The following is a 530,000-nucleotide window of genomic DNA, read 5'->3' on the forward strand; positions in this document are numbered from 1 at the left end:
TTCCTCAACTTTATCAGTATTTATTGCCACCTTTCCCAACTTCTTTGTCACGTGTTGCTCGCATCAAAATTTGAAGTTAATGATTATTTGCAAAAAAAAAAAAGTTTATCAGTTTGAACATCAAATATGTTGTCTTTGTAGCATATTCAACTGAATATAGGTTGAAAATGATTTGCAAATCATTGTATTCCGTTTATAATTACATCTAACACAATTTCCCAACTCATATGGAAACGGGGTTTGTATATATATATACATACATATATACATACACACATATATATATATACATACATATATATACATACACATATATATACATACACATATATATATGCATATATATATGTATATATATATATATATATATATATATATATATATATATATATATATATATATATATATATATATATATATATATATATATATATATATATACACATGTCTATACACATACATATACACGTCTATATATATATACTGTATATATACATATATATATATATACACACATACACACACATACATATACACATGTCTATATTTACATATATATATATACATATATATATATATATATATATATATATATATATATATATATATATATGTATATATATATATATATATATATATATATATACATATATATACATATATATATTTAGTCATATATATACATATATAAATATATACACATATATTCATACATATGTATATATTCATATACACTGAACAAAAATATAAATGCAACACTTTTATTTTTGCTCCCATTTTTCATGAGTTGAACTGAAAGATCTAATACTTTTACTGTATACACCTATTCCTCTCAAATACTGTTCACAAATCTTTCTAAATCTGTGTTAGAGAGCATTTCTTCTTTGCCAAGATAATCCATCCCACCTCACAGATGTGGCATATCAAGACGCTGATTAAACAGCATGATTATTGCACAGGTGTTCCTTAGGCTTCCCACAATAAAAGTCCACTCCAAAATGTGCAGTTTTATCACACATCACAATGCCACAGGTGTCGCAAGTTTTAAGGGAGCCTGTAGTTGGCCAGCTGACTGCAAGTTAAAGTTAAAGTTAAAGTCCCAGCTATCATCACACACACACTAGGTGTGGTGAAATGTGTCCTCTGCATTTGACCCATCCCCATGTTCACCCCCTGGGAGGTGAAGGGAACAGTGAGCAGCAGCGTGCGCCGTGCTCAGGAATCATTTGGTGATTTAACCCCCAGTTCCAGCCCTTGATGCTGAGTGCCAAGCAGGGAGGCAACGGGTCGCATTTTTATAGTCTTTGGTATGACTCGGCCAGGGTTTGAACTCACAACCTTCCAGTCTCAGGGCGGAATGTCCACCAGAACTGTTGCCCGTGAATTGAATGTTCATTTCTCTACCACAAGCCGTCTCCAAAGGCATTTTTTAAGAATTTGGCAGTACATTCAACCGGCCTCATAACTGCAGACAAGGTGTAACCACACCAGCCCAGGTGCACCTCCATGATCGTCTGTGAACAGCCACCCGGACAGCTGCTGCAACAATTGGTTTGCAAAACCAAAAAATGTCTGCACAAACTGAGAGAAACCCCTACCACAGAACTTTCCTACAAAAGGTCTTATCTTTGTCCATGTGATGTCAGATGAAACAAAAATTTAGCTGTTTGGCCACAATACCCAGCAATATGTTTGGAGGAGAAAAGGGGAGGCCTTTAATCCCAGGAACACAAATTCTACCGTCAAGCATGGTAGCGGTAGTATTATGCTCTGGGCCTGTTTTGCTGCCAATGGAACTGGTGCTTTACAGAGCGTAAATGGGACAATGAAAAAGGTTTACCTACAAATTCTTCAGGACAACCAAAAATCATCAGCCCAGAGGTTGGGTCTTGGGCGCAGTTGGGTGTTCCAACAGGACAATGACACCAAACACACGTCAAAAGTGGTAAAGGAATGGCTAAATCAGGCTAGAATTAAGGTTTTAGAATGGCCTTCCCAAAGTCCTGACTTAAATGTGTGGACAATGCTGAAGAAACTAGTCCATGTGAGAAAACCAACAAATTTAGCTGAACTGCTCCAATTTTGTCAAGAGGAGTGGTCAAAAATTCAACCAGAAGCTTGCCAGAAGCTTGTGGATGGCTACCAAAAGCGCCTTATTGCAGTGAAACTTGCCAAGGGACATGTAACCAAATATTAACATTGCTCTATGTATACGTTTGACCCATCAGATTTGGTCACATTTTCAGTAGACCCATAATAAATTCATTAAAAAAAAAACTTCATGAATGTTTTTTGTGACCAACAAGTATGTGCTCTAATAACTCCATCACAAAAAAATAAGAGTTGTAGAAATTTTTGGAAACTCAAGACAGCCACGACATTATGTCCTTCACAAGTGTATGTAAACTGTTGACCTCGACTGTATATACATACAGTATATATATATTTATTCATACATATATTCATATATACACGTATATTCATATACCGTATTTTTTTCGACTATAAGGCGCACTTAAAATCCTTTCATTTTCTCAAAACTCGACAGTGCGCCTTATAACCTAATGCGCCTAATGTATGGAATCATTTTGGTTGTGCTTACTGACCTCAAAGCTATTTTATTTGGTACGTGGTGAAATGATAAGTGTGACCAGTAGCGGGCAGTCACACATAAGAGCTACGTCTAGACTGCAAAATGACTCAAGTAAACAACACCAACATTTTATATGTTCCATAAAAAATATATAACATTACACACGGCGCCCAAAAATCTATCGAAATGTTTTAGTACGACTTTGGTAAGCAATGAAGCCGCACCACTTGATGGATTGTACCGTGCTTCAACCTACGAGTATTATTATGGTGTGTATATAAGGTAAGACATATTATCTGGCGTTTTGTTTCGCAATATTATGCAAAAGCAACTTTTCTTACCTTCTGGTACCTGCTGATCTGTGTTTGGGATCTGCATAAGTCCTGAAAAATTGTCGGTGCCGACGCCGTAGTCGATAAGCTTCTTCTTTTTCTTTATCTTCTTGTTATGGGACATTCATCCTCTGCTGTTGCCATTTCTAATACAAAGTAGTGTAAAGTTCTTACTTATCCGTCAGTAACTCACCATGAAAGCGATAATACATACCAGTGTAGTGCGTTTACATTATTCACCCAAGGAACTTTAGTTATTAGAGAGTTCCGGTCGGATGGTTGTTCACAGAACACATTTCTGGCGTTATTGTTGCACTAGTGAGCCACAGATGAGGTGATGCTGCTCCATTATTGATTTAAGTAAAGTCTGAATGTCATTAAAACAGTCAGCTCCATCTTTTGACATTTCTTCCACTCCTGTCCTTGCACGCTACACCGGTACAACAAAGATGACGGAGAAAAGACGCTGCCGAAGGTGAGCCACGTAAATAAGACTGCCCACAAAACGGCGCATCCGAAGCGACTGTCAGAAAGCGGTTTGACGATGATCTGCAAGACATAATCTATGCAAAATTTTGACCAAATAACCACCATTACATGTTATATAGACCACAAGGAAGTGTTTTGAATTTAGAAAAATAAATAAATAATATGACCCCTTTAATTCGCCCTATAATCAGATGCGCCTTTTGTATGAAAATAGACCTGACTAGACCCGCTCATCGGCAGTATGCCTTATAATCCGGTGCGCTTTATGGTCCGGAAAATACGGTATAAAAATATATATACTCAGGCTTTACTGAGTATATATATATGCGACTTACTGCCGCACTGCCGGCAGTAAGTCGGACACGTTTCCAGTGAGGGTTGGACTCTGCCAAGGCAGCCCTTTGTCACCGATTCTGTTCATAACTTTTATGGACAGAATTTCTAGGCGCAGTCAAGGTGTTGAGGGGATCCGGTTTGGTGGCTGCAGGATTAGGTCTCTGCTTTTTGCAGATGATCTGGTCCTGATAGCTTCATCTGGCCAGGATCTTCAGCTCTCACTGGATCGGTTCGCAGCTGAGTGTGAAGCGACTGGGATGAGAATCAGCACCTCCAAGTCCGAGTCCATGGTTCTCGCCTGGAAAAGGGTGGAGTGCCATCTCCGGGTTGGGGAGGAGATCTTGCCCCAAGTGGAGGAGTTCAAGTACCTCGGAGTCTTGTTCACGAGTCAGGGAAGAGTGGATCGTGAGATCGACAGGCGGATCGGTGCGGCGTCTTCAGTAATGCGGACGCTGTATGGATCCGTTGTGGTGAAGAAGGAGCTGAGCCGTAAGGCAAAGCTCTCAATTTACCGGTCGATCTACGTTCCCATCCTCACCTATGGTCATGAGCTTTGGGTTATGACCGAAAGGACAAGATCACGGGTACAAGCGGCCGAAATGAGTTTCCTCCGCCGGGTGGTGGGGCTCTCCCTTAGAGATAGGGTGAGAAGCTCTGCCATCCGGGGTGAGCTCAAAGTAAAGCCGCGGCTCCTCCACATCGAGAGGAGCCAGATGAGGTGGTTCGGGCATCTGGTCAGGATGCCACCCGAACGCCTCCCTAGGGAGGTGTTTAGGGCACGTCCGACCGGTAGGAGGCCACGGGGAAGACCCAGGACACGTTGGGAAGACTATGTCTCCCGGATGGCCTGGGAACGCCTCGGGATCCCCCGGGAAGAGCTGGACGAAATGGCTGGGGAGAGGGAAGTCTGGGCTTTCCTGCTTAGGCTGCTGCCCCCGCGACCCGACCTCGGATAAGCGGAAGAAGATGGATGGATGGATGGGCTTTACTGTTGATATCTGCTTACTTTCTGTTTTAACATATTCCATCTACACTTCTGTTAAAATGTAATAAACACCTGGCACTATCCTGGCAATCATAATTCCGATGCGGCCCTTAACAAAAGCGAGTTTGAGACCTCTGCGTTATTTGGACCTATCATCTGCTCACTCAGATATAAATATGATCTACAGCTTATTTTCCACTATTTTCCATTTAATAATGTGAATGCTGGGAACCAAAACTTACCAGCAAGCTGTCCTCCGGTCATAGGCACTACTCGGTATGGTGACCTATAACACAAACAGAATAGTGTTGAAAACGGTAAACTTATGTAAACTCATTTGGAAAGACAGACACACAAAAACATAAACAGTACTCATAGGGAAAAGCAGCAGAGGATATCAAACCCAATTGTCATGGTCTGGTCTTTGTTCTGGTTCCTGCTGTGTTTGTCCTCCGTGTGCCCATGTCTTCACCTGGTTCGACCATCAGTACACCGGTCTTGCCCTGATACTTACGTCTCCCCAATCAGCCCTCTCCTTCCGCCTTGTTGTACCTTGTAGTCTAATCGGTCTCTCTGTACTTAGTTGCCTGTATTCTGTTAAGTCTTTGCCTTGTTCATCATTTGTGTCTTGTGGAGAGTTTGAGGGTTTGTTGGTGTCTATTGGACACCAGACTTTCCTTTTTAATTTTGCATTTTCGCTGCTGTGTTTCCCCAGTGTCACAGTGTTTATGGTTTATTAAATCATGTTGTTGATCTGCATACTACTGTTGCATCTCCTTGCATCCCTGCATTTAAATCCACCTGCCATGCTACCACACTCAGACTGTGACACCAGTGTTGCGGACTGTAAGGTTCTATCAATCAATCAAAGTTTATTAATACAGCCCTTAATCACAAGTGCCTTAAAGGGCCACACAAACCACAATGACATCCCCTGATCTGAACCCACATCCGGGAAAGGAAAAACTCAAAAAGCCCAAAATGGGAAAAAGAAGAAACGTTGCGAAGGGGCTGCATATGTGGGGACCTCCCTCATTGGTGACCGGTTGCAATGGAGTCCAAGTAGGTAACTTTATATTGCACTTTTCTGCTATCGACATACTCAATTGTGCTGGTCAGCAACAATTCAGGAACCATCAAGCATCATCCCTGCCACAAACGGGTAACTTGTGAAACACTGCTATAGAAGCCCTAGTTCCAAAATCGACACCATCAAGCTAAAATTTGTAGCTTCCCCCATGAACAAACCAAAGCCTCCGAGACAAATGTTTGCTGGTCAGATAAGTAGTCAAGGGGAGGCTTCTTCAAACCGAAAAACGTGAGCATTGTGGTGGTAGCACCATGCTCTGCAGCTGTTTGGCTGCCAGTGGTGATGATCACTGCACTTAGGGCCTGATCTACCACACGCTAAACAGTGTGTGCAGACTATAAAATTGCATGTAATATTAATGGCCAAGTTTTGTCACTGTTGTGACGAATCGAGAGCTGAGCCAGAAGACAAAGCTCTCGGTCTACCGAGCTATCTACATTCCTACTCTCACCTATGGTCATGAAGTGTGGGTCATGACCGAAAGAATAAGATTGCGGATACAAGCGGCCGAAATGAGTTACCTCAGAAGGGTGGCTGGCATCTCCCTTAGAGATAGGGTGAGAATTTCAGTCACCCGAGAGAGACTCGGAGTAGAGCCGCTGCTCCTTCGCTTGGAAAGGAGCCAGCTTAGGCATCGAGTAATTGTCTCTGGCCCCCTGCCTGCGAGAGGCAAAGATGAGAGATATAGCAGATTAGTCTCGCTTAACAAGTTGCTGGCTAGCTTCTGTAGACAACAGGGACTAACGTTTATTGATAACTGGCCCTCTTTCTGGGGCAAACCAGGCTTGCTGATGAGAGACGGTTTTCAACCTAACCAGGAAGGCGCCATCATCCTGTCTAAGAACATAGATTACTGTTTAAGTCTCACTTGACTGACTACACTACCATACCATACCATACCAACTTTATTTATAGAGCAAGCCTGGTCACAGGCAATTACAGAGTCTGTTAGTCCGGGTGAGGAGTCAGTTAAGCTAGAACTAGCCAGCGCCAGGCTGGATAATCCATGTACGCATAGCAATTCTCTTAGAATAATACACAATTCACATAATGTTTTTTCTGTAGTGACTGTCAGAGGTAGACATGCATTCTACTGAGGTGGCAAATTATGATGTGTCCAGTTTATCGCAGCACCAAGCAAACAATCGGAAAATTCCCGTCATATCAATTCCTAGATATGGTCGAAACTATTTAAAGTGCACTACGCATAATAAACGCAACATTGTTAATATTGCTACTACGGATAATCTCAACAAAAACTCGTCAAAACAGCCCAATACCTATAATATGGGCTTTTTAAACATAAGATCGTTGTCTCCCAAAGCGTTATTAATTAATGAGGTCATTAGAGACAACAATCGTAACGTCATTGGTCTCAGCGAAACCTGGCTCAAACCAGACAAATTTTTTGCGCTAAATGAGGCATCTCCTCCTAACTATACGAATGCGCATGTTGCCCGTCCTCTTAAAAGGGGAGGGGGTGTCGCACTAATATACAATGAAAACTTTAACCTTACCCCTAACCTAAATAATAAATATAAATCATTTGAGGTGCTTACTATGAGGTCTGTCACACCGCTACCTCTCGACCTGGCTGTTATCTACCGACCCCCTGGGCCCTATTCGGTCTTTATCAGTGAATTCTCAGAGTTCGTTGCTGATCTAGTGACGCACGCCGACAATATAATCATAATGGGGGACTTTAATATCCATATGAATACCCCATCGGATCCTCAGTGCGTGGCGCTCCAGACCTTAATTGATAGCTGTGGTCTTACACAAATAATACATGAACCCACGCATCGCAACGGTAATACGATAGATCTAGTGCTTGTCAGGGGTGTCACCACCTCCAAAATTATGATACTCCCATATACTAAAGTAATGTCCGATCATTACTTTGTAAAATTTGAAGTTTTGACTCATTGTCAACAAGCTAATAATAATAATAACTGCTATAGCGGCCGCAACATTAATGCTGCTACAACGATGACTCTTGCTGACCTACTGCCTTCGGTAATGGCACCATTCCCAAATCATGTCGGCTCTATTGATAACCTCACTAATAACTTTGACGATGCCCTGCGCGAAACCATTGATAGTATAGCACCGCTAAAGCAAAAAAGGGCCCCTAAAAGGCGCACCCCATGGTTTACAGAAGAAATTAGAGCTCATAAATTATCATGTAGAAAGCTGGAACGCAAATGGCGCGTGACTAAACTTGAGGTTTTCCATCAAGCATGGAGTGATAGTTTAATAACTTATAAACGCATGCTTACCTTAGCTAAAGCTAAATATTACTCAAATCTCATCCGCCTCAACAAAAACGATCCTAAATTTCTGTTTAGTACAGTAGCATCGCTAACCCAACAAGGGACTCCTCCCAGTAGCTCCACCCACTCAGCAGATGACTTTATGAATTTCTTTAATAAGAAAATTGAACTTATTGGAAAGGAGATTAAAGACAACGCATCCCAGCTACAACTGGGTTCTATTAACACAAATACGACTGCATCCACGACGGATACCGCCCTCCAAAATAGTCTCTCTATTTTTGATGAAATAACATTAGAGGAATTATTACGGCGTGTAAGTGGGATAAAACAAACAACATGTTTACTTGACCCACTTTCTGGGAAACTTATCAAGGAACTGTTTGTATTATTAGGTCCATCAGTGTTAAATATTATAAACTTATCACTTTCCTCCAGCACTGTTCCCCTAGCATTCAAAAAAGCGGTTATTCATCCTCTGCTCAAAAGACCTAACCTCGATCCCGACCTCATGGTAAACTACCGACCGGTCTCCCACCTTCCGTTTATTTTGAAAATTCTCGAAAAAATTGTTGCACAGCAGCTACATGAACACTTAGTGTCTAACAATCACTGTGAATCTTTTCAATCCGGTTTCAGGGCAAATCACTCTACGGAGATAGCCCTCGCAAAAATGACTAATGATCTATTGCTAACGATGGGTTCTGAAGCGTCATCTATGTTGCTGCTCCTTGATCTTAGCGCCGCTTTCGATACCGTCGATCATAATATTTTATTAGAGCGTATCAAAACAGGTGTTGGTATGTCAGACTTAGCCTTGTTTTGGTTCAACTCTTATCTTACTGACAAGATGCAGTGCGTCTCCCATAACAATGTGACCTCGGACTATGTCAAGGTAACGTGCGGAGTTCCCCAGGGTTCAGTTCTTGGCCCTGCACTCTTTAGTATTTACATGCTGCTGCTAGGTGACATCATACGCAAATACGGTGTTAGCTTTCACTGTTATGCTGATGACACCCAACTCTACATGCCCCTAAAGCTGACCAACACGCCGGATTGTAGTCAGCTGGAGGCGTGTCTTGATAAAATTAAACAATGGATGTCCGCTAACTTTTTGCAACTCAACGCTAAGAAAACGGAAATGCTGATTATCGGTCCTGCTAGACACCGACATCTATTTAATAATACCACCTTAACATTTGACAACCAAACAATTACACAAGCCGACTCGGTAAAGAATCTGGGTATTATCTTCGACCCAACTCTCTCGTTTGAGTCACACATTAAGAGTGTTACTAAAACAGCCTTCTTTCATCTCCGTAATATCGCTAAAATTCGTTCCATTTTGTCCACTAGCGACGCTGAGATCATTATTCATGCGTTCGTTACGTCTCGTCTCGATATCTGTAACGTATTATTTTCGGGTCGTCCTATGTCTAGCATTAAAAGATTACAGTTGGTACAAAATGCGGCTGCTAGACTTTTGACAAAAACAAGAAAGTTTGATCATATTACGCCTACACTGGCTCACCTGCACTGGCTTCCTGTGCACTTAAGATGTGACTTTAAAGTTTTACTACTTACGTATAAAATACTACACGGTCTAGCTCCATCCTATCTTGCCGATTGTATTGTACCATATGTCCCGGCAAGAAATCTGCGTTCAAAGAACTCCGGCTTATTAGTGATTCCCAGAGTCCAAAAAAAGTCTGCGGGCTATAGAGCGTTTTCTTTTCGGGCTCCAGTACTTTGGAATGCCCTCCCGGTAACAGTTAGAGATGCTACCTCAGAAGAAGCATTTAAGTCCCATCTTAAAACTCATTTGTATACTCTAGCCTTTAAATAGACCCCCTTTTTAGACCAGTTGATCTGCCGTTTCTTTTCTTCTCTCCTCTGCTCCCCTCTCCCTTGGGGAGGGGGAGTTGCACAGGTCCGGTGGCCATGGATGAAGTGCTGGCTGTCCAGAGTCGGGACCTCGGGTGGACCGCTAGCCTGTGCATCGGTTGGGGACATCTCTGCGCCGCTGACCCGTCTCCGCTCGGGACGGTTTCCTGCTGGCCCCACTATGGACTGGACTCTCGCTGATGTGTTGGATCCGCTGTGGACTGGACTTTCACAATATTATGTCAGACCCACTCGACATCCATTGCTTTCGGTCTCCCCTAGAGGGGGGGGGGGTTACCCACATATGCGGTCCTCTCCAAGGTTTCTCATAGTCATTCACATCGACGTCCCACTGGGGTGAGTTTTTCCTTGCCCGTATGTGGGCTCTGTACCGAGGATGTCGTTGTGGCTTGTGCAGCCCTTTGAGACACTTGTGATTTAGGGCTATATAAATAAACATTGATTGATTGATTGATTGATAGGCAGTTCGGGCAGTTCGGGCATCTCGTGCGGATGCCTCACGAGCGTCTCCCTAGGGAGGTCCTCGTTGCACATCCCACTGGGAGGAGACCCGCGGTAGGCCAAGGACCAGATGGGGGGGATTACATCTCCTCTCAGGCCTGGGAACGTTTCAGGATTCCCCAGGAGGAAGTCGCTAATGTTGCTCTGGAGAGGGAAGTCTGGGGGTCTCTGCTGGAGCTGTTGTCTAGCTTCTACGTCAGCGGCTGAATCACTTTTTAGTTTGTAATGCACAACACACTGCGATAGGACACCAATCTGTGCTGACTAAAAAACATGAACACTCATATTAGAGTTGTCACCGCCTGCTGCCACCTTGTGGATAGTATTTTCAGTTTTCCCTTTTTGGTGCAGTTGACCTGGTTCTTACATTTCTCCTTCCCCCTAGAGTTCCTGTGTTCCGCTTGGGGGAGGAGTTGTGAGACGTGCACAGTTGTTTCCAATCTTCCCAGATACTACTTAAGCAGCACCTTGACAGCTGGATGGCACTTGGCGATTCCACTCCTCAGCTCTCCACGCCAGAAGTTTCCGGTGCTTCCAGAGTTTTTTGATACCTACTATCTTGGCCATTACCAGTGCCATCCAGCTTGGTGTTGTTTGGTTGAGTGCATGTTTTGCAACTCCTACCCAAGTCTAGTTATTTTTGTATACAGTAGCTTTTGTTCTTTTTTTTTAACGGTGCTCATTTTGTTTTCTCTTTTTCGCACCGTCGCTTTTTATTACCTCATGTTTGGATCGTGGTTGTGAGTCATTTTCCTTAGTAAAATACCTGTTTTACTCACCGTCCGTCTGCATCCTTGGGTTCCTCTCTACTGTGTTGAATAGAACTGACAAGAGTGTCTGCAAAGTATTAGCCCACATTTCATGTTTTGTTTGTACACAGCTATCTCAACAGTGTATGTACTGTAGTTGTAATAACACGCATGATGTGTTGCATGTATCATATTCAGTATTACAGTGACTCACTCGTTGGACAGTTGTGCTTTTGGCCCAGCTTGCCGTTTCCAGTTGATTTTGGGTAAGCACTCCATTTCTGTCTGCATAGCTTGCCTCCAACCTCCACATTTGCAGCATCAAAGTCACGCCGACCTTACTCTCTCGGCTTCCGTCATGGTCAGCGTTTAATTTTCTATTCGTGCTGGCTTCTATAAGCAGTAGTTCATCCTCTGTATATTCAGCTTTAAAACAATAAGGTTGTTGTCCAAAAAATTGTTGTCTTTGTTGTCTATTACCAAGTCTACCATGATTAGAACACACTCCGGAAGTCGGAAGAGCGCTGCTATGGAAACAAAATCAAATGCGCCAATTAAATTAGTTCCGGCAATGCTTAAAATGACCAAAATATGGTAAATATTGCAGATATTACATATTGTTATGAACATGTTTGTTACTACATTATATATATATACACTTGCCGTGTGTCAATATAAAACGTTGATGGAGGGTTTTTGAAGTTGTTTTAGAGGGCTTTGAAGGCTACAACAGTGACTCACCCTTAGCCGCATCTTCCAAGCGTTTTTTATCATCTTTAAAATCCTAAAAAAGGACGTGTGTGTTTTTGTCTCTTATAATGATTGTGAACGATAGGCAAAATTCCCCAAAAAGTGCAGTTCCCCTTTAAATGAGTTTTTTGCATGTACTATCGTCATTACACTCCTTTCCCTCCACATTCATGTTATTAGGCCCTCCAACCTGTGTGTGATGTTCAACTAGCAGCAAACATCTATAATATGTAACACCTTTTCTGCAATATAGAAATGCAATCTATTGACAGAAACAGAAACTATTATTAGCACATCTGATGTTCTCTAGCGGGAATGCTGTTTGTCTATCACAGCAACGCAGGGCATTCATGCATCTGGAATGACTAAAATGCAAGAAAATGCTTTTTTCTTCATATAGGAGGTACATAATATGATATTACTGTATATTTACTAAATGAAAAACAATCTTTAAGAAAAAAAAAAAACACCAGCGGACACCAAAACGCATCAGTTGAATTTGTTTTATTCAGCCCCTAAAGCAGACCTGGGCATTCTGCGGCCCGCGGGCCGCATCCGGCCCTTTGTACGTCCCTGTCCGGCCCGCGTGAGGCCAATTATAAATTACAAAATACATTTTAAAAAGTATCTATTTCGAGTGTGCAATACAACGGTGCTGCTTTTGTTTTGAAAAGCGTTATTTGTATTACTTCCGTGCGGACGTATGCTCGTGCGCGCAGCGGCAATCACAAATACAAAATAAATTTAAAAAAAACATATTTGTCGTGCGTGCAATACAACTGTGCTGCTTTTATTTTGAAAAGTGTTATATGTGCGTATGTCCTGTGAGGGAAGGCGCACAGCGACAAGTGATGCCCGGTTATCCCTGAGACGCTAAAAAGAGAAAAGTTGATGACGAATGGCGTGTTTAAAAAAAGACATGGACTGCCAAGTGCTTATTTGTGGTACACACGTTGCTGTCTTTAAAGAATATAGTGTAACGACCTGCTGAAGTAGATGTTGTCTTTTTGAGTTGCGTAAATGAGAAGTGAGGAGACGTGCGTGTGGAAGGAACGAGATATGTTGAGCTGTGTTAGTATAGCTTGCTCAATAAAAGTTTAAAAAGAGCGTCAGACTTCGTGTGCACTTCTTCTAGACGCTACAATTGGTGTCAGAAGTAAAACTTTGCGCATACTGCACTGTTTGTGTGCTACGTCATCGGGAGGTACGTGCCACGTGAGGAGCTCGCCGCAAAGAGAGAGAGACAGAGAGAGGGAGAGAGAGAGCGTTTACAGGTGCAGCCACGCTGCTTGCCACGGGGGGAATTCCGTCCTCAATGAAGACTCCCAGGTTTGATGGCAAGGCGAACTGGGAGGCATTTCATCCCACTTGTGACATCAATTGTAGCGTCCAGATGAAGTGCACACCAAGTCTGACGCTCTTTTTAAACTTTTATTGAGCAACCTATACTAACACAGCTCAACTTATCTTGTTCTTTCCAAAAGGAAAACCAATCCTCACTCCTCATTTCCGCAACAGCAACGCTTCTTCCTTCTTCGCCAATCACCTTACAGGCGTGCTACGTTCACAACAAAGAGGATGCAGGATGAAGTGACAGAAATTGACATTTTTGTATTGTAATATACATCAGGAAGTGTTGTGTAAGAAAGTGTTAAAAATAAAACCATCAAAAGCCATCTGCTTTTATATAAAGATAAGTTAGGTTAAATGAAAATATTATTATTATCTATCTTACGGTATATCAAAAATAATTTGAGCAAAATTTAATTGAAATATTGTCGGTGTGGCCCTCCAGCAGTGCTCGGGTTGCTCATGTGGCCCCCGGTAAAAATTAATTGCCCACCCCTGCCCTAAAGGGACTGTTTGCAGTATTTACACAGATGCCAGAGGGTGCCAACTGTCCAATGTATTTTACACAGTATATCCTGCCCTCTTACGGCTTCTCGTTCGTAATGACGTAAATACGTACGTACTTAACACATACTTACGCAGGTTGTTAACTAATAATCGCAATTTGGCTGGCGTTGACTTTCATTGAATGTATATTCTATCATAACAACAACATGACCGCAAATTGTTGTTGTTAGTTACTTCTCCTTGACTGTTTTTGTATGTGTGCACACGCTCTCTGCGCGTACGTGTTGACGAGAACGGGTGAGTGACCGCCGTAAACACCAATCATTTTATTTTATTTTTATTCCATAAACTTTGTAATTGTGAAAAATATAGACAATTGTGAAACAAATGTGTTCTGTTAAACCACTAATGGTAACATCCGCTAGCCAGTGGAGTTGTTATATTTTTTGTTTCGAAAAATGTTACTCTGAGGAAGTTGCAAACTGCACCTTTAAAGTCCTCTAGCAGCTATAAAATTATAAAATGATAACGCTGAATAGAAAATATATAAAAAAATGTTTTCTGAATTATCCAAATTTTCCAAATATGTTGATACATACACTTGTGAAGGAGGATTCTCTGCCTGTCGTCTGTCTTTAGAGCACGAGCACCTCCTTTCTCACAGCCATGTGCATTTGTACATACTTTTCAGACGTGCTAAATAAAGACGCAAAATAGCGCTCGCAGAACAGTAATCAGCATTGATAAATCACTTCGCATACTAAATGGTTATATTTGCATTTTGTCCTTCCAGTATTGAGGGCGGTCAGATGATCAGCATTTATTCTGTGTATTCATGAAGACAGGCTTGCTAAATGGACTGTGCTCTTTATTCTGCTCACATAAGAGATGCAGTCCTTTGCGCATAAGTTTGGTAGATCCGCTTTGTTTGGGCTATCAAGTTTGCACGTGTTTTAGTACACGCAAAACTTTAGTAGATTAGGCCCTAAATGGATGGAATCATGAAGTAGGAGGTCGACCTCTACATGTTTCAAGTTATGTAATGTTGCGTCTTGCGCGCCAGCAGGAAAATCTGCCCATAAGTATTTGAGCTATCAACAGCGGAATGAAAAAAACCGAAGCCTCTTGTCAGTCATCCACTTTTTCTCTCTGTGAGTGGAGGCGGGGCCGCTAGCATACAAACACAAAGCTGTTGCTGCTCGTAATGTTAACTTAAAGTACGGTCTATTCTGCAAAATGATATGCGGAAAATGGGCTACTTTGTTACACCCAGTATTTGGCTGTATGACAACTGATATACAATAACTAGGAGAAACGTACAGCAAAACCAAATCCTACAAAAAGCGGGGCGTAAAAAAACTGATGTATCACTGCATATTTGTGTATTGCATTTACACAGGTGTTTAATTGTTACTGCCTTATTATTCTATTTTACATTTTTACTGTGTGCTGTGCTGCAATTTTTACCAAGGTGTCCTGAGACAACTTTTTCACTTCCGATACAATACCGATATTGAAGCTTTGCGTATTGCTTGTTCCATCCATCCATCCATCTTCTTCCGCTTATCCGAGGTCGGGTCGCGGGGGCAGCAGCCTAAGCAGGGAAGCCCAGACTTCCCTCTCCCCAGCCACTTCGACCAGCTCCTCCCGGGGGATCCCAAGGCGTTCCCAGTACAGCCGGGAGAGATAGTCTTCCCAACGTGTCCTGGGTCTTCCCCGTGGCCGCCTACCGGTCGGACGTGTCCGAAACACATTCGGGTGGCATCCTGACCAGATGCCCGAACCACCTCATCTGGCTCCTCTCTATGTGGAGGAGCAGCGGCTTTACTTTGAGCTCCTCCCGGATGACAGAGCTTCTCACCCTATCTCTAAGGGAGAGCCCCGCCACCCGGCGTAGGAAACTCATTTCGGCCGCTTGTACCCGTGATCTTGTCCTTTCGGTCATGACCCAAAACTCATGACCATAGGTGAGGATGGGAACGTAGATCGACCGGTAAATTGAGAGCTTTGCCTTCCGGCTCAGCTCCTTCTTCACCACAACGGATCGATACAGTGTCCGCATTACTGAAGACGCCGCACCGATCCACCTGTCGATCTCACGATCCACTCTTCCCTCACTCGTGAACAAGACTCCGAGGTACTTGAACTCCTCCACTTGGGGCAAGATCTCCTCCCCAACCCGGAGATGGCACTCCACCCTTTTCCGGGCGAGAACCATGGACTCTGACTTGGAGGTGCTGATTCCCATCCCAGTCGCTTCACACTCGGCTACGAACCGATCCAGTGAGAGCTGACGATCTTGGCCAGATGAAGCCATCAGGACCACATCATCTGCAAAAAGCAGAGACCTAATCCTGCAGCCACCAAACCAGATACCCTCAACACCCTGACTGCGCCTAGAAATTCTGTCCATAAAAGTTATGAACAGAATTGGTGACAAAGGGCAGCCTTGGCGTAGTCCAACCCTCACCGGAAACGGGTCCGACTTACTGCCGGCAATGCGGACCAAGCTCTGACACTGATCATACTGTACAGGGAGCGGACAGCCACAATAAGACAGTCCGTTACACCATACTCTCTGAGCACTCCCCACAGGACTTCCCGGGGTACACGGTCGAATGCCTTCTCCAAGTCCACAAAGCACATGTAGACTGGTTGGGCAAACTCCCATGCACCCTTAAGGACCCTGCCGAGAGTATAGAGCTGGTCCACAATTCCACGACCAGGACGAAAACCACACTGTTCCTCCTGAATCCGAGGTTCAACTATCCGGCGTAGCCTCCTCTCCAGTACACCTGAATAGACCTTACCGGGAAGGCTGAGGAGTGTGATCCCACGATAGTTGGAACACACCCTCCGGTTCCCCTTCTTAAAGAGAGGAACCACCACCCCGGTCTGCCAATCCAGAGGTACCGCCCCCGATGTCCACGCGATGTTGCAGAGTCTTGTCAACCAAGACAGCCCCACAGCATCCAGAGCCTTAAGGAACTCTGGGCGGATCTCATCCACCCCCGGGACCTTGCCACCGAGGAGCTTTTTAACTACTTCGGTAACCTCAGCCCCAGAAATAGGAGAGCCCACCACAGATTCCCCAGGAACTGTTTCCTCATAGGAAGACGTGCTGGTAGGATTGAGGAGGTCTTCGAAGTATTCCCTCCATCGATCCACAACATCCGCAGTCGAGGTCAGCAGAACACCATCCCCACCATACACGGTGTTGACATGTCACAAGGGAGGCTCTGGACATTGAGTCCGAGTGGACGATGTTCCGTACCTCTATTGCCGAGGCGGCCGATTGGAGCTGTGGCCGCAAGGTAGTTGGTGCCTGTCGTGGCGGTAATCCTAGAACCCGCTGGTGGACACCAGTGGTGAGGGATGGCGTCAAGCTGAAGAAAGAGTCCTATCGGGCTCTTTTGGCTCATAGGACTTCAGAGGCAGCAGACAAGTACCGACAGGCCAAGCGGTGTGCGGCTTCAGCGGTCGCAGAGGCAAAAACTCGGACATGGGAGGAGTTCGGGGAAGCCATGGAAAACGACTTCTGGACGGCTTTGAAGCGATTCTGGACCACCATCCGCCGCCTCAGGAAGGGGAAGCAGTGCAATGTATTGCTTGATATGATACCATATCAGCACAAATTATACTACATATTTTTATTATCTTGTAGTGTGAAATGTTAGAAAAGGTTTGATCAAGTGAAATAACTCAGAACAGTGGTAGGTGTTGCAGCAAACTGCCTGGTGCCACACCTGTGCAGGACTTGACACTGGGTGAATCCAATCCTAATCTACCAGCAGGCCTCTGCACCAGGTATATTGGACTCCAATCAGGGCACGAGCTGGCTTTATATTGAATGTGCTGTGTGCAGTGGGATGAAGGGTAGACAAGGAAGGCGAATGCTCTGGATAAACAAAGATTTGGGAACTGCACAAAAACACTCGCTGGAGGACCAAAGAGACTGTCCATGTTTTGCTCTCAAGTTTGATGGAAAATGCTCTTCCTGCTTAGTGGTGTTGTTTGTATGTATGTATGTATATATGTTTAAATTAATGATTACATGTACTGTTCGTTAAAATTGTTTTGGTGTATATCAGGTGTTTTTAGATTTAGTCTGCAAAATGGGAAAGACAGTTAACTGTGCAAGATTTGAGATAAAGACTGCTAAAGCTAAACCATGTCTAAGTGCTACTTGATGTTATCCCTGATATTTCATTCAAATGGTTTTAGTCAGTGTCTTGCATTTCTTCCAAATGTTTTTCACCCGCAAGTAGCAAACTGCTATGCTGCAAATTTCACTGAAAACTGTGGTTTAAATAAATGGAGAAAAGACAACTGCGTTCATTATTGAGAGTGGAGTCCCGCTAAAGCTTAAACGGTAAGGAAGTGTGGGACCTGTGCAGAGTAAATACACTTGACATGTTAGGTATACCGAATATTAACCTTATGACAGACTTATGCTGTGTCTTTAAATTTAAAGTGAAATAGTAATTTGTTTTTGACCTAGTGGTCACCCAGTTAAGCTTAGGTGTCATGACGCAAAACCGTAAATTGAATGATGCAGACACGTTTGTTACTGGATACTTTCTATTACACTTCTACCTTGGAGACTTTGTATCTTTATTATGAGACTGTAATTTGTTGTTTATATCGACAAATGTGCCGTTTTTGACCACAATATTGTTTAATTAAGGACACTTATTCTGAGCGTCTAGCTTTTGTGCCTACCATGTTTACTTTTTGTAAATGTAAATATAATAAATATAAGAAATTAACACCCTTGCAGGTTTATTGGAGGATATTTGGATGTCAAGTGGATGACAGCTTTGCACAATTAAATGTCTTGCTGGACTGCTCATATTGAAGTTTATATCATAGATTTGACATGCAAGCAGATATCATCCCATACTGATATCGAATCAATATCTGATCAGGACACCCCTAATAATTACTGTCCTGCTTCTAGAACCTTCATTTATTTGCAATTAAATGGAAGCAACATGATCTAAAAAAATAAACGAAACATATAACCTTTCTGAGTTGTATGGCATGGTCGGGTCAATAGACACCATAGCTCCAGAAGAATCCAGCAGAGACAGGTTTGTGTTCCTGCGGAGAGACAAAAATATACAAGTTTCACTGCAAGTCCAAACTAGATTTATAAGATCATGACAACCAAAGAAAGAAACTAGTGGAAGTTACAGGCTTGTTTGCTTGACATAACACTCAACTAAAAATTGAAATAAAATAAAGATTTTTAAGGTTTGCAGTTTGGCCAGCAATGCAACTGCCAACCAACATCCTCCGGAGTGGACGTTTGGTGGGCTGAGGGGGGAGTGGTCTAAATTACATAGTTGACCATCATGTATTTGCATGAACAGTATTTGTAATGGATGCTATAGGAGACAGAAACAACGTTGTGGCAGACAAAAAACACAACAAATATGACCTTTCTTCTCTCGCTTCACGTTGTTCTGTTTTGAGAGTGCTTTTGGATGGTTAAGGTCTATATCAGGATCCCCGGAAGTTTTACATGTTTATGTCTTTTTATTGATCATTTTTTTGTTCGCCACTGATGTTCATCACTTTGTTCGGTGTTCCTTGGATGCACCACAGTTATGTGTGTATACTGTATGTAGAGGAGGGGTGTCAAACTTGTTTTCATCGAGGGCCATATCGCAATTAAGGCTGCCTTTAGAGGGTCGCTTGTGACAGCAAATAATATATGAATTTGCCTATGCATTTGATTTTTTTTTTACCACTAAAAATGTTTTATATTTTACAGTAAAAACAGGAAAATCAGCCACCAGAATTTTACTGTAGTAAAAAGTTTTTTTTATATTGGAAATGGAAAAACAGTGACTGTTTTTTTATGGGGAAAAAAATAGCAGCTGGGTTCCAAAAACTTTACAGTGAAATCTACAGTGGTTTTTACAACCATTTTACTGTAAATGGAGAAATGGTACCACACGTAATACAGTAATGCAGTAATATACGGTAAAAACAAGCAGGGATTTTACAGTAAATATCATGATCCGTTGCGCAGGTCTTGTTTTGTTCTTCTGTTACATCTGGGTCGCGTGGTTTTGCGGTGGTCGTTTCCCCAAGATGCAGAAGGACGTCAAGAAGCATTATGCAGGTAAGAAGGTGATTTATTCCAATAACAAGGCAAAAATACAAAACGGGAAGCTACGGAAAAGCTTAAGAACAGAACTAACCAACAACTAAGGAAATACCAAACTAAAACAGATCACGACAGTAAAAACAGCTTAACTGACATAATTTTACCGTAAAAAAAACAGCGGTAGAGATTTTCAATATACAGTAATGTGCTGTAAAATTCACTGTAAAATCTGTTGTCATTTCTACAGTGTACAATTTGATGGATAGCTTGCTTTGAGATCATAAGTCAAGCATGTATTTACAGTATTTGTTTTTACTTTAACCCGAAAAATGGTTTGGAAAGTATGACGATAACATATTGGTTGCCATATTGGATAATATTGAAGTTAAAGAAATATGCAATTTAATGCTGCTGAGATAGGCTCCAGCGCCCCCCATGACCCCACCCCGAAAGGGACAAGCGGTGAAAATGGATGGACGGATGTATATATTTTTTGTCAAAAACAAAGAACAAATACATTTGGGTAAGCGAAGATAAAGTACTTATCTAAAGGTATTGACACATATTATTTCCAGGTTTTCGGAGGCCATTTAAAATGATGCGGCAAACCAGATGTGGCCTAAATCAGATATGTATCCGATGCGACTGCAGTCTGAACAATCGGGTCGCGTTCTTCCGACTTATAAGTCATCAAAAAGCGATAAGTGTCATAATTCTTCACCAAAACAGATGGTTGCAAAATAAATAATTGACAAATAAGCAAAAACAGGCAAAAATAATGTTTTAGGAACTCAGTTAATGTTTAATTACTGTTGGCTTCGACTGCTCGCCCACACCTCTTAATATCAGAAGTTGAAGCAAATGTTTCACAAGCTTTCGAGAGCCAAAATGCATGCCCACTTCCTTCTTAATCTTCTACGTGCAATAATTCGGCTCACAAAATGTTGACTTTGATTGCACAAAATCCTCCAAATTACCACAAATGCGCAAGAACTGAGACCTACTAGAATTGGAGCCATGTTTACTTCCGTAAAGACTGCACCACGTGTGACGTCATGACGTCAGGACTGCGTGTGGATCAGATTGCGTTCACATCAGACATTGCATCTTTTTCAATGTGATTACATAAAAAGATTAGATTTGACCAAAAAATCCAACAGAGACATCTTTCCCGGCAGTGTGAACGTAGCCTAAAACTGTGTACAATTGATAACAAGTACACAAGTGGCGCAGACCACCCTATTTATTCAAGGATGAATCACATTGTGCATGTTGAATAATTCTATTTGCATCATCTCCTCCAAGTATTGTTGGCGTTCTAATAATCAGCATATATTCTGCATAATATTGATGACAAACATTCTAAAAGGATTGCAATCTTTATTTTGCTCAATTAAGAGACGCAATACTCTGTGGACAAGTTTAGTAGATTAGCTTTGAGTGTGCTCTCTAGTTTGCACATGAGTTTTTAACCTTTGACCTCGGGGCCAAACTTTTCCAAGTGCATCTTTGTTTTTTTTCTTGTAAAAATGAATAGGTATTGAAATTACCGTGTAAAATCCATAATGCTAATCAGTAGCATGTATATGGTGTATCCAATATGAATTATCGAGCTAGCACATTTGAAAAGTGGAGTCGAACTTTTGAGCGTAATTTGGTCGGTACCTATAAAAGTATGTCGTTTTATGCTCTGGCAGACAAGGTACACAAGAGCTGTGTTAAGAAGCGGACTTACACAAACAGTCCCATTATAATGTGTTTTTTAGCGAGGGCAAAGAGGTAGTGCCAAATCTATTTGTGGTGGTCCAAATAAATTAATGTATGGGAAACACTGAGGGACATTACAGATAAACACAGAATCAGTAACAGTATGGATGGTATTTTTGGAGTTAAAAGGCATTTTCTAAATGAATATTTGATATTTCGGGTAGTGCCATCACCCTTTACACAGTTTTTCTCTTAACCCAATATATCAGCACTTAAGCAAAGGTTTGTTGTGTTATTATTAGACGTTACTGGCTGGTACATATTATTATAAATTTTTGAACCAGGAGCCTGACACAAACAGCAAAAGAAAACCGGCAACAAGCATTGCTTGAAGGATACAGATACAAATTAATTAGCTAAAAGACACATGCATGTAAAGTATGTTTTACCTCGGTACACCCAGGGCTGTACAAAACAAGTCCTTGATGTCACATGGGCTGCAGAATCTACTGAATACCACCTACACAGAGAATACACAAAACATTTAATTACTGTACATGACAAAGGACTACTATTGAACACAAACAATAGAAAATACACACATTACTCAGTTTAAAACGTTAAACAATATATAAGCTATGTACTGCATTATGGTTGTCAAGCGAATTGATACTTCGATTCCAGGTCGATACCAACACGAAAAAAAATTACATCGATACCAGCTTTTATTAGTATCGTTCGTACCAAAGACTGAACAACATATTTTTCTCGGTGAGCTATTTTGATTGTTGAAAAAAAGTATCTAGTGTTTTCATATATTATTTATTTATTTGTATCAGCCTGCCACATTTACGGATTTGGTGCTTTATTTTCTCCTTTGTTCATAAACAAATGATAATGCGGCCGTATGCTTTGTAACTTGCATCGTAAGCTTCACAACACACCTAATACACACCTGAAAGACGTAGCAGAAAAGAGCATTAAAAAAAAGTGACAGATTGTGTATCTTGCATCATGCAGTTATTCGTAAAACAAATATAAGCGGTCACAAAAGGCAAAATATTCACCACGCGAGTGGGAGCCGAGATCCGACGACACAAACCCAGAGTGTGTTTTACCACAGGGTGCAGAAAACTTCCACAAAGTTGCTACCAAAAAATTATAATTTTTGTAAGTGCTAAAAATTAATTTTTGAGATAATCTTTCACCGTTTTGCAGCAACGTAAACCAGTAATGTTCAAATTGTGGCTTGGGGGCCATTTTTGAACACAGCGCTTTTGTTATGGACCGTGGCACATTGTAGCAAAGAAAAGAAGCAGAAAAAAAATAACTGGAAAAATTAAACAAAAATGTGTAACGTAATGAAAAAAAGCTGAAAAGTAGATACTAACGAGGACCTTTTTTTCCAAGATGGCGACCCTGTAGTGGCTGCTGTTGGCAAGAGCTCTGTGCTCTTGTGTCATCCTTTTGTTTTACCCTCTTGTTTTCACATGTTTTTTGTTTTTCTGCGGTGCTATTTTTGTGAACTTCTGGATCTGCCTCCCGGGAGCCTTTTGGCCATGGAGACCAGCTGCTGGGTCTCTGCCACACCAGAGTCCGTTTGGAGAGACTGGAGGAGATGTGGATGAAGAGACAGGGCTGCGGAGCTGGCGCTGAGCGCTGGGACGGACGGCCTTCACAGTGACTTGGCTGAATGAGCCAAGTCTCCTTAGACGCATCCTCACTCATCCATGCAGACTGGACACTGGCCGAGAGTTTTTGGGCGGCCGAGGGTGGAGCCGACTCTCTTGGTTGCTTTATTGGGTCTGCTTCTGTCTCTGGCCATGCTCCCCCCCCCCAGCAGACGATGGTGTGGAACACCACACAGGCCACCACAGTGTATATGTTTTTTTTTTTTTTACTTTTGTGGCTGTGTGACAGTGGCACAGTGGTTGGTTGCATCAGCTCTGCTCTTTTAATGTCTTTAATGTCCTTTGTGTTCTTTGATGCTTCCCTCTTACACATGTTTTTGTGTGCTATGGCTAAGGGGTTTTTATTTTTATTTTTTTATTCCTTGGCCTCAGTCTGGACCTCCAGAGGCCCAGGCATAGACTGATTTTTTTTTCTTCTCAGCCCCCCCCCTTCCCCAGCGTTTACCTGTTTCTCACCATTTTTGTAAGGGGTGCCGGAAGTTGTCAGACCCGTCAGCGATCCTGTTCTGTCTCCCTGTAATATTTGTCCGCACTTGAATGGGATTGTGCTGAAAATGTTAATTTCCCCTTGGGGATTATTAAAGTATTTCTGATTCTGATTTTGATTTTTTTTTTTTACATTTAAAAGCCTTCCTTGCGCTGTATGAATAAAATTGGTGTTTAAATTTTGCATACATTTTACTTCAGAGTGACCTTTTTTTTAACCTGTTTTTTGAGTCTGTCTGCAAGCAGTCCATTTGTGGAGGCGTTCCCAGATTGTGATTGAAACCACACCCCACCTTCTTAAAAAGTATCAAATCTATCTTTTAAAAAAAATTCACTTTTTAAATATATATCCTAAGGTCATTCAACTCTATTTTTTCCAGACACAGTCAAAAATCAAGTTACATTTGTTTTATATAGATTCGCTAGTCATATCATTAGATACACCTGCATACTCGCCGATAGATCAGACTAGCTGCATTAAAAAAAGCTCTCTTGACAGAATTTACAGTACCTCACTTAGGGCTGGGCAATATGGCTGAAAACTGTATCACTATATACATTTTTATATTGAACGATATCAATATTCATTGATATTTTAATGAATTATTTAAGTCTGCCAATAAATACAGTATTACAATTTCCAACTTACCAAGGGTGCTTTTTATCGGTGGAGAAGGTGTATGGTAGCCAGGTGGTAAAATATTTGCAGTAAATTTAAAGGTAATTGCAGTTTCGAGGCACTAGATGGCAGTAGTGTATAAACTATTAAACACTTCACAGAGTAGTTTGGGAAGCTGCTCATTAAACCCACACATTGGAAGTGTCAGGATGTTGCCGCATCGTCTGCATTAAACCAACAAACAAAACTAAAGACAAGTTTCTGTTATTGAGTTGATATATCAAGATATCACACTTTCTCTTCCCACTCCATGCAGATAATCCACAGCGAGACAGAAAGACACTAGTGAAGTGACAAACTAGAAAATACAAACTTGGTTGTTGAAACCGTTACCTGATTGGCTGTTAATGTGTCACTCCCATTGCTCAGTGACACTTCCTGTTTCCTGTTTAGCTGGGTTCCCAGAGTCCGATTGACTTCATGCAACGGATCTTGCTCCATAATGTCTTGTTTCTTCTGACCAAAAAATATACATATGTATCGAATATTTTATCAAACGCATTATATATTGGTATAGATTATGTGTCTATCGCGATATACAGAATATTGATATTGTTTTATCGGCCCAGCACAAACCTCACTGCATGTTGCACAACGCTGTTATTATGTGCATGTCAAAATTATGTGAACATAACACATTATAATAATTTTTTTATGTTTCCTCATTGCCTGAAGCAGAGGGGAGGAGCCCCTCTCCCTCTGGGTGAGAGGTAGAATCAATGTCTTAACAAGGACATCCGCCTCGCTGTGACGTCACAACTGCAAAACCCCTCAAAAAGAGGCATTCAAAACTGTATGGACGCCACGTTTAAATGCATGAACTTTATCATTTGATACTTTGACATTGTTCTAGCATGAGTACCCAACTTTGTAACATGCACAAATCAGAAAATACTATTTTCATCATAGGTCTCCTTTAAATATATGTTTTAGCCTTTTTATAAGCCCGTTTCATCACAAATCACATAATGATGTCACACTACCATCATATTTAGAGGATATAAAAAAAATATTGTTTGTTTTATGTATCGTACTTTAATGCTCCACGCCACTGCTATTTTGGTTAATGACTATATTTATATGCACAGTATTGTTTGTTTTGATATACTCATTCTTTTTTGAATGGATAGTTACCTCTTGGCAGCTGATTCTTGATCATTTTGTTCAAAAAGATGTTGAACTACAATGATCTCAAATACTTGACTGTTAGAAACACTTTTCAATAAAGTAGTGCATTTGAAAGTACATGGATTAAATGTCTTTATTTTTATCGTTGTATCGAATAAGTATTGAAAATCGCAGGTATCCGTATTGACTACTGAAATTCAGGTATTATGACAACCCTAGACTGCACTTCAACTTAATGAAGTGGTATTGAAGACGAGTGTGAGTTTTGAAAATAAGGTATCAGTGTTCTACGTCAACAGGCAGATCAGTACAGTCAGCAAATGGGCAAAATATATGTTCATTTCAATTCAATTGGTGGGCCAGAGATGTGAATTCGGGGAATTTGGGGGATATCACCAATGTATTTGAATGTTTTTAACATTTTAATGTTGGAATGGTTTGAATTGTTTCAACTGGTTGACAAATGTGGTAGTGAAAAGTGTCCCCAGGAGAGAAATATATACGGTATAAACCGTCGATTCTCTCTATTTGCAGGGGTTACGGTTCCCAAACGACCAGCGATTAGCAGTTCCTTCAGGATTTTGCGGCCTATTTTGTGATTGTTGCAGCCTAAAACACCTGAATTTGTGGCAGCATTTTCAGAAAGTTGTGCAAACGGTTTTAAGTTTTGAGGCTTTTTCTCCCAATAACATTGAATCAACTTGTGATTTTATGAATGTTTTATCAATGTTTTAAGTGTTCCTTATAACCTCAACCTAAAAAAGTAAAGGATTTTAACAAAAATTGTCGAAAAATTAAAAGTAGACACTAAATGTCAGTATAAGCACATACTTAGATCTCATTGTCAAATTACTGTACTTTTTTGGTAACTATAACCAGAGCCAGAGCCTTCATGGGGCCCTAAGCAAAATTTGATTTTGGGGCCCTCTATTTATGGCAATAATATTGATTGTTGATCATTCACAAAAATTGATTCCTGCCGCGTGAGTGCGCATGCTTGCTAAAGCTGCACTGCTGGGACTTCGTCTGTCCACAACTGATTACTACTACGAGGACAAACACTTATAATCGTAGTTATTTTAACGATGTGTACGAAATGATTGCAGCCTTTATTGTGTCCAAAAAAATTATCGAATTGGCCATTTCTATAGTAATAATGGGATTGCAAAGGACTATTGTTGCTTCGATGTGCACATAATAAACATTAATAAAGTGTTTGACTGTAATCATTAATTTAATGTATTTTTGGTTGCCAAGATGTAATTCAAATTAATATTTTGATACCGACACACCTCATCTCTGCATAAATTACTAGACTACCCTTAGGAGATGCCTAGATGAGATTTGTCTATCAAAACATTACTTTGAATCACTTTAATAAATACATCGAAACACTTTATCAATAATACTTATGTGCTTGAACAAAGAACAGTAATATTGCATGTAGCTTTTAAACAAGAATACAGTTGTGGTCAAAAGTTGACATACACTTGTGAAGGACATAATGTCATGGCTGTCTTGAGTTTCCAATTAACTTCTACAACTTTTATTTTTTGTGATAGAGTGATTGGAGCACATACTTGTTTGTCACAAAAAACATTCATGAAGTTTGGTTATTTTATGATTTTATTATGGGTGTACTGAAAATGTGACCAAATCTGCTGGGTCAAAAGTATACATACAGCAACATACATTATCAATTTTGGTGATGTAGAAAAGTTACAATCAAATCAAATTAGCTTCATGGCATGGCCTCTTAACTTCATGTGAGTGATTATGATTGACGACACCTATTGACTTCTCTGAGCCCATTTAAATAGGGCTCATGTAATGCAGTCATTAGACTCAGTTACAAACGCGACAATGGGAAAGTCAAAGGAACTCAGCACAGATCTGAAAAACTAATTATTGACTTGAACAAGTCAGGAAAGTCACTTGGAGGCATTTCAAAGCAGCTTAAGGTCCCAAGAGCAACTGTGTTCGTAAGTATAAAGTTCATGGCACAGTTTTGTCACTGCCACAATCAGGAAGAAAACACAAGCGATCACCTGCTGCTGAGAGAAAATTGGTAAGAAAACCACCAAAAAGCAGGTCTGCAATGAATTGGAAGCTGCTGGAACACAAGTGTCAGTGTCCACAGTCAAGTGTGTTTTGCATCGCCATGGACTGAGAGGCTACCATGCAAGAAGGAAGCCCTTGCTCCAGAAGCGACACCTTAAGGCTCGTCTAAAGTTTGCTGCTGATCACATGGACAAAGATAAGACCTTCTGGAGGAAAGTTCTGTGGTCAGATGAAACAAAAATTGAGCTGTTTGGCCACAACACCTAGCAATATGTTTGGAGGAGAAAAGCTTAGGCCTTTAATCCCAGGAACACCACACCTACCGTCAAGCATGGTGGTGGTAGTATTATGCTCTGGGCCTGTTTTGCTGCCAATGGAACTGGTGCTTTACAGAGAGTAAATGGGACAATGAAAAAGGAGGATTACCTCCAAATTCTTCAGGACAACCTAAAATCATCAGCCCAGAGGTTGGGTCTTGGGCGCAGTTGGGTGTTCCAACAGGACAATGACCCCAAACCCCAAAAGTGGTAAAGGAATGGCTAAATCTGGCTAGAGTTAAGGTTTTAGAATGGCCTTCCCAAAGTCCTGACTTAAACCCCATTGAGAACATGTGGACAATGCTGAAGAAACAAATCCATGTCAGAAAACCAACAAATTTAGCTGAACTGCCCCAACTTTGTCAAGAGGAGTAGTCAAAAATTCAACCAGAAGCTTGCCAGAAGCTTGTGGATGGCTACCAAAAGCGCCTTATTGCAGTGAAACTTGCCAAGGGGCATGTAACCAAATATTAACATTGCTGTATGTATACTTTTGACACAGCAGATTTGGTCACATTTTCAGTAGACCCATATTAAATTCATAAAAGAACCAAACTTTTTTGTGACAAACAAGTATGTGCTCCAATCACTCTAGCACAAAAAAACAAGAGTTGTAGAAATTATTGGGGCGGTATAGCTCGGTTGGTAGAGTGGCCGTGCCATCAACCTGAGGGTTGCAGGTTCGATCCCCGCTTCCGCCATCCTAGTCACTGCCGTTGTGTCCTTGGGCAAGACACTTTACCCACCTGCTCTCAGTGCCACCCACACTGGTTTAAATGTAACTTAGATATTGGGTTTTCACTATGTAAATCGCTTTGAGTCACTAGAGAAAAGCGCTATATAAATATAATTCACTTCACTTCACTTATTGGAAACTCAAGACAGCCATGACATTATGTTCCCTATGTCTAGCATTAAAAGATTACAGTTGGTACAAAATGCGGCTGCAAGGCTTTTGACAAAAACAAGAAAGTTTGATCATATTACGCCTATACTGGCTCACCTGCACTGGCTTCCTGTGCACTTAAGATGCGACTTTAAGGTTTTACTACTTACGTATAAAATACTACACGGCTTAGCTCCAGCCTATCTCGCCGATTGTATTGTACCATATGTCCCGACAAGAAATCTGCGTTCAAAGAACTCCGGCTTATTAGTGATTCCCAGAGCCAAAAAAAAGTCTGCGGGCTATAGAGCGTTTTCTATTCGGGCTCCAGTACTCTGGAATGCCCTTCCGGTAACAGTTAGAGATGCTACGTCAGTAGAAGCATTTAAGTCCCATCTTAAAACTCATTTGTATAATCTAGCCTTTAAATAGACCCCCCTTTTTTTAGACCAGTTGATCTGCCGTTTCTTTTCTTCTCTCCTCTTCTCCCCTGTCCCTTGCGAGGGGGAGTTGCATAGGTCCGGTGGCCATGGATGAAGTGCTGGCTGTCCAGAGTCGGGACCCCGGGTGGACCACTAGCCTGTGCATCGGTTGGGGACATCTCTGCGCTGCTGACCCGTCTCCGCTCGGGATGGTTTCCTGTTGGCCCCGCTGTGGACTGGACTCCCGCTGATGTGTTGGATCCACTGTGGACTGGACTTTCACAATATTATGTCAGACCCACTCGACATCCATTGCTTTCGGTCTCCCCTAGAGGGGGGGGGGGTTACCCACATATGCGGTCCTCTCCAAGGTTTCTCATAGTCATTCACCGACGTCCCACTGGGGTGAGTTTTTCCTTGCCCGTATGTGGGCTCTGTACCGAGGATGTCGTTGTGGCTTGTACAGCCCTTTGAGACACTTGTGATTTAGGGCTATATAAATAAACATTGATTGATTGATGTTCTTTACAAGTGTATATAAACTTTTGACCACGACTCACAAAGCAGCGGGAGTAATAGATTTAACTTACAGTCTTTTTTTTTTTATTGAAACTTTTATTAGTAGATTGCACAGTACAGTACATATTCCATAGACCACTAAATGGCATACTTGCCAACCCTCCCAAATTTTCTGGGAGACTCACGAATTTCAGTGCCTCTCCCGAAAATCTCCCGGGACTGGAAATCGGGAATTTCTCCCGATTTCCAGCCGGACTTAAGGCACGCCACCTCCAGGTCCGTGCGGACCTGAGTGAGGACAGCCTGTCGTCAGGTCTGCTTGGCCAACCAAAAAGTAACCACAGAACACTATTACCGTATAGTGTTCTGTGGTTACTTTTTGGTTGGCCAACGGTTTACGTTGTATTGCGGACCCTGACGGCAAGTGTGGGAGTCTTTTTTTTTAATTTTTTTTATAAACCTTTATTTATACATTTCAACATTTACAAAACAGTTGAAAATAATAATCAAAGTAAATACAAAAACAGTACAAAACAGTACAAAAACAGCACAAAGCATCACCAGGGGGTTGTAAATTCAAAGTAACTAAAATAGAATACAATATATATATATATATATATATAATAAACAAAGTGCAAAGCCATAGGCTCACTCAATTTCAGTAAATAACTTAAATCTGGAACACAGCATCATCGTTTTCACAGCTTTTTGGTTGTTAGAGGTAGAAAGTGCTTTAATGTAGAGTTCTAAATATTTTTTAAAGGCACAAAAAACTGGTCGGGCATTGAGAAACTTACATTTATGAATATAAAACTTAGCCAATAGTATAATGAGGTTGCAAAGGTAAAATTCCTTTTCAAATTTTTTTTCATACAGTGTAAATCCAAATAGCATATCTTTAATGCAAGTGTGGGAGTTGGTTCAGAAGTATGAATTAAGGAGACGTAACTTTGTCACCTCGCCTGGTTATTGACTCCAACCTAGAATATTACACTGCCCATACCTACGCTCCTTCAAAGGCTGTGCTACTGGCTGCAAAGCATTGCACTTTCAAATACAACAATGAGTAGAGAGGAGTGTTATGTGAGTATATGTGTAAAAAATGAACACTGAAATTAGTATAGTATTATATTATATTATATATATATATATATATATATATATATATATATATATATATATATATATATATATAGCTAGAATTCACTGAAAGTCAAGTATTTATTTATTTATTTAATTTATATATATATATATATATATATATATATATATATATATATATATATATATATATATATATATATATATATATATATATATATATATATATATATATATATATATATATATATATATATAAAAGAAATACTTACATTTCAGTGAATTCTAGCTATAAATATACTCCTCCCCCCTTAACACCGCCCCCCGGGGACCCACCCCGACCACCTCAAACCCCCACCCTCTTTCAAAGTGCGCCGTTAAAGGCCTACTGAAACCTACTACTACCGACCACGCAGTCTGATAGTTTATATATCAATGATGAAATCTTAACATTGCAACACATGCCAATACGGCCGGGTTAACTTATAAAGTGACTTTTAAAACTTCCCGGGAAATATCCGGCTGAAACGTCGCGGTATGATGACGTATGCGCGTGACGAAGTCAGAGTAACGGAAGTTATGGTACCCGTAGAATCCTATACAAAAAGCTCTGTTTTCATTTCATAATTCCACAGTATTTTGGACATCTTTTGCAATTTGTTTAATGAACAATGAAGGCTGCAAAGAAGACAGTTGTAGGTGGGATCGGTGTATTAGCAGCGGACTACAGCAACACAACCAGGAGGACTTTGTTGGAGCGCTAGCCGCGCTAGCCGCGCTAGCCGCGCTAGCCGTGCTAGCCGCGCTAGCCGTGCTAGCCGTGCTAGCCGCCGACCTCACCTTGACTTCCTACGTCTCCGGGCCGCCAAACGCATCGGGTGAAGTCCTTCGTCCTTCTGCCGATCGCTGGAACGCAGGTGAGCACGGGTGTTGATGAGTAGATGAGGGCTGGCTGGCGTAGGTGGAGAGCTAATGTTTTTAGCATAGCTCTGTGAGGTCCCGTTGCTAAGTTGCTAAGTTAGCTTCAATGGCGTCGTTAGCACAGCATTGTTAACCTTCGCCAGCCTGGAAAGCATTAACCGTGTATTTACATGTCCACGGTTTAATAGTATTGTTGATTTTCTATCTATCCTTCCTTCTATCCTTTATTTTTTTGTTTCTATATGCAGTTAAAGCACGATGCTATCACGTTAGCTCGTAGCTAAAGCATTTCGCCGATGTATTGTCGTGGAGATAAAAGGCACTGAATGTCCATTTTGCGTTCTCGACTCTCATTTTCAAGAGGATATAGTATCCGAGGTGGTTTAAAATACAAATCCGTGATCCACAATAAAAAAAGGAGAGTGTGGAATCCAATGAGCCAGCTTGTACCTAAGTTACGGTCAGAGCGAAAAAAGATACAACCATCACTGTCTCTCAAGTCCTTCACTGTAACGTTCCTCATCTACGAATCTTTCATCCTCGCTCAAATTAATGGGGTAATCATCACTTTCTCGGTCCGAATCTCTCTCGCTCCATTGTAAACAATGGGGAAGTGTGAGGAATACTAGCTCCTGTGACGTCACGCTACTTCCGGTACAGGCAAGGCTTTTTTTTATCAGCGAGCAAAAGTTGCGAACTTCATCGTCGATTTTCTCTATTAAATCCTTTCAGCAAAAATATGGCAATATCGCGAAATGATCAAGTATGACACATAGAATGGATCTGCTATTCCCGTTTAAATAAAAAAAAATCATTTCAGTAGGCCTTTAAAGAGCTGTGATTGGATATACTCTAAACTTGTCCCACCCATCGACAAGAGAAAATTAATTATGATTGAATTTTGTTTCTGTTTACCTTTTCAGCTCGTTTTTATACTTAACAAAATTGTCAGTTAATTGTGTTCTCGTCTTAGTCAATGTGCCTTTGCATTTGATTAAATATCGTCCTATTTTTTCCTGCTACGAAGTAAAAAATAAATAAATAAAATAAAATACACAGCTCCCAGCCCAGGGCGGGCACGGGCACGGCTGACTCTGTGGTCGAGCACAGCCAGGGCCGTGTTAGGTAAAACTGTGTTGGGAACAGGGGGAGGGGTGAACCATTGTGTAATTTGTAATTTAATAATCTAATAAAAAGGCTAAATAAACATTATCCATCTATTCAAAGACAAATATTTTTGTTTATTATTAGTATCAACGTGTCAGGTTTTTCTCACTACATGATGCCTTAGCTCTATTTTGACATTTTTCAAGTTTTTTTTTTCAGTGAGTGCCATAAAAAAAGCGCCACATTTTAGCAAGTGTTTATGTTATTGGAACACTGACAAAGTCAGCAATTAAATAAAGGACCAGTCACCATCCCAGAAGACAAATGGAAAGGCACTATAAACAAGTTGTGGCAAAGTTCCCTACACATCGATTATTAGATCGCCTGCTGCATGTTTTCTCTCCTCCTTGACACTTTCAGAGTCAGAGATGGTAAGTGAAGGAGCGATCAGTGACACAACTAGGGCTGCAACTAACGATTAAATTGATAATCGATTAATCTGTCGATTATTACTTCGATTAATCGATTAATAATCGGATAAAAGAGACAAACTACATTTCTATCCTTTCCAGTATTTTATTGGGAAAAAAACAGCATACTGGCACCATACTTATTTTAATTATTGTTTCTCAGCTGTTTGTACATGTTGCAGTTTATAAAGGTTTATTAAAAAAAAAAAAAATAAATAAAATAAAATAAAATGAAAAAATTGCCTCTGCGCATGCGCATAGCATAGATCCAACGAATCGATGACTAAATTAATCGCCAACTATTTTTATAATCGATTTTAATCGATTTAATCGATTAGTTGTTGCAGCCCTAGACACAACCCTGTCTTGCGCTTTCAAAATAAAAGCAAAATCAAATATTTTTCTCCTTTTGGATGTATTGTCCACATCTGTCTAACAGCAATGCGGTTTTCAACACACCGAGACTCCATGGAAGTGAAGCGAAAAAAATCAGGTAAAACGAAGCGATCGGCTGAAACAAGCCCGGGAAATGTTTGTTATTGTTAATGAAACAAATAACGTTAATGTTTCTTTCAGTTCAACATGGTGATGGAGTTTTGTGCTCATACACAACGATTAAAATTTGTGATAGAATTTGAGTAATTGTGCAGCCCAACATCACACTTCAACATCTCTGTCATGTAAAATGCTGCCTCTTTGCTAGTTCGACATTGCAAATGAGGATATTGTCTTAATTGCCTTACCCTGGATAAACAAAGGTTGAATAAATATATAAATACATGTAAACTCCATTATCTGGAATGCTTTGCGCCGTAGAAGGCCCCTGGAAGTACAGGTAGGTACTGAGCTACACTGGAAGATGACAACTGTGCTGTTTGCGCAGGAAAAAGTGGAGTATGTTACTGTTCCTACTTCGTCTACACAAGAAGCAAGTTTTGGTGATATAGGTAATGTGCACGTTTGAGCGCCGTTAAGAGACAAATTTGATTGGCAAAAATGACACTGATTGGTCAACATATCCTGGGAAGTTGCGGGCATTGGACAAGTTGCGAGGCCACATATAATTTTCGGTAATGGCATGATTGCAACTCGCAAATTCCTGGAAGGAGCAGAATAACAAATGAACGTAAGTAATTGAGACCCACTTAAAAATGTCTGTTTTTGATGCTTTACATTTAATGCTTATCACATATTTACAAATATTTTACCAACTTAGGGTGAATTCAACATATTTTCTGCGCTGACTTTTGGCGGAAACAACTAAAAACAACATTATGGAATAAATAAAAAATTACAAAATTGCTGGCTCACCTCTTTACGTACAGTATTTGTATTTATATATTTCTTGTCAATGTGCTCAAAAACATCTAATTTTAAAATACATGTACTCATGCAGTGATTCTCAAACTGTGGTACACAGCCTCCAACTAGTGGTATGCCAAATAATAATTTGATTAAAATACAGTGTTTTATTTCCCTATATTCAAACACATTGTTACTGTTCTAATTGTGTGTGATGTTACAGTGGCCAAAATATTAAATATACTTCTATACAAATAAAACCTCTGCCTTGTTTTTAATGAATACTTAGCCCAACTACACTACTGTATTTTAATGTTGGTCATTATGATGGTACTTGTAGAGTCAGGTTTTTTCAGATGTGCTAATGTATTAAAGTAAATGACTTCCAAGTGTAGCATAGGATAATATATCAAATAAACATTTAAGATTAAAATGTACATATTTTGTGAATGATAATGCCTCAGAACGGATACCATGGCAATGACATTTGACACGGCTGCCAAAGCGTGCGCAGTGAGGACTTAAAAGGAAAGGATGTGGGGCTTAAAAAAGAATGGCCAAAAACTACTTGCGGAGTCTGGCATTGGCAGCCGGCTGCAGGTGGAAGTGACAAGTACTAGTGGTTATTAGACAGCGAGTATTGCTTGACAGTGCGTCCTGGAAGTGACATCACACCAGCTGCTAACTCATATTTCTAGTTCACAACATCGATCGGGGATTTTTGCCTGTAGCAGGTAACTTTGGGCATGAGGGAACATACACCTCGGAGTGACCACAGTCGGTCGGGTCATTCATCTTGAAAGCATCGGTTTTGGCAACATTGGAATCGACATTGTTTTTAACTGTGATAACGGAGTGAAAATGAGAAGTCTACTGGGATTTGAACAACACGCAACAAGATGTAGATTGCATTGCAGATTTTAAGTAGCATTCAAAGCATCCACAAAAGTGCGCAGACAAAAGCAATCTATCACACAACTGTGCCACAAGGTTGCGATGTAACGGTACATGTATTCATAATCGTATTTCTCGCAACGGAACCATCGTTTGGTACAGAGGTATACTAATTTCCTACACAGTACACATTAAGTGTGGGACAGGAAATGTTTCAACATATATAGTGCTGCCTATCCAGGTCGTTAAATGCATTCCCAGCTCACTGAATCGATCACAACTGGACTGTTCAGATTGTCAGAAGATACTTTGCCTCTCATCCGCGCAGGAATCAACTGAAAAGCTACTTGATAAAGCTTCAATCCATCCATCTGTTTTCTACTGTGTCTCTGTCTCGATGTCGCGGCGGGCCTGGAACCTAGCCAGCTGCACTTGGGCGGAAGGCAGTGTACACCTGGGACAAGTGGCCACGTCATAAACCGTCATCCAGAAAAGATATTTGAAGCCAGCAAAGCTGAACATCAGTTTGTGAGGTAATTTCAATATTAAAAGTTAGATTGTTAGTTAACCTTTTTGAGAAACAGCATTTTCCAAACATAATTAAAAACATGTCCACTGCATCTCATCAAGTAAATGTTAAAATACACTAAAGTTGAACATAATTATTTTACACTTGTTGTACTGGAATTGTAATTTATGTTGTACTGAAACTGTAATTTATGTTTTTAAATATTTTGAACAGTGAGTGTTCCTGCACAATTATTTGCACTTAAAAATACATGTTTGTAGTTATAATGTTTATGATTGATAATGATAAAAACATTATTATATGTGTTCAATTGCTGTAAGTGTGTTTATCCTACACATTCCTGCCACTTTATTTTACACATTATGGCATCTTTTTTTTGGACATATACCACAATAATATCATACCGTGGCCTTGATGTGATAATGTTGTACCTGAGATCTTGATACAGTTACATACCTATATTATACTGAAGCAGAACGAGTCCATAAACGCAACCAAGGATGTTAAAATAATATCCTAACGGCGGACGTTTATCTATGAAGACATGGTGAAGCTAAAAATGGTGTGTCTAACGGAGAAGCAGATCAAAAAGATTTCTTAGAAGTCCGCTTAAATGCTATACATTATTATTACAATACTTCATAAAACTACTGCATAGTTGTTTGTAGGACATCCTATTGCATTGTATTGTAATATTTATCTATAGCACTATAGCATCAGCAGCATTGCTAAGTGCTAAACATACAAACTAAACATAATAAACCACAATGAAACAAACACTGTACAATTACCACTCTCGCTGGGATGCCGACTGACAGAACGCTCACTTAATTCCTTTTAGATAAAGATTCCATCACAATCCTCACGATGGTTTAAAAAAGTTACCGCAACTTCATCTTTTATGCCATTTCGGGGGATGTCCAAGTCACCCAGCCTCTCTGTCCATGGCCACCTTAGTCTTCTACCAGGTAAGAGATGCATGAATCATAATCTAGAATTTACTTTTAGCAAGTCTGGGATGAAGCAGAAGCGGCCACCGGCTTAGTGTGTCAACAATAGCAGCGTAAGCGAGCATTAGCTCACTGCTATCAATGCGCCGCTAAAATAGGCCGCCTGCGTTGGCGCTTATAATAACAATATCACTCATATTTGGTTAATTTTCAGGTCATGAGAATGTTTTTAGAGGGTATAATGGGCGCAATAGAGGACCCTCGCTCTGTTGACTCAATTGTTAGCTATTTATTTACAATTTCAAATGCACAAAAAAGCCAATAATACGCATTTGCGTTCTTGTCTTACATTAGGATTGTGAATGATAAACATCACATCTCTTTCCAATTTTTGCGTATTTCCAGCATGACTAAACTGTTAATATGGTCAGAGTGCAGAAGTGTTACTCCAGTGACGTAGAATCTACGGAAATTGCAGAAGATATTTGGCGCGTAGTATTCAAAATGGCCGACTGAATTTGTGGCATTTTGCGATGTTTAGACGGTATTTTTACTTGCTTTGCGGATTGTAAATACAATTGGATATGGTTTAATGGATACAATGAAACACAATTAAGCAGAAAAAGTAAAATTGTTTTTCCACTTTACTGGTACGAGCGGTGTTACAAAACCTATGTAACTCATATCCTGAGGTACCGCTGTGTTTATTATCTGCTCATTGTTTTCTGTTCATAAAACCCATACTCTCAATTCTTTATGGTGCTCAGGCCTGGTTTGCTGGCTAATCAAGCACCGTAACACCATGGTCATTGAACTGGAATCAGCATCTCCATAAAGTTTGTCAGCAGAAAGAAACATGGAGTGCTGTGTTGACTGTGGACTTGAGAAAACACAGTAGATAAACACTAGCAGGTGACATAGCCGCCCAAATCATCACAGACTGTGAAAACGTCAAACCAGACTTGAAGCAACATGGATTCTGTGAATCTCTACTCTTTTCCCACACTCTGGGACCTTGATTTCCAAATGACATGCAAAATGTAGTTTCATCTGAAAAGAGGACTTTGGACCACTGAACAACAGTGCAGTTGTTTTCCTTTACATTTCAGGTAAGACGCTTTTGACATTGTCTATGCTGCAGAAGTGGCTTGACACGAGGAATTTGTAGTCCTTGTCAAGGATCGGTCTGTTTGTACTGATTCCAGTCTTATTGCACACCTTATGAGGTTCTTCCTAATTCTTGATTGGATTTTGATAACAATCTTCTCGAGGCTGCGTTTATTCCTTTTGCTGGTGAACTTTTTCCTTCACCACTTCTTTACTTCCAATAAACATTCTATGGATATGCTGGATATAGCACTCCAGCAGCTTCTTTAGCAATCACCTTTTGTGGCTTACTCTCCTTGTGGAGGCTGTCAATGACTGTCTAATGGACATCTGTCAAGTCAGCAGTTATCCCCACAATTGTGAAGCCTACTGACAGACAGAGAGACCATGTGACAGGAAACCTTTGCAGGTGTTTGGAGTTAAGCAGCTGATTAGGGCGTGACTCTTTTCTACATTGACATTTTTTACAATATTAAAATTTTCTGAGAAACTGAATGTTGGGTTTCTAGTATCTGTAAGCCATAACCATCAAACTTGACAGAAATAAAGGTTTGACATATTTCAATATGTAATACATTTCTTTGATTTTCTAAAATTAACACAAAAAATATTGAACTTTTACTTGTTATCCTAATTTGTTCACATGTATGTAGACGCGCAAAGAAAGCGGATAAACCGAAAGCAGCGTGCTGCCATTGTTCAGTCTAGATCAGTGATTCTCAAACTGTGGTACGCGTACTACTAGTCAGAGCCGTGAATAGGAAGAGTATGGCCAACTTGGTTTCAAAGTTGGTAGCAAACATGGCGCCCTGTTGTCGGGGGCTTTTGACCAATCGATTATGAAATCCTCTGACCATACTCTCTCTGATTGGTCAAAAGCCCCTCACGTGACTTCAGGGCACCATGTTTGCTAATAACTTTAAAACGGAGTTGGCCATACTCTCTCAATATACGACTCCGCCACTAGTGGTACGAGGGCTCCATCTAGTGGTATGCCAAAGAATCATTTAATTAAAATATTTTAACACAGTGTTACTGTTCAAACTGTGTGTAATGTTACAGTGGCCAAAAATATTAAATATACTTGTTAAATAAAACCTATGCCTTGTTTTAATAAATATTTAGGCCAACTACGCTACTGTAATTTAATGTTGGTTATTACAGTGGCACTTGGAGAGCCAAGTTTTTTCTGAGGTGGTCTAGATCAGTGGTTTTTAACCTTTTTGGAGGTACCGAACCCCACCAGTTTCATATGCGCATTCACCGAACCCTTCTTTAGTGAAAAATAAAATGGTTTTTTTTTTCAAATTCAAGACAAAGTTATGTTTTTTTACTGGTGCACAAAATGAACTGTGCACGAGCATCACCTTGTTCAAAGAACAAAACCAACACAGTACATGAACTCACAAGAAATTACACACCTGGAAATCAGATGGAAATTAGAGGGAACATTGGGGGTATCCATAATATGCCGATAGGGAGAAGTTTTTATTTTCATGATGAGATGGGTGTGTCTTGACCTCCGCAGCAGAGGCTCCGCCGAACCCCTGAGGCCGACTCACCGAACCCAGGTTAAGAACCACTGGTCTAGATTAAGGGCTACACGCTAATTAAAATGGTTTTTATTTTATTAGAGAATTACCTGCTAGCAATTTGCATTATTTAATGTTTCATTTAAATATAATGTATTATGAACGATATTAACACAAACATGATTTGTTCCCTTACTGTACTGCTAATCGACTAAAATCCCCTTTGACTGCATCTTCTCCCCGCCATCTTTGTTGTTGTTTTTAGCGTTTTCGTAGCGAGTCTACTGACAGATTAGGTTCGAACTATACGCTACCTTGTATTAGAAATGGCAACAGCGGAGGATGCATGTGCATGTGCGAGCCTGTCTGCCCCACAAAGAGAAGGATAGGGAAACAGAAGGATCTTATTGACTACAATGCCGGACAGAGCAAAACATCCATCCATCCATCCATCCATCCATTTTCTACCGCTTGTCCCGTTCGGGGTCGCGGGGGATGCTGTAGCCTATCTCAGCTGCATTCGGGCGGAAGGCGGGGTACACCCTGGACAAGTCGCAGATTGGGTAAATGTATACCATATATGGATAATCCACTGACGTCACACTTGGAAAAAACGCCACCTATTGGGCAAATTCCAAACAGCTCGTTTCCCGGAAGAATGAAGAAAAGTTTTGTAAATATCTCCTCAAATATCTTCGCAATGCCGCCATTGTTTGATTTCAAATTTATGCAGATCTCAAATACACAACAGCAGGTACCAATAGGTAGGGAACGTTGATTTTGCATAATAAAGCCCCTTTAATGCATTCCTAGCATTCTACCGTTACACCAATTATTATAATGATTGGTCACATTGCTGGAAAGAGGTAAGAATACATTTTTAAATCAGATTAGTCACAGTAAATTATTCGCTTGCATAACCCCAAAATTTTTGACACATATGCAATTTTTTTTAAATGCTTCACATGAATGCACGTCATTTATTTTCTCACGATACGATACTTGCAACATGATACAAATCAGTATTGTGATATGGTGATATATTGCGATATTCTACATAGTTGACTGAAAACATGAAATGCAGATTAAAATACAAGATTTATTAATTTACATTAGATAACCATAATACGTTATTGGACAAACTGAGTAAAACAATATTTTTATTCAAATGATCCTTTTTCATTTATTGCTACTGCACAGAAAGTGCATAAAGTTTCTTGCCTCTTAAATGTCAAAAAAATGTTTTACTTCTTAACGGTCAACTTCTTGTACTGCCTTGCTCACCACTAACCCCGCACAGCAAGGCAGCATTACATCGACACTGTGCAGAAATTGTCCAAAAGGTACAATGTAAAATAAAAAACTACAATAAAACCGATATTGTTAGAAAAAGTATTGCAATATATTGCAATATCAATATTGTTTTCCGACCCTTGGGTGACAGTATTATCTAAAGTCCTGGCAGGGTTTATTTTGGAGTGAAATTTGGAGTCTCTTCACTCATCTTTGTACTGATGTATGCATTGACCTGATCACTGACCTTATAACAACCCACAACACCTTTCAGGTAACCATCCATGCATTTGAGTGACAGACTGGAAAATATTAATAATGATAATAATAATAATATTAATGGTATTAATTAAATAAAGATGTCTTGATGGAGCGGTCAATGTGAACCCCAGACCCTCCTGTACAAGGATTACCTAAAAAATATGTTTATTAGGATAAAATTAATTAATTACAATGATAAAATAAGCATTCCTCTGGAAAAAAAAAGATCTGTTTTCACTCATTGGCTTGCACCATAAAGGATTGGTCTGTTTTAGCAAAGAAACTTTGTTAGAAGTTATTTATTTTTGCTGCAAAATTTGTACAGAATTATCAAAATTTTATTTTTGTAATGATTGTGCATTTTTCCAATTGAGAGTTTCATTTTGGTTGTTAGAAACGATTCAATTGCAAATCAGCAAAATGGATATTTCAGGAAAAGTTCCTCAAAAAACATTGATTTATTAAAAACAAGGAAAAATTAGATATCTGTTTTTGTGCATCGACTCTTTATATTACTCATTATTGATCAAAACGCACAACACTGTTATAAATATTACTTCTATCAATGGTAATATTGATAGAACTCATAACTCAAGGTATGCTCGCAACTTGAAGCATAACAAAAAGCAGATAGGGGTTCCTTTTCAAATTACTCAAAGTTAAGGTACTCTTAAATTGAGGTTAGGGCTGGGCGATTATATGATTGTGATCGTTGATCGCGATTAATTTGAGTTCAATTACGATGATCCACTGTTTGCAAATTTCCTCCTACCGCGCGCAAGTCAGGCTTGTCACGACGTAATTATTGTTTGAAACAACATTTAGAAGGAGCAGCGGCTTTAGTGACAGGCTTTAGTTTCACCATCTGCTACCGTTTACCAGTAATGCTGCCCTGAATGCAGACTTGCAGGCACTCACAGGAGTCTTTAATAGTCCAGACTGGGAGAATAAACACACACTAATTTAATCAGTAAAAGGCATTTTTATACCTAAATATTTTTTAATGTGTTAATGTGTATTTTTGTTATTCAACTCCTCTGATATAACATGCACTAAAAACTCTGTATAGTCAATCATTTTTTAGTTTGTGGATAAAAAATAATCATTAAACTTGTTTGATGTGTTGGTACACATTATTTTACAGTACCTCAAGTTCAAACTGCACTTTAATGAAATTGTATTCAATATAAGATACAGAATTTGAGTTTTAAAAACCCCACAATGTAGGTCACCGCTTGTTGTTTGCCAAAGCACTGGTGAGAAGCACTGATGTATACAAGTAATTAAAGGATACAATTAATAATTTACCATTTGAAAGTGTTTTTTAGTAAAATTTTAACTTGAAATAAACGTTTTGTAGTATTCAGTACACCACTGATTGTTTGTTTACAGCAGAATGAAGTTTGTGATGACAAGCAAATAAAAACACTTTGAGAGAAAAAAAATGTGTCTTTACACCCACAAAATTTACCGAAATAGAAGCAAAACCGTGGCCCTAAAACCGAGGTACGGACCGTAGCATTGGTTACCTGTACTGTTACACCTCTAGTAAACACAATCATAGATATGAACAAAATGACAGTTGTCAGCTATTATCATATATTACCATGATCAAACATGGCGGAAATGTCTGTTACAAGATACTGTAGTAGTAAACAGTATGGATGCAACTGTATTTGCTATAATCCTGCACAGGACAATCTGACTTTAATATGAAAAAAGATAATCAAGATATTAATCGAGATCGGTTAAGATAGAAAAAAATCATGATAATTATTTTTGCCATATCGCCCAGCCTTAGTCAAGGTACCACTGTATAAACTAGGGCTGTCCCGATCCAGGTTTTTGCACTTCCGATCCGATACCGATGTTGTTTTTGCACTTCCGATCCGATACCGATACTGGCCGATACTGGCCTTATCCGAGCATGTATTAAAGTTATTTAGCCTACTTAGTTGTCAGATTCATGTTGAAAAGGGTTTTAGTACTCTTGATAACAACTAGCCAGCTGAATTAGGTGAGTTTGAATAATACACAATGGAGATGTTGACGTGCAGAGTTTCAAACACTCTTCATTTTCTAGCAGGGGACTTTTCAAACGATGCTACATATTAGCAGTAATGCTACTTTTTATAGCAACGCTTTTGCCCCACACTTGACAAATTACGGTTGTCTGTTTGACATATTCCCACTTGAAGCCAAACCACCGCCAGACGATGGACCCCCTGCTGTTTTTCTTGGGAATTAATTAATTCTTCCTTCATTATTACCGCTCACACGGCTACGCTAGCATCACAGCTAACGTTAGCCATGCTGCTACCTCTCTGCAGGGAGGGCAAGTACGTATGTGACGTATGACGTGACAGTATGTGACGTGTGTAAGAAGGTGCGCTTGCTGTCTGTGAGAAGCAGACACAAGAAGGAGTGGGAAGAGCCTGTCGTATAATACCAAAAGCTAAAAGCAACTGCGTGAAGCGTATACTCGAATATCACGATATAGTCATTTTCTATATCGCACAGAGACAGCTGACATTTTTACCGGTAACTTTTAATTCACATGGCCGTCTTAACGGTTAGGACACAGACCTGTGGATGTGTTGAAGGTGTGCTGGAAAATGCGGAATAGAAATTAGGGAGCAGCAGAAAGGTGGAATGTATTATTTAAATCTGTGCGTTGGAAAACACGGACCGGAATTTTTTAAAAAACTGGATCTGGATCGGCATTTTCCCATGCCTTGCCGATACGCATTTTTTGGCAAATATCGGCGGCCGATCCAATCCAAATATCGGATCGGGACATCCCTAGTATCAACCAAGGGGTTCTTAACCATTAGACCTTAAGGCCCAACTTTTCCACAACAGAGTAATCTTACTCTTGATTTCGATCGTATTGAATAATTATATCTAACGTACTTACAGTTTAACTCAGGGGTCGGCAACCTTTACCACTCAAAGAGCCATTTTTAAAGTTTCACAAATTAAAGAAAACAATGGGAGCCACAAAAAAATTTTGAAAATTTAAAATGAAAAACACCGCATACAAAGCTTAAAGGCCTACTGAAATGATTTTGTTTTATTTAAACGGGAATAACAGATCCATTCTATGTGTCATACTTGATCATTTCGCGATATTGCCATATTTTTGCTGAAAGGATTTAGTAGAGAAAATCGACGATAAAGTTCGCAACTTTTGCTCGCTGATAAAAAAAAGCCTTGCCTGTACCGGAAGTAGGATTCCTCACAATTCCCCGTTGTTTACAATGGAGCGAGAGAGATTCGGACCGAGAAAGTGATGATTACCCCATTAATTTGAGCGAGGATGAAAGATTCGTAGATGAGGAACGTTACAGTGAATGACTTGAGAGGCAGCGATGGACGTATCTTTTTTCGCTCTGACCGTAACTTAGGTACAAGCTGGCTCATTGGATTCCACACTCTCCTTTTTCTATTGTAGATCACAGATTTGTATTTTAAACCACCTGGATACTATATCCTCTTGAAAATGAGAGTAGAGAACGCGAAATGGACATTCAGTGCCTTTTATCTCCACGACAATACATCGGCGAAATGCTTTAGCTACGAGCTAACGTGATAGCATCTTGCTTTAACTGCATATAGAAACAAAATAAATAAACCCCTGACGGGAAGTATGGATAGAAAATCAACAATACTATTAAACCGTGGACATGTAAATACACGGTTAATGCTTTCCAGGCTGGCGAAGGTTAACAATGCTGTGCTAACGACGCCATTGAAGCTAACTTAGCAACCAGACTGCACAGAGCTATGCTAAAAACATTAGCTCTCCACCTACGCCAGCCAGCCCTCATTTGCTCATCAACACCCGTGCTCACCTGCGTTCCAGCGATCGGCAGAAGGACGAAGGACTTCACCCGATGCGTTTGGCGGCCCGGAGACGTAGGAAGTCAAGGTGAAGTCGGCGGCTAGCGCGGCTAGCGCGGCTAGCGTGGCTAGCGCGGCTAGCGCTCCAACAAAGTCCTCCTGGTTGTGTTGCTGTAGTCCGCTGCTAATACACTGATCCCACCTACAACTGTCTTCTTTGCAGCCTTCATTGTTCATTAAAAAAATTGCAAAAGATGTCCAGAATACTGTGGAATTATGAAATGAAAACAGAGCTTTTTGTATAGGACTCTACGGGGTACCATAACTTCCGTTACTCGGACTTCGTCACGCGCATACGTCATCATACCGCGATCTTTCAGCCGGATATTTCCCGGGAATTTTAAAATGTCACTTTATAAGTTAACCCGGCCGTATTGGCATGTGTTGCAATGTTAAGATTTCATCATTGATATATAAACTATCAGACTGCGTGGTCGGTAGTAGTGGCTTTCAGTAGACCTTTAAATTGCTTTGCGCTATGTTAACCAGGGGTCTCTGACACACGCACCGGTGATGTGATGTGTGGGGGGGTTTGGTGGTAGCGGGGGTGTATAATGTAGACCGGAAGAGCTGCTCTATAGCATTTACAAACAGCGTGCCAGCCCGGCCACATGTTATATGTTGCTTTTACTTGCACACATAGGCGACAGCAAGGCATACTTGTTCATGGGATTCTGGGTATTTGTTGTGTTGTGTTACGGTGCGGATGTTCTCCAGAAATGTTTTTGTCATTCTTTTTTGGTGTGGGTTCACAGTGTGGCGCATATTTGTAACGTAACAGTGTTAAAGTTAACTTTTTAACTTTAACTTATACGGCCACCGTCAGTGTAAACTGTGTGGCTGTTGAACAAGTATGCCTTGCTGTCGCCTACGTGTGCAAGTAAAAGCAACATATAACATGTGGCCGGGCTGGCACGCTGTTTGTAAATGCTATAGAGGACAATTAATGCAGTGCCATTAGGGCACGCCCTTGATTAAGTAATTAGAGTGAAAATAGGATAATATTTACCCTGGGAGATTTCTAAGAGAGGCAGTCTGCTGGGAAAATCGGGGGGGTCGTTGGAAAACCGGGAGGGTCGGCAAGTATGCAGCTGAGCCGCATCAGAGTGGTCAAAGAGCCGCATGCGGCTCCGGAGCCGCGGGTTGCCGACCCCTGGTTTAACTGAATAAACCTTTTTATTTTATTTTATTTTATTTTTTTTTTTATTAAAAAAAAAAAAAAAATTGACATCCAGCATCAGACATTCCTATCCATTACATCATATTCACATACATCATATATCTGTTGTCTGCCCTAAATGTCAAAATATATTTTGTTTATATCCAAACCATACCACCCACCATACCATAAACCTTTTCAAATGATATGAAACCATTTGTTAATCCCAAATATTAATCTCAAGGTTTAGGTCAAATTGATGACAAAAATAAATAATAATAAAATAAAAATGATTCATAGAAACTGATGAAAAATAAATGTACCTACAATTACGCAGTGCTAAAATAAATACATTCTAATTATGGTAAATGGTTAATGGGTTGTACTTGTATGGCGCTTTTCTACCTTTTTTTTTAAGAAACTCAAAGCGCTTTGACACTATTTCCACATTCACCCATTCACACGCACACATTCACACACTGATAATTAAATTAATAATAATACATGTTAATCAAATAAACTGTCAAAATTTAAGGGCAAATACAATTTCAGCTTCACTACTTTGATCATCATTTTTGCACTTTAGAAACTTCTCTCTGACTTCTGTTTGTTTGATCTTGTCATTACTGCCAAATGTGGTGGAAAAGTGTATTACAACTGAGTACCGCTGCGGCCCATACGGTCCACAGCTGGGAAACAGATATTTTTTGGCCCATTAGTTGAGAAACATCAGTATAAACAATGTTGTGAATGTTCTTGAATGATTTTATATGTGACTACTTATGCAAATGTGTAATCAATCAATCAATCAATGTTTATTTATATAGCCCTAAATCACAAGTGTCTCAAATACAAACAATACAAGTAATAACTTGTTTTTAAAGTCATTTTTAAAATCCCAACCTGTACGTTTTCTTTGACGTATCATACCTTTGCTACATTTTAAATCTCAGCAGTAACTAAGTGGAAGAAAATTACATATATACATGTATACATAATTGTATACAGTAGGCCCCCGGTAAGGATTAGATTCACAGCCAGAAATCGCGAAAACCGCCCGTAATTGTGGTTTCCATAAAATTATACATTTATAACGCATCGGAGCTCTTGTTAACATACATACAGTATATACTTTCATAACCTAGACAGTGTCTAATAATTTGTCTTTTTGTCTATAGGACATATATATTTTAATTATATTTTCATAGCTTGTCACTTTAGTACACCAAATAACTTTACTTTTACTTGAGTTCAATATTTGAGTACTCTTTCAGACATGTTATTTTGTTTTTGCTGTTATATCTAATATGTGAAAGTACACCTAAAACCAAGATTATGCATTGAAAGGCATTTGAGTTGATCAATAGTGCATTATTCTAAAACATTGAAGATGGTTGTATTTGTCCTCCTCATGACTTGAAGTATAAGTATTTTTCTCCTAAAGTTCCAAGTAAACAAAAAGTGTACATTTCTATAAGAGGAAATGCAGACGGATAAACACTCTTGGTGGAATCGGTAAATAAGACAAAGCCCAATAAATGCATAAAACATATTATATGGCCTTTTATGAGCTGCCATTCTCCTCCTCTGCTTTAACAATGCAAACAAAGCACGGCTGTGCTCTCAGCACTCCTCTCTGCTCAATGGATTTCTGGATTGCAATTGTTATTCATCTATATCTTACGTATCTATACTGTAAATGGTTGAGAGCAAGTGTTGCGTTTTAATGCAGTATTTGTACAATGCAAGCCATTTGTTTGTTTGTCCTGCTGAATCTTGTGCTGTTGATCAGTTAAAGGGGCCCTGGTCTAACTTCTTCCACCAAGGGCCGCACGATCAAAGCGAAGAGATCCGAAGACCACTGCTCCCCTCACTTCCCAGGGGGTGATCAAGGGTGATGGGTCAAATGCAGGTAATAATTTTGCCACACCAAGTGTGTGTGTGACAATCATTGGTACTTTAACTTTAATATATGAAGTACTAAGGGTTGTATCAGTGTTGGAGCAGTACAATGTGATGACGTCGATATTTTTCAGTTCTTTTTCATGTTGACTGTAACAAATATCTGTATCGCCCACCACTACCACATACTTGGGGTGTCCCGAGCCGATATTTAAATTGGGTATCAGTCTGATAGCAGCAGTATGGAATTATATAAGCTTTATTGTAAAATCTTCGGTACAGGCGTGCGGATACAAGCAGTCCTTTAATGTGTTTACAAACGTAGATGTGCAAAGCTGGACAGCATGTTACCATCTAGATGCCCTCCAATAAGCACAGAACGTTGGTCTTTTCTTGTGTTTTAGTCAAGACAATAAAAAAAGGTAAAAATGTGGGGTGTAACAAATGATCGATACATCTATATATACATTTAAATTTCTAAGTTTTAAGTAAATCGATGTGTGCTCTACAAGTTTGCCTTCAAAGAGATAGGTATCAATTCAATATCATTTTTAAAGTGAATTGCTCGATTTTATCATTACATTGGATTTAAAGGCCTACTGAAACCCACTACTACCGACCACGCAGTCTGATAGTTTATATATCAATGATGAAATCTTAACATTATAACACATGCCAATACGGCCGGGTTAACTTATAAAGTGACATTTTAAATTTGCCGCTAAACTTCCGGTTCGAAACGCCTCTGAGGATGACGTATGCGCGTGACGTAGCCCGACGAACACGGGTATGCCTTCCACATTGAAGCCGGTACGAAAAAGCTCTGTTTTCATTTCATAATTCCACAGTATTCTGGACATCTGTGTTCGTGAATCTGTTTCAATCATGTTCATTGCATTATGGAGAAGGAAGCCAAGCAAGCAAAGAAGAAAGTTGTCGGTGCGAAATGGACGTATTTTTCGAACGTAGTCAGCCACAACAGTACACAGCCGGCGCTTCTTTGTTTACATTCCCGAAAGATGCAGTCAAGATGGAAGAACTCGGATAACAGAGACTCTAACCAGGAGGACTTTTGATTTGGATACACAGACGCCTGTAGAGAACTGGGACAACACAGACTCTTACCAGGATTACTTTGATTTGGATGACAAAGACGCAGACGTGCTACTGTGAGTATGCAGCTTTGGCTTTTTTTTGCGTATGTACGTAACTTTTTTAAAATATATAAGCTTTATGAACCTTGGGTTAGGTGAACGGTCTTTTGGGCTGAGTGATTGTGTGTGTTGATCATGTGTTTGAATTGTATTGGCGTGTTCTATGGAGCTAGGAGCTAGCAGAGGAGCTAGGAGCTAGCATAACACGTACCGTACCGTAAGTGCGCGTCACGTACGTAACTTTTTAAAAATATATAAGCTTTATGAACCTTGGGTTAGGTGAACGGTCTTTTGGGCTGAGTGATTGTGTGTGTTGATCGGGTGTTTGAATTGTATTGGCGTGTTCTATGGAGCTAGGAGCTAGCAGAGGAGCTAGGAGCTAGCATAACAAACACGCAGGTGTTATTATGCAGGATTAATTTGTGGCATATTAAATATAAGCCTGGTTGTGTTGTGGCTAATAGAGTATATATATGTCTTGTGTTTATTTACTGTTGTAGTCATTCCCAGCTGAATATCAGGTACCGTGAGTATGCAGCCTTGGCTGCTAAACATTCGATAACTTGACCGTATGTGCGCGTCACGTACGTAACTTTTTAAAAATATATAAGCTTTATGAACCTTGGGTTAGGTAAACGGTCTTTTGGGCTGAGTGATTGTGTGTGTTGATCAGGTGTTTGAATTGTATTGGCGTGTTCTATGGAGCTAGGAGCTAGCAGAGGAGCTAGGAGCTAGCATAACAAACACGCAGGTGTTTTTATGCAGGATTAATTTGTGGCATATTAAATATAAGCCTGGTTGTGTTGTGGCTAATAGAGTATATATATGTCTTGTGTTTATTTACTGTTGTAGTCATTCCCAGCTGAATATCAGGTCACCCCCGGCTCTCACAGCATCTTCCCTATCTGAATAGCTTCAACTCCCCACTAGTCCTTCACTTGCACTTTACTCATCCACAAATCTTTCATCCTCGCTCAAATTAATGGGGAAATTGTCGCTTTCTCGGTCCGAATCTCTCTCACTTCATGCGGCCATCATTGTAAACAATAGGGAACTTTGCGTATATGTTCAACTGACTACGTCACGCTACTTCCGGTAGGTGCAAGCCTTTTTTTTATCAGATACCAAAAGTTGCAATCTTTATCGTCGTTGTTCTATACTAAATCCTTTCAGCAAAAATATGGCAATATCGCGAAATGATCAAGTATGACACATAGAATAGATCTGCTATCCCCGTTTAAATAAAAAAAATTCATTTCAGTAGGCCTTTAAGAATGGTAGACTTCATTTGAAGTTTAGCACGTTCAATAATTAAGATTTTCTCATCTATGACGTCATCAAAACAAAAATGGCCGATATCTACAGTGGTCGAGAAAGATCATATTAAACGGAAACGCCACAAGACAGTAGTGTAATATCTGTGACGTGTTTGTGTGTGTGTGTGTGTGTGTGTGTGTGTGTGTGTGTGTGTGTGTGTGTGTGTGTACCTTCAAGAAAGTAGTGATGTAGTGGGTGACATGAGCGAGTGTGTGTGCCTTTCAGAAGTGGTGCTGTTGTGTGTGACATGTGCGAGTGCGGCACAGCGAACGGAGTCGCGCGAGAGTTTGAGCATCTGTGCATAGGTGGCGAACAGGGGCGCCGCTAGGGATTTTGGGCCCCATGAAAAGAATCTTTACAGGGCCCCCTGTATTATAATTTCATCATCATTAGGGGCCTCTCTGGGCCCCCCTCCATCATGGGCCCCTAGAATCCGTCTCCTTTACCCCCCCTTTTCGGCGCCCCTGGTGGCGAAACATGAGTTGTGGCAAACAGCAGCTTTTGTAAATGTGTGTTTTGACTCCCTAAGTTTGTTACTGCTTGTTAAGAAAGTGTCTGAGAGTGTATCACCAACTCTGTCTCTCCTTCTCCACTGCCGGGGATTTCAGAACTTTCAGCTACAGCACGATTGCAAAAGCCACGACAAATACAAACAACAACACAATGATGAAGCTGCAACACAACAGAGGCAGCCGACACCAACCACGACGCACTGACTCACGGAACACAAGGAGAAGTCATTTGATGAGAAAGAAAGAAATAAAAGATGGATCAATGAGGCTATAGAAATTAGGAAGCGAGGGGCCAACATCGTCAACAAGGAGGAGAGGGCATAAATGCTTACGCACACCTGGGACACTGTCCTTCATTGGCGATGCCAGGGTGGAGAACAGATACTGTATGGCCGGGTCGGGGAACTTTACTTAGCAGGTAAATCTACTTATAAAAAGTTGGTTACTGTAAATTTATTGAAAATTGCTTGAATGTTTAAAATGTGAGCAGAAAAGGTATCCTCTTGTTAATTCAACTTAAAGTGTTGGATGCACATTATTCAAAAAAGATGTGAATGCATACATAATTACATGGATGGATGGAAGAAATAACAGGAAAATAGGAAACTTCACCCGCAGTGTCCAGTATCCAATATTTATTTCACAGTCACACTTCTTGAATTGTTTTGATAAAAAGTTACTGAATTTGTTTTTAACTCACTGAATCTTTTTGGATCGTTTAAAAAAAAAATATGGTCCCTAAATAGTAACGGCAACCACGAAAATCGAAATGAATGGAATCGTTGATAAAAACGAATCGGTACACCCCTAGTAAACATGGTAGGCTATATAGGCTACTAGGAGCTAGCAGCTACACAACAGCTAAGCACACAAGCTAGACATACGTAATAAGTGTCCTTAATTAGACACTATTGCAGTCTAAAACAGCACATTTGACAATATAACAAATATCAAATAATTATATACATTTTACTTACACATACAAAGTCTCCAAGGCAGAAGCATATTAGAACATATCCAGTAACAAACGTGTCCGCATCATTCAACGTACTGCGTCAGGAGGTTAACATAATGAATTATACCAGTAGGTGTCGCCAAAAAGAAATTAATTACCACTCCATTTCAACTTAAAGACACCGTAAGTCCACAATAAATAGGTTAGTCTTTTCATGCCTACCATTGCTCTTTGTTTGACTAATTTCACCTGATCTAGCCTTTTCTAAAACTACACACACAAAATAATTAAAGTTAGTATGATTCGTGCTGAATGGATCAATATACCCAAGTACTCAAGGCTCCGATGTTAGTATCGTAAGTGGACACCCCTAACATATACTGAAGAAAAAAAATGTAAAACAGTTAGCACAGTGGTTCTTAACCTTGTTGGAGGTACCGAACTCCACCAGTTTCATACGCACATTCACCTAACCCTTCTTTAGTGAAAAATGTAATGTTTTTTTTTTTTTTTTTTTCAAATTCAAGAGAAAGTTATGTTTTTTTTAATAGTGCACAAAATGAACCGTGCATGAACATCACCAACACAGTGCATGAACTCACAACAAATTACACACTTGCAAATCAGATGGAAAATTAGAGGGAACATTGTTTGGGGGTATCCATAATACTTAGACTTATTTTTTATTGTCATTCAAATTTTAACTTTACAGTACAGATACGCCGATAGGGAGAAGTTCTTATTTACACGATTGATTGATTGATTGATTGATTGAATGAAACTTTTATTAGTAGATTGCACAGTACAGTATACATTCCGTACAATTGACCACTAAATGGTAACACCCGAATAAGATTTTCAACTTGTTTAATTAAGTCGGAGTCCACGTTAATCAATTCATGAGTCTGGTGTGTCTTGACCGCTGCAGCGGAGGCTCTGCCGAACCCCTGAGGCCGACTCACCGAACCCCTAGGGTTCGATCGAACCCAGGTTAAGAACCATTGAGTTAGCATTATCCAAGAGCGTAAAAGCCAATCCAATGTAAATATATAAATAGAGAGGTTATATATAAAATGCATATTAAAGGCCTACTGAAACCCACTACTACCGACCACGCAGTCTGATAGTTTATATATCAATGATGAAATCTTAACATTGCAACACATGCCAATACGGCCGGGTTAACTTATAAAGTGCAATTTATAATTTCCCAGGAAACTTCCGCTTGAAAACGTCTGTGCGTGACGTCAATGGTTGAAGCGGAAGTATTCGGACACATTGTATCTCAATACAAACAGCTCTGTTTTCATCGAAAAATTCCACAGTATTCTGGACATCTGTGTTGGTGAATCTTTTGCAATTTGTTTAATGAACAATGAAGACTGCAAAGAAGAACGCTGTAGGTGGGATCGGTGTATTAGCGGCTGGCTGCAGCAACACAACCAGGAGGACTTTGAGTAGGATAGCAGACGCGCTATCCGACGCTAGCCGCCGACCGCATCGATGATCGGGTGAAGTCCTTCGTCGCACCGTATATCGCTGGAACGCAGGTGAGCACGGGTGTTGATGAGCAGATGAGGGCTGGCGTAGGTGGAGCGCTAATGTTGTTATCATAGCTCTGACGAGGTCCCGTAGCTAAGTTAGCTTCAATGGCGTCGTTAGCAACAGCATTGCTAGGCTTCGACAGGCGGCACAGCATTAAACGTTTGGTTACAGGTCCAGTGTTTGGTTCGGTGTCTCCTGATAGTAGTATTGTTGATCTTCTGTCTATCCTTCCAGTCAGTGGCTTATTTATTTTGTTTCTATCTGCATTTAAGCACGATGCTATCACGTTAGCTCCGTAGCTAAAGTGCTTCACCGATGTATTGTCGTGGAGATAAAAGTCACTGTGAATGTCCATTTTGCGTTCTCGACTCATTTTCAAAAGGATATAGTATCCGAGGTGGTTTAAAATACAAATCCGTGATCCACAATAGAAAAAGGAGAAAGTGTGGAATCCAATGAACCCTTGTACCTAAGTTACGGTCAGAGCGAAAAAAAGATACGTCCTGCACTGCCCTCTAGTCCTTCACTCTCACGTTCCTCATCCACGAATCTTTCATCCTCGCTCAAATTAATGGGGTAATCGTCGCTTTCTCGGTCCGAATCGCTCTCGATGCTGGTGTAAACAATGGGGAAATGTGAGGAGCCCTTCAACCTGCGACGTCACGCTACTTCCGGTACAGGTAAGGCTTTTTTTATCAGCGACCAAAAGTTGCAAACTTTATCATCGATGTTCTCTACTAAATCCTTTCAGCAAAAATATGGCAATATCGTGAAATGATCAAGTATGACACATAGAATGGATCTGCTATCCCCGTTTAAATAAAAAAATGTCATTTCAGTAGGCCTTTAATATTATTTTTACCAACTCATACACTTTTTCCGCATTACTTTCTGCCTTTTTGCCATTGTTGCTTTTCAGTTTTCCCATGTAATTTTTACATTTTCTAAAAAGTACCAAAATTAGTTAGGAAACGATTCCTTCGTAAAAGTAATTAGTTATCATAAAAGATAATTGTGTAACTGGGAATGACGTCACAGCCGAGTTCTGAGCGTTCCAGTTACGATGTCGGAAATCAAGATGGCCACATCCGCGAACGCTATTTTAGCGTTCGCCTTGTCTGAATATAAACAACTTGTAGGAAAATACGCACTCTTTCTGCAAGCTTCAGACACAATGGATGAAGAGAAAACACAGATGCTATTGCAAGCAATATACAGCATATATACCACATGAAATAAATGTAGTTTACACTACAAACGTACAACAATACATTGTATATGCGACAAAAACGAATCAGAAGTGCTATTAAAGGATAATGTAGAAAGGGATATCATTGTTTACATCCAGAGCAGCCAGCTTTGAAGCAACTAGGGGGTGGTGAGAATGCTCCAACTTTCCGAGTCGAAAAAACGACCGAGGGGTGTTCAAGCTGAAATTCCGACTAGGAACTCTAAATTTCCGATTTTCCAGTACATATGGAAGGCACCTTTATATCTGAGACTGTTGAGTGACATGTGACGTGTGAGTGAATGTTAGCTGTTAGCCAAGTGCTGATGTGGGTGTTGGTAGCATTAATATAACTAGACATGTCATGCCCCTCTTGTTGTTTGTGGCACTAAAAAAGAAGACAAAAATAATTGCAGCTCTTTGTGTTGCATATGTTAGTAAAATACTATTGAAACAAATATTGACACAAAGAATTTTTTTTTTTTTACTTTTTTTTAATAAATAAAATGTGTTTTAATAGCAAGTTTTTACATCTGCATGAAAAATTATTGAGGAATAGGCAAGTTATAATTTATTTTCAATATACAACGCATTGTATTGCATTGCCCTAAATGGGTGAGAGCATAGACATCTTATAAGTACATGCAGCATCGACCGCTACTGCCTACTGGCGCTGACGAGACGCGGGGCCGCCATCTTGGAGTGGTGATCCACTCCACTCAGTGCAAATCATTTGGCAGGAGCAATGAAGAGCGCATTTAATTCATCTTACCTCACTGAATACCACTGATTTTCACACGTTTTTTCGTCATACGTGTAGCTATGATGAAGGACACATGTTTTGGCGTGTTTTATTATTCATAGTTTGCTTAACAGTAATAGAATATTCTTATATGCTATAAGTGACCAGACGTCCGAGATCAAAACTGGGAATATAATCCCAGAGAAGGGGGAAAAAACGGTCAGCTTTTTTTAAGTTCAAGAAACAATATGATTAGGTAATACAGTAGATTGTAAAAGCCAACAATCTTTATCTTCATCATTTATTCCAACATTATGTTATTCAAGTATGACATTTTTAAATGTAATTAATTTAATTGACTAGCAAGTCTATTATGGTCATACTCTTGTTTGCTAGCGGCTACGATTTCAGTACTATTGAAGATCTTTGCTCCTTCTCAACTCTGTGGTAATATTCTTCTCACAAAATACAACAAATAGTACGTTAATGTTAAATCTTACTTGTGAAAAGTAATCCCCCGATCCTTATTTTCAACAGCCCGCTCATTTGAGCAGGAAAACCCTGAACACCAGCCCGGCATCTTTGTTTTCTACCTGTCAACTGTCAGTGTAGGCTGCTCGCCGGCTCCTCATCACCACTTCAAGATGGCGGCCGAATTTCTCGCGTCACAGCAGCCAATGCTGCGTCTACTTATAAGATTTCTATGGGGGAGAGGCCCCACTAAGATGGCCGCCACGTAGATACGTCGCTTAGCATGGCTGCTACAGATGCATCTACTTATATCTTGGGTTGTTAGCACAAGTTAATAAAGCAATTTAACTACTTTAAGCCACAGCAGTTGTGTCTCTCAATAACATTACCCTATTAAGGCGCCAAATTTCAATGTGTTACGGCTTTGTAACCTTTTAAATAGTAATTATATTGTTAGCATAAACGCCAGTATTCCTAAGACTTACAAAACAAAGTTGTGTTCCCCAAAGGGCCACCCTGGCCTAACTTTGCACACCTCTGTTAAAATATTGCGGTTTTCGTGTGCCCCATTTTTCGTATTATTTGGGTTTTCCCCAGAGTTTTGACCCCGTTTTCATATACCACCTCAGTTATTGTGCGCCCAACCATTGCTCATGACAAACTAGTTTAGTATCATTCCGCGATATAAAGTGACTCCGTTTCTGTACTTTTTTATTAAGTCTGGCAAATAATCAACTATGAAACCATGGAAAGTGCCGCGTGTCAGCACTTGGATAATGAAAGTGAGAAACTTCTTAATTCAATAACGAACTTGAAGCAAATGTACCTCTGCCTCCGATCCTCCCTCTCTGCTCATCGCCACTTTCACCAACAGGGTCTTCAATCGAGGCAAGAGTGATGTTAAACCTTCCTTTATTCAAATTATTTCTTTGAGTATTTGAGTAACACGTTTGCCAACTCTGTGACCAACAGATGAGAACAAATACTGAATTTGTTACGATTATTCTCACAATATTAACTTTTATTAATTAGGTTTAAGCCAATTATGTCAAGTAAACCCAATAATAGCAGATATTCAACTCTAATAATTGTGTTGTGAATCAACGTCTTCTCCAATGTTGCATATGTTTCTTTTGTCAGTTACAAACGTCCACTGCAGAGGACGCATCCCAATGACCCCAAACCTCAGTTTATATTCTTAGTAGTGCTGTTGAATGATGATTTCCTAAAATCAGATTAATCACACTTTTGATTATTCACAAATAATTGCATGGTTGCATAAATTAAATGACATTTTTAAATGTTTTGACACAATTCCTTTTTTCACGACTGATCGATACAGGCTCTGCATCACTGCAGACGCCGCACCGATCCGCCTGCTGATCTCACAATACCCTCTTCCCTCATTTGTGAACAAGACCCCAAGGTACTTAAACGTATCCACTTGGGGTAGGATCTCATCCGCAACCCGGAAATGATACGTCAACCTTTTCCCGGCTAGAACCATGGACTTGGACTTGGAGATGCTGCTTCTCATCCCAGTCGCTTCACACTCAGCTGCAAACCGATACAATGAAAGTTGAATATCATGGCTAGATGATACCAGTAGGACCATATCGTCTGCAAAAAGCAGAGACCTGATACTGCAGCCACCAAAGCGGATCCCCTCAATGCCCTGACTGCGTCTACAAATTCTGTCCATAAATGTTATTAACAGAATCGGTGACAAAGGGCAGCCCTGGATTTAAATTTGTCTTACTTGAATGCACGTCATGTATTCGTTATGTCTCGTCTCGATTACTGTAACGTATTATTTTCGGGTCTCCCTATGTCTAGCATTAAAAGATTACAGTTGGTACAAAATGCGGCTGCTAGACTCTTGACAAGAACAAGAAAGTTTCATCATATTACGCCTATACTGGCTCACCTGCACTGGCTTCCTGTGCACTTAAGATGCGACTTTAAGGTTTTAATACTTATGTATAAAATACTACCCGGTCTATCTCCAGCCTATCTTGCTGACTGTATTGTACCATATGTCCCGGCAAGAAATCTGCGTTCAAAGAACTCCGGCTTATTAGTGATTGCCAGAGCCCAAAAAAAGTCTGCGGGCTATAGAGCGTTTTCTATTCGGGCTCCAGTACTATGGAATGTCCTCCCGGTAACAGTTAGAGATGCTACCTCAGTAGAAGCATTTAAGTCCCATCTTAAAACTCATTTGTATACTCTAGCCTTTAAATACACCCCCCTTTTGTAGACCAGTTGATCTGCCGTTTTCCTTTCTCCTTTGCCCCCTCGCCGGGTTATTCTGGTTCCGGTGACCATGGATGAGGTGCTGGCTGTCCAGAGTTGGGACCCGGGGTGGACCGCTCGCCTGTGCATCGGTTGGGGACGTCTCTGCGCTACTGACCTGTATCCGCTCGGGACGGTCTCCTGTTGGCCCCACTATGGACTGGACTCTCACTGTTATGTTGGATCCACTAGGGACTGTACTTAGAGGGGGGGTTACCCACATATGCGATCCTCCCCAAGGTTTCTCATAGTCATTCACATCGACATCCCTTGTGTGGGCTCTGTGCCGAGGATGTCGTTGTGGCTTGTACAACCCTTTGAGACTTTTGTGATTTAGGGCTATATAAATAAACATTGATTGATTGATTGATTGATTGATGTATTAGCTCAAAACTTTCAAACAATTCTAACTAAAGTACTGCTGGCTTTATTTTGAAGCCAAACATTTGATCACTAACCATATTAACAACCCTTTCATGTAACCGTCCACGGTTAAGATAAAGAAGCATGTGCGTTTAGGATTAAGTGCATGATTAATCCGTGTTTTTACATGATTAATGCAATCTCTTTTTGTGATTAATCACATGGGTCTTTAGATAAGTCAAATTCTTGGTCAAATAAACAGTTTCACATTTTACAAGTTTTTTTTTACTTCAATCTATTAGGGCTGCAGTCGCTAGCAATGTGCATTTTAGGGAAAAAAATAAACTAAAATGTTTCTGCCTGACATAACCTTTTTTCTAATAAATGCACATCATTAACATTGAAATTGCACTTTTAAAATTTGTACAAAAATAGAAAAATAGGTGGAGACTTGTCCAGGGTGTACCCCGCCTTCCGCCCGATTGTAGCTGAGATAGGCTCTAGCGCCCCCCGCGACCCCAAAGGGAATAAGCGGTAGAAAATGGATGGATGGATCGATGTTTTTAAACTCTCCGCCTGTTCGCCGCCATAAAGACCACGGCACCCACACACTTCCGCCCTCATATGAGCCCGATTGCAGCAGCTGTGCGGAAACTCTTAGGGGTTTAACAATTCAGCTGGTTGCCGACATGATTCAGGGTCGATAATATTTTATTTTTAGAATGATACGATCCAAAACGATTCAGAGAGTTGAAATCGATTCAGTAACTTTTTAGCAAAAAAAATCAAGAAGTGTGACTGTGAAATAAATAGTGGATACTGGACACTGCAGGTGAAGTTTCCTATATTCCTCTTGTTTCCTCAAAGGGAATTAGATACAAAGGCGACCCCGAAAGGGACAAGCGGTAGAAAATGGATGGATGGATGGAAGTATGGATTCAAACTAGTAAGTAAAGAACAATTAATGGCCAATGCATTCACATTTTGTTTGAATAAAGTGCAATCAACACTTCAGGTTGAATTAGCAAGAGGAAACCTTTTCTGCTCGCATTTTCAACATTCAAAATTTTTTTTTTTTATAAAAGTACAGTAACCAATATTTACCTCTATATCTGTTTTGTTTTTCAAAATAAAATAATATATTAAAAATAAAGCGCAGCCATATCGCTTCAGGTTGAATTAACAGTCGGTTTACCTGCTACTTTTACTGTTGTTTTTTGACAGAAATTATACAAATACAAAATAAATTAATATAAAAATTAAGTGCAACCAAACCTGTTCAGGTTAAATGAGCAATGGTTTGATCTGCTACTAGTCTCATTTTAATAAACAGCTACAGTAGCAAAGAAAAGTCACAACAAACGCCACAACACTATAACATAAAGCCACAACACAACTTACAGCTATAGCACGATTGAAAAAAATCACAACAAATATAAGCGCCACAACCCAACAACATAAAGCCACAACACAACAACTTTAAGCCAAAATACAACAATACAAAGTCGGAAAGGAGGTGACAGCAGAAAAGTTTCGGCGACTCACCGACTTCCTGACACAAAAAGTGTAATGAAAGAAGTTGGAAAAGTAAGTTAGTTGTGACCACTTTTTTAGTCATAAATATTTATTTTTTTTACTTTTTCAATAATACTAATATACTTTGTTTAAGAAGTCGGTCTGTCGTCATAACCTGCTGTGATATTTTCCTTCCGTTGTGACTGTCGTGTCTTTTGTGGCTTAAAGTTGTGATGTGGCTTTGTATGACTTTGTTATGACGTTTGTGGTTTTTGTGGCTTTTGCAATAATGTTGTAGCTGAAAGTTGTTCCGTTGTAATTCATGATATTGTCTTGTCTTTTTCTCGGCCACGGTAGCTATCCCCCATTCTTCTTTTAAATCCAATGTTTACCTTTTTCTAGCGTCGATACAATTAAACTATTTCTTTTTGAAACAATGTCAGGTGGATACCTATCTTCCAGAATGCAAACTTGCCGAGCACAGATGAATCTAAGGAATATAAACCCTTAGAAACTATGTCTGCATATTTAAAGTTCCAAGCACATTAATAGGTACACTAATTTGAAGCGGCACAGTATACACTTCTTAGCAAATTAATCAATAATCAATGGGGGTGGCATGGCGTAGTGGTTAGAGCCGCCGTGACAGAAACCTGAGGGTTGCAGGTTCGCTTGACATCCAAATCGCTGCCGTTGCGTCCTTGGGCAGGACACTTCACCCTTGCCCCCAGTGCCGCTCACACTGGTGAATGAATGATGAATGATGGGTGGTGGTCGGAGGGGCCGTAGGCGCGAACTGGCAGCCACGCTTCCATCAGTCTACCCCAGGGCAGCTGTGGCTACAAATGTAGCTTACCACCACCAGGTGTGAATGAATGATGGGTTCTCACTTCCCTGTGAAGCGCTTTGAGTGTCTAGAAAAGCGCTATATAAATCTAATCCATTATTATTATTATTATTATTATTATAACTAAAGCGCCACTTTCAGACTAACTTGTCATAGTCATAGTATTTGCTCTGTGCAACAAAAAATACTAAAATGTTTACTCGCCTAACACTTAACCAAAGTAAATATAAAACAAATTGGAGGAAATTAAATCACATGTAGTTTTTTTTAATTCAAATATTGTGCACATTTTAATGTGTATTTTTTAAATTATAATTTTTAGTTCTTTTTTTCTGGACGTGTTATGTCATTTATGAGTATTATGCGTTTCTATGGCAGCAGTACAATTGGTCAACTACATACGGCTTCTGGTTGGTTATTTTTTCATTTTTTAAATTATTATTTTGTGAGCGCTTTTTGTACACGTTGCGTTTGTATGTCATAATATTTTTTCCCCCCAACGGAGATAGGAACGTACCTTCTGGATCCTCCCGTCCACGTCCAGGTAGATGACCCGGTAGGACGACGAAGCGGTGCCCATGATCGCGTCGCTCCTCGGGGGCGTCGGTGGCTTCCTACTCGGTCTTGGCTCGGAGTCTCCGGTCTCTCCTCGGATTGCGTCGAACTGAAGTGAAGTTAATTTGTCGACATGTGGAAGACAAAAGTGTTTTTATTGTCCTCTTCTTCCTCCTGACTCTCTGCTCTGTCATCTCACCGCTTCTCATAAAGCCTGACCACGCTCGTCCCCGCCTCCCTCATTGACTACAAACCTCCTGGGCCTGCGCGTTCCCGACATTCGCAAGTATAAAAACAATTGTCTTCATAACAAAAAGATTTGCCAGTATAAAAAAAATGTGCAAGTAAAAAAACAATATTCTGCAGAGAAACAAAACGATTTGCAAGTATAATAACAATTTTATCCAAGTAAAAACAACTATTTGCAATTAAAGAAAATATTTCAGCATATAAAAAAATAAATTGCCAGTGAAAAAAAATACATTTGCAAGTCTAAAAAATATTTTCCACAAGTAAAATAACAATTTTCTGCAGAGAAACAAAACGATTTGCAAGTATAATAACAATTTTATCCAAGTAAAAACAACTATTTGATATTAAAGAAAATATTTCAGCATATAAAAAAATAATTTGCCAGTGAAAAAAAATACATTTGCAAGTCTAAAAAATATTTTCCACAACTAAAATAAACAACGATTCGCTAGTAAAAAAAAACAAAAAAACTATTTTCTGCAAGTGAAAAAAATATTTGCAAGTATGAAAACAATTTGCTGTTATTTACTTTTGGCGGTAATATTCAATTAATTCACACTCTACTACGACAGGTGGTGCTGCTGAGTTGATTCAATGCCATCAGAGCTGCTGTTATTTGCGCATGGTGCCGTCCGCCAAAAATAACAAAAATGAAGGAGCTGGGTGGGGAGTAAAAGTAAGGGACAGAAGAAAGGCAAAACTTGTGGGTGGAACAAAGGGTGGAATATTACTGCCAAAAGTTTTAATTTGACGATAATTGTTTTTATACTACTAAATCCTTTGTTCCCTGGCAAAAAAATGTGTTTTTTACATGAGAATCTGTTGGGTTTTTTTATTGTTGAGAAAAAATGGTTACACTTACGAAATTTTTATTTCCAGAAAATGTTTTTTATACTAACAAATCGTTTTTTTATTTGAAGAAAATATTTTTTTTAAAGTTAAGTTAAGTTAAAGTTAACTTAACTTAAAAAAGTGAAAGTACCAATGATTGACACACACACACTAGGTAGGTGTGGTGAAATTTGTCCTCTGCATTTGACCCATCCCCTTGTTCACCCCCTGGGAGGTGAGGGGAGCAGTGAGCAGTGAGCAGTAGCGGTGGCTGCGCCCGGGAATCATTTTTGGTGATTTAACCCCCAATTCCAACCCTTGATGCTGAGTGCCAAGCAGGGAGGTAATGGGTCCCATTTTTATAGTCTTTGGTATGACTCGGCCGGGGTTTGAACTCACAACCTACCGATCTCAGGGCAGACACTCTAACCACTGAGTAGGTTTTTATAATGTTTTTATAAATGGAGAAAAAAAATTTTTTACTTGCAGATCGTTTTTTAACTACAATTTTTTTTTTTACATTTTATTGCAAATCATTGTACATGTGTAAAACATTTTTGTGTGTTTGTGGAGTTTTGGCAGTAAGTTCCTCCCTGCAAGTGGCACACAGCATGTCAAATATGTCACATATGTGAGTGGTATCATATACGTAACAGCATGTGACCCCAACACATAAATTATCCAAAGCCAATGAATCACACTAACACCATGAAACACATGCTGCAAATTAAGAATTGCACAATAACATAAACCTGCAGGATCAGAAACCAGGAGCGGCACCAAATTCTGGGCCCCGTTACACAAGACTGTTAAAGGGCCCACCATCCAAGCCTAAACCCAACGTCGCTGCCACATACACACACACTTGGTACGTTTACGTGCACTAAAAAACAAACTGTTGTTATGGCCCGGGCGCACGTCAGTGCACATTCATGTGTGCGCTGCACAGGGCGCACCTCCAGGGGCGCGCCAGGCACATGCCAGTCCGGCAATCATCTACAATCAACGCACCTGTCGCTGATGAGAAGCCCTGCCTTCATAAGCCAGCACAACCTGCTATCCTGGGCCAGAACGTAGCGACCTGTCCTGTACAGTAAGCCGAACCTAGCAAGCTCTAAGCACCCTTTCTCTCTCTGTGTTTTCCCCCCGTCGTGTTCATTTGTCTCGCGCCCTCCTTGTCGCCTTTCCAGCAGCGTACCTCCGTTCCCGCGTCACAAGCTGTGTGTCTCGTCTCCCCGTATTTCCTCTGCTTCCCTGGTTGCCTGGACACGGACTTTGACGCCTCTCTCCTCCCCTCGACCTAACGTCTGCTCACGGATCTCCGAGCTATCCTTTCCCCTCTTGGACTTCCGCCTCTCGCTCAACACTACCAGTAACACTCATCAGATAATTGCTACACTTAGTCACACGGGCAGCACGGTGGCAGAGGGGTTAGTGCATCTGCCTCACAATACGAAGGTCCTGAGCAGTCTTGGGTTCAATCCCGGGCTCGGGATCTTTCTGTGTGGAGTTTGCATGTTCTCCCCGTGACTGCGTGGGTTTCCTCCGGGTACTCCGGCTTCCTCCCACTTCCAAAGACATGCACCTGGGGATAGGTTGATTGGCAACACTAAATTGGCCCTAGTGTGTGAATGTGAGTGTGAATGTTGTCTGTCTATCTGTGTTGGCCCTGCGATGAGGTGGCGACTTGTCCAGGGTGTACCCCGCCTTCCGCCCGATTGTAGCTGAGATAGGCTCCAGCGCCCCCGCGACCCCAAAAGCGAATAAGCGGTAGAAAATGGATGGATGGATAGTCACACACATACACACCCTTTTGGTTTAGTCACACTCCATACTTTTGTAAATATGCATATTAATAATAAATATATTTATTATTAATATGCATAGAGCTAACATAACGTCCCTCCTTCTTCCCCTGTACACCCGTAACAACTATTGCATGGATTTGGTCAAAAACTGCTTTTTATAAGACATGTAAAAACCTTAATTAGGTGTTTGACTTTTTAAACATGATATAAACATACCTAGAACATATTAAGGTGAACACCTCAAAATAATTTAGTTGTAATAAAAAATATATATATATATTTTTTTTTTTTTACAAAAAAGTGAAAATCCAATATTAAGTGGCCAGATTATGAATGTAAAAAAATCAAGTAACCAGGCCTGGAATTTTGTCATTTTAGGGGCAAGGCCACTTGGCCTTTGGTTCCGTCAACCTTTTGAGGGCACAAAGGCCATCAAATAAAACAATGATTTTAAGTCCACGGTCATTAATGTAGCTCTATACAGCTATGGCGTAATTGGCAATAAGGCCTGTTTAAGACTTGCTGCTGTGATTGTGGGTTGTGGTTCGTTTCCCTGGCCGTACAAGTCTTGGTTTTCGTTCTGGTTTGTTTGTAAGTACCATTTTAGGTTGTACTTTTTTGTGTGTTGCTGCTTTTCCTGGCCTTTTGTTGTTGTTTCTTTGGGACTATCTTTTGAAATGTTTGCCTTGTTTTCGCGCATCTTGGGTTTTGGTCACACACTTCCTGACATCCTGAGGGCTAAAAACTAGTGACGTCTCTGTTTGTAACTTTATCCGAGGGTCTTTGAATGCACCACAGTTATGTGCAATGAGTTGCAGAAGTGAAACTTGCTGCCACAGATAGATTCATGATATTTTTGCTTAAAGGTAAGCTTTGATGACGTTATGTTGAGTGGAGTGTTCCACGTTAGGTTTGTGGTTGTCCAGTTGCAACAAATAATTTCGTATTTTTGAAATGGGGTGTAGGCCCAAATGTTGTTAATTTATTTCAAGCAACCTTATTATTGAACTTTCAGGGCTGTATCAATTTTATATTAACATATATGATGTTTTTTTTTATGACTTACATATTTACATGGCAGAAAAAAATATTCAATCTGCACACTTAATGACCATCCAAATACAATGTCAATGTTATGGTGCATAAAATTGCTCAATATAAATGTTTTACTGTTTCGGGGATAAAATCAAATGCGGTGGCACAGTCGTCCTTTGTTAACTATATTAGTTTTTTTTTTAAAAGCATATTCAACATCAGTGATTTTCAAACTAAGGTACGGTTTGCGGGCTCCATCTAGTGCAGACCTTGGCTAATTAAGGCCCGAGGGCCACATGTGGCTTGTTAAGCTTTTCAATCTGGCCCGCCAGACATTCCCAAATAATTTTTTTTAGATCTTTAAGATGGAAACTGTAGCCGCCATTATGATGTGCAGTGATGTTTTCAAATGACCGTAAGTCTTGAACTATACAAAGTATTTCAATGGTTGGAATCTGCGCTTTTTTGCATGATATACCAGTTACTATGGTAATCTAAGTCACAGCAGCTCAGATGAGGCACCAAGCAGTGTGGGTGGGGAGCGTCTCCACAGAGTGTTTCCAGAGCGGCCAGCCTGAAATGCGGGTGTCAGGAACAGATGCAGAAGAAGATTTTTACAACAAAGTTCTGCAAAAAAGTGATATGTATATACATCAGATGGTAGGTGGGTTTTTTTTTACCGTTCGCATTCCTATTTCGCCGTGTTTGTAACATTTTTGTTGCGTTTCGCTTGATTGTAGATAATGTCGATCGAGAGGGGGTGTGACGTTTATATGTTGTCAATATTCAGTGTTTTATCGTCCATAGTTAATATTGTAAATCCCACATTCTTTTTTTTAAATTTTTTTTTCTATTTATTTTTTTTAATTTTTTTTTGTCCTGTCCAGCTTCTCAGGCAAATCATATAGTAGATGTAGATGCCCATATCGGCTGTTCAGATTTACTTTACAAAAGAGAAGTGTAGGATACTTCTCTTGTTGCCTTATTTGTATTTGACTTTATTAAATGTATTTATATTATCATTCGGTGCAGCCGGGCCGGAGCAGGAGGGGATAGAAAGAGAAAAAAAGGAAGACAGAGGGGGGAATTGTGGGGACAAGAGGGGGATTAGACAGAGAGACAAAAACAACAACAGCAAACACAACAACAACAACAACAATAGAGCAACATCAGCAAATACGACATGTACAAATATGATGGTAAAAGTAATAGCAAATAAGCATTTAGCGAAAATAAAAAATAATACAGAAATGACAATGAGCATTATTACACTACAAATGGAGCAATACAAATACCAACAGAAATAGCGCTATTGATAATGAACAATACCAATACTTTACCTTTATTATCAACAATACAGTTGTTCAAATGCAACAATACATATACGTAATGATAACTTGAGATACGAAAGAATGCAGAAAAATGGAGGGGAAGAAAGAGAAGCAACCTACATTAACCTTGTAGAGTGTTATAGTAACAATAGGTTAAGCTTTGTCAGAGTGCCATGTGTTATACCAAGTTTACCCTAGGACAACAACATTAATATATGTTTGATGAAACATGATTATGTGCATGAGTGTATGTGTTCATATGTACTTGTATATGTACAGTATGTGTATATGTGTGTTTGTACAGTGAATGTATATGTACAGTATGTGTATGTGTGTGTTTGTAAATCCAACATTCTTCATAGTTAATATTGTAAATCCCATATTATTGTCATGTACTTTCTGGATGTCTCATTCAGTAGAACATTTTAAATTCCATTCCATTTGTTAAGGTAGTCTGTCATAATGTTTTTAGCATTCAATCAGACATTATTGTGAGGTTTTGTATTAGTGTTCCTAAAAATAGGACCCAAACACACACATATTTTACAGCAGATTGTCACAGCTTGTGTGTGTGTGTGTGTGTGTGTGTGTGTGTGTGTGTGTGTGTGTGTGTGTGTGTGTGTGTGTGTGTGTGTGTGTGTGTGTGTGTGTGTGTGTGTGTGTGTATGTGTGTGTGTGTGTGCACTTGTCTCACCATTTTTGTGTGGACATACACTTGACAAACCACCCTTTCTGTGAGGACCTTTTGACTTGCGAGGACATTTGCCTGGTCCTCACAACTACAGAAGTAAAATGTTTTTTTTTACTTTGTGTGTTTTGCATTCTGAAGTGAGGTTGCAACTCTCTACTCCCATCTAGTGCTAGATATATTTTTTTCATCATTCTAGCTATAGTGGAAAGGGGGGCCAAACGTGGGTCCACACACAGTAGGCAAGACATGTATGTGTGTGTGTGTGTGTGTGTGTGTGTGTGTGTGTGTGTGTGTGTGTGTGTGTGTGTGTGTGTGTGTGTGTGTGTATACCGGACCCCCAGGCACATTTTCTTCTTTAAATGTGGCCCCCCGAGTCAAAATAATTGCCCAGGCCTGATCTAGTGGTACGCCAAATAATTTCTTGATTAAATATTCAAACAGTGTTAGTGTTCAAACTGTGTAATGTTACAATGGCCGAAAATATTAAATATACTTGTTAACTAAAACCTCTGATATGTTATTAATGAATATTAATGCCTACTGCGCTACAGCATTTTAATGTTGGTCATTTTGGTGGTGCTTGGAGAGCCAAGTTTTTTTCTGAGGTGGTACTTTGGTGAAAAAAGTTTGAGAACCACTGTTCTTCATCTTTTGGGCCTAAATTAAGTTATATGTATTACAGTGTAGTATTTGTCAAATGTTCTATCCATTACTTTGTGACAATCAAAGATACTCTTTTACGTTAAGGGTTAACAATACCAGCAACACGATGGCGACTGTAGCGACAATCAAGTTGACCGACTTCATCTTTGATTCCTGCCTCATCAATAACGCATTCCCACATTTGGTGAGCCTTTGACGTGAGCGCTATCAAAAGACGCAGCAGGACTCGATGGTACTCGGCAAACCACTTAATGCTATCAGCAGCTGTCGTGGCAATGGTAAGTGGAGATGAGCTGTGTTCATCTTTGATATCGAACACAGCTCCGCATGACATCGGTGAGCCTTTGACGTGAGCGATGTAGAATGACGACAACGGGGGAAATACGACACAATTCTGCCGATGCGGCAAATTGGCCTCACTGATCTTGGCTGCGACTCAACTGGACCAAGTTTTTGATCCCTGATCCAAACAGTATCAGGAAGGTTTGCAAATTTCTGTTTTATAAGTTAAATGTGTTGTTTTGTACTAACAAAAAATGAAATTGGATAATTTATTCCTCATTGATTTGTTTTAGTACAAAACATTCACCAAATTAAATTCCATTTTGATTAATAAAATATAAAAATAAGGTAGTTCCAAATAAAATTCTGCACAGAGAATTGGGGGTGGGAATGCGACATCATATGATCTGTCATGAAATGGTCTAGTACAGGGGTCGGTAACCCAAAACGTTGAAAGCACCATATTGGACCAAAAATACAAAAACAAATCTGTCTGGAGCCGCAAAATATGAAAAGCCATATATAAGTCTTATAATGAAGGCAACACATGACGTAAGTGTCTATATTAGCTATAATAGCCTACTATCAAAATGACTATGTGTCGCAGGCTGAAGCAAATCTTCATTGACAGAAATGTTGAAATTTAATATTTATTCTACACATTTTTACAACAGTAGAAAACCATTAGTAAATAAATCAGAGGCTACTCAGAAGGTGAGATAACTCCTGGAAATTACTGGCTTTTAATGGCCAAAGGTATAAATGTGTGTGTCCAAGTTAAAGGAAATGGCAGGCTGTCTTCTTTTAATAGATTTATTACAATCTTTGGCAAGGTAGGTAATGTTTGCTGTGGTCTGGAACAACATGGCACACAAACAACTATGAGAAATGCAGCCAATATTACATACATATAATGTGTCGTGAGACATGCACAACTAAATTAAATACAAAGAAGATAAAAGTAAAGGATATTAAATGATCACAAATATACCTACAAATGAGGCATAATGATGTAATATGTACATACAGCTAGCCTAAATAGCATGTTAGCATTGATTAGCTTGCAGTCATGGACTGACAAAATATGCCTTATTAGCAGTCCAACAAGTCAATAACATCAACAAAGCGCACCTTTGTGCATTCATGCACAGTATAAAAGGTTTGGTGGACAAAATGAGACAAAGAAGGAGTGGAAGATTTTACATGTAAACAAACTGATGCAACAGTCCACACTATGGTGAGTTCAAGAACTACCGAAATTAGTAGGACAAAACAATGTTCACCAAGTACTCTCATCAGTGAAGCATATACACAAACATATTAAACAGTGGGCTTTCTAACAATTGGTAAGGTTTGTGTTATGTTTGTCCTCAAACAAAAAACATACTAAAACAAAAAAATATTTTTCCCCATCTTTTCCCATTTTCAATCCATATATTTAGAGACAAATCTTTGTTAGTTTTTTCATTTATTCAGTGTTAACATTTTGACAAATTTAGATTTATTTACCCTTTTTTTCATGTTTTTTTTCGGGTCCATAAAAACCTGTTCCGCAGGTGGTCCGTGCATCTTCAGCTGGACACCCTTGTTTGACCGAATCATACATTTGACGGTTTGTTGTGTGAAATGTGTATATCAAATGACCAAAAAAAAGTGCTATTTAAAGGCCTACTGAAATGATTTTTTTTTATTTAAACGGAGATAGCAGATCCATTCTATGTGTCATACTTGATAATTTCGCGATGTTGCCATATTTTTGCTGAAAGGATTTAGTATAGAACAACAACGATAAAGTTCGCAACTTTTGGTCTCTGATAAAAAAAAGCCTTGCCCCCACCGGAAGTAGCGTGACGACACCGGAGGAAGGGCTGCTCACATTTTCCTATTGTTTACACCAGCAGCGAGAGAGATTCGGACCGAGAAAGCGACAATTACCCCATTAATTTGAGCGAGAATGAAAGATTCGTGGATGAGGAACGTGAAAGTGAAGGACTAGCGTGCAGTGCAGAACATATCTTTTTTCGCTCTGACCGTAACTTAGGTACAAGCTGGCTCATTGGATTCCACACTCTCTCCTTTTTCTATTGTGGATCACGGATTTGTATTTTAAACCACCTCGGATACTATATCCTCTTGAAAATGAGAGTCAAGAACGCGAAATGGACATTCACAGTGACTTTTATTTCCACGACAATACATCGGTGAAGCACTTTAGCTACTGAGCTAATGTGATAGCATCGGGCTTAACTGCATATAGAAACAAAACAAATAAGTCCCTGACTGGAAGGATAGACAGAAGATCAACAATACAACCAAACTCTGGACATGTAACTACACGGTTAATGCTTTCCAGCTTGGCGAAGCTTAGCAATGCTGTTGCTAACGACGCCATTGAAGCTAACTTAACTACGGAACCTCGACAGAGCTATGCTAAAAACATTAGCCCTGCACCTACGCCAGCTCTCATCTGCTCATCACGACCCGTGCTCACCTGCGTTCCAGCGATCGACGGTACGACGAAGGACTTCACCCGATCACCGATGCAGTCGGCGGCCCGGAGACGGAGGAAGTCAAGGTGAGGTCGCCGGCTAGCGCGTCTGCTATCCATCTCAAAGTCCTCCTGGTTGTGTTGCTGTAGTCCGCCGCTAATACACCGATCCCACCTACAACTTTCTTCTTTGCAGTCTTCATTGTTCATTAAACAAATTGCAAAAGATTCGCCAACACAGATGTCCAGAATACTGTGGAATTTTGAGATGAAAACAGAGCTTTTTGTATTGGATTCAATGGGCTCCGAATACTTCCGCTTCAACCGTTGACGTCACGCGCAAACGTCCTTATATTGAAACGTTTTCAGCCGGAAGTTTGCCGGGAAATTTAAAATTGCACTTTATAAGTTGCCTCGTATTGGCATGTGTTGCAATGTTAAGATTTCATCATTGATATATAAACTATCAGACTGCGTGGTCGGTAGTCGTGGGTTTCAGTAGGCCTTTAATGTAACGATTATGCTCGCGTGAAAGGTGAAAAGTGCGAATGGATTTCCGCATTCCTTGAATTCATACACACGCGCAGATGCAGGGGGGGCGTGAATTCCAGTTTCAACAGAAAAGTGTCTTCAGACTCGACCGAGCATGATGGCTAACTGTAAGTCCTGCTAGTGCGACTCTGAGACAAGTAGAGCAGTGTGTTGTGCAGGCATGCACACCTGTAGCCATTATTTAACAGCCGTTAAACTGTACGGAAGTGAAACAGGCAACAGGCTGCAGCAGCCAGGGAAAGGTCCCAGTCGCGTGCAAACGCCTGATGACCGCTTGCGCGGCAGGCCAGCTGGAGGTCGCGGATGCGACGATGCTGGAGAGGAGGAAGAGAAAGATGGCGGCACCATGAGAAGGCCCGCCAAAGACGATGAAGATGGCGGCGCCGTGGGATGGCCCGCCATAGACGATGAAGATGGCGGCGCCGTGGCAAGGCCCACCGAGGACAAAGAAGATGGTGAAGCCGTGGGAAGGCCCGCTGAAGACGAAGAAGATGGTGGAGCCGTGGGAAAGCCTGTCGAAGACGAAGAAGATGGCGTAGCCGTGGGAAGCCCCGCCGAAGACGATGAAGATGGCGGAGCCGTGGGAATGCCCGCCGAAGATGATGAAGATGGCAGCGCCTTAGGAAGGCCAGCCGAAGATGAAGATGGAGGCACCTCTGGAGCTTGAGCGGCAGGCGAAGGAGGCTGCTGTGGTGCTGGCACGGGGACCAGCTGTGGTGCAGGAACAGGAAGCAGCCTTGGTGCAGGGACCGGAAACAGCCGTGGTGCAGGGACCGGAAGCAGCCGTGGCGCAGGGACCGGAAGCAGCCGTGGCGCAGGGGCCAGAAGCAGCCGTGGCGCAGGGACCGGAAGCAGCCGTGGCGCAAGGACCGAAGCAGCCGTGGCGCAGGGACCGGAAGCAGCCGTGGCGCAGGGACCGGAAGCAGCCGTGGCGCAGGGGCCGGAAGCAGCCGTGGCGCAAGGACCGAAGCAGCCGTGGCGTAGGGACCGGAAGCAGCCGTGGAGCAGGAACCGGAACCAGTCGTGTAGCAGGTACTGGTGTGGGAACCAGTCGTGGAGCAGGTACTGGTGTGAGAACCAGTCATGGAGCAAATTAATTGTTGTTGTTGCCTCGTAGTCAAGTAGGATGGCTCCGGTGAGGGTTGCTCTCTGGGGGTATGAGTTAAGTGTGAGACAGAGGCCAGAGACTAGTGGGGGGAAGGTAGATCTGACTGGTCTGGGGAGAGTGGTTTCATCATGGTGTGGGGTAATCCTTGGACTTTGTTAGTGTCCAATGACACAGTCGCAGTTGACACCACTGAAGTGTACAAACGAGCAACTCATGGTGTAAAAATGTCTCTGCAAACATTATTTTGGCGACACTGTGACAAGCAGACCAGCCAGGAAGCCACGCCCTCTTCTTTCTCTGACACGCATACACAAAACCAAGAAGCGAAATGATACCCTGAAGCCTCATTTAGTAATTTTTATTCAAATAAATGTTTAAAAAACAATTGTAATCATACAGAAAATACTCTTATAAATCAGTTTAGTGGACAAATAATTATTTTATAGTTTAGTTAAGTGTTTGTTTGTTTGTTTGTTTGTTTGTTTGTTTGACTACCCTTTCCGCACGTCCCTGGTGGACAGACATACTGAATATTTGTTAGGACTACAACGCCGTTCGAGAAGATAAAAATGGCAGACTCGCGGCAAGGTCTTCCGGTAAACATCTACATTGTTTGGCGATATCTGCTGATGTCACAGAGGGGTAAACGCAGCAAGTTGGGGAAAGTTTCAAATGGGAAACTGGGAAATGTAAAATATCCGCCATGCCTCCATTGTTTGAATCCACATTTTCTGGACTTTTGGGGGTCCCAAATACACAAAAACAGATGACAAGTAGGCAAAAGGTAAACAAAAAGTTGGTTTTACATAATATTGAAACCTCTTTCAGCACTTTGGGAAGAGTGCAAGACTTTCATAACAAATGTTGACTATTTTGTGCCAGAGAGAACCGCTCAAACCTTTTCAAATACAACTGAAGATTCAGGAGCGTGCAGTTTGACACACGCTGTAAGGTAACTAAAGACACCTTATCAACAAATAACTTGTCACACGAGACAGCTGACAGTTTATCACACACTTGATTGTCCCAAATCCCGAGGACAATTACTGATGTTTACTGTAATAAATGAAGAGATAAGACTATCAGTCATTACACCCAACGAGACATGAAGTAATAAGAGTACAGGTGTTGTCATGCAGCCAATGGTCAGGTTTAAGGCCATGTCTACACTAAGTCGTTTAACCCCTTAAACTAATAATTATTTAGCCTAAGCCCCGTTTCAGCCAAACTAAACCAGCATTTAAGGTTCCCCTCCTCGGACAAATGTTTACACGGGTAAGTGCGCCGTGTATTTCTTGAATCTCCGGCTCTTAGCTTTGTATGGTCTCATTGATCGTTTACCAGCTGAGTTCGGAGAGGAAGTGATGCCAGAAAGACAGCGCCCCACACAGGAAGTGACGTCAGAAAGAACGCGCCACAGCCAGCTTCATAATAAAGCGGTTTCGTAACTCGGAGCTAACCATTGAAAATATGGAGGCGAGTCATCCAGACATGCCCGTGTTTCTCCTTCCGTCTGTACAGACGCTTGTGGAAATCACGCATGAATACCTTAAGAGAAAGCGATTGCAGCTATTTTGGATACAACACTTCTCAGACGGCAAGAGAACTTTCCAATGTCCGGCCGGGTCAGCTACTTAGCGAAAAAGTTAATCCATTTGTCGAAGGAGAGACAAGGAGAGTGCGAGCTCCCGTGGATGTGATAAAAAAAAAGGTAGCGTGTGCTTTGTATTACCTGGCCGTCGAGGAAAACGGCGAATGCATTTGGAATGGCAAAGCAGACTGTATCAGTTATTGTCCGCCATGTATGTCGCGGACTCAACGTCTAGGTCCAGAGTATATAAAGTCACCAAAAACTAATGGACAATGAAGGTGAAGGCAAAAAAGTGAGGAGTGTCCTGACCACATATCTAGATCCCTAGATTGATTGTTGTCAAATGTTCTTTGTCACATTGTTTACTTTCGTGTCCATTAAAGATTTGATTAATTTATGATGTCTCAGGTGTGATTCACTACAATAGGGCCCCACAGCACACTGGATTCCAGTTAATTGAAATACCACAACACTGGATATTGTTCAGATAAGTTAAATTTAAGAACTTGCACACAAAGCAATACTGGAGGTGACTATGACGTGCGCATTTTCTGCACATACGTATTAGGTCGCGTTGCGTCGGCGGACAGAGGAGGGCGGGGGTCTTAAACGGTGGCATTGTTGTGTGTGGACACGGATAAGGTTAGGTGTGATTTACCACGGATAACCTTATCCGGCTTAGTGTAAACAGGGCTTAAGTCTGGAAGAGGTGGACTTTTTTGGTGCAAACTTTCAGGCAAGTGTCGTTGAAGCAGGAGGAGCCTATGTGCCAGCCTTTAACCATTTTACATGGCGATTTCAACACCTCCAAGTTTGTTAATGGAAACTACAACTAATATGCATGTTACAATCAAACCGCTGGTTTGTAATAAGTAAAATACTTACAGTGTTAAGACTTTTTAGGACTCAAACAAAAGACTAGACTGGCATATTAAACTGAATGGCAAAGCCTGCTCAGTGGCCTTGTGGTTAGAGTGTCCGCCCTGAGATTGGTAGGTCGTGAGTTACCATGAATTGATTAACGTGGACCCAGACTTAAACAAGTTGAAAAACTTATTCGGGTGTTACCATTTAGTGGTCAATTGTACGGAATATGTACTGGACTGTGTAAAATGTACTGTTTCTAGGGATGATGTTTGATAAGAAATTATCGAGTTCGAGCCTATTATCGAATCCTCTTATCGAACCAATTCCTTATCGATTCTCTTATCGAGTCCAGATAGGTTGTTGTATATGGAAAAAAACACACAATATTTGGTTTAACAAAAGCTCACTTTTATTATATAAGAAAAAAATTTAATCTAATAAACAAATAAATATTGACTGTTACCTCCCTAAAAAAATAAAATAAAATAAATAAACATTGACTGTTGTTACCCAAAGTATATTAAGTGGGATTTTTAAGTAAAACAAATATATACAGTAACACAAAAACAACCTGTCTCTGTGATCACTATAGGTGTATAAATAATAATATAGTGTTAAATAAAATCAGTCCCTTGGGCACAAAACTGAAAATAATACAGCTCTCCTAAATGTGCAATTCTGCTATTTGACATAACTTTTTGTTATGATGCTTTGACATTTTTGCACTTTATTTCTTTATTGAAAAAAAATTCTATGAAGAGAAAGGTTCTTTGCAAATGTGGTTACAATGCTAAAAAATGACAAGTTAAAGCTATAAAAAGAATTACACTTTATTGAGTTAACATTATTTCTTTATAGGAGGAAAGATGTTATGAGCTAGGGAATATTACAACTACACTACCCAGCATGCAACGGGAGTGACGAGCATGCGCGGTAGCCCCGAAAAGTGTTGTTGCATGTCGTCACCCGGCAGCTAAGAATGAGGTTATGAGCACGCTGTGAAAGTAAACGTCAAGAACTCAGCCAACACGCCTCGTCTGCATTATTTATAATTAGACAGACAACACATATACAGTGTGATTTTGTTTTGTTTACAAGAAAAGAAAAACAAAAGTTAAAAAAGGGAGATGTGTTGTATATATATGTATGTGCTGCGGTTGCTTTAAGAACGTTGCGACAGCTGCCGTAAAGGAGGTGCGTTGCTAGCCTGGTTGCTATGTTTCCGGTTGGTCGTAAAAGTGTTCGTCATGTGTTTTACCCTGCTCAAATCTCTCAGTAAAGTTATTCCTTGGATTATACCTTTTGTTTTGAACTTTATTACACCTTGGAGCGCTTTTTCCGGTCCATTTTTTTCCTGCTTTTCCTATCTGCGCCTAATGACTGAGCTACGTGACGCCATTTCTTGTGATGTCACACGGAGCATTTCTGGTCGGGACGGGATTCGTTCCGAGGGATTCGAATAAAGAACCAACTCTTTTTCTTTACTATAGTGGTCTCGATAACGGGTACCGGTTCTCAAAAAGGGATTCGAGTCCGAGGACTCGGTTCTTTTCTTATCGAACAACCGGGAAAACCGGTTTCGAGTATCATCCCTAACTGTTTCATATAATGTATTCTCTTCCTTTGCAATCTACGAATAAAAGTTTCAATCAATCAATCAATCAAACCCCTGCCGAGTCATACCAAAGACTATAAAAATGGGACCCATTACCTCCCTGCTTGGCACTCAGCATCAAGGGTTGGAATTGGGGGTTGAATCACCAAAATGATTCCAGAGCGCAGCCACCGCTGCTGCTCATTGCTCCCCTCACCTCCCAGGGCGTGGAACAAGGAGATGGGTCAAATGCAGAGGGTGATTTCACCACACCAAGCGTGTGTGTGACTATCAGTGGTACTTTAACTTTAAAGACCACTTCCTCTCTACAGCAACACACTGTAGTTGATCTAATTGGTCAAAAGCCCAGGACGCCATGTTGAGGACTGACTTTGAGCCGGCCTCATTCCAAATCTCTTTGAATTGAAGAGTTTTTGTCAGCGCCTAAACATGCCCTGCTGTGCAGCTCGGGGCTGCTCCACTCGCAAAAACTGCAGGAAGCATTTGCATCACTTTCCCGAAAGGAGAAAAGTATGTTGAAGTAAAGGTTTGCTGGGAAAGCTGGAGTGCCAATGACAACAATTTCTTGTGCGAGGTTAGATGACAGAAATTGTTTACTTTTGACCGGTTTGACTAGGGGTCCCCAAACTATGGCCCGCGGGCCGGATACGGCCCCCCAGCGTCCATAATCCGGCCCGCGGCAAGTCCCAAATTCAAAAAAATAATTTATTTTTGTTTTTTATTAATCTTTTTTAAAAAATCTGTCCTTACTAGTCCATTTTCAACCGTCTCCTAGCCACTCAGGCAAATCACATTGTCTAAAAATGCATTTTATCATCGATAACGTGACATGCAGCAGGTGCACTCTTTATGTCAATTAGTGCGCGAGGAATATATATGTATGTATACATATATATATATATATATATATATATATATATATATACACACACACACACACACACACATATAGACACATATACATATATACACATATACATATATATATATACATATATACACACATACACACATATATACACATCAGTGGCGTGCGGTGAGGTTAATGTCTGGTGAGGCACGACTGCATCATCACAGTCAGATTTACAAACATATGAACCTGCAGTGCAGGTGTACCTAATGTTGTGTCCCTGCGGTCGTTCGCGGCTCCTGCAGCGCGAGCATTGTTGTTTTTGCACTTTTTGGCTTCTTGTTAAGTGACTTTTTTTGGGTTGATTCGGTCTTGCACGTGGAGGTTTTGGGTGTGGGCTTTGGTTGGTGTGGCGCTCCCGTCGGGCGGTGCATTCTGCGGCGGAGATGCTTGGCACCAGGAGGCGGGGTTATGAGACGAGCCTCACACAGTGTGTCTTCGCAGCAGTTTTATGAATGCTCAGCACTAAAAATATGTTACACACATACTGTTGTTGACAAAATACACTGTACATTATATACCTCAGCTAACTAAACTATGGAAATGTATAATATAATTCATATAGCAATACGGTCTCACTGCACAGCAGCTCAGCAGTTAGCCGAGTCATTGCGCACAATCCATGTTGAGGCGCAACGCAGTGACGTGCCTCAACTGGCTGCTGATCACCGCACCGTCTCTTCTCAGTATTTGAACGGCAAATGTGAAAATAAAAATAAAAATAATCTAAAACTGGTGAAGTTAAATGGAAAATAACTTTAGTATAATCACTGGATACATATAACAATTTAATTAATTTTTTTTTCTTTTTACTTTTTTTTTTCTTTCCATGATGGCAGGTGAGGCCCCGCCTCCCCTGCCTCTAGTGACTGCACGCCACTGATACACATATACATATATATACATGGACATATACATATATACACACACATATATACACATATACAAACCCAGTTTCCATATGAGTTGGGAAATTGTGTTAGATGTAAATATAAACGGAATACAATGATTTGCAAATCCTTTTCAACCCAAAAATAAATAGAATGCACTACAAAGACAAGATATTTGATGTTCAAACTCATAAACTTTTTTTTTTTTTGCAAATAATAATTAACTTAGAATTTCATGGCTGCAACATGTGCCAAAGTAGTTGGGAAAGGGCATGTTCACCACTGTGTTACATGGCCTTTCCTTTTAACAACACTCAGTAAACGTTTGGGAACTGAGGAGACATATTTTTTAAGCTTCTCAGGTGGAATTCTTTCCCATTCTTGCTTGATGTACAGCTTAAGTTGTTCAACAGTCCGGGGGTCTCCGTTGTGGTATTTTAGGCTTCATAATGCGCCACACATTTTCAATGGGAGACAGGTCTGGACTACAGGCAGGCCAGTCTAGTAGCCGCACTCTTTTACTATGAAGCCACATTGATGTAACACGTGGCTTGGCATTGTCTTGCTGAAATAAGCAGGGGCGTCCATGGTAACGTTGCTTGGATGGCAACATATGTTGCTCCAAAACCTGTATGTACCTTTCAGCATTAATGGCGCCTTCACAGATGTGTAAGTTACCCATGTCTTGGGCACTAATACACCCCCATACCATCACAGATGCTGGCTTTTCAACTTTGCGCCTATAACAATCCGGATGGTTCTTTTCCTCTTTGGTCCGGAGGACACGACGTCCATAGTTTCCAAAAACAATTTGAAATGTGGACTTGTCAGACCACAGAAAACTTTTCCACTTTGTAGCAGTCCATCTTAGATGAGCTCAGGCCCAGCGAAGCCGACGGCGTTTCTGGGTGTTGTTGATAAACGGTTTTTGCCTTGCATAGGAGAGTTTTAACTTGCACTTACAGATGTAGCGACCAACTGTAGTTACTGACAGTGGGTTTCTGAAGTGTTCCTGAGCCCATGTGGTGATATCCTTTACACACTGATGTCGCTTGTTGATGCAGTAGCCTCAGCCTGAGGGATCGAAGGTCACAGGCTTAGCTGCTTACGTGCAGTGATTTCTCCAGATTCTCTGAACCCTTTGATGATATTACGGACCGTAGATGGTGAAATCCATAAATTCCTTGCAATAGCTGGTTGAGAAAGGTTTTTCTTAAAGTGTTCAACAATTTGCTCACGCATTTGTTGACAAAGTGGTGACCCTCGCCCCATCCTTGTTTGTGAATGACTGAGCATTTCATGGAATCTACTTTTATACCCAATCATGGCACCCACCTGTTCCCAATTTACCTGTTCCCCTGTGGGATGTTCCAAATAAGTGTTTGATGAGCATTCCTCAACTTTAGCAGTATTTATTGCCACCTTTCCCAACTTCTTTGTCACATGTTGCTGGCATTAAATTCTAAAGTTAATGATTATTTGCAAAAAAAAAAAAAAATGTTTATCAGTTTGAACATCAAATATGTTGTCTTTGTAGCATATTCAACTGAATATGGGTTGAAAATTATTTGCAAATCATTCTATTCCGTTTATATTTACATCTAACACAATTTCCCAACTCATATGGAAACAGGGTTTGTACATATACACTACCGTTCAAAAGTTTGGGGTCACCCAAACAATTTTGTGGAATAGCCTTCATTTCTAAGAACAAGAATAGACTGTCGAGTTTCAGATGAAAGTTCTCTTTTTCTGGCCATTTTGAGCGTTTAATTGACCCCACAAATGTGATGCTCCAAAAACTCAATCTGCTCAAAGGAAGGTCAGTTTTGTAGCTTCTGTAATGAGCTAAACTGTTTTCAGTTGTGTGAACATGATTGCAGAAGGGTTTTCTAATCATCAATTAGCCTTCTGAGTCAATGAGCAAACACATTCTACCATTAGAACACTGGAGTGATAGTTGCTGGAAATGGGCCTCTATACACCTATGTAGATATTGCACCAAAAACCAGACATTTGCAGCTAGAATAGTCATTTACCACATTAGCAATGTATAGAGTGTATTTCTTTAAAGTTAAGACTAGTTTAAAGTTATCTTCATTGAAAAGTACAGTGCTTTTCCTTCAAAAATAAGGACATTTCAATGTGACCCCAAACTTTTGAACGGTAGTGTATACCCACACATATATACACATATACATCAACTGTACATAGACATATACATATACAGTATACACACATATATACACATATACATACACACACACACACACACACATATACACACACATATATATATATATATATATATATATATATATATATATATATATATATAGTGCGGCCCCCAGCTAAATTGTTTTAACCCAATGCGGCCCCAGAGTCAAAAAGTTTGGGGACCCCTGGTTTTGACCATAACTTATACACAATGTATCCATTACAGGATTACAGTGGAACCCTTTTGAACAACTAGAAGACCTTGATTTTGCTGATGACCTGGCTCTGATCTCAGGAACACACACACACACACATTCCACGCAACACCACCAGATTGCATGAACACAGTAAACAGATAGGCCTCAGGATAAACACTGGGAAGACCAAGTTCATGAGGCTCAACACCGAAACCTATCAACCTATCACAATCGAGGAGCACCCCCTGGAAGATGTGTTCGAGTTTGTCTACCTGGGAAGCAACATCAGCACAGATGGAGGAGCTGATAAAGATGTCGAACTGCGCATCAGCAAAGCAAGACATGCCTTTTGGAACTCTCCGACCTGTATGGCTCTCTTCCAAGCTCTCCAGAAACACCAAAATCAGAATCTTCAATACAAATGTGAAATCTGTCCTTCTTTATGGCTGTGAAACCTGGAAAACCACCAAATCAATCATCAATAAACTACAAGTGTTTATTTTGAAAAAAATGGCGGCGCATGGCGATGGCGATGCTGCGGCTTTGCTAACGCTCTTGGGAGTGTAGAGCGATTTGGTAAAAAACACCCGTCATTTCTGTCAATTTCATGGCTGGCTCAAAGCGTGAACACTCTGTGATCACATACGACCGACAGACAATTCTGGATGTGGATGGATCGGGTCGTTATAGACTGAAAGATGCATGTACGGTGGACCTCCTCGCTAGCATGGGAAAACTTCGTGGGCTACATCGAGCGGCCTTTGTAGCAGCGGAGTCAAGTGCTAGCGGGGACCGCCAATGGAGACGACGTAAGCGGTGCGAGCGGAAGCAGAAGCGGGGATGCCGAGCTGGGCTAACAACAAAGAGAAAAGCTAACCAAAGAAGCGTGGAGTCTCCGGGTAAGAAGCCATTTAAACTAGAACTAGCCGGCGTCAGGCTGGATAATCCCTGCACACATAGCAATTCTCTTAGAATAAAACACAACTCACATAATGTTTTTTCTTTTGTGACCGTGTCAGAGGCAGACATACATTGTACTGAGGTAGCTAACTATGATGCGTTCAGTTTATCGCAATATCAAGCAAACAATCTGAATATCCCCGTCGTATCAATTCCTAGATATGGTCGAAACTATTTAAAGTGCACTACGCATACTAAACGCAACATTATTAATATTGCTACTTCGGATAATTTCAACAAACAATCCTCAAAACAGCCCACTACCTATAATATGGGCTTTTTAAACATAAGATCATTATCTTCCAAAACGTTGTTAGTTAATGAAGTCATTAGAGACAACAAACTTGACGTCGTTGGTCTCGCCGAGACCTGGCTCAAACCAGACGATTTTTTTGCGCTAAATGAGGCATCTCCTTCTAACTATACCAATACACATGTTGCCCGACCTCTTAAAAGGGGAGGGGGTGTCGCACTAATATACAATGAAAACTATAATCTTACACCTAACCTAAATAATAAATATAACTCGTTTGAGGTGCTCACTTTGAGGTTTGTCACACTGCTGCCTCTCCACCTGGCTGTTATCTACCGCCCCCCTGGGCCCTATTCGGACTTCATCAGTGAATTCTCAGAGTTTGTTGCTGATCTAGTGACGCACGCCGACAATATAATCATAATGGGGGACTTTAATATCCATATGAATACCCCATCGGACCCTCCATGCGTGGCGCTCCAGACTATAATTGATAGCTGTGGTCTTACACAAATAATAAATGAACCCACGCATCGCAACGGTAATACGATAGATCTAGTGCTTGTCAGGGGTGTCACCACCTCTAAAGTTACGATACTCCCGTACACTAAAGTAATGTCCGATCATTACCTTATAAAATTCGAAGTTCTGACTCATTGTCAACAAACTAATAATAATAATAATAACTACTATAGCAGCCGCAACATTAATGCTACCACAACGACGACTCTTACTGACCTACTGCCTTCGGTAATGGCACCATTCCCAAATTATGTGGGCTCTATTGATAACCTCACTAACAACTTTAATGACGCCCTGCGCGACACCATTGATATTGTAGCACCGCTAAAGCTAAAAAGGGCCCCTAAAAGGCGTACCCCATGGTTTACAGAAGAAACTAAAGCCCAGAAATTATCATGTAGAAAGCTGGAACGCAAATGGCGTGCGACTAAACTTGAGGTGTTCCATCAAGCATGGTGTGACAGTTTAATAACTTATAAACGCATGCTTACCTCAGCTAAAGCTAAATATTACTCAAATCTCATCCACCTCAACAAAAATGATCCTAAATTTCTGTTTAGTACAGTAGCATCGCTAACCCAACAAGGGACTCCTCCCAGTAGCTCCACCCACTCAGCAGATGACTTTATGAATTTCTTTAATAAGAAAATTGAAGTCATTAGAAAAGAGATTAAAGACAATGCATCTCAGCTACAACTGGGTTCTATTAACACAGATACGACGGTATATACGACGGATACCGCCCTCCAAAATTGTTTCTCTCTCTTTGATGAAATAACATTGGAGGAATTGTCAAAATGTGTAAATGGGACAAAACAAACATGTTTACTTGACCCAATTCCTGGGAAACTTATCAAGGAGCTTTTTGTATTATTAGGTCCATCAGTGTTAAATATTATAAACTTATCACTTTCCTCTGGCACTGTTCCCCTAGCATTCAAAAAAGCGGTTATTCATCCTCTACTCAAAAGACCTAACCTCGATCCTGATCTCCTGGTAAACTACCGGCCGGTGTCCCACCTTCCGTTTATCTCGAAAATCCTTGAAAAAATTGTAGCACAGCAGCTAGCGTCTAACAATCTCTGTGAACCTTTTCAATCCGGTTTCAGGGCAAATCACTCTACGGAGACAGCCCTCGCAAAAATGACTAATGATCTATTGCTAACGATGGATTCTGATGCTTCATCTATGTTGCTGCTTCTTGATCTTAGCGCCGCTTTCGATACTGTTGATCATAATATTTTATTAGAGCGTATCAATACGCGTGTTGGGATGTCAGACTTAGCCTTGTCTTGGTTTAACTCTTATCTTACTGACAGGATGCAGTGTGTCTCCCATAACAATGTGACCTCGGACTATGTTAAGGTAACGTGTGGAGTTCCCCAGGGTTCGGTTCTTGGCCCTGCACTCTTTAGTATTTACATGCTGCCGCTAGGTGACATCATACGCAAATACGGTGTTAGCTTTCACTGTTATGCTGATGACACCCAACTCTACATGCCCCTAAAGCTGACCAACACGCCGGATTGTAGTCAGCTGGAGGCGTGTCTTAATGAAATTAAACAATGGATGTCCGCTAACTTTTTGCAACTCAACGTTAAGAAAACGTAAATGCTGATTATCGGTCCTGCTCAACACCGACATCTATTTAATAATACCACCTTAACATTTGACAACCAAACAATTAAACAAGGCGACTCGGTAAAGAATCTGGGTATTATCTTCGACCCAACTCTCTCGTTTGAGTCACACATTAAGAGTGTTACTAAAACGGCCTTCTTTCATCTCCGCAATATCGCTAAAATTCGTTCCATTTTGTCCACAAGCGATGCTGAGATCATTATCCATGCGTTCGTTACATCTCGTCTCGATTACTGTAACGTTTTGTTTTCGGGCCTCCCTATGTCTAGCATTAAAAGATTACAGATGGTACAAAATGCGGCTGCTAGACTTTTGAGAAAAACAAGAAAGTTTGATCATATTACGCCTATACTGGCTCACTTGCACTGGCTTCCTGTGCACCTAAGATGCGACTTTAAGGTTTTACTACTTACGTATAAAATACTACACGGTCAAGCTCCTGCCTATCTTGACGATTGTATTGTACCATATGTCCCGGCAAGAAATCTGCGTTCAAAGAACTCCGGCTTATTAGTGATTCCCAGAGCCCAAAAAAAAGTCTGCGGGCTATAGAGCGTTTTCTATTCGGGCTCCAATATTATGGAATGCCCTCCCGGTAAAAGTTAGAGATGCTACCTCAGTAGAAGCATTTATGTCTCATCTTAAAACTCATTTGTATACTCTAGCCTTTAAATAGACTCCCTTTTTAGACCAGTTGATCTGCCGTTTCTTTTCTTTTCTTTTCTACTCTGCTCCCAACCCGGGGTGGACCGCTAGCCTGTCCATCAGATGGGGACATCTCTACGCTGCTGACCCGTCTCCACTCGGGATGGTTCCTGCTGGCCCACTATGGACTGGACTTTCGCTGATGTGTTGGACTTTCACAATATTATGTCAGACCCACTCGACATCCATTGCTTTCGGTCTCCCCTAGAGGGGGGGGGGTTACCCACATATGCGGTCCTCTCCAAGGTTTCTCATAGTCATTCACATCGACGTCCCACTGGGGTGAGTTTTCCTTGCCCGTATGTGGGCTCTGTACCGAGGATGTCGTTGTGGCTTGTACAGCCCTTTGAGACACTTGTGATTTAGGGCTATATAAATAAACATTGATTGATTGATTGATTGATATTAACAACTGTCTCAGGTTCATACTGAGGATTTGGTGGCCCAACAAGATATCAAATGTAGACCTGTGGAGACACATGAACCAAGAGCAAATTCAAAATGAAATCAAAAGCAGAAAGTGGGGATGGATCGGCCATAGACTGAGGAAGGATCCCAGAAACATAGCAAGACAAGCCCTGGACTATAACCCTCAAGGCAAGAGGAAGCCAGGGAGACCAAAACTCAACTGGAGGCGGTCCACTCTTGATGAACTGACCAAGATGGGGATCTCCTGGCAAGAAGCGAAGACCATCGCGCAGAAGAGAGTGAGGTGGAGATCCATGGTAGACGCCCTATGCTCCCAAGGGGGCCAAGAGGATTAATGAAAGAAGAAGAATGTACCCATTGACTCTGGACATGATTGACCGATGTTCTAGCTCAGGCTATGAGGAAACACAAAGAGAAAGTATAATAAAGTATTATTTTCATATCATCTTGGCAGGTGCATAATAACATGCAGTGCTGCTAAAAGCAGCTTTTTTATACACTCTCTGAATAGATTGGGAAAAATATCCAAATCCATTGCTATTCTTTATAAAGTAAGACACATGCTGAATAAGAAATGTCTGCATATGTTATATTATTCTTTTTTTATTTTTTCCATATTTAACATATTGTGTTGAAGTTTGGGGAAATGTTTATAAAACAAACATAGACCCAATAATAAAACTTCAAAAAAGGGTCATTAGAATAATACACAACACGTGCTACTATGAACATACCAACCCATCCATCCATCCATTTACTACCGCTTGTCCCTTTCGGGGTCACGGGGGTGCTGGAGCTTATCTCAGCTGCATTCGGGCGGAAGGCGGGGTACACCCTGGACAAGTCGCCACCTCATCACAGGGCCAACACAGAAAGACAGACAACATTCACACTCACATTCACACTCTAGGGCCAATTATTTTGTAACCTACCAATCCATTATTCATACATTTTCAGATATTTTGTTTTTAAAAGCAATGGAAATTGTGTTTGGAGTAAAGAACAACAGCCTTCCAGCTTGTATTCTTAAGTTATTTAAATTAAGAGGAGAAAACTTTAATTTACGGGGGATATTGATTTTTTAAATATGTCAAGTAAGAACGAATATAAAATACAAATATATTTCAGTTTTAGGAGTTAAATGGTGGAACAAGCTCAGTGATGAGCTGAAGACATGTTTAAGAAAGCCTTAAAAGGTGAAATAATGAAAAATTATAAAATGTAGCAACGATTACTTTCATCCCATTGATTTGAACGTTGATGTTCCAGGCAATCAAATTTTCAGTGAATGTATAGGATAGGCAAATATAAGCCTTGGCTTCAGCTTATTCCTTTTTCGGTCATTCTTTTTCTTTTTGTGTGTGTATGTGTATGATTGTTAAATATGTATAATCTGTGCTGTTAAATTCATCACACAAAATGCTTGATTATATGACCGAAATAAACTCATTTCAATCGGAGAGTGAGCAGGTGTACCTAATGTTGTGACCTGGTGAATTGATATCGTATTCCACCGTGTCTGGAAAAAAACAACTTCAAGATATATATTTCATATAATACAATATATAACTGTACATTTTCCAAAAATAAATTCAGATACTTTTGAAAAAGGTGGGGCGTGGTTTCATTTGCAATCTGGAATTATATTTATATAGCGCTTTTCTCTAGTGACTCAAAGCGCTTTTACACAGTGAAACCCAATATCTAAGTTACATTTAAACCAGTGTGGGTGGCACTGGGAGCAGGTGGGTAAAGTGCCTTGCCCAAGGACACAGCGGCAGTGACTAGGATGGCGGAAGCGGGGATCGAACCTGGAACCCTCAAGTTGCTGGCACGGCCACTCTACCAACTGAGCTATACTGCCCCAAATTTCTAAGTGCATATTTTAAGCGGCGAAAACTGAGATAAACGTTTTTTTATGAGCTGTTTGGCGAGCCCTAGACATTTTGGGGTCCCAAGCAACTGCCTGTATTGGCCCAATGGTGAGTTAGACGTCCAAGTAGCGATCCTCACATTTATCACACTGGTCTGAAAGAGCCCAGTTTCAATGTGCACAATTGAATATCTTAGTTGCTCCGACGGTATTGTGTGCCAAAACAACTGACCAGTCCCCACAGATTTCATTTCAACATTTACATATATGAACTTTGTGATAAATAAACCCACGGTTTTTCAACATTTAGGGGACGTGCTGGTAGCGGAAACAAAAAACACCTGCTGGGTTGCAAATGACGTTATGTCCGTTTTTTCTTATCGCGGCTTGATTCACATGATGGTCAAGTAGTTTGAGTGTAGAGTTTGAGCAGAAAATGTCATATTGCTTTTCTGTTCTTGGGTGTGCCAATCGTTCAAATAGAGGGATAGGAAACCCAGCAGGCACAAGACATTGATACAACTTTGATTATGCATACATGTCTTTTAAAACTGACTTTGAAACAACGTTGCAAAATAGTTGGATTTGTAAATGCAGACAACGTTAATGTCTAACGTTGATCCACTTTGTTGGTTGGGAAATGACTAAATGTCAATGGTCAAATCAACGTCACAACCTGACATTGAATAAACGTCAAAAAGCATGTTGCTTCAACGTTGTATTAGTGTTGTAAAATAATGGTTGGAAAATGATCAAAGGTCAATGGTCAAATCAATGTCAAAAAGCATGTTGTTCCAACATTATGTGTGAGTTGCTCAATGTCAGGACCTAATTCAACAAGTTCTCAACTTTGTTTTGATGTCTTGTGCCTGCTGGGAAGAGCTTTCATAGAGTCCCGAGATAAGACGTCCGTAGAGGTAATAGGGGAAAAAACGAAAGTGCGTCGAAGGAAATGGCTCTTAAAATGATCACAGTCATCCATCTTGTGGAATATAATCGGACCATGCTTGTGTCACTTCGTAAAATGTTTGATTTGAAACTTTCTGTCATGCAATCGAGTTTATTCTCTACTATATTAGTAGTGTTAATTGAGAGCAGAACTAAAAGTAAATAAAGGACAATAGATCACATTAGTTTGTGTTCTTTTGTGGTTGCTATGTCTAAATATAACTACAAAGTCCTGGTTGTGCAAATTAACTAACGTCATGTTAAGTCCTACACTGCAAAAAGTCAGTGTTCAAAAACAAGTAAAAAAAAAAAAAAATAGGGGTATTTTACTTGAACTAAGCAAAATTATCTGCCAATAGAACAAGAAAATTTGGCGTGTCAAGACTTTCCAAAACAAGTAAAATTAGCTAACCTCAATGAACCCAAAAATAAGTATATTCTCACTAATAACAACTGTACTACTATATGAGTACGTATTTTCTATTGTTTCATTGAAAATAAAACAGCAAAGTCCATTTGGCTATCATCTGTTTTAATTATGAGACACACTTGTGTCAAAGTCATGATTTTTTTTTTAATAAGAAATTATTACTTTTAAAAAAGTAGTTTTATACTTGTGAGTGTTGATGACACACGTGATATTCTAGTTTCAAGCATGTTTTACTCAATATAGGTCATAAAATCTCAGCAACAAGCTGTATGATCTTACTGAGATAATTAAGGACCAAAACCCTTAAAACAAGTAAAAGACTCTAACATAAAATCTGCTTAGTGAGAAGAATTATCTTATCAGACAGAAAATAAGCAAATATCACCCTTATTTGAGACATTTAATCTTACTTAGATTCCAGTTTTTGCAGTGTAGTCATAAATATCGTGATTGTTGGTCCAATCCACCGTATTTTCATTGTCGACTTTCATAACAGAACCTAAAAGCTTAGTCGTTGTTGTGCAGGAAAGCCAAGTGCTTTATTCGAGACGGATGACCACATTATAGCGTCTTCGGTGATGTTTGTTAGCATCAAGAAAATATACTTAATAGTATTAATAAACTAGATGAATAAATCTCTCGTAGGCTCAACAGCATATACTGAATCTTGATATTGCTAGCAAACATTGAAATCTATAGCTAAATAAAGAAACAAAATATGAACTGCACGCCATGAAAACAACTACAGACATGAATTGTAGATGAGACTAATATTCGTAGCAGGAAATCAACTGCAAACATCCATCCATCCATCCATCCATCTTCTTCCGCTTATCCGAGGTCGGGTCGCGGGGGCAGCAGCTTAAGCAGGGAAGCCCAGACTTCCCTCTCCCCAGCCACTTCGTCCAGCTCCTCCCGGGGGATCCCGAGGCGTTCCCAGGCCAGCCGGGAGACATAGTCTTCCAAACGTGTCCTGGGTCTTCCTCGTGGCCTCCTACCGGTCGGACGTGCCCTAAACACCTCCCTAGGGAGGCGTTCGGGTGGCATCCTGACCAGATGCCCGAACCACCTAATCTGGCTCCTCTCGATGTGGAGGAGCAGCGGCTTTACTTTGAGCTCCCCCCGGATGGCAGAGCTTCTCACCCTATCTCTAAGGGAGAGCCCCGCCACCCGGCGGAGGAAACTCATTTCGGTCGCTTGTACCCGTGATCTTGTCCTTTCGGTCATAACCCAAAGCTCATGACCATAGGTGAGGATGGGAACGTAGATCGACCGGTAAATTGAGAGCTTTGCCTTCCGGCTCAGCTCCTTCTTCACCACAAACGATCGATACAGCGTCCGCATTACTGAAGACGCCGCACCGATCCGCCTGTCGATCTCACGATCCACTCTTCCCTCACTCGTGAACAAGACTCCGAGGTACTTGAACTCCTCCACTTGGGGCAGGGTCTCCTCCGCAACCCGGAGATGGCACTCCACCCTTTTCCGGGCGAGAACCATGGATTCGGACTTGGAGGTGCTGATTCTCATCCCAGTCGCTTCACACTCAGCTGCGAACCGATCCAGCGAGAGCTGAAGATCCTGGCCAGATGAAGCCATCAGGACCACATCATCTGCAAAAAGCAGAGACCTAATCCTGCAGCCACCAAACCAGATCCCCTCAACGCCTTGACTGCGCCTAGAAATTCTGTCCATAAAAGTTATGAACAGAATCGGTGACAAAGAGCAGCCTTGGCGGAGTCCAACTCTCACTGGAAACGTGTCCGACTTACTGCCGGCAATGCGGACCAAACTCTGGCACTGATCATACAGGGAGCGGACCGCCACAATCAGACAGTCCGATACCCCATACTCTCTGAGCACTCCCCACAGGACTTCCCGAGGGACACGGTCGAATGCCTTCTCCAAGTCCACAAAACACATGTAGACTGGTTGGGCAAACTCCCATGCACCCTCAAGGACCCTGCCGAGAGTATAGAGCTGGTCCACAGTTCCACGACCAGGACGAAAACCACACTGTTCCTCCTGAATCCGAGGTTCGACTATCCGGCGTAGCCTCCTCTCCAGCACACCTGAATAGACCTTACCGGGAAGGCTGAGGAGTGTGATCCCACGATAGTTAGAACACACCCTCCGGTTCCCCTTCTTAAAGAGAGGAACCACCACCCCGGTCTGCCAATCCAGAGGTACCGCCCCCAATGTCCACGCGATGCTGCAGAGTCTTGTCAACCAAGACAGCCCCACAGCATCCAGAGCCTTAAGGAACTCTGGGCGGATCTCATCCACCCCTGGGGCCTTGCCACCGAGGAGCTTTTTAACTACCTCAGCAACCTCAGCCCCAGAAATAGGAGAGCCCACCACAGATTCCCCAGGCACTACTTCCTCATAGGAAGACGTGTTGGTGGGATTGAGGAGGTCTTCGAAGTATTCCCTCCACCGATCCACAACATCCGCAGTCGAGGTCAGCAGAACACCATCCTCACCATACATGGTGTTGATAGTGCACTGCTTCCCCTTCCTGAGGCGGCGGATGGTGGTCCAGAATCGCTTCGAAGCCGTCCGGAAGTCGTTTTCCATGGCTTCCCCGAACTCCTCCCATGTCCGAGTTTTTGCCTCCGCGACCGCCGAAGCCGCACACCGCTTGGCCTGTCGGTACCTGTCCGCTGCCTCAGGAGTCCTATGAGCCAAAAGAACCCGATAGGACTCCTTCTTCAGCTTGACGGCATCCCTCACCGCCAGTATCCACCAACGGGTTCTAGGATTACCGCCACGACAGGCACCAACTACCTTGCGGCCACAGCTCCAATCAGCCGCCTCGACAATAGAGGTGCGGAACATGGTCCATTCGGACTCAATGTCCAGCACCTCCCTCGTGACATGTTCAAAGTTCTTCCGGAGGTGGGAATTGAAACTCTCTCTGACAGGAGACTCTGCCAGACGTTCCCAGCAAACCCTCACAATGCGTTTGGGCCTGCCAGGTCTGTCCGGCATCCTCCTCCACCATCGCAGCCAACTCACCACCAGGTGGTGATCGGTAGAAAGCTCCGCCCCTGTCTTCACCCGAGTGTCCAAAACATGAGGCCGCAAATCCGACGACACAACTACAAAGTCGATCATGGAACTGCGGCCTAGGGTGTCCTGGTGCCAAGTGCACATATGGACACCCTTATGTTTGAACATGGTGTTCGTTATGGACAATCTGTGACGGGCACAAAAGTCCAATAACAAAACACCGCTCAGGTTCAGATCCGGGCAACCATTCTTCCCAATCACGCCTCTCCAGGTTTCACTGTCGCTGCCAACATGAGCATTGAAGTCCCCCAGTAGAACGAGGGAATCACCCGGGGGAGCACTCTCAAGTACTCCCTCGAGTGAATCCAAAAAGGGTGGGTACTCTGAGCTGCGGCTTGGCGCGTAAGCGCAAACCACAGTCAGGACCCGTTCCCCCACCCGAAGGCGGAGGGAAGCTACCCTCTCGTCCACCGGGTTGAACTCCAACATGCAGGCTCTGAGCCGGGGGGCAACAAGAATTTCCACCCCAGCCCGTCGCCTCTCACTGCCGGCAATGCCAGAGTAGAAGAGAGTCCAGCCCCTCTCGAGAGAACTGGTTCCAGAGCCCTTGCTGTGCGTCGAAGTGAGTCCGACTATGTCTAGTCGGAACTTCTCCACCTCGCGCACTAGCTCAGGCTCCTTCCCCCCCAGCGAGGTGACGTTCCACGTCCCAAGAGCTAGCTTCTGTAGCCGAGGATTGGACCGCCAAGTGCCCTGCCTTCGGCTTCCGCCCAGCTCACATCGCACCCGACCTCTATGACCCCTGCTATGGGTGGTGAGCCCATTGGAGGGGGAACCCACGTTGCCTCTTCAACTGCAAACAAACTTATCCTTTTCCTCATTAGCGTCACGATCACAGCAGCACGGCACTCGTTATGTCAATCAAAAACCTAACTTACAGACGCTGGCCCCACTATGGACTGGACTCTCACAATATCATGCTAGATCCACTCGACGTCCATTGCACCGGTCGCCCAGGGAGGGGGTCCCCACATCTGTGGTCCCCCCAAGGTTCCACATTGTATCCCATTGGGTTGAGTTTTTTCTTCAATTAATCAATCAATCAATGTTTATTTATATAGCCCTATAGTCTCAAAGGGCTGCACAAGCCACGACGACATCCTCGGTTCAGAGCCCACAAAAGGGCAAGGAAAAACTCACAACCCAGTGGGATGTCAATGTGAATGACATCCCACTGGGTTGTGGTCTCTAGGGGAGACCGGATGCAATGGACGTCGAGGGGATCTAGCATAATACTGTGAAAGTCTAGTCCATAGTGGATCTACCATAATAGTGAGAGTCCAGTCTATAGAGGCTTTGCAGTCACGTTTTATCACGTGACTTTGTGTTACGCCGCCATCTTGCCGGTCAACCGGTCAGCTCGTTCCTACGTGTTCGTACAGATTCAGTTTGATTTCTGCGCTACATTTTCACCGATTTCATCCGATTTATGGCTGATTTGCTATCCAATGAAGTTGTGCATTTGGATGAAGAGTCCAAGAAACGTTACCGAGAGAAGTTGAACCTTGTTGGCACAACGGATCCGTACCTTTTACAGAGAAGCATGCTAAAATCACCTGAGCATTTTGCAACAGCCGACCTGCATGATCTCTCATATTCAGACATTTATAATTACCTCGTCGATTCACCATCTCCGTACACTGGAAAGGACCTTAAGGCATACAAGAGTCTGGATGCCTACAAGTATTTTACAGCAGGTTTTGTGCATGATGGGCTGATATGGCAGATTCCAAACAAGAATGGATTTCTTCTCATGACCAAGGTAAGGAAAAAGCACACACAGAAAAGCCTACTGTCTGTTTACAAATCCGCGTGGCAGTAACAGTGTGATTGTGAAAAAACTACTGAAGTGATTCTAATGAAAACTCACATTGTTAAGCTTTTTTTTTTTTATTACAAAAGGCGTCCTGTTCAAAAATGCTTTTAATTAAAAAACTGTTTCACAAACTTCATATTGAAATTTTCCAATTTGTCTCTATATATGAAGCTCAACATTTACATTGATAAAGTTTTCAAGCCAATCAGATGAGGCATCATGAAAAAATAAAAACGGTACCTAGCATCACACAGACAGAGGCTGCCTTTCTAAAAATGCACCCAGCATTTTCAACAATCATATTTGTATCATCCCATATTGTATTATTTCACATTTTGTGAAACAAATCAGGGGTGAATAGTTTGTTTACATACCTGATATGAAGTGTTCATTGCATATCCTTGTGTACATCGTAGGTTTCCATCGTTCACGACAAATCGCCGCGATCCGAAGCTAAGATTTGGTTTATCGCCTCGTCTATTGCTACATTCAATTTCCGGCATTTCCAAGCTCAAATAGCAGCAGATCTAACAAGAAAGCGTGTGTGAGTCGCTGACCGGCAGTGAACTGGTGACTGGCAAGATGGCCGCCAAGCTAATGTCACGTGGCTGATGACGTCAGCTGCAAAGCCTCTATAGTGGGGCCAGCAGGAGACCATCCCGAGCGGAGACGGGTCAGCAGCGCAGAGATGTCCCCAACCAATGCACAGGCGAGCGGTCCACCCCGGGTCCCGACTCTGGACAGCCAGCACTTCATCCATGGCTACCGGACCTGTGCCCCCCCTCCACAGGGGAGAGGGGGCAGAGGAGAAAAGAAAAGAAATGGCAGATCAACTGGTCTAAAAAGGGGGTCTATTTAAAGGCTAGAGTATACAAATGAGTTTTAAGATGGGACTTAAATGCTTCTACTGAGGTAGCATCTCTAACTGATACCGGGAGGGCATTCCAGAGTACTGGAGCCCCAATAGAAAACACTCTAAAGCCCGCAGACTTTTTTTGGGCTCTGGGAATCACTAATAAGCCGGAGTTCTTTGAACGCAGATTTCTTGCCGGGACATATGGTACAATACAGTCGGCAAGATAGGATGGAGCTAGACCGTGTAGTATTTTATACATAAGTAGTAAAACCTTAAAGTCACATCTTAAGTGCACAGGTGAGCCAGTATAGGCATAATATGATCAAACTTTCTTGTTCTTGTCAAAAGTCTAGCAGCCGCATTTTGTACCAACTGTAATCTTTTAATGCTAGACATAGGGAGACCCGAAAATAATACCTTACAGTAATCGAGACGAGACGTAACGAACGCATGAATAATGATCTCAGCGTCGGGTGCAATGGGTGACATGCCCTGTGAGTATGCTGGCCATGCAAGAACTGGAATGTTTTCAGCTTTCAGGAATTGTGTACAGATCCTTGCAACATGGGGCCGTGCATTGTCATGCTGCAGCATGAGGTGATGGTCTCGGGTGAATGGCACAACAATGGGTCTCAGGATCTCGTCACGGTATCTCTGTGCATTCAAAACGCCATCAATGTGTTCGTTGTCCATAACATACGCTTGCCCATACCATAACCCCACCCCCACCATGGGCCACTCGATTCACAACGTTGACATCAGCAAACCGCTCTCTCACACACGCTGTCTGCCATCTGCCCTAAACAGTGAAAACCGGGGTTCATCCGTGAAGGGAACACCTCTCCAATTTGCCCGACGCCATGGAATGTGAGCATTTGCCCACTCAAGTCCGTTACGACGACAAACTGCAGTCAGGTGAGGACCCCAATGAAGGCGACAAGCATGCAGATGAGCTTCCTTGAGAAGGCTTCTTGCAGTTTGTGCAGAAATTATTTGGTCATGCAAACCAATTGTTGCATCAGCTGAACAGGTGGCTGGTCTACGACAATCATGGAGGAGCACCTGCTTGATGTGGAGGTCCTAGGCTGATGTGGTTAAACGTGGTCTGAGGTTGTGAGGCCGGTTGGATGTACTGCCAAATTCTCTGAAACGCGGAGAAATGAACGTTCAATTCACAGGCAACAGCTCTGGTGGACATTCCTGCAGTCAGAATGCCAACTGCACGCTCTCTCAAAACTTGCCAAATCTGTTACATTGTACTGTGTGATTAAACTGCACATTTCAGAGTGGATTTTTATTTTGGGCAGCATAAGCCACACCTGAGCAATAATCATGCTATTTAATCAGCATCTTGATATGCCACACCTGTGAGGTGGGATGGAATATTTTGGCAAAGAAGAAATGCTCACTAACACAGATTTAGAACAATATTTGAGAGGAATAGGCAAAATAGTAATAGAGCAAAAACATTTGCGTTTATTTTTTGTTCAGTGTAGTTGTGTCGATTTCTATGTCTGAAACTTGGTTCCTACATGTCTGGCCCGTGACTCTTATTTTCGGACGGAGATCATGGGAAAAAAATAAGATCATAGAAAAAAAAATAAGGCTCTGTGGATTGATGGAAGGAGTTTTAAATCCGAAGGAATAGACCGTTCGTGCCCCGACTGATTCTGTTCCAGATGAAGGTTGCAATGTTCTGGACTGTACCTTGCCAGCTGTGTGGAATACAGAGTTGGATTGCACAAATGTAGTGTGAAGAGGTTTGTTTGTGTAAGCTTTATTATTTGCCTTCTAATATACTTGCTTCATTCTCTTTGATCTTAATCCTACTTTGTTCGGGAGTCCAAATTAAGACAGTATTTTACATTTCCTTAGCTACCTTCTTAAATAAATTTGTTTCTTTTTTCTACCATCAATGAACTTTAAAATTCATCCGTCCATCCATCCATTTTCTACCGCTTGTGCCTTTTGGGGATGCGGGGGGTCGCTGGAGCCTATCTCAGCTGTATTTGAGCGGTAGGCGGGGTACACCCTGGACAAGTCGCCACCTCATCGCAGGGCCAACACAGATAGACAGACAACATTCACACTCACATTCACACACTAGGGCCAATTTAGTGTTGCCAATCAACCTATCCTCAGGTGCATGTTTTTGGAAGTGGGAGGAATGTGTGAAGCAAATAAACAGTTTCCTCTTAATTCCAGTAGTTGCTTAGTTTTTATTGTGTGGTATCTGCTTCCGGGTTATATCCCGCACGTCGAGACTGTCGCATGCGCAATACGAAGGGTCCTCTCCGGCTGCACACCCCCTCGACAAATCTGGTTTTCAATCGCATAATCCAGGTGTGTTAAATCTGATTTTTCAAAAACCGAACATGATCTGATTAGGGTGTTTTCATAGGTTGTAGGAGGCTTATTTAGAGCCAAACTATTTGAGAAATCAGACTAATTTAGTGCATGGACATGCACTGACAGACTACCTACTACACTACAATTTAGAATACAGTGACATTAGGAAATATATATTTTTAAATTGGGGACCCATTCAGTTTCCCAGGAATGTACTTACAATCGTGGTCAAAAGACATCACATGGACAAAGATAAGACCTTCTGGAGGAAAGTTCTGTGATCAGATGAAACGAAAATTGAGCTATTTGGCCACAATACCCAGCAATATGTTTGGAGGAGAAAAGGTAATCCCAGGAACACCAAGCCTACCGTCAAGCATGGTGGTGGTAGTATTATTCTCTGTTCCTGTTTTGTTGCCAATGGAACTGGTGCTTTAAATGGGACGATGAAAAATGAGGATTACCTCCAAATTCTTCAGGACAACCTAAAATCATCAGCCCGGAGGTTGGGTCTTGGGCGCAGTTGGGTGTTCCAACAGGACAATGACCCCAAACACATGTCAAAAGTGGTAAAGGAATGGCTAAATCAGGCTAGAATTAAGGTTTTAGAATGGCCTTACCAAAGTCCTGACTTAAACGTGTGGACAATGCCGAAGAAACAAGTCCATGTCAGAAAACCAACAAATTTAGCTGAACTGCACCAATTTTGTCAAGAGGAGTGGTCACAAATTCAACCAGAAGCTTGTTGATGGCTACCAAAAGCGCCTTATTGCAGTGAAACTTGCAAAGGGACATGTAACCAAATATTAACATTGCTGTATGTATACTTTTGACCCTGCAGATTTGCTCACATTTTCAGTAGACCCATAATAAATTCATAAAAGAACCAAACTTCATGAATGTTTTTTGTGACCAACAAGTTTGTGCTCCAATCACTCTATCACAAAAAAAATAAGAGTTGTAGAAATGATTAGAAACTCAAGACAGCCATGACATTATGTTCTTTACAAGTGTATATAAACTTTTGACCACAACTGTAGGTCACTACATGAATCACCATCACTGAAGTGAATATTGCTTACAGCCATTTTAGTAGCGTCATTAACAGAGTTCATTCCTACTTGGATTAATGACAATGTCAGTTTTAATACTGGAATAAAAATGATTTGCATTCAATGAATGACGTCACATCTTGTTTGACTTCAAACAAAGGTAAATCTACAAACACAGAGTGTGTTTGATATCTAGTCTGCGTGTGTCACTGAGTGGGATTGTCGTATCCAAGACCTTGCCATTAAGGATGACAGCTGCCACTTCCAGCTGAAACTCAAGTCCACTTTTTGCCGTGACTTCAATTGCTCTGTCTTGGCAGCGAACCGCAAACAAAGAGCTCCCATATTCTTGTATAGGTTTAATGAGCTTTTTGTGTAAGAGTGAACAAAACCAATAGCAAGATTGAGAATGTTTTATTATTATTCTGGCAAAATCAAAGGTCTGTAAACATACAAACAAGGCACACATTTTTTACTAGAAGGCCCACCACTAACACACATGAAGTAAATATAAACATTGTCTCAGTGCTACAGTCTTCAACACACACCTTTTACTTCAGTCTTTGTCTTCTTTTCATTTGTTTCATATTACATTCCAATTCGGATGGAGACGAATACAAATTATTCTACAAAATTGTTATCAATGACTATCAAAACTCTTTGGTGAATTCCCTTTGTCTTACATGTACTGTTTTACACAGATCCAGTGGGAAATAAAGTAAGTATTTTGTACATTTATACCTTGTGCTACTTAAAACTGCCAACCCACATTTGGGGTTGCTGGAATATTGTTTAGATCCGACATACTTTTGCAAACCCAGGTAGAAAACTGTTGCAAGATCCCCCTCTGTCAAGTGGGGTTCCGCAGGGTTCAATTTTAGGGCCCTTCTTTTTTTCCCCCTTGACTTACGTCCACTGGGTTCTATTCTGAGAAAACATGCAATCATTTGTTCTTATTCTCATTTAAAGCGGAAGGATGCCTTCCAACCCACAACATTAGAAGGATATTGTGATTTGACAACTTTAGTTCTGACATACCGTATTTTCCAGGATATAGAACGCACCAGTACTGTATTTAAGCCGCACCCACCAAATTTTTAGAAGAAATACATTTGTTTACATATATTAGCCGCACATATCTACCGAAATATTTTGTAAATGTTTATTTCCATACCTTAACTGTTTACAAACGGTGTCTGTTACAAGGCAGTAAAATGGCTGATCAAACAAAACTGAAGCCATTGTCATGGACCCACTAGCTGCGGAAGCTAGCTCTCCAATCAGCTAAACAGACTCAATAACTCCACGGTGACGTTTTGGTGAATTTACGAAACTGAAACAACATAAAAAGAATGCCATTGTAAATTAATAATAGTAACAGAAATTTATAAATGCGTTAGCATTAGAGATGTCCGATAATGGCTTTTTTGCCGATATCCGATATTGTCCAACTCTTAAATACCGATACCGATAAATACAGTCGTGGACTTAACACATTATTATGCCTAATTTTGTTGTGATGCCCCGCTGGATGCATTAAACAATGTAACGAGGTTTTCCAAAATAAATCAACTCAAGTTATGGAAAAAAATGCCAACATGGCACTGCCATATTTATTATTGAAGTCACAAAGTTCTTTTTTTTTTTTATTAACATGTCTCAAAACAGCAGCTTGGAATTTGGGACATGCTCTCCCTGAGAGAGCATGATTAGGTTGAGGTGGGCTGGGTTGGGGGGTTAGCGGGGGGTGTATATTGTAGCGTCCCGAAAGAGTTAGTGCTGCAAGGGGTTCTGGGTATTTGTTCTGTTGTGTTACGGTGCGGATGTTCTCCCGAAATGTGTTTGTCATTCTTGTTTGGTGTGGGTTCACAGTGTGGCGCATATTTGTAACAGTGTTAAAGTTGTTTATACGGCAACCCTCGGTGTGACCTGTATGGCTATTGACCAAGTATGCTTGCATTCACTTGTGTGTGTGAAAAGCCGTAGATATTATGTGATTGGGCCGGCACGCAAAGGCAGTGCCTTTAAGGTTTATTGGCGCTCTGTACTTCTCCCTACGTCCGTGTACACAGCGGCGTTTTAAAAAGTCATAAATTTTACTTTTTAAAACCGATACCGATAATTTCCGATATTACATTTTAAAGCATTTATCGGTCGATAATATCGGCAGTCCGATATTATCGGACATCTCTAGTTAGCATATTCGCTAATGATAATAATGCGAGCTTAATTAAATTATAATAGCATGTACAAATATGCATGAAAACACTCCTACAGATATCACAAATGGGATGGTTTAGTAAGTATGAATTGTTTGTTATATTGTAAAGCTTACAAACATTACTTGGAGTGATGAATGACGAATCCTTTCGAGCTGAAACGCTATGGAAGAATACTTCCGGTTCAAGGCACGAAACAGGAAATACACTTTTAGCCCGCAGCAACTGCAGTGAGTGAACTCGTCCAACAGATGGCGCCATACCACACACAATAATACACCTTTTCAGTGTCTCTATCGGTGTAATATAAAAACTATTTGTTGAATACAAAACATTATGGCCACTAGCGGAAAAAAAAGCCATTAATAAGCCGCACCGTTTTATAATCCCAAGGGCTCAAAGCGTGGGAAAATGCGGCTCATAGTCCGGAAAATACGGTACATTTACAATCCCAGCTGCAGTGTAGAAAACAATGAACCTTTCATGGTTTGTCTGGTCAGTTTTTTTTTGTTTACCACATTTGCAAGGCATGTACAGTACAGTGCATCTGGAAAGTATTCTCAGAGCTTCACTTTTTCCACATTTTTGTTCTTCAAAGCAGAAGGAATGTTTCTGTGTGAAGGTCCCCAGATAGTTGATTTGACTTCTGCTTGATTTGTGCTCTGACATGCACCTGTGTCACCTGTCATGTGTGTACCTTTCCAAATTATACCCATGCAAAAAAAAAATGCTAAAGCTGTGGAAACATCTTAAGATGGATGGGTGCAAACAGGACACAATTGAGCTCTGTTTTCAGCTTCAAACAAAGGCAGTGAACAATTAAGTTGTCAGGATTTCTTAGTTTTTCATATTTTCCTGCAAACAAAACTTCCCACACATTTTGGCCAATCACCTTCATTTTCACCAATGGCAAACTCCCACATCAACTATCTAATCAAAACTTATGTTTGTTTCTTGTGTAGACAAGGCAGGAACAACAACGTGTAACAATATATCAACTCTTTATCGATCAAAAAGAACAATTGTCGTCCTCCTGCATACCTTAGAATTACTTCCTGTTCCTGTCTACGACGCTAAGCCCTCTGGGTAATGTAGTATATAAACATTTAGCAAAACACCGGCGTCCTGACATCCTAGTTAACATGTATTTAAACAGTGTGAGGCAATTGAGAACATATTTTGATTTGCAATGCTGACTCGGCAAATAGGCAGCATTCACATGTTAGAGGTGTTGAAGTGTGATGATAATCTCATCGTTTTTACCAACAAAAATTATGTCTATAGATCAATCTCAACAGTTCACAAATACTTTTAAAGTGCTGGAACATAAATGAATGTTCACTTTTACACTTTTCAAGTGTAAAACCTATATGGAGAATGTGTGCAACTTGTGGACTTTTGTCCACCACTTACTATAATCGTAATTTACTATAATAATAAATGAAATAAAACAGTACTGTAATTTTACATGAGCTATATGTGCTTTTGCTGTCATCGAGTGCCTACTTTTAAGTGTGTGGTATAAAACGAGTAAAACCTCAATACAGTTTTTCTTTTTTTAATCTTCTTTTAAATCCTGTAATGTTTTAGGTTAAGGTTACAAAGAACACTTGAAACTAAAGATGTCCGATATTATCAGCCGATAAATGCTTTGCAATGTAATATCGGAAATTATCGGTATCGGTTTCAACCTCCCGATTTTCCCGGGAGACTCCCGAATTTCAGGGCACCTCCCGAAAATCTCCCGGGGCAACCATTCTCCCGAATTTCCCCCGATTTCCACCCGGACAACATTATTGGGGGCGTGCCTTAAAGGCACTGCCTTTAGCGTCCTCTACGACCTGTCGTCACGTCTGCTTTTCCACCATACTAACAGCGTGCCGGCCCAGTCACATAATATATGCGGCTTTTACACAAACACAAAAGTGAATGCAATCATACTTGATCAACAGTCATACAGGTCACACTGAGGGTGTCCGTATAAACAACTTTAAAGGCCTACTGAAAGCCACTACTACCGACCACGCAGTCTGATAGTTTATATATCAATGATGAAATCTTAACATTGCAACACATGCCAATACGGCCGGGTTAACTTATAAAGTGCAATTTTAAATTTCCCGCTAAACTTCCGGTTCGAAACGCCTCTGAGGGTTGACGTATGCGCGTGACGTCAATCATTGAAACGGAAGTATTCGGACACCATTGAAGTCAATACGAAATAGCTCTGTTTTCATCTCATTATTCCACAGTATTCTGGACATCTGTGTTGGTGAATCTGTTGCAATTTGTGCATTGCATTATGGAGAAAGAAGCTGAGCAAGCAAAGAAGAAAGTTGTCGGTGCGAAGTGTCTATTTTGCGAGGGAAGTCAGCAACAACACGTACACAGCCGGCGCTTCTTTGTTTACATTCCCGAAAGATGCAGTCAAGATGGAAGAACTCGGACAACAGAGACTCTTACCAGGAGGACTTTGATTTGGATACACAGTTGCGATAACGTGAGTACACAGCTGCGCTTCCAAACATTTGATCGCTTGCTATAACTAGCTCGAGCTAGTAGCTAGGAGCTAGGAGCTAGCATTAGGATTAATTTGTGGCATATTAAATATAAGCCTGGTTGTGTTGTGGCTAATAGAGTATATATATGTCTTGTGTTTATTTATTGTTGTAGTCATTCCCAGCTGAATATCAGGTCCCACCCGCGCGCTTCCAAACATTTGATTGCTTGCCAGTACGTGCGTGTCATGTACGTAACTTTGATTAAATATATAAGCTTTATGAACCTTGGGTTAGGTGAACGGTTGTTTGGGCTGAGTGAGTGTGTGTGTTGTGCAGGTGTTTGAATTGTATTGGCGGGTTATATATACAGGATCCCGTCCATATTACCCGCTCGAGCTATAACTAGCTCGAGCTAGTAGCTAGGAGCTAGCATAACAAACACCTAGGTGTTTTTATGCGGGATTAATTTGTGGCATATTAAATATAAGCCTGGTTGTGTTGTGGTTAATAGAGTATATATATGTCTTGTGTTTATTTACTGTTGTAGTCATTTCCAGCTGAATATCAGGTCACCCCCGGCTCTCACAGCATCTTCCACTCCCCACTAGTCCTTCACTTGCACTTTCCTCATTTAAAAATATTTCATCCTCGCTCAAATTAATGGGGAAATCGTCGCTTTCTCGGTCCGAATCTCTCTCACTTCATGCGGCCATCATTGTAAACAATAGGGAACTTTGCGTATATGTTCAATTGACTACGTCACGCTACTTCCGGTAGGGGCAAGCCTTTTTTTATCAGATACCAAAAGTTGCTATCTTTATCGTCGTTCTATACTAAATCCTTTCAGCAAAAATATGGCAATATCGTGAAATGATCAAGTATGACACATAGAATAGATCTGCTATCCCCGTTTAAATCAAAAAAATTCATTTCAGTAGGCCTTTAACATAGTTACAAACACTGTGAACCCACACCAAACAAGAATCTCCCGAATTCGGAAGTCTCAAGGTTGGCAAGTATGCTCTAGTATACTCTGGACTGAAGCTGTGTGCCTTCATTGTTTTTGTAGCTGTTGTTTTGAGGCATTTAAAAAAAATAAAAAATAATAATGCACTTTGTGAAAGTCAAAGTATAGTATTTCCCATAGTTGTAGTGGGTATTGGGATTATCTCAGGGAGAGCATGTCCCAAATTCCAAGCTGCTGTTTTGAGGCATGTTAAAAAAAAATAATGCACTTTGTGACTTCAATAATAAATATGGCAGTGCCATGTTGGCCTTTTTTTCCATTACTGGAGTTGAAGTTGTTCTCTTATTTTGGAAAACCTTGTTTTTGATTGATTGATTGAAACTTGTATTAGTAGATTGCACAGTACAGTACATATTCCGTACAATTGACCACTAAATGGTAACACCCGAATAAGTTTTTCAACTTGTTTAAGTCGGGGTCCACGTAAATCAATTCATGGCAAAGTTACATTTTTAATGCATCCAGTGGGGCATCACGACAAAATTAGGCATAATAATGTGTTATTCCACGACTGTATATATCGGTATCGGATGATATCGTAATCGGTAATTAAGAGTTTAACAATATTGGAATATCGGATATCGGCAAAAAAGCCATTATCGGACATTTCTACTTGAAACCATTGATAACAAATTCATAATATCACATTCAATTTAATTGAAAAAAAAACTAACTCAAAACATAGCAACTTTTGCCGCAACTTGCTGAAAAAGCGAAATTGTGGACAAAGTGAAGCTCTTTGAATACTTTCCTGATGCACCATGTGACAATTGGGTGGGCATCATGTGCATCGGACAAAACTCAGAAGCGTGTTCAAGGTTACATCCTGACTAAGACTAAAACAGAACATAAATCCTGTTTTTGTGCTGCCTCGTTTTGTCACAAAGTCTGTGACTCATTCATTCATTCTAGATTGATGAGGTATTTAATGGCCAACGACAATAAACAATGTCAGATTTTAAAATTTTAACAGATTTTAGGTAAACATTTCAAAGCACCTCAAAGAAATCTCAAAGCAAACTAAAGAGAGTGTGTAGAAATGGTGTGTGAATGTTGAAGAGCTGAAGATGAACTAAAATGCTGTGTGGAAATTGTGGCAATACAGGAAAAAGGGTTTTTGGATATGGACAAATGTTTTGGTCCTGGAATGTTGGAATTTGTTAAGAAATGCAAAAAGGAAACAATATATTTCTATGGGAATTTTAAGGGCAGGAAATGTGAACTTACTGTTTAGGGCAGGGATGTCAAACTCATTGGTGGCCACATTGTCGTTAAGGGCTGCTTGTAATGGCGAATAATATATAAATACAGCTTGCATTAGATTATTATACATATATTTTACATAAACTGTAAAAAAAACTGGCAGAATTTTACTGTAAATTATACAATGTTTTATTTCACAACATATTACAGTAAATGAAAAAAAACAGTTTTACAGTAAAAAAAACTGGCAGATTAGTCGCCAGAATTTTGCTGTAAAATGTACAGTGTTTTTACAACATATTACTAGAAATGGAAAAATGGTACCACTTTATTAAAATTCTGGCCACTGAGCTACCAGTTTTTTACCGGAAAATTAATTTGTGGTACCGTTTTTCCAACACCGTAAAAAAAGAGATATTTTACTGTAAAATGTCAGTGGTTTTTACAACATATTACTAGAAATGGAAAAATGGTACCACTATTTTTAATCCTGGATACTGCCAGTTTTTTTTTACCGGAAAATACATTTAGGGTACCGGTTGTCCAACACCGTAAAAAAATTGTTTTATTTACAGTAAACAGCAAAAAAACCATTCTGTCCTTTTTACAATTTGGGGGATAACTTGCTTTGAAATCATAAGTCAAGCAGATATTTAAGTATTACTTTTTGTTTGAACAAAAAAATTGCTAGGAAAGTATGATGATATAATATTTGTTGCAGTATTGGATAATACTTATGTGTAAAATGTATGCAATTTTAAGCAGAATAAAAAAAAAAACTGTCAAAATAGAATGAACGAATACATTTAGTAAGACAAGATAATGTACTTTATTGACTCACATTATTTACAAAATCATGTAGCGGGCCACGTCTGGCCCCCGGGCCTTGAGTTTGACACCTGTGCTGTCTTAACTCCAAAATACTGCAGATAGCCGGACAGATTTCGGTGCTGCAGTGGTTTGAGAAACGTGGACGTAATCGCAGTTCTCGTGTTCAAAGGGCATTTAGGTTAGGAAAATAAGAACATTCAGATCGAGTGGGATTTCGTATAATAGAATAGAAGAACTGTATGTGTAATATATTGCATATCTTCAGCATTCACACATTTCTAATCATATAAATACACAGCTGCTCTCAATCAATTTGTGCAAAGACAGACAAAAAGTATGAATCTCTACTTTTAAGGCAAATTATCGGAGTGCTTCAAATCTGGTAAAAAAAACACATTACATACAGAGCTACCTCAAGATACGAGTGGCCCCGCTGTCTCTTGGCTAATTGGTATGTTTTAGGTTGCAGGTGCCAATGTAGGTTATTTAGGTTGAAGTAAAGAAAGAAATCATCCAAAACATGCTAACGTGGTGAAGCAGTTGGGAGTGTAGCACTGCTAGTCTGCACCATACTGAAGCAGAATGAGTCAATAACGCCAGCCAAGGATGTTAATGAAGGACATTTATCCATGAAAATATGAGAAAGGAGATACCGTAGAAGTCAACTCTCCAAGGTAAATGCTGTAGATTATTACTACATTACTTCATAAAACTGCTGAATATCGATTAAATTGATTTTAATTCATTTCAAAACGCCGTTTTGTAATACAAGTTTTAGAAGTACTGATCTGCTCGTATCTTGAGGTACTACTGTGCTTGTGTATTTCTCCCTGACCAGAGTGGTGTCGGTCCCTTTGGAGGCAGATCTCACCGTTCTTTAGAAAATATCTAAAAAGTAATAAAATCAATCATTGGCAGACTCGCGTCGACATAAGAGGGTATTGACTAAAGCGAAAACAGCCATAACTTGCGCATTTACTTGTGACTTTAGCCAGAGACTAAGGGAGAATGGGAAATACATTATGTTTCAATTTACGGCAGTTAATACAAATTGTTGTCCTCCATGTGCACACAATTGAAATGGGTGCATGTTTTGTAGTTGCAGAAAGGGTATTGAAAAGTGGCTGAGAAGTCTAACACAAAAGAAAATAAAAAAGACCTTTGGTCAGTGGAATTTTCCCTCCGGTCGCCCCTCCCACCTTTCTTTCTTGGTTTTAATTGATTTTAACATTATCAATTTAACGGAAGCCTTTCGGTAAACAAAAGTACAATGTCCAATTAATTGTGCGTACAAAAAACCTGTCATACGGTGCCCTCAAATTTATAACGCCTTACTACTTCAATCATGGATGTAAAACACCAGAGTAATTGAAGATGCTCCTTCAGTAAGTTTTAGTGCTAGATGAACGATTATAGTACCATCAGAAGTGTTAACTTTTAAACGGTGCTAAGTTTGTTCCATTAGTGTGACTGACAGCTTTCAACAAGCGGTGTCCCGATACAACTTTTTCACTTCCAATATGATACAGATATTGGAGCCTTATAGTCTGATACAGACATTGATCTGGAATCAGCATGAATCATACATACTTTTATTATTTTGGAGTGTGGAATGTTAAACACATTTTGAGCAGGTGTGTATTAAGAAATACCAACCTATTTATTAATAACCGTCTGTAATTGAATTATGCTGTCTTTAAGTTGAAGTGGAGTGGTAATTGTTAAATTTTTGTGGCCACAATAAGTCATTAGTTTAGCCCATGATGCAGTAAGTTGAATAATGCAGACATGTTTGCTACTTTCTAATACGCTTCTGCCTTGGAGACTTTGTATGTGTAAGTAATGCAACTATAATTATTTGATATTTGTTTATATTGACAAATGTGCTGTTTTAGACTTCAATATTCTTTAATTAGGGACACTTACTATGTACACTACCGTTCAAAAGTTTGGGGTCACCCAAACAATTTTGTGGAATAACCTTCATTTCTAAGAATAAGAATAGACTGTCGAGTTTCAGATGAAAGTTCTCTTTTTCAGGCCATTTTGAGCGTTTAATTGACCCCACAAATGTGATGCTCCAGAAACTCAATCTGCTCAAAGGAAGGTCAGTTTTGTAGCTTATTTACAGAAGTTTTGTAGCTTATGTAACAAGCTAAACTGTTTTCAGATGTGTGAACATGATTGCACAAGGGTTTTCTAATCATCAATTAGCCTTCTGAGCCAATGAGCAAACACATTGTACCATTAGAACACTGGAGTGATAGTTGCTGGAAATGGGCCTCTATACACCTATGTAGATATTGCACCAAAAACCAGACATTTGCAGCTAGAATAGTCATTTACCACATTAGCAATGTATAGAGTGTATTTCTTTAAAGTTAAGACTAGTTTAAAGTTATCTTCATTGAAAAGTACAGTGCTTTTCCTTCAAAAATAAGGACATTACAATGTGACCCCAAACTTTTGAACGGTAGTGTATGTCTAGCTTGTGTGCTATTGTGTATGTAGCTGTGGTGTAACTGCTAGCTCCTAGTACAGTATAAAGGGGATTCTTATGGCCCCATTCGTCGCGGTTTACCGGACACATGAAACGTGATGTAATGGGAAGTGACCTATTCCCTTCAGTTGCCAGACGACAGTAGAGTGTTAAACATCTTAAAATGTGTTTTGTGGCAGTTCCAACGTTGACCACAGCGTCAGTTGCTAGGTGGAGTGACGCTTTCCATTATTTTCAGCAGACTGCATTGCAAAATTATTAACCCCCCCCCACTGGCCCCACCTTCCTCTCACGCGAGATCCACCCAGGAATGGGGCCATGTGGATGCATGCACCTTCCCTTCTGTAGCCTCTAGCCTACCATGTTTACCTTTTGTAAATGACTTGACTAAAATACAAGAAAAGTCCAACCTTTTGTGCTTATTGGAGGACATTTAGAAATAAACTGGCTCTCTAGATTTGCACAAGTAAACGCGCTGCAGGACTGCTTATGTCAGTGATTTTAGATACAAGTCAATACTGCTATAGGGCCGATACCCAACAGCAATATTGGATCAGGACACCCCTATTTTCAACATTTGCCCATTTAAGTGCTTATAGTTTGAATGTCTTCAACATTTCAGTAAAATTAAATATCCACATCCAACTAAGGAAAAGCAAAGGACGTAAATGAATTTCATTCGAAATGATCCCAAACTAAATTTGTCAAGGTTTTCCCTAAATACTTTCCATTTCTGTTTCGATAAGAGATAGCAAGGTCTAATAAATCAAGTTGTAAAAATCCCAAAAGTACACTGTAATGTAATCCTGGTCATATTTGTACTTAAAATGTGTAGAAATTGAATCCCCCAAACAGAAATGAAATGGACTGCTGTTCTGGGAGACTGCAACAACTTCAGCGTGTTAAGTGGCATACTGTCAGTTGGTTCCAGCGGGTCCAACGTGTTTGGGTGCTCCTGTGTTGATGCAGTGCAATCACAGCGTTCAGTGCTCCTTCAGTCTGTGGAGTAGAGAAGAACATGAACATCACACTGATAAAGGGTGTCATCTTGTTTCACAGCCAATAGAACTTGGAGATAGTGGGAGGGAGGTTACGATAAATGGTATTAACGATAACCGTGGTAAAAACGGTTAGTAGGGGTGTGCGAAAAAATCGATTCGAATTTGAATCGCGATTTTTTACGTTGTGCAATTCAGAATCGATTCTCTCTTTTTTTTAAACTATAATTTTTATTTATTTTTTAATTTGTTTTCTTTTTTTTTAAATTAATCAATCCAACAAAACAATACATAGCAATACCATAACAATGCAATCCAATTCCAAAACCAAACCCGACCCAGCAACACTCAGAACTGCAATAAACAGAGCAATTGAGAGGAGACACAAACACGACACAGAACAAACCAAAAGTAGTGAAACAAAAATTAATATTATCAACAACAGTATCAATATTAGTTACAATTTCAACATAGCAGTTATTAAAAATCCCTCATCGACATTATCATTAGACATTTATAAATTTTTTTAAAAAAGAACAATAGTGTCACAGTGGCTTACACTTGCATCGCATCTCATAAGCTTGACAACACACTGTGTCCAATATTTTCACAAAGATAAAATAAGTCATATTTTTGGTTCATTTAATAGTTAAAACAAATTTACATGATTGCAATCAGTTGATAAAACATTGTCCTTTACAATTACAAAAGCTTTTTACAAAAATCTACTACTCTGCTTGCATGTCAGCAGACTGGGGTAGTAGATCCTGCTGAAATCCTATGTATTGAATGAATAGAGAATCCTTTTGAATCGGGAAAATATCGTTTTTGAATCGAGAATCGTGTTGAATCGAAAAAAATCGATTTTGAATCGAATCGTGACCCCAAGAATCGATATTGAATTGAATCGTGGGACACCCAAAGATTCGCAGCCCTAACGGTTAGCATGACCAATTTAAAATTAAAATCATCAAAAAAACGTGATAGATAGACACGCTTTGATAAAATCACAGCCTTGCGCCAGCTCGCTAGCCTAAATGCTAACATGAAAACAAGAAACATTAGCGTCTTCCCCCGATAACAAACAACATACCCCTAAACTTACATAAACACATTGCTGTCTGAGCAGCTAAGCTATTCAATGGTTCACAATGAACCTACAAACTGTGCTTCCTTTTTTTTTTTCAGAAGGGAGTGATCGTTCTATACTCAGAGAAGATGGAGGTGTTTTTACAGTGGGTTCAAGTAAATAATAATAATGGACTTTATTTGTTATGTACTTTTCATTTACCGTATTTTTCGGATTATAAGTCGTAGTTTTTTTCATAGTTTGGCCGTGGGTGCGACATATACCCCGGAGCGACTTATGTGTGAAATTATTAATACATTACCGTAAAATATCAAATAATATTATTTATCTCATTCGCGTAAGAGACGAAGCAAATGGCAGCAATCGTCACACACACGTCAGCAATCGTCACTCACACGTCAACCAATAAGAATTTGGCGGGGAGGGTCATGGCAGAAGTACATTGTGGGTCAAAGGATGTTGGGTCATAGGATGCTAACTGCTATATGCTACTGACATAGCTATTAAAATGGATCACATCAACATTGGCGGTAACTTATAAAAACTGAGAAGGGCTGAACTAAAATGGCACCGAAAAGGAAATCATATACTGCAGATTACAAACTGGACGTAGTGAAATATGCAGCAGAGAACGGCAATCGAGCAGCAGAAAGAAAGGACATACCAGAGGCGACACCGGGGAGGAAGATTTCATCGGATTTAGCGATCGGGAGTGACAGATTGTTTGGTAAACGTATAGCATGTTCTATATGTTATAGTTATTTGAATGACTCTTACCATAATATGTTGCGTTAACACACCAGGCACCTTCTCAGTTGGTCATTTATGCGTCCTTTAACGTACACTTATTCAGCCTGTTGTTCACTATTCTTTATTGATTTTAAATTGCCTTTCAAATGTCTATTCTTGGTGTTGGATTTTATCAAATACATTTCCCCCAAAAATGCGACTTATACTCCAGTGCAACGTATATATGTTTTTTCCCTTCTTTATTGTGCATTTTGTGCGACTTATAGTCCGAAAAATATGGTACTTAAGTCTTAAAGTGGTTAAGTACAAACCAATATTTAAAACAGGGGTGTCCAAACCTTTTGACTTGGGACCGCACTGTCTTCAAAAATTGGTCTACTCAGTTCCCAAACGTTTACTGAGTGTTGTTAAAAGGAAAGGCCATGTAACACAGTGGTAAAAATGCCCCTGTGCCAACTTGTTTGTAATGTGTTGCTGCTATTAAATTCTAAGTTAATGATTATTTGCAAAAAAAAAATAACTTTCTCAGTTCGAACATTAAATAACTTGTCTTTGCAGTCTGTTCAATTGAATATAGGTTGAAAAGGATTTGAAAATTATTGTATTCTGTTTTTATTTACGATTTACACAACATGCCAACTTCACTGGTTTTAAGTTTTGGGTTTCGTAAAAGACCGTTGTAATGACCAAGGGCAAACAGGCAGGGCCAAATCTATTTGTAGCTGTCCAAATGTATTTGTGGCGGGCTGCCAAAAACACTAAAACTCTTTGAATATAGTCAAGGAGTCAAAGGCTGTAATTAGGGCTGCAACAACTAATCGATTAAATCGATTAAAATCGATTATAAAAATAGTTGGCGATTAATTTAGTCATCGATTCGTTGGATCTATGCTATGCGCATGCGCAGAGGCTACTTTTTATTTTTATTTTTAATAAACCTTTATTTATAAACTGCAACATTTACAAACAGCTGAGAAACAATAATCAAAATAAGTATGGTGCCAGTGTGCTGTTTTTTTCCCAATAAAATACTGGAAAAGATAGAAATGTAGTTTGTCTCTTTTATCCGATTATTAATCGATTAATCGGAGTAATAATCGACAGATTATTTGATTATCAAATTAGTTGTTAGTTGCAGCCCTAGATGTAATAAACCAACTATACTTTCTCTACATTAACGTTACTAATTCTGACTTTCAAGGTTTTTTGGACTTCAGCCTGCCTGAACTGGAAATGGCTAAAAAGATCGTGAAGGGTGTTCTATCAACTCCACGCTACAGACATTCTTTAATTTATGGACTGTGGTAAAAATATAGTGTCAAAGAACTAAGCAAATGTTACCATGATTTTTTTATATATATATGTATTTTTTTAAATCCCCATAAATACTGGAATGTAAATATATATCTGACAGGAAATCTGCTAAGTGATGAGCAAAAGAAAGAGTAAAACTCACTGTACAGAAGAGATGGGTCGGGATTTAGTTGATCTCAACTCCTTCGTTACAAGCCTTAGCAAAAGCTGCAAAGTAAGCAAAAAAAAAATACAATGATATCAATTGAAACAAATTAATGCCCTGTAACAAGAGTCAAAGAAAGATTCAAACGCTCTCCTCCTCACCAATGCTGTCTTCACACAGTAAGTACATGCCAACCATCCATCCATGCATCCATCCATTTTCTACTGCTTGTCCCAAAGAATATAAATGTGGTTATGGTTTGAGTTTATTTCTCAGTTCTGAGAGTTGAGTTTATAAACTCGCTGTAAAAATAATGATGGCACCTTCAATAACCTATTATTCATTCATTCACTCCACAGTCACAAACTGGTGGTGGTAAACTAGCCTTGGGGTGTATTGACAGAAACGTGGCAGCCGAGTCACGCCAACGTCCTCTCTCGACAACCACCAAATTTTCATTCATTTATTCAGCAAAATAGGTGAACTGTCTTGCCCAAGGACTGGGACGAAAGGAGGGGGGTTCGAACGGCCAAACCCTCTCGTTACTGGATGACATACCTGACAACATTTGTATTACAAAATATGAGAAAAGTCCCTGGAAGGCTGAGTACAAAAAACACAATCAGGTATTTATTACGCTTGATGTATTTTTAATGTTGGCTCATGGACTTTTTTCCTACATATGACCGTATTTTCAGGACTATAGAGCACACTGGTATATAAGCCGCACCCTCTAAATTTTAGATTTGTTTGACTAATTTTAGACTCATTTTTTTCTCTCCATATATTAGACTATAAGCTGCAGATATATACGTTGCAAAATGAGTTATTTACACAGTATGATTCTGTAAATGTTTATTTACATACGTTAATTGTTTCCAAACGGTGCATGTAACACAGCAGTAAAACGGATGATCGAACAAAACAGATGCCATCTTCATGGACCAACTAACTGCGGAAGCTAGATCTCCAATCAGCTAAACAGACTCAATAACTCCACGGTGACGTCTTGGTGAATTTACTGAGGAACTGTGAAACTGAAACAGTACAATAAGAATACCATTGTAAGGTAATAATAATAACACATACACTCGTAGTAAATGTGTTAGCATATTACCTAATGCTAATGACGCTGGCGTCATTACAATACAATAACACGTACAAATATGCATGAAAACACTCCAACACACATCATACGTGGGGCGGTTTAATTAAGTATAAACCGTTTTAGTCATACTGTAAAACTTATACATGTTGCTTGGAGTGATAAATAAAGAAACCATACAAGTAGAAAGGCTATGGATGGCTAGAAGACGGATTGGCACTCTACTTCCGGTTGTTGAAAGCAATAAATGGAAGGACACTGCAGCACCTGCCGTGAGCAAATTCATCCAAAAGATGGCGCCATAGCACAAACAATTAAACACTCTCTCAGTGTTTTTGCTTGTTTTTAAAAAAATATCCTATATTGAGCTGCTCCGTCTTATAAATCGCAGGGTTCAAAGTGTAGGAAACAAGTAGTGGCTTATAGTCCGGAATTTATGGTACGTATAGTAAGCCTCTCATTTGTCAATACACAAATAATTCCATTATAACCAATAGAAATGAGGCGAAATTACCCGTACTGTGCGGTAGGTGGGTTAGGTTGAGAAAATCAAGCGTTCTCTTTCTCGTACTTGCCGTGCTGTCGTAAACTACTAAGCTCATTGTAAACAAACATGGCATCCATCGTGTGTGATGTCATCATTGTTTCAGAAGAAGACTTTTGGCACGCTATTTTTACGCCAAATGCAAACATTCTGCGTGAAGGGAAACAACATTACCCTTCAACACATCAAACCTTTTCAGCCACCCGAAATGCCAGCATCGCTACGGCGCTGTTTTGAAAAAAGCTGCCACAAAGAAAAGCCCTGCTTGTTCCCAAAGCTACAGCATTTGAACTGTAAAACGTTTGCCAGAGGCATCCCGAAGGCTAGAGCGATTTGTGATTCCATCATGGAAATAACCAGCACATTACCATTGTTGAAGATAAGTTGAAGAACAAATCTGCACTGACACTTTATCAAAGCCACCTTTGTTTATTTTTTTCTTATATGCAGGTGTTTAAAAACTACACTTAAAACTAAATTTTTAAAATGGTAGACATCAGTTATTGGTTATCAGTATCGGTCTTGAGAAGCAGTACGTTATCGGTATCTGTATCGGCTTAAGAAAATACTGTTTAATTGTCATGCATCTCTACTTCCTCTTCCTTACTAAATAAAGTGTACCTGAAGGGAATTGAGAACACCTATGTACCAAATTGAAAGCTGCGTACCAAAAAGTCAGAATACGAATACATGTTGGATCGTCATGTTTACATGATGTATACTGTATTCCTTTTTGCACTATATGACTTAATATTATTATATTTTGTCTACCTTGTACTTGTTCTGTGTCATTGCCTGAAATAAATGAAAATGAAATGAAAATGTACCATTAGAACAGGGATTTTCCACTAAATGGTTTTGGGGGCCAGAAAGCTAAGGACCGAGGGGCCAGACTTCTCCCCTCATTATTAGTCTTATTTTGTATATTACGCAGAACCAGAGTCCTCTTCTGTGGACATTTAATTGGTCTAATTATTTTGACAAGTGTTACAGGAGTGCTCAGCTGTTTTTAAGAACCTTCTGCAAAAAAAGCTATTCAAATATCATCTCTATGACAGCATTTTATAGTTTTTAAGAATCTGTGGCGAAAATGTGAGTCACAAGTTGTTTTAACTGAACTAGCGGGCCACCAGTTGAATAGCCCTTGATAAAAAAGAGAGAACCTAAAATGGAACCTTGAGGAATACCACTAGCATCTGAAGTCAACGAGCTACAGCAACAACTTAGTTACATAAATCACATTACGAAACCAATTTATAAACTAATATAATCCACATCACATTATGAAACTAATTCATAACTGCCAAAAATGGAAAGGACTTAAAGGGGTGCTTTGAAGAACACCTCAGTTATGTAAATCACATGTTTGGACCCCAGTGTTCTATGTTTGCTAGCAAAGGTAAAATGTCAATGCAAGGATCTGCCAATGTGTTTACAGTGGTCACAGTTCCTCTATACAACAAGGAACATTCTAGTGTTTTTAGGAATTTTGAACTGAACTAGACTTGTCTATTAAACTGGCGGCCTGGGGTCTTCAGTTGAATAGTCCTGCATTAGACCCTTAGTCCTTATTATTAAAAAAAAACAAAAAAAACCTTACAGCAATGTTTCTCGAAATTTACATATTCTGAAGTTTTCCCCTCCATCTACAAGGTTGACATACCTTTGTATGAAAATAAAGGTCAAACCTTGATATGTCAATCAATCAATCAATCAATGTTTACTTATATAGCCCTAAATCACAAGTCTCTCAAAGGGCTGCACAAGCCACAACAACAATTAATAACTAGGCAAGTGACGATCGATCGACGATCATGTACTGTATATGTATTTTTGCTACTGGTCATTGTTCAGTCATTTATTACCGTATTTTCCAGACTTTAAGGCACACTTAAAATCCTTTTACTTTCTCAAAACTCGACAGTGCGCCTAATGTAAGGAATAAGTTTAGTTGAGCTCACCCACCTCAAAGTTATTTTATTTGGTACATGATGTAATAAGTGTGACCAGTAGATGACAATCAAACATAAGAGATAAGTGTAGCCTGCACTATGATAAGTCTCAAGTAAACAACATCAACATTTCAAATGTTCCATTGAAAATAAAGAACATTACCCACGGCGCTCAAAAATCTGTCAAAATGTTTTAGTACAACTTTGGTAATCTATTAAGCTGCACCGCTTGAAGGATAGTTGGCGCATTAAACATACGAGTTTTATTATGGTGTGTGCATAAGGTAAGACATATTATGCTGCGTTTTGTTTCGCAATATTATGCAAAAGCAACTTTTTTTTACCTTCTGGTACCTGCTGATCTGTATTTAGGATCTGCACGAATTGAATTGAATTGCGCGCATCCGCGCCGACGCCATAGTCGATAAGCTTCTTCTTTTTCTCTATCTTCTTGTCATGGGACATTCATTCTCCGCTGTTGCTATTTCTAATATAAAGTAGTGTAAAGTTCTTACTTATATCTGCCATGAAAGCACTAAAACATACCGGTGTAGTGAGTTTACATTATTCACCCAAGGAACTTTAGTTATTAGAGTTCCGGTCGGACGGTTTTTCATGGGACACATTTCCGGTGTGGTTGTTTCCGGATGAGGAGATGCTGCTCCGATATTGGTTTAAGTAAAGTCTGAATGTCATTAAAACATCTTCTAACACTTCTTCCACTCCCGTCCTTGCACGCTACACGGCTACAACAAAGATGACTGGGAGAAGACGCTGTCGAAGATGAGCCACATAAACAAGACCGCCAATTTGAACTTATGCGAAAGAGTCCTTTAATGACCAATTACATTTCCGCTTTCCCTGGATTCATACGCATGTGCAGATGCAGATGCAGATGCAGATGCAGTTTCACATTAGGGGGATACATACTGTATTGGTAACAGGACAGATCCACAGATCCAAGAGTTTGAGCAGAAATATTTTACATAAGAATTAACTATACACTGCAACACATTCACAAAATGCTACGAATTGTTGTTTTTAAGTAATAACTTTCTAACATGAAAAAACCACCAATGTAAAGAAAAAAAACATGGTGTATAGTGTTTACTTTTTAAAATCAATATAAAAAACCCAAAACCAGTGAATTTGGCATGTTGTGTAATTCGTAAATAAAAACAGAATACAATGATTTTCAAATCCTTTTCAACTTATATTTAATTCGGATGGTTCTTTTCCTCTTTGTTCCAAAAACAATTTGAAATGTGGACTCGTCAGACCACAAAACACTTTTCCACTTTGCATCAGTCCATCTTAGATGAGCTCGGGCCCAGCGAAGCCGGCGGTGTTTGTGGGTGTTGTTGATCAATGGCTTTTGCTTTGCACAGTAGAGTTTTAACTTGCACTTACAGATGTAGCAACCAACTGTAGTTACTGACAGTAGTTTTCTGAAGTGTTCCTGAGGCCACTGATATCCTTTACACACTGATGTCGCTTTTTGATGCAGTATCGCATGAGGGATCCAAGGTCTCGGGCATTCAATGTTACGTGCAGTGATTTCTCCAAATTCTCGTAACCTTTTGATGATATTACAGACCTTAGATGGTGAAATCCCTAAATTCCTTGCAATAGCTGGTTGAGAAATGTTGTTCTTAAACTGTTCGACAATTTGCTCACACATTTGTTCGAAAAGTGTTGACCCTCGCCCCATCCTTGTTTGTGAATGACTGAGCATTTCATGGAAGCTGCTTTATACCCAATCATGGCACCCACCTGTTCCCAATGAGCCTGTTCACCTGTGGGATTTTCCAAATAAGTGTTTGATGAGCATTCCTCAACTTTCTCAGTCTTTTTTGCCACTTGTGCCAGCTTTTTTGTAAAATGTTGCAGGCATCAAATTCCAAATGAGCTAATATTTGCAAAAAATAACAAAAGTTTTCCAGTTCGAACGTTAAGTATCTTGTCTTTGCAGTCTATTCAATTTAATATAGGTTGAAAAGGATTTTCAAATATTTGTATTCTCTTTTTATTTACGATTTACACAATGTGCCGACTTCACTGGTTCTGGGGTTTGTAAAACACTAAGCAGTTTGACCAATGAAGATATAATCTAATAAACAAGCTTTGTTCTTCTCCAACAACACCATGTGGTTCAGTGCAACACTTTGTCCGACAAATATAAATAGAAGTGATACCTCTCACATCTAATACACAACTCAGCATGCTGCCACTTTACAGTCTGCGTCCAATTCAATGAGATGACAAAATATTTCAGCTAGTATTGATGTTATTGGAACACTGATAAAGTGAACAATTAAATAAAGGTCGAGTGACCATCCCATAAAAAAACATCAACACGTTATAATCACAAAATGCTATGTGTTGGATCCACTATGGACTGGACTTTCACAATATTATGTCAGACCCACTCGACATCCATTGCTTTCAGTCTCCCCTAGAGGGGGGGTTACCCACATATCCTGTCCTCTCCAAGGTTTCTCATAGTCATTCACATCGACGTCCCACTGGGGTGAGTTTTCCTTGCCCTTATGTGGGCTCTGTATCGAGGATGTCGTTGTGGCTTGTGCAGCCCTTTGAGACACTTGTGATTTAGGGCTATATAAATAAACATTGATTGATTGATTGATAATCAAGTTGTGGCAACGTTACCTATCGTTTTTTAGATCGCCTGCTGCATGTTTCCTTTCCTCCTTAACACTCTTAGAGTTAAAGCAGGTGAGTGAAGGAGCGGCCAATGACACAAGACCGTGTTGCGCTTTCAAAATGAAAGCAAAATCAAATATTTTTCGCCTGCGCAGTATAACACTTGGGTGGGACAAATGCATCGGTCTCCAATATTGTCCACACCTGCAGCCATCTACTACCAGCAATGCGGTCTAAAGTGAGTGAAACGAAGTGATCGGCTGCAGCAACCCCAGGAGAAGGGTGTTAATGTTAATAATACTATTACTGTATAAGGGACTAATGCTTCTAATGGTGATGGAGTTTGGTGCTCATACACAATAGCCTGTGTTCTGCCACCGCGGTTAAGAAAGTGATTGATTTAAGATGCAGTGGAGCCTACTTTTTAAATATTAATATCGCCGACGATCACCCTCATTCATTCGTGGCAACCAAAATCGTGATTGTGATTACATTTTGATTAATTTGATTTAACTATTAAATGAACCTAAAATATGACTTCTTTTATCTTTGTGGAAAATATTGGACACAATGTGTTGTCAAGCTTATGAGATGTGATGCAAGTGTAAGCCACTGTGACACAAATGTTAATTTTTTAAATGTTTATATTTTTTTATAAATGGCTGTGATGATAATGTCAATGAGGGATTCCTAATTACTGCTATGTTGGAATTATTATTAATATTGATACTGTTGTTGATATTAGTCATTTTTGTTTGACTACTTTTGGATTGTTTTGTGTCATGTTGTGTGTCCTCTCAATTGCTCTGTTGATTGCTATTCTGAATGTTGCTGGGCCGGGTTTGGTTTTGGAGTTGGAACTGTATTATTATGGTATTATTGTGTATTATTTTGTTGTATTGATTAATAACAAATTTAAAAAATAAAAATAAACTTTTTTTTTTTATTAATTGTGCAGCCCTTAGTGGTAGTTTGACTATTATTGTAAAAACTAAACAATGGATTAGCCAATACTATTTGAACTCTAACCTAATTATGTACAAGTATAACTTGTTTGAAATTATTGATTGAAAAACATATTTAAAATAAATTAGGTAACTTGGCAAGGCACATTGGAAAAATCTCAAAATCTCTGAGACAATATCCTTTAGACCAGTGTTTTTCAACCTTTTTTGAGCTAAGGCACATTTTTAGCGTTGAAAAAATCCGGAGGCACACCACCAGCAGAAATAATTAAAACACGAAACTCAGTTGACAGTAAAAAGTCGTTGTCGCAATTGTTGGATATGACTTTAAACCATAACCAACTATGCATCACTATTGCTCTTGTCCCAAAGTAGGTGTACTGTCACGACCTGTCACATCAAGCCATGATGTATTTTGATTTGTTTGCTGTTTTCCTGTGCGTAGTGTTTTAATTCTTGTCTTGCACTCCTATTTTGGTGGCTTTTTCTATTTTTTTGTTATTTTACTGTAGCAGTTTCATGTCTTCCTTTGAGCGATATTTCTCACATCTACTTTGTTTTAGCAATCGAGAATATTTCAGTTGTTTTTATCCTTCTTTGTGGGGACATTGTTGATTGTCATGTCATGTTCGAATGTACATTGTGGACGCCGTCTTTGCTCCACAGTAAGTCTTTGCTGTCGTCCAGCATTCTGTTTTTGTTTACTTTGTAGCCAGTTCAGTTTTAGTTTTGTTCTGCATAGCCTTCCCGAAGCTTCAATGCCTTTTCTTAGGGCACTCACCTTTTGTTTATTTTTGGTTTAAGCATTAGACACCTTTTTACCTGCACGCTGACCTCCCGCTGTTTCCGACATCTACAAAGCAATTAGCTACCTGCTGCCACCTACTGATATGGAAGAGTATTACACGGTTACTCTGCCGAGCTCTAGACAGCACCTACACTCAACAACAACGCATGATTTGCAGACTATAATTATTGGTTTGCAGAAAATATTTTTAACCCAAATAGGTGAAATTAGATAATATTCCACGGCACACCAGACTGTACAGTGGTTGAAAAACACTGCTTTAGACAACAAAAAGCATAGTAAAGTTTCATTAATACAAATAATCACATCCCAGTAGTTCATAACCTCCTAGTAGACAACATACTGTACAACAGTCAATTAATTAAATCAATTAATTATGTTTTGTATAGAGGCATGATAAAGAAGAACGTTAAGTAGAGCATTAAAGAGACTTTAAATTACTCACCAATAAAGCAAAAAAGTCAGCAGTCATGAGCATGTAGAACACCTGATCCCAACCACCTGCAGATAACACCCCAGCCAGCAGGGGTCCGATTGCTGCACCTGCAGACAAAAGCATAAACAGGACTATTAGTTTGTAATCAATAATTGTGAATAACGTACTTTTCCGACAATAAAGCGCACTTAAAATAATTTAATTTTCTCAAAAAATAAACAGTGCGCCTTATAAACCGGTGCACCTAATGTACGTAATCCTAGTTGTGCTTACCAACCTCAAAGCAATTTTATTTGGTACATGGTGTAATGATAAGTGTGACCAGCAGATGGTAGTCATACATACGAGAGTATGTAAGAATGGACTGCATTATGACGCCTGTTAAAGTAAGCAAGGAAGCCTCAAACTTTTATGTTTTATTAATAATACAAAACATTACACACAGTGCTCAAGCATCTGTGAAAATGTTTTAGTACGACTTTGGTAAGCCACGAAGCCGCATCGTTTGATGGAACGCGGTGCATTATAGCTACCGTAGTCAGACGTGCTGTGCTTCAACATACAGGTATTACGATGGTGTGTGTATAAAATTGCACATATTAGGAGACATATCACTTGGCATTTAGTTTTGCAATATTATGTGCAAAACCAACATTTATTACCTATTGGTTACTGCTGATGTGTTTTTGGGATCTGCATAAGTCCCAAAAATCTGCGCCTGTCTGCCAGTTTAGTCCGCACTGTAGTCAATAAGCGCATTCTTCTTCTCTATTTTCTTGTTGTGGGGCATTCATTGTCTGCTGCTGCCATTACTTATGCAAAGTAGCGTACATTTTTCCATTATATTTGTCAGTAGTTGCTCAGAAGGCCAAAAAAACGACAGATACAAAAAAGATGACATAGGGAGAAGATTCTGTCAAAGGGGAGCCACGTAAATAAGACCACCCAAAAGGTAGTGTTTTAAATGCAGAAAAAAAATCCTAATATGACCCCTTCAATGTGTTTTATAATCCAGTGCGCCTTTTGTATGAAAATAAACCTGAATAGACCTGCTCATCAGCAGTGCGCCTTTAGCCAGTGCGCCTCATGGTCCGAAAAATACGGTAGGGCCTTTGAAATTCACATATTCCTGCAGGTGTCATGCATATTAATGCATGTTAATAAAGTACAGCATTTAGCCTCAAAATGTCATCTATTCTCAGGCTTTAAGCCTCTGCACAGTGTAAGGTAGAACACAGACTGGCACTGAAAACTGAATTTTCTGACTGGAGTTACTACAATGACCTATATATCAGGGCATTCAATCAATCCCAACTGGACTGTTCAGTTAATTAAATTAAACAGTCCAGTTGTCATTGATTGAATGCACTGAGAACAACGTATTCTTGTTTCTCAGAAGACTTTTGGTTTTGGGGCGTCTAACTACCTAAGAGAGTAAATACTTGGATTTGACTCCATCCCTTCAAACTGGAGCTGTCCTATCTAGTCTGTCCTATCTAGTCTTTGAACATAAACTGATAAAGCCTGGTGAAACGTCTTCTAAGAGAACCTGAACAGTCCAGTTGCAATTGATACAAGTCCCTGAGAATACAATGATCTGATGAATGACAACATTCAGTCTTTCTGATAGCTGCAGATGAGTATTTTCAGAGAAATAGAAGTAATTAAAAATACCTGCTCAGTGGCCTTGTGGTTTGAGTGTCAAGTATTGCTTGCTACGAGCTTCTATGCTGGGTTTTTGCTTCTTAGTTTTGTCAGCATAGTCTTTATGTCCCCTTGGTTGATGCATATTTACAAACCCTGTTTCCATATGAGTTGGGAAATTGTGTTAGATGTAAATATAAACAGAATACAATGATTTGCAAATCATTTTCAACCCATATTCAGTTGAACATGCTACAAAGACAACATATTTGATGTTCAAACTGATAAACTTTTTTTTTTTGCAAATAATCTTTAACTTTAGAATTTGATGCCAGCAACACGTGACAAAGAAGTTGAAAAAGGTGGCAATAAATACTGATAAAGTTGAGGAATGCTCATCAAACACTTATTTGGAACATCCCACAGGTGAACAGGCAAATTGGGAACAGGTGGGTGATTGGGTATAAAAGTAGATTCCATGAAATGCTCAGTCATTCACAAACAAGGATGGGGCGAGAGTCACCACTTTGTCAACAAATGCGTGAGCAAATTGTTGAACAGTTTAAGAAAAACCTTTCTCAACCAGCTATTGCAAGGAATTTAGGGATTTCACCATCTACGGTCCGTAATATCATCAAAGGGTTCAGAGAATCTGGAGAAATCACTGCACTTAAGCAGCTAAGCCCGTGACCTTCGATCCCTCAGGCTGTACTGCATCAACAAGTGACATCGGTGTGTAAAGGATATCACCTCATGGGCTCAGGAACACTTCAGAAACCCACTGTCAGTAACTACAGTTGGTCGCTACATCTGTAAGTGCAAGTTAAAACTCTCCTATGCAAGGCGAAAACCGTTTATCAACAACACCCAGAAACGCTGTCGGCTTCACTGGGCCTGAGCTCATCTAAGATGGACTCATACAAAGTGGAAAAGTGTTCTGTGGTCTGACGAGTCCACATTTCAAATTGTTTTTGGAAACTGTGGACGTCGTGTCCTCCGGACCAAAGAGGAAAAGAACCATCCGGATTGTTATAGGCGCAAAGTTGAAAAGCCAGCATCTGTGATGGTATGGGGGTGTATTAGTGCCCAAGACATGGGTAACTTACACATCTGTGAAGGCGCCATTAATGCTGAAATGTACATACAGGTTTTGGAGCAACATATGTTGCCATCCAAGCAACGCAACCATGGACGCCCCTGCTTATTTCAGCAAGACAATGCCAAGCCACGTGTTACATCAACGTGGCTTCATAGTAAAAGAGTGTGGGTACTAGACTGGCCTGCTTGTAGTCCAGACCTGTCTCCCATTGAAAATGTGTGGCGCATTATGAAGCCTAAAATACCACAACGGAGACCCCCGGACTGTTGAACAACTTAAGCTGTACATCAAGCAAGAATGGGAAAGAATTCCACCTGAGAAGCTTAAAAAATGTGTCTCCTCAGTTCCCAAACGTTTACCGAGTGTTGTTAAAAGGAAAGGCCATGTAACACAGTGGTGAACATGCCCTTTCCCAACTACTTTGGCACGTGTTGAAGCCATGAAATTCTAAGTTAATTATTATTTGCAAAAAAAAAATAAAGTTTATGAGTTTGAACATCAAATATGTTGTCTTTGTAGTGCATTCAATTGAATATGGGTTGAAAATGATTTGCAAATCATTGTATTCCGTTTATATTTATATCTAACACAATTTCCCAATTCATATGGAAACGGGGTTTGTACAAGGAAACTGGCCAGCTATGATGCATTTCAAACTAACTTAATGATACTGACCTACAGATCCTGTCCCATCAATGATGGCAGTCACAGTTGACAATGCTCGGGCATTGCCTTTCAAACTCTTGTGGGTGCCCTGTAAGAGAGGTGTAACAAGCACATTACTGATTTCCTTTTTTCAAATGACTAAAAACCTTTTTACAGCATATGGAGCAAGAGATCAATAGATGCACATACAGTGGTACCTCGGGATACATGTTGATTTGGTTACGTGATTTTGGTCATAACTCAAAGATTCTTGTTGTTCCCATTGGGTTGAGTTTTTCTTGGCCTGATGTGGGATCTGAGCTGAGGATGTCATTGGGGCTTATGCAGCCCTTTGAGACATCTGTGATTTGATTGATTGATTGATCCAGGATGTCTCTGTATGCCGGTTTTGGTGTCTGTATGGCGGTTTTGAACACTGTACCAATGCCGATTGGCGTGGTAGTTCCACAGATCTCCCTGAAAGACGGAGGAGTCTTCCACCCTCTACTTTGAATCAACAGCAGTGTTTTCGTGTTGCTCCTTGATGAGCATGTGATGTTTCCGTGTGTTACTCCACCATACCCATGTAGTTACCGTGTTTACATCACAAAGATCCGGGAGGAAAGTGTTACTGGTTGATTATGGCGTTGTTAGCATAGTATTATCAGAGGCTGCCGTTCTTTACACAGCGAAAGGCGTTTTGAACACGCCCCATTTCAAACCGCCACAATAAATTTTGTATGTTTAATATTTTCCCCGCTTTTTGACGGTTTTTTCGCCACTTTTCGTAAGCCATCTTACTTTTTGTACAGCCAAACATGCACGTAACAAACTATTCTGTTTGCCTGTGTATCATTCCAGTGTCGAAACAAAGAACTAATTGCCGACCGACTGTGATTGTGTGATTTTTCAAAGGGGCAAAATAGTCATGATCTAGACTAGATCATGATCTAGCACGTCGCCTCTTTGATAGAGAGGCGACGTGCATGTAAAAGTGTCTTTAATCCGGCTCACATATAGCGAATCAACACGTAAAACACAAAGACCAGTAAACCGGAAAAAGGCAACAATATTCTTGCCCTGATGTGGAATCTGAGCCGAGGATGACGTTGTGGCTGGTGCAGCCCTTTGAGAAATTTGTGATTAAAGGCTATATAAGTAAACTTTGATTGATTGATATGCAACAGAATGCATTTAATACACAGGTTACACTTGGAATGGTCAAGTCATTAACTGGCATGAGGCTACTGATGACACTTAAGAACCTTTATGATTAGTGACTACAAACAACCACAGGTTCCTCAGACAGGTGTATGCATTTTGTGTTCATATTTTTGGGTATTTGGAAAAAATTGTTTGGATTCACATTCTTTCTTACAGATCTTTTGGAACGGATTACTTACAAAAACTGATAGTGCCTCATCCAAAAACATGTTCATACTGTTAGCACATTGTATTATTATCATTAACCAGAAATGCATTGTATTATCAAAATGTAATTAGATGCTTACCAAATCCGCAGACACAGCAGTCGTGATCAGTGCATATGGGCCATTGACAAGACCTCCGCACACTAAAAGCACACCTGCAAAATAACAATTGCATTTAACTAAAAACTTTATGTCTTGATTCTTTTTAAACACATTTCTGCGGTCACTCTCTTGATCACATTTTACTCTGGCACTGAGAAAATAAACTTTAGAATGCTTTATTTTATCAACAGAAATGTAGTAGTTAGTGTTACATACCGTAATTTCCGGACTATAAGGCGCACCTGACTATAAGCCGCACCAGCTAAATTTAGGGGAAAATACAGATTGCTCCATATATAAGCCGCACCCGACTATAAGCCGCAGGGTTTTGATGTGTAATTACCGTAGTATATAGGGGTTCCTGCTACCACGGAGGGGATTGTCGGGACAGAGATGACTGTTTGGGAACGCAAAGCGTCCCATTTATTAACAATAAATCTTTCAATCATTCAATCAAACTTTCACATCTTTGACATGGCGAACAGCATTCGTGCAGAGTACAAATAATACAACGGTGCAAAGTAATACAAAGTGCTCGCCTGTACGTTATCAAAATAACCAGCCTACCGGTATATGAAAAGTCAGTCTTTAATCATTGTGTCATCGTCTTCCTCCTGCGTACTAAAACCACCGAAATCCTCTTCGTCGGTGTCGGAGAAGAACAGGCCGTAAATAAGCCGCACCGTTGTATAAGCCGCAGGGACCAGAACGAGGGGAAAAAGTAGCGGCTTAATAGTCCGGAAATTACGGTACATAGCAAAGACTGGTGGCATGAGGGCGATAGTCTATTTGCGACGTCAGCAAATCATTTGAGACTTTAGCACACTGGGTAAGACTGTTCTTGAGACTTTAGCACACTGAGTAAGACTACTCACATTTGCTATCCACAATTTAAAAAATAAATATATGAAATATTTTTTTTCCACAGCCCCACACTTAAATTGAAATACTATTAAAAAGCTGATATTTATCTTCAAGTATTAAGCTTTCAGTGACCTTTTTTGGAGTTCCTGGAGAGGAGCCACCTGGTTTACACCTGCAGTGCTATTTTATTTTAGTGAACAAGTAAACGTGTGACTACAATCCCTTGGGTCAAGAGCATCATGCCAAATTCACCGCACCTCTGGGTGTGCGCCACACAATACATAAATAATGCACACACACAAGATCACACTTTTCCTATTCTCTTGGTCGGCATGAGATTGTGCCAATTCGTGTTAGTGAGTTCACCATTTCCTTGCGGGTGAACGCTACATCTTTGGCTGCTGGTTTACCAGCATCAGTCTTCTATTGCAGAAGCAACATGGCATGCATGGGGTCTTACAGGTTGGTCCCTCATTTGCACCCCTTGCTGGAGCTTCCTGCTCTGGTTGCCCAACACCCAAATAAGAGGTGCAGAGCCACTGATAGGTTAGTGGCAAAGTCATATCAGTCCACTGCCATGGCTTCTTGATTGGCAAATACTAATGCACTACTGCTGTTGTACTGTATTTGGAGGGACTTATTTGGGACCTGAAGTCTAAAAGTCCAACTAACCTGATATGACCCAGGTAATGGATATGGTGATTCAGGGGGATAGTGCACAGGTAAAAGATTTGTCAATCTGCTGAAACAGCTTTGGATGAAATCCAGAAACCGTCTAGACTAGTCTTCTGGGTGGCCTCAGAAAGAGGCACGTTGTTACCTTCTGTTGTCTTGGACCTTCCTGTTGGGTGCCAATTCACCTTTTTTCATGACTAAGTTGCTGTAGTGTTGTCACAGGGTTACATGTTCACTGATTGTTTATGGATGTAAACAGAGTTGTATGAGTAAAACACTGATCTTTCATGCCACTCCTATCGTAAATGGGCCGGGATTCGCAGTCAGATAGAAAGAGAATTAGTGTGATTAATTTGATATAATGCTACTGACTCCAGGGATTGCAGTCACATGGTTACAGGTTCACTTTCATGCATCAAATTAATTTGACCTTCCTACACCTTGCCTTGGCAACAGTCAGACATCCGATTGTCTTTTAGGTCTAACCATGTACTCTATGTCTCAGTTCTGGTTGTTGGTTTCATGCAATACTTGTTCCTGACCCATTTTGTTCTTTGTAAGTACTTTGTTCCTGCTTTGTCAGTGTGGCTTTGCCCCTTAGCCTTAATTTTTGTTTGTGATTTGGTCCTGTGACCTTTGTCTCAGTCACATTGAGTTCTCCTCTTGACATCAATGTATACATTTTAGTAAACGGCCTTTTTGTACTTGTGCCTCAGTACTTGTGCATCGTCCAAACACATGACTTTGCTACCTTGTGACAGGCCGGTTGGGTGACTTGGAAGACCTGTGGCGCCCAGGATTTCAGAAATGTTTTAAGCTGCTAAATAATGATTCTCTCCTTCTCCTTACGGACATGGTGGGTCGTCCATTGCAGCTGCGTGTTCAGTTTGTCTGACTGAGCGTGCTTTGTTTGGTTCTATTGTCCCACTGGTTGGCAGGGAATTTACGGTGTGTCCTTTGAATCTTTGTTTGGTATCGCATTGGAATCAGTAATTGTATTGGATAATTAATATTTACAAATTCTGGCTCTTACCAATGGTTGGCCCAAGACCAAGCTCGCTGATCATCGAGAAACCATACAGCTGTAATAAAAAACATGACAAGCAAAATGCACATTTAGATAATATTACTCGTCTCTGAATCAACAGCATAGTGAAGTTGTGAATCATTATTTTTCATGATATGACACAATGTTATGAATTTCTAACTATGATATTTGCTCCATATAAAGTAGACACTGAACAAGCTACATATAGACGAGACACCAGTCACACAAATTCTGTGCCATACAGTCACGAGTCAGAAACTTTATGCTGCTGATGAAGGTTACGCCGATCGATTCAGACTCTGCGTAAAAAAAGCGGCTTTTATTAGCATTTATGTCCCTGCATGTTGCACGTCTGTGTTATTATGCATATGCCACAATTAGATTAAAATAATCCTTTTTGCTATCTTTTTTTTGGTGTTTTCTATGGTCTGAAACAAAGGTTGAGGAGCCCCCCCCTCTGACTACCGTCAGTTGAGTGTGTGAATCATACCTGTTAATCTTCCCGTTTTTGCCGATATATCACATATTTTGTTTTGCTCTCAATGAAAAAATAATCCTCAGCAGTATTACCACTAATACAGCGATCGGGTGTTTGACTCAAACCTCGGCAACACTCGAGGAAATAAGCGCTCATGACAGCAGCGTGGTGAGATGAAATTGACATGATTCTGTCAAATCAACAACGCGAGAGAGATGGATGCACTTGAAGATGGTGGCGAAGAAACTTATGCCAAAAATCCAAACTTTGTTTAAATAGATATGTCCCGAGTTGCAATGGTATTAAAAAAATGTATTAAAAAATCTGCCAGAAAAAACTAACTTGTTGTATATGAGCTTCCCAGTCACAGGAACTTTGCACAAAAAGCACTGCTACAACAAATGTCCATCCATCCATCTTCTTCCACTTATCCGAGGTCAAGACTCAAGGGCAGCAGCCTAAGCAGAGAAGCCCAGACTTCCCTCTCCCCAGTCACGTCATCCAGCTCCTCCCAGGGGATCCGAGGCGTTCCAAGACCAGCTGGGAGACGTAGTCTCCCCAAGAATTTCTGGGTTTTCCCGGTGATCTTGTCTTTTCGGTCATAACTCAAAGATCATGACCCCATAGCTGAGGATAGGAACGTAGATTAACTGGCTTAGCTCCGTATTCACCACGATGGATTGATACGGGGTCCACATCCGTGCAGATGCCGCACCGATCCGCCTGTCGATCTCACGATCCACTCTTCCCTTTCTCGTGAACAAGACTCTGAGGTACTTGAACTCCTCCACTTGGTGTTCCTGGCTAAAATCTTTGAGGGAACAAGGGTCCTTTAAAAATGTTGACCGAAAAAAACACTTTTGTTCAAGGTTTCCCCCCCCCCCCCAAGATGGCACCCCTGTAGTGGCTGCTGTTGGCAGGAGCTCTGTGCTCTTGTGTCATCCTTTTGTGTTCCTGATGTTTCCCTCTTGTTTTCATGTGTTTTTTTTTGCCTTTTGGTTCGGGACCCTTTGGAACTGTGCGACAAGGGGTGGCACTTTCGTGAGTTCTGCGGTGCTTTTTTGTGAACTTCTGGATCTGCCTCCCGGGAGCCTTTTGGCCATGGAGACCAGCTACTGGGTCTCTGTCAAACCAGAGTCCGTTTGGAGAGACTGGAGGAGATGCGGATGAAGAGACAGGGCTGCGAAGCTGGGACGGACAAGCTTCACAGTGTCTTGGCTGAATCTGCAGGTATCGTACACCTCGGTCTCCTTAGACGCATCCTTGCTCACCCGTGCGGACTGGACACTGGCCGAGGTTGCTTTGTTGGGTCTGCTCCTGTCTCTGGCCATGCTCCCCGCACCCCAGCAGACGATGGCGTGGAACACCACAGAGGCCAACCACAGTGTATATGTTTATTTTGTATATTATTTGCTGTTGTTTCACTTTTGTGGCTGTGTGTAGAAGTGGCTGGTTGCATCAGCTCTGCTCTTTTAATGTCTTTAACGTCCTTTGTGTTCTTTGATGTTTCCCTCTTACACACATGTTTACGTGGACCCCGACTTAAACAAGTTGAAAAACTTATTCGGGTGTTACCATTTAGTGGTCAATTGTACGGAATATGTACTGTACTGTGCAATCTACTAATAAAAGCTTCAATCAATCAACCAATATGTGTGCTATAGCTATGAGGTTGTTTTTTTCCTTGGCCTCAGTCTGGACCCCACTCTCTAGGGGCCCAGGCTTAGAGTGATTTTTTTTAAATATAACCTGTCATTACTCACTATGATTATAAATAATTTGAAGACCCTTTGTCAGTGCTTATTTTCCAGTCTAATCCGTTCCATCAGTAAAGCCTGCATTACTCCACTGAAAATCCAGACCACGTTTTCACTGTTACATTAGCAAGGTCGAGCCAGACCGCAGCAGCATTAAGGCTACGTTCAGTGCGTTCACAACACTGCAGGGTAGGTTGTCCAATTCTGATTTTTTTTGTCAAACCTGATCTTTTTATGTAGTCGTTCACATTACAAAAAATTTGTCCAAACACCGATCTGAATGCAAACTGACCCAAATACAGATATGGCGTCATGACGTCAAACGTCCTGCAGTGTTTACGGAAATAAACCCGTAAGTAAACATGCTTCAATTCTAGCCGTCTCAGTGGAGGCACATTTGTTGCAAATTCAAGGATTCTGTGCAATCAAAGTCAACATTTTCTGAATCACGGAGAAGATTATGAAAGAAGATGTCTCCCGCAGCTTTGGGGACATTTTTTTCAATGTCTGCTCTAAAAAGCGTGTTGGCGATCTGTAGTGGAACATTGATTGACGTGACTTCCCAAAACATTATTTTCGCCTGTTTCTGCTAATTTATACTATTTATTTTTTAGCTGTCTATTTTGATGATTAATGATGACGCTCATCATAAGCGTCATCATTAACACTAGAAGTCCCAGCATTTTTCTGTCTACCTAGAAGACCCAGAGAGGGGTCATTTGGCCCGACGCTTTTCCCGAATACACTAATCACTCATTTTGTTATGGTGATGAGGCTGTTAGGGGCAGTTTGTCTAGGTAGACAGAAAAATTATACATGTGGGAAATGCCGAAAGGAGCAATGGCAGTGCCAGGATTGTGAGTGACTGCTCAAATGTATGTCAGTCACGTTTACATGGACATGGTTTTTCATTCTTTGTAAATATGCTTTTTTCTTTGTAAATTTTTTTTTTTAAACTATTTTTGGCACACAAAAATAACAATTGCTTCTGCAACAACCCTCCACACCAAAACTGGGAAAACAGTTGCTTTTTCATTCTTTGTAAATATGTTTTGTTTTGTATTTTTTTTAACAATAAATGTCAGAGTGTTGATCCCTTCATTCTGTTGATCCTTGCAAAAACACACACAACCTACCTCAGAACTAAAGCTTGAGCTGTAAGGTCCCCTCCCCCACACAGGCTCAAGTGGCCCCCTGCCGTGTGCCACTAACAGCCACATTTTCATAACAAAAGGAGTGTCCACAGGGGGGACTAGGGGTCAAATGACCCTCTTGTGTGTTTTCTAGGTAAACATGTCAATTGACCCTTCTCTGGGACTTCGCGTGTTAATCATCAAAATAGACAGTTAAAAAATAATAACATTTAAAATAAAATAAATTTAAAAAATTGCCATTATGCGACCGCAGCGCGGGAAAGTTAATTTCACACTGAAGTTGCAAAATAACACCATATGATTGATGATGAAATAAAACTCATAATAATAATGTATATAATATTGCTGACAGAAAAATAACTTCCATAAATTATGATAAGCAAAGCACACTACAACAGCTGTGCAGTATAGGTGTGCTACTTAAACCTAATTGATGTACCGGTAGTTTAATGGCCTTAGTGTTATTTTACAGTAGTGTTTTGGGGCTCTGAAGACTGGGTGCACTGATTAACTCACATTCAACAAGGTGTCCCGGAAAAGTTAGTACTGCAAAGGCTTCTGGGTATTTGTTCTGTTGTGTTTATGTTGTGTTACGGTGCGAATGTTCTCCCGAAATGTGTTTGTCATTCTTGTTTGGTGTGGATTCACAGTGTGGCGTATATTTCTAACAGTGTTAAAGTTGTTTATACGGCTACCCTCAGTGTAACGTGTATCGCTGTTGATCAAGTGTGCGTTGCATTCACGTGTGTGCGTACAGAAGCCGCACATATCTTGTGACTGGGCCGGCACGTTGTTAAAATGGATGAAAAGCGGACGTGACGACAGCTCGTAGAGGACGTTAAAGGCAGTGCCTTTAAGGCACACCCCCAAGACTGTGGTCCGGGTGGACTACGAGATATAATGACTGATGAACACCTTTGTTCGATAATGAAGGTTGCCTCAGCTCAAAGCCTGAGCCCCGACATTAATGAACTAGCATCCAAGAAAAGATGCCACGTATCTGGCTTGGGCACATCAGATTAGATCAGTGTGTTGCAAACTGAGCAGTTTAAAGTCCTGAATGGTTGGTTTATTCATTGTTATTTTATTTTCAAATTCATTAGCCTGTGGAAAAAGTTAATGTTGATATTTACCTCAGAAGGCTGCAAATAGAAAAGAGGCATTCAATTTTTATTTAAATTGTATTTGATATGCCATTGATATTTTTTAATTATTATTATTATTATTTGAAACTCGATTTTGCATGTCACTATAAAGTTATATAAGCCTTGCTTGTTCAATATTCAATGCAAAACTTGTTTGGGTCCCTATTAAAAGGTTAATTTGTTCAACCTTGGCCCACGGCTTTGTTCAGTTTTAAATTTTGGCCCACTCTGTATTTGAGTTTGACACCCCTGGTGTAGCACATTGGAAAGAAGATGTGTTTTACACCTGGAGCATCATCAGTTAATGAGTCAGTCCTGCCCTCTAACAAATTATAATTTGAAAATTCTAGCACCACCACACAATCCAAATGGGGCAGGCTAAATTGGAGCTGGTGGCGTAAAAAGAAAGAAAGAGAACATACTGTAGGAGCAGCAAGCAGCAGCATGACTGCACAGGTGGTGGCTCTCTTCCCCAGTTTATCAGAGATTACTCCTGCAAATATTCCTCCTGCACGAGACACACGCACACACGCACACACAGATGACTAAAATGATTTTAGTCACTAATGAAAACTCACTGATAGATTTATTCTTTGACGCGCATAACAATAGAAAGGAAAACCACTTTCATTGATGACTCCAAATATCTATGACTATGTCCACACAAACATGGATATTTTTACTGTAGACATATTTCCACCTAAGCGTGGGACATATATATTCTGGGCTTCTGTCCAAATGCAAACATAGGTTTTTGTCTTTAACCCTTTCGTGTATAGTGCTCCCTACAGTCGACAGCTATTCAAAAATTAGTCTGGACAGTGGACGCTCGTTTGTCATGCCATACACTGCCACCCATTGTTAAGCTTTTGTAAGTGCAAACAAACTCATCAAAAACAAGATGGCAGACAAGAGCGTAGAGGTACAGAGCAGGGGAGGAGTATCTGTCCATTCTTTTTATTCTAGGACACCCTTGCAGGTATACAAGTATGGGGACATCAAGTAACTCCAAACCAGTCATATAATTATTATAATTGCTAAGTACTGATTTTGTGATTGAAGGAAATGGTGACTAATTATGTGTCCACTAAGACATCATGCATTGCTGGTTATATTTTGGTTGCAGTTTCTATTATACATTATATATTGCTGCAACTTTGTTGTTTTAAAAATACTTCATCTAAATCAATTATTTGTTATCAAAATGTAAATGTTGTTTTATTAGGATATGGCAATCATTTGTGGGTATTAGTTTTATCATGATATTGGTGTTTTTTAATTGATTTTTTATGTCAGGAGGCTCAATATTTTTGCAATGCATTTATCAGAATTGGGATATGTTAAAATACAGTATGTGAACACATTGTTAACATGTATTCAAAACATGTATTATAGTGTTAAAAAATGTTTGTTTTGTAAATAACAACAATTAAGAAAATATTACATTATCATAATAGTGCATGAAAGGGGTAAAACTAGAAAATTAAAGGCCGGGTTGAAGATTTCTAAAATCTCAGTCTTAAGCTTTTGTGTATGGACGGTAAAATCTAGCTTTTTGGCTGGTGTCACAAGAAATGTGCGACTATTTCACTTAATTAACAACAGGACACAAATAATTAAGCTTCTGACTTACGAGTGTTGGTTTCAAATTGTTATGCAGGGCAGGAATTAAAGTAGTATATTATCATATAGTATATTAAAATAAATATATTTTATACGATTAATCAAACGTTTTCTAGGCTTTGTGTAAATGAGCGCTGACCTTAAAGATACCGCACATGATATAATATCATATCTGATACTAATATGTCACTGTATTGATGAACAGAGGTGTTATACAGTGCAACTAAGTCAGCTTTGGTGACTTTTTCAGGCTTCTGTTTGGCCAAGATGCACATGACAGCCAGTGAAAATGTCTTTATGTGAACAGATATTTTTTAAACTTCTGTTTTGGTGTGGATGGATATTTTGTTAACATTGGAATGGATTTTAGAAAATTCACGTACACATGGATCAAACGGCTCTCTGACAAAGGCAAACAGTACTTGAAATTTAGAGTAGATTACCAAAATACATATGTAAATATAATTTGTTGTTAACAGAGAATTAGTACCGTTAAGAGAATTAAACAACCCTTAAAAACGTGATTGGCAGATACTTGTTATCTGACATTCAAACATATCAATGTATTTATTGGTAATCTAATCGTGCATTAATACATTTTATTTACAGGGGACACAAATGGCACCGATTCAGTGCAATGGCCCATGTAAGTTTTCACATCTACTGTCGACAGTATAAATATCTAACCCTGGATTTCCACTGGATGCAGAATGGCAGCTGAACAAACCCGCCACGGAACAGCACCGCCATCCACAGTCCGGCAATCCCCACTACCGTTCTGTTACGGCTGCGCCGTGCAACGGTGGAAATGGACACATTGACTTGAATAAAAAAGGAAAAAGTGCGCCGCTGTGCAGGTGCAGTTAAGGGGCCATTTCGCATTCAGTGGGAATTCGGGCTAACCCTTTACCAGCAAGCTTTTCAATACAATGATATATCTTAAACGTGTACATAGTTGGACGCCACTTTTAACAAGTGTCATCTTCGTACAAACAACCCAATCTACCTGTGGAAGTTTCATGTTTTTGTATAAATCCGCCTTAAGGCCACATAACTCCACATGAATGTTTCTCAATGATGATAGCCATTCCCCCTACAAATCCACATGAGGATATGCAGTTGCATAAAATGTATAGATACTGTATAACCAGGGCGGCAATGAACCTAACACACATAAGAAATGATTGGAAATCACAGTGCACACCCATTTTCACTTGGTCTCTTCGGATCATACCTATTATGCCTCCAACGTCAAACAGGGTGGAAAGATCTCCAGCCTTCTTGGCATCCAGGTGGGCTGACAGACAAAGACACAGTTACAATCCTATTAAAGCATTATGATGATAGCAGCAGGTGGCGCAATTGGCTTTTCTCAGGGAGTGGACAGAATCACCCGCTGTCATCTTCATACTGTACCTTCAACCCCGTTATGATATGGTGTTGATATTACATGCTTCACAATATAGTTAGTAGAGGGGGGAATCTTTGGGAACCTCAAGATTCGATTGCGATTAAAATAGATAAAAAAATCAATTAATTTCTGTATATTAATCAAGTTTTACATTTATTTTCGTTTGACGAAACAAGTGTTTATCAATTGCAACTTGATGAGGTGACTCACTGCACTCAGCCAAATTTTAGAACTGTCTGTATTACTTAATTTACAATAAATATATTGATTATTGACGTTTACTAATTGATTGTATATTTGTCCCTGTCCGAATTGCGATGCATCTAAAAATCGATTATTACCCCCACCTCTAACAGTTAGTATACAGAATTTGCTAGTAAACAAATAGACCAAATTTAAGAAGGCGCATTACTCCAATCTTCATGTATCATTATCTGATACAATCCTAATCACAACTTGATGAGCTTGTGGACAATACAGGATTTAAAATTCTTAAATAATGTAAATAAAATGCTAACCAAGTAGTGAATTCAGCAATATAATATAAAATACACAAACAAATGTCATAATTAGCAAAGCAAAACCAGCAGCAATACAGAACAAAGACAATGTACAAAAAACTAACAGCTTGGGATGTAATGTTGATTTTCAGAATTCCTGGGTTAGTGACGGTACCTCGCTGGCCGTTACTGTGATTGGTGCTTAATGTTTTGTGTTGCTAGTCGGGGTGTCCCGATCCAATATTTGGACAAATATGAGCAAAAAAAAAAGGATGGGTTGATTTCAGCTTGTGTGTAAAATATCCGATACAAGCAGCACGTTTACTTCTACAAAGCTGGGCAGCCAGTTAACATCTACATTTCTTCTAATAAGCACACAAGTTTGGTCTTGTCTCGTATTTTAGTCGTCATTTACAAAAGCTAAAGATGGTAGGCTATAGGCTACTTACGAGCTAGCAGATACACAGCAGCTAAGCACACAATAACACACAAGCTACACATACATTATAAGTGTTTTTAATTGAACACTTTTGCGGTCTAAAACAGCACATTTGTCAATAAAAACAAGTATAAAATGTATATTACTTACAGATACAAAGTCAACAAGGCAGAAGCATTTTAGAAAAAAATCCAGTAACTAAATTTAACTTACTGCGTCATGATCTTAACTTAACTATTTTGGCCACTAGATGTCGCCATACTATACTCCACTTGAACTTAAAGACAGCGTAAATCCATTCCAAGCAGTTAATAACAAATAGGTTAGTGTTTTTCATACCTAACAATGTTCTATGTTTGACTAATTTCAATTGATCAAAACTTTTCTAACATTCCTCACTACAAAATAATAAAAGGATGTATGATTCATGCTGATATTGTATCAGATTAATATTTCGGTATCGGCCAATACTCAAGGTTCCAATATTGATATTGCATCGGAAGTGAAAAAGTTGTATCAGGACACACCTAATTGCTGTTGTGTTTAGCGCTACAGTGTGTTTGGTGTGGTTGTTTTATTTAATGTATATTATTTTTGATAACAATAGTAAAACAATAAAAACACATTCGCTCCCTTTTGCCACACCTTGGCAATAAATTGGAAAATCTAAATGGAATTCACCTGCTTTAGTGATGTAGAGTGGGAGCCAGAAGAGGAAGGTATAGCTGACCAGCTTTGCAAAAAGTAGACACAGAGAGAACTCAATCACACCCTGCAGAGATGACAGCAAATAGGTGTGATTTGGATGTGTACAAAACGATTTGCATGGAAAATACAACTTTTATTCTCGGTATTAGAGTGGTTCAGAAAGTAGAGGCTCCTGAGAGCCAGCATCCTTTGCAGTGGATGTTCAGGTTTTGTATAACAGAGCTATTTCTTTCCAAAATGTATAACTTTAACAAAAGAAATAGACCAAAAACATCTTCCACTGCAGAGGATGCTAGTTCTCAGGAGGATATACGAGTTCAGATGGTGACCAAGAAGGGTAATAATAGTAGCATGTACCAAATCAGGATGGGTCTGTATTAGGGTTGCCAACCCCTGAAAATGAAATAAGGGACATCTTGTTGGAAGGGCCGTCGGACTTGATTGTCTTGTCTTCAATTGGGTTTTTTTGCGTGTTGATTTTCACACTATTTGACTTGGACCAGAATTAAATTAAATGCATATTTAGGAGTAATTAAAATTAATTGAAAACTAAGTTAAAATCATTTTTTGTGCAACAGAATCAAATTAATATCATCTAATTGTGTCCATTTCCTGTCAGGATTTGGCTAACAAGACAATCGCTTGATGATTGAGTTGAATAATTACACTGGATGCCATTCCTGCATACCTGACAACCTACTTTGGCATTTTTCCCATGATATCCTTTTTTGTCCTCTCTCTTTGCATTTTCCCGGTCTCTTTTTCTTTAATATACCTTATTTTTTGGACAGAAAAAGCGCACTTTAAATCCTTTTGATTTTTAAAAAAAGTTCGACCCGGTGCACTTAATGTATGTATTAATTTTGGTTGTGCTTAACGACCTCAAATCCATTTTATTTGGTACATGGGATAATGGTACGTGTGACCATTAGATGGCAGTCACACATTACAGATACGTGTGGACTGCAGGTTGACACTCCCTGTTCAATAAATGACCCTGGCAAGTACCCGTAAGCAATCAAGCCCAAAACTTTGATGTTTCATTGAGAATATAGAACATCATACACGGCGCTCAAATATCTGTCAAAATGTTTTAGAACGACTTTGGTAAGCTACGAAGCTGCACTGCTTGACATACTGTGCGTCAACATACAGGTATTACAATGGTGGGTATATAAGGACCCCGAAATGGCACCTATTAGCAGACATATTACTTGGCATTTTATTTTGCGATATCATGCAAAACCAACTTTTGTCCCATATTGGTTCCTGCTGATGTGTATTTGGAAACTGCATAAGTCCCCAAAATTTGCGCATGTCCGCCAATGTAGTCTGCGCCGTAGTTAACAGTCAAAGCTCCTTCTTTTTCTTCCTCCTCTTGTTGTGGAGCATTCCTCCTCCGCTGTTGCCATGTCTAATATAACATAGCGTACAGTTCTAATTTATATCTGTCAGTAGACTTGCTATGGAAGCGCTAAAAACTAGCGGTACAGCAAAGATGGTGGGGAGAAGACACTGTCAAAGTGAAGAGACGGTCAGAAAGCGGTCTGAAGAAGGTCTGTAAATCAATCTAAGCAACATTGTGACCAAAACACACATCAAAAAAACAAATCCGGTGCGCCTTTTGTATAAATATAGTCCTTAATAGACCCGTTCATCCGGTGCGCCCTGTGGTCCGAGAAATACAGTATATAAAAATAAAAACCTTGTATTTTCTCCCACTTTACTGCAAAATGTTACATATTTTGAAATGCAATAATAGACATATCCAGATTCCGATCATGGGATCTGATAAGATCAGGAGCCGATTTTTAGCCTTTATTAACTGATCGGAGATCATACGATGAGCTGCAGAGCCCGGCCGATCTTTACCACAGCTGTGGCCCAGTGTTTACATGCTAAAGATCGTACTCACGGGAAAAATTCCTTCAAAAAAGGATGCACGCTCAGGGAGACACAATTACATTTCCATACTCCTTGTTGCAGAAGATGTATGAATTTCAGGAGGGTGCGTGTCTTGCCAAAACACCAGCTAGTACCGTATTTTACGGACCATAGGGCTCACCGGATTATAAGGTGCACTGCTGATGAATGGTCTGTTTTCAAGTAATATTCATATAAAAGGCGCACCGGATTGTAGAGCGCATTAAAGGAGACATATTATTATTATTATTTTTGTCCTGAATCGAAAACACTTCCTTGTGGTCTACATAACATGTAATGGTGGTTCTTTGGTCAAAATGTTGCATGGATTATGTTTGACAAATCATCTTCAAGACGCTTTCTGACAGTCGCTTCCGGATGCGCCGTTTTGTGGGCGGTCTTATTTATGTGGCAGCGTCTTCTCCCCGTCATCTTTATTGTAGTGGAAGAAGTGTCAAAAGATGGAGGTAACTGTTTTAATGACATTCAGACTTTACTTAATCAATAACGGAGCAGTGTCTCCTCATCCGGAAACAACAACAAGGCCGGAAATACCGTGCGACCGGAACTCTAAAAACTAAAGTTCTTTGGGTGATAAATGTAAACTCACTACACCGGTATGTTTTAGTGCTTTCACTGACAGATATAAGTAAGAACTTTACACTAATTCATATTAGAGATAGCAACACCGGAGGATGAATGTCCCATAACAGGAAGATAGAGAAAAAGAAGAAGCTTATCGACCACGTTGTCGGCACGGACTACAAAGGCGGACGCGCGCAATTTTTCAGGATTTATGCAGATCCCAAATACAGATCAGCAGGTACCAGAAGGTAAGAAAAGTTGCTTTTGCATAATATTGCGAAACAAAACGCCAGATAATGTGTCTTACCTTATACACACACCATAATAATACTTGTATGTTTAATACGCCGACACCGGGTTATTAGGTGCACTGTCGAGTTTTGAGGAAAAAAAAAGGATTTTAAGTGCGCCTTATAGTTCGGAAAATACTGTAAATGAGAGCAAGCTGCAAAGAACACGTCGTCTTAGCGCAGCCAATGTCCATCCACAGTTTACTAATGCTTGCCTCCATAACAAAGTTAATTTTGCAGTTTTAATTTAGTTTTAGTCATAGTCTTGACGAAAATATATATCTAAGCTCTTAACTTCACTATCTTCACTTTCTCCCAGGTGTTCACATCTTATGATGTGGAACATGTTGAATCCATACATTTTTGTTTTGGCGGTGACAAATTAAACTTCTTATCTAACAAGGAAAAACTTCATCTGTACGCAGTTAAAGAGCTCTGATTGGATATATTCCCAACTTGTTTTACCCATCTACAAAATGAAATTAAATATGCTTGGATTTCATTTCTGTCAACATTTTTGTCTCGTTTTTATTAGTTCACAAAAATGTCAGTTAATTTTGTCAACGTTTTAATAAACCTGTGTTTTTGTTTTTTTACCGTCCTTTTTTTGTCTGGAGAAAACTAAGACGAAAACGATTAGTCAATGAAATTAACACAGCACCATGGCAGAAAACAAGGTATGTTTCTTACGTCTATCATTATCACTGGAGGACTACAGGACAATGACTAGCTACAAATGCTACACTACAGAACCGTAAGAGGACACACTAAGCTAGAGCTCTTGAATGTGAACCAGGATAAGCGGAGCGATACACATATTGATTGAAACGATACCAAGTGTAGTATCAGTTTCTGGTAAATACTACAGTGATTAGATCACAAAATAGTTTTCTTTCGTCGTTTTTATTAATGTTTACAAACTCAGGAAATAAGTCAATGGATATAGAAGGACTTTAAGGGCAAAACCCAAATTATTTAAATGATAGACGATATACATTTTTGCTTTGGTTTCGTTACTAGCCACTTTATTTTGTAAAATATTTATTATTGTCAAAGTATCAGATTGGGACTCAAAACCGGATCGGATCAAAGGCCAAAAATGCATTTCTGATCAGTACATACCTCGCTGACAGGTACAGTATGCCTTCCTGACGCAACTCTCGTCATAGGGCTGGACAATTAAATACATTTTGATTTCGATTTTGATTATGGCTTCTCACGATCATGAAAATATGGTAATAAAAAACAACAATTAATGGGCCGATCAACGTGCATGCAAATACTGGAGCTTGTTACGCTGAAAAAGATGAGGAGAGAATGAATGAAAACAAAGCACGTTGACTAGAAGTTTGGTATCTCACCATGGTTGCTACTTATTTGACACAGTGCTAGTATGCCTAATCAATAATTACTAAACTCAACAAAAAAGTAAAGTCAATTGATTACGACATTTACGTAACCGTGCACGGAGTCCCATACTTTGCCAATATAACAAAATCTGTTTTTAAACAGGGAAATTGACAAAAATGTAAGTGACATGTTGAACGTTTGTTTGTGAAAATAACAATTCCTCCCTTCCACATTTCGGTCTGACTGCGCTAACAAAATAAAGGTTTCGAAAAACCAAGCATTATGTACTTATTGATACATTTGCACAAATGCCATGCTTTGACCTAAAATACTGGTCAAAATTGCCCAAAGATGTATTGCACCAATAAATAAATTTTATTTCACACAAAAGCACACACACCATCCATCCATTTTCTAAGGCTTGTCCCTTTATGGTGGTAAAATAAACTTAAAAGGTAAAAAACGTAATTAAAAACAATTCAAACTGAAAAACTTAATTTCATTGTTTTTATATCGCTATTGTTATTTCAATTTATTGTCACTACTATTATTATTTTACTTGTTGTGGATTTTTTTCAAGCTATATTTGAAGTTGAGTTTTGGTGGTACAATAAATACTCAGGTTTTCAAATTAATGAATAATCGTGTTATTTGTCGTGATTACAATATCAATCAAAATAATTGTGATTATTATTTTCGCCATAATCGTCCAGTCCTACCTGGCCGGATATCAAACCCGCACCCTTTGCCACAAAAGGCAGACGCGCGTACCATTACACCATGTGGAATTAACAGAAAGTAAGTGAGTTCATTCTGCTTTTTTAGGGAATAGGTTTGTTGTAAAATTTCACATCAAACTTCCTGTCATTCATTAACACTATTTAACAAGTTAGTTTTGATTCTCACGGTTACATTGAACAAAGTGCGTCCCTTTTAGGCTCATTACAGGACGCATCCCTATGTCTCTAAATACAATACGATTTTTTTCAAGAGACGGCTGGCAACCAGAGTCTACCCTGCATGTATGTAGAACTGACCGGTATACGTAAGGCTCCCATGAAGCTGATGGCAGACGGCTCCGACTCACTCCTCACCACCACCACTGGCTGCACTTGCACACATGAACCTTCCTTCGGCAGCAAAAGTTCTGTGTCGTAACTCTGAAGGAAAAAAAATAACACGTGCACAGTTACAAACTGAATTTAAACCAAAGTCGTGAGTTATTCTCAGGTTCAAAGGGGAATTAGAGTGACGTGGGATTTTTGGGATGTAGAGAATATATACCGGTAACTTGAATGTCCTGAAAAACAGAAGGTTTAGAGGTATACAGTACAGGCCAAAAGTTTGGACACACCTTCTCATTTCAATGCGTTTTCTTTATTTTCATGACTATTTATATTGTAGATTGTCACTGAAGGCATCAAAACTATGACACCTGTGAAGTAAAAAACATTTCAAATGACTACCTCTTGAATAGGGTTGCAAAGGGGTGGAAAGCTTCCAGTAAATTTCCGGAAATTTACCACGGGAAGTTAAGGTCGGGAAGTTTTACCTGCCTCCATTTCGACTGTGCCTTCTTTTTCCTGTCAGCCGTCTTGTAGATTTTAGCACTTCCATATCGATCGAGTCTACTGACAGATACAAACTCGAACTAAACGCTATTTTGTATTAGAAATGACAACAATGGAGGATGCATGTGCATGTACGAGACCCTAGCTCGTTGGATTGTCGATGGACTGTCTCTTCTTTATTTTCCTTCTATTCCCCCACCCCCCCTCTTCCCTAACCCTAACCATTTTTCTTCTTTAGCCCTAACCCTACCCTAACCCTAACCCTAACTCCAACCCTCTATCCGCATTTTATATACACACTGCAAGTATACCGGTATATTATAATGTAGTAAAAGACACGTTCATAACAATATGTAATATGCACAATGTTAAACGTATTTTGGTCATTTTAAGCGCATGTATTTCTGTTTTCATTGTGGCGCACTTCCAAATTTCAGCAACAAATGTGTGTTGTGCCTTCGTGTGTTTTCTAATCATGGCAGACTTAGTAACAGACAACGAAGACGGCTACATTATCTTTTTGAGCCTGAATATACGGAGGATGAACAGCTGCTAACAAAAAGCGAGCACGAAGAAAGGCTGAAACATTGGAGCAGACGGAAGCCGAGAAGGTGAGGTCGGCGTGACTCAAAGCAGAAAATGTGGAACTTAAAGGCCTATTGAAATGAATTTTTTTTATTTAAACAGGGATAGCAGATCCATTCTATGTGTCATACTTGATCATTTCGTGATATTGCCATATTTTTGCTGAAAGGATTTAGTAGAGAACATCGACGATAAAGTTCGCAACTTTTGGTCGCTGATAAAAAAGAGCCTTGCCTGTACTGGAAGTAGGGTGACGTCACAGGTTGAAAGGCTCCTCACATTTCCCCATTGTTTACAATACAGCGAGAGCGATTCGGACCGAGAAAGCGACGATTACCCCATTAATTTGAGCGAGGATGAAAGATTCGTGGATGAGGAACGTGAGAGTGAAGGACTAGAGTGCAGTGCAGGATGTATCTTTTTTCGCTCTGACCGTAACTTAGGTACAAGGGTTCATTGGATTCCACACTTTCTCCTTTATCTATTGTGGATCACGGATTTGTATTTTAAACCACCTCGGATACTATATCCTCTTGAAAATGAGAGTCGAGAACGCGAAATGGACATTCACAGTGACTTTTATCTCCACGACAATACATCGGCGAAGCTCTTTAGCTACGGAGCTAACGTGATAGCATCGTGCTTAAATCCAGATAGAAACAAAATAAATAAACCCCTGACTGGAAGGATAGACAGAAAATCAACAATACTATTAAACCATGGACATGTAACTACACGGTTAATGCTTTCCAGGCTGGCGAAGCTTAACAATGCTGTTGCTAACGACGCCATTGAAGCTAACTTAGCAACGGGACCTCACAGAGCTATGCTAAAAACATTAGCTATCCACCTACGCCAGCCCTCATCTGCTCATCGACACCCGTGCTCACCTGCATTCCAGCGATCGACGGAGCGACGAAGGACTTCACCCGATCATAGATGCGGTCGGCGGCCCGGAGACGGAGGAAGTCAAGGTGAGGTCGACGGCTAGCGCGTCTGCTGTCCATCTCAAAGTCCTCCTGGTTGTGTTTCTGTAGTCCGCCGCTAATACACCGATCCCACGTACAACTTTCTTCTTTGCAGTCTTCATTGTTCATTAAACAAATTGCAAAAGATTCACCAACACAGATGTCCAGAATACTGTGGAATGTTGAGATGAAAACAGAGCTTTTTGTATTGGATTCAATGGGGTCCGAATACTTCCGTTTCAACGATTGACGTCACGCGCATACGTCATCATACATAGACGTTTTCAACCGGAAGTTTCGCGGGAAATTTAAAATTCCACTTTATAAGTTAACCCGGCCGTATTGGCATGTGTTGCAATGTTAAGATTTCATCATTGATATATAAACTATCAGACTGCGTGGTCGGTAGTAGTGGGTTTCAGTAGGCCTTTAAGAGCCAAGCTATGTCGAAATAAAATGGAGTGCTTACCCTCAACAACTGGAAACTTCCCCGGACAGCTTGACCAAACGAACAACTGTCCATCGAGTGAGTCTCTATAGTAATGATCATGATACATGCAGAACACCATGCTTGTTATTACAACTACATACACTGTCGAGCTAGCTGTGTACAAACATAACATGAAATCTGGGCTAATACTTTAAAACTGATGCTTCTATTCTATTCTATTCTATGCAAGAAGCTAGCTTACCTCTTGCCGTAGCAAGCTTACGGCTAGTGCCTTAACATGCCGTCCCAAGACGATGTCTTACTGCGCAAGAAAAAGAGTTCCTCAGTGTTCGCTCTTACAATAACAATGTCGCTATAGCTTGGTTATCATACAGGTTACGGAACGTAAATGAAGCATTGTTGGCAGTTTTTTAATGCAATTTCAAAGTGATTTAGAGGCAGAATGGATTGCTTCCATTAGCTGCATTGCTAGCCACCTAGAATGAGCCATTTTTTACAAGTTAGAATGCAAAACAAATCATTGGTCCCCTTTAAGACTTCTTGTCTCTCATAAGGATTGTTAAAGATAGGGAAAACATTAAAAAACTCACCATAGGTCCCTTTTAAAGTCAAATAAAGTAAACTTGCATTCTGAGGTACCACTGTACAGTATTTGCAATGCAACCCCAAAAATTTCCACTAAAAAAGAACAGACTGCAGATAAACGCTTATGTTTTGAACTCATCTGTTGAGTAGATTTGAATGGAACACACCTGATTCTTCTTATCTTTATAATGCAGATACATCTCTGTATGTCCCCTTACTCCATTCCAAGTCTTAGTTGGCACCTGCTCAGAGGGATGATAATTAACATTACATTTCAATATAGACTTTTAAAACAGGTTAACAAACAAGCAAAAGTATAACATTTATAACACTTTTTAGCATAAGACTGACCTAAAAAAGAAACACGATCAGATAGTAGGAACACAAAATGACTTCATAAATACTCTACCCACACTTTTTCCTGGAGAGCAGCCATCATTATACAAGTTTTTCAGGTCATTTGGATCTGGAAAAAACAAAAACAAAACATAAATACCATTCAAAGAAACAACACTGAATGCTTTGGATAAAGTAGTAGTAGTAGGATGCATGTATTTATAATCAGAATTTTGGTTAAGAACATTTGGTTTATTACATTACATTACAATATGCAGCAATATGTAGTATGTCAATAGCTGCATAATCTTGTTACCTCTCTGTGATCATGGTGCCGCTACAAGTAGTTCCTGTGCTGAGGCTCTTATAACAACAATGTCACTAATATTTAGTTAATATGCAGGTCACAAGATGTAAATTGAGTATTGTTGGTGGTTATTGGATATTTATTTTTAGAGGGCTTTCTTAATGGGCGCAATAGAGGACCCTAATTAGCAGCATTGTTAGCCATTTCCTACTTGCTGCATTTTACAAATTAAAATGCACTTAAAAAATAATACGTTTTGGTCCTACATAGGGATTGTGAATGATAAGCAAAATTCCCCAAACCGCGCAGTTCCTCTTTAAGCGTTTGGCTGAATATGAGTAGATACAATTGCTCAAAACACTTCAGAATTCAAACTGTTGCCTTGGTTAGCGCTCACGTCATCCATAAACCTAAAGCCTAAAGCCTTTTTAAAATGTTGTTTTTCAGGCTCAGTGGTCCCCCAACCTTTTTTTTTTTTTTTTGTCATAAAGAAATACAATCATGTGTGCTTACGGACTGTATCCCTGCAGACTGTATTGATCTATATTGATATATAATGTATATATTGTGTTTTTTATGTTGATTTAATTTTTTTTTTTTAAATAATAATAATTTTTTTTAAATTTTTTTAAATTTCTTGTGCGGCCCGGTACCAATCGGTCCACGGACCGGTACCGGGCCGCGGCCCGGTGGTTGGGGACCATTGGTTTGCATGATATGGTGAACCTTCTGTATACACTGTGATGAAGTATTCTCTTTATTGTTGACTTTGACACACATAAACCTAATTCCTGGAGAGTGTTATAGATCTGAACAACTATTGAGGAGGCTTTTCTTCATCCACTACAACTGTTTCTCGTTGTCTTCTGGGTCTTTTGAGCTGACTACTTCATGTTCTTTCTTTTTAAGAATGTGCTTTAATAGCTGCGTTTCCATTACCCCTAGAAATGCGCAAAAACAAAATATTGCAACAAGAAACTGGTAATGGAAACACCCATATTTAGAAAACCTCTCAAATATCGCAAATACTTTTTTACACTCTTATGAGTTGGTTTTTCAGACTTTCTGATATTGGAGTGTGTCGCAATGGCATTTTACAGGGCAACTAAACACCAAACCAGCGGGGCACCGATGCAGGACAACTAGAGCAGATGGGTCGTTTTGGTCTTGCTTCCGATCGGTCGGCCGTGGGGAGCGAGGCGGCACTGGGCCGTCTTGCAGGTCCCTTCTCAGCAATAGAGACAGCCTGCAGGCTCGGAGAGATCCACGTGCCCGAACAATGTTGCAGGGGCCCTTGAATCCACAATTCATCTGTGAATTCCTTGTTCACAAAAATCTCTGACCTGTAGCCGCTGCCATACGTTGCCTTTGAGCGATTGATTACCCGCTGCCTATGTCTTCTATTGACAATCACAGCAACTAAAGCCGCTGCAATTGTAATCACAGCTTCAAAACCATGGTATCGCAAAGCGCCCATCTAAATTCAAGAGTCTCGCGGGACAATATATTACAATAATTACGGCCGCTCATGACGCAAAACACCCTTTACTGGAAACACCTACAAGTCGTAAAATTTACTTTGCCGAAGTTTTTGATATATCGCTTTTATTTAGCAAAAAACACAACTGAACGCAGCTCAGTAGCTGGGTTCAGTTGTGTTTTTTGCTAAATAAAAGCGATATATCAAAAACTTCGGCAAAGTAAATTTTACGACTTGTAGGTGTTTCCAGTAAAGGGTGTTTTGCGTCATGAGCGGCCGTAATTATTGTAATATATTGACAGCTCTTTGCATATCATAATGAGAGTTGACAGAAACAGATGTAAATAACACACTTGAAATTAACTCTTTTATATGCTCCTTGTAACTGTAATGAGATAAAAACACACACTTGGCAATGAAAGAGTTGAACAGCCAACTATCAAATTACTTTTGGCCCTTTAAAAAGTGTGAGGAACATATACAAATTGATGTAATTCCTACATTTCTCACCTGATGTAAATGCTCTCAAATTAAAGCTGAAATTCTGCAGTTAAAGAAGGTCCTGTTTGTTTCATTTCAAATCCATTGGGGTGATGTGTAGAGCCAAAAATATTAAAATTGTGTTGGTGTCCGAATATTTATGGACCTAACTGTAGGTACTGAAGCATGATTATGACATAATTAATAAGAGGGAGTTTGCTGTTGGTGTTTTTATTGACCCGAGCAAGGCCTTTGACACCATCTATCACACAGTACTTTTAAACAAAATGCAGAGGTATGGTGTCAGAGGTCTTGCTCATGATTGGTTGAAAAGTTATCTTGGTGGCAGAGAACAGTATGGGCATATGAACAATGTAGATTCAGATAAAAAGATTATAACACATGGAGTACCCCAAGGTTCTGTACTGGGACCAAAATTGTTTTTATTGTATATTAATGATATCTGTAAAATATTTAAAAAACTCAACTGTATTCTCATTGCTGATGATACAAGTCTGTACTGTTCTGGGCAAGACCTTGGCCAACTCTTAGAGACTGTAGAGAGTGAACTCCACATACTAAAGAAATGGTTTGATGCCAATAAACTGTCGATCAACCTAAATAAAACAAAATCTATAATTCTTGGAAATAGGAAAAATAACATACAGTGTCATATAAGAATAGATTATATGGAGATAGAAAGGGTGTATTCAACAACATTTTTGGGAATCTATATAGATGATAAATTAAATTGGAAACTGTACATAAATATACTTAAGACAAAGATGGCAAAAATTATTGCTATGTTACATAAAATTAAAAACTCTGTAAATCAAAATGCTCTTAACATGTTATATAATTCTTTCGTACTCCCATATCCTAATTATTGTGTTGAAATCTGGGGTAACAATTACAAATCAAACATCAACTTTATGTTCTTACTTCAAAAGAAAGCGATAAGAATTGTAAATTATGCGGATTATCATGACCATACCAATGCTCTGTTTATTAAATTAAAAACATTAAAACTGCCCGATCTTGTTGACCTCAACACTGCTTTTGTGACGTACAAAGCTCATAACCACATGCTGCCTCAGTGTCTACGGGAGAGGTTCAAACCCAGAGAGAATCCCTATGACCTCAGAGGTTCAGCTGTCTTTCAGAAAGCAAAAATAAGAATGAGCTTAAAAAGTAGATGTGTTTCTGTCAGGGGGGTTCAACTGTGGAACAGCTTGGATGATTCATTAAAATGTTCCAGTTACATTCACACATTTAAAAAACACTTCAAGACCAATGTCTTGAAAAAATATATCACTCTTGAATCAATACTGTAGTTAATACTATGATCAATGTTAATTAAAAACTAAATGTGGGATATAAATAATAATGGAAGTATAATTGTTTGTATATAGTATATAATTGGTACAAAGGTTTAACATGTGTACAAGGATATTTCACATGCCTTTACTGTGTATATAATTGAACTGTGTTTATGTTGTGTATAATGTGTATTTATAATATGTTGTACAAAGGACATTTCATAATTTTCGGAAGTTCATATTGTACTTGACATTGTTTATAGGGTTAGACGCAATAAGTTTTCAACTTCAGCCTAAACCCTTTCGGTCTGCAACATTTTCATTTTCAATCTATGAATGTACAACTGTTTGTTTATTTTGTTGACCATTGACCGAAGAATAATAAATAAACTAAACATACCGTTATACCCCAAATTGTACCACCTTGCAAACATTATTCATCAACTATATTGTAAAACTTTTCACAAGACCGGAAGTTCTGCTCTGTTGTTTTTTCTCTTCCTATGTCCTACTTGTTAATCTAAAATAACAATTGTTATCATGTATGACTGGGGATCATTTGTGTGAATCAACGCAACTTGCTTCAGTGCATCCGGAAGTTTTTGAGGGGTTTTTTTTTTAATTGCAAATTTATTAAAACTATACAATTACATGTATATAAGTATTCACATCCTTTGCTCAATACTTTGTTGATGCACCTTTGGCAACAATTACAGCCTCAAGTATTTTTGAATATGATGCCACAAGCTTGGCAGCACGGTGGTAGAGGGGTTAGTGCGTCTGCCTCACAATACGAAGGTCCTGAGTAGTCGTGACTTCAATACCGGGCGCGGGATCTTTCTGTGTGGAGTTTGCATGTCCTCCCCGTGACTGCGTGGGTTCCCTCCGGGTACTCCGGCTTCCTCCCACCTCCAAAGACATGCACCTGGGGATAGGTTGATTGGCAACACTAAATTGGCCCTAGTGTGTGAATGTGAATGTTGTCTGTCTATCTGTGTTGGCCCTGCGATGAGGTGGCGACTTGTCCAGGGTGTACCCCGCCTTCCGCCCGATTGTAGCTGAGATAGGCTCCAGCGCCCCCCGCGACCCCGAAGGGAATAAGCGGTAGAAAATGGATGGATGGATGGAAGCTTGGCACACCTATCTTTGGGCAGTTTCGCCCATTCCTCTTGGCAGCACCTCTCTAGCTCCATAAGGTTGGATGTCTCTGTACATTGCTGCATTCATCTTAGTCTAGTCAGGGAGGTGACAAAGAACCTGATGGTCACTCTGTCAGAGCTACATCATTCCTCTGTGGAGAGAGGAGAACCTCACAGAAAGACAACCATCTCTGAAGAAATCCACCAATCTGGCCTGTATGGTAGAGTAGCCAGACTGAAGTCATTTCTTAGTAAACAGTTTGCCAAAATGCACCCGAAATACTCTCAGACCATGAACTCTTTGATGTGAATACCAGACATCATGTTTGGAGGAAATCAGTCTAATACCATCCATACAGTAAAGCATGGTGGTGGTAGCATCATGCTGTTGGGATGGTTTTCAGCGGCAGGAACTGGGAGACTAGTCAGGATAGAGGGACAGATACAAAGCCATCCTGAATGAAAACCAACGCTTCTTATCCAACCTGAAGGAGCTTGAGAGGTGCTGCAAAGAGGAATGGGCGAAACCGCCTAAAGATAGGTGCGTCAAGCTTGTGACTTTGTTTTCAAAAAGCCTTGAGGCTGTAATTTCTGCCAAAGGTGCATCAACAAAGTATTGAGCAAAGACTGTAAATTATTATGTACATGTGATTAAATATAATAAATTAGCAATTTAAAAAAATATATATTTTCAAATTGCCCTTATAGGGTATTATCAGTAGAATTTGGAGGACAAAAATGAATTTATTCCATTATGGAGTAAGGCTGTAACATAACAAAATGTGGAAACAGTGAAGTGCTTGAATACTTTCCAGATGCACTGTATGTAAGGTTACTGTTTTCCCAAATCATAAGCACTTTTCACAATCAGACAGTCCAACATTTAGTATGTTGAATCCTTCCAGCCAGGAAAGGAGGTTGCACTTACGCTCAATAAGAAAAAGGAAGCAGACAACACCCATGACTGCGATGATGAGCCCTGGGATGATGAAGGACAGGCCCCAGTTGGAGGACACCCAATAGCCTGCGATTAGAGAGCCCAATATGTTTCCGACTGAGGTGTGAGAGTTCCAAATCCCCATGATAAATCCACGTCTGTAAAACAGGATATAAGCAATAAACAAAATAGCAAAATGCAGTTGCAGGTTAACCACGGAGGATTGTTGTGTGATGCTGAGAGGCTACTTTATCCTGCACAGATGGAGACATTGTCCCAACAGTGAATAAACAAAAAAGTAAGTAAATAAGTAAATAAACAGATTAGTAAATAATGAATAGGGTTCTCATTAGTTCATAGTTAAATAAATTGTGATTCACATAATGAGATTATTAAGATTATCAAATTTTTCCAAAAAGGTTTAAAATGTTTATCAGGATTCTTCTTCTTTGTACTTTGTAAACACTTAAGAGTTTGAACAGTTCCTTAAACTGGATCATATTAGTACATTGTTTGACTTTTTTTGCTTAATCCATTCCTGCGATGAGGTGGCGACTTGTCCAGGGTGTAACCCGCCTTCTGCCCGAATGCAGCTGAGATAGGCTCCAGCACCCCACTCGACCCCAAAAGGGACAAGCGGTAGAAAATGGATGGATGGATGGATGGCATTCCACAATTAAATTCCACTTACAGATATGCTAAAGGTCTTAAGTGGTGTACGTGCATACAAATGTTTTAAGTTTTTTTTTGTTTCCCTGAGGTTAATATCCTCTTTTGTTGAGAAGAATTGTTGTACATTCTACTATTTTTGATATAAAAAATAAAGGGATTAAATGTTTTCTAGTTCCAACGTTATATATATATATATATTATTCTGACCTATTGTAACACGGTTAATCAATAAAGCACATTTATTTCCTCTTATTTCTACACAATAACTCAGGTACGGAAACACTAGCAAGCAATAGAGAATATGGAGTGATTTTGGGTCTAGAGCCTATTAAGCGTCATTCATTATTGAAGTATTTTTCACTACCTTATGTTTTTTTTCTCATGTATTTTTATATGATATTTTCAGTTCAGCACGGTGGCAAAGGGGTTAGTGCGTCTGCCTCACAATACGAAGGTCCTGAGTAGTCCTGAGATCAATCCCGGCCTCTGGATCTTTCTGTGTGGAGTTTGCATGTCCTCCCCGTGACTGCGTGGGTTCCCTCCGGGTACTCCGGCTTCCTCCCACCTCCAAAGACATGCACCTGGGGATAGGTTGATTGGCAACACTAAATTGGCCCTAGTGTGTGAATGTGAGTGTGAATGTTGTCTGTCTATCTGTGTTGGCCCTGCGATGAGGTGGCGACTTGTCCAGGGTGTACCCCGCCTTCCGCCCGATTGTAGCTGAGATAGGCTCCAGCGCCCCCCGCGACCCCGAAGGGAATAAGCGGTAGGAAATGGATGGATGGATGGATGGATGGATTTTCAGTTCATTTTATCGTCTGTTATAACACCCAAAAATTTTATTTATTTTATCCTTTAATTGTCTACTCCATCTACTGTATTTATATTTGTGTTTGACTTTCTGTTCTGCTGTTACAAATAGCATTAATTTAGTTTTAATGAAATTCAAGGTTAATCTGTTTTCAAAATGTACAGCCTGTGTGATGTATTTAATGTAAGTGTGACAATAATATTCTAATCGGACTATAAATACAGAAAAATCACACTGAGGGGCGCTGTAGTACTCTTGAGTCACCATTAAACGGGGGCTTTTTAGAAGAAGCTTGTTTTGTTTTTGTTTAACTTTTTGTTTAATTTTATTGAAATCAGTGCCTCACCTGATGTGAACTTTACCCAAAGTCACTGCCTCAAACCATCGCAACTCTTTGAAAAAGCTGCAGTAAAATCAGGCATTTTAGACCGCCACAAATACAAAAAAAGCCTGCAAAATCTTGGAATGACTGATAAATGCGCCAGGATTTTTAATTTCATAGGCACTTTGGTACAACGCAATCTCTGTCTATGTAGTTTCTCTATTTATTTGCTGAATATAGTTCATGGACAAACACCTTCAAATGTATCATTTATAAGATGTGTTTGATTAGAGCTTACCTTCCTTTTCCAAACCAGTTGCCAATACAAGTTACAACACTGGGCCAGCCAGTGGTTTGGACTAAGCCATTGGCCACCTAAAACAAAAGGAAAAAAAGACCGTTAAGAATTGACTTAACCAAGCTGTTGCATGACACTAAAACAAGCAGGGTGCATGACTTAAGATGAGGAATGTATTTACATAGAAGATTGATTTGCAAATCCAATAGTTAGTGTATTAATATTAAGAACGGGGGCAGTGCTATTAAGCATGACCCATTCATATAAATCTTAGTGCTGCTAAAGGCTCCAGAATGTGTTGTAACTTGACAAGGCCAAGCTCTATTAACTTCTCGTTAGTGATCATGATAGTGTCTTGACAGCATAAAATCATTAGTTTGACAACACCTAACGATTGCTTGTATTCCGACACGTGACTTCTTCCCGGAAGTGAAAATCAGTGGTGGTCAACCAAGCTAAGATGGCTGTTGTACAGCAAGCAGGAGCGCCAACTATCTGAGTACAAACGAGGCTTAAATGTCCTGGCAAAAAGCAGATACGAACAAAAAAATTCAATTATGCAATGGAATAGATCTCTATACTTTATCAAAAAAAGATTTGTCAAATGATATCAAGGATTATACCTTGGTCGCGTTCCCAGACATATCAAACTATTGTGCTTCAGACGCCATTCTATACGACAAGACAGATGGAAACTTGGAAAACATTATGTATATATACATAATATACATAAATATTGTATTTACATAATGTATATTCAATATATATATATATTTGTACAGTTCTGAAGTTAGTGTGCTTATATAGATATGAAATATATTTGTAATGTAATTAAACAAGCATCTAAATAAATTTGATATATAAATCCCTACACTAACTTCAGTAGTTTTTGTTATTTTTTATTTATTACAACTATGTGTGCTGTCTCAGATTGCTATCGGTACTGATATCAACCAATCTCATTCGTGGATGGTCGGTATTGGAACCGGCAGCATAAAATCCTGATCAGAACATCTCTAGTTTAAATGTGTTTGTCATAATAGTGTGCCTTACACTCCCAGAAACAAATAATTTTATTCCTACTACTTTAATTTATAAAGTAAAGGCTACTCTTATAGATTAAATACGCTCAACACAATATTTAAGCGCGCAGGTGTCTTAAATTGCAACGATGCCCACAACGTTTCGTTTTATCCCAAACCATAAATGCCACAAAAGTAAGCAGTACCTGACCTGGACAAAGACGTAGAACCCCAGACTGTGGATGTTGTAGATGTAGCCCAGTCCAAACAGGCAGGTGAAAAGGCCGCTAGCCAGCATACCCACCGTTAGGTACAGTCGGATAGGCAGGCGCTCGCCGATGATGCCACTGCAAAAGATGATTATGGGAATAAAACCACAAAAAATGTGCCGTTAAGGGAGGATTGAAGATGAATTCATTAGAAATTAAACAATACAAAAGTGTGCCATCTCATATGTCAATAAAGTACCTTCAATCCTTTGGTCAACAACCAAAGCGCTTGTTTGCATGTGAAAACCTGTTGAGCCTCTTTAAAAAGTGTGAGACTTGTGGTAATAAACCTTAACATTTGTGATTTGGTGCTATGTTATTAAAAAAGCAAATAAAACACCGGCAACTGTAGGGTTACCAGGTATCTTGCCAAAACGTTCAACCATGTCAACATGCCGTGTGTTAGCCATATGTTAATATGTAAGGAGAATGGGGTTAGTACGTACCGTATTTTCCGGACCATAGGGCGCACCGGATTGTAAGGCGCACTGCCGATGAATGGTCTAGTTTCAATCTTTTTTCATATATAAGGTGCACCGGATTATAGGGCACATTAAAGGATTCATATTAATTATTTTACTTATTCTAATTAGAAATAATTCCTTGTGGTCTACATAACATGTAATGGTGGTTCTTTGGTCAAAATCCTGCATAGATTATGTTTTACAGATCATCTTCAAGCCGCTTTCTGACAGTCGCTTCCGGATGCGCCGTTTTGTGGGCGGTCTTATTTACATGGCTCACCTTTGGCAGCGTCTTCTCCCCATCATCTTTGTTGTAACGGTGTAACGTGCAAGGTCGGGAGTAAAAGAAGTGTTAAAAGATGTTTTAATGACATTCAGACTTTAATTAAATCAATGACGGAGCAGCATCTCCTCATCCGGAAACAACAACAACGCCGGAAATGTGTCCCGTAAAAAACCGTCCAACCAGAACTCTCCACTAACTAAAGTTCCTTGGGTGAATAATTTACACTCACTACACCGGTATGTTTTAACGCTTTCATGGCGAGTTTACTGACAGATATAAGTAAGAACTTTACACTACTTTATATTAGAAATGGCAACAGCGGAGGATGAATGCGCCATAACAAGAAGATAGAGAAAAAGAAGAAGCTTATCGACTATGGCGTCGCCACAGATTACAAAGGTGGACGCCCGCAATTTTTCAGGATTTATGCAGATCCCAAATACAGATCAGCAGGTACCAGAAGGTAAGAAAAGTTGCTTTTGCATAATATTGCGAAACGAAACGCCAGATAATATCTCTTACCTTATACACACACCATAATAATACTCGTATGTTTAATGCGCCGACAATCCATCAAGCGGTGCGGCTTCATAGCTTACCAAAGTCGTACTAAAACATTTTGATAGATTTTTTAGCGCCGTGTGTAATGTTCTTTATTTTCAATGGATCATATAAAATGTTGGTGTTGTTTACTTGAGTCATATTGCCATCATATTGCAGTCTACACGTATCTCTTATGTTTGACTGCCATCTATTGGTCACACTTATCATTACACCATGTACCACATAAAATTGCTTCGAGGTCGGTAAGCAAAACCAGAATTATTCCAAACAGTAGGCGCACCGGGTTATAAGGCGCACTGTTGAGTTTTGAGGGGGAAAAAAGGATTTTAAGTGCGCCTTATAGTCCGGAAAATACAGTAGCTGTTCGGTCAAATTTTGCAAAATGTAAATATCATAATGATTCACAAAGATAAAGATACCACTTATACATTCTGTATTTTAAGACTCTGCTATAGTATGGGTACATCTTTCAAAACTGGATAGCTATGATGATGATGATGTATTTTTCTTTATGACATCGATGCAAATTATGAATGTTTGATGTGTTTGATTCTTTATGTTGTGACATGCATAAGAAAAGAAGAGAATTGCAAAGAGTTAAGTCATTTGATGCAGTGCAATGGAAAGAGCGACAACAATGGAATTGTAATGAGAGAAGGCCGGTGAGACCGCTCATATGTATTTGCTATTGTTTGTCCCAAGATACAGTTGGCTGTAAATATTATGGGCCTGATTTACTAACATTAATATACCTCACGCTAAACAGCGTGTGCAATCTATAAAATAGCGTGTACTATTAGTGGTGCGTGTACAATTGAAATGTGGTGCAGACCGCCCTATTTAATTGAGGACTTTGCGTGTACTATATGGGACATCACCACTGAGACACTCAATCATTTACTGAACATTAATTTTATCATGTGGCGTTTTGCTAGGTTTTTAAACAAGGGGACATTTACCATGTTTTAAGGGGATTTTAGAACATTGACACCACTTTTTTTTAACCGCCTTTTTTTAAACTGCTGAAGGTATATGGAAATGGGGCTGGCTGCACAACTGTGCTCAACAAAACAAAAAATGCATACTTCAAGAATTGTTATTGTATAGGATATGTTAGTAATATGACACTAAAATGTATCAATTGAATTTGTTTTAATCAGCCCCTGAAGTCATTTAGCAGCTATGAAAATATAAAAGGATGTTGCTGAATAGATGATGTGTCTAATATTTTATATTTCTGACCGTTCAAATATGTTGAAACGTAATCGTAGGACGGGGGATTCTCTGTCCATCTTGTGTCTTTAAAGCGTGATTTATTTCTCACAGCCGTGTGTGGAACCTTGTCAGTTTGCACATACTTTTCAAATGTGCTAAATAAAATGCCAAATTGTGCTCCCAAAACGGTGATGAGTGTTGCTAAATCACATTGTGCATGCTGTAAAATACATTTGCACATTCACCTCTCAGTATCGTGGTCATTTTAATGATTAGCTTATATTTTGCATATTGAAGACAGACGCAAAATGAATTGCACGCCTTATTCTGCTCACTTAAAGGCCTACTGAAACCCACTACTACCGACCACGCAGTCTGATAGTTTATATATCAATGATGAAATGTTAACATTGCAACACATGCCAATACGGCCGGGTTAACTTATAAAGTTCAATTTTAAATTTCCTGGGAAATATCCGGCTGAAAACGTCTCGGTATGATGACGTTTGCGCGTGACGTCACGGAGTTTGCGGAAGTATTGGGACACCATTGTGTCCCAATACAAACAGCTGTTTTCATCGCAAAATTCCACAGTATTCTGGACATCTGTGTTGGTGAATCTTTTGAAATTTGTTTAATGGACAATGAAGACAGCAAAGAAAAAAGCTGTAGGTGGGATCGGTGTATTAGCGGCTGGCTGCAGCAACACAACCAGGAGGACTTTGAGTTGGATAGCAGACGCGCTACCGTGAGTATGCAGCTTTCTTCCAAACATTTGATCGCTTGCCCGTCCGTGCGTGCCGCTATGTGCATGTCACGTATGTAACTTTGGGGAAATATATGTGCTGTATGAACTTTGCGGAAGTGAACGGTACTTTGGGCTGTGGGATTGAGTGTGTTGTGCGGGTGTTTTGAGTTGTATTGACGGGTTGTATGGACGGGAGGGGGGAGGTGTTTGTTATGCGCGATTAATTTGTGGCATATTAAATATAAGCCTGGTTGTGTTGTGGCTAATAGAGTATATATATGTCTTGTGTTTATTTACTGTTTCAGTCATTCCCAGCTGAATATCAGGTCCCACCCGCCTCTCACAGCATCTTCCCTATCTGAATCGCTTCCACTGCCCTCTAATCCTTCACTTTCACTTTCCTCATCCACAAATCTTTCATCCTCGCTCAAATTAATGGGGTAATCGTCGCTTTCTTGGTCCGAATCGCTCTCGCTGCTGCTGGCCATGATTGTAAACAATGTGCAGATGTGAGGAGCTCCACAACCTGTGACGTCACGCTACTTCCGGTACAGGCAAGGCTTTTTTTATCAGCGACCAAAAGTTGCGAACTTTATCGTCGATGTTCTCTACTAAATCCTTTCAGCAAAAATATGGCAATATCGCGAAATGATCAAGTATGACACATAGAATGGATCTGCTATCCCCGTTTAAATAAGAAAATCTCGTTTCAGTAGGCCTTTAAGAGATGCAATCCACTTTGCACACGTTTAGATCATCTTTGCGTGTGCTATCAAGTTTGCACATGTTTTAGTACATAAACCTTTAGTAAATCAGACCTGTAGTGTATTGATCGTTATTTACTAAGCAGCGTTTTATGCTATCCCTCTTTGGTTTAAATTTATTAACCTATACTGAAAAGCTCCTGTAATAGTTGTGGTGTGAAATAAACCCTATAAAATTTACTGACGTTGAGTTGATAATACTCACTTGCCACCAGAGGATGATGTCTCTCAAATTGTGGGATGAACATTTGAGGAAGTGGGACCAGAGCTTTATTACTTTCTCTGGCGTTAAAGGCCTACTGAAATGAATTTTTTTTATTTAAACGGGGATAGCAGATCTATTCTATGTGTCATACTTGATCATTTCGCGATATTGCCATATTTTTGCTGAAAGGATTTAGTATAGAACAACGACGATAAAGATTGCAACTTTTGGTATCTGATTAAAAAAAGGCTTGCACCTACCGGAAGTAGCGTGACGTAGTCAGTTGAACATATACGCAAAGTTCCCTATTGTTTACAATGATGGCCGCATGAAGTGAGAGAGATTCGGACCGAGAAAGCGACAATTTCCCCATTAATTTGAGCGAGGATGAAAGATTTGTGGATGAGTAAAGTGCAAGTGAAGGACTAGTGGGGAGTTGAAGCTATTCAGATAGGGAAGATGCTGTGAGAGCCGGGGGTGACCTGATATTCAGCTGGGAATGACTACAACAGTAAATAAACACAAGACATATATATACTCTATTAGCCACAACACAACCAGGCTTATATTTAATATGCCACAAATTAATCCTGCATAAAAACACCTGCGTGTTTGTTATGCTAGCTCCTAGCTCCTCTGCTAGCTCCTAGCTCCATAGAACACGCCAATACAATTCAAACACCTGATCAACACACACAATCACTCAGCCCAAAAGACCGTTTACCTAACCCAAGGTTCATAAAGCTTATATATTTTTAAAAAGTTACGTACGTGACGCGCACATACGGTCAAGTTATCGAATGTTTAGCAGCCAAGGCTGCATACTCACGGTACCTGATATTCAGCTGGGAATGACTACAACAGTAAATAAACACAAGACATATATATACTCTATTAGCCACAACACAACCAGGCTTATATTTAATATGCCACAAATTAATCCTGCATAATAACACCTGCGTGTTTGTTATGCTAGCTCCTAGCTCCTCTGCTAGCTCCTAGCTCCATAGAACACGCCAATACAATTCAAACACCTGATCAACACACACAATCACTCAGCCCAAAAGACCGTTCACCTAACCCAAGGTTCATAAAGCTTATATATTTTTAAAAAGTTACGTACGTGACGCGCACGTACGGTACGGTACGTGTTATGCTAGCTCCTAGCTCCTCTGCTAGCTCCTAGCTCCATAGAACACGCCAATACAATTCAAACACATGATCAACACACACAATCACTCAGCCCAAAAGACCGTTCACCTAACCCAAGGTTCATAAAGCTTATATATTTTAAAAAAGTTACGTACATACGCAAAAAAAAGCCAAAGCTGCATACTCACAGTAGCACGTCTGCGTCTTTGTCATCCAAATCAAAGTAATCCTGGTAAGAGTCTGTGTTGTCCCAGTTCTCTACAGGCGTCTGTGTATCCAAATCAAAAGTCCTCCTGGTTAGAGTCTCTGTTATCCGAGTTCTTCCATCTTGACTGCATCTTTCGGGAATGTAAACAAAGAAGCACCGGCTGTGTACTGTTGTGGCTGACTACGTTCGAAAAATACGTCCATTTCGCACCGACAACTTTCTTCTTTGCTTGCTCGGCTTCCTTCTCCATAATGCAATGAACATGATTGAAACAGATTCACGAACACAGATGTCCAGAATACTGTGGAATTATGAAATGAAAACAGAGCTTTTTCGTATCGGCTTCAATGTGGAAGGCATACCCGTGTTCGCCGGGCTACGTCACACGCATACGTCATCCTCAGAGGCGTTTCGAACCGGAAGTTAAGCGGCAAATTTAAAATGTCACTTTATAAGTTAACCCGGCCGTATTGGCATGTGTTATAATGTTAAGATTTCATCATTGATATATAAACTATCAGACTGCGTGGTTGGTAGTAGTGGGTTTCAGTAGGCCTTTAAGACTTCTTGCATCTTTAAGGCGTATCTTACGATAGTCTACTATTCCAAATTCGGAGGAGTTTGATTAATTTGAAGTCCTTCGTGTTCTTTGATATTTCTCGCTTCTTTTTATGTGTTTTTTAACCTTATTTTTACCTTACTATCTGCATGAATAAAGTCTATCCTATCCTAAATCACTCTATAAAGCCACTTTTTTCTTTAAATAACTATGTTAATAATAATGTAATGAATTTAAATGAAAATATCTCAAGTTGAGGGCTTTTCTCAGCATTTTAGAGGTGAGATTAAAAAATAGATGAATTAATTACAGATCATAATGAATGAATCGCTCATCTTTTAAATCGCTTGACAACACTATTTTAAATTATTAGTTAACTAACGAGATAGCCCTATTGCTAGTGAGAAATTCCATTTAAGGTTGGTCGTCGAATTCTCTTGGGGGTTGGTTGTCACATATACTCATATAGTCAAACATACAGTACAACAGATATACAGCCTAAAGCAGGGTTTCTTAACCCTTTTGACATTTACATACACACTTACACACACACACACACACAAACACACACATATATATACATATATATATATATATATATATATATATATATATATATATATATATATATATATATGTATATATATATATATATATATATATATATATATATATATATATATATATATATATATATATATATAGAACATAACAAATAAATAAAACATAGTTGACACAGGGGTAGATCCTGCTTTGGTTTTTGGCTGAGATCAGGGATTTTGGGCTGGAAAAGGTTGGTGACCACTAGGTATGATGTTCGTTAAGAAATTATCGATGTCGATGCCATTATCGAATCCTCTTATCAAATCCAGATAGGTTGTTGTGTGTGTACCTTGTGTGTGCACTGAGTTCCAAAAGCCGTAGATGTTATGTGACTGGGCCGTCACGCTGTTTATATGGAGGAAAGGCGGACGTGACTGAGGACAGCATGCGGACGTTAAAGGGTGAAGATTTCAGGTGAGAGAGGACGCTAAAGGCTCGCCCCCAGTGAGCATATAGTGCTGCTATGTGTGTTGTAAATAAAAAAATTGCAGACAAACACATCACCAACATGGATGAGGTGCCGCTCACTTTCGACATCCCGGTGAAGCACACTGTGGAGAAGAAGGGGACCAGCACGATAGCGAATCGATACGCACAACGGGGCAAGAGAAGTCGGATTTTACTGTTGTGCTAGCTTGCTATGCTAATGGGCAGAAACTGCCACCTATGGTGATTTTCAAGGGGAAGACGCTGCCGAAAAAAAAGTTTCCACCTGGAGTCATTATTAAGGCATGACGAAGGAACTCCAACCGCTGGACATGGGTGTAAACAGGACGTTCAAAGTGAAGTTGTGAGCGTCATGGGAGCGATGGATGACAGACAAACACAGCTTCACGAAAACTGGGAGGCAGCATCAGCGAGTTATGCCACAATTTGGGAATGGATCGTGGATGCTTGAGCTAACGTGTCTGCTTGCACTGTTGTTCGAGCTTTCGCAAAAGCCGGCATCTTTTCTGAGGAGCCTCACGGCAACGAGACTAACTTTGAAAATGAGGAGAGGGAATCTGGCATGTTTGATGATGGAGAACTTGCCGAGCTGTTCATTTCGGACACAGAAGATGAGGATTTTGATGGATTTGTGGATGATGATTGATCAAAAAATTATGTGAGTACATTGATAAATACTTCAATAAAGTACAACCAAACTCAGCTTTGCTCCTGCTGCCTTTTTAAAAGAGCGTCCATGCATGCTAGCGTATGTTTAACCATGCCTGCGCCCAAAAATACGCTGCGCCTTATTTATGCGTTAAATACAGAAAAAGCACCTGTTACTGACACGGCGCCTTTTAATACGGTGCGCCCTATGGTCGCGAAAATACGGTATAGTGGCTTCGATTACGGGAACCGGTTCTCAAAAATGGATTCGAATCCATGGAATCGGTTCTTTTCTTATCAAAGCATCGGGAGAACCGGTTTTCGAACATCATCCCTAGTGACCACTGATCTGAAGCGTTTAGATACTGTGCATTTAATCCAGTGTAGGTGAAACACTGGCCTAAAGCATTGTTTCCTGTTAGTCTTTTTTGCTCATTTTGTGTTAAGATGCATTCAATTGTGTATTTGTCAACTTGTCAATGCAATCAATTTCGCAAACTTCTTGCTATAAAAATATATACATCTTCACAATGTGTATTTGATAGTTTGTCTTAAGCTTCAATCCATGGTGGAATTAATTTTGAAGAATGTTTTGATAGAAAAAAAAAGTGTACCAACTACCCCCGTTCTGTGCATTCTTTGTGCTGTCTGACAGCACAAAGAATGCACACTGTTTTTGCAGTCATGTGATCATGTTGAGTACAGTTTTTGAAAATAAGTACAGTAATTTCAGTATATTGTTGACCTTGTTACTCGTGAACTTTTCACCTCAAGCAATGTATTGAGACATTTGAAATATGGTTTGATGTGGTTTGTTGCAAATACGTAAAATGCCTGCACTTTATGTGCTTAGGTGCAGGCACCCAACAACAAATATAACAGATTTGGAGCAAAACATGTTTTCCACTGTATTGTCAATTCTAAAATAAAATGGAGCTCACCTGAGATACATCCCAACTGCATAAGCACAGAGGAAGGAGTAATCCATGGCTCCCAACAGCTGTTTGTAGTTACTTTTATCTGCGGGTAAAGATAAATTAGGGCTCACTCAAGGCTTGAAAAATAAATAAATAATCCGTACAATGCTAGAAAATAATACAAAAATAAAAATAACAACATCAAGAACAGGGCTTCCCAAACTTATGGAATGATCTGTTTCTACTTTATTTCTTGGTTTTTAAATTCAGGTCAGGGGTCTTGGGAAGAAACACAAATTCAAATGTTGTCTTCGGGTGTAAAAAGGTTTGGGAATCCCTGTTCTGGAATATGTGTCACACAGTAAATCAATCAGATTAAAGTACTCTTCTAAGGAACATTCTACTGAATTGCTGTCATTTTACAATAAAATGTACAAATGCAGGGTAAAATTAACTGTAAAATATATTTATCAATATTTAACAAATACAATATTAAAGATCAATTCAAACTACCTTGAACACTAGAAAACTCATCTGCGACCTGTCCCTGCTCGCTACATTTAAGAATTACCAAGAATTTCATGAAATATATATACATTCAAGTCCCTCAGAAAGGTTGTTTTACACCTTTGTGTTAGTACTCATCCCAACTATATATTAAGCTTACTTTCATTGAAAAAAAAGTATAAATTCACACTTTAGTGGTTTCAATGGGTTTTCACTCAGTCCTGTTACCCTAGCGCAGACCTGGGCAAATTAAAGCCTGAGGTTATTAAGCTTTTCAATCTGGCCCGCCGGACATTTCCCCCTAATTTTTTTTAGATATTTAGGTTCGAAACTGTAGCCACCATTATGATGTGCAGTGATGTTTTCAAATTACCATAAATCTTGAACTATACAAAGTATTTCAATGGTTGGAATCTGTGCTTTTGCATGATGTACTAGTTAATAAGGTAAACTAAGTCACAGCAGCTCAGACGAGGCACCAAGCAGTGTGGGTGAAGAGCGTTTCCACAGTGTGTTTCCAGAGCGGCCAGCCTAAAATGCTGGTGTCAGGGACAGACGCGGAAGGAGATTTTTACAACAAAGTTCTAAAGCTTAGTGATGTATCAGATTGTAGGTGGGGTTTTTTTTTCGCTGCGTTTCGCTTGATTGTAAAATATGTCAATCGAGAGGGGGTGTGACGTTCATATGTTGTCAATATTCAGTGTTTTTATCGTTCATAGTTAATATTGTAAATCCCGCATTCTTTATTTTTATGTACATTCTGGGTGTCTCATTCAGTAAAAAAATTTAAATTTCATTTCGTTTTTTAAGGCGGTCTGTCATAAAGTTTTTAGCATTCAGACATTATTGTGAGGTTTTGTATTAGTGTTGCTAAAAATAGATATACCGGCCCCCAGACACATTTTTAAATTACATTTGGCCCCCCGAGGCAAAATAATTTCCCAGGCCTACCGTAGCGCGTTACTCCACAAGTCGCATGGTCCTCAAGAAGTCGCAACATTTAAGTCGCAAGGAAGAATCAACTCTTTTTAATGTTATTTATTTTTAAACAACAATGTTGTTGAATTGCTCTAATGTGCTTAGTGTCAATGTGCTCTTAGCATTAGCATACAAGCTATGTGGCTACATTTCATATATTTGCTAATTCTATGATATAAATCCTGTTACTTTCAGTGCAAATGAATCGTCTTTGCTGTCGGAACCTTAAACAAACAAAAAAATGTTGCTTGCGATGGGCCAAATTTTGGACAATTTGAGTGGTCAGATTTAAAGTTGAAAAAAGATGAAAATGTAAGTTTATTTTGAGAGAGTCACCAAGAAAATGGCTTTGATTTGGTGTAATGGAAAATTGTCAGACTCAAATATAAATTACAAGTTATGAATATTTTCAGCTGTAAATTGAAAAAGAAACCAAAGAAAGAGTGGTTTTGCTTCAAACTAAATTAAATGAAATCCCCCGCAAACATTAATAACTGTGTCAATACTAACCAAAAGGCTTCCAGCTACAGTCCATTTCGGTGTGAAGAGCCTGTAAAAGGAGCTTCTGGCTGTCACTTCTGCCGCTGCTGGAGCCAATTGTGGGTAGTTCACTGACATGCGAACAGTTTCTGTGGAGCTCGCTCTGCCAAGATTCAAAATAGGTACAGTATTCAGTCCACCGTAAAATACCAAAGGGCCATAAATTAATTGAGAGTCCTCTTGCAAAGAATGTCTACATTTGTTTTTTGCCCTGATCCTGAATATCACTAAAAACAAGGGTTAAAGCAAAATCATTAAATTCCCTTGCCATACACACATCACGCCACAGTTTAAGAGTAGCCTCATTTACTCATTCTTGTAATTAGAAGTAAAGTATAATATACAATGTCTAATGGGTACACAAATAAAACTAAAACTAAAAACTGTAATGGGTACACAAATAAAACTAAAACTAAAAACTCTAATGGCTACACAAATAAAAATAACAACCCCATTCTTTTTCTCTGAAAACTCCATGTTTGATTGCGATTTCAGTTTTTTGGTAAAAACTACAGAAAACAACAGGTTGCTGACGCCATCGTGTTATTTTTAGTGAAATAGTTAAATTAAAAAAATATGTGACATACATATAATTAAAGAGAAATATTTGTGTCTTGATTCATTATTTGCATAAAAATGTCAGCCTTCTTGCATTATGCCTTTTTGCTCTATTTTCCATTTTTTTTGTATTTAGTTTTTTTTACAATGTGCTGTAAATGTCCATAAAACTCTGCATCCCACAAATGGCTCAGAGGCCACACTTTGAACATCACATGTTTACATAGATCACCACGAGGGCCAAGTGTTGTCAGATGACAAATGTCTCGAAGCTGTGTCTTTTTATGATTTGATTATGGTTATGATTTCGTTGTTTCAGTTGTGTTTAACAAGTTACAGTAAGGAACATCATGTAGTTTGCACATTTCAACATACAGTATCTGAAAAGAAGTACGAAGAAGCAAAGCTCATATTTAATTCTACCCTTTTCTCTATGTCTTTTACTGATAGTTCAATCACCATATAACATTTACTAAATGAAATTCACCTCCTGTGAGAAAGAAAGTAAGGTGTTGGAATGAATGTTATGTATTACTTAAAATCACTTATAAAAGAACCTGTCATAATCTATGTTATTATTGTAGTTTTTAGCGGAAGTGATAAAAGTTATGTTGCTTCTGGAGGCATTTTGTGTGTGTGTTGGTACTACTTGAACTACATCAAGTAGTACCCCCCCCACCCCACCCCCCCCCCCCCCCCCCCCCCCCCCCTCTTGCTCACAATACACCTGTGCGTCATCATAGCGCACACGTAAACACCATACGCTCTCTCTCTCTCTTTTGGTAAACCAACATGTTTACTGTTTTACTTTTTAGTTTTCCTTTTTATGTTACTTATTTCACTACCTGTTTAATCCACCACTCTTTTCTTTTTCTTTTATGTTTTTTGTTTTGTTTTTCTCTTTGTATTTCTCCACCTGTTGTGTGTCCCCTTGTCGTCATCAGCATTTACACTCACAGCTAATACATGCACAACTATACACACTATACACACCTACATATATGCATGATAGGCTTACGTTTAGATACAGACATGCATTATTTACACATAAAGTACACACATACATCCACACACTTAGTTACAGTCTAGTTTAGTATGTCCACTGTGCAGTTTGTCACTTGGAATGTGCGTGGAGTCGGGTCAAAGGAAAAAAATATAAAAATTCTTAATCATTTGAAGAGTATGCAAGCAGACATTGCTTTACTACAAGAGACTCACCTCTCCAAGTCCGATACCTCAAAACTGCATTCCATCAAGCATGGTGTGATAGTTTAATAACTTATAAACGCATGCTTACCTCAGCTTAAGCTAAATATTACTCAAATCTCATCCACCTCAACAAAAATGATCCTAAATTTCTGTTTAGTACAGTAGCATCGCTAACCCAACAAGGGACTCCTCCCAGTAGCTCCACCCACTCAGCAGATGACTTTATGAATTTCTTTAATAAGAAAATTGAAGTCATTAGAAAAGAGATTAAAGACAATGCATCTCAGCTACAACGGGGTTCTATTAACACAGATACGACTGTATATACGACGGACACTGCCCTCAAAAATAGTTTCTCTCTCTTTGATGAAATAACATTGGAGGAATTGTCAAAATGTGTAAATGGGACAAAACAAACAACATGTTTACTTGACCCAATTCCTGGGAAACTTATCAAGGAGCTTTTTGTATTATTAGGTCCATCAGTATTAAATATTATAAACTTATCACTTTCCTCTGGCACTGTTCCCCTAGCATTCAAAAAAGCGGTTATTCATCCTCTACTCAAAAGACCTAACCTCGATCCTGATCTCCTGGTAACTACCGGCCGGTGTCCCACCTTCCGTTTATCTCGAAAATCCTCGAAAAAATTGTAGCACAGCAGCTAAATGAACACTTAGCGTCTAACAATCTCTGTGAACCTTTTCAATCCGGTTTCAGGGCAAATCACTCTACGGAGACAGCCCTCGCAAAAATGACTAATGATCTATTGCTAACGATGGATTCTGATGCTTCATCTATGTTGCTGCTTCTTGATCTTAGCGCCGCTTTCGATACTGTTGATCATGGTATTTTATTAGAGCGTATCAAAACGCGTATTGGGATGACAAACTTAGCCTTGTCTTGGTTTAACTCTTATCTTACTGACAGGATGCAGTGTGTCTCCCATAACAATGTGACCTCGGACTATGTTAAGGTAACGTGCGGAGTTCCCCAGGGTTCGGTTCTTGGCCCTGCACTCTTTAGTATTTACCTGCTGCCGCTAGGTGACATCATACGCAAATACGGTGTTAGCTTTCACTGTTATGCTGATGACACCCAACTCTACATGCCCCTAAAGCTGACCAACACGCCGGATTGTAGTCAGCTGGAGACGTGTCTTAATGAAATTAAACAATGGATGTCCGCTAACTTTTTGCAACTCAACGCTAAGAAAACGGAAATGCTGATTATCGGTCCTGCTCAACACCGACATCTATTTAAAAATACCACCTTAACATTTGACAACCAAACAATTAAAGAAGGTGACTCTGTAAAGAATCTGGGTATTATCTTCGACCCAACTCTCTCGTTTGAGTCGCACATTATTAGTGTTACTAAAACGGCCTTCTTTCATCTCCGTAATATCGCTAAAATTCGTCCCATTTTGTCCACAAGCGATGCTGAGATCATTATCCATGCGTTCGTTACATCTCGTCTCGATTACTGTAACGTTTTATTTTCGGGCCTCCCTATGTCTAGCATTAAAAGATTACAGATGGTACAAAATGCGGCTGCTAGACTTTTGAGAAAAACAAGAAAGTTTGATCATATTACGCCTATACTGGCTCACTTGCACTGGCTTCCTGTGCACCTAAGATGCGACTTTAAGGTTTTACTACTTACGTATAAAATACTACACGGTCAAGCTCCTGCCTATCTTGCCGATTGTATTGTACCATATGTCCCGACAAGAAATCTGCGTTCAAAGAACTCCGGCTTATTAGTGATTCCCAGAGCCCAAAAAAAGTCTGCGGGCTATAGAGCGTTTTCTATTCGGGCTCCAATACTATGGAATGCCCTCCCGGTAAAAGTTAGAGATGCTACCTCAGTAGAAGCATTTAAGTCTCATCTTAAAACTCATTTGTATACTCTAGCCTTTAAATAGACTCCCTGTTTAGACCAGTTGATCTGCCGTTTCTTTTCTTTTCTTTTCTACTCTGCTCCAAACCCGGGGTGGACCGCTAGCCTGTTCATCAGATGGGACATCTCTACGCTGCTGACCCGTCTCCACTCGGGATGGTTCCTGCTTGCCCCACTATGGACTGGACTCTCGCTGATGTGTTAGACTTTCACAATATTATGTCAGACCCACTCGACATCCATTGCTTTCGGTCTCCCCTAGAGGAGGGGGGGGGGTTACCCACATATGCGGTCCTCTCCAAGGTTTCTCATAGTCATTCACATTGACGTCCCACTGGGGTGAGTTTTCCTTGCCCGTATGTGGGCTCTGTACCGAGGATGTCGTTGTGGTTTGCACAGCCCTTTGAGACACTTGTGATTTAGGGCTATATAAATAAACATTGATTGATTGATTGATTGATCGCAATACCCACACACATACTTTGCTAGTTACAACTCCACAAACAGAGAGGCGTAGCCATTCTCATTAGTAGAAAGGTCAACTTTACATTACATAACTCCATTACTGACATAGAGGGAAGATACATCATTCTTAATATTTCTGTTGACGGGGGAAACTTATGTTTCGCCAACATTTATGGTCCAAATGTTGATGACCCCTCCTTTTTTCACACTTTCTTCTCTTCACTTTCTCCTCACTCAAACCACTGCTTGATTCTAGGAGGGGACCTCAACTTAGTATTTAATCCAAATATAGATCGGTCCAGAGTGACTGGGAGTCACCGTGAGTCTCAATCAGTGGTAATACTTAAGCAATATATGAACGATTATGGTCTTTGCGATGCCTGGCGTTCTTATCACCACACTCTTAGGGAATACACTTATTTTTCCCCAGTTCACCACTCATTCTCTCGCATTGATTACTTTTTAACTAGTAGCTCAATTTTATCTGATATCGCAAACATTCACATTCATCCTATCATCATCAGTGACCATGCACCTGTCTCACTTTCCCTCACTAACAAAACTATAACTGCACCTATAAAACAATGGAGACTTAATACATCATTACTAAAGGACCCAGACTTCCTCAACTATTTTGAGAAAGAATGGACAGATTTTTTAGATTTTAATGATCAACCAGAAATCACGGCGTGCATTCTCTGGGAGGCCGCAAAAGTAGTTAATGCGAGGACAAATAATTTCTTATTCATCATACAAGAAAAAAAAGGAACGTTTACTAGAGCAGGAACTTGAAAATGAAATAAAAATATTAGAAATAGCTTATGCGAACTCACAAAATGAACATACTCTGAACGAACTGAGAAAACTCAAATTATATTTAAGAGAAATAATTGATAAGAAAAGTCAATTCCTGCTCCAGAGGTTACGCTTAGAAAAATTTGAACATGACAATAAACCAAGCAAATATTTGGCTAACCAACTAAAATTAAACAAAGAAAAAAACTCCATACCATCCATTAAGGATTCAGCTGGGAACATTACTCACGTTCCTGAGGAAATTAACTCCATATTTAGAGACTTTTACAGAAACTTGTATACACCCCAGATTGACCCATCTCTTTCAGACATTGAGACATTTCTCAATGGTATAGACTTACCTAAATTAAATACAAGGCAGGTATCAAATTTAGATCTTGCTATTTCTGTAGATGAACTTCACGATGCTCTTCAACAGATGCCAAACAATAAAGCACCAGGGCCTGATGGGTTCCCTGTGGAGTTCTACAAAACATTCTGGTCACTGCTAGCTCCGATATTTACGAAAATGGCTTTAGAGATTAAAGAAAACTCATTCCTTCCTCCAAATATGAATTCTGCCACAATCAGTCTCTTGCTAAAACCTGATAAAGACCCAACACTTCCATCCAGTTACCGGCCAATCTCCCTGATTAATTTTGATCTTAAAATTATCTGCAAAGTATTAGCTCAAAGATTAGAAAAAGTCACTCCATATACAGTACATCCTGATCAAACAGGTTTCATCAAAGAGAGACAATCGTCCAACAATGTTCGCTGTCTACTCAATGTGATAGACTATTCTGTTATTCATAATTTAAAAACAGCTGTTGTTTCATTAGATGCTGAAAAAGCATTTGATAGAGTGAATTGGAATTTTCTTTTAGCTACTCTACAGAAATTTGGATTTGGTGACTCATTTATAGAATGGATCAAGGTCCTATATAGTTTCCCTACAGCCTCGGTTAGAACGAATAGCCAAATCTCCCCAAGGTTTAATCTTATGAGGGGCACAAGGCAAGGGTGTCCACTTTCTCCGTCACCGTTTGCTATATTTATTGAACCTCTTGCAACCGCAATTCGACAGCATGCAAATATTAAAGGCATCCATACCGCAACCGTTCATCATAAAATAAGCCTTTATGCTGATGATGTATTACTTTTCTTACAAAATCCACATTCTTCTCTTCAAGATACAATCTCACTTATCAATAAATTCAGTTCTATTTCAGATTACTCAATCAACTGGTCCAAATCTACTGTGTTACCAATTAATTTTGACTTTCAGAGCACCTCATCGATTCCACTGCATAAAGGGAACATTAAATACCTAGGAATCAATATTTCCTCCACATTGTCAGATCTGAATCGCTTGAATTACTCCCCAATCTTAAAATTGATTGAGGATGATCTGGCGCGTTGGAAAGCACTGCCAATCTCACTTATGGGAAGGGTTTCTACCGTGAAAATGATGGTCTTGCCTAGGGTTAATTATCTCTTTTCAATGATTCCAACCAAACCTTCTCAAATCTGGTTTAAATCACTAGACTCACACATCAATCAGTTTCTTTGGAAGAGTAAACCAGCACGAATCAGCCTTAAAACTTTACAAAAACCAAAAGAATACGGGGGTCTAGAACTCCCAAACTTTTCATATTACTTCCTTGCAAATAAACTACAATATATATTAAAATGGACCAATCCCACTTTATTAGATAGTTTATGGTTAGAGATTGAACAATCACTTAGCCAGGAGATCCCAATTTCTAACTCGCCCTTTATTAGCCAAATTCTCCGAAAACACAACTGCTTCAAAAGTATTAATATATACGCACTACCTTAACAGCTTGGTGGGAGTTTTTGAAAATAACTGGATCCCCGCTCACTCCCTGTCAATTTACGCCTATTTGGAATAATCATGATTTTCTTTTAAACAAGAAGCCATTGAACGTTCCAACATGGTATGATAAAGGAGTCAGATGTCTTGGGGATATCATCAATGCAAACAGTTTTATCTCTTTTTCATTCATTCACACCACTAGGTGTGAATGAATGATGGGTTCCCACTACTCTGTGAGCGCTTTGAGTATCTAACAATAGAAAAGCGCGATATAAATCGAATCCATTATTATTATTATTATTATTATTATTAAAAGTTTAATAACACAATATGCAATCAATCCTAATAAATTCCTAGAATATATACAAATCAAATCTGTAATTAGCGCAAGATTCAACAAAACAACATGGGAAAGTAATCCTACGACCGTTCAATTCTTCAAAACATCTGCCCCCAAAGCTTTATCCAAATTATATGCTCTCTTATCAAAAATAGATAACACAATAAGTATCCCAACTTCCAAATGGCACTCAGACGTATCCACAAGCCTTGACCCAGAATTCTGGAAACAAATATGCCTCAATACTTCTCGTTTGATTAAGAATCCGAATTTACGACTGATTCAGCTCAAAATACTTTACAGAATACATTACACCGGTATAAGAATGTATAAAATGGGTTTAGCTGACTCTAACATTTGTGTACACTGCTCAGATAATAAGGTAGATAACTACTTACACTCAATGTGGTCCTGTGCTCCCGTGAGTAACTTTTGGCTTGGAGTGTGCGAGAACCTATCATTAGCGTTAGAGATTCCTATTCCCATCTCCCCCGCACTCTGCCTGTTGGGTGATCCCTCCGCAACTGACTTTGATATAAACAAAACATACCTCCTTATAAATGCAATAGGCATCGCCAAGAAAACTATTCTCATGAATTGGAAATCAAAAAATAATTTATGTATAAACCTTTACAAAAACATTTTATTAGATTATGTAGTTATGGAAAGAATGTCTGCTGAATCAAAACAACAACTGACAGAATTCAGATCTCTTTGGGCACCGCTAATTGATTTCCTGACCTGATTCCCATGGGGGCCGGGGCTGGGGCTCTGTCCCGGGGGTCTTGCTCCGTGGGTGGGGGGTCGTGGGTGCCGGGGGGGGCCGTGTGCCGCGGGGTCGGGTGGGCCTGGGGTGTGTTCCCTGGTGCCGGCCTGGCGGGCCGATCCGTGAGTGGTCTGGGGGCTGGGGGTGGATGGGGGTGCCTGGGCGTGGGCTGGGGTGCGGGTGGAGCTGTTGGGGGCAGCCGCCTTGGGTTGGGTGGGGGGGCTGCCCCTCTCGTGGGTGGTTGGGCGGGGGGTTGCACCCGTGGGGCCGGGGCCTTGCCGCTGTCAGGCAGGGGTCGGCTCGTGTTTGCGTGTTGGCGTTTGGGCTTGCTGGCGGGCTGGCGCTGGCTGGTCTCTGTGATCCTGTTGGCGTGTGGTTGCCGGTCGCGGGGTTTTTTTTATCGCTTTGATTTGATTGGGTGGTGCTGGCTGTCTGGGGGTGTTGTGGCTGCTGTTTCTGCTGCCGTTTGTTTGTGGTGTGGGCGCCCGTGGCTGCTGGGTCTGGTGCAGGGGGGTGGCTGATGTTGTGACTGGTGGCAGCGCGCGCGCGTGGTGGTTGTCGGGGCTGACAAACTGTGTATATGTATATGTATGTGTGTGTGTGTGTGTGTGTGTGTGTGTGTGTGTGTGTGTGTGTGTGTGTGTGTGTGTGTGTGTGTGTGTGTGTGTGTGTGTGTGTGTGTGTGTGTGTGTGTGTGTGTATGTATATGTATGTGTATGTGTATGTGTGTGTATGTGTACATGTGTATGTTTATGTGTATGTATATATATATATGTATGTATATTTCTGGGGGTACGTTCTGGGCCTGCCTGTCGGGTGGGGGTCGGCGCCTCAGGCTACTGCATCCGGACTGCATGTCTGGAGCTCCTGGGTCCCACCGTCCATCCCTTCCGGGTGCCCGTCTTGGTTGGGGCCTGCTGGGTCTGGTCCCTGCGTCTACTGTGGTAGCTTGGTGCTGCAGGGTATTCCGAGGTGCTGCGAGTCGGCCAGTTGTTGGGGTAGCGACCTTGTGTGTCAGCATGTCTGTGATCTTCTTTTAAATCTTTTTTTTTTTTTTTTTTTTATAGATTTAATTATTTATTTATTCTTCTTTTTTAATATATTTTATCAATATTATTATTATTATTATTATGTATTTATTTATTTTATTTATTTATTTCCCCTACCTCAGGGGGGGACTCGGCGGGGCGGTTGCTGGTTGTTCCATCTCCATCGTTGGGGTCCCTGCGGGTGGGGTGGGTGGTCCCCGTGGCCCCGTGCTGGTTGGTCCTGTGGCGGCTGGCTTGGGTGGGGTGGCCGTGGGCTGGCCTCGCCGCGCTCTCCGGGGGTGGGGCGGTCTTCCCGTCCGGTTGCGGGGGTCTCCGGGCCCCTCGGGCGGGGCGTCCCGCCTTTCTGTCCGTGTGGGGTGTGGTCTCTCGCTGGCTTGGGGTCTGGCTGCCCCCTGCTTTTCTCGTGCCTTGTCCTCTGCCGGGTGCGTCTGTCTGCGGCCTGCTGCTGGCCCTTGTGGGCGGCGCGGTGGGCCAGGCTCTGGGGTTCCTGTCGCTGTCCGGCTTGGTTGCGTGGGGGCGGTGGCCCCTGGTTCCCTGGGCACCACAACTACTGTTTGTGGGATGGGCTCTCGGGGAGGCTGGGGCCGTACTCTGGCTCCCGCACACACTGGGAGTCAAATGTATTGTACATGCAAATTCACATATACTCACACACATACATACAGACATACATAGGTACCTACGCTCCCACATACATATACAAATAAATACAGTACATATTTACACACTCAAAGTTCGTACATCCACACGCAAATTCCTTATACAAACATACTGTATACACATACTGTACATATACATTCACTGTAAAAACATACATACACATACTGTACATATACACTCACTGTACAAACACACACATACATATACTGTACATATACATTCACTGTACAAACACACATATACACATACTGTACATATACATTCACTGTTCAAACACACATACTGTATACACATACTGTACATATACATTCGCTGTACACACATATACACATACTGTACATATACATTCACTGTACAAGCACACATATACACATACTGTACATATACAAGTACATATGCACACATACACTCATGCACATAATCACGTTTCATCAAACATATATTAACGTTGTTGCCCTAGGGTAAACTGGGTATAACACATGGCACACTGACAAAGCTTAACCTATTGTTACTATAACAATCCCCAAGGTTAATGTAGGTTGCTTCTCTTTCTTCCCCTCCATTTTTCTGCATTCTTTCGTATCTCAAGTTATCATTACGTATATGTATTGTTGCATTTGAACAATTGTATTGTTGATAATAAAGGTAAAGTATTGGTATTGTTTATTATCAATAGCACTATTTCTATTGGTATTCATATTGCTCCATTTTTAGTGTAAAAATGCTCATTGTCATTTCTGTATTTTTTTTTTTTTTCGCTATCTGCTTATTTGCTATTACTTTTACCATCATATTTGTACATGTCGTATTTGCTGATGTTGCTCTGTTGTTGTTGTTGTTGTTTTTGTCTCTCTGTCTAATCCCCCTCTTGTCCCCACAATTCCCCCCTCTGTCTTCCTTTTTCTCTCTTTCTATCCCCTCCTGCTCCGGCCCGGCTGCACCAAATGATAATATAAATACATTTAATAAAGTCAAAATACTAGTAAGGCAACAAGAGAAGTATCCTACACTTCTCTTTTGTAAAGTAAATCTGAACAGCCGATATGGGCATCTATATCTGCTATATGATTTGCCCGAGAAGCTGGGCAGGACATTATAAAAAAAAAAAAAAAAAAAAAAAAAAGACAAGCTGTGCGCTGGAATGCGAGACAGTAAAAACCTAACAAAAATTTACAATTTATCATATTTGGGCATATAATTGAAGCGGATTGCAGGGCAATTGGCATTATCTGGTTTGTGACGTCCCTGGTGGATGATGACGAGGACTTATTGGACTGTAGTTGGTTGAAATCGAAGAGTAAGAATTAGGAAGGTATGAGTGACAGACAAGAATATAAAAACTTGAAGGAAAATAGCTCAGATGAAAATAAGGACGTTGCAGTACGGAAAAGAGTAGTAATGGAGCAACAAACTTACTGTAGATATTTTTCAATTCAAACAAGAACATTATAATAATGAAAGTAGTTTTGGTAGCATTGTATAGACCATTGAAAAAGAAGAGTTGGCAAAAGTCCTCAGAGATGTAATTTATTGAACATTTGTACTTCAAAAGAAGAGAAACAAGCCATTACAATTGGAATACATTTGTAAGACAACTCAAATCTCCATGTCATGTTTTTTGTCCTACAGAAACCATATTAAAACACTAAATATATTTTTCCATTTTCATACAACTCAAGAGCTGCACGTTGCAGACCCCCGACATAAAGGAATGACCGTACTTAATCCACGAACTGCCTTCCTTCTCCAACCATTCTCTTTTCACTTTAGGCCGGGAGTCGGCAATATGTTTTAATGGATGCATTGTGAGTTTGTGTGGAGTGTGTTTAAGCCCCATGAGTTCAGGCAGTCTGGAGTGGAGAGCGCTCTTGCAGGAAGTCGGAGCATAGCTTAGAGGCGCAAGACATTAAAGAGAGGATTATCCATTCAACAATTTTCTTTTTTTAAAGATCGACATAATTGATTAGTCGTACTACAATGTGTACATGTGTATCCTCTTGTCACAGTGAGTGCATCCAATGCATCAATGCAAATTTTATTTAGCTTTAATTTTGTCATAGTTTTTGTCAACTACTTTTTACTAACTTCCCCTGACTGAAAACAAGACGAAAAACTAATCAAAATAAATGCAGAAATTAATTGACAGAGGTGTCAACAAGTAAAACGAGACAAAAACGTTGACACAAAAGATACCCAATGACAGTGGTACTTCTGGACACAAGTGCCCCAGCATGCAGGTGTTTCGAGATTTGAGCTGTCCCTCAGCTAATTGTTATTTATGCTTTAGGGCAGTGGTCCCCAACCACCGGGCCACACAAGAAATAAAAAATAAAAAAAGTCAGTTAAATCAACATAAAAAACACAATATATATATTATATATCAATATAGATCAATACAGTCTGCAGGGATACAGTCCGTACCCCGGGTGTACCCCGCCTTCCGCTCGGATGCAGCTGAGATAGGCTCCAGCGCCCCCCGCGACCCCGAAGGGAATAAGCGGTAGAAAATGGATGGATATATATATATAAATATATATATATAACAAATACTTTAATTTCAGTGAATTCTAGCTATAAATATACTCCTCCCCCTTAACCCCGCATCCTCTCCCCCAATATCCCAAATTCGGAGGTCTCAAGGTTGGCAAGTATAGTCACAGCAACTGATGGACGCTGTATTGATTAAATAAAAGCAACATCAAATAGTTTTCTCCTTCGCTGTATACTTTTAGTTTGGGGATAAGTGTGGCTGTCTCTAATATTGTCTACACCTGTCACCATCGAAACACAAGTGCACTCTTAAACGCACGCCGGGAAGTGAGGGAAAATTACATTAAACCAAGCGAGTGGAAATCTCTAGCGCTAAGTCCGTGTAGCTTGTCCGCCATGATTATCAAGCCAAACACAGCTACTGCACATGCGCCTGACTTCGTGTTGCCTAAAATGCATTAATAAATGACGGGGTTTCGGTAATTAAAAAATTAGACGTATTACTAACCGTCTGGAATTTTATTGCGAATTATCATTATACCGTTTACCGTTACATCCTTAGTCCATTAACAAGTAAAAAGTCAAGGGCATGTTCTTGTCGCGGATGTTGGTCAATTTTTAGGGCATTACGGCAAGTGACGAGGGCGGTCGCGGCTTTTGCTGCAGTTGCTGTGATTAAATTTGAGCCCTGTATATGAACGTTGCTCCTCTACTGTAGACCACCTCCTTGATTCACATATTTTATAATCGAGCAAGAAAAACAAAGATTAAACAAACACGGCGAAATATAAACGCAAAGGGTAAAAAACATCCATATATTCAATATCAGTTTTGCAGAACTTTGCTGTAGAAATCTGCCCGTCTGACACTCGCTGCTCCATAAACAAGCTCCGCCCACTCTGTCCACTCTTTTCGTGCATGAAGCAGAGCTTAGTATGTCATTCAAAGTTGCAGATTCTAACCATTGGAATCATTTCTATAGTTGGAAGATATCAAGCGGGCCGCATTGTTTATTATGTTGTATTATGCCAAGGTAGCCCAGTTAACTGCCTTTTATATGCTGTTTTTCAAGACCTGTGTCACGTAATTTCTCTCTTGACAATTTATCGGCTGGTTCTTAGACAGGATCGATTGATTCAGTCTTAATTTACCGGAAGTGAGTCTTGCTTTTTGAAACAGCAAATTTTTCGACACAAAATTTTTCAGCACTGAACTTTTAAACACTGAATTTTTATACACTGAGTTTTTATACACGGAATTTTAATATACTGAATTTTAAAACACATAATTGAAAAAAAAAATAAAATTGTCACCAAAATGTTATGGAAAACAATTCAGTTAACAAAATTCAAACGCAAAAAATTCAGTTACATAAATTCCTTGACAAATAAAAGTATTTCGTAATAAAGACACAAATTAACCTCCTTAAAAGGTGCACAGGATTATAGGGCGCATTAAAAGGTCCATAATATGATTTTTTTTTACATTTAAAACACTTCCTTGTGGTCTACATAACATGTAATGGTGGTTCTTTGGTTGCATAGATTACGTATTACATACCATTTTCAAGCCACTTTTTGAGCGTCTCTTCAGGATGCGCCGTTTTGTGGGTGTTTTTTTACGAATTTAAGTGGCTTCACTTCGACAGCGTCTTCTCCCCATCATTTTGGTTGTAGTAGTTTTTAGAGCTTCCATAGCGAGTCTACTGACAGATAAAATTTTACAATTGCATGCTACTTTGTATTAGAAATGGCAACAGCGGCGGATGAATAATGCCTCACGGCAACAGGATACAGAAAAAGGAGCTTATTGGATAAAGCGCGGACTACAATGGCGGATGCGCGCACATTTTTGAGACTTAGGCAGATCAAAATACACAACAACAGGTACCAATAGGTATGAAAAGTCGGTTTTGCATAATAGGACGCAACAAAACACCAGATAATATGTCTCCTAATACGAGCCATTGTGGGGTCCTTATACATACACCATAATAATACCTGTATGTTGAAGCACAGTACAACTGACTATGGTAGCCTTAAAGCTTGGACAAGCCATCAATCGGTGCGGCTTCATAGCTTACCAAAATCGTACTAATATTTGAGTGCCGCGTGTAATGTAAAAAACAAACATCAAAATTTTGGTCTTGCTTGCTTACCGGTACCTGCTAGTGTGATTTATTTAACAGTAGTCCACACGTATTTCTTATGTGGCTGCCATCTACTGGTCACACTTACCATTACACAATGTACCACAACCAGAATAAGCATCAACCAAACCTAATGCATATATAAAGTGCACAGGGTTATAGGGCGGACTGTCGATTTTTTAGACAATGAAAGGATTTTAAGTGTGCCTTAAAGGCCTACTGAAATGAAATTGTCTTATTTAAACGGGGATAGCAGATCCATTCCATGTGTCATACTTGATCATTTCGCGATATTGCCATATTTTTGCTGAAAGGATTTAGTAGAGAACATCGACGATAAAGTTTGCAACTTTTGGTCGCTGATAAAAAAAAGCCTTGCCTGTACCGGAAGTAGCGTGACGTCGCAGGTTGAAGGGCTCCTCACATTTCCCCATTGTTTACACCAGCAGCGAGAGCAATTCGGACCGAGAAAGCGACGATTACCCCATTAATTTGAGCGAGGATGAAAGATTTGTGGATGAGGAACATGAGAGTGAAGGACTAGAGTGCAGTGCAGGACGTATCTTTTTTCGCTCTGACCGTAACTTAGGTACAAGGGCTCATTGGATTCCACACATTCTCCTTTTTCTATTGTGGGTCATGGATTTGTATTTTAAACCACCTAGGATACTTTATCCTCTTGAAAATGAGAGTCGAGAACGCGAAATTAACATTCACAGTGACTTTTATCTCCATGACAATTCATCGGTGAAGCACTTTAGCTACGGAGCTAACGTGATAGCATCATGCTTAAATGCAGATAGAAACAAAAGAAATAAGCCCCAGGCTGGAAGGATAGACAGAAGACCAACAATACTACCAAACTCTGGGCCTGTAACCACACGGTTAATGCTGTACCGCCGGACGAAGCCTAGCAATGCTGTTGCTAACGACGCCATTGAAGCTAACTTAGCTACGGGACCTCGACAGAGCTATGCTAAAAACATTAGCTCTCCACCTACGCCAGCCCTCATCTGTTCATCAACACCCGTGCTCACCTGCGTTCCAGCGATCGACGGCGCGACGAAGGACTTCACCCGATCATCGATGCGGTCGGCGGCTAGCGTCGGATAGCGCGTCTGCTATCCAACTCAAAGTCCTCCTGGTTGTGTTGCTGCAGCCAGCCGCTAATACACCGATCCCACCTACAGCTTTCTTCTATGCAGTCTCCATTGTTCATTAAACAAATTGCAAAGATTCACTAACACAGATGTCCAGAATACTGTGGAATTTTGCGATGAAAACAGAGTCCGAATACTTCCGCTTCAACCATTGACGTCACGCGCAAACGTCATCATACCTAGACGTTTTCAACCGGAAGTTTCCCGGGAAATTTAAAATTGCACTTTATAAGTTAACCCGGCCGTATTGGCATGGTTTGCAATGTTAAGATTTCATCATTGATATATAAACTATCAGACTGCGTGGTCGGTAGTAGTGGGTTTCAGTAGGCCTTTAAAGGCCTACTGAAATGATTTTTTTTTATTTAAAAGGGGAATAGCAGATCCATTCTATGTGTCATACTTGATCATTTCGCGATATTGCCATATTTTTGCTGAAAGGATTTAGTAGAGAAAATCGACGATAAAGTTCGCAACTTTTGCTCGCTGATAAAAAAAGCCTTGCCTGTACCGGAAGTAGCGTGACGTCACAGGAGCTAGTATTCCTCACAATTCCCCATTGTTTACAATGGAGCGAGAGAGATTCGGACCGAGAAAGTGACGATTACCCCATTAATTTGAGCGAGGATGAAAGATTCGTAGATGAGGAACGTTACAGTGAAGGACTTGAGAGGCAGTGATGGACGTATCTTTTTTCGCTCTGACCGTAACTTAGGTACAAGCTGGCTCATTGGATTCCACACACTCCTTTTTCTATTGTGGATCACGGATTTGTATTTTAAACCACCTCGGATACTATATCCTCTTGAAAATGAGAGTCGAGCACGCGAAATGGACATTTAAAGTGACTTTTATCTCCAAGACAATACATCGGTGACACACTTAGCTACTGAGCTAACGTGATAGCATCGTTCTCAAATGAAGATAGAAACAAAATAAATAAACCCCTGACTGGAAGGATAGACAGAAGACCAACAATAATATTAAACCATGTACATGTAACTACACGATTAAAAATTCTCAGCCTGGTAAGGCTTAACTATGCTGTTGCTAACGACGCTAAGGCTAATTTAGCAACTTAGCAACCGGACCTCACAGAACTATGTACTCTCTCCTTTTTCTATTGTGGATCACGGATTTGTATTTTAAACCACCGCGGATACTATATCCTCTTGAAAATGAGAGTCGAGCACGCGAAATGGACATTTAAAGTGACTTATCTCCAAGACAATACATCGGTGACACACTTAGCTACTGAGCTAATGTGATAGCATCGTTCTCAAATGAAGATAGAAACAAAATAAATAAACAACTGACAGGAAGGATAGACAGAAGACCAAAAATACTATTAAACCATGTACATGTAACTTAGCAACCGGACCTCACAGAACTATGATAAAACATTAGCGCTCCACCTACGCCAGCCATCCCTCATCTTCCCATCAACAGCCGTGCTCACCTGCATTCCAGCGATCAACGGCGCGACGAAGGACTTCATCCGTGGGTTTGGCGGCAAGCATCGGCTAGGCGTAGTAAGTAGTCCTTGTTGTGTTGCTGTAAGTATTGTACTTAGCCGCTAAGACACCGATCGATCCCACCAACAACGTTCTTCTTTGCAGCCTCCATTGTTCATTAAACAAATTGCAAAAGATTCACCAACACAGATGTCCAGAATACTGTGGAATTTTGTCGAAGAAAACAAGAGGCTTTTCTATCGGGTCCGATGGGGTCCAAACACTTCCGTTGCTTTTGTGACGTCACGCGCATAAATCATATCCAAAGGAGTTTTTCAACCGGAAGTGTGGCGGGAATTTTAAAATTGCACTTTATAAGTTAACCCGGCCGTATTGGCATGTGTTGCAATGTTAAGATTTCGTCATTGATATATAAACTATCAGACTGCGTGGTTGGTGGTAGTGGGTTTCAGTAGGCCTTTAAGGTCCGAAAAATACAGTATGGAAAATGTTGTCTTTGTCTCTATTGAAAGGAACTTGTTTTACCTTGACAATACTAATTGGTTTTCTGGAAAGGTGGAAGCTGGTGTAGAGCAAGAAGGTGAGGATGAAGGTGAGAGCTCTGTACCTAAACAAAAGAGATACAGGCATGAGTATTTCCTAAGGATATTCTGATCAAGGTTTTATGCTGTTGAATACAATATCGATCATCCATAAGTGAGATAAGCCTATACCAATATCGATACCAAGCACTGAGCAGATGTATTAACTGTATTTTTTTCAAATTATTTATGGTGAGTGTTATTGGCAGTTCAACAATAATCAGAATCAGAATCACAAAAACTTTATTATTCCCGAGGGGAAATTCTGATTTTCAGCACAATTCCATTCAAGAGCAGACATACATTACAGGGAGACAGAACAGGACCGCTGACGGGTCAGCCAACTTCCGGCACCCATTAAAAGGTGGAAAAAAGGTAAACGCTGCGGGGGGAGGAACAAGCGAACACGTCCAACACACACACACACACACACACACACACACACACACGTTCAGTGAGCACACATAGACATGTTACATAGAATCCACAAAACTTGCACCAGAGGGGAGGGAGTGGGGGCTACGGTGGCAGTCTGCTGGTATCTAAAGCGCTGCTCAGCCATCCATCATCCCTACCACGTGGGGTGAAGCGTCGAAGGCTTGGGATGGAGCGTGGGGTATGTGTGTGGCGTGTATTTTTCATGGATGCATGTGTGTGTGTGTAAGCCTGCAGAGTGTCTCAACACAATATTCAAACTTGTTCATCATTCTGTTATTCCATACAATTGTTTGATCAAAACAATGTCAATAGTACAAATTAATTTAACAAAAACCAAAAACTACTATCTGCTACTCATTGAAACTAAGGCTGTCAAACCATTAAAATATTTAGTCACAATCGCAGTTGCTCGTCGTTAAATCAAAATTCATTGCGATTATTGTACATTTTCGGCATTCATAAGTGTACCCAAGATAGATCATTTTTAAAGTTTTTATTGCCATGACTGGACAATTAGTTTGCTTTAATGAAAATATATTGTTTAAAAATTATGTTTTTTTAAACAGCTCAACACGAAAAGGACATGAACATGCTTTTAGTGAGAATAAAAAATGACATTGCATGCATAGTCAGATTTTGTATCTTGTAGGACTACAGAATTTGTATTCATGCTGTATAGGACGTTGCATTCAGGAGAGGAGCAACACTTCCATGTAAGATACCAGTTTCACGTATTAATAACACAAAATGTGGATTGTTACAACCACGGTTTGATTGTCAAAGATGTTTGGTAATGTAATCTGATATTTCTACCTGAAAAAATGCTTCTGATTTTCAGTAAACATTACATCCCATCCATTTTCTACCGCTTGTCTCTTTTTGGGGTCGCACGTTGTACAAATTATTGGCATTCATAGCTCTGCATTTCAATGTTTAACTTTCTCTATTTATGAATAAAATGCAAAATTCAGCTTGCTAAACATTCTGTAATTGTGGACTATCTGCCAAAAAACATTTATTTAGGTAGCAATAACACAGATTACATTACAAAACATATTTGGCAAAGCATAATCATAATGTAAGACGATTTTTCATTTTCTTATGGTAGTAAGACTGGATGCGATGCACTGGAAGTGTGTGATTGGTATGAGCAGAGGTGCCTTGACATGTTTTGACGAAAGTCTCGGATTAAAAAGTGATTCTAGATTTTCTGTCTACCATCTTTTTTTTCTGCTGATCTTTTATTCCATCTAACTAATGCAGTTACTGTAACAATCTACATTTTGTGTTATCAATGCACGCAACAGTAATGTAAACACGGACGTGAAGCTCCACTCTGTGAGCTGCAAAGCGCGCCAGCAGGCGTGCGTCTTACAATACTATCATGCTTTGTCAAATATGTTTTTGTAATGTTACGCTGTGATATTTCTATCTAAATGAATGTTTTCTGGCAGATTGAAATAAAGTGTATTGTAATAGCGGCGGAGATATGAAGGAGGTAGACTGTCTTTGAACAAGTTGGCCTTTTATTTATGTTCACAAATAGCACTTTCGAACTAAATAGGCAGAAGCACGACACACACTCGAACGCTTTCTCGTCTCCTTCTTCGCTCCCACTGAGTCAGGCATGCGTGCCACTGCCCTCTGCAGCCTACATTGGCTAAGTACAGTTTACAACGCAATATTCCCATTGCTTTAGAACATTCTTTGATAACATGTTCTGATTGATAGTCCGCAATTACAGAATGTTTAACAGGCTGAATATTACATTTTATTAATATAAAGTAATGGTTAAAACCATGTCATGCAGAGAAATATATACCATAAACTTGTACAACATGTAATAGATAGATAGATAGTACTTTATTGATTCCTTCAGGAGAGTTCCCTCAGGAAAATTTTAATTCCAGCAGCAGTGTACAAAATTGTAAAAAGTAAAAAGTAAATAATGGGGGTATAAATGGAGACAAAATAGAAAAATATTACAATAGAATAAAAATAAAAAGCAACTATGTAAATAAAAATGTAACTGTAAAATAAGAATATAACAAGAGAAACTAGGCAGTAGTGACCATGTTATGAAAAAGTATTTCACTGTTATTGTTTTGCATCCCCTGTCATCCTAGTACCCCCCCCCCCCCCCCCCCCCCTAAATAAGCATAACAGACTAAATTAAATGTTACACAACTGTAACTTCCTGGCACCAAACCTGCTAGAAATGGTTCTCAGGTTTTCTGTTTACCTTTGCACCATTTTGTTACTTTATTAAGCATTTCTTACGTAATTCTTATTTTTGCACCTTAATTTTACGAGTTTATTGTTAAATGCTCAATGCGATTTTAGAATGTAAAAGTACTTTTGAGTGTTTCACATGATTGTGTTGACATTTCCTCTTCTTTCTGCTTTAATAGTTGAGGGGATTATAATCAGAGGAAGGTGACATTTAAAATAAAAATGTTTACAATTAATATATTTTTCTCCTGGTCCATATTTTTGATAGGTCATAAAAAATATAAATAATTACAAAAAATATAAATAATTATTGATACCAAACGATAAAAAACACTTGTATCGTGATAGTTTTCAGCCTTTTCATCCGGCCCTAGTTATACTCATTAATTAATTGAATTCCTCAGAACATGCCGAGGGCCAATAAAAAAACTAGCTGTGGGCCAACAATGGTGCCCTGCTCTACATAGTTCAGTGATACACTTGAAATGCACTTTAAAAGTTGAATAAATGTACACAAAATGAATTGGAATTGCAATTATACTTCTGTTTGCAACCTTAATTTGGGAGACATTCTCAATTAAATTTGGAATTTTACACAAGCCTGTTCTGGGAACGTACCAAGGACAGGAACAATCTGTTTTGTATTTTGTGGTATGCATGTGATTCTCTTAAAACAAGGCAAAATGTCCATATTATAAAAGTGCACAAACACAACCGACTCACCATTGGTCCCTGTTGAAAGACACCAACAGACGGATGCCCGGAGGAACAGGAGCCATAATGCTATTCAAGTGGTGGGTGAGAAGCAGAGGTCAAAGGTACGTGTTGCTGTGGTCTTGACTTATTGCCATTTCAGGGAGATCAGCAGGACTGCTCAACATGGCTCATGGAGGTAGGACTGGAGTCAGGCGTCTAAAAAAATTACAAAGATTTGTATTTATTATTTAATAAAATAATTAAATTGAGCTCTTCCAAAATGAGTACCGTATTTTCCGGACTATAATCCTTTTTTTTCCTCAAAACTCGACAGCGCACCTTATAACCTGGTGCGCCTAATCTACGGAATAATTCTGGTTTTGCTTACCGACCTCAAAGCAATTTTATTTGGTACATGGTGTAATGCTAAGTGTGACAAGTAGATGGCAGTCAAACATAAGAGATATGTGTAGACTGCACTATGATGGCAATATGACTCAAGTAAACAACACCAACATTTTATATGTCCCATTGAAAATATAAAACATTACACACTGCACTCAACAATCTATCAAAATGTTTTAGTACGACTTTGGTAAGCTATGAAGCTGCACTGCTTGATGTGCTTCAACATACGAGTATTATTATGGTGTGTGTATAAGGTAAGACATATAATCTGGCGTTTTGTTTCACAATACTATGCAAAAGCAACTTTTCTTACCTTCTGGTACCTGTCCCCCCCAATAATTTGGAGAGACGCATTTCTCTCAGCCAAAAAGTATACCGCAGAAGTATACGTGCTTATATTTTGAAAGCACAACAAAAGCTCCGAGTGCGGGCGGCAGAGAGTGTGCAGGCTGAGAGGACAACACAAGCAAGTAGCAAACATCTATGGGCCTGAAGTTACCACACAACATGATAAAAGGTTGAGAACGTTGCCATGAATATTGCTTGTTTATAACGTCTTGCCGTTTGTTTCTCTTTATATTTATAAACAACACAAAAAAGCATCAAACAGCAACAGGACTTACTTTGTATTTCAAAAGTGTAATGTCATTGTGAGTAACAGTTACACTACAATACGACACCAATTATACTCGACCATTTATCGACATGTATAAAATTAATTAGATATGATGTGCAATTATGTCTTACAGTAGAATGACATACAAATGCAAGAAAAAGTATGTGAACCCTTGGGATTGCTTGGATTTCTGCATAATTTGGGCATAAAATGAGTTCTGATCTTCATTTAAGTCTTAAAACTAATACTGCACTTAAAATGTCATGTTTTCCTGTATATTTTTTTAATACAACGTGTAAACATGTATGGAAAAAGTATGTGAACCCCCTAGGCTTATGACTTCTCCAAGAGTCAATTGGAGCCAGGAGTCAGCCAACCTAGAGTCCAACCAATGTGATGAGATTACAGGTGTTAGTTTAAGATGCCCTGCCCTATAAAACACACAACAGTTTTGAGTTTGCTGTTCTCAAGAAGTATTGCCTGATGTGAACAGTTGCTTAGCACAAAAGTGCTCTCTAAAAACCTACGATCAAGAATCGTTGACTTACATGAAGCTAAAAAGGGTTACAAAAGTATATCTCTAAAAGCCTTGATGTTCATGTCTTTAGTAAAACAGATTGTCTACAAATGAATAAAGTTCAGCATTGTTGCTACTCTCTCTAGGCGTGGTCATCCTGTAAAGATGACAGCAAGAGCACAGCCCAGAATGCTCAATGAAATGAAAAATAATCCTAGAGTGTCAACAAAGACTTACAAAAATCTCTGGCACATGCTAACATTTTTGTTGACCAACCAACAATAAAGAAAACATTAGACAAGAGTGGAGTTCATGGGTGGACACCACGGAGGAAGTCACTGCTGTCAAAGAAAAATATTGCTGCACGTTTGAAGTTTGCAAAAAAGCACCTAGATGTTCCACAGCACTATAGGTAAAATATTATGTGGACAAATTAAACCAAAATTGAGTTGTTTGGGAGGAACACACAACGCTATGTGTGGAGAGAAAAAGGCACAGCTCACCAACATAAAAACCTCATCCCAAAAGTGAAGTATGGTGGACGGTGCATCATGGTTTGGGGCTGCTTTGTTGTCTCAGGTTTTGGACAGATTGCTGTCATCTACAGAAAAATGCATTCCCAATTGTATCAAAACATATTACAGGAACATTTAAGAGCACCTGTCCACCAACTGAAGCCCAAGAGAGGATGGGTGATGCAACAGGACAATGACCCATAAAAGTAAATCAACAACAGAAGAAAATACGTATTCTGTAGTGGCCCAGTCATATTCCTGACCTTAACCTGATTTGATATGCTGTAGCATGACCTCAAGAGAGCAATTCACACCAGAAATCCCAAGAATATTGCTGAACTGAAACACTTTTGTAAAGAGGAATGGTCCAAAAGTCCTCTAGACCATTGTGCAAGTCTGATCTGCAGTTACAGTGAAAGTTTGGTTGAGGTTATGGTTGTAAAAAGAGGCTCAACCCTTTATTAAATCCAAAGGTTCACATACTATTTCCACCCTGCACTGTAAATGTTCACATGAAAACATTTTTTTTGTGCAGTATTAGTTCAAGCAGACTGTCTATTGTTGTGACTTAGATGAAGATCAGAACACATTTAATGTCCAATTTATGCAGAAATCCCAAGTAATCCCAAAGGGTTCACATACTTTCTCTTGCAACTGTAATAGAGTAGTGAGGCAGTTGAAGTATGGCTGGGCGATTATATGATTGTGATCTTTGATCGCGATCATTTGAGTTCGATCACTGTGATCAACTGTCAGCATATTTCAGAATCAGAATCACTTTAATAATCCCAGAGGAGAAATTAAGATTTTCAGCACAATCCCAAATAAATATTTCCTCGATCAAACATGGCGGAAAAGTCTGTTAGAAGTTACCGCAGTAGTAAACAGTAGGGAAGCAACAATGCTCGGTATTAGCCTGCACGGAACAATCCACCATTATTGACTGTAATCCTGTGTGTGTCTGTGAATGTGTTTGTGTGAAAGTGTGTGCGCGGCCTCCCGTTCCACCGTCGCAAAAGTGAGGCTTGTCACGACGTAATGAATGTTGAATCAGCGTTGTGCCTCTTCCCCTTACACAGCTGGAAGTGCAGCCCAGAAGAACAAAATAATGACAAACACTTGCATAGAAGTTGAAACACAACATTAAGGAGCAGTGGCTTTAGTGACACACTTTACTTTCACTATCTGCGGGGGTGTATATTGTAGCGTCCCGGAAGAGTTAGTACTGCAAGGGGTTCTGGGTATTTGTTCTGTTGTGTTTATGTTGTGTTACGGTGCGGATGTTCTCCCGAAATGTGTTGTCATTCTTGTTTGGTGTGGGTTCACAGTGTGGCGCATATTTGTAACAGTGTTAAAGTTGTTTATACATCCACCCTCAGTGTGACCTGTATGGCTGTTGACCAAGTATGTTTGCATTCACTTGTGTGTGAAAAGCCGTAGGTATTATGTGATTGGGCAGGCACACGAAGGCAGTGCCTTTAAGGTTTATTGGCGCTGTGTACTTCTCCCTACGACCGTGTACCACTAAGTACAGCGGCGTTTTAAAAAGTCATAAATTTTACTTTTTGAAACCGATACCGATAATTTCCGATATCACATTTTAAACCATTTATCGGCCGATAATATCGGCAGTCCGATATTACCGGACATCTCTAATTTTACACCTGAATATTTTTAATCAAGACTTTTTGTTTTTGTCTGCAAATATTCAACTCCTTTGATTTAACATGTACTAAAAAGAACTCTGCAGACAGACACTTTGTGTTCTTTTTGTTTGTGAATTTAAAAAAAAAAAAAAAAAAAAAGTGTTCCTAAAATAATAATTAAACTTGTTTTATGTGTTGGTATACATTATTTTACAGTACCTCAAATTCAAACTGCACTTTAATGTATATTCATTCAATATAAGATACAGAATAAGTTTTAAAAAACTCCACAATCTGAGTCACTGCTTGATGTTTGCCAAAGCACTTGTGTTGTTGTGAACGATGTAACAATAATGTACAAACAGCAGGCGCAACTTGAGAGGCTCGCTCTTTTTTCACAGCTTCAAGTCTCTTCTACTCGTCAAACCTAGAACACCCCCTTCACAACAATAGTGCGGTGCGCCACAGCTGGTCTGACTGATAACAAAATAAAGGTTTTAAAAAAGTATCTTATACAAGCATAATGTACTTAAAGCACTTATTGATACATTTACACAATTCTTACGCTTTTACCTAAAATACTGGTCAAAATAGTCCAAAAGTGTATTGCACCAATACATGTGAAAATGTTTGCATTTACTCTTTTGACAAACATTTTATTAAATTTTTAAATTAACACAAAAAGCACACACTCTAAAAGGTGGTAAATAAGTGTAAAAGATAAAAATCCGAATTAAAGACAAAACAGAAAAACTTAATTTTAATGTTTTTTGTATTCCTATTATTGTTTTATTACTATTATCATTTTACTGGCTGTGGTTTACTTGTTACTAATTTAAAATCCTTTTTTAAAAACTATATTTAAAATTGAGTTTTTGGTGGTACAATAAATACTCGTGTTTTTAAATTAATAAATGTTATTAATAATGATTATAATGTAAATCAAAATAATAATGATTATTTTTTGCCATAATTGTACAGCCCTACAAGAAAGTCACCTTATAAATGCAAAGCTGTCCAGTGCTTTGGCAAATTAACAAGAAAGACAACAGGCACTGCCCGGGGAAAAAGTGTGTGTGTGCTTGCGTTTCTGTGTGAGTTTCTCAATAAAGAAGTGAATGCTACATGTTAATACCTAACTGTTACTGTTAAGTCAATGTTTTAATGTGTGATTAAGGTTCAAGATTCAAAGGTTCAAAAGAGTTTATTGTCATGTGCACAATAGAAACATGTTTCATCTGTACAATTCAATTCTTTGTTGTCCACACTTGTGCCGAGTACAATAAAAAAGGTAACAATATAAAAATACATTTAAGATAGCCATCCATTTTCTACTGCTTGTCCCTTTTGGGGCCGCGGGGGTGCTGGAGCCTATCTCAGCTGCATTCGGGCAGAAGGCGGGGTACACCCTGGACAAGTCGCCACCTCATCACAGGGCCAACACATGAAAAAAAAAAAGAATAAAATAATTATGTACAAAAAATGCAGAGAAGGTGACAATGTGCATATTGTGTAAAAGTGTACAGTAAAATGTAGGTTTATATAAAAAAAACAATATTTACAAAAAAAATGCAGAGAATGTGACAATGTGCATATTGTGTAAAAGTGTACGAAGATGTATGTGCAACTCAGGATGTGCAAAATAGCAGTATGGCTAAGGTGTATTATGAGAGTACATGAACATGGTTATAACATCCATCCATTTTCTACCGCCTATTCCCTTCGGGGTCGCGGGGGGCGCCGGCGCCTATCTCAGCTACAATCGGGCGGAAGGCGGGGTACACCCTGGACAAGTCGCCACCTCATCACAGGGCCAACACAGATAGACCGACAACATTCACACACTAGGGCCAATTTAGTGTTGCCAATCTAACATGTGACAGCTATTTAGGAGTCTGATGGCAGAAGGGATTTGATTTTTTTGTTTTTTATATATATTTTTTGACATCTGTTTTGTGGTTATGTTGCTCTTTGAAAAGCTAAATTTATTGTTGTCGGTTGATCCGTCCAACAAAATATGGCCATATTTTTGATTATTTCCATTCCATTCATTTACATTAATGCACAAAACAAGTTATGGTGTAAAAATACTTGATACCTTTCTACTAGCGGTGCAACAGTACATTTTGGAATGTGATTTTTCAAAGTGGGTACAAAGGCATACAGATTTCCCACGCGGTGAACATTGACTGATGGACAGGAAGTCTACCTCATGTCACGTGTCTACTTGGTAGATAAATACAGTGCAGCCCAACATTTGGCAAGCAAAATTTACGGCTCGCGATTGTTTTTAGAGAAAAGCCAGAGCCTGGAGGACCTCTCGAATTGTTGGGGTGTCGCAAGGTATGTGATCTTGTTCAGATTTTTTCGTACGTAGAGTTCGGTTCAGTACAGAAGCGTATTACAATGTTACATTAAAATGAAGGACAAGAAATATTGGGCCTTGTAACAGCCCGATAATTTATTATGCACCACTACTGTTAAGAGCCAGACCAGCATTCATCTGAAATGAAATCAATATAAAATGTTCACATCATGAGTAGTAAGGTAATTATCACATCTGCACACAAAAAATGTATGATCCTAACATGGGATATCAAAATTCTCCACTGTTACCATTTCTAATACAAAATAATCTGTCAGTACCCTCGCTATGGAAGCACTAAAAACAACAAAGATGAAGGGGAAAAGATGCAGTCAAATTGGAGCCACGTAAATAAGACCGCCTACAAAATGTTGCATCCTGAAGAGACAGTCAGAAAGCGGCTTGAAGACGGTCTATAAAACACAATCTATGCAAAATTCTGACAAAAGAACCACATTACATGTCAAGTCGACCACAAGGAAATGTTTGAAATGAAAAAAAAAATACAACCCCTTTAAAAGGGAACTGCAATTTTGGGGGAATTTTGCCTATAATTCACAATCTTTATGAGAGACAAGAACACATGTGTTCGTAAATAAATGTCTGTTTACAATGGAGACAATGGGAGGTCCTCTATTCCGTCCATTAACCGCCAACAATACTCCATTTACATTTTGTGACCTGGATATTAACCAAGTATTAGTGATATTTTTAATTTAAGCGCTAAGGTTCAGGACCTATTTTTAGCGGTGCATTGTCACTGAACGCTAACTTTATTATGCTGCTGTATTGACGTCATCAGCTGGTGAGCTGCTTCCTCGCCTTGGGGCTTGTGAAAGTTTATTCTAAATCATAAATAATGTCTCTCACCTTGACAGTGAAATGATGAGGACATAATACGAGAAGTAGGTCAACTTTGACAATCAATTTAAATTCGAAAATGGCGGAAAAGACGTTTGGTTCCATCCCCTTTTTCGTTTGAGAGGATTATGAGTCATAACCTGACTCTTGCCAGATCCTTGTAGTTCGCTGAGATCCACACAAGAATCTGGTACTTCTCAATAGATGTATTTCAGAAGGCGGGGCCTTGTAAAAACAATCATTGTATGTGATTGGATAAACCACTTGTCTGTTATCTTGAATGACGTGCTACTTCAACCACTCACATCGAAATCAAGCCGTGACGCTGATGAGAGCGACGCTGGAATATCCAAAACAGAACAGCCGACATATTGGATAACGACAGAGCGAAAAGTTCTCTGTTCATCTTTTAAATAATTAATATTGAATAGATTCGACAAAACAGTTGCAATAGCAGAATCAATGTCAGCACACGACTCCTCGCTGCGTGCCGCCAATGTTGTTTGAATCAAAACAGTCGCTTCGGCGCTACGTCACATCTATGAAATCCCGCCCGGTGAACCTGATTGGTTCATTATTTTTTGCTATCTTGATGGAGTTTGCATTGCCCTCGATCCCATATCCTTGTGTGGAGCTCAGCAAACTACAAGGATCTGGCGAGCATCAGGTTATATGAGTCATTCTTCAATATATCAACATCCTAACAGTTGGTATCCCAGCAGACATGAGTAGAGTAAGTGATATTTTTTTATATGTTGGCTCTCAAAGTCTGCAGTGAGTAGTAATCAGTGATGTTGTTAGAAGGAAAATGTAATATCATGATTAATTTGTGGAATTAATGCTCTACCGTATGCTTAAAATGAGCAAAATATGTAAATAGTACATGTTACTACAAATGTGCCTGTTACAACATATACTTACAGTGTGCATATAAAACCTTGATGGAGGTTTTTGGATGTTTCATTACGCGCTTTATAGGCAGATTACAGCGACCCCCATAGGGTCCATTCTAAGCAAACTAATGTGTGTAGTGTTTTAGTTCTTGTCTTTTGGCGGCTTTTCCTGTTTTGTTGTTTTTTTTCCTGCAGCAGTTTCTGAGCGCTATTCCCCACAGCTGCTTTGTTTTAGCAATCAAGTATATTTAAGTTGTTGCTATCCTTCTTTGTGTGGACATTGTTGATTGTCATGTCATGTTCGGATGTACTTTGTGGACATATTATCTGGCGTTTTGTTTCGCAATATTATGCAAAAGAGACTTTTCTTACCTTCTGATACCTGATATCTGTATTTGGGATCTGCATAAGTCCTGAAAATGTGCACGCGTCCGCCTTTGTAGTCGATAAGCTTCTTCTTTTTCTCTATCTTCTTGTTATGGGACATTCATCCTCCGCTGTTTCCATTTGTAATATAAAGTAGTGTAAAGTTCTTACTTATATCTGTCAGTAAACTCGCGATGAAAGTGCTAAAACATACCGCTGTAGTGAGTTTACATTATTCACCCAAGGAACTTTAGTTATTAGAGAGTTCCAGTCTGACTTTTTTTCGCAGGACACATTTCCGGCGTTGTTGTTGTTGCACTAGTGAGCTACGTGAGGAGATGCTGCTCCGTTTTTGATTTAAAGGCCTACTGAAATGAGATTTTCTTATTTAAACGGGGATAGCAGATCCATTCTATGTGTCATACTTGATCATTTCGCGATATTGCCATATTTTTGCTGAAAGGATTTAGTAGAGAACATCGACGATAAAGTTTGCAAATTTTGGTCGCTGATAAAAAAAAGCCTTGCCTGTACCGGAAGTAGCGTGACGTCACAGGTTGAAGAGCTCCTCACATCTGCACATTGTTTTCAATCATGGACGCCAGCAGCGTGAGCGATTCGGACCGAGAAAGCGACGATTACCCCATTAATTTGAGCGAGGATGAAAGATTTGTGGATGAGGAAAGTGAAGGATTTAGAGGGCAGTGGAAGCGATTCAGATAGGGAAGATGCTGTGAGAGGCGGGTGGAACCTGATATTCAGCTGAGAATGACTAAAACAGTAAATAAACACAAGACAGAGTAGGGCTGGGCGATAAAACAATGACAATATATATCGCGATAGACATGTGATCAATATCAATAGAAAATGGGGTCGATAAAACGTTCGATAATTTCACTGAGTTCTGTTAGAAAAAAAATAGGAAGAAAGGCAGAGCCGGAACCGTACGGCATTCTGGGGGGTGTAGGCAGAGGAAGGGCTTTGGCCTCTCCACCTATCACGGCCGAGCCTGAACCGCAAGGCATTCTGGGAAATGCTAACAGGAAGAAAAAAAAAAGCAACAACGGCTAGCTGACGACGAGGAGTGAAACGAAACGGGAATATGAGTGCGGCAGCACGAGAGGAAATTGTAAATAAAAAAGGAAACGTCACGTCACCAGTTTGGCAGTATTTTGTATTTTTTTAAATCCGATACGAATCAGAGTAATACTGTCTGCAAACTTTGCAAGGTCGTCGTCCCGACCAAGTCTGGGTACACGACAAACTTATTTTAGCACCTGAGCCGCTCTCACCCGCTGGAGTACAGCAGTATCAAACAGCCACAACCATCTACATCAGCCGGTGCAAGTGGAACAGCACCGAAGCGGCAACAACAGACCACCATCGTCTCGATGGTGGTCTGTTGTTGCCGCAGACAGTATTACTCGGCAGCAATGCCATACGACAAAAATTCAAAACGTTATAAAGAAATAATGGATGCAGTGGTGTATCAATTAGCGAAGGACATGCTAGCGCTCAGCATAGTTGAGAAGTCTGGGTACAAGAATCTCATACACGTGCTCGACCCCCGTTATGTTCTACCTGGCCGAAAGCACTTTTCCAAGACAGCTATTCCTAAGCTTTACACAATGTGCAGGGAATCCGTGGAAAAGGAGATACTGAAGTTGGTTTGATTTTTCCATAAATGACTGAAGAGGGTAACAGGTTTGTTTTGTCACAGATGTTCAGACGCAAATTCCTTCCGATGTTTACAATATTCTGTAAGACATGTTTGTTTCTGCTTGCTTAATGTGACTGTTATTTATTTGCATATATTGTTACCAATATGGCTTTAAAGCCTGAGTTGTACACAACTAATTTCTTAATTACAATACTTTGCACATTTTGTTGGATTAAGCATTTATTTAATGTCAATATTTGCACATCGACCAGTATTTTCATTTATCTGACTGTTTTTCATAATGCTGACCTCGTTCTAAAGGTTAAAGGTAGTATTTAAAATAAAAGTATTTAAATTCAGCCTTTTTTCTCCTGGTCTTTATTTAGAATAGTTTTGGTTTTTTTTATCAATAATTATCGATATCGACTGATATGAAACACTTATATCGTGATACATTTTTTAGTCATATCGCCCAGCCCTAAGACAGAGTTATATATACTCTATTAGCCACAACACAACCAGGCTTATATTTAATATGCCACTAATTAATCGCGCATAACAAACACCTCCCCCCTCCCGTCCATATAACCCGCCAATACAACTCAAACACCCGCACAACACACTCAATCCCACAGCCCAAAGTACCGTTCACTTCCGCAAAGTTCATACAGCACATATATTACCCCAAAGTTACGTACGTGATATGCACATAGCGGCACGCACGGACGGGCAAGCAATCAAATGTTTGGAAGAAAGCTGCGTACTCACGGTAGCGCGTCTGCTATCCAACTCAAAGTCCTCCTGGTTGTGTTGCTGTAGCAAGCCGCTAATACACCGATCCCACCTACAGCTTTCTTCTTTGCTGTCTTCATTGTCCATTAAACAAATTGCAAAAGATTCACCAACACAGATGTCCAGAATACTGTGGAATTTTGCGATGAAAACAGAGCTGTTTGTATTGGGACACAATGGTGTCCCAATACTTCCGCACAATCCGTGACGTCACGCGCAAACGTCATCATACCGAGACGTTTTCAGACGGATATTTCCCTGGAAATTTAAAATTGCACTTTATAAGTTAACCCGGCCGTATTGGCATGTGTTGCAATGTTAAGATTTCATCATTGATATATAAACTATCAGACTGCGTGGTCGGTAGTAGTGGGTTTCAGTAGGCCTTTATGTAAAGTCTGAATGTCATTAAAACAGTTAGCTCCATCTTTTGACACTTCTTCCACTCCCGTCCGTGCACACTACACCGCTACAACAAAGATGACGGGGAGAAGACGCTGTCGAAGGTGAGCCACATAAATAAGACCCCCCACAAAACGGTATATCCTGAAACGACTGTCAGAAAGCGGCTTGAAGATGGTCTGTAAAACATAAATCTATGCAACATTTTGACCAAAGAACCACCATTACATGTTATGTTGACCACAAGGAAGTGTTTTCAATTAAAAAATAAAATAAGGTGACCCCTATCATCCGGTGTGGCTTTTGTATGAAAATAAACCTGACTAGATCCGCTCATCGGCTGTGGGCCTTATGGCATACTTGCCAACCCTCCCGTTTTTAGCGGGAGAATCCCGATATTCAGCGCCTCTCCCGACAACCTCCCGACAGAGATTTTCTCCCGACAAACTCCCAGTATTCAGCCGGAGCTGGAGGCCACGCCCCCCCCCAAAAAAAAGTCTGCCGCAGCTGCGATTGGACCTGACCAGCCTCCGGGTACAAGTACTGGAGTACCAATTGCTTGCCAGGGAAGATCTTCCCCAGGAAGCAAGGATTGACCGGTTTTGGGCCATGCTAGGGAGAGATGGAAGATTCCACACTCTCGTGCATTTGATGAAAGCACTTTTGTGCGTGCCACACAGCAATGCATCATCAGAGAGGGTGTTCAGCATGGTTAGAAAAATAGTGACAGAGAATAGAAAGAGGATGGACAATTCAACCCTTAACAAAGCATTGTACTTTCAAGTACAACAATGAGTAGATGAGTGTTGTGTGTGTGTGTGTGTATATGTGTAAATAAATGAACACTAAAATTCAAGTATTTCTTTTATTTATATATATAATAAAATAAAAAAAAATATATATATATATATATATGTAGCTAGAATTCACTGAAAGTCAAGTATTTATATGTATATATACATATATATACATATATATATATATATATATATATATATATATATATATATATATATATATATATGTATATATATATATATATATATATATATATATATATTTATATATATATATATATATATATATGAAATACTTGAGTTGGTGAATTCTAGCTGTAAATATACTCTCCCCCTAACCACGCCCCCCGCCCCAACCACGCCCCCAACCACGCCCCCCCACCTCCCGATATTGGAGGTCTCAAGGTTGGCAAGTATGCCTTATGGTCCGGAAAATACGGTAATTTAATTAAGTAATTTAATCACACGGAGGATTGTTGACTCTTATTGTTGGCGTTTAAATGATCATCTGTTGCTCAATGTTTCATTTGCCCGCGCGGAACTGGGAAAAAGGGCCTTGTTTACTCTGTGCTCCTTTTACAAAAAGACTAAAAATTAACTGAACTTATTTCATTGAACGCTTTTAAGTCCAGATTGCGAGCACTTGAGATGATGTTTTCAAATTGTAACTGTTTTTCTTAATGTGTTTGACATGTATTTTTATGTAACTATCTTTTGCTGCCTTTTGGCCAAGACTCCCTTGAAAAATAGTTTTTTTAATGTCAATGGGACTTTCTTGGTTAAATAAAGGTTATATATAAATTTAAAAAAACTTTTCCCCTTCCCATTTTCTAAAAGTTTTATTAAAACCATGTCTTTGCTGTCGTCCTGCATTCTGTTTTTGTTTACTTTGTAGCCAGTTCAGTTTTAACTACTTTTTCAGTATTAACAGTATTAAATACAACAGTGTTAAAGTGCAGCATGTCTTCGACGATGTATTTTACCGCTCTTTCTGTGAACGCACAGAAAACAAGTTTATTCTGTTTTGTAACAAACAGGACAGTAAAAACAGCAGCAATAACAACAAACTATAAAAACAAAACTAACTTGCTCAAAAAGAAAAAAAAATTTGTGATGGTGTTTAAAAGCTGTACACTAAAATACTATTTGTTATTGATTATTATTACTTACCAAGGGAGCTATTTATTAGTGGAGAGAGTGTCTGGTAGCAAGGTAGAATCAACGCGGCTGTGGTAATAAAATAATTAATGTAGATTTGAAAGCAGTTGCAGATTTGAGACACTAGATACCAGTAGTGTATAAGCTATTGAACAATACACAGTAGTTTGGGAAGCAATTAATTAAACTGACACATTGGAAGTGTCAGGATGTTGCCGCAATAAAATCAACAACACTAAAGACACGTTTCTGTTATTGAGTTGATTTATCAAGATATCACTGTTTCTCTTCTCATTCCATATGATGTATCATGTTGTAATTGCAATAGCATCCAGCACTAGTGGCGATCCAGTGCTGTACTGTGCAACAAATTTAATCGCAAATGCGCCTAAAAATAGACCGTGCAACTTTAAAATCAAGAATATTTAAGTTGTTGATAACCTTTTTTGTGTGGACATTGTTGATTGTCATGTCATGTCCGGATGTACTTTGTGGACGCCGTCTGTGCTCCACACGCTGTAAGTATTTGCTGTCGTCCAGCATTCTGTTTTTTTGTTTACTTTGCAGCCAGTTCGGTTTTAGTTTCATTCTGCATAGCCATACCTAAGCTTCAATACCTTTTCTTAGCGGCACTTGCCTTCTGTTTATTTGTGTTTTAAGAATTAGAAACTCGCCTTTTGACCTGCACGCTGCCTCCTGCTATCGTCTACATATTGTGATCACGACAAAGCAATGAGCTACCTGCTGCCACCTACTGATATGGAAGAGTATTACATGGTTACTCTGCCAAGCTCTAGACCAGTGGTTCTTAACCTGGGTTCAATCGAACCCTAAGGGTTCGGCGGAGGTCAAAACACACCTGACTCATCGTGTAAATAAAAACTTCTCCCTATCTGCGTATTACGGATACGGCAACAGCAGAAGTCACACTGATTTGCAGGTGTGTAATTTGTTGTGAGTTTATGCCCTGTGTTGGTTTTGTTATTTGAACAAGGTGATGTTCATGCACTGTTCATTTTGTGCACCAGTAAAAAAACATGGTAACACTTTAGTATTGGGAACATGTTCACCATTAATTAGTTGCTTATTAACATGCAAATTAGTAACATATTGACTCTTAACTAGTCATTATTAAGTACTTATTAATGCCTTATTCGGCCTGGCCTTATTATAACCCTCTAACCCTGGCCCTAACCAAATAACCCTAACCCTAACTAAATTAAGTCTTTGTTACTTAGAATATGTTCCCCTAGTGTCCAAAAAACTCTAAATTAAGTCTTTGTTACTTAAAATATGTTCCCCATACTAAAGTGTTACCAAAAACATATAAATTTGTCTGGAATTTGAAAAAAACAAACATTTTATTTTTCGCTAAAGAAGGGTTCGGTGAATGCGCATATGAAACTGGTGGGGTTCGATTAGATTGATTGATTGATTGAAACGTTTATTAGTAGATTGCACAGTGGAGTACATATTCCGTACAATTGACCACTAAATGGTAACACCCGAATAAGTTTTTCAACTTGTTTAAGTCGGGGTCCATTTAAATTGATTCATGATACATATATACTATCAAATATATACTAACATCATAATACAGTCATCACACAAGATAATCATCAGAGTATATACATTTAATTATTTACATTATTTACAATCCGGGGTGTGGGATATGGAGGGGGGGGGGGGGTTTGGTTGGTATCAACACTTCAGACATCAACAATCAGCATCAATAATTGCATCATCAGAGAAATGGACCTTGAAATAGTGTAGGACTGACTTTGTAGGATATGTACAGCAAGTAGTGGACATAGAGAGAGAGATCAGAAAGTATAAGAAAAAGTGTCTACATTTGATGATTTACATTTGATTATTTACAATCCGAAGAGGTATTATGTGGAAGGGAGGGTGTTAGTTTAGGGTTGTAGTTGCCTGGAGGTGTTCTTTTAGTGCGGTTTTGAAGGGGGATAGAGATGCACTGTCTTTTACACCTGTTGGGAGTACATTCCATATTGATGTGGCATAGAAAGAGAATGAGTTAAGACCTTTGTTAGATCGGAATCTGGGTTTAACGTGGTTAGTGGAGCTCCCTCTGGTGTTGTGGTTATGGCGGTACCTCCAACAAGGTTAAGAACCACTGCTCTAAACAGCACAGACACTCAACAACGGCACATTATTTGCGGATTATAATTACTAGCTTGTAAAAAAATATTTTTAACCCAATTAGGTGAAATTACATCATCTCCCACGGCACACCAGACTGTATCTCACGGCACACCGGTTGAAAAACATTGCATTAAAGGGTAAGCGCGAATCAAAACGCACAGAAGTTGTATACATTATGTGTCGACGCACCCAAAATGGATGGGCAATAAGTCACATTTCTATGATGATTATATGTTATTATTATGAGAAGATGATGCTAAGCTAAAAGTGCCGATGCTGCTGCTCCATTACTGCTAGCTACACGTCGCGGCTGCTCAGTTTGTCACATACTCAGATAATGAACATTCCATACTTGGAGAATGAACAATACATACCTGGATAATGAATATGTGCTACTTCCAAAATGTCTTGTTTGTGTGTGGCTGCCTTCAATCCAGCGACGTATCCTCCACTTCCTTGTTTCGTGTTTGCTACTGTCACTAAGTCACCATGAGCCACTGTGTCCGTGAACGCACCTCTTTCCGCGTGTGACGTCATCTGCAACTGCTCTTTGATCCCCAGTCGGTGTCTGACCTTTGCTCTGCACTCTCCAAACTTACAATGCTGCGGATTTGCCAAAGTAAATAAAGGCCCCCTTTTATTTTTTTACTAGACATTTTTAAGATCCTTGTGATTGTGCGTTGGATCATTTTCATATTCTAAATAAAACACAGGCCAACAAAAATGATACGGACCATTTGTGTCCCAAAGAAATAACATTACTGAAAATGTTTCCTATTGAAATACATTTTTATTTTGTAATGTCCTGCACATTGATCTGATATTTAATGAATACAATTTGAAAGATTAAAAAAAAAAATTTTTGCCTGTCCCTGCTTTTTAGATTAAAGTTAAAGTACCACTGATAGTCACACACACACTTTTCTCTCTGGCACTCATCGAGGGCAAACGCTCCCCTTTCCTCTCCCTTATCACTCCTGCTTGCTTCTTTGTCTTGTCTTGTCTTAACTTTCTTGTTGCCTCTTTTTGCACTGCTCTCCAAATCTAAACATTGGAACTATTTAACTGGCCTCAACGAAATTGACAAGATTTTGGGTTTGGGGGAACCTGCCCGTCGTGACGGAGCGGTTGTTGCTGGACACACGACGGACTCATGGGAGAAGAAGGAGTGCCGCGTGCCTGGCGACCCTTTTCTGTCGAGGACGTGAAGATATCCACCTATTCGGAATTATGACAACAGGACATCTGCTGATTGGAGTAAGCGTTGCTCTGGTTTGTCGACAAATTGGAAGTTGCTGGCAGTCTTCAAAGTACCCCAAAGCTGCCACAAATGATTGGAGGATGCGGGCAGAACTGTGGACACTCTTGTGATTTGGATAACATCGGACTGTCTGCCCCACAGGATTTTCAGGACCAGTCATAGACAATTTAGAGTGAAAAGCACATTTTATTTTTACTCGCATACAAAACATTCTAACTTGGATTGTTTCCCTGGCTTCGAGACTCTCCCGAAGGACAGTGCAGCGAAGACACAACAAACTCCCTTCTTGTCTCTCATGGACACACACCTGTTGTTGTTGACTCTGGACTAGCAACTGCACAAGATCAAGGCCACGGAACAGAGACAAAATGCTGGCTTACACACACACATGCATCCCCCCCCCCAACCCAACGCCCTCGACGCAAATCCCATAGGGGTGATGAAAGGATGGTCAGCGCCTGAGAGCTGCAGACTACCACCATGACCCGGCACTCCCTTCACTCTGTTGCTAGATATCTCGAGATGTATGTTGTAATATGTATATGTGCTTTGCTATGGAGGTTTTTTCCCACTCCAGACTGGGCCCCCTTAGGCGATTTAACCCCCAATTCCAACCCTTGATGCTGAGTGCCAAGCAGGGAGGTAAGGGGTCCCATTTTTATAGTCTAAATTAAATTAGGTAAATTACTTTTTAAAAATATATTTGAAATTCAAATTTTTACATTCTATATTTGTGTGGTGTTAAAAAACAAATACAAAAATCATCAATTAAAAGAATTAGAAATGCAGTTTTCCAAATTTCTGATACATCATGTATGCCACTGCTTCTCAATTTCAGTTACGCCCCCCCTCTACACCCCCCCCCCCCACACACACACACTCTCAGCCACAACATTAAACTGTATACTATAAAATTGTTATTAAGTACACCTCTGCAAACCATTGTATCCTTATTAACATTAAAGATAAGAAAAAACAAAGACATTTAGATCAACTTACAACAAAAACAAAAATTACATCGTTTTTTAGTCTGTATCAGAAAAGATTTAAAGTGCATCAATTTTCCGGGATTTAAAAAAACCGACTCAAACCATTTAATACTGAAAAAAATAATATGTGTACTCCATAAATAATAGGAAATTCACATTGCTCAGCAAGATTATCTGCCTCCTGGGAGCCTTTTGGCCATGGAGACCAGCTGCTGGGTCTCTGCCACACCAGAGTCAGTTTAGAGAGACTAGAGGAGATGCGGATGAAGAGACAGGGCTCAGTCTGGACCACCTCTCCAGGGGCCCACCTTTGTTGTAATGGGTGCTGGAAGTTGGCAGACCTATCAGCGATCCTGTTCTGTCTCCCTGTAATGTTTGTCAGCTCTTGAATGGCATTGTGCTGAAAATCTTAATTTCACCTCAGGGATTAATAAAGTACTTTTGATTCTGATTCTGAAGATTAACTCAAGAGCACAGTATATAAAACACTTTAACCTACAAAACAAAACTGCATTAAACAATTGATGCGTTTCAATAAAATGAGGATGTCAGGATTAATGACTTCAACGAGCATGTTTTGTCATGCGCAGCTTTTTAAAGTGAAATGTGAAGCATGATACTGCTAAAGCATGTTCCCCAGGGTCATAGGGGGGCCTGCCTCACTATTTGAGAAGGATTGACGTATGCTAATGCACCCCGGGGTCGACCATGCGTCCACACATCCTCGTTGATTGACTCTTAAATTGAGCAGCGTTAGTCAATGAGCCAAAAGCACCATTGTCCAGCACTGCTCCTAAAATGACAAAAAGTGAGTTACACAACGTACTATCGCAAAGCCACACTAGCTGGAAGCTCTATCTTTTTGGTGTAAATGAGCCACCTCCCAATCAGAAGCGTATATTCTAATTATGAATGTTTTACCGTTAAATCCGGTCGTGATTGGTCAGAATGTTGAGGCGGCGCATGTGCCGACACTGACCAGCAGGGGGAGGTAGAGTTACATACACCGCACAGTCACAGGAACAGGGGTACATGTGGTGCATTCACTGACATCCGAATTCCAAACAACGACACAACACTAGGAGATCGTTTAAAGAAACAAGACAATAAGTATTTCCCTGCTAAATAATTACATTTATTAGGGGGTAAGTAACTAGTAACTATAATTAATTATTGTTTGTGAAGTCAAAATAGGTGCTTTTAGGAAAACATTAAGACAGCACTTTTGTAATCACTCATCAAGAGTTGGGTAATGCAATAAAACTGTTATGTATTCTCGGTAAATATTATCAGGCAAACCAAATATATATATATATTTTTTTCTTAATTTAAAAAAAGGTATAACTCAATAATATGACAAAGGGAAAACAAAACGTGAGATAACCTCTCACTTTCTATTTTTTTTTAAACGATCACTATCAAAGAAAATTTAAATGTATAGCCTGATACCTTTATCTGCTTTTATTTTACTCTAGTGTTATCCCTCGCACATGTTTTATGTTTCTTTTTATTTTTCCTTTGTTTGTGTGTTACAACTTCTTGTTAGTATATAAAAATACTTGGTTATCGTTATTAAATAACGAACGTGATTGGTCCATATATGTGGGTTTTCTTCGTCCCAAATCCCATAGCATTTTTTTTTTTTACAGTCTTTTGTGCTCTTTATTTAGACTTTAGTGTTTATACCCTTGTCATTGTTTTCAGTCTAACGTCAAAAACAAAGTTTTACCTCAAATATATGGATAGGTAGACGTATTAAACACATCCATCAACATCCATGTCTTATTCTGCTGTAGACTTTTTTTTTATGTTTATTTTTTAATAAACCTTTATTTATAATATGCAACATTTACATATATGTACAGAAACAGTACACAAACAGTACAAAATAACGCCAGGGGGTTGTAAACTCAGTAGAGCAACTAAAATAGAATGCAATATATATATATGTATATATATATGTAACAAAGTGTAAAGCCATATGATCACACAAGTTCCGCAAGTTCAGAGCTTTTTGGTCGTTAGGGGTAGAATGAACAGGTCGATAGATATCTTGCTACTAAAAAACTCATATACAAATTCCAATCCGGCTTCAGAACTAACCACTCCACTGACACATGCCTTCTCTATCTGACCGACCACATCAAACATGAGGTGGACGCGGGCAAATACTGCGGCATGGTCATGCTGGACCTTCAGAAGGCCTTTGACACCGTTAACCACGCTATACTGTTGGGATAAGCTCAGAGCAATCGGATTTGATAAAACCTCATCGAGCTGGATGCAATCTTACTTGGAGGGGAGGAAACAGGTGGTAGAGGTGAACGGTACCGTGTCTCCCCCCCCCCCCTCTCAGTAAGCTGTGGAGTCCCCCAAGGCAGTATATTAGGGCCTTTACTGTTCCTAATATACGTAAATGACATGTCATCAGCATGCGACTGTGAATTGTTCCTGTTTGCGGATGACTCGGCCCTGCTGGTATTCGGCAAGGACAAGTCACAGGTGGAGAAAATCCTCAGTGCTGAACTCCGTAGTATTTGCACCTGGCTCGCTGACAATAAACTATCCATACACTTAGGTAAAACGGAATCCATCCTATTAGGGTCCCAAATCAACCTTAAGAAAGTCAGTGACTTCACTATTAAAGTGGGTGACATTGTTATCACCAGTTAAGATGAGGTCACCTACCTAGGTTCCATTCTAGAGGCTAATATTTCCTGTGATAAAATGGCAACCAAGGTAATCAAAAAGGTCGAACGAGATTTCTCTACAGAATCTCCTCTCTGGTCAACAAAAGCACCATGAAGATTCTAGCGGGAACCCTCGTTCAACCCTTTTTCGATTACGCTTGCACCTCCTGGTACCCTAGCACCTCCAAAACCCTCAAATCTAGACTCCAAACATCCCAGAACAAACTAGTCAGGTTACTTTTAGACCTCCACCCCAGATCACACCTCACTCATACCCACTTCTCCAAAGTGGGCTGGTTCAGGGTGGAGGACAGAGTAAAACAACTTGCACTGAGCCTAGTCTATAAAATCCGCTACGCCTCCCTGATACCGAAGTACATGTCAAACTACTTCCATAACGTAAATAACCGCCATAACCACAACACCAGGGGGAGCTCCACAAACCACGTTAAACCCAGATTCCAATCTGACAAAGGTCTTAACTCATTCTCCTTCTATGCCACATCAATATGGAATGCACTCCCAACAGGTGTAAAAGAAAGTGCATCTCTATCCTCCTTCCGCACTAAAAGAACACCTCGAGGCAACTACAACCCTTGACTAACACCCTCCCCCGTCCACATCCCACCTCCCCGGATTGTAAATAATCAAATGTAAATTATCTAATGCATATACTGTACTTGTTCTTATGCTTTCTGAACACACTATGTTCACTGCTCGCTGTACATATCCTAACAAGTCAGACCTACACTGTTCCAATGTCCATTTGTAACCCAGGCTTGAAAACACCATATGCCTGGAGTTGAAATAATTCATTTGAGTTAAAATAATTCATTTAGTAACGATACATTCATTTCAGTTAAATAACTAAGTGTTAAAACAGGTACAAACTAATCTGCACTTTACGTTATTCATTTATATTTTTAACCTGCTCTACAAGTTGTTAAAATAGAAAATACACAATATACATAAAAATGTTGACACAAACATGGTGTCTTAACAGAAATTGCAGAGGTAAAAATTACCTGTCTCCATGATTGTCACCTCTAGAGGGCAATCAGTGAGCCTGTGAGCCCTTCCGTGTCACTCGTTTTATGACGCAACTTCCTGTAGTGTGGAAGAAGAGAAACTCCCCTTCCGGGTTTTGTCGGTCCATGCGTGGCAATGCAAACACACGCGGAGAACCTGTCGATCAATCCTTGGCCATCCACTCGAGCAGTGTGACATCCGAGTGTAATATTCACTGACTGATATCCTGTGTGCAGTCATTTCACTTGATCAGCGGTCAGGTTTTTTGATTGGGTGATTCAAATACCATCTTAATTCCCTGGAGCACCTTGTGTGGAGAGGACGACATCGCCCTTCCAGCCCAGGTGGATGAGAGGCTCCGCAGTCTCTCCAACTCCAACACCCATTCCCGAGATCCATCGATCCGATTCCCAGTGCATACTGGGTGGCGAGCTACCTTAGAATCTGGACACTGTGGTGCAGTGTTGACGTCCCCTCCCCCACGGTCTGTGCGGTAGGACAATACTTATACAGTGCACTGTTAGCTACAGAGAAACGGGCCCCAACGAACTATTTAAACAAACTTTGGGAACTTTGAAAAAAGGGTTTCTATTCTGACGGCTTTTCTTATTCTTGTTCATTGTTTTTCATATACTGCAGTTGTTGTAAATTTCTATGTGCACTTTTCAATATATGTATGGCCATTCAACATTCAAGTTCATCGTTGTCTGTGTCATTATTGATATGCAACACTGGCTCTTAAAAACACGAGGATTCTTCTGATACTAGTCCAGTTCGATATTTACACCATTGACTACTACTCACCTGTTTCCTCTATTACTAGTTCGTAACTAGGGTTACACATTTCTCTGATGATGCAATTGTTGATGACTGAAGTGCTGATATCAACCAAACCTAACTCCCCCGTCCGAACCCTTACCCCCCGCCCCCCCTCCACATCCCACCCCCCGGATTGTAAATAATGTAAAGGGGGGAGGAGTATATTTATAGCTAGGTGGAGTGCCATATCCGGGTTGGGGAGGAGACCCTGCCCAAAGTGGAGGAGTTCAAGTATCTCAGAGTCTTGTTCACGAGTGAGGGAAGAGTGGATCGTGAGATCGACAGGCGGATCGGTGCGCCGTCTTCAGTAATGCGGACGCTGTATCGATCCGTTGTGGTGAAGAAGGAGCTGAGCCGGAAGGCAAAGCTCTCAATTTACAGGTCGATCTACGTTCCCATCCTCACCTATGGTCATGAGCTTTGGGTTATGACTGAAAGGACAAGATCATGGGTACAAGCGGCCGAAATGAGTTTCCTCCGCCAAGTGGCGGGGCTCTCCCTTAGAGATAGGGTGAGAAGCTCTGCCATCTGGAGGGAGGTCAAAGTAAAGCCACTGCTCCTCCACATCGAGAGGAGCCAGATGAGGTGGTTCGGGCATCTGGTCAAGATGCCACCCGAACGCCTCCCTAGGGGGGTGTTTCGAGCACGTCCGACCGGTAGGAGGCCACGGGGAAGACCTAGGACACGTTGGGAAGAATATGTCTTCCGGCTGGCCTGGGAACGCCTCGGGATCCCCCGGGAAGAGCCGGACGAAGTTGCTGGGGAGAGGAAAGTCTGGGCTTCCCTGCTTAGGCTGCTGCCCCCGCGACCCGACCTCGAATAAGCGGAAGAATATGGATGGATGGATGGACTGTCGACTTTTTGTACTACTATGTTAACCACTAACCCCGCACTAGCACAGCGAGGCAGCAGTACAGCGACATTTTGTAGTCCTTGAGTTACAATCGGCCCATGACTTACTTATATATCTTATAGATCTTATCTATAAATCTTACAAGTAAGACCAGATGTTATGGGACAGGTATTATGGGGTTAGTTCTCATTGCAACAGCAAGTTGAAAAAAAAACCCAAAACGGACGCTCCCCTTTCCTCTCCCTTAGCTCTCCTGCTTGTCGTCTTAACTTTTTTGTTGCCTCTTTTTGCACTGCTTTCCAAATCTCAACATTGGAACTATTTAACTGGCCACAACGAAATAGACAAGATGTTGGGTTTGGGGGAACCTGCTTGTCGTGACGGAGTGGTTGTTGCTGGACATGCGACGGACTCTTGGGAGAAGAAGGAGTGCCGCGTGCCTGGCGACCCTTTTCTGTCGAGGACGTGAAGATATCCACCTATTGGGAATTATGACAACAGGACATCTGCTGATTGGATTAAGCGTTGCTCTGGTTTGTCGACAAATTGGAAGTTGCTGGCAGTCTTCAAAGTACCCCAAAGCTGCCACAAATGATTGGAGGATGCGGGAAGAACTGTGGACACTTGTGATTTGGATCACATCGGACTGTCTGCCCCGCAGGATTTTGAGGATCAGTCATAGACAATTTAGAGTGAAAAGAAAATGTTATTTTCACTCGCATACAAAACATTCTAACTTGGATTTTTTCCCTGGCTTCGAGACTCTCCCGAAGGACAGTGCAGCAAAGACACAACAAACTCCCTTCTTGTCTCTCATGGACACACATCTGTTGTTGTTGACTTTGGACTTATCGGCTGCACGACATCAAGGCCGCGGAACAGAGACACACTGCAGGCTTACACACACACATGCATCCACAAAAAAATATACGCCACACACACATACCCCACCCCCAATCGAACGCCCTTGACGCAAATCCAATAGGGGTGATGGAAGGATGGGCAGCGCCTGAGAGCTGCGGCCTGCAACCATGGCCCCCCACTCCCTGCCCTCTGTTGCTATAGATATCTCGAGATGTACGTTGTAATATGTATATGTGCTTTGCTATGGAGGTTTTTTACCACTCCAGACTGGGGCCCCCTTAGGAGCCCAGTCTAGATTGTATTTTTTTACTCATCCTTCCCCAGCGTTGCCCTTTTTCCCATCTTTTACGGGGCGCCTTGTGGCGACCCATCAGCATTCCTGTTCTGTAACCCTGTACACTGTTTGTCTAATCTTGAACGTGTTTGTGCTGAAAACCAAGTTTCGTTGTACTTGTGCAATGACAATAAAGACCTATCCTATCCCATCCTATCCTGGTGGGGAGGACGTTAATAACTCAAAATGCCGGTAATATGCGGTACCTCTGTACTTTGACTAGCGTGGGCTCATTCTGTTCACAATGCAAAAACTGTCCATCAACATGACAGCAGTAAGGGGATTGTGTAAGACATGGTGTCCAAATTTAGCAATTTAGCAATTGTGATTTTATTTTAAACTATTCCGGGGGCCAACATAAAAAAATAAGCTTTTGGCTGAATCTGGCCACTAGGCTCCACTCTTGACAACCCTGATGTGAGAAGTATGCTGCAAACAATAAGTGTGCAATAATAGAAACAAATAGAAGTGCGTCAGTGTCGAAGTATTAATGATAAAAGGAGCTGGTCAGTTGATCAATAGCAATGCTACGGAGTTGAGTGAAACAATCAAAGGGGTTTGAAAACTTACACTTTGATAATTTTGTCGAGTCTCTGTCTGTTGTTGCTGGGTGTGTGGCTATGCCTTGACATCTCCAGTAGCTTGTCAGCAAAAGCTGTATAGTCAGACTGAAAGATAAAATGTAGTACAATTCAAGATTCAGTGTTCATTACAGATGGCCACAGAAAGATTTGGCATTCGTTTCAGGCATATGCACGTCTTACAAACCCATAAAAGGGTTGTCTGTCAAAGTCCGTAGAGTAGATGGCCTTGCTTCTTACAACAACTCATACGCACGTACCACAGCTGACTTGGTTGTAAATCACAACACACAGTCAAAATTGTGCTGTTTTGGGGGGCTGCAAGCACCAATTCAATTCTATTTTAATTAATTTCAATGGGCGACGATGATTTGTTGTACGAGTGTTTTGAGTTACAAGCCCGGTTATAGAGCCAGTTTAGGTACTAATGTGTTAGGATATTAGAAACCATAGAATTTTGACTGACACCTGAATTTTATTTTTCAGTGAGCGCTTTAAGCCACCTGACATTGTTGACAAAATCAAAAACAAAAAAAGACAGCCCTGATATACAAATTGAGATAAACAATTAAAAGTAACGTGACAAACATAAAAACGTCAGAAAAAATGTAAATGAACATCAGACCTGGTTTTACTGCAACAAGTTATTTTCATGATACATGCATTTTTCCTGCTGGTTTTTTTCCCAACACATTTCTTTTCTTTTAGTGACAGGCTCTGGGAACTCAGTGAAGGTAACCTATTTTCCTTATTTGGAATCTGAATTTTTTTTTCTGTGGTCTTCATATTATGTGCACTTTTTCACATTCTCTGCGTTCATTTTGCTGTCAGTCATCCTTGCCCAGAGTGAATAGCCAGAAGAAGTCTCCACGGATGATGACGATGACATGGTGGCCAACAGAAAGAGGATTAAAAAAGGTGGACATATCGCAAGGGAATATAGTATGAATCCTTAAAGTAACAGTACTTTGTGACACGTGCAAGCATGAGGATGACATGCAAAGCCAAAGCAGCGCCATGGCAACAGTGGCAGGGCAACGACGAATAAAGAAAGAATATTGGATTGAATATGGAATACCTATTATTAGATTGCATGTATTTAGGGCGGTGGGGATCTCAATGATGTCATCCTTATTTGCATAATAATTCATGGCTCATGTGAATATAAATTATTTTTATAGCTATAAAACATAAATTCAAAATTCATAAGTAATTTATATATTCAGCAATAACTTCCATTTATCCATATGCTTCCCAATATATATGTGTATCTATATCTATAAATGTGTATATCTATATTTATAAATGTGTTTATATATATTTATAAATGTGTGTATTGTATATACTTATATATATATTTTTTTATTTATACATGTAATTATTTATGAAACAGATGCTTTTGATAACATGTTAAAGGGTGTTTAATAAAAATACAACCATGTTTAACACACAGATTTCTTTGTTTTATGAAGATGAATATAAGTTGGTGTAATACCTGATTCTGATGACTTGCATTGATTGGAATCGGACAGGGTGTTCACAGTAGTACTGATAACTTCCACATTTTTTAATTTAATTGAGAAAAAAAGTAATTTCTGTTTGTTTAAAAACACAATATTGACATGGGTCTTATTGACTATAAAACAATTGATAAATGGCATCCCTGCCCAGCTTCAACTCGTTAAATCCTCTCTACAGGATGAAAAGCTGAAAGGTGTTACATTTTACCAGAGTAACTCATTTATTCAAATTCATACAGGATGTTTCTCCAGAACGCAAGTTTTGTCATATTGAAAACGAATCAATTATACTATTTGTTTTTTGATTGTCCCTTATCCCAATTGTTTTGGACTGAACTTTTATTTATTCTGTTCAGTACTTACCATACCATTTCTGAGTCAAAAAAGAAATTATTTTGTTTTTACGTTGTAAATTTCATCAAGAATTGGGCAGTGCAATCAAACTGTTATGTCTTTAAGGTAAATTTCATATTCATAAATCCAGAGTATTATCCTGCAAGCCAAATATTTTTTGTTTTATTCTGAATTTTAAAAAATGTTACAATGACAACAAGAAAAGAAAACATGAGATAACCTCTTACATTGTATCTTTTTTTTTTTTTAAACGATCACCATCAAAGAAAATTTAAATGTATAGCCTGATACCTTATCTGCTTTTATTTTAAAGTTAAAGTACCATTGATAGTCACACACACACTAGGTGTGGTGAAATTAACCTCTGCATTTGACCCATCCCCTTGTTCACCCCCTGGGAGGTGAGGGGAGCAGTGAGCACTGAGCAGCAGCGGTGGCTGCGCCCGGGAATCATTTTGGTGATTTAACCCCCAATTCCAACCCTTGACGCTGAGTGACAAGCAGGGAGGTAATGGGTCCCATTTTTATGGTCTTTGGTATGACTCGGCCGGGGTTTGAACTCACGACCTACCGATCGCAGGGCGGACACTCTAACCAAAAGACCACTGAGCAGGCCTTACTCTAGTGTTCTCCCTTGCGGATGTATTTTCTTGTTTGTTTTTCTTTTTCTTTGTGTGTTATAACTTATTGTTATTATATATAAAATACTTGGTTATTGTTATTTTAATTGTTAAATAAATCAAAACTAATAAAGTTTGAAAAAATAAAAAAACTAATCTCATTGGCCCCGTTTTCTTCAAGCCCTTGTTAAATAGAGCAAAACTAATAACGTTTTAAAAGAAAAAACTAATCTCATTGGCCCCGTTTTCTTCAAGCCCGACCGTGATTGGTCCATATATGTGAGTTTTCTTCGTCCCCACCCCCTTGGCGATGATTGGTCCATACATGTGGGTTTTCTTTGTCCCCACCCCCTTCACGAAATGTCGAGAAGTCAGCGACGACGTGACGTCATTCGACGGCGCCACACACGTGGGACGAGCTCCTGAGCGACGCCACACACGCGAGCTGGACAACATGGCAGCAGTGCAGGCTCTCGAGATTCAGCTGGCGCAAAAGTTAGCGTCTAACGAAAAGCCCATCCGAACTAAAGCTTTAAAGAAGCTGAGGAAATATATCAACGTCAGGTCACAGAAGGCGACAGGTAAGCAGGCCACGTTTAACGCTACAACTTTGATAGCATGATTGGCAACGGAGACTAAACCAGTTAGCATTAGCAGAATGTGTACCGGTATCGGCTGAAAAGTGCTTAAAAACGTCGAAAGGCACGCAATTTAACTTAAGAAATAGCACACATTTCTGTTATAAACGTATCGAGTCAATGAAACATTGTAAAAAAAACGTTAACACCCTCCACTTCTTGAGACTTACAGCCCAGTTATGTTTAAGTGCTTGTTAAGTCATAGGAATAATGTTTCCTCTGTAAACTGAACACTTGTCTGAAACTTGCATTACATTGAAGTAAGCTATTTATTTTAAAGAGTGCACCATTTTACAATGTACTATCACTATTTACAAAACAGATCTCCACTCAAATTATTAATTCCTTAGTCTTTTATGTGGTAATTTGCCATTAGAGGCATGATGTCTGAATTGAACAGACATTAAATACTTAAAGTAGGGCTGGGCGATATGGCCTTTTATTAATATCTCGATATTTTTAGGCCATGTCAGGATACACGATATATATCTCGATATTTTGCCTTAGCCTTGAATGAACACTTGATGCATATAATCACAGCAGTATGATGATTCTATGTGTCTACATTAAAACATTGTTGTTTATACTGCATTAATATATGCTCTTTTTAAACTTTCATGCAGAGAGGGAAATCACAACTTAGTCAATTGACCAAAACTGTATTTATTAAAGTTATTAAGCAGTGGCACAAACGTTCATGTCATTTCAATATAAAGTGCAAGATTGTCAGAGACATTTTAAAACAAGCTATGAGTGCTCTTTTGTGCGTGATGTCACTAAGATGACATATCAAAACAACACTAAATTAAAGGCCTACTGAAATGAAATTTTCTTATTTAAACGGGGATAGCAGGTCCATTCTATGTGTCATACTTGATCATTTCGCGATATTGCCATATTTTTGCTGAAAGGATTTAGTAGAGAACATCGACGATAAAGTTTGCAACTTTTGGTCGCTGATAAAAAAGCCTTGCCTGTACCGGAAGTAGCGTGACATCACAGGTTGTGGAGCGCCTCACATCTGCACATTGTTTACAATCATGGCCAGCAGCGGCAAGAGCGATTTGGACAGAGAAAGCGACGATTACCCCATTAATTTGAGAGAGGATGAAAGATTCGTGGATGAGGAAAGTGAGAGTGAAGGATTAGAGGGCAGTGGAAGCGATTCAGATAGGGAAGATGCTGGGAGAGGCGGGTGGGACCTGATATTCAGCTGGGAATGACTAAAACAGTAAATAAACACAAGACATATATATACTCTATTAGCCACAACCCAACCAGGCTTATATTTAATATGCCACAAATTAATCCGCATAACAAACACCTCCGCCCTCCCGTCCATATAACCCACCAATACAAATCAAACACCCGCACAACACACTCAATCCCACAGCCCAAAGTACCGTTCAACTCCGTAAAGTTCATACGGCACATATATTTCCCCAAAGTTACGTACGTGACATGCACATAGCGGCACGCACGGACGGGCAAGCGATCAAATGGTTGGAAGCCAAAGCTGTACTCACTGTAGCGTGTCTGCTATCCAACTCAAAGTCCTCCTGGTTGTGTTGCTGTAGCCAGCCGCTAATACACCGATCCCACCTACAGCTTTCTTCTTTGCTGTCTTCATTGTTCATTAAACAAATTGCAAAATATTCACCAACACAGATGTCCAGAATACTGTGGAATTTTGCGATGAAAACAGACGACTTAATAGCTGGCCACAACGCTGTCCCAATATGTTCGCACAATCCGTGACGTCACGCGCAAACATCATACCGAGACGTTTTCAGCAGAATATTTTGCGGGAAATTTAAAATTGCACTTTACTAATCTAACCTGGCTGTATTGGCATGTGTTGCAATGTTAAGATTTCATCATTGATATATAAACTATCAGACTGCGTGGTTGGTAGTAGTGGGTTTCAGTAGGCCTTTAAAGTGCACTTTTTGTACAGAACGCCACTACAATAGTTTAAAACAAATAAAGTGCACTTTTGTGCATGATGTCACACAAGATATTTCAATAAGTGTCGAATAAAAATGAGCTGCACAATAGGAGATCAAATAGTGTATGTCCTTCACTATGTGGTAGGTTACTGCGGACGTTATCTCCTGTTGTTGACAATTTTTTTCATACGGTGTTGATGTGGAAATGGTTGCCTCTGCATTTTGTTGGTGTGGCACCGAGCGGAGATGTTGACATGCGGAGTTTCAAGCACTCTTCATTCTCTAGCGGGTGACTTTTCAAATGATGCTACATATTAGCAGTAGTGCTACTTTTTGTATCAATGCTTTTGCCCCACACTTGACAAATTACGGTTGTCTGTTCAACATATTCCCGCTTGAAGCCAAACCATTGCCAGACGATGGACCCCGTGCTGTTTTTCTTGGGAATTAATTCTTCCTTCATTTGTTACCAGATTCGCACCTTTTTTCTCTCGTATTACCACTCGCACCACAGCTAACGTTACCCATGCCGCGAGGGCGTATACGTACGTAAGAAGGTGCGCTTGTTTTATCTCTCTATGAGAAGCAACTAGCTGTCTAACATAATCATTTGTCCGGTGTTCACATATATTTGATTTCCTATTATGCAGCTAATTTTTATTTGACAGTTATTGAAATATTTTGTGTGATGTCATGCACAAAAGTGGGCAGCACGGTGGAAGAGGGGTTAGTGCATCTTCCTCACAATACGAAGGTCCTGAGTAGTCCTGAGTTAAATCCCGGGCTCGGGATCTTTCTGTGTGGAGTTTGCATGTTCTCCCTGTGACCGCGTGGTTACCCTTTGGGTACTCCGGTTTCCTCCCACCTCCAAAGACATGCACCTGGGGATAGGTTGATTGGCAACACTAAATTGTCCCTAGTGTGTGAGTGTGAATGTTGTCTGTCTGTCTGTGTTGGCCCTGCGATGAGGTGGCGACTTGTCCCGCTTACCGCCCGAATGCATCTGAGATAAGCTCCAGCGACCCCCCCGTGACCCCAAAAGGGACAGGCGGTAGAAAATGGATGGATGGATGGATGGATCATGCACAAAAGTGCACTATGTTTGTTTTAAACTATTGTAGTGGCGTCCTGTACAAAAAGTCCACTTTAGTGTTGCTTTGATATGTCATCTTAGTGACATCATGCACAAAAGTGCACTAATAGCTTGTTTTAAAATATCTGACAATCTTGCACTTTCTGTTTTGGAAATTACCGTATTTTCCGCACTATAAGGCGCACCTAAAAACCTCCAGTTTTGTCAAAAGCTGACAGTGCGCCTTATAATCCGGTGCGCCTTATATATGGACAAATATTGAGCCACAACAAACTTCATTTTTATAAAGTTTAGGTGTCGCAACTACGGTAAACAGCCGCCAAAGTTCTTCTACAGTAAGCAGCCGCCCCCGTAGAAGAAGAAGCGCACGGTGAATGCTGGGATATATGACGTTTCATTTCCATTTGTGTGTTTATGTAAAGACCCCAAAATGGCTCCTATTAAGTGTGTTGTCTGTCTAATTATAAATAATGCAGACGAGGCGTGTTGGCTGAGTTCTCAACGTTTACTCACAGCGTGCTCATAACCACATTCTAACTGCCGGCATGGCGAGTCTTGGCGACATACAACAACGCTTCTCAGGGCTACCGCGCATGCTCGTGACTCCTGTTGCATGCTGGGTAGTGTAGTTGTTATATTCCCTAGCCTAGCTCATAACATCACATTAAAAGACACGCTTACGCGCTTAATTCAATACTCGCCGTCATTCCGGGTGGATTGACAAAAGAACTCCAGCCGCTAGATATTAGTGTCAACAGGGCATTCGAAGCTAGACTGCTAACTGCGTGGGAACAGTGAATGACAGAAGGCGAACACACGTTCACCAAGACGGAGAGAGCGCTGGACGACATACGCCACTATCTGCCAGTGGATCGTAAAGGCCTGGGCTGATTCAGTCTCAACTGTGGTCCGAGCTTTCAGGAAGGCAGGAATTGTCACTGAACTGCTGGACAACAGCAGCATTAATGACTTTGACGAGACGGAGCCGGCCATTTTGGATGCCGTATTCGCCCACTGTTTAATTCGGACACAGAAGAAGAAAAATTTGAGGGATTCGTGAATGAGGAATAACTTCATAAAGTGAGCTTTACATGTTTATTTTGTGTGTTGTGTGACATTAATGTTTGAGCAACGTTGAGTTATTGATATATTGTTATTGCTCTGCACTATTTGGAGTGTTACTATATTGTGATAGCACTAGCGTTTGATTTACGTAACACGAGTAAATCAGCTGTTTATTCATTTTGGGAGTGAACAGAGTTGTCAGAACGCTGGTTTGTAATCTATTAATAAAGTTTGACTGACCTATCAGACTGTTTTGTTGACACAGTTTTGAAAAATGCCATTCATTGAAGGTGCGCCTTATAATCTGGTGCGCCTTATAGTGCGGAAAATACGGTACATAAATTTTTGTGCCACTACTTAATAACTGTTTAATAAATACAGTTTTGGCAAATTGATTTAGTTGTGATTTCCCTCTCTGCATGAAAGTTTAAAATGAGCATATATTAATGCAGTATGAACAAGAATGTTTTAATATAGACACAGAATCATCATACTGCTGTGATTATATGCGTCAAGTGTTCATTCAAGACTAAGGCAAAATATCGAGGGATATATCGTGTATCGTGACATGGCCTAAAAATATCGAGACATTAATAAAAGGCCATATCGCCCAGCCCTACTTTCAAGTGCAATAAGCTTGTATTTGTCGTATAATGTAACATTGTAATTGGAATGTAAACTTTTAAATCTCCAAGTTAAAAAAAAAAGGCTAAAAAACAGTTTTTCTTGCTTGCCATGACCTTCGTTCATTTTTTCTAATTAATGTACATTTCCTGGGTTCAATCCCTCCCACCTCCAAAAACATGTACCTGGGGATAGGTTGATTGGCAACACTAAATTGGCCCTAGTGTGTGAATATGAGTGTGAATGTTGTCTGTCTATCTGTGTTGGCCCTGTGATGCAGTTCAGATCGGCTCCAGCACCCCCCGCGACCCCGAACGGGACAAGCGGTAGAAAATGGATGGATGGACATCCACATTTAAATTTTACTTTAAACATGTGTTTTGTGTGTGCTCTATTTCAGCAGCACCATGGAAACTGTTTGCGTATTTAAAGTTCCAAGCAATCCAAGTGGATTAAATTTGATACATTTTGATTGTCATTTTTTCTAATCAAATTAATCGATTAATCATTGCAGCCCTACTGCTTTTACTGTTTTTACTGTGCTAAGCTGGATTTTCTTATGAGACCAAGTACGGGTTTATGATTCTGTGCAGATGGGTTTACGAGTGAAGAGCTGCTGAAGCTATGGAAGGGTCTGTTCTACTGTTTGTGGATGCAGGACAAACCCCTTTTACAGGTATGTTGCGTTTTGTTCTTTTTAGACATCATCAAATGTCTTTCAAGCTTTTCACACTCAAACTTAAATGGCAGTATTGTGGTTAATGTCTTTAACCTCCTACAACGAGCAGTATTTAAATAAAGAGCGGACTCACACACAAAGACAACTGCAGTACTCAGTGTCAACCTTTTTTACCCAAGTAACACATTTAGTAGAAATTTTAGAAAAGGCGTGCATTCTTGGCGATAGGAATTTTCAAAATTGGGTCCCAAGGACCCCATCAAGTTATAAAAATGGGGTCCCACAGTAACCCGACAATGGGTTTGTGTAACCGTTTTGAAAACAAATTATAAATGTATGCATTATCCTGTTATATCTCACATTCTATATTGTTTTGGAAAATGTTGTCATAAACGTTACTTAATTCATTAAAAAACTAATGCAAAAGAAAACACATTTTTATGCATATGTAAATTTATTCAGTTATAAACATTCACTTTCTTTTTTCCTTCATGGATCTAAACTTTACCGCTGCCACCCCAAAATCAAAGTTCTCTGGCTGACGAGGACCACTGACACATCTCATCCGTGCATATTTTACTAGAATGCCCTTGTGAGCATTACATTTATCAAAATCAAGTACCTACTGTACTGTTCACTTGTTGAAATACCCTTTTTAGAGCAAATATCTACCAAAACTTCCGCACTATAAGGCGCACCTAAAAACCTCCAATTTTCTCAAAAGCTGACAGTGCGCCTTATAATCCGGTGCGCCTTATATATGGACCAATATTGAGCCACAACAGGTCTCGCAACTATGGTAAGCAGCCGCCGACTTCATTTTCCCCCGTAGAAGAAGCGCGCGCTGCATGCTGGGATATATGTGTGCGCGAGGCGTGCCGTTTCATTTCCATTTGTGTGTTTATGTAAAGACCCCAAAATGGCTCCTATTAAGAGACACGCTTACGACGCAGAGTTTAAACTCAAGGCGATCAGTCACGCAGTAGAACACGGGAATAGAGCAGCAGCGAGATAATTTAACATTAATGAATCAATGGTGCGGAAGTGGAGGAAGCAACATGATGACCTGCACCAAGTAAAGAAGACTAAATAGAGTTTCCGAGGGAACAAAGCGAGATGGCTACAGTTGGAGGAACAACTGGAACAGTGGGTTGTTGAACAGAGAGCAGCAAGTAGAAGTGTCAGTACAATCACTATTCGAATGAAGGCAACAGCGCTAGCAAGCGAACTTAACATTAATGAATTTAAAGGCGGTGCTTCTTCGAGGGATTCGTGGATGAGGAATAACTTAATAAAGTGAGCTTTACATGTTTATTTTGTGTGTTGTGTGACATTGTTTGAGCAACGTTGAGTTATTGATATTTTGTTATTGCTTTGCACTATTTCGAGTGTTACTATATTGTGATTGCACTAACGTTGGATTTACCATAACAGTATCAGAATGTTTTTTATATGTTTATTGAATCAAGGAAAAGTTCCCCTCCACTATGTGATATAAATGCACTACATGTTATACCTTGCTGTTGTTAAAAGATAAACAAAACACCACGTCACTGACTTTACATCGGAGAAAATAATAAAACAGCTGTTTATTCATTTTGGGAGTGAACAGAGTTGTCAGAACGTTGGTTTGTAATCTATTAATAAAGTTTGACTGACCTATCTGACTGTTTTGTTGACATTCCCTTTAGCGCAGCTCCATCTAATGGATGCATAACGTAACCCCAGCCTCTACTGTAGCGTCTATTCTATGCGCCTTATAATGCGGTGCGCCTTATAATGCGGTGCGCCTTATATATCAACAAAGTTTTAAAATAGGCCATTCATTGAAGGTGCGCCTTATAATCCGGTGCGCCTTATAGTGCGGAAAATACAGTACTTTGCTGCTGCCAAAGATTGATTTGAAGGGTATTTCAACAAGTAAACAGTACAGTAGCTACTTGATTTTGATATATGTAATGCTCATAAGGGTATTCCAGTAAAATATGCAGAAATGACATGTCAATGTGAAAGTACTACTTGAAATCAAGTTTTGGCAGCAGCAAAGTGGTCGTTTGGGTAGATTTTAGCTTTGTCAAGGATATTTCAACAAGTAAACTGTACAGTAAGTATTTGATTTTGATATATGTAATGCTTATAAGGGTATTATAGTAAAATACGAGTGTGTAAATTATGTGACGTGTTAATATCAAAATATATTACGTTGAATCACTTTTTGTCAGGCAATATTACATTTAATGAAAATTTTACATAAATGAATACCTCCAGACACTTTATAAGTATTTATTATGTGCACAAAGAAATAACAGTTACAATTGTATGTATCTTCCAAACAAGAAAGAGGTTTTATCACATCAACATCGGACCAACAACAGTCCTTTAAATCTCATTAAAACCACAGAAAAGGCAAACTGTCATTTTCTGGACACGATAGAGGCTTTAATAATGTCAAAAACACAGCGTTACAATAACCACGAAGATAAAGTGTTTGTCTTACACCTAGTAATCAGCTGGGGAAAGACGAAGCCAAGCAATGCAGGTTTAGAGAGCGGTGCGCGCTCCCGCAAAGGAAATCTATTTTTGGCGGGAATCACATTTTGGCACAACACCGGCAAATGTAAACAAAACAAAACACCGGCGGAAAGCGATAATCGTTAAAAAAAAGAAGCAAACCAGAGTTTTGACCTCGAGAAGGCAGGGTCGATACATTTTTTTTCCGTCCAAGCGGTAAAAAAAAAAGATTTGCGTGCCAGCGGCGCGTCCTTTCTGATTTCAAAGCTTTAAAAGACACAAAAAGTGCATTAACGCCAACATTGGCATGCAATGAAACACAAGTTTTAAGTCACGTCATGCGTAATAGTGAAATACAGTGAAAAAAGGGTTTTCCTTTTCAGCCATGAATAGTGATATAACAAGTAACGTTACTATGAGTCAATCTAAGGTCCCGTTTACACTGCACACCAAATCAGATTTTTTTTCCCTCAAGTAACAGAGCAGATTTTTAGCCAGTCTAAAGGCTGCAAAGTGCTTCAAATCTGATCTTTTCGCATCAGATTTTGTCCACATAAGGAGATAGTCCAAATCTGATTGGAATTTGATGTTTTCAAACGTAAACGCAATGCGACCTGAATTGTCTTATATATGACTTTTTGTCAGTTTTGAGTGAGCTACGCCACTTGTGTGTGCGGGGAAAGACGCAATCGCCAGCGGAAGTGGATACTTAATTTGCGGTGCACCATTTGTCAAGAGTGCACAAATAATAGGTTATATGTAATATATGAATATATATTTTGATTCCGAAGAAATAATGATTGTTATAGGACCGGAATTGGCGCTGTGGTGCATTTGCTTACATGTGAGTAAAAAAATGAAGCTCCCACAGATCCACGCTGATGTCTGTGTCTCCTCTACTTAACAGCCATAAAAAGATTAGAACCCTCCCAAATATATTGGCATATTAAAGTAAAAAATAAATGTTTTAGTTTAATTTATTTTCACGTAAAAAACACTCATTTTTAACACGTGGCAACCATATCTATGGTGGCGACTTTTTTAAAATCTTGTAATAGTAGCGACTTTCTCCCGGTCAACTTCCTTTGTTTTCACTTTAACTAACTGCAGTTGCAAGTGACAGTGAGGCCACATTGGGGGCACACGTGTTTACACAGGAGTCTGATAAAAAAAAAAATCACATTTTACTTGCAGTGCAAACAGTCAGATGGAAAATAGTTTATTAAAAAATCAGTTTTGGGCCACTTTGGCCCAATCAATCGCTCTGGCTGGGGGCGGCTCAAAATTAGATGGAGGCGGCCGCCACGCAATTTTGAACGCAGGAAAAACCCTGGCATTAGTCCCGAAAATCTGAACTCAAACTATTGAGGCTTGCGGAGATATTTGTAAAACAATCTTGCCTTCCTTCAACATTCCTCCTCACCAGCCATATGCAATTTGTACAACTTGTGAGGTTGTTCTAACATGTGACTTCAGCGGATATCTCCTTACATCAGGGGTGGGCAATTAATTTTCACCGGGGGCCGCATAAGCAACCCGAGCACTGCTGGAGGGCCACACGACAATATTTCAATTAAATTTTGCTCAATGTTATTTTTGATATACCGTAAGATAAATAATGATGATGATAATAATAATAATAATTTAATTTAACCTAACTTAACTTTATACTAAAGCAGATTGCCTTTGATGGTCACTTTATCCTGCATTATCCAGCATTTTTCCCCGTCAGATTTGGACAACCATCTGTTGTTAAAAATAGTTTTTAATCATATTTATTTGATATTGTTTTTTATATTGGTTTTATATGTAATTGTTTTTTCTTTTTATTCAGTCATTGGTGGAGCTAAGGATAATATTTGAATATTGTTTTTAATATTGTTGTGCAGCACTTTGGAAACATTTTGTTGTTTAAATGTGCTATATAAATAAAGTGGATTGGATTGTCACACCTGCCAGCTTGTCCCATTTCAGTCCTAACAAGTCCAAACACGCATTTACCTATGTGAACAAGTCATTACCTGTGGTTGTCTCTTTAATTGACTGCATGGCTGCCAGCTACTCCGTGATTTGAAAGTCTGCAGTTATCCCACGTAAGAAGAAGAGCAGCTGGGCGGTGTCACGTACATCACAGCTCTCATCCAAAGCCAGCGAAAAACAGTCCATGTCTCCGGGCATACAGCGCAACAAAGTCCAAAAAGCACTCCTTAATAAACTCTCCGTCAGAAAACGCCTTACTTTTTCTGGCGCTTTTGTGAGAAATGACGAAACTTGTCCTGACGGCTGCATCTCTGGGGGTGTGAAATATGGCAAAAAGTCCTTGTTGGGTTTGCAGTTTTACCATCAACGCATCGGCCTCCCTTGCGCGCGCTTCATCAGACAGATTCCGGTATTTTCCCTCGTGTTTCATCGTGTAGTGGCGATTAAAATTATATTCTTTAAACACAGCAAGCTGTGTACCACAAATTAAGCACATGGCTTTACCTTTAATTTATGTAAAGAAATACTTGCCAGTCCATGTCTTGTTGAAAACACTGCATTCCTCATCAACTTTTCTTTTTTTAGCGTCTCATCACTTGTCTCTATGCACCTTAACTCACAGGTTCCCCCCGGACATACGGCCATAAATAACACATTTCAAAATAAAAGCAGCACAGTTGTATTGCGCGCACGACATAGATGTTTTTTAAACTTTATTTTGTAATTTGTGATTGCGCCGTTCAATTCACTCACAATCGCACACGCGCATATGTCCACACGGAAGTAATACAAATAATGCTTTTCAAAACAAAAGCAGCACCGTTGTATTGCACACTCGACATAGATACTTTTTGAAATTTATTTTGTAATTTATGATTGGCCTCACACAGGCCGGACAGGGATGCGCAAAGGGCCGGATGCGGCCCGCGGGCCGTAGAATGCCCAGGTCTGCCTTACATGGTAGAGGTTTACCCGAAGAGCTTTGAAAAGTCCGTCATTGTAGTCAGTACGTTTTGTATACCTTATTTTTCTCTATCTTGTTGTTGGGCAGACTGGCTCGTACATGAACATACATGCAAAATCCTTCGCTGTTGCCCTTTTCTTATAAAAAGTATTGTGTAATTTAACTTTATCTGTCAGTTACATGTTGCCATTACATGTTGTGTAGACCACATATTCTCAAACTGTGGTACGTGCACCACTAGTGGTACACAGCAGAGGTATGGACTCGAGTCACATGACTTGGACTCGAGTCAGACTCGAGTCATGAATTTGATGACTTTAGACTCGACTTGACAAAATGTAAAGAGACTTGCAACTCGACTTGGACTTTAACATGAATGACTTGTGACTTCACTTGGACTTGAGCCTTTTGACTTGACATGACTTGCTACTTTCCCCAAAACCCAACGATTAAAAAGTTATTCGGGAGCGCTCCATATCTTCCAAAGTGTTCGTGTGTGTCTGTCTGTCAGGGAGTGTGCACTCTGTCAGCGTGTGTGTCTGTCAGTGCAATAGCCAATCAAATTAGATCCATGTTGTTTTCGTCCCACGGCATTCATCCGATCAAATTACAGAACAACCAACGAAGAATAGCTCTCAAACAACGCGCCAATGAGGAAAAATGACGCCAAAGATAGCTTCGTTCGGGTATTAAAACTACGACTTGGTCAACAAAAAACGAATTGCAACAACTTCCAACTTCGTTCGACATTTGAAGTTGCAAACAGAACGGTAAGTTTTGAATGTAAGTTAACGTTTGTTGGCTAAGTAACGTAACTTTTATTTGCTGTGTAGTTAATTCAGTGAGGCTGTAAACTCACTGCTAACGTTATAACCATAGACATCTTATAAAGTAGACACAGCATCGAGCGCTACTGGCGCTGACGAGACGCAGGGGCGCCATCTTGGAGTGGTGATCAGTGCAATTCATTTGGCAGCAGCAATGAACTGTCAGCGCATTTAATTCATCTTACCTCACTGAATACCACTGATTTTCACACGCTTTTTTGTCATACGTGTAGCTATGATAAAGGACACATGTTTTGGCGTGTTTTATTATTCATAGTTTGCTAAACAGTAATAGACTATTCTTATATACTATAAGTGACCAGACGTCCGAGATCAAAACTGGGAATAGAAGGGGGAAAAACGGTCACCTATTTTTAAGTTCAAGAAACAATATGAGTAGGTTATATAAACATGCGTATATTCTACATAAACAATGTATGAATACATTAGATATCTATATATCTTAGGGACCTATAGACTGTATCTCTGTTGCTGCAGCAGCAGAGTTTATTCTGTCTTGACACTTTGTATTGATATTTTGTATTACATTCTTTCCTTAAATTATCATGTTTACAGTGATTGTTTTATATGTATTTTTTATGTATGTCGCTTTGGATAAAAGCGTCTGCCAAATACTTTAACATATATAAACACCTGAAAGTCTTTATATCAGCTAAAACCACCAATTTGTTTCACTGGATTCAGAATAAAACCAAATTCTGTTTTACCCAACAATGTTAGTATTTGAATATTGTTACTTGAAGACTTATTTCTGGTTACAATTATACTGTTAAGAAAGTATTGTCTTATACTTTGCCTAAAATGAGAACACATCATCAGTGGCGGCTGGTGAATTTTGTTTTAGGTAGGGCTGAAAGTTTGTAAACCAAACCCCTGTAGGGGGGACATCCTCCCCTAGAAGATTTCTTTGTGATTTTCACATACAAATATTGAAGATCTTTGCTCCTTCTCAACTCTGTGGTAATATTATTTTCACAAAATACAACCAATAGTACGTTAATGTTAAATCTTACTTGTAAAAAGTAATCCCCCGATTCCTATTTTCAACAGTCCGCTCATTTGAGCAGGAAAACGCTGAATACCAATCCGGCATCTTTGTTTTCTACCTGTCAACTGTCAGTTAAGGCTGCTCGCCGGCTCCTCATCACCACTTCAAGATGGTGGCCAAATTGCTCGCGTCACAGCAGCCAATGCTGCGTCTACTTATAAGATGTCCATGGTTATAACGTCATTGCAAACATGGCAATCTGTTGCATCCACTGCAGTTCGCTACCTTAGTCATACTTTTTGTCAAGTGATTTTTTTCAAGCAGGGTTGCTTGAGGTACCTACACATAACGTTACGTTAGTCAATGTATCACACACAGTAACGTTAGACGGCGGTCAGCAGCTACGTGTATTTTAGCCACCTACAAAAAGACAAACATAGTCAAATAAAGGTCAGTTAAAATGTATACTATATTAAGAATATGTGTACATATTGCATAGGGCCCTGACCTCTAAAAAGTACAACTCTGTTCATGGTTATGTTCATGTATTTATGTTTTTCATGTGTACGCACACATAAACACACATACAGTATGAGATGAGATCAATGAGATAAGGGAAGAACAGGATAGAAACTGCTGTGGAAGTAGTTACAATGCAATATGCCATGGAAATACAATGTTAACACTTTTGTGCAAATAAGTACAGTTGCACTTGTTTTTTCAAATGTGTTTATTCTGTAAAGGAATGCGTTTGATGTTTAAAATGACTGGTTAATAGTGCTATTATGAAGTGCAATGTCAGCACTATTTTTTTTCCTGCAATTTCAAATGCACTTGTTTTAATAAATAAATACAGCGTTTTAAAAGCATACACAATCTGTGTAAATATGTTAGTCTGTGGTTAAAAGGACTTGAAAGGACTCAAAATGCAGGACTTGGGACTTGACTTGAGACTTTCCAGTCTTGACTTTGGACTTGACTCTGGACTTGCCTGTCTTGACTTGGGACTTGACTCGAGACTTGAGGGCAAAGACTTGAGACTTACATGTGACTTGCAAAACAATGACTTGGTCCCACCTCTGGTACACAGGCTCCATCTAGTGGTACGCCAAAGAATCACTTGATTTAAGTACAGTGTTTTATTTTCCTATATTCAAACGGTGCTACTGTTCAAACTGTGTATAATATTAGAATGGCCAAAAATATGAAATATACTTGTCATAAATAAAACCACTATCTTGTGTTTATTGAATAATTAGGCCTACTATGCTACTGTATTTTAATGTTGGTCATTATGGTGGTACTTGGAGAGAAGTTTTTTTTAAGGTAGTACTTGTTAAAGAAAAGTTTGAGAACCTATAAAGTAGACCATAAGAAAGTGTTTTAAATGTATAATTATTATTATAATAATAAAATCCAATAATGTAGGTGTTTTTGCTTTTGTTTACTTATTGTGCACAGGCCACTCTAATTTGCTAAAAAAAAGATGTAGCATTCTATACCACAAATTTAATACATCATACGATTTACAACAATACAAGAAAATTCTAAATTTGACAAGATAAACTTTTAAAAAACAGATTCGATAACTTCACGGTGAATTTACTGAGGAATTTGTGAAACTGAAACAATACAAAAATAATTGTAAGTTAACGATACTAACAGACACTCATAAATGTTTTAGCATATTAGCTAATGGCAATGACACTAGCTTGATTACATTACAATAGCACGTACAAATATGCATAAAAACACTCCTAAAGACATTACTCATGGGACAGTTTAGTGGTAAGGCTGCAGCTAACGATTATTTTTCTATCGATTAATCTATAGATTATTTTTTCGATTAATCGGTTAATCTATAGATTATTTTTTCGATTAATCTATAGATTATTTTTTCCTTTTGCCGATTATTTTTTTATTCAAAATGAAGATGAAAAAATAAATGTAGGCCCGTTTTTTCAAAAGGCATGGCTTTTATTTACAAAAAAAAAGAAGTATGGCCACTCAGTCAACATTGACAACAACATGACTAAATATTCTGTAACAATGTAAACATTTAAAACTTTTAACATTTAACAAAATTAAAAGTAGCTTATTTGCTTTTTAATGTGCAAATATAAAAGTCAACATCCAGTGCAAATCTTAATATTCTGCAATAGTATAAGCATTTCAAAAGTAAAAGTATTGCTTATTTTGCTTTAAAATGTGCAAAAATAAAGATAAACATCCAATACAAAAAAGTGCAAAACGAAATATTCTGTAACAACAGTGTAAACATTTCAACAAAAGTGAAAGTATTGCTTATTTGCTAAAATGTGCAAAAATAAAGATAAACATCCAATACAAAAAAGTGCCAATCTAAATATTCTGGAGTACTGTAAACATTAAATATTGCTTTTAAAATGTGCAAAATAAACATCCAGTCCAACACAGTACACAATAACCAATTCTACTCATTCCAGTGAATGTCTTAACAGTTGTAATGAAGAAAGGTTAGCATGTGTACATGTTTGGTTCTTTTCTTGTTTATAATATTCCCAGCAGCTGAAAATAGGCGCTCAGAAGGGGTCGATGTGGCTGGAACTGAGAGCTAATTAGCCTTCACCTCAAGCCAGGATTTCGAGCGAGCTGAGCTGCAGTTTAAGTTTCTAGAAGGTCAACGGGCTCATAGTGATGTTACTAGTAGTTGACTGGGAGGTGTTTATTATCATTTGGGGAGAGTTCGCTGCCTGATGCTCACCTGCTAAACACCTATCTGCTCCACCCTGAAGCGCTGACTACATGCGCTCTGAATACGCACTGCTGATTGGCTGATAATGCTTCGTGTGTACCAATCAGATGGTTGTGTGGGTGGGACAATGCTGCGTGTGTACCAATCAGATGGTTGTGTGGGTGGGACAATGCTGCGTGTGTACCAATCAGATGGTTGTGTGGGTGGGACAATGCTGCGTGCTGAGACAGAGGCAGACGGAGCAAAGCAGCTTGTTAAGACTTTAGCTTAGAAACTCGTTCGGTACACCCCCGTACCGAACCGAAAGCCCCGTACCGAAACGGTTCAATACAAAACACGTACCGTTACACCCCTAGCAGATACAAATGGCACATTCATGTTTTTGTGTAATGATGACAACGTATGCTCGCGCGGACGATTGACTAGTTGATGGTTTTCTTTTCAAATGTTCGTTCATAGCCGTTGTGCTGCTATGATAGGCCATTTCCGCTCGACACAGTGTGCATACAACAACATTATTAGGCCGTTTATTGAAGTACTCCCACACTTTTGGCATGCTTTTCCCCCCTCGCTCGCACCGCTCGCACCGCTCGCATCGTCTTCTTTGATCGTCTGCTTTGCGCTTCGCCATGACGGTAGTGTGACGTCATTATGCGACGCGTCGACGCACAAAAACGGCGTCGACGTATTTACGTAACCGATGACGTCGACTACGTCGACGCGTCGTTTCAGCCTTATTTAGTGGGTATGAATAGTTTTAGTTGTAAAACTTGCAAACGTTGCCTGGAGTGATGAATGACGAATCCATACGAGTAGAAGGGCTATGGATTGCTGGAATACGGAACGGCTCTTTTACTTCCGATTGAAAGCAATAAACAGAAGGAAATACTGTAAACGTTCACCCCGCAAAACCTGCAGTGAGCAAACCTGCCCAAAAATGGGGCCATAGCACAAACAATAACACAGCTTTTCTGTGACTTTCCTTGTGTTTTATGATTTGCAGTATGGCCGTTAGCAAAGAAAAATCCATAAATTAGCAGCACCGTTTCATAAACTGCAGGATTAAAAGCGTAGGAAAAAGGTAGAGGTTTATGGTTCGGAATTTGCGGTATTTAACACACCGCATGTTTATTAACCGCTCCAAATGGAAATAAAATTCTAATCCTGCCAGAAAATACTGCACACCATCTTATAATTAAGTTTTAGATGTATTGTCCTATTTTCCAATGTCTATATTGTTTCTTGTCCGAAGCTTATTTTGTATTTTCCTTGCAGAGTGGTTACATTGAATATTTATCTTAACATCGACCACACTTTTCGTCTACAGGAGGTGCTTTCAAACTCTGTCTCCAGTCTGATCCACAGCTTTCATGATGTTAATGGACGTAAGTTGCAAACATTCAACCTTATTTTGGTTCAATTCTAAAAGCAACAAATCCAACCATGATAGAATCATTTATGGAAATGTGTTGCAGAGTTCTTGTATGTGGAGAGCTTTTTTAAGACCTTCAAAAGAGAGTGGACCGGCATTGACAGGCTGCGAATGGACAAGTTTTTCCAGGTCGGTGTGTAGCAACCTTTAGTGAATTTTGTTTACCAAAACACTCTTTGCACCTGTACATTTTTAGATCTTGTACTTAAATGCAGCCTTAACATTTCATACACTGATTTTAAAAAGGAAAATACTAATTAGGGGTCTTCCAATGTTCAATATAATCGCTCCGATATTAGTATTTGAATTTTACAATCTAAAACACATTTGTCAATACAAACAAGTATCAAATATTTATAGTTGCATAATGCTGGCAAATGTCTAAGTCAGGGGTCGGCAACCCAAAACATTGAAAGAGCCATATTAGACCAAAAATACAAAAAACAAATCTGTCTGGAGCCGCAAAAAATTTAAGGCCATATGTGTCTTATAATGAAAGTAACACATGACTTAAGTGTCTATATTAGCCTACTATCAAAATGACTTTCGCAGGCTGAAGCAAATCTTCGTTGACAGAAATGTTGAAATGTAATATTTATTCTACACATTTTTACAACATTAAAAACCATTAGTAAATCAGAGGCTACTCAGAAGGTGAGATACCTCCTGGAAATTACTGGCTTTTAATGGCCAAATGTATAGATGTGTGTGTCCAAGTTAAAGGAAACTGCAGGTTGTCTTCTTTTAATAGATTTATTACAATCTTTGGCAAGCTAAGTAATGTTTGCTGTGGTCTGGAACAACATGGCACACAAACTTAACTATCTGAAATGCAGCCAATATTACATACAGATAATGTGTCATGAGACATGCAAAACTAAATTATATACAAAGAGGATAAAAGTAAAGGATATTAAGTGAGCTCAAATATACCTACAAATGAGGCATAATGATGCAATATGTACATACAGCTAGTGTAAATAGCATGTTAGCATTGATTAGCTTGCAGTCATGCACTGACCAAATATGCATGATTAGCACAAGTCAATAACATCAACAAAGCACACCTTTGTGCATTCACGCACAACATGAAACTTTTGGTGGACAAAATGAGACAAAGGAGTGGAAGATTTTACATGTAAACAAACCGTTGCGATCGTTTGTGTTTTTGCCCCATCTTTTTCCCATTTTAAATCATTTTTTAAAAAATGCTCCAGGGAGCCACCAGGGCACTAAAAAGCCTCTTGCGGGTTGCTGACCCCCGGTCTAAGTTATCAGACAGCCACAGATTGTCCGTAACAATTTCACATGTGTATTTAAAGACTGATCTTTCATAGCTGAAAGGCATGGTACATTCTTCTCGTCTTGACCAATGTCCATCTCAGTCTGTAAGGCCAGTCAAATACTTTTTTCGTCAATTCTGCCATGAAGCCCAGCATCCTGAAGTTGTCCCTTTGTCCTCTGTTGAGGCTGACACCTGCATGATGTTTGCTTTTTTGGAAAAGTGATGCCTAACTTTTGAGCACACCAAAATGTTGTCTTTTTTGTTTCCCTTTAATGCAGCTCGTCCGCTTCATGTTTCGGCAAACCTTTGAGATGCTCAAGAAAACAAACTGGGAGTCCAGGTAATCACTATAAACGTTCAACATATTATTTATTTGAACCATTCTTTTTCCAGGGCTGGGTGGCTGTACAACATGCATCTGCAACGATTTTTAAAAACAAGAATGAGTTGCACACTTTGAAATTTTTGATTTTCTTTCACCTACAAAAGGTCAAAATAAGGCTCAAATACTGTATATACTCCACTTACGCTTGTGTTATTTGTTTAAATGACTCTAAAGCCAGAAAGATGGTTATGACCCTATTTACACTATCAACCAGTCAGGATTGTCCTTATCTGATGTCACACATTTGATAATCCTTTAGCAATTATGTTGCTCAGCTGAAAAAACATTTTCATTCAGTTCAGTTTTTACAGATTCAAAATGTCTGAAAACTGTCTTTAGAGTCCCATTAGGCTACTATTGTGCTTCAGAAGGAAGGCCAACAATCGGTTGTATTAAATCTTTCATTTAGTTATATTTATTGTTAGGGTAATATGTGTGATCGACAATATGTACCGGTATGATAAAAAATATCCTCCATTCCTAAATAAACTGCAGTTTTTTACGAGGTTACTCACGGTGTCTCCTAGCCGCTCAGGCAAATCATATTGTCTAAAAATGCATTTTCTCATCGATAACGTGACATCATCGCGCGCGTGGAAAGTGCGCTATGTATATCTAATATATATATATATATATATATATATTAGGGCTGTGAATCTTTGGGTGTCCCACGATTCGATTCAGTATCAATTCTTGGGGTCAAGATTCTATTCAAAATCGATTTTTTTTCAATTCAACACGATTCTCGATTCAAAAACGATTTTTACCCGATTCAAAACGATTCTCTATTCATTCAATACATAGGATTTCAGCAGGATCTACCCCAGTCTGCTGACATGCAAGCAGAGTAGTCGATTTTTGTAAAAAGCTTTTATAATTGTAAAGGACAATGTTTTATCAACTGATTGCAATAATGTAAATTTGTTTTAACTATTAAATGAACCAAAAATATGACTTATTTTATCTTTGTGAAAATATTGGACACAGTGTGTTGTCAAGCTTATGAGATGCGATGCAAGTGTAAGCCACTGACACTTTTGTTCTTTTTTTTTTCTTTTTTTATAAATTTCTAATGATAATGTCAATGAGGGATTTTTAATCACTGCTATGTTGAAATTGTAACTAATATTGATACTGTTGTTGATAATATTCATTTTTGTTTTACTACTTTTGGTTTGTTCTGTGTCGTGTTTGTGTCTCCTCAATTGCTCTGTTTATTGCAGTTCTGAGTGTTGCTGGGTCGGGTTTGGTTTTGGAATTGGATTGCATTGTTATGGTATTGCTGTGTATTGTTTTGTAGGATTGATTAATTTAAAAAAAATAAAAACTTATAATAAAAAATAAAATAAAATCGATTTTTTTTAAATGAGAATTGATTCTGAATTGCACAACGTGAGAATCGTGATTCGAATCGATTTTTTTCCCACACCCCTAATATATATATATATATAATATACATATATATATATATATATATATATATATATATATATATATATATATATATATATATATATATATATATATATATAAGATATATATATATATATATATATATATATATAAGATATATATATATATATATATATATATATAGATATATATATATATATATATATATATATAGATATATCTTATATATATATATATATATATATATATCTTATATATATATATATATATATATATACACACACACACACACACACACACACACACACACACACACACACACACAGCCCGGCCCCCGGCCAAATTGTTTTAACCCAATGCGGCCCCCGAGTCAAAAAGTTTGGGTACTCCTGTTTTATAGGGACCCAAACAAGTTTTGCATTGAATATTGAACAAGCAAGGCTTATATAACTTTATAGTGACATGCAAAATCGAGTTTCAAATAATAATAATAATAATAATTAAAAAATATCAATGGCATATCAAATAAAATTTAAATAAAAATTGAATGCCTCTTTTCTATTTGCAGCCTTCTGAGGAAAATATCAAAATAAACTTTTTCCACAGGCTAATAATACATTTGAAAATAAAATAACAATAATGAATGAATCAAACATTGTAGCCTTGAAGTAGCAAGAGAAAGTGCATGAATAAAACGTTATTTATTGCTCAGTTTGCTACACTGATTTGCTTTAACACTGAATATGGAACAAGCAACGCTTATATAACTTAATAGTGCAAAATCAACTTTCATAAAACAAATGAATAAACATCAGTGATATATTAAATAAAATAAAAAATTGAATGCCTCTTTTCTATTTGCAGCCTTCTGAGGTAAATATCAACATTAACTTTTTCCACAGGCTAATACATTTGAAAATAAAATAACAATGAAGAAATCAACCATTCAGGCATTTTTACTGCTCAGTTTGCGACACACTGATCTAATCTGATGTGCCCAAGCCAGATACCTGGCATCTTTTCTTGGATGCTAGTTCATTAATGTCAGGGCTCAGGCTTTGAGCTGAGGCAACTTCATTATCGAATGATGGTGTTCATCAGTCAGACGTATCCTGTGAGACGTTTTCGTCATCTTCATTGAGGAGAAAAGTTGCTCACATAGATAAGTGCTGCCGAACATGGAGAGCAATTAAGCAGCTTGGGTGCGGAGCTGAGGCATTGTGTCAGGGATGAATTGTGGAAACTGTGCGGCGCCAACAGCATCATACTTTGACTTCAGCGTGTCATCACACTGGAGTTCAATCAGCTCCATTTGGAGCGAAGGGATTACTAAACAGTTCAAATCTACATTTCTGACCATCAAAGTTGCCAAATCGCCGGCTAAACTCAGCGCCGAGTACACTGAGGTGGGCGGGGTTTGGTGGTAGCGGGGAGGTATATTGTAGCGTCCCGGAAGAGTTAGTGCTGCAAGGGTTTCTGGGTATTTGTTCTGTTGTGTTTATGTTGTGTTACAGTGCGGATGTTCTTCCGAAATGTGTTTGTCATTCTTGTTTGGTGTGGGTTCACAGTGTGGCGCATATTTGTAACAGTATAAAGTTGTTTATACGGGCACCCTCAGTGTGAACCTGTATGGCTGTTGATCAAGTATGCTTTGCATACACTTATGTGTGTGTATAAAAGCCGCATATATTATGTGACTGGGCCGGCACGCTGTTTGCATGGAGGAAAAGCGGACGTAACAACAGATTTTAGAGGACTCTAAAGGCAGTGCCTTTAAGGCACGCCCTCAATATTGTTGCCCGGTTGGAAATCGGGAGGAATTCGGGAGAATGGTCGCCCCGGGACATTTTCGGGAGGGGCACTGAGATTCGAGAGTCTCCCGGGAAAATCAGGATAGATAGTACTTTATTGATTCCTTCAGGAGAGTTCCCTCATGAAAAAGGGTTGGCAAGTATGAGTATTAGCGGTGAATGCAGTGTTACAGCCGCACAGCCGCTGTATAATACGGCGGGCCAGCTCTAATGTTGATTTTATATTGCCTCAAGGGCCAAATTAAATTACACGCCGGCCAGAGTTTGACACCCATGTACTAGAGTGTTTTGATCGATATTTTTATTTTTCCAATATATATTTTTTTGTTTTTGTTTAAAATTGATGATAATTTCTTTCACAAAGAAAGACTTTGAGGGTAGAAACAAAATGATTTAAAATAGTAGTAGATGGTAGTTTTTGCTTTTGTTCATTGTGTACTATTGACTTTGTTTTACACAAACAATTATGTCTAATAAAAATAAGGAATAAGTTTAAATATTGTGTTAATGTTGTGAAATTGTCAATGGCACCCACCATAAATACATAACGCATTTTACAGCGAATACGGTATCGGCCAATTTCACTAATGGATTATCAGAATCTGCAGCATAAAATTCTGATCAGGGCATTCCCAATCTTTAACACAGAATCCACAGGATGGGTGTAAAAGTGTTTTATGATGTTTTCAAAAATAAAGTGAAACTTTTGTGAAGGTGTACTCCTGTAGAAAGAAACTTAACATTTATATTCAAATTCATAGGATTGGTAATTATATGCTGCTTGAAAATAGCCCCCTGAGAAGTTCATAGTAACCTTTTGACTCTGCATTTTAAAAGAATTGGAATCGAGTATCGTTGGGAACCGGAATCAAAAAGAGTAGCTGAAATTGTCCAAATTAAAACAATGTCCAACCCTATTTATGATTGACAGCGAACTGGTAGCGCCAAAACGTTTTGTGACTGTCCAGATTTATTCATGGCAGGCGGCAAACAAACAACTGTTTACCTGTGTATTATGTAATTGTAATCATAATCAATGCAAAATTATGCAAAGGGTATGTTTTTCTTTTCAGTGTGGTTGAGAGATTTCTACAACTGTTGACAACAGAACTTCTCCTCAGTAGCAGCAACGCGCCTACTGGTCTGCAGTTACATGTCCTCGACCTGTATTTAACTGAACTAGCAGCTGTGGGCTCAGCAGAGGTACATTTATAACAAGTGGCACCTTTTTGTCATTGATACTATCTTCTAATTCAGATGGAGTCACATGAGATAACAGAAAGAAAGCATTGAACTGAATGGCATTAAAGCTTCTTGTGTGTGAATAATAAAATGGTAAAAACATTAAAGCTTTAACACTACTAGCATACATTTAACAAGATTTGATCCAAGTGGGCTGTGTCACAACTGGTCAGAATTGTTTTATTTCTGAATAAGTCTTTACCGCACAAACAAAATTGTTCACGTCAGTGGTATTTTAGACAGTAGCTTTACTGTCATTGTTATACAACATACACAAAAATGTTCAAGTTGCTTCCAAAAATGTATTTAAAATATTCAGACAGGTTTTTATTTATTTATTGATGCTAAGCATTAGTTCTAGACGATTTCCATACTAGACAATGTTGGATTCTTGAAATACTAATTATCCACATAACATGATGATGATCCCCTTCTTAATCTGTTTGGTTCCCCCCACAGCTCACTTCTGACCAGAACCTGATATTCATAAAGCCATTCTGCAAAACAGCAGCCAAAACCAAGAAGTAAGTCTGACACTCCCAGCTGCCTCCAGCGCTTTCAAAAAATGTTCACTTTTTCCCACCATCTTTTTACGTTGATGTTGCTACTTTTTGAACACTTGATGGAACTCTGATACCTCTACTTTAATTAGTAATATATTGTAAAAGGTCAGAAAAACGAAAAGGTCAGACAGAAACCAAATTGTACAAAAACCAAAGCAATTTTTCACACAAGAAAAAATGTCAACCCAATTAATGTTTTAAAAATATGAACACAAAACACATTTTTTTGAGAATACTTTTTCATCCAGAAATGTTTATATCAATAAGTGAAATTTGCACATGTTCTCTACATGTGTGCAAAATCATGAAGTCATATATCTGATGCTTTGCGTAATTTATCCTTTTTTTTTATTGTCTGACCAGCCGGACACTTTTCCAGGCCATCTGCAACAGCATCTTCAGTACAATCATCGACCAGGCTCCTTTTGCCATTGAAGACCTGATGAAGGAGATAAAAGCAACTGAATCCTCTGACTCAGGCCAGTCCTCTGAAGGGGAAGAGGCGGTGGAGTGCAAAGACCTGCCGAAGTTAATGAATGGTACATGTTCATTCAGCACTATTCTGCTTCCCTTTTCTTATACATGTAACTCCTTTGAAGAATGCCTAAATGTGTTTGTAGTGTACAATGAATGCTCATCTTGGTCGGTGGCATGCCTCAGATGGTAGTGCTGCCTTCCAGAAACCTGAGGATTACTGGTACGAAGCCAGCTTCCGCCATCCTAGTCACTGCTGTTGTGTCTTTGGGCAAGACACTTCCCCCATCTTGATTTCAATGCCACTCACACTGTTGTATGAATGTGAATAAACTGTGAGATGTGGGACGCACTTTGAACACATTAGAATTAGAACCACTGACTTGCAGAATCTGCACTCAAGTGAAAGAGTGAAGTTTATCATTTTGGATCCTGAAAAGGCAGCTTCTAAAATCCTGTAAACTAACCTGGCTGCAAGATCAACCTAAAATAATTGTGTGTACCAGTCGGGTGTCCTTTGATCAGATGACACAAATGTGCTTGACCCAGACAACACTACTATTTTTCCTGCCTTAAGCTCTTCCTTCAATCTCATTTAAATTTGCAGGATTGCCTAAAAATCATGGACCAGGCCTGACAATCAAAACATTTGCAGGCATTTGAATGATTTTTCAAATAAGTAAATCCTGGGATGGCTCAGGAGACTTTTGCTGCAAACACGTCATGAACTTATTAAGCAAATCCACAGTTGACTGTTATCATACAATGATTTTATCTCGTTTTCTCTGCTGGTGCCTTTTTGTTTTTAGGTCGGAAATCATGCCATGATGATGGCGATATTGACCCACAGTCAGGTGACTCAGACACAGAACTATACGATGATGACGAAGCTGCACCAGTTTTACAGGTGGACTTTTGTATTATTCAGAATGCCTACGAAATTGTGTTGTGTTTTGCGATATGAGTAATATATATGATCATAAGTACAGTCCTCAGGTTTACGACCTTTGTTGTTACGAACGTGCTGTCTAAATTAAAGGGGACCTTTTAGGTTAATCTTCTTTTCTGACGTATAAATGTTACAATATTGCATGCGGGTAGTGAAAAGCCCTCTCACAATTTGTGGCTAAAACACGTTCCTAAAATGATAAATGAACGTGTTTTTTGTTGGCACATGTTATTTTGCACTGCCTCAAATTCAAACTGCACTTCAATGTCTTAATTAGATAACATTTCTTTGAGTTAATAAATGTCCTGCAAAACGAGTGTTAAGTAATCGGTGTTGGCCCTGCGATGAGATGGCGACTTGTCCAGGGTGTACCCCGCTTTCCGCCCGAATGCAGCTGAGATAGGCTCCAGCACCCCCTGCGACCCTTAAAGGGACAAGCGGTAGAAAATCAATAAATGGAAGTTACTGTTAACTTAAGTAAAGTCTTAGTATTTAGTACACTGCTGATACTTGGTTTACAGCAAAATGTCGTTTTTGCTGACAAGCAAAATAAACATGTTTGATATAAAAAAAGTTGTTCTTAAACACAGAAATTTCAGTTTTAAATTTTGATTTATAATTGCACTTTGACGAACTCATCAAGCCATCTTGTATCTTATATGCTAACATGAAAACAAGAGACATTATCTTTTCCCATTAAGAAACTTGCTACCCCAATCTAAGCTTATACAAACACTTTGCTGTCTGAGCAACTAAGCTATTCAGATGTGCACACTTCTAGTAGCAATCGTTCATGCGTCTTAACACATACATTCATGATGTGTGTGCTGATTTCGAAGATGCCAAATCTTTCTGTCTACTCATCCATTTTATGTGGCGGTCCAATTTTAAATGTAGCCAGCCGCTTATGAACACCGGATCTTGAATTGTACTACATTTTATCTTTCAGTTTGACTATGCAGCTCTTGCTGACAAGCTGCTGGAGATGTCAAGCCACAGCCACACACACAGCTACAACAGACAGAGACTCTACAAAATCATCAAAGTGTAAGTTTAGAACCCTTTTGGTTGTTTCAATTAACTAGTATTGCTATTTATCAAATGACCAGCTCCTTTCATTATCAATACTTTGACACTGATGCAATTCTATGTGTTTCTATTATTTCACACTTATGAGACAGTTATTATTTGCAGCATACTTCTCTCACATTATGTTGTCTAAAGTGGAGCCCTGGGGCCAGATTCATCCAACAGCTTATTGTTTTGGCATAATTTTAAAAAGAAATAAATTCATTATTGATTCTTATTATTAGATGATACACTAATTTTCTATGTTTAGACACCCTGTCTCATACAATAATCTTGCTACTCTCATGTTGATGGACTGTTTTTTATTGATCAGAATGAGCCCACGCTAGTCAAATTACAGTGGTACCTCGACTTACCAGCATTTTGAGTTACGAGCCTCCCCACCACTAGTTGCTGTTGCAATGAGAATTATTTGAGGTACGAGTGTTTTGAGTTACGAGCTTGGTCAGAGAACCAATTGTTAAGTTTGAGTTTATTTAAAACATGCATAAAATACAATTACAATGTAGTGCATCACATATTTCCAGTTGTTTAATTACAGCACGTCCGAAAAGGAGTAGGACGAAGCAACGCTTATTTATTCCTACCCCTTTTCATAGTATAGCGGTTTTATCCCATTTATTTGTTCTGTTTGTACCTGAACAATAAATAAATAAATACATATACCCTAAGTAAATATTAAAGACATGAATATTTTTTTAAGGCTCAAAATGTTTATCATAATTCTTCTTTGTGAACACTTGTAGTTTGAACAGTTTAAGTGAATCATATTAGTGCTTTGCTTGATTCCCTTAATAGATTAAATAATTTAATTCCACGTACGGTTATGCTCTAAAGATCTTAAGTGTTGTACGTGCATACAAATGTTTTAAATTACATTTTCCATTAAGGTTATATTTCTCCTCTTTGAGTTTGTTAGTTGAGATACTAATGTGTTAGGATATTAGAAACAGTAGAATTTTGGGTCCAATTTGACTCAGACCTGATTTTTAATACAAGTTAGCGCTTTAAGCCACCTGACATATTGACAAAATCGAAAACAAAAAAGACAGCGCTGTTACACACACAGACAACTAAAAGTAAAACAAACTATTAGATCTTTGTTTTACTGCCAGGTATGTTATAATACATGCATTTTTCCAACTGTTTTTTTCAACCCATTTTTTATCTCTTTAATGACAGGCTGCGGGATCTCAGCGAAGGTAATTTTTTTCCCTTATTTGTTTGGTATCTCAGCATATTTTCTTTGTTTTCATATTATGTGCACTTTTTCTTATTCTCTGCTTTTGTTTTGCTGTCAGGCATCTTTCCACAGGATGAATATCCAGAAGAAGTCTCCACAGATGAAGATGATGACATGTTTGCCAGCAGAAAGAAGATGAAGAAAAGGCGACGTATTGAAATGGAATCAGGTAAGAATAATAAATTAACAGTACTTTGTCATATGTGCAGGCATGGGGAAGACATGCAAATAAAATTATATTTATACAGTATTGCTGTGCCGTGGCTACAGTGGCAAGGTAACAACTCAAGAAGAGGACCACAAAATGGCTCCTACTAAGAGACACGCGTACAAGGTTCCACTGACTTTTGATATTCCTGTGAACCGCACTGTGGATACAACGGGAGCACGTACGGTGAATATCCGTTAGCTTGCCATGCTAACGGCCAGAAACTTCCACCCATGGTGATATTCAAAAGGAAGACCTTGCCAAAAGAGAACTTTCCAGCCGGCGTCATCATTAAAGCTAACTCGAAGGGATGGATGCATGGAGAAAAGATGAGCGAAGAGACCGGGTGACTTTTTTCACGTCCCTGTTAATCTATGACTGCATGCGCGTCCACATCACAGATGGTGTCAAAAAACAAGTGAAGCACACCGAAGAAGAAGAATTTGAGGGTTTTGTGGATGAGTAATAACTTCTGTTTCGGGTCAAAGGGGACTTTTGATGACCCCTCAGGGCTCAGTAACAGGCTGCGATCGTTCTTCTTGAACTCTGTAACATAAAATAGAAAAAACATAGTGAATGGTCAAGCATCTTCCATGCAAAAATCATCGCTAAATGACGTCATTAAGTCAGCATAATTGGCCATGACGCACGTGCTATTGTGCATGTAATTGTAATGGACTCTGGAGGATAGAGAACAATTGTTAAATGATTAAAACAAATATCTAAAGAAAAACAAATCTGTTTAGAAATGAAGAAGTGTCGCAATACGATTTTTCACTTCCGAAACAATATGTGCGCCTTTATTACCGGTCAATACAGATATTAATTCGATAGGATAGCATAAGAAATCATTGGACATACTTGTATTATACTGTAGTGTGGAATCTTAGAAAAACTTTGATCAAGATCAATTATTTAAACAGAACAATGGAAGTTGGACAAACACTAACCTAATGACAGACTTATGCTGTCTTTTTTATATTGAAATGGAATGGTAATTAGTTTTTTGGCAACACCTAAGGGTCACAATAATTCATTGAGTTAAGATCATGACAAGAGCTGGGCACCAAAACCCAGTTCAATACATAAATCCTTAACACGCCCATTAGAATGCTAGTCTAGCCAGTAGCCACAACAACAACACAGCAGTTCCTCATTATGCACATTACAATGACTGGTCACATTATGATTTTTTTCCCTCTACCGTATTTTCCGCACCATAAGCCGCCCCGTGTTATTAGCCGCACTTTCAATGAATGGCATATTTCAAAACTTTGTTTACCTATTAGCCGCCCTGTGTTATTAGCCGCACCTACGCTGCGCTAAAGGGAATGTCAAAAAAACAGTCAGATAGGTCAGTCAAACTTTAATAATATATTACAAACCAGCGTTCTAACAACCCCGTTCACTCCCAAAATGTAATGTGCAAATGTGCAATCACAAAAATAGTAACACTCTTTACAGAAACACACAAATGAAATGAAATATCCGCGCGCTTCTTCTTCTACGGGGGCGGGTGCTCACCTTGGCGGTTGCTTACAGTAGAAGAAGAAGCGCTTCCTCTTCTATGGGGGCGGTTGCTTACCGTAGAAGAAGAAGCGCCTCCTCTTCTACGGGGAAAAAAGATGGCGGCTGTTTACCGTAGTTGCGAGACCTAAACTTTATGAAAATAAATATTAATATTAATCCATATATAAAGCGCACCGGGTTATAAGCCGCACTGTCAGCTTTTGAGAAAATTTGTGGTTTTTAGGTGCGGCTTATGGTGCGGAAAATACGGTACATTTAAAACATTTCCTTGTGGTCTACATAACATGTAATGGAGGTTTTTGGGTCAACATGTTGCATAGAATGTTTTACAGACCGTTTTAAGCTGCTTTAGGATATGCCGTTTTGGGGGGGTGGTTTTATTTAAGTGCCTCCACTTTGATAGGTTCTTCTTACCGTCATCTTTGTTGTAGTTTTTAGAGCTTCCATAGTAAGTCTACTGACGGATTAAGATCGAACTATATGTTACTTTGTATTAAAAATGGCAAAAGCGGAGGATGCATGTGCATGTATGAGCCTGTCTACCCCACAGCAAGGGGATAGCAAAAAAGGAGCTTATTGAATACATCGTTGGACTGCAATAGTGGACTAGCGCAAAGCACTTCAGGTAAATTTCTACCATTGGTATCTGCTGACGTCACACTTTAGAAAAACATCACAAATGTAGAAAATTTAAAATGGCTCATTTCCCAAAATTATGAAGGAAGGCAAGATTGCTATATAAATATCTCTGCAATGCCTTCACGGTTTGATTTCACATTTTCGGGACTTATGCAGATCCCAAAAACACAACAGCCGGTACAAACAGGTAAAAAAGTTGGTTTTGCATAATAGCACTGCATAATTTAAAGGCCTACTGAAACCCACTACTACCGACCACGCAGTCTGATAGTTTATATATCAATGATGAAATCTTAACATTATAACACATGCCAATACGGCCGGGTTAACTTATAAAGTGACATTTTAAATTTGCCGCTAAACTTCCGGTTCGAAACGCCTCTGCGGATGACGTATGCGCGTGACGTAGCCCGGCGAACACGGGTATGCCTTCCACATTGAAGCCGATACGAAAAAGCTCTGTTTTCATTTCATAATTCCACAGTATTCTGGACATCTGTGTTCGTGAATCTGTTTCAATCATGTTCATTGCATTATGGAGAAGGAAGCCAAGCAAGCAAAGAAGAAAGTTGTCGGTGCGAAATGGACGTATTTTTCGAACGTAGTCAGCCACAACAGTACACAGCCGGCGCTTCTTTGTTTACATTCCCGAAAGATGCAGTCAAGATGGAAGAACTCGGATAACAGAGACTCTAACCAGGAGGACTTTTGATTTGGATACACAGACGCCTGTAGAGAACTGGGACAACACAGACTCTTACCAGGATTACTTTGATTTGGATGACAAAGACGCAGACGTGCTACTGTGAGTATGCAGCTTTGGCTTTTTTTTGCGTATGTACGTAACTTTTTTAAAATATATAAGCTTTATGAACCTTGGGTTAGGTGAACGGTCTTTTGGGCTGAGTGATTGTGTGTGTTGATCATGTGTTTGAATTGTATTGGCGTGTTCTATGGAGCTAGGAGCTAGCAGAGGAGCTAGGAGCTAGCATAACACGTACCGTACCGTACGTGCGCGTCACGTACGTAACTTTTTAAAAATATATGAGCTTTATGAACCTTGGGTTAGGTGAACGGTCTTTTGGGCTGAGTGATTGTGTGTGTTGATCAGGTGTTTGAATTGTATTGGCGTGTTCTATGGAGCTAGGAGCTAGCAGAGGAGCTAGGAGCTAGCATAACAAACACGCAGGTGTTATTATGCAGGATTAATTTGTGGCATATTAAATATAAGCCTGGTTGTGTTGTGGCTAATAGAGTATATATATGTCTTGTGTTTATTTACTGTTGTAGTCATTCCCAGCTGAATATCAGGTACCGTGAGTATGCAGCCTTGGCTGCTAAACATTCGATAACTTGACCGTATGTGCGCGTCACGTACGTAACTTTTTAAAAATATATAAGCTTTATGAACCTTGGGTTAGGTAAACTGTCTTTTGGGCTGAGTGATTGTGTGTGTTGATCAGGTGTTTGAATTGTATTGGCGTGTTCTATGGAGCTAGGAGCTAGCAGAGGAGCTAGCATAACAAACACGCAGGTGTTTTTATGCAGGATTAATTTGTGGCATATTAAATATAAGCCTGGTTGTGTTGTGGCTAATAGAGTATATATATGTCTTGTGTTTATTTACTGTTGTAGTCATTCCCAGCTGAATATCAGGTCACCCTCGGCTCTCACAGCATCTTCCCTATCTGAATAGCTTCAACTCCCCACTAGTCCTTCACTTGCACTTTACTCATCCACAAATCTTTCATCCTCGCTCAAATTAATGGGGAAATTGTCGCTTTCTCGGTCCGAATCTCTCTCACTTCATGCGGCCATCATTGTAAACAATAGGGAACTTTGCGTATATGTTCAACTGACTACGTCACGCTACTTCCGGTAGGTGCAAGCCTTTTTTTTTATCAGATACCAAAAGTTGCAATCTTTATCGTCGTTGTTCTATACTAAATCCTTTCAGCAAAAATATGGCAATATCGCGAAATGATCAAGTATGACACATAGAATAGATCTGCTATCCCCGTTTAAATAAAAAAAATTCATTTCAGTAGGCCTTTAAAGTGAGTTAGGTTGCATTCATAAACACCCAGAACTATGAGCATCAAACATTACACCTCAAGTGTTTTGTTTGTTTTTTTAACACATTTTCTATGTTCTGTATTGCTGCAATACATAGGACGATTTGTTTTACATTATATTTTTGAATGTATTACTTAGTTATCGTGTAACTTATATAATTTTAGTATTTTAGTTACTCATCTGGTCTGTTTAACTTGAATTCACTAAATTCCACAGCAAGTAAAAAGGCATTAACATTTTTTCGAAAATGTGCATGTTTTTCATTTTTAAGTACCGGATCAAGCACCAGCACCATTTTAAAGTACCAATTTGGTACTAGTATCGTTAAAAATGTAAATGACACCCATTCCTACTTATGGCGCAGTAAGCAGAAAGATGCAGACACATTTGTTATTGGATACTAATAACAATAATAAGTAATATGCAACAATAATTATTTGATACTTTTTTATATTGACCAATGTGTTTTAAACTGAAATATTTTTCAAATAACACTTGTTACGTATGTCAAGCTTGTGTGCCATTGTGTGCTTAGCTGCTGTGTAGCTGCTAGCTCCTAAGAGCCAATAGTCTAACATGTTTACATTTTGTAAATAACGACTAAAATACAAGACCAATCTTGTGTGATTATTGAAGAGCATTTAGATGTTAACTGTCTGTCCAGCTTTGCACAAATAAACACACTGCAATACTGCTTCGGATTGTTTATATTGGAGATTTTAGATGCAAGCCAATATGATCCGATTTTTTGGCTGATATAGCACGCATTGGTGTTTGGGGTAGATTGCAGCAAAAAGTAATCAGTTAAGATTTGTCAATAAATCTTCTGAAAAGCAGCAGCTCTGCTTGCGTTAAATTTTACCATTAAAAGGAACCATATGTAAGCATTGCATGTCAAGTCATTAAATGGCCCTGATATGTCAAAAGGCATTAATAAATCATGTTCTTTTCGAATACCTCTATAACTGATAACAGTAGATCAGCCGGGATATGCTTATTTCCAAATTACATTTACAGCCCCGAAATCTTGCTATTGTTTTCATTTCGATGTCCCGCCCTCCACCGTTTTTACCAATTAGAAAGTCTGAGAGTGTGTTACTTCCAGGTTGCTAGTTAAGCACCGCCATCTTTATATACAATATATTTTCGACAAATAAAACCTGTGGATATGGGTAGTGTTAGTGCCTATTTCTTTCTCAATATGCTGATACCCTGAGGAAATGGATTCCAACCTTAGCACGGCTGTCATGGCAATGTGAAATATATGGAGACAACCAAATCATATGATAAAATAATTCCTCAATTGTGTTACATATTGTGGACTACATGTACCAAGTTATATGGCAATCCGAAACGTTTGAAACCTTGGTAAAATGTCTCTTTAGTTTTGGGTCAAGCTGGATTCGGCTGCATATCCGGCAACCTCAGTCAGGGAGAGGGGGCTATAGAATTTTGACCATGATTGCAGCACCATTTCTGGCCAAATTCTTACATATGGCTCCTTTAAATTATCAAATTACTCATGCATGTAAATGAGCTAATTTTAGCATCGCTGATTTTAATATTTATTTTATGATATTTGTCGTCTTAAAATGTATCAATGGTTTTAAACAGAACCCTCAATCAAATCGCTGAGAAACAAAATGTGTGTCAAGTTACCAAAGACAGGCAGAAGTTTCTTACCTGCTGTTTTATTATTCTTTAAGTGGAAGGTCACCTTCTTGGAATCTGATGTGGGAGTTTGCCTCGTCTATGGAAACAAAAAAGGAGGGGATCAATAAAGAAAGTGTGATTGGGGCAAGAATTGATTATACAATATTTGTAAATACGCACTACAAACAAAAAGTTGAGACTTGTGGGTGAAATCTTTGGATGAAGCTAAAATGCACGATGGTGAACTTAATTAGACCTATAATGTGTCAGTACTTTTTTCACAACTTGCCGTTCTGACAAGGAACTGAACTGAAACATTCACTACAGACCAATACCAAAGCTGAAGTGTTCACAATAGTTAAAAAAACAAAACACCATCACGATTGAAATGCGGACGATTCTGACTCGATAGACTTTAACGTCCAAATATTCATTATTGAAATAAATTAAATAGACATTCTAAAATGCAGATCTAGCACGGACACAGTGCAAAACACAGCAGGAATGAAACAAAAGATTAAGTTCTTTGTACGCTACAACAGAAGTCAAAGTAAAACCAGCTAAAATAAAGACAATTAGCATGTGGAATAAGCCAGGATAGAATAATATTCACACAGTGAACAACACTGAACTAGAGATCGACAGATATGTTTTTTTCAGAGCAGATACTGATCATTAGTAGTCAAGGAAGCCGAGAAATATTTGGAGCTGATATTCATTTGCAGTAAAAGTTAGCTGAATATGAATAGTATGTGTCAGACAAAACAGCTGGACAAGGCTTTAAGGTATTTTTTTTACTTTTTTTTTTAGGAATCGTCAGACTCCTGTTGTGGTTAGCCAACAACATTAGGGGGTTTCACAAAAAGGAGGATTACCTCCAAATTCTTCAGGATAACCTAAAATCATCAGCCTGGAGGTTGGGTCTTCTATTACCATGTCAAAAGTGGTAATGGAATGGCTAAATCAGGCTAGAATTAAGGTTTTAGAATGGCCTTCCCACAGTACTGACTTAAACTTGTGGACAATGCTGAAGAAACAAGTCCATGTCAGAAAACCAACAAATTTAGCTGAACAGCAAAATTCAACCAGAAGCTTGTGGATGGCTTCCAAAAGCGCCTTATTGCAGTGAAACTTGCCAAGGGACATGTAACCAAATATTAACATTGCTGTATGTATACGTTTGACCCAGCAGATTTGGTCACATTTTCAGTAGACCCATAGTACATTCATAAAATAACCAAACTCTATGAATGTTTTTTGTGATCAGCAAGTACGTGCTCCAATGACTTTATCACAAAAAAATAAGAGTTGTAGAACGTATTGGAAACTCAAGACAGCCATGACATCTTTACAAGTGTATGTAAACTTTTGACTGTGTATATATATATATATATATATATATATATATATATACATACATATATATGTATATATATAGTAACTGCTGATGTAGTTCTGTTGTAGTTGTTAAAAAAAAAAAAAGGGGCAAATACCGATATACGTCAAAATGCCAAATATTTGCTCCAATAATTGGCCAATCTCTTCTGTGAACCGAATTGGTAGAAACGACACACCTTATGCGCTTATGATGACTAGGAATTATTGATGACATGTTTGTTTACTTGGGTTCTACGTTTGTTGTTGTGTTTAGAACCCAATACCGGGGTTTCAAAAGAGTAAAGATATACCTTATTGCCAAGTTGTGTGTTTTGGGGGCTTCCTTTAGCTCTGTAGAAGAGTGGTGTCGGAGCTTTGGCATTGGCCTGAAATGTGACAAAGTCACATGATGAGGTCTTCACCTTTAACTTCTGGGACTTATTAGCCGTCTGAGGTGTGGAGAAACCATCCCTTCCCTGAAGTAAAGAACATTTTTCAGTGGGCAGGTAATCTGACAATATTATTATTAGGGATGTAACGATATAAAAAGTTCATATCACGGTTGTTGTGACCCATTTTATCACTATTACTACGATATCGTTCATATATATGATCAAAAAGTACTTATACTCTGAAATCTTTTTACCAAGTTTTATTTATTAAATTAAATTACAAAAGACAATATACCTTCTTGGCAGAACAAACATTAAAGGTGACCTATGATAAAATGTGTCTTTTCTGACTTATAAATGATGTTACAATGTTGTATACTTTCGTTAAACAATGCCAAAGCGTCAAACTAAGGTTCATGCTTTTGGGAGTAAGTTTGGTACAGTTATGAATGCCTGGGCCAAGTCTTTATTCACAGCTGGGAATCAGTGACGTCACTGATTGATGGATGTACTTATGTGGGAATTACTAATATGCAGCCAGCACAGCTCATCCCCCTCATGCTTCACAGACAGAGATTGTAAAGGCTGCTGCTTGGGTCTTGTTATTAACTCTCGTCTAATGTCCTCCCAGACTTCCACTTTCTTTAGTGTCTATAAAATAAATATTGCCATGTTTATCAATCTTACGATATTTTACACAAGAAGAAATTGTATTAGCCGCTAAACTTAAGTGTAAAGAGACGGTGACATTATGACTTAAGAAACAAAGAGAAGGTAGAAGAAAGTATTATTTTCATCTAATCTTGCCATGTGCATAATTACACCGACGTGCCAAATGCAATGAGATAAAGGCTTCCAGAGCAGCTTTTTTTTTTAAATGCAGGTGTATTGTGACCAGGGGAATCTATATATTTTTGTAAAGTTTATTTCCGACCGTGTCTGGGAAAATAAATTGTGTTGATGTTCGTCTTCAAGATATATATTTAACAGTTTACTTTTTTTTTTTTAAATATAAATTAATACTTTGGGAGGGTGAATGTGTGGTTTCCTTGGCAATGTGGGAGCGCTTACATAAACACCTTGCAGACACATGAAATAAACTAAGTTATAAATGTGAGTGTGGAACCAAATTTACATACACTACATATCTAGACCACAGGAAAGTGTTTAAATGTAGATTAAATCAACATAAATCTCCTTTGAATATTGTTCTGGCTTCTTAAGAGCCAAAATACTTTTGAGTGTTTAAAAGTGTTCCGTTTTAATTTGTAAAGGTTTTAGAGTATTTTTAATGATAAAGGCAAAATGAGTTTGGAACGTCCAGTTTGTGTGACGTCAGATGCGCGTTCACCTCCTGTTGTAGACACCTCTGTGTCATATTCCTATAGATCAGGGGTCCCCATTATCACGATATCGATGGGAAAATTCATTTTTAGACAATATGATTTGCCTGAGCGGCTAGGAGACACCAAGAGTAACAAGCGGTAGAAAATGGATTAGAAAGGAAATACTTAAAAAAAAAAATAAATACATTTTTTTTTAAATAAATAAATACTTGGGACTTCCTGTGGGCTGAATTTTGGATGCTGGGGGGCCGGATCCGGCCCGCGGGCCGTAGTTTGGGGACCCCTGCTATAGCTCTATCACAATTAAATATCTTAGTTGCCTGGAGAGTAATGTTTTTCTACAAGGTTAGATTGGAGAATGTTGTTTCTTAATGGGGAAATACGTTAATGTCTCTTTCATACATGTTAGTATTTTAGCTAGCCAGTAAGCTAGCTTGCTTCTCAATGAAATGTGTCACAGTGTAGTTATCAATCACTGTTTTTACAATCATTTGAACATAAAACGGTAATACTAACCATCAGAAGTTTTACCGCGATTAATCAGTAGTACCATTTATCGTTACACCCCTATAACATATAAATCATAGAACTATGACTCACTCTGCCTTTAAAACTCACCTTAATCTTCTTGATACCAGCTGCTCCTTTTGCAACGTTGTTGACCTCGAGCTCATCCGCCTCAAACTCAAACACCACAGGTATCTTCTTTTTCTTCTTGGTCGGCTTCTCAGAGAAAGATAATTCCTCATCACCAACCATGGGCTCATCTACATGACAATTCAATAGCTGAGTTTCATCTTTGACTTCCTCCACCTGGGCTGATGGTTGGGTGTTCTTCAGAGAACTTGCAACGTGATGATCAGAGGACATCGGTTCAACATCCAATAACTGAGACTCGCCAACCTCCTTTTTGGCTTGAACAGCAGTTGTAGATTTATTTCGCCTCCTTTGTCTTTTTTTCTTTGAAGATGAGGGACTTCCATCGGTAGGACTTTGACTTGTAGAATGTAAAAGTTCAGGGGTCTTTTCCTCAGGTGTATGATCTGTTTTCTGCAGAATTGGTTCCTGCTTGTTTGTCTTTGCCTCTTCTCTCACTGCTGCAAGCTCTGCCTTTGTAGCAGATTCATAAATTGGAGTTTTATCCACAAGTTTCTTTCTCTTATTCTTCTTAGCCGAGGCAGTAGTGTCAGTCATGCCTGTGCCATCATCTTTCGAATCTTCACATGGTATAGATTTAGTCTGTATTGTGCTTAGCTGTGAATGACCATCATCGTCTTTGACTTTCTCAGCTTTCAGGCCCTTCTTTTTCCTCCTGGCAGGATTTATAGGCTGTGATTGAGCTTCATTCAACATTGAGTTTTCTGACATCTCACAGTCTACTAGATTTTCCACTGTGTCACTTTGTGATTTTAACTTTGCGTCTGTCTTCACAGAGACCACAACATTGGGTTTGGATGAGTTCTCTTGCTCGGTTATTCCTGTGCCAATGCCCTGAGTAGTGCAAGTCTGAGGCTTTGCTAGCTCTTCCACTTTCGGCTCCAGTACTTTCATCTTTTTGTTCATCTTTTTCTTTTTTGGCTGATCCTTGTTGATTATGCAACGATTTGGTTTGTCTGCTTCATCCAAGGCAGAAACAAATGGCTGCATCTTTGCTTCATCTTCAGACCCATTTAATCTAATCTTACTTTGAGTTGAAAATTCAGCATGCTCCTCATTGGTGCTTTTGGCGTTTGGATCACCGCTTGCACATTCATCACGACACGCCTTCCTTTTTTTCTTCTTTTGCTTTTTTAAAACAACAGGGTCTGTCGGTTCCATGCCATCTTTACTTGAGGCCACGCTTTGCTTGGGTTTAGAGGCTTTCTTTCCTGAAGAAAAGGAACAAAAATAATCTAAATAATTTGTAAATTGCTTCTATTACAGTATATGAAGAAATCAGGGATGCACAATATTTGTTTTTCAAGCTGATGCAGATTACTTTCTGCTTTTCAAGACCAGTTCTGATAACTTACAATATAACTATTGTAACCAGAGGTGTTTGAATCCAATACTGATAGCAGTCCAATATCACCAAAACAATTAAGTATTAAGGCTCCTCTCTGAGCTGCCACCTTAGGAGTTTGCGTGTCCCAATGATCCTAGGAGCTATGTTGTCCGGGGGCTTCTATGCCCCCTGGTAGGGTCTCCCAAGACAAACAGGTCCTATGTGAGGGATCAGACAAAGAGCAGCTCAAAGACTTTTATGAGAGAGAGACTCCGATTTCCCTCGCCCGGACCCGGACGCAGGTCACCGGGGCCCCCCTCTGGAGCAGGGGCGGATTAAGAAATTTTGGCCCCCTGGGCCTGACATGGTCTTGGCCCCTCAACCCCCCGCGCGTGTGGGCGCACACACACGCACGCACTATGCAAGAAATACTGTATACTGTGAACAGACATGCACACTGTACTGTACAGAAGAGTGCACATACTGCACACACACTATTAGGTATACCACACAGACACTGACAAGCACAGGTTTCACACAGACACAGGGGGAGGGGATAAATGGCCTAAAAATAAACATTTTTGAAAATGATTACGCCCACTTCAGTGATGGTGCATTGGGTCATTTGAGAGATATTATGTATTGGAAGTTGGTAGCTATCATGAAATAAACCCCCCAACCCACCCAAAAAACTAAATCGGACATGATTTTTGCCCCCTTTTCCTCCCTTCTATCATTAAAAATAAAATAATATCTTAGGAAAACACATTGGCATAACGGCAGCTGTGCAGCAAATTGAGGCTCAAAGTCTGTATCTATTTGTGGTTAAGCTTGAGGAGAAGGAGAAAGGTAAAATGATAACATGCATCGGAGAGCACCACAAAGAAAGGTGTAGGCCAGTTCATGGTACAAGGGCTGCATGCAGGTCAAGATAGCCCATTTCCAAGAATGCTATAGTGGCTGGACAGGCACTGGACATGTCCTGAACTCAGTGTCAGACGTGGCTGCCGAATACTTGGATGAAGTGAAGCAGCTGACAGATCTCATGCTGCCCCATCTGAAGACTGTCCTGGCCAGGCAGAGGATGGATGAGGAGACCTTCCCAATGGACCCTGTCAGTGAACAGGCTAGTAACATTGATGGCACCCCTGTGCACAACATTGGGATGGAGAGACAATGTGGCAAGGTGGACTACAAACTGAAGAAGTTGGGCACACTGAACGCAGTCAATAGGTCAATAATTTTACAGAAGAGCCAGGAGCTTCAGAGGTTTCAAGGCAGCAGCACAAGCAAAAAGGGAGGTTGAACTCAACTGGAGTAAATTCATGAAGGCAAAATTCGAGAGTAGGGCAGATGAGAAACAAGAGATGGCTCAAAGAAAGGAGAGTAAGAGACTAGACATGCTGGACACACTGAAATCTTTTGATGGCCCCTTCACGATAGTGGGGAAGTTGAAAAGTTCCTTGTGGATGAAAGTCTGCACAAGAATGCAAAGCTGCAGAGAATGAAGCTTGAGGTTCAGTTTGCCAGAGAAAGCACCAAGCTTCTGCCTAAAGTCAATCCTATCTTCACAATCCAGGTGACACTTCCCAGAAATGGCAAAAGTGCAATTCTCCAAGTCATAATGGATACTTAGAATTTTATGGTGGTGGTAAGTATTCATGAAAACAGGTAGCCTAACATTAGTGAATGGGTGAATTCTGGAAATAACCTAAAAAGCTTACACAGTGCACCTTTAAGCAAGGGGTTTCTTTCGTGCTTTCAATTTTGCAAAATCATCCACCACATCATTGAAGTCCAACTCTCTTGTCAGCTCACTCTCAATTGCCATTAGAGATAACGCATTTAATCTTTTCTGAGTCATTCTTGTGCGCAGCTCATTTTTTACTCTTGACAAAAGAGAGAATGAGCGTTCTCCCTCACAGTTACTGACCGGTAGAGTGAGAAAAATCTGTAGCGCAATGTATGTATTAGGAAACGTAGGCTGTAGTCCAAAATGTATTATTGTTTTGAGCAGTCCTGAAGGGGTCCTCTCCTCATCAGTGTTGTTGAGCTGTATAAAAGATTTGAACTGTATAAGCTCCTGTCCAAGACTTTCATTGAGGTCAGATGGGTATGATTCAGTGAGAATCTTGGCCTTGTGAAGGACTGAAGCATTGGACTCTGTATCCAAAGAGAAAAGGACACTGAACAAATTGTTCAGATGTTTGTAGGCCTCCAGACGGTGATTAAGGCTTGAACTCAGTTGATCAATAGAGGCAATAAATGTCTCTATTTGAAACAGTTGCCTTCCCTCAAGCACAACATCTGGGGATGCTGATTCATCAGCAAACTTTTTACGTTTCCTCGTCCGTTCAGCCCTGTAAGATGGGGTGCCACCCAACATGTTTAAGGCTTTCTGCTCAAAATGATCAAATAGATCTCTTTGGGAGAGAACAAAGGTGCGCAGAGATTCCAGCAATCTAACTGCTGTACCAAGGTCCATGTCTGCTTTTTGAAGTTGCAGACTTGTGGCCTGAAATCTGGACAGAACAGTGTCCCAAAAGCCTGCCATGAAGGCCATCTCAAGTGAATCCAGCTTCCGCACTAGACTGTCAGCTTCAGTTCGTGTGTCTCGTTTCTCTGTGTCATCAGTGGAAATAACCTGTAGTGCTGCTTTTATTTTACTGTAGTTCTGCCACAGTGCTTTGGTAGATTCTGCACGGCAACTCCAACGCGTGTTGGATAAAGCTTTAAGTGTGAGATCTATGTTGGAATTGCCAAATACCCTGTCCCATCGGTGTGTGGATGCAGTTGTGAAGTTGTAAATAGACTGAATCAAGTCAAAATACTTAGAGACTTCATTTCCACATCTGTCAATGCTGTTGACTCCCACCAAATTCAAAGAGTGAGCTGCACATGGAATATAGTGTATTAATGGGTTGCTTTTCTTTAAGTGAGCCTGCAACCCATTATACCTCCCTGACATGTTGCTGGCATTATCATAAGCCTGCCCCCTGCAATTTGACAGCTCTAACCCTAGATTTTCCAACACAGACATGACACAGTTAGCCAAACTTTCACCTGTATGGCTAGTAATGGGCTCAAAACCCACAAAGCGTTCAACAACACTGCCCTCTTTGCTAACAAAACGGAATATGAATGTCAATTGGTCCACATGAGATAAATCTGGGGTTGAATCCACAATGATAGAGTAGTATTTGCTTGCTTGCAGTTCATCTGCTATAGCCTGTTTGGTTTTTGCACCCATCAATTCAATGAATTCCTCACAAATGGTGGAGGACAGATATGAGGTATTACCTCGACCCATCTGCCCAAACTTTCTGATGTGATCCTTTAGAAAGGGATCAAATTCAGCCAGGACCTCCAGAATACCAAGGTAGTTCCCATTGAGAGGAGACCCTAACGATTCATTTTTACCCCTAAATGCAAGGCCCCTTTCTGCAAGGAATTTAATGACTGCAACAACTCTTTGTAACACCTGCCTCCAATAGCTGCTCTCTGCCTGAAACTGTTTGAACAGGTCTGCATCAACTGTGGCACCTTTGGTGCGGTTCAAGACTGCTTGCATGCAGGCTATGTGCTCAGCACTTCGCTCATGTTCACCAAATCTTTCTGAGTGTTTCCAATCACAATAGCCTGTCACAAAAGAATGCGTTTTTGGGGAAAACAGTTTGCATGCAAAGCAGTAAACATTACCAGTAGAGGGAGAGTACATCAGCCACTCTCTTTGTACTCGTTGTCCATTGGGCAAGTGTGAAGTAAAATGTTCATTGTTTAGGCATCGGGTTTTGCCTCCTAGCCCACTGTTCCTCACAGAAGCTGGATAATGGCTGTGACGGTTGTGAAATGATTTTGCACCTCTTTGAATAAGAACTTCCTTCATTGACTCAGTGAGGGTCTCAGCCCATTTAGCGGGATCACTAGGTAGAGTTGTCACTGTAGATGGTGTTGAAGAAAGATTCAGCTCATTTTCTATGCTGTCCAGAGGTGCAGTGACCTCACATTCATCCGAGCAACTGGCTACTGCTGAATTGGTTGAATCATAAGCATCAGAAGCATTTGGTTCAGTGTCTACACTTGTAGTGGTCTCAGGATCTTGGGAGCTACATGCTAGCTCAGGTGCATTGCTAACCTTAGCTGAATTTGCAGTAGCATTTATAGAATTGCTTTCAGCAGATGTCTTTGTACTGAAGAAGCTGGAGATATTTGGAACACTCTCAAGTAAAACTGATTCCTTTTTTTTCTTTTCTTGCTGAATTTTTTTTCTAGCTCCTCCACTTAAACGTTTATGATCCATATTTCCCTTCTTTCTTTGCACATTGGCTCTTTGCCTATCACAACAGATAAACCAACTATGTGTGTGTGTGTGTGTGTGTGTGTGTGTGTGTGTGTGTGTGTGTGTGTGTGTGTGTGTGTGTGAGTTTGTTTGTGTGTTTATGATCGGTGCTGCTTCCTTCAAGTGTGTGAGGTGATTTAGAAAACTAGCAACCCAGCATCAACACTCCAAAGCAGAGAATAACAGCTTACTAGCATAGACAATTGAGAGCAGAGAATCAACTGATTCGTCTGATAGACAGCAGGAGAGCAGAGTGGTCAGTGATGATCGAATCAAGAAAATGTCTAAATGGCAAGGGAACAGACTGATTTGTACTGAGGAGAAAGAGAGAGAGAGCCAATTACAGTGAAATATATTCCAAAAGAGCCAAGTGACTAGCTGAAGGCAGGGACAAATGCCTTGGAGTGACCAACAAGAGTGCAAAGTACCAAATGGCAAAATGTGGAAAGACCAACAGGCAGATCTGCTTTTACCTCTTATCTTCACAACCAAAAAATTGCTAAATGATGTTTTCAGTCGCTAGCCAGGTATGGCCAAAAGACGCGAAATCTAGCGGCAAAGTCGGTCAATCACACTGACAGTGAAACAAATATTTTGAAAAGATAATAATTGTACACCTTTGTGCACTTTAGTCTTCTATCTAAATATTTTCACAAAGGACACCAAGGCAGCTTGCTAGCTATGATGGGAGCAACAATGTCTGATAGACAGCAGGAGAGCAGAGTGGTCAGTGATGATCCAATCAAGAAAATGTCTAAATGGCAAGGGAACAGACTGATTTGTACTGAGGAGAAAGAGAGAGCCAAGTACAGTTAAATATATTCCAGAGCCAAGTGACTAACTGAAGGCAAAGACAACAGCCAGATACCTTAGCAGAGACCAACAAGAATTCAAAGTACCTAATAGCAAGATGGCGAGACCAACACAATAAATTGTATTAGGATTTAATTTATTAACGTTAATCTTAACAGCCAAAAAGTTGCTGAATAATGTTTGTAGTCGCTAGCCAGGTATGCCCAAAACAAGAGTCGCTAAACCTAGCAGCAAAGTTGCTTAATTGCAACACACTCTAGGATTCAGGGGAATTAAGGATAATAAAGATATTAATTGTACAACTTTTTGTACTTTTTTTCTAGTTTTTTGAGTCGCCAGCCATGTATGGCCAAAAGTCGCTAATTGAATGCCAACGTTGCTTAATCGCCAACACACTGGGACTCACTGAAGGACTGACTGAATAAAAAAGATAATTAAGATAATTGTGTACTTTTCTCTTCTGATATTTTCTCTAAGGACCCCAAGCTATCTGCAAGCAGCAATAATGTCTGACAGACAGGAGAGCAGAGTGGTCAGTGATGAATGGCAAGGGAACAGGCTGATTTGTACTGAGGAGAAAGAGAGAGAGAGAGCCAATTACAGTGAAATATATTCCAAAAGAGCCAAGTGACTAGCTGAAGGCAGGGACAAATGCCTTGGAGTGACCAAGAAGAGTGCAAAGTACCAAATGGCAAAATGTGGGAAGACCAACAGGAAGATCTGCTTTTACCACTTATCTTCACAACCAAAAAGTCGCTAAATGATGTTTTTAGTCGCTAGCCAGGTATGGCCAAAAGACGCGAAATCTAGCGGCAAAGTCGGTCAATCACACAGTGAAACAAATAATTTTAAAAAGATAGTAATCGTACAATGTCTTGTACTTTTGTCTTCTTTCTTAATATTTCTCAAAGGACACCAAAATGTCGCTATCTGCAGGCAGCTTGCTAGCTATGATGGCAGCAACAATGTACCTTAGAGTGACTGACCAACAAGAGCTCAAAGTACCTAATGGCAAAATGTGGAGAGACAGACACAATAAATTGCATTAAGATGAAGAGAACTGTTGCTATTATTAATCTTAACATCAACCAGAAAGTCGCTAAATGTCACCAGCCAGGTATGGCCAAAAGTCGCTTAATTGGCCACACACAGTAACAGAGAAACTAACAAAAAAAAGATCATAAAGATAATAGTTGTACAACTGTGTGTACTTTTGTCTTCTTTCTAAATATTTTCCCAAAGGACACCAAAATGTTGCTATCTGCAGGCGGGAGCGTGCCTATGTTCCCCGGGTCCTATGTTCCCCGGGTCCTATGTTCCCCGGTTGTTCCTGGGTCTTTGTATGCGACCGGGGAACTTAGGACCCTTTTTCTAAAAAAGGGTCCTATGTTCCCTGCATTGTATCTGGCGAAATTGCGAAATTGTGCCCTGACCAAAACCATCCCTAAACCTAACCTGTCACAGGGCGTTGTGGAGCACTTTTTTTTGGCGAAATTGTGCCCTGACCAAAACTATCCCTAAACCTAACCTGTCACAGGGCGTTGTGGAGCACTTTTTTGGCGAAATTGTGCCCTGACCAAAACCATCCCTAAACCTAACCTGTCACAGGGCGTGCGGCAGCAGATAGAGCAACTCAAACGCGAACTTCCTTCCTTCGACAACTTAAACGCGTCTCTGTCATGCGTGTCTGCGTGCGTCTTACTTAGTCGCGCATTGGAAGCAGCGGGGAACATAGAACCCTTTTCTGGAAAAAGTGTTGTACGTTCCCCGCAGCGGGGAACATAGAACCCTTTTTTTTTAAAAAGGGTCCTTAGTTCCCCGGTAGAGGGGAACATAGGACCCGGGTAACATAGGGACGGGGAACATAGGGATGACCCGCTGCAGGCAGCTTGCTAGCTATGATGGCAGCAACGATGTCTGCCAGACAGGAGAGAGTGGTCAGTGACGATCGAATCGAGAAAATGACAAAATGGGTCAAAGACCAAAAAGTTATTAACTGACAGCAGTGACAAATGTCAGACTGTAAACTTTCTCGAAAGAAAAGGACAAAATGGGAAGATGCTGATAATAACAGCAAAATGGAAAATATAAGAATTTCCAAGTAATGCTCAACTCAAGTGTGTGTGTGTGTGTGTGTGCGCGCGTTAAACTTCTTGTTGAATGATTTCAAATTATCTCTGAGTCTGAACTGAGGGAAAGGAAACCAAATTTTGAGCAGTCTCTCACGAGTTCAAAATACCAAATGAGGAGATTCTAAAAGAACAGACCGGTTTATGAAAGACTTGATGGGGGAGGGGCACAGCTAAGAATACTTGAGTGAGATTCTGTGATCCAAATTCGAGATAGAGCTTTTTGATAATGATAATTTGTCAGAGTAAGGTTGTGTAATCAAAATTTGAGAATGAACTTTGTCAATCAATCAAGAATATTTGCATTAAGTTCTGTGATCAAAATTCAGAAACAACCTTTAATAATTGATAAAGAATATGTGAGTGAGGTTGTGTGATCCATCCAATTTGAGAATTAGCTTTGATAATAATGATTGAGAGCCTCTGGCCCTCTGTGGATCATGGCCGCGGGGCCAATTTTGCCTGGCCCCTTGGGGCCTCTGTGGGTCGTGGCCGCGGGGCCAAGTTGGCCTGGCCCCTTGGGGCCTCTGACCCTCTATGGATCGGGGCCAAGTTGGCCTGACCCCTCGGGGCCTCTGGCCCTCTATGGATCATGGCCGCGGGGCCAAGTTGGCCTGACCCCTTAGGACCTCAGGCCCTCTGTGGGTCGCGGCCGCGGGGCCAAGTTGACCTGGCCCCTTGGGGCCTCTTACCCTCTATGGATCGTGGCCGCGGGGCCAAGTTGACCTGGCCCCTTGGGGCCTCTGGCCTTCTGTGGCTCGCGGCCGCGGGGCCAAGTTGGCCTGGCCCTTTGGGGCCTCTGGCCTTCTGTGGGTCGTGGCCGCGGGGCCAAGTTGGCCTGGCCCCTTGGGGCCTCTGACCGTCTATGGATCGTGGCCGCGGGGCCAAGTTGACCTGGCCCCCTGGGGCCTCTGACCCTCTATGGATCGTGGCCGCGGGGCCAAGTTGGCCTGGCCCCTTGGGGCCTCTGACCGTCTATGGATCATGGCCGCGGGGCCATGTTGGCCTGGCCCCTTGGGGCCTCTGGCCCTCTGTGGGTCGCGGCCGCGGGGCCAAGTTGACCTGGCCCCTTGGGGCCTCTTACCCTCTATGGATCATGGCCGCGGGGCCAAGTTGGCCTGGCCCCTTGGGGCTTAAGATTATTATTTTTGCAAAAGTAGTTTTGCTTGGGTCGCGGCCGCGGGGCCAAGTTGGCCTGGCCCCTTGGGGCCTCTGGCCCCCTGGGCCTGGGCCCGGTAGGCCCGGTCATTAATCCACCTATGCGAGTGTAGTGGGTGGGAGGTGTTGTCCATAATGGCTAGGAGTTTTGCTAGACTTCTCCTCTCTGACACCACCACCAGAGAGTCTAGCTCCACTCCCATCACGTTACTGGCCTTCCTTACTAGCTTGTCCAGTCTGTTTGCGTCCCTCGCTCTCAGCCTGCTGCCCCAGCAGGCCACGGCGTACAAGAAGGCGCCCGCCACCACCGACTCATAGAACATCTTCAACATCTTTGTACAGACGTTGAAGGATCCTAGCCTCCTGAGGAAGTAGAGGCGGCTCTGTCCCTTCTTGTAGAGTGCCTCAGCGTGTTTAGACCCATTCAGCTTGTTGTCCATGTGTACACCGAGGCATTTATAATCCTCAACCATGTTCACATCGACCCCCCTGACGGAAACAGGGGTCGCCGGAGTACTCCTCCTCCTTCCCAGGTCCACAACCAGCTCCTTGGTCTTCGTCACATTGAGCTGGAGGTGGTTCTTTCCACACCATGTGACAAAGTCCTCCACCAGTGCCCTGTATTCCTCATCATCACCATCCTCAATACACCCCACTATCGCAGAGTCATCAGAAAACTTCTGAAGGTGGCAGGACTCTGAGTGATAGTGGAAATCGGTGGTGTAGATGGTGAAGAGGAAGGGGAAGAGGACTGTGCCCTGCGGGGCCCCGGTGTTGCTGACCAGCCTGTCAGACACACAGTCCTGCAGTCGCACGTACTGTGGTCTGTCAGTCAGGTAATCAACAACCCAGGACACCAAGGGGGCCTCCACCTGCATCGTCTCCAACTTCACACCCAGTAGTCCAGGCCGTATGGTATCGAAAGCACTGGAGAAGTCAAAAAACATGACCCTCACACTGTGTATTAGTGGATAATAATTATTATATTTTAGCATTACAAATATACAGGGTTTTATTAGTCATTATAGAACAAACAATATTTTAATACCTACTGTCATGTAAATTTGTGGCATCTTGGGTGGTTATGGAGTTAGTTTATTTCCAACATGCGTACAATTACCATATGATACATCACATATTTCCAGTTTCTCATTACGGCATGTCGGAAAAGATGAAGGAAGAACAGAGATTATTTAATCCTACCACTTTTTGTTTCATAGCAATTTCTAACACATCTGTTTGTACTCAATCTGTAACACAGCAGTGAATAAATACATTAATGAGTAAGTAAATAGATATTAATTACATGAATAAACAAATAAACGTCTCATAAATAAATAGATACATTTTGATTTGCATAATGAGATGAATAAGATTCTCTATAGTGGAATGAAGTGAACAATCTTGTCAGTCATCCGCTATATTTGTCTCTGTGGGTAGGGGCAGGCATACACATACAGAATTTGAAGCTTGTGATGTAAACGTAAGGTAATATGGTACAATTCGCGGCTGGCTCTACGTAGGAGCAAGATGCCTCAAATAGATGTCCATCCATTTCCTACCGCTTGTCCCTTTCGGGGTCGTGGTGGGTGTTGGAGCCTATCTCAGCTGCATTCGGACGGAAGGCGGGGTACACCCTGGACAAGTCGCCACCTCATCGCAGGGCCAACACAGATAGACAAACAACATTCACACTCACATTCACACACTAGGGCCAATTTAGTGTTGCCAATCAACCTATCCCAGGTGCATGTCTTTGGAGGTGGGAGGAAGCCGGTGAGTTGATTAATGTATCTGCAGTAGCGGGGAAAAAAAAGACACGATACACTAACATTTTCCCCTCATCTCTGTCACAACGTTGTATCAGACTCCGCACATACAGACACGCACATCCATTTCCCTCAGCCCTCAGTAAACCAGCATTGATGAATAAAAACGAGACAAAAAACGAGATCCAATCATATTTAATTTTGTCTTGTAGATGGGTGGGACAAGTTGGGAATCTCTCCAATCACAGGCACAGCTCTTTAACAGTTTACCTACGAGAAAGGGTGGGGTTTAGCTACGGTGGAGAGTCAATCAGATGCTTTTCCTTGTGAGAAGAGGAAGGTGGCGGCGCCAAAACAAAAATTTGTAGATTTAACAAGTTCCACATCATAATCAGTGAACACCTGGGAGAAAGTGAAAAGGACACTTTTTTTTTACTCTATATGATGCCATCAGCAACAGCCATTGATCGTGACATCAATCGTGACAAGATAAAGCTGTGTGTATTTGCTGCCTACCGGTTCTCCTGTGTTCATGAATCATGGTAAAGACATGTATCGCAACTCTGTTTCAAACATACATACCTGTTTTGCGAGAGACGCAGCATAAAGAATAGAAAAAGCGCTTTAAAGTGGGGAAAATGTTGACTCCTTGTTAGTTGGTAAAACACAACATGAAAAAACCCATTACCGTATTTTTCGGACTATAAGTCGCAGTTTTTTTCATAGTTTGGCCGGGGGTGCGACTTATACTCAGGAGCGACTTATGTGTGAAATTATTAACACATTACCGTAAAATATCAAATAATATTATTTAGCTCATTCACGTAAGAGACTAGACGTATAAGATTTCATGGGATTTAGCGATTAGGAGCGACAGATTGTTTGGTAAACGTATAGCATGTTCTATATGTTATAGTTATTTGAATGATTTTTACCATAATATGTTACGTTAACATACCAGGCACGTTCTCAGTTGGTCAGTCCTATAACGTACACTTATTCAGCCTGTTGTTCACTATTCTTTATTTATTTTAAATTGCCTTTCAAATGTCTATTCTAGGTGTTGGGTTTTTTATCAAATAAATTTCCCCAAAAAATGCGACTTATACTCCAGTGCGACTTATATATGTTTTTTCCCTTCTTTATTATGCATTTTCGGCCGGTGCGATTTATACTCTGGAGCGATTTATACTCCGAAAAATACGGTACTGTGTCTAAAGCAGGGGTCGGCAACCCAAAATGTTGAAAGAGCCACATTGGACCAAAAAACTAATCTGTCTGGAGCCCTATGGTCCGGAAAATATGGTAAGTGTCTATTTTAGCTATGTTAGATTGGGAGCTGCCCTGCGATGAGGTGGCGACTTGTCCAGGGTGTACCCCGCCTTCCGCCCGATTGTAGCTGAGATAGGCTCCAGCGCCCCCTGCGACCCCAAAGGGAATAAGCGGTAGAAAATGGATGGATGGATAGATTGCGAGCTCTTATCTGTGAGGCGAGTGTGGGATTTGGATTTGATGTCATTCATGTATGAGAATATCTGCTGGCACAGGTATTTGTTCTGTTTGCAACAGCCACCTGCCTAGCGCCACAGCACACCCCCTCATATATGCCTGCCTACAACCGGCCCTGCATTAGCTTCACATGTCCATGTAATCTGACCCATTTTGTAGGCTTAGACAGGCACTGTTTGGTAATAAGATCAAGGTGAACCAGGACTTGAGTAGGTAGACTGAATTGTTCGCCACTGCTTACACACACACACACACACCACACACACACACACACACACACACACACACACACACACACACACACACACACACACACACACACACACACACACACGCACACACGCACACACACACGTCACATAAATGTGACTGCATGTATTCTTTTCCAGGTTTCCCTGCAATGCTGCTTCAACAATCTCCATGCTAGACCAGACCTGCGTAAAATGTTACAAGAACATTTATTTTCATTACCGTCTCTTCTTCTCCTATATGTGGCATTTCAGGCCACATACTGTAAGTATAATACTGTATAATTTTTTAATAAGCACTCGCTCTGCTTAGTTACGGACTTGGGTGACACATTCACACCTTTAACGAGCTCATACATAATAGTAATTATTGTTGGGTGTACTCACACAACACAATTGTACCGAGCTTGGGCTCAAAATGTGATCGACCCTTGTATATGTTCTTCATGATAACCAAAACAATGTATGACATGAATCAATGCAAAGACTCACAACAATACTCATATTAAAACCTACAGCACACACCTGCGACTATGTTTGTGTGCATAGTGAAGATATGTCGTTTCATTCATACGATTGCTCCTCATGCAAGTAATTAATGACTATGGCCCACCTTTCACAGAAGAATTGATCGGAAAAACTTAAAATAAGCCTGAAAATAATTCACAAAGTTAAAGATTATGCAGTAAAATAGCAAAAGTCCAGTGCAGCACAGATGATCCATTCATGTACGGACCTCGATACCAATGCTCAATACCGATTTTCTGTACTTTTGTGTGTTCATGGTGTAGAATATATTAATTAGTTAGATATATATATATATATATATATATATATATATATATATATATATATATATATATATATATATATATATATATATACATACATACATACATACATACATACATACATACATACATACATACATATATATATATATATATATATATATATATATATGTATGTATGTATGTATGTATATATATATATATATATATGTAAGATTAAAATATATAGTTAACAGTGAGTAATAATAACTGTGCTGTCCAGCTGTTGTATCTTTTTTTCTTACTCCTCTGAGTATCATATACAAGTATATATTAATTTCAGTTACCCTAGCTATGTTGCCGTACTCATGAAGTAATTGTTGCCATTAAGTTGAATGTGCCAGTCTTGTCTTTTGTTGAGTCCTACAAAGTGTTTGTACCGCAAGTATTGTACTTATTACACACCAGCTGTTTAATTGTAACGTGTATATTTGTTGAAGTCTATATTACCAATGTTGGAGGTGTTGAAATCTTCATGTAATATCACTAATGCTAATCAGTAGCATGTATATGGCATATCCATTGTAAATTAGCATCGAGCTCGCAGATTTTGAAAAGGCACGCAAAATAGCTTTAGCATTTTGCACAGCGCATTGACATTAAAGGCCTACTGAAATGAAATGTTCTTATTTAAACGGGGATAGCAGATCCATTCTATGTGTCATACTTGATCATTTCGCGATATTGCCATATTTTTGCTGCAAGGATTTAGTACAAACATCGACGATAAAGTTCGCAACTTTTGGTCGCTTATAAAAAAAGCCTTGCCTGTACCGGAAGTAGCGTGACGTCGCAGGTTGAAGGGCTCCTCACATTTCCCCATTGTCTACACCAGCAGCGAGAGCGATTCGGACAGAGAAAGCGACGATTACCCCATTAATTTGAGCGAGGATGAAAGATTTGTGGATGAGGAACGTGAGAGTGAAGGACTAGAGTGCTGTGCAGGATTTTCTTTTTTCGCTCTGACCGTAACTTAGGTACAAGGGCTCATTGGATTCCACACTTTCTCCTTTTTCTATTGTGGATCACTGATTTGTATTTTAAACCACCTCGGATACTATATCCTCTTGAAAATGAGAGTCGAGAACGCGAAATGGACATTCACAGTGACTTTTATCTCCACGACAATACATCGATGAAGCACTTTAGCTACGGAGCTAACGTGATAGCATCGGGCTTAACTGCAGATAGAAACAAAAGAAATAAGCCCCTGACTGGAAGGATAGACAGAAAATCAACAATACTATTAAACCCTGGACCTGTAACTACACGGTTAATGCTTTCCAGCCTGGCGAAGCTTAAAATGCTGTTGCTAACGACGCCATTGAAGCTAACTTAGCTACAGGACCTCACAGAGCTATGCTAAAAACATTAGCTCTCCACCTACGCCAGCAAGCCCTCATCTGCTCATCAATACCCGTGCTCACTTGCGTTCTAGGGATCGATGGCGCGACGAAGGACTACACCCGATCATCGATGCGGTCGGCGGCTAGCGTCGGATAGCGCGTCTGCTATCCAACTCAAAGTCCTCCTGGTTGTGTTGCTGCAGCCAGCCGCTAATACACCGATCCCACCTACAGCTTTCTTCTTTGCAGTCTCCATTGTTCATTAAACAAATTGCAAAAGATTCACCAACACAGATGTCCAGAATACTGTGGAATTTTGCGATGAAAACAGAGCTTTTTGTATTGGGATACAATGTGTCCCAATACTTCTGCTTCAACCATTAACGTCACGCGCAAATGTCATCATATTTAGAAGTTTTCAACCGGAAGTTTCGCGGGAAATTTAAAATTGCACTTTATAAGTTAACCCGGCCGTATTGGCATGTGTTGCAATGTTAAGATTTCATCATTGATATATAAACTATCAGACTGCGTGGTCGGTAGTAGTGGGTTTCAGTAGGCCTTTAAGCACAATAAGCACTTTAGCACCTGTCCATTGCAGCAAAATGTGCCCCCTTGTTATCACAATACAACCAAGCAAGTAGCTTGTTGGCGTTTGGGATTCACTAAGTTGTTGCCAGAGGTTAGAATCAAGTAACAGGCCCATTTAAAATGTTGCCTGCCTCTGAAACAACAGCAGCCTCTAATGCTGCCTTTGTATGTCACTAATAGGAGGATTGCTGCCTCCTAACACGATCAGTTGTGCAAATAGTTTTTGTCTGCATTTCTTGAGGATTGCATCAGATCCAACAATGCTTCTGATTTTGATTTTTTTGTACATCAACAGACTAACTTTCTAACATTCTTTAGCCCTTAAAGGCCTACTGAAATGAAATTTTTTTATTTAAACGGGGATAGCAGATCTATTCTATGTGTCATACTTGATCATTTCGCGATATTGCCATATTTTTGCTGAAAGGATTTAGAATAGAAAAACGACGATAAATGTTGATATAGACTTAGTAGACACAACGTATATTAAGTATATTGAGTTTTATTCCAGACACTGAGGCAGCCGACATGTCAACATAGTTCCCTCCATGAAGTCCATATCCCAGCAGCCCCTGCTGCCCCGCCTCCAGCATGAATAGCCGTAAAGGGAAACATAGAACTGTCGTAAAGTGTTCATTGGAGAACAACACACGTTAACAATCTCCCTCTTCTTTCTTTAAAATAAGAAAAACAAAAGCCAAGTGCAACAAGGGAAAAGGCAATTGAAAAACATTCAAGAAAATAACAAAATACAATCAGCATTCTCGCCTGTTTTTTTTTTTTTTTTTTTTTTTTTTTTTAAACAACAATTAGGGTGAATTCCAATTAGGGTGGATTCCACAGTCCTTCACATAGTGCTTTCAAGAGCACTAGGGATGATGCCCCCTTTTTCGTCAGACAGTCAGCTAGTTGGGCTTTTGTCACTGACCAGAGCACCTTTTTGATTGTTTTACTCTGAATGAGCTCCTTGATCCCGCTTATATCCAACCGAAGTCTCTTCTCTGTGACCTGTTTAGTGGACTTAAGGGCATCATAAAGAGAGTGATTGTCAGTCACACAGACCAACGTGGGAGCATTTAATTTGGTGGTCCCAGTAGTGAGCTCCGAAAAAAGAGTAGAAAGGAAAATAGCATTGTCTATTCCATCCGACATAGCGAGTGTCTCTCCCGCAAGGGTGCTCCGCACCACACGCCTGATCCTCTTAGATTGCCAACAGAGAGGAGAAAACTTCCCGTTTTCCCCCATGAGAGTGATCAATGTCCCTCCTTGAGTACCTCCATCAGGCAAGTTTCCCAGCGAGGCATCACTGAAGACAGTCAAGTTCAAAGCATCATTATTACCCAAATGTTGAAATTTTAGAGTAACCTTTCCTGCTTTAAGTTTACGAATCACCTTATTTGCATCATGAATGGACTGCACAGTAGCATTTTTCAGAATAGATGCCAAAATACAAGCGTCAAACATAACATCAGGTCTAGTTTGTTTTGCAACCCAAAGAATTTGTCCTATTTTTGATCTCAGCTGCTCTCTTTCCGTTTCACTAAGAGCTGAATCTCTCTGTATAGCACGTGCTGGCTGCATGTTTATGGGTTGCATGTTGTCAATATAGCCCTGCTGATTCATCTCAATTACACCATTTACAGTGGCAATGTCCATTCCTACATAGCAGAAATTATCATGTTCCTCACGTCCCACACGGAACGCACACTTCAGTCGAGGAATCACATCAGTTACAAAGTTTTGTGAACCTGCCCAGAGAAAATCATCCACATGACATGCAAGTACCCCTTTAACTTTGCATTGTTCATCCAACCAATAAAAGACTGCAGGATCCACTTGTGACACTTTACCACTTGTGCTCAGCATTATTTCTTTCACTCTATTATACCAATAAAGTGATGCATCAGCAAGACCATATACACATTTCTTAAGTTTCCATAGCACCCCTTTACTGTTTGCTTCTGGGGGGGGGTGAACATGAATGTCCCTTGATAACTCCATGCCTTGCAAAAAGGCAGATTTAATGTCCATAGAATGGACCTTCCACTGATTTTGGCTAATCACTGCTAGCAATAACCTCAGGGATTCAGAAGCACAGGTTGGTGAATCTTTTTGCACCTGTTGGATATTGAACTCTTCAAAACCCCTGGCTACAAGTCTAGCTTTAGGCACAATACCGTTCTCAGTTTCTTTTAGACTACAGACCCAACGGGTGGAAACACATCTTTGGCCTGTATCTTCAACTTCTTCAAAAACATTATTATTGTTCCAGTTTTCAATCTCTATTTGTTTAGCTTCATCAAATGATATGTCTTTTGTTATAAGTACATCAGCATCCATGACTTCTGAATCGGACTCAATGCTGAGACTATTCACACGTGACAGATCAACAGCTTCTTTTTGACCATGACTCCCATCATTTTCAATAAATTGCAGGTTATACCAATTTTTATACCCTCCTGTGGCTTTGCCTGCTCTACCTAGGACTTTTGCTTTACATAGAACACTTTCATCACTTTTCATAAAGGTTACAGTATGTCCCGCTTTTACCTTGACACTGGACACAGGAATAACAGGGTTATCATTATAGACATTGTGCTCCATTTGAGTTTGAATTACATCATTATGAGTCACTAACGAATGAGCTCCCTCTCCTGCATTGGACTCTCTGTCACTTTCCTGTTCGTTATCAGCATCTGTGTTTTGTGTACTGAATGAGCCACCTGTGGCTCTGTTCACTACATCTGTGTTTTCACTGTCTGCTGCTTGATTCTGTACAATTATCTCACTGTTTGTGTCATCGAGAACCTCACTTTGAGCAGTTGTGTGTAACTTATTAAGCCTCAAGTGATGTACTCTAACAAGGATACCACCATGTCTTACAAATACAACAGCCCCATCCTGACCAATAACTATCCCTGGTCCCTTCCACTCTGTACTGTCAGCTCGTTTGTAATAGACCTTGTCTCCTGTCTCATATTTTTCATCTGTGGATCTGAGCTGCTTACGTAACGCTCTCCTTATTCTCTCTGAACATTCAGCTTCAGTGAAAGCCTTCCTAGAAGCATGCAACGCTGATATGTGTTGTCCTACCCTTGCACTAACAGTAGTGCCTTCGAGTGCAGGTAGTTTATCAATTAATACAGAGGGAAGGTTAGGGTTTTGACCAAATACCAGTTGATGTGGGCTATAACCATGAACACTGTGCATACAGTTCTTAGCCATAAGAGCCCAGTCTAGGGCAGTGTGCCAGTCACATCCATTTTCCCGTCTCACCTTCAGTAGGATGTCGGTGAGAGTCTGATTGTGTCTCTCCAACAGCCCGTTGCTCCAGGGACTGTATCCTGCTGTTGTCCTCGTCTCGATGTTGAAGTTTTCGGCCATGTCACGAAACTCTTCATTATTGAACTCTCCACCGTTGTCGCTGTACAAAATACGAGGAGGGCCGTGAACACTTATCCATGTGTGGATGAGGGCGTTGACCATTTCAGAGGCCTTCTTTGTCTTCACAATGCTTCCTGCACTGAACCGGGTGAATTGGTCGATCACATGTAGATACCACACTCCTGGCTCCAACTCATGCAGGTCCACCGCCACCGTCTCATTATATTCTGTAGCTAGAGGCAGACCAACAGCTGGCCTCGGCTTCGCTTTGCTGTATCTCTGACATATGTCACAATCATGCACTATTTGTTGCAAAATAGTGAGGCAGTCCTTGTCTTTATTACCCGAGCTTTGAATTAGCCTCTGCAGCCTGTCTGCAGATGCGTGGCCAAACTGTTTGTGTAGCTTGAGAAGGATTTTGCGCTTTTCGGCTGAAGACATGTTTTCTGTCACTGTCAGGACTTCATCTTCAGCTGTCGCTGCAAGTATCACGTCATCTTTCATTTGCTGTGTTGTGCTGTTTTTGTCTCTTATGTCCACACAGTAGTGTCCTGAGCTGGTGAACTCAAGAGGAATCTGCTGTTTAAACATCACTGCTCTGTCATTCTCCATATCTAAAACAGTTCCTGCCTTCTTCAGTGAGGACTTACTCAGCAGCAGTGGAATGTCAGCGTTGACCACTTCTGTCTCAATGTGACATTTTGTTTGTCCTATTTTGGCAGGTAGTTTCACTTTTCTGGTGGAATATACTAAGTTGCCATCTCCAAAACGAAATGGTCTTGAACTGGTGTTTTCTGTCCTCATCATTTTGTCTGTCTGCTCTTGACTGAGACAACTAACATAACTGTCAAGCCATTTCTCCCCACATACTGTACGAGTGCATGCCGTGTCTATGATGGCTGATCCCAGGGATTCAGTTATGAAAATCTCAGCGTCAGACATAGGGTCATTTGTCAACAACGTTATGTTAACTTCTTCTACATTTTCGTCTTCTGTTAGTCTTACTTGTTCGTTCTTCTTGTAAGGACAGTCCTTGGCCCAATGAAATGTGCTTTGACAAACGGCACATCTTGAACGCTTACCGAACTTATCCAATGGGTTGGTGCCCGGCAACGGTGTCCTTTCACTCTTCTGTTGAAACGTGTTCCGTCTTCCCTGTCCTTGTCGTTGTCGTTGTTCAGTGAAGAAAGCTGCATCTTGGTTTAGTTGAATCCCGTGCGACAAACCTGGCGCCGTTTTCGCTCCAAAAATCCGCTTGAGTGCCGACTTCATGGACGCAAACTTTAGGTCGGGGCACGCCGTTAGTGCAAGTTGTCTGTTTTTCTCATCGAGGCAGGCCGTGTCCAACAACTTGAAGGCTAACACAGCATCTGGAAGCGCCATGTCGTACTTTTTAATTCGATTGTATCGCTGCTCAAAGTCAATTATGTAGTCTGCCATTGAAACGGAACTGTCTTTCATTAAACGATCAAACTGGGAATACGCTTCGTACGCGCGGTCCTTTTCTTCTTGCTGAAACACACCGTCCAGTTTTGCTAGTAATGTCGCCATACCAGTGTCTTTGTCCAAGTCGTCTGCTGGTATCTCCATAGCGATATCCTTGGCTCGTCCTTCCAGACCCAAAGCCACAGCAAGCGCCTGCTTCTTCTTGTCGAGTTCGGTAACTCGTGCCCATATGTTAACTTCATTTTTCCAACATTCATACGGCCTGGTTTCGTCAAACTTCGGCGGTACTCTGTAGTTCGCAGCCATCTTCAAACCATCCTCTGCTACCAATGTTGATATAGACTTAGTAGACACAACGTATATTAAGTATATTGAGTTTTATTCCAGACACTGAGGCAGCCGACATGTCAACATAGTTCCCTCCATGAAGTCCATATCCCAGCAGCCCCTGCTGCCCCGCCTCCAGCATGAATAGCCGTAAAGGGAAACATAGAACTGTCGTAAAGTGTTCATTGGAGAACAACACACGTTAACAATAAAGATAGCAACTTTTGGTATCTGACAAAAAAAAGCCTTGCCCCTACCGGAAGTAGCGTGACGTGGACAATTGAACATATCCGCAAAGCTCCCTATTGTTTGCAATGATGGCCGCCAGATCTGAGAGCGATTCTGACCGAGATAGCGACGATTTCTCCATTAATTTGAGCGAGGATGAAAGATTTGTGGATGAGGAAAGTGCAAGTGAAGGACTAGTGGGGAGTGGAAGCGATTCAGATAGGGAAGAAGCTGTGAGAGGGATAGAGCCATATCGCTTTGAACCCGACGCTGATGAAGACGGTCAGGAGGACGCTGCTGCTATTGATGCTGGAGGAGCACACGACATAGATCGCCTTGAGAATACAGAATGGTAATATGTTATTTATTTATAGACTAGTTTTAGTTTGTGGCCTAGTCTTGCACTGTTACTGTTAGTGTTACAACTTACACCCCAGGCCTATCTATACACTAAGTATCTATCATTGACACAATGTGTTACTGTTAGTGTTACAACTTACACCCCAGGCCTATCTATACACTAAGTATCTATCATTGACACAATGTCAAACCTAATTAATTACCCATTATTTCTATGGGCCACAGCTCCATATACCGGCAATACTAAAAATATGCATGCAGATTAATAAGATCCACAACAAGACAATGATAATATTAATTATTCCACATGTTTGCAGATTGCAGGTGTCAATAATATGAATTGATTTACAAATATTATGAACATTTCTATTTCCAGGTGTACATGTCAAAACTGTGTGAACATGGAGACAGTGGCTGAGTGTGTCTGCTGTAGTGAAATAGAGGCAGTGACCAGAACGATGGAGGAGGAGGGGGTGAAGACGTGCATCATAGACCACCATGGCTTTCCATCTGTGTGTCTGGATGAATGGGTGCTGCAGACAGCGTATAACGCCTACAAACAGCAATATGGCATGCTGCAGCAACAGCAAAATGAGTGAGGCACTAATAAGTTTAAATAATTCTTTATTCTATCAACCTTTGGAAGATAAGTCAGAATGAGCACTTTCTTATCTTATTCTTATTCTGTGAAATGTACTGTGCTACAATGCACATGACATTATATATCATAGAAGTATTACATAGATGGACCGTAGATGTCAACAATATTTACAATTTACTGCAACAGTAAATGACAAATGAATAGAATGCATGACAATGTCTTTTGAATCTCAGAGAACAGTGAGTCACTGTGTATCCATGTCCGGATAATAACAGCTGCCATCATTTGCTACTTGCAGGCGGAGACGACACACAGCCTACCGACAGTTTGTCCGCTTCTGCTGGGGATATCTGGGAAAGGACATAAGGGTGGTACTACCAGCTTGTGTAGTACATAAGATTAGGACAACATTCCCATCGATGGACTACACGGGGTTCCAAGACGTGCAGTGACTGCAACAGAATCTACATGGCCACTGTACTTAATCAATAAAATCAATCAATCAATCAATCAGTCAATCAATCAATGTTTATTTATATAGCACTAAATCACAAATGTCTCAAAGGGCTGTACAAGCCACAACGACATCCTCGGTACAGAGCCCACACACGGGCAAGGAAAACTCACCCCAGTAGGACGTCGATGTGAATGACTATGAGAAACCTTGGAGAGGACCGCATATGTGGGTAACCCCCCCCCTCTAGGGGAGACCGAAAGCAATGGATGTCGAGTGGGTCTAACATATTAGTGAGGGTCCAGTGGAGCCAGCAGGAGGCCACCCCGAGCGGAGACGGGTCAGCAGCGCAGATGTCCCCAACCGATGCACAGGCGAGCGGTATACCCCGGGTCCCAACTCTGGACAGCCAGCACTTTATCCATGGTCACCGGAATAACCCCTCCACGTGGGGGGGGGGCAGAGGAGAAAAGAAAAGAAACGGCAGATCAACTGGTCTAAAAAGGGGGTCTATTTAAAGGCTAGAGTATACAAATGAGTTTTAAGATGGGACTTAAATGCTTCTACTGAGGTAGCATCTCTAACTGTTACCGGGAGGGCATTTCACACTTACCGAAGCGACTCCTGTGCTTGGCGATGGCTTCCTCCTTGTCTGGCTTCTCCAGTTCATCGCAGAGGAAGGGAGGCACATCCACAGTGACGCTGAGTGGTGTTCTCTCGTCAGGGGTCTGTCTGCAGCCAGCAACAACCTCCCTGATCAAGTCATCTACGTAGCCTGCAAAATACAATTGTACATGTTCCTGCTCACAACATAATATACTCATGGAGAGTGAAACTTGACAGTATTATTATCATGATACAAAGTGTCAAGTGTTTACATGTTTTGTGTCCTCTACACTTACGGTATGTTGGCTCTGTCGCGATTTTCTTGACCACATGGCCCCCTGCTTTATACTTCGGGTAGCGTACTGCATAGCGCTCAGCACCCGCTTGTGTAGTGGCTATAGGGCGGCTCGAATTTTCGTTCCAGTGCAGCCCAGCAAGCAGGTTCCTAGGTGTGGTAACAGAATAATGTAATAATTAGTACTAAAGTATGGCACACACTAGTGACACTTAGATTAGTGTGGAAACATACCTGCACAGCATTCCGATGTATGAGAAGACATACATTTTCGGTGCGAACTGTATAAGATAAAAGACACTTTATTCAGTCATGCGTCCATACAATGTGTGTGTAAATTTATAAATTGTTTGTAAATTTGAATACAAATGTTTGTGTATTAAACTGTTAATAGTCAGCTATTAAAGCTTGATCTCCTGCAGTAATGAAGCTGTTTTGTTTTCAATGTTAACACCACGCCAGAATTGTTTGCAATCTTTCTCACCAAGATGCCAGCCACTATGTTGGACCTCCAACATTCTCTTGCTTACACTGACTGTATCAAGGCTTCATTTAGTATGCTCTAGTATTTTGCTCCCTGGCCACCAAAGTCCTAGTGGCAGGTGGTAACCACCGACACCACCTACAGGCGATCAGTCTAATTCTCACCTGTATGACAAGGCTATGGAACGCCTCCACCTTGGAAGTCTGGTGTTCACCCGACAGCATGGCGATATCTTTTAGCAGGGACTTGTTGTTGACCACCTCCTCCAGTTTCACTGCTGAGCGTGAACCTAAACATAAATTTAAAATAGAACAACGTTTCTACAAAAATGTTCCAGTCAACTTAAACTGGTTATTTACTTACAAGTTTATCTGAATTTTTTGACTTTCAAAAGATGTGCAGGAAAATACTGCTAGTCCCTCACTGCTTTCGGGCAACTTATTTGCCTACTCACTTTGTTTGAGCCATTTCTTTTGCCGTTGCAGTTGTCCATGAGTACAAATTGGGAAGAGGTCGCCATGGTCCTTGTGGATGTTCTGAATGTGTCGCTCCACAGACTTCCACTTGGCAACCAGAAGTTCCCCCTCTCCAGGCGGTGTAGACACTGCTGCCCAGTAGAGGTGGTTGATTATACTTTGCACCCAGGGCTTCAGGTCTTCACAGTCCTTATGCTTGGCGATGGCCTTCAGTTTCTTTCCGATGGCTACAAACAGAAAAAAACAGAAATTTGTGGATTAAATACAATATCGCATTCATCTGATCACTGATATGTACACACTACTTCACAACTTGTCATGCATACAAATAATCCAACTAACATTTTGCAACATGCCAGATGTCATAGCAGTGCCGTGTATTGGGCATGTTTTCACGAATCCATTTAGCGATCTGTCTGTGTCTGTCTGTCACCAGCACCCCGACATCCAGGTCCCAGCTGATCAGCAGTTCCACCATCCTCTTCAGTCCTTCCATCTCCATATGGTAGCTGCCAAGACATTCGTTGCTCTGAAATATATATAACAGAAAAGGAATGAGCAAAGAAAAAAATGAAAAAGGGGCTTAGTATACATTGAAATGGTTAATGTTATTAGACAAATTTACTAGGATAATTCTGGAAAATCCCTTATCTGCTTATTGTGTTACTAGTGTTTTAGTGAGATTATATGGTCGTACCTGTACAACCTGAAGGTCGAGAACCACATTGGCCACAAGCTCCATTGTGGTGTAGGTACCGAACTTGGCGCTGTGTCCCGGACTGTCTGCTCGCCCATCACCACCAAGGACGAGGGGTCGGCCTTCCACCTGCAGCATGGTGAGGTGCGTCCGTTGCTGTTCCTCCCACACCTTTTTGATGGCTGGCTGCAGGATGAGCTCCTGGTGGTTGAAAAATGTCCTCTTCACATACGTGACCACTCCGATGCTGTTCAGCACTTGCAACACCTTGCCAGAAGATGCCCCAGCGAAGAGGATGCCAGCAGACAGCAGGATGTTGCCCGCGGCATAAGGGCCAATGTTTGGCTGGCTGCTCCAACTACTCCTCTGGTCACATGATGCACATTGAAGAGTCATGGTCAGCTGTGTACCGTTCGAATCCCAAGAAGGGCTTATGTCCTGGCTGCCACAGACTGGACAGTGACACCACTTGACGAGACTCTGGAGGCACGACTCAAAGATGATGTACTTCGGTTCCTTGTGGCAGCCCTCTTCATGCATCTGGTGAGTACATGGGCGATCTGGCGACCCGTCAGATTGACACGGATCCGATGTCGTTGACTCACTCGGCACATAGCTGTCATCGGAAGAACCACCAACAAAAGGCGCAGTGGGACTTGATGCTGGTCCTTCATCAAACAATGCAGGAGGTGGTCGTAGCTTGGCTTGCATTCCAGACACACCTGGAGCTGCTATGTTAGTCTGCATCTCGGGGCTGTCAGATGGAGCTGCTACACTTGACAATGGGACTTCACTAACCCTGGCCGGCCGAGCTCTAACCCTCTCGAGGATATCTGGGGTCACCTGGTGTCCTAGCAATAAAATCAAGCACAAGTTGTTTTATATAATCTGTTAAAATTAAACTAGAATCACATAATAATTATTGTCTTTGAATCACCTAATTTATCTGTCTACTCTACTCTGCACAGGCAGCGTGCAATGTGTACTGTGATGTGCAGAATCATGTTCGTCACCGAAATAGACATACCCTTTGATCTATGATGTATTTTCCCTGTTTGGGTGCTCTTGCTACTGGTCATTGCTGTTGGTGCTGTCCCAATCGGTACCCAGTCCGTCTGGCATCCTTGTTCTCTTGTATTTCCCTGGAAATGGAGAAACAGCTACATGTAATATGGATACCTCATTTACATTAATTATGAATACTTTTGGATTGGGCTTGAACTGTAATCCATTTGAACATTGATTAGGAAAACAAATCGAACCTGATCTTGATCGCCCTCCTCATCAGGCAAATCTAGTGCCATTGCCATTGGTTCATCCACCGCATCCGCCACTGATGCCGTAGTCGTACTGTCCATGATCTGATCTATTGTCTGTAAATGTACAAATGTACAATACTTTATATTATTGTCTATTGTAATCTATTGACAGTATTGACACTATTGACAGTAATGTCAGTAAATGTACGATACTTTATACTGCAGAAGAACTTGACTAGAACTTGAAGCAATAATTATATGTAGACTATTTTATTGTTAATTTATTTCATTGTTCATGGAGTAGTCCAGTGGTTCTCAAATGGGGGTACGCATACCCTTGGGGATACTTGAAGGTATGCCAAGGGGTACGAGAGATTTTTTTTTAAATATTATAAAAATAGCAACAATTCAAAAATCCTTTATAAATATATTTATTGAATAATACTTCAACAAAATAAATGTTTAGAATTAAGTTCATGAATCCAGATGGATCTCTATTACAATCCCCAAAGAGGGCACTTTAAGTTGATGATTACTTCTATGTGTACAAAATATTATTTATAATTGAATCACTTGTTTATTTTTCAACAAGTTTTTAGTTATTTTTATATCTTTTTTTCCAAATAGTTCAAGAAAGACCACTACAAATTAGCAATATCTTGCACTGTTATACAATTTAATAAATCAGAAACTGATGACATAGTGCTGTATTTTTTTTCTTTTTTTCAACCAAAAATGCTTTGCTCTGATTAGGGGGTACTTGAATTAAAAAAATGTTCACAGGGGAAAATCACTGAAAAAAGGTTGAGAACCACTGGAGTAGTCTATGACTGTGTGTGTTAGTTTTGGTTGATTGATTGAGACTTTTATTAGTAGGTTGCACAGTGAAGTACATATTCCGTACAATTGACCACTAAATGGTACCACCCCAATAAGTTTTTCAACTTGTTTAAGTCGGGGTCCACTTAAATTGATTCATGATACAGATATATACTATCATATATATACTATCATCATAATACAGTCATCACACAAGATAATCACATTGAATTATTTACATTATTTACAATCCGGGGTGTGGAGGTGGGGGGGTTTCAACAATTGAGAACAAAGAAATGGATATTGGAACAGTGTAGTCTGACTATGAAAACTGGATATCAAGATTCTTACCCTCTTCCTTTCCCTTTTGGCAAATGCAGACCTCATGTGCCCAGTCTGTCCGCTTGTGGAGGGGGTCGGGTGCTCCGGACTTGTCCGTGGTCTATCGAAAATAGTTGGCTTCGCACCTTTCTTCAGCACGAGTCGACGAGTGCTGATTCCCATTTCTGCCATTCGCAAGGGACCCTCTTCGAAACATGATCTTTCGAAATGTTCGCTGCATAATACACTGTACTTCGTATGTGTCGTCCAATCCAACCGTGTTCGCTTGACTTCTTTGTTCCATAGTAAAGCTTGGCCGCCATCTTTTGGGAAAAGAAACAATGAAACACCGGTTGTGTTTTGGTTTGTGTTGCTACATCCAGCAGCAACACACCGCTTCCCTACAACTCTCTTTTTTGCAGTCTCCATTGTTAATTGAACAAATTTCCAAAAGATTCACCAACACAGATGTCCTGAATACTGTGGAAATTAGCGATTAAAACAGAGCTGTTTAAATTGGGAGGGACCTATTCCAAGATGACGCGTTCAACTGCCTTCGTCACGCGCATACGTCATCATACCGCGACGTTTCAGCCGGATATTTCCCGGGAAATTTTAAATGTCACTTTATAAGTTAACCCGGCCGTATTGGCATGTGTTGCAATGTTAAGATTTCATCATTGATATATAAACTATCAGACTGCGTGGTCGGTAGTAGTGGGTTTCAGTAGGCCTTTAAACGTAACATCAGCCTGCTCCCTGCGCCGACAGGCAAAACTATAAGTGAGAGTGACAAAAGCCGAGCAGTGGGGACACTCGACCACATCAACACCGGGGGCCTAAAGTCCATCTTGGAGGATGCCGTTTCGCCAGCTTTCGGGGCCACCATCATCATCATCCTGACCGTGGTCGTGTCCGGGAGCGCGTATCTCTGCTTTCTGAAGTACGTGTGTGCTGGCTGCTGCACACCCATGCAGGTGGTTCCTACTGAGGACTTGGAGTCCAATAAAGTGGAAGAGCAAGTGTAGCAAATAATATTGGAATACTAATTCCTTAATGGACGAAGGGAAAAACGTTGCAGTGAGAGAGAAAAAAATGTGACTCTCAGCTGCTGGACTGTCTGAATTGTAACAACAAAAGTCATTAAATTTCCTTTTTAAAAGTCAGTTACCAGAGGTGGATTGTTCCAGAACATTTATTATCATGTGTAAAGTGTACATTAGAGAAGAGAAATGTAACAGTATTGTGCATACAGAGGTTTCAAAAACCTCATAATAATGCTGTGTCATGTTAACCTGCCTCTCGTCAGATCCTTGTACTTCGCTGAGCACCACACAAAGATCTGGAACTTCTCAATGGGAGATGTATTTCAGAAGGCGGGGCCTTGTAAAAAAATCATTGTATGTAATTGGATAAACCACTTGTCCGTTATCTTGAATGACGTGCTACTTCAACCACTCACATCGAAATCAACCCGTGACGCTGATGACAGCGACGCTGGGAAATCCAAAACAGAACAGCCAACATGTTGGATAACGACAGAGCGAAAAGTTAAGAGAACTTTTACTGAAACAACGCAGCAATGTCAGTTGACAATCAATGTCTTTTGTGCAAAGAAAAAATGCGAATAGAAGGTTTCATTGGGAACAGAAAAAAAATATTCCACAAAGTAGCCAACGAAAAAAAGCATAGACGAACGTCTAACAGAACTTGGTTTGAAATTGTTGAACGTTCGGGAGAAGCCATGTCGAATATGCTTACGGTGCTTTTGTTTGATAGGGAAGGTCGAAGACACTCTGTCCACTTTTAAAAGATGGCAAAAAAACTGAATTAACCAAGTTCTGAACGGTCATCTCCTTCGGCGACAGCGACATCAGAGAGTGCAAAGGTGTCTGTCGCACATAAACGGGACAGGGTGCCGACTTCATCAAACTCCATCTCACCCTTAAATAATTAATATTCGATAGATTCGACAAAACAGTTGCAATAGCAGAGTCAATGTTAGCACACGACTCCTCGCTGCGTGCCGCCATTGTTGTTTGAATCAAACAGTCGCTTCGGCCAACGTCACATCTACGAAATCCCGCCCGGCGATCCTGATTGGTTCATTATTTATTGCTATCTTGAAGGAGTTTGCATTGCCCTCGATCCCATGTGTGGAGCTTAGCGAACTACAAGGATCTGGCAAGAGTCAGGTTAGTGACATGAGCAATGTCGAACAAAAAGTTGGCGATTGTATTATTATTTTTTGGCGCTTTTGCATTGGCCGATCTGAAAATAAACTACATCTGAAGATTCTAGTGGGAACTCTCATTCAACCCTTTTTTGATTACGCATGCACCTCGTAGCACCCCAGCACCTCCAAAACCCTCAAATCTAGACTCCAAACATCCCAGAACAAGCTAGTCAGATTACTTCTAGACCTCCACCCCAGATCACACCTCACTCCTACCCACTTCTCCAAAGTGGGCTGGCTCAGGGTGGAGGACAGAGTAAAACAACTTGCACTGAGCCTAGTCTGTAAAATTCGCTACACCTCCCTGATACCGAAGTACATGTCAAACTACTTCCATAACGTAAATGACCGCCATAACCACAACACCAGGGGGAGCTCCACAAACCACGTTAAACCCAGATTCCGATCTAACAAAGGTCTTAACTCATTCTCCTTCTATGCCACATCAATATGGAATGCACTCCCAACAGGTGTAAAAGAAAGTGCATCTCTATACTCCTTCAAGACTGCACTAAAAGAACACCTCCAGGCAACTACAACCCTAGACTAACACATCCCACCTCCCCGGATAGTAAATAATCAAATGTAAATAATCAAATTTATATACTTGTTCTTATGCTTTCTGAGCTCACTATGTTCACTGCTCGCTGTACATATCCTACCAAGTCAGACCTACACTGTTACAATGTTCATTTCTCAGATTATATAATTGTTGATGACTGAAGTGCTGATATCAACCAAACCTAAACCACCCGCTCCAACCCCCTCCACATCCCACCCCCCGGATTGTAAATAATTCAATGTATATACTCTGATGATTAACTTGTGAGATGACTGTATTATGCTGATAGTATATATTTGTACCATGAATTGATTAACGTGTACCCCGATTTAAACAAGTTGAAAAACTTATTCGGGTGTTACCATTTAGTGGTCAATTGTACGGAATATGTACTGTACTGTGCAACCTACTAATAAAAGTTTCAATCAATCAATCAATCCCAAAATCCTCTGTGCAGAGCGGCCCCGGCAAGGTGGGGCGTGGAACGCCGCTAAGGGGAGAAAAGGAGGAAGCATGCGGGAGAAGTGTGTTTGTAGTAGATGAGAGGAATTGTTTTTTCCAGACATTTTCTGAAAATGTTATCACAATCCATCCATAACTTCTTAAGTTATGTTGCTGATAAACCCTGGCGAAAACATATCCTTTTTGGCGGAGGTAATACTGCAAATCAATGCCCTACCTTTGTCTACATAGTTTCCAAGGTGACAGAGCAGGTCACGGCACATCGCTGCGGAGGTACAGCGTCCGGTGGAAGCGCGGACTCTGCACACCGCAGGAAATATGAGACGCTACTTGATAAACCATCACCCGAAAAAAAAAGATGATCAAAGCCAGCGAAGATAAACATCAACTTTTGAGGTATTTACATGATTAAAAGTTAAATTGTCAGTAAACGTTTTACAGAAACAACATTTTTCAAACTGGTATAAAAAACGTCCACTGTAAAATCTGTATTGTTGTACGGCTCGGAGTGCTGGCGAGTAACATTCTACGACATGAAAAAAGTCGAAGCCTTCCACAATGGATGCCTCAGGAAACTCTGTTGAATCTTCTGGCCCGAGAAAATATCCAATGCACATCTATACAAGAAGACCAAGTGCAACAGTGTGGTGCTAGAGATCAAATTCCGCCGATTCCAATGACTTGGGCATGTTCTGAGGATGGACCAAGACCGCATCCCCAAGATCGCACTACGTTGGACTCCACCTGGGAAAAGGAAGCAAGGCCGGCCCAAGAACACGTGGCGGCGTACGGTGACAGCTGAGCTGAAGGAGATGAACCTAACCTGGGGCGAGGCACAGCATGTTGCTCAAGACAGGTCCAGATGGAGGCAGATCGTCGAAGCCTTACGTCCCGTCAGGGACAAAGAGGATTAAGTGTGCAGCAGACACTGCTTTTCAGAAAGTAAAAGTTGAACGTTATTGTTTTACACTTGATGTCTACATTGTCATTTTAAAAAGACAGTCAACTAAGTTATTTGTTTAATATTTGCTTGAAACAGTGGATGTTTCTGCACAATTCTTTGCACTTAAAAATATATCTTTACAGTAATAGATTTGATTAGAACATTTTAGCATTGTTTATGTTCAGTGCAGTAAGTGTTTATTCAAAAATTCCTGCCATTTCATTTGACCCACTATGGCATGTACCAAGTCTTTTTTGTGTGTGGACATATCGTATCCGCGGCCCTGATACAATGACAATATCATACCGTGAGATTTTCATGTCATTACATCTATGTGTCTTATTCATTGATACTAAACAGTATTTAATAAATAATTACAGTGTTGCCTCACCACTTTGTGTATAATTTATTATAGTCACAGGTAGGGATGATGTTTGATAAGAAATTATTGAGTTTGAGCCCATTATCGAATCCTCTTATCGAACCGATTCCTTATCGATTCTCTTATCGGATCCAGATAGGTTGTTGTATATGGAAAAAAACAATATTTGGTTTAACAAAAGCTCACTTTTATTTTATAAGAAAAAAATTTATATATAATAAATAAATAAATATTGACTGTTACCCCCCTAGAAAAAATAAATGAATACATTGACTGTTGTTACCCAAAGTATATTAAGTGAATTTTTTCAGAAAAACAAATATATACAGTAACACAAAAACAACCTGTCTCTGTGATCACTATAGGTGTATAAATAATAATATAGTGTTAAATAAAATCAGTCCCTTGGGCACAAAACTGAAAAAAATACAGCTCTCCAAAAATTGCACTTTTGCTGCTATTGGAACATACTAAATACACACACTATGACACTAAGAACACCACAGTCATCAATAAACAATTATTCCCCCCTTACATGAGAGCGAAGCCTGGCAATAATTGCATATTGCCTGTTCTGCCCTCACTATACGTGTTGAGGTTATACAGCTTGACAGACAGCTAACAAACAATCCAAAGCAGATTAATCCATTTAGGCTCTTTATTGTTGTTGATCTTGCTTTGTCTTTCCCTATCTTTACTTTTGTCTTGCATTGGACTGTTTATTATTTAAAGGCCTACTGAAACCCACTACTACCGACCACACAGTCTGATAGTTTATATATCAATGATGAAATCTTAACATTGCAACACATGCCAATACGGCCGGGTTAGATTACTAAAGTGCAATTTTAAATTTCCCGCTAAACTTCCGGTTGGAAACATCTATGTATGATGATGTATGCGCATGACGTCACGACGGCAACGGAAGTATTCGTACCCAATGTGTCACCATACAAACTGCTCTGTTTTCATCGAACAATCCCACAGTATTCTGGACATCTGTGTTGGTGAATCTTTTGCAATTTGTTTAATGAACAATGGAGATTGCAAAGAAGAAAGTTGTAGGTGGGATCGGTGTATTAGCGGCTGGCTGTAGCAACACAACAAAGAGGACTTACTTGGATAGCAGACATCTGTGATCGGGTGAAGTCCTTCGTCGCGCCGTCGATCGCTGGAACGCAGGTGAGCACGGGTGTTAAAGAGCAGATGAGGGCTGGCTGGCGTAGGTGGAGCGCTAATGTTTTTATCATAGCTCTGTGAGGTCCGGTTGCTAAGTTAGCAACAGTATTGTTAAGCTTTAAGCTTTGCCAGGCTGAGAATTATTAACCGTGTAGTTACATGTCCATGGTTTAATAGTATTGTTGATCTTCTGTCTATCCTTCCAGTCAGGGATTTATTTATTTTGTTTCTATCTGCATTTGAGCCAGATGCTATTACGTTAGCTCAGTAGCTAAAGAGCTTCGCCGATGTATTGTCGTGGAGATAAAAGTCACTGTGAATGTCCATTTCGCGTTCTCGACTCTCATTTTCAAGAGGATATAGTATCCGAGGTGGTTTAAAATACAAATCCGTGATCCACAATAGAAAAAGGAGAGTGTGTGGAATCTAATGAGACCTTGTACCTAAGTTACGGTCAGAGCGAAAAAAGATACACCCTGCACTGCCTCTCTAGTCCTTCACTCTAACGTTCCTCATCCACGAATCTTTCATCCTCGCTCAAATTAATGGGGTAATCGTCGCTTTCTCGGTCCGAATCTCTCTCGCTCCATTGTAAACAACGGGGAATTGTGAGGAATCCTTCCTCCTGTGACGTCACGCTACTTCCGGTATAGGGAAGGCTTTTTTTTTATCAGCGACCAAAAGTTGCGAACTTTATCGTCGTTGTTCTATACTAAGTCCTTTCAGCAAAAATATGGCAATATCGCGAAATACACAGAGATCCAGTTCTAGCATAGGATAGGACAGTTCTAGGATAGCAGATCCATTCACATAGAATGGATCTGCTATCCCCGTTTAAATAAAAAAAATTCATTTCAGTAGGCCTTTAAGAAAAAAAACTGAAATACACACAATGACAAATGTATAAGCTATGTGATTCAATTAACATACTGTAATGCCCCGCAGTGGAGAAGGAGTCACACAGACGAGGATGCGATGCTCAATCGCTTTATTAACAAGCGGTAACTCGTTGTAGTTCCAAAAGATAACGCACACACATACAAGAGCTGCTGTTAGCCACAACTCACGCTCACACACACTCAAGTTCTCCGCCAACTCACCCGCGCATGCGCACTCCCCAAACCCTTAAAGACACAGTCCACTTATGCAAATATCACAGATATTACACTGCCTCCCCCTTTATGAAGCCCCTCGCCCCGAGGGGTCAACAAGAAAATCCCTGAACCTCGGCGGTCTACGCCTCTGTCTTTGTGGCCGGCCCTGTTCTGACTCAGGTCCATCAACACGTGGCACTAGCGGCTGAACAGGGACAACAATGGTGGAATATGGGGAACCTTGATCCACTAACTGTCCATTGCCATCTGGTGAGGCAGGCGCCGTCTCAAACTGAGGAACTTCTCTGCCCCTGTAGGGTGCCAAACGGTCTCTATGCAGGACAACTTTTCGTCCCTTAGGGGGCACTGCAACTCTATAGACTACTTCCCCCACCCTCTCAAGCACCCTACACGGACCGTCCCAATGACTGTCCAACTTGGGGCAACGTCCTTTTTTCCTTTTTGGTGTGTACACCCAGACCAGCTCGTCAGGCGTAAAGTCCCGGCCCTTGCTCCGCATGTCATGGTTCCTCTTTTGCCTCAAACCAGCCTTCCCCAACTGGTCTCGTGCAAAGGAATGTGCCGCTTCCATCCGATCCTGCAACTTCCGAGCGTACTCCAGTCCCGGCCGATCCTCGGTACTGCCTGGTGGTCTCCCAAACGCCAACTCAGCAGGTGTCCGGATCTCCCGACCCAACATCAGTAGGGCAGGGGTGCAGCTTGTGGAACTTTGAACCGCGGAACGGTATGCCATCAGCACTAGTGGAATATGCCGGTCCCAGTCATGCTGATGGTTGGCGGTGAGGATGGCTAGCTGCTGCTGCATGGTGCGGTTAAACCGCTCCACTAGTCCATCACTTTGCGGATGCAAGGGAGTCGTGCGTGTCTTTTGCATGTCCAGTCTTTCACACAGGGCAGCAAAAACCCTGGATTCAAAATTCCTGCCCTGGTCGCTGTGGAGGATATCTGCCGTTCCAAAGCGACTGAACATGCCCTCCAGTAAGGCATCAGCCACTGTCTCCGCTTCTTGGTTCGGCAGTGCGTACGCCTCCGGCCACTTAGTAAAATAATCCATCGCGCAAAGCACATACTTGTTTCCTCTGTCTGTTACGGGAAAAGGGCCCATAATGTCCACAGCTACTCTCTCCATGGGTGCTCCAACCCCTTGCTGCTGAAGCGGTGCGTGTGACCGGTCCTGGGGTCCCTTGTAGGCTGCACACTCATCACAGCGCCGACAGAAGTCCTCCACGTCCCGCCGGTGCTGACCCCAGTAGAACCCTTGGCGCAACCGACGGAGCGTCTTTGTGCTGCCAAAATGCCCTGAGCCCGTGCCCCCATGACACGCCTTCAGCACTGCGTCCCTCAGAGTCTTCGGTACCACCACCTGCCATCTCTCCTCCCCGGTGGCCGGTTCCTTCCACGCACGCTGCAGTACGTCGTCCCTGATGCGCAGCACAGCAAACTTACTCCACAGGCCCTTGGTGCCGACTGACAGCCCCAGCACGCCATCCCAGGGTGGTCTCCTACCACTCTGGACCCATTGCCGCACTGGTTTGAGATCGCTGTCTTCCCCTTGCCTGGCCGCCCATTCTGCAGCGTCCACAGTCTCCAAGGTGCAGCATGAAGGCCCGTCAGCGATCTCATCTCCGCGCAGCTCCTTCTCTCTGACGTCTCGCCGGTCACAGTAGCTACAGCCATCAATAGCACACGGCCGCCGAGAGAGAGCGTCTGCATTGGCGTGCTGCGCCCCAGCACGATGACACACACTAAAGTGGAAAGACTGCAGCTCCTCCAGCCATCGCGCCACCTGACCCTCTGGTTCACGAAACGACATCAGCCATTGAAGTGCTGCATGATCTGTTCTGATGGTGAAGGACACGCCACACAAGTAGTACTTGAAATGGCGTACAGCCAACACAACAGCTAACAGTTCACGTCTGGTCACACAGTACCGCCGCTCACTCTTGTTGAAGGTGCGGCTGAAGTAAGCCAGCACCCGTTCACCTTCTGGGCCCACCTGCGACAGCACCGCGCCCATTCCAACATTACTGGCGTCCGTGTCCAACACAAAAGGTTTAGCTGGGTCTGGAGTAGTGAGGACAGGAGCATTTATGAGGGCCTTCTTGAGGCCAGAAAATGCCTCGTGACAGTCCGGCGTCCACACGAACATCTGATCGTTCTGAAGGAGGCTAAACAACGGGGCGCCACTGCAGGAAAATCCCTTTACAAAACGCCGATAATATGAGGCAAGTCCCAAGAAGCTTTTTAGCTGCTTTTGGTCCTTCGGAATTGGCCAGTCTCTGATAGCGCTGATCTTCTCCTCCAGCGTGCTGATGCCGCTCCCGTCCACCTTATGGCCCAGAAACTCCACCTCCCGCCGCATGAAATGGCACTTCTCTGGGTGGAGTTTCAGTCCAGCTGCCGCAATCCTTTCCAGTACCAGCCTCAAGGAATCAAGGGCTGACTGAAAGGACCGTCCATGGACGAGGACATCGTCCAAGTAGACCAAGCACTCTTGCCTGGGGATGTTAGCGAGCACTGTGTCCATCAGTCGCTCAAATGTCCCTGGTGCGTTGCAGAGCCCAAAGCTCATGACCTTGAATTGCCAGTGGCCCCTGGTGGTGCAGAACGCTGTCTTCTGTCGTGACTCAGGGGTGAGTGGGACCTGCCAGTATCCACTGCGCAGGTCGAGCGACGAGAACCACGAGGACCCCGAGACCAGGTCCAACGTCTCATCAACCCGCGGGAGTGGGTAACAATCCTTTTTTGTCACCTTATTCAGCGGCCTGTAATCCACACAGAACCGCGGTCTTGTGCTGTTCTTCCTGGGAACCATGACCACGGCAGACGCCCACGGACTGTCAGAGGGTTCTATGATTCCCGCCTCGAGCATGGCGTGGACCTCTCTATCAGCCGCCTCCTGCCGGATCATGGGAAGGCGACGGGGGCGCACCTTGACTGGCCGCGCATCCCCAGTGTCGATGTGGTGTTCAACCAGATGGGTGAGACCCACCTCATTTTCATTGAGGGCGAAAATGTCCTTAAAGTCCCACAATACGTGCCACAGCTGCTCGCGCTGCTCCCCTTCGAGGCTGACGCAGTTCTTTTCCCAGATGGAGCGGACCGCTACTGTTCGGTCCTCATTTTGCCGTTGTTGGTTTAGCGCTACTGTTGTGGACGGCCCGAATGACGTCGCCCCCCACCTTGGACTTGATTCTTCAGGGCGAGCGGACTCTGCCCCCATTACCGGTGGCTGCTGCGTGGTGGATGTTGTCCTCTTGGCTGCGAGCTCCCTGATTGCCTCATCCCTCTCTATGGGGGGCCTGACAGCCTCTTCCCAGGTTGTCGGACTGGCGACTGCGGTGTTGACGGACACAGCCACAGTCCGTTCAGTAGGAGCGGTCAGCTTTACTCGCTGGCCACTCGGCAAAACGAGCACCGCAGACCCCAGGTCTATTACACATCTTGTGGCTTTCAAAAAGTCTCGACCAAGTATACATGGGTCGCTCACATCCGCCACCCAAGCGGAAAATGTCGCTGACAAGCCTCCGATTACGAACATAAAAGTCGCTCTGCCTTTCATCTGGGCTATTTCCCCTGTCACTGTCTTTAATCTGGTGAGACTTGGTTCTAAAACGGTTCCAGCTGGAACAACGTCCGGTCTCACAATCGTGGCTGACGATCCAGTATCAACCAGGGCTGTGCAGGCCATGCCCCCAATCTGCACGAAAACATGACATGGGTCCCCCACTTCTGTCCAGCCCACAGTCACAACAGTCTCGTCACTCAAGGGCTGGTGCTCCCGGTAACTGGCTAAAGGGGTCCGTGTCGTCCGGGCTACACAGACCCTCTCCCGTTTCCCTGCTGGTCCTTCTTATTTGGACAGCGCCGCAGCAGGTGGCCAAGTTGTCCACACCCCCAGCAGACAGCAGTGCACGCTCGTCTGTCCTTCTTTTCCTCATACTGGGTTGGGCGGGTCTGCAGCGCACATACAAGTTCCTCCACCCACGCCGGTCTTTGTTCCGCTTCCTGCGTAAACGATGCAGCCGAAACTGGGCGGGAAAATGTCTCAAGTGCTGCCCCAGTGGCGATCTCTCTCTCCATAGCAAGTTCGAGTGCATCTGCCAGGGATGTGGGGTGGGCGAGCTGGACGCGCAAGCGCAGTTCATCAGGTTTAAGTGCTTGGATGAATTGATCACGTATCAGTTCGTTTTGGATTGCGTTCGGCATTCCGATATACGCACGCCGACCCAGCCTCTCGATCCCATGAGCCAGGCACCGAAGCGACTCACCCGGTAGTCTGACACGTTGCTTAAACTCACAGCGTAAAGAGTCCCTCAAGTCAAACTCTCCAAAACGCCTTTGCAGTGCAGCAACCAGCGCCCTGTAATCAAGTCTCTCTTCCGGGTTCAGCAGGAGCAAACAGGACGCAGCTTCTTCCGTCAGTGACAAAGCCAACTGTATTGCCTTCACTTCCTCAGTCCAGCCTGCTTTATTAGCCACAAGCTCAAACTGAATTTTATAAGCTTCCCAGCTTCCTTTCCCGGAAAACTTCAGCGTCCTCAATGCTTCCCACACAAACTCATGGCCGCCGCCATGTTTGTTTACATTCTGCGGCGGCGGCGCATGCGCTCCTGCGTCATGACGCCGCTCTGTCATGGCGGTACTGTTGTCCATGTGGCGCGAAACGCTGGCTTCATGGCGTCCGTGCTCGGCGCAAACTGCGTCCGGCATGTTAATCGCACACTCTCCAGTTCCTCTCTCTACCTTCACTCGAGCGCTGCGGTCGGCGAACATCCTCGCTCCACAATGCGGCCGGCAGCGGGTTGAAATCGAAGCACTTCTGACACCAATGTAATGCCCCGCAGTGGAGAAGGAGTCACACAGACGAGGATGCGATGCTCAATCGCTTTATTAACAAGCGGTAACTCGTTGTAGTTCCAAAAGATAACGCACACACATACAAGAGCTGCTGTTAGCCACAACTCACGCTCACACACACTCAAGTTCTCCGCCAACTCACCCGCGCATGCGCACTCCCCAAACCCTTAAAGACACAGTCCACTTATGCAAATATCACAGATATTACAATACTGATATGTAATACACAATATGTAAATATTAGCTTCACACAAATATACAGTACTATCATCAAACAAATACTTCTGGAGTGTTGAAACTATTTCGATGGTGGAAATACACGACTGGCAGCCATTTTAAGTCCTCAAAACATCCATTGAAACAGTGCACAAAAATCGTTTTTCAATAAACATCTTAGTATCAAACTTAAACACTTTCCACCTTAATATTGAGTTACATAAACAAGTTAAATAGTTTACTTACAGACTTATATTTTCCAAGGCTTGTAAGAGCTAACACAACTTGTTTACTTCTCAATTGTCTCAACCCGGAAGTGGCCAAACTAATGACGCATAGTATTTTCATATCGCCACAAGGTGTCAGTAAGAGTCTACAATCAAATGGGCATAACATTGCAGGTCCCACAGGGCATTTCCTGTACGTAGGAAGGGATTCGTTCCCAGGGATTCGAATACCGAACCACTATAGTGGCGTTGATAACGGGAACCGGTTCTCGAAAAGGTATTCGAGTCCATGGAATCAGTTCTTTTCTTATCGAACAACCGGGAGAACCGATTTCGAACATCATCTCTAGTCACAGTGCATTAAGACTTTTAAAGTACCCTTGTGTACTGTTATGCTATCAGTGTAATGCAGTGTTGGAGTCATTGTTTGTAGAAACAGCACCCACTTGTGGTCAGATGTACTCATTGCAGGTATGTTACTTGCTTTGAACCAGAAGTAGAAGAAGTCCGCAAAGTCTAGTCATGGTGTACCCAACTCATCTTTTGCTCACAAACACCTGTAAGTGTTACATTCACAGTATCATTTATATTTAATCTAACTGCTGCATGTCTCCAGTAGTGTTCAATGCATCATTTGTACATGCTAATCACTAAATGGCTAGGCTACCGTCGCCAGCATTGTGCTATTAGTTTACAATTACATTTTCTTTGTGCTTTTTTAGTCTCACAAAATCCTTAGTAAACTCCTGAAGTTTGCAGCGTGAAGTTATTGAGTGAGAATTTAGCTGATTGGAGTCGGTGAGTACATTGATATTTAAGGTTTCATATTTATATTACATTGGTTTTAGAGTGTATGAAGTGTTTTAGGAGCGTAGTAAATGTTTACAAGCTGGTGTGGAGTGTCTGAAATACCTTAAATTCCTAAAAAATTAAAACAAATTCCAATTTTGTGGAAATGTACTTGCTACGGGGAGACAGGAAGGTATGATTATCGATCCATTCCAAAAAGAAAAGTGTGGCATACAAAACTGTATGTTTTAAATCCTGAGTACCCCCAGCTATCTAAACAAAACAACATATACTATTTGTCTATGATCAGGGTTCTGAAAATTACTTTTAAAAAGTAATTAAATTACAGTTACTTGTTACTTTCCCAAAAAAGTAATTGAATTACTAATGGAATTATTCTTTAAGATATGTGATCAAGTACTGGGGAAATCAATTAATGTGTTACTTTATATTTAACTGTCATACATCTAATCTCTGCAGTTGAGAGAGGTTTCATGAGAGAAGAGTGCGTGAGTGTATGCCTTTATAAGGCGGTGCCTGTTGCCAAGTAAAGCGTGACGTCAGTGATGGCGGGCTCATTGGCTGTTTTAGCTTAGCATTGGTAGTCTGCGGACTGGATGGAGATTGGTGGAATGTTTTTTTTACTGATAGTTAATAAAGCGATGCAACATGCGTCAATGGCTGTGTCCACAAACGTGTTATTGTAGGATTATTATAGTTGATGATTGTCACTTTATTGAATGTTCATTATTCCCCAGTACTGGTAGTATTGCACGTGTGTGTGTGTGTGTGTGTGTGTGTGTGCAGAGACTGCCACTTGCACTAGTAAAGAGCTACTTTCTCAAGTGAACTTGCTGAGATTCTAAATCTGTCTTTTATGCATCAAAAATAGTGTGACATGTTACACTAAAATGTATCTGTTATGGCGTTGTAACGGACATTAAAAAGTAATTAATGAAATTACTTGTTTTTAGAAAAACTAAAGCTTTTAGCAGGGTTTCTCACACATTCATTTATTTGTGGCGGCCCGCCACAAAAGAATTACGTCCGCCACAAATAAAAAATATATATTTTTAATTTAAAAAAAATTTTTTTTAGTCCTCTCCAGCTTCTCAGGCAAATCATATAGTTGATGTAGATGCCCATATCGGCTGTTCAGATTTACTTTACAAAAGAGAAGTGTAGGATACTTCTCTTGTTGCCTTATTTGTATTTGACTTTATTAAATGTATTTATATTAGAAACACAACATGTGTATATAACAAAGGGAGCAAAGTCTGCAGGCAGTAGGAAACACATGGTTAAGTGTAGGGAGTAAAACTGATGGCAGTCTAAAGTTCAAGATTTTGAAAGCTCTTTGTTCAGTGGATCAGATGTTTGATGAAGCTCTGTGTCTATCTACCACCACTACTTTTTTCTGTTTATTTGTTACTGACTGTGGCAGGACACCTCTGCCTCTGTTTCACTTTATGTTGCTGGTAAATAATATGGTTGTAGTAGTAGGCTAAAGTTAAATTAGTTAGTATGCATTAATTAAAGGGGCAGAGCTTTGAGACATTTTAGCTTTTATATTTTATAAGATATCTTTTTTGTAAGAACCACAATTAATAAATATATTTCAGTGAATAACTTATTGTTCAAATCTGTATATACATATGTACATAAAATGGATGGATGGATGGATGGATGGACGTTTAAAACAAAACTGTTATTATTAATTAGTAAGTATACATTTTTTTAGCCTTTTTAGAGAAAATCAAATCATTGTAGTAAATTATGCAAATTACTCGATGTTGTCATGGTGACCACGCCCATAACCACGCCCCCACCGCCACAGGTATCTTGGCAGTTTATGGGAAACACTGTTTTAGTAACGCGATTATTGTGTAACAACGTTTTTATAAAAAAACATCTTATAAAGATGGCAAAGAAAATTAGTGTGTTGGACAAAAAATACCCACCGGTTTCAGGACTCTAGCTACCAACTATACAAGTCATCTCATCGGCTGATGAAAAAAGGGAGACAAATTCTACAAGAAAGATGGAACTGGATGTCTCATGTAAACAGACTGTTCATCTTCATCATCAACAGACCCGGGAATTGTTTCCAAGGGATCCTCGCTGGCCGCCACTGGCAAGGTGTCATACTCTTTCTGGACAAAGCTCTCGACATCTGATTGGTCCAAAAGGCTTTTCTCCTCATTTTCCTCTACATTCCTGCCCAAAACTAACGTGAGGAGGTTAACATTGTGGTTGTCCGTCTCTTCAAAGCCTCCATTCTCCAGTTCCATTGACTCTAGCGTCTCTTGGTCTGCAAGGAGACTGTGGTCTAAGTCCAACACAAAGTCCGAAATCAAGTCTCTGTTTGCTGTGGAGTGTTGTGATGTTGCGTTTGAAGACGTGTCGTCCAAAACCCACACTTGAGCCTGAGGGCTAGAAAATCCTAACGGGAAAGTTCCAGAATTTGAGTCCATAGAGCTGCCAGGCAGCTGTTCAAACGAAGACGAGGAAGCACAGAGAAGTTTGGAAGTCCGACACGTTTTGTAATTACTGTTCCTGTTTTCAGAAGAGTTCTCTGCAATCCCACTGATTGGTGTGTGAAAGTACACTTCTTCATCTGGACAGTGCACTGGTGCTTTCTCCAAGAACGAAGACAAGGATGCGATTTGGGGCACAAACAGCAGGACTTCCTCAATGTGAGGTACGGACGTCTAACAGAAAACCATAGAAAAACATTCAGAACGTTTACAACCACACAATATTTTTAACACCTTTTTCACATTGACAAAACAAAATAAACAGAGATCATTTTTGGGGATTGAAAACCAGTTTCGGACTAAACTATGGTACACAATAGGGATGTAACGATAAACGATATAATGAAAAACCGCAGTAACATTCCGGGCGGTTAGTAATACCGTTTAATTTTTCAATTATCGAAAAACCGTCATTAACAAAATAGTCTGAATGGTTATGTGTGTAGTGTGTGAACAATATGACGAAGACAAGGAAGAAGTAGAAGACAAACAAAAAAGACGACGACGAAGAAGACAAAGAAGAAAAAGATAAAGAAGAAGAAGACGGCAACGAAGAAGAAGACAAAAACGAAGAAGAAGACGACAACGAAGAAGAAGATCCTTAAAGACTTCAATGTTATTTGTACTATGACATACTTTGTGTAGAGCTGTAAACTGTATCAATCAAAGCAAGAGTCATGCTTGCAAGATGCAGACAACCACACTGTATCCCAATGGGTGTCTTATAACTGTAGCTGTCCAAACCATATGGTATTAAAAACATACAAAGAGCTCTTTTGCCTAAACTGATCATTTCTTTTTTTTCTTGAAAAAACTTAGTGATTTAGTTTTTGACTTACTACATTCTGAACCCCAAATTATTTTTGACATGACAGACATTTCTTTCCATTGTAAATACACGTAACATTCAAGTTGTACAGTAAAAACAAACAAACGCCACTAATGTACACAATCTCACCTCGGTTTTCCTACGCCCTGCTTTTCATTTGATACAGTTGTTATATAGCTTCTTGGTTATCGTCTGGCCAAACATTGCGCCTAACTATCCAGTTTGTCCGCGTATTAAGTACCCAAACAAGGAATGCTTTTTTTTCACTTGTACTTTTTTTTAATACAACTGCAAAATAATCCCCCATTGCGCCAAAGAAAGTTGCGTGTGCCAGCACTTTAATAAAGAAGGTGAGATGCACCACTTGAATTCAAGACAGAACTTAAGTACAACAAGTGATGTTTAGTGTTCATTTATATACATTTAATTTGTCTTATTGCTACTTTTGGGTGTCTGGAACAGATTAATTGATTTCCATTATTTCTTACGGTAAAAATTGCTTTGGTTTTTATAGAAGTCTCTTTTCACTGACATTTTGCATCGCATTACTAACAAAAAACTAAAAGATACGCGGACTCTAAGGCTCTGGTTGACTTTTGATATCCCTACGACTCTATGCTGCAGCTTTATTTGGGTTTACAGTGACTTATTTTGCAGCTTTGTTCAATAAAGAAAAGCGCAGAGACTGAGTCACCGAAGTGTGTTTAGTCGTACTAAAACTGAGACAGTGTATGAAAACCGGGACGTATGTTTGGTGAATGGAGTATAGTGGGGAACTCTTATACTACATGTGCATAATGGAGGATTTGCTTTCCTCCGCAACACAAATGCACCTCCTTTTACCAGACTTGAATACTATTGTATCAGCAAATATGACTTTCTTAAACTGTCGTTGCCAGCTTGGGTCTATCCACATGCTTTCCCCCCCAAAAAGCTCAGCTGGTTTGGCAACCCAATGAAGTGCAAACGCCTTAAATTCTACTGGTCTCTGTCGCCATCTGGTGGACGTAAGCTCAAACTACTGCTTTCATGCCTTCTTGTTTAAACTTCCTTGTCTGTGTCTCACAGCAACTTAACATTTTTCTTTGTGGCCAAACTAAACTGTGCATAAAATAACATCAGAAGTCGTGTTCATACGATGTGGAATAAAAACTATCCTAAATATTTGCAGATGTATGTACAGTATGTGCAGCTCCTCCCAACAGTGTCTAACTTACCAGAACTCGGGGAACAGGTCTTTTTCTTCGACAGATGAATCCGGTATAAACCAAAAGGATGATCGTGATGACGCCAACGATCATTACGATACACAACATAGCGAAGATTGGTAACTCTGGGAATAGGATAACAGAAGTTACACAGTACACTAATATTTACTTCATTAACATTAATAACATGTTCCAGGTGCACATTTGAGTAACATGAGTGAGCTTTTAAATATAAAATTTGCAAATATATGAAATATATTCACGTGACATGTTGACACTAAGCACATTACAATGATGCAACAAACATTTTTAACAAAGAAAAAGGTAAAAAGACCACAAATATGAACAAAAAATTCTGGTAGCGGTATTCCGAAATAATACTGGTACAGTATCAGCAAAAAAACAAATATCGAATTATTTGTGTGCGTCCAAAATTTTGGATATGACATTCAGTTAACATCTAAATGTCCTCCAAAAAGGACACAAGGTTGGTCTTTTCTTTATATTTTAGTCAAGTCATTTACAAAAAAGGTAGGCTATAGGCTACTAGGGGCCGGCAGCTACATAACAGCTAAGCACACAAGCTAGACATACGTAATAAGTGTCCTTAAACAATATTGCAGTCTAAAACGGCCCATTTATCAATATAAACGCGTATCAAAAAAAACTATAGTTGCATATTATTTACACATACAAAGTCTCCAAGGCACTAGCGTATGAGAAGTATCCAGTAACAAATGTGCCCGCATCATTTAACATACTATGTCACTAGCTTAAAGGGGAACTGCACATGTTTTGGAATTTGGCCCATCATTCATAATCCTTTGTAAAACAAGAACACATATGTTTTTCTTTTTTTATGCAATCTAATTTGTGATTTATGGCCAGTACGAGGTGGCTAACAATGAGGCTGATGGGAGTTTTTATCCATTGTGCCCTTAAAGCCCTCTAATAAAACATCCATAAACCGCCAACAATACTCCATTTACATGTAGTCACCTGCATATTCATTAAGTATTAGCGATTTTGTTACTATAAGAGCCAAAACCAAGTATCTACTTTGAGCGGTGCCTTCCTCACAAAGAGCTAACTAGCTTGTACTGCTATTTTGACATACTGAACGGGTGAGCTGCTACATTGCCTTTGAGCTGGTGAAAGTTAATTCTAAATCATAAATGAAGCCTCTTACTTGTATAGTAGAAGGTTGTGGCCATAAACCATGAAGTTCGTCTATTTTAACATTCAACTTAGATCGGGAGATCACCAGAAAGATACAAAAAGACGCTTGTTTGCGTCACCTTTTTTTTTTTTTTTTTTACCTGCGTGAGGATTAAGATGAATTCTTTATCTAAACAATAAGAAATTAACATTTTATCAATTGTCATCCCAGTGAGAGCAGACAGACATTGTACAGTAAGTGATTGTTTAATTTTGTTCGTAGTTTGTATTTCTCGTGTAAGCACTTAACAATAGGACTACTGGCTGGAGCTGCGTATCACTCAACTTCTAAAACTTGTAGATCCTCCTCTGTATATTCAGGCTCAAAAAATGATGGTTCTGGATCATCGTTTGTCCTAAAGTCGCCGTTGTTGGCTCTCATGAAATATGTCAGGATTAATAGTTGTTGTTGCCTCAGAGAATAGCAAACATTGTGATGCGTCTGAAATTGATGTCCCGCCGTATGCTTAAATTGAGCAGACTACGCAAATATTACATGTTACTATTAATATACCTGTTACTACATTACATATGTACTTACAGCATGTATATAAAACGTTGATAGTCTTTTTAATCGGGGTTGAGAATTATGGGCAAAATTTTAAAAAAAATGCAGTTCCCCTTTAAATTAATGAATAATTGTTCCCAAAAGGTGTCACAAAAAATGACCGCTCCACTTCAAATTAAAGATAGCGCTGATCATGATTTTCAGGTTTTTTATAATAGGTTTTCAGCTACAATCACACATTCCACTTTCAGAATGTTGGGCTAATTGATGACACCCATGCTACCATTTTTCTACTTGCAAAAAAATTCCCACATTTCCAGGAATTTCACATTTTCCAGGACACTTTTACCCCATTTGAAATGAAGGGACAATTTTGCTAAATTCTACATTCACCCCGTTCCTACAGTAATTCCAACCTTTCCACCATCAACACATCTATGAACTCATCCTGAATTGTAAAAAGGAAACATTTTCAAAGTTCAAAAAATTCCTGTGTTTTCTCAAAATTCCCACTTTTCAATACCACTGTACCTGCATGCCAACTTTAGCCATTTTTGCAGGCATATTTATTGTTCATTTATGTTTATTAAACAGGGACAAATGCATCAAACATATAAAAAAACAAAACAGACGTCATACATAAATGTGCCAAAGTTTTAACTTCAGTCATTTTGGTACTTGTCACGTTAACTGTTAGCATGCAAGATTATTTTTAGCTAAATTTACAGGTATGTATCATAGCCATATACAGGTATATTGGTACTTGACACATGCTAACTGTTAATATATTAATGTTATACTAGATTTTTTTAAACCTCATTTTGCATATACCGTATTTTTCGGACTATAAGCCGCAGTTTTTTTCATAGTTTGGCCGGGGGTGCGACTTATACTCAGGAGCAATGTTCCCTCTAATTTTTCATGTTTGTGAGCAAATGCACAAACTCCCTGAGCATTCAGTGGAGCACATGTGAGCGACATCAGACGTGCACACTGTGGCCACACCAGTGTCACACCTGTACCAAACCTGACATCATAACAATTTAAATGTTTCATTAAAATAATTTTCTGATATAAGTGATTTTGCCCCCTTACAATGACAATAACAAAAAAACATGTTTTTCATGACCTATGTGCTAGTATTGTATGTCTGGCTGCGGGTCCTGCCTTTAAAAGAAATGTTACCCCTTTCAGAGATTACATTTAGTTCCTGTAATTTTCTGTCTGTAAAATACATCTTTTTATTAGCATTTATGAAATCTAGTGACAATATTTCATGAATAATATCCTTAGATTAACATTCTTAATAAATGGCAGTAAAATAAGCACACATCTGATTGTGGAGTCAGAGTGTTACAACCTGGCATTTACACATTGTGTGGCGTTGGGGTTGTCCGACTTTTTTTGTGGCCATAAACGCAGCACTGGCTAAGTGCCATGAGTGCGTGTGTTGGTGCAGGTGAGACAGAGCGAGCGGCTTCTGTTGAAACGACGGATGACAAAGTTGGTTTAAGCCTGGTTTGTATGGCAGAAAATTACCAGTTTTTATAGATAAAAGTTTTTTTTACTCATGTTTTTGGTGTGGTTACAAACAGTTTTGCTCAATAAAGTGATTGATGGAATTCCTGTCCGTAAAGTGTCTCGACAGACGATAATTGAACTGTGTTGACAAAGATTGTTTTATTCATTGGGGCCACTCTTGTTGTCACCTGTCACTCACAGAGTTGCATTGCAAAATCATACAGAATAAATTGTAATGTGTTTATTTTGTTTAAAATTCAGATGGGATTTTTGATTTCCTGCGCGGCATTAATTTGCAGTGCGCTGAGGAAGCGTGAGCGGTGCGCAATTGCGCAGGCGCGCACCTTAGAGGGAACGTTGCTCAAGAGCGACTTATGTGTGAAATTATTAACACATTACCGTAAAATATCAAATAATATTATTTAGCTCATTCAAGTAAGAGACTAGACGTATAAGATTTCATGGGATTTAGCGATTAGGAGTGACAGATTGTTTGGTAAACGTATAGCATGTTCTATATGTTATAGTTATTTGAATGACTCTTACCATAATATGTTACGTTAACATACCAAGCACGTTCTCAGTTGGTTATTTATGCGTCATATAACGTACACTTATTCAGCCTGTTGTTCACTATTCTTTATTTATTTAAAATTGCCTTTCAAATGTCTATTCTTGGTGTTGGGTTTTATAAAATAAATCGTAAAACGTAAGTCGCATTTTTGGGGGAAATTTATTTGATAAAATCCAACACCAAGAATATACATTTGAAAAGCAATTTAAAATAAATAAAGAATAGTGAACAACAGGCTGAATAAGTGTACGTTATATGACGCATAAATAAACAACTGAGAATGTGCCTGGTATGTTAACGTAACATATTATGGTAAGAGTCATTCAAATAACTATAACATATAGAACATGCTATACGTTTACCAAACAATCTGTCACTCCTAATCGCTAAATCCCATGAAATGTTCTTCCTAGTTGTTGCTCCTGGTATGCGCCGCTAGCGTCCTTTCTTTCTGCTGCTCGATCACCGTTTTCTGCTGCATATTTCACTACGTCCAGCTTGTAATCTGCAGTATATGATTTCCTTTTCGGTGCCATTTTTGTTCAGCCCTTCTCAGATTAAAAAAAAAAGATCCATCTTAATATCTCCGGCAGTAGCATATAGCATATAGCAGTTAGCATCCCATGACCCACAATGCACTTCTGCTATGACCCTCCCCCGCCAAATTCTTATTGGTTGACGTGTGTGTGACGATTTCTGACATTTGCTTCGTCTCTTCCGTGAATTAGATAAATAATATTATTTGATATTTTACGGAGTATAAGTCGCACCCCTGGCCAAACTATGAAAAAAACTGCGATTTATAATCCGAAAAATACGGTACTTTATTAGTACCGGTATAGTCAGGGGCGGATTAAGAAATTTTGGCCCCCTGGGCCTGACATGGTCTTGGCCCCTCAACCCCCCGCGCGTGTGGGCGCACACACACGCGCGCACTATGCAAGAAATACTGTATACTGTGAACAGACATGCACACTGTACTGTACAGAAGAGTGCACATACTGCACACACACTATTAGGTATACCACACAGACACTGACAAGCACAGGTTTCACACAGACACAGGGGGAGGGGATAAATGGCCTAAAAATAAACATTTTTGAAAATGATTACGCCCACTTCAGTGATGGTGCATTGGGTCATTTGAGAGATATTATGTATTGGAAGTTGGTAGCTATCATGAAATAAACCCCCCAACCCACCCAAAAAACTAAATCGGACATGATTTTTGCCCCCTTTTCCTCCCTTCTATCATTAAAAATAAAATAATATCTTAGGAAAACACATTGGCATAACGGCAGCTGTGCAGCAAATTGAGGCTCAAAGTCTGTATCTATTTGTGGTTAAGCTTGAGGAGAAGGAGAAAGGTAAAATGATAACATGCATCGGAGAGCACCACAAAGAAAGGTGTAGGCCAGTTCATGGTACAAGGGCTGCATGCAGGTCAAGATAGCCCATTTCCAAGAATGCTATAGTGGCTGGACAGGCACTGGACATGTCCTGAACTCAGTGTCAGACGTGGCTGCCGAATACTTGGATGAAGTGAAGCAGCTGACAGATCTCATGCTGCCCCATCTGAAGACTGTCCTGGCCAGGCAGAGGATGGATGAGGAGACCTTCCCAATGGACCCTGTCAGTGAACAGGCTAGTAACATTGATGGCACCCCTGTGCACAACATTGGGATGGAGAGACAATGTGGCAAGGTGGACTACAAACTGAAGAAGTTGGGCACACTGAACGCAGTCAATAGGTCAATAATTTTACAGAAGAGCCAGGAGCTTCAGAGGTTTCAAGGCAGCAGCACAAGCAAAAAGGGAGGTTGAACTCAACTGGAGTAAATTCATGAAGGCAAAATTCGAGAGTAGGGCAGATGAGAAACAAGAGATGGCTCAAAGAAAGGAGAGTAAGAGACTAGACATGCTGGACACACTGAAATCTTTTGATGGCCCCTTCACGATAGTGGGGAAGTTGAAAAGTTCCTTGTGGATGAAAGTCTGCACAAGAATGCAAAGCTGCAGAGAATGAAGCTTGAGGTTCAGTTTGCCAGAGAAAGCACCAAGCTTCTGCCTAAAGTCAATCCTATCTTCACAATCCAGGTGACACTTCCCAGAAATGGCAAAAGTGCAATTCTCCAAGTCATAATGGATACTTAGAATTTTATGGTGGTGGTAAGTATTCATGAAAACAGGTAGCCTAACATTAGTGAATGGGTGAATTCTGGAAATAACCTAAAAATCTTACACAGTGCACCTTTAAGCAAGGGGTTTCTTTCGTGCTTTCAATTTTGCAAAATCATCCACCACATCATTGAAGTCCAACTCTCTTGTCAGCTCACTCTCAATTGCCATTAGAGATAACGCATTTAATCTTTTCTGAGTCATTCTTGTGCGCAGCTCATTTTTTACTCTTGACAAAAGAGAGAATGAGCGTTCTCCCTCACAGTTACTGACCGGTAGAGTGAGAAAAATCTGTAGCGCAATGTATGTATTAGGAAACGTAGGCTGTAGTCCAAAATGTATTATTGTTTTGAGCAGTCCTGAAGGGGTCCTCTCCTCATCAGTGTTGTTGAGCTGTATAAAAGATTTGAACTGTATAAGCTCCTGTCCAAGACTTTCATTGAGGTCAGATGGGTATGATTCAGTGAGAATCTTGGCCTTGTGAAGGACTGAAGCATTGGACTCTGTATCCAAAGAGAAAAGGACACTGAACAAATTGTTCAGATGTTTGTAGGCCTCCAGACGGTGATTAAGGCTTGAACTCAGTTGATCAATAGAGGCAATAAATGTCTCTATTTGAAACAGTTGCCTTCCCTCAAGCACAACATCTGGGGATGCTGATTCATCAGCAAACTTTTTACGTTTCCTCGTCCGTTCAGCCCTGTAAGATGGGGTGCCACCCAACATGTTTAAGGCTTTCTGCTCAAAATGATCAAATAGATCTCTTTGGGAGAGAACAAAGGTGCGCAGAGATTCCAGCAATCTAACTGCTGTACCAAGGTCCATGTCTGCTTTTTGAAGTTGCAGACTTGTGGCCTGAAATCTGGACAGAACAGTGTCCCAAAAGCCTGCCATGAAGGCCATCTCAAGTGAATCCAGCTTCCGCACTAGACTGTCAGCTTCAGTTCGTGTGTCTCGTTTCTCTGTGTCATCAGTGGAAATAACCTGTAGTGCTGCTTTTATTTTACTGTAGTTCTGCCACAGTGCTTTGGTAGATTCTGCACGGCAACTCCAACGCGTGTTGGATAAAGCTTTAAGTGTGAGATCTATGTTGGAATTGCCAAATACCCTGTCCCATCGGTGTGTGGATGCAGTTGTGAAGTTGTAAATAGACTGAATCAAGTCAAAATACTTAGAGACTTCATTTCCACATCTGTCAATGCTGTTGACTCCCACCAAATTCAAAGAGTGAGCTGCACATGGAATATAGTGTATTAATGGGTTGCTTTTCTTTAAGTGAGCCTGCAACCCATTATACCTCCCTGACATGTTGCTGGCATTATCATAAGCCTGCCCCCTGCAATTTGACAGCTCTAACCCTAGATTTTCCAACACAGACATGACACAGTTAGCCAAACTTTCACCTGTATGGCTAGTAATGGGCTCAAAACCCACAAAGCGTTCAACAACACTGCCCTCTTTGCTAACAAAACGGAATATGAATGTCAATTGGTCCACATGAGATAAATCTGGGGTTGAATCCACAATGATAGAGTAGTATTTGCTTGCTTGCAGTTCATCTGCTATAGCCTGTTTGGTTTTTGCACCCATCAATTCAATGAATTCCTCACAAATGGTGGAGGACAGATATGAGGTATTACCTCGACCCATCTGCCCAAACTTTCTGATGTGATCCTTTAGAAAGGGATCAAATTCAGCCAGGACCTCCAGAATACCAAGGTAGTTCCCATTGAGAGGAGACCCTAACGATTCATTTTTACCCCTAAATGCAAGGCCCCTTTCTGCAAGGAATTTAATGACTGCAACAACTCTTTGTAACACCTGCCTCCAATAGCTGCTCTCTGCCTGAAACTGTTTGAACAGGTCTGCATCAACTGTGGCACCTTTGGCGCGGTTCAAGACTGCTTGCATGCAGGTTATGTGCTCAGCACTTCGCTCATGTTCACCAAATCTTTCTGAGTGTTTCCAATCACAATAGCCTGTCACAAAAGAATGCGTTTTTGGGGAAAACAGTTTGCATGCAAAGCAGTAAACATTACCAGTAGAGGGAGAGTACATCAGCCACTCTCTTTGTACTCGTTGTCCATTGGGCAAGTGTGAAGTAAAATGTTCATTGTTTAGGCATCGGGTTTTGCCTCCTAGCCCACTGTTCCTCACAGAAGCTGGATAATGGCTGTGACGGTTGTGAAATGATTTTGCACCTCTTTGAATAAGAACTTCCTTCATTGACTCAGTGAGGGTCTCAGCCCATTTAGCGGGATCACTAGGTAGAGTTGTCACTGTAGATGGTGTTGAAGAAAGATTCAGCTCATTTTCTATGCTGTCCAGAGGTGCAGTGACCTCACATTCATCCGAGCAACTGGCTACTGCTGAATTGGTTGAATCATAAGCATCAGAAGCATTTGGTTCAGTGTCTACACTTGTAGTGGTCTCAGGATCTTGGGAGCTACATGCTAGCTCAGGTGCATTGCTAACCTTAGCTGAATTTGCAGTAGCATTTATAGAATTGCTTTCAGCAGATGTCTTTGTACTGAAGAAGCTGGAGATATTTGGAACACTCTCAAGTAAAACTGATTCCTTTTTTTTCTTTTCTTGCTGAATTTTTTTTCTAGCTCCTCCACTTAAACGTTTATGATCCATATTTCCCTTCTTTCTTTGCACATTGGCTCTTTGCCTATCACAACAGATAAACCAACTATGTGTGTGTGTGTGTGTGTGTGTGTGTGTGTGTGTGTGTGTGTGTGTGTGAGTTTGTTTGTGTGTTTATGATCGGTGCTGCTTCCTTCAAGTGTGTGAGGTGATTTAGAAAACTAGCAACCCAGCATCAACACTCCAAAGCAGAGAATAACAGCTTACTAGCATAGACAATTGAGAGCAGAGAATCAACTGATTCGTCTGATAGACAGCAGGAGAGCAGAGTGGTCAGTGATGATCGAATCAAGAAAATGTCTAAATGGCAAGGGAACAGACTGATTTGTACTGAGGAGAAAGAGAGAGAGAGCCAATTACAGTGAAATATATTCCAAAAGAGCCAAGTGACTAGCTGAAGGCAGGGACAAATGCCTTGGAGTGACCAACAAGAGTGCAAAGTACCAAATGGCAAAATGTGGAAAGACCAACAGGCAGATCTGCTTTTACCTCTTATCTTCACAACCAAAAAGTTGCTAAATGATGTTTTCAGTCGCTAGCCAGGTATGGCCAAAAGACGCGAAATCTAGCGGCAAAGTCGGTCAATCACACTGACAGTGAAACAAATATTTTGAAAAGATAATAATTGTACACCTTTGTGCACTTTAGTCTTCTATCTAAATATTTTCACAAAGGACACCAAGGCAGCTTGCTAGCTATGATGGGAGCAACAATGTCTGATAGACAGCAGGAGAGCAGAGTGGTCAGTGATGATCCAATCAAGAAAATGTCTAAATGGCAAGGGAACAGACTGATTTGTACTGAGGAGAAAGAGAGAGCCAAGTACAGTTAAATATATTCCAGAGCCAAGTGACTAACTGAAGGCAAAGACAACAGCCAGATACCTTAGCAGAGACCAACAAGAATTCAAAGTACCTAATAGCAAGATGGCGAGACCAACACAATAAATTGTATTAGGATTTAATTTATTAACGTTAATCTTAACAGCCAAAAAGTTGCTGAATAATGTTTGTAGTCGCTAGCCAGGTATGCCCAAAACAAGAGTCGCTAAACCTAGCAGCAAAGTTGCTTAATTGCAACACACTCTAGGATTCAGGGGAATTAAGGATAATAAAGATATTAATTGTACAACTTTTTGTACTTTTTTTCTAGTTTTTTGAGTCGCCAGCCATGTATGGCCAAAAGTCGCTAATTGAATGCCAACGTTGCTTAATCGCCAACACACTGGGACTCACTGAAGGACTGACTGAATAAAAAAGATAATTAAGATAATTGTGTACTTTTCTCTTCTGATATTTTCTCTAAGGACCCCAAGCTATCTGCAAGCAGCAATAATGTCTGACAGACAGGAGAGCAGAGTGGTCAGTGATGAATGGCAAGGGAACAGGCTGATTTGTACTGAGGAGAAAGAGAGAGAGAGAGCCAATTACAGTGAAATATATTCCAAAAGAGCCAAGTGACTAGCTGAAGGCAGGGACAAATGCCTTGGAGTGACCAAGAAGAGTGCAAAGTACCAAATGGCAAAATGTGGGAAGACCAACAGGAAGATCTGCTTTTACCACTTATCTTCACAACCAAAAAGTCGCTAAATGATGTTTTTAGTCGCTAGCCAGGTATGGCCAAAAGACGCGAAATCTAGCGGCAAAGTCGGTCAATCACACAGTGAAACAAATAATTTTAAAAAGATAGTAATCGTACAATGTCTTGTACTTTTGTCTTCTTTCTTAATATTTCTCAAAGGACACCAAAATGTCGCTATCTGCAGGCAGCTTGCTAGCTATGATGGCAGCAACAATGTACCTTAGAGTGACTGACCAACAAGAGCTCAAAGTACCTAATGGCAAAATGTGGAGAGACAGACACAATAAATTGCATTAAGATGAAGAGAACTGTTGCTATTATTAATCTTAACATCAACCAGAAAGTCGCTAAATGTCACCAGCCAGGTATGGCCAAAAGTCGCTTAATTGGCCACACACAGTAACAGAGAAACTAACAAAAAAAAGATCATAAAGATAATAGTTGTACAACTGTGTGTACTTTTGTCTTCTTTCTAAATATTTTCCCAAAGGACACCAAAATGTTGCTATCTGCAGGCGGGAGCGTGCCTATGTTCCCCGGGTCCTATGTTCCCCGGGTCCTATGTTCCCCGGTTGTTCCTGGGTCTTTGTATGCGACCGGGGAACTTAGGACCCTTTTTCTAAAAAAGGGTCCTATGTTCCCTGCATTGTATCTGGCGAAATTGCGAAATTGTGCCCTGACCAAAACCATCCCTAAACCTAACCTGTCACAGGGCGTTGTGGAGCACTTTTTTTTGGCGAAATTGTGCCCTGACCAAAACTATCCCTAAACCTAACCTGTCACAGGGCGTTGTGGAGCACTTTTTTGGCGAAATTGTGCCCTGACCAAAACCATCCCTAAACCTAACCTGTCACAGGGCGTGCGGCAGCAGATAGAGCAACTCAAACGCGAACTTCCTTCCTTCGACAACTTAAACGCGTCTCTGTCATGCGTGTCTGCGTGCGTCTTACTTAGTCGCGCATTGGAAGCAGCGGGGAACATAGAACCCTTTTCTGGAAAAAGTGTTGTACGTTCCCCGCAGCGGGGAACATAGAACCCTTTTTTTTAAAAAGGGTCCTTAGTTCCCCGGTAGAGGGGAACATAGGACCCGGGTAACATAGGGACGGGGAACATAGGGATGACCCGCTGCAGGCAGCTTGCTAGCTATGATGGCAGCAACGATGTCTGCCAGACAGGAGAGAGTGGTCAGTGACGATCGAATCGAGAAAATGACAAAATGGGTCAAAGACCAAAAAGTTATTAACTGACAGCAGTGACAAATGTCAGACTGTAAACTTTCTCGAAAGAAAAGGACAAAATGGGAAGATGCTGATAATAACAGCAAAATGGAAAATATAAGAATTTCCAAGTAATGCTCAACTCAAGTGTGTGTGTGTGTGTGTGTGCGCGCGTTAAACTTCTTGTTGAATGATTTCAAATTATCTCTGAGTCTGAACTGAGGGAAAGGAAACCAAATTTTGAGCAGTCTCTCACGAGTTCAAAATACCAAATGAGGAGATTCTAAAAGAACAGACCGGTTTATGAAAGACTTGATGGGGGAGGGGCACAGCTAAGAATACTTGAGTGAGATTCTGTGATCCAAATTCGAGATAGAGCTTTTTGATAATGATAATTTGTCAGAGTAAGGTTGTGTAATCAAAATTTGAGAATGAACTTTGTCAATCAATCAAGAATATTTGCATTAAGTTCTGTGATCAAAATTCAGAAACAACCTTTAATAATTGATAAAGAATATGTGAGTGAGGTTGTGTGATCCATCCAATTTGAGAATTAGCTTTGATAATAATGATTGAGAGCCTCTGGCCCTCTGTGGATCATGGCCGCGGGGCCAATTTTGCCTGGCCCCTTGGGGCCTTTGTGGGTCGTGGCCGCGGGGCCAAGTTGGCCTGGCCCCTTGGGGCCTCTGACCCTCTATGGATCGGGGCCAAGTTGGCCTGACCCCTCGGGGCCTCTGGCCCTCTATGGATCATGGCCGCGGGGCCAAGTTGGCCTGACCCCTTAGGACCTCAGGCCCTCTGTGGGTCGCGGCCGCGGGGCCAAGTTGACCTGGCCCCTTGGGGCCTCTTACCCTCTATGGATCGTGGCCGCGGGGCCAAGTTGACCTGGCCCCTTGGGGCCTCTGGCCTTCTGTGGCTCGCGGCCGCGGGGCCAAGTTGGCCTGGCCCTTTGGGGCCTCTGGCCTTCTGTGGGTCGTGGCCGCGGGGCCAAGTTGGCCTGGCCCCTTGGGGCCTCTGACCGTCTATGGATCGTGGCCGCGGGGCCAAGTTGACCTGGCCCCCTGGGGCCTCTGACCCTCTATGGATCGTGGCCGCGGGGCCAAGTTGGCCTGGCCCCTTGGGGCCTCTGACCGTCTATGGATCATGGCCGCGGGGCCATGTTGGCCTGGCCCCTTGGGGCCTCTGGCCCTCTGTGGGTCGCGGCCGCGGGGCCAAGTTGACCTGGCCCCTTGGGGCCTCTTACCCTCTATGGATCATGGCCGCGGGGCCAAGTTGGCCTGGCCCCTTGGGGCTTAAGATTATTATTTTTGCAAAAGTAGTTTTGCTTGGGTCGCGGCCGCGGGGCCAAGTTGGCCTGGCCCCTTGGGGCCTCTGGCCCCCTGGGCCTGGGCCCGGTAGGCCCGGTCATTAATCCACCTATGGCTGTACATATCCTAACAAGTCAGACCTACACTGTTCCAATGTCCATTTGTAACCCAGGCTTGAAAACACCATATGCCTGGAGTTGAAATAATTCATTTGAGTTAAAATAATTAATTTAGTAACGATACATTCATTTCAGTTAAATAACTAAGTGTTAAAACAGGTACAAACTAATCTGCACTTTACGTTATTCATTTATATTTTTAACCTGCTCTACAAGTTGTTAAAATAGAAAATTCACAATATACATAAAAATGTTGACACAAACATGGTGTCTTAACAGAAATTGCAGAGGTAAAAATTACCTGTCTCCATGATTGTCACCTCTAGAGGGCAATCAGTGAGCCTGTGAGCCCTTCCGTGTCACTCGTTTTATGACGCAACTTCCTGTAGTGTGGAAGAAGAGAAACTCCCCTTCCGGGTTTTGTCGGTCCATGCGTGGCAATGCAAACACACGCGGAGAACCTGTCTATCAATCCTTGGCCATCCACTCGAGCAGTGTGACATCCGAGTGTAATATTCACTGACTGATATCCTGTGTGCAGTCATTTCACTTGATCAGCGGTCAGGTTTTTTGATTGGGTGATTCAAATACCATCTTAATTCCCTGGAGCACCTTGTGTGGAGAGGACGACATCGCCCTTCCAGCCCAGGTGGATGAGAGGCTCCGCAGTCTCTCCAACTCCAACACCCATTACCGAGATCCAACGATCCGATTCCCAGTGCATACTGGGTGGCGAGCTACCTTAGAATCTGGACACTGTGGTGCAGTGTTGACGTCCCCTCCCCCACGGTCTGTGCGGTAGGACAATACTTATACAGTGCACTGTTAGCTACAGAGAAACGGGCCCCAACGAACTATTTAAACAAACTTTGGGAACTTTGAAAAAAGGGTTTCTATTCTGACGGCTTTTCTTATTCTTGTTCATTGTTTTTCATATACTGCAGTTGTTGTAAATTTCTATGTGCACTTTTCAATATATGTATGGCCATTCAACATTCAAGTTCATCGTTGTCTGTGTCATTATTGATATGCAACACTGGCTCTTAAAAACACTAGGATCCTTCTGATACTAGTCCAGTTCGATATTTACACCATTGACTACTACTCACCTGTTTCCTCTATTACTAGTTCGTAACTAGGGTTACACATTTCTCTGATGATGCAATTGTTGATGACTGAAGTGCTGATATCAACCAAACCTAACTCCCCCGTCCGAACCCCCACCCCCCGCCCCCCCTCCACATCCCACCCCCCGGATTGTAAATAATGTAAAGGGGGGAGGAGTATATTTATAGCTAGGTGGAGTGCCATATCCGGGTTGGGGAGGAGACCCTGCCCAAAGTGGAGGAGTTCAAGTATCTCAGAGTCTTGTTCACGAGTGAGGGAAGAGTGGATCGTGAGATCGACAGGCGGATCGGTGCGCCGTCTTCAGTAATGCGGACGCTGTATCGATCCGTTGTGGTGAAGAAGGAGCTGAGCCGGAAGGCAAAGCTCTCAATTTACAGGTCGATCTACGTTCCCATCCTCACCTATGGTCATGAGCTTTGGGTTATGACTGAAAGGACAAGATCATGGGTACAAGCGGCCGAAATGAGTTTCCTCCGCCAAGTGGCGGGGCTCTCCCTTAGAGATAGGGTGAGAAGCTCTGCCATCTGGAGGGAGGTCAAAGTAAAGCCACTGCTCCTCCACATCGAGAGGAGCCAGATGAGGTGGTTCGGGCATCTGGTCAAGATGCCACCCGAACGCCTCCCTAGGGGGGTGTTTCGAGCACGTCCGACCGGTAGGAGGCCACGGGGAAGACCCAGGACACGTTGGGAAGAATATGTCTTCCGGCTGGCCTGGGAATGCCTCGGGATCCCCCGGGAAGAGCCGGACGAAGTTGCTGGGGAGAGGAAAGTCTGGGCTTCCCTGCTTAGGCTGCTGCCCCCGCGACCCGACCTCGAATAAGCGGAAGAATATGGATGGATGGATGGACTGTCGACTTTTTGTACTACTATGTTAACCACTAACCCCGCACTAGCACAGCGAGGCAGCAGTACAGCGACATTTTGTAGTCCTTGAGTTACAATCGGCCCATGACTTACTTATATATCTTATAGATCTTATCTATAAATCTTACAAGTAAGACCAGATGTTATGGGACAGGTATTATGGGGTTAGTTCTCATTGCAACAGCAAGTTGAAAAAAAAAACCAAAACGGACGCTCCCCTTTCCTCTCCCTTAGCTCTCCTGCTTGTCGTCTTAACTTTTTTGTTGCCTCTTTTTGCACTGCTTTCCAAATCTCAACATTGGAACTATTTAACTGGCCACAACGAAATAGACAAGATGTTGGGTTTGGGGGAACCTGCTTGTCGTGACGGAGTGGTTGTTGCTGGACACGCGACGGACTCTTGGGAGAAGAAGGAGTGCCGCGTGCCTGGCGACCCTTTTCTGTCGAGGACGTGAAGATATCCACCTATTGGGAATTATGACAACAGGACATCTGCTGATTGGATTAAGCGTTGCTCTGGTTTGTCGACAAATTGGAAGTTGCTGGCAGTCTTCAAAGTAGCCCAAAGCTGCCACAAATGATTGGAGGATGCGGGAAGAACTGTGGACACTTGTGATTTGGATCACATCGGACTGTCTGCCCCGCAGGATTTTGAGGATCAGTCATAGACAATTTAGAGTGAAAAGAAAATGTTATTTTCACTCGCCTACAAAACATTCTAACTTGGATTTTTTCCCTGGCTTTGAGACTCTCCCGAAGGACAGTGCAGCAAAGACACAACAAACTCCCTTCTTGTCTCTCATGGACACACACCTGTTGTTGTTGACTTTGGACTTATCGGCTGCACGACATCAAGGCCGCGGAACAGAGACACACTGCAGGCTTACACACACACATGCATCCACAAAAAAATATACGCCACACACACATACCCCACCCCCAATCGAACGCCCTTGACGCAAATCCAATAGGGGTGATGGAAGGATGGGCAGCGCCTGAGAGCTGCGGCCTGCAACCATGGCCCCCCACTCCCTGCCCTCTGTTGCTATAGATATCTCGAGATGTACGTTGTAATATGTATATGTGCTTTGCTATGGAGGTTTTTTACCACTCCAGACTGGGGCCCCCTTAGGAGCCCAGTCTAGATTGTATTTTTTTACTCATCCTTCCCCAGCGTTGCCCTTTTCCCCATCTTTTACGGGGCGCCTTGTGGCGACCCATCAGCGTTCCTGTTCTGTAACCCTGTACACTGTTTGTCTAATCTTGAACGTGTTTGTGCTGAAAACCAAGTTTCGTTGTACTTGTGCAATGACAATAAAGACCTATCCTATCCTATCCTATCCTGGTGGGGAGGACGTTAATAACTCAAAATGCCGGTAATATGCGGTACCTCTGTACTTTGACTAGCGTGGGCTCATTCTGTTCACAATGCAAAAACTGTCCATCAACATGACAGCAGTAAGGGGATTGTGTAAGACATGGTGTCCAAATTTAGCAATTTAGCAATTGTGATTTTATTTTCAAACTATTCCGGGGGCCAACATAAAAAAATAAGCTTTTGGCTGAATCTGGCCACTAGGCTCCACTCTTGACAACCCTGATGTGAGAAGTATGCTGCAAACAATAAGTGTGCAATAATAGAAACAAATAGAAGTGCGTCAGTGTCGAAGTATTAATGATGAAAGGAGCTGGTCAGTTGATCAATAGCAATGCTACGGAGTTGAGTGAAACAATCAAAGGGGTTTGAAAACTTACACTTTGATAATTTTGTCGAGTCTCTGTCTGTTGTTGCTGGGTGTGTGGCTATGCCTTGACATCTCCAGTAGCTTGTCAGCAAAAGCTGTATAGTCAGACTGAAAGATAAAATGTAGTACAATTCAAGATTCAGTGTTCATTACAGATGGCCACAGAAAGATTTGGCATTCTTTCAGGCATATGCACGTCTTACAAACCCATAAAAGGGTTGTCTGTCAAAGTCCGTAGATGGCCTTGCTTCTTACAACAACTCATACGCACGTACCACAGCTGACTTGGTTGTAAATCACAACACACAGTCAAAATTGTGCTGTTTTGGGGTCTGCAAGCACCAATTCAATTCTATTTTAATTAATTTCAATGGGCGACGATGATTTGTTGTACGAGTGTTTTGAGTTACAAGCCCGGTTATAGAGCCAGTTTAGGTACTAATGTGTTAGGATATTAGAAACCATAGAATTTTGACTGACACCTGAATTTTATTTTTCAGTGAGCGCTTTAAGCCACCTGACATTGTTGACAAAATCAAAAACAAAAAAAGACAGCCCTGATATACAAATTGACATAAACAATTAAAAGTAACGTGACAAACATAAAAACGTCACAAAAAATGTAAATGAACATCAGACCTGGTTTTACTGCAACAAGTTATTTTCATGATACATGCATTTTTCCTGCTGGTTTTTTCCCCAACACATTTCTTTTCTTTTAGTGACAGGCTCTGGGAACTCAGTGAAGGTAACCTATTTTCCTTATTTGGAATCTGAAATTTTTTTTCTGTGGTCTTCATATTATGTGCACTTTTTCACATTCTCTGCGTTCATTTTGCTGTCAGTCATCCTTGCCCAGAATGAATAGCCAGAAGAAGTCTCCACGGATGATGACGATGACATGGTGGCCAACAGAAAGAGGATTAAAAAAGGTGGACATATCGCAAGGGAATATAGTATGAATCCTTAAAGTAACAGTACTTTGTGACACGTGCAAGCATGAGGATGACATGCAAAGCCAAAGCAGCGCCATGGCAACAGTGGCAGGGCAACGACGAATAAAGAAAGAATATTGGATTGAATATGGAATACCTATTATTAGATTGCATGTATTTAGGGCGGTGGGGATCTCAATGATGTCATCCTTATTTGCATAATAATTCATGGCTCATGTGAATATAAATTATTTTTATAGCTATAAAACATTAATTCACAATTCATAAGTAATTTATATATTCAGCAATAACTTCCATTTATCCATATGCTTCCCAATATATATGTGTATCTATATTTATAAATGTGTATATCTATATTTATAAATGTGTTTATATATATTTATAAATGTGTGTATTATATATACTTATATATTTTTTATTTATTTATACATTTAATTATTTATGAAATACCTGATTCTGATGACTTGCATTGATTGGAATCGGACAGGGTGTTCACAGTAGTACTGATAACTTCCACATTTTTTAATTTAATTGAGAAAAAAAGTAATTTCTGTTTGTTTAAAAACACAATATTGACATGGGTCTTACTGACTATAAAACAATTGATAAATGGCATCCCTGCCCAGCTTCAACTCGTTAAATCCTCTAAATAGGATGAAAAGCTGAAAGGTGTTGCATACATTTTACCAGTGTAACTCATTTATCCAAATTCATACAGGATGTTTCTCCAGAACGCAAGTTTTGTCATATTGAAAACGAATCAATTATACTATTTGTTTTTTGATTGTCCCTTATCCCAATTGTTTTGGACTGAACTTTTATTTGTTCTGTTCAGTACTTACCATACAATTTCTGAGTCAAAAAAGAAATTATTTTGTTTTTACGTTGTAAATTTCATCAAGAATTGGGCAGTGCAATCAAACTGTTATGTCTTTAAGGTAAATTTCATATTCATAAATCCAGAGTATTATCCTGCAAGCCAAATATTTTTTGTTTTATTCTGAATTTTAAAAAATGTTACAATGACAACAAGAAAAGAAAACATGAGATAACCTCTTACATTGTATTTTTTTTTTTTTTTTTTAAACGATCACCATCAAAGAAAATTTAAATGTATAGCCTGATACCTTATCTGCTTTTATTTTAAAGTTAAAGTACCATTGATAGTCACACACACACTAGGTGTGGTGAAATTAACCTCTGCATTTGACCCATCCCCTTGTTCACCCCCTGGGAGGTGAGGGGAGCAGTGAGCACTGAGCAGCAGCGGTGGCTGCGCCCGGGAATCATTTTGGTGATTTAACCCCCAATTCCAACCCTTGACGCTGAGTGACAAGCAGGGAGGTAATGGGTCCCATTTTTATGGTCTTTGGTATGACTCGGCCGGGGTTTGAACTCACGACCTACCGATCGCAGGGCGGACACTCTAACCAAAAGACCACTGAGCAGGCCTTACTCTAGTGTTCTCCCTTGCGGATGTATTTTCTTGTTTGTTTATCTTTTTCTTTGTGTGTTATAACTTATTGTTATTATATATAAAATACTTGGTTATTGTTATTTTAATTGTTAAATAAATCAAAACTAATACAGTTTGAAAAAATAAAAAAACTAATCTCATTGGCCCCGTTTTCTTCAAGCCCTTGTTAAATAGAGCAAAACTAATGACGTTTTAAAAGAAAAAAATAATCTCATTGGCCCCGTTTTCTTCAAGCCCGACCGTGATTGGTCCATATATGTGAGTTTTCTTCGTCCCCACCCCCTTGGCGATGATTGGTCCATACATGTGGGTTTTCTTTGTCCCCACCCCCTTCACGAAATGTCGAGAAGTCAGCGACGACGTGACGTCATTCGACGGCGCCACACACGTGGGACGAGCTCCTGAGCGACGCCACACACGCGAGCTGGACAACATGGCAGCAGTGCAGGCTCTCGAGATTCAGCTGGCGCAAAAGTTAGCGTCTAACGAAAAGCCCATCCGAACTAAAGCTTTAAAGAAGCTGAGGAAATATATCAACGTCAGGTCACAGAAGGCGACAGGTAAGCAGGCCACGTTTAACGCTACAACTTTGATAGCATGATTGGCAACGGATACTAAACCAGTTAGCATTAGCAGAATGTGTACCGGTATCGGCTGAAAAGTGCTTAAAAACGTCGAAAGGCACGCGATTTAACTTAAAAAATAGCACACATTTCTGTCATAAACGTATCGAGTCAATGAAACATTGTAAAAAAAACGTTAACACCCTCCACTTCTTGAGACTTACAGCCCAGTTATGTTTAAGTGCTTGTTAAGTCATAGGAATAATGTTTCCTCTGTAAACTGAACACTTGTCTGAAACTTGCATTACATTGAAGTAAGCTATTTATTTTAAAGAGTGCACCATTTTACAATGTACTATCACTATTTACAAAACAGATCTCCACTCAAATTATTAATTCCTTAGTCTTTTATGTGGTAATTTGCCATTAGAGGCATGATGTCTGAATTGAACAGACATTAAATACTTAAAGTAGGGCTGGGCGATATGGCCTTTTATTAATATCTCGATATTTTTAGGCCATGTCCGGATACACGATATATATCTCGATATTTTGCCTTAGCCTTGAATGAACACTTGATGCATATAATCACAGCAGTATGATGATTCTATGTGTCTACATTAAAACATTGTTGTTTATACTGCATTAATATATGCTCTTTTTAAACTTTCATGCAGAGGGAAATCACAACTTAGTCAATTGACCAAAACTGTATTTATTAAAGTTATTAAGCAGTGGCACAAACGTTCATGTCATTTCAAAATAAAGTGCAAGATTGTCAGAGACATTTTAAAACAAGCTATGAGTGCTCTTTTGTGCGTGATGTCACTAAGATGACATATCAAAACAACACTAAATTAAAGGCCTACTGAAATGAAATTTTCTTATTTAAACGGGGATAGCAGGTCCATTCTATGTGTCATACTTGATCATTTCGCGATATTGCCATATTTTTGCTGAAAGGATTTAGTAGAGAACATCGACGATAAAGTTCGCAACTTTTGGTCGCTGATAAAAAAGCCTTGCCTGTACCGGAAGTAGCGTGACATCACAGGTTGTGGAGCGCCTCACATCTGCACATTGTTTACAATCATGGCCAGCAGCGGCAAGAGCGATTTGGACAGAGAAAGCGACGATTACCCCATTAATTTGAGAGAGGATGAAAGATTCGTGGATGAGGAAAGTGAGAGTGAAGGATTAGAGGGCAGTGGAAGCGATTCAGATAGGGAAGATGCTGGGAGAGGCGGGTGGGACCTGATATTCAGCTGGGAATGACTAAAACAGTAAATTAACACAAGACATATATATACTCTATTAGCCACAACCCAACCAGGCTTATATTTAATATGCCACAAATTAATCCGCATAACAAACACCTCCCCCCTCCCGTCCATATAACCCACCAATACAAATCAAACACCCGCACAACACACTCAATCCCACAGCCCAAAGTACCGTTCAACTCCGTAAAGTTCATACGGCACATATATTTCCCCAAAGTTACGTACGTGACATGCACATAGCGGCACGCACGGACGGGCAAGCGATCAAATGGTTGGAAGCCAAAGCTGTACTCACTGTAGCGTGTCTGCTATCCAACTCAAAGTCCTCCTGGTTGTGTTGCTGTAGCCAGCCGCTAATACACCGATCCCACCTACAGCTTTCTTCTTTGCTGTCTTCATTGTTCATTAAACAAATTGCAAAAGATTCACCAACACAGATGTCCAGAATACTGTGGAATTTTGCGATGAAAACAGACGACTTGATAGCTGGCCACAACGCTGTCCCAATATGTTTGCACAATCCGTGACGTCACGCGCAAACATCATACCGAGACGTTTTCAGCAGAATATTTTGCGGGAAATTTAAAATTGCACTTTACTAATCTAACCTGGCTGTATTGGCATGTGTTGCAATGTTAAGATTTCATCATTGATATATAAACTATCAGACTGCGTGGTTGGTAGTAGTGGGTTTCAGTAGGCCTTTAAAGTGCACTTTTTGTACAGAACGCCACTACAATAGTTTAAAACAAATAAAGTGCACTTTTGTGCATGATGTCACACAAGATATTTCAATAAGTGTCGAATAAAAATGAGCTGCACAATAGGAGATCAAATAGTGTATGTCCTTCACTATGTGGTAGGTTACTGCGGACGTTATCTCCTGTTGTTGACAATTTTTTTCATACGGTGTTGATGTGGAAATGGTTGCCTCTGCATTTTGTTGGTGTGGCACCGAGCGGAGATGTTGACATGCGGAGTTTCAAGCACTCTTCATTCTCTAGCGGGTGACTTTTCAAATGATGCTACATATTAGCAGTAATGGTACTTTTTGTATCAATGCTTTTGCCCCACACTTGACAAATTACAGTTGTCTGTTCAACATATTCCCGCTTGAAGCCAAACCATTGCCAGACGATGGACCCCGGGCTGTTTTTCTTGGGAATTAATTCTTCCTTCATTTGTTACCAGATTCGCACCTTTTTTCCCTCGTATTACCACTCGCACCACAGCTAACGTTACCCATGCCGTGAGGGCGTATACGTACGTAAGAAGGTGCGCTTGTTTTATCTCTCTATGAGAAGCAACTAGCTGTCTAACATAATAATTTGTCCGGTGTTCACATATATTTGATTTCCTATTATGCAGCTAATTTTTATTTGACAGTTATTGAAATATTTTGTGTGATGTCATGCACAAAAGTGGGCAGCACGGTGGAAGAGGGGTTAGTGCATCTTCCTCACAATACGAAGGTCCTGAGTAGTCCTGAGTTAAATCCCGGGCATGGGATCTTTCTGTGTGGAGTTTGCATGTTCTCCCTGTGACCGCGTGGGTACCCTTTGGGTACTCCGGTTTCCTTCCACCTCCAAAGACATGCACCTGGGGATAGGTTGATTGGCAACACTAAATTGTCCCTAGTGTGTGAGTGTGAATGTTGTCTGTCTGTCTGTGTTGGCCCTGCGATGAGGTGGCGACTTGTCCCGCCTACCGCCCGAATGCATCTGAGATAAGCTCCAGCGACCCCCCCGTGACCCCAAAAGGGACAGGCGGTAGAAAATGGATGGATGGATGGATGGATCATGCACAAAAGTGCACTATGTTTGTTTTAAACTATTGTAGTGGCGTTCTGTACAAAAAGTCCACTTTAGTGTTGCTTTGATATGTCATCTTAGTGACATCATGCACAAAAGTGCACTAATAGCTTGTTTTAAAATATCTGACAATCTTGCACTTTCTGTTTTGGAAATTACCGTATTTTCCGCACTATAAGGCGCACCTAAAAACCTCCAGTTTTGTCAAAAGCTGACAGTGCGCCTTATAATCCGGTGCGCCTTATATATGGACAAATATTGAGCCACAACAAACTTCATTTTCATAAAGTTTAGGTGTCGCAACTACGGTAAACAGCCGCCATCTTTTTCCCCTGTAGAAGAAGAAGTTCTTCTACAGTAAGCAGCCGCCCCCGTAGAAGAAGAAGCGCGCGGTGAATGCTGGGATATATGACGTTTCATTTCCATTTGTGTGTTTATGTAAAGACCCCAAAATGGCTCCTATTAAGTGTGTTGTCTGTCTAATTATAAATAATGCAGACGAGGCGTGTTGGCTGAGTTCTCAACGTTTACTCACAGCGTGCTCATAACCACATTCTAACTGCCGGCATGGCGAGTCTTGGCGACATACAACGCTTCTCAGGGCTACCGCGCATGCTCGTGACTCCTGTTGCATGCTGGGTAGTGTAGTTGTTATATTCCCTAGCCTAGCTCATAACATCACATTAAAAGACACGCTTACGCGCTTAATTCAATACTCGCCGTCATTCCGGGTGGATTGACAAAAGAACTCCAGCCGCTAGATATTAGTGTCAACAGGGCATTCGAAGTTAGACTGCTAACTGCGTGGGAACAGTGAATGACAGAAGGCGAACACACGTTCACCAAGACGGAGAGAGCGCCGGACGACATACGCCACTATCTGCCAGTGGATCGTAAAGGCCTGGGCTGATTCAGTCTCAACTGTGGTCCGAGCTTTCAGGAAGGCAGGAATTGTCACTGAACTGCTGGACAACAGCAGCATTAGTGACTTTGACGAGACGGAGCCGGCCATTTTGGATGCCGTATTCGCCCACTGTTTAATTCGGACACCGAAGAAGAAAAATTTGAGGGATTCGTGAATGAGGAATAACTTCATAAAGTGAGCTTTACATGTTTATTTTGTGTGTTGTGTGACATTAATGTTTGAGCAACGTTGAGTTATTGATATATTGTTATTGCTCTGCACTATTTGGAGTGTTACTATATTGTGATAGCACTAGCGTTTGATTTACGTAACACGAGTAAATCAGCTGTTTATTCATTTTGGGAGTGAACAGAGTTGTCAGAACGCTGGTTTGTAATCTATTAATAAAGTTTGACTGACCTATCAGACTGTTTTGTTGACAAAGTTTTGAAATATGCCATTCATTGAAGGTGCGCCTTATAATCTGGTGCGCCTTATAGTGCGGAAAATACGGTACATAAATTTTTGTGCCACTACTTAATAACTGTTTAATAAATACAGTTTTGGCAAATTGATTTAGTTGTGATTTCCCTCTCTGCATGAAAGTTTAAAATGAGCATATATTAATGCAGTATGAACAAGAATGTTTTAATATAGACACAGAATCATCATACTGCTGTGATTATATGCGTCAAGTGTTCATTCAAGACTAAGGCAAAATATCGAGGGATATATCGTGTATCGTGACATGGCCTAAAAATATCGAGACATTAATAAAAGGCCATATCGCCCAGCCCTACTTTCAAGTGCAATAAGCTTGTATTTGTCGTATAATGTAACATTGTAATTGGAATGTAAACTTTTAAATCTCCAAGTTAAAAAAAAAATGGCTAAAAAACAGTTTTTCTTGCTTGCCATGACCTTCGTTCATTTTTTCTAATTAATGTACATTTCCTGGGTTCAATCCCTCCCACCTCCAAAAACATGCACCTGGGGATAGGTTGATTGGCAACACTAAATTGGCCCTAGTGTGTGAATATGAGTGTGAATGTTGTCTGTCTATCTGTGTTGGCCCTGTGATGCAGTTCAGATCGGCTCCAGCACCCCCCGCGACCCCGAACGGGACAAGCGGTAGAAAATGGATGGATGGACATCCACATTTAAATTTTACTTTAAACATGTGTTTTGTGTGTGCTCTATTTCAGCAGCACCATGGAAACTGTTTGCATATTTAAAGTTCCAAGCAATCCAAGTGGATTAAATTTGATACATTTTGATTGTCATTTTTTCTAATCAAATTAATCGATTAATCATTGCAGCCCTACTGCTTTTACTGTTTTTACTGTGCTAAGCTGGATTTTCTTATGAGACCAAGTACGGGTTTATGATTCTGTGCAGATGGGTTTACGAGTGAAGAGCTGCTGAAGCTATGGAAGGGTCTGTTCTACTGTTTGTGGATGCAGGACAAACCCCTTTTACAGGTATGTTGCGTTTTGTTCTTTTTAGACATCATCAAATGTCTTTCAAGCTTTTCACACTCAAACTTAAATGGCAGTATTGTGGTTAATGTCTTTAACCTCCTACAACGAGCAGTATTTAAATAAAGAGCGGACTCACACACAAAGACAACTGCAGTACTCAGTGTCAACCTTTTTTACCCAAGTAACACATTTAGTAGAAATTTTAGAAAAGGCGTGCATTCTTGGCGATAGGAATTTTCAAAATTGGGTCCCAAGGACCCCATCAAGTTATAAAAATGGGGTCCCACAGTAACCCGACAATGGGTCTAGTAGTTTGTGTAACCGTTTTGAAAACAAATTATAAATGTATGCATTATCCTGTTATATCTCACATTCTATATTGTTTTGGAAAATGTTGTCATAAACGTTACTTAATTCATTAAAAAACTAATGCAAAAGAAAACACATTTTTATGCATATGTAAATTTATTCAGTTATAAACATTCACTTTCTTTTTTCCTTCATGGATCTAAACTTTACCGCTGCCACCCCAAAATCAAAGTTCTCTGGCTGACGAGGACCACTGACACATCTCATCCGTGCATATTTTACTAGAATGCCCCTGTGAGCATTACATTTATCAAAATCAAGTACCTACTGTACTGTTCACTTGTTGAAATACCCTTTTTAGAGCAAATATCTACCAAAACTTCCGCACTATAAGGCGCACCTAAAAACCTCCAATTTTCTCAAAAGCTGACAGTGCGCCTTATAATCCGGTGCGCCTTATATATGGACCAATATTGAGCCACAACAGGTCTCGCAACTATGGTAAGCAGCCGCCGACTTCATTTTCCCCCGTAGAAGAAGCGCGCGCTGCATGCTGGGATATATGTGTGCGCGAGGCGTGCCGTTTCATTTCCATTTGTGTGTTTATGTAAAGACCCCAAAATGGCTCCTATTAAGAGACACGCTTACGTCGCAGAGTTTAAACTCAAGGCGATCAGTCACGCAGTAGAACACGGGAATAGAGCAGCAGCGAGATAATTTAACATTAATGAATCAATGGTGCGGAAGTGGAGGAAGCAACATGATGACCTGCACCAAGTAAAGAAGACTAAATAGAGTTTCCGAGGGAACAAAGCGAGATGGCTACAGTTGGAGGAACAACTGGAACAGTGGGTTGTTGAACAGAGAGCAGCAAGTAGAAGTGTCAGTACAATCACTATTCGAATGAAGGCAACAGCGCTAGCAAGCGAACTTAACATTAATGAATTTAAAGGCGGTGCTTCTTCGAGGGATTCGTGGATGAGGAATAACTTAATAAAGTGAGCTTTACATGTTTATTTTGTGTGTTGTGTGACATTGTTTGAGCAACGTTGAGTTATTGATATTTTGTTATTGCTTTGCACTATTTCGAGTGTTACTATATTGTGATTGCACTAACGTTGGATTTACCATAACAGTATCAGAATGTTTTTTACATGTTTATTGAATCAAGGAAAAGTTCCCCTCCACTATGTGATATAAATGCACTACATGTTATACCTTGCTGTTGTTAAAAGATAAACAAAACACCACGTCACTGACTTTACATCGGAGAAAATAATAAAACAGCTGTTTATTCATTTTGGGAGTGAACAGAGTTGTCAGAACGTTGGTTTGTAATCTATTAATAAAGTTTGACTGACCTATCTGACTGTTTTGTTGACATTCCCTTTAGCGCAGCTCCATCTAATGGATGCATAACGTAACCCCAGCCTCTACTGTAGCGTCTATTCTATGCGCCTTATAATGCGGTGCGCCTTATAATGCGGTGCGCCTTATATATCAACAAAGTTTTAAAATAGGCCATTCATTGAAGGTGCGCCTTATAATCCGGTGCGCCTTATAGTGCGGAAAATACAGTACTTTGCTGCTGCCAAAGATTGATTTGAAGGGTATTTCAACAAGTAAACAGTACAGTAGCTACTTGATTTTGATATATGTAATGCTCATAAGGGTATTCCAGTAAAATATGCAGAAATGACATGTCAATGTGAAAGTACTACTTGAAATCAAGTTTTGGCAGCAGCAAAGTCGTCGTTTGGGTAGATTTTAGCTTTGTCAAGGATATTTCAACAAGTAAACCGTACAGTAAGTATTTGATTTTGATATATGTAATGCTTATAAGGGTATTATAGTAAAATACGAGTGTGTAAATTATGTGACGTGTTAATATCAAAATATATTACGTTGAATCACTTTTTGTCAGGCAATATTACATTTAATGAAAATTTTACATAAATGAATACCTCCAGACACTTTATAAGTATTTATTATGTGCACAAAGAAATAACAGTTACAATTGTATGTATCTTCCAAACAAGAAAGAGGTTTTATCACATCAACATCGGACCAACAACAGTCCTTTAAATCTCATTAAAACCACAGAAAAGGCAAACTGTCATTTTCTGGACACGATAGAGGCTTTAATAATGTCAAAAACGCAGCGTTACAATAACCACGAAGATAAAGTGTTTGTCTTACACCTAGTAATCAGCTGGGGAAAGACGAAGCCAAGCAATGCAGGTTTAGAGAGCGGTGCGCGCTCCCGCAAAGGAAATCTATTTTTGGCGGGAATCACATTTTGGCACAACACCGGCAAATGTAAACAAAACAAAACACCGGCGGAAAGCGATAATCGTTAAAAAAAAGAAGCAAACCAGAGTTTTGACCTCGAGAAGGCAGGGTCGATACATTTTTTTTCCGTCCAAGCGGTAAAAAAAAAAGATTTGCGTGCCAGCGGCGCATCCTTTCTGATTTCAAAGCTTTAAAAGACAAAAAAAGTGCATTAACGCCAACATTGGCATGCAAGGAAACACAAGTTTTAAGTCACGTCATGCGTAATAGTGAAATACAGTGAAAAAAGTATTTTCCTTTTCAGCCATGAATAGTGATATAACAAGTAACGTTACTATGAGTCAATCTAAGGTCTCGTTTACACTGCACACCAAATCAGATTTTTTCCCTCAAGTAACAGAGCAGATTTTTAGCCAGTCTAAAGGCTGCAAAGTGCTTCAAATCTGATCTTTTCGCATCAGATTTTGTCCACATAAGGAGATAGTCCAAATCTGATTGGAATTTGATGTTTTCAAACGTAAACGCAATGCGACCTGAATTGTCTTATATATGACTTTTTGTCAGTTTTGAGTGAGCTACGCCACTTGTGTGTGCGGGGAAAGACGCAATCGCCAGCGGAAGTGGATACTTAATTTGCGGTGCACCATTTGTCAAGAGTGCACAAATAATAGGTTATATGTAATATATGAATATATATTTTGATTCCGAAGAAATAATGATTGTTATAGGACCGGAATTGGCGCTGTGGTGCATTTGCTTACATGTGAGTAAAAAAATGAAGCTCCCACAGATCCACGCTGATGTCTGTGTCTCCTCTACTTAACAGCCATAAAAAGATTAGAACCCTCCCAAATATATTGGCATATTAAAGTAAAAAATAAATGTTTTAGTTTAATTTATTTTCACGTAAAAAACACTCATTTTTAACACGTGGCAACCATATCTATGGTGGCGACTTTTTTTAAATCTTGTAATAGTAGCGACTTTCTCCCGGTCAACTTCCTTTGTTTTCACTTTAACTAACTGCAGTTGCAAGTGACAGTGAGGCCACATTGGGGGCACACGTGTTTACACAGGAGTCTGATAAAAAAAAATCACATTTCACTTGCAGTGCAAACAGTCAGATGGAAAATAGTTTATTAAAAAATCAGTTTTGGGCCACTTTGGCCCAATCAATCGCTCTGGCTGGGGGCGGCTCAAAATTAGATGGAGGCGGCCGCCACGCAATTTTGAACGCAGGAAAAACCCTGGCATTAGTTCCGAAAATCTGAACTCAAACTATTGAGGCTTGCGGAGATATTTGTAAAACAATCTTGCCTTCCTTCAACATTCCTCCTCACCAGCCATATGCAATTTGTACAACTTGTGAGGTTGTTCTAACATGTGACTTCAGCGGATATCTCCTTACATCAGGGGTGGGCAATTAATTTTCACCGGGGGCCGCATAAGCAACCCGAGCACTGCTGGAGGGCCACACGACAATATTTCAATTAAATTTTGCTCAATGTTATTTTTGATATACCGTAAGATAAATAATGATGATGATAATAATAATAATAATAATTAATAATAATAATTTAATTTAACCTAACTTAACTTTATACTAAAGCAGATTGCTTTTGATGGTCACTTTATCCTGCATTATCCAGCATTTTTCCCCGTCAGATTTGGACAACCATCTGTTGTTAAAAATAGTTTTTAATCATATTTATTTTATATTGTTTTTTATATTGGTTTTATATGTGATTGTTTTTTCTTTTTATTCAGTCATTGGTGGAGCTAAGGATAATATTTGAATATTGTTTTTAATATTGTTGTGCAGCACTTTGGAAACATTTTGTTGTTTAAATGTGCTATATAAATAAAGTGGATTGGATTGTCACACCTGCCAGCTTGTCCCATTTCAGTCCTAACATGTCCAAACACGCATTTACCTATGTGAACAAGTCATTACCTGTGGTTGTCTCTTTAATTGACTGCATGGCTGCCAGCTACTCCGTGATTTGAAAGTCTGCAGTTATCCCACGTAAGAAGAAGAGCAGCTGGGCGGTGTCACGTACATCACAGCTCTCATCCAAAGCCAGCGAAAAACAGTCCATGTCTCCGGGCATACAGCGTAACAAAGTCCAATAAGCACTCCTTAATAAACTCTCCGTCAGAAAACGCCTTACTTTTTCTTGCGCTTTTGTGAGAAAGGACGAAACTTGTCCTGACGGCTGCATCTCTGGGGGTGTGAAATATGGCAAAAAGTCCTTGTTGGGTTTGCAGTTTTACCATCAACGCATCAGCCTCCCTTGCGCGCGCTTCATCAGACACATTCCGGTATTTTCCCTCGTGTTTCATCGTGTAGTGGCGATTAAAATTATATTCTTTAAACACAGCAAGCTGTGTACCACAAATTAAGCACATGGCTTTACCTTTAATTTATGTAAAGAAATACTTGCCAGTCCATGTCTTGTTGAAAACACTGCATTCCTCATCAACTTTTCTTTTTTTAGCGTCTCATCACTTGTCTCTATGCACCTTAACTCACAGGTTCCCCCCGGACATATGGCCATAAATAACACATTTCAAAATAAAAGCAGCACAGTTGTATTGCGCGCACGACATAGATGTTTTTTAAACTTTATTTTGTAATTTGTGATTGCGCCGTTCAATTCACTCACAATCGCACTAGCGCGTATGTCCACACGGAAGTAATACAAATAATGCTTTTCAAAACAAAAGCAGCACCGTTGTATTGCACACTCGACATAGATACTTTTTGAAATTTATTTTGTAATTTATGATTGGCCTCACACGGGCCGGACAGGGATGCGCAAAGGGCCGGATGCGGCCCGCGGGCCGTAGAATGCCCAGGTCTGCCTTACATGGTAGAGGTTTACCCGAAGAGCTTTGAAAAGTCCGTCATTGTAGTCAGTACGTTTTGTATACCTTCTTTTTCTCTATCTTGTTGTTGGGCAGACTGGCTCGTACATGAACATACATGCAAAATCCTTCGCTGTTGCCCTTTTCTTATAAAAAGTATTGTGTAATTTAACTTTATCTGTCAGTTACATGTTGCCATTACATGTTGTGTAGACCACATATTCTCAAACTGTGATACGTGCACCACTAGTGGTACACAGCAGAGGTATGGACTCGAGTCACATGACTTGGACTCGAGTCAGACTCGAGTCATGAATTTGATGACTTTAGACTCGACTTGACAAAATGTAAAGAGACTTTCAACTCGACTTGGACTTTAACATGAATGACTTGTGACTTCACTTGGACTTGAGCCTTTTGACTTGACATGACTTGCTACTTTCCCCAAAACCCAACGATTAAAAAGTTATTCGGGAGCGCTCCATATCTTCCAAAGTGTTCGTGTGTGTCTGTCTGTCAGGGAGTGTGCACTCTGTCAGCGTGTGTGTCTGTCAGTGCAATAGCCAATCAAATTAGATCCATGTTGATTTCGTCCCACGGCATTCATCCGATCAAATTACAGAACAACCAACGAAGAATAGCTCTCAAACAACGCGCCAATGAGGAAAAATGACGCCAAAGATAGCTTCGTTCGGGTATTAAAACTACGACTTGGTCAACAAAAAACGAATTGCAACAACTTCCAACTTCGTTCGACATTTGAAGTTGCAAACAGAACGGTAAGTTTTGAATGTAAGTTAACGTTTGTTGGCTAAGTAACGTAACTTTTATTTGCTGTGTAGTTAATTCAGTGAGGCTGTAAACTCACTGCTAACGTTATAACCATAGACATCTTATAAAGTAGACGCAGCATCGAGCTCTACTGGCGCTGACGAGACGCAGGGGCGCCATCTTGGAGTGGTGATCAGTGCAATTCATTTGGCAGCAGCAATGAACTGTCAGCGCATTTAATTCATCTTACCTCACTGAATACCACTGATTTTCACACGCTTTTTTGTCATACGTGTAGCTATGATAAAGGACACATGTTTTGGCGTGTTTTATTATTCATAGTTTGCTTAACAGTAATAGACTATTCTTATATACTATAAGTGACCAGACGTCCGAGATCAAAACTGGGAATAAAAGGGGGAAAAACGGTCAGCTATTTTTAAGTTCAAGAAACAATATGATTAGGTTATATAAACATGCGTATATTCTACATAAACAATGTATGAATATATTAGATATCTATATATCTTAGGGACCTATAGACTGTATCTCTGTTGCTGCAGCAGCAGAGTTTATTCTGTCTTGACACTTTGTATTGATATTTTGTATTACATTCTTTCCTTAAATTATCATGTTTACAGTGATTGTTTTATATGTATTTTTTATGTATGTCGCTTTGGATAAAAGCGTCTGCCAAATACTTTAACATATATAAACACCTGAAAGTCTTTAAATCAGCTAAAACCACCAATTTGTTTCACTGGATTCAGAATAAAACCAAATTCTGTTTTACCCAACAATGTTAGTATTTGAATATTGTTACTTGAAGACTTATTTCTGGTTACAATTATACTGTTAATAAAGTATTGTCTTATACTTTGCCTAAAATGAGAACACATCATCAGTGGCGGCTGGTGAATTTTGTTTTAGGTGGGGCTGAAAGTTTGTAAACCAAACCCCTGTAGGGGGGACATCCTCCCCTAGAAGATTTCTTTGTGATTTTCACATACAAATATTGAAGATCTTTGCTCCTTCTCAACTCTGTGGTAATATTATTTTCACAAAATACAACCAATAGTACGTTAATGTTAAATCTTACTTGTAAAAAGTAATCCCCCGATTCCTATTTTCAACAGTCCGCTCATTTGAGCAGGAAAACGCTGAATACCAATCCGGCATCTTTGTTTTCTACCTGTCAACTGTCAGTTAAGGCTGCTCGCCGACTCCTCATCACCACTTCAAGATGGTGGCCAAATTGCTCGCGTCACAGCAGCCAATGCTGCGTCTACTTATAAGATGTCCATGGTTATAACGTCATTGCAAACATGGCAATCTGTTGCATCCACTGCAGTTCGCTACCTTAGTCATACTTTTTGTCAAGTGATTTTTTTTAAGCAGGGTTGCTTGAGGTACCTACACATAACGTTACGTTAGTCAATGTATCACACACAGTAACGTTAGACGGCGGTCAGCAGCTACGTGTATTTTAGCCACCTACAAAAAGACAAACATAGTCAAATAAAGGTCAGTTAAAATGTATACTATATTAAGAATATGTGTACATATTGCATAGGGCCCTGACCTCTAAAAAGTACAACTCTGGTCATGGTTATGTTCATGTATTTATGTTTTTCATGTGTACGCACACATAAACACACATACAGTATGAGATGAGATCAATGAGATAAGGGAAGAACAGGATAGAAACTGCTGTGGAAGTAGTTACAATGCAATATGCCATGGAAATACAATGTTAACACTTTTGTGCAAATAAGTACAGTTGCACTTGTTTTTTCAAATGTGTTTATTCTGTAAAGGAATGCGTTTGATGCTTAAAATGACTGCTATATAGTGCTATTATGAAGTGCAATGTCAGCACTATTTTTTTTCCTGCAATTTCAAATGCACTTGTTTTAATAAATAAATACAGCGTTTTAAAAGCATACACAATCTGTGTAAATATGTTAGTCTGTGGTTAAAAGGACTTGAAAGGACTCAAAATGCAGGACTTGGGACTTGACTTGAGACTTTCCAGTCTTGACTTTGGACTTGACTCGGGACTTGCCTGTCTTGACTTGGGACTTGACTCGAGACTTGAGGGCAAAGACTTGAGACTTACATGTGACTTGCAAAACAATGACTTGGTCCCACCTCTGGTACACAGGCTCCATCTAGTGGTACGCCAAAGAATCACTTGATTTAAGTACAGTGTTTTATTTTCCTATATTCAAACGGTGCTACTGTTCAAACTGTGTATAATATTAGAATGGCCAAAAATATGAAATATACTTGTCATAAATAAAGTCACTCTCTTGTGTTTATTGAATAATTAGGCCTACTATGCTACTGTATTTTAATGTTGGTCATTATGGTGGTACTTGGAGAGAAGTTTTTTTTAAGGTAGTACTTGTTAAAGAAAAGTTTGAGAACCTATAAAGTAGACCATAAGAAAGTGTTTTAAATGTATAATTATTATTATAATAATAAAATCCAATAATGTAGGTGTTTTTGCTTTTGTTTACTTATTGTGCACTGGCCACTCTAATTTGCTAAAAAAAAAGATGTAGCATTCTATACCACAAATTTAATACATCATACGATTTACAACAATACAAGAAAATTCTAAATTTGACAAGATAAACTTTTAAAAAACAGATTCGATAACTTCACGGTGAATTTACTGAGGAATTTGTGAAACTGAAACAATACAAAAATAATTGTAAGTTAATGATACTAACAGACACTCATAAATGTTTTAGCATATTAGCTAATGGCAATGACACTAGCTTGATTACATTACAATAGCACGTACAAATATGCATAAAAACACTCCTAAAGACATTACTCATGGGACGGTTTAGTGGGTATGAATAGTTTTAGTTGTAAAACTTGCAAACGTTGCCTGGGGTGATGAATGACGAATCCATACGAGTAGAAGGGCTATGGATTGCTTGAAGACGGAACGGCTCTTTTACTTCCGATTGAAAGCAATAAACAGAAGGAAATACTGTAAACGTTCACCCCGCAAAACCTGCAGTGAGCAAACCTGCCCAAAAATGGGGCCATAGCACAAACAATAACACAGCTTTTCTGTGACTTTCCTTGTGTTTTATGATTTGCAGTATGGCCGTTAGCAAAGAAAAATCCATAAATTAGCAGCACCGTTTCATAAACTGCAGGATTAAAAGCGTAGGAAAAAGGTAGAGGTTTATGGTTCGGAATTTGCGGTATTTAACACACCGCATGTTTATTAATCGCTCCAAATGGAAATAAAATTCTAATCCTGCCAGAACATACTGCACACCATCTTATAATTAAGTTTTAGATGTATTGTCCTATTTTCCAATGTCTATATTGTTTCTTGTCCGACGCTTATTTTGTATTTTCCTTGCAGAGTGGTTACATTGAATATTTATCTTAACATCGACCACACTTTTCGTCTACAGGAGGTGCTTTCAAACTCTGTCTCCAGTCTGATCCACAGCTTTCATGATGTTAATGGACGTAAGTTGCAAACATTCAACCTTATTTTGGTTCAATTCTAAAAGCAACAAATCCAACCATGATAGAATCATTTATGGAAATGTGTTGCAGAGTTCTTGTATGTGGAGAGCTTTTTTAAGACCTTCAAAAGAGAGTGGACCGGCATTGACAGGCTGCGAATGGACAAGTTTTTCCAGGTCGGTGTGTAGCAACCTTTAGTGAATTTTGTTTACCAAAACACTCTTTGCACCTGTACATTTTTAGATCTTGTACTTAAATGCAGCCTTAACATTTCATACACTGATTTTAAAAAGGAAAATACTAATTAGGGGTCTTCCAATGTTCAATATAATCGCTCCGATATTAGTATTTGAATTTTACAATCTAAAACACATTTGTCAATACAAACAAGTATCAAATATTTATAGTTGCATAATGCTGGCAAATGTCTAAGTCAGGTCGGCAACCCAAAACATTGAAAGAGCCATATTAGACCAAAAATACAAAAAACAAATCTGTCTGGAGCCGCAAAAAATTTAAGGCCATATGTGTCTTATAATGAAAGTAACACATGACTTAAGTGTCTATATTAGCCTACTATCAAAATGACTTTCGCAGGCTGAAGCAAATCTTCGTTGACAGAAATGTTGAAATGTATTATTTATTCTACACATTTTTACAACATTAAAAACCATTAATAAATCAGAGGCTACTCAGAAGGTGAGATACCTCCTGGAAATTACTGGCTTTTAATGGCCAAATGTATAGATGTGTGTGTCCAAGTTAAAGGAAACTGCAGGTTGTCTTCTTTTAATAGATTTATTACAATCTTTGGCAAGCTAAGTAATGTTTGCTGTGGTCTGGAACAACATGGCACACAAACTTAACTATCTGAAATGCAGCCAATATTACATACAGATAATGTGTCATGAGACATGCAAAACTAAATTATATACAAAGAGGATAAAAGTAAAGGATATTAAGTGAGCTCAAATATACCTACAAATGAGGCATAATGATGCAATATGTACATACAGCTAGTGTAAATAGCATGTTAGCATTGATTAGCTTGCAGTCATGCACTGACCAAATATGCATGATTAGCACAAGTCAATAACATCAACAAAGCACACCTTTGTGCATTCACGCACAACATGAAACTTTTGGTGGACAAAATGAGACAAAGGAGTGGAAGATTTTACATGTAAACAAACCGTTGCGATCGTTTGTGTTTTTGCCCCATCTTTTTCCCATTTTAAATCATTTTTAAAAAAATGCTCCAGGGAGCCACCAGGGCACTAAAAAGCCTCTTGCGGGTTGCTGACCCCCGGTCTAAGTTATCGGACAGCCACAGATTGTCCGTAACAATTTGACATGTGTATTTAAAGACTGATCTTTCATAGCTGAAAGGCATGGTACATTCTTCTCGTCTTGACCAATGTCCATCTCAGTCTGTAAGGCCAGTCAAATACTTTTTTTGTCAATTCTGCCATGAAGCCCAGCATCCTGAAGTTGTCCCTTTGTCCTCTGTTGAGGCTGACACCTGCATGATGTTTGCTTTTTTGGAAAAGTGATGCCTAACTTCTGAGCACACCAAAATGTTGTCTTTTTTGTTTCCCTTTAATGCAGCTCGTCCGCTTCATGTTTCGGCAAACCTTTGAGATGCTCAAGAAAACAAACTGGGAGTCCAGGTAATCACTATAAACGTTCAACATATTATTTATTTGAACCATTCTTTTTCCAGGGCTGGGTGGCTGTACAACATGCATCTGCAACGATTTTTAAAAACAAGAATGAGTTGCACACTTTGGAATTTTTGATTTTCTTTCACCTACAAAAGGTCAAAATAAGGCTCAAATACTGTATATACTCCACTTACGCTTGTGTTATTTGTTTAAATGACTCTAAAGCCAGAAAGATGGTTATGAGCCTATTTACACTATCAACCAGTCAGGATTGTCCTTATCTGATGTCACACATTTGATAATCCTTTAGCAATTATGTTGCTCAGCTGAAAAAACATTTTCATTCAGTTCAGTTTTTACAGATTCAAAATGTCTGAAAACTGTCTTTAGAGTCCCATTAGGCTACTATTGTGCTTCAGAAGGAAGGCCAACAATCGGTTGTATTAAATCTTTCATTTAGTTATATAGTTATATTTATTGTTAGGGTAATATGTGTGATCGACAATATGTATGATAAAAAATATCCTCCATTCCTAAATAAACTGCAGTTTTTTACGAGGTTAGCGCCGTGCATGGCAGCTCCCACCATCTGTGTCTGTGTGTCTGTGTGTCTGTGTGTCTGTGTGTCTGTGTGTGTGTGTGTGTGTGTGTGTGTGTGTGTGTGTGTGTGTGTGTGTGTGTGTGTGTGTGTGTGTGTGTGTGTGTGTGTGTGTGTGTGTGTGTGTGTGTGTGTGTGTGTGTGTGTGTGTGGAAATAGTGTCAAAGCACTTTGAGTTCCTTAAAAAAGGTAGAAAAGCGCTATACAATTATTTACCATTTACGAGTATTATTACCACTGGATGACAAGGCTAAACATGTTACACAAGCTCATTGTTAAGCTAGCTGCTAAGATAGCTTTAAACATAGAAGAAATAATTGCTTTGTAAATTTTAAGAAGTGTAAATGAAAATGTGTGATAGCAGAAAGTAAGCAGTTATTAACAGGAAATCCATTCTGGACAATAGTCTAGAAAGGATAATATTACATGCAAAGAAAGACGGAGCAATACATAAATTGGTAGTGTTGATACCAAATGTAGTATTATTATATGATAGATACTAGAGCAGGGGTGTTAAACTCGAATACAGAGTGGGCCAAAATTAAAAACTGAACAAAGCCGCGGGCCAAGGTTGAACAAATTAACCTTTTATAGCAGTGGTCCCCAAACTACGGCCCGCGGGCCGGATGCGGCCCGCCAGCGTCCAAAATCAAGCCCGCGGGAAGTCCCAAGTATTAAAAATAAATAAATAAATAAAATATTATTTTTTTCTGTCATTCTTATCCACTTTGTACCGCTTGCTACTCACGGTGTCTCCTAGCCGCTCAGGCAAATCATATTGTCTAAAAATGCATTTTCTCATTGATAACGTGACATCATCGCGCGCGTGGAAAGTGCGCTATGTATATCTAATATATATATATATACATATATATATATATATATTAGGGCTGTGAATCTTTGGGTGTCCCACAATTCGATTCAATATCAATTCTTGGGGTCAAGATTCTATTCAAAATCGATTTTTTTTTCAATTCAACACGATTCTCGATTCAAAAACGATTTTTACCCGATTCAAAACGATTCTCTATTCATTCAATACATAGGATTTCAACAGGATCTACCCCAGTCTGCTGACATGCAAGCAGAGTAGTAGATTTTTGTAAAAAGCTTTTATAATTGTAAAGGACAATGTTTTATCAACTGATTGCAATAATGTAAATTTGTTTTAACTATTAAATGAACCAAAAATATGACTTATTTTATCTTTGTGAAAATATTGGACACAGTGTGTTGTCAAGCTTATGAGATGCGATGCAAGTGTAAGCCACTGACACTTTTGTTCTTTTTTTTCCTTTTTTTATAAATGTCTAATGATAATGTCAATGAGGGATTTTTAATCACTGCTATGTTGAAATTGTAACTAATATTGATACTGTTGTTGATAATATTCATTTTTGTTTTACTACTTTTGGTTTGTTCTGTGTCGTGTTTGTGTCTCCTCAATTGCTCTGTTTATTGCAGTTCTGAGTGTTGTTGGGTCGGGTTTGGTTTTGGAATTGGATTGCATTGTTATGGTATTGCTGTGTATTGTTTTGTAGGATTGATTAATTTAAAAAAAATAAAAACTTATAATAAAAAATAAAATAAAATCGATTTTTTTTAAATGAGAATTGATTCTGAATTGCACAACGTGAGAATCGTGATTCGAATCGATTTTTTTCCCACACTCCTAATATATATATATATATATATATATACATCTTATATATATATACATCTTATATATATATATATATATCTAATATATCTAATATGTATATGTGTGTGTGTGTATATATATATATATATATATATATATATATATGTATATATATATATATATATATATATATATATATATATATATATATATATATATATATATATATATATATATATATATATATACATACACAAACACACAGCCCGGCCCCCGGCCAAATTGTTTTAACCCAATGCGGCCCCCGAGTCAAAAAGTTTGGGTACTCCTGTTTTATAGGGACCCAAACAAGTTTTGCATTGAATATTGAACAAGCAAGGCTTATATAACTTTATAGTGACATGCAAAATCGAGTTTCAAATAATAATAATAATAATAATTAAAAAATATCAATGGCATATCAAATAAAATTTAAATAAAAATTGAATGCCTCTTTTCTATTTGCAGCCTTCTGAGGAAAATATCAAAATAAACTTTTTCCACAGGCTAATAATACATTTGAAAATAAAATAACAATAATGAATGAATGAAACATTGTAGCCTTGAAGTAGCAAGAGAAAGTGCATGAATAAAACGTTATTTATTGCTCAGTTTGCTACACTGATTTGCTTTAACACTGAATATGGAACAAGCAACGCTTATATAACTTAATAGTGCAAAATCAACTTTCATAAAACAAATGAATAAACATCAGTGGTATATTAAATAAAATAAAAAATTGAATGCCTCTTTTCTATTTGCAGCCTTCTGAGGTAAATATCAACATTAACTTTTTCCACAGGCTAATACATTTGAAAATAAAATAACAATGAAGAAATCAACCATTCAGGCATTTTTACTGCTCAGTTTGCGACACACTGATCTAATCTGATGTGCCCAAGCCAGATACCTGGCATCTTTTCTTGGATGCTAGTTCATTAATGTCAGGGCTCAGGCTTTGAGCTGAGGCAACTTCATTATCGAATGATGGTGTTCATCAGTCAGACGTATCCTGTGAGACGTTTTCGTCATCTTCATTGAGGAGAAAAGTTGCTCACATAGATAAGTGCTGCCGAACATGGAGAGCAATTAAGCAGCTTGGGTGCGGAGCTGAGGCATTGTGTCAGGGATGAATTGTGGAAACTGTGCGGCGCCAACAGCATCATACTTTGACTTCAGCGTGTCATCACACTGGAGTTCAATCAGCTCCATTTGGAGCGAAGGGATTACTAAACAGTTCAAATCTACATTTCTGACCATCAAAGTTGCCAAATCGCCGGCTAAACTCAGCGCCGAGTACACTGAGGTGGGCGGGGTTGGGGGGGTGCGGGGTTTGGTGGTAGCGGGGAGGTATATTGTAGCGTCCCGGAAGAGTTAGTGCTGCAAGGGTTTCTGGGTATTTGTTCTGTTGTGTTTATGTTGTGTTACAGTGCGGATGTTCTTCCGAAATGTGTTTGTCATTCTTGTTTGGTGTGGGTTCACAGTGTGGCGCATATTTGTAACAGTATAAAGTTGTTTATACGGGCACCCTCAGTGTGAACCTGTATGGCTGTTGATCAAGTATGCTTTGCATACACTTATGTGTGTGTATAAAAGCCGCATATATTATGTGACTGGGCCGGCACGCTGTTTGCATGGAGGAAAAGCGGACGTAACAACAGATTTTAGAGGACTCTAAAGGCAGTGCCTTTAAGGCACGCCCTCAATATTGTTGCCCGGTTGGAAATCGGGAGGAATTCGGGAGAATGGTCGCCCCGGGAGATTTTCGGGAGGGGCACTGAGATTCGAGAGTCTCCCGGGAAAATCAGGATAGATAGTACTTTATTGATTCCTTCAGGAGAGTTCCCTCATGAAAAAGGGTTGGCAAGTATGAGTATTAGCGGGGAATGCAGTGTTACAGCCGCACAGCCGCTGTATAATACGGCGGGCCAGCTCTAATGTTGATTTTATATTGCCTCAAGGGCCAAATTAAATTACACGCCGGCCAGAGTTTGACACCCATGTACTAGAGTGTTTTGATCGATATTTTTATTTTTCCAATATATATTTTTTTGTTTTTGTTTAAAATTGATGATAATTTCTTTCACAAAGAAAGACTTTGAGGGTAGAAACAAAATGATTTAAAATAGTAGTAGATGGTAGTTTTTGCTTTTGTTCATTGTGTACTATTGACTTTGTTTTACACAAACAATTATGTCTAATAAAAAATAAAAATAAGGAATAAGTTTAAATATTGTGTTAATGTTGTGAAATTGTCAATGGCACCCACCATAAATACATAACACATTTTACAGCGAATACGGTATCGGCCAATTTCACTAATGGATTATCAGAATCTGCAGCATAAAATTCTGATCAGGGCATTCCCAATCTTTAACACAGAATCCACAGGATGGGTGTAAAAGTGTTTTATGATGTTTTCAAAAATAAAGTGAAACTTTTGTGAAGGTGTACTCCTGTAGAAAGAAACTTAACATTTATATTCAAATTCATAGGATTGGTAATTATATGCTGCTTGAAAATAGCCCCCTGAGAAGTTCATAGTAACCTTTTGACTCTGCCTTTTAAAAGAATTGGAATCGAGTATCGTTGGGAACCGGAATCAAAAAGAGTAGCTGAAATCATCCAAATTAAAACAATGTCCAACCCTATTTATGATTGACAGCGAACTGGTAGCGCCAAAACGTTTTGTGACTGTCCAGATTTATTCATGGCAGGCGGCAAACAAACAACTGTTCACCGGTGTATTATGTAATTGTAATCATAATCAATGCAAAATTATGCAAAGGGTATGTTTTTCTTTTCAGTGTGGTTGAGAGATTTCTACAACTGTTGACAACAGAACTCCTCCTCAGTAGCAGCAACGCGCCTACTGGTCTGCAGTTACATGTCCTCGACCTGTATTTAACTGAACTAGCAGCTGTGGGCTCAGCAGAGGTACATTTATAACAAGTGGCACCTTTTTGTCATTGATACTATCTTCTAATTCAGATGGAGTCACATGGGATAACAGAAAGAAAGCATTGAACTGAATGGCATTAAAGCTTCTTGTGTGTGAATAATAAAATGGTAAAAACATTAAAGCTTTAACACTACTAGCATACATTTAACAAGATTTGATCCAAGTGGGCTGTGTCACAACTGGTCAGAATTGTTTTATTTCTGAATAAGTCTTTACCGCACAAACAAAATTGTTCACGTCAGTGGTATTTTAGACAGTAGCTTTACTGTCATTGTTATACAACATACACAAAAATGTTCAAGTTGCTTCCAAAAATGTATTTAAAATATTCAGACAGGTTTTTATTTATTTATTGATGCTAAGCATCAGTTCTAGACGATTTCCATACTAGACAATGTTGGATTCTTGAAATACTAATTATCCACATAACATGATGATGATCCCTTTCTTAATCTAATGTTTGGTTCCCCCCACAGCTCACTTCTGACCAGAACCTGATATTCATAAAGCCATTCTGCAAAACAGCAGCCAAAACCAAGAAGTAAGTCTGACACTCCCAGCTGCCTCCAGCGCTTTCAAAAAATGTTCACTTTTCCCCACCATCTTTTTACGTTGATGTTGCTACTTTTTGAACACTTGATGGAACTCTGATACCTCTACTTTAATTAGTAATATATTGTAAAAGGTCAGAAAAACGAAAAGGTCAGACAGAAACCAAATTGTACAACAACCAAAGCAATTTTTCACACAAGAAAAAATGTCAACCCAATTAATGTTTTAAAAATATGAACACAAAACACATTTTTTTGAGAATACTTTTTCATCCAGAAATGTTTATATCAATAAGTGAAATTTGCACATGTTCTCTACATGTGTGCAAAATCATGAAGTCATATATCTGATGCTTTGCGTAATTTATCCTTTTTTTTTTATTGTCTGACCAGCCGGACACTTTTCCAGGCCATCTGCAACAGCATCTTCAGTACAATCATCGACCAGGCTCCTTTTGCCATTGAAGACCTGATGAAGGAGATAAAAGCAACTGAATCCTCTGACTCAGGCCAGTCCTCTGAAGGGGAAGAGGCGGTGGAGTGCAAAGACCTGCCGAAGTTAATGAATGGTACATGTTCATTCAGCACTATTCTGCTTCCCTTTTCTTATACATGTAACTCCTTTGAAGAATGCCTAAATGTGTTTGTAGTGTACAATGAATGCTCATCTTGGTCGGTGGCATGCCTCAGATGGTAGTGCTGCCTTCCAGAAACCTGAGGATTACTGGTACGAAGCCAGCTTCCGCCATCCTAGTCACTGCTGTTGTGTCTTTGGGCAAGACACTTCCCCCATCTTGATTTCAGTGCCACTCACACTGTTGTATGAATGTGAATAAACTGTGAGATGTGGGACGCACTTTGAACACATTAGAATTAGAACCACTGACTTGCAGAATCTGCACTCAAGTGAAAGTGAAGTTTTATCATTTTGGATCCTGAAAAGGCAGCTTCTAAAATCCTGTAAACTAACCTGGCTGCAAGATCAACCTAAAATAATTGTGTGTACCAGTCGGGTGTCCTTTGATCAGATGACACAAATGTGCTTGACCCAGACAACACTACTATTTTTCCTGCCTTAAGCTCTTCCTTCAATCTCATTTAAATTTGCAGGATTGCCTAAAAATCATGGACCAGGCCTGACAATCAAAACATTTGCAGGCATTTGAATGATTTTTCAAATAAGTAAATCCTGGGATGGCTCAGGAGACTTTTGCTGCAAACACGTCATGAACTTATTAAGCAAATCCACAGTTGACTGTTTTCATTCAATGATTTTATCTTGTTTTCTCTGCTGGTGCCTTTTTGTTTTTAGGTCGGAAATCATGCCATGATGATGGCGATATTGACCCACAGTCAGGTGACTCAGACACAGAACTATACGATGATGACGAAGCTGCACCAGTTTTACAGGTGGACTTTTGTATTATTCAGAATGCCTACGAAATTGTGTTGTGTTTTGCGATATGAGTAATATATATGATCATAAGTACAGTCCTCAGGTTTACGACCTTTGTTGTTACGAACGTGCTGTCTAAATTAAAGGGGACCTTTTAGGTTATTCTTCTTTTCTGACGTATAAATGTTACAATATTGCATGCGGGTAGTGAAAAGCCCTCTCACAATTTGTGGCTAAAACACGTTCCTAAAATGATAAATGAACGTGTTTTTTGTTGGCACATGTCATTTTGCACTGCCTCAAATTCAAACTGCACTTCAATGTCTTAATTAGATAACATTTCTTTGAGTTAATAAATGTCCTGCAAAACGAGTGTTAAGTTATCGGTGTTGGCCCTGCGATGAGATGGAGACTTGTCCAGGGTGTACCCCGCTTTCCGCCCGAATGCAGCTGAGATAGCCTCCAGCACCCCCTGCGACCCTTAAAGGGACAAGCGGTAGAAAATCAATAAATGGAAGTTACTGTTAACTTAAGTAAAGTCTTAGTATTTAGTACACTGCTGATACTTGGTTTACAGCAAAATGTCGTTTTTGCTGACCAGCAAAATAAACATGTTTGATATAAAAAAAGTTGTTCTTAAACACAGAAATTTCAGTTTTAAATTTTGATTTATAATTGCACTTTGACGAACTCATCAAGCCATCTTGTATCTTATATGCTAACATGAAAACAAGAGACATTGTCTTTTCCCATTAAGAAACTTGCTACCCCAATCTAAGCTTATACAAACACTTTGCTGTCTGAGCAACTAAGCTATTCAGATGTGCACACTTCTAGTAGCAATCGTTCATGCGTCTTAACACATACATTCATGATGTGTGTGCTGATTTCGAAGATGCCAAATCTTTCTGTCTACTCATCCATTTTATGTGGCGGTCCAATTTTAAATGTAGCCAGCCGCTTATGAACACCGGATCTTGAATTGTACTACATTTTATCTTTCAGTTTGACTATGCAGCTCTTGCTGACAAGCTGCTGGAGATGTCAAGCCACAGCCACACACACAGCTACAACAGACAGAGACTCTACAAAATCATCAAAGTGTAAGTTTAGAACCCTTTTGGTTGTTTCAATTAACTAGTATTGCTATTTATCAAATGACCAGCTCCTTTCATTATCAATACTTTGACACTGATGCAATTCTATGTGTTTCTATTATTTCACACTTATGAGACAGTTATTATTTGCAGCATACTTCTCTCACATTATGTTGTCTAAAGTGGAGCCCTGGGGCCAGATTCATCCAACAGCTTATTGTTTTGGCATAATTTTAAAAAGAAATAAATTCATTATTGATTCTTATTATTAGATGATACACTAATTTTCTAAGTTTAGACACCCTGTCTCATACAATAATCTTGCTACTCTCATGTTGATGGACTGTTTTTTATTGATCAGAATGAGCCCACGCTAGTCAAATTACAGTGGTACCTCGACTTACCAGCATTTTGAGTTACGAGCCTCCCCACCACTAGTTGCTGTTGCAATGAGAATTATTTGAGGTACGAGTGTTTTGAGTTACGAGCTTGGTCAGAGAACCAATTGTTAAGTTTGAGTTTATTTAAAACATGCATAAAATACAATTACAATGTAGTGCATCACATATTTCCAGTTGTTTAATTACAGCACGTCCGAAAAGGAGTAGGACGAAGCAACGCTTATTTATTCCTACCCCTTTTCATAGTATAGCGGTTTTATCCCATTTATTTGTTCTGATTGTACCTGAACAATAAATAAATAAATACATATACCCTAAGTAAATATTAAAGACATGAATATTTTTTTAAGGCTCAAAATGTTTATCATAATTCTTCTTTGTGAACACTTGTAGTTTGAACAGTTTAAGTGAATCATATTAGTGCTTTGCTTGATTCCCTTAATAGATTAAATAATTTAATTCCATGTACGGTTATGCTCTAAAGATCTTAAGTGTTGTACGCGCATACAAATGTTTTAAATTACATTTTCCATTAAGGTTATATTTCTCCTCTTTGAGTTTGTTAGTTGAGATACTAATGTGTTAGGATATTAGAAACAGTAGAATTTTGGGTCCAATTTGACTCAGACCTGATTTTTAATACAAGTTAGCGCTTTAAGCCACCTGACATATTGACAAAATCGAAAACAAAAAAGACAGCGCTGTTACACACACAGACAACTAAAAGTAAAACAAACTATTAGATCTTTGTTTTACTGCCAGGTATGTTATAATACATGCATTTTTCCAACTGTTTTTTTCAACCCATTTTTTTATCTCTTTAATGACAGGCTGCGGGATCTCAGCGAAGGTAATTTTTTTCCCTTATTTGTTTGGTATCTCAGCATATTTTCTTTGTTTTCATATTATGTGCACTTTTTCTTATTCTCTGCCTTTGTTTTGCTGTCAGGCATCTTTCCCCAGGATGAATATCCAGAAGAAGTCTCCACAGATGAAGATGATGACATGTTTGCCAGCAGAAAGAAGATGAAGAAAAGGCGACGTATTGAAATGGAATCAGGTAAGAATAATAAATTAACAGTACTTTGTCATATGTGCAGGCATGGGGAAGACATGCAAATAAAATTATATTTATACAGTATTGCTGTGCCGTGGCTACAGTGGCAAGGTAACAACTCAAGAAGAGAAATCTTAAGGAAAAAATATTGTATTGAATTTTGAATCTTTATTATTGGATTGTATATTCTTAGGACAGTGGGGATCCTAATTATAACATCCTAAATTGCATAGTTGGTCATAGCGCATTTTAATCTAATTCATTTGTAAAGCTATAAAACTACTAGATTATAAAAAAAAACAAATATTGGCTGCTATGAAAATAGGTTGGAAGGTGTGTCTTTGACTCTGTCAGTAAAAAGTATTTTTTAGGCTAGAGATAAAGTATGAATTGCAGCACAGTATATAGTTAAAGACGCCATATGTAGTAATGTGGCCAGAAATGGTACTGCAATCACGGTCAAAATTCTGTAGTCCCCCCCACTCTCCATGACTGAGGTTGCCAGATACGAATCCGAATCCTACTCCAAGGAACTTCAAATGGCAATCGACGAGTCCTACGCTGTAGGTTTCTCTTGTTTATGCTTCTTGCAAGATGGTTTACTGAGTAATTATGCCACATTTTAATGATGTTGATTAGATAAATGTATTTGTAAAGTTACGCAGCAATATTTTTGTCGGGAGACGGGACAGATTGTTGGCATTACCCTGCTAAAATGTCTAGTTCGACCAGACGGACCACCATCAAAATAATTATAAATAATATATTATATATGGAATAGGCCTACTTTGATGGCAAGTCAAGGCCAACAGTAAAATTACCGCCACATTTCGTTCAGCATGACTCCATGTTGAATCCAACCTGACGCACTGCATTCTCTTCCATGTACGCACATCACCATCTTTCAGTGCAGACTGCGATTCTATGAGCCAACTCACCGTACGCAAAAACCACGTTAAGCATAAATCATATAGCCTACTACCATGTCAATACACAAAGTAGAAAATCGTTACAAGTAATGCATTATATTGTGCCAAGCAAATACCAGTTCCTCCGGAGGTGGGAATTGAAACTCTCTCTGACAGGAGACTCTGCTAGACGTTCCCAGCAGACCCTCACAATGCGTTTGGATCTGCCAGGTCTGTCCGGCATCCTCCCCCACCATCGCAGCCAACTCACCACCAGGTGGTGATCGGTAGAAAGCTCCGCCCCTCTCTTCACCTGAGTGTCCAAAACATGAGGCCGCAAATCCAATGACACAACTACAAAGTCGATCATGGAACTGCGGCCTCGGGTGTCCTGGTGCCAAGTGCACATATGGACACCCTTATGTTTGAACATGGTGTTTATTATGGACAATCTGTGACGAGCACAAAAGTCCAATAACAAAACACCATTCTTCCCAGTCACTCCCCTCCAGGTTTCATTGTCGTTGCCAACATGAGCGTTGAAGTTCCCCAGTAGGACAAGGGAATCGCCCGGTGGAGCACTTTCCAGTATTCCCTCGAGTGTATCCAAAAAGGGTGGGTACTCTGAACTGCCGTTTGGTACGTAAGCACAAACAACAGTCAGGACCCGTCCCCCCACCCGAAGGCGGAGGGAAGCTACCCTCTCGTCCACCGGGTTAAACTCCAATGTGCACTTTGAGCCGGGGGGCAACAAGAATTTCTACCCCAGCCCGTCGCCTCTCACTGCGTGCAACGCCAGTGTCGAAGAGAGTCCAGCCCCTCTTGAGAGAACTGGTTCCAGAGCCCTTTCTGTGCCTCGAGGTGAGTCCGACTATATCCAGTCGGAACTTCTCCACCTCGCGCACTAGCTCAGGCTCCCTCCCTTCCAGCGAGGTGACATTCCACGTCCCAAGAGCTAGCTTATGTAGCTGAGGATCGGACCGCCAAGTGCCCTGCCTTCGGCTGCCGCCCAGCTCACAACACAGCCGACCTCTATGACCCCTCACATGAGCGGTGAGCCCATTGGATGGGGGACCCACGTTACCTCTTCGGGCTGTGCAGGACCGGCAACCAGGCGCTTGCCATCGTGCCCCAACTCCGGGCCTGGCTCCAGAGGGGGGCCCCGGTGACCTGCGTCCGGGTCCGGGCGAGGGAAATCGGAGTCTCTCTCTCATAAAAGTCTTTGAGCTGCTCTTTGTCTGATCCCTCACATAGGACCTGTTTGTCTTGGGAGACCCTACCAGGGGGCATAGAAGCCCCCGGACAACATAGCTCCTAGGATCATTGGGACACGCAAACTCCTAAGGTGGCAGCTCAGAGAGGAGCCTTAATACTTAATTGTTTTGGTGATATTGGACTGCTATCAGTATTGGATTCAAACACCTCTGGTTACAATAGTTATATTGTAAGTTATCAGAACTGGTCTTGAAAAGCAGAAAGTAATCTGCATCAGCTTGAAAAACAAATATTGTGCATCCCTGATTTCTTCATATACTGTAATAGAAGCAATTTACAAATTATTTAGATTATTTTTGTTCCTTTTCTTCAGGAAAGAAAGCCTCTAAACCCAAGCAAAGCGTGGCCTCAAGTAAAGATGGCATGGAACCGACAGACCCTGTTGTTTTAAAAAAGCAAAAGAAGAAAAAAAGGAAGGCGTGTCGTGATGAATGTGCAAGCGGTGATCCAAACGCCAAAAGCACCAATGAGGAGCATGCTGAATTTTCAACTCAAAGTAAGATTAGATTAAATGGGTCTGAAGATGAAGCAAAGATGCAGCCATTTGTTTCTGCCTTGGATGAAGCAGACAAACCAAATCGTTGCATAATCAACAAGGATCAGCCAAAAAAGAAAAAGATGAACAAAAAGATGAAAGTACTGGAGCCGAAAGTGGAAGAGCTAGCAAAGCCTCAGACTTGCACTACTCAGGGCATTGGCACAGGAATAACCGAGCAAGAGAACTCATCCAAACCCAATGTTGTGGTCTCTGTGAAGACAGACGCAAAGTTAAAATCACAAAGTGACACAGTGGAAAATCTAGTAGACTGTGAGATGTCAGAAAACTCAATGTTGAATGAAGCTCAATCACAGCCTATAAATCCTGCCAGGAGGAAAAAGAAGGGCCTGAAAGCTGAGAAAGTCAAAGACGATGATGGTCATTCACAGCTAAGCACAATACAGACTAAATCTATACCATGTGAAGATTCGAAAGATGATGGCACAGGCATGACTGACACTACTGCCTCGGCTAAGAAGAATAAGAGAAAGAAACTTGTGGATAAAACTCCAATTTATGAATCTGCTACAAAGGCAGAGCTTGCAGCAGTGAGAGAGGAGGCAAAGACAAACAAGCAGGAACCAATTCTGCAGAAAACAGATCATACACCTGAGGAAAAGACCCCTGAACTTTTACATTCTACAAGTCAAAGTCCTACCGATGGAAGTCCCTCATCTTCAAAGAAAAAAAGACAAAGGAGGCGAAATAAATCTACAACTGCTGTTCAAGCCAAAAAGGAGGTTGGCGAGTCTCAGTTATTGGATGTTGAACCGATGTCCTCTGATCATCACGTTGCAAGTTCTCTGAAGAACACCCAACCATCAGCCCAGGTGGAGGAAGTCAAAGATGAAACTCAGCTATTGAATTGGCATGTAGATGAGCCCATGGTTGGTGATGAGGAATTATCTTTCTCTGAGAAGAAGAAAAAGAAGATACCTGTGGTGTTTGAGTTTGAGGCGGATGAGCTCGAGGTCAACAACGTTGCAAAAGCAGCAGCTGGTATCAAGAAGATTAAGGTGAGTTTTAAAGGCAGAGTGAGTCATAGTTCTATGATTTATATGTTATAGGGGTGTAACGATAAATGGTACTACTGATTAATCGCGGTAAAACTTCTGATGGTTAGTATTACCGTTTTATGTTCAAATGATTGTAAAAACAGTGATTGATAACTACACTGTGACACATTTCATTGAGAAGCAAGCTAGCTTACTGGCTAGCTAAAATACTAACATGTATGAAAGAGACATTAACGTATTTCCCCATTAAGAAACAACATTCTCCAATCTAACCTTGTAGAAAAACATTACTCTCCAGGCAACTAAGATATTTAATTGTGATAGAGCTATAGCAGGGGTCCCCAAACTACGGCCCGCGGGCCGGATCCGGCCCCCCAGCATCCAAAATTCAGCCCACAGGAAGTCCCAAGTATTTATTTATTTTAAAAAAAAAAGTATTTATTTATTTTTTTAAATATTTCCTTTCTAATCCATTTTCTACCGCTTGTTACTCTTGGTGTCTCCTAGCCGCTCAGGCAAATCATATTGTCTAAAAATGAATTTTCCCATCGATATCGTGATAATGGGGACCCCTGATCTATAGGAATATGACACAGAGGTGTCTACAACAGGAGGTGAACGCGCATCTGACGTCACACAAACTGGACGTTCCAAACTCATTTTGCCTTTATCATTAAAAATACTCTAAAACCTTTACAAATTAAAACGGAACACTTTTAAACACTCAAAAGTATTTTGGCTCTTAAGAAGCCAGAACAATATTCAAAGGAGATTTATGTTGATTTAATCTACATTTAAACACTTTCCTGTGGTCTAGATATGTAGTGTATGTAAATTTGGTTCCACACTCACATTTATAACTTAGTTTACTTCATGTGTCTGCAAGGTGTTTATGTAAGCGCTCCCACATTGCCAAGGAAACCACACATTCACCCTCCCAAAGTATTAATTTATATTTAAAAAAAAAAAGTAAACTGTTAAATATATATCTTGAAGACGAACATCACCACAATTTATTTTCCCAGACACGGTCGGAAATAAACTTTACAAAAATATATAGATTCCCCCGGTCACAATACACCTGCATTTAAAAAAAAGCTGCTCTGGAAGCCTTTATCTCATTGCATTTGGCACGTCGGTGTAATTATGCACATGGCAAGATTAGATGAAAATAATACTTTCTTCTACCTTCTCTTTGTTTCTTAAGTCATAATGTCACCGTCTCTTTACACTTAAGTTTAGCGGCTAATACAATTTCTTCTTGTGTAAAATATCGTAAGATTGATAAACATGGCAATATTTATTTTATAGACACTAAAGAAAGTGGAAGTCTGGGAGGACATTAGACGAGAGTTAATAACAAGACCCAAGCAGCAGCCTTTACAATCTCTGTCTGTGAAGCATGAGGGGGATGAGCTGTGCTGGCTGCATATTAGTAATTCCCACATAAGTACATCCATCAATCAGTGATGTCACTGATTCCCAGCTGTGAATAAAGACTTGGCCCAGGCATTCATAACTGTACCAAACTTACTCCCAAAAGCATGAACCTTAGTTTGACGCTTTGGCATTGTTTAACGAAAGTATACAAGTAAGTAACATCATTTATAAGTCAGAAAAGACACATTTTATCATAGATCACCTTTAATGTTTGTTCTGCCAAGAAGGTATATTGTCTTTTTTAATTTAATTTAATAAATAAAACTTGGTAAAAAGATTTCAGAGTATAAGTACTTTTTTATCATATATATGAACGATATCGTAGTAATAGTGATAAAATGGGTCACAACAACCGTGATATGAACTTTTTATATCGTTACATCCCTAATAATAATATTGTCAGATTACCTGCCCACTGAAAAATGTTCTTTACTTCAGGGAAGGGATGGTTTCTCCACACCTCAGACGGCTAATAAGTCCCAGAAGTTAAAGGTGAAGACCTCATCATGTGACTTTGTCACATTTCAGGCCAATGCCAAAGCTCCGACACCACTCTTCTACAGAGCTAAAGGAAGCCCCCAAAACACACAACTTGGCAATAAGGTATATCTTTACTCTTTTGAAACCCCGGTATTGGGTTCTAAACACAACAACAAACGTAGAACCCAAGTAAACAAACATGTCATCAATAATTCCTAGTCATCATAAGCGCATAAGGTGTGTCGTTTCTACCAATTCGGTTCACAGAAGAGATTGGCCAATTATTGGAGCAAATATTTGGCATTTTGACGTATATCGGTATTTGCCCCTTTTTTTTTTTTTAACAACTACAACAGAACTACATCAGCAGTTACTATATATATATATATATATATATATATATATATATATATATATATATATATATATATATATATATATATATATATATATATATATATATATATATATATATATATATATATATATATATACAGTCAAAAGTTTACATACACTTGTAAAGATGTCATGGCTGTCTTGAGTTTCCAATACGTTCTACAACTCTTATTTTTTTCAACTCTTATTTTTTTGTGATAAAGTCATTGGAGCACGTACTTGCTGATCACAAAAAACATTCATAGAGTTTGGTTATTTTATGAATGTACTATGGGTCTACTGAAAATGTGACCAAATCTGCTGGGTCAAACGTATACATACAGCAATGTTAATATTTGGTTACATGTCCCTTGGCAAGTTTCACTGCAATAAGGCGCTTTTGGAAGCCATCCACAAGCTTCTGGTTGAATTTTGCTGTTCAGCTAAATTTGTTGGTTTTCTGACATGGACTTGTTTCTTCAGCATTGTCTACACGTTTAAGTCAGTACTGTGGGAAGGCCATTCTAAAACCTTAATTCTAGCCTGATTTAGCCATTCCATTACCACTTTTGACATGGTAATAGAAGACCCAACCTCCAGGCTGATGATTTTAGGTTATCCTGAAGAATTTGGAGGTAATCCTCCTTTTTGTGAAACCCCCTAATGTTGTTGGCTAACCACAACAGGAGTCTGACGATTCCTAAAAAAAAAAAGTAAAAAAAATACCTTAAAGCCTTGTCCAGCTGTTTTGTCTGACACATACTATTCATATTCAGCTAACTTTTACTGCAAATGAATATCAGCTCCAAATATTTCTCGGCTTCCTTGACTACTAATGATCAGTATCTGCTCTGAAAAAAACATATCTGTCGATCTCTAGTCCAGTGTTGTTCACTGTGTGAATATTATTCTATCCTGGCTTATTCCACATGCTAATTGTCTTTATTTTAGCTGGTTTTACTTTGACTTCTGTTGTAGCGTACAAAGAACTTAATCTTTTGTTTCATTCCTGCTGTGTTTTGCACTGTGTCCGTGCTGGATCTGCATTTTAGAATGTCTATTTAATTTATTTCAATAATGAATATTGGGACGTTTAGTCTATCGAGTCAGATTCGTCCGCATTTCAATCGTGATGGTGTTTTGTTTTTTTTAACTATTGTGAACACTTCAGCTTTGGTATTGGTCTGTAGTGAATGTTTCAGTTCAGTTCCTTGTCAGAACGGCAAGTTGTGAAAAAAGTACTGACACATTATAGGTCTAATTAAGTTCACCATCGTGCATTTTAGCTTCATCCAAAGATTTCACCCACAAGTCTCAACTTTTTGTTTGTAGTGCGTATTTACAAATATTGTATAATCAATTCTTGCCCCAATCACACTTTCTTTATTGATCCCCTCCTTTTTTGTTTCCATAGACGAGGCAAACTCCCACATCAGATTCCAAGAAGGTGACCTTCCACTTAAAGAATAATAAAACAGCAGGTAAGAAACTTCTGCCTGTCTTTGGTAACTTGACACACATTTTGTTTCTCAGCGATTTGATTGAGGGTTCTGTTTAAAACCATTGATACATTTTAAGACGACAAATATCATAAAATAAATATTAAAATCAGCGATGCTAAAATTAGCTCATTTACATGCATGAGTAATTTGATAATTTAAAGGAGCCATATGTAAGAATTTGGCCAGAAATGTTGCTGCAATCATGGTCAAAATTCTATAGCCCCCTCTCCCTGACTGAGGTTGCCGGATATGCAGCCGAATCCAGCTTGACCCAAAACTAAAGAGACATTTTACCAAGGTTTCAAACGTTTCGGATTGCCATATAACTTGGTACATGTAGTCCACAATATGTAACACAATTGAGGAATTATTTTATCATATGATTTGGTTGTTTCCATATATTTCACATTGCCATGACAGCCGTGCTAAGGTTGGAATCCATTTCCTCAGGGTATCAGCATATTGAGAAAGAAATAGGCACTAACACTACCCATATCCACAGGTTTTATTTGTCGAAAATATATTGTGCCTGTCAATTCAATGACACATCAACATACAGGCTTACGGGCATATATTTCCCCCGTTAGCCTATATGTTGATGTGTAGTCGAACTGGGCTATACGTATGCTCCCATTGAACGGGCTAGCATGCTAAGTATTCGTTGCACGAACATACTAGCTTTGTTAGACAAGATCATAGACTGTATTGGACAATATATTTTACATACAAAATGTCAATTTCCATTTATTACAAGTAATAAGACAACATAAATGCCTTACTTACCTATCAAGGAGGAAATTAGAAAGTTGGGCGTCAGGTAAAAAATCTTCTCGTCTTCAATCGTCTCCATCTTTCAAAGGCATCCCGATACAAATCCTCGTTTTATTCCTGGCTTTGTCATGAATAAGTTGAGAATCGTAACGATGCCTTTTAGATTCACTATTGTCTGACAGGTTTAGTAACTTTACCAGTGGCAGTAGCGAGACAAAGATGGCGGTGCTTAACTAGCAACCTGGAAGTAACACACTCTCAGACTTTCTAATTGGTAAAAACGGGGGAGGGCGGGACATCGAAATGAAAACAATAGCAAGATTTCGGGGCTGTAAATGTAATTTGGAAATAAGCATATCCCGGCTGATCTACTGTTATCAGTTATAGAGGTATTCGAAAAGAACATGATTTATTAATGCCTTTTGACATATCAGGGCCATTTAATGACTTGACATGCAATACTTACATATGGTTCCTTTTAATGGTAAAATTTAACGCAAGCAGAGCTGCTGCTTTTCAGAAGATTTATTGACAAATCTTAACTGATTACTTTTTGCTGCAATCTACCCCAAACACCAATGCGTGCTATATCAGCCAAAAAATCGGATCATATTGGCTTGCATCTAAAATCTCCAATATAAACAATCCGAAGCAGTATTGCAGTGTGTTTATTTGTGCAAAGCTGGACAGACAGTTAACATCTAAATGCTCTTCAATAATCACACAAGATTGGTCTTGTATTTTAGTCGTTATTTACAAAATGTAAACATGTTAGACTATTGGCTCTTAGGAGCTAGCAGCTACACAGCAGCTAAGCACACAATGGCACACAAGCTTGACATACGTAACAAGTGTTATTTGAAAAATATTTCAGTTTAAAACACATTGGTCAATATAAAAAAGTATCAAATAATTATTGTTGCATATTACTTATTATTGTTATTAGTATCCAATAACAAATGTGTCTGCATCTTTCTGCTTACTGCGCCATAAGTAGGAATGGGTGTCATTTACATTTTTAACGATACTAGTACCAAATTGGTACTTTAAAATGGTGCTGGTGCTTGATCCGGTACTTAAAAATGAAAAACATGCACATTTTCGAAAAAATGTTAATGCCTTTTTACTTGCTGTGGAATTTAGTGAATTCAAGTTAAACAGACCAGATGAGTAACTAAAATACTAAAATTATATAAGTTACACGATAACTAAGTAATACATTCAAAAATATAATCTAAAACAAATCGTCCTAAGTATTGCAGCAATACAGAACATAGAAAATGTGTTAAAAAAACAAACAAAACACTTGAGGTGTAATGTTTGATGCTCATAGTTCTGGGTGTTTATGAATGCAACCTAACTCACTTTAAATTATGCAGTGCTATTATGCAAAACCAACTTTTTTACCTGTTTGTACCGGCTGTTGTGTTTTTGGGATCTGCATAAGTCCCGAAAATGTGAAATCAAACCGTGAAGGCATTGCAGAGATATTTATATAGCAATCTTGCCTTCCTTCATAATTCTGGGAAATGAGCCATTTTAAATTTTCTACATTTGTGATGTTTTTCTAAAGTGTGACGTCAGCAGATACCAATGGTAGAAATTTACCTGAAGTGCTTTGCGCTAGTCCAACGATGTATTCAATAAGCTCCTTTTTTGCTATCCCCTTGCTGTGGGGTAGACAGGCTCATACATGCACATGCATCCTCCGCTTTTGCCATTTTTAATACAAAGTAACATATAGTTCGATCTTAATCCGTCAGTAGACTTACTATGGAAGCTCTAAAAACTACAACAAAGATGACGGTAAGAAGAACCTTTCAAAGTGGAGGCACTTAAATAAAACCACCCCCCCAAAACGGCATATCCTAAAGCAGCTTAAAACGGTCTGTAAAACATTCTATGCAACATGTTGACCCAAAAACCTCCATTACATGTTATGTAGACCACAAGGAAATGTTTTAAATGTACCGTATTTTCCGCACCATAAGCCGCACCTAAAAACCACAAATTTTCTCAAAAGCTGACAGTGCGGCTTATAACCCGGTGCGCTTTATATATGGATTAATATTAATATTTATTTTCATAAAGTTTAGGTCTCGCAACTACGGTAAACAGCCGCCATCTTTTTTCCCCATAGAAGAGGAGGCGCTTCTTCTTCTACGGTAAGCAACCGCCCCCATAGAAGAGGAAGCGCTTCTTCTTCTACTGTAAGCAACCACCAAGGTGAGCACCCGCCCCCGTAGAAGAAGAAGCGCGCGGATATTTCATTTCATTTGTGTGTTTCTGTAAAGACCACAAAATGGCTCCTACTAAGAGACACGCGTACAAGGTTCCACTGACTTTTGATATTCCTGTGAACCGCACTGTGGATACAACGGGAGCACGTACGGTGAATATCCGTTAGCTTGCCATGCTAACGGCCAGAAACTTCCACCCATGGTGATATTCAAAAGGAAGACCTTGCCAAAAGAGAACTTTCCAGCCGGCGTCATCATAAAAGCTAACTCGAAGGGATGGATGCATGGAGAAAAGACGAGCGAAGAGACCGGGTGACTTTTTTCACGTCCCTGTTAATCTATGACTGCATGCGCGTCCACATCACAGATGGTGTCAAAAAACAAGTGAAGCACACCGAAGAAGAAGAATTCGAGGGTTTTGTGGATGAGTAATAACTTCAGAACGTGAGCTTTAAATGTTTATTTTGTGTGTTGTGTGACATTAAAGTTCGAGCAACGTTGAGTTATTGATGTTGTTATTGCTCTGCACTATTTTGAGTGTTACTATTTTTGTGATTGCACATTTGCACATTACATTTTGGGAGTGAACGGAGTTGTTAGAACGCTGGTTTGTAATATATTATTAAAGTTTGACTGACCTATCTGACTGTTTTTTTTGACATTCCCTTTAGCGCAGCGTAGGTGCGGCTAATAACACGGGGCGGCTAATAGGTAAACAAAGTTTTGAAATATGCCATTCATTGAAAGTGCGGCTAGTAACACGGGGCGGCTTATGGTGCGGAAAATACGGTAGAGGGAAAAAAATCATAATGTGACCAGTCATTGTAATGTGCATAATGAGGAACTGCTGTGTTGTTGTTGTGGCTACTGGCTAGACTAGCATTCTAATGGGCGTGTTAAGGGTTTATGTATTGAACTGGGTTTTGGTGCCCAGCTCTTGTCATGATCTTAACTCAATGAATTATTGTGACCCTTAGGTGTTGCCAAAAAACTAATTACCATTCCATTTCAATATAAAAAAGACAGCATAAGTCTGTCATTAGGTTAGTGTTTGTCCAACTTCCATTGTTCTGTTTAAATAATTTATCTTGATCAAAGTTTTTCTAAGATTCCACACTACAATATAATACAAGTATGTCCAATGATTTCTTATGCTATCCTATCGAATTAATATCTGTATTGACCGGTAATAAAGGCGCACATATTGTTTCGGAAGTGAAAAATCGTATTGCGACACTTCTTCATTTCTAAACAGATTTGTTTTTCTTTAGATATTTGTTTTAATCATTTAACAATTGTTCTCTATCCTCCAGAGTCCATTACAATTACATGCACAATAGCACGTGCGTCATGGCCAATTATGCTGACTTAATGACGTCATTTAGCGATGATTTTTGCATGGAAGATGCTTGACCATTCACTATGTTTTTTCTATTTTATGTTACAGAGTTCAAGAAGAACGATCGCAGCCTGTTACTGAGCCCTGAGGGGTCATCAAAAGTCCCCTTTGACCCGAAACAGAAACCAAAGTTCGGGGTTTTAAAGGCTTCTCCCAAGCCGCTCTCCGCCAGCATCAAGAAGACCGCCAAGATCAACAGAAAGAGGGCTCTCAGTGCACCAAACAGCGCACCTAAAAAACGACGTCCATCCGCAGCAGACTTTTTTTGAATTCCCACAATTGCTATACTTAATGTACACATGTAAATTTGTGAGTATTTTATCATGGACCATCCACATAATATTCCTAAAATAGAACATCGCCCTCACAAAAATAAGGATTTTTTCCCCTTTTAATTTTTTCAGCAGGAAACATTTTTAATAACAATTTGATCATGAAGCAGCTCTAAATATTGATTATTCTCCGCACTGTTGTGACAAAACCTGTCATGTGGTGAAGGTTGAATGGAAATTGTTCATGTGAAAACGAGCGTGTGCTGATTTGGGGCATGTTTGATATTCAAAGGCAGCCTTTTTTTGTTGACATTATGTAAATAAAAATACAAATGCATTGTGGTGCCATGAAATTATTTACTGTAGTGTCTGCCAGAGTGGACCAAAGAAGCATTTCAAGCCATTACATTTTAAATGTCTTAAAATGTGATAAAATTGGACATACTTTTATTTTATTGTGTAGAACAGGGGTGTCAAACTCAAATACAGAGTGGGACAAAATTTAAAACTGAACAAAGCCACGGGCCAAGGTTGAACAAATTAACCTTTAACGTACTCTACGAGCTGTCGTCACATCTGCTTTTCATCCATTCTAACATCGTTCAGACCCAGTCACAAGATATGTGCGGCTTCTGTACGCACACACGAGCGAATGTAACGCATACTTCATCAACAGCGATACAGGTTACACTGAGGGTACCAGTATAAAAAACTTTAACACTGTTAGAAATATACGCCACACTGTGAATCCACACCAAACAAGAATGACAAACACATTCCGGGAGAACATTCGCACCGTAACACAACAGAACAAATACCCAGAATCCTTTGCAGCACTAACTCTTCCGGGACGCTACAAAATACACCCCCGCTACCGCCAAACCTCCCCCACCCCACACACACACCTTGTAGCATCCCGGAAGAGTTAGTGCTGCAAAGGGTTCTGGTTTGGTGTGGATTCACAGTGTGGCGTATATTTCTAACAGTGTTAAAGTTTTTTATTCGGCTACCCTCAGTGTAACCTGTATCGCTGTTGATGAAGTATGCGTTGCATTCTAATGTGTGTGTGTGCAGAAGCTGCACATGTTATGTGACTGGGCCAGCACTCGTTGGGCTGGCTGGCTGGCGTTTGGAAGACTCACGGGAGGATCGGCGGACCAGCTTTAGTGTTAATTTGATATCGCCTCAAGGGCCAAGTGAAATTACACGGGGCCAGATTTTGACACCCATGGTGTAGAATGTTGAACTCAACTTCCGAATTTAAGTATTTCAGAGGTATCCAAAGTTCATCCACCATTCACATTTTTATTGGCCCTCAACATAATGTAAATCAAAATTCATTAATAAGCTAATATAAGATATTACATTAATTTGCATTGTCACGTACAGTGGCAGTACCACTTTTCATATTACTCGGTTTTTCGATGGAAATTTTGCCCCGATTTTTGTACACGCTCAGTTATTGTACAGCCGAACATTGAATACCACTGCAAAATAAGCCACCACAGGGCCTAAAAAAGGTGTAAGTGCCAGCAAGCACTTAGATTTAAAAAAAAAAAGGAGAGCAACACTTTAATTCAATAAAGAAAGCACATGTTTGAGCGCAACAACATTGTGGCTCTCCCCTCCATTTGTGCTCATCGCCCTATTTGTAAGTGATGTTAATTTAATTGTGATGTATTTTGTAGGGGTGTGAATGTTTGGCCATCTAACTGATCAATACGACTCTTGGGGTGACTACCGGTATTTGTCTATTCTAGCTTATTCTGGCTGTATGGAGATGGCCTAAAAACGTATTTTTAAAAAATGGATGCCTTTAAAAAAAAAAAAGTATATATAGTGAAGTCAGTGGTCCCCAACCTTTTTGTAGCTGCGGACCGGTCAACGGGGATGTTTGTGTTTTTTGTTTTTTTTTGTCATAAAGAAATAATCATGTGTGCTTACGGACTGTATTCCTGCAGACTGTATTGATCTATATTGATATATAATGTATATATTGTTTTTTATGTTGATTCAATGAACTTATTTTATTTAATTTTAATTTTTTTTCTTGCGTGGCCCGGTACCAATCGGTCCACGGACCGGCACCGGTTGAGGACCACTGGTGTAAGTGATAGAAAATGTTTGACACCCCAGACATATAGGAACATTTAGGGGTGGTTGTCACGTGACTATCCCAGGACACAACTTTTCTCAAAATGGCGGTGTGTCAGGTGAGCTACCTAATTTCTCAAATATTTTAATTTTTGCTATTCAAGCTGGTTTTAAAGACATTCAATTAGTCTAATGTGTTATTACGATGTCTTATAGTGCAATTCAACTCTTGACACTATTTCCTCAATTTATATACTACAAGCTAGGAAGATACTGGACTTTAGCTCTAAAATCAGCCAGTCCGTAAATTAAGCTTTTTTTTTTTTTTTTATTAGACCGCAAAATATCCTCCTTAATGTTCTTTAATTGTATCTTGCTCAAGTAAAATATAGCCGAACCGCATCATATCTAGGTTTACGGTAGATTCTTAAAATGTATTTTTTTATTGGCGTTAAGATTGACACGGCACATTTTAGGGGGAGGACTTGCTCTAATTCGCCGAGTGGTGAGAAAACATTTTTATATATATTCCAGCCATTTTATAAAGCAGCTGTATTTCTTATTTTCATATCTACATCTAAAGGTGTTGTTCTAATGAAACCAGGGTGGGAATGTTAACAAAAATACATGCAACAATCAATTTCTAATATTACCGTAATACAGACCGGCTGGGGAGTCAAAAACCAAGGTAAGTACGGTACAACCCTTTTACTCGTCAAATGTATTTGATTCATTTCTATGTTATTTTCCTGCTTTATATGACCATTGTGAGTATAGGTTAGGGATACTGTACGTGCTGTCGTGTACACTGTTGGTTAGTATAGTTACACTATACGGTTCAGTGCATACACTTGACAGCACACGATCGATCATTCGTACGCTGCTGAGTTTGTGTCGAATCAATCCAATATACCAATATTACCGATACCGTGTTGAGTGTCAGTATTGGTTTGATGCAACGCGTAATGATATCAATATATGTTTCGGTTTATTAAAAAAAAAAAAATCATGTACTTTGTGTTGGTGTTTAATTATGGTGCAGATAGTTGTCATATTTTGTATCTGTATAGTCACTGGGTGTCGGAATGATACCAACATTTATATGATCTCAATCCCACCTGTTATGGAAGGGTGTCCTCACAGACACATTTGACATTTTTGTTCATTAAACTAGCCAAAGACAATCAATATGTATGTACAATGCTTTGCTTTACATCAGTGGTACCCAAAATACGACCCGAGGGCCGGATATGGTACGCCAGCGTCCAAAATCCAGCCTGCGGGAAGTCCTAATTTAAAAAAAAAAAAAGTTGTTTTTTTTTTAATACATTTTTTTTTTAGAATCTGTCCTTTCTAATACATTTTCTACTGCTTGTTACTCTCTGTGTCTCCTAGCTGCTCAGGCAAATCATACTGTCTAAAAATGCATTTTCCCAACGATAACGTGACATTCAAGTTTGAAGTTTATTCACAATACCATATTACAAATTACAACAGTAGTGAATATCCATTTAAGGATGGTGGTAAGTGTGTATACCCCGCCTTCCGCCCGATTGTAGCTGAGATAGGCTCCAGCGCCCCCCGCGACCCCGAAGGGAATAAGCGGTAGAAAATGGATGGATGGATGGGTAAGTGAAAGGGTCCCCAAGATAAGCTAGAAGAAGCTTTTGGCAGGGGGTCCAGAGGTCAGTATATGCATGGAATGCTGACACATGGTGGCAAGCACAAAAACGCGATATGACAAACACAAAATAGTAGCACAAAAGCAAGCATACACATACATAAGTAAATTCAACCACGCACAACCCAACAGTAGTCTACCCCGAAGCTACATCATCGCGCTCTGCAGCCCCCGAGTCAAAAAGTTTCGGGGACCCCTTCTTTACATTATGTGGAAACTTATTTAATTGCAAAAAGGTAATTTTTTTGACAAAGTGCAAAATCCTTTTCCCCACGCATGACAAAAAGTGTATGTGTGTATGGCAAAGGAATACAAATAAGTAATTATAATTAAATATTTTAATCAAATGCTGTGCCATATATTACAATAGAATAGAAAGTACTTTATTGATCCCTGGGAGAATTCAGCACCACAGTTCGCTCACAATAGACAATAATAACAAGAATATAATATATATAATATATTATATATATAATATATGAATAATATACATATATTCCTGAGGGAACTCTCCTGAAGGAATCAATAAAGTACTATCTATCTATCTATCTATCTATCTATCTATTTAAGTGCAGTCAAGAAGGAACATATGCATTATACAGTCGGTATGAAGGACCTCCTGTGTCGTTCCGTGTTGCATTTTGGGAGTCTGAGCCTTCCACTGGACATGCTCATTCTCTCCGCAAGGTCCGAGTGTAGTGGGTGGGAGGTGTTGTCCATAATGGCTAGGAGTTTTGCTAGACTTCTCCTCTCTGACACCACCACCAGAGAGTCTAGCTCCACTCCCATCACGTTACTGGCCTTCCTTACCAGCTTGTCCAGTCTGTTTGCGTCCCTCGCTCTCAGCCTGCTGCCCCAGCAGGCCACGGCGTACAAGAAGGCGCCCGCCACCACCGACTCGTAGAACATCTTCAACATCTTTGTACAGACGTTGAAGGATCCTAGCCTCCTGAGGAAGTAGAGGCGGCTCTGTCCCTTCTTGTAGAGTGCCTCAGCGTGTTTAGACCCATTCAGCTTGTTGTCCATGTGTACACCGAGGCATTTATAATCCTCAACCATGTTCACATCGACCCCCCTGACGGAAACAGGGGTCGCCGGAGTACTCCTCCTCCTTCCCAGGTCCACAACCAGCTCCTTGGTCTTCGTCACATTGAGCTGGAGGTGGTTCTTTCCACACCATGTGACAAAGTCCTCCACCAGTGCCCTGTATTCCTCATCATCACCATCCTCAATACACCCCACTATCGCAGAGTCATCAGAAAACTTCTGAAGGTGGCAGGACTCTGAGTGATAGTGGAAATCGGTGGTGTAGATGGTGAAGAGGAAGGGGAAGAGGACTGTGCCCTGCGGGGCCCGGGTGTTGCTGACCAGCCTGTCAGACACACAGTCCTGCAGTCGCACGTACTGTGGTCTGTCAGTCAGGTAATCAACAACCCAGGACACCAAGGGGGCCTCCACCTGCATCGTCTCCAACTTCACACCCAGTAGTCCAGGCCGTATGGTATCGAAAGCACTGGAGAAGTCAAAAAACATGACCCTCACACTGTGTATTAGTGGATAATAATTATTATATTTTAGCATTACAAATATACAGGGTTTTATTAGTCATTATAGAACAAACAATATTTTAATACCTACTGTCATGTAAATTTGTGGCATCTTGGGTGGTTATGGAGTTAGTTTATTTCCAACATGCGTACAATTACCATATGATACATCACATATTTCCAGTTTCTCATTACGGCATGTCGGAAAAGATGAAGGAAGAACAGAGATTATTTAATCCTACCACTTTTTGTTTCATAGCAATTTCTAACACATCTGTTTGTACTCAATCTGTAACACAGCAGTGAATAAATACATTAATGAGTAAGTAAATAGATATTAATTACAAGAAAAAACTAATAAACGTCTCATAAATAAATAGATACATTTTGATTTGCATAATGAGATGAATAAGATTCTCTATAGTGGAATGAAGTGAACAATCTTGTCAGTCATCCGCTATATTTGTCTCTGTGGGTAGGGGCAGGCATACACATACAGAATTTGAAGCTTGTGATGTAAACGTAAGGTAATATGGTACAATTCGCGGCTGGCTCTACGTAGGGGCAAGATGCCTCAAATAGATGTCCATCCATTTCCTACCGCTTGTCCCTTTCGGGGTCGTGGTGGGTGTTGGAGCCTATCTCAGCTGCATTCGGACGGAAGGCGGGGTACACCCTGGACAAGTCGCCACCTCATCGCAGGGCCAACACAGATAGACAAACAACATTCACACTCACATTCACACACTAGGGCCAATTTAGTGTTGCCAATCAACCTATCCCAGGTGCATGTCTTTGGAGGTGGGAGGAAGCCGGTGAGTTGATTAATGTATCTGCAGTAGCGGGGAAAAAAAGACACGATACACTAACATTTCCCCTCATCTCTGTCACAACGTTGTATCAGACTCCGCACACACAGACACGCACATCCATTTCCTTCAGCCCTCAGTAAACCAGCATTGATGAATAAAAACGAGACAAAAAACGAGATCCAATCATATTTAATTTTGTCTTGTAGATGGGTGGGACAAGTTGGGAATCTCTCCAATCACAGGCACAGCTCTTTAACAGTTTACCTACGAGAAAGGGTGGGGTTTAGCTACGGCGGAGAGTCAATCAGATGCTTTTCCTTGTGAGAAGAGGAAGGTGGCGGCGCCAAAACAAAAATTTGTAGATTTAACAAGTTCCACATCATAATCAGTGAATACCTGGGAGAAAGTGAAAAGGACACTTTTTTTTGACTCTATATGATGCCATCAGCAACAGCCATTGATCGTGACATCCACACAACTGTAAGATAAAGCTGTGTGTATTTGCTGCCTACCGGTTCTCCTGTGTTCATGAATCATGGTAAAGACATGTATCGCAACTCTGTTTCAAACATACATACCTGTTTTGCGAGAGACGCAGCATAAAGAATAGAAAAAGCGCTTTAAAGTGGGGAAAATTTTGACTCCTTGTTAGTTGGTAAAACACAACATGAAAAAACCCATTACCGTATTTTTCGGACTATAAGTCGCAGTTTTTTTCATAGTTTGGCCGGGGGTGCGACTTATACTCAGGAGCGACTTATGTGTGAAATTATTAACACATTACCGTAAAATATCAAATAATATTATTTAGCTCATTCACGTAAGAGACTAGACGTATAAGATTTCATGGGATTTAGCGATTAGGAGTGACAGATTGTTTGGTAAACATATAGCATGTTCTATATGTTATAGTTATTTGAATGATTTTTACCATAATATGTTACGTTAACATACCAGGCACGTTCTCAGTTGGTCAGTCCTATAACGTACACTTATTCAGCCTGTTGTTCACTATTCTTTATTTATTTTAAATTGCCTTTCAAATGTCTATTCTAGGTGTTGGGTTTTTTATCAAATACATTTCCCCCAAAAATGCGACTTATACTCCAGTGCGACTTATGTATGTTTTTTCCCTTCTTTATTATGCATTTTCGGCCGGTGCGATTTATACTCTGGAGCGATTTATACTCCGAAAAATACGGTACTGTGTCTAAAGCAGGGGTCGGCAACCCAAACTGTTGAAAGAGCCACATTGGACCAAAAAACTAATCTGTCTGGAGCCCTATGGTCCGGAAAATATGGTAAGTGTCTATTTTAGCTATGTTAGATTGGGATGGATGGATAGATTGCGAGCTCTTATCTGTGAGGCTAGTGTGGGATTTGGATTTGATGTCATTCATGTATGAGAATATCTGCTGGCACAGGTATTTGTTCTGTTTGCAACAGCCACCTGCCTGGCGCCACACCACACCCCCTCATATATGCCTGCCTACAACCGGCCCTGCATTAGCTTCACATGTCCATGTAATCTGACCCATTTTGTAGGCTTAGACAGGCACTGTTTGGTAATAAGATCAAGGTGAACCAGGACTTGAGTAGGTAGACTGAATTGTTCGCCACTGCTTACACACACACACACACACACACCACACACACACACACACACACACACACACACACACACACACACACACACACACACACACACACACACACACACACACACACACACACACACACACACACACACACACACACACACACACACACACACACACACACACACACACACACACACACACACACACACACACACACACACACACACACACACGTCACAAAAATGTGACTGCATGTATTCTTTTCCAGGTTTCCCTGCAATGCTGCTTCAACAATCTCCATGCTAGACCAGACCTGCGTAAAATGTTACAAGAACAATTATTTTCATTACCGTCTCTTCTTCTCCTATATGTGGCATTTCAGGCCACATACTGTAAGTATAATACTGTATAATTTTTTAATAAGCACTCGCTCTGCTTAGTTACGGACTTGGGTGACACATTCACACCTTTAACGAGCTCATACATAATAGTAATTATTGTTGGGTGTACTCACACAACACAATTGTACCGAGCTTGGGCTCAAAATGTGATCGACCCTTGTATATGTTCTTCATGATAACCAAAACAATGTATGACATGAATCAATGCAAAGACTCACAACAATACTCATATTAAAACCTACAGCACACACCTGCGACTATGTTTGTGTGCATAGTGAAGATATGTCGTTTCATTCATACGATTGCTCCTCATGCAAGTAATTAATGACTATGGCCCACCTTTCACAGAAGAATTGATCGGAAAAACTTAAAATAAGCCTGAAAATAATTCACAAAGTTAAAGATTATGCAGTAAAATAGCAAAAGTCCAGTGCAGCACAGATGATCCATTCATGTACGGACCTCGATACCAATGCTCAATACCGATTTTCTGTACTTTTGTGTGTTCATGGTTAGAATATATTAATTAGTTAGATATATATATATATATATATATATATATATATATATATATATATATATATATGTAAGATTAAAATATATAGTTAACAGTGAGTAATAATAACTGTGCTGTCCAGCTGTTGTATCTTTTTTTCTTACTCCTCTGAGTATCATATACAAGTATATATTAATTTCAGTTACCCTAGCTATGTTGCCGTACTCATGAAGTAATTGTTGCCATTAAGTTGAATGTGCCAGTCTTGTCTTTTGTTGAGTCCTACAAAGTGTTTGTACCGCAAGTATTGTACTTATTACACACCAGCTGTTTAATTGTAACGTGTATATTTGTTGAAGTCTATATTACCAATGTTGGAGGTGTTGAAATCTTCATGTAATATCACTAATGGTAATCAGTAGCATGTATATGGCATATCCATTGTAAATTAGCATCGAGCTCGCAGATTTTGAAAAGTGGAGGTTTACTTTTGAGCGCTTTCTATCAGGCACGCAAAATAGCTTTAGCATTTTGCACAGCGCATTGACATTAAAGGCCTACTGAAATGAAATTTTCTTATTCAAACGGGGATAGCAGATCCATTCTATGTGTCATACTTGATAATTTCGCGATATTGCCATATTTTTGCTGCAAGGATTTAGTACAAACATCGACGATAAAGTTCGCAACTTTTGGTCGCTTATAAAAAAAAGCCTTGCCTGTACCGGAAGTAGCGTGACGTCGCAGGTTGAAGGGCTCCTCACATTTCCCCATTGTCTACACCAGCAGCGAGAGCGATTTGGACAGAGAAAGCGACGATTACCCCATTAATTTGAGCGAGGATGAAAGATTTGTGGATGAGGAACGTGAGAGTGAAGGACTAGAGTGCTGTGCAGGACTTTCTTTTTTCGCTCTGACCGTAACTTAGGTACAAGGGCTCATTGGATTCCACACTTTCTCCTTTTTCTATTGTGCATCACGGATTTGTATTTTAAACCACCTCGGATACTATATCCTCTTGAAAATGAGAGTCGAGAACGCGAAATGGACATTCACAGTGACTTTTATCTCCACGACAATACATCGATGAAGCACTTTAGCTACGGAGCTAACGTGATAGCATCGGGCTTAACTGCAGATAGAAACAAAAGAAATAAGCCCCTGACTGGAAGGATAGACAGAAAATCAACAATACTATTAAACCCTGGACCTGTAACTACACGGTTAATGCTTTCCAGCCTGGCGAAGCTTAACAATGCTGTTGCTAACGACGCCATTGAAGCTAACTTAGCTACAGGACCTCACAGAGCTATGCTAAAAACATTAGCTCTCCACCTACACCAGCAAGCCCTCATCTGCTCATCAACACCCGTGCTCACTTGCGTTCTAGGGATCGATGGCGCGACGAAGGACTACACCCGATCATCGATGCGGTCGGCGGCTAGCGTCGGATAGCGCGTCTGCTATCCAACTCAAAGTCCTCCTGGTTGTGTTGCTGCAGCCAGCCGCTAATACACCGATCCCACCTACAGCTTTCTTCTTTGCAGTCTCCATTGTTCATTAAACAAATTGCAAAAGATTCACCAACACAGATGTCCAGAATACTGTGGAATTTTGCGATGAAAACAGAGCTTTTTGTATTGGGATACAATGTGTCCCAATACTTCTGCTTCAACCATTAACGTCACGCGCAAATGTCATCATATTTAGAAGTTTTCAACCGGAAGTTTCGCTAGAAATTTTAAATTGCACTTTATAAGTTAACCCGGCCGTATAGGCATGTGTTGCAATGTTAAGATTTCATCATTGATATATAAACTATCAGACAGCGTGGTCGGTAGTAGTGGGTTTCAGTAGGCCTTTAAGCACAATAAGCACTTTAGCACCTGTCCATTGCAGCAAAATGTGCCCCCTTGTTATCACAATACAACCAAGCAAGTAGCTTGTTGTCGTTTGGGATTCACTAAGTTGTTGCCAGAGGTTAGAATCAAGTAACAGGCCCATTTAAAATGTTGCCTGCCTGTGAAACAACAGCAGCCTCTAATGCTGCCTTTGTATGTCACTAATAGGAAGATTGCTGCCTCCTAACACGATCAGTTGTGCAAATAGTTTTTGTCTGCATTTCTTGAGGATTGCATCAGATCCAACAATGCTTCTGATTTTGATTTTTTTGTACATCAACAGACTAACTTTCTAACATTCTTTAGCCCTTAAACGTAACATCAGCCTGCTCCCTGCGCCGACAGGCAAAACTATAAGTGAGAGTGACAAAAGCCGAGCAGTGGGGACACTCGACCACATCAACACCGGGGGCCTAAAGTCCATCTTGGAGGATGCCGTTTCGCCAGCTTTCGGGGCCACCATCATCATCATCCTGACCGTGGTCGTGTCCGGGAGCGCGTATCTCTGCTTTCTGAAGTACGTGTGTGCTGGCTGCTGCACACCCATGCAGGTGGTTCCTACTGAGGACTTGGAGTCCAATAAAGTGGAAGAGCAAGTGTAGCAAATAATATTGGAATACTAATTCCTTAATGGACGAAGGGAAAAACGTTGCAGTGAGAGAGAAAAAAATGTGACTCTCAGCTGCTGGACTGTCTGAATTGTAACAACAAAAGTCATTAAATTTCCTTTTTAAAAGTCAGTTACCAGAGGTGGATTGTTCCAGAACATTTATTATCATGTGTAAAGTGTACATTAGAGAAGAGAAATGTAACGGTATTGTGCATTCAGAGGTTTCAAAAACCTCATAATAATGCTGTGTCATGTTAACCTGACTCTCGTCAGATCCTTGTACTTCGCTGAGCACCACACAAAGATCTGGAACTTCTCAATGGGAGATGTATTTCAGAAGGCGGGGCCTTGTGAAAAAATCATTGTATGTAATTGGATAAACCACTTGTCCGTTATCTTGAATGACGTGCTACTTCAACCACTCACATCGAAATCAACCCGTGACGCTGATGACAGCGACGCTGGGAAATCCAAAACAGAACAGCCAACATGTTGGATAACGACAGAGCGAAAAGTTAAGAGAACTTTTACTGAAACAACGCAGCAATGTCAGTTGACAATCAATGTCTTTTGTGCAAAGAAAAAATGCGAATAGAAGGTTTCATTCGGAACAGAAAAAAAATATTCCACAAAGTAGCCAACGAAAAAAAGCATAGACGAACGTCTAACAGAACTTGGTTTGAAATTGTTGAACGTTCGGGAGAAGCCATGTCGAATATGCTTACGGTGCTTTTGTTTGATAGGGAAAGTCGAAGACACTCTGTCCACTTTTAAAAGATGGCAAAAAAACTGAAGAGGAACCAAGTTCTGAACGGTCATCTCCTTCGGCGACAGCGACATCAGAGAGTGCAAAGGTGTCTGTCGCACATAAACGGGACAGGGTGCCGACCTCATCAAACTCAATTTCACCCTTAAATAATTAATATTCGATAGATTCGACAAAACAGTTGCAATAGCAGAGTCAATGTTAGCACACGACTCCTCGCCGCGTGCCGCCATTGTTGTTTGAATCAAACAGTCGCTTCGGCCAACGTCACATCTACGAAATCCCGCCCGGCGATCCTGATTGGTTCATTATTTATTGCTATCTTGAAGGAGTTTGCATTGCCCTCGATCCCTTGTGTGGAGCTTAGCGAACTACAAGGATCTGGCAAGAGTCAGGTTAGTGACATGAGCAATGTCGAACAAAAAGTTGGCGATTGTATTTTTTTTTTTTGGCGCTTTTGCATTGGCCGATCTGAAAATAAACTACATCTGAAGATTCTAGTGGGAACTCTCATTCAACCCTTTTTTGATTACGCATGCACCTCCTATCACCCCAGCACCTCCAAAACCCTCAAATCTGGACTCCAAACATCCCAGAACAAGCTAGTCAGATTACTTCTAGACCTCCACCCCAGATCACACCTCACTCCTACCCACTTCTCCAAAGTGGGCTGGCTCAGGGTGGAGGACAGAGTAAAACAACTTGCACTGAGCCTAGTCTGTAAAATTCGCTACACCTCCCTGATACCGAAGTACATGTCAAACTACTTCCATAACGTAAATGACCGCCATAACCACAACACCAGGGGGAGCTCCACTAACCACGTTAAACCCAGATTCCGATCTAACAAAGGTCTTAGCTCATTTTCCTTTTATGCCACATCAATATGGAATGCACTCCCAACAAGTGTAAAAGAAAGTGCATCTCCATACTCCTTCAAGACTGCACTAAAAGAACACCTCCAGGCAACTACAACCCTAGACTAACACATCCCACCTCCCCGGATAGTAAATAATCAAATGTAAATAATCAAATTTATATACTTGTTCTTATGCTTTCTGAGCTCACTATGTTCACTGCTCGCTGTACATATCCTACCAAGTCAGACCTACACTGTTACAATGTTCATTTCTCAGATTATATAATTGTTGATGACTGAAGTGCTGATATCAACCAAACCTAAACCACCCGCTCCAACCCCCTCCACATCCCACCCCCCGGATTGTAAATAATTCAATGTATATACTCTGATGATTAACTTGTGAGATGACTGTATTATGCTGATAGTATATATTTGTACCATGAATTGATTAACGTGTACCCCGATTTAAACAAGTTGAAAAACTTATTCGGGTGTTACCATTTAGTGGTCAATTGTACGGAATATGTACTGTACTGTGCAACCTACTAATAAAAGTTTCAATCAATCAATCAATCCCAAAATCCTCTGTGCAGAGCGGCCCCGGCAAGGTGGGGCGTGTAACGCCGCTAAGGGGAGAAAAGGAGGAAGCATGCGGGAGAAGTGTGTTTGTAGTAGATGAGAGGAATTGTTTTTTCCAGACATTTTCTGAAAATGTTATCACAATCCATCCATAACTTCTTAAGTTATGTTGCTGATAAACCCTGGCGAAAACATATCCTTTTTGGCGGAGGTAATACTGCAAATCAATGCCCTACCTTTGTCTACATAGTTTCCAAGGTGACAGAGCAGGTCACGGCACATCGCTGCGGAGGTACAGCGTCCGGTGGAAGCACGGACTCTGCACACCGCAGGAAATATGAGATGCTACTTGATAAACCATCACCCGAAAAAAAAAGATGATCAAAGCCAGTGAAGATAAACATCAACTTTTGAGGTATTTACATGATTAAAAGTTAAATTGTCAGTAAACGTTTTACAGAAACAACATTTTTCAAACTGGTATAAAAAACGTCCACTGTAAAATCTGTATTGTTGTACGGCTCGGAGTGCTGGCGAGTAACATTCTACGACATGAAAAAAGTCGAAGCCTTCCACAATGGATGCCTCAGGAAACTCTGTTGAATCTTCTGGCCCGAGAAAATATCCAATGCACATCTATACAAGAAGACCAAGTGCAACAGTGTGGGGCTAGAGAGCAAATTCCGCCGATTCCAATGACTTGGGCATGTTCTGAGGATGGACCAAGACCGCATCCCCAAGATCGCACTACGTTGGACTCCACCTGGGAAAAGGAAGCAAGGCCGGCCCAAGAACACGTGGCGGCGTACGGTGACAGCTGAGCTGAAGGAGATGAACCTAACCTGGGGCGAGGCACAGCATGTTGCTCAAGACAGGTCCAGATGGAGGCAGATCGTCGAAGCCTTACGTCCCGTCAGGGACGAAGAGGATTAAGTGTGCAGCAGACACTGCTTTTCAGAAAGTAAAAGTTGAACGTTATTGTTTTACACTTGATGTCTACATTGTCATTTTAAAAAGACAGTCAACTAAGTTATTTGTTTAATATTTGCTTGAAACAGTGGATGTTTCTGCACAATTCTTTGCACTTAAAAATATATCTTTACAGTAATACATTTGATTAAAACATTTTAGCATTGTTTATGTTCAGTGCAGTAAGTGTTTATTCAAAAATTCCTGCCATTTCATTTGACCCACTATGGCATGTACCAAGTCTTTTTTGTGTGTGGACATATCGTATCCGCGGCCCTGATACAATGACAATATCATACCGTGAGATTTTCATGTCATTACATCTATGTGTCTTATTCATTGATACTAAACAGTATTTAATAAATAATTACAGTGTTGCCTCACCACTTTGTGTATAATTTATTATAGTCACAGGTAGGGATGATGTTTGATAAGAAATTATTGAGTTTGAGCCCATTATCGAATCCTCTTATCGAACCGATTCCTTATCGATTCTCTTATCGAATCCAGATAGGTTGTTGTATATGGAAAAAAACACAATATTTGGTTTAACAAAAGCTCACTTTTATTTTATAAGAAAAAAATGTATATATAATAAATAAATAAATATTGACTGTTACCCCCCTAGAAAAAATAAATAAATACATTGACTGTTGTTACCCAAAGTATATTAAGTGAAATTTTTCAGAAAAACAAATATATACAGTAACACAAAAACAACCTGTCTCTGTGATCACTATAGGTGTATAAATAATAATATAGTGTTAAATAAAATCAGTCCCTTGGGCACAAAACTGAAAAAAATACAGCTCTCCAAAAATTGCACTTTTGCTGCTATTGGAACATACTAAATACACACACTATGACACTAAGAACACCACAGTCATCAATAAACAATTATTCCCCCCTTACATGAGAGCGAAGCCTGGCAATAATTGCATATTGCCTGTTCTGCCCTCACTATACGTGTTGAGGTTATACAGCTTGGCAGACAGCTAACAAACAATCCAAAGCAGATTAATCCATTTAGCTCTTTATTGTTGTTGATCTTGCTTTGTCTTTCCCTATCTTTACTTTTGTCTTGCATTGGACTGTTATTATTTAAAGGCCTACTGAAACCCACTACTACCGACCACACAGTCTGATAGTTTATATATCAATGATGAAATCTTAACATTGCAACACATGCCAATACGGCTGGGTTAGATTACTAAAGTGCAATTTTAAATTTCCCGCTAAACTTCTGGTTGGAAACATCTATGTATGATGATGTATGCGCATGACGTCACGACGGCAACGGAAGTATTCGTACCCAATGTGTCACCACACAAACTGCTCTGTTTTCATCGAACAATCCCACAGTATTCTGGACATCTGTGATGGTGAATCTTTTGCAATTTGTTTAATGAACAATGGAGATTGCAAAGAAGAAAGTTGTAGGTGGGATCGGTGTATTAGCGGCTGGCTGTAGCAACACAACAAGGAGGACTTACTTGGATAGCAGACATCTGTGATCGGGTGAAGTCCTTCGTCGCGCCGTCGATCGCTGGAACGCAGGTGAGCACGGGTGTTAAAGAGCAGATGAGGGCTGGCTGGCGTAGGTGGAGCGCTAATGTTTTTATCATAGCTCTGTGAGGTCCGGTTGCTAAGTTAGCAACAGTATTGTTAAGCTTTAAGCTTTGCCAGGCTGAGAATTATTAACCGTGTAGTTACATGTCCATGGTTTAATAGTATTGTTGATCTTCTGTCTATCCTTCCAGTCAGGGATTTATTTATTTTGTTTCTATCTGCATTTGAGCCAGATGCTATTACGTTAGCTCAGTAGCTAAAGAGCTTCGCCGATGTATTGTCGTGGAGATAAAAGTCACTGTGAATGTCCATTTCACGTTCTCGACTCTCATTTTCAAGAGGATATAGTATCCGAGGTGGTTTAAAATACAAATCCGTGATCCACAATAGAAAAAGGAGAGTGTGTGGAATCTAATGAGACCTTGTACCTAAGTTACGGTCAGAGCGAAAAAAGATACACCCTGCACTGCCTCTCTAGTCCTTCACTCTAACGTTCCTCATCCACGAATCTTTCATCCTCGCTCAAATTAATGGGGTAATCGTCGCTTTCTCGGTCCGAATCTCTCTCGCTCCATTGTAAACAACGGGGAATTGTGAGGAATCCTTCCTCCTGTGACGTCACGCTACTTCCGGTATAGGGAAGGCTTTTTTTTTATCAGCGACCAAAAGTTGCGAACTTTATCGTCGTTGTTCTATACTAAGTCCTTTCAGCAAAAATATGGCAATATCGCGAAATACACAGAGATCCAGTTCTAGCATAGGATAGGACAGTTCTAGGATAGCAGATCCATTCACATAGAATGGATCTGCTATCCCCGTTTAAATAAAAAAAATTCATTTCAGTAGGCCTTTAAGAAAAAAAACTGAAATACACACAATGACAAATGTATAAGCTATGTGATTCAATTAACATACTGATATGTAATACACAATATGTAAATATTAGCTTCACACAAATATACAGTACTATCATCAAACAAATACTTCTGGAGTGTTGAAACTATTTCGATGGTGGAAATACACGACTGGCAGCCATTTTAAGTCCTCAAAACATCCATTGAAACAGTGCACAAAAATCGTTTTTCAATAAACATCTTAGTATCAAACTTAAACACTTTCCACCTTAATATTGAGTTACATAAACAAGTTAAATAGTTTACTTACAGACTTATATTTTCCAAGGCTTGTAAGAGCTAACACAACTTGTTTACTTCTCAATTGTCTCAACCCGGAAGTGGCCAAACTAATGACGCATAGTATTTTCATATCGCCACAAGGTGTCAGTAAGAGTCTACAATCAAATGGGCATAACATTGCAGGTCCCACAGGGCATTTCCTGTACGTAGGAAGGGATTCGTTCCCAGGGATTCGAATACCGAACCACTATAGTGGCGTTGATAACGGGAACCGGTTCTCGAAAAGGTATTCGAGTCCATGGAATCAGTTCTTTTCTTATCGAACAACCGGGAGAACCGATTTCGAACATCATCTCTAGTCACAGTGCATTAAGACTTTTAAAGTACCCTTGTGTACTGTTATGCTATCAGTGTAATGCAGTGTTGGAGTCATTGTTTGTAGAAACAGCACCCACTTGTGGTCAGATGTACTCATTGCAGGTATGTTACTTGCTTTGAACCAGAAGTAGAAGAAGTCCGCAAAGTCTAGTCATGGTGTACCCAACTCATCTTTTGCTCACAAACACCTGTAAGTGTTACATTCACAGTATCATTTATATTTAATCTAACTGCTGCATGTCTCCAGTAGTGTTCAATGCATCATTTGTACATGCTAATCACTAAATGGCTAGGCTACCGTCGCCAGCATTGTGCTATTAGTTTACAATTACATTTTCTTTGTGCTTTTTTAGTCTCACAAAATCCTTAGTAAACTCCTGAAGTTTGCAGCGTGAAGTTATTGAGTGAGAATTTAGCTGATTGGAGTCGGTGAGTACATTGATATTTAAAGTTTCATATTTATATTACATTGGTTTTAGAGTGTATGAAGTGTTTTAGGAGCGTAGTAAATGTTTACAAGCTGGTGTGGAGTGTCTGAAATACCTTAAATTCCTAAAAAATTAAAACAAATTCCAATTTTGTGGAAATGTACTTGCTACGGGGAGACAGGAAGGTATGATTATCGATCCATTCCAAAAAGAAAAGTGTGGCATACAAAACTGTATGTTTTAAATCCTGAGTACCCCCAGCTATCTAAACAAAACAACATATACTATTTGTCTATGATCAGGGTTCTGAAAATTACTTTTAAAAAGTAATTAAATTACAGTTACTTGTTACTTTCCCAAAAAAGTAATTGAATTACTAATGGAATTATTCTTTAAGATATGTGATCAATTACTGGGGAAATCAATTAATGCGTTACTTTATATTTAACTGTCATACATCTAATCTCTGCAGTTGAGAGAGGTTTCATGAGAGAAGAGTGCGTGAGTGTATGCCTTTATAAGGCGGTGCCTGTTGCCAAGTAAAGCGTGACGTCAGTGATGGCGCGCTCATTGGCTGTTTTAGCTTAGCATTGGTAGTCTGCGGACTGGATGGAGATTGGTGGAATGTTTTTTTTACTGATAGTTAATAAAGCGATGCAACATGCGTCAATGGCTGTGTCCACAAACGTGTTATTGTAGGATTATTATAGTTGATGATTGTCACTTTATTGAATGTTCATTATTCCCCAGTACTGGTAGTATTGCACGTGTGTGTGTGTGTGTGTGTGTGTGTGTGTGTGTGTGTGTGTGTGTGTGTGTGTGTGTGTGCAGAGACTGCCACTTGCACTAGTAAAGAGCTACTTTCTCAAGTGAACTTGCTGAGATTCTAAATCTGTCTTTTATGCATCAAAAATAGTGTGACATGTTACACTAAAATGTATCTGTTATGGCGTTGTAACGGACATTAAAAAGTAATTAATGAAATTACTTGTTTTTAGAAAAACTAAAGCTTTTAGCAGGGTTTCTCACACATTCATTTATTTGTGGCGGCCCGCCACAAAAGAATTACGTCCGCCACAAATAAAAAATAAATTTTTTTAATTTAAAAAAAATTTTTTTTAGTCCTCTCCAGCTTCTCAGGCAAATCATATAGTTGATGTAGATGCCCATATCGGCTGTTCAGATTTACTTTACAAAAGAGAAGTGTAGGATACTTCTCTTGTTGCCTTATTTGTATTTGACTTTATTAAATTTATTTATATTAGAAACACAACATGTGTATATAACAAAGGGAGCAAAGTCTGCAGGCAGTAGGAAACACATGGTTAAGTGTAGGGAGTAAAACTGATGGCAGTCTAAAGTTCAAGATTTTGAAAGCTCTTTGTTCAGTGGATCAGATGTTTGATGAAGCTCTGTGTCTATCTACCACCACTACTTTTTTCTGTTTATTTGTTACTGACTGTGGCAGGACACCTCTGCCTCTGTTTCACTTTATGTTGCTGGTAAATAATATGGTTGTAGTAGTAGGCTAAAGTTAAATTAGTTAGTATGCATTAATTAAAGGGGCAGAGCTTTGAGACATTTTAGCTTTTATATTTTATAAGATATCTTTTTTGTAAGAACCACAATTAATAAATATATTTCAGTGAATAACTTATTGTTCAAATCTGTATATAAATATGTACATAAAATGGATGGATGGATGGATGGATGGACGTTTAAAACAAAACTGTTATTATTAATTAGTAAGTATACATTTTTTTAGCCTTTTTAGAGAAAATCAAATCATTGTAGTAAATTATGCAAATTACTCAATGTTGTCATGGTGACCACGCCCATAGCCACGCCCCCACCGCCACAGGTATCTTGGCAGTTTATGGGAAACACTGTTTTAGTAACGCGATTATTGTGTAACAACGTTTTTATAAAAAAACATCTTATAAAGATGGCAAAGAAAATTAGTGTGTTGGACAAAAAATACCCACCGGTTTCAGGACTCTAGCTACCAACTATACAAGTCATCTCATCGGCTGATGAAAAAAGGGAGACAAATTCTACAAGAAAGATGGAGCTGGACATCTCATGTAAACAGACTGTTCATCTTCATCATCAACAGACCCGGGAATAGTTTCCAAGGGATCCTCGCTGGCCGCCACTGGCAAGGTGTCATACTCTTTCTGGACAAAGCTCTCGACATCTGATTGGTCCAAAAGGCTTTTCTCCTCATTTTCCTCTACATTCCTGCCCAAAACTAACGTGAGGAGGTTAACATTCTGCTTGTCCGTCTCTTCAAAGCCTCCATTCTCCAGTTCCATTGACTCTAGCGTCTCTTGGTCTGCAAGGAGACTGTGGTCTAAGTCCAACACAAAGTCCGAAATCAAGTCTCTGTTTGCTGTGGAGTGTTGTGATGTTGCGTTTGAAGACGTGTCGTCCAAAACCCACACTTGAGCCTGAGGGCTAGAAAATCCTAACGGGAAAGTTCCAGAATTTGAGTCCATAGAGCTGCCAGGCAGCTGTTCAAACGAAGACGAGGAAACACAGAGAAGTTTGGAAGTCCGACACGTTTTGTAATTACTGTTCGTGTTTTCAGAAGAGTTCTCTGCAATCCCACTGATTGGTGTGTGAAAGTACACTTCTTCATCTGGACAGTGCACTGGTGCTTTCTCCAAGAACGAAGACAAGGATGCGATTTGGGGCACAAACAGCAGGACTTCCTCAATGTGAGGTACGGACGTCTAACAGAAAACCATAGAAAAACATTCAGAACGTTTACAACCACACAATATTTTTAACACCTTTTTCACATTGACAAAACAAAATAAACAGAGATCATTTTTGGGGATTGAAAACCAGTTTCGGACTAAACTATGGTACACAATAGGGGTGTAACGATAAACGATGTAATGAAAAACCGCAGTAACATTCCGGGCGGTTAGTAATACCGTTTAATTTTTCAATTATCGAAAAACCGTCATTAACAAAATAGTCTGAATGGTTATGTGTGTAGTGTGTGAACAATATGACGAAGACAAGGAAGAAGTAGAAGACAAACAAAAAAGACGACGACGAAGAAGACAAAGAAGAAAAAGATAAAGAAGAAGAAGACAGCAACGAAGAAGAAGACAAAAACGAAGAAGAAGACGACAACGAAGAAGAAGATCCTTAAAGACTTCAATGTTATTTGTACTATGACATACTTTGTGTAGAGCTGTAGGTAAACTGTATCAATCAAAGCAAGAGTCATGCTTGCAAGATGCAGACAACCACACTGTATCCCAATGGGTGTCTTATAACTGTAGCTGTCCAAACCATATGGTATTAAAAACATACAAAGAGCTCTTTTGCCTAAACTGATCATTTCTTTTTTTTCTTGAAAAAACTTAGTGATTTAGTTTTTGACTTACTACATTCTGAACCCCAAATTATTTTTGACATGACAGACATTTCTTTCCATTGTAAATACACGTAACATTCAAGTTGTACAGTAAAAACAAACAAACGCCACTAATGTACACAATCTCACCTCGGTTTTCCTACGCCCTGCTTTTCATTTGATACAGTTGTTATATAGCTTCTTGGTTATCGTCTGGCCAAACATTGCGCCTAACTATCCAGTTTGTCCGCGTATTAAGTACCCAAACAAGGAATGCTTTTTTTTCACTTGTACTTTTTTTTAATACAACTGCAAAATAATCCCCCATTGCGCCAAAGAAAGTTGCGTGTGCCAGCACTTTAATAAAGAAGGTGAGATGCACCACTTGAATTCAAGACAGAACTTAAGTACAACAAGTGATGTTTAGTGTTCATTTATATACATTTAATTTGTCTTATTGCTACTTTTGGGTGTCTGGAACAGATTAATTGATTTCCATTATTTCTTACGGTAAAAATTGCTTTGGTTTTTATAGAAGTCTCTTTTCACTGACATTTTGCATCGCATTACTAACAAAAAACTAAAAGATACGCGGACTCTAAGGCTCTGGTTGACTTTTGATATCCCTACGACTCTATGCTGCAGCTTTATTTGGGTTTACAGTGACTTATTATGCAGCTTTGTTCAATAAAGAAAAGTGCAGAGACTGAGTCACCGAAGTGTGTTTAGTCGTACTAAAACTGAGACAGTGTATGAAAACCGGGACGTATGTTTGGTGAATGGAGTATAGTGGGGAACTCTTATACTACATGTGCATAATGGAGGATTTGCTTTCCTCCGCAACACAAATGCACCTCCTTTTACCAGACTTGAATACTATTGTATCAGCAAATATGACTTTCTTAAACTGTCGTTGCCAGCTTGGGTCTATCCACATGCTTCCCCCCCCAAAAAGCTCAGCTGGTTTGGCAACCCAATGAAGTGCAAACGCCTTAAATTCTACTGGTCTCTGTCGCCATCTGGTGGACGTAAGCTCAAACTACTGCTTTCATGCCTTCTTGTTTAAACTTCCTTGTCTGTGTCTCACAGCAACTTAACATTTTTCTTTGTGGCCAAACTAAACTGTGCATAAAATAACATCAGAAGTCGTGTTCATACGATGTGGAATAAAAACTATCCTAAATATTTGCAGATGTATGTACAGTATGTGCAGCTCCTCCCAACAGTGTCTAACTTACCAGAACTCGGGGAACAGGTCTTTTTCTTCGACAGATGAATCCGGTATAAACCAAAAGGATGATCGTGATGACGCCAACGATCATTACGATACACAACATAGCGAAGATTGGTAACTCTGGGAATAGGATAACAGAAGTTACACAGTACACTAATATTTACTTCATTAACATTAATAACATGTTCCAGGTGCACATTTGAGTAACATGAGTGAGCTTTTAAATATAAAATTTGCAAATATATGAAATATATTCACGTGACATGTTGACACTAAGCACATTACAATGATGCAACAAACATTTTTAACAAAGAAAAAGGTAAAAAGACCACAAATATGAACAAAAAATTCTGGTAGCGGTATTCCGAAATAATACTGGTACAGTATCAGCAAAAAAACAAATATCGAATTATTTGTGTGCGTCCAAAATTTTGGATATGACATTCAGTTAACATCTAAATGTCCTCCAAAAAGGACACAAGGTTGGTCTTTTCTTTATATTTTAGTCAAGTCATTTACGAAAAAGGTAGGCTATAGGCTACTAGGGGCCGGCAGCTACATAACAGCTAAGCACACAAGCTAGACATACGTAATAAGTGTCCTTAAACAATATTGCAGTCTAAAACGGCCCATTTATCAATATAAACGCGTATCAAAAAAAACTATAGTTGCATATTATTTACACATACAAAGTCTCCAAGGCACTAGCGTATGAGAAGTATCCAGTAACAAATGTGCCCGCATCATTTAACATACTATGTCACTAGCTTAAAGGGGAACTGCACATGTTTTGGAATTTGGCCCATCATTCATAATCCTTTGTAAAACAAGAACACTCTAATTTGTGATTTATGGCCAGTACGAGGTGGCTAACAATGAGGCTGATGGGAGTTTTTATCCATTGTGCCCTTAAAGCCCTCTAATAAAACATCCATAAACCGCCAACAATACTCCATTTACATGTCGTCACCTGCATATTCATTAAGTATTAGCGATTTTGTTACTATAAGAGCCAAAACCAAGTATCTACTTTGAGCGGTGCCTTCCTCACAAAGAGCTAACTAGCTTGTACTGCTATTTTGACATACTGAACGGGTGAGCTGCTACATTGCCTTTGAGCTGGTGAAAGTTAATTCTAAATCATAAATGAAGCCTCTTACTTGTATAGTAGAAGGTTGTGGCCATAAACTATGAAGTTGGTCTATTTTAACATTCAACTTAGATCGGGAGATCACCAGAAAGATACAAAAAGACGCTTGTTTGCGTCACCTTTTTTTTTTTTTTTTACCTGCGTGAGGATTAAGATGAATTCTTTATCTAAACAATAAGAAATTAACATTTTATCAATTGTCATCCCAGTGAGAGCAGACAGACATTGTACAGTAAGTGATTGTTTAATTTTGTTCGTAGTTTGTATTTCTCGTGTAAGCACTTAACAATAGGGCTACTGGCTGGAGCTGCGTATCACTCAACTTCTAAAACTTGTAGATCCTCCTCTGTATATTCAGGCTCAAAAAATTATGGTTCTGGATCATCGTTTGTCCTAAAGTCGCCGTTGTTGGCTCTCATGAAATACGTCAGGATTAATAGTTGTTGTTGCCTCAGAGAATAGCAAACATTGTGATGCGTCTGAAATTGATGTCCCGCCGTATGCTTAAATTGAGCAGACTACGCAAATATTACATGTTACTATTAATATACCTGTTACTACATTACATATGTACTTACAGCATGTATATAAAACGTTGATAGCGTCTTTTTAATCGGGGTTGAGAATTATGGGCAAAATTTAAAAAAAAATGCAGTTCCCCTTTAAATTAATGAATAATTGTGCCCACAAGGTGTCACAAAAAATGACCGCTCCACTTCAAATTAAAGATAGCGCTGATCATGATTTTCAGGTTTTTTATAATAGGTTTTCAGCTACAATCACACATTCCACTTTCAGAATGTTGGGCTAATTGATGACACCCATGCTACCATTTTTCTACTTGCAAAAAAATTCCCACATTTCCAGGAATTTCACATTTTCCAGGACACTTTTACCCCATTTGAAATGAAGGGACAATTTTGCTAAATTCTACATTCACCCCGTTCCTACAGTAATTCCAACCTTTCCACCATCAACACATCTATGAACTCATCCTGAATTGTAAAAAGGAAACATTTTCAAAGTTCAAAAAATTCCTGTGTTTTCTCAAAATTCCCACTTTTCAATACCACTGTACCTGCATGCCAACTTTAGCCATTTTTGCAGGCATATTTATTGTTCATTTATGTTTATTAAACAGGGACAAATGCATCAAACATATAAAAAAACAAAACAGACGTCATACATAAATGTGCCAAAGTTTTAACTTCAGTCATTTTGGTACTTGTCACGTTAACTGTTAGCATGCAAGATTATTTTTAGCTAAATTTACAGGTATGTATCATAGCCATATACAGGTATATTGGTACTTGACACATGCTAACTGTTAATATATTAATGTTATACTAGATTTTTTTAAACCTCATTTTGCATATACCGTATTTTTCGGACTATAAGCCGCAGTTTTTTTCATAGTTTGGCCGGGGGTGCGACTTATACTCAGGAGCAATGTTCCCTCTAATTTTTCATGTGTGTGAGCAAATGCACAAACTCCCTGAGCATTCAGTGGAGCACATGTGAGCGACATCAGACGTGCACACTGTGGCCACACCAGTGTCACACCTGTACCAAACCTGACATCATAACAATTTAAATGTTTCATTAAAATAATTTTCTGATATAAGTGATTTTGCCCCCTTACAATGACAATAACAAAAAAACATGTTTTTCATGACCTAAGTGCTAGTATTGTATGTCTGGCTGCGGGTCCTGCCTTTAAAAGAAATGTTACCCCTTTCAGAGATTACATTTAGTTCCTGTAATTTTCTGTCTGTAAAATACATCTTTTTATTAGCATTTATGAAATCTAGTGACAATATTTCATGAATAATATCCTTAGATTAACATTCTTAATAAATGGCAGTAAAATAAGCACACATCTGATTGTGGAGTCAGAGTGTTACAACCTGGCATTTACACATTGTGTGGCGTTGGGGTTGTCCGACTTTTTTTGTGGCCATAAACGCAGCACTGGCTAAGTGCCATGAGTGCGTGTGTTGGTGCAGGTGAGACAGAGCGAGCGGCTTCTGTTGAAACGACGGATGACAAAGTTGGTTTAAGCCTGGTTTGTATGGCAGAAAATTACCAGTTTTTATAGATAAAAGTTTTTTTTACTCATGTTTTTGGTGTGGTTACAAACAGTTTTGCTCAATAAAGTGATTGATGGAATTCCTGTCCGTAAAGTGTCTCGACAGACGATAATTGAACTGTGTTGACAAAGATTGTTTTATTCATTGGGGCCACTCTTGTTGTCACCTGTCACTCACAGAGTTGCATTGCAAAATCATACAGAATAAATTGTAATGTGTTTATTTTGTTTAAAATTCAGATGGGATTTTTGATTTCCTGCGCGGCATTAATTTGCTGTGCGCTGAGGAAGCGTGAGCGGTGCGCAATTGCGCAGGCGCGCACCTTAGAGGGAACGTTGCTCAAGAGCGACTTATGTGTGAAATTATTAACACATTACCGTAAAATATCAAATAATATTATTTAGCTCATTCAAGTAAGAGACTAGACGTATAAGATTTCATGGGATTTAGCGATTAGGAGTGACAGATTGTTTGGTAAACGTATAGCATGTTCTATATGTTATAGTTATTTGAATGACTCTTACCATAATATGTTACGTTAACATACCAAGCACGTTCTCAGTTGGTTATTTATGCGTCATATAACGTACACTTATTCAGCCTGTTGTTCACTATTCTTTATTTATTTAAAATTGCCTTTCAAATGTCTATTCTTGGTGTTGGGTTTTATAAAATAAATCGTAAAACGTAAGTCGCATTTTTGGGGGAAATTTATTTGATAAAATCCAACACCAAGAATATACATTTGAAAAGCAATTTAAAATAAATAAAGAATAGTGAACAACAGGCTGAATAAGTGTACGTTATATGACGCATAAATAAACAACTGAGAATGTGCCTGGTATGTTAACGTAACATATTATGGTAAGAGTCATTCAAATAACTATAACATATAGAACATGCTATACGTTTACCAAACAATCTGTCACTCCTAATCGCTAAATCCCATGAAATGTTCTTCCTAGTTGTTGCTCCTGGTATGCGCCGCTAGCGTCCTTTCTTTCTGCTGCTCGATCACCGTTTTCTGCTGCATATTTCACTACGTCCAGCTTGTAATCTGCAGTATATGATTTCCTTTTCGGTGCCATTTTTGTTCAGCCCTTCTCAGATTAAAAAAAAAAGATCCATCTTAATATCTCCGGCAGTAGCATATAGCATATAGCAGTTAGCATCCCATGACCCACAATGCACTTCTGCTATGACCCTCCCCCGCCAAATTCTTATTGGTTGACGTGTGTGTGACGATTTCTGACATTTGCTTCGTCTCTTCCGTGAATTAGATAAATAATATTATTTGATATTTTACGGAGTATAAGTCGCACCCCTGGCCAAACTATGAAAAAAACTGCGATTTATAATCCGAAAAATACGGTACTTTATTAGTACCGGTATAGTCAGGGGCGGATTAAGAAATTTTGGCCCCCTGGGCCTGACATGGTCTTGGCCCCTCAACCCCCCGCGCGTGTGGGCGCACACACACGCACGCACTATGCAAGAAATACTGTATACTGTGAACAGACATGCACACTGTACTGTACAGAAGAGTGCACATACTGCACACACACTATTAGGTATACCACACAGACACTGACAAGCACAGGTTTCACACAGACACAGGGGGAGGGGATAAATGGCCTAAAAATAAACATTTTTGAAAATGATTACGCCCACTTCAGTGATGGTGCATTGGGTCATTTGAGAGATATTATGTATTGGAAGTTGGTAGCTATCATGAAATAAACCCCCCAACCCACCCAAAAAACTAAATCGGACATGATTTTTGCCCCCTTTTCCTCCCTTCTATCATTAAAAATAAAATAATATCTTAGGAAAACACATTGGCATAACGGCAGCTGTGCAGCAAATTGAGGCTCAAAGTCTGTATCTATTTGTGGTTAAGCTTGAGGAGAAGGAGAAAGGTAAAATGATAACATGCATCGGAGAGCACCACAAAGAAAGGTGTAGGCCAGTTCATGGTACAAGGGCTGCATGCAGGTCAAGATAGCCCATTTCCAAGAATGCTATAGTGGCTGGACAGGCACTGGACATGTCCTGAACTCAGTGTCAGACGTGGCTGCCGAATACTTGGATGAAGTGAAGCAGCTGACAGATCTCATGCTGCCCCATCTGAAGACTGTCCTGGCCAGGCAGAGGATGGATGAGGAGACCTTCCCAATGGACCCTGTCAGTGAACAGGCTAGTAACATTGATGGCACCCCTGTGCACAACATTGGGATGGAGAGACAATGTGGCAAGGTGGACTACAAACTGAAGAAGTTGGGCACACTGAACGCAGTCAATAGGTCAATAATTTTACAGAAGAGCCAGGAGCTTCAGAGGTTTCAAGGCAGCAGCACAAGCAAAAAGGGAGGTTGAACTCAACTGGAGTAAATTCATGAAGGCAAAATTCGAGAGTAGGGCAGATGAGAAACAAGAGATGGCTCAAAGAAAGGAGAGTAAGAGACTAGACATGCTGGACACACTGAAATCTTTTGATGGCCCCTTCACGATAGTGGGGAAGTTGAAAAGTTCCTTGTGGATGAAAGTCTGCACAAGAATGCAAAGCTGCAGAGAATGAAGCTTGAGGTTCAGTTTGCCAGAGAAAGCACCAAGCTTCTGCCTAAAGTCAATCCTATCTTCACAATCCAGGTGACACTTCCCAGAAATGGCAAAAGTGCAATTCTCCAAGTCATAATGGATACTTAGAATTTTATGGTGGTGGTAAGTATTCATGAAAACAGGTAGCCTAACATTAGTGAATGGGTGAATTCTGGAAATAACCTAAAAATCTTACACAGTGCACCTTTAAGCAAGGGGTTTCTTTCGTGCTTTCAATTTTGCAAAATCATCCACCACATCATTGAAGTCCAACTCTCTTGTCAGCTCACTCTCAATTGCCATTAGAGATAACGCATTTAATCTTTTCTGAGTCATTCTTGTGCGCAGCTCATTTTTTACTCTTGACAAAAGAGAGAATGAGCGTTCTCCCTCACAGTTACTGACCGGTAGAGTGAGAAAAATCTGTAGCGCAATGTATGTATTAGGAAACGTAGGCTGTAGTCCAAAATGTATTATTGTTTTGAGCAGTCCTGAAGGGGTCCTCTCCTCATCAGTGTTGTTGAGCTGTATAAAAGATTTGAACTGTATAAGCTCCTGTCCAAGACTTTCATTGAGGTCAGATGGGTATGATTCAGTGAGAATCTTGGCCTTGTGAAGGACTGAAGCATTGGACTCTGTATCCAAAGAGAAAAGGACACTGAACAAATTGTTCAGATGTTTGTAGGCCTCCAGACGGTGATTAAGGCTTGAACTCAGTTGATCAATAGAGGCAATAAATGTCTCTATTTGAAACAGTTGCCTTCCCTCAAGCACAACATCTGGGGATGCTGATTCATCAGCAAACTTTTTACGTTTCCTCGTCCGTTCAGCCCTGTAAGATGGGGTGCCACCCAACATGTTTAAGGCTTTCTGCTCAAAATGATCAAATAGATCTCTTTGGGAGAGAACAAAGGTGCGCAGAGATTCCAGCAATCTAACTGCTGTACCAAGGTCCATGTCTGCTTTTTGAAGTTGCAGACTTGTGGCCTGAAATCTGGACAGAACAGTGTCCCAAAAGCCTGCCATGAAGGCCATCTCAAGTGAATCCAGCTTCCGCACTAGACTGTCAGCTTCAGTTCGTGTGTCTCGTTTCTCTGTGTCATCAGTGGAAATAACCTGTAGTGCTGCTTTTATTTTACTGTAGTTCTGCCACAGTGCTTTGGTAGATTCTGCACGGCAACTCCAACGCGTGTTGGATAAAGCTTTAAGTGTGAGATCTATGTTGGAATTGCCAAATACCCTGTCCCATCGGTGTGTGGATGCAGTTGTGAAGTTGTAAATAGACTGAATCAAGTCAAAATACTTAGAGACTTCATTTCCACATCTGTCAATGCTGTTGACTCCCACCAAATTCAAAGAGTGAGCTGCACATGGAATATAGTGTATTAATGGGTTGCTTTTCTTTAAGTGAGCCTGCAACCCATTATACCTCCCTGACATGTTGCTGGCATTATCATAAGCCTGCCCCCTGCAATTTGACAGCTCTAACCCTAGATTTTCCAACACAGACATGACACAGTTAGCCAAACTTTCACCTGTATGGCTAGTAATGGGCTCAAAACCCACAAAGCGTTCAACAACACTGCCCTCTTTGCTAACAAAACGGAATATGAATGTCAATTGGTCCACATGAGATAAATCTGGGGTTGAATCCACAATGATAGAGTAGTATTTGCTTGCTTGCAGTTCATCTGCTATAGCCTGTTTGGTTTTTGCACCCATCAATTCAATGAATTCCTCACAAATGGTGGAGGACAGATATGAGGTATTACCTCGACCCATCTGCCCAAACTTTCTGATGTGATCCTTTAGAAAGGGATCAAATTCAGCCAGGACCTCCAGAATACCAAGGTAGTTCCCATTGAGAGGAGACCCTAACGATTCATTTTTACCCCTAAATGCAAGGCCCCTTTCTGCAAGGAATTTAATGACTGCAACAACTCTTTGTAACACCTGCCTCCAATAGCTGCTCTCTGCCTGAAACTGTTTGAACAGGTCTGCATCAACTGTGGCACCTTTGGCGCGGTTCAAGACTGCTTGCATGCAGGTTATGTGCTCAGCACTTCGCTCATGTTCACCAAATCTTTCTGAGTGTTTCCAATCACAATAGCCTGTCACAAAAGAATGCGTTTTTGGGGAAAACAGTTTGCATGCAAAGCAGTAAACATTACCAGTAGAGGGAGAGTACATCAGCCACTCTCTTTGTACTCGTTGTCCATTGGGCAAGTGTGAAGTAAAATGTTCATTGTTTAGGCATCGGGTTTTGCCTCCTAGCCCACTGTTCCTCACAGAAGCTGGATAATGGCTGTGACGGTTGTGAAATGATTTTGCACCTCTTTGAATAAGAACTTCCTTCATTGACTCAGTGAGGGTCTCAGCCCATTTAGCGGGATCACTAGGTAGAGTTGTCACTGTAGATGGTGTTGAAGAAAGATTCAGCTCATTTTCTATGCTGTCCAGAGGTGCAGTGACCTCACATTCATCCGAGCAACTGGCTACTGCTGAATTGGTTGAATCATAAGCATCAGAAGCATTTGGTTCAGTGTCTACACTTGTAGTGGTCTCAGGATCTTGGGAGCTACATGCTAGCTCAGGTGCATTGCTAACCTTAGCTGAATTTGCAGTAGCATTTATAGAATTGCTTTCAGCAGATGTCTTTGTACTGAAGAAGCTGGAGATATTTGGAACACTCTCAAGTAAAACTGATTCCTTTTTTTTCTTTTCTTGCTGAATTTTTTTTCTAGCTCCTCCACTTAAACGTTTATGATCCATATTTCCCTTCTTTCTTTGCACATTGGCTCTTTGCCTATCACAACAGATAAACCAACTATGTGTGTGTGTGTGTGTGTGTGTGTGTGTGTGTGTGTGTGTGTGTGTGAGTTTGTTTGTGTGTTTATGATCGGTGCTGCTTCCTTCAAGTGTGTGAGGTGATTTAGAAAACTAGCAACCCAGCATCAACACTCCAAAGCAGAGAATAACAGCTTACTAGCATAGACAATTGAGAGCAGAGAATCAACTGATTCGTCTGATAGACAGCAGGAGAGCAGAGTGGTCAGTGATGATCGAATCAAGAAAATGTCTAAATGGCAAGGGAACAGACTGATTTGTACTGAGGAGAAAGAGAGAGAGAGCCAATTACAGTGAAATATATTCCAAAAGAGCCAAGTGACTAGCTGAAGGCAGGGACAAATGCCTTGGAGTGACCAACAAGAGTGCAAAGTACCAAATGGCAAAATGTGGAAAGACCAACAGGCAGATCTGCTTTTACCTCTTATCTTCACAACCAAAAAGTTGCTAAATGATGTTTTCAGTCGCTAGCCAGGTATGGCCAAAAGACGCGAAATCTAGCGGCAAAGTCGGTCAATCACACTGACAGTGAAACAAATATTTTGAAAAGATAATAATTGTACACCTTTGTGCACTTTAGTCTTCTATCTAAATATTTTCACAAAGGACACCAAGGCAGCTTGCTAGCTATGATGGGAGCAACAATGTCTGATAGACAGCAGGAGAGCAGAGTGGTCAGTGATGATCCAATCAAGAAAATGTCTAAATGGCAAGGGAACAGACTGATTTGTACTGAGGAGAAAGAGAGAGCCAAGTACAGTTAAATATATTCCAGAGCCAAGTGACTAACTGAAGGCAAAGACAACAGCCAGATACCTTAGCAGAGACCAACAAGAATTCAAAGTACCTAATAGCAAGATGGCGAGACCAACACAATAAATTGTATTAGGATTTAATTTATTAACGTTAATCTTAACAGCCAAAAAGTTGCTGAATAATGTTTGTAGTCGCTAGCCAGGTATGCCCAAAACAAGAGTCGCTAAACCTAGCAGCAAAGTTGCTTAATTGCAACACACTCTAGGATTCAGGGGAATTAAGGATAATAAAGATATTAATTGTACAACTTTTTGTACTTTTTTTCTAGTTTTTTGAGTCGCCAGCCATGTATGGCCAAAAGTCGCTAATTGAATGCCAACGTTGCTTAATCGCCAACACACTGGGACTCACTGAAGGACTGACTGAATAAAAAAGATAATTAAGATAATTGTGTACTTTTCTCTTCTGATATTTTCTCTAAGGACCCCAAGCTATCTGCAAGCAGCAATAATGTCTGACAGACAGGAGAGCAGAGTGGTCAGTGATGAATGGCAAGGGAACAGGCTGATTTGTACTGAGGAGAAAGAGAGAGAGAGAGCCAATTACAGTGAAATATATTCCAAAAGAGCCAAGTGACTAGCTGAAGGCAGGGACAAATGCCTTGGAGTGACCAAGAAGAGTGCAAAGTACCAAATGGCAAAATGTGGGAAGACCAACAGGAAGATCTGCTTTTACCACTTATCTTCACAACCAAAAAGTCGCTAAATGATGTTTTTAGTCGCTAGCCAGGTATGGCCAAAAGACGCGAAATCTAGCGGCAAAGTCGGTCAATCACACAGTGAAACAAATAATTTTAAAAAGATAGTAATCGTACAATGTCTTGTACTTTTGTCTTCTTTCTTAATATTTCTCAAAGGACACCAAAATGTCGCTATCTGCAGGCAGCTTGCTAGCTATGATGGCAGCAACAATGTACCTTAGAGTGACTGACCAACAAGAGCTCAAAGTACCTAATGGCAAAATGTGGAGAGACAGACACAATAAATTGCATTAAGATGAAGAGAACTGTTGCTATTATTAATCTTAACATCAACCAGAAAGTCGCTAAATGTCACCAGCCAGGTATGGCCAAAAGTCGCTTAATTGGCCACACACAGTAACAGAGAAACTAACAAAAAAAAGATCATAAAGATAATAGTTGTACAACTGTGTGTACTTTTGTCTTCTTTCTAAATATTTTCCCAAAGGACACCAAAATGTTGCTATCTGCAGGCGGGAGCGTGCCTATGTTCCCCGGGTCCTATGTTCCCCGGGTCCTATGTTCCCCGGTTGTTCCTGGGTCAAACCAAGAACACAAAGACCCCCACCCCCCAACCACCAAACAAACACCACACCCAAATATCCCTACACACCCAACCAAACCCTCCCCAGTTCCCACTTCTCAAATTCATAAATATCCGAAAAAATCCCTGCCCAAAACCCCCTCCCCACCCCCCAAAAAAAACCCTACCCACAGACCTTAATTGCCCTACCAAAACCTATCCCTACACCAAACCTGACACTTTGGCACTTCAATTGCCCTAACCAAAACCATCCCTAAACCTAACCTGCACAGGCGTGCGCCAGCAGATAGAGCAACTCAAACGCGAACTTCCTAACCCCCCCCCCCCCCCCCCCCCCCCCCCCCCCCCCCCCCCCCCCCCCTTACTTAGTCGCGCATTGAAGCAGCGGGGAACATAGAACCCCCCCCCCTTTCTGGAAAAAGTGTTGTACGTTCCCCGCAGCGGGGAACATAGAACCCTTTTTTTTAAAAAGGGTCCTTAGTTCCCCGGTAGAGGGGAACATAGGACCCGGGTAACATAGGGACGGGGAACATAGGGATGACCCGCTGCAGGCAGCTTGCTAGCTATGATGGCAGCAACGATGTCTGCCAGACAGGAGAGAGTGGTCAGTGACGATCGAATCGAGAAAATGACAAAATGGGTCAAAGACCAAAAAGTTATTAACTGACAGCAGTGACAAATGTCAGACTGTAAACTTTCTCGAAAGAAAAGGACAAAATGGGAAGATGCTGATAATAACAGCAAAATGGAAAATATAAGAATTTCCAAGTAATGCTCAACTCAAGTGTGTGTGTGTGTGTGTGTGCGCGCGTTAAACTTCTTGTTGAATGATTTCAAATTATCTCTGAGTCTGAACTGAGGGAAAGGAAACCAAATTTTGAGCAGTCTCTCACGAGTTCAAAATACCAAATGAGGAGATTCTAAAAGAACAGACCGGTTTATGAAAGACTTGATGGGGGAGGGGCACAGCTAAGAATACTTGAGTGAGATTCTGTGATCCAAATTCGAGATAGAGCTTTTTGATAATGATAATTTGTCAGAGTAAGGTTGTGTAATCAAAATTTGAGAATGAACTTTGTCAATCAATCAAGAATATTTGCATTAAGTTCTGTGATCAAAATTCAGAAACAACCTTTAATAATTGATAAAGAATATGTGAGTGAGGTTGTGTGATCCATCCAATTTGAGAATTAGCTTTGATAATAATGATTGAGAGCCTCTGGCCCTCTGTGGATCATGGCCGCGGGGCCAATTTTGCCTGGCCCCTTGGGGCCTCTGTGGGTCGTGGCCGCGGGGCCAAGTTGGCCTGGCCCCTTGGGGCCTCTGACCCTCTATGGATCGGGGCCAAGTTGGCCTGACCCCTCGGGGCCTCTGGCCCTCTATGGATCATGGCCGCGGGGCCAAGTTGGCCTGACCCCTTAGGACCTCAGGCCCTCTGTGGGTCGCGGCCGCGGGGCCAAGTTGACCTGGCCCCTTGGGGCCTCTTACCCTCTATGGATCGTGGCCGCGGGGCCAAGTTGACCTGGCCCCTTGGGGCCTCTGGCCTTCTGTGGCTCGCGGCCGCGGGGCCAAGTTGGCCTGGCCCTTTGGGGCCTCTGGCCTTCTGTGGGTCGTGGCCGCGGGGCCAAGTTGGCCTGGCCCCTTGGGGCCTCTGACCGTCTATGGATCGTGGCCGCGGGGCCAAGTTGACCTGGCCCCCTGGGGCCTCTGACCCTCTATGGATCGTGGCCGCGGGGCCAAGTTGGCCTGGCCCCTTGGGGCCTCTGACCGTCTATGGATCATGGCCGCGGGGCCATGTTGGCCTGGCCCCTTGGGGCCTCTGGCCCTCTGTGGGTCGCGGCCGCGGGGCCAAGTTGACCTGGCCCCTTGGGGCCTCTTACCCTCTATGGATCATGGCCGCGGGGCCAAGTTGGCCTGGCCCCTTGGGGCTTAAGATTATTATTTTTGCAAAAGTAGTTTTGCTTGGGTCGCGGCCGCGGGGCCAAGTTGGCCTGGCCCCTTGGGGCCTCTGGCCCCCTGGGCCTGGGCCCGGTAGGCCCGGTCATTAATCCACCTATACCGTATAGTGTACAACCCAAGTGCCTATATTTACTACCTTTGCCTATATACTGTATGCCTCAGCCAAATACTGTATATTTTGACTTGATGCATACTAACTGTTAGCATGCTATCTTATTTTTAGCTCATTTTTTTTATGTATACACCTCAGAGGCATACATGTTGGTACCTGTTGCCTGTTAGCATGCTAGATTTGTGTGTTGCTAACTTTACACGTATACATCACAGCAATTTATTTTGATATTTGATACATGTTTAATGTTGGCATGCTAACATTGTCATGCTAGCTTTTTTACGTATACATTTCAGAGTTATATATTTTGTATCATTTCAGTTCGGCTTTCTCGTTAATATACCCCCCCACCCACCCCCCAAAATATTATTTTTAGTGGGTTATATCCAAATTGAAAAAAACAACATATGAGCCATCACCTTTTTGTTTCTCAAGAGTTTTCTAAATGTTCAGCTACGTTTCCTTTATGCATTTCTTTACACACAGTAATAAACATAACGCAACAAAAAAAACAAAAAACTGAAATGAATGTAGAGATAAATTGAATGGTTGTCTGTACCTGAAGTAAAGATACCCGGGATGAAGGCACATTGAGCTTGGCTGTAGTTGGACACCCTGGGGACAAGGCTGTCAAAGAAGCGGACCGAGATGCAGTAGTCCCTACCGGGAGCGAGGTTCTCCAGAGTGACTCTCTTCAGAGATTTGGTTTCCTGAAAGACCGAGCAGGTAGAGTAAAATATGGATTTGAAACAAATAAGCACACTTCATATAGCTTGGTTACAGAGTGTTGTTGTACTTATATTGTACTTTGTAATTACCAGCTCTCTTTCTGCATCGCTGCTCTTGACGCGGAGTTGGTAACTCAGAGGTTCATAGAAGTCCCTCAGGTGCTGCATTGGAGGCTGAAGTTCCACACACACATTTTGTCCACAAGGAGCCACGGTCATTAACGGCAGGTCCAAGTAAGCTGAATCACACAGAAACACACAGCTGACATACTTACTTATAATCTTAAAGACTCTTTCAAAGATCAAAAGTCCATTTTATTGTAGTGAGTCAAGCCATAATACAGTAATATCATTCCTACTGTCTTTTATGGGCTGGAAACCAGGGTGGCTTGTTGGAAGGGAGGCCTGATCTCCCAGCTCGGCTACAACTTGGGTTATGTAGACCAGACTGGGGTTGGAGAAGGCTTTGGTCATGTTGCAAACCAGAGGGTAATGCACATGCTGGCAGGAAGCCACTGGGAGCCAATCGATTCCCCTGGAGGACACAATCGCAGCAATGAGAGCAGAAGAATGACATATTGCTGGATTGTGTAGTCAATCAACTGTAAGGACAAGCTGCCTTCACACACAGTCCCATTATAATGTGTTAATGGGCAATTTGCCAACTCACGTGTCTGTGATGAAAAAGACTTGGTAATAAACATCCCCAGGTGTGGCAGGTCCGGGCTCCCATGTTAGCATATGAATGAAATTATTGGAGGTCAGGGCAATGTTGACAGGTTGGGGAAGTTCAGTCATCGCTGCAAAACAAAGACAATCTTTTTTTTTTGTTGATATTTATCACTTCATTGTAGAGATGTCCAATAATGGCTTTTTTGCCAATATCCGATATTGTCCAACTCTTAATTACGGATTCCGATATCAACCGATACCGATAAATACAGTCGTGGAATTAACACATTATTATGCCTAATTTTGTTGTGATGCCCCGCTGGATGCATTAAACAATGTAACAAGGTTTTCCAAAATAAATCAACTCAAGTTATGGAAAAAAATGCCAACATGGCACTGCCATATTTATTATTGAAGTCACAAAGTGCATTATTTTTTTTAACATGCCTCAAAACAGCTGCTTGGAATTTGGGACATGCTCTCCCTGAGAGAGCATGAGGAGGTTGAGATGGGCGGGGTTGAGGTGGTGGGGTGGAGGGGGGTGTATATTGTAACGTCCCGGAAGAGTTAGTGCTGCAAGGGGTTCTAGGTATTTGTTCTGTTGTGTTTATGTTGTGTTACGGTGCGGATACTCTCCCGAAATGTGTTTGTCATTCTTGTTTGGTGTGGGTTCAGAGTGTGGCGCATATTTGTAACAGTGTTAAAGTTGTTTATACGGTCACCCTCAGTGTGACCTGTATGGCTGTTGACCAAGTATGCGTTGCATTCACTTCTGTGTGTGAAAAGCCGTAGATATTGTGTGATTGGGCCGGCACACAAAGGCAGTGCCTTTAAAGTTTATTGGCGATCTGTACTTTTCCCTACGTCCATGTACCACTCAGTACAGCAGCGTTTTAAAAAGTCATAAATCTTACTTTTTTGAAACCGATACCGATAATTTCCGATATTACATTTTAAAGCATTTATCGTCCGATGTTATCGGCAGTCCGATATTATCGGCAGTCTGATATTATCGGACATATCTACTTCATTGCAATGTACAGTGGAACCTTCAGAAGGGAATAGAGCAAAAGCCATACAAAGTGACTAAAATGCAAGAACAGCGAGCCTCAAAAGTCACACAAAAACTGGAATGAGCTTAAAAAATGTACTAAAAGCACAATTCAACATTCCTGAAAAGGAGTAGGAAGAAGTTTTATAAAGGGTCATATTATGATTTTTCATTGTAGTCTACATAACATGTAATGGTGGGTCAAAGGAGTGGGAAGAAGTTTTAAAGGGGTCATATTTCCTTTCTTTCTGACCGTCTCTTCAGGATGTGCCGTTTTGTGGGCAGTATTATTTACGTGCCTCCACTACGACTGTGTCTTCTCCCCGCCATCTTTGTTGTAGTTTTTAGCCTTCCCATAGCGAGTCTACTGACCGATATAAGTTAGAACTATACGCCACTTTTGTGTTAGAGATGGACTGAATATCGGCCGGGCCTTTATTTGGCATTTTGACGTACAGTCGCGATCCAAAGTTTACATACACTTGTAAAGAACGTAATGTGATGGCTGTCTTGAGTTTCCAATAATTTCTACAACTCTTATTTTTTTGTGATAGAGCAGGGGTCACCAACCTTTTTGAAACCAAGAGCTACTTCTTGGGTACTGATTAATGCGAAGGGCTACCAGTTTGATACACACTTAAATAAATTGCTAGAAATAGCCAATTTGCTCAATTTACCTTTAACTCTATGTTATTATTAATAATTAATGATATTTACACTTAATTGAACGGTTTAAAAGAGGAGAAAAAACGGGAAAAAAAATGACAATTAAATTTTGAAATAGTTTATCTTCAATTTCGACTCTTTAAAATTCAAAATTCAACCGAAAAAAAGAAGAGAAAAACTAGCTAATTCGAATCTTTTTGAAAAAATAAAAAAAATAATTTATGGAACATCATTAATAATTTTTCCTGATTAAGATTAATTTTAGAATTTTGATGACAATAGGTTAAAATCCAATCTGCACTATATAACAAATTGGACCAAGCTATATTTCTAACAAATCATTATTTCTTCTAGATTTTCCAGAACAAAAATTTTAAAAGAAATTCAAAATACTTTGAAATAAGATTTAAATTTGATTCTACAGATTTTCTAGATTTGCCAGAATAATTTTTTTGAATTTTAATCATAATAAGTTTGAAGAAATATTTCACAAATATTCTTCGTCGAAAAAACAGAAGCTAAATTGAAGAATTAAATTAAAATGTATTTATTATTCTTAACAATAAAAAAAAAAAATTACTTGAACATTGATTTAAATTGTTAGGAAAGAAGAGGAAGGAATTTAAAAGGTAAAAAGGTATATGTGTTTAAAAATCCTAAAATAATTTTTAAGGTTGTATTTTTTCTCTAAAATTGTCTTTCTGAAAGTTATAAGAAGCAAAGTAAAAAAAATAATGAATTTATTTAAACAAGTGAAGACCAAGTCTTTAAAATATTTTCTTGGATTTTCAAATTCTATTTGAGTTTTGTCTCTCTTAGAATTAAAAATGTAGAGCAAAGCGAGACCAGCTTGCTAGTAAATAAATACAATTTAAAAAATAGAGGCAGCTAACTGGTAAGTGCTGCTATTTGAGCTATTTTTAGAACAGGCCAGCGGGCTACTCAACAGGTCCTTACGGGCTACCTGGTGCCCGCGGGCACCGCGTTGGTTACCCCTGTGATAGAGTGATTGGAGCACATACTTGTTGGTCACAAAAAACATTCATGAAGTTTGGTTATTTTATGAATTTATTATGGGTCTACTGAGAATGTGACCAAATCTGCTGGGTCAAAAGTATACATACAGCAATGTTAATATTTGGTTACATGTCCCTTGGCAAGTTTCATTGCAATAAGGCGCTTTTGGTAGCCATCCACAAGCTTCTGGTTGAAATTTTGACCACTCTTCTTGACAAAATTGGTGCAGTTCAGCTAAATTTGTTGGTTTTCTGACATGGACTTGTTTCTTCAGCATTGACCACACATTTAAGTCAGGACGGCGTGGCGAAGTTGGTAGAGTGGCCGTGCCAGCAATCGGAGGGTTCCTGGTTCAATTCCCACCTTCTACCAACCTAGTCACGTCCGTTGTGTCCTTGAGCAAGACACTTCACCCTTGCTCCTGATGGCTGCTGGTTAGCGCCTTGCATGGCAGCTCCCGCCATCAGTGTGTGAATGTGTGTGTGAATGGGTGAATGTGGAAATACCGTCAAAGCGCTTTGAGTACCTTGAAGGTAGAAAAGCGCTATACAAGTATAACCCATTTATCATTATTTATATGACTTTGGGAAGGCCATTCTAAAACCTTAATTCTAGCCTGATTTAGCCATTCCTTTACCACTTTTGACGTGTGTTTGGGGTCATTGTCCTGTTGGAACACCCAATTGCGCCCAAGACCCAAACTGATGATTTTAGGTTGTTCTGAAGAATTTGGAGGTAATCCTCCTTTTTCATTGTCCTATTTACTCTCTGTAAAGCACCAGTTCCATTGGCAGCAAAACAGGCCCAGAGAACCAAACTTCATGAATGTTTTTTGTGACCAACAAGTATGTGCTCCAATCACTCTATCACAAAAAAAGAGTTGTAGAAATTATTGGAAACTCAAGACAGCCATGACATTATGTTCTTTACAAGTGGGGAGGCATGGCATAGTGGGTAGAGCGGACATGCCAGAAACCTGAGGGTTGCCGGTTCGCTCCCCGCCTCTTGACATCCAAATCGCTGCCGTTGTGTCCTTGAGCAGGACACTTCACCCTTGCCCCCGGTGCTGCTCACACTGGTGAATGAATGCATGATGAATGACTGATAGGTGGTGGTCGGAGGGGCGTAGGCGCAAACTGGCAGCCTCGCTTCCGTCAGTCTACCCCAGGGCAGCTGTGGCTACAAAAGTAGCTTACCACCACCAGGTTTGAATAAATGATGGGTTCTCACTTCTCTGTGAGCGCTTTCAGTATCTAACAATAGAAAAGCGTGATATAAAATCTAATCCATTATTATTATTAAGTGTATGTAAACTTTTGATCGTGACTGTATATCTGTATCAACCTCTTTCATCTTTTTTTTTTACAGCTCAACAGAACTACATCAGCAGATACAATATATACACATATGATACAAGTATTTAGTATTTAAAAGAATAAATAAATAATCAAGTAGACTGCTCAAGCACCAGCCTGTTTGCCCTGCATGTCAAGACATGCCTTTTTTTTCACTGCAATGCTCATGTGTCGACACCGATATTTTGAAATGCAAATGTTCATGCTCCTCCGACCTGCACTATTAGACACACGTGTTTGTGAAATCCCCTGATGTTGTTTGGTGCTACATTAACCACAACATTAGTGTCGCTTTACACATTATGTCGCTACGAGCTCGACGTTTCCTGAAAAATAATGTTTAAAAAACAACTTAAATCCTTGCCCAGCTGTCTACTGACATATACTATTTATGTTGAAATAACTTTTACTGCAAATTAATATCAGTTATCGGTAGGGATGATGTTCGAAACCGGTTCTCCCGATTGTTCGATTAGAAAAGAACCGATTCCATGGATTCAAATCCCTTTTTGAGAAACGGTTCCCGTTATCGAAGCCACTATAGTAAAGAAAAAGATTTGGTTCTTTATTCGAATCCAGCAAGATGAGTGAGGAGGAGAGTAACATTACTCGCAAGCTAACGAGAATGATGGTGAAAAATCTCCTCCCCTTCAACTTGGTGAACACAGACGAATACAAGTAGGTTAGTAATTGTATTTTGCTGACATGTAGTGGAGCAAAAAGTAAATAACACCATTACTCTGAGATTTGTTTCAAATGTAAAGTGCTGTACAATACAAATGAATGCAGGATTTTCCCTGCATGTATTTTTCTTAGATGGCCCACTTAAAGAGGCACTAACAGTCAATATTTATTTATTTATTTTTTAGGGTAACAACAGTCAATATTTATTTATTTATTTAATTTAATTTTTTCCTTAAAAAATAAAAGTGAGCTTTTGTTAAACCAAGTATTGTGTTTTTTTCCCCATATACAACAGCCTATTTGGATTAGATAAGAGAACCGATAAGGAATCGTTTCGATAATGGCATCAAAATCGATAATTTCTTAACAACCATCATCCCTAGTTATCGGCCTCTTTGAGTACTAATGATCGGTATCGGTCCTGAAAAAAACCTATTGGTCGATTTTTACTTTGTACCAGAAATGGCAACAGCGGAGGATTTTAACATGCATGTGCATGTACAAGCCAGTCAGCCCCACAACAAGAGAATAGTGAAAAAGAAGGAGATTATTGATTACAGCACGGACTACAATGGCGGACTCGCACAAAAGGTTTTGGGTAAATTGATACCATACATGGAGATATCGGCTGACGTCACACTTGGAAAAAATTTCACAGAAACATCAAAACTGTGCATTCTGAAGAGAGAGTCAGAAAGCGGCTCAAAGATGGTCTGTAAAACCAAATGTATGCAGAGTTTTGACCAAATAACCACCATTACATGTTATGTAGACCACAAGGAAGTGTTTTAAATGGTGACAAAAATCATAATATGACCACTTTAAGTTGTGGGCATACATTTAAATAACAAGCCTTCCCACTCCTAGTTGCCATAGTAATTGTCAGAATAAACCCCATAAGAGTTATAATTACTAGCTGTAGCTTATAGCTAACAACTTTGTAGTACATTCGATTGCAGGGGCGTCCAACATGCGGCCCGGGGGCCATTTGCGGCCAGCAGCTAATTTTTTAACGGCCCACGGCACATTCTAAAAATACTATTAAAAAAATACGTAAAAAGTGGAATAAAAGAGCTAACAGGTGAAATGTAACGACAAAAAGTTGCAATGTTGACTTTAATAATACAAAGCTGCCATGCAAGCGTTTTTTTCCCTTGAAGCTGTCATTGCTGAAAAAATAATATTGAATCCAAATGAATGCTGTTATAAATTAATGAACTATTTAAAAAGGAGCCATATGTAAGAATTTCATGTCAAGTCATCATTAAATGGCGCTGATATGTCAGAAGGCATTAATAAATCATGTTATTTTCGAATACCTCCATAACTGATAACAGTAGTTCAGCCGGGATATGCTCATTTCAAAATTAAGTTACAGCCCTGAAATCTTCTTATTGTTTTCATTTTCGATGTCCCACCCTCCACCGTTTCAACAATTAGAAAATCCATTAGTGTGTCACATCCAGGTTGCCAGGTACGCACCGCCATCTTCGTCTAGCTACTGCCACTGGTAAAGTTACTAAACATGTCAGACCTTAGTAAATTTTAAACGCGTTGTTACGATTCTTAACTTATTCATGACAAAGCCAGGAACAAAATGAGGATTTGTACCAGGAATGCCTTTGAAATATGGAGACGTTTAAAGGCGGAGAAGATTTTTTTAATCTGACGTCCAATTTGCTAATTTCCTCCTTGATAGGTACAGTAAGTAAGGCATTTACTTTTTCTTATAACTTGTAATAAATGGAAATGGACATTTCATATGTAAACTATTTTGTCCAATACAGTCTATGATCTTGTCTAGGAAAGCTAGTGTGTTCGTGCAACGAATGCTTAGCATGCATTACCATGAATTGATTAACGTGGACCCCGACTTAAACAAGTTGAACACGGAATATGTACTGTACTGGGCAATCTACTAATAAAAGTTTCAACCAATCAATCAATTCTAGCCCGGTCAATGAGCGAATACGTAAAGTCCAGTTCGATGACACATCGACATATAGGCTAACGGGGGAAGTATAGGCCCGTTAGCCTGTATGTCGATGTGTAATCGAACTGACAGGGCAAAATATATTTTCGACAAATAAAACCTGTGTGGATATGGGTAGTGTCAGTGCCCATTTCCTTCTCAATATGCTGATACGCTGAGGAAATGGATTCCAACATTAGCACGGCTGTCACGGCAATGTGAAACGTATGGAGACAGCCAAATCACATGATAAAATAATTCCTCATTCGTGTTTGCATATCATACTTGCCAACCTTGAGACCTCCAAATTCGGGAGATTTTGGGGGGGGGGGGGGTGGGTTGAGGGGGAGGAGTATATTTATAGCTAGAATTCACTGAAATTCAAGTATTTCTTATATATATATATATATATAAAATAAATACCTGACTTTCAGTGAATTCTAGCTACCGGTATATATATATATATATATATATATATATATATGTATTTTATTATATATATACATATAAATAAAATAAATACTTTAATTTCAGTGTTCATTTATTTACACATATATACACATAACACTCCTCTCTATTCATTGTTGTATTTGAAAGTGCAATGCTTTGCAGCCAGTAGCACAGCCTTTGAAGGAGCGTAGGTATGGGCAGTGTAATATTCTGGGTTGGAGTCAATAACCAGGCGAGGTGATGAAGTTACGTCTCTTTACTTCATACTTCAGAACCGACTCCCACACTTGCCCCTTTAAAAAAGATTTAGAACTCTACATTAAAACACTCTCTACCTCTAACAACCAAAAAGCTGTGAAAACGATGATGCTGTGCTCCAAATTTGGATTATTTACGGAACTTGTGTGAGCCTATGGCTTTACATTTTGTTACAGATATATATATATATATATATATATATATATATATATATATATATATATATATATATATATATATATATATATATATATATATATATATATATATATATATATACATATGTACAGGTATGTGTGGGAAAAAAATCACAAGACTATTTCATCTCTACAGGCCTGTTTCATTAGGGGTTTTCCTCAATCCTCAGGAGATTTTTTTTTGAGCCAATGAGCAAACACGTTTTATATATATATATATATATATATATATATATATATATATATATATATATATATATGTATATATATATATATATATATATATATAATATATACATATGTACAGGTATGTGTGGGAAAAAAATCACAAGACTATTTCATCTCTACAGGCCTGTTTCATTAGGGGTTTTCCTCAATCCTCAGGAGATTTTTTTTTGAGCCAATGAGCAAACACATTTTATATATATATATATATATATATATATATATATATATATATATATATATATATATATATATATATATACATATATATATATATATATTAGGGCTGCAACAACTAATCGATTAAAATCGATTATAAAAATAGTTGCCGATTAATTTAGTCATCGATTCGTTGGATCTATGCTATGCGCATGCGCAGAGGCTTTTTAAAAAAAAATAAAAATTTAAAAAAATAAAATAAAATAAACCTTTATTTATAAACTGCAACATGTACGAACAGCTGAGAAACAATAATCAAAATAAGTATGGTGCCAGTATGCTGGTTTTTTCCAATAAAATACTGGAAAGGATAGAAATGTAGTTTGTCTCTTTTATCCGATTATCCATCCATCCATCCATCTTCTTCCGCTTATCCGAGGTCGGGTCGCGGGGGCAGCAGCCTAAGCAGGGAAGCCCAGATTTTCCTCTCCCCAGTCACTTCGTCCAGCCCCTCCCGGGGGATCCCGAGGCGTTCCCAGGCCAGCCGGGAGACATAGTCTTCCCAACGTGTCCTGGGTCTTCCCCGTGGCCTCCTACCGGTTGGACGTGCCCTAAATATCTTCCGAGGGAGGCGTTCGGGTGGCATCCTGACCAGATGCCCGAATCACCTCATCTGGCTCCTCTCGATGTGGAGGAGCAGCGGCTTTACTTTGAGCTCCCCCCGGATGGCAGAGCTTCTCACCCTATCTCTAAGGGAGAGCCCCGCCACCCGGCGGAGGAAACTCATTTCGGCTGCCTGTACCCGTGATCTTGTCCTTTCGGTCATGACCCAAAGCTCATGACCATAGGTGAGGATGGGAACGTAGATCGACCGGTAAATTGAGAGCTTTGCCTTCCGGCTCAGCTCCTTCTTCACCACAACGGACCTATACAGCGTCCGCATTACTGAAGACGCCGCACCGATTCGCCTGTCGATCTCACGATCCACTTTTCCCTCACTCGTGAACAAGACTCCTAGGTACTTGAACTCCTCCACTTGGGGCAGGGTCTCCTCCCCAACCCGGAGATGGCACTCCACCCTTTTCCGGGCAAGAACCATGGACTCGGACTTGGAGGTGCTGATTCTCATCCCAGTCGCTTCACACTCGGCTGCGAACCGATCCAGTGAGAGCTGAAGATCCTGGCCAGATGAAGCCATCAGGACCACATCATCTGCAAAAAGCAGAGACCTAATCCTGCAGCCACCAAACCGGATCCCCTCAACGCCTTGACTGCGCCTAGAAATTCTGTCCATAAAAGTTATGAACAGAATCGGTGACAAAGGGCAGTCTTGGCGCAGTCCAACCCTCACTGGAAACGTGTCCGACTTACTGCCGGAAATGCGGACAAAGTTCTGACACTGATCGTACAGGGAGCGGACAGCCACAATCAGACAGTCCGATACCCCATACTCTCTGAGCACTCCCCACAGGACCTCCCGAGGGACACGGTCGAATGCCTTCTCCAAGTCCACAAAGCACATGTAGACTGGTTGGGCAAACTCCCATGCACCCTCAAGGACCCTGCCGAGAGTATAGAGCTGGTCCACAGTTCCACGACCAGAACGAAAACCACACTGTTCCTCCTGAATCCGAGGTTCGACTATCCGGCGTAGTCTCCTCTCCAGTACACCCGAATAGTCCTTACCGGGAAGGCTGAGGAGTGTGATCCCACGATAGTTGGAACACATCCTCCGGTTTCCCTTCTTAAAGAGAGGAACCACCACCCCGGTCTGCCAATCCAGAGGTACCGCCCCCGATGTCCATGCGATACTGCAGAGTCTTGTCAACCAAGACAGCCCCACAGCATCCAGAGCCTTAAGGAACTCCGGGCGGATCTCATCCACCCCCGGGGCCTTGCCACCGAGGAGCTTTTTAACTACCTCAGCAACCTCAGCCCCAGAAATAGGAGAGCCCACCACAGATTCCCCAGGCACTGCTTCCTCATAGGAAGACGTGTCGGTGGGATTGAGGAGGTCTTCGAAGTATTCCCTCCACCGATCCACAACATCCGCAGTCGAGGTCAGCAGAACACCATCCGCACCATACACAGTGTTGACAGTGCACTGCTTCTCCTTCCTGAGGCGGCGGATGGTGGTCCAAAATCGCTTCGAAGCCGCCCGGAAGTCGTTTTCCATGGCCTCACCGAACTCCTCCCATGTCCGAGTTTTTGCCTCCGCGACCGCTGAAGCCGCACACCGCTTGGCCTGTCGGTACCTGTCCGCTGCCTCAGGAGTCCCATGAGCCAAAAGAACCCGATAGGACTCCTTCTTCAGCTTGACGGCATCCCTCACCGCCGGTGTCCACCAACGGGTTCTAGAATTACCGCCACGACAGGCACAAACTACCTTGCGGCCACAGCTCCAATCAGCCGCCTCGACAATAGAGGTGCGGAACATGGTCCACTCGGACTCAATGTCCAGCACCTCCCTCGTGACATGTTCAAAGTTCTTCCGGAGGTGGGAATTGAAACTCTCTCTGACAGGAGACTCTGCCAGACGTTCCCAGCAGACCCTCACAATGCGTTTGGGCCTGCCAGGTCTGTCCGGCATCCTCCCCCACCATCGCAGCCAACTCACCACCAGGTGGTGATCGGTAGAAAGCTCCGCCCCTCTCTTCACCCGAGTGTCCAAAACATGAGGCCGCAAATCCGATGACACAACTACAAAGTCGATCATGGAACTGCGGCCTAGGGTGTCCTGGTGCCAAGTGCAGATATGGACACCCTTATGCATGAACATGGTGTTCGTTATGGACAATCTGTGACGAGCACAAAAGTCCAATAACAAAACACCACTCGGGTTCAGATCCGGGCGGCCATTCTTCCCAATCACACCTCTCCAGGTTTCACTGTCGTTGCCAACATGAGCGTTGAAGTCACCCAGTAGGACAAGGGAATCACCCGGGGGAGCACTCTCCAGTACTCCCTCGAGTGTATCCAAAAAGAGTGGGTACTCTGAACTGCCGTTTGGTGCGTAAGCACAAACAACAGTCAGGACTCGTTCCCCCACCCGAAGGCGGAGGGAGGCTACCCTCTCGTCCACCGGGTTGAACTCCAACGTGCAGGCTCTGAGCCGGGGGGCAACAAGAATTGCTACCCCAGCTCGTCGCCTCTCACTGCGTGCAACGCCAGTGTGGAAGAGAGTCCAGCCCCTCTCGAGAGAACTGGTTCCAGAGCCCTTGCTGTGCGTCGAGGTGAGTCCGACTATATCCAGCCGGAACTTCTCTACCTCGCGCACAAGCTCAGGCTCCTTCCCCCCCAGCGAGGTGACGTTCCACATCCCAAGAGCTAGCTTATGTAGCCGAGGATCGGACCGCCAAGTGCCCTGCCTTCGGCTGCCGCCCAGCTCACAATGCACCCGACCTCTATGGCCCCTCCCATGAGTGGTGAGCCCATTGGAGGGGGGACCCACGTTGCCTCTTCGGGCTGTGCCCGGCCGGGCCCCATGGGGACAGGCCCGGCCACCAGGCGCTCGCCATCGTGCCCCAACTCCGGGCCTGGCTCCGGAGGGGGGCCCCGGTGACCCGCGTCCGGGCGAGGGAAATCTGAATCCTTGTTTCCTTTCCATAGAAGTCTTTGAGCTGCTCTTTGTCTGATCCCTCACCTAGGACCTGTTTGTCTTGGGAGACCCTACCAGGGGGCATGAAAGCCCCCGGACAACATAGCTCCTAGGATCATTGGAACACGCAAACTCCTCTACCACGGTAAGGTGGCAGCTCAGAGAGGAGATTATTAATCCGATTATTAATCGAAGTAGTAATCGACAGATTAATCGATTATCAAATTAATCGTTAGTTGCAGCCCTAATATATATATATATATATATATATATATATATATATATATATATATATATATATATATATATATATATATATATATATATATATATATATATATACACTACCGTTCAAAAGTTTGGGGTCACCCAATAGCCTTCATTTCTAAGAACAAAAATAGACTGTCGAGTTTCAGATGAAAGTTATTTTTTCTGGCCATTTTGAGCGTTTAATTGACCCCACAAATGTGATGCTCCAGAAACTCAATCTGCTCAAAGGAAGGTCAGTTTTGTAGCTTCTGTAACGAGCTAAACTGTTTTCAGATGTGTGAACATGATTGCACAAGGGTTTTCTAATCATCAATTAGCCTTCTGAGCCAATGAGCAAACACATTGTACCATTAGAACACTGGAGTGATAGTTGCTGGAAATGGGCCTCTATACACCTATGTAGATATTGCACCAAAAACCAGACATTTGCAGCTAGAATAGTCATTTACCACATTAGCAATGTATAGAGTGTATTTCTTTAAAGTTAAGACTAGTTTAAAGTTATCTTCATTGAAAAGTACAGTGCTTTTCCTTCAAAAATAAGGACATTACAATGTGACCCCAAACTTTTGAACGGTAGTGTATATATATATATATATATATATATATATATATATATTTTTTTGCATTCTTCTTTAGTTGCTTTATTGAGTTTACAAACCCCCTGGCGCTGTTTTGTACTGTTTCTGTACTTGTTTTGATTATTTATTTATTTTTTGATTGTATGTAAATGTAGAATGTTATAAATAAAGGTTTTGAAAAAATAAAAAATAAAAATGACTCCCACACTTGCCGTCAGGGTGCGCAATACAACGTAAACCGTTGGCCAACCAAAAAGTAACCACAGAACACTATACGGTATAGTGTTCTGTGGTTACTTTTTGGTTGGCCAAGCGGACGTGACGACAGGCTGTCCTCACTCAGGTCCGCACGGACCTGGAGGGGGCGTACCTTAAGTCCGGCTGGAAATCGGGAGAAATTCGGGAGAATGGTTGTCCCGGGAGATTTTCGGGAGAGGCACTGAAATTCGGGAGTCCCCCGGAAAATTCGGGAGGGTTGGCAAGTATGTTGCATATTGTGGACTACATGTACCAAGTTATATGGCAATCTGAAATGTTTGAAACAGTAGCCTATAGGCATACTTTGGTAAAATGTCTCCTCTTTAGTTTTGGGCGTACATTAGGCTGCTAAGCATGCTCTACTTATTTTCACCAGCATAACCATTTCTAGCGTTGGTTGTAGTTGGTTTTAGTCTTTATTTTCTGATAGTACTGACAATTACCATATGTTTGCCATTTGTTGTGACATTGTACACAGACATGACATACTTCTTCCTGAAAATAGCCTAATTTCTGTGTAAAATGTGTTGGTTAGAGATTTGTTATTGACAAAACGCTTGTCTATTCAGCTATTATGGTTCCAGTACATCAACCCCCAGTAAGAGGCAGTGGAAATTTGAAGTTCCTTGGAGTAGCCCAGTAGATCAAGCTGGATTCGGCTGCATATCTGGCAACCTCAGTCAGGGAGAGGGGGAGGGGACTACATCATCATGACCGTGATTGTAGTACCATTTCTGGCCAGATTCTTACATATGGCTCCTTTAAGGCTCCAATTACTTTACATCAAATATTACACTTTGAAATATTTTTGAGTGAAATATTGTATTTTCTGTGAGTTTGTCATAATACAAACACAGCTGTTTCGTCTGTGTAGTGCATGTAAATGTAACATAACAAACAGACCTGTGAGAACGTGAAGAAGTGACGTCATCATCCCAAGGATAATAATCATGTCCGCCAACTTCCCTGTGCGGATTTCAGTCACTCAACATCCTCGCTGAAACGACAAATTCCAAGAGGCGCGAGTTTGTTCTGGTTTGTTCATTAATTACATTTGTTATGTACATGAATTGAAATAATCACATGAAAACTCAAACAGACCGCAGTTCCGTCAGTGTTTTCATTTCTAGACTGGGTAGAATTTAACAACACGCAAAAGTGTAACTTTGTCAGGGTCAAAGTCATTCAATCAAACGTTAAAGTGTATTACATTTACCTTCATTAGATGACATTTTACTCTCTGGTCTTATCCACAAGTACGACACCTGGAACGATCCCGCACAGGTTTGGGGTTGTCCTGAAAGTGCTGCGTTTAAATGCATAAAAGTAAATTCCAATTTAAAGAAGCCGAATTGAATAGGCAGGTTTAAAACAACAAACACGTTTCACCAACCCACCCAGTCAGCAGTGACTGATTATTATTAGCGTACAGTGAGACACAAGTATCTCACTGTACAATGTGTAGGTGTAATATTATAGCTATAGTCTATTTGTAAAAGGTCCAATTTTCTCTATCGAGTCGTAAAGGCAGCAAGTTGATATCACGTGATCTTGCAACCCAACGAGGAAGTGGTAAGGAGAAAAAACACCGGGACAAAATATCTTGTTTATGTTTCTGTTTATTTACTTTACTTTATTTACAGACGCTGCAGTAGCTGTTGCTAAATTCCTGGGGTTTGAAAGAAAATACAAACTTACATTAATACAATTATACAGCGCAATTAGCAAGCAATTTACAATTCAATATGCAATAACAATTCCTAAAGATTCAAATAAACTTCAGATATACCAAAAAAAGTAAAGATAAAATTCCAATACAATAAAAAAAATATATTAGAAGGAATAAAGTTAAAAAATGTTGAAGTCACAGATAATACTTAAGAATGGTAAAACAGCATAGCACAGATTCTTACTTAAAATGCCTTAGTGGCCACATGCGTGGACAGCACCTTTTAACTCTTATTTCCAAAATTGTGTACACTACTGAATTGGGGTCTTATGCCACTTATGTGGACACTTATACTGCTATCTGGTGGTGTCAGAAGAGTATAACATACAATGGAATTTGGAAAAAAGTGTAAAAATAAAAATTAGCATTTCACTACACATGAAGTACACGTTTGTGATGATTTTTAGTTTTTATTCTAATTAGGGTACAATAAGCCCAAATAGCAAAGAGAAATAAAAAAAGCATGTAAACAAACAGCTTGGGCCTTAAGAGGTTAAAGGTGATCTATATTACAGAATAAAAAGAATTAGTAATACAATTTTGAATTTAAATGGACTTTCGATCATAATTTCCTTGGGAAGGTGATGGCCTTCATACAATCCGCATAAATAAATAGTATTTTGTTGCTGCCTTAGGTAAAATACATTTCATTGCAGAAACACGACTGGTGACAGGATTTTGAGTCTAAGGGCACGTGACTCCGCAATGTATTGTGGGGGCTGGGTAGCCATTGTTGCTGGACAAAGTTGTTGTTTACATGGATGTATTTAACCAGCGGTATTGTGAGAGAGACCAACAAACTGGATTAAAATGGATCGTACGAAAGAAAAAAATCAATGAACAAACTGGACCTTGTTCCAAAGGCTTGCCACCTTAAAAAATAAGTAAAATTGGTGGAACTGATCCATATGAGCATGTCCAATAGATGAGATTTGAGCATGCTGCTGAACTTGTCCTATAATTCGGTCATCAACCGAGTTTGTTTTTATGCAAGCCAAACATTTGGGAAGGCTCACGAACAAGTCAACCTTGGGTGTGTGCGGGACCTCGGAATTTTACATCAGAAAGAGAAGATGGTCGTCCTTTCAGAGGAGAGTCAACATGACTTGTCACTGTTTGGTGTCTCCCGGAGAAATTTGTTTCAAACTAAATATATTTCAAGTCTGAAATACACTGTGCATTAATGTGGGTAATATTTAAAGTCTTTGCAGTTATTGGTATATGAGTAGAGGTATTGCTTTTTTCCCCAAATACCGTACATTGTTCGTAACCCGCAGCAAGCTTAGCTCAAGTTAGCTAACGCTAACATCCTTCTAAATGCAACAGAATAAAAGATGCTTCGATTCAAACTTACCAGTGTGAAAATGTCGGAAACACACCAATATGTACCAGGTGATGGTGTTAAAAGTCATGTTTGATCGTCTCACGGCTACTTTCCAAGCTATCATCGTCGGGGTGTGCAGAGAAGGTTGGTCAGATATACAAACCCCGTTTCCATATGAGTGGGGAAATTGTGTTAGATGTAAATATAAACGGAATACAATGATTTGCAAATCCTTTTCAACCCATATTCAATTGAATATGCTACAAAGACAACATATTTGATGTTCAAACTAATAAACATTTTTTTTTTGCAAATAATCATTAACTTTAGAATTTGATGCCAGCAACACGTGACAAAGAAGTTGTGAAAGGTGGCAATAAATACTGATAAAGTTGAGGAATGCTAATCAAACACTTATTTGGAACATCCCACAGGTGAACAGGCAAATTGGGAACAGGTGGGTGCCATGATTAGGTATAAAAGTAGATTCCATGAAATGCTCAGTCATTCACAAACAAGGATGGGGCGAGGGTCACCACTTTGTCAACAAATGCGTGAGCAAATTGTTGAACAGTTTAAGAAAAACCTTTCTCAACCAGCTATTGCAAGGAATTTAGGGGTTTCACTATCTACGGTCCGTAATATCATCAAAGGGTTCAGAGAATCTGGAGAAGTCACTGCATGTAAGCAGCTAAGCCCGTGACCTTCGATCCCTCAGGCTGTACTGCATCAACAAGCGACATCGGTGTGTAAAGGATATCACCACATGGACTCAGGAACACTTCAGAAACCCACTGTCAGTAACTACAGTTGGTCGCTACATCTGTAAGTGCAAGTTAAAACTCTCCTATGCAAGGCGAAAACCGTTTATCAACAACACCCAGAAACGCAGTCGGCTTCGCTGGGCCTAAGCTCATCTAAGATGGACTGATGCAAAGTGGAAAAGTGTTCTGTGGTCTGACGAGTCCACATTTCAAATTGTTTTTGGAAACTGTGGACGTCGTGTCCTCCGGACCAAAGAGGAAATTAACCATCCGGATTGTTATAGGCGCAAAGTTGAAAAGCCAGCATCTGTGATGGTATGGGGGTGTATTAGTGCCCAAGACATGGGTAACTTACACATCTGTGAAGGCGCCATTAATGCTGAAAGGTACATACAGGTTTTGGAGCAACAAATGTTGCCATCCAAGCAATGTTACCATGGACGCCCCTGCTTATTTCAGCAAGACAATGCCAAGCCACGTGTTACATCAACGTGGCTTCATAGTAAAAGAGTGCGGGTACTAGACTGGCCTGCCTGTAGTCCAGACCTGTCTCCCATTGAAAATGTGTGGCGCATTATGAAGCCTAAAATACCACAACGGAGACCCCCGGACTGTTGAACAACTTAAGCTGTACATCAAGCAAGAATGGGAAAGAATTCCACCTGAGAAGCTTAAAAAATGTGTCTCCTCAGTTCCCAAACGTTTACTGAGTGTTGTTAAAAGGAAAGGCCACGTAACACAGTGGTGAACATGCCCTTTCCCAACTACTTTGGCACGTATTGCAGCCATGAAATTCTAAGTTAATTATTATTTGCAAAAAAAAAATAAAGTTTATGAGTTTGAACATCAAATATGTTGTCTTTGTAGTGCATTCAATTGAATATGGGTTGGAAAGGATTTGCAAATCATTGTATTCCGTTTACATCTAACACAATTTCCCAACTCATATGGAAACAGGGTTTGTACATGGAGAGATTTAAAAACAAATAATAAAATCTTGAACTGATTTCCAAAAAACAACAGGCAGCCACTGGAGAGAAACCAGTACAGCAGTGATGTTTCCTCGATCCTGAGAGCAGGCGTGCAGCTGCGTTTTGGACCAGTTGTTAGCGGCGAGTTGAAGACAGAATAATGCCAACGTAAAGGAAATTACAGTCGTCCAAGCAGGATGTTATTAGTGCATGCACGACTATTTCTAACTGGCTTATGTATGTAAGATTTGACCTTCTGAAGTAATCTAAGCTGGAAGAAGGCAGTTTTTACCACTGAGCTTATTTGCTTGTCAAGTTCAAAAGAGTTATTAATAAAAACACCAATACTTTTTGCATAAGGGTGGCAGTAGGAGTACAGTAGACCAAGGGCACTGTTCAGGCCAGGAAAGAGATAATGCTCAACAAAAATGCTGATCTCAGTTGTCCTGTCATTTAAATTAAGAAAATGAATAGTCTTTTACTTCTTACAATAAATTGTAAAACAGTACCACGGTTATTTTTACCGCAGAATTCTGGTGACTGAGTTGCTATTTTTTTTCTGCAAAAATCTACATTTCCTCTTTTTACAGTGCATTACTATAAATAGAAAAGGGCACCACTCATGCTTTTACAGTAAATGTCTGGCGACTGAGTGGCCAAGTTTTTATAGTAAAATCTTGCGATTTTACAGTGTAGCCTTGCGGACATGCCATCAATGATTGTACAGCTTGAAGAAGGTCAATATAAGTGTGCTGTTTGCAACTTCCTCACAGTTACATTTTTCAAAGTACAAAATATAACACCACCGGCTAGTTTATGTCACCATAAGTGGTTTAACAGAATTTGTTTACAATCCTTTATATTTTGCACAGTTACTAAGTTTATGTAATAAAACATTTTACCGGCCCGAATGAAATGATGTGTTTACCGCGGTCACACACCCGGTCCCGTCAACACATGGAGCGCGTGCACACATACAAAAGCAGTCCAACAGAACCAACGAACAATTTGCAGTCATGTTGTTGTTATGATAAAATATACATTCATTGACAGCTAATGCTTGTGAAGTAAATTAATTAACTCATATTATGTTTTGCAAATGGTGAATTTTTATATTATATATATAATATATATATATTTATATATATATATTTATATTATATAAGCAAACCACCAAGTTCAATTAAATAGTGGTATTTCAATTTGAGCACGTAATAAGATAAGGCCCTTTAGTTTGATATTCGCAGGTGGATTGGATCACTTCTCAAAGGAAATAGGCCCTAATTGAGACTTCGGAATGCAAAAGTGATAGCCCTATCCTTCAGAAGAGACTACCTGTCTAGCTCAATGCCAACATTTAAGTTATGACTTAAAGCAGTTGTTTCCCAGACACTTACAGACAAACATCTCCTTTTATGGTCAGGATGTGCTCTCCTGACTTAGCACACACACGCACGCACGCACACACACACACACACACACACACACACACACACACACACACACACACACACACACACACACACACACACACACACACACACACACACACACACACACACACACACACACACACACACACACAGAGAGAGAGAGAGAGAGGCAGGAGGAATATAAAACTGATGGTTTGACTTCTCCAAGTTAGGAGTGCTTCATTTTCTTGACCTGACCTCCTCCAGGAACTGCAGTCCTGTATAATGACGCTTGCTTGTAATAAAGCAACTTTTGGTTCAGTAAAGTAAACCCTTCTGTCCGGACGAGGATGACAAGACCAGAAATACACATCATTTGTTATCCAAATTGCTATCATTAGCTAACAACACCAAAAGCTAATGCGTGTGCACGTGTTATATACGTACGTAATTACGTCTTAGAAGCAGTAAGAATGCGGGTTACATGACGTAAAATACATTGGAAAGTTAGCGTCCTGCAGCAATCTGTGTAAATGTTGCAAACAGCCCCTTTAAATTAGCTGGCCACTATTTGGCGGGCCAAACGAAATGACACTATGGGCCAAATTTGGCTTGTGGACCACACATTCACATTTTTTTCCAAAATGTATACATTTTGGAAATAAGAAAGTTACCATACCATGTCACATAAAAAATGATGATATGGAAATAAAAAGGGTATATTGAACTAAATTTTGGGGAATCTATATAGACAACAAACTACATTGGAAACTGCTCATACTCAAGACAAAGATTGCAAAAATGATTGATATGTTATATAAAATTAAAAACTCTAAATCAAGATGCTCTTAACATGGTAAATACTTTGTACTTCCATATCTTAATGTGTTGAAATCTGGGGTAATAATTATAAATCATACATCAACTCAATTGTCTTACCTCAAAAGAAAGCCATTAGAATTGTAAATTATGCTGATTATTATGGTCATACCAATGCTCTTTTTATTAAATTAAAAACATTAAAACGACGTGATCTTGTTGACCTCAACACTGCTATTGTGACGTACAAAGCTCATAACCGCATGCTGCCTCTGTGTCGACAGGAGAGGTTCAAACCCAGGGAGAGTCCGTGCGACATCAGAGGTTCATCTGTCTTTCAGAAAGCAAACCTGAGAACTCGTTTAAAAAGTAGACGCGTTTCTTCCAGGGGGTTTCATCTGTGGAACAGCCGGGATAATACCTTCAAATGTTCCAGTTCAATTCACACTTAAAAAAACACTTTTAAGACCGATGTCTTAGAAAAATATATCGCTCTCGATAAACACCAGTAGCTAATACTATGATCAATGTTAACAGCAAAACTAAATGTGGTACATAAATACTAATGAAAATACAATTCTTTGCATTTAGTATATTATTGGTGGAAATGTGTGAGTGTATATAGATTTTACATAGTTGTTGGTCATTGTATTTACTGTGTACCATATTTTCTGGACCATAGGGCGCACCAAATTATAAGTCGCACTGCCGACCAATGGTCTATTTTCGATCTTTTTTCATATAAAAGGCGCACCGGATTATAGGGCGCATTAAAAGGGTCATATTATTACTATCATTTTTTTTTTCTAAATTGAAAACACTTCCCTGTGGTGTACATAACATGTAATGTAATTTGGTCAAAATGTTGCATAGATTATGTTTTACAGATCATCTTCAAGCCGCTTTCTGACAGTCGCTTCCGGATACGCCGTTTAGTGGGCGGTCTTATTTACGTGGCTCACCTTCGACCAGTCCTGGTCGTGGAACAACTGACCAGCTCTTTACTCTTGCTGGAATCCTGGACAAAGCCTGGGAGTATGCCTATCCAGTCTACATGTGCTTTGTGGATTTGGAGAAGGCGTATGACCGGGTACCCCGGGAGATCCTGTGGGAGGTGCTGATGGGGTGAAGGGAGCCCTGCTGAGGGCCATCCAATCTCTGTACAACCAAAGCGAGAGTTGTGTCCGGGTGCTTGGATGTAAATCGGATCCATTTCCAGTGGGGGTTGCGCTCTGTCACCTATCCTGTTTGTGATTTTCATGGATAGGATTTCTAGGCAGAGTCGTGACCATGGCGGAGAGGGTATACGTCTCGGTGGGCTAAAGGTTGTGTCACTGCTGTTTGCAGATGATGTGGTCCTGATGGCACCTTCGGTTCGTGACCTTCAGCTCTCACTGGATCGGTTCGAAGCCGAGTGTTCAGCGGCTGGAATGAGGATCAGCATCTCCAAATCTGAGGCCATGGTTCTCATCAAGAAACCGATGGTTTGTACAGTCCAGGTAGAGAACGAGACTCTTTCCCAGGTGGAGGAGTTTAAAGGCCTACTGAAACCCACTACTACCGACCACGCAGTCTGATAGTTTATATATCAATGATGAAATCTTAACATTGCAACACATGCCAATACGGCCGGGTTAACTTATAAAGTGCAATTTTAAATTTCCCGCGAAACTTCCGGTTGAAAACGTCTCGGTATGATGACGTTTGCGCGTGACGTCACGGAGAGAACGGAAGTATTCGGACCCCATTGGATCCAATACAAAAAGCTCTGTTTTCAGCACATAATTCCACAGTATTCTGGACATCTGTGTTGGTGAATATTTTGCAATTTGTTTAATGAACTATGAAGACTGCAAAGAAGAAAGCTGTAGGTGGGATCGGTGTATTAGCGGCGGACTACAGCAACACAACCAGGAGGACTTTGAGATGGATAGCAGACGCGCTAGCCGCCGACCTCACCTTGACTTCCTCCGTCTCCGGGCCGCCGACCGCATCTATGATCGGGTGAAGTCCTTCGTTGCTCCGTCGATCGCTGGAACGCAGGTGAGCATGGGTGTTGATGAGCAGATGAGGGCTGGCTGGAGTAGGTGGATAGCTAATGTTTTTAGCATAGCTCTGTCAAGGTCCCGTAGCTAAGTTAGCTTCAATGGCGTCGTTAGCAACAGCATTGTTAAGCTTCGACAGGCTGGAAAGCATTAACCGTGTAGTTCAGGGATGGGCAATTAAATTTTGCTCAAATTATTTTTGATATACCGTAAGATAGATAATAATAATAATAATATTTTCATTTAACCTAACTTATCTTTATACAAAAGCAGATGGCTTTTGATGGTTTTATTTTTAACACTTTCTTACACAACACTTCCTGATGTATATTACGATACAAAAATTTCAATTTCTGTCACTTTATCCTGCATCCCCTTTGTTGTAGAACCTTTATTTAACCAGATAAGAAAACGTTGTGAACGTAGCACGCCTGTAAGGTGATTGGCGAAGAAGGAGGAAGCGTTGCTGTTGCGGAAATGAGGAGTGAGGATTGGTTTTCCTTTTGGAAAGAACGAGATAAGTTCAGCTGTGTTAGTATAGCATGCTCAATAAAAGTTTAAAAAGAGCATCAGACTTGGTGTGCACTTCTTCTGGACGCTACAATTGATGTCAAAAGTGGGATGAAATGCCTCCCAGTTCGCCTTGCCATCAAACCTGGGAGTCTTCATTGAGGGCGGAATTCCCCCCGTGGCAAGCAGCGTGGCTGCACCTGTAAACGCTCTCTCTCTCTCTCTCTCTCTCTCTGTGTCTCTCTCTTTCTTTGCGGCGAGCTCCTCACGTACGTGAGGTACGTGCCACGTGGCCCGATGACGTAGCAAACAAACAGTGCAGTATGCACAAAGTTTTACTTCTGACACCAATTGTAGCGTCCAGAAGAAGTGCACACGAAGTCTGACGCTCTTTTTAAACTTTTATTGAGCAAGCTATACTAACACAGCTCAACATATCTCGTTCCTTCCACACGCACGTCTCCTCACTCCTCATTTACGCAACTCAAGAAGACAACATCTACTTCAGCAGGTCGTTACACTATATTCTTTAAACACAGCAACGTGTGTACCACAAATAAGCACACGGCTTTACCTTTACTTGGCAGTCCATGTCTTGTTGAAAACACGCCATTCGTCATCAACTTTTCTCTTTTTAGCGTCTCGGGGATAACCGGGCATCACTTGTCGCAGTGCGCCTTCCCTCACAGGACATACGCACATATAACACTTTTCAAAATAAAAGCAGCACAGTTGTATTGCACGCACGACAAATATGTTTTTTTAAATTTATTTTGTAATTTGAGATTGCCGCTGCACGCACGAGCATACGTCCACACGGAAGTAATACAAATAACGCTTTTCAAAACAAAAGCAGCACCGCTGTATTGCACACTCGAAATAGATGCTTTTTTAAATTTATTTTGTAATTTATAATTGGCCTCACGCGGGCCGGACAGGGACGTACAAAGGGCCGGGTCTGGTGTAGTTACATGTCCATGGTTTAATAGTATTGTTGATTTTCTGTCTATCCTTCCAGTCAGGGGTTTATTTCTTTTGTTTCTATCTGCATTTAAGCACGATGCTATCACGTTAGCTCCATAGCTAAAGAGCTTCACCGCTGTATTGTCGTGGAGATAAAAGTCACTGTGAATGTCCATTTCGCGTTCTCGACTCTCATTTTCAAGAGGATATAGTATCCGAGGTGGTTTAAAATACAAATCCGTGATCAACAATAGAAAAAGGAGAAAGTGTGGAATCCAATGAACCCTTGTACCTAAGTTACGGTCAGAGCGAAAAAAGATACGTCCTGCTCTGCACTCTAGTCCTTCTCTCTAACGTTCCTCATCCACAAATCTTTCATTCTCGCTCAAATTAATGGGGTAATCGTCTCTTTCTCGGTCCGAATCGCTCTCGCTGCATTGTAAACAATGGGGAAATGTGAGGAGCCCTTCAACCTGCGACGTCACGCTACTTCCGGTACAGGCAAGCCTTTTTTTTATCAGCGATCAAAAGTTGCGAACTTTATCGTCGATGTTCTCTACTAAATCCTTTCAGCAAAAATATGGCAATATCGCGAAATGATCAAGTATGACACATAGAATGGATCTGCTATCCCCGTTTAAATAAACACATTTCATTTCAGTAGGCCTTAAATGTCTCGGGGTTTTGTTCACGAGTGAGGGGAAGATGGAGAAGGAAATCAGCCGGAGAATCGGAGCAGCTGGGGCAGTATTGCAGTCTCTCTGCCGGACTGTTGTGACGAAACGAGAGCTGAGCCAGAAGGCAAAGGTCTCGGTCTACCGAGCTATCTACATTCTTACTCTCACCTATGGTCATGAAGTGTGGTTCATGACTGAAAGAATAAGATCGCGGATACAAGCGGCCGAAATGAGTTTCCTCAGAAGGGTGGCTGGCATCTCCCTTAGAGATAGGGTGAGAAGTTCAGTCACCCGAGAGAGACTCGGAGTAGAGCCTCTGCTCCTTCGCTTGGAAAGGAGCCAGCTTAGGTAGTTCGGGCATCTCGTGCGGATGCCTCACGAGCGTCTCCCTAGGGAGGTCCTCGTTGCACGTCCCACTGGGAGGAGACCCCGTGGTAGGCCAATGACCAGATGGGGGGATTACATCTCCTCTCTGGCCTGGGAACGTTTCGGGATTCCCCAGGAGGAAGTTGCTAATGTTGCTCTGGAGAGGGAAGAAAATCTTCAAAAAGATTCTGTGCGAAAACCAAAAACGGATTCTGGCCAGAGGAGCGAACCTACAACCTTCAGACTGTTGCCTGATGCGCTAACCACCTCGTCAGCACAGTTTACCACAAATCCTTACTGTGATGTGTTTACATACCCCTCAAAATGTAGGTAGTTGGACTTTAGTATTTAATGCCTGCAACGTACAATACTCCATTTTTGTTTACAGAAGTATTTTTTTCAATACAGCAGTTTTGCCTTATTTAAGAAGCTCTTACATTTTTACAAAGTGCAATTTCTATTTGTTCTGAAAAGAGCAACTTACCGTAATACAAACTCGATGAGGGAATTCCTGGAGGAATTGCGTGTGAATGCTCCAATGCTGAAGTTGAACTGAAATCCGGGATTTTTTTTTTAGAATTGTTGAAGGAGAGCTCACAATTCCAAAATAGGCTGAATATTTTGAAGTTGGAACAGTTTGAATCAGATGGAAAATGTGGGGATTGTGGAACTTTGAGGAATGTCCCATTCATTTTAATGGGAATTTCCCAAAATTTGGGAAATTTGGGGAAAAGCGGGACTTTTTTGAAAATGGTAAAAAACTTGAACGGTCTGAATGAGTTGAAATGGTTGGTTTTGGAATTTTTCAAATCGGTCAACAAATGTTGAAGTAGTAACATGTTAAATTGAGAAATCGTATTACGGAATTCCTGGAATTTCAAGAAAATTAGATTTTTCCAGTTCAAAAAACTACTTCGTTTTTTGTCCTGATTAAGAGGAATGTTTTGACGGTAGAATGGTTGAAAAATGTGGGAGTAGTAGTCGCCAGAAAAAAGGGTGGAAATAGGGCTTTGGAAAATGGGGAATTCTGGAAAATCCTGGAATTTTTTTGAACTTGGAAAAAATAAGTAGTTACAATTTTCAGGATGGTGGACTGTGTTGAGGGCGAACTGGTTTGAATAGGTTGAAAAATGTGGATATGGTGGAAGTTTGAAAAATGGCCAATTCATTGAGTTGAGTTGAGTTTGAGTTTATTTGAAAAATGAATACATACAACATGATACATCACAATTCCCAGTTTCTCTTTTCAACATGTTCGAAAAGGAGTAGGAAGAAGCAGAGCTTATTTAATCCTACCGCTTTTCTTTTACATAGCAGTTGCTAAAACTTTTGTTCACCTACTCAGTGGCCTAGTGGTTAGAGTGTCCGCCCTGAGATGGGTAGGTTGTGAGTTCAAACCCCGGCCGAGTCATACCAAAGACTATAAAAATGGGACCCATTACCTCCCTGCTTGGCACTCAGCATCAAGGGTTGGAATTGTGGGTTAAATCACCAAAAATGATTCCCGGGCGTGGCCCCGCTGCTGCCCACTGCTCCCCTCACCTCCCAGGGGGTGAACAAGGGGATGGGTCAAATGCAGAGGACAAATTTCACTACACCTAGTGTGTGTGTGACAATCATTGGTACTTTAACTTTAACTTCTTGTTCTCAATTTATTCACAATATACTCCATAAGTAATCACAATAAAAATAAATAAATAATACTCGGTGAAGTAAGTTATATTTCATATGGTGAGATGAGTAATATTATCTTGAAAATGAATGGAAGAATGAAATAAATTCAGAATTTTTATCATGGTTCTTCTTTGTACTTTGTAAACACTTTAAGTTTGAAGAGTTTCTTGAAGTGGATCATATTAGTACATTGTTTGATTGCTTTGCTTAATCCATTCCATAATTTAATTCCACATACTGATATACCGAAGGTCTTAAGTGTTGTACGTGCATACAAATGTTTTAAATTACATTTTTCTCCTCTTTTGTTGAGAAGAATTGTTGTATATTCTTGGGTAGCAGGTTATAGTTTGCTTTGTGTATAATTTTGGCTGTTTGCAAATTCACTATGTCGTGGAATTTCAGTATCTTTGATTCAATAAATGAAGGGTTTGTATGTTCTCTATATCCAACATTATGCATTATTCTAACTGATCTTTTTTGTAACACCGTTAGTGAATGATGTGTACTTTTGTAGTTATTTCCCCATATTTCTACACAATAACTCAGATATGGTAACACTAGCGAGCTGTAGAGAATATGAAGTGATTTTTGGTCTAGAACATGTTTTGCTTTATTCATTATTGACGTGTTTCTCGCTACTTTATGTTGTATAGTTTTACATGAGATTTCCAGTTCAATTTATCATCAATCATTATACCTACAAATTTGGTTTAATTTACTCTTTCAATTTCTATTCCGTCTATTTGTATTTGTGTTAGACTTTCTCTTCTACTGTTACCAAATAGCATTATTTTAGTTTTACTGAGATTCAAAGATAGTCTGTTTTTGTCAAACCATCTTTTTAATTTGTTAATTTCTTCTGTTATTATTTGTATTATCTTCTGTGTGTTCTCTCCTGAACAAAACGCAGTTGTATCATCCGCAAATAATACTAACTTTAAATCTTTTGTAACTTTACAAATGTCATTTATATAGAGATTGAATAATTTTGGTCCTAGTATTGATCCCTGAGATACACCACAGGATGTATTTAGCATTGTAGATGTGTGTTCTCCTATCTTCATGTATTGTTTCCTGTTCGTTAAATAACTTCTTATCCAGTTTAAGACTAACCCTCTTATGCCATATCGTTCTAGTTTTTTCATTAAAATATTGTGATTAATTGTGTCAAATGCTTTAGTTAGATCCATAAACACTGCTGCCGCACATTTTTTACTATCTATTGCATTGGTAATTTCTTCTGTAATTTCAATTAAATCCATCGAAGTTGAAACATTAGCTCTGTATCCATATTGGTTCTCTTTTGAATAGGAAACATTTCCCGGAAAAACTGAAATTCTGGGAAATCTGGGAATTTTTGGAATTTGTCAAGAGAAAACCCGCGATTCCCAAATAGGCTGAATAGTTTGAAGTTGGAACGATTTGAATCGGGTGAAAAATGTGGAATGTAGAGCGCGCCAAAATCTGGAGAAGAAGTTGAAGAAGTGTAATAGATTAATTTTGGTGTAGAATGCTATGAAGCATTCACACAATGAGTATTTTGCTAAAAGTAAGATTCAGTGTCTTCATGTGATGTGTCCTGTAAGTTCTCGCATTGTCTCCTTTCAAAATACTACTATTTGTTCAAATAAAAGCAACACTTGTTTAGAACTACCATTATTTTCTTTAAAAAAGGAGGGGAAAATTGTGAATCCAATATTTTTGTTAAAAAAATTGTAAATCACATTTTTTGTGAAAATATTGTGTAAATAATTTTTTGTGAGAAAAACGTGTAAGGAATTTTGTTGTGAAAAATTAATTTAATCACATTTTTGGCGAAAAAAAACGTAAATCAAATTTTGTGTAAAAAAATTGAGTGACATAGAAAAACACAAATCACATTTCATGCCAAACAATTCTTTCTGAATCAGACTTTTTGTATAACACATTTTTTGTGACCAAAAAAACCTGAAATTGACACCTGTTGTCATATACGGAGCACTTTGGGTTTTTCTTTTGGTCACTTTGTGATTTTGATGTAACCTTAGTAGAGATGCGCGGTTTGCGGACACAACCGCGGAGTCCGCGGTTGTGTCCGCGGGTTGGGCGGATGCATGACGAAAAAAATAGATTTTGAATAGATTCGGGCGGGTGGCGGTTGAACCAATTCGGAAATATACATACATAGTTAAATGTTGTTACCCACATATGAAAAACGAGCAGCACTCTTTGAAACAGGCAATTATTCATCAGGCACTGCTGCAACTGTCACGCCAAATTTCTTACCCCCAACAAAAACCTTCCCCCCCCATTTACTTCCGGGGCTGCGTCCAATAAAATCACAAAGTTGCCGGGGGTCCTTATCCGGCACGCGACTGTCCTGTTTCGCGCCTGTACAAAAAAAAAAACAATAATCGATTTCTTCAGATTCCAGCAGCTGTCAAAGACGAAGTATCCTTCCAGCGACGGGCAGTCAAAGCCAAAGTGCTATCGATCGCTGTCAACGTAAGAGGAAACATGACCACGGAAGTAAATGGGGGTGGGGTTTGTAGGGGGAAGAAATTTGGCGTGACATAGCACACCACAACACAACACAACAGAAGAAGAAGAAGAAAAAAAAAAGATGGCAACGCCGGCAGCAAACGTGGTACGCGACAAACTAAAAAAGGGAATACTAAAGACCAGGGAAAAAAAACAACAATAATAGTCAACACTTTCTTAATGGAAATGACAATAATATTATAATAATGATAAATAATATTATCACGCATTAATATCTCTTAGCCTCTAATGCGTGGCCAAAAGATATTAATGCGTGGCACGCATTGAATGTCTCTGCTGCATTGGATCAGTCTCCTTTCTTTAACAGGCAAAAGCTTTCTAAACTCACTAATGCCTTGCATCGTCTATATTAGATGTATAACAACGGGTGGGTGGCGGGTGGCGGTGGTTTTGATAAAATGTTAGTTCGGGTGGATGGCAGGTGGATGACGACTTTTGTGATGCGGTTGCGGATTAAATAATTGCCTATCCGCGCATCTCTAAACCTTAGTACTCTGTCACATCTATTCCGAGTGATGGAATAGATTTGAGTTCAAGTCAGTCGTAACGGATTGTTGGCACCATGTTTTAGTAGATTATTGTTGTTTGGTCAGTGTCTGAATTTTTTAATGGAAAAACTTCTTGGCACCAGTTCCTCTCCGGGTTTTGTTGATTTAGCTTCCATTTTGCTCCATCACAAAGCAGTAGCATTGTAAAACTCTTATATACTGTATACAATGGAGAATTGTATCGTATTATAAACACTTTTATGTGGTACTACGATATATTTGGGATATTGGACAGTAATACTTCAAGCCATACACGCTATTTTTCAGCGTCCGATATATCCCACAGACTGTTCTTCCTCATCGTCATCATCATCGCTGCTCTCACAGCAAGCCTCACCTAAATCTGAGAACTGCATTGGTTTCAGATCATCTGAGTCAGTCGGTTGGTCTTCTTGCAACAAAGTCCACTTTGTAGGCGTGGACATGAAAAGCTCCTGATCAGACAGGTTTAAGTTTGTGCTTTTCAGATTGTCTTTCTCCCGAACAGCGAGGGGATCCAGAGTGACGGTGAAAAGGTCGACGTCCTCGGAGATGTCGCAGATGTTCTCCTTCATTTCCTCGTCTGACTCACACGTGGCTTGAACTTTGATCGCAGTCTCAGACCATTTATTAGACTCACCTTGTTCAACTCTGCTCTCTTCTTCCCCAGGAACAGTCTGAAGTGCTGAGTCAGCCGTATCTGCTTTAGTGTCAGACCTGATAGTGGAACTCTGAGAATCTTGCGACTGAGTCGATTGGTTCGTTCTGAACACATCATATTCCTGGCATAAACTTTGTCCGACAGCGTTTTCAGCATGTCTGTCGATGTACACCTTACGCTCATCATCGTCTTCATCGTACTCCTCTTCCCCTGAGCTTGTGGTATTGCTGGCAGAAAATAATGCTGAGGTGTCCTTTTGTCTGTGTGTCTCCGAGCAAGTGGAGATCAAATCAGGGATGACTTCCTGTAACGGCCGCCATCTAGCATGGGCCAGGATATTCTACAGTGGGAGAAAAGGTTCATATCAGTTCTTACTGTAGAGCCTATCTAGGAACAAAACATTATTAGCTAGGCATCAATCACCCAACAAGCAGTATCAGACCATTTTTGTGAAAAAGTATGTGATCACCATTGCTGATGAATGCCTTTTAATCGCTGCTCCCCTCTAGCCAACACTTGATCTATTTTTAATCTCCCGGCTGACAAGCGACTAGCAGCCAATTATGTTTCTCCATCAAAAAGTGGAGCCGCTCCCTAAAACTAATAATGATTATAATCCCTTCCATTGCAGAAAATGAACTCAATTTCTTAGTAAATTGTAGTAAATTGACGAGGCTAAACATGTTACACACAGTTATTAACATACATCTCACAAGTAGCTTAACAAGAGTGTGTGTATATATACTATATATACAGTCATGGTCAAAAGTTTACATACACTTGTGAAGAACATAATGTCATGGCTGTCTTGAATTTCCATTAATTTCTACAATTCTTTTTTTGTGATAGAGTGATTGGAGCACATACTTGTTGGTCACAAAAAACATTCATGAAGTTTGGTTCTTTTATGAATTTATTATGGGTCTACTGAAAATGTGACCAAATCTGCTGGGTCAAAAGTTATCAATTTTGGTGATGTAGAAAAGTTACAATCAAATCAAATTAGCTTCATGGCACGGCCTCTTAACTTCATGTGAGTGATAATGATTGACGACACCTGTTGACTTCTCTGAGCCCATTTAAATAGGGCTCATGTGATGCAGTCATTGGTCTCGGTTACAAACGCGACAATGGGAAAGTCAAAGGAACTCAGCACAGATCTGAAAAAACGAATTATTGACTTGAACAAGTCAGGAAAGTCAATTGGAGCCATTTCAAAGCAGCTTAAAGTCCCAAGAGCAACTGTGCAGACAATTTTTCGTAAGTATAAAGTGTATGGCACAGTTTTGTCACTGCCACGATCAGGAAGAAAACGCAAGCTGCTGCTGAGAGAAAATTGGTCGGGATGATCAAGAGTTAACCGACAACCACCAAAAAGCAGGTCTGCAATGAATTGGAAGCTGCTGGAACACAGGTGTCAGTGTCCACAGTCAAGCGTGTTTTGCATCGCCGTGGACTGAGAGGCTACCATGCAAGAAGGAAGCCCTTGCTCCAGAAGCGACACCTTAAGGCTCGTCTAAAGTTTGCTGCTGATCACATGGACAAAGATAAGACCTTCTGGAGGAAAGTTCTGTGGTCAGATGAAACAAAAATTTAGCTGTTTGGCCACAAAACCCAGCAATATGTTTGGAGGAGAAAAGGTGAGGCCTTTAATCCCAGGAACACCATACCTACCGTCAAGCATGGTGGTGGTAGTATTATGCTCTGGGCCTGTTTTGCTGCCAATGGAACTGGTGCTTTACAGAGTGTAAATGGGACAATGAAAAAGGAGGATTACCTCCAAATTCTTCAGGACAACCTAGAATCATCAGCCCGGAGGTTGGGTCTTGAGCGCAGTTGGGTGTTCCAACAGGACAATGACCCCAAACACACGTCAAAAGTGGTAAAGGAATTGCTAAATCAGGCTACAATTAAGGTTTTAGAATAGCCTTCCCAAAGTCCTGACTTAAACCCCATTGAGAACATGTGGACTATGCTGAAGAAACAGGTCTATGTCAGAAAACCAACAAATTCAGCTGTACTGCACCAATTTTGTCAACAATTCAACCAGAAGCTTGTGGATGGCTACCAGAAGCGCCTTATTGCAGTGAAACTTGCCAAGGGACATGTAACCAAATATTAACATTGCTGTATGTATACTTTTGACCCAGCAGATTTGGTCACATTTTCAGAAGACCCATAATAAATTCATAAAAGAACCAAACTTCATGAAGGTTTTTTGTGACCAACAAGTATGTGCTCCAGTCACTCCATCACAAAAAAATAAGAGTTGTAGAAATTATTGGAAACTCAAGAAAGCCATGACATTATGTTCTTTACAAGTGTATGTAAACTTTTGACCACGACTGTATATTTATATGTATATATATTTATATGTATATATGTGTGTGTATGTACATATAGATGAGTGTGTATACGTGTGTGTGTGTATACATTTACAGTATACCGTATGTGTTTGTGTGTGTATGTATATATATATATATATATACATACATATATACAGTTATATATATATACATATATATATATATATATATATATATATATATATATATATATATATATATATATATATATATATATATATATATATATATACATACATATATACAGTTATATATATATACATATATATATATATATAGTACATAATCATACATTCATGCACACCCACAGCTTAGCTTAGCAATGAGCATGCCTGCTCCTGGCTTGTTGTTACTTGGTGTGTAACATGATTTGCCTCATCCTCCAGTGATAATGTTATTTATAAGAAACAGAGTTTATTTGTTGCAATTATTAACTTAGGGGTGCAGCGCCACGGTGTGCATGAATATACTCTGCATGCCTAACTATAAAATGTACAGTTTTAATGCAACTAATAATGATGATGGATTAATTCGTATTACTTTTGACAGTTTTACTCACATTTAATGCATTTGGAACGGTTTCCTTCAGTTTCCCAAGGAATCCAGCGAAGTGGAGACCAAACAACAAGGCCATCACAACACAAATGCACAAAATCGTAGGTCCAACAATTGTACCTAAAGAAGAAACTGAGAACACACACACACACACACACACACACACACACACACACACACACACACACACACACACACACACACACACACACACACACACACACACACACACACACACACACACACACACACACACACACACACACACACACACACACACACACACACACACAGAAATATATTGAGGGTTAGTTGCTTTTCTAGCTACAAAGTCCACATGTCATACAAAGGCATTTCAAATAAGGTAAACACCAATTGTTTATGTGTACATTGTTTCAGATCACATTTCTGAATGAAGGTGTTTCTAAAAACTAGAAAATAACTTTTCTGTAGAAATGGCTGGTGAATACTGAAGAGCTCTAGGATAATGTGGGAATTTTTAGAATGTGGAAAATTGTCAAGAATAAATGTTGCGATGCTGAATTGCTTGGAATGGGTTAAAACTAGGGATCGATCAGCCACTAATCAGTGAATAATTTGTGTGAAAAAGTATGTGATTGGTCATTACCTTTTCAATGCCATTCGTAAAAGCAGATCCCCTCTGGCTGATGATTTATTTTGGTTCCTCTGACTTACAGCTAACAGTGTATGTTCATACACAGTGTGGAGCCGCTCCCCTGAGTTAAAAATCAACCCCTCCATTGCAGAAAATAAACTACTTTACATTAAAACAATCTATATGAACAAATTAAGAACCTTTGAAATTGAAGTCTGGAAGTAGAGAACGAGGCTTGTACCGGAAGTAGCAGACGATATGCCCGTGACGTCACCGGTTGAGGAGCTCCTCACATCTGCACATTGTTTACAATCATGGCCACCAGCAGCGAGAGCGATTCGGACCGAGAAAGCGACGATTTCTCCATTAATTTGAGCGAGGATGAAAGATTTGTGGATGAGGAAAGTGAGAGTGAAGGACTAGATGGCATGCCACAAATTAATCCCGCATAACAAGCACCTCCCCCCTCCCGTCCATATAACCCGCCAATACAACTCAAACACCCGCACAACACTCAATCCCACAGCCCAAAGTACCGTTCACCTCCCCAAAGTTCATACAGCACATATATTCCCCCAAAGTCCCCAAAGTTACGTACGTGACATGCACATAGCGGCACGCACGTACGGGCAAGCGATCAAATGTTTGGAAGCCGCAGCTGCGTACGTACTCACGGTACCGCGTCTGCGTATCCAACTCAAAGTCCTCCTGGTAAGAGTCTCTGTTGTCCCAGTTCTCCACAGGCCAATGGTAAAGCTTGACTGTCATCTTTCGGGAATGTAAACAATGAAACACAGGCTACGTGTTTGTGTTGCTGCAGCCGGCCGCTAATACACTGCTTCCCACCTACAGCTTTCTTCTTTGCTGTCTCCATTGTTCATTGAACAAATTGCAAAAGATTCACCAACACAGATATCCAGAATACTGTGTAATTTTGCAATGAAAACAGACGACTTAATAGCTGGCCACCATGCTGTCCCAAAATGTCCTCTACAATCCGTGACGTCACGCGCAGGCGTCATTATACCGAGACGTTTTCAGCAGGATATTTCGCGGGAAATTTAAAATTGCACTTTAGTAATCTAACCCGGCCGTATTGGCATGTGTTGCAATGTTAAGATTTCATCATTGATATATAAACTATCAGACTGCGTGGTCGGTAGTAGTGGGTTTCAGTAGGCCTTTAACACTAACGAAACACAACACAAACTCAAAATGTGAATTTCCTCGTATTCCTTGACTACCCGTAGCTTCTCACCAGTGGTCGGGACACATCAAACCTTATTGCTAAGCAGTGACCCTATTTATTCATTCAAATATATAATTTTTAACAAAACTACGTTAAAGTGCAGTCTGAATTTGAGGTAGGGCAAAATAACGATATGTGCCAACATGAAACAAATTGAATGAACTAATCGATGATCGATACTAGAGTGAATAGATCGATGTTTTTGTTTATCATAAATCTTTTTTTTTTTTTAAGGTTTATGTATTCAGGGAAAAATCTCTAAGCCATAGTGTCCCCTACATTTAATTGATCATAGCGCCATATGAGGGTCTTTTACGTGAAAACAAATTAAAGTAACACACTGTATGAATGTAAATATATATAGCCTATTTTTTACGCACTATTGACTAGTATCTTCCGAAATTTGGGCCATCAAAAGACTTTGATCACTGAAACAGCACTGCCAAAACAGGATGTTGCGATGACCTAACTAAGACGAACACGATTGTCTGGAGCGGAGGCAGCAAGTCTGCAATGTGGACATAATTGAATATATCCGAGACTTACCCACGGACAGTGATCTACAAAATATGCAATGTGCAAATATTAAGAGGGCAGTGCCGCTTTTTCAAGGACAGAAATTGCGGGAGAAGCGGTAGAAAATAGAAGGATGGATGAATGGAAAGAGAGTATAAATGTCGTGGTTATGTTGTTAAACTTGTCACTAGCACTCACATTTAATACAGGTGATCGGTATCGGCCAATTTCGCTCATGTAAGATACGTATCGGAATCGGCAGCATAAAAAACCCTGATCTCAACATTCATAGTTAAAGCTTTCAATAGGAATTTTTTAGAGATGTCCGATAATATCGGACTGCCGATATTATCGGCCGATAAATGCTTTAAAATGTAATATCGGAAATTATCGGTATCTGTTTTAAAAAGTAAAATTTTGACTAAAACGCCGCTGTACGGAGTGGTACACGGACGTAGGGAGAAGTACAGATCGCCAATAAACCTTAAAGGCACTGCCTTTGCGTGCCGGCCCAATCACATAATATCTAAGGCTTTTCACACACACAAGTGAATGCAAGGCATACTTGGTCAACAGCCATACAGGTCACACTGAGGGTAGCCGTATAAACAACTTTAACACTGTTACAAATATGCGCCACACTGTGAACCCACACCAAACAAGAATGACAAACACATTTTGGGAGAACATCCGCACCGTAACACAACATAAACACAACAGAACAAATACCCAGAACCCCTTGCAGCACTAACTCTTCTGGGACGCTACAATATACACCCCCCGCTACCCCCTACCCCCCCACTCCCTCCCACCTCAACCCCGCCCACCTCAACCTCCTCATGCTCTCTCAGGGAGAGCATGTCCCAAATTCCAAGCTGCTGTTTTGAGGCATGTTAAAAAAAATAATGCACTTTGTGACTTCAATAATAAATATGGCAGTGCCATGCTGGCATTTTTTTCCATAACTCGAGTTGATTTATTTTGGAAAACCTTGTTACATTGTTTAATGCATCCAGCGGGGCATCACAACAAAATTAGGCATAATAATGTGTTAATTCCACGACTGTATATATCGGTATCGGTTGATATCGGAATCGGTAATTAAGAGTTGGACAATATCGGAATATCGGATATAGGCAAAAAAGCCATTATCGGACATTTCTAGAATTTTTAGGTTCGAAAATGTGGACTTATGGGAAAAATGGGAACTATTTAATGTGGAAAACTGCGGTTGATTTTTTGGAATGAACAGAATGTTGGTAGTGTTGGAATGCTTTGGAACTGTTAAAATATGTGGTAGAAGTAAATAATCTTAAACTTAAACAGAATTTCGAATTTGTGGAATATTGTTGGCGTTAATATTGTTAGTTTATGTTTTCATGTTGTAATGGTTTAAATCGGTTGAGAACTTTGGGGGAAAAGTCCATTCATTGCTTAACATATCTTACTATTACTTTCTACTAGGAAGTATGAGAGGAGCAATTGCAATACATTTGGCTGCACTTGTGCATGTGTGTTTGTGTCTGTTTCGACAGCCCCACATGGTATCTCATGTGAAGTTATCCTCTGGATTTTAACAACTGGATTAGAGGTGTCATACATACAATACAATACCTATGTTGGAGCCTTGAGTATTGGTTCATACCAATATTTATCCAATAAGATGTCAGCAGGAATCATGCAAATTTTTATTTTGGAATGTTAGAAATGGTTTGATGAAGTGAAATTAATCTAACAAAGAACAACGGTAGGGGTGAAAAACACTAACTAATTTATTATCAACCATCTGGAATGGACATTGCTGTCTTTGTGTTGAAGTGGAGTAGTAATTGTTTTTTCCAAAACCTAGTGGCCACAATAATTCATTAGATATAGCTAATAATGATGCTGTAAGAATGAATGACACGGACACGTTTGTTACTAGATTCTTTCTCATACGCTTCTGCCTTAGAGACTTTATCATTAAGTAATATGCAACTATAAATATTCGATACTTGATACAAATCTGCTATTTTAGACTGCTATGTTTTTCAATTAAGGACACTTATTACGTATGTCTCGCTTGTGTGCTATTGTGTGCTTAGTTGTTGTGTAGCTGCTAGCTCCTCGTAGCCTTTTGCCTACCGTGTTGACCTTTTTGTAAATGAGTTGACTAAAATACAAAAAAAGACCAACCATGTGTGTTTATTGGAGGACATTTAGATGTTAACTGGCTGTACAGCTTTCCACAAGTAAACACTGCAGAAATGCTTGTATCGGACATTATATCGAACATTTCAGATGCAAACTGGTATAGTCCCATTCTTGTTTTTGTGCCCCCCATCAGACTAATATCAATGTCACCCTCAATAAGTACTAACGTAACTGAAGTAAACGGTATTGTTATCTTACCTCTCGACTCTGCTACGCCAGTAAAAGTGCAGACCCAGTCTGATGACTTCGTGTTCTTATTCATGGTAATAATAATCTGAACCTGTACACAGTACTGCGTGGCTGCCTCCAAGTTGTGGAGAGTAACACTCTTCTCTTTCGTTTCTGTGGATCCCTGCAGAGCAAAACAAAATCAGTCAATGTAAAAAAAGTTAAATTTCCAGCTCCTGACTGTGAGAGAGGACTAACCACTACACCACCGTACTGCCTGTAAAAACAACAGAAATTGAAATAACTCAACAACTGATATCACAAACGGTCACTATTTGTGAAGTTTTCTACATAATGCAAATAAATAACTTGCATTTCAACACATGCCATTTTTAATGGGGGTTGAATCATTTTAAACCTACAGCTCATACATCTTAAATAATTTAAGTTCGACCAGTCTACATGCTACAGGTGTGCTCCAGGGCCCTGTCCTGGGGTCCCTACACTTCATCATTCCTCCTTCCCTGTTGGCAATATTTTTCATTTGCAGAAAACACCCAGCTCAACCTTACCAGCAAACGTTAACCCCAACTGTGATAAAAAACCTGTGATAAAACGGAATGCCTTCACATTGGCACAAAATCATTACCGTCTAGAGTCAAGTGGACAGTCTCTTCCTTGTTTATTGCGGTCACCTCCCGATTACGGAAAAATTATCCTCTTAGTCCCCTGCCCCAGGGGAAATGTGTTTTCTTGATTATATCCCCATAGTGCTGATAACTGAGGAAGAACCCAAACATTGAATGAATCAATTGTAAATAGCTTACCTCTATTTTTTTAGATTTCCTCCACAAGACTTTAAACTTAGCTCCGTAGAAGGCCATGATGTCGTTCTTGCGTATTTTCGAGCTTTTGTCCGCCTCAGGCAGTGATATGTTGATTTGAACGCTGTTGCCATTCTCAGCCAGTATGACTTTTGGAGGGCCTATGATCGCTGGTAGCGAGAAGAGGACATACTTTATAGTTAATTATTTGCTTTCCCTTTTTGAAATACCGCACAGATTTTGTGAAATGTGTTGAATAAAATGGATGTGACCTGAAAACGGAAAGTCATGAGGCTTAAATATATATACACATGTATATGTATGTATATATGTATATGTATATGTTTATGTGTGTATATAGATCCATTGGAGCACATACTTGTTTGTCACAAAAACATTCATGAAGTTTGGTTCTTTTATGAATTCATTATGGGTCTACTGAAAATGTGATCAAATCTGCTGAGTCAAAAGTATACATACAGCAACATACATTATCAATTTTGGTGATGTAGAAAAGTTACAATCAAATCAAATTAGCTTCATGGCATGGCCTCTTAACTTCATGTGAGTGATTATGATTGACGACACCTGTTGACTTCTCTGAGCCCATTTAAATAGGGCTCATGTGATGCAGTCTTTAGACTCAGTTACAAACATGACAGTGGGAAAGTCAAAAGGAACTCGGCACAGATCTGAAAAAAACGACTCATTGACTTGAATAAGGCAGCACGGTGGCAGAGGGGTTAGTGCATCTGCCTCACAATACGAAGGTCCTGAGTAGTCCTGGGTTCAATCCCGGGGTCGGGATCTTTCTGTGTGGAGTTTGCATGTCCTCCCCGTGACTGCGTGGGTTCCCTCCGGGTACTCCGGCTTCCTCCCACCTCCAAAGACATGCACATGGGGATAGGTTGATTGGCAACACTAAATTGGCCCTAGTGTGTGAATGTGAGTGTGAATGTTGTCTGTCTATCTGTGTTGGCCCTGTGATGAGGTGGCGACTTGTCCAGGGTGTACCCTGGGTGTACCCTTCCACCCGATTGTAGCTGAGATAGGCTCCAGCGACCCCCAAGGGAATAAGCGGTAGAAAATGGATGGATGGATGGACTTGAACAAGTCAGGAAGGTCACTTTGAGCCATTTCATAGCAGCTTAAGGTCCCAAGAGCAACTGTGCAGACAATTGTTTGTAAGTATAAAGTGCATGGCACAGTTTTGTCACTGCCACCATCAGGAAGAAAACACAAGCTATCACCTGCTGCTGAGAGAAAATTGGTCAGGATGATCAAGAGTCAACCGAGAACCACCAAAAAAGCAGGTCTGCAATGAATTAGAAGCTGCTGGAACACAGGTGTCAGTGTCCACAGTCAAGCGTGTTTTGCATCGCCGTGGACTGAGAGGCTACCATGCAAGAAGGAAGTCCTTGCTCCAGAAGCGACACCTTAAGGCTCGTCTAAAGTTTGCTGCTGATCACATGGACAAAGATAAGACCTTTTGGAAGAAAGTTCTGTGGTCAGATGAAACAAAAATTGAGCTGTTTGGCCACAATACTCAGCAATATGTTTGGAGGAGAAAAGGTGAGGCCTTTAATCCCAGGAACACCATGCCTACCGTCAAGCATGGTAGTGGTGGTATTATGCTCTGGGCCTGTTTTGCTGCCAATGGAACCAGTGCTTTACAGAGTGTAAATGGGACAATGAAAAAGGAGGATTACCTCCAAACTCTTCAGTACAACCTAAAATCATCAGACCAGAAGTTGTGTCTTGAGCGCAGTTGGGTGTTCCAACAGGACAATGACCATAAACACACGTCAAAAGGAATGGCTAAATCAGGCTAGAATTAAGGTTTTAGAATGGCCTTCCCAAAGTCCTGACTTAAACGTGCGGAAAATGCTGAAGAAACAAGTCAATGTCAGAAAACCAACACATTTAGCTGAACTGCACCAATTTTGTCAAGAGGAGTGGTCAAAAATTCAACCAGAAGCTTGTGGATGGCTACCAAACGCGCCTTATTGCAGTGAAACCTGCCAAGGGACATGTAACCAAATATTAACATTGCTGTATGTGGACTGGACTTTCAAAATATTATGTTAGACCCACTCGACATCCATTGCTTTCGGTCTCCCCTAGAGGGGGGGGGGGGGGGGGGGTTACCCACATATGCGGTCCTCTCCAAGGTTTCTCATAGTCATTCACATCGACGTCCCACTGGGGTGAGTTTTTCCTTGCCCGTATGTGGGCTCTGTACCGAGGATGTCGTTGTGGCTTGTGCAGCCCTTTGAGACACTTGTGATTTAGGGCTATATAAATAAACATTGATTGACTGATTGACTGTATGTATACTTTTGACCCAGCAGATTTGGTCACATTTTCAGTAGACCCATAATAAATTCATAAAAGAACCAAACTTCATGAATGGCTTTTGTGACCAACAAGTATGTGCTCCAATCACTCTATCACAAAAACATAGCATATACATATATATATATATATACACACACACACACCCACACACACACACACGTATATAAAACAGGAAAATTACATTGTGGAGCTCAGAGTTACAGTATGTATATACAATACAGATGTGTGCCTTTCAAATAAAAAGGTATTTAGCAATGAACTTTTACTTTTTTGGCATTTTATTTTTGACCTTCAAGGCATTGAAAGCGCTGTGTCGTCATTTACCTAACGATGCAGAATAACTGGGGGTTTAGAATCTTGCTCAAAGACACTTGGACATTAGACCAATGCTACACACATTTTTTTAAAACATGCAAAATAACATTGAATGGGTTTTGACTACCCGTGTTCCAAAATCCTGTTTTTGCTTTGTTCCTATGAGTGTGAAAAATTGAATAAACAAAACTGAATGATTGATTCAATTAATGAATAAAGCTGACTTATCATGATTGGCAACACTAAATGGACCCTAGTGTGTGAATGTTGTCTGTCTATCTGTGTTGGCCCTGCGTTGAAGTGGCGACTAGTCCAGGGTGTACCCCGCCTTCCGCCCGAATGTAGCTGAGATAGGCTCCAACACCCCCCGCGACCCAGAGAGGGACAAGCGGTAGAAAATGGATGGATGGCTGGATGGCATCACAATACCGAAATATAAGTGAAGTTAGTACAGGTAATATAAAACAGTGTATGAAAACCAGAGAAGTTTTTGTCAAGATGGAATTATATGACGAGTAAGGCGTACAAAAACAAGGTAGAATTTGACTAAATAGAGAAAACTAGTCCTGCTTACATACTTTGTTCAATTGGATTGAAGGGAACTTCTTTTGACGCTGCAGACCAGGTTCCGTTGTGGAGAGCTTGCGCGCTCAAGTAATACTTATAATTGTCCAAGTCCAGCTGTAAATATGTTGCCGTTGTCGTGTTGTTCTGCGGTTCTCTTTCCTTACTTCCACTCAACCTGCACAAAGACAAACAGAGCTTTCACATTTTTACACCAAGCTTGTTCTTTCCTAAGTTTAAGATCACAACACACTAGAGGTGTGACGGTACATGTATTCAGATTCTTAATAGACTTGTATGGATTTCCCACATGCTACACAATAAGTGAGGGAAAGGAAGTGCTAAATAATTGTGTTATACGTCTACTCCAGGGGTGTCCAAAGTGCGGCCCGGAGCTAATTGTTTACCGGCCCGCCACACATTCTGCAAAAATTGCAAAATTGATAGTATTGCAAAAATAAAATAAAAACATTTAAAAAAGTGGAATGAGGTGAAATCTAACGAGAAAAAGTTGCAATGTTGACACAAAGCTGCCATGCAGGCAGTTTTGTTTTCTTTTCTTTCTTTCTTTTTCTTTTTTTGCCCTTGTTAAAAAAAAAAAAAAAGACAAAAAATCTGTTATAATGAATTATTGACCTATTCATGGCTCCAATTACTTCAAAAATTTCACTTTAAAATGTTTTATGTAGAAAAAATATTGCATATGTTGTGTGGTTGCCATATAAAAACATCAAAGTTTTCTTTGACAAAAGAGCATAAAAAAAAAAAATAGTTCAAACGTAAAATCGACAGATATATCTGAAGTTGATCTCGTAACTTAAGTGTTGAAAGTAAAACAAAAAACTAATAAAAATGTATCACTTTAAGAGTGGGGGACCTTTTGGATCCCAAATATATTTAGTGGGATTTTATTTATTTATTTATTTTATTTACTTTTCACTGTGATTACTCAAAAATATTAAAGAATTAAAATCAATGGTGTACTGCATTATTGATCTTTTAGGGCTCTAATTACTAAATATTTCAGTTTTACTATAAAAAACAAAGTTGTCTTTGACAGAAAAGGCATAAGACCTTTTTTTTTTAAACTTTATATCAACCTCAAGTTGATAGAGATTTACTGTAAGAGTTAAATAAAAAATAATAATAATAATTTGACTTATTTCTAACATTTTAATGACATACCCTAAAGGTAAAAAAAAAAAATCCATATATTTTGTTATGGTTTGTAAATGAAAAATATCAAAATGGCCCCCGCATGCTTTAATTTTTCCGTGTGCAGCTCTCAGTGGAAAAAGTTTGGACACCCCTGGTCTACTCTGTAAACAAATACAGGCTAGCTAGGGGGGAGTCATGGCTAGCGATACTCTTTCACATCCCTATGAGTTACAAATTAGGTGTAAGAAAAAATATGGATATGACAATATAACACAATACTTTTTATAAAGCTACAATATGGATCTTTTAAAAAAAAAAAAAGTAAAGAATTTTACTTATTGTTTCATTTTTTTTAAAATCTTGTGCATTTAAGGGTTAAAAGTACCTTAAAATCACAAGGTAGATTCAATACTACTGGAAAAAAAAAACGCCTCCAAACATTGCATCTTCTGCTGCAACCTCCAAAAAAACATGCCACAAATGTATCCCTTTTAGGCCGCAACGGTCACAAAAAAAGCCAGCAAAATTCTGGAGGGACTGTTTAAAACCTGGCCTTGACGAGACCCAACTATCTTACTTTCTTCCCCACCTTGTCCAGCAAAGACTTTGACTCTGGTTTGTTCTACAGTACAGAAGGGATTCATGTGGCCCCCATTCCTGGGTGAGTCTCGCAGGACAGGAAGGTAGAGGGGTTAATCCTTTTGCAATGTAGTCTGCTGAAAATGATGGAAAGCGCCACTCTACATAGCAACTGATGCTGTGGTCAAAGTTGGAATTGCCACAAAACAAATTTGAAGATATTCAACTCTCTACTGCCGTCTGGCGGCTTAAGTGAATAGTGCCCCCCCTCAATTCGTCACGTTTTATGTGTCAGGTAAACCGCGACCAATGGGGCCATATGAATCCCCTTCCTAATCTAGGATAGTCCTGAAAATGGTGAAGGGTGAATTTACCTTGCGAAGACCTTGTACTGAGTTCCTGCTGGAGATCCAGGCCCAGGATCCCAATGCAGAATATGGAGGAAGTGATCGGAGTGAACCGATAGGTTGCACGGAGCAGGAACTGAAGCGAGCACTGTGCAAAAATGAAAGAGTGTTACTGTGGTGTCACAAATCAAACTCTTATGACAGTACACTTCAATAAATATACTGTGTTCTTGGTTCCGGAGTGTGCACAATTTTATTATGAAGGGCTGTCCTAAATCTACTACTGTTGTGGCAAATTTATCGGAATGGACAATCGCAAAATTTAACCAATTTTTCTTTTTAATGGTGAATTGCAAACACTCGTTATTATCTAGTATTATCCTCAAATATTTGGACCGCCTAATACATTTTCTATTAACTTTTCCCCCTATTGCTCAATTATAGATCTGTTTATTAGTTACTTAGCAACATACAGTGCATTGGGAAAGTATTCACAGCGCTTTGCTTTTTCCACATTTTGTTGTTACAGCCTTGTTTCAAAATGGAATTAATTAATGTTTGTCCTCAAAATTCTACACACAACACCTCTTAATGACAATGTGAATATTTGTTTTTAATTTTGCAAATGTATTACAAATAATAAAAATCACACGTACATAAGTATTCACAGCCTTTGCTCAATATTTTGTTGATTCACCTTTGGCATTAGTTACAGCCTCAGGTCTCTTTGAATACGATGCTACAAGCTTGGCACACCTATCTTTAGGCAGTTTTGCCCATTCCTCTTCGTAGCACCTCTCAAGCTCCATCAGGTTGGATGTAACGCGTTGGTTTTCCTCCAGGATTTCTCCTTTATTGTGCATTTTATTTCTTATTTTTGAATGTATTACTTAGTTATCATAATTTGCATAATTTAAGTATTAAAATTACAAGTCTGTTCAACTTGAGCATCACTAAATTCCATAAAGAAATGAAAAGGCATTGGGATTTTCCCCCAAAATTTGCATGTTATCCACGTTTTAGTACCGTTTTAAGCACAAGCACCATTTTTAAAGTACCAATTTGGTACAAGTATCCAGTAAAATGTAAATGATACTCATTCCAACTGATGGCGCAGATTAATAATGTGGACACGTTTGTTACTGTAAACTAATAATAAGTAATATGCAACAATCATTATTTGATACTTGTTTATATTGAGTTTTAGACTGCAGTGTTCAATTGAGGACACGTATGCTTAGCTGTTGAGTAGCTGCTAGCTCTTAGTTGCCTAGAGCCTACCATGTTTAGCTTTTGTAAAGAACTTCCCTAAAGTACAAGAAAAGACTTACCTTGACTGCTTATTGCATTTTTTCACTTTCTAAGTACCCGTTTGGGCACCGTTCAAGCAACAGCAACGTTTTTGAAGTGCCAATTTGTTACAAGTATGTAAACGATACCAATCCCTACTTAAAGCGGAACTACACTTTTTTGGGGAAATTTTGCCCGTTGTTCACAATCGTTATGAGAGACAAGAAGACTAATGTAGGTTGTTTGTATGCATTCTAACTCGTAAATAAACATAAATAAATGGAGTCAATGGGATGTCCACTATTGCGCCCATAAAGTCCTCTTAATAACCGTCCAAAAACAGCCAACAATACTCCATTTACATGTCATGACTGAATTTAAACAAAGTATTAGTGATATTGTTATCATACATGCTAACGCAGACAAACTATTTTTAGCGGCGCCGTGATCAATGAGAGCTAACTAGCTTGTTCTGCTATATTGACGTCATCAGCTGGTGAGTGGCTTTTTTCATCTCGGAGCTGGTGAAAGTTTATTCTAGATCATAAATCATGCCTCTCACTTGGGTTTTAGAAGGACGAGGACATAAACCGATATGTTGGTCAACTTTGGCATTCAATTTAGACCCGAAAATGGCAAGAATGACACGAAAAGACGCTTGGTTCCGCCCCCTTTTTTTCTTTTTTTTTTCTCCGTGAGGATTGTGAGCCATTCTCCATCAAACATATGAACATCCCATCAGTCAGCATCCCAGTGACAGCAGACATTGTACAGTAAGTGATTTTAAAATTATGTTTGTTGGCTCTCATGATGTCTGCAGTGAGCAGTAATAGGTGACGTTAAAAAAAAGCAAACGTCATGAAGCGTGTGTGAAATGAATGTGCTACATATGCTTAAAATGAACAAAATAGGTAAATATCACATTTTATTGTGAATGTGCCCGTTACTAGTGTATATAAAACCTTGAAGGAGGTGTTTAAATGTTTTTTGAAGTGCTTTAAAGGCAGAATAGGTTGACTCCCATAGGCTCCATTGTAAGATGACATTTATGTACTTGTTAGAATGCATACGAAAAAAGAAAAAAACATGTGTTCTTGTCTTACATAAGGATTGTGAATAGGGATGTCCGATAATATCGGACTGCCGATATTATCGGCCGATAAATGCTTTAAAATGTACTATCGGAAATGATCGGTATCGGTTTCAAAAAGTAAAATTCATGACCTATTAAAACGCCGCTGTGTACACGGACGTAGGAAGGAGTACAGAGCGCCAATAAACCTTAAAGGCACTGCCTTTGCGTGCCGGCCCAGTCACATAATATCTACGGCTTTTGACACACACACACAAGTGAATGCAAGGCATACTTGATCAACAGCCATACAGGTCACACTGAGGGTGGACGTATAAACAACTTTAACACTGTTACAAAGATGCGCCACACTGTGAACCCACACCAAACAAGAATGACAAACACATTTCGGGAGAACATCCGCACCGTAACACAACATAAACACAACAGAACAAATACCCAGAACCCCTTGCAGCACTAACTCTTTCGGGACGCTACTATATACACCCCCGCTACCCCCCACGCCCCCAACCCCGCCCACCTCAACCTCCTCATGCTTTCTTAGGGAGAGCATATCCCAAATTCTAGGCTGCTGTTTTGAGGCATGTTAAAAAAAAATAATGCACTTTGTCACTTCAATAATAAATATGGCAGTGCCATGTTGGCATTTTTTTCCATAACTTGAGTTGATTTATTTTGGAAAACCAGTGGGGCATCACAACAAAATTAGGCATAATAATGTGTTAATTCCACGACTGTATATATCGGTATCGATTGATATCGGTAATTAAGAGTTGGACAATATCGGAATATCGGATATCGGCAAAAAAGCCATTATCGGACATCTCTAATTGTGAATGACAGGCAAAATTCCCCCAAAAAGGGCAGTTCCCCTTTAAGGGCGAATTGAGACACTCGGGCTGTGTTTGCAATCGAAAGTGGACAGCGGTAAATAACTAAAATAAACAGACAAACTGTTAGAAAGCCTAAAATTTTTCATATTTTGTGTCATGCGTCACTGATAGGCTAAGAGTGTACTGGAGGGCCTTGAGGCATCATACTCTGTTCAGCGGACCTTAAAGGCAACATAAAAACACCTGTCTCTTTTCTCCTGAGTATAGAACGATTGCAGCTTGTAGTTTCAATGTGCACAATTGAATATCTTAGTTGCGCGGACAGCAATGTGTTTATATAAGTTTAGATTGAGGTATGTCGTTTCTTGATGGGGCAGATGTTAATGTCTCTTGTTTTCATGTTAGGATTTAAGCTAACAAGCTAACGCCGGGGAGTCTGGGATTTCATCAAAGTGCGGTGATAAATAACGGTTTTTCGATTAATTTAATTTCAAATGGTAATACTAACTGTCAATAGTTTTACCACGGTTATCATTAATGCTGTTTATCACATCCCTAGTGTGTTTTAAAGGGGAACTGCACGTTTTTGGGAATTTTGCCTATCGTTCACAATCATTATGAAAGATATGATGACAAATGTTTTTTTTAATACATTCTAACTTGTAAATAAAAGTACATAAAAGTCCTCCTATGAGAACTCCTCTATTTCGCCCATACAATTCATTAAATAACCATTCAAAATGTGCCAACAATACTCTATTTACATTTCGTGATTTGGATATTAACCAAATATTAGTGACATTGTTAATATAAGCGCTAATGCAGACAAAATATTTATAGCGGCGCCGTGATCACTTCTGTGTGTCCCTATGGTTACATCAGCGAGTGGTCTGCTGTTTTCTTGCTTCAGATTATTCTAGACCATAAATCATGCATCTCACCTTGACAGAAGAAGTGTGAGTAGGTATTCCGACGAGTTAGTACACTTTGACAGCCATTCAGGACCCAAAACTGGCAGGGACGATAGGAAAAGACTGCTTGGTTCCCTTTTCTTTGTGAGGATTATGAGACATTCTTCACCTAAATGGGAATATATGAACATCCCAGCAGTCGGCATCCTAATGCCAGCAGACTTTGCACAGTAAGTGATGTTTTATTATGTTTGTTTGTCTCTCATGATGCAGTGAGTAATAATCAGTGATTAAGAAAAAAAAAAGCAAACCATGTGATGCATTTTTTCATTATGATGAATAAAATACGTAAATATAAAATTTTATTATAAACGTGCCCGTTACTACATTACATATATACTTACATCATATATATAAAACCCTAATGGAGGTGTTTGGATGTTTTTTAAGGGCTTTACATGCGGAATTGCACGGCTCCCATAGACTGCATTGTAAGCGGACTTTTGATCAAATTGATTTAATATTTAGAATGCATTGAAAAAAATAACATCCATCATCATGTCTCTCATAATGATTGTGAACGATAGGCAAAATAAAATAAAAATGCTGTTCCCCTTTAAGGTCTGAAGCAACTTCCCTACGAGGGAGAACAACACTCTTGACCAGGTCAACAGCAATATGAAGGGAGCATACACGGCTTTGCCCAGGCCACACAATCTAATCTGATCACATATCAGCATTTCTCTACCTAGCGTACAGACAACGCCTCAAGCTAGCTCTCTCAGTAAGCAAAACTGTCGAAGTATAGAATGAAGAAACTGAACTAGTGCTTCAGGACTGCATTGGAAGTATAGACTGGGATGTTTTTAAAGCTGCTGCTCTGAGGGACGACTCTACTGTCAGCCTGCTCCGATGTACACAGCTGGCTGACGTACTTGCAGACATATTCAACCTGTCACGAGCACATGCTGTTGTTCCCACCTGCTTTAAGACCACCACCATTGTGCCCCTGCCAAAGACAAACACTGTGACCTGTCTTAATGACTATTGTCCCATTGCACTCACCCCAACAGTGATGAAGTGCTTCAAGAGGATAGTCATGACACTTAAAAAAAGACCACCCTAGACACACTGGACCCTTTGCAGTTTCCGTACCATCAGAACCGTTCCACTGAGGATGCAGTCAACACCGTCATCCACACCACCCTCACCCATCAATTAATCAAAAAAATCACACCAGCGACTGTACTTCCTAAGAAGGCAGAGAAAATTTGGCATGCCCCCCCAAAATCCTCAGCAACTTCTATAGAAGCACAGTTGAGAGTTCCTTACCAGCAGATAAAAACTGCTCAGTACATCTCAGGAGCAGCCTTCCCCTCACTACAGGACATTTACTCTTCCAGGGTCACCAGGGGAGTACACAACATAACTAAGGACAGTACACCCCCCCCCCCCCACCCCAGCACAGACTCTTTACTTTCCTGCCATCAGGCAGGCGATACAGGCGTCTGAAATCAAAGACCACTCGACTCACAGTTTCTACCCATAAGCCATCAGGCTTGTGAACAGCTCCCTCAACAAGCCCACATGACAGATTTTGAAACTGTGACCACCCACCCAGTGTCTCAAAGATTTAAACTGACTGCTGCTATAACCCCACCGACACCCTTCCCTCGAACTGTGACCACTGAAAGTCAGCTTAACCCTAACTGTGAACTGTGAATACTGAAGATATGTTTAAATGCTGCTGTGACCCACTGTCACCCCTATATTTATAATCACCACTGTGAAAAGTGCAAAAATTGTCTATGGCCGCTGGTGCCTTGTACATATTGTCTCAAGTCTCAACACTTTTTTCTCCTTAAAATCCCCTATTCTAGCATTTTTTTTCCATTTAAGTTGTATTTTTTTTTTTTTTACTTAAGACCGTTTGATGTGTATTTTATATTTTTTGAAGGGCGAACTAGCAAAGTAAGATTTTCATTGTATGGCAAAACTTTCTAACTATGCATATGACAATAAAAGATCTTGAATCTTGAACAATGTTTAAGTGCTCCAAACATGGAAATTATCCTAAAACCATCAACACCATAAATCAAAATTCAAAGAACTGCAATAAGAAATCATTTTGACCGTACATGCTACTTTACCATAACTGTGGATGGTTACCTGATAGGTGGCAAAAGTTGTTATACAATAAATGATCAGGTCAAAGATCAGGTCATTTCATACGGCAGTGCAACAATGAGTTAATTGACTTGGACTGGTGTGCTTGCTGGTAGGTTTCACTCCAAAATACACCCTGACTGGACTTTAAATAAAACTTTTATCAAGATATGAATAAAAAATGACATGCATTCAAGTAAAAAGGCATTACTAAAGGTGCATTTGTTTTACAAATAGTGGGCTCTTTGTTTAAGTTTTAAGTTGTGATGAATCTGATTTTTTTTTTAAAATAACCATTTGACAGCACAAATGTAAATGTAATTGCCCCATTATATTATTACACAATTGCCTTTGTTTTTTATTAGATTTTTTCATGTACAAATTAATGGTTAACTTGCTTTGAAATCATAAGTCAAGGTGACAAGCAGATGTAGATTATAAAACAGTATATAGACTATTTGTTGCATGAGCAGATAATATAAAAGCTTAAAATATATGCAGCGCTATGCTTTACATTTATATTGTCAAAATGGAAAGAACAAATACATTTAGTATGAAAGATTAGGTACTTTATTGATGCACATTCTTTTAGACTTTCACAGGCAACATAAAATGATGTGGCAAGCCAGATCTGACCCCTGTGCCTGGAGTTTGACACCTGTGACCAAGTCCGACTTAATGCAATGGCTTACCTGGCTGAAACCCAAGGGCCCCACCCAATCAGGGGCCCCCAATTTTGACGGCAGAATGCAATGATTGGTGTTCATAGCTGTCAATCACAAACCGCTAAGCTTCGCTCTCTCTATCTCTCTATGGGCTGAGTTGTTTTTTCCTACTGCTCCGACAAACGGTATCTCAATTTTTCCGCATGTCTTGCATGTATGGAACATTTGACAATAAAGAACCTTTGAAGTAATTCTGCTAACTTCCGTTAGTTGCAGCATTTTTTTCACGCACTTATTCTGATGGGTTTGTGTGTTTTGGTATTTGCAGCACTTCTCTTTTGCTGATGCAGCATTTCAAATTTGCAGCACTTCCCCTTTTGTCTGTGTTTTTAATTATTATATGCATCAAGTGTTACTTCAAGGCTAAGGCAAAATATCGAGATATATATCGTGTATCGTGACAAGGCCTACAAATATTGAGATATTAATAAAAGGCCATATCGCCCAGCCCTACTTTGACACCATTTTCACATTCATCGATTGAACCAGCAACCTTCAAGTAGCTGGCACAGCTGTTCTATCAACCGAGCCACGCCGTCCTAGTAAACCATTGTAATTTGAACAGCCTCTTAAACTGGATCATGTCGCGTTCAGGAGGATTGTGCTCCCCATGAAGCGGAGGGACGGGCAGGAAAAAGCTTGCAGGTAAGAGAAGTCTTTTTAATCCAAGGCAAGGCAAAATTACAAAAACTAAGACACTAGAATAGCCTGTAGCGAACCAACCAAACAGTGGCCAGGGGCGAACAACGTGAAAGTCTTTAAGCGTTGAAAGGAAAACCCCTAAACATGGCCAGAAAAAGCAAACGCAACTTGTCGTGACTCGTGAGTAGCAAACAATGCAACCGCCCCGAGTGCAGTGATGTGGGCTTGATAAGGCCACTAATCATGAAATTAAACCAGGTGTGAAAAAAATGCTTAATGCTCCGAGTAACAGGAGGGAGACTGAGGAGCACTGGAAACATAAACAAACCATAAACAGACATGATCAGTCGTGACAGATCATGACAGACCATACTTTATTAGTACATTGTTTGACTTCTTTGCATATACCATTTCATAATGTAATTCCACATACTGTTATACGAAAGTTCTTATAGAGGAACTGCTGTTATAGAGGTATTAGAAAAGAACATGATTTATCTGCCTTTTGACATATCAGGGCCATTTAATGATGACTTGACATGAAATTATTACATATGGCTCCTTTAAAAACTAATCAAATATTTTATTTTTCCCTTAAGTGATTTTCTTTGGGTTACTTAACTAATCTATTTACTTTTTATTTCATGCATTTATGACATTTATGACGATCAGACCTGCCTTTATAAGCCTACTCAACCTAGTATTCCGCGCCAGAACATAATCTTCTATTCGCGTACAACCTCCGTTCCCGCGTTGACGAGCTGTGTGTCTCGTCATTCCTTGTTCCTCTGCTTCCCGGACTGCCTCTTGGATCTCGACCTCCCGCTTGGACACGGACCTCCTACGCCCCGCTATAGCCCCCGACTTCCTGCTTGATTCACGGATCTATGAGCCTGCCCTGCCCCTTTTGGACTTGCCTCTCGCTCAACATTTACGGTAACACTCAACAGTTAATTCATACACATAGTCCCACACACACACACTTTTGGATCTACAAACCCCGTTTCCATATGAGTTGGGAAATTGTGTTAGATGTGAATATAAACGGAATACAATGATTTGCAAATCCTTTTCAACCCATATTCAATTGAATGCACTACAAAGACAAGATATTTGATGTTCAAACTCATAAACTTTATTTTTTTTTTGCAAATAATAAGTAACTTAGAATTTCATGGCTGCAACACGTGCCAAAGTAGTTGGGAAAGGGCATGTTCACCACTGTTACATCACCTTTTCTTTTAATAACACTCAATAAACGATTGGGAACTGAGGAAACTAATTGTTGAAGCTTTGAAAGTGGAATTATTTCCCATTCTTGTTTTATGTAGAGCTTCAGTCGTTCAACAGTCCGGGGTCTCCGCTGTCGAATTTTACGCTTCATAATGTGCCACACATTTTCGATGGGAGACAGGTCTGGACTGCAGGCGGTCTAGGAAAGTACCTGCACTCTTTTTTTACGAAGCCACGCTGTTGTAACACGTGCTGAATGTGGCTTGGCATTGTCTTGCTGAAATAAGCAGGGGCGTCCATGAAAAAGACGGCGCTTAGATGGCAGCATATGTTGTTCCAAAACCTGTATGTACCTTTCAGCATTAATGGTGCCTTCACAGATGTGTAAGTTACCCATGCCTTGGGCACTAATGCACCCCCATACCATCACAGATGCTGGCTTTTGAACTTTGCGTCGATAACAGTCTGGATGGTTCGCTTCCCCTTGGGTCCGGATGACACGATGACGAATATTTCCAAAAACAATTTGAAGTGTGGACTCGTCAGACCCCAGAACACTTTTCCACTTTGATGAGTCCATCTTCGATGATCTCGGTCCCAGAGAAGCCGGCGGCGTTTCTGGATGTTGTTGATAAATGGCTTTCGCTTTGCATAGTAGAGTTTTAACTTGCACTTACAGATTTAGCGACAAACTGTATTTAGTGACAGTGGTTTTCTGAAGTGTTCCTGAGCCCATGTGGTGATATCCTTTAGAGATTGATGTCGGTTTTTGATACAGTGCCGTCTGAGGGATCGAAGGTCACGGTCATTCAATGTTGGTTCCCGGCCATGACGCTTACGTGGAGTGATTTCTCCAGATTCTCTGAACCTTTTGATGATATTATGGACCGTAGATCAGGGGTCTCAAACTCAATTTACCTGGGGGCCACTGGATGCAGAAACTGGGTGAGGCTGGGCCGCAAGAAAAGATTTCTTTAAAAAAATCTAACATGCACTTTTTAATGAATTCACCTTCTTTGAATGGCTTTCCCGCCCTAGCAACCATCTCACTCACCATGTAGCTAGCTTTGACTGCTGCATCGCTCTTTTCGCTTGCTTTCTTGACAAAATCTTGTTGCCTCAGTAGACTGGTTTTAAAATTTGCAACCTGGTTCACTCTCTCATCTCCCTGGTATTTTGCATACTCCTCAGCATGTCTAGTTGTATAATGATGTTTCAAATTGTATTCCTTGTGCACCGCAACTTTCTCTGTATCAACTACAGAAAAGAGCCATAAGGATTATTCAGATACTTAGAACACACTAACATATTATTTATTAATTCGGGTTTATTGAAATTACAGGAGCTAGTAAAGTTACAGACATTATGTGTCATGTTTAAGGCTAAAAGTAAAACATTACCAGCAAATTTACAAAAAATGTTTGTCATCACTTCTGAGAATGAAGAGCATAGACATAGACATTCGCGGGAGAAGCAGCAAATAGGGTGAACGCGAGTCCCTACACAGCTCTGTGCATGCAGTACACCAGGCAGTGAGTGACTGACACAGCGCCACAGTCAGCACAGTTCTGTACGTGAACCTGAATCACTTCTGCAGCAGCAGTTCTGTGTGCAGGTCGGCGAATCATGAGTCAGTCAGTAACAGCTTCCCCAGCGGCAGATCTCGGTGTGTGTCAGTTCGCGAACAACACAAGCCCTCAGCACCCAATGAACGACGCGCACAGTGACTGAACGAGAGCCTCAATGTGACGTTCTCTTCCGCGACACAGTCAGTTCTCTGTGTCAGTAGGTTCGCGAGTCCTGATTCTGAATGAGTGAGTGAGTGCAGCGCGAACCTGAATCACGTTCGCGAACGACACAACACTACCGCCCCTCCCCCTCACGTCGCTGCTCAGTCTTGCCATGTCTGCACTGAGTTTCTTTCTGTCTCCTCTACTCTCATAACTTTATGTGTTGAGATAATGGGGACGGGGCGCGTGTGTGTGTTTTTCATGTGGCTTGAGTCAACATTAGCCGTTAGCTTGGAGAATGAATGGAGAACGGATGCCAATGGCATGAAACATATCCCCGCGACGGGAGGAGAATCACTCGCGGCATTGGGGCAAGCAGAACAGAGAGCGAGAGCGTTGTCGTTCACTGAGTGATTCATGTCGTTAATCCGCGGTGAACGAATCGTTCGCTCAGTCCCGCCCCCATGATGAGTAGCTGGCTGCGTCGTTCGCCGACGTCGAGGACTCAGTGAGTCACAGAATGCGGCAGTTCCACTCATACCGGCATGGTCGCGGCGGAGCTCAACTGAACTGAGAAAGGAACGAATCAGTTCATGAAGTGATTGTTCGTTCGAACGAATCGTTCGCGAACGACACAACACTACTCGCCACACCGTGATTGGTAGATCCCTTCAGCTCCGCACAAAACGCTGTCAAGCGGCATTCATTTAAAACTCGCGGGCCGCACTAACGTTAAAGTTTCATATTAAGGTGGGGGCCGCAAAATAACGTCTTGCGGGCCGCAATTGGCCCGCGGGCCGCGTGTTTGAGACCGCTGCCGTAGATGGTGAAATCCCTAAATCTCTTGCAATTGCACTTTGAGAAACGTTGTTCTTAAACTGTTTAACTATTTGCTCACGCAGTTGTGGACAAAGGGGTGTACCTCGCCCCATCCTTTCTTGTGAAAGACTGAGCATTTTTTGGGAAGCTGTTTTTATACCCAATCATGGCACCCACCTGTTCCCAATTAGCCAGCACACATGTGGGATGTTCCAAATACCGTAATTTCCGGACTATAAGCCGCACCAGCTAAATTTAGGGGAAAATACAGATTGCTCCATATATAAGCCGCACCCGACTATAAGCCGCAGGGTTTTGATGTGTAATTACCGTAGTATATAGGGGTTCCTGCTACCACGGAGGGGATTGTCGGGACAGAGATGACTGTTTGGGAACGCAAAGCGTCCCATTTATTAACAATAAATCTTTCAATCATTTAATCAAACTTTCACATCTTTGACATGGCGAACAGCATTCGTGCAGGGTAAAAATAATACAACGGTGCAAAGTAATACAAAGTGCTCGCCTGTACGTTATCAAAATAACCACCTACCGGTATATGAAAAGTCAGTCTTTAATCATTGTGTCATCGTCTTCCTCCTGCGTACTAAAACCACCGAAATCCTCTTCGTCGGTGTCGGAGAAGAACAGGCCGTAAATAAGCCGCACCCTTGTATAAGCCGCAGGGACCAGAACGAGGGGAAAAAGTAGCGGCTTATAGTCCGGAAATTACGGTAAGTGTTTGATGAGCATTCCTCAACTTTATCAGTATTTATTTCCCAACTTCTTTGTCACGTGTTGCTAGCATCAAATTCTAAAGTTAATGATTATTTGCAAAAAAAAAAAAGTTTATCAGTTTGAACATCAAATATGTTGTCTTTGTAGCATATTCAACTGAATATGGGTTGAAAATGATTTGCAAATCATTGTATTCCGTTTATATTCACATCTAACACAATTTCCCAACTCATATGGAAATGGGGTTTGTAGTTCACACACACCATTCCCTTGTTTAGGATTATTATTGTTTGTTATTATACACACACATATATATATATATATATATATATAATAAATCATTAAGTTAAATACTATGCCCCGTTGTCTGTGCCGTCTACTTCCCCTGTACATAACAAATGATTGGAAAGCTTTTTCCATAGGTCTTTGCAAAGGTGATTTTTTTTCAAATATATGTCGCATTGGACATTTTTTGTCACGTATTCAAAATAAGAAGAAATTGAGATGTTCACCGCAGTCAAGGAGGAACATCAGATGAATAGAACGAGACAGCCAGTTCATCCTGTTATGTCCTTACAGTACCAACGAGCCTTGTTTACCTGTCAACAAACAACACACACATGGTACATCTGAATTCGACACAACAACATGCTAACAATGTACGTCATGTTATCATCAATTCCTACCATTCCACGCTTGCTTAAAGAAGACGAGGTATTTGAAATCACAATTTGAACTTTCGTTTTGACTAGCCGACAAATACTTCACAATACTGATGGTAGCCTAACGCTAGTTAGTGAAACCATTTAAATTCATAATCACAAGAGTCCAGCGTCTTAGCAAAAAAGAGGAAATTTCCGAGCTTAAAGTAAGCAATAATTCGGTAATATTGTACTGCCTACGGAACGTTCTTGGTGAGACTCTAACCTACCACTTCCTGACACACTTTCAACGTAAAAGCCCACAGCATGTGAGTGAGAGGGCGTCAACCGACAATGAGAAAGAATGAGGAGGCTCCAGCACACCCCGCAACCCCGAGACAAGCGGTAAAAAATGGATGGATGGATGGAGGCAACAACAATAAGGTAGGTGGTATATAATTGCAGCGATGGGTTGAAGGTGTATTGTACAGCCAGAAATCACTGTTCTTAAATGATGTTTTACCATTAGTCTACATTTTACTGAAACAAATCGGACAATTATTGGATTGTATCCATACACAAACAAGAGGATGTAGTTTTGTAATATTAATAATTGTTACATTGAACAGCAATCGCAACAAACATACACGTTGAAACCTTAATTTGATGGTATGACACAGTGGTTTCCGGTTGTGTGGTGAGCGATCACTTTCCAAACGTCACTCGGTAGTTTCCGTCTTTCTGGGGAACTCAAAAAGACCCAGAAGTTATGCTAGTCTTCCTTTATTATATTTGATTGAATATAAAAAGCCCTATTAGATTTATTTAAATATTTTTAATCCTACATTCGTTTAATTTTCATAACTGTTCATTAACTGCTCATGGTGTCCTTATCTAGTCTTGTATTTATGTAGGCTGTATAATTGTATTATGTTGACGGTATGCAAATTACCTTATATACTGTAAATTAAATTAAAAGTGCCTTTTCATTAACACTGTATTGTACATGTAGACAAAAAAGACAAAGTAAATGAATGTAATTAAGGGTCTTATTATTACAGTATATATATATATATATATATATATATATATATATATATATATATATATATATATATATATATATATATATATATATATATATATATATATATATATATATATATATAATAAAATAATAAATAAATAAATGCTTTTATATATATATATATATATATATATATATATATATATATATATATATATATATATATATATATATATATATATATATATATATATATATATATATATATATATATATATATATATATATATATATATATATATATACATATATATATATAAAAACATTTATTTATTCAAAAATAAAATCTTTTTAGAGCGTTGTATGTTGTGACCGTCCAGCCTTTTGGATCACTTTCTGATTGCGTCACGTGTTTACGTCATGTGACAGAAATGGAGGAACCAAACCCGATACGATTTTAATGTTATAAATGATAAATAAAGGTTCATATATATATATATATATATATATATATATATATATATATATATATATATATATATATATATATATATATATATATATATATATATATATATATATATATATATATATATATATATATATATATATATATATATATATATATATATATAGTTGTATTTTCAAAATATGTTTTACATTATATTTGACAAAGGGCGTCTCATATGTATTATTGGTCTCTTTTATGTGAATGTTATCTTAGCTGAAGGCATCATCATAATTAGGTTCTCGAGGTAGGAAGTAAAATAGTTGTAAAACTATTAATCCTACTTGAATTGTTTGTTTATTTTTGTACTTTTAAGCTTGTGAAATACATATATATTTTTCTGTTTATATCATGCTTCATAAAGTAATCTGTAAATATAAGTGCATGCTGTAATTTCCTATACAACACTACATTTATGTTAACTGAGTTAAATAACATGCTTAATGCTTTTTCTTCTTTCGCTTGGGGGCGCCAGAGCACTACAGAAAATATTGGGACTTTTAAAAAAATATTTTTAATTCAATTACACAAAAAGCAGGATTGGGTAATCTTGGCTGTGTTTTGATTCATGGTTTCCAGCCTCTAGTATCAAGTTGACATATCTTCGGAGGTTTCAGGTTTGAAGGAAAATGAAGGGCTGTGGGGGCTAAAAAAACCCCCATTATTTTAGGTTTTGTGTTATAGTTGACAAAGCAAATAGTTGTTAGTGTTTGATCTAACATATTGTATACACCTCATCAATATAAATTAGTGTAGCATTACAGAACGTGCAAAAAGCGACTCATGTAATATGGATGCTCATAATTTCGGGTGTTCGTGAATGCAACCTCACTCGGTGCATAATGAGGAAATGCTGTATTATTGTTGTTGTGGCTTCTAGCTGGCCTAGCGCTGTGGTGCGAGCAATGTTATGAAGGCTGCTGTTGGTGTTGAAGGTTAGTAATAAGTTTAAAAAGAACGTCACACTGTATGCTTCAATCTGGCTTATATATTACAAGTAATATAACTACTACTACATTACTTACAAGATGTTATTTGCACAATATCACTACTACTAAATTACTTACAAGATGCTACATGTACAATATTACTACTACTACATTGCTTAAAAGACATTACTTGTACAAATCGATACTACTACATTACAGTACTTACAAGATGTTACATGTACAATATTGCTACTACGACATTACTTACAAGACGTTACTTACACAATATCAATACTACTGCTGCAATTGTTTCTGTTGTATTGTACACAATTCAACATGTCCGGAAAAAAAATAATAGGAAGAAGCCAAGTTTATTTCAACCCACCCTTTTGTTAAGTTTAGGTTATGTTTATTTAAAAGGGACTGCGCCTATTAATGGACATCCATTAAATTGCAGTAAACAAGCCAGATTTCGGACACGTGCCAGTTCCCATTCGTAGTCTTGGACATAAAATAAAACAGGTAAAAAAATACTAAAAAAAGCACAAATTTTTAGAAGAAATATTTTATATTATAAACATAAACCCACACCATACAGCACAGTAAAAATAACAATTAAATAAAACAGATACAAGAATACAGTTATGATATAGTTATTACGATTAATGAATAAATAAAATATATAATGAGTGTGTTTATCATTGAACAATCTGTTCACTTTCTGTTTTAATTTCTAATAAGGAGAAACAAGAATGCAGAATGTGTAGCAATGCAGGAAATGACAATAAAGAAGAAACTAATAATAAATATAATAAACAGAAAGAAGAAGGCATATAGTCTGATAAACATTTTTTTTTTTTACTGCATTTCCCTTAAGTTACCATTATTTACCTAGGTTTTGTTTATATTCTTTTTGGTTTTCATTTACTTAGAATTTATCTATAACATGTATTATTCTTTATGTACTGTTATTATAAATAATTGCATTTATTTCTTAGGGTTTCCCTTGCATGTAAACGATAGTGGCGCAATGCCACGGCAAGGTTAAGGCCGCCACCTTCACCAACAAAATAAATGTTTTCTTTTTTTTTCCAATGAAAACTTTTTTTTAACATGAAAACAAATTTAAGTGATATATTCCGCCCGAATGCAGCTGAGATAGGCTCCAGCACCTCCCGCGACCCCCAAAGGGACAAGCAGTAGAAAATGGATGGATGGATGGATTATATGAATGGATATACCGTATATATTACCATGAAGTTGAAAAACTTATTCGGGTGTTACCATTTAGTGGTAATTGTACAGAATATGTACTGAACTGTGCAATCTACTAATAAAAGTTTCAATCAATCAATCAATCAATAGTCTATTTATGTACTATTGGCTAAAATAAGTTTGAAAAACAGCTCTAATATCATAAAAACATTCCTCATTGCTTTATTTTTTGAAAAAAAAAGTGCATCTAAATCATCTGTCAGAAGCGCATCAGGTAGATATGAATGTTAGTGTGAAGGATTGTTTATATACGGTAAATGTGGCCTGCCATGCAATTTGAGTGAGCTAGTCCATTGTACATTAACATTTAGCCAGCGGCATTAGAGCTCAACCATCATCCTGCATAATTGTATTGCTTTTTTCAGTTTGTTCCAAATTATATTATTATATTATCCAACATGATTCCTAGCACGGTGACACAGGGGTTAGTGAATGTGCCTCACAATACGAAGGTCCTGGGTTCGATCCCTGGGCTCGGGGTCTTTCTGTGTGGAGTTTGCATGTTCTCCCCGTGACTGCAGGGGTTCCCTCCGGGTACTCCGGCTTCCGACCACTTCCAAAGACATGCACCTGGGGATAGGTTGATTGGCAACACTAAATTGGCCCTAGTGTGTGAATGTGAGTGTGAATGTTGTCTATCTATCTGTGTTGGCCCTGCGATGAGGTGGAGAGTGTTCCAGGGTGTACCGCGCCTGCCGCTTGAATGCAGCTGAGATAGGCTACAACACCCCCCCGCGACCCCGAAAGGGACAAGTGGTAGAAAATGGATGGATGGATTCCTACATATATGTGCACTTCATGTGTATGTATAATGTACTTTCTTAGTGTGCATAGTTTTACAGTGACTTCATTGTGAAGAATATATACAAAACACCTCAATTTTTTTCTTCTTCAAATCTAACTCAAAGGACTGTTTACATATTTGTCAAACTAAATTGGAAGATTTAGGGAGGGCAGAATAATAATAACAATAAGCAGATGATTGTGATTCGGATTCTGATAATATCAGACACAAATTTTAATACTAATAATAATTGTAATAATAACTAATAACACTAATATTTGTTAAAAATATACATAAACACATTTGTTTAGCCTTTATAAAGAAAATAAATGCATCATTGCAAATGAAAACAATCATGTCATATATGATGTCACATTGACCACGCCCCCATCGCCACCTATATAGTCGCAATCTAGGGGAAACCCTGTTTCTATAAATTACTTTCTTATTTGTATATTTATTTTAATACTTTCTCCACCTTTAATTCCTGCATGAGCCATCTTTTTCTAACGGCAACATTTAAAGACAGAAAGTGATTGGTGAGAAATGGAGAAACAGGAATAAATAAACTCTAATTCTTCCTGCTCCTTTTTGGACATGCTAAATAGTGCAAATGTAACCATGTTGTGTTCCTTCAATGCAAATTTGAAACAAATGAAACCATGACCTGGGGCCAGTAGGTGGTGCTATGGCTGCAGCATTCGCCTGTTGAGGGCTTCACATTTAAATAAAACAATCTGTAAAAGACTTCAACTATACATAAGAAACTAAATAAACTCATCAATCTATCAAAACTGACTATTAATACAATGTTTGGTGTTGTCAGAAAGTAAATAGGAATAAAACAAGGACATAAGCGAGTTAGGGACAGACATTTGGGAGGAGAACTGCAGGTTCCCATGTCCATGTTGGGATTAATCCCTGAACTGCAGGTGTTATAATCCCAAACACAATGATCCTGCTAAACAATGCAATGACAGGAGTGAGGCCCCACTCTGCTTTGATCAGATCCACAACAGCTGAGAGGAGCGCACTGAACACTTGAGAAGTACCATCATTTTATGCCCATTATTTTACCCCTTAAACCAGGGGTCTCCAAACTTTTTTACTTTTTACTTGGGGGCCACAAATGGGCAAACAATGGGCTATCTGTATGTTCCATCCATCCATCTTCTTCCGCTTATCCGTATCTGTATGTTTATATATATATATATATATATATATATATATATATATATATATATATATATATATATATATATATATGTATAAGTTAATATATTTATATACATATATGTGTGTATATATATGTATATATATATATATATATATATATATATATATATATATATATATATATATATATATATATATATATATATATATATATATATATATATGTATAAGTTAATATATTTATATATATATATATATATATGTGTATGTATATATATATGTGTGTGTGTGTATATATATATATATATATATATATGTGTAAGTTAATATATTTATATATATATATGTGTGTATATATATATATATATATATGTGTGTGTGTGTATATATATATATATATATATATATATATATATATATATATATATATATATATATATATATATATATATATATATATATATATATATATATATATATATATATGTATAAGTTAAGATATTTATATATATATATGTGTGTATATATATATATATATATATATATATATATATATATATATATATATATATATATATATATATATATATATATATATATATATATATATATATATATATATATATATATATATATATATATATCTGGTTAACCAAAACTCACATGACAAACATACTAATTTATCTGTGGTAACCCAAAACATAAAATAAATTTATTAAAAGTTAAATAAAACAACCAGACAGCACATTAATTAGGGAAAAATTCATGACGTATTATTGTTCCCTTGTTTTTTGCATTTCCCCACTCCAATGCTTGGGCTTTTTCACTGTAAAAAGTGTTTTACTTTAGTTTAAGCTGACATGAGTGGTGTTACGTAGCTGTAAAGCATTGGCATAGTGACTACACCTATGTAGTGTTAGTGTGGGAACGTGGTGCAGGTGAGAATGGGAAGTCCCGTGCTAGTGCTTTCCCACAGTGTACTGCAATCTTAAGCGTTACAAACTCCTTCATTATCGTCTGTGCATGTTTTTTTGTATCCGTCTTCGGCCTGGATAAGGCTGGAATATCGAGAGGGACACCCTGTAATGACCACGAGTTTAGGAGAAAACACAAGAGCAGCAAGTGGGAGTGTTGGGAGGTGAGACTCTTCAATTTAACCCTGTTGAATTTTGCAGATGACGCTTTTATTCCACACATGATTGTGTGAGGCAAGTTCTCAAATTTTAGACAAAACTGCGTAATGCTATTAAGTTAAAGTTAAAGTTAAGTTAATAGCACTCAAAGGAGAAAACCATTCAGATAAATTGTATAATTATTGTGTCACTGCATCAAAGACAAAACACACACACAGAGAACATATTTACGCCACAAACAGAGAGTTGAACCCAGATCTCCTAACACGTTACCATGAGGTCTCCATGCAGATTTAGGGGTTAAAGATATGTTTAGTCACTGGCTATAATCCTTAGGGGCGTCCCGATACAACTTTTTCATTTCCTATACAATACAGATACTGGAGTCCTGGGTATTGGCCGACACAGATGTTGATCCGATAGGATGTCAAATCATACATACTTTTATTATTTTGTAGTGTTGAATGTTTGAAAACAAAGAACAATGGTAGGTTTAAAATACATTAACCTATTTATTCTTAACCGTCTGTAATGGTCTTATGCTGTCTTTAAGTTGAGGTGGAGTGGGAACAGTTTTTTGAGCGACACCTAGTGGCCACAATAATTTATTAAGTTAAGTTCATGACGCAGTCAGTTGATGATGCGGACACGTTTATTACTGGATACTTCCTTATACGTTCCTGCCTTGGAGACTTTATATGTGTAAGTAATATACAACTATATGTATTTGATACTTGTTTATATTGACGAATGTGACAGTCACAGTCAGGACCATCAGCTATAACTTCACAGAATAATGTAAAAATGTAAACAGTATGAAATATTAGGGAAGTGAATGTGGAGGGAGGTGTGGCCAGCGCTGCCTGCAGGAGCAAAGGTCACCGCCTCTGTCCATGGTGCTGAGGACAGAGCACCATCAGACGGGGGCGTGGCAGTGCTGACGGCGAGACACAGCTGGCAGGTGATTAGATTTCACAGGTGGTACGAGTTAATCTAATCATCTGTTTTCTTTAACAGTAAGCGGCCGGGAGCTGGAGGGGGAAGGGATACGGACGTGGCTGAAAAGTCGCGTCCTGCTGGAGAGAAAACTTTTGTTAAAACATATTATTATTAAAACATTGTTAAAACCTGCACACTTGGCTCCTGACAGTGGGACTGCGAGGACGCAACTTCCACAGTGAATTTTACAACGACTCACGATTCAATTCGATTACAATTCTTGGGGTGACAATTCAATTCAGAATCAATTCTGGATTCTAATTGATTGTTGCAATATATTATTTGTCAAAACAGGTTACAGGCTACCAAAGCTTCTCTTGGCTGCTGACGTATTACGTAGACATGCTCACATACATAAGAATCAGAAGAAACGGATATTAAATTATTTTTTTCCCAGCACCCTACAGTAAAAAGTATATATATTTTGTTCATTATTTAGTGTTATACCCATATTTTCTGGTCTCTAGAGCGCACTGGTATTTAAGCTGCCCCCATAAAATTTTAGAATATGTTTTTACATACATTAGCCGCAACTGACTAAGCCAAGTCACATTGCATTTACGAACACCCGGAATTATTAGCATCAATATTACAGAAGTTGCTTTTTGCATGTTTTTTATGTTCTGCATTGTTACCATATTTATAACAATTTCTTGTAAATGTTTTTCCGTATTTTTGAGAAGAAGAAAATATTTTTACATATATTAGCTGCACCAATCTATAAGCCGGAGACATATACCTGTACGAAAGATTTTGTAAATGTTTACTTTTATACCTTGCTTGTTTCCAAACGGTGCCTGTAACGCGGCAGTAAAATGGCTGATCAGACAAAATAGAAATCATCGTCGTGGACCCACGAGCTGCGGAAGCTAACTCTGCAATCAGCTAAACAGATTCAATAACTCCACGATCAATCAATCAATCAATCAATGTTTATTTATATAGCCCTAAATCACAAGTGTCTCAAAGGGCTGTACAAGCCACAACGACATCCTCGGTACAGAGCCCACATACGATGACGTGAAACAACTGAAACTGAAACAATACAAAAAGAATGCCATTGTAAGTTAATATTACTAACACAGACACTTGTAATTGTGTTAGCATAGTCACTAATGTTAACGACGCTCGCTTGATTACATTATAATAGCAAATATCCAAGAAAACACTCTTACAGACATCACACATGGGGCAGTTTTTAGTAAGTATGAATTGTTTTAGATGTATTGTAAAACTTACAAACGTTGCTTGGAGTGATGAATAAAGAAATATTTCGAACAGCAATGCTATGGACGGTTAATCTTCCGATTCAAGGAACAAAAACAGGAAGTACAGATTGAATTTAATTGAAATATTTATTTCAAACCTGCACAGTACAACAACACACATTTTTTTTACATTTTGGCAGAGACATTTATGCAAGGCTTGAAAAGGGGTTTGGATGAAGCAGATGCTTATAATATCCCAACCCCTCTCACTCATTCCACATTTAACATAAACAATATATAATACAAGAACAATACTATACAAACAAAAACAAGAAAAACTCCTGTACACTAACAATACAATAGTACCACTGTTACTATGACAAGACAAGACAAGACAAAACACACACACACACACACACACACACACACACACACACACACACACACACACACACACACACACACACACACACACACACACACACACACACACACACACACACACACACACACACACACACACAGGCCCAAACACTCTCTGACCATACACCTCTCTCCCATCGCTCTGTGCTGAGAGCATCACTCTCTTTCCTCCTCATACTTCTTCAGTACTTCTTTTTTAAACAGTGTTTTAAATTGAATCATGTTAGAACACATTTTTAACTCGTCCCCTGAGTTGTTCCACAGACTGACTCCACGCACTGAAATGCTGAAATGTTTCAACATAGAGCACCTGCAGTGAGCAAACTCGTCGAAAAGATGGCGCCAAAGCAAAAACAAAAACACACCTTTTCAGTGTCTTTGGCAGTGTTGTATGAAAACTCTTGGTTGAATACATGACATTATAGCTGATAGCGAAGAAAAATGCACTAATTAGCTGCACCGTTTTATAAGCCGCAGGATTCAAAGCATTGGAAGAAAATAGCATCTTACAGTCTGGAATACAGGTATGCATTGCAGACATTGTTTTTAGTGTTATTAATATCAACTTTTTCTTGTTACATTTTCTTGTTACACAAATTTTTTTGTAGGTTTCTTGTTTGTTTTTACATTTTTTCTGTCATGAAAAATTAGCTGTGCTATGCAAATGACCGCCGGTTGGGAATGCTTGTAAATATTTCTGAACATTCATCTTGTGCAAGGTGGCGACTATCATTAATTACTTGCAAGAGGAGCAATCGCATAGATTAAATGAGCATTGATACTGTCCAAATGTGCCGGACTTTAGGTGGCTCAGTGCAGGGGTCACCAACATGTCGATCGCGAAGGTTCAGTTAATCTTTGGGAATTTACAGACAAGTCAAGAAAATATTAGGATAAATAAATACCTTATCACATCAGTGCCCAACAGACCTGCCAAAAGGTGTGCATTTTAAGCCCTGAACGCCTCACCGTTCTCCAGGCAAGTGCCCAAAACCTGGACAATGCTCCCCAGCTGAGGCGCCAGCACTCGTCACACTGGGTCACCCTGCAAAATCGACACAGCTTGAAGTGCACATAAAAAATTAAAAAACATCGAACTGCTGTGACGCGTTAACTGTTGCAACACATCCACCAGCTACAGTCCTAAAAACACCCCAGTGCTTTACCCTCACCCACCATTGCTCGCCCCCGACGGGAAGATAACAAGCCAAAAAGAGTCATGTTTGCTCACTAACTTTGTTTTTTCAGTTGGTCTGTAATTAATGCAAAACAACTGCCAGGTGTTGAAATGAGAACTAGACAAGAGCACATGTTTTTTTTTTTTACATGTTCCTATCGTTAGGAGCAAGGCACGAAGGAAGGGGAGAATGGTAAGTGTCGGAAACAAGGAATAAAGGGCAGAAAATTAATGGCAGTTTGGAAATTTTATTTATTTAATTTATTATTATTACTATTTTTAATTTTGATCCCAAATGTGTTCTTTCAGGTCAGTATTAAAATCATTGGATTTCTTCTTGTCATCTATTTTTTTCCTTCTCTAGTTGGGGTTCTAAATTGAGGGAATCACAATCAACTGGTGTTTAGAGATCAATTCTTGTGGTACTGTTGTTAAAATGATTAGTGAATACATTATTGATTGGCATAATGGTGTGTTATTCTACTTTGTTTAGTCATTTTAAGATATACAGTTGTGATCATCACATGGACAAAGATAAGACCTTCTGGAGGAAAGTTCTGTGGTCAGATGAAACAAAAATTTCGCTGTTTGGCCACAATACCCAGCAATATGTTTGGAGGAGAAAAGGTGAGGCCTTTTTATCCCAGGACCACAAATCCTACCGTCAAGCATGGTGGTGGTAATATCATGCTCTGGGCCTGTTTTTCTGCCAATGGAACTGGTGCTTTACAGAGAGTAAATGGGACAATGAAAAAGGAGGATTACCTCCAAATTCTTCAGGACAACCTAAAATCATCAGCCCGGAGGTTGGATTTTGGGCGCAGTTGGGTGTTCCAACAGGACAATGACCCCAAACACACGTCAAAAGTGGTAAAGGAATGGCTAAATCAGGCTAGAATTAAGGTTTTAGAATGGCCTTCCCAAAGTCCTGACTTAAACGTGTGGACAATGCTGAAGAAACAAGTTCATGTCAGAAAACCAACAAATTTAGCTGAACTGCACCAATTTTGTCAAGAGGAGTGGTCAAAAATTCAACCAGAAGCTTGCCAGAAGCTTGTGGGTGGCTACCAAAAGCGCCTTATTGCAGTGAAACTTACCAAGGGACATGTAACCAAATATTAACATTGCTGTATGTATACTTTTGACACAGCAGATTTGGTCCCATTTTCAGTAGACCCATAATAAATTCATAAAAGAACCAAACTTCATGAATGTTTTTTGTGACAAAAGAGTATGTGCTCCAATCACTCTATCACAAAAAAATAAGAGTTGTAGAAAGTATTGGAAACTCAAGACAGCCATGACATTAAGTTCTTTACAAGTGTATGTAAACTTTTAACCACGACTGTATGTTTTTTTTGCTCTGGCGCAGCACCGAGAGGACATCACATTTGACTAAATAGAGGAAGTAAAAGTTGTAACAGTTTCTGTATGTGAACCAGCAGAAGGATCATTATCTTCGCAAAAAAAGCAATACACCTCGCGGCTGACTGCGGGATTCAGCAGGCAAGAGCCATGCGATGGCAAGCCGTGACCGCCCTCGTCGTTTGCGGTAAGCCTTAAAAGATTGACACATATCCGCGGCAACAACATTCCGTGACAGCCCTTGACTTTTTACTTGTTAATGAGCCATGTAACAATAAACGGTATAATGATCATTCTCGATAAAATTCCAGACGGTTAGTAATACTGTCTAATTTTTTATTTACCAAAAAACCGTCATTTATTAATGCATTTTAGGCAACACGAAATCAGACGCATGCACACTAGCGTCATTTGGCTTGATTAACATGGCGGACATAAGCACACGGACTATGCTCGGGAAATTTCCCCCTCGGAGTAAATGGAGCCAAGCGCTTGGTTTAACGTCATTTTCCCTCGCTTCCCGCCGTGCGTTTAAGAGCGCACTGCTGTGTTTAGATGGAGACAGGTGTGGACAATATTGGAGACACTTGTCCCCACAATAAAAGTATACAGCGAAGGAGAAAACTATTTGATGTTTTGCAGCAGGCGATGTGTCGAGAACGTTGTCACAACTTGTTTATAAAGTCTTTACTTTGTTGACTGGGATGTTCACTCGTCCTCTATTTAACTGCAAACTGTATGAGTGTTCAAATAACATCAATACTGGCTAAAATGTTTTGTCATCTCATCGAACTGAACGGAGGCTGTGAAGATTGTGTATTCGATGTGAGAGGTCCTCCTCTTTATTTACGTTGGCTAAACTGTTGTACTGAATCAAGAAAAGCACAAATCTTGTTTATTAGACTTCATCTTCATTAGCCAAAATACGTTGTTTTATTTTAATATCAAAAAGTAAACACAAGGTTTTTATACATTATTTGTGTATTACTTCAAAAAACATTCATGTGACACAGCATTTTGTTAATGTTTTATTGTGTATAGTTAATTCCTATACGACATATTTCTGCTCAAACTCTTAATGGATCTGTCCCGATACATCATCTACATGTACATATAAATGTACATAACTTAAATAAATAAATAAATAAATACAAAATAAATAAATACCTCCCTCTATCAAAATGTAAAAATAGAGATAAAGGCATCATGAAATGACAAAAAGCTGACAATTAAAAAAAAGGTTCTATATATATATATATATATATATATATATATATATATATATATATATATATATATATATATATATATATATATATATATATATGTCACGGTTGGGGTTGCAGCTTGCTGCGGGATCGTTCTTTCAATGCTACACGGACTACTCCGGACGACAGCGTGAGGTAGGAGATGATTTATTCTCATAAATCATAGACAAACCTAAAACAAGCAAAAAGGATGCGTGCCGATTGCACGTGGAAGCTAAGGCAAAACTTAGCACAGGAAACACAGAAGCAAGAATTAGGAAAGTCAAACGTAACAGTTGCATGGAGCAAACAACGGAGCTACAATGAGTGACCGGAAAAGGCAACTTAAATAATGTCTCTGATTAGCGCTTGGGAAGCAGGTGAGCGGGCGAGCACTAATCAGAGACAGGTGCACACAAAGAGTGACCATGACAACCAAAACAAACTCCTGAAGTGCACAAAACAACCAAGGAAGTCCAAAACTAACAGAAAACACAAAACAAACATGATCCGGACCCAGGATCATGACTATATATATATATATATATATATATATATATATATATATATATATATATATATATATATATATATATATATATATATACTGTATCTTTCGGAGTATAAATCGCACTGGAGTATAAGTCGCATTTTTTGGGGACATTTATTTGACAAAACCCAACATCAAGAATAGACATTTGAAAGGCAATTTAAAATAAATAAAATAAATAAATAAAACAGGCTGAATAAGTGTACGTTATATGACGCATAAATAACCAACTGAGAACGTACCTGGTATGTTAACTTAACATATTATGGTAAGAGTCATTCAAATAACTATAACATATAGAACATGCTATACATTTACCAAACAATCTGTCACTCCTAATCGCTAAATCCCATGAAATCTTATACGTCTAGTCTCTTACGGGAATGAGCTAAATAATATTATTTGATATTTTACGGTAATGTGTTAATAATTTCACACATAAGTCGCTCCTGAGTATAAGTCGCACCCCCGGCCAAACTATGAAAAAACCTGCGTCTTATAGTCCGAAAAATACGGTATATATATATATATATATATATATATATATATATATATATATATATATATATATATATATATATATATATATATATATATATATATATATATATATATATACAAACCCGGTTTCCATATGAGTTGGGAAATTGTGTTAGATGTAATTATAAACGGAATACAATGATTTGCAAATCATTTTCAACCCATATTCAGTTGAATATGCTACAGAGACAACATATTTGATGTCAAAACTGATAAACATTTTTTTGTGTGCAAATAATCATTAACTTTAGAATTTGATGCCAGCAACACGTGACAAAGAAAATGGAAAAGGTGGCAATAAATACTGATAAAGTTGAGGAATGCTCATCAAAAACTTATTTGGAACATCCCACAGGTGAACAGGTAAATTGGGAACAGGTGGGTGCCATGATTGGGTATAAAAGTAGATTCCATGAAATGCTCAGTCATTCACAAACAAGGATGGGGCGAGGGTCACCACTCTGTCAATAAATGCATGAGCAAATTGTTGAACAGTTTAAGAAAAACCTTTCTCAACCAGCTATTGCAAGGAATTTAGGGATTTCATAATCTACAGTCCGTAATATCATCAAAGGGTTTAGAGAATCTGGAGAAATCACTGCACGTAAGCAGCTAAGCCCGTGACCTTCGATCCCTCAGGCTGTACTGCATCAACAAGCGACATCAGTGTGTAAAGAATATCACCACATGGGCTCAGGAACACTTCAGAAACCCACTGTCAGTAACTACAGTTGGTCGCTACATCTGTAAGTGCAAGTTAAAACTCTCCTATGCAAGGCGGAAACCGTTTATCAACAACACCCATAAACGCAGTCGGCTTCGCTGGGCCTTAGCTCATCTAAGATGGACTGATACAAAGTGGAAAAGTGTTCTGTGGTCCGACAAGTCCACATTTCAAATTGTTTTTGGAAACTGTGGACGTTGTGTCCTCCGAACCAAAGAGGAAAAGAACCATCCGGATTGTTATAGGCGCAAAGTTGAAAAGCCAGCATCTGTGATGGTATGGGGGTGTATTAGTGCCCAAGACATGGGTAACTTACACATCTGTGAAGGCGCCATTAATGCTGAAAGGTACATACCGTATTTTCCGCACCATAAGCCGCCCCGTGTTGTAAGCCGCACCTTCAATGAATGGCATATTTCAAAACTTTGTTTACCTATTAGCCGCCCCGTGTTATTAGTCGCACCTACGCTACGCTAAAGGGAATGTCAAAAAAACAGTCAGATAGGTCAGTCAAACTTTATTAATATATTACAAACCAGCGTTCTAACAACTCTGTTCACTCCCAAAATGTAATGTGCAAATGTGCAATCACAAAAATAGTAACACTCAAAATAGTGCAGAGCAATAACAACATCAATAACTCAAAGTTGCTCATACGTTAGTGTCACACAACACACAAAATAAACATTTAAAGCTCACTTTCTGAAGTTATTACTCATCCATAAATCCCTCGAATTCTTCTTCTTCGGTGTGCTTCACTTGTTTTTTGACACCATCTGTGATGTGGACGCGCATGCAGTCATAGATCAACAGGGACGGAGCTGCGTGAAAAAAGTCACTCGCTCATCTTTTCTTCATCCATCCATCCCTTCGAGTTAGCTTTTATGATGACGCCGGCTGGAAAGTTCTCTTTTGGCAAGGTCTTCCTTTTGAATATCACCATGGGTGGAAGTTTCTGGCCGTTAGCATGGCAAGCTACCGGATATTCACCGTACGTGTTCCCGTTGTATCCACAGTGCGGTTCACAGGAATATCAAAAGTCAGTGGAACCTTGTACGCGTGTCTCTTGGTAGGAGACATTTTGTGGTCTTTACAGAAACACACAAATGAAATGAAACGTAATATCCGCACGCTTCTTCTTCTACGGGGGCGGGTGCTCACCTTGGCGGTTGCTTACCGTAGAAGAAGAAGCGCTTCCTCTTCTACGGGGAAAAAAGATGGCGGCCGTTTACCGTAGTTGCGAGACCTAAACTTTATGAAAATAAATATTAATATTAATCCATATATAAGGCGCACCGGGTTATTAGCCGCATTGTCAGCTTTTGAGAAAAATTTTGTTTTTTAGGTGCGGCTAATGGTGCGGAAAATACGGTACAGGTTTTGGAGCAACATATGTTGCCATCCAAGCAACGTTACCATGGACGCCCCTGCTTATTTCAGCAAGACAATGCCAAGCCACGTATTACATCAACGTGGCTTCATAGTAAAAGAGTGTGGGTACTAGACTGGCCTGCCTGTAGTCCAGACCTGTCTCCCATTGAAAATGTGTGGCGCATTATGAAGCCTAAAATACCACAATGGAGACCCCCGGACTGTTGAACAACTTAAGCTGTACATCAAGCAAGAATGGGAAATAATTCCACCTGAGAAGCTTAAAAAATGTTTCTCCTAAGTTCCCAAACGTTTACTGAGTGTTGTTAAAAGAAAAGGCCATGTAACACAGTGGTGAACATGCCCTTTCCCAACTACTTTGGCACGTGTTGCGGCCATGAAATTCTAAGTTAATTATTATTTGCAAAAAAAAAAAAAAATTTATGAGTTTGAACATTAAATATCTTGTCTTTGTAGTGCATACAATTGAATATGGGTTGAAAAGGATTTGCAAATCATTGTATTCCGTTTATATTTACATCTAACACAATTTCCCAACTCATATGGAAACGGGGTTTGTATATATATATATATATGCTTTGGAGCCCCTGCCTGGAAAGAAAAGAATGTTTGCCTTAGTGCCCTTCCAACTTGCCCTAAATTATGAGCCCTCCTTTAAGGCAACACTTGCCTTGACCTTAAAAAGTTAAAATTCAAAGCCTGCTATCACATACTTTTAGAAGACGTTTCGCCTCTAATCCGAGCAGATCTGACCAAGCTAAGTCTATGAGCATGAACTGATAAAGCCTACTTGGTTAAGAGATGAATCGTCTTCAAAGACAAACTGAATAGTCCAGCTGCGATCGATTAAATGCCTTGAGAATTTCAAAACTTGCCTGACTGTATACTATAAGGACGACTCCACCAAACCAACTATTTGCTTGTAATTCTCTCAAAAAAACCTTAAACTTTGGTCTTTTATCAACTCTGAATGTGATAATACACATATTTAACAAAATTGGTATCTCAGGATACGAGTGCCTCAGCTGTCTTTTGGATACAAGCTTTAGGTTTCGAGCAAAAACTGGGGTTGCGAGCCTCCCCACCGCTAGAAGGTGTAGCGAATGTCACAGTGAACGCTGTAGAATCAGACCAAAACATCTGCTCTTTCTTTCTAACTTTGATTGACATACAGTGCATCCGGAAATTATTTACAGCGCTTCACCTTTTCCACCTTTTGTTATGTTACAGTTAGGGATGTCCGATAATGGCTTTTTGCCGATATCCGATATTCCGATATTGTCCAACTCTTTAATTACCGATACTGATATCAACCGATACCGATATCAACCGATACCGATATATACAGTCGTGGAATTAACACATTATTATGCCTAATTTGGACAACCAGGTATGGTGAAGATAAGGTCCTTTTTTAAAAAAGTAATAAAATTAAATAAGATAAATAAATTAAAAATATTTTCTTGAATAAAAAAGAAAGTAAAACAATATAAAAACAGTTACATAGAAACTAGTAATGAATGAAAATGAGTAAAATTAACTGTTAAAGGTTAGTACTATTAGTGGACCAGCAGCACGCACAATCATGTGTGTTTAGGGACTGTATCCCTTGCAGACTGTATTGATATATATTGATATATAATGTAGGAACCAAAATATTAATAACAGAAAGAAACAACCCCTTTGTGTGAATGAGTGTGAATGGGGGAGGGAGTTTTTTTGGGCTGGTGCACTAATTGTAAGTGTATCTTGTGTTTTTTATGTTGATTTAATAAAAACCCCCAAAAAAACCCGATACCGATAATTAAAAAACCGATACCGATAATTTCCGATATTACATTTTAAAGCATTTATCGTCCGATAGTATTGGCAGGCCGATATTATCGGACATCTCTAGTTACAGCCTTATTCCAAAATGGAACAAATTCATTTTTGTCCTCAAAATTGTACAGACAATACCCTATAATGACAATGTGATTTTTTTATTTTATTTTGAAAATGTAATGAAAATAAATATATTTAAAAAAAATCACAGGCTTTGCTCAATACTTTGCTGATGCACCTTTGGCAGCAATTACAGCCTCAAGTATTTTTGTATACAATGCCAGAAGCTTGACACAACTATCTTTGGGCAATTTCGCCCATTCCTCTTTACAGCACCTCTCAAGCTCAGCTTGGATGAGAAGCGTTGGTTTTCATCCAAAATGTCTCTGTACAAAAATGTATTTATTCCATTTTGGAACAAGGGTGTAATATAACAAAATGTGATAAAAGTGAAGCGCTGTAAACACTTTCTGGATGCATGGGACAGAAGAGAGTGAAGCAGAATGAGTCAATACTGCCATCCAAGAAAGTTAAAATATTTAAAATGTTGGAAATGTATTCATGAAAATATGGAGAAGCTGCTAAGGAGGTGTTTGATGAAAAATCAGCCGTTAAGATACACTGTGGAAGTAAATGTTCCACATTATTAATATTACTTGAGAAAACGACTTTGTAGTACATTGTATTGTATGGTTTTTCATACAATATGTATTTTCTAAAAATGAGTATTGTTAAAATTGTGCTGTTTAGGGGCAGGGGCACACAGATTACACTGATTTTACTTAATTTCAATGGGTGACATTGATTTGAGATGCAAGTGTTTTGACCAACACAGCATTCATCACAATTAAAGGCACATTTCTTTCAGAGGTAATCATAAATCATAAATGTGCCCTATTTTGTGCACCACACAACACCGTCAGCCACCCAATCGCAGGAGTAACTCCACACAATAATAACCAAATTGAAGTGCAATAACAAAGAAGGCCTTGTTTTCCTTGGCTTGTCTTTTTTTCCTCACAATCAATCACCTCCATCACAATCCCAGACAGGCGTGGTTGGGGTTTTCTTGTTCGGGGGTCAGATCTCTTCAACTCCTCTTGCCCCCCAGTCATCATCCCAACACCCGAGGCCTAAAGCGGTCATGTGCGGCGCGAAGAGGTGAGGCTGCTGAAGGGAAGCGGGAGGCGGGGCTCGCAATTAGGCAGGAAGTGTGAGGCATGTAGCTTGATGGGTAAACAAAGCCAGGAATGAAAAAATGCACCTATTGTCTGCTGGGCAGATGGAAAAAAGATAAGAAGCAACAGGACCGTCACTCTTCCAGAAGATTTTAGGATGGAGAAGACGCTAAAACAAAGCTTTCAATATCTGTATGTTGACAGATACTGACAATGAATACACTATTCATTTTGCAGCAATGTTCACACATACAGTAAATACGATACGGCCGTCTTTCGTTTATCGTGACTAATTGGTTCCGGGCCTGACTGTGTTAAAGAAAGTATGTTTAATGTCATTGCACAAGTACAATGACATTTCAGAAATAGGAAATATTATTAACCAACCAAATATTTTCATAGTTAGAATATAAAACAACTTACCGTATTTCCTTGAATTGGCGCCGGGAATATGGTATTCACATGCCTCGAATTACAGCCGCATGCTTGACACTTCCGCCGGGTCAAATATGAGTCATTAAATGACTCCCGCCTCCTGGTGGTAGAGGGCGCTAGTGATCCTTCTTGCGACTGCTGGTACTGCAGAAGAGTGCTGCAGAAGAAGACAACCGGCAGCAAGAGTGCACAGCCATTGTTTGCTTGGACTTTTACCATGGAGGATTACATATCTAAAATAAAACAGTTTTCTAAACTGGACTTTCAATCGAAGCAGGAGGTAATACTTAAAAGGAAGATCTCCATCGAGACAGAGAGACTTTTAAAACTGAAGAAAGATAAGGAAGACTTCTATATCAATGCTTTTCTTCAAAAGGAGCTGGCATGGACTCATTTATACCTAAAGGTAAGACAATAATGAAGTTTTTTTTAATTAAATGTGCATTTAATGATAAGGTAAGCGCCGGAGTGAGAAGAGGTTTTAAAATAATTAGCGCATGCTTGGCCATCCCGCAGGCTTCTGGTAAGCGCCGGAGTGACAGGAGGTTTTAAATTAATTAGCGCCCCTGCGGCTATTCAAGGAAATACGGTAAAAACATTTTTCAACATAATTGCAGCCCTCTAAACATGAAGTAACACCAATATAGCCATCACCTTTACACTCCTTTCACCCAATATAGAAGTCTTGAATGTATCGTAGATCACTGTATTGACTGGTAGCTCCGAGGATCCTCCAAGCGCCAGTCACCCAGCCACTACAATAATTAGATCCTGGTTAATTCCTCTGAGTTGGAACTGGGCTTCCATGTGTTGATTGTTCAGGACCATAAGCTGTGTTGTTAGCATTCCGTGTTGTTAGCACTGCATGTCCCGCGTTGTTGTTCGACATTGCTCATACTGAAGGCTCACTAGTGTCACATGGAACTCTTGTTGTTGATGATGATCCAGCTTACCTGTGACCCTAATGAGGATGAGCAGTATAAGCAATGGATGGATGGATGGATGGATGAATAGTTAGCATGCAGAAATATGATTGTAAGATCAATATATTCATTTCATCAAGTGTATGCTAGCAATATATGTAGTTAGCATTAAAAAATAATAACTTCCTTCAGACCCTGTCTTACTCGTTAGATAGATATATACCATACCATACCAAACCAACTTTATTTATAAATAGATGGATAGATAGTAGCTTATTGATTCCTTCAGGAGAGTTCCCTCAGGAAAATTAAAATTCCAGCAGCAGTGTACAGAATTGAGATTGAATTTAAAAAATAAAAGTACATAATGGGGTATAAATGGAAATAAAATAAAAAATATAACAATAAGAATAAAAATAAAAAGCAACAATAAGAATAAAAATATCCATCCATCCATTTTCTACCGCTTGTCCCTTTTGGGGTCGCAGGGGGTCGCTGGAGCCTATCTCAGCTACAATCGGGCGGAAGGCGGGGTACACCCTGGACAAGTCGCAAGGCGGGGTACACCCTGAACAAGTCGCCACCTCATCGCAGAGAATAAAAATTTAACAGTAAAAATAAGAATATAACTTTCGCGGCATGCGCATTCTTCATTGAGCCCCTCGGCCGCTCACCTCCTGCACGCGTCTCTCCTGCTGCAGCCGGCAGCTGCAGTCAATCTGGAATCAGCACACCTGTCAGTGATGATCTTCCTGGGCTTCTTAAGCTAATGCAGAGCTGCGTTCCGGGCCAGAACGTAAACATCCGTTCCTGTACCGTAAGCGATCTTAGCTCTATGCAATCTTTCTCTTTGCTCTCCGTGTTTTCTTCCCCGTGTTTGATTAGCCCCTTGTCTTCCTTGTCGTCCTCCCCGCAGTCTGCCTTCGTTCCTGCGTCAACGAGCTGTGCGTCTCGTCGTTTCCCCCCACGTTCCTTCTGCTTCCCTGACTGCATCTTGGATCTCGACCTCCTGCTTGGACACAGACCTCCTACGCCCCGCTATCGCCCCTGACTTCCTGCTTGCCTCACGGACATTCGAGCCTGCCTTTCTCCTCCTGATCTTACGCCTCTCGCTCATCATTACGGTATCACTCAGTAGTTAATTCCTACACGTAGTCTCACACCATACACACTCTTGTATTTAGTCACACTCCATTTCCTTAGTTTATATTACTATTGTTTGATTATTATACTTATAGTTAATATATATAATAAATCATAGAGCAATATTGCCCCATTGTGGTCTGTGCCATCTATACTCCCTCCCTAAACATAACAATAACAAGAGAAACTAGGCCATGACCATGTTATGAAAATGTATTCAACTGTTATTGCACTGTTAATTGTACTGTTTTTTGTTGCAGTTTATTTCAATATTGTTATTGTTTTGCATCCTCTGTCATCCTAGTACTCCCCTACCCCCCAGAGAGGAGTTGTGCAGTCTGATGGCATGTGGGACAAAGGAGTTTTTTAGTCTATTAAGTTAGTTTCAAGTTTAAGTTTCAAGTTTATTCACAATACCATATAACAATTACAATAGTAGTGAATATCATCATTTAAAGATGTTGGTACGTGAAAGGGTCCCCCAAATAAGCTAGAAGAAGCTTTTGACAGGGGGTCCAGAGGACATTATATACATGGAATGATGAAACATGGTAGCAAGCACAACAACAAAAAACAAAACCACAACGCTATATGATAAACACAAGATGATAGTACTAAAGCAAGCATACACATACATACATACATTCATTCAACCATGCAAAACCCAACAGTAGTCTACCCCACATGAGGCATTAAAGATAGGTGGTTAATAGGTATGTTTTCAGTTTATTTTTGAAGTTGGAGAATGGATTCAGCATCTTGAGGCTCTCATTAAGCTGGTTCCAAATCTTTGGTCCCCTGCATACAACACTTTGAGCGGTACAAGCCAGTAAACGATGTTTACCTGATATCAGATCTAAGTTACGAGTGTTGTAGGCAGTGTTGGGACTAACGCGTTACTAAGTAACGCATTACTGTAACGCCGTTAGTTTCGGCGGTAACTACTAATCTAACGCGTTATTTTTTATATGCAGTAACTCAGTTACCGTTACTGCATGATGCGTTACTGCGTTATTTTACGTTATTTTTATGTAGTATCGGCTAGAAACAGAAGATCTGAGTGTGTTTTATTGGAGCGCTCCGGTGGAAAATAAGAGGCGTGCTTTCTGTGGGTGGGGGAAAGCACGCCTCCCAGAGCCGTACTTCGGGGCTAACAACCTTCACTTCACCCGGAAGAGGGTCTTTACAGCTGAGGGTGAATGACGAGACCGGCGGTTTGTTGCAACTTTGTGACTTTATTGGACGCAGCCATCCACCAAGCTAGAACACCTGCACGCACTCACTGTCGCCGCTCCCTCACCTCTCTCGCCCACTAACTCACTGACATCACTCACCTCACATGTTGTCATATCTTAAAGGGCCACACACACACACACACATACGCTACTCTCATAACAACTAACAAGACATCATGGTGAAGCCAGAAGTCGAGTTTTTTTAACATGGAGACATTCTCAATACTTTTCTTTTGTCGAGCACAAAGAAAATAACATTTTAGTTAAATGTAAGTTGTGTCTTGGATCAAAGATCCTATCTACTTAGAGTTAAAGTTAAAGTGCCATTATGTTGCAGCTATTTATAATAGTTTTGTCAATTTTTTCTGGCCTAAAATAAATTGGCCCTTTGAAACATATCTCAATTAATCAATCAATCAATCAATGTTTATTTATATAGCCCTAAATCACAAGTGTCTCAAAGGGCTGTACAAGCCACAACGACATCCTCGGTACAGAGCCCACATACGGGCAAGGAAAACTCACCCCAGTGGGACGTCAATGTGAATGACTATGAGAAACCTTGGAGAGGACCGCATATGTGGGTAACCCCCCCCCCCCCCCCTCTAGGGGAGACCGAAAGCAATGGATGTCGAGTGGGTCTGGACATAATATTGTGAAAGTCCAACACATCAGCGAAAGTCCAGTCCATAGTGGGGCCAGCAGGAACCATCCCGAGCGGAGACGAGTCAGCAGCGTAGAGATGTCCCCATCCGATGGACAGGCTAGCGGTCCACCCCGGGTTGGGAGCAGAGTAGAAAAGAAAAGAAAAGAAACGGCAGATCAACTGGTCTAAAAAGGGAGTCTATTTAAAGGCTAGAGTATACAAATTAGTTTTAAGATGAGACTAAATGCTTCTACTGAGGTAGCATCTCTAACTTGGGGCATTCCATAGTATTGGAGCCCGAATAGAAAACGCTCTATAGCCCGCAGACTGTTTTTGGGCTCTGGGAATCACTAATAAGCCGGAGTTCTTTGAACGCAGATTTCTTGTCGGGACATATGGTACAATACAATCGGCAAGATAGGCAGGAGCTTGACCGTGTAGTATTTTATACGTAAGTAGTAAAACCTTAAAGTCGCATCTTAGGTGCACAGGAAGCCAGTGCAAGTGAGCCAGTATAGGCGTAATATGATCAAACTTTCTTGTTTTTGTCAAAAGTCTAGCAGCCGCATTTTGTACCATCTGTAATCTTTTAATGCTAGACATAGGGAGGCCTGAAAATAAAACGTTACAGTAATCGAGACGAGATGTAACGAACGCATGGATAATGATCTCAGCATCGCTTGTGGACAAAATGGAACAAATTTTAGCGATATTACGGAGATGAAAGAAGGCCGTTTTAGTAACACTCTTAATGTGTGACTCAAACGAGAGAGTTGGGTCGAAGATAATACCCAGATTCTTTACCGAGTCGCCTTGTTTAATTGTTTGGTTGTCAAATGTTAAGGTGGTATTATTAAATAGATGTCGGTGTTGAGCAGGACCGATAATCAGCATTTCCGTTTTCTTAGCGTTGAGTTCCAAAAAGTTAGCGGACATCCATTGTTTAATTTCATTAAGACACGCCTCCAGCTGACTACCCTGGGGAACGCCGCACGTTACCTTAACATAGTCCGAGGTCACATTGTTATGGGAGACACACTGCATCCTGTCAGTAAGATAAGAGTTAAACCAAGACAAGGCTAAGTCTGACATCCCAATACGTGTTTTGATACGCTCTAATAAAATATTATGAACAACAGTATCGAAAGCGGCGCTAAGATCAAGAAGCAGCAACATAGATGACGCATCAGAATCCATCGTTAGCAATAGATCATTAGTCATTTTTGCGAGGGCTGTCTCCGTAGAGTGATTTGCCCTGAAACCGGATTGAAAAGGTTCACAGAGATTGTTAGACGCTAAGTGTTCATTTAGCTGCTGTGCGACAATTTTTTCGAGGATTTTCGAGATAAACGGAAGGTGGGACACCGGCCGGTAGTTTACCAAGAGATCAGGATCGAGGTTAGGTCTTTTGAGTAGAGGATGAATAACTGCTTTTTTGAATGCTAGGGGAACAGTGCCAGAGGAAAGTGATAAGTTTATAATATTTAACACTGATGGACCTAATAATACAAAAAGCTCCTTGATAAGTTTCCCAGGAATTGGGTCAAGTAAACATGTTGTTTGTTTTGTCCCATTTACACATTTTGACAATTCCTCCAATGTTATTTCATCAAAGAGAGAGAAACTATTTTGGAGGGCGGTATCCGTCGTATATACAGTCGTATCTGTGTTAATAGAACCCAGTTGTAGCTGAGATGCATTGTCTTTAATCTCTTTTCTAATGACTTCAATTTTCTTATTAAAGAAATTCATAAAGTCATCTGCTGAGTGGGTGGAGCTACTGGGAGGAGTCCCTTGTTGGGTTAGCGATGCTACTGTACTAAACAAAAATTTAGGATCATTTTTGTTGAGGTGGATGAGATTTGAGTAATATTTAGCTTTAGCTGAGGTAAGCATGCGTTTATAAGTTATTAAACTATCACTCCATGCTTGATGGAAAACCTCAAGTTTAGTCGCACGCCATTTGCGTTCCAGCTTTCTACATGATAATTTATGGGCTTTAGTTTCTTCTGTAAACCATGGGGTACGCCTTTTAGGGGCCCTTTTTAGCTTTAGCGGTGCTACACTATCAATGGTGTCGCGCAGGGCGTCGTTAAAGTTGTTAGTGAGGTTATCAATAGAGCCCACATAATTTGGGAATGGTGCCATTACCGAAGGCAGTAGGTCAGTAAGAGTCGTCGTTGTGGCAGCATTAATGTTGCGGCTGCTATAGTAGTTATTATTATAATTATTAGTTTGTTGACAATGAGTCAGAACTTCGAATTTTATAAGGTAATGATCGGACATTACTTTAGTGTACGGGAGTATCGTAACTTTAGAGGTGGTGACACCCCTGACAAGCACTAGATCTATCGTATTACCGTTGCGATGCGTGGGTTCATTTATTATTTGTGTAAGACCACAGCTATCAATTATAGTCTGGAGCGCCACGCATGGAGGGTCCGATGGGGTATTCATATGGATATTAAAGGCCTACTGAAAGCCACTACTACCGACCACACAGTCTGATAGTTTATATATCAATGATGAAATCTTAACATTGCAACACATGCCAATACGGCCGGGTTAACTTATAAAGTGCAATTTTAAATTTCCCGCTAAACTTCCGGTTCGAAACGCCTCTGAGGGTTGACGTATGCGCGTGACGTCAATCATTGAAACGGAAGTATTCGGACACCATTGAAGTCAATACGAAATAGCTCTGTTTTCATCTCATTATTCCACAGTATTCTGGACATCTGTGTTGGTGAATCTGTTGCAATTTGTTCATTGCATTATGGAGAAAGAAGCTGAGCAAGCAAAGAAGAAAGTTGTCGGTGCGAAGTGTCTATTTTGCGAGGGAAGTCAGCAACAACACGTACACAGCCGGCGCTTCTTTGTTTACATTCCCGAAAGATGCAGTCAAGATGGAAGAACTCGGACAACAGAGACTCTTACCAGGAGGACTTTGATTTGGATACACAGTTGCGATAACGTGAGTACACAGCTGCGCTTCCAAACATTTGATCGCTTGCTATAACTAGCTCGAGCTAGTAGCTAGGAGCTAGGAGCTAGCATTAGGATTAATTTGTGGCATATTAAATATAAGCCTGGTTGTGTTGTGGCTAATAGAGTATATATATGTCTTGTGTTTATTTATTGTTGTAGTCATTCCCAGCTGAATATCAGGTCCCACCCGCGCGCTTCCAAACATTTGATTGCTTGCCCGGACGTGCGTGTCATGTACGTAACTTTGATTAAATATATAAGCTTTATGAACCTTGGGTTAGGTGAACGGTTGTTTGGGCTGAGTGAGTGTGTGTGTTATGCAGGTGTTTGAATTGTATTGGCGGGTTATATATACGGGATCCCGTCCATATTACCCGCTCGAGCTATAACTAGCTCGAGCTAGTAGCTAGGAGCTAGGAGCTAGCATAACAAACACCTAGGTGTTTTTATGCGGGATTAATTTGTGGCATATTAAATATAAGCCTGGTTGTGTTGTGGCTAATAGAGTATATAGATGTCTTGTGTTTATTTACTGTTGTAGTCATTCCCAGCTGAATATCAGGTCCCACCCGCGCGCTTCCAAACATTTGATTGCTTGCCAGTACGTGCGTGTCATGTACGTAACTTTGATTGAATATATAAGCTTTATGAACCTTGGGTTAGGTTAGGGGTCGGCAACCTTTACCACTCAAAGAGCCATTTTGGCAAGTTTCACACATGAAAGAAAGTAATGGGAGCCACAAAATATGTTTTTAAAATTTAAAATGAAAAACACCGCATACAAAGCTTAAACGCTTTGTGCTATGTTAACTAGGGGTCTCAGACACACGCACCGGCACGTACTTTAATGTGGAAATTTGATGTTAGTGCAGCCCGCGAGTTTTGAATGAATGTCGCTTGCGTCATACTTGCCAACCCTCTCATTTTTCCCGGGAGACTCCCGAATATCAGAGCGTGATGACACTGCATTTGGCGCCCTCTAGAGTCTGCCCAATCAGTGTATCTGCTCGGCCACAAGTGGAATGCAGCTTTGGCTTGATGGCGTTACAGACAGCAAGGCTACTAAGTCAACAGCCACACATCTTACACTGACGGTACCAATACCCAGAATCCCATGCAGCCCTAACTCTTCCGCTCAACCAACGCACGGAGAGGGGGGGGTTGATGTGTGGGGGGATTTGGTGGTAGCGGGGGTGTATAATGTACACCGGAAGAGTTAGGGCTGCATGGGATTCTGGGTAATGGTTGTGTTGTGTTTATGTTGTGTTACAGTGGGATGTTCTGCAGAAATGTGTTTTTCATTCTTTTTTGGTGTGGGTTCACAGTGTGGCGCATATTTGTAACGTAACAATGTTAAAGTTGTTTGATACGGCTACCGTCAGTGTAAGCTGTGTGGCTGATGAGTAAGTATGCTTTGCTGTCTCCTGTGTGAGCAAGTAATAACAACATGCAACATGTGGCTGGACTGGCATGCTGTATGTAAATGCTATAGAGGACAATTACTGCAGTGCAATTAGGGCATGCCCTTTATATAGTAATTAGAGTGTAAATAGGATTATATTTTCCTGGGAGTAGTCTATGAGAGACACTGACATCCATAAGTCTCCTGGGAAAATCGGGGGGGTCGGCATATATGTAGCTGAGCCGCATCAGAGTGGTCAAGGAGCCGCATGCGGCTCCGGAGCCGCGGGTTGCCGACCCCTGGGTTAGGTGAACGGTTGTTTGGGCTGAGTGAGTGTGTGTGTTGTGCAGGTGTTTGAATTGTATTGGCGGGTTATATATACAGGATCCCGTCCATATTACCCGCTCGAGCTATAACTAGCTCGAGCTAGTAGCTAGGAGCTAGCATAACAAACACCTAGGTGTTTTTATGTGGGATTAATTTGTGGCATATTAAATATAAGCCTGGTTGTGTTGTGGCTAATAGAGTATATATATGTCTTGTGTTTATTTACTGTTGTAGTCATTTCCAGCTGAATATCAGGTCACCCCCGGCTCTCACAGCATCTTCCACTCCCCACTAGTCCTTCACTTGCACTTTCCTCATTTAAAAATATTTCCTCCTCGCTCAAATTAATGGGGAAATCGTCGCTTTCTCGGTCCGAATCTCTCTCACTTCATGCGGCCATCATTGTAAACAATAGGGAACTTTGCGTATATGTTCAATTGACTACGTCACGCTACTTCCGGTAGGGGCAAGCCTTTTTTTTATCAGATACCAAAAGTTGCGATCTTTATCGTCGTTGTTCTATACTAAATCCTTTCAGCAAAAATATGGCAATATCGCGAAATGATCAAGTATGACACATAGAATAGATCTGCTATCCCCGTTTAAATAAAAAAAATTCATTTCAGTAGGCCTTTAAAGTCCCCCATTATGATTATATTGTCGGCGTGCGTCACTAGATCAGCAACAAACTCTGAGAATTCACTAAAGAAGTCCGAATAGGGCCCAGGGGGGCGGTAGATAACAGCCAGGTGGAGAGGCAGCGGTGTGACAAACCTCAAAGTGAGCACCTCAAACGAGTTATATTTATTATTTAGGTTAGGTGTAAAATTATAGTTTTCATTGTATATTAGTGCGACACCCCCTCCCCTTTTAAGAGGTCGGGCAACATGTGTATTGGTATAGTTAGGAGGAGATGCCTCATTTAGCGCAAAAAAATCGTCTGGTTTGAGCCAGGTCTCGGTGAGACCAACGACGTCAAGTTTGTTGTCTCTAATGACTTCATTAACTAATAACGTTTTGGAAGATAATGATCTTATGTTTAAAAAGCCCATATTATAGGTAGTGGGCTGTTTTGAGGATTGTTTGTTGAAATTATCCGAAGTAGCAATATTAATAATGTTGCGTTTAGTATGCGTAGTGCACTTTAAATAGTTTCGACCATATCTAGGAATTGATACGACGGGAATTGTCCGATTGTTTGCTAGATGTTGCGATAAACTGAACGCATCATAGTTAGCCACCTCAGTAGATTGCATATCTGCCTCTGACACGGTCACAAAAGAAAAAACATTATGTGAGTTGTGTTTTATTCTAAGAGAATTGCTATGTGTGCAGGGATTATCCAGCCTGGCGCCGGCTAGTTCTAGTTTAAATGGCTTCTTACCCGGAGACTCCACGCTTCTTTGGTTAGCTTTTCCCTTTGTTGTTAGCCCCGCTCGGCATCCCCGTTTCTGCTTCCGCTCACACCGCTTACGTCGTCTCCATTGGCGGTCACCGCTAGCAGTTGACTCCGCTGCTACAAAGGCCGCTCGATGTAGCCCGTGAAGTATTACCATGCTAGCGAGGAGGTCCACCGTACATGCATCTTTCAGTCTATAACGACCCGATCCATCCACATCCAGAATTGTCTGTCGTCGTATGTGATCACAGAGTGTTCACGCTTTGAGCCAGCCATGAAATTGACAGAAATGACGGGTGTTTTTTGCCAAATCGCTCTACACTCCCAAGACCGTTAGCAAGCCGCTGCATAGCAATGCGCCGCCATCTTTGTCTTTGTGTGTTGTATGTAGACCACATTGTTTGTGTGTTGTATGTAGACCACATTGTTTGTGTGTTGTATGTAGACCACATTGCTTTCTGAGTTCAGTGATGCAAATGCATGTCAAGTTGATCAACAGATGGTATTATTCTCCAGTGCAATAACAGTACTGAAATGAAGGCTAAAAGGGCATTAATGGGAGCCTTAAAAAAAAGGGGAAAAAAAGAAGTAACTAAATAGTTACTTTTCACAGTAAAGCATTACTTTTTGGTGTAAGTAACTGAGTTGGTAACTGAGTTACTTTTGAAATAAAGTAACTAGTAATTGTAACTAGTTACTGGTTTTCAGTAACTAACCCAACACTGGTTGTAGGCATGCTGGGGATTATAGATAGAAACCAAGCTACAGACCCTAAGATTCAGCCTGTGAATGACTTGATAGGTTAAACAAGCATTTTGATAAATATTGAACTCTGTCAGTCTTAAGAGATGATAATTATGGAACAGATGTCGAGTGGGGGCATTAAACTTGGACCATGACAGGGCCTGTATGATTTTCTTTTGCATGGATTATAATTTGTGAAGGTAGGTAGGGAAGGTGTTACACCAGATGACAGTACAGTAGTTTAGATGTGGTTCAAAGAGAGTTTTATATAGGGTAAGTAGAGCATAAAGAGGAAGATAATGACGAAGGTGAAAGAACAGGCCAACATATTTGGATAATTTGTTTAACAGATGGCTAATGTGACATTTCAAATTGAGGTATTCGTCAATGATGACCCCCAGGAATTTTGTGGAGTACACTTTCCTGCCCATTGATGTTGATATGGCAGTGCTCAGTATTTGTCCGGTTTTTATTAGAACGAAATAGAATAACATTTGTTTTGTTTACACTAAGTGAGAGCTTATTGCATTTGAACCAGGAATCCACTTTCACAAGCTCTGAATTGACAGTTACTTGTAAATCGTGTAGGCTCCTGTGTGAGGTAAACAAATTTGTATCGTCAGCAAAAATAATTTTATGAAAAGCTTCGGAGGAGTTTACAAAATCATTTATGTATAGGATAAAAAGGAGAGGCCCCAAAATGGATCCCTGGGGAACCCCATAATTTATGGTCATACAGGGTGAATTGTGATTAGTCCTGCACTTGGGATGAAGCAGTCTAGCACTATGCAGAGGGTGACTGGCATCATCCATGATGCTCAGTAGTTTTTCCACAGTCCTCTTCTCTGCCACCGTCACCAGTGAGTCCAGTTTTATTCCGGTCAGAGAGTCGCCCCGCCTGATCAGTTTCTCCAGTCTGGAGCTGTCCTTCTTAGATGTACTGCCCCCCCAGCACACTACGATGTAAAACAGAACACTGGCAACCACAGACTGGTAGTACATTCACAAGAGTTGTTTGCAAATGTTGAAGGAGCGCAGCCTCCTCAGGAAGTACAGCCTGCTCTGTTCTTTCCTGTTTCCTGTTAGCGTGAGCTTATAGCTAGAGATCACTTTGTTTTTCCAAGCATGTAAAGGAAGAAAGTGAGTGTGAAGGACAGTGCTGAGAAGAAGAAATGGAAGAATGAATGATCATTGACACAAAAAATAATAATAATCCAAAACATGACCAAGAGTGCAGCTACTGTAGCTAACTTGGTGAAGCAGTTGGAGCGAATCAGTGCTAGTCTGCACCATACTGACGCAGAATCAGTCGATAACGCCAGCCAAGGATGTTAAAATAATATTTATATAATATCAACATTTATCCATGACAATATAGAGAAGCTGCTGATGGTGTGTTTGATGAAGAAGCAGCTGGAAAGAGATACCGTGGAACTCCATTCTCCAGGGTAAATGCTGTACATTATTATTACATTACTTCATAAAACTACTGGAATTGTTTGTAATACATTCTATTGTATTGATTTTGTACAATATTTCTGCTCTCAAACTTTAAAATGCATATTACATGTAAAAATTGTGATGTTTTGGGGGCCGAGGACCAAGTATTATGATTGTAATTCATTTCAATGTCGCCTCTTTACAATGTAAGTTTTTCGAGGTAACAAAAACCAATCAAACTCACTAACATTTGACACACTCCAGCCAAATAGGCATGCAAGGTGGGTGACGATGTCGACGGGAATATGAAGGTGGGGGTGGGAAAGGATTGGGATTGGCAAATGGAGATCATTTGGAGTCGGGGATAAAGATAAGTGAGAGGAAGGAAACAAGAATATGAGATTGAGTGTTGGGCAGAGATAAAAAGGCAGAAATCTACTCAGCTTGAGTATACAGTACATTCTAGAAGATAGATTGATAAATAGCTGGCTCGATGGATGGATTGTGGCTCCAGAAGGCCTGGGAAAAAGCGAGCTCACTGGTGTGTGTTTTAGCGTCAGCCTGAAAGCCCTTTGTCCTTTTGTTGATCACACACTGATAACGTCGGCCTGGTCAGGAAGCAGCACAATGCCACGCGGGTCCTGAGGAAAGGCTGAATCAAATCCACTCAGACACAAACGTGTTCTCTGGTTCGGACATAAACAAGAACAGACTCATGCACTAACGCGTCCCATATTGTGTTTTAATGCACGCTAAGTTAAGTTCACACTTGCTAAACTTTCTCTCCCACCAACTATTGATGGTTTAGCCATTTTGTAAATGACACAGAGACAGACAATGACAGCGGAAGGAACGATATACTGTTCATAGGAGGGGTGTCCCAATTTGATATTGATAGCCGATAATAGTTCAATATCAGTATTATCACATTGTAGTGCTTGCATGTAAACTTTCCCATATAAGCTCAGATACAAGCAGTGTGCAAAGCTGGACAGTCAGTTAACAACTAAATGTCCTTCAATTAGCACAAAGGTTGGTCTTTTTCTTGTATTTTAGTCAAGTCATTTACACAAGGTAAAAGTGGTAGGCTTTAGGCAACTAAGAGCTAGCAGCTACACAACAGCTAAGCACACAATAAAACCCAAGCTAGACATACATAATGAGTGTAATTTGAAAATATAAACAAGTATAAAATAATTAAAGGTGCATGTTACTTACACATATAAAGTCTTTAATACCGAATACAGTAACAAACGTCTCTGCTTAATTCAACTTACTGCGTCATGAGTTTAACAGAATAAATTACCTTTAAAGGGAAAATTTCCTTTTTTTTGGAATTTTGCCTATAGTTCACAATCATTTTGAAAAACATAACTATAAATGTTATTTATTTATTTTGCATTCTAAATGTTAAATAAATGCGATCAAAAGTCTGCTTAAAATGGAACTCATGGGAGCCATGCAATTCCTCCTACAAAGCCCCTAAAAAAACATCCAAACACCTCCAATAAAACCCTTATGGAGGTGTTTGGATGTATTTTTATGTACATGATGTAAGTATATATGTAATGTAGTAACGGGCACATTTATAATAACATTTAATATTTACATATTTTGATCATTTTTAGCATATGCGGCGCATTCATTTGAAAAAGGCATCACGTTTGCTTTTTAAGGGGGGAGGAGTATATTTATAGCTAGAATTCACTGAAATTCAAGTATTTCTCATTTTTGTATATATATATATATATATATATATATATATATATATACAGTGTATATATACATATATATATATATACATATATACATATATACATATATATATATATATATATATATATATATATATATATATATACATATATATATATATATATATATATATATATATATATATATATATATATATATGTATATATATATATATATATATATATATATATATATATATATATATATATATATATATATATATATATATATATATATATATATATATATATATATATATATATATATATATATATATATATATATATATATATATATATATGTGTGTGTGTAGCTGCTGACAGAAGCACATTGTATATATATGTTATATAATTTCATAGTTGGTTAGAATAAATAAATACAATGTATAAATATAAGTTTATATTTACATAAAATGTGATTAAAAATGTATTTCCTTTGGTAATTTCATGCAAGTATATGTTAACTTTATTTTTGTTACAAAACCCATGTAAATTGGAGAGGAACATATTTTTTGTTCCGGTTTGGTCACATTGTTGGGGGGACAATTAATATGTGACGGAATAAGAGAAGCAGCATGAGACAGCAAGCATTTGATGAAAGACGTTAATGGAGTCTCGGCTTGAAAAGAAACTTTATTTCCACAGAGTTTGTGAGGCTAATGATGTATGTTTCTTTGTGATATGTATGTGAAATCAATGTGTTTTATGTTATTGGATGTCAGACTAATTGTAAGTTCTGTTTTTCTTATGTATTAGTTCTGACGGCATTATTTCGGCATTATTTGGCATCGTTTTGGCATCGTTGTTACGAGAAGAAGGCGTGGCTGAAAATAAATGTCTGTTTGAGAAAAATGAACAACTTGAGCCTTGATTAAGACCTCGGAGGGAGTAACAGTCAGAACTCAGCCTACTTCGCGCTGAAGAGACGGAGAGACGGAGAGGGAGCCTGTCACAGCAGCGGAGCCGTTAACGAGCAGCTCTTTGATGAGTGACGTCATCGCTCTCAATCTTCAAAGGAAAGAAGCCGCATGCACGGACATTCCAGAAGCAATCAGTGTCCAAGGTGCAGCGTGGTTAACTCAACACCAAGTAACACGTTTAAAACAAGTTAAATGTGAATGTTGGTTTAACCTGCTAACTTGAAGGGGACTTTCTAAATGCTAAAAAGGGATATCCTGCTGTGGTGTGATGTAATTATTAAGTTAAGAAAGTGCTTGTATGATACAAGGTGATTATCATTGCAAGCTTATCTTAAATTAATTGCTTGTTTTGTTTTGACAATTTAAAACAGCATATCAAGGTATTTAAAAGGCACATTTATAATACATTTTTGACATTGAAATGTATGTGGGTTTTATAACAAGTGGAATAAGATAAACTTTAACTAATAATAGTGTCATAATACACAAACTTTATTTTTTGAAAGAAAAAGCAAACCTAAACATTTCTAAGTTGACAGTTAGCCTACATTTAAATTTGCATTCAACTACAGTTAATACATTTTCAAACCAAACTAAGCTAAAACACAAAATCAATAGGCTAGCAACATGTCTGACCAAGAACACGCTGACACTCGACACGCTGTGGTGGTGCAAGAAGATCCTGAAGAAGTTGCGACCCCAAATCCCCATGAGCCGAGCACAAGTCAAGCAGTGAAAGAAGAGGGCTTAAGAAAAAGTACAAGACCCAGAAAACTCACTGAGAAAGGCCAAGCGTTTCATGAGGAAATGGTGAGCAAGCTTCTAGATCGCTTCAACGCCAGTTATGAAAAATGGAAATCTACTGCCAAACAAGCAAAAAGAGCACTTGACGCATCTGATATAGCAAGCTTGCACGGTCACATTGCTCAGATACAAGAAACTTCTGGTGAAGTCATGCAAGCGTATGAAGAACTACGTAGTCATGAAACTCCTGATGGAAACACTCGCCGCAGAGTTGACACATGTGATGCAGTTTCTCAGAAGGTTTTCCAACAAGCACAAGAAAATCTTGCAACAGAAGAAGATGAGCGAGATCAAGACAAGAGGTCATTTCACTGGAGTGAAACTCACTCAGCGTTTATTTTAGCATCCTCGCAAAGATCCAAAAACTCAAGTAGTCGACGTTCAAATCAGCTGTCTGCAAAAAGGCAAGGCGCAGCAGCAGAAGTAGCTGCAGCTAAAGCCACTTTGTTGGTCTTAGAAGAAATGGAACGTGGCCAAAGTGAACTCGAAATGCTTGAGAAAGAAATGGAACAAAAGAAGAGGGAGCTTGAACGCTTGGAAACGGTAAAGCAAATGAATGCTGCAAAAGCGCGACTGGAAGTGTATGAACAAGAAGGCAACTCGGATGAGGAATTGTCAGATCTTCTGCATGGAAGGAGCACACCAAGGAAGCTACCATCCAAGCCAGTAAGACAGTGTGAAGTGAAAAATGAATATTCAGGTTGCAATCCACATGCACAACCATTCATACCAAAAGACACCACAAGAGGGCAACCTAACAGCAATGAAATACCAGAAGATGGCATAACAGCACTGGCTAAAGCATTGACAGAGTCCATCAACATTAGCCGTCTACCGGTTCCAGAGCCTGCAGTTTTCAATGGAGATCCCATTAAGTACAAGGACTGGAAAATGTATTTTCAATTACTGATTGAAAGAAAGAACATCCCAGTGGCTGAAAAGATCTACTACCTCCGAAAGTATGTTGGCGGTCCTGCGAGAAAGGCAGTTGAAAGCTACTTTCTGCTCGGAACAGAAATGGCATACCGTACAGCTTGGAACACTCTGGAAGAAAGATATGGTAGTCCATTTGTAATCGCCAAAGCTTTCAGAGACAAGCTCTCAGCCTGGCCAACAATTGGAACCAAGGATAATGTGGAACTAAGAGTTCTCAGACTTTCTCAAAGGTTGTGAAGTGGCAATGCTACAGATAAAGAGTCTTCAAATTCTAAATGACTGCTATGAGAACCAGAAAATGCTCAGCAAGCTTCCTGATTGGCTTACGGCAAGATGGAATCGTAAAGTAGTTGAGATTGAAGATCAGTGTGGTTCATTTCCTACATTCAACCACTTTGTCAACTTTGTAGAAAAGGAAGCCAGGATCGCGTGCAACCCAGTGACATCTCTAAGTGCTCTCAAGGCAAATGATTCAAAGAAAGAGAAAGCGAAAACTTCAATGACTCGGAATGTTGGAGCAAGGACATTGACAAGCAGTACGGAAGAGAAAACCGATACACTGAAGTGTGAATTCTGTGAAAGGTCAAAGAAAGAATAAGGACATCCAAAGGGAAAACAAAAGGGACAAGTGAGTCAAAGGAAACCAAACGAACTAAAGAACCAAGTCAAGAAACACCAACTGAGGCTATCTCAAACCGTGTTATCCGAAGCGACAATGGTAACCTCACATCCACAATTGTTCCAGTGTGGTTGTCCACAACAAGTAATCCAGAACAAGAAATACTGATTTACGGTCTTTTAGACAGTCAGAGTGACACAACATTTGTTCTGCAAGAAAAGGCAGATGTTCTGGACACAGACAAGAAAAATGTGCAGTTAAAGCTCTCCACACTGTCATCCAAAGACACAGTCATTCCTAGTCAAAAGCTGACAGGTCTACAAGTCAGAGGCTTCTACTCCTCAAAGAGAATCCCTCTTCCCATGACATATACAAGAGAGTTTATCCCTGCCAATCTAAGTCACATTCCCACTCCGAACGCAGCAAGAGCATGGCCTCACTTAGAGCACCTCGCTATGTGATGTTGGTCTGCTAATAGGTTACAACTGTTCACAAGCTCTGGTACCAAGAGAAGTCATGTCAGGAAGAGACAATGAGCCCTTTGCTCAGAAAACAGATCTTGGCTGGACCATAGTTGGAGGACTTGATCCATGTGTTGACTATGGAGATACAATTGGATGCAGCCACAGGATTGTTGTCAAAGAAGTGACACCCAATTCACCATCTGATCAGTTGTTGAAGGAAGTGCACTACATTTGTCGCACCCAAGTCAAAGAAGTAATTACACCATTGGATGTGATTAAAGTGCTTGAGTCTGATTTCAACGAAAGGAAAGTGGAAGACTCTAATTTCTCCCAAGAAGACTTGCGGTTCATTTCAATAATGGAAAGGGGAGTGAAAATGCAAGAAGATGGTCATTGTGAACTACCTTTGCCGTTCAAACAAGACCGACCAAACTTACCGAACAACAAGAAATGAGCAGAACATCGACTCAAGTGTCTGAAGAAAAGATTTGAAAGAGACAAACAGTATCACAACGACTACACAAAGTTCATGAATGAAACAATAGAGCGCGGAGAAGCAGAAAACGTGCCTCCTGAAGAATTGGACAGGGGTCCTGCCTGGTACATTCCACATCATGGGGTGTACCACCCCCAAAAGCCCGGAAAAATAAGAGTGGTCTTCGATTGTTCGGTGAAGTATGAAGGAGTCTTGTTGAATGATTACCTTTTGCCGGACCAGAGTTGACCAACACGCTAGTGGGAGTCTTGTGCAAATTTCGGAAGGGCCCAGGAGCAATGCATCGCTCTATTGTATTCGCAAAGTTCAGAGTAGCACCTACCAAAGTCACTACAGTACCAAGGTTGGAGCTGTCTGCAGCAGTCATTGCAGTGCGTACAAGTGACATGCTCTATGCAGAGTTGGAGCTGAATGTCGAAGAATTCTTCGGGACAGATTCACAAGTTGTCTTGGGATATGTCAACAATGAAGCGAAACACTTTCATGTGTTTGTAGCGAACCGCATCCAACGTATTAGAGAGAGTACCAAACCCACACAGTGGAAGTATGTTGCATCAGAGGACAATCCTGCAGACTATGCGTCGCGTGGTCTCAAGGCCAAAGATCTCATCGCCTCAAACTGGTTCAGTAGGCCAAGTCTTCTATGGCAAGAAGAGTTACCCAGTGGAGAGTGCAAGGTGGGAGAACTTGACGCAGGAGACTCAGAAGTACGCAAAGCTGTCGTACACCGCACACTCAATGTGGTTTCTCTGGAAGAACGTTTTGAGAAGTTCTTTAGTTGGTCGAGATTAGTCAAAGCTATTGTAAGGCTCACCAGATTTGTGAAGGAACACCTATACCTACGCAAGAGATGGCGTAGAGTGCAAGATCTCGCCAATGAATTCTGGCGCAGATGGAGAAAGGAATACATGTTGAACCTACAGCAAAGACAGAAATGGCAGAAGACAAGAAGGAATGCCAAAGTCAATGATGTAGTGCTCATAAACGATGACACAGCACCCAGGAACGATTGGAAACTCGCTAAGGTCACTGCAATGTATCCAAGTGAAGATGGATGTGTGCGCAAGGTGCAGCTTCTAATCAGTGACTCCATTAGATGACCATGGCACACGACTCAACAAGCAGACACACTTGGACAGACCTATCCACAAGACAGTTACACTGTTAGAAGCAGAATAGACCCACACTAGTCTGAAAAGAGAAAACACATTAGATTTGGTGGGAGTGTAGCTGCTGACAGAAGCACATTGTATATATATGTTATATAATTTCATAGTTGGTTAGAATAAATAAATACAATGTATAAATATAAGTTTATATTTACATAAAATGTGATTAAAAATGTATTTCCTTTGGTAATTTCATGCAAGTATATGTTAACTTTATTTTTGTTACAAAACCCATGTAAATTGGAGAGGAACATATTTTTAGTTCCGGTTTGGTCAAATTGTTGGGGGGACAATTAATATGTGACGGAATAAGAGAAGCAGCATGAGACAGCAAGTATTTGATGAAAGACGTTAATGGAGTCTCGGCTTGAAAATAAACTTTATTTCCTCAGAGTTTGTGAGGCTAATGAGGTATGTTTCTTTCTGATATGTATGTGAAATCAATGTGTTTTATGTTATTGGATGTCAGACTAATTGTAAGTTCTGTTTTTCTTATTTATTAGTTCTGACGGCATTATTTCGGCATTGTTTTGGCATCGTTGTTACGAGAAGAAGGCGTGGCTGAAAATAAATGTCTGTTTGAGAAAAATGAACAACTTGAGCCTTGATTAAGACCTCGGAGGGAGTAACAATATGTATATATATACAGGTATATACAGTATATATATAAATAAAATAAATACTTTACTTTCAGTGAATTCTAGCTATATATATTTATATATATAAATATATGTATTTTATTTATATATATATATATATATATATATATATATATATATATATATATATATATATATATATATATATATATATATATATATATATATATATATATATATATATATAGAAATAAAATAAATACTTGAATTTCAGTGTTCATTTATTTACACATATACACACATAACACTCTTCTCTACTCATGGTTGTATTTGAAAGTGCAATGCTTTGCAGCCAGTAGCACAATCTTTGAAGGAGCATAGGTATGGGCAGTGTAATATTCTGGGTTGGAGTCAATAACCGGCGAGGTGACGAAGTTACGTCTCTTTACTTCATACTTCAGAACCGACTCCCACACTTGCCGTCAGGGTGCGCAATACAACGTAAACCGTTGGCCAACCAAAAAGTAACCACAGAACACTATACGGTATAGTGTTCTGTGGTTAGTTTTTGGTTGGCCAAGCGGACGTGACGACAGACTGTCCTCACTCAGGTCCGCACGGACCTGGAGGGGGCGTGCCTTAAGTCCGGCTGGAAATCGGGAGAAATTTGGGAGAATGGTTGTCCCGGGAGATTTTCGGGAGGGGCACTGAAATTCTGGAGTCTCCCGGAAAATTCGGGAGGGTTGGCAAGTATGGGCGTGGGTTGAGGGGGGTGGGGTACGTTTGTGTGTGTGGCGTGTATTTTCCATGGATGTATTTTGTGTGTGTGTAAGTCTGAACAGCGGCTTTGTTATTCGACCTCGGTGATCGCAATTGCGATAATGGTCAGTCAACAAAAAGGTGTGTGTTCATGCTGCACTGTCCTCTTGGGGGAATCTCGAAGCTACGACCTTACCAGGTGGTTCCAGCCAGGGAAAACCATTTAGATTTGAATGTTTTGTGTTTGAGTGAGCGAAAACAAATTTTAACTTTTCACTCTGTCTATTTCAGGTCTTCAAATTCATCAAACCTCGCCATGCTGAGCAGACAGCCTTTCCAAGATGTCATCCAGTTTGCAATTTAGTCCATAATCACATAAATCTGAGTGCCCACACCTCTGCCAATTTTCCAATAATTTGTGGCAGTTTTAGGGTACCTTGAACAGCAGCCAGCATCTTCAAATTTGTCGATGAACCAGGGCAACGCTCACTCCAATCAGCAGATGTCCTATTATCATAGTTCCAAATAGGTTGATGTCTTCAATGTCCTCGACTGACAGGGTTGCCAGGCACGCAACACTGCAGTTCTGCCAAGAAGCTGTCGTCTGCTTAGCAACAACCGTTTTTCAGGGATCAATAAAGTACTTTCTATTCTATTCTATTCTATCCATCAGGACAGATAGGTTGCTCCGAACCCGAGCTTCTTGTCGAGAAGATCGTGTCAATTTTGTTGAGAGGGCAATTGATCAATTACATTGTTTAGCTTTTGGAGAGCAGTACAGGAAGAGGCACCAAGAAAGTTAATACAAGACAGACAAGCAAGCGGGGGAGAGAGAAGGCAGGGAAAGCATCCGCCTTCGATGAGAGCCAGAGAGAAGAACATGTAGCAATTCCTGGTGTACAATAAATGTTTCAGCAAATATTATACTGGTGACATGCTGACAGAAACGGGCACCTGCTATAGTTTATGATTGCTTGCACAATCAGATGATAGGCTCAGATCGTGCTGCTTAATCTCAAGTTTCTGCTCTGTATTAGATCAGGAAATGTGCAAATTCTCCAATTTTTACCAAGAAATTGGTAAAAATTAGAGATGTTCGATAAATGCTTTAAAATGTGATATCGGAAATTATCTGTATCGGTTTCAAAAAGTAAAATATATGACTTTTTAAAACGCCGTTGTACGGAGCGGTACATATCCGGTAAAACACGGATATAAACCCAGTCAGCAGTCCCTCCCCTCTCCCCTCTCCCACACACAACACAGGAGTTGACGACTGCAGCATGAGAGGTTTACTGGCGACGCTTGATGACCTCATCAAACCGCTGCGAGCGGAGGATAACAACAACAAGAGTGTGTTGTTGCCGGTGCTGTAGCCGTGGCTAACAAGCAAGCTCGCTCGATGACTGACTAACAACACCATGTCTATGGTTTGAGATTATTTTAAAGTGTGTCTGCCGGATAAAAAACTGGCAATTTGCAATGACTGCAAAAAGTTGGTTATGCGAGGAGGAAAAGACGTCTTTTTTAAATACGAGCAATTTGATCTCCCACCTCTTCAAGAATCATAAGGAGATACACAATGAATACAAGCGGAAGATGCATGAAAAGCAAACACTGGAAAAAAGTAGTACCACACAGTTGTCGCTTAAAGACTCCGCCGAGAAAAAACAAAAATACAACAAAAACCACCCCGGGGCGAAAGCTCACGTTGTGGTCAGGGACAACGCAATCACTCGCATGAATTTCAGACATTATCATATCTTTTCTTCCCGATGCTGAAAATTTGTCACAGCGATCATTTAAGAGGGGGCTAAACTACTTAACCAAAGGCTACATTCATTAAATTTGTGTTTTGGAATGCGGGATATTGTAATGTGCGTGTTGATGCAAAGTACTGGAGGTCAATGCAGAAAAATCAGCCACCACATAGATAACACTTTCAATTTTACCGGGAAAATAGAAGATAGACTTATGCTAACATTGTTACTAACCAAAAAAAAAACATTATACAGTAGACCCCACATAAAACTTTGTAATTATGGATGTAATGCTGTAACTAAGGGATTGCCTCAAAATCAACAGAAATGTGCATGTTAATTCACAAGATGTGGTTCTTCAGATTCGGTTGAAAATGTCTCCCCAAAAAACTAAGACATTTCTCATAGTATGTCCCCGGTTTTGGAAATGGAATGGGAATCTCTCAAAGCACACCTGAAACCCATTTTTTTCCTGAAATAAACGACAATTCTACTGATTTTCATCGTCTGTCTCAGTGCTAACACCATTTTGTTTGTGGTATAGCTTGGTTGATGGTTGTAACACTCAGAATGATTCACAGGTCGGAATAACGAATAGGCCGATGTTAATCTGATACGATAGCAGCATGAATCATAGTGCATACTTCTATTATTTTTGTAGAGTGGAATTGATTGGTTTTGATTGGAACTTTTATTAGTAGATTGCACAATACAGTACATATTCTGTACAATTGACCACTAAATGGTAACACCCGAATACGTTTTTCAACTTGTTTAAAGGCCTACTGAAACCCACTACTACCGACCATGCAGTCTGATAGTTTATATATCAATGATGAAATCTTAACATTGCAACACATGCCAATACGGCCGGGTTAACTTATAAAGTGCAATTTTAAATTTCCCGTCACACTTCCGGTTAAAAACGTTTTTTTATGCTGACGTATGCGCGTGACGTCAAGGGTTGGTACGGAAGTATACGGACCCATTGAATCCTATACAAAAAACTCTGTTTTCATCTCAAAATTCCACAGTATTCTGGACATCTGTGTTGGTGAATCTTTTGCAATTTGTTTAATGAACAATGGAGACTGCAAATAAGAAAGTTGTAGGTGGGATCGGTGTATTAGCGGCGGACTACAGCAACACAGCCAGAAGGACTGAGAGATGGATAGCAGACGCGCTAGCCGCTGAACTCACCTTAACTTCCTCCGTTTCCGGGCCGCCAACCGCATCTGTGATCGGGTGAAGTCCTTCGTCGCACCGTCGATCGCTGGAACGCAGGTGAGCACGGGTGTTGATGAGCAGATGAGGGCTGGCTGGCGTAGGTGGAGAGCTAATGTTTTTAGCATAGCTCTGTGAGGTCCGGTTGCTAAGTTCGCTTCAATGGCGTCGTTAGCAACAGTATTGTTAACCTTCGCCAGGCTGAAAAGCATTGACCGTGTAGTTACCTGTCCAGGGTTTAATAGTATTGTTGATTTTCTATCTATCCTTCCAGTCAGGGGTTTATTTCTTTTGTTTCTATATGCAGTTAAGCACGATGCTATCACGCTAGCTCGTAGCTAAAGTGTTTCGCCGATGTATTGTCGTGGAGATAAAAGTCACTGTGAATGTCCAATTCGCGTTCTCGACTCTCATTTTCAAGAGGATATAGTATCCGAGGTGGTTTAAAATACAAATCCGTGATCCACAATAGAAAAAGGAGAAAGTGTGGAATCCAATGAGCCAGCTTGTACCTAAGTTACGGTCAGAGCGAAAAAAGATATGTCTTGCACTGCATTCTAGTCCTTCACTCTAACGTTCCTCATCCACGAATCTTTCATCCTCGCTCAAATTAATGGGGTAATCGTCGCTTTCTCGGTCCGAATCTCTCTCGCTCCATTGTAAACAATGGGGAATTGTGAGAAGTCCTTCCTCCGGTGACGTCACGCTACTTCCGGTACAGGCAAGGCTTTTTTTATCAGCGAGCAAAAGTTGCAACTTTATCGTCGATGTTCTCTACTAAATCCTTTCAGCAAAAATATGGCAATATCGCGAAATGATCAAGTATGACACATAGAATGGATCTGCTATCCCCGTTTAAATAAAAACATTTAATTTCAGTAGGCCTTTAAGTCGGGGTCCACGTAAATCAATTCATGGTAAAATGGAATGTTCGAAAAGGTTTGATCAAGTGAAATTACCATATTTTTTGGACAATGGAGCACACCGGGATATTAGCTGCTCCCACTAAATTTGAGAAGAAAAACATATTTTCACATATATTAACCTCACTGGACTATAAGCCGCAGATATGTATGTTGCGAAATGAGTTATTTACACAGTAAGATTCTGTAAATGTTAACTGATTTCAGAGATGTGACGTTACACCAGGAAGTCTGAAGTGACAGCCAAAACTAAGATTTATTTTTTATCCTACAGGAAGAAATAAAAATGTGAAAAATAAGATATACGGGGACGGCGTGGCGAAGTTGGTAGAGTGGCCGTGCCAGCAATCGGAGGGTTGCTGGTTACTGGGGTTCAATCCCCACCTTCTACCATCCTAGTCACGTCCGTTGTGTCCTTGGGCAAGACACTTCACCCTTGCTCCTGATGGCTGCTGGTTAGCGGCTTGGATGGCAGCTCCCGCCATCAGTGTGTGAATGTGTGTGTGAATGGGTGAATGTGGAAATACTGTCAAAGCGCTTTGAGTACCTTGAAGGTACAAGTACAACCCATTTATCATTTATCATTTATAACTGTAGTAATAATACAATGAACATTGCAGACAACAGTATCATCAGTATTGTATAGCTTTAACACCCCCCGTCCCAAAAACACTTTGCATCCCATGACAGTAACAGTCCGCTAGGAGCTAATGAGATATCATTTAAATACCAAAAGGACTAAGAGATAGGGATGTCTTGAGGTGCAAAGGAGAATCAGGCCAGCATGAACAAATGTGGTTTCACTCGCTGAGTACGGGTGGAAAAGCAGGACGACCCCCTGAGGATCACTCATTCAAAACCATCTTCCTGTACTTCCCCTTTTCATTTGTCTACTTCTTTTCCGTCTTAATTACATCCATTCTTCCCACCAATTGCAGGCTGAAAAAACACTATTTAGCCCCCGTGTGGAATGTGTGCGATACGAAACGGTCCCCAGAGTGCCGGAGGAACAAGACAACGGGTTGATGTCACACGTTATACATGCTAATATGTGCAGTATATGCATGGAGGCCAGTCACTGGTGATGACACTTGGTGACATTCAACATTCCAGACCAATAACATGTCTTTGTCCTCATCCCCCATCACGAACCACCACAGTCAATCTGCAGACCCTAAAGACCTCATGCTGATTTGGGGCCGCTCTTGTTGTTTGGTCACAGATAGGTGGCTTCCTGTCAGAAACCTCTGCAGATTAGTAAACCCCCCCTCCCCACCGTCCCATCTTCACATCTCTTTCCCAATGCTTTCCAGTGTTTATTCTCGATTGGTAAAAACTCATTCACACGTTCAAAAGGTTATCTGTCGACACGGAGTCATATCAGGAAATATGCGGGCTTTTTGAAACTGGGTAAATGTTTGAGAAAATGCCTTTTAGCAATTGAGAAAAATCTGCAATAACCATTATAATCAAATAAAAAGTACATCTAATTAAGGAAAAATATTGTACATTAATTTTCTATTCAACTTGTTCTATTATATGAGCTGGAATCTTAAAAGTCATTTTAACAGTTAGAGATGCTACCTCAGTAGAAACATTTAAGTCCCATCTTAAAACTCATTTGTATAGTCTAACCTTTAAATAGACCCCCTTTCAGACCAGTTGATCTGCCGTTTCTTTTCTTTTCTCCTCTGCCCCCTTCTCCCTTGTGGAGGGGGAGTTACACAGGTCCGGTGGCCATGGATGAAGTGCTGGCTGTCCATAGTCGGGACCCTGGGTGGACCGCTCGCCTGTGCATCGGTTGGGGACATCTCTGCGCTGCTGACCCGTCTCCGCTCGGGATGGTTTCCTGCTGGCCCCACTATGGACTGGACTCTCACTGTTGTGTTGGATCCACTGTGGACTGGACTTTCGCTGATGTGTTGGACCCACTGTGGACTGGACTTTCACAATATTATGTCAGACCCACTCAACATCCATTGCTTTCTAGAGAGGGGGTGGGGGTGGGGGGGGGGGGGGGGTTACCCACATATGCAGTCCCCTCCAAGGTTTCTCATAGTCATTCACATCGACATCCCACTGGGGTGAGTTTTCCTTGCCCTTATGTGGGCTCTGTACCGAGGATGTCGTTGTGGCTTGTGCTGCCCTTTGAGACACTTGTGATTTAGGGCTATGTAAATAAACATTGATTGATTGATTGATTGATTTGTATATGCTAGTCTGTAAATAGAGCCCCCTTTTAGACCAGTTGATCTGCCATCTCTTTTCTGCTCTGTCCCCCTCTCCTGCGTGGAGAGGTTATTAGGTGACCACAGATGACGCGCTAGCTGTTCAAAGTCGGGACCAGGGGTGGACCACTCATCTGTGCATCAGTTGGGGATGTCTCTGCGCTGCTGAATTGTCACCATTCAAGATGATCCCCTGCTGGCCCCACTATGGACTGGACTCTCACACTATTAACTAGATCCACTCGACGTCCATTGCACCGGTCGCCCACATCTGCGGTCCCCTCCAAGGTTTCTCATTGTATCCCATTGGGTTGAGTTTCTGCTTGGGATCTGAGTCGTTGTGGCTTGTGCAGCCCCTTGAGACACTTGTGATCAAGGGCTATATAAATACACTTTGATTGATTGATTGATTGATTGAGTCTACCCGAGCTGTAGTGATGGGTATCAAATACAGTACTTTTTTGGCACAGACTGGATCCTGCCAGTCATACCAGGCTCCGATTCACGTACAAACCAACAGTGCCATGTTACAATACCTGACGTTATGCCATTTTGCTGACTTGGCCTGCTCTTTGCACTTTGGCACTTGCCGATTATTCCAGCAACATTCAGCGAAACACCTTTGGTCAGTGGTGTGCCGTCAGGGCCAGCAAGGCCTACTCTGCTTGCCTAACATAACCGGAAATCCATCCATCCATCCATTTTCTACCGCTTGTCCCTTTTGGGGTCGCGGGGGGTCGCTGGAGCCTATCTCAGCTGCAGTCTGGCGGAAGGCGGGCTACACCCTGGACAAGTCGCCACCTCATCACAGGGCCAACACAGATAGACAGACAACATTCACACTCACATTCACACACTAGGGCCAATTTAGTGTTGCCAATCAACTTATCCCCAGGTGCATGTCTTTGGAGGTGGGAGGAAGCCGGAGTACCCGGAGGGAACCCACGCAGTCACGGGGAGAACATGCAAACTCCACACAGAAAGATCCCGAGCCCGGGATTGAACTCAGGACTACTCAGGACCTTCGTATTGTGAGGCAGATGCACTAACCCCTGTTTCACCGTGCTGCCCTAACCAGAAATCATGATCATAATTAAAGACAAAACTAATTTTTTATTTACTTTCCCTAAATATCTCAAAGTATGCATATTCTCTTCATGTCATATTATGCTCCTTCTAGCGCTGTTGTTTTTAGGTTATAGAGTTTTTATCCAATCTGAATTCTATCTTATGTTGCTATGCTGTTCTAAATCTGCCTTCAGATTTAACAATGCTGGCGTCCGTCCGTGCACTGTAAACGAACGGGGACATACAGTGATAGACAGTTGCTATAGCCATTTAGATCACGAGATGTTGTCAGTAAGGCCTTCTAGCTGGGCTTAGGCAGATATATGGTGATGTTATGAGCAATGTTCCCTCTAAGGTGTGCGCCTGTGCAATTGCGCACTGCTCAAGCGTCCTCTGCGCACGGCAAATCTATGCCACGCACAAAATAAATAAAAAAAATAAGCGCATAACAATTTTTGACACGACACGGACACGACAGAGAAAACAGTTTTCGTCATCATTGTTCAAATATTGTAACGTCTGTCGAGACGCTTTGAGGACATGAATTTCATCGATCACTTTACTGAGCAAAACTCTTTATTGTCGGCCATAAACACATCACCAAAACATTAGTAAAAAAAATTATATCTAGCAAAACTGGTCATTTTCTGCAGTACAAACCAGACCAAAACCAACTTTGTTATATCAACAGCAGCCGCTCGCTCTTTCTCACGTGCGCCAACACATGCACATATGGCACTTAGCCAGTGATGCGTTTGCAGCCACACAAAAAGTCGGACAACTCCAACACCACCCATAAAGTGTAATTCCAGGTCGTTACTCTATGATTTACCAATCAAATGTGTGCTTATTCTAGTGTCATTCATTAGGAATCTTAATTTATAAATATTAATCATGAAATGCTATTAGTATATTAAATAAATACTAATAAAAATATATTTTTTTACAAACAGGAAGTTGCAGGAATGTACACATGATCCCCTGCTTACATCTCATTGTGCAACATGTGAATGTTTTAATGGGAACTAAATGCAATGTCTGAAAGGGGTACACATTATTTCCAAAGCAGGACCTCCACCCAGACAAACAATACAAGTACACAGTTCATGAAAAACAATATTTTTGTTATTGTCATTGTAAGTGGGCCTAAACACTTATATTAGAAAATAACCTCATGGAAATGACTGCTGTCATTTGATTATAATAATAAGAGAATGTTGTCTGTGTATCTGTGTTGGCCCTGCGATGAGGTCGGGACTTGTCCAGGGTGTACCCCGCCTTCCGCCCGAATGCAGCTGAGATAGGCTCCAGCACCCCCCGCGACCCCGAAAGGGATAAGTGGTAGAAAATGGATGGATGGATGGAGATTGAACTTGTTATTTAGTCAGGTTTGGGACAGGTGTGCTGCTGGTGTAGCCACAGTGTGCACGTCTTATTTTTTTTTTTTTTTATAGAAAGAGAGAAAAAGGAAGACAGAGGGGGGAATTGTGGGGACAAGAGGGGGATTAGACAGAGAGACAAAAACAACAACAGCAAACACAACAACAACAACAACAACAACAACAGAGCAACATCAGCAAATACGACATGTACAAATATGATGGTAAAAGTAATAGGAAATAAGCAGTTAGCGAAAATTTTAAAAAAAATACAGAACTGAGCATTATTACACTAAAAATGGAGCAATATGAATACCAATAGAAATAGTGCTATTGATAATAAACAATACCAGTACTTTACCTTTATTATCAACAATACAATTGTTCAAATGCAACAATACATATACGTAATGATAACTTGAGATACGAAAGAATGCAGAAAAATGGAGGGGAAGAAAGAGAAGCAACCTACATTAACCTTGTAGATTGTTATAGTAACAATAGGTTAAGCTTTGTCAGTGTGCCATGTGTTATACCCAGTTTGCCCTAGGGCAACAACGTTAATGTATGTTTGATGAAACGTGATTATGTGCATGAGTGTATGTGTGCATATGTACTTGAATATGTACAGTATGTGTATGTGCGCTTGTACAGTGAATGTATATGTACAGTATGTGTATATGTGTGTACAGCGAATGTATATGTACAGTATGTGTATACAGTATGTGTGTTTGAACAGTGAATGTATATGTACAGTATGTGTAAATGTGTGTTTGTACAGTGAATGTATATGTACAGTATATGTATGTGTGTGTTTGTACAGTGAATGTATGTGTAGGATGTGTATGTGTGTGTTTGTACAGTGAGTGTATATGTACTGTATGTGTATATGTATGTTTTTACAGTGAATGTATATGTACAGTATGTGTATACAGTATGTTTGTATAATGAATGTGCGTGTGGATGTACGAACTTTGAGTGTGTAAATATGTACTGTATTTATATGTATATGTATGTGGGAGCGTAGGTACCTATGTATGTCTGTATGTATGTGTGTGAGTATATGTGAATTTGCATGTACAATACATTTGACTACCAGTGTGTGCGGGAGCCAGAGTACGGCCCCAGCCTCCCCGAGAACCCATCCCACAAACAGTAGGTGTGGTGCCCAGGGAACCAGGGGCCACCGCCCCCACACAGCCAAGCCGGACAGCGACAGGAACCCCAGAGCCTGGCCCACCGTGCCGCCCACAAGGGCCAGCAGCAGGCCGCAGACAGACGCACCCGGCAGAGGACAAGGCACGAGAAAAACAGGTGGCCGCCAGACCCCAAGCCAGCGAGAGACCACACCCCACACGGACAGAAAGGCGGGACGCCCCGCCCGAGGGGCCCGGAGACCCCCCGCAACCGGACGGGAAGACCGCCCCCGCCCCACCGGCAACAGGGCCCCCACGAGCCCCCCCCCCCACCCCCCACCCCCGGAGAGCGCGGCGAGGCCAGCCCACGGCCACCCCACCCAAGCCGGCCGCCACAGGACCACCCAGCACGGGGCCACAGGAACCACCCACCCCACCCGCAGGGACCCCAACGATGGAGATGGAACAACCAGCAACCGCCCCGCCGAGGCCCCCCCCCATGAGGTAGGGGAATAAATAAATAAAATAAATAAATACATAATAATAATAATAATAATATTAATAAAATATATTAAAAATAAATAAATAAATAAAAAAAAAGGAAAAAAATAAATGAATAATTAGATCTATTTATAAAAAATAAATAAATAAAATAAAAAAAGAATTAAAAGAAGATCACAGACATGCTAACACACAAGGTCGCTACCCCAACAACTGACTCCACAATCAGATGTGTGCTTATTTTACTGCCATTTATTAAGAATGTTAATCTAAGGATATTATTCATGAAATATTGTCACTAGATTTCATAAATGCTAATAAAAAGATGTATTTTACAGACAGAAAGTTACAGGAACTAAATGTAATCTCTGAAAGGGGTAACATTTCTTTTAAAGGCAGGACCCGCAGCCAGACATACAATACTAGCACATAGCTCATGAAAAACATGTTTTTTTGTTATTGTCATTGTAAGGGGGCAAAATCACTTATATCAGAAAATTATTTTAATAAAACATTTAAATTGTTATGATGTCAGGTTTGGGACAGGTGTGCTGCTGGTGTGGCCACAGTGTGCACGTCTGATGTTGCTCACATGGGCTCCACTGAATGCTCAGGGAGTTTTTGCGTTTGCTCACACACATGAAAAATTAGAGGGAACATTGGTTATGAGCCAGGTAACATAAGAACTTCATTACCCAGCATGCCACAGTAGTAAAGAGCATGCGCAGTAGCCCCGGTTAGGTTTAATGTAGACATGCCGGGAGCGGGATGTTTTGGATAAGCACGCTGTGGAGTAAACTTTAAAAAGTCAGCCAACACGCCTCGTCTGCATCTTTTATGATTAGACAAGACAATACATACATTTTCAAGGCCATTTTCAAGAAGGATATTTAAAGAGAAACTACATCTTGTGAGACCATCTCGGCCAACCCCGGACGCAAGCTCAGCTGTCGATGAAATGTGAGTTCAGATATTTTATTTCTTAATTTTTTCACATTTAAATTTTTTTTTGCCATTTTAATTTTGACAGTACCACATAAGATATGTTTTAATTGCTGATGCGGGTTTAATGATTTTTTAAATGCGCCAGAAAATAACCCGTTTTGTACAATGCCCAGTAGGGCATAAATGTGTTTCTGTATAGTATTTCTCCTGCAATGGTCATGTGGTGACATCAATGATGGTATTTTGAGAGGTAATCTTTGCAGTCGGACATCACTGAAGGCCAAGGTGGGAAACGCACGGCCCGCCACTACCTCTGGGTAATGTTGCAATGTTCAATGCCAAAAAACAAATTGACTCAAAAAACACTCCAACATAAGTTGAGCAAAACACCACTTTTTTATAAATGCGATAGCTTGATGCCAATATACGTTGGCTATTCTATTACATGCTACTGATTAGCATTAGGGAGTTTTACATTGCAATTTCAACACCTTCAAATTTGCTAATGAAAACTACAACTAAGATGCAAGTTACAATCAAACAGCTGGTGCGTAAAAGTGCAATAGGTGGGTTGCAATCCCGTGACCTAGAGGCACATCCGGACACTTTTGGTCTGAAACCCAAAAGTTAGGCTACTGTTTATTTACCTGAATCAGTGTAGATTTGGCCGTGTTTTGAAAGGTTTAGAGGCAAATATATAAGCGGTCATGAAAAGAATATTTCAAATGGGATGGAGTGGATTTAAACACTCTTAAGAAAAATATTTTTCAATGACTTAAACCATTTTTCATCACCAAGACGTTACTGCTTGCTACAACCTCACTTTATTTGGCACTTGCGGTATTTAGAGAAGAAAAGATTGGAGGCACATCATGTATTTACATCTGAGGGGTCCACAAAGTTGGACTTATTTGTGCATCGCTAAATACCGTATGCTGTGATCGTGATGCTAATGAGAGAAAGGATACGTTTGTTTGCAGTTGATTTCCTGCTACAAATATTAGTCTGTTATCTACAATTCATGCTTGCAGTTGTTTTTATGGTGTATTTTGTTTCATTATTTAAAGCTGTATAGGTCCCTGTTGTTCAGCAATTGTTGTTAGCGATATCAAGATTTAGTATATGCTGTTGAGCCTACGGGATATTTATTCATCTACATTCTTAATACTATTTTAATGATATTTACTTGATGCTAACAAATAGCACCAAAGACGCTATATTGTGGTCATTCGTGTCGAATAAAGCACTTGGCTTTCCTGCACAACAACTACGCTTTTCGTTTCTGTGTTGAAAATCTCAGAAATATGATTAAAAAAACTAAATTAAATAACTGGATGGCAGTTATCAAAATCAGTTCATTTTTAAATGTTGAAATAATAAATGATATCTTATTATCTAAAACAATGATTATTTAATGAAACACAGAAGTACTGAAAATTGCTATCGTTGAATACCGATATTGATTCCCAGGTACCAGGAATTAGTACCGTATTGGTTTAAACGTGAACGGTACCCCTCCCTACCCAGCTGAGAAGCAGGTTACACCCTGCACTAGTTGCACATAGACACCAACAACAATTCATGCTCACTTTCACACCTGTAGACAATTTAGAGTCTCCGATGAACTCACATGTTTTTAGACTGTGGGATAAAATTGGAGTACATTGAAACCCAGAGTAAAGCGTGTACAGATTAGGGTTGTACGGTATACCGGTATTAGTATAGTACCGCAATACTAATGAATCATATTCGGTATTATACCGCCTCTAAAAAGTACCGGCCCCCCACGCCCCACCCCGATGTCGTCGTCACGTCGTGTCATTGCTGGTTTACGAGCAGAGGAGCATGTTCGACAGTGCACAATCACAGAGTACTTACAAGCAGACACAGTGTGTAGACAGAAAATGGATAACAGACGCATTTTGGCTTAAAAACTAACAATAATGGTGAAGTTATAACACTGAAACGCCCTCAGGAAGAGGTGCTTTAAGACAAGGCTAGCTAACTAGCGGCTAACGTCCAGCCGCAGTCTGCAGTGTTTTAGCTACTTTTATATCACTAATCCTCGCCTCCATGGCGACACATAAAGTAAGTTTAAAGTTAAAGTTAAGGTACCACTGATAGTCACACACACACTAGGTGTGGTGAAATTACCCTCTGCATTTGACCCATCCCCTTGTTCCACCCCCTGGGAGGTGAGGGGAGCAGTGAGCAGCAGCGGTGGCCGCGCTCGGGAATCATTTTGGTGATTTAAATGGGTTATAATGATTTGTTATGGGTTTTCGTCTGACCTTTTGGAACATATTACGAACACAAATGGAGGTACCACTGTACTAAACTAATTGGCATACAAAAATTTTAAAATTAATTAGAAATATAAAAAGATATTTGTTTAATCAACATATAAATTCATTACAACACTGAGTAATACACTACATCTCCTTTTACAATATGTGGAGTAAAGGATGTTTGTAAAGAATGAATTGAAGTTGTTCAATAGGATACATTTCGCAGCACAAGCATGTTGTTAGACGTACAAACATAATACACACTTGTTAGTGTTCTACAAGAAAGTGCCGTGCAGCAGACAATTATAGCTCGACAATAGCTGCAAGTGTTCAAATATTAACTCACTTTACCTAATTAAAGTGCTGAGAGACGCAAAAAGCATTCTGTGAGGGTAATCCCAGCGGTGATGCACTTCAGGCCAGAGCACCAGCAGGAGGTTCCCCCCGCCTAGTGGCTTCAAATACGGCAGTAATGGTGCATGTTGTCTTAAGGTTGACCTGCAGTTTGGCTGGAGATGCTCTGAAAGAGGCTTCTGCAGAACCCACAGGGTGTATATGACTGTCTGTGACCTTTATGTATTATATATATATTATAGATACATAGAGAGACCTTTACTGACAATGTCTATCAACAGTGGGAGTGGGAATTGGGATTCAAGAAAGGTTAGCTTATTGTGCACACCTTTTTTTTTTTTTTAGTAAAGTGTACGTTAAACTTTTCCAAGATGCAAAGTTGTGTTGTTATTGGTGGCCATCTTATTGGTTGAATCCTAATTCTTCCCCTTTACATCTTACCCATGGCCCTTAGTCCTCGAAACAGAACACCAAAACATGCTAGTGTTGTAACAATATCAATATTTTGGTACCGGTACCGGTACCAAAATTATTTAGATACTTTTTGGTACTTTTCTAAATAAAGGGGACCACAAAAAATTGCATTATTGGCTTTATTTTAACAAAAAATCTTAGGTTACATTAAACATATGTTTCTTATTGCAGTTAAGTCCTTAAATAAAACATACAAGACAACTTGCCTTTTAGTAGTAAGTAAACAAACAAAGGCTCCTAATTAGTCTGCTGACGTATGCAATAACATTTTGTGTCATTTATTATTTTATTGTTTTGCCAACATTAAGGACAAGTGGCAAAAAAAGAATTATTAATCTACTTGTTCATTTACTGTTAATATCTGCTTACTTTCTCTTGAAACATGTTCTATCTACACTTCTGTTAAAATGTAATAATCACTTATTCTTCTGTTGTTTGATACTTTACATTAGTTTTGGATGACACCACAAATTTGGGTATCAATCCGATACCAAGTAGTCACAGGATCATACATTGGTCATATTCAAAGTCCTCATGTGTCCAGGGACTTATTTCCTGAGTTTATAAACATAATATACATTTAAAAAAAACTAAAGAAGATGTTGTGATGCCAAAAAATATCGACGTAATCATAGTAGTATCGACTAGATACGTGCCTGTACTTGGTATCATTACAGTGGATATTAGGTGTAGATCCACCCATGACGTTTGCTTACATTTTGATGCCGGTGAGCTATGGTGTGTAGTGAAGCATGTTTAGCTATTCCTCGTCCTGCAAGGATGATACTTGTAAGAAACATACTTTATTTGTCGCCATGGAGACCAGGATTAGTGATTTAGAAGTCACTAAAACACTGCCGACTGCGAATGGACGTTAGCCGCTAGCTAGCTAGCCACGTCTTAAAGCACCTCTTCCTGAGGGCGTTTCAGTGTTATAACTTCACCTTTATCGTTAGTTTTTAAGCCAAAATGCGTCCGTTCTCCCTTTTCTGTCTACACACTGTGTCTGTTTCTCAGTACTCCGTGATTGTGTGCCGCCGAACATGCTCCTCTGCTCGTAAAACCATCAATATCATGACGTGACTTTGACGCGGGCGCGGTGGTGGTGGGGGGGGGGGGACCGGTACTTTTCAGAGTCGGTTGATTATTATGATTCATTAGTATCGCGGTACTATACTATACTATACCGTACAACCCTAAAACATGCTTGATGGCTATAACGCAGGTGATGAACATGCTACACGACAATGTACTAAAGACGCATTAGCCAGCTTGAACGACGGGTGATTTCAAAATAAAAAGATCATGCTCATCATGGCTAATGTAAATTTTAAAAGTAGATAAGCTGTCTCATCATTCTTAAAATGTAGTAAATTACTTTTTTCTGCTAGTCTGACATCGTAGTTTACAAGCTACAAATGGGGCATACGAAAATTGAGGTACTGTATATGGCTTGTAAAAACCTCATGCTTTTTTGTTCTTCTTTTTAGGACCGTGTCACGATGCCGGATCGCTGCGGTCGAAGTCACCCCACGATACGGAGACAAGAAGGCAAGAATGTCTTTAATCCTCAAATCGCAAGGAGAGTGCAGCAGGGAAGTGCACAGGAAGCAAACGCAAAGCTGTGCAAGGTCAGCAAAGCAATTACAGTCACTAATCATGAGCGGTAACCAAAGCAACAACCAAAGGACAGAAACAGTAGTGGAACCAGAATAGGAGGTGAAACAAAAATAAGAGCGCAAAACAGGAAATAACAGTAAACTTAGAAACAATACAAATATATATATATATATATATATATATATATATATATACATATATATATATATATATATATATATATATATATATATATATATATATATATATATATATATATATATATATATATATATATATATGTATATGTATATATATATATATATATATATATATATATATATATATATATATATATATATATATATATATATATATATATATATATATATATATTAGTCTTTATTTTGATGACTATTTACATTGTAGATTGTCACTGAAGGCATCAAAACTATAATGAGGAGTTATGTACTTAATAAAAAAAGGTGAAATAACTGAAAACATGCTTTATATTCTAGTTTCTTCAAAATAGCCACTCTTCGCTCTGATTACTGCATTGCACACTCTTGGCATTCTCTCGATGAGCTTCAAGAAGTAGTCACCTGAAATGGTTTTCACTTCACAAGAGTCATTGTTTTCATGCCTTCAGTGACAATCTACAAGGTAAATAGTCCTCAAAGTAAAGAAAATGCATTTTGAAGTGTTTAAGTGTGTGTATATATATATATATATATATATATATATATATATATATATATATATATATATATATATATATATATTCCTCGCGCACTAATTGACTGAAAGAGTGCGCACTTGATGTCACGTTATCGATGGAAAAATGCATTTTCAGACAATATGATTTGCCTGAACGGCTAGATGACACCGAGAGTAACAAGCAGTAGAAAATGGATTAGAAAGGACAGATTAAAAAAATTCATAATTAAAAAAAATAATAAATATATATATATATATATATATATATATATATATATATATATATATATATATATATATATATATATATATATGTATATATATATATATATATATATATATATATATATATATATATATATATACATACATATATATATATATATATATATATATATATATATATATATATATATATATATATATATATATATATATATATATACATACATATATATATATATATATATATATATATATATATATATATATATATATATATATATATATATATATATATATATATATATATATATATATATATATATATATATTTTTTTTTTTTTTTAAAACTTGGGACTTCCTGCGGGCCGGATTTTGGACGCTGGCGGGCCGGATCCGTTTGGGGACCACTGCACTAGAGTATAACGACACAACTACTCAAAAAGCAAAATCAAACTTTACACATTTTTACTGAATGAGACACACAGAATATACTTGATTACCAGATTTTGAATTTATAGTTTGAAGTATGAACTATAAAACATTTAATGCTAAAGAGTTTCTGAACTTTGGGCCAGAATTTAGTATTTAATGCGATTCCGTTTTTGATTTGCTATCAAAAACAGGGACAGCAAAACACAAGACAAACGGTAAACTATTCTGTAAAATATCCCTTTTCTATGGAACCTTGTGATATAAAGCTTGCGCTCCTTTGAAAACAAACTGCAGGCTGCTTTGTATGAAAGTCCTGTCCTGCTGTAACGCAGTGCATTGCATTACCGTAATGACATGTACAAACCCCGATTCCATATGAGTTGGGAAATTGTGTTAGATGTAAATAAAAACGGAATACAATGATTTGCTAATCATTTTCAACCCATATTCAGTTGAATATGCTACAAAGACAAGATATTTGATGTTCAAACTGATAAAAAAAATTTTTTGTGGCAAATAATCATTAATTTAGAATTTGATGTCAGCAACATGTGACAAAGAAGTTGGGAAAGGTGGCAATAAATACTGATAAAGTTGAGGAATGCTCATCAAACACTTATTTGGAACATCACACAGGTGAACAGGCAAATTGGGAACAGGTGGGTGCCATGATTGGGTATAAAAGTAGATTCCATGAAACGCTCAGTCATTCACAAACAAGGATGGGGCGAGGGCCACCACTTTGTCAACAAATGCGTGAGCAAATTGTTGAACAGTTTAAGAAAAACCTTTCTCAACCAGCTATTGCAAGGAATTTAGGGATTTCACCATCTACGGTCCGTGATATCATCAAAGGGTTCAGAGAATCTGGAGAAATCACTGCACGTAAGCAGCTAAGCCCGTGACCTTCGATCCCTCAGGCTGTACTGCATCAACAAGCGACATCAGTGTGTAAAGGATATCACCACATGGGCTCAGGAACACTTCAGAAACCCACTGTTAGTAACTACAGTTGTCGCTACATCTGTAAGTGCAAGTTAAAACTCTCCTATGCAAGGCGAAAACCGTGTATCAACAACACCCAGAAACACTGTCGGCTTCGCTGGGCCTGAGCTCATCTAAGATGGACTGATACAAAGTGGAAAAGTGTTCTGTGGTCTGACGAGTCCACATTTCAAATTGTTTTTGGAAACTGTGGACGTCGTGTCCTCCGGACCAAAGAGGAAAAGAACCATCCGGATTGTTATAGGCGCAAAGTTGAAAAGCCAGCATGTGTGATGGTATGGGGGTGTATTAGTGCCCAAGACATGGGTAACTTACACATCTGTGAAGGCACCATTAATGATGAAAGGTACATACAGGTTTTGGAGCAACATGTGTTGCCATCCAAGCAACGTTACCATGGACGCCCCTGCTTATTTCAGCAAGACAATGCCAAGCCACGTGTTACATCAACGTGGCTTCATAGTAAAAGAGTGCGGGTACTAGACTGGCCTGCCTGTAGTCCAGACCTGTCTCCCATTGAAAATGTGTGGTGCATTATGAAGCCTAAAATACCACAACGGAGACCCCCGGACTGTTGAACAACTTAAGCTGTACATTAAGCAAGAAAGGGAAAGAATTCCACCTGAGAAGCTTAAAAAATGTGTCTCCTCAGTTCCCAAACGTTTACTGAGTGTTGTTAAAAGGAAAGGCCATGTAACACAGTAGTGAACATGCCCTTGCCCAACTACTTTGGCACGTGTTGCAGCCATGAAATTCTAAGTTAATTAATATTTGCAAAAAAACCCCAAAGTTTATGAGTTTGAACATCAAATATCTTGTCTTTGTAGTGAATTTAATTGAATATGGGTTGAAAAGGATTTGCAAACCATTGTATTCCGTTTATATTTACATCCAACACAATTTCCCAACTCATATGGAAACAGGGTTTGTACACTGTATCACTGGAATTATTTGTTTCGCGCAGACCAAGACTTAAGGTAGTTAAAAAATAGCATTGTACATCCTGTTGCCGGCAACAGCTTTAGTGTTTTTTGAAAAGATTTATACAAAAAAGAGAACAATGCTTATCAGGTAATCAGTTTTCCCATACCAGAGTCAAACAGAAACTTTGGGTATCAAAAAGCAGCACTATTTAAAGCAGCGTGCAGTGGAAACGTAGAGATTCTTGGCTTGATTATGTGGGTGTTGATCCCTGAGGTTAGATTTTTTTTCTGGTTCGAAGAAAAACAATACAGTTTCGAAGTCTAATTGTGTAAAAACATAACTCAACATGGTTGGCTAATCCATGTTTTGTACCTCCTGGTGATGTGTCCGCTAAAGGTTGAATGCACTGTAATTACTCCCAGTATGCACTTATATGCTGTTGTTGATGCAACAGCTGTTTTTTTCAAAAGAAAATTTGTCTCATCCACGCCTCCAAATCTGTTTTGACGTCACTCTCTCTCCTCTCTCCCATTTCCTTAGGCTTGCCTCAAAAGCCTCCTTCCCCTCCCAATGAGCTTTTGTTACGCCATTGATTCCTCACTGAGCGCTGGTTTCTCTTTTCTTTTCTGCCTTTTGCTCTGCATTCTCCAAATTTTTCCAGTCTTTAAAATGAATTACAAAAAGAAGAACAACTTTTCTGTAACAGAATATCCTCCCTTTTCCGTGCTTTCTACCCCTTCAAGCTTCAAACAAAAATCAAGCTTGCAAAAAAACTTCCTTTTTAGTGGTGGATCAATAATAATCAATCACTAAATGGTGTAAGTATTTTCCCCATGAAGGTTATTTTGGCAATCAGAGCATCAGCAGCCCAACTACACCTGTAGTGAGTGCACACATTTTTGTCAATTAATTATCTCCTAAATATTCTAATCTAAATTAGAGATGTCCGATAATGGCTTTTTTGCCGATATCCGATATTCTGATACTGTCCAACTCTTAATTACCGATTCCGATATCAACCGATACCGATATATACAGTCGTGGAATTAACACATTATTATGCCTAATTTTGTTGTGATGCCCCGCTGGATGCATTAAACAATGTAACAAGGTTTTCCAAAACAAATCAACTCAAGTTATGGAAATAAATGCCAACATGGCACTGCCATATTTACTACTGAAGTCACAAAGTGCATTATTTTTTTTAACATGCCTCAAAACAGCAGCTTGGAATTTGGGACACGCTCTTCCTGAGACAGCATGAGGAGGTTGAGGTGGGCGGGGTTGAGGTGGGGGAGAAGGGAATAGCGGGGGGTGTATATTGTAGCGTCCCGAAAGAGTTAGTGCTGCAAGGGGTTCTGGGTATTTGTTCTGTTGTGTTTATGTTGTGTTACGGTGCGGATGTTCTCCCGAAATGTGTTTGTCATTCTTGTTTGGTGTGGGTTCACAGTGTGGCGCATCTTTGTAACAGTGTTAAAGTTGTTTATACGTCCACCCTCAGTGTGACCTGTATGGCTGTTGACCAAGTTTGACTTGCATTCACTTGTGTGTGTGAAAAGCTGTAGATATTATGTGACTGGGCCGGCACGCAAAGGCAGTGCCTTTAAGGTTTATTGGCGCTCTGTATTTCTTCCTTTCCGATATTACATTTTAAAACATTTATCGGCATCTCTAATCTAAATACTTTCTTCTTAAAGTTTAATTCCCTAATTTGAATATTTGTATTTATATTTTATGTGTTTTATTATGTATTTTAATTCCCATGTATTTATTTGTAAAATGTTGTGAATGATTAATGATTAATTTTATTGTTTCTTTTTCAGGTGAATCTTAATTAAATTAACTTTGTATGTATGATGTTTAGTAGTACTTCAACTTAAAACACTTGTATCCAATGTTCCCTCTAATTTTTCATGTGTGTGAGCAAACGCACAAACTCCCTGAGCATTCAGTGGAGCCCATGTGAGCAACATCAGACGTGCACACTGTGGCCACACCAGCGTCACACCTGTCCCAAACCTGACATCATAACAATTTAAATGTTTTATTAAAATAATTTTCTGATATAAGTGATTTTGCCCCCTTACAATGACAATAACAAAAAAAACATGTTTTTCATGACCTATGTGCTAGTATTGTATGTCTGGCTGCGGGTCCTGCCTTTAAAAGAAATGTTACCCCTTTCAGAGATTACATTTAGTTCCTGTAACTTTCTGTCTGTAAAATACATCTTTTTATTAGCATTTATGAAATCTAGTGACAATATTTCATGAATAATATCCTTAGATTAACATTCTTAATAAATGGCAGTAAAATAAGCACACATCTGATTGTGGAGTCAGAGTGTTACAACCCGGCATTTACACAATGTGTGGCGTTGGGGTTGTCCGACTTTTTGTGTGGCTGTAAACGCAGCACTGGCTAAGTGCCATGAGTGGGTGTGTTGGTGCAGGTGAGAGAGTGAGCGGCTTCTGTTGAAAAGACGTTGGTTTAAGCCTGGTTTGTATAGCAGAAAATTACCAGTTTTTATAGATAAAAGTTTTTTTTACTCATGTTTTTGGTGTGGTTACAAACAGTTTTGCTCAATAAAGTGATTGATGGAATTCCTGTCCGTAAAGTGTCTCGACAGACGACAATTGAACTGTGTTGACAAAGAGTGTTTTATTCATTGGGGCCACTCTTGTTGTCACCTGTCACTCACAGAGTTGCATTGCAAAATCATACAGAATAAATTGTAATGTGTTTATTTTGTTTAAAGTTCAGATGGGATTTTTGATTTCCTGCGCGGCATTAATTTGCTGTGCGCAGAGGACGCGTGAGCGGTGCGCAATTGGGCAGGCGCGCACCTTAGAGGGAACGTTGCTTGTATCTCAAATCAAGCAAGACTCTGAAAGGCACAGGGTGCTTTTGCTAGGCTACACACCATCTGGAAGTCCAAGCAATATAGCTTAAGAACAAAGGTCCGACTTTCCAAAAGTTATTGAAAATCTGTATTTTTGTATGGCTCGGAGTGCTGGCGAGTAACATCCTACGACATGAAAAAAGTCGAAGCCTTCCACAATGGATGGCTCAGGAAACTCTGTGGAATCTTCTGGCCCGAGAAAATATCCAATCCAAATATCCAGATCGCACTACGATGGACTCCACCTGGGAAAAGGAAGCAAGGTCGGCCCAAGAACACGTGGCGGCGTACGGTGACAGCTGAGCTGAAGGAGATTAACCTAACCTGGTGCGAGGCACAGCATGTTGCTCAAGACAGGTCCAAATGGAGGCAGATCGTCGAAGCCTTATGTCCCATCAGGGACGAAGAGTATTAAGTATCTCAAATCAACAATGCCCAGTGAAATGAATTTATTCGGTGCTCTGACCCCAAAACCTGCAAAATTTTAACATGTAACATACCTTTTCTAAAGAATAACTTTTAGACAAGAACTATTGTATGAAAAACAATACAATAGAATGTGCTACCAACAACTACAGTAGTTTTATGAGAATTTGTTGCTGAGGTAGTCAAAAAACTGCCCAGAGGCAAGGCTCCAGAGGACAAATTTCGAATTCCTCAAGGCCTTTGATGTTGTTGGACTGTCTTTGCTAACACGTCTCTTTAACACTGCGTCGAAGTCGGGAACAGTACCTCTGGATTGGCATACTGGGGTGGTGGTCCCCCTTTGGTGGTTTTCCAACTACGGGGGGATCACAATCCTGAGCCTTTCTGGGAAAGTATTTTAGAGCGCTGGAGGAAGGGTACGACCGTTAGTCTAATCTCAGCTACTAATGCAGTTTTCGTCCTGGTCGTAGAACACTGGACCAGATCTACGCCCTTGCAAGGGTACTGGCGTGTGTATGGGAGTTTGCCATACCGGTCCACATGCACTTTGTCGATTTGGAAAAATAATTTGTACAGTACCCTTCCAGTGCCCTGTGGGGTGTTCGCAACATGCTACTACTTGGTATCCTCTCTTTGCACAAGAGGAGCAGAAGTCTGTTAATTGCCAGCAGTAAGTCGAATCTGTTTACTGCAAATGTTGTCCTCTGCCAAGCTGCCCCTTTTCACGAGTTCTGTTAATAATTTTCATGTACAAGATTCCGAGGCCCAGTTAAAATTTTGAGGGTGTGCAGTTTGGGACGCTTGAGAATCTCATCTCTATTAATCTGCAGATAATGTGGTCCCGATGGCCTCATCAAGCTGTGGCCTCCAGTGTTTGCTTGGGCGATTCACAGCTGAGTGTGAAGCTTCTGCCATGAGACTCAGCACCTCCAAATCTAAGGCTATGGATCTCAGCTGGAAAAGGATGGATTGCACCCTTTGGTTGGCGATGAGGTCTTGCCCCAGTTGGAGGAGTTCAAGTATCTTTGGATCTTGCTTAAGAGTGAGAGAAGGCAGGAGCGCAAGATCATCAGGCAGTAATGCGGCCGCTGAACGGGACTGTCGTGGTGAAGAGAGAGCTGAGCCGCAAGGAAAAGCTCTCGATTTACCAGTTGATCTACGTTCCTACAGTACCCTCATTCATGGTCGCTAGCTTTGGGTAATAACCGAAAAAGCAAGATCATAGGTAAAAGCGATCAAAATTAGTTTCCTCCACTGAGAGGCTGGACTCACCCTGAGAGACAGGGTGAGGTTCTCGGTCATCCGGGAGGATCTCAGAGTAGAGTCGCTGCGCCTGTGCATGGAGAGGACCCGGGGTAGAACTAGGACAGGGATTACGTCCCTCATGTTCGGGATTCCTCACCTGTAACTTTATGGGTGGCCAGAGACGGGAGGTGTGGGCTTTCTTTCTGAGACGGCTGCTCCCGCGACCCAGGCCTGTGTAAGCGAAAGAAAATAGAAAATACTTATTTCTCTGCTTCTGCTATTGCAACCTTTTGGAAAAGAAATTAGCAAAACTGTAAATAGTTAATAGTTAACAAAATAGTAATAATCAGAGATGTTTGGCAGTGGAAACTAAAAATCCTGACTCCGGAGTTGACCATTTCTTGTTTTCCTCATGTGAACTAGTAAGTGATGGTGAGTAAAACCGAGTGCCAACATGGCTTGTCACCCGTAATTGAAAGGTTGAATCTAATTCTAATCCTCTGAATAAATCCTGCTCCGTGCATATGAGCTAGCCAACACAGCTGCAAATCAATAGCTCAATCAATATGTGCACCTGTGGATTGATAATAGCTTTGCGGGAATAATTCATGATCTAAACATGAACTCTATTGTATGCATGGCAGAGGAGCACATCAGAGGATGGCAGGAGTTTTAGCTCGTAGCGCTAACCTTTGGCATTTTCTAACCTTTGTCTGTGTTGTGTGGTATTTGCTCAATATTGATAAACACATGCCCACATAGCTAGAAGAATGTCATCTAATGGCTAAAATAACCGGTTTTAGGAAAACAGAAGACAATTCAGACCAAAAGAACTTTAATTAATATCAATAAAGTGTATCAATCAATGACTATGCGACAGTTGTGCGGATAGTAGTTACCATGCAGCTGAAAAAACAACAAGGTCAAGCTTGTATTTACGGAAGGAAGGGGACAATGTGATTGTTTGCCAGGGCATATAGAAGTCCCGAGTGTAGTGTTCAGTCAGCTCGGAAAGAGTAAAGGTTACAAATGAATTGGTATTTAACGGAATGAAAAAATGTATTCGATCACCTACCAAACCAACCATCATGAATTCCGATTCCCACATACACAGGTTAAAATGATAGAGTTACAAACTAAAAAAGCACTCGGAGAGCACAGACCTCTGCCAGTCCCTATCTCCCAGTAGTAAAAACGTCCTGATTCCAGACTGTAATCAATCATTTGTTCCTTATCTCATTTCAGACATTTCCCGAAAGTTAGATGAAAATCCACCTATAAGTTTTTGAGCTATCTAAAGGGGAATGAAAGAGACAAAGTGAATAGTCTTTTATGCCACCACTATCTTTGTCCCTTCAGGGCCGCTAGCACACACACACACACACACACACACACACACACACACACACACACACACACACACACACACACACACACACACACACACACACACACACACACACACACACACACACACACACACACACACACACACACACACACACACACACACACACACACACACACACACACACAAAAACGAAAATATAAGGTAACATAGTAGAACTTATCTGAATCCGGTGTTCCTTATCAACAGTTTTATTCTTTACTTACCACTAAAAAAACAACATAATAATAGAAAATAAAACAAATACTGTACTGTATTACATAAAAGGCATGAATAAGGCCTAATTTAAAACTTAATTTAGGTCAAAAATATGTTCAATTCAAAAAAATATATTTTAATTTTATATCTATATAGTATTGTTTACATTTTTGAAAATCTTTTGTTATTTAAATATATTCTTATGTGAAATATTCATGGTGTTTTATGAGTGGTGCACAAGAGGGAGCGAAAAAAAACTTCCTTCACTTTTACTCATCATTACATTTGGTAATGATGGTTGTTGTTTTTAATTTGTTTGCTAATCATACTTCATTGCATATCTTGTGCCAACTTATGAGACTAATGACAAGGCTAATAACACGACTATGATCATTGAATTGTCTATTTCCTGTCGCAGTGTGGAGCCTCTGAGATTTAATGAAGATTGAAATACTTTTCTTTAAATTAATTGATTATTATTTTCAAAAATTATTAATAAAAAGGGGGCCAAGTTGGAATACGTCCTCGTCGTGGCCCTGGAATCAAAAAAAGAGATTACGAAAAATATCCAGAGTAAAGATCCGGGTGGTGAAAGGATTAACCCTCAGCCTGGATTGCAACGAAATTAAAATCAATACAAAAAAATACCTCACGATAGTGACCTTCAACATAGAAGGCTTTTCAAAGGAGAAAGAGCATCCTAGCTCAGCTAGTAGTGGACATCATTTGCCTGCAAGAAACCCACCGAGACTGTTGCCCACCTGCAATCGCTGGAATGCACCTCGCAGTGGACATTCCTAGCTGGACATATGGGAGCTCTATCTTCGTGAGAGATAAGGCACTCGTTGTTAAGACGGAGTTCTTGCCCCTACTTGCCACCTACTCAGTGGCCTAGTGGTTAGAGTGTCCGCCCTGAGATCGGTAGGTTGTGAGTTCAAACCCCGGCCGAGTCATACCAAACACTATAAAAATTGGACCCATTTCCTCCCTGCTTGGCACTCAGCATCAAGGGTTGGAATTGGGGGTTAAATCACCAAAAATGATTCCCGGGCGCAGCTCCCCTCACCTCCCAGGGGGTGAACAAGGGGATGGGTCAAATGCAGAGGACAATTTTCACCATACCTAGTATGTGTGACAACCATTGGTACTTTAACTTTAACTTGGAAACATGGAGCTTGTGAAGATAGAGACACCACATTTTGATATCATCTCTGTATACAAACCTCCGAATAAACAGTTCTAATGCCCACCAAATGTTGACGTATCACCTAAAACCACACTAGTCCTGGGAGATTTTAACGGCCACAGTTCACTTTGAGGGTATGAAAAGAAGACCACAGTGGAGAGGAGGTCATTCTCTGGGCCTCGGCGAATGAACCTAACCTAACACCCCTCTACGACCCCAAGAGCAAACCAACCTTCTTGAGTGGAAGGTGGAGAAGAGGTTACAATCTAGACTTGGTGTTTATGTCATCAGCAAGATCAAACCTGACTTGGTGTTTATGTCATCAGCAAGATCAAACCTTTTCCAAAGGAGAGTACAAGATCACATCCCCAAATCCCAACACAGACCTATCCTCGTGGAATCTCAACCAGCACTAAAACCAATAACTAGTAAACACCTACTAAGATATAATTTACGGAGAGCAAATTGGCAAAAATGTACTAATGAAATGGAGAACACAATAACCAACAAACCAACTAGAGTTAACGCCAAAAATATTTTTACTAAATTACAATGGAAGGCTGCTAAAAGACACATTCCAAGAGTATGTCTTAAAAAAATATATACCAGGATTAAGTCATGAAACAAGTGCAATGTATGAAGAATACAGCAGATTATACAATGAAGATCCCTTCAATCAGGACACAATGGACTTTGGAAACTCGCTTCTCATCCTCTTCAATGAAGAAAAACTGTAAGATGGCAAGAAAGCATAGAGAACACAGACATTACCCACAAAAGCAAAGTTGCATGGACAACCATATCAAAATTCATTTCAATAAATCAGCCCCCACAACGCATCTCAGCAGTCACACCCAACCAAATAGCCCATCAACTCATTCTCAAAGGCAAACCTCCTACAAACCGCGACAGAAAGGCACAAATATATGAAGCAACAACTTCACCAAACAAGACGGCGGAACTCGACTGGAACCTTTCACACTTACTGAAATAAAAAACTAAATTAAACAACTAAAATCAAACAAAGCAGCAGGAATAGATGGAATTCCAAATGAATTCCTAAAATATCTTGGACCAAAAGCACTCAGATGGTTGCAAGCTTTTTACCATGACTGTCTGACCACCTCAAACACACCCAAAGACTGGCGAAGAACAATGGCAATTGCTCTTCTAAAACCAAATAAAGACCCGACAAACCCCAAGAGCTATTGCATAATCTCCCTCCTCTGTACCACGTACAAACTATATGAGAGACTCATACTCAATCGCATCTCACCAACAATAGAAAGCCAGCTCATGCCCGATCGAGCAGGATTTAGACCTGGACATTCCTGCTGTGGCCAAGTACTTAACCTAACACAATATGTTGAAGATTGATACAAAATGAAGCAAATAACAGGAACAGTATTTGTAGACCCGAATGCGGCTTATGACACAGTAAACCACAGAAGACTAATCCCAAAACTAGCAAACATGGTCAAAAACAGACACATAATCGTAACCATTGACAGCCTACTTAGAAACAGAAGTTTCTATATTGAAATAGACAAAAAAAGGAGTAGATGGAGACAATAGAAAAATGGACTTCCTCAGGGGTCTGTACTAGCTCCATTGCTGTTCAATGTCTATAGGAACGACCAACCCCAACATCACAACACCCGTAGATTAATCTATGCTGATGACCTGTGTCTTGCAACACAGGTCAAACAATTCATCGATGTGGAAAACACACTTATAGAACATTGGCTGCAATTGAAATGTATTACAAACAATGGAACCTAAAAGCAAATCCCTCCAAAACCCAAGTAACCTCATTCCGTCTTAAAAACTATCAGGCAGCCTACCAGATGAAGGTCTCTTGGTGTGGGGACATTCTTCAACATTAACAAACACCAATCTACCTTTGGAGGTACCTTAGACAGGGCCCTCAACTATAACGAACATATCAAAACCCTAAAGTAGAAAGTCTATACAAGAAACAGTATTCTAAAAAATCTGGCAAACTCGAAATGGGGAGCAAACCCACAAACAATCAGGACTACCGCCCTTGCGCTCAGTTATTGTACCGCAGAGTACTGCGCACCTGTGTGGTGACGACCCTCCCATGGACACATGGTAGACGCAGAGCTGAACGAAGCATCCAGGATCATCACAGGATGCCTGCGCCCTACACCAATCAACAGCCAACACAGACTTGCGGGAACAGCACCCGTAGCAATACGCAGGGAGGCTTTAGCAAAAGCAGAAAAGGGAAAACAAATAACAGACCCCAGACACCCCTTACACCAACACATTGAAGTCCCAAAGCTTCAACCCTGTGCAGCCACTGCCAGAAGGAATCACCATGAAAACCTACAGGAAAAACACCTGGACAACACAATCAACCCCTCAGCCCACAATACAAGATCCGAAAGAAAATCATCCACCAGGCATGGCACTAAACAGGAGAGAATGGTGCGCACTGAACAGGGCACGTGCAAAACCGGAAGACATATGATGAGGTGGGGTCTAAAAACTGACAGCCTGTGGTGAACCTCAGTAACACCTTCACTACATCAAGGAACAATGCCCTTCAAACCAGGTCAACGTCACACACAACGACTTGAAAAAAGCCACACCATTGGGTAAGACTTGGCTCTCTGTCTGGTCCGATAAGATATGATGATGATTAATTAAAAAAAATCAAAATGTCCATGTACGGGACAATAAGACTACTGATTCTGTTCAAGTCCAGCAGACACACCAAAGCAGAATTTGATCTACAGTATCTGCTTTTTAAACATATTTGGGGTTCTGTCGGCTTACCTTTAGGCTAAACAAGTTTTTTATACCATCAAAATGACACTATTATGCAAATGTTTGTTTATTAAACATGTTTATTTAACAGCTCAACACACAATTGATACAAACACTCATTTACAGGCACACTATCTCTCACACGTTTACTACTTCTGACACAGGCTCACTTTAAAAACACAAATTTTGTAAATGACAATAAAACAATTGTAGTGTGGTCACATGTCTTTGGAGTGAAATTACCAAAAATGTTTCACAAACTCAAAAATGTTTTACAAAATCTAAAATGTTTCAGAATTTCAAAAAAACAAAAACGTTTAACAAACTCAAAAAAATTATTTGACAAACTCGAAACAATGTTTCACAAACTCAAATTTTTTTTTCATTAACACACTAAAGGATTCGCAAGTAGAAAAACACTTTTCTTCACGTCAATACTTTGACACATTTTTTCCACTTTTTGTTCCACGCACATCATTTTTTGTTTCTTGCGCGCAGAAACCGTAGTTCGCAGTCTTCAACGACAGATGGTGCTGCTGAGTCAATTTAAGGCTGACGGAGCTACTGATTTGCAACACTGCTGTCAATGAGAAATAACAGAAGAAGACAAGTATTTCTCTAATTAAATGCCTACAATGATAGCAACTAGGGCTGTACGGTATACCGGTATTAGTATAGTACCGCGATACTAATTAATCATATTCGGTACTATACCGCCTCTAAAAAGTGCCGGTCTTTAAATATGACCATTGTATGATCCTGTAACGACTTGGAATTGGATTGATACCCAAATTTGTGGTATCATCCAAAACTAATGTAAAGCATCCAAACAAAAGAGGAATAAGTGATTATTACATTTTTAACAGAAGTGTAGATACCAGTGACGTGCAGTCACTAGAGACAGGGGAGGCGGGGCCTCACCTGCCATCATGGAAAGAAAAAAAAGTAAAAAGAAAAAAAAAAATTAAATTGTTATATGTATCCAGTGATTATACTATAGAGTTATTTTCCATTTAACTTCACCAGTTTTAGATTATTTTTATTCAAAATCGCTGAATTTGCCATTCAAATACTGAGAAGAGACGGTGCGGTGATCAGCAGCCAGTTGAGGCACTTGTGCGTCACCATGGATTGCGGACTCGGCTAACAGCTGGCCTGCTGTGCAGTGGGACCGTATTGCTATATGAACTATATTATACATTTCCATAGTTTAGTTAGCTGAGGTATATAATGTACAGTGTATTTAGTCAACAACTGTATGTGTGTAACGTATTTATTGTGCTGAGCGATCATAAAACTGCTGTGAAGACACACTGGCTGAGGCTCGCAGTGGCCCGCCTCCTTGTGCCGGTTAATGCACCCGTTAATGCGCCATAGAAAACGTGTGTGTGTGCGTGTGTGTGTGTGTGTGTGTGTGTGTGTGTGTGTGTGTGTGTGTGCATGCTATATCAACTAAAGCCCACACTTAAACTTTCCACGTGCAAGATTGAATCTATTGTAACCTATTTTTATGGGCTTTCCTCTTTGTGATGTTAAATTCCTGTTATACGCTGTTATACAGTATATGCCTTGCGCTCTTATTTTGAAGGCGCTAAGAGCGGAAGTGATGACATGTTGGAGTGGAGCGGAGGTTTTTGAAAGAAGGTAAATAAAGTGGTCCTCGTGTAAACTGGAGCCTCCGTGTTTATTATTTTGTAGTTTCATACAATATAGGCGACATTTATAAACCCTCGGTTACACTATTTAAAAAGTTATTTAATAAGAAGCCAAAAAGTGCAAAAACAATAATGTTTGTGTTGGAGGAGTTGTGAATGACCGCAGGGCCACAACATTAGGTACACCTGCAGACTGCAGCACGGATTTCATATTTCATTCATTCACAACTCCTCCAACACGAACATTATTGTTTTTGCACTTTTTGGCTTCTTATTAAATAACTTTTTTAAATAGATTCAATCTTGCACGTGGAAAGTTTAAGTGTGGGCTTTAGTTGATATAACACTCCCGTCATGGGGTGCATTAATCCAGCACAACAGCGGCGCATGGACTTCATTTATAGGTAAAGGTAAGACCATAATAACGTTTTTTTTTAAATTAAATGTGCTTTTTGTGTGCTACAGTTTGTATGTGTAAAGTTAAAGTTAAGTTAAAGTAACAATGATTGTCACACACACACTGGGTGTGGTGAGATTTGTCCTCTGCATTTGACCCATCCCCTTGTTCACCCCCTGGGAGGTGAGGGGAGCAGTGGGCAGCAGCGGCGCCGCGCCCGGGATTAATTTTTGGTGATTTAACCCCCAATTCCAACCCTTGATGATGAGTGCCAAGCAGGGAAGAATGCTGGTATGAGCTTTTAAACATAACCAGTTAACTGCTGCCAATCAAATGGTGAATAAGATTATCTTCAGGGTTCATATGTTTGTAAATCTGACTGTGATGAAGTCAGTGCCTCACCAGCCATGAACTTCACCGCACGTCACTGGTAGATACAACATATTAAGAGAGAAAGTAAGCAGATATTAACAGTAAATGAACAAGTAGATTAATAATTCATTTTCTACCACTTGTCCTTAATAAAATGATAATAGAATAAGAAATGACACAATATGGTACTGCATATGTCAACAGACTAAATTAGGAGCCTTTGTTTACTTACTACCAAAAGACAAGTTGTCTTGTATGTTCACAATTTTATTTAAGGACACACTTGCAATAATAAACATATATTTAATGTACCGTAAGATCTTTTGTTAAAATAAAGCTAATAATGCAATTTTTTGTGGTCCCTTTTATTTAGAAAAGTATCGAAAAGTACCAAAAAGTATCGATATACATTCTGGTACCGGTACCAGTACCAAAATATCGGTATCTGGACAACACTAGTAGCAACAACTGCACCTATTCTGCATGTGGAAAAAAAGTGAAGAAATGTGCCAAAAGTATTAACTTGAAGAAAATTGTTTTTCTACTTGCAAATCTTTCAGTGTTTGTGAAGCATTTTTTTTTAGTTTGTAAAACATTTCTGAGTTTGTGAAACTTTTTTTTGAGTTTGTGAAACTTTTTTTTGAGTTTGTGTAATAATTTTTTGAGTTTGTAAAATATTTGTTCTGCTCCTTAAAAAACATTGATGTAGGTTCTGGGATAATCACCTCTCAAAATACTCTACATCAAGGCTATACAACTGGCCTGGGAATGACAACATTCCGGCCCCCGAGTTTAGTTCAAAACATGGGAGACCAACATTTTTGCAGCAAATTCTGAAAACCACTAAAATGCTCCTGTTGTATAGAAGAACTTGGACCACTCATTGGCAGATTCTTACATTGACATTTTAACCTCACTAGCAAACATAGAACACAGGCGTCCAAACTTGTGATTTACATAACTGAGGCATCCCTCAAGGCACCCCTTTATGTCCTCTCCTTTTTGGAAGTTACAATTTTAGGTGATTTATGTAAGTAAAGTGTTGCTGTAGCTTGTTTACTTCAGACGTAGTTAGTAGTCTTTTGCTCAACTTCTTTAATGATACTAGTGGTGTTCCTCAAGGTTCCATTTTAGGGCCTCTCTTTTTCATCATTTGTGTTATTAAACTGGCGGCCCTCAAGTTCAGTTGAAAACAAAATTGTGAGAGGCACATATTTTTGCAGCGGATTCTTAAAAACCCCAGAGTGCTGTTATAGAGATGATCTTTGACCAACCTTATGGGAGAAAGTCCTTAAAACCAGCAGAGCGCTTGTGCAACACTAACAAAATAAATAGACCAAAATCAAACGTGCTGGACGCTCTGGAATATATAAAATAAGAGTAAGGGCCTGATCTATTAAGATCCAAATACTACGCGCAAAACAGCGTGTGCAAACTATAACATTGTGTGTACTATTAGTAGGTGTGTTGCGTGTGATCTACTAAGACTGCGTGTACAATTGATAACTTGTGCAGACCACCCTATTTAAATTAAATTTTTGCGTGTACTACCTGCTGTCACCACGGAAACACTCATTTACTGCACATTTATGTTAAAAACCTTTTGCCTGTGGCGTTTTGTTTTGTTTTGAAAAATGTAGCAGGCATTTATGTAACATTTTAGAAGTAGTCCTGCAGTGCATCTACAAAACCCAAAACCAGTGAAGTTGGCATGTTGTGTCAATCGTAAATAAAAACAGAATACAATGGTTTGCTAATCCTTTTCAACCTATATTCAATTGAACAGACTGCAAAGACAAGATACTTAACGTTCGAACTGGAAAACTTTGCTATTTTTTTCAAATATTAGCTCATTTGGAATTTGATGCCGGCTACATGTTTAAAAAAACCGGCACAAGTGGCAAAAAAAGACTGAGAAAGTTGAGGAATGCTCATCAAACACTTATTTGGAACAACCCACAGGTGACAAATGCGTGAGCAAATTGTCGAACAGTTTAAGAACAACATTTCTGAACGAGCTATTGCAAGGAATTTAGGAATTTCCCCATCTACGGTCCGTAATATCATCAAAAAGTTCAGAGAATCTGGAGAAATCACTGCAAGGCCGAAAACCAACATTGAATGCCTGTGACCTTCGATCCCTCAGGCGGTATTGCATCAAAAAGCAACATCAGTGTGTAAAGGATATCGCCACATGGGCTCAGGAACACTTCAGAAAACCACTGTCAGTAACTACAGTTTGTCGCTACATCTGTAAGGGCAAGTTAAAACTCTACTATGCAAAGCCACCGGCTCAGCTGGGCCCGAGCTCATCCAAGATGGACTGATGCAAAGTGGAAAAGTGTTCTGTGGTCTTACGAGTCCACATTTGAAATTGTTTTTGGAAACTGTGGACGTTGTGTTCTCCGCAACAAAGAGGTAAGGCGCAAAGTAGGTAGTAGTAGATCAGGCAACCCAGCAGGGAGAAGTCTGGCCCCCCGATCATTAGCTTTTTCTAAATGTGACAGGAATTTAGTTAATTTATTAGGCTTCAGCCCCCTGCTATCCCGAAAAGGACAAGCGGTAGAAAATGGATGGATGGATCCCTGCTCCACATGTTCTTCAGTGTTAGTTTCTTATTTGTTTCTGTGCTTCACCTTTTAAATGTACTTCCAAAGACTGATGGTCTTTGTTTGATAGAGGTAGGTCGAGGACAAACCAGCACAACTGACCCTCTGATGGAATGCAAATGTGAAGACAAGTATGATCTTGAAAGTGTACTTTTAAGTGTATTGCGACCTGAGAATCGTGCGGCGCTAAAATGGAGTGTGTGGAGATATAGGGCAGCATATTGGCAACAGTGTCATTTGGCGGCTTCCGCTGTGCATGACCATGCATGAGGAAACAAGCTCACAGTCTGAATGGATTATTGAATCTGTTAAGAGTCAGGGTCAAGGGTCAGGCCAAGGACAGGGAGAGGATGTTAAGTTAGGAACTAGATGCAGCCAGACAGCAGACAAATGTAGAGAAGAGATTTGAATTGGTTACCGTTTACTACCGCATCACTACACATGGGGTACTTGTTTGTTACTAGTACTTACTACTAATTACTATTTTGTAAAGACAGTGGTACAACTTTATTTGGCCCTTGGTGGCTTATTTCGCAGTTAAGGGAAGAATACATTTGCTGATTACAGGTTGAGAATTGGGGCGACAACAGTCCTGTGCAGGAAATTGTTCCCACAGGAAGTCACACATACTTTGACTGCTTCCTCACATCAGTATATATCAGCTCATGGATGAATTGGTGGTCCTCAAGCAACTGAGGCCCCTTCTACACTAAGGTTATCCAGGGTAAACCCCACCTAATCTTATCCTTGTCCACACACGCACAATGGTCGTTTAAGATCCACCCACCCATTCGTCCGCCGGCGCAATGTGACCTAGTACGCATGCGTGGAAAATGCGCACGTCATAGTCACCTCCAGTGTTGCTTTGTGTGCAACTTCTTCAATTTTACTGATCTGAACAATATCCAGTGTTGTGGTATTTCAATTAACTGGAATCCAGTGTGCTGTGGGGCCCTATTGTAGTGAGTCACACCTGAGACATCATAAATTAATCAAATCTTTAATGGACACGTGAAAGTAAACAATGTGATAAAGAACATTTTACAACAATCAATCTAGGGATCTAGATATCTGGTCAGAACACTCCTCACTCTTTTGCCTTCACCTTCATTGTCCATTCGTTTTTGGTGACTTTATATACTCTGGACCTAGATGTTGAGTCCACAACATACATGGCGTACAACAACTGATACAGTCTACTTTGCCAGTCCAAAAGCATTCAATGTTTTTCATAGTCTTCCCTCGACGGCCAGGTAATACAAAGCACAGGCTACCTTTTTTTATCACATCCACGAGAGCCTGCATTCTCGTTGACTCTCCTTCGACAAATGGACAAAGTTTTTCGGTACGTAGAATCACAGCTGACCTGGACATTGGAAAGTTCTCTTGCCGTCTGAGAAGTGTTGTATCCCAAATAGCTGCAATCGCGCGTTTTCTTCTCTTAAGGTATTCATGGGGCGGTATAGCTCGGTTGGTAGAGCGGCCGTGCCAGCAACTTGAGGGTTGCAGGTTCGATACCCGCTTCCGCCGTCCTAGTCACTGCCGTTGTGTCCTTGGGCGAGACACTTTACCCACCTGCTCCCAGTGCCACCCACACTGGTTTAAATGTAACTTAGATATTGGGTTTCACTATGTAAAGCGCTTTGAGTCACTTGAGAAAAAGCGCTATATAAATGTAATTCCCTTCGCATGTGTGATTTCCACAAGCGTCTGTACAGACGGAAGGAGAAACACGGGCATGTCTGGATGTCCAGTGGTTAGCTCAGAGTTACGAAACCGCTTTGTTATGAAGCTGGCTGTGGCGCGTTCTTTCTGACCACACTCAGTTTGTAAACGATCAATGAGTCCATACAAAGCTAAGTGCCGAAGATTCAAGAAATCGACGGCGCACTTACCTGTGTAAAAAATTATCTAAGGAGGGGAACCTTAAACAATGACTTAGAATGGCCGAAACGGAGCTTATGCAAAATAATTATTTGTTTAAGGGGTTATCCAACTTAGTGTGGATATGAAACTATAACTATAACAATCGAAAAGTGAAGAGAGAGTGTCGCGAGAGTTATTGATATGTTTACACCAGCAATTAAAAGGTAAAGTTCCACTGTTAAAAATAGATACCACTAGCCGTTTTAAATAATTTACTTGTAGTTAAAAATCATTTAATAAAATGGTAGAAATGTGCAATAAAATATTAAAAGGACGAAAGTCAAGAGGGGTCCAGAAGGTGGCCACGCCCCTTGATCCCTTTTATTTAGCTTCGGGCCTGCAGCTCCTCGCATCAGTCCCTCCTGCGACACCGTGCTTCCTCACTCCCCTACGTCACAGTCTCCGCTGTGTGGCGCTGCGTCGGACTCCCAACACCTTCTGCATCCCGTCCTTCCCTTGTACCTCCCGCTTGTGGCGTGTTCCTCCGTGGTCAAGCTTCCTTGGCCCGCCTCCTGCATAGCGCACCTTCCAGGCCCTCGTAGAGGTCTCGCACTTTACTCGTTCTGAACCACAGGGTAGTTGGAGTGGTAGTTCCCCCCGTGGGTGCATCGGACCGCAAATTTTTTCTTCTCCTTGTCCACTTTCTCCTTGGCCTTGGACCTGTGGTCCCTCTCCTCCCCGCAGCGGTCGCACTTCCTGTCTCAGCTCGTTGCCCCCCTGCGAGGCCTCTTTCTGCTATTCAAGCAACAACTCCCAGCCCTCTGCTCCAATCACATTGCTTCATCTGTTAGTTGTCCCAGCTGTCTCCAATCAGTCCACCAAACAGTTCCGAGGTAGCACAGCAAACATACTAAACCATGCATGTTAAAACAGTGTAAAATCAACAAACGTCACACGATAGTCAAAACAATAAAAAAAAAAAACACACAATAGACCAGGGCTGTCAAGCTCAGGCCCTGTTTACACTAAGGTTATCCAGGGTGAATCACAACTAACCTTATCCATGTCCACACACAACAATGCCACCGTTTAAGACCCCGTCCGACGGCGCAACGCCACCTAGTACGCATGTGCTAAAAAAAAAAAGTGTCCATCTGCTCTCCAGTAGATGACTTTACTTCACTGTGAAGTTACTTAACCCTTGTGTAATGTTCATATTGTTGTTACTCAGCCAGCGTTTGTGGGTCTGATGGACCCGATGCATTTTGTGGCTTTTAATGCCTCACAATCAAACACTTTTATGTTAAAATACTGAACAGATGTTTACCTTATCCCAATAAACATCTGTTATATGATAAATGATAAATGGGTTATACTTGTATAGCGCTTTTCTACCTTCAAGGTACTCAAAGCGCTTTGACAGTATTTCCACATTCACCCATTCACACACACATTCACACACTGATGGCTGGAGCTGCCATGCAAGGCGCTAACCAGCACCCATCAGGAGCAAGGGTGAAGTGTCTTGCTCAAGGACACAACGGACGTGACTAGGTTGGTAGAAGGTGGGGATTGAACCCCAGTAACCAGCAACCCTCCGATTACTGGCACGGCCACTCTCCCAACTTCGCCACGCCGCCCCATGTTCAGTATTTGAACATAAAAGTGTTTGATTTTGAGGCATTAAAAGCCACAAAATGCAACGGGTCCATCAGACCAATAAACGCTGGCTAAGTAACAACAATATGAACGTTGCACGGAAAATTTCTCTGCCAGTTTCTGCATCCCACAGGGATTCTTAAAAAAATTCCAGGATTTCAGTTCAACGTCAGCATTGGAGCATTCACACACAATTCCTTCAGGAATGGCCTCATCTACTCTATTGATTACTGTTTCCAAAGATGTATTCATTTTCTCCTGACCTGTCTTTTCAGGTCAAGTCTGGTTTCTCTTTACTTTGTGGTTTCCCTGTGTTTCAGGTGTATTTCTGTTTCAGCGTTGAGTGAACACTAAGGCCTCTGTTTTGTTGATTAGGACTCACACCTGTGCCCCATCGCAATCATGCCCCTATCTAGTCTCGTCTCGCCAACCAGTCTGCGCGGGAACAGTGTTTGCCACTACCGACATTTACACTTGTTTGTCACCCTTTCTTATCGCTACTGTTTAGTTTATTTTGCTAGCTTTACGCTACGACTTTCATTGTTGTTTACTTTATGCTAAATTGTGCCTCCAAGCGGGGTTGGGGGCATGACCTGCCCCTCATGTCATGTCTTGTTTTGCTTTAGTTTGTGGTTTTCCTGTGTTTAAGGTGCATTTCTGTCACAGCATTTCTTCGCATGGTTACATTCTGTTGCGTTCGGGTTGCATGACTACACTTCCAGCGGGCACTGTCACATGACTCTGTTTCACCAATCCAATGCAAGCACTAGTGATGTTTGACTTCATTTCATCAATCAAACAGAGCTCGGAAGTCACATGACCACATTTAAAAATATTGGCGCCCCTAAACTGTAAAAAGTGACAAATTTACATCGCAGCCCTGCAGCAATGAAGGAAACGACAGTGCCTCGCAGTCAATATTTACCTACAAACTATGAAAAAAATATATTATATAATGCGCTGTCATTTGTGACAGTAGAAATGTTCACATTTCAGCCTACAAGAATTCCACTTCAAACTAAAGAAAACATGTTGCAGTAACTTGTAGATGTTTTTTTTATGTTTTAGCTGCACATATGCTAGCATTAGCCGTGTAAATACTGTAAATGTCTATCTTTTGTGGTGCATTGTTTACAAGTGTCTCTCTTTCTCTCTCCTGGGTGCACACACACACACACACACACACACACACACACACACACACACACACACACACACACACACACACACACACACACACACACACACACACACACACACACACACTCACACACACACACACACACACACACACACACACACACACACACACACACACACACACACACACTTTTGTGTACAAGTAGCATTCAAAATAACTATTAATAAATTACTCACCAATTACTCAATATTTCAGTAGTTTTTCACTAAATGCTTACTCCTACTCGGGTAATTGTTTTGATGACTACTTTCTACTTTTACTTCCCTAGTCATATTACTCTAAAGCAGGGCTCTTCAACTAAACTGTTTTGGGGGCCATATTTCCAGAAAGCTAAGACCGGGTTAGGGGACTGACTTCTACCTTCACTATTAAGCTTATTTTGAATATTCCGCAAAACCAGCGTCCTCTACTGTTGACATTCGATTTTGGTCTATTTATTTTTCAGAGTTACAGGAGCTCTCTGCTGTTTTAAAGACCTTCTGCAAAAAAGCTAATCAAAGATCACCTCTATGACAGCACTGTTTTTAGGAATCTGCTGCAAAAATGTCAAGTTTTAAGTTGATGTTTTTTTAACTGAACTCACAAGCCACCAGTTAAATAGCTCAAATAATGAGAAAGAGAGGACCTAAAATGGAACCTTGATGAACACTACTAGTGTAACTTAAGTTGAACAAATGACTACTGACTGCATCTGGAGTAAACAAGCTACAACAACACTTTACTTGCATAAATACCATCATGAAAACAATTTCTGACTCCCAAAAAGGAGAGAACTTGGGGTGCCTTGAAGAACGCCTCAGTTATGTAAATCACAAGTTTGGACCCCAGTGTTCTATGTTTGCTAGCAAGGTTAAAATGCCAATGCAATGATCTGCCAATGTGTTTACAGTGGTCCAAGTTCCTCTATTATTTACTACAGGGGTCAGCATCTCGCGGCTCTTTAGTGCCACCCTAGTGGCTTCCTAGAGCATTTTTAGAAAAGGATTGAAAATGCAAAGAGATGGGGGAAAAATACAAACAAACGCAACAGTTTGTTTACATGTAAAATCTTCCACTCCTTCTTTGTCTCATTTTGTCCACCAAAAGTTGTATGCTGTGCGTGAATGCATAAAGGTGAACTTTGCTGATGTTATTGACTTGTTGGAGTGCTGATCAGACATATTTGGTCAGAGCATGACTGCAAGCTTATTAATGCTAACATGCTATTTAGGCTAGCTGTATGTACATATTGCATCATTATGCCTCGTTTGTAGATATATTTGAGCTCATTAAATATCCTTTACTTTTATCCTCTTTGTATATAAATTAGTTTTGCATGTCTCATGACACATTATCTGTATGTAATA

At 40.0% G+C, this 530,000-nt stretch overlaps 10 protein-coding genes across 18 annotated transcripts in view; 3 read left to right on the forward strand and 7 right to left on the reverse strand.

The window, feature by feature from the left end:
- pde9aa (phosphodiesterase 9aa) overlaps positions 1 to 62,028 on the reverse strand; it is a 140,331-nt gene extending 78,303 nt beyond the window's left edge. The window contains exons 1-4 of one of the 2 annotated variants that reach the window (XM_062067735.1): positions 61,764 to 62,028; positions 22,135 to 22,205; positions 18,886 to 18,963; positions 4,978 to 5,021 (exon numbers count right to left, since the gene is read on the reverse strand). In XM_062067735.1, coding sequence (XP_061923719.1) covers positions 4,978 to 5,021; positions 18,886 to 18,963; positions 22,135 to 22,205; positions 61,764 to 61,826 — 256 coding nt within the window. In that variant the 5' untranslated portion in view covers positions 61,827 to 62,028. The remainder of the gene's footprint in view (positions 1 to 4,977; positions 5,022 to 18,885; positions 18,964 to 22,134; positions 22,206 to 61,763) is intronic. The other variant, XM_062067736.1, reaches the window with a different exon arrangement.
- A 42,008-nt stretch (positions 62,029 to 104,036) lies between these two features.
- Positions 104,037 to 202,861, reverse strand: slc37a1 (solute carrier family 37 member 1). Of its 3 annotated transcripts, XM_062067739.1 has the most exons (20): positions 202,656 to 202,860; positions 187,147 to 187,335; positions 183,698 to 183,779; positions 166,285 to 166,417; positions 164,314 to 164,392; positions 155,452 to 155,587; positions 154,219 to 154,295; positions 152,107 to 152,273; positions 146,531 to 146,583; positions 146,285 to 146,359; positions 142,995 to 143,117; positions 137,783 to 137,873; positions 135,986 to 136,048; positions 133,551 to 133,636; positions 128,580 to 128,628; positions 125,987 to 126,060; positions 124,506 to 124,584; positions 121,097 to 121,194; positions 112,611 to 112,675; positions 104,038 to 109,315 (listed from the first exon to the last, which is right to left on the reverse strand). In XM_062067739.1, exons 2-20 carry the CDS (start codon positions 187,200 to 187,202, stop codon positions 109,300 to 109,302), a joined length of 1,602 nt encoding a protein of 533 aa, XP_061923723.1. In that variant the 5' UTR covers positions 187,203 to 187,335; positions 202,656 to 202,860; the 3' UTR covers positions 104,038 to 109,299. The 3 variants fall into 3 exon arrangements, with proteins under 3 accessions (XP_061923724.1, XP_061923725.1, XP_061923723.1); XM_062067740.1 differs by lacking the exon at positions 142,995 to 143,117 and having other exon boundaries at positions 104,037 to 109,315; positions 202,656 to 202,861; XM_062067741.1 differs by lacking the exons at positions 183,698 to 183,779; positions 202,656 to 202,860 and having other exon boundaries at positions 104,037 to 109,315; positions 187,147 to 187,295.
- An 11,629-nt stretch (positions 202,862 to 214,490) lies between these two features.
- Positions 214,491 to 283,262, forward strand: LOC133663343 (ribosomal RNA processing protein 1 homolog A-like). Of its 4 annotated transcripts, XR_009828286.1 has the most exons (14): positions 214,491 to 214,776; positions 220,158 to 220,240; positions 231,596 to 231,653; positions 231,744 to 231,829; positions 233,264 to 233,325; positions 237,668 to 237,797; positions 238,296 to 238,360; positions 238,763 to 238,938; positions 239,683 to 239,780; positions 240,772 to 240,869; positions 242,094 to 242,113; positions 242,213 to 242,323; positions 265,466 to 265,589; positions 280,620 to 283,262. XR_009828286.1 is itself a non-coding variant. In XM_062067748.1 (13 exons), the coding sequence occupies exons 1-13, from the start codon at positions 214,506 to 214,508 to the stop codon at positions 265,501 to 265,503; spliced, it is 1,296 nt and encodes a 431-aa protein (XP_061923732.1). In that variant the 5' UTR covers positions 214,491 to 214,505; the 3' UTR covers positions 265,504 to 266,053. The 4 variants fall into 4 exon arrangements, 3 of the variants coding, with proteins under 3 accessions (XP_061923732.1, XP_061923733.1, XP_061923731.1); XM_062067748.1 differs by lacking the exon at positions 280,620 to 283,262 and having other exon boundaries at positions 265,466 to 266,053; XM_062067749.1 differs by lacking the exons at positions 265,466 to 265,589; positions 280,620 to 283,262 and adding an exon at positions 258,989 to 259,032.
- LOC133663342 (uncharacterized) lies at positions 248,199 to 253,327 on the reverse strand. Of its 2 annotated transcripts, XM_062067745.1 has the most exons (3): positions 251,994 to 253,327; positions 249,949 to 250,113; positions 248,199 to 248,357 (listed from the first exon to the last, which is right to left on the reverse strand). In XM_062067745.1, exons 1-3 carry the CDS (start codon positions 253,191 to 253,193, stop codon positions 248,214 to 248,216), a joined length of 1,509 nt encoding a protein of 502 aa, XP_061923729.1. In that variant the 5' UTR covers positions 253,194 to 253,327; the 3' UTR covers positions 248,199 to 248,213. The 2 variants fall into 2 exon arrangements, with proteins under 2 accessions (XP_061923729.1, XP_061923730.1); XM_062067746.1 differs by lacking the exon at positions 249,949 to 250,113.
- On the forward strand, positions 267,877 to 275,854 carry LOC133663344 (uncharacterized). The gene is made up of 3 exons (XM_062067750.1): positions 267,877 to 273,828; positions 274,213 to 274,431; positions 274,736 to 275,854. Exons 1-3 carry the CDS (start codon positions 273,563 to 273,565, stop codon positions 274,887 to 274,889), a joined length of 639 nt encoding a protein of 212 aa, XP_061923734.1. The 5' UTR covers positions 267,877 to 273,562; the 3' UTR covers positions 274,890 to 275,854.
- On the reverse strand, positions 268,629 to 273,295 carry LOC133663341 (uncharacterized). The gene is made up of 2 exons (XM_062067743.1): positions 271,368 to 273,295; positions 268,629 to 269,397 (listed from the first exon to the last, which is right to left on the reverse strand). Exons 1-2 carry the CDS (start codon positions 273,225 to 273,227, stop codon positions 269,395 to 269,397), a joined length of 1,863 nt encoding a protein of 620 aa, XP_061923727.1. The 5' UTR covers positions 273,228 to 273,295; the 3' UTR covers positions 268,629 to 269,394.
- Positions 274,947 to 280,104, reverse strand: LOC133663340 (uncharacterized). Its single transcript, XM_062067742.1, has 10 exons — positions 279,879 to 280,104; positions 278,712 to 278,822; positions 278,477 to 278,591; positions 277,450 to 278,300; positions 277,095 to 277,281; positions 276,731 to 276,979; positions 276,441 to 276,565; positions 276,027 to 276,073; positions 275,794 to 275,942; positions 274,947 to 275,666 (listed from the first exon to the last, which is right to left on the reverse strand). The coding sequence occupies exons 1-10, from the start codon at positions 280,038 to 280,040 to the stop codon at positions 275,479 to 275,481; spliced, it is 2,184 nt and encodes a 727-aa protein (XP_061923726.1). The 5' UTR covers positions 280,041 to 280,104; the 3' UTR covers positions 274,947 to 275,478.
- A 10,735-nt stretch (positions 283,263 to 293,997) lies between the features above and the next one.
- On the reverse strand, positions 293,998 to 310,956 carry LOC133663001 (uncharacterized). Its single transcript, XM_062067189.1, has 3 exons — positions 310,878 to 310,956; positions 297,403 to 297,518; positions 293,998 to 295,530 (listed from the first exon to the last, which is right to left on the reverse strand). Exons 1-3 carry the CDS (start codon positions 310,954 to 310,956, stop codon positions 294,850 to 294,852), a joined length of 876 nt encoding a protein of 291 aa, XP_061923173.1. The 3' UTR covers positions 293,998 to 294,849.
- Positions 310,957 to 316,708: 5,752 nt separating this feature from the next.
- Positions 316,709 to 356,180, forward strand: LOC133663345 (ribosomal RNA processing protein 1 homolog B-like). 2 transcript variants are annotated; one of them, XM_062067751.1, is made up of 16 exons: positions 316,709 to 316,994; positions 322,394 to 322,476; positions 332,163 to 332,220; positions 332,311 to 332,396; positions 333,829 to 333,890; positions 338,971 to 339,100; positions 339,602 to 339,666; positions 340,070 to 340,245; positions 340,989 to 341,086; positions 342,078 to 342,175; positions 343,401 to 343,420; positions 343,520 to 343,630; positions 346,124 to 347,364; positions 349,243 to 349,407; positions 351,074 to 351,140; positions 355,620 to 356,180. In XM_062067751.1, exons 1-16 carry the CDS (start codon positions 316,724 to 316,726, stop codon positions 355,838 to 355,840), a joined length of 2,952 nt encoding a protein of 983 aa, XP_061923735.1. In that variant the 5' UTR covers positions 316,709 to 316,723; the 3' UTR covers positions 355,841 to 356,180. The 2 variants fall into 2 exon arrangements, with proteins under 2 accessions (XP_061923735.1, XP_061923736.1); XM_062067752.1 differs by lacking the exon at positions 349,243 to 349,407.
- Positions 356,181 to 375,208: 19,028 nt separating this feature from the next.
- Positions 375,209 to 449,205, reverse strand: LOC133663002 (uncharacterized). Its single transcript, XM_062067190.1, has 15 exons — positions 448,937 to 449,205; positions 448,763 to 448,849; positions 436,098 to 436,218; positions 434,001 to 434,164; positions 430,753 to 430,919; positions 429,956 to 430,109; positions 425,188 to 425,315; positions 421,891 to 422,602; positions 406,180 to 406,242; positions 392,534 to 392,663; positions 392,223 to 392,398; positions 391,954 to 392,102; positions 391,695 to 391,845; positions 378,285 to 378,400; positions 375,209 to 376,408 (listed from the first exon to the last, which is right to left on the reverse strand). The coding sequence occupies exons 2-15, from the start codon at positions 448,809 to 448,811 to the stop codon at positions 375,728 to 375,730; spliced, it is 2,961 nt and encodes a 986-aa protein (XP_061923174.1). The 5' UTR covers positions 448,812 to 448,849; positions 448,937 to 449,205; the 3' UTR covers positions 375,209 to 375,727.
- Positions 449,206 to 530,000: the final 80,795 nt, after the last annotated feature.

This window comes from Entelurus aequoreus, linkage group LG13 (assembly GCF_033978785.1).
Source record: "Entelurus aequoreus isolate RoL-2023_Sb linkage group LG13, RoL_Eaeq_v1.1, whole genome shotgun sequence".
Classification (NCBI taxonomy): domain Eukaryota; kingdom Metazoa; phylum Chordata; class Actinopteri; order Syngnathiformes; family Syngnathidae; genus Entelurus; species Entelurus aequoreus.

What these genes read in the sequence shown, in the direction of transcription:
- slc37a1 (XM_062067739.1), bottom strand. Translation starts at nt 187,202, where the DNA reads ATGGCTCCTGTTCCTCCGGGCATCCGTCTGTTGGTGTCTTTCAACAGG. An exon ending in GGTTCTACGTCTTTGTCCAG is followed by an intron (nt 154,296 to 155,451) that starts GTCAGGTACTGC and finishes CTTTTGTTTTAG; the next exon opens with GTGGCCAATGGCTTAGTCCA. An exon ending in TGACGTTGGAGGCATAATAG is followed by an intron (nt 133,637 to 135,985) that starts GTATGATCCGAA and finishes TGTCTCGTGCAG; the next exon opens with GAGGAATATTTGCAGGAGTA.
- LOC133663343 (XM_062067747.1), top strand. Translation starts at nt 214,506, where the DNA reads ATGATTGGTCCATACATGTGGGTTTTCTTTGTCCCCACCCCCTTCACG. An exon ending in AGGACAAACCCCTTTTACAG is followed by an intron (nt 220,241 to 231,595) that starts GTATGTTGCGTT and finishes TTTCGTCTACAG; the next exon opens with GAGGTGCTTTCAAACTCTGT. An exon ending in CAGCTGTGGGCTCAGCAGAG is followed by an intron (nt 237,798 to 238,295) that starts GTACATTTATAA and finishes TTCCCCCCACAG; the next exon opens with CTCACTTCTGACCAGAACCT.
- LOC133663342 (XM_062067745.1), bottom strand. Translation starts at nt 253,193, where the DNA reads ATGGAACCGACAGACCCTGTTGTTTTAAAAAAGCAAAAGAAGAAAAAA. An exon ending in CTGGTATCAAGAAGATTAAG is followed by an intron (nt 250,114 to 251,993) that starts GTGAGTTTTAAA and finishes TCTTTACTTCAG; the next exon opens with GGAAGGGATGGTTTCTCCAC. An exon ending in ACACACAACTTGGCAATAAG is followed by an intron (nt 248,358 to 249,948) that starts GTATATCTTTAC and finishes TTGTTTCCATAG; the next exon opens with ACGAGGCAAACTCCCACATC.
- LOC133663341 (XM_062067743.1), bottom strand. Translation starts at nt 273,227, where the DNA reads ATGGCTGCGAACTACAGAGTACCGCCGAAGTTTGACGAAACCAGGCCG.
- LOC133663344 (XM_062067750.1), top strand. Translation starts at nt 273,563, where the DNA reads ATGATGGCCGCCAGATCTGAGAGCGATTCTGACCGAGATAGCGACGAT. An exon ending in CGCCTTGAGAATACAGAATG is followed by an intron (nt 273,829 to 274,212) that starts GTAATATGTTAT and finishes TTCTATTTCCAG; the next exon opens with GTGTACATGTCAAAACTGTG. An exon ending in CTGCAGCAACAGCAAAATGA is followed by an intron (nt 274,432 to 274,735) that starts GTGAGGCACTAA and finishes TGCTACTTGCAG; the next exon opens with GCGGAGACGACACACAGCCT.
- LOC133663340 (XM_062067742.1), bottom strand. Translation starts at nt 280,040, where the DNA reads ATGGCAGAAATGGGAATCAGCACTCGTCGACTCGTGCTGAAGAAAGGT. An exon ending in CCAAAAGGGAAAGGAAGAGG is followed by an intron (nt 278,823 to 279,878) that starts GTAAGAATCTTG and finishes GTACATTTACAG; the next exon opens with ACAATAGATCAGATCATGGA. An exon ending in CATCTGGCATGTTGCAAAAT is followed by an intron (nt 276,980 to 277,094) that starts GTTAGTTGGATT and finishes TTCTGTTTGTAG; the next exon opens with CCATCGGAAAGAAACTGAAG.
- LOC133663001 (XM_062067189.1), bottom strand. Translation starts at nt 310,956, where the DNA reads ATGGGTGTTGGAGTTGGAGAGACTGCGGAGCCTCTCATCCACCTGGGC. An exon ending in TGTCGTCCTCTCCACACAAG is followed by an intron (nt 297,519 to 310,877) that starts GTGCTCCAGGGA and finishes TCCTATTCCCAG; the next exon opens with AGTTACCAATCTTCGCTATG. An exon ending in GACCTGTTCCCCGAGTTCTG is followed by an intron (nt 295,531 to 297,402) that starts GTAAGTTAGACA and finishes GTTTTCTGTTAG; the next exon opens with ACGTCCGTACCTCACATTGA.
- LOC133663345 (XM_062067751.1), top strand. Translation starts at nt 316,724, where the DNA reads ATGATTGGTCCATACATGTGGGTTTTCTTTGTCCCCACCCCCTTCACG. An exon ending in CAGCTGTGGGCTCAGCAGAG is followed by an intron (nt 339,101 to 339,601) that starts GTACATTTATAA and finishes TTCCCCCCACAG; the next exon opens with CTCACTTCTGACCAGAACCT. An exon ending in CTCTACAAAATCATCAAAGT is followed by an intron (nt 342,176 to 343,400) that starts GTAAGTTTAGAA and finishes CTTTAATGACAG; the next exon opens with GCTGCGGGATCTCAGCGAAG.
- LOC133663002 (XM_062067190.1), bottom strand. Translation starts at nt 448,811, where the DNA reads ATGAACTGGCTGTCTCGTTCTATTCATCTGATGTTCCTCCTTGACTGC. An exon ending in GTCTGTGGGATATATCGGAC is followed by an intron (nt 406,243 to 421,890) that starts GCTGAAAAATAG and finishes AAATCCGCACAG; the next exon opens with GGAAGTTGGCGGACATGATT. An exon ending in TTTCCAGCCCATAAAAGACA is followed by an intron (nt 392,103 to 392,222) that starts GTAGGAATGATA and finishes TGTGTGATTCAG; the next exon opens with CTTACTTGGACCTGCCGTTA.